At 36.2% G+C, this 576,716-nt stretch overlaps 1 protein-coding gene, 1 long non-coding RNA gene, 1 other non-coding gene and 2 pseudogenes across 3 annotated transcripts; 2 read left to right on the top strand and 3 right to left on the bottom strand.

Annotated features, from left to right (window-relative positions):
* Positions 1 to 15,655: 15,655 nt before the first annotated feature.
* LOC100444590 (small ribosomal subunit protein uS2-like) lies at positions 15,656 to 16,583 on the bottom strand. The gene has a single exon (XM_054544817.2). It carries the CDS (start codon positions 16,520 to 16,522, stop codon positions 15,671 to 15,673), a length of 852 nt encoding a protein of 283 aa, XP_054400792.1. The 5' UTR covers positions 16,523 to 16,583; the 3' UTR covers positions 15,656 to 15,670.
* A 16,803-nt stretch (positions 16,584 to 33,386) lies between these two features.
* On the top strand, positions 33,387 to 336,267 carry LOC129052981 (uncharacterized). Its single transcript, XR_008518114.2, has 3 exons — positions 33,387 to 33,820; positions 119,815 to 119,909; positions 332,999 to 336,267. It is a non-coding gene; the product is annotated as an uncharacterized LOC129052981 (long non-coding RNA).
* Positions 336,268 to 377,740: 41,473 nt separating this feature from the next.
* Positions 377,741 to 380,399, bottom strand: LOC100447191 (transmembrane protein 184C-like; annotated as a pseudogene).
* A 39,849-nt stretch (positions 380,400 to 420,248) lies between these two features.
* On the bottom strand, positions 420,249 to 421,112 carry LOC103889072 (F-actin-capping protein subunit alpha-1-like; annotated as a pseudogene).
* Positions 421,113 to 479,161: 58,049 nt separating this feature from the next.
* On the top strand, positions 479,162 to 479,288 carry LOC112131205 (small nucleolar RNA ACA64). Its single transcript, XR_002913336.2, has one exon. It is a non-coding gene; the product is annotated as a small nucleolar RNA ACA64 (small nucleolar RNA).
* Positions 479,289 to 576,716: the final 97,428 nt, after the last annotated feature.

The following is a 576,716-nucleotide window of genomic DNA, read 5'->3' on the forward strand; positions in this document are numbered from 1 at the left end:
GGGAAAGGTGGAAAGTGGACGTGAGCTCATGAGACAAGAGAGAAAAATCTGGCTGAACTCATCTTTTTTTATTAGGAACTCACTTCCACAGTAATTAACTCATTCCCAAGATAAAGACATTTATCCATTCCTCTCATGGCCTAATCGTCCCTTAAAAGCATCACTTCTTAATATTGTTACAATAGCAATTCAGCTTCTAACACTCTAGGGAACATTCCAACATTCTAGGGAACATATTCACAATATAGCAGAACCAGTCACATGACAACCATCAATAACTGGTAAGAAGCAAGATAGAATGGTCTTCTTATTAGTTTGGGAAACAAATGAGAACTAGGTATGAATAAGCACTAGGGCTTTCTACAGTTGTCCAGTGGTCTGTAAGTCAACATATCTTAAATTATTATTATGGGTCAACATTGAAGCCCACATACAAAAATAAATCAATGTAATACACTACATTAATACATAAACAGATAAAACACATAATCATTTCAGTAGATTCAGAGAAAGAATTTGACAGAATTCAGCATAGTTTTATATGATTAAAAAAACTAAATGAAATAGAAACAGAAGGCCTATGTGAGCCAATTTAAATTTTATTGGATATCATCCCTAATGATGAATGAAACATAACATTTCATATCACACAGTTGTGTAATAATAGAGGTCAAAAAGTACTGGCAGGACAAAAAGATTTTCTCTTTAATCAAGAGATTTTGAGAGATGCTTCAGTGATGAAATGAAACAAATTTAAAAAGAGAACAACTTTGGTATATAATTAGAAGTCAGAAATCTAAATATCAGATTTAATACTGTCAGGCCTCTGAGCCCAAGCCTGCACGTATACATCCAGATGGCCCGAAGCAAGTGAAGAATCACAAAAGAAGTGAAAATGGCCAGTTCCTGCCTTAACTGATGACATTACCTTGTGAAATTCCTTCTCCTGGCTCAGACGCTCCGCCACTGAGCGCCTTGTAACCCCCACCCCTGCCCGAAAGACAACAACCCCCTTTGACTGTAATTTTGCACTACCTACCCAAATCCTATAAAACGGCCCCACCCCTATCTCCCTTCGCTGACTCTCTTTTCGGACTCAGCCTGCCTGCACCCAGGTGATTAAAAAGCTTTATTGCTCACACAAAGCCTGTTTGGTGGTCTTTTCACACGGAAGCGTGTGAAAAATACTGTAAGTTTATTATCTAGGCATGTTTGAATCTCTGGAATGTTGGGTAAAAAAATGTTCACTAAAATGAGCCCCTTTCAAAGTCACATGTATTAAATGAGACAATGTAAGGATATTCAGTGTTAAAAAAGCAGCACTCATGGATGAAGCTGGAAACCATTGTTCTGAGCAAACTATCGCAAGGACAGAAAACCAAACACCGCATGTTCTCACTCATAGGTGGGAATTGAACAATGAGAACACTTGGACACAGGGTGGGGAACACCACACACTGGGGCCTGTCATGGGGTGGGGGGAGTGGGGAGGGATAGCATTAGGAGATATACCTAATGTAAATGACGAGTTAACGGGTGCAGCACACCAACATGGCACATGCATACATATGTAACAAACCTGCATGTGGTGCACACGTATCCTAGAACTTAAAGTATAATAATTAAAAAAAAAATTGCTAAAAAAAAAAAAGAAAACAAAAAAGCAACACTCATGTGGCTGGGCATGGTGGCTCATGCCTGTAATCCCAGCACTTTGGGAAGCCAAGGGGGTTGGATCACTTGAGGTCAGGAGTTCGAGACCAGCCTGGCCAAAAAGTACAATAATTAGCTGGGCATGGTGGCAGGCGCCTGTAATCCCAGCTACTTTGGAGGCTGAGGCAGGAGAATCACTTGAACCTGAGAGGCGAAGGTTGCAGTGAGCCAAGATTATGCCACTGCAGTTCAACTTGGGCGACAGACCAAGACTGCATCTCCAAAAAAAGAAAAAAAGAAAAAGAAAAAAAAGCAGCACTCTTTTGGTCATATCAGCTTCTCATCACTTGCTTTTTGTATTGTGTTTCATGGAAACAGTCATGCTCATTTATTTGTGTATTACAATGGCAGAATTGAGTAGTTGCAACAGAGATTGTGGTCCATAAAGCATAATATATTTACTGTTTGGTTTCTTACAGAAAAAACAGTTTGCCGATATCTGTGGTAGGTTTTAGAAGTAATTTTAAAAAATTACCCTTTACCCCTTCTTTACTGCATCATAAGATGATCCCAGAAGAATCCACTGTTATGGTTCTCCTGTACTGTTAAAAAAAAAAAAAAAAAAGCCATTTTTTTGAACATGGAGTCATTTTCCCACTGCTTATTTTTGCCAGCCTTGTCGAAGATCAGATGGTGGTAGGTATGGCAGCATTATTTCCAGATTTTCTACTCTGTTTCATTATTCTGTGTGTTTGTTTTGCACAAGTGCAATGCTGTTTTGGTTACTGTAGTCTTACAGTTTGAAGTTAGGTAGTGTGATGTCTCCTGCCTTATTCTTTTTGCTTAGGATTGCTTTAGCTATTCAGGCTGTTTTTGGTCTCAAATGAATTTTAGAACAGTTTTTTTTCTAACTCTGTGAAAAATAATGTTGGTAGTTGGAAAGGAATAACATTGAATTTGTACATTGCTTTGGGCAGTATGGCCATATTTAAGATATTGATTCTTCCAATCCATGAGCATGTAACGTTTTTCCATATATATGTTTTATGTTTGATTTCTTTTTTTTTTTTTTTGAGATGGAGTCTTGCTCTGTCGCCCAGGCTGGAGTGCAGTGGTGCGATCTCAGCTCACTGCAAGCTCCGCCTCCCAGGTTCACGCCATTCTCCTGCCTCAGCCTCCCGAGTAGCTGGGACTACAGTTGCCCGCCACCACGCCTGGCTAATTTTTTTGTATTATTAGTAGAGACGAGGTTTCACCGTGTTAGCCAGGATGGTCTCAGTCTCCTGACCTCGTGATCCGCCCGCCTCGGCCTCCCAAAGTGCTGGGATTACAGTCATGAGACACCGCGCCCAGCCATTGTCTGATTTCTTTCAGCAGTGTTTTGTAGTTCTTTTTGTAGAGATCTTTCATCTCCTTGGTTAGCTGTATTACTAGGTATTTCATATTCTTCGTGGCTATTGTAAGTGGGATTGTGTTTTTAATTTCTCTCTCAGCCTGGACATTGTTCATATATAGAAATGCTACTGATTTTTGTACATTGATTTTGTATCCAAAAATTTTATGAAAGTAGTTTATCAGTTCTAGGAGGCTTTTAGCAGAGTCTTTCTGATTTTCTAGGTATAAAATCATATTATCAGTGAAGAAAGATAGTTTGGCTTCTTCTTTTTCTATTTGCCTGGATTTTATTTCTTTCTCTTGCCCAAATGCTCTGGCTAGGACTTTCAGTATTATGTTGAATAGGAGTGGTGAAAGTGGGCATCCTTGTCTTGTTCAAGTTCTCAAAGGGAATAGTTCCAGCTTTTGCCCATTCATTATGATGTTGGCTGTGGCTTTGTCACAGATGGCTATTATTATTTTGAGGTATGTTCCTTCTATGCCTAGTCTGTTGAGGATTTTTATAGTGATGGTGCTGGAATAACTGGCTAGCCATATGTAGAAGATTGAAGCTGGACCCCTACTGTCAGGCCTCTGAGACCAAGCTAAGCCATCATAACCCCTGTGACCTGCATGTATACATCCAGATGGCCTGGAGTGACTGAAGAACCACAAAAGATGACATTCCACCATTGTGATTTGTTCCTGCCCCACCCCAACTAATCAATCGATCTTGTGACGTTCCTCCCCTGGACAATGAGTCTCATGATCTCCCCACCCTGAGCCTTGTGACTCCCGCCCCTGCCTGCAAGAGAACAACCCCCGTTAACTGTAATTTTCCACTACCTACCCAAATCCTATAAAACTGCCCCACTCCTATCTCCCTTTGCTGACTCTCTTTTCAGACTCAGCCCACTTGTACCCAAGTGAAATAAACAGCCTTGTTGCTCACACAAAGCCTGCTGGTAGTCTCTTCACATGGACACACGTGACACCTACCTTTCATCATATACAAAAATTAACTCACAATGGATCAAACATTTAAAAGTGAGACCTCAAACTATAAAAAATCTAGAAGACACAACATGGAAATTACTCTTCTCAACATCGGCCTTGGCAAATAATTGTTGGCAAAATCTCCAAAAAATATTGCAGCACAAACCAACTTAGACAAGTGTGAACTAAATAAACTAAAAAGCTTCTGCACAGGAAAATAAACTATCAACATAGTAAACAGACAACTTACCGAATGGGAGAAAATATTCACAAACTATGCATCTGACTAAGGCCTAATATCCAGAAACTATGGGGAGCTTAAACAAATCAACATGCAAAAAACAAATAACCCCTTTAAAAAATGAGCAAAGGACATATCCATGAACAGACACTTCTCAAAAGAAGACGTATAAGTGGCCACCATACATATGCAAATCAAAACCACCATGAGATACCATGTCACACCAGTCAGAATGGCTATTACTAAAAAGTCAAAAAAACAACAGATGCTGGTGAGGCTGCAGAGGAAAGGGAACACTTATGCACTGCTGGTGGGAATATAAATTAGTTCAGCCACTGTGGAAAGCAGTCTGAAAATTTCTCAAAGAACTTAAAACAGAGCTACCATTTGACCTAGCAACCCCATTACTGGGCATATGCCTAAAGAAAAACAAATCATTCTACCAAAAAGACATACACACTCGTTTTGTTCATCACTATGGTATTCACAATAGCAAAGACCTGAAATCAATCCAGGCACCCAGCAATAGAAGATTGGATGAAGAAAATGTAGCATATATATACCATGGAATACTATGCAGATGTAAAAAAGAATAGATTCATGTCCTTTGCAGCAACATGGATGCAGTTGGAGGCCATAATCCTAAGCTAATCACCGCAGAAACAGAAAACTAAATGCCACACGTTCTCACTTATAAGTGGGAGCTAAACATTGAGCACACATGGACATAAACATGGGAACAATAGATACTGCAGACTACTAGAGGAAAAAGGAAGGAGCATAGGTTGAAAAGATACCTATTGGGTACTGTGCTTACTACCTGGGTGACAGAGTCCCAACTCAGCATCACACAGTTTTTCCGTGTAACAAACCAACATATGTACTTCTGTATCCAAAATAAAAGTTGAAATTTAAAAAGGAAGTCATTTTTTTCTAGGATGGTGTGATATTATGGCTTACTATTCAATGGTAGAAGATGGACATGACTTAGAGAAAATAAGAAAAAATATTCCATCCTTCTTTTAGTCACCAGGAATACTGCTATAAAAACAAAGTCAGTAAAAGCATGAGAGCGTGGGTCTTCATTTTTTCTCTGTGAAACAGGAGTGGGAGTTTAGAGAGAACAGACAGTATATTGTTACCTTTCTGAGAAGTTAAGCTGTAAACATTCTTTGTTGCCATTTGTGAAACATACTTTTACAGAACTAAAGTCTAAGGGGAGCAGGTGGAAAGTAATTTATTTAAATAATGAATACACAGAACTTGAAGTTATTTTTTAAGTTGTGAAAAGAATAGACTGAGAAGAAAAATTGGTTTACATTTTGGAATCGATATTTCTTGATGACACAGGAGGCATCCTTGACCCACAGTCATAGGCTTGTGATTTCTGTTATTTTTCACAGTTGTTAAATAAAGAACTTGAGCAAGTTAAGTGTCTGTAAGGGGTTGCATTTACTACCTGTAACCTATGGTTTCATCTTTGGTTTTTCAGTAGTAGCAGAGGGACAACAAACCAGGCTTGAGATGTAGAGGACCTATAATCGAGATGATTTGTTTGAGAGCCCAAACTAATTAACTTTAAACAATTAAAATCAGAGTATTATTTAGGTTAAGGACCTGCAAATTCAAATGCTTTCATAGCCCATATAGGTAACATAAATATGTGAATGGCACCGTATATAAACAAAATTGAATTATAGCGCTTTGGGATTGAGATTACAAGCTTCTTTGAAGGCTTTCAAATTCAATTTAAAATGTTTTCTAAGCTGAACAAAACAAGTTGCCAGCCAGATTTGACTTTCCTTTGTTGTTCACTATCAAATTTTGAAAAAAAAAATACTTAAATAAGAAGCCTTCTGGCTTTTCAGGGAAATCCCTGATGTGTGATGGCTTGACTTATGATTTTTCAACTTTGGAAAGTGATACGCATTCAGTATTCTCCTTAATTTTTGATGGGTTACTTCTGGATAGAACCATCAGAAATCAAGGAGCATCTGTATATCATTATAATAAGATAATAAATACACATTTGCAGTAGCCAAAATTACCCAAGATATCACTTTTTATACCAATGTTCTTGGGAAACTAAGTTAGTAATCAGAGCAAAAGCAGTTATTGCTATAATCCCAGCTACTCAGGAGGCTTAGGCAGGAGAATCGCTTGAACCCAGGAGGTGGAGGTTGCAGTGAGCTGAGATTGTGCCATTGCACTCCAGCCTGGGCAAGACAGCAAGACCGTCTCAAGAAAAAAAGCAGCTATTGCTTGTGAGGGATATGTTACTCTAGCTGTAGTTCATCTTTTAATAACTGAACTACTTTTGCCTACCAGCCACAATGTCTCTTCAATGGACCCTACTGTTATACAATCACTAATTCTTATTATTTAGCTCTCGTTTTACTAGGTTTCATATAAGTTATTGAGCTTTTGCTATGCATTCTGTCAGCAGAAGATAAAATAATTTAATTATATTTTATTGATTATATAAAACATGTATAGTTATATATATACAATTTTGTATGTAGAAATGTATTATTTAGTTTATATATATTTCATTATTTAGTTATATTAAGGACTTGAACATACTTTCTTATCATTTTGATTAAATTTTATACCATTCCAACTTTCTTAGCAATACATTTGAATTATGATAATTTCTTCTTCCATTTTGTGTTGTTATGACAGAATATCTGAGACTGGGTAATTTACAAAAATCAAGAGGTTTTTTTTGGTTCATGACTGTGGTGGATGGAAAATCCAGGATTGCACAGATGCATCTGGCAAGGGCCTCAGGCTGCTTCCACTCATAGCAGAAAATGGAAGGGTAGCCAGCATGTGTAAAGAGATCACATGGTGAAAGAGGAAGCAAGAGAAGAAATCATGGAAGTCAGATTATTTTTAAAAACCCACTTTCTTGGTATTTAATCCATTCTAGGGAGAGAAAAAACTGATTCATCCCCAAAAGAGGGCAATAATCTATTTGTGAAGAATGTGCCCCCATGACAAAAACACCTCCCACTATACTCCACCTCCCAACACTGCCAAGTGTGTGATCAAATTTCAATATGAGTTTATCCAAGCCCTAGCAAACAACTATTAAAGATGAAAACCCATGCAGCTATTAATCAGAATGGCAGGAAAAAAAAATGTCTACAGTGGAGAATGAGAGATGCTTTGACCTGACACTAAAGGAAAGTGATTGAGGATATCTAAGAGACTCTAGAGAGGAAAGATGAGGACTGCCAATTAAAATGAATGTTTCCAATATCCCCAACAAGAGATGAGACTACAAGTGAGATGCAGGTTGAAAGGAGGCTAGAGAGAGACTGGTTTACCTGTGGATCCAGACAGGTGAGAAGATGAACTAAAACACCTGTAAGAGTAGATCCTGGCCAGCAGAGATAAAAGCTTTGTTATCTTGGGTAAGTAAGTGGTTATTCTGTGTGTCTATAAAACTCATTGCATGCTCAGGATGTGAGTATTGGGGATGGAGGAGTAACAGGTTTTTACTTAAGATGTGGCCTGCATTGGCACTCCAAGGAAGCTAGAAGACCACAGGGAGGATGTAGGGAGAAGGATGGTAATTAACAGCAACATTGCAAAAATACTCCTGCAGAAAGTTGAGACACAATATATCACCTAATCTTTTGGCTTTAGATCGTATCGAAAACCAGCAACATTTTAATATTACCTTTAGAAACAAAATGATGTAGCTGCATTAAAATAATGTTCCTATGTGTTAATTTTTCTGTGTAAGAAATTATTCCAAATTTAGCATCTTAAAAATTAACACCTTTGTGTTACTTTCTCTGTGTAAGAAATTATCCCAAATTTGGCAACTTAAAAATTAACGCTTATTACAACAAACAGTTTTGGAGGGTCAGGAAATACAAGAGTTGCTTCCTTGGGTGGTTCTAGTTCATAATCTCTCATGAGGTTGCGATCAAGCTGTAGGCTGTGGATTAAATCATCTTAAGGTTTGAAGTGCAAACCCATCCTGATGTTTCACAGAATACCCAGGCAATGTGTCAATGATTGTCAATGATTTATTTGCTGTGAAGTAAATAGGCTTCCGAATATTGAAATTTCCTAGAAATCATCTGTGTTCATTTGTAGTCCTTATGGGTTATGTTAGGCATATATTATTCCTGGCATTTTTTGCTAATTATAGTTCCTGATTTGACTGCATAAGAGAATCAGCTCCATACTTTATATAAGTCTTGAGAAAGGGAATTGTGGTATTGGGATACTATACCAACTCCTGAATATATCTTAATATAATGGAAAGATATAGAGTCAAAGAGACCTGAGTTTAAATCCAGACTCTGCACATACTAGCTGAGTGATATTGAGAAAGTCACTTTAACCTTTTAGAACTTATTTCTTCATCAACAGAATGGAGGAAATAATGGTAGTTAGTTCAGTTTCAGATCTATGGTGGTAATCATATTAAGCAAAGAATACACACACACACAAAATATATATCATATATACATATATAATATACATATGATATATACATACGATATATATATCATATATAACCTAGCCCTACAAAGTGCTCAATAAATGGTAATTATTTTTATGATAGTTTTATGTACATATATATATATATATATTCCAGCCTAATAGCTTAACATGAAAGAAACATGGGCGTTAAAGTAAAAAAATAAAATCAAATAAAAACTGGATTTGTGTCTTGGCTGGAATCATCATTTATTAGCTGAGTGATCTTAACAGTTTTTTATCTTCTCAAAGCTTCAATTTTTTCATCAGTAATGTTTGACTTTAATAATAATATCTACCTCAAAGGGTCATATGCCCTAACATCTACTAAATTAGAAAGAAAAGTTGGCAGTGCCACAACTACTATTGCCAAATAATTTCACTGATACTACCTTTCCTCACCTTAACTAGCATCTACTCTCCACAACTTGGCAATCTTGATCTTTTCTCAGGATTGCCATGGAAGGAACACAGATGAACACACACACACACACACACACACTGATCCTTATAGCACCTTAAGGCACAGCGGAAGTTAGAGAGCAAGCTCTTTCAGCTTATAATTCTTATCAGAAACTTCGTGGTGCATTTATGATGCCTTCAGACCACAAGCCTATACTCCTGAGCTGAGAACATCGGGGAAAATCATCAGTAGACACCCTATTAGTGGAATTCATTAGACTTCATTCTCCCATTCACATCGCCAATACTGCTGTTCTCACCTAAATTACCTGACCCTGCCCTCTGATTCCTGGCTTAGCACAGCTGCAGTAAACATCCCTTTCCCTGCGGACAACCACTGTATAATGACCTCTGTCAATGGGACTCAATAAGGTTTGGATAAAGGCCTGAGACCTCCCTGGTTCCAACCAGAACATCATTGGAATATTTACCCACCAAGTCCACTGCTGAAGATACAACAATACTAACCTGAATGAAGGAAATACATAAAATAGGAAGAAATACAAATGGCCATGTGCCTGCCATGTGTCCCTCGGGTATGAGCATTGTTTTCTATTAAGTTCTGTGAGGAATGTTAATTCAGAAATATTTATTTCATACCAAGAATCCAGGTGATGCTGATGCATACAGAAAGTTGAGAGAAACTGGTTTTGTCACATTCTCTGTAATATCAGATTTTCTCAGTAGATGGTGTTGTCAAACAATTTTTCTCCATTTCTGTCATCATATTAGTAGTTTTTCATCAGCATCAAACAAAGTAGCAAATTTTTTCTCTCCATACTCTTCTCACTGTTTGGTAAGTTTGCATTTTCTTAGCTTCATGTGTTCTATTTTCTCAAGACACACACACACACACACACACACACACACACACACAATGTATACAATGGAGTAGTCCAAAATTAAGAGAATAAGTTACTAGACCAGAATTGGCTACCATTTCCTATAAAGGGCAAGATAGGAAATATGTTGCATTTTACCAAACATAATCTCTATTGCAACTACATAACTCAGCCAAATAGCATGCAAACAACCCTACAGAATATGTAAAAAAAAAACGTGTAGAGCTGTTTCAAAAAATTTTAGTTATGGGCACTAAAATTTAAATTTCAAGTAATTTTTTTTTTTTGACACAGAGTCTCGCTCTGTTGCTCAGGCTGGAGTACAGTGGTGCTATCTCAGCTCACCGCAACCTCCACATCCCAGGTTCAAGCAATTCTTGTGTCTCAGCCTCCCGAGTAGCTGGGATTACTGGCGATGCCACCATATCCAACTAACTTTTGTATTTTTAGTAGAGACAGAGTTTTGCCATGTTGGCCAGGCTGGTATGAAACTCCTGGCCTCAAGTGATCTGCCTGCCTTGGCCTCCCGAAGTGCTGGGATTACAGGCATAAGCCACGGTGCCTGGCCCAATTTCAATTAATTCTTAGATATCACAAAATAGTTTTCTTCTTTTGATTGTCTTTTAACCGCTTAAAAATGTAAAAACCATTCATAGCTCACAGGCTATATAAAAACAGAGAGTGACCTACATTTGGCCTGCTGTCTGTGGGCTGTAATTTGATGACCCTTGGTCTATATATTTATATTTGTTGAAACCAAAGTTACTGTAGTTAAGAGCTTAGACTCTGATGTCTGGCAGTCTGGGAACAAGTGTTGGCTTTGGAATGTTAGTTCTCTAACTGTTTCAAGCCTTATTTTCTTTATCTCTATAATGGGAGTAATAATAGTAAAGGGCTTTTAGGGTTATTGAAATAATTATGAGTTGATTTGTGAAAAGAGCTCAGAATAGCATTGAACGTATGGAAAGCTGCCAGTAAATTATAACTATTGTTATAGGCTAAATCATTTTCTAGACATTTTCAACACATCACCTCACTTCAATTTCATAATAATGCTTTGTTAGCTTTGTAGGTATTATTATGTCTCCTTAAGAGACAAGGAAACCAAAACTCAAAGAGGTAAGTGATTTGCTCTAGGTTACATAGCCAGTAGGCAGTAGGCCTGAATTTGAAGTCACACTCAGGTTTTACCCCACGCTCATGCTTTGCCACTCTGCTTACCTTTTCCTTGAGCTCATTTGTGTAATGCTCTGGATAAAATCTGAAACTCTTTGTTAAATAGTGCTAGTCATAATTTTTGTTTCTTTTTGGGACAGATTCTCACCCTTATACCCAGGCTAGAGTGCAATGGTGTGATCATAGCTCACTGCAACCTTCAACTCTTGGGCTCTGGCGATCCTCCTGCCTCAGCCTCCCAAGTAGCCAATACTACAGGTGTGTGCAGCCATGCCTGGCTATTTTTTATATTTTTGTATAAATGAGGTCTCACTATATTGCCCAGGCTGGTCTCAAACTCCTGACCTCAAGTGGTCCTCCTGCCTTGGCCTCCCAAAGTGCTAGTATTACAGGCATGAGCCACTATACCCAGACAAAATTTATATTCTTAGGAGTTGCTGAGATTCACAATCAACATACTAGTTTGTATTTTATACAAAATAGCTTGTGAAACTCAAAAAATATAGTTGTTATGATAGTTTTGTGTGTCAACTTGGCTAGGCTATGGTACCCAGTTGTTTAAACACTGATATAGGTGCTGCTGTGAAGGTATTTTGTAGATGTGTTAACATGTACAATCAGTTGAGTAAAGGAGATTACTTTGATTATGTGGGTGAACATTATTCAGTCAGCTGAAAGGCCTTAAAAGAAAATAAGATTTTCCTGAGAAAAAAAAAAAAGCAGCCTCAAAACTGCACCATTAGTTTCTAGTCTGTCAGCCTGCCCTACAAATTTCAGAATTAGAAGCTCCCGAAAGCATATAAGCCAATGTCTTTTCTTTAATTTTTAATTTTTGTGAGTACACACTAGGTGTCTATATCTATGGGGTACATAAGATGTTTGGATAAAGATGTAAAGTTTTAACACGTTAAAAAAAACTAGGTTTGTTTTCATTTGTAGATATAACCAGGCTTTCTCTAGCTTCTCTATCTTAGGGGAAAATTTAGATGATAGCAACAATTGCAAAGCAGGATTTCTCTGGCTCTTCTCTCTTACTCTATAGTAGCATTTCTCAGCTGGGGACAATTTTGCCTACTCAGCGGACGTTTGGCAATACGTGGAGACATTTTTGGTTGACACAGCTGATGAGTACAACTAGAATCTAGTAGGCAGATATCAGAGATGCTGCTAAATATTTTCATTGCAAAGGTTAACCCCCCATGACAAAGCACTATTCATCCTAAAATGTCACACTTCCAAAATTGAGGAAAGCTTATCTATAGGAAACAGTCTCTTCAAAATCTTCTCAAATTTTTATTGTAGTTGCCAGGTAGGAACAGAAACCAGCTGTTTTTTATCCTAAATGCTCCGTTTCACTTTGACTCCTTTTTTGCTGCCAGTGCTAATAGTAGTAACTATAGAATCATTGTCTAAGAAGTGCTCAACACTGGTGTTGGAGCTTGCTGTATGTAGAGATGCTATTTCTAATACACATTGTTGTTACCTGAGATGAGGCTACAGATGCCTAATATCTAGAATTCCAGTGTCTGTGTTGAAGATATCACCTATCATCATTGCTGTAACTGCTGAAGCTATTGTTTCCAGTACCAGAGTCTTCTGACCTCTCATCATTCCTACTCTGCTCAAGGTTTTTTATTCTTTTTGTAAATTTTTTTTTATTTTAAATTTTTTTTGGTATATAGTAGGTGTATATATTTGTGGAGTACATGAGATATTTTGGAACAGGTATGCAAATGCGTAATAACCACTTCAAGGAAAATTGGATGCCCATCCCTTCAAGCATTTATCCTTTGTCTTATGAACAATCCAGTTATACTCTTTTAGTTATTTTAAAATGTACAACAAATTATTGTTGACTGTAGTCCCTGTTACCTGCTGTTTTTTCACAGCGTTCTCTTCCTGAGATGCAGGAAACAATTTAGTTGATATATACCATGTTGTGCTCAAAGTTACTCTTTACTTTGAACCGGTCTATTTTTCTACAAACAGCTTAGGTTCCTCAACTACTTTTTCCTTAGAATGAATTATCTCCCAAGAGTACTTTAAGTCCCTAGTTTTAATCTATAATGCACACATATTATCAACTCTATAAATATGATAAGCTACACCCAAACCTTTCTGTGGACCACTTTTCCTCAGATAAAGATTTTCTGTTATATAAACAATTGATTGCTTCATTCAACTGCTATACACATATTTATTGAGCACAACTCATCATTCAAAAATTTTATTGAATAGTTAGCTAGGCAGTTGTTTGAGAAATGAAGATATAGCAGTGGCAAGGTAAGACAAGACCTTTTCCCCAATAGAGCTCACATTTTAGCTGGAAAAGAGAGGGAAAAAAATAAGCAAATAAGAGTATTCATCTGAAATAAACTAAAACAGTATAATGTGACTTGCAATATAGAGAGATGATTCTTTGTAATGGGTGCAGTCAGGGAAGACTTCTCTGAGTGTTAGTATTTAACCAGATATCTGAATGATGTGAAGTATCTAGAGAAAACAAATTTGAAGCAGGGTGAATAAGTGGAATCAAGAGACAGAAAAACAGTCAGTGTGACTGGAACATAGCAAGCAAGGGAGTGTGTGGTACAACGTGAAGTCAGTCTGGCAGTCTCCAGATCGTGTAGTTTCTACTAAGTTCTAAACATGGTGCTCTGTGCTAGGATATCTTTGTAAGCCAATTATATTATGGACCTCGCTCAAAGCATAGTTAAAAAGATATGCTAATCAAAATCCACAGAACTAAGTATATAATTGCAAAGTACTTTATGCTAAGTGCTATTAAGGAGATTACCTAATGTTATGAGAGTATATAAATAAAGTGTGAAACCTGATTTGATTAAAGAGAAGTTTTCCCAGACAATCATGATGAGCTGAGATGCATAGGATAAGTAGTTAGTAAGATAGAATGAAAGAAAGATTGGAATTATAGACAAAATAAGTTAACTTTTTCCACTTTTTAACAAGTAGTGAGGCAAGAAACAGATGTCCTTTTAATGAACTAAAGTTATTTTTCTCTTTTCACTTGGATGTACAAAATAAGAAGTTTAGATTAAGAAGAAACAAGTAGTTTAAGAGTAAAAGTACACTTTGATTAACAATACAATCATTAAACCTTAAAGGCCTCACTCCAGCTTTCTGGTGGTCATTGATTTCTCTTTCTGTGCTGCTGTCACAGCATGACATAGAAAAGAAGGATACACTTAGATCTGGTGAGGTGGGACCAATGTAAGCTGAGCAGCAATGTACTGCTGCTGTCTTCCAGGGGAAGTAGGTAAATAGTCATTTTGGGAAAGGCACTGTGTCATCAGCATCTAGAAAATTTTCTCAAGAGTCTGACCATTGTATTTTTTCTCAAATATATATTTTTTGAAATCTCTCCCTGGAGAGTGGCTTTGAACTCTAGCTTTGCTCAGATAGGGCTCCCATAAATTTGGTGGTAAATATTTATGTGTTTTTCATGATAATTCTTTATCCTGGTGGATGGCCAAATGCCTGTGCCTGATCGTAACCAGGTATCTTCCTCACAGAAAGAACATTTTTAGGCTGTCAGAAGCCTTTTTGATTCTTGTCTGACCTATGTCCAGTTTATTCCTACTAAGATAGCCACTCCACAGCAGAGTCCTGACCAGGAGGAGAATCAGGTGTGACACAGAGAAGGCAACTCAACAAAACACACAAGATAAGAGAAGCAGTGTATTACTTACAAATCCCAGAGAGAAGAAGGCAGCATGCCTCACAGGGAAAACAGGAAGTAGGGAAGCTGTCTGGGACACATTGGTTCAACCAACAGGTGGGGAGGAAGAGAGAGAGAAAAAGGAGCCTGTGGGCCAAAGACTTCATTGAGATCCAAGGTGTTACCCAAGCAAGTTTTCCATGTGGAGTTCTAATTGGTGGGTTATGAATAAGCAGGCATGAGTTCCATGGATTCCCACTGTGACTGAAAAGTGACCGCTATGGCTTATCTGCAAAGCCTATGTAGGATGTGGGGGTCAGTCAGGTAGTATCTAGCTGTCCCATAAAGATGTGGTCAGTAGGAGGTGATTGTATAAGAAAGATATATGGATAGATCTGCTTGAGGAACTGGGGGAGGCAGAGAACTGGGAACAATGTCAAGGATGACTAAGCCTTGCTTGTGGTATGAAAAAGCCAACCCTATATTCAAAGTAAATGTCAAGGCAACATAACTCTATCAGGATCTATTATACTGGCCTCATAAAAATTTTGACCAGTCAGACTATTCTAGCAACTTGGAGTTCTGGAAACGTTTTTCATGAAGTAAACAGAAAAGGAAAACAATGCTAAATGATGGCAATTCATATGTATAAACCAAGAAGTTATTTTATTTTATTTTAGAAACTGATGTTTATTTTCCATCAACCATTTTTCCATGCTGCTTAAGAGCCTATGCAAGAATAGCTTAAGACCAGTCAGTGGTTGCTTCTACCCATTCAGTGGCCTGAGCAGTGGGAGCTGCAGACCAGTCTTCCATGGCAGGCTGAGTGCTCCAGTCTTCAGTAGGGAACTGCTGAATAGGCACAGAGGGCACCTGTACACCTTCAGACCAGTCTGCAACCTCAGGCTGAGTAGCAGTGAACTCAGGAGCTGGAGCAGTCCATTCACCCTGAAATTCCTCCTTGATCACTGCCTTTTCAGCAGCAGCCTGCTCTTCTTCTTCAATCTCTTCAGGATCTCTGTAGAAGTAGAGATCAGGCATGACCTCCCATGGGTGTTCACGGGAAATGGTGCCACTCATGTGCAGAACTTCCCAAGCCAGCATCCACCACATCAAACCCACTGAGTGAGCTCCCTTGTTGTTGCATGGGATGGCAATGTCCGCATAGCGCAGAGGAGAATCTGTGTTACACAGCGCAATGGTAGGTAGGTTAACATAAGATGCCTCCGTGAGAGGCTGGTGGTCAGCCCTGGGGTCAGTAACTACAAGAAGCCGTGGCTCCCGGAAGGCTGCCTGGATCTGGTTAGTGAAGGTTCCAGGAGTGAAGTGGCCAGCAATTGGAGTGGCTCCAATGGCAGCAGCAAACTTCAGCACGGCCCTCTGGCCAGTATTCCTGGAGGATATAACACTGACATCAACAGGGTTTTCAATGGCATGAGCTGCCAGCAGAAGCTTCTCCCAGGTCCTCTTCAGATTTATGATATAGATGCCATCACTTTTCCTTTTATAGATGTACTGTTCCATCTGGAAGTCAAGATTGGTTCCACCTAAGTGGGTTCCTGCTGCAAGGAACTTAAGGACATCCTCCTCCTTCATTTACAGGACATCAAGGGCTCCGGACATTGTGAAAGTTTCCCTTTAAGTTATGACGGGAACCCAGAACAACGCCGTATGGACCCCTCTGTAGGTAGTGGGGAAAGACCAAGAAGTAATTTTACAACATTAATGTGTGTATATATCGGTAAAATGTCAGCTGCAGGTAACGGAACAATTGACTGAGTGGCTTAAGCCAGAATTTAAAATGTATTGGGTAAGAAGAAATCAAGAGATAGATAATCCCTGGCTCGGTACAGTGCCAGAGTGGTCTTCTTAAAAATTGATGGTTATGATAGTCTTTTAAATACTTCCTTCTCTAAATGTTTAATGTCAAAGTTTAACTTTGTTTTAATTTTAATGTTTTGTTTAATTTTGATGTTGGTATTGATGTTTTCAAATGAGCAAAGTGCATGTAATCATCACCACCACCAATAAACTCTTATTGCTAATATTTGATTATGAAATAAGATAAATATTGACCTATTAGATAATTCTCAAATTCTGAGAGAAGTTAGAAAGAAGTTTGGAAACCTAAGTGATCCCTTGTCAAAAATACACTTAAGCAGTACTCCTATAAATAACCAAATTTTGAATGCTCTCAAGTACAGATTAAAGTCAAAGTAGATAAAGCATTATGTTCTGGAATCTATAAATGGAGTTTTATGATTTTGCAAAAATTAAAAAATAAATTGAGATTCATCATATGGATGTAAAACATTTTCTACCAGTACTGTGAAGGCAAGAAAAATAGATTATCATAACAACATATGCATTGGGATTTTAAAAGCTCTTTCTGGAAGACCAAATTGAAATATTAAAAATATAATTTTATATGTATATATAGGATATCAGGTTCCATATTTTACAGTTCAGTCTCAGAAAATGTCCAATTAAGACCCTAAACAACAATTTGATGACTAATAATAAAATCTACTGTTTTTGAGCAGCTAGGGATTGCTCACTAATGGGTGACTAAGGGGCTACAGTAAGTCCCTTACTCACCCCTTAGTGAGCAGTCCCTTATTTCAGAAAATATCTTGGGGCGGATAGCTATACTGTGTTTGCTTTTATGTTTGCCATTGCAGTTGAAATAATTTATGAGACCCTCAATTGGCTCCCAGAACCTGGAACTTTTCAAAGGGTTACAGTGGGAGAAGCAGTAACAGGAATTGATACTTCACCTAACGAAATATTTAACACTAATTGAGGATGAGGCAACATGGAGAGCTCTAGAAGAGTGTTTCCCAAAAAAATCGTTCACTGATAGATTCAGTCTGTTTTAAGTTATTGCTCAGACATTTCAACACATTAATACCAAATAAATTATTCTACAGGATCTATAATTTAGTAAGAATATATTTTATCATGATCTGTTCCTGAGCCCCAGGCTGAGATACATTGTCACCAGTGCTATTGAATCCATGTGGGCCAATTCTTGGGCCTACAGGCATCTTGCCTTGGTTCTGGTAGTGGTGGCTGTGGGTGTGTGAATGGGCAGGTCCTTGAGCTCCCGGGCAGAGGGCATGGGATGAGAGATGATGTTAGCAGTGGTGGTACAACCTTCTACCTTTCACACACATAAATTATAATTGCCTCATAAAATGCTGTGATATTCTATCAATGTAGAGAACATAGCTGTCAACATTTACAAATATTTACATGAAAAAATGTAATTGATTGAACTATAATCTGTCATGTGATAAAGATGGTGTCGAATAATATTTTGTAATCTTCTGCAGAGTGGCTTCAAGATGGTTGACCAAAAGCATCTGTTACTTATCTCCTCAAAATAATGAACAGATAATCATACTTCTAATAGATTATCGAAGAAAGCATATTGGAATTCAACAGCAAAGTGACAGAAAACACCTGAAGCAAGGAAGAAGAGGGAAGTAAGGCAGCCTGCTAGGCAGGGATTGGCTAGGGGACTGGTGAGCCCCCATAATGCAAGTAAAGGGTTAGTGAGAGATCCCCAGTGGTCCACATTCCCCCTGAAACTCTTGCAATCCTAGCCATGAGAGAATGCCTTGATGCTAATGGGCCTTTAGGGTAATATAGGGAGCTACCTGGAGATTATGCAATAACATTGCCCTAGAGAGAAAGTTCATGTTCGGTCCCACAAACCATCTTAGTCCTAAGCAACTGCAATTTGATATTACTTTGAGATCTCAGTCCCCACTACACTGCATCCTGCCCTGGGGCCCAATAGTCCCTGCATCTTTACATTCCTAGAGCCCCACTGACATCCCCATCTTACAGCCAATGCTACTTATTTTTTGTTTATGCATTTAAAAAGCTAGAATCATATAAGTGAAATTAATTTAGAATGAGTCATGTATCATCTACTTCTTGAAAAATTGACATCACTTTTCAATAAACACATACTTTTTAGTTTATTGGTTCACAAAAGTGCTCATTTCATTACAAAATGTAAAAAGAGCTGCCAAAGGATAAAATTAATAAATAGTTGCAGACTGCATAATAAATGATAAAACTTCTGTAACAAGAGTGCCATGCTACAACCAAATACAGAGGACAGCTCTATGGCATGACTGCTCAGCGTTGTCCAGCACATCTTTCATAACAACCTAGCCTTTATTTCTCACTGACCCCAACAACTGCCAGTCTGGTTGATTTCTACATTTGGCAGGCCTACTCTGAGTAATACCACTTGAGGACAGAAGTAGTGAGCAATCTCCAGATGCTCATGCTTCAACTCACTTTGTTTTAACAGTAAGAGTCCTTCATGCTGTCCTTAAAAGGAGATGTTATTAACACTGTTTGGACAGGGTTTTTCAGATTTACCCAAATAGTAAAATGAGACTCTGTTCACTACATGTGTGAACACTACTAGACAAAATAATGGGGGAAGCCAGAAGTACAATGTGGAGGTTAATCAAACATCCCAGTTTACTTTAATGTATTTAATCAAGCAGTATGCACTGGTGTTGGCAGTGGATGCAATGAGCTGGTTGGGCCAGTCCCCAGGCCCTCAGGTTATATGTTAGAGTGAGTGCCAGCTGTGGTGGTAACAGCAGGTTGGGTGGGTCCATCCTCAGGCCTACAAGAGGATTGTCTAGATGCCAGTGGTAGTAGATGGGGAAGGGCAATATTCAGGCCCCCAGAGAGCATGCTAAGTTACTGGGTGAAGTGGAGTTGTGCCATGCAGTCTTATCCTTTTCTCTTTGGTGGTGCATACAGGTGCTGAAGTTGTAGGCAGAGGGAGGCTAATTCCTAGGCCTTTGGTGGAAAGCTTAGGTAGAAGTGGAAGTCACTGATCTGTGATCCTGATGTTGGGGATCGTGGGCTTGCTTTTTGTTGGAGCAACTGTAGGCAGGCAGCTGGGGAGTGCATGCTTTGGCTGCAGGTGGTATTTGTGGGTAAGTTCATCTGTCCTTGGTCCTTGGGGTATTTGTAAATGTGTGGCTTCCCCAGTGTTGGGGGTTGCAGAATTACTGCCAGTGGCTCATGATTTAGTCCTGGTGACAGCATCCAGCAGTGGCAGCATTTGTAGGTAGGAAAGTCTGTCCTTGGGATACAGGATTTACAAGACAAACAGAAATCAGTTAAGAAAATGACAGGAATCAGTCTTATATTAGTCTGTTCTCTTGCTGCTATAAAGAAATGCCTGAGACTGGGTAGTTTATAAAGGAAAGAGGTGTAATTGATTTACAGTTCCACAGGCCTGGAGAGGCCTCAGGAAACTTACAATCATGGTGGAAGGGAAAGCAAACACATCCTTGTTCACATGGTCGCAGGAAAGAGAATTGCCAAGCAAAAGGGGAAAAGCCCCCTATAAAACCATCAGATGTCATGAAAACTCACTCACTTTCACGAGAACAGCATGGAGGTAACTGCTCCCAAGATTCAATTACCTCCCACTGTGTTGCTCCCATAACACATGGGGATAACGGAAGCTACAATTCAAGAAGAGATTTGGGTAAGGACACAGCCAAAGCATATGATTCTGCCCATGGACTTTCCCAAATCCCATGTCCTCACATTTCAAAACACAATCATACCTTTCCAACAGTCCCCCAAGTTCTTAGCTTATTCCAGCATTAACCCAAAAGTTCAAGTCCAAAGTCTTATCTAAGACAAGGCAAGTTCCTTCTGCCTATGAGCTTGTAAAATGGAAAGCAAGTTAGTTACTTTCTAGATATAATGGGGTTACAGACATTGGGTAAATACACTCATTCCAAATGGGAGGAATTGGCCAAAGTGAAGCGGGTACAGGCCCCAGGCAATTCCAAACTCCAGCAGCACAGTCAAATCTTAAACTCTAGCATGATCTCCATTGACTTCATGTCTCACATTGAGGTCACACTGATGCAAGACATGAGCTCCCACAGCCTTGGGCAGCTCCACCCCTCTGGCTTTGCAGGGTACAGCCCCCACCCTGGCTGCTTTCATGGGCTTGTGTTGAGTGTCTGTGGCTTTTCCAGGCACACAGTGCAAACTGTTGGTGGATCTGCCATTCTGGGGTCTGGAGGACATTGGCCCTCTTCTGACAGCTTTACCAGGATGTGCCCCAGTGGAGACTTTGTGTGGGGGCTTCGATCTCACATTTCCCTTCTGCACCACCCTAGTGGAGATTCTTCCTGAGGGCTCCAACCCTGCAGCAAACTTCTGCCTGGACATTCAGGCGTTTCCATACATGTTTTGAAAGTTTGACGGAGGTTCCCAAACCTCAATTCTTGACTTCTGTGCCCCCGTAGGCCCAATACCACATGTAAGCTTCCAAGGCTTGGGACTTGCACCCTCTGAAGCAATGGTCTGAGCTGTACATTGGCCCCTTTTAGCCACAGCTGGGATGCAGGGCACCAAGTCCCAAGACTGCACAAAGCAGTAAGGCCCTGGGTCCAGCCCACAAAATTATTTTTTTTTCCTAGGCCTCCAAGCCTGTGATAGAAGGGGATGCTATGAAGACCTATGACATGTCCTAGAAATATTTTCCCCATTGTCTTGGTGATTAACATTTGGCTCCTTTTACTTATGTAAATTTCTGCAGCCAGCCTGAATTTCTCCTCAGAAAATAGGTTTTTCTTTTCTATTGCATCATCAGGATGCAAATTTTTCAAACTTTTATGCTCTGCTTCCCTTTTAAACATAAGTTCCAATCCCAAACTATATCTTTGTGAATACATAAAACTGAATGCATTTACCAGCACCCAAGTAACATCTTGAATGCTTTATTAATTGGAAATTTATTCCACCAGACACCCTAAATCATCTCTCTTAAGTTCAAATTGCCACAGATCTGTAGGGCAGGGGCAACTTTATTCCAGCTTCCAACAACTTTTTCATCTCTACCTGAAACCACCTGAGCCTGGAATTCATTGTGCATATTACTATCAGCATTTTTGCCAAAGCCATTCAACAAGTCTCTATGAATGTTCAAACTTTCCCACACCTCCCTGTCTTCTTCTGAGCCCTCCAACTCTCTAGGAGGTTCCAAACTTTCTCACATTTTCCTGTCTTCTTCTGAGCCCTCCAAACTGTTCCAACCTCTGCCTGTTACCCTGTTCCAAAGTTGCTCCCAGATTTTCATGTACCTTTATAGCAACATCCACTCCCTCACTACCAATTGGTCCCTAGGTACCAATTTACTGTATTACTTCATTCTCACATGCTATAAAGAACTGCCTGAGATTGGGTAGTTTATAAAGAAAAGAGGTTTAATTTACTCACAGTTTTGAATGGCTGGGGAGTCCTGAGGAAACTTACAATTATGGCAGAAGGGAAAGCAAACACGTCCTTCTTCACATGGTGGCAGCAAGGAGAAATGCCAAGGAAAAGGGGAAAAAGCCCCTTATAAAAGCATCAGATCTCCTGAGAATTCACTCACTATCACAAGAACAGCATGAAGGTAAACACCCCCACCACTGCTGTGATTCAATTACCTCCCACCTGGTCCCTCCCACAACACATGGAGATAATGGGAACTACAATTCAAGATGAGATTTGGGTGGGGACACAGCCAAACCATATCAAGCCTTCAAACATCAATAATAACATTGAATATAAAACAATTAAATATTTCACTTAAAAGATATGGACTGCCTGAGTGGAGAAAATATTGACTCAACTATATGATGCCTACCAGAAACTCTTGTCACCTGTAAAAACAAATATAGTCTGATGGTAAAGGGATGGGAAAAGATATTACTTGTATACAGAAGTCAAAGATGAGGAAGAATAGCTATACTTATATCAGATAACACAAGCTCTACGTCAAATAGTAGAAGAAAGGCAAAGAAGGTCATTATATAATGATAAAGGGATTAATTCAGCAAGAAGATGTAACAATTCTAATTATATATGCACCCAGCATCAAAAAACCCAGATATATAAAGCCAATATTATTACATCAAAAGAGTGAGATAGACTCTAATACAATAATAGTTTTGGACATTAACACCCATGATCAGCATAAGGCAGATCATCTAGAGAGAAAACTAATGAGAAATATTGGATTTAAACTGCACTTTAGACCAAATTAATTGACTAAATGTATATTTTATTTATTTATTTATTTATTTATTTGGAGGCAAAGTCTGTTGCCCACTGGAGTGCAGTGGCACAATGTCAGCTCACTGCAACCTCTGCTTCCCTGGTTCAAGCAATTGTCCTGCCACAGCCTCCCTAGTAGCTGGGATTACAGGTGTGCACCACTATGCCTGGTTGATTTTTTAATATTTTTAATAGAGACAGGGTTTCATCATTTTGGCAAGGCTGGTCTCCAACCCTGGACCTCAGTTGATCCACCCACCTTGGCCTCCCAAAATGCTGGAATTTTTTTTTTAATTTTATCTGACAGTTATAGAATACACATTCTTTGCATCAGCACAAGTAATATTCTCCAGCGTAGATAATTTATGAAGATAAAAAACAAGCCTAAATTTATTTTTAGAAATAAAATCATACCAAGTATGTTCTCAGACCACAATGAAATAAAATTAGAAATCTATAACAAAAATGACAATGGTACAAAAATATTAAGATAATAGTTTATAAATCTTTGAAACAAATGAAAGTAGAAATATAACATACCAAAACCTATGGGATACAGCAAAAGCAGTGCTAAGAGAGAATTTTATAGCAACAGACACCTGCATCAAGAAAGTAGAAAAATTCCAAATAAAGAATTTAATAATGCACCTCAAGGAATGAGAAAAGCAAGAACATTTAAAGCCCCAAATTAGTAAAAGAAAAGGAATAATGAAGACAAGAGGATAACTAAACACTATAAAGACCAAAAAACAAAAAAAATGAAAACAAAAAAATCAACAAAATGAAAGTTGGTTTTCTGAAAAAATAAACAAAATTCATTAATCACTGGTAAGACAGATGGCCCAATAAAACCAGAAATGAAAAATAAAACATTACAGTTGATAGTACAAACATTTTAAAAAATATCATCAGAGACTATTATGAACAACTATATACTAAAAAACGGGAAAATCTAGATGAAATAGATAAATTCCTGAACACATACAACCCACTGAGATTGAATCAGGAAGAAATAAATATCTGGAAAGACCAATTATATGAGATTGAACAGTAATAAGACACCTCCCAGTAAAGTAAAGGCCAGGACTGCAGTTTTACAGCTAAATTTTACCTAACTTTCAAATAAGAACACTAATTCTCCTCAAACTACTCCAAAAAATTCAAGAGGAGGAAGTTCTCCCTAACTCATTCTATGAGGCCAGTATTACTCTGATACCCAAAACACACAAGGACACAACAACAACAACAAAGAAAATTAAAGTGCAATATCCCTGATGAACTTAGATCCAAAAGTTCTCAAAAAATACCAGCAAACTGAGTCCAATAGCACATCAATAAGCCAATAAACCATTATCAAGTGGGATTTATCCCAGGGATATAAGGATGGTTCACCATATACAAATCAATAAATGTAATACATCATGTCAGCCAAATGAAGAACAAACACTATTTGATCATCCCAATAGGTGCAGAAAAAGCATGAGTAAATTCAACACTCCTCATGATAAAAATTCTCAACAAACTAGGTATTGAAGGAACATACCTCAACATAATAATGGCCAGACATGACAAACCCACAGTTAACATCACACTGAATTGAAAAAAAAAAAAGAAATTTCTAGTTCTTTTCTCTAAGAACTAGAAAAAGAGAATACTGCCCACTTTCACCACACATATTCAACATTGTACTGGAAACCAGAGTGATCAGTCCAGAGAAAAAATAGAAGGCATCCAAATTGAAAACAACAAAGTTATATCAATTCCTCCTTGTAAGTGACATGAATTTATATTCAGAAAAAAACTTAAAAAATCAACAAAGTACTTTTAGATCTGATAAACAAATTCAGGAAAACTTCAAGATACAAAATCGAAATATAAAAATCAATAGTTTTTCTATTCAAAATAACAAAGTAGCTGAAAAAAGAAATCAAGAAGGCAAAACCATTTAAAATAGCTAAAAAACTTAATACCTAGAAATAAAGTAAACTAAGGAAGTAAAAGACATCTGGAAAGAAAACTACAAAACACTGATGAAAGAAACTGAAGAGGACACAAACAAATGGAAAGACATCTCATATACATGGAACAGAGGAGTTAATATTGTTGGAATGACCATACACCCAAAGCAATTTAAAGATTCAATGCAATCTCTATCAAAACACTAATGATAGTTTTCACAGAAATAGAAAAAAATTCTCAAATTTATATGAAACTAAAAGAGTCCAAATAGCCAAAGCAATCCTGCACAAAAAGAATAAAATTAGAGGCATCACGTTACTTAACTTCAAAATATGTTACACGGCTATAGTAACCAAAACAGTATGACATACATATAAAAACACACATAGACAAAGGGTATGGAATAGAGAGATCAAATAAGTCCATGTACTTACAGCCAACTCTTTTTTGAAAAAAGCATCAAGAATATTCATTAGGAAAAGGACACACAATTCAATAAATGATGCTGTGTCCAGGCACAGAACATAGAAATGATAAATACTTTAGGTGATGGACACCCAAAATTACATCTGCATGTACCTGCTTTCTCTTTTTGCTGTACATCATCAGAGTTTAGAAATGTTTGAAGAACTACTTTCAAAGAATGATTGTTTTGAATAACTATTTTGTAAGATCACCTATCTTACAATTGTAATGAGTTAGTTTTTGTAAATGAGTTATTTAAATTTTGCTTAAATTTTTATTGATATTAGTTGGAAATATTTAATACACAACAAACAAAACATCAAAAAATGTGTCTTTTCAAACTTAATGAATCACAATGATTAAAAGCAAATTTATGACATAGTTTGGATGCTTGCCTCTTCCAAATTTCATGTTGAGATGTGACCTCCAATGTTGAGGTGAGGCCTAATGGGAGGTGTTTGTGTCATGCAGGTGGATCCCTCATGAATGGCTTGGTGCTGTCCTCACGGTAATGAGTGAGTTTTAACTCTATTAGCTCACGTGAGAGTTGGCTGCTTAAAAGAGCCTGGGGCCTCCTTCTCTCTCTCACTCCCTCTCTTTCATGTGACATGCCTGCTCCCCCTTTGCCTTCTGCCATGAGTGAAATCTTCCTGAGTCCTTAGGAGAAGTCAAGCAGATGTTGGGCCATGCTTGTACATTCTGCAGAACTTTGAGCCAAAGAAACCTCTTTTGTTTACAGATTACCCAGCCTCAGGTATTCTTTCATGGCAATACAAAATATACTAACACACTTGTAAACAGAAATGTTGAAATTTATTATTACAGAAATGGGCCTGAATTAGCTCAATTGAGCTTAAATGTTGTTAAAAAATTAATTTTGAAGTTCTGTAATTCTATAATGGCACTTTGTAATATATTAATTTGTAATTTTTTAAAGGAGCAACTATTTTAATTGGTTAAATTTATATTCTTTACTAGAATAGAGTAAAATAGAGAAGTCTAGAGTTTTACAACATCAAAATTTGGTAAAACATTAAAAAGTTTAATAAAGAAAATAAGTTTTCCATGTATTTTGTCTTGTAAAACATTTGTCAAAAATAATACTCTGAATAGAGGCAAAATAGTATATTTAAACTAAAGCAAATGCACATTTTAATTCAAACAATATAATTAGTAATATATTACATCTAGTAGAATTTTCTCTGGGTTTCTCAAGTACTCAGGAGTTACTGACAGAGTGTTGTCTCAATATAACTATTATAGAGTGAAGAGAAGAATCAATTGATGATATAAAACATTTCCAATTTATTAACCATGAAATGCAACTTTCAAGAACGTTTTGGGAAAAAAATGAAAAGAATGAGACCACATTTAAAATGTATTTCATTTTGAAAAACACAACTGCATGATATTACAGACAGATATAGCTAAGAAACTGATTAAAGTACATGAAAATGTACCAAGAATAAGTGTTTCAACTTATTTTTAATATTTATAGACATTATATAGTTTAATTTTAGCATTAGTTTAATATACAAATGTGTTGTCTTACTTTTGAAATAATTTTACTATTTTGTGGTGTGCATATAATTTATTCTTAATTCCAATTGCATGATTTATTCCTTTTCTGCCTTTCACAGTGATTATTTTCATGGTAGAAATAGGAGTAACTTATCATTTGCTTTATAATCAAAACATTTATGCCTTTCTAAGTTCTAAATGAAACATTTCACAGCAAAACATGTCTTTAATGTTATTTTAGCTTGTATTTTTTAATTGAAACATTATAACTGTACATATTTATAGGGTAAAATTTGGTGTCTGGATATGTTCATACATTGTGTAATAGTCAAATCTGGGTAAATAGTATGTCTGTCACCTCAAACATTTATCATTTCTTTATGATGAGAATGTTTAAAATCATCTTTTCCAGCTATTTTTAAATATACAATATATTATCATTAACTATAGTCACTTCACTGGGCAACAGAACACCAAAACTTATCCTTCATGGCTAACTCTAACTCTCTCCATTTTTCTCTTTTTTCCTACCCTCTCCAGCCTCTGGTAACCAATATTTGACTCTGTACTTCTATGAAATCAACTTTTTTAGATTCCACATTTTAGTGAGATTATGGCTAAGCCCAGAGGACATTATGTTAAGTGAAATAAACCAGGCACAGGACAAATACTGAATATTTTTTCTTTTCTTTTTTTTGAATTTTATTTTATTTATTTATTTATTTATTTTTATTTTTTATTTATTTTTAATTTTATTAATATTATACTTTAGGTTTTTTTGTTTGTTTGTTTGTTTCTTTTTATTATTATTATTTTTATTATTATTATTATACTTTAGGCTCTATGGTACATGTGCGCAACGTGCAGGTAAGTTACATATGTATACATGTGCCATGCTGGTGCGCTGCACCCACCAACTCGTCATCTAGCATTAGGTATATCTCCCAATGCTATCCCTGCCCCCTCCCCCCACCCCACAACAGTCCCCGAAGTGTGATGTTCCCCTTCCTGTGTCCATGTGTTCTCATTGTTCAATTCCCATCTATGAGTGAGAATATGCGGTGTTTGGTTTTTTGTTCTTGCGATAGTTTACTGAGAATGATGATTTCCAATTTCATCCATGTCCCTACAAAGGACATGAACTCATCATTTTTTATGGCTGCATAGTATTCCATGGTGTATATGTGCCACATTTTCTTAATCCAGTCTATCATTGTTGGACATTTGGGTTGGTTCCAAGTCTTTGCTATTGTGAATAATGCCACAATAAACATACGTGTGCATGTGTCTTTATAGCAGCATGACTTATAGTCCTTTGGGTATATACCCAGTAATGGGATGGCTGGGTCAAATGGAATTTCTAGTTCTAGATCTCTGAGGAATCGCCACACTAACTTCCACAAGGGTTGAACTAGTTTACAGTCCCACCAACAGTGTAAAAGTGTTCCTATTTCTCCACATCCTCTCCAGCACCTGTTGTTTCCTGACTTTTTAATGATTGCCATTCTAACTGGTGTGAGATGGTATCTCATTGTGGTTTTGATTTGCATTTCTCTGATGGCCAGTGATGGTGAGCATTTTTTCATGTGTTTTTTGGCTGCATAAATGTCTTCTTTTGAGAAGTGTCTGTTCATGTCCTTTGCCCACTTTTTGATGGGGTTGTTTGTTTTTTTCTTGTAAATTTGTTGGAGTTCATTGTAGATTCTGGATATTAGCCCTTTGTCAGATGAGTAGGTTGTGAAAATTTTCTCCCATTTTGTAGGTTGCCTGTTCACTCTGATGGTAGTTTCCTTTGCTGTGCAGAAGCTCTTGAGTTTAATTAGATCCCATTTGTCAATTTTGGCTTTTGTTGCCATTGCTTTTGGTGTTTTAGACATGAAGTCCTTGCCCATGCCTATGTCCTGAATGGTAATGCCTAGGTTTTCTTCTAGGGTTTTTATGGTTTTAGGTCTAACATTTAAGTCTTTAATCCATCTTGAATTGATTTTTGTATAAGGTGTAAGGAAGGGATCCAGTTTCAGCTTTCTACATATGGCTAGCCAGTTTTCCCAGCACCATTTATTCAATACGGAATCCTTTCCCCATTTCTTGTTTTTCTCAGGTTTGTCAAAGATCAGATAGTTGTAGATATGTGGCATTATTTCTGAAGTCTCTGTTCTGTTCCATTGATCTATATCTCTGTTTTGGTACCAGTACCATGCTGTTTTGGTTACTGTAGCCTTGTAGTATAGTTTGAAGTCAGGTAGTGTGATGCCTCCAGCTTTGTTCTTTTGGCTTAGGATTGACTTGGCGATGCGGGCTCTTTTTTGGTTCCATATGAACTTTAAAGTAGTTTTTTCCAATTCTGTGAAGAAAGTCATTGGTAACTTGATGGGGATGGCATTGAATCTGTAAATTACCTTGGGAAGGATGGCCATTTTCATGATATTGATTCTTCCTACCCATGAGCATGGAATGTTCTTCCATTTGTTTGTATCCTCTTTTATTTCCTTGAGCAGTGGTTTGTAGTTCTCCTTGAAGAGGTCCTTCACATCCCTTGTAAGTTGGATTCCTAGGTATTTTATTCTCTTTGAAGCAATTGTGAATGGGAGTTCACTCATGATTTGGCTCTCTGTTTGTCTGTTATTGATGTATAAGAATGCTTGTGATTTTTGTACATTGATTTTGTATCCTGACACTTTGCTGAAGTTGCTTATCAGCTTAAGGAGATTTTGGGCTGAGAGAATGGGGTTTTCTAGATATACTATCATGTCATCTGCAAACAGGGACAATTTGACTTCCTCTTTTCCTAATTGAATACCCTTGATTTCCTTCTCTTGCCTAATTGCCCTGGCCAGAACTTCCAACACTATGTTGAATAGAAGTGATGAGAGAGGGCATCCCTGTCTTGTGCCAGTTTTCAAAGGGAATGCTTCCAGTTTTTGCCCATTCAGTATGATATTGGCTTTGGGTTTGTCATAAATAGCTCTTATTATTTTGATATACGTCCCATCAATACCTAATTTATTGAGAGTTTTTAGCATGAAGGGTTGTTGAATTTTGTCAAAGGCCTTTTCTGCATCTATTGAGATAATCATGTGGTTTTTGTCTTTGGTTCTGTTTATATGCTGGATTACATTCATTGATTTGCATATACTGAACCAGCCTTGCATCCCAGGGATGAAGCCCACTTGATCATGGTGGATAAGCTTTTTGATATGCTGCTGGATTCTGTTTGCCAGTATTTTATTGAGGATTTTTGCATCAATGTTCATCAAGGATATTGGTCTAAAATTCTCTTTTTTGGTTGTGTCTCTGCCAGGCTTTGGTATCAGGATGATGCTGGCCTCATAAAATGAGTTAGGGAGGATTCCCTCTTTTTCTATTCATTGGAATAGTTTCAGAAGGAATGGTACCAGCTCCTCCTTGTACCTCTGGTAGAATTCGGCTGTGAACCCATCTGGTCCTGGACTTTTTTTGGTTGGTAAGCTATTGATTATTGCCACAATTTCAGCCCCTGTTATTGGTTTATTCAGAGGTTCAACTTCTTGCTGGTTTAGTCTTGGGAGGGTGTATGTGTTGAGGAATTTATCCATTTCTTCTAGATTTTCTAGTTTATTTTCGTAGAGGTGTTTGTAATATTCTCTGATGGTAGTTTGTATTTCTGTGGGATCGGTGGTGATATCCCCTTTATCATTTTTTATTGCATCTATTTGATTCTTCTCTCTTTTTTTCTTTATTAATCTTGCTAGCAGTCTATCAATTTTGTTGATCCTTTCAAAAAACCAGCTCCTGGATTCATTGATTTTTTGAAGGGTTTTTTGTGTCTCTATTTCCTTCAGTTCTGCTCTGATTTTAGTTATTTCTTGCCTTCTGCTAGCTTTTGAATGTGTTTGCTCTTGCTTTTCTAGTTCTTTTAATTGTGATGTCAGGGTGTCAATTTTGGATCTTTCCTGCTTTCTCTTGTGGGCATTTAGTGCTATAAATTTCCCTCTACACACTGCTTTGAATGCATCCCAGAGATTCTGGTATGTTGTGTCTTGGTTCTCGTTGGTTTCAAAGAACATCTTGATTTCTGCCTTCATTTCATTATGTACCCAGTAGTCATTCAGGAGCAGGTTGTTCAGTTTCCACGTAGTTGAGCGGTTTTGAGTGAGATTCTTAATCCTGAGTTCTAGCTTGATTGCACTGTGATCTGAGAGATAGTTTGTTATAATTTCTGTTCTTTTACATTTATTGAGGAGAGCTTTACTTCCAAGTATATGGTCAATTTTGGAATAGGTGTGGTGTGGTGCTGAAAAAAATGTATATTCTGTTGATTTGGGGTGGAGAGTTCTGTAGATGTCTATTAGGTCCGCTTGGTGCAGAGCTGAGTTCAATTCCTGGGTATCCTTGTTGACTTTCTGTCTCATTGATCTGTCTAATGTTGACAGTGGGGTGTTAAAGTCTCCCATTATTAATGTGTGGGAGTCTAAGTCTGTTTGTAGGTCACTCAGGACTTGCTTTATGAATCTGGGTGCTCCTGTATTGGGTGCATATATATTTAGGATAGTTAGCTCTTCTTGTTGAATTAATCCCTTTACCATTATGTAATGGCCTTCTTTGTCTCTTTTGATCTTTGTTGGTTTAAAGTCTGTTTTATCAGAGACTAGGATTGCAACGCCTGCCTTTTTTTGTTTTCCATTTGCTCGGTAGATCTTCATCCATCCTTTTATTCTGAGCCTATGTGTGTCTCTGCACGTGAGATGGGTTTCCTGAATACAGCACACTGATGGGTCTTGAGTCTTTATCCAATTTGCCAGTCTGTGTCTTTTAATTGGAGCATTTAGTCCATTTACATTTAAAGTTAATATTGTTATGTGTGAATCTGATCCTGTCATTATGATGTTAGCTGGTTATTTTGCTCATTAGTTGATGCAGTCTCTTCCTAGTCTCGATGGTCTTTACATTTCGGTATGATTTTGCAGCGGCTGGTACTGGTTGTGCCTTTCTATGTTTAGCGCTTCCTTCAGGAGCTCTTTTAGGGCAGGCCTGGTGGTGACAAAATCTCTCAGAATTTGCTTGTCTGTAAAGTATTTTATTTCTCCTTCACTTATGAAGCTTAGTTTGGCAGGATATGAAATTCTGGGTTGAAAATTCTTTTCTTTAAGAATGTTGAATATTGGCCCCCACTCTCTTCTGGCTTGTAGGGTTTCTGCCAAGAGATCCACTGTTAGTCTGATGGGCTTCCCTTTGATGGTAACCTGACCTTTCTCTCTGGCTGCCCTTAACATTTTTTCCTTCATTTCAACTTTGGTGAATCTGACAATTATGTGTCTTGGAGTTGCTCTTCTCGAGGAGAATCTTTGTGGCATTCTCTGTATTTCCTGAATCTGAATGTTGGCCTGCCTTGCTAGATTGGGGAAGTTCTCCTAGATAATATCCTGCAGAGTGTTTTCCAACTTGTTTCCATTCTCCCCGTCACTTTCAGGTACACCAATCAGATGTAGATTTGGTCTTTTCACATAGTCCCACATTTCTTGGAGGCTTTGCTCATTTCTTTGTATTCTTTTTTCTCTAAACTTCCCCTCTCGCTTCATTTCATTCATTTCATCTTCCAGGGCTGATACCCATTCTTCCATTTGATTGCATCGGCTCCTGAGGCTTCTGCATTCTTCATGTAGTTCTTGAGCCTTGGTTTTCAGCTCCATCTGCTCCTTTAAGCACTTCTCTGTATTGGTTATTCTAGTTATACATTCTTCTAAATTTTTTTCAAAGTTTTCAACTTCTTTGCCTTTGGTTTGAATATCCTCCCGTAGCTCAGAGTAATTTGATCGTCTGAAGCCTTCTTCTCTCAGCTCATCAAAGTCATTCTCCGTCCAGCTTTGTTCCGTTGCTGGTGAGGAACTGCGTTCCTTTGGAGGAGGAGAGGTACTCTGCTTTTTAGAGTTTCCAGTTTTTCTGCTCTGTTTTTTCCCCATCTTTGTGGTTTTATCTACTTTTGGTCTTTGATGATGGTGATTTACAGATGGGTTTTTGGTGTGGATGTCCTTTCTGTTAGTTTTCCTTCTAACAGACAGAACCCTCAGCTGCAGGTCTGTTGGAGTACCTGGCCGGCCATGTGAGGTGTCAGTCTGCCCCTGCTGGGGGGTGCCTCCCAGTTAGGCTGCTTGGGGGTCAGGGGTCAGGGACCCACTTGAGGAGGCAGTCAGCCCATTCTCAGATCTCCAGCTGCATGCTGGGAGAACCACTGCTCTCCTCAAAGCTGTCAGACAGGGACATTTAAGTCTGCAGAGGTTACTGCTGTCTTTTTGTTTGTCTGTGCCCTGCCCCCAGAGGTGGAGCCTACAGAGGCAGGCAGGCCCTCCTTGAGCTGTGGTTGGCTCCACCCAGTTCAAGCTTCCAGGCTGCTTTGTTTACCTAAGCGAGCCTGGGCAATGGCGGGCGCCCCTCCCCCAGCCTCGCTGCCGACTTGCTGTTTGATCTCAGACTGCTGTGCTAGCAATCAGCGAGACTCCGTGGGCGTAGGACCCTCTGAGCCAGGTGCGGGCTATACTCTCCTGGGGCACCGTTTCCTAAGCCCGTCGGAAAAGCACAGTATTCGGGTGGGAGTGGCCCGATTTTCCAGGTGCCGTCTGTCACCCCTGGAAAGGGAACTCCCTGACCCCTTGTGCTTCCCGAGTGAGGCAATGCCTCGCCCCTGCTGCAGCTGGCACACGGTGCACTCACCCACTGACCTGCGCCCACTGTCTGGCACTCCCTAGTGAGATGAACACGGTACCTCAGATGGAAATGCAGAAATCACCCGTCTTCTGCGTCGCTTGCGCTGGGAGCTGTAGACTGGAGCTGTTCCTATTCGGCCATCTTGGCTCCTCCCCCCAGGTTTGTGTCTGAATATTTTTTCTTTAAAAAAATAGTTTTTAAATAAAACTAGTTTATAGACACACCACTATAGTGAAGCTAATTTGTCAGTTAATGCATACACAGTTTTTAATTATATAATTTTAATATTTTCAGACTTTTTTTCACTCTCCAAAGTACTTTAGTTGGGATTACATATTGCAAATCTGATGGGCACTCTATCCCTTGACCAAGGGCATCAGAAACACTGGAAGTGCCTGTTTAAAAAATGCAGATTTTGAAAACAGAATGAGACTTTTCTGGGGTAGCCAGGAATCTGAATTTTTAACAGCCCTTGTGATTACTAAACATAATAAATTTTGAAAAGTGCATTGGAAATGAGATTTAACTGCTATAATCAAAGAACCCATAAACCAGAAACAGAAGCCCTGTGGGCATAGCAACAAGGAAATGGCATAGCCGTTTAAAAACTGGCATATAAAAGAAAGCAATCTTACTCATTGCAGCATAGGCAGAATATTTTAAATTAAGCAATAGCTTCAACATTTTTCCTTCTTATAAAAGCAATTCATTTTCACTATAGAAAAATTAGAAAATACAAAAAAGCAAGAAGACAATAAAAACCCATACAGGGTTCATATGAATAAAACTATTGTTGAAACCTGGATTGATTTTATGTTCAAGCCTTTTACTTTGAGAATGCTGTTAAATTACATCACATATTGAATTCGAATTTCAAAGATCGTGTTTTCTTTTTTTCTTTTGAGTACAAGTACAGTAGATCTATACAAAGAAAAAAGTGTTGCATGAAGTATGAGGGCTATTATGTTGGTTGTATATTACAATGGTTAAGAACTAGACTTACAGAGTTAAAACTGCATGAATTCAAATTCTAGCTCTATTACTTCTTTGTTTTGTGACCTTAGAAAGTTACTTAACCCATTGTATCTCAGTTTGCTTATCTATGAGAAGACGTTAATAATAGTACCTATCTCATATTGTTGTTGCAAGCATTAACTAATAAGTAAATATCATCTCACCAATTTTCAGAACTCAGTAAATGTTAGTTATTATTATTTTGAGTCCTGTGGTTTCATAAATATCATATAGCTTAGCTCAGTGAGGAACAAGATCCAATTTTCTTTGAAGATTAACTTCTATATATCTCTATTAGAAGACTTATTATTTTGTTTTTGTTTATTTATTTAGAATTTTAATTTTTGGGGGTGCATGGTAGGTACTATTAGGCAAATAATGAAAATTTGAAAGGTCATTGTCTATCCTTGTCATAAATAAATAAGTGGGGTATATAGAGTCTTATCTAAGTTACAGGAGTAAGTATGATTCTTTGCAGTAAGCCATTTCTGGAAACACAAAATGGGGAAAGGTTTTTAAACTGTCATTGTTTTTCAGGGACACAGTGCTCAAATTAATTTTAATACTGTCAGTTTGTATACTGAGGATGTTTTCCTTGGCACCTACCTAATGCCCAGAGAGCACAGTCACTTCTACCACCTGAATCTCTTCTTTTAAGAGGCACTCAGATTTATGAATACCTCTCTCTCTCTTTTTTTCTCTCTCTCTCTATATATGGTTAGTGAGATTAGGGTAAAATGAAAGAGAATTGCCCTGTCCATTTCAGTTTCCACAGAGTAATGCTTTTCAATGAGTTCTTGCTTTTCACTTCTGTAAAAGTTTCTGTTTTATTCTTTTTCTAATTTTTTGTTTTGTTTGGTTCATTTTGGTTTTCTTTCTTTTTTTTTATGTGAGGTTGACTGTGTCTAGATAAATTATAAACATAATTTTTAATGAAATATAGTAGTTTCTTGCTCCCATCCATCCTAGCCCTGATCTCCAAAGGCAAATACTTTTAATTTTTGTAGTTATTTTATCGAATAATGATGTCCATATTTCTAAGCAATATGCATATAAAAAAGCCTTTTCTTGGGTTCATTAATTTTAAACATTTTCAGATAGTCCTCTTAAAATTTTTTATTTTAATTTTTGTGGGTACATAATAGGTGTATATATTTATGGAGTACATGAAATGTTTTGATAAAGGCATGCAATGATTAACAATCACATCATGCAAAATAGTGTATTCATTCCCTAAAGCATTGTTTCTCTGTGTCACAAACAATTCGATTATGCTCTTTTACTTATTTCCAGGTAGCATTATTGACTTTCTATTATAATAAATTAAGATTTAGCTGTCTTGTACCTCCTCTCTCTTTCTTACTGTCCCTCATCTCCTTGTTTGTATATACGTTTGTACACACATATGTGTATATCTATATAGCATATGTATATAGCACAATATTACTTAAATTATTAAACAGCATGCATATAATTATTATGCCAGCATTACTTGCTGGATATAGATTATTATCAGATATATTTATTCACATTTTTTATTTCTTTAGGTTATTTTTGGCTGTTTCTTGCATTTCATAATTTTCCAGATATCCTTATTTTATTCCAGATGTTCCATCATATTATTTACCACAGCATCTTCTCTATTGAGTTTAATTTTCCTGAACATCTTTTTCCAGAGGCTTCCACCAGTCTTCTTTTATACGGACAGATTTTTTCTAAGCTGGCCATAGGTCTGCTACCATGGGACTATTCTTGATGCTCCTTGAGTGAGACTTAATATTTCCTAAACCTAGAACTGATATTTAGCTGGTACAAACCTTTACAACAGAGTAGCCAGCTTCCCCCTTCATTGGTTGCGAATCCATTCTCATTAGCCTTGCAATCCTTGTTGATAAATACTTTGAACATCCTATCTTAATGAATCCAATGTCTTGTTCTTTTTTACTATACTACTCCATTGTATTGCTGGAAAATGTGCTCTCATAATAGAGTTTCTAAGAATCTTTCTATTTTCCACTCTTCACTTTTACTATAAATGCTTCCTCCAGGTCCTAACATTTCTGGGGTTCTGTTAAGGATATATCGGTTCTTTTTTCCATTTTAACACAATGTTGTGTTGTTAATTTATTTTATGTTGATGTTCCTTCATCGTTATCTAGGTCTTTATTTGATTTTTGCATTTTTCATTTCTTTAATTTTAATTATTAAAATCTGATCATAATGCAAAAAGCTGTTAAAAAATAATGATATTGACCTGACTTTAGAAAAAAATTATAAAATGTTCCTATAGGTTTTTGTTTACGCTTTCCCTCTGTCTTTACAGCTTATTTTTCACATACAAATTTAAGTCAAAACATTACTATAAATAATCCTTCTGCACCAAAGATTGAGTCAAATTAAGCCTTCTTCAGAGAAATTTCTTGTTTCAACATGACACATTTAACGTAACTGCAAATAACTTGGATCAAATCTTAGGTGAAAATTGAATATAAATTGTCTGGAAGGCATTATATAGACAGGGAAAGTATATTTTAGAAACATTACTTTTCAATGCTTGGTATGTAATCCAGAAAAGCATAGCTTTAGAAAGACTTCTATGAATTTGAGAAGAGTATATAAGTGTAGTAAAAGAAAATTTAAAAATATTCTGTACAACAAAAATATATAGTTGTACTTATTGAATTAGACAAGATATTTTGAAAGTTTTTAAATGGAGACTGATTATCTCATTTTATAGAAGGATATCACATTCACAACTATTTATACTGATTTCTTATTTTGTTTACTCATCCTCATGGACCACATATATGGACCTGTTTTATTCTTACATTGCTTTCCTCCCTAACTTGGCTAATCAACTTCTAATGAAGACTTCCATCCATTTAGAGACACAAGGAAAATCTCCTTTCCCAACTATTCTTCCTCCCTACCAAAACATACCAGAACAACTCTTCACAAAATCTCAAATTTTAGGAATATTTTAAAATATGGTTTTCAAACAAATTGTGATACTTAACTTGTGATTCCTTATATAACTTTTTGTATGATATATACTATATATGACACCTCTTTCCAAATAAGCTGTAAATTGTTTCAGGGCAGTTATCAGTCACTCATTCATCAAGTATTTATTGAAAACCTACTATTCATCATAGACACTGGGAGATACAATAGTGAATAAAACAGCCATTTTTCTCATGTCTGCCTAAGAACACATGTGCTGGAGTCACATAAGCCTGGGATTGAATCTATTTCCTACTATCTGTGTGATGTTATGGGGGTAATAATGACATCTACCTCATAATTTTTTAAAAAACCTGAGTTTTCAGACACAGGTGAGCTCTCTATGTTAGATACTATCATAATAATACATAGTAGTAGTAGTTTTTTTTTGCACTGTGTATCTTTGAGCGTCTAAATATGTGTTAAGTGTACTAAGTAAATATGTGAAAATTAGTTATGCAACTTAGCATTAAGGAACAGGTTAGGAAAAAGCTATTTGAGCTGGAAGTGAGTCTATTTCTCACTTCTAGGTTGTATTTTAACTGAAAAGGATTTTCAGGAAAAAAAAGTGACAAAACTGAAAGTTGATGAAAGCAAAATTATTATAAAGCATGTTCTTAGAAAAATATTTTAAAAGCAACCATGTCCTTCCATTTATATCAAAGTAAAATTGAGGTTTCAGTGCTCCTTTAATAGCCAGCCCTTCTAAATATGTATATTTTTGGTAATGGCTTTGGGAGTACTCTTGAGACTATTAGACTTGAAAATAAAAGAGCTTATGAGCTAACAAAACTTCGTTTGAGATGTAGGTGACAGTTTAAATGGCAGTAAAAGGAATCTAGAGATGAGATTAAGAGAAATGTGATATAAATTAAAAAATGGTGATCTTACAATTTTTTAAACTTCTGGAACAAAAAAATGTGAAAAATAGCAAAATATCCTAAGGAAAGTAATTTGTAAATATTTGCATTGTCTCACACAGCAAATGATCTAAACTTGAGAGTGACTTAAATTGTGTTTGTCATTCTACTTGGAACTTTTCACCTGAGTATTTTGATGTATAAAGTATTTTTGCAAATTTCACATCATATGGTGTTTTCTAGCATAAGAATCTTTAAGTTCTTTATAACTTCATAAATCCAACAAAAACGGGATGGAAAATCTAACAATATATATACAAAGTTTTAAGATTTCTATAGATTATGTAATTGCTGTACAGGTAGACCTAGTTACAACAGAATGGAATGGCTCCAAAACAGCTTTTGTATTTGATTTAACAAGAGAACTGATAATAAAGACATTTTCCATATGGAAAAATTCTAGTCTGCCTGAATAATACACTGCATCAGGTCACATGGGGCTTCTTATACTAAGAAGGTGCTCAAAAAATTTATCACCAGCCGGAGGTGTTCTTTACTGTGATTGAATAAAATAGATTTTCCTAAGAATATGTGAAAGGAACAATGAAGTAGAAAAAGTTTCCTACTTCTTCAAAACTGGGTGACTATAGCCACAATGAACTTGTTTGTTACCTGGCTGCAATTTCCAAAGAGGATTTTATCTACTTTTGATACCTATTCAGGACTATTGCTAACTATACTACTTTAAAGAAGGCACAGTTTCTAAAGAGCAATATCATTTTACCTCAGGAAAAAATAAAATCTCAAAATGTCAATGATATTTTTCTTACTCTAATATCATCACCCAATCTTTTCTTATAAATTGAGTGATTTTATCAAGAGGAAATGGTGTACACATAGAGTTATATGGATTATTAAGATAGTTTGGATGTCGAAAGGATGCTTCAGTCGAAATGTCCTAGTCAATTACCTTTGGGTGTGAACCAAGAGAAAGATAAACTTCCATAATGCTCTGGACAAATGTTCTAAGTCTGGATGAAGGGCAAAATAAGTTGAAAGCTTTAATTTGCATTATTAAGGGATCAAAAATTTTAATTGTTCATCAAAGAGAACCCTTTATACATAAGGCCTGCAGGCATTCTATGGGAATATTCTAATTGTTTAACCTTTTTTATGTACCTTACAATGTTCTTCAGTTTTGATAATCCCATGGATGTTGAAAACTTTGAAATTATCTGAAGATCATTAAACTAGTATGATAGGATGAAAATACATATGATCTGACACTAGTCCAATGCCTTTCTTATAGAATTATAGAAAAAATTTACAAAATAAGGGATACAAATTTAAGACAACAAGAAAGAAGTCTTATCAAGATGGGGACTGAATATGTTTCTAATCCATGATAACTGTTTTATATTTTTTATCTTAGTTAAAATTTAAACAAAGTGAAATGCATATGTTTAAGTGCATAAGTTAAATTAAAAAAAAATTTATATACCCATGTAGACATAATCCTAATCAAGATATAGAACATTTCCATAACTCCAGGAAGCTTCCCCAAGCCCAATTCTAGTCAAGTATAGTACCCATAGGCAAACATTATTCTTATTTCTAATAACAAGAATAGATTTTGTCTACTCCTAAACTTGATAAAAGTGTATTTATACAGTGTATACAATTTTGATCTGACTTCTTTCACTTAGCATTTTTTTACATTCATCAATTTTTAAAGTAAATATTAATAATTTATTTTTTGCATAGTAGTAATCCTTTGTATGATTTATTGTTCTAAGTAAATAACTATGAGTAAATTGTTGGGTCATAGGGTAGGTATATGTTTAACTCTATAAGGACCTGTGAAACCTTTTCAGAAGTGACTCCAAAATTTTTCATGTCCACCAGCAAGGCATGGTAGTTTCATTTATTAACATTTTCATAAATATTTGGTACTTGTTGGTGTTTTTAATTTTATATGTTTTAGTATGTGAAACCAGAAAATCTGAGACAGGTCCAAAAAGAAAGTTATACCATGAAAGACAGAATATGTGTCTCAAAAAATAAAATTTCAAAAACAATTTTCAGATGCAGTGAGGTGAAGTTTTGTGTGAATGTGTGCCAGCAAAGCAGTGGAGGGACACTGTGGACAGGTGTGCACTGGTGGGGCAGAAGCTCTCCAGTGGTAATGTGGGGTCTGCCTGCAAAGGAACTATGGCAGTGACCCTTGGAAAGCACCTCAGTTGGGCAGCAGAGATTGTGTTGCAAGCAGCATGGCTAGGCAAGGACTCTGGGAGAGAACAGCATACAGTGGTGCATTCAGACTGGTCCCCTCCCACAGCAAGATAACCCTGTTTTGTCCAGGTCCACCAGTCAACAAAGGCCAAGAGTGTGGTAAATTTGGGGGCATGGGCAACAACAGCTATGCTCCACTATAGCTGTTTCCACGCCAAATGCTCTGGGCTCTGCACAGGCTGAAGTCTCATCCCTGCCAACTCTCCAAGCAGCTCTCTGCCAGCTCAATTGTCTGTGGGGGTCATGGGGTCTTCTGTAGCTAGGACTCTGGTGGTCCTTGGTGAGAATTTGTCACTTCATGCCTATTCATCTCACTCCTTCCCGCAGAACAGCCTGGGGGCAGGAACTAGTCCTGGTGCCTGGAAATCCCACCCAAGGTTTCTGGCTTCCTCCCACTTCATCCCAGCAATTGTGTCTTCCCTCTGTCCACTCTCAATGCCTTTCTTCCAAAGATTTGCTCTAGTGTGCTGGTCTTCTTGGAGGCTTGGTCCCTGAGTGGAAAGAGGCTATTCTTGGCTACATCCAGTCAGCCATCTTGGCTGTTCTTGAGACCAGATTTCTGTAGTTTTGTAACATCACATCCTTATATAAATTTCACTAAACAGGGTCCAGAAATTTCTATTCCTCCAGAGAGAATTTTATGACCACATCCCTGAATGATGACAGTCTTATTTCCCAGCTTCTGGCATGTCCCTGCATTTTTCCTACAGCTCTCCCAGTACTTGCAGGTCACAGGGCCACAGAGACTGTGGTAGAGTAACCTAGGGCCTTCTGAAGAGTAGGAGATGTAACAGTAAAGATGGGAGCAAAGCTCCTTTTGCAGCACAGGGAGACAAAGGCCAAACCCCATTTTAATGTTAGCATTTTCTAACCAAAGGGAAACTCATTATCTTGGAAGAAAGTTTCCATATTTACATTTGCATTAATTTAAAAAGTACTTCACTCATGCAGACAATATAAAATAAATAATAAACATGTACATGTAAATTTTGATGACTGACAAACCAAATTGTGAAAGAAGGCTAAGAACGTGGAAGGCAGCCTCTGGAAAAAAACCTGAAGTAGATTAAAAAATTCATGAACTTTCTTTTCATTTAATAAATATTATCTAAATAACCTATTTTTGACTATACATACTGACTCAGAGGCTTTGATAATTTTCTAAGAAGAAAAAGGAGATATTAAAGAAAGTGTATAAAAGTGTGCGTGTGTGTCTGTGTGTATATATGCATTCTCCCTGTATTATCTGTGGCAGAAACGGTTGTCTGCTCAAAAACCACTCCCTCATTTTTCTTCCTCAAAGGTATTGCTGCAGGACTTTTTGTAGTTCAGCTAAAAATGGGGTTCTCTGACCCAGGGCCACAAAAATTCAGGCTTGCAGACATTTTGAATGGTGAGTAAGACAGGGTTTTATTGTGTGAAAAGGAAGAAAAGGGGGAAACAGGGACTCTTACAAGGCCAGAGTTCATTCCCACCTCTAAAGAGGTACATCTAACTGCCATTAGATAAAGGATAAGGATGAGGACTTATCTTAACTGATTCCTGCTGATAGGTGGTGCTGTTTTGGGGAAACAGCAGTCAGGGCTCCATCAGAGGCCTATTTAAGGGTTCCCGGCAGAAGGGGCCATCATCAGAGGCTCCAGTTGCATGACCATTTGGAGTTTGATGGCCTGAAGGCAAGAACAGACAAATCGAGTTACTAGGAAAACATGTATCAAAATTTAACAAGGGGAGGGGTAAGGACAGCTTAAAAGTTCCAAGGCCTTTTACCAGTTTGCACAGGGAGAGGGAGGCCAAAAGCCTGACCGGTATTAAAAACACTTTACCCTACTGCCGGCATGTTGGGCTTCTAGGTTCCCTTCCCCTGAGTCCAATCCTAAGCCAATCAGTTTCAGGTTTAAAAAATGAACTCTTTCCAGTTCTGAGGATGCATCTGAAGGGAGTGTCCCATAGCATGAAGACACAATTACCTATCTGTGAAGAGAGAACCAAGGAAGAGAAAGAAAAAAAGAAGGTGCCTTTTAAAGGAGTCCCAGGGGTTCAGGATGCATTGGAAAGGGGTACAGACTGAAGATGAATAGTTACCCATCTAGAAGAGGTGAGCAGGCATCCCTGGTTCCCTTCTCTTCCTAGTAGATACCTGGGGGTAAGTGAGGGAGAGAGGGAAAAGTGTCCTCTCTCTCTTTTCCATCCTTGCACCCCCAAGTTCCAGTGACCTTGGCAGGTGCCACCATGGATGTCAAAGCAACTTGCACCCATGAAGCAGGGGGGGCTTAGGGGTGGAAATCATCCACTCTTACCCATGTACACCCTATCTCCCCTGATGTCAGTAGCCTTGCAGTTCCCTAGACCTCATTTATGCCATGGATACTAACGTGGCCATTATCCATGAAACGAGAAGCCTGGGCTTGGCATAATTGGCAGGAATCAGCCACACTCACCCGTGCTCTGCCTTTTAACTTCTGTTATCATTTGCCTCTAGATCACTCAAATCCAGTTTTCCTTCCTAGGGCTTTGACCTGAAGTTTGGGATTAAGCTTGGGACAAAAATGTGTCTAGGGGGTTGCATGGGCTGAATGCTAAGGTGAAAGTGTGGAATTGAGTCCTCTTCCAACAAGGGAGAGAAAAGGATGTCTTGTGACACACTCAGATAGCTGGTGGCTATAGTTATGCTTGCTAGGATTTGGGTGCATGGTGCTTGACTTTGGTTAGCTCCCTTGGTCTTACTTTCCCAAAAAGGAAACCTCCAAGTGATGGGCATCCTATTTGTTACCATCACCTGGCAGGATTTGCAGGATAATTGCTCAGAACTAGAATATTGATACAGATTTCTACATTACCTATCCGTTTTGTTCTTTCTGAGCTGCAGCTGGAAATTGTTTGTTGATTCACAGGAAGAAGCAGGGTTAGTCTAAAAATATAGGCAAAAACTTTAAAACAGCTAATGAATTTAGAATTTAATGGCAAATGTATGATTAGTCTTGGAACATATTTTCTCTCTTTCCAGTCCTCATTTTTGCTAAAAAAAAAACATAGGACTGAATGATTTGCAAAATAGACTTTAGTTTTATACTTGGCCTGATTATTTGCATTAAGGGCAGCAAGAATAATTATTTCCACATAAGCCTTTTGGATTGGCTTTGATGGAAGTTTCTTCCACAAGGAATCTCAGATAAGACCTTTTAAAGCCGAGGCCAACTATGGGTTTGTATCCTCAAATACCTGTGAGTTGGTTATCCTTTCCTCTTAAGGTCCCATAATAAACTTGGAGCTCCTGGACCCGTTAGAAATTGACATTCTTTACTGACAATAGGTCAGGAACACTGTACAGGGACTGTGTAGACAAGGGTATCAGGCCAGTTTCCCCACTGGGCTTTTATTGGCTCTGCAAGTTGAGACTGACTCCTTAAAGGGAGGCACAGCCTTCCCATCAAAGCATTGGTAAAATAACCACTCTCTCCAATTGAGTTCCATTTCAGAAGAAAAACGGATCCTTATAGCACTGATGCAAACAACTATATTGCCATAAAAATACTCACAGATAGTTTCCAAATTCTAGAGGAACCAGGCAGAGAGAAACAAACTCACAATAGTGAATACTTTTCATAATTATTAAAGGCTTTAATATTTCAAAATAAGTTTACTTGAATCTGAAAAAAATGCAAGGATCAGCTATATTGCAAGCAAAAGTCAAAAATATTTGCTTCAGCTTCTTGAGTTCAGTCCATTTAGTTAACTCTTGTTTTGCTTGATATTCATGAATATTTTAGTTCTTTTAGAATCTTGTACATTTTCTTTATTCCAATGTTACAATCTCTAAAGTTATCAGAAGCCTGCATTTGAGAGCACTTGTTAAAGTTCTACAGCTAATTATAAGCCATCTTTGAAAAGCGTTTAAACAAGACAACAATTCTCTATGAGTATGAAAATGTCCAGAGTAGTTCCAGTTAGAAACATGATTCAAAGAAGTTTGGTTATCTCCACGGTTCACAAAAACTTAACATAACAACCTTAATTATGATTGTTAACATGTACTCAGACACTGGAATTTGACAAATCCCATATAATTTTGGAACATATATTAGCATTATTCACCAAGATACAACCTAAAGATTAAGATTGAGTATCATTTTGGCAATCCCATGTACCTAGACACGTCAAATAATCCTGTTTACCTCTTTTTTCTGTACACTTCAGGGGCCCTCTGCAGTATTCAAAAAGCCAAGTGTCAGGGAAGATAATTTTGAAACTGAAGTTTGATTTGGGGAAGGCTGTTAAATGTTCAAGGTTTAAAACACTTAATATTATGAAATGGAATCCAGATTACAATAACTTATTTATTTTGCCAAAATGATGACCCAGAAGTTTTAAAAAAGAAAAAAGCTTTTATAACCCTTTACAAATTTTGCCAAAGAGCAGATTCGCATCTTAGGAAAACCTTGCTATGCTTTTATTTCAATGCTCAATTTACAGAAAAAACATATAATACCCTTATTTGAATTTACTCAATATGTTCACACAGAGAACCTCTTCTGCAAGATTAATTCCCACAATTCTTCCACCACTTCTTTGAAACTTCAGCTTTTTCCTAATTTAACTCAAAACAGTCCTTTAACCATAGGCGAAAGTTTATATTTCCATGCCTTCTTATAACCTTTTACTAGAAAACAAATGTTCTTATACACCTTGCATGTAAATCTATTTCTAGTTGTTTCAATTAACTCCTAGCAATTTTTAACTTTAAGGTAAAACTTGGTAAGTTGCTTTAATTGTGTGCTAACTGCAGCCAAAGTTTGCCTTCTTAAGGGTTTGGTTAGTTCCATATGTCCCCAGGCTTTACCAATTGTGAAGCGTGCAAGTCAAATAGTTCTCAAAACTCAAAAAGTAGTTTGTAACCTCAAAACACTTGGCAAATCTTGCATCCGACCTGCATTTTACCAATAGTATTAAGAGCTGGTTTCATTTCTTAGAGAATAAAGTCACGTGAACTAAAATGTAACACCGATTTTATATTCCATTTACAAAATATTATATCCAAGTTCTTGTCTTTCTTTAGGCCAAATTAATTAGAGCTCTTTTTTACAGACAATATACACACTGAGAGACAGAATACCCAGTCACTGGGTGGGGCCCTTTAAGAGACAGGGCTAGGAAAACATGCGGATATTGAACCAGAGAGGACTCATCCCCTAAGGTAGGATTGCTAAACAAAGCCTTGCCAAGTGGTTATTGGCCATGCCTCCAGGATGTAAAACAAGATGGAGGCTTGCAGCACAAACCATACAGACATGCAAAGCACACCAGATTGGCCGCAGCCCAAGACTAGCCCCACAAATACTTTTTCACAATTAAAGTTTTACAGAGAATACACACAGTGATAGCTGGGGGACCTGGCCCCTAGTAAAACATTTTCTAGAAAGAAAAAAAAAAACCTTTAAAGACTAACTGCTGACAGGGTGGAAAGGAGGAAAGAAAAAGAAACAGCTTAAAAATGTCTGGGGAAGAATCTCTTATTCTTATGCAAGTGGTTCCTCCACTGGGGAGACAAGTTTATTTGATGTGGGTTGGAGCTGACTTTCCTGATGCTGGGAGGAGGAGACTCCATTGGTGTGTGGCAGAAAACGCCAGCCAGCTGCCCATGGCACCTTGGGCCATGTGTCCGAGCTCTGGCAAGGAGGGGAGGGTGGAGGGGAACCACTGCTTGCCTGTCCCTCCCGAAGAAGGACAGAAAACGTCATGGAAAGGATGGGTTGGTTCCAGATCCCCAGGAGCAACAGAGCGTGGGGGTGCAGTTTCCCATAAGCTCAGAAGTCAAGGATGAAAAGGCTTAAAAGTGACACCGAGAGGTTTTGAGTCCCCATTTCATTAACCATTTCTCAACCTCCACGTTGGGCACTAAAAATGTTGCAGGACTTTTCCTTATTTCGGCTAAAGATGGGGTTCTTTTTCCCACGGCCACTGAAATTCAGGCTCGCAGACAATTTGAATGATGAGTAAGACAGGGTTTTATTGGGTGAAAAGGAACAAAAGGGGGAAACAGAGACTCTTGAAAGGCCAGAGCCCCTGTTAGAGGGCTTCCCACCAAGCAAATTGAATTCCAGTTTCCACACAGGAAGAGGAAGGGCCAGGCTCCTCCCTGCTGCAAATGGCATGAAGCTGTGTGGCTCCACCCCAGTGCACATTCCCCTTGTGCAGGCTGGATGAAGTTTCTCTGGGGATTTTCCAGGGAACCCCCCTCCCCTTCTCACCTGGCTAAGTATCAGATAAAAATTCCTTGATCTCTAGGAAAATGGGCACATGCTTACAGACAGACATGTGATCCAGTTCTGTCCTATAAAAAATAAGGATAATTTTTCTGGAGTGGAGTGCTTCCCTTTCAGATACAAGATGGGCATGGGAGAAAAATTCTACTCCATGACACTGCCTCTTTTGTGCCTTTGGGTGCATTTTTATGAAATGTAGTTGATATAGCCATTGAAACTATATTATGGTTATGAGAAAAAGTCAGGAAAATTGCAGAGACAACTATTCAAAGCCCTGACCTTGTTAAGATACTAAACCAGTGCCTGCATCTTACTCTCTGAAAACTAGTTATTTGGGGGGAAAAAAAACCCTCTTATTTAAGCCTCAGTAAGTGCACATTATGCTTCTTATAGCCAACACATTTTTAAATTACATCTTTTTTAAACTTTCATCTTATTTTTTACTCTGTGTAAATCTTTTTTCTTAGGTTTTTCTTTTGGAAAAAAAAACTTAAGTATTACTAGGAAGAAATACATAAGGCTGGGCAATTTATAAAAAAAGAGGTTTATTTGGCTCATTATTCTGCAGGCTTGCAAAGAAGCAAGACAACATCTGCTTCTGATGGGGGCCTCAAGCTGCATCAATACATAGTGGAAGGTGAAGGGGAGGCAGCATGTGCAGAAGTAGCAAAGGGGTGGCAGGGAGATGCCAGGCTTTTTTTTTTTACAACCAGCTCTTGCTGGAATTAAGAGCTAGAACTCACTCATTACCATGAAGACAGAACCAAGACATTCATGAGGGATCTGTCTTCATGACCTGAACGCCTCCCATTAGGCCCCACCTCCAACTCTGGGTATCAAATTTCAACATGAAATTTGGTGGATGACAAATATCTAAACTATAGTATGTGTGTGTATGTGTATATATATATACATATAAACATATATATACAAATATATATGTGTATATACACATATAAACATATATATACACATATATGTGCAAATACACATATAAACATATATATACAAATATATATGTGTATATACACATATAAACATACATATAAACATATATACACACACACATGCACACACACATATATAATATTATATATATGGTATTTAATGTTACCAAGATAAGGAGACAAAAAATACCCAAATATGGCTCTACGGTAGTTGAAATGAGGCAAAACATTTGTGATAAAAGTTAGAAGAGGACTCAAATGTTGTAGGAAAAAAATCTGTAAACAGTTAAGAATGGGAGCAAACAGAGAGTGTGTCAAGGGTAGAGAGTAGAATGTGGAAGGTTTAGTGTGTTGCTATTGAGTTGTCACTACAATACAATTTAGTAAAAGTGGCAGGTATAATATTCTGTTAGAACACCCTGATACCAGCACAGATTGTTTATAGTATCTGCTTCAATTAGTTGCTGCTTAGACTGTACTGCTTGCTCATTATTTTGAGTATCCACAATGAATAGTGGCAAATAATGACTAAATTGAATGAAGTAAAGTTCAAACCAAAGATTTTACTACAGTTATGTCTTGAAAGAAAACCCTCAAATCCAAAGAGCAATGACACTCATGATTACTTGTTTTGTTACCAGTTCCTCATGATTTGCAAAAAGCAACATTCCAGATTTTTGAAGTAAAAGTAATCTATAATAAATTACTATAAAAAGTGAATTTAAATGGACAAAGTGAATGGGAACATCTCAAGCCAAGATGGTAGCATGCCATCATTTTCACCCCCTTTCAAGTTTGCATTAGCAAACCTAGCAATGGAAACCTGACTTCACATATTATTTTTAATCTATCCTCAAAACTGCTGCCTTCAACAAACCATTATGTAAATGGCATTTTCTTCAGGACTAGATTGGCATGTATGCCTTTGGTTGGTATTCAATTAGCACAAATTGTATACACTCTTTTCCAGTTATTTCTGCCTTACCTTGACCTACATTACTATATACTAGTTCAAAATTAGTGTTAATGGAGTTAGCTAATACAGCAACTGAAACTGATGTTATTCAATATAGAAGAGGAATAATAACATCAATACCTTATTCTCTTTACTCTGTCATACTTTTCACACATCATATTGTATAGTACCACGACTACATGGAATTCTAAAAAACTCAATACAATTTGACATTTTAAATGGAAAATTATGAGTAAATATAAATGATATATGAATTCTTAATGTATTCATATTTATTTTCAGAAATTTCACTCCAACTAGATTAAATGTACTTCAGCAGGAAATTTTGTTTTATTCTGTCAAAAAAAAAAATACCACAGAGAAGTAGTGTCAGTATATGGCAATGCTCATGTTCCAAGAGCTAATTTGATCGTCATCATATTGCTATTTGAATATCCTTTTGTCTTGCAGAATACAATCACACGCAACTATTAACTGACAACTACAGAGTAAAGAAAATGCAGAAATCATTGTTAGGTGAACGTATGGGTTATTTTCTTAAAAACACTCCAAAATTTTAAAATATAATACGAAGTTCAAATGTTTTTGTTAACTTGAGAAAAGCTGTTACAACCCAGGTTAACTGTCAAGTATAAAATGAGCAATAATTCACGTACCTAGAAAATTTACAATGACACCATAGTAGACCAAAAACACATATTTAAATTACTTCATAAAGTAATTCAAGCCCTAGGTAATACCCCTTGTACCATATATATTTCATCATATGTTCAAGATATTCTTTTTTGTTTGTCAACCTTTTCCTATATGTAGTAAAAGCAATGAGTTCACTGAAAGAATTAAGTTCCATTATCTCTAAAAGAAGATATCTTGGCTTATAATTAATCTATTTTCATTTTACTTTGCAAGGGAAGGATTAGTTGAAACAGAAGTGCATACAGAGTTTTAATGACAAATCAAAAAATAGTAGGATGTCAGGCAAGCCACTGTAGATCAGCACCTGACTCCAACCAAGCCCACCCCCCAAAACACTTAGATTTTTACCACATGATTTTGTGACTTTACAAACAAGCTAGCCATATCCTAAACTGTGTTTCAGTCATAGTTGAGACTTCTTTATTTCCTCTGGCTCTCCCAGGTTATTAGGAATGCTTTCCATTCTATCCTTAACATCTGGCTTGCTCCAGAGGTTCCTGAAAAATTAGTTGAATAATGCACAACTATCCCTATTTTTTCCATCAGTCAATTAACCGCATTAATCGCCAAAAACTTGTGGGTCAGAAAGACTTGTTCAGTTTGTTTTGGAGTGTATTTTACTCCTCATTAAATAGAACATTAAAATTTAGTAGTCTCATTACCAAGATATAATTGGATTTATTCAAATTAAGTTCTGCAGAATGTAACACTAATGAACCTTTCATGTAATTCAGATTCTTATATTCAGGGTTATACTGCCACAAGGGGAGTGGCATATCTTAGTACTAGATAGAAAAAGGACAGTGCTGGGGGAAGAACAGGCTGTTTCTATAAATGAATGTAAGTAGAAAATTGTCAACATTTATTTACCACTTGGTAAGCACTAAAGTGCCTGGTTCTCTGATGACAGAATGAGTAAGTGGTTGTTACTCTGCCTCTACTGGGGAGATGATGATGCTCTGCTAGTTACCACCTTCTAAGTCCCTAAAGCACATCTACTTTAACTGGAATAGAGTTGCAATGAAGTTAAAACTTTTTCAGACCTATTTTTGATAGCTGGTAACGTTTCAATGTACAAGATAAAAAAGAATTGGAATTAGAGTAGAAGAGCATGCAAAAATCTAGAGCAGCAGAATAATTACTTAGAACCCAAGTAATTAAAATCTTCAACTCTTCAGATAATTTTGTCTCCTTTCAAATTTTTTCATTTAAATTTTTAATTTTTCTGGGTACATAGTTCTATATATATGGGGTACACATGATGTTTTGATACAGGCATGCAATGTGAAATAAGCACATCATGGAGAATGGGGTATCTATCCATCCAAGCATTTATCTTTTGAGTTACACACAATCCAATTACAATTTTATCTCATACTCTACTTTGAGAAGAAGGACATACATGACACACATTTTTTAAAAAGAAGAAGAAAGCAAATAAAAATATCGCATTAGGAGTTCTTGAATCAAAGGCATGACAAAATGACAATAATGCTTTGGGAAGAGCAGTATGTCAAAAGAGAGTGCAAGGCCAGTGGTATATGGAAGAAAGACAATAAAGAGGACATTCCAGTAATCCAAGTATGACTTTACAAGTCTGGAGTAGAGTGAATAGCAGAACAAGAGAGAAAAAGGAAAATCTGAGAGATATTTAAACAAACAAACAAACAAAAATCTGAGTTAGACATTGCACTTAGAAGAAAAAGAAATAAATGAGTTTAAATAGCTTCAAAATTTTTACCTAGAAAACTGAAAGTTACACAATAATTTGGATAGAGAGGGGATCTACTTTAACTAGAACATTAATTTCAGTTTCAGACACTTTGAGTTTGAGATACCAGTGTAATATTCATTTGTATATGTCCTCAGAAGTACTGCAATGCATGTTCATAGATACGTTAATTTGGGAATCATTTGCATGAAGCAGTAGTTGAAGAAATAAGAAAGAAGACAATGTGATAAGCAGTGTGGTGATTTCTTAAATAATTTAAAACAGTAGTACCATTCAATCCAGCAATCTCATTATTGGGGATATACCTGAAGGATTATAAATTGTTCTACCATAAAGGCACATGCATGCATATATTCATCACAGCACTATTCACAATAGCAAAGACATGGAATCAATCTAAATGTCCAGCAATGGTAGACTGGATAAAGAAAATATGGTACATATACACCATGGAATACTATGCAGTCATAAAAAAGAATGAGATCATGTTCTTTGCAGTAAGATCAATGGAGCTGGAGTCCATTATCCTAAGCAAGCTAATGTAGGAACAGAAAACCAAATACCACATGTTCTCACTCATCAGTGGGAGCTAAATAATAAGAACACATGGAAAACAACACACACTGGGGCCTATCAAGAATAGGATGGTGGGAGGAGGGAGAGGATCAGGAAAAATAACTAATGGTTGGTATGCTTAGCACCTGGATGATGAAATAATCTGTACAACAAGCTCCCATGACACAAGTTTACCTATGTAACAAACCTGCTCATGTACCCTTGAACCTAAGATATAAGTTAAAAAAAAAAAAAGAATAGTGGACTACTTATGAAATTTAGGGTATACTCATAATTCAGTGGTAGAAAGAGAAAATGTAAGCAAAGGATGGAGTGGCAAAAAAGATGAGTATCAGGAAATTAAAATTCCATCAAAGCTAAGCATTGTGATTATTTCTAGGAAAATGAGATCGGTTAATAGCATTCAGAAATACAGAAACATTCCCTGGATTTGCTAAGAAAGCTGGTAATTTTTTAATGAATTGGGGGTGGAAGTTAGACAGCTGTAACTTAATAGGGAGTGTATAGGAAATAGAGAATACGGGAAGTATTTGGCAACAAAATGAATGAAAGTTTGGATAAACTGTAGAAAAGGTAAGAATTGTTTAGGTCACTATGGTGATCACCAACTAAAGTTCTTAAAAAATAACTCAGTATATTTTCTTGTTAGACCACCAATTTCCAGTAGAAGACAAAAAGTGACTTGCTTTCTTTAAGGTTCTCTTGGAGAAGTTAAAAATATTTGTTTCTTATGTGCACTGCTATATAATAAGTAAAACCAAGCCAGAAAAAAAACCCTCATTTTATTTATCTCTAATGAAGATGGTTTTATACATTAAGAGGGCAAGGCAGAAATAACTTAATGCATAAGCCAAGAGGAGAAACTGCATAGAAGAGATAAATAAAAATTTTAAAAATTTTAAAATGCACACACGTGTGCATGTGAATCAAACCTGATAAACTGATTCCTGATAGAGCAGTACATTGAGTATCAATATGTGGTTCTTCCTTTCTTTGTTTAATTTTATATTAGGCCAAAACATTTTCCAGCATGTCAAATTGTATCAAAATATTGTCACTCAATTTTAGAATTAGATATTCATCTATCATTTTGAAGCAGCTAGAATTCTGGTCCTTGTCTTCGCATATACTAGTGAGATAACTGAGAAACTGAGAAGTTTCATAGCTTCTTCAGAGTGCCACAGAGACTCAGGGAGCAAATCATGGCTCCAACTCAAGTTATGTGCTTTCTCATGCCACAAACTAATGCAGTTTCTTTGACAATTCTCAGTATTACCGTATTTCAATCTGACTCATAGCACTAATTAGAAAACATTGTGAATAATCTGATATCAGGATTCCTAAATGTGGATTGTTGCTCATATTTAGAAATGTGATTAATATGTCTGATTTTAGGTAATGTTTTCTTCAAATAAATTTAATTAAAACATTGTAAAATAGAGGACTTTCCTCTTTCTCCATCTAATATGACATCTAATAGATAGGAAACTTAGTATACTATTTTTTATTGCAAAGGAAAAATCCTAATGTGCTCATCTAAATGAGATTTGAAAGAATAACTTGGTTATATATGAAAATATCTATTATTTTAAATAAAATGACCAAGCATATTTGTATAAGATCAAGATTAAGTTAATAAACAAGAAATTTTCATTTCACTGTAAATTTTGCCCTGTTGAGTATTTGTAGAGAGTGGGTATAAAGCAAAGTAGACAAGCATGGAAACAAATGACTTGTTGGCCCACTCATATTTACATGAGTAGTGGTTCACAATTAATTCTACTTCTACTAAAGCAAAAATACAATTTCATCATAGGGCCATCACTGCTTTCCCAAGCATCACCCACAAGATGACTTTTATCCTGACTTTTTGTACCTTCACTCTCATTCCAACAGCTAATATCATGCCTCCCGTGTTCTGTTTATGCAAGCATGCCCATCAGCCTGCTTTCTATATCCATTATATTGCCCCATGAATCCCATCTAAATTCCTACCTTAATGCCATTGTTCAATCTTTGCTCTCATCTGGAATGTAATGCTACCTTTCCAATCATAATTTTTCTACAAAGATTGTGTTATAAGTACCACCTCTCTGATTAAACTCTTTAACTACTCTTGAAATCAATGATGACTCCTTTCTTTAAATTTCTATTATTTCCTTTTACTCTTCATTTGACATTATATTTTAAAAATCATAACACAACAAACTCTGTTGTTTCCTTTAAAATATTTTACATATTAAAGAATTTTTTTAACAAAAAAGGTAAAACCATGACTCTCAGATAGGCATGGAATAAACACATATTAAAGATCTAATTTAACCTATTAATGAAAAACTGGTAAGATGTTACAACTAATTCAAAAAAGAATAAAACATACAGACACATTTATAGATCAACAGTTTTAAAATGAATAGACAAATGGGGGCAAAACTAACTTCTACAATGGAAAAAGAAATTCAAATGCAATCTTTATAAGTCATAATTTTCATGTTTGTAGATAACAGTTATTTCTATTTTATCAGTTATTTATAATTGCCACAGTTGTAATATAGCTGTTGTTGAATCTGAATCAGATAAATCAGAAATCTGTACTCTTTACAATATATCATTTTCCACTGAAGCACATTTTTTTTCACATATCCTTTAGAATTTGGACTCTAGTTCCAAGATGTGACTATTTAAAAACAGTTTTATAATCTTTCCTTTAGATTGCTTAAGAATTCAAAGAACATTTTTTAGAGTACCGTTGATAATGACATACTTATGTCATTTGAGGGTTTACATGGTAATGGAAAAAAGTAAAGAAGTACAATGCCATGGTTTTTGAAAAATGTGCATAATCAAGCTCAAAATGCCACTGTGTCTCATTATAAAGTAATGAATTAGGGTGTTTTGGGTCACCTATGCATTTGTTTAATAGGAAGTTTCAAATGAAGACTATAAAAATATTTCAATATGTTTATTGAAATTTATTGCTCTGGAGTGATTTAGAGATTTAGCTCCTGGGAAACATTTTCCTACCTGCCAGGGTGATAAATCTGGAGATCTTAACCTCAACTCACTGGAGAGAAATTTTTGGCATTCTAGAGTAAAGATGAGGTATCTCACTCCCTCTAGAGATGAGAAAAAGCATATGTTCTAGTTGTCCCTTATAAGCTGTGAGTCTCATCATATTAGAGATCCTCTTCTGTGATACAAACTCACTGCATATACTCGTAACATCTGGTTCTCACTATGTAGTCTGTGAAAATTGGACTCAGGAAGCCAGCAATAAGATACTTATTTTGCTACTGCTGTTCTGGCCATAATAATCTGTTTTCCTGACACAAGGGTCTTGGTGATTCTACATGCTTATGTGTAGGGTGTGTGTGTGTGTGTGTGCGCGTGTGTGTCTGTGTGGGTGTGATGGAGGCAATGGAACTCAGACTGTGAACTTCTAGAATCACTGCCTCTGTTCTAAAAGCCCAGCCAGTGACAAGATCCAGAATCATCATCTTGATAGACACTTTAGACACAGTAAACATCTACCACTGAGTGGCACCACATCGTAGGTACAACCACAGCAGATTTGGAGAGTGTAGTCAAGACCCTGGGCTACCTTACAGATTGCTGCTCAGGCTACCAACATTGGTGGTCATTTAATAAGCTCACAATAACAGAACCTCCATTGTAAGTGGCTAAATTTTGTATGCATCTTATTACGGTATTTTATAGTTTCACTGTCTATGCAAAATAATAACATAAAGAAACAGAATGTGCTTCAAGGTAAGGGTTCACAGGAAAGTCACTCTAGAGTGGCAATATATATTGGAGTTATTTTGTATGTCCCAGAACTTAACTTTCTACTTCGAAGCTCTCTTTCTAATGTCTCAATCAGTGAATTTTCTGAAAGAAAAAAAATGTGATTTGAAAGGAATGAAGGAGAGCTGCTTGCTTACCCAGTTGGGTCTAGGAACCAGATTAGAAAAAGAAAGCAAACAAAGCAGGCCAAAAATACTATTGTGTCTCCTGCTTCTACTTTAGGATGGAAAGAAAAAGTAAAACTGTTAGTGAATCCTGGTCATGGCATATGATCATAATAGTAAATATTCATAAAATCTTAACCAGGCACTGTACTAAACATATTTTACCTGTTAACTAATTTAATCATATCAATAGCCCAATGATATAAATACTATTATTATTCCATATGTTTCAGATGAAGAAACTGAGGTACAGAGACAGAAAGTGTCTTGCTCAAGTTTACACAGCTAGTAAGTAGTAAAATAAAAATTTAATCTCCAACAATCTATCTTTAATATACATGCTATATTGGCTGGGTGTGGTGGCTCATGCCTGTAATCCCAGTACTTTGGGAGACCATGGTTGTTGGATTACTTGAGGTCAGGAGTTCGAGACTAGCCTGGCCAGCATGGTTAAACCCTGTCTCTACTAAAAATACAAAAATTAGCCAGGTGTGGTGGCGTGTGCCTGTAATCCCAGCTACTCAAGAAGCTGAGGAAGGCGATTCGCTTGAAATCAGAAGGCAGAGATTGCAGTGAGCCGAGATCGCACCACTGCGCTCCAGCCTGGGCAACAGCGTGAGTGCGACTCCATCTCAAAATATATATATATATATATATATATATATATATGCTCTTAATCATGTCATCTATGATATACAGCTTTGAATTGTTGTTTTATACTTCAATTTTGAAGTGGGCAGGCTTTCTGTTCTAAGGAGTTGTTCAAACAATGCAATAATGGCTCCATCTTGAGAGCACATCTCAGGAGTCATTCAATAAGAATACTTATGTAACATATGGCTACTGCTATGCTTTGAATCTTTGTACCCCATGAAGCTCATGTTGAAACTTAATCATCAAGAGAGCAATATTAAAAAGTGCGGCCTTTAAAAGGTGATTGAGTCATGAGGTTCCCACCCTCATGAATAGATTAATCTGTTTACGGATTAATGGTTGTTATGGGAATGGGTCAGTTATCATGAGAGTGGATCTGTTATTAAAGCCAGTTTAGTGCCTTTCTTGTCCTGTGATGCCTTTCACTGTGTTATGACACAGCACAAGACACTCACTAGAAGGCAATGAGATGATGTGGTCCCTCAACCTTGGACTTCCTAGTCTTCAGAATTATAAGAAATAAATGTATTTTCTTTATAAATTACCCAGTCTCAGGTATTCTGTTATAGCAACAAGAATAAGACTGAGACAGCTAATAGCCCTCTTTTCAGAGAAAACATTTATCAACACTCTCTACATTTCTGGAATAACATTTTTAAAATAAGCATATGCAGTGGTATTTTGCATACATTTCTCCTTTTCTTTCTTTGAGCAGAATTCTTCAGCCCACCTGGGGATTTACCTTAACTATTTTTAAGTTGCCATTTTGTGTTCTACAAAACTTACGAAAATATAAATATAAATATGGACCCTGTTTCTCAGTGTTTTTTTTTTTTTATCTTGGCTCACTGCAACCTCTGCTTCCTGAGTTCAAGCGATTCTCCTGTCTCAGCCTCCTGAGTAGCTAGGATTACAGGTGCCCGCCACCACACCCAGCTAATTTTTGTGTATTTAGTAGACACGGTATTTCACCGTGTTGGGCAGGCTGGTCTCGAACTCCTGACCTCAGGTGATCAACACTCCTTGGCCTCTCAAAGTGCTTGGAGTACAGGCATGAGCCACTGTGCCTGGCTCTCAGTGTCTTTTAATCATTGCAGGAGATATAAACATAAATGCATCACACATACTAAACTACATGTAACTAAATGCTGTGACTGGGCTCTAAAATATCAAGTATTAGTAAAAAAATAGATTTTTTAAAAGTATGAACTGCGCAATAAAGAAATTGGGATAATTCAGGTTGGTGTCATCAGATCAAAGTCTTTGATAGTAAAAATTAAAAAAAACCCCTCAGAGTTGGAAATTTTCCCACACATTCCTGGAAGACTTGTTGAATTTAGCTACTTCCCAAAATAAATTCACCCAAGAGAGAATACTCTTTCATGATTCCACAAGTTTATTGTTTCCTTCTGAAAGCTAGAGCAAGTACATCAGTCTGCTCAGATGCAAGATAAAAAGGGGCACTTCATATAATTCCTCAAGCGTAGCATTAATATAACCCTACTAATTTGTTTAGTTTGACCCATAAAAAGGATGAATTGTATGTCTTTCATCAAAAAAATATGGAAGTCTCACATTTTGCTAATGAAGATGTAAATTAGCACATCCTTTCTGGAAAGAAACCTAGTAAAATATCAAGTGCCTTAAAAAAAAGAATTCTCCCACCAATCTTCTTTCTAGGAATCTATTTTTAAGGAAATAATCATATAAATAAAAATATTTATGCTCATTACTGTTCACACAATGTTATTTTTAATAGCACAGGAAATGAAATGACATAGTCGACTGGTCATATAAATTAGAATACATTTGTACAACAAAATAATATGCAGCAATTAAAATGAAATTTTGAAAAACTGTGAGATAGAAAATGTTTCTGATATGACATTCAGTAAAACCACCAAGATTGAAAGTATATATACAATATGATCTTAACTTTGTAAATATATGTGTACCAAAATGATTAGAAGGAAACATAACACAATATTAACAATGGCTACCTCTCTTTGGAGTGCAATGGCAGTCAATATTTTTCTTCTTTCTATCTTTTTTAATAAAATGAACATATGTCAGCCTTAAAATAAGAAACCAAGCTTTTTTTTTTTTAACTTTATAAAAAGTGATGGTAATGGTAGACTGATTAAGGATGAAGCTGACTGAAGGAAGAGATAAAGGATAAAGCAAAAAGAAGAGAGCATGCCTGTGGCTTTAAGATTAGGGGGAATAAAAAAGGAGAAAGGTTAAGTACCATGAAAGTGAAATTAAATGAACTGAGACAGACTCACTGAGTGATAAATTACAAGTAAAGTAGCATCTCATTTCATGCATGCCAAATTTTACTCTTTATAGTGAGTGCCGGTAAGGATTCAATTTTCCAGCTATTGTTCCAGCATTTTTTATACCAACTGTCACGTTCTCTTTCATAACTTTATTCATTTTTTTCCTCCATTGAACTATAATAATGCCTTCTTCAACAAACATATTATCCCAGAGTATGCAATTTTGAGCCCTTACTTTGGAAATTTAAAATACTGTTAATTAAGTTCCATAATACAGATTTTTGGCAAGAAAAATATTTATCTTCTAATTCTTCTAGTTGGGCTAAATACATTTTGGCTCAATTCAAATCCTGAAGAGTCTCCATGACTCTCTTTGAAGCTGTGAAAATGTGTGTAAATTCATCATATGTTAGAATTCATTCCCAAATTCTTAAACCTGTTGTGTAATTGACCTATAGTAACCTGCAAAACACCGTGTGGTTGAATGACAACATACAAGATGGAACAAAATGCCAGGATAGCATTTTTATTTTTTATTTTATTATTTTTATTTTATTTATGTATATTTTCATTTTTGAGACAGTCTGGCACTGTCACCCAGGCCCATCTCGGCTCACTGCATCCTCTGCCTCCCAGGTTCAAGCTATTTTCCTGTCGTAGCCTCCGGAGTAGTTGGGATTACAGGCAAGCGCCACTACGCCCGGATAATTTTTGTATTTTTAGTAGAGATGGAATTTTGCCATGTTGGCCAAGCTGGTTTGGAACTCCTGGCCTCCAGCAATCCGCCCTCCTTGGCCTCCCAAAGGATTGGGATTACAGGCGTGAGCTACTGCACCCAGCCAGAATATCATTTTTAAATCAAAGAAAAGAGAGTGATTTGTGATAAAACGAATCATTGTTTTTCTCTAGCAAAGATCAAACAGTCCATTTTTCTTCTTCATATACTTTAATTTGACATAATACCTAAGTGATTTAAGAAATTCATCAATGTGGTGTGCATTTATTACAGCTATCAAGGTAGATTTAAAAAGAAGAAATAAAAAATTCATTATATGTTTATTCAAACCCTGGAAATACACAGGCTTTAACTTCTAGTTATTTGGAAAAAGATAATTCAAACAAATATTTGGTATCAACCTAACTTCACAAACCTTGAAGAAGCATTTTATAAAGTTGTACAAACTTTTCTGGTAAATGTTCAGTATACTTCTGAATATATATGCTTTATGTGCACATATTTTTTATTTCAATAACTATGCCCTTCCAGAGAAATTTATTCATAATATATAATTGTACTATTTAAAAGTGTACACTGCATAGATCTGAAGAACATTGTTAGGATGGTGAAAATAATTCACAATGTATATGGCTGTGACCCAAGTCGAAACATTAAATTCCCACATATCTTGCCAATTAAAATGCGTGGAAATTGGCCAGGTGGGGTGGCTCACGCCTGTAATCCCAGCACTTTGGGATAATCCCAGCACTTTGGGAGGCCAAGGTGGGCAGATCACGAGGTCAGGAGATCGAGACCAGCCTGGGCAGCTTAGTGAAACCCCGTCCCTACTACAAATACAAAAAATTAGCCGGGCATGGTGGTGGGCGCCTATAATCCCAGCTACTCAGGAGGCTGAGGCAGGAGAATCACTTGAACCCGGGAGGTGGAGGTTGCAGTGAGCTGAGATTGCGCCACTACACTCCAGCTTGGGTGACGATGCAAGACTCCTTCTCAAAAAAAAAAAAAAAGTGTGGAAATTGATTTAAAATAGTAAAAAGAATAATCAAGTGATATCTTCCAGCCTTAAGGTTTGAAGTTATTGAACTTGTAATAAAATAATTATTTTTGAAAATTGATTTTTCAAATTTCTAAGGCTTAATTTAACCTAAAATCATAATCTGATTTTACCCCTTTTTTTATGTCACACTTATACAGAGGATCTAGTATTTCCAATCATCCTTCATTTTACTTTTCTTATGGGATCTTAAAGATTGATTTCTAACTCATCCTTTCATGGGAAATGAGATGATTCTTCACACGTTGTTACTCATCAAGTCAGCATATCAAGTGTCTTAGCTCAGACTGCTATAACGAAACATCATAAACTGAATGGCCTAAAAAACAAATATTTATTTCTCACAGTTCTTCTTGTATCCTCACGTAGCAGAAAGAGAGCCAGCTAGCTCTCTAGCTTCTTATAAAGGCACTACTGCCATTCATGCCTCATGAATTAATTACATCTCCAAGGCCCCACCTCAAACTACCATCGCATGGTGATTAAAGTTTTGGCATACGAATTTGTGCAGGACACAGACATACAATTCATTTCACCAAGTAATGACTGTAAATTCTGCTTGGAAACATTGTACTGTAAAAACACAGTATTATATTTGCTTTACTTAATAAACATTTGGTCATGTTTTTATTTATTTATAGATCTTTAGTTCATTACAGTTTTTCCATTTTTATTCCCTTAAAGACAATAAATTTTTAAAAAAATTTTAAGTCTTTTTATTTCAAATCAGTAAGACAAGTAAAATTATAAAAATTCCATTATTTTTAAGACCAAACGCTTTACATTTATTTTCTTTTTAGTATTCTATAGTTGGTAATTAAGCTTGATTAAGATTCTTTCCACACTCCAGGAATGTGTCACTCTTGGCTTTATTTTTTATTTAGAAGACAGTAAACCTAGTTTTTTTGTTTTTTTTTTAAACCAGTAATGTATGATTAGGTTAGTGACAAGGCAATTAATTTATGTAATACATGTCCAAATCTTATTGGATGAATGCTTAGGTATAAATCTAATTCCTTCTCTCATATACCGATAGGAAGGAAATTATAAAATATTACATTGTTATTATTTAATTACTCTTTTCATTAGACAACTATTTGACATCCCAATATCAATTACATTCAGCTCAGGCAATGTCAATTTTATAATTTATATAAAATGATTTATGTGATCAATGGAATGATGAGGTAAACGAAACAATGGATACAAAAGAAAGGAGCTGTAGTGTATGCCTTATACTTGATACTAGAAATGCTAAATTGTAATGGTTATTCTTGACTGGCTCAAAGCAGGTTAACGCCAGGTCAGAAGATGAATAATGAAGTATCTGATTGGTTTGGGTCAACCTCAGGTGATTGGGACTCCAAATAACCCAGACCTGTAGGTCCATTTTGATGGCTACATAAATCTCCAAATCATTCCATAATTTTTTAAAATACATATTATCTACTGGTGGGAATAAATTAATCTGGGTTTAGAGCCCACAGATAGGCCAGAATGATTGTTAGACGTCAAAGAATAAAGGAAATCTGTCAAGCAACTTATTCGTTAGGCTTCTCTTATTCAGTGTTAGTCTTTTTCAAGGTTATATGCTAACACAGAAAAACACCAAGAAGATACAAGTGACAGCTTCTTAATTAGTGGACATTTAGTTTTTGCTTTGCATGTGTGAATGAGAGGTGATCATGTAATTTTTAGAGACAAATAAACAACAACAAAAATCCCTTTTGAATTTAAAGGCAAACGGTGGTTAAAAAATATCAGAGCACTATATATTTAGGCTAAAGGTGAATAAAAACCATCAAAGTACTATATATCTATGTAATTTGTTTTTTAACAATTGTAAAGGCAGGGAGAATTATGGTAAAAATATGTGTCTAAATTATGAAAAAAAATTATGTCAGATTTAAGGGAATGAAAGCGAAATCTTATTAGTTCAATATCTGCTATTTGAAAATATCTAATGCCAAAGTCCTTCAACTTTTCTCTATTATCTCTTGATGAGCAGGCTAAGCTTGCATTTTAAAGATAATTGTATTGATAAATGTATGAACTTATTTTAACATTGGTTTCAACATCAGCTAATCAAAACATTTAGAGGTGAGATGTAATTTCTAAAATATACTGTATGAAATAATTTATGCTGATGCTAGCAATTACATGGATGATCCGCAATCAAGAGTCTAGAGCAATTTAGGAAGAAATAATGAAGCAGAGTAGAAGCTTATGTGACCTATACATTAGTCACCACTTCTATTTCCTTACAATTACATCTTCATCCAACCCTAAAAAGAATTCACGAAAGAATAATTAGCATTTCCTCTCTCGTCAAATAATTCTGTAGTTATGTATAACTGGTCTTGAGAAGCTTTTCAAGGCAATACTCCAGTTTATCTCTTTCAAGACTATGGAAGATATGCAAGGTCATAACCAGGTATATTTTCATATAGGCACTTAACACTTACTTTATATATTTGTTATCCAATTTTATTTCACTGGCTCCAGCTTCTTTATGGCCACAGTGAATTCTTCATAAAAATGAACATTTTTATCAAATAACATTGTCCTATACATCTGAGTTTCCAAAATGGGAAAAGGAGGTAAGGTAAATGGAAATTATATTTAAAATGTTACAAGACAGATATGTAAGCATGAACACCATTTGCATTCTAAAATGGTTTAGGCTAATACTTCTCAAAGTTTAATGTTGAATTGTTTGTAACACAAAGGATAAATGCTTGAGGGGTTGGAGACCCCATTCTCCATAATATGATTATTTCACATTGCATGCCTATATCAAAACATCTCATGTATCCCATAAATATATACATTTACTATGTACTCACAAAAATTAAAGGTAAAAAAATTAAAAAGCTTACTGTACATATGAATCATTTAGGTATCTTGTTACAACGCAGAATCTGATATATTTATATTTATATGAGCTTTGTAATCAGACAGATTTGTGTTCTAATCATGGCTCTGCCACTTATTAGCTATGAGTGATAATAACATCTCTGAGCTTTAGATTCCACATTTTGAAATAAAAATAATAATATTATCCTCATAGAGTCATTATGAGGTTAAAATAACAATGAATTTATGTAAATTGTCTAGCAGGGTGTCTGATATATATGAGGGGTCTAATGGTGTGCTGGTAAATATTTAATACCCAGCTTTCTGAAAAAGAGAAAAGCTTTAATTTATAGAGTTTGTCAATTTCCGAGGTGTAACTATTTCCATTGTGTAAAGATGCCCACTATGGACAATTTCAGGTTATCTATGTGATGTCACTGAACACAGAGTTGGGAAGATATGTCTATAATTAGCTCTCATAAGCTTGTGTCAGCTAGCTGCAGCACACCACTGGAAGGTCACTATAAAAAGCATTACATTATTTGTCTGTATTCAGAACAATGGCTGCATTCTATCACAAGTTTTACAATAGTTACGGCAATGTTGTAATCTGGAATTTAAATAGAGGTAAGCATATCTAAATCAAAGTTTCTTTTTTTGTCACACGAAACAATACTGATTCATCAAGGATTTGATAGAGCAACAAAGTAGAACTCATTATAAAATATAGTTTCATAGTAGACAATTTGGGTTTATATTTAATAGGTTTTCATTCGAAATTTAATATCAGAAATGTGTATGATCAATTTATAGTATTAATTGCATTTATGGCATTTGTATTATTTTTATATTATTTAAATGTGTTTATGGCAGAGCTCATTATTTGCCATCAGAATATTTCTCTTGCTGTTTCCATCTTCTTCAAATAAAATATTGTTAGAAATAATAATATGACCTTTTCTTCATCCCAAACCTTTCATAACTAAATTGCAAATTTTATGGGTTTTACTGATGCTTAGAGACGAATTTCTGACTCATGAAATATTTGTTCAACTCAAAACCTTGATGGTCTTAAAAATGCCAATTCTACAGATAAAAGGGGTATTTTCTTTATTTCTATAATTGCCCTGACATGTTTTTCAGAGTATAATAGCTTATGGAGGATTTTTAGTTATATATCCTAGACAGGAAATATTAGGTGTGTGATCAAAGAAGAATTAGGAAATCTATATGCATGATAATCTATGCAGTGGTTTTATCCGGGTTCTAGGACAGGAATCTATGTCTGAATATGTGTACTCCCCAATGGAACCATGCTTAATAATCATGCAATGATGCAAATGCTATTTTAAAGAGACCCTGGATGTACACTATGTGTTTGATCATTATGCTAAAATTCTCTCATTCCCATTGTTGCCATTTTCAGTAATATATGTTGAGCCAGGTTGCACAGAAATATGTATGTACATTATTAACATACACTGCAAATAACATGGTCATATACCACGCAACCTTTGACTCACGCAGAAAAATCACAAAATAACAATTTTTTATTCTTAATCATGAATTTGAATATGTCTGAGTAATTCTTAACTCTGTATACAAAACATTTGTGGAGTGTCAAAAAAAAAAGCAGATATAGAGACACTAACCTTGAAAATTCTTATTCAGAAGGTCTGAATTGGAGCCTGAACAACTTTACGTATAAAAAAAGCTCTAGTGTAGGTGGAATTGCGAACCATGGTATTGAGTAGTAAGTTACATCCATAAGGCAAGAAGTACATTGTTTATTTTCTAGAGTCTTGCTACTCAAAGTGAGATCTTTAAACTGGCAGTATTGGCATCACCTGGAAGATTGTTAAGAATGCAGACTCGATGCCACACCCCAGACCTGCTGAATGAAAATGCATTTTAACAAGACTCCAGGTGATTCATATGCACATTAAAATTGGAGAAGCACTGGGCAGGTGAAAAGATTTAGGTATTTGAATATAAGAAATGATGTGAATCTGTCATTTGTGGTTAACTGTAATAAAGCAAATACCACACTGTATAAGCATAATTTATCTTCCCTGAATATAAACTATAGATCTCTAAGTGGTTGCAGAATAGCCTCTTTATTTGTCTCTCTCTCTGTTTTTTTTTTTTGAGACGGAGTTTTGCTTTTTGTTGCCCAGGCTAGAGTGCAGTGGCATGATCTCAGTTCACTGCTACCTCTGCCTCCCACGTTCAAGCAATTCTCCTGCCTCAGCCTCCCAAGTGGCTGGGATTACAGGTGCCTGCCACCATGCCTGGCTAATTTTTGTATTTTTAGTAGAGATGGGATTTCACTGTGTTGCCCAGCCTGGTCTTGAACTCCCGCCCTCAGGTAATCCACCCGCCTCGGCCTCCCAAATTGCTGGGGTTACAGGCATGAGCTGCTGCACCCGGCCTTTATTCATCTCTTGAATTAACTTGAATTGTTTCCTCACTTTTCTGTCAGAGCTCTTTAACATGCATTGTGATATCATTTTACCGCATTCGCTTTGAGTTCACAGCTGAAAAACTTTGTGCTATGTGCAGGCAGAAGTGCATTCAAGAGTTAGTTTCATTTTTAAGTTAATACAGAGAAAGTTCTCCATCTTCTAAGACTCCATAGGCCATATCAATGGGCTTTGGAGAACTGGAGCAGAATCAGCCAATCATGCCTTTCTCGGATGATGTGATATGACAAAAGTCACTCTTTGCTATCATTTCCTTTGTTTGCAAAGCAGACAGAAGTCATTTCATGTGGAAAATTATATATGTTAAAATTGAAATAATTGGTCTGATACTGCCAAATTCTATACGTGATCTGTTAACAGTAAAAAGATTTGTTGGCAATATTAAATAACATTTCTTGTAATATATATTTATTGGGCTTTATCTCATCTATGTTTAAAATTGGCTTTTCATATGTTCTGCATTTCTTTATTGTAGGGGTAATATATCAAAACACATGATTAAATGTAAGCAAAGGAGGATGATAAATTCATCAAATAAGCTATTGCTATAAATATTAACTTTTTCCTGTGTATTATACAGATAAAATTGTGACTTTCAAATATTTTGTATGAATACTGATGTACAGTTTGTAAAGCTGAATTGACATTACTTGGAAAAAATAGATTAAGCTTTAAGTTTAAATGGTGTAAGCAAATAAAATTGTAATTTAAATTTAAAGAACAGTTGTGCTACTCATAGGGAAATGAAGAGCACTAATTTGCATTTTAGTAATCAGTAATAGGGGTTATGGGGTGTCAGTTATATTCCATATATGACCTTTTTCAGTTTCTAGGCAATGTACCTCAATTAATTTTCTGTGACGTCATAAAAAACCCTTTTTACTGCAGCATGGCTATGAAAAGCAATAAAATTCTTTCTATGCAGCTGAACTATAAAACGCACAACTGACCTCAGCACTTAGCAGCAGCTCAATGTGTTAATGCATATTTTCTATTGGCATAAATTACAGTGTGGTCAAAAATCAGAGTAGCTCAACTAATGCTTGCTTTCTTACAACACATGCTGAGTCTTTTGAAGTCATAGAAATGGTCATGCTTTTAAATTGATATTTCATTACCAGCTGTCTAAATATATACTGAAAACTAATTAGGAAATTTAGTATTATCATAATGAGCCAAATTGGAAGTTACTGTTAGTGAAACAACCTTCAACTCTGATTGAAGGCTTTTCTACTTCTCCCTGGGCTTGCCAGAAACCGGGAAGAAAACCTAGAAATTACTGTTATTAAATTACTAGAAATTACTAGGTTACTAAACTGAGAAATTACTACATCATTCATTTACTGATTATCTGTTATGTGAAAATCAATGTGTATATGCTTGTAGATAATAGATAACAACAAGAGTTAAATAAGACATTGTTCTTATCCTCAAGAGTTTACAGAACAAAAGAAGGAATTTACAATTACTATATAATTCTAACCAACCCTGCTCTAGAAATAAATAGCAATTCTGAAACAAGCAGATTAAGAGTAGAGGGCAGACTTATGCATATACTGGAATTGAGTATGGGAAGAACTGATGAGAAAGTAGAATGTCTTAAGATTTACTTTTTGTGAGAGAAAGGGACAAAGATAATAATATAGGACTTAAATGAAAACACTGACAATCCAGGAGGATCCTAGTCTGTCATGTATTGCTTCAGGAACTTGACTGTATTTCAAGTTCAAATGTATTAACACCATTTCAGTGGCAGCAGTGTACACAATTCATTCTTCCGTCTATCATCCACCTTAAGACTTATACAACTTTATAAGGTAGCAAAAGACAGAACTTGATTTCCATTCCTTGTAATTTTATTTGTATTTCATGCAGTAAAATTGGACCAGCGATTGTGTTTGACCTGGCCTATTTATTGTGTTAAAACTGAATTATTACTACCTTGAATAAACCATTTATTACCACCCGGAATAAATAATCTTCCCATTATGAGAGACTCTGAGACCTAGAAGTATTCTTTTCAGCTTATTCATAACTCAGAATTCTATTTTGATATTACCAAGAAAATACATGTGCATGTGTATACACACACACACACACACACACACAAAGGGAAGAAAAGTTTTTATTCAGTTCACATTAATAAATTTTTTTTAAGATTGCTTTGAAAATACTCTAGTTTCTTGAGTTATCAAAAACATAATAATAATTGGATTATTAAGAAATATCTTCACAAATATAATACAAAGTACCAAAAGGCACAAGTGAGAAACTAAAATCACCTTAGTTATACCGGAGATAACCACTATTATATTTATGTATGATTTTTTTCCCTTGTATATGTGTATTAGGGTAATACTGTATACATGGTTTTATATTCTGCCTTTTGTGTCTCATCTTATGTCCTTAAAATCAGTTTAAAATAAAATTTACTAAGCTTTTGGAGGCCCTTAAAATAGGATGTCATTATCTTTCTTTTATATTATTGAGACTTAAAAATATGCCTTTAAAATATGATCCTAAGTCAGTTGTAATTTTAAGTTATGGCATTACCAAATATATTATGCAAGGAAATAGTGCATTCATTCATTATTATATATTAGCCTATGGAAATTTTTTTTTCAGACTTTCTACATAAGCTTTGAAACTACAAAATGGAAATATAGTTTTGTAACCTTGTATTCATGCATTAAAATGTACCGGAATTCATTGGCAAGATAGCAGAATAAGAAGTCACAGCATGAATTCCTGTATAAAACCACTGACTTGGCAAATATACATGTATCAAAATGCCTTATTGAGAATTGTAGAATTCAATAAAGAAGTTGCAGTGCCCGAGAAAAGTACAAAACTGAGAGCACTGTATTAAAATGGGTAAGAAAAGCAGTTTTATTTTACTCACATTATCCCTTCTGCAGGCCATCACAGCTCCGTGCCTAGAGAGGTTCCCTCAGCCCATGGTTTCTCCCCCAGGGAAAAGAGAGAGCTAAGTATGATCACAACTTCCTCAGCTTTTCTGGGCACTTCCCAGAAACCAAATCTTGGGAAGTGCCCAAAACACTTGAACACTCTGTCTCACCTCATTCAGAGTGTTGGGAAAACCTGCGTAGTTGGAATGCCTGAAAGTAGCTAAGAGCAAAGAAAAGGGGAGGTGTGGGGGGGATCTTAGCAGCTGACACATGGTCCTCAGCAACTGGCATGGATATCTTGGCACACAAATCTCATACACGTGCAGATCTCAGCAGCTGGTGCAGGTCTCAACACTCGGCATGGCGCTCAGCAGCCTATATGGCTCTTAGCAGCTGGCTTGGCTCTGCGGATTGAAAGAAGGTGGACAGTCCTGAGATTTCTCCTACAGGAGAGAGGGAGGGAAGTGGAGCTTACACTCAATGTTTCAGCATCTCAGTGAACTCCCTTGGGAAAAAGGCGCAGGCAGATCTCAGCACCTAGTATGGCTATGTGGGATTGGTAGAAGGCATACAATCCTCAGACTAATTTTCCAGAAAGTAGGGAGAAGAATGGAGTGGACACATCAAAATAAAAGGATAGTTAGAATACTAGATTCTCTAGCAGGGTCAGTTGGTGAAGATCTTATGCTGGCAAAATCAGTCCATAACACTGAAAGAGGTGGCTGTTTCATGAAATGTTCAGACATCAACAAAAAACTACAAGAAATATAAAGAATAAGAAATATATATTACCAAAGGAACAAAATAAATCTTTAGTAACCAAGCCTAAACAAAAGGAGATCTATAAATACCTTGGCAAATAATTCAAAATAATCATATTTGAAAAGATCGGTGTGATATGAGAGAACACAAATAGAATGCTAAAACAGAAAAATGATTCATGAACAAAATAAAAATATCAACAAAGATATGAAAACCATATAAAAGAGACAGAAAAAATCTTCAGCTGAAAAATACAATAACTGAATTGAAAAATCCCAAAGAGAGCACTAGACTTGATCAAACAGAAGAATCAGCAAACTCTAACACAGGTCATTTGAAATTATCCAGAGAAGCAACAAGAAAAGTGAATGAAAAATGTGAAGAAATTTTGCAGGATATATTGGACACCATCAACCAAATCAATGGATCCATTATGGAAGCCTCAGAAAGAGAAGAGAGAGAAAAAGGCAAGAAGCTTACTTAAAAAATAATGGCTGAAAAATTACTAAATGTAAGGAGGTAAATGGACATCCAGATTAATAAAGCCAAAAGATTTCTAAACAATATATCCACAGAAGTCTATACCTAGACAAAATTGCCACAAGTCAAAGATCAGAAGAGAATTTTGAAACCAACAAGACGAAAGCACTTTGTCACAGACAAAGGAACCTCATAAAATAAACAGCAAATTTTTCAGCAGAAATGTGTCAGGTCAGAGGGAGTGGAATGGTATATTCAGAATGTAGAAAGAAAAACACTGCCAACAAAGAGGACTATACCTGACAAAACTGTTCTTTAAGAATGAAGGAGAGTTAAAGACTTACCCAGGCAAACAAAAGCTAAGGAAGTTTATCATCACTAGACGTGCCTTACAAGAAATGGCAAAGGGAGTTCTTCAAGTTGAAACAAAATGATGCTAAAAAACAACACAAAAGCATATGAAAGCATAACACTCACCATATAAACGTAAATATATAGACAAATATATAATAGTGTAATTATGTAATGATGGTATGTAAATCACAATTTAGTATAAAAGTTAAGTAGCAAAGTTTTAAGAATGACTATAAAAACAAAAATTTGTTAACAAATATACACTATAAAAAGATGTAATCTGTGACATCAATAACACAAAGAGGATAGGGAGAAGTAAAAATGTAGATATGATTGAAGTTAAGTTGTTATCAGCTTAAAATAGACCTTTATATCTATAAAATGTTTTGTGTAAGCTTCATAGTAACCACCAAAATAATACATACAGAAGATACACAAAAGAAAATAAGAAAGAAAACAAGTAATAGAACTACAAAAAACTCAATGAAACAACACAAATGAAGATGGCAAGAGAGAAAAAGAGGAACAAAAGTATTACAACATAGATGGAGAACATTTAACAAAATGGCAATATTAACACTTCCCTATCAATATTTATTTTTAAACTAAATTATTTCTCTTTGTTGGTAATGTCTATTCTATATCATATTATGGTTTCAATTTATATTTCCTTGATGATTAATAATAATGAGCATGTTTTATATACCAGGTGGCCATTTGTATGCCTTAAAAGGAAGAACAAATTAAGCCCAAAGTAGGAGAAAGAAGCAAATATAAAAATTAGAACAGAAATACATGTACAGAGACTAGTGAAATAACAGAAAAGATCAGTAAAACTAGAGTTTGTTTTCTGAAACGATCAACGTATTTGACAAATGCCGAGTTATCTATGTACCTGACATAAAAACAGCATTCTTATAGGAAAAAGACATAATCCACCTTTTTCAGAAGGAGATCCAGTCCCCTTCTATTTTGTAAAGTGACTACTGCCAAGGACTCCATTTGATTTTGTATGGTGATGGTACTTTGGGTAATGTCTTCTAAGCTGTCCGAAAGATTCTCAGACAAGCGTTGGTAATAGGATAGGGAAGTTGCAAGGATGCGAACTCCTGTTCCTACTCCATTATTCCTAGCCCTACCAAAAGGGGTATGAGTTGGATGGCTCATTTGTGTTGGGTGTTTGCAGTTAAAGAAATAATGAGGGATTGATTTTTGGGAGCTATATTAATCTCAGGGGCTAAATAAACAAGTGTACTGGTTCCAGTTCAATTGGCTGGTAAGCATAAGTAAGAACTAGTTGCACACAGGAAAAAGGCTCCTTATTTTTCAAGACAGAAATTGTTCTGTATGGTGAATATATGGGTCAGCTCTTTGTTTTCGCCTTCCCAAGTGGTTTAGATCCCTGCTAAAGTGACCAAGAGAAAATGTGAACACAGCTAATGGGCTTGCCTTGACAGTACTTAGACTATATATCCTTTAAAGTTTCGATATCTAAGTATGGTTTCCATGAAAACTGTACAGGTTTTTTAAATGATGCAGTTTGGGTAAATGCCTAGATTACATGATTGTGTGAAGGGTTAATTTCCAGGGCATAGTTGCATTGATGACTTTTCAAGGTTACCAGGGCCTGACCAAAAGGTTGGCGTCTCTTAATACAAAGAGGTGCCTGGAATTTTGGCTCTGTGTTTGTTGATATTGGGCCCAAATGGGTTTCTGTGGGAATGCAACCCCAGAAAGGTTGCTCTGAGAGGAACGGAGATGGTTTACTGCTCATCCTGCCATTGTAGGTTATTTTTTTGAAGAGCCTAAGATCAGGCTGGGATTGGGATGGTAATGTGTTTGGATAATAATGGAGACAAACAATGCCAACAGTCCTTTACCAGAGCTGGGCTGGTGGTATTTAACAGTCTTTGCATTAAATTTAAAGTTCTTCATAAATACCCAGAATCCATTAATTGCCAGAGAGATAAAGTGAGGCCCCACTGTAAAATTAAGCTAATTCCCAATATGCATGGTCCCAGTATACACAGTCTGTGGGTGACCATTAAGAAACAACAAAAAGAATACTTGTTTGTGTTTTGTTGTTGTTGTTCTATAAAATGGGAACTTCAGCGGGTGGATACCTATGCTGTAAGGAATGCTCGTTATAAAAATGAATTAAAACACTTTGCTTAATTGTTACAAAAGAAGGGATTCCACCTATTTGGAAGAATGCAACTAAATTGTAAAAATGTAAAAATTGCTACTATTATCCAGCTTACAGTAACTATGCAACAAAGACACCAAGGAAAGTTAGTAGGCATTTACCTATCTTTTGGCTGTCTTTTAAACAGGTACTTCAGGTCTTCTTCAGGTTCACAGATGTAGTGGCTGATGAGAGCTTCAGGTTCCAGTGGTCTGCAAGAGAGAGAAAATTCTAAGGAGGCCTTAGTGCTAGACCTTAAAACCTCTACCTGGGGCATCCACTTTGGATAGGTTGAGGTCTGGAGCTGGATCCCCTGGGACATCCCACTTTGGGGTCTAATCTTAGAGTGTCAGATATCTCTGACCTTAGGTGGGCACTAGAGCCACTTTGTATATTTTTCCTGCAGAGGTGATAGCCTACTATGAGCTTTCCTTTGCCTCCTAGGTGTAATCCTTGACTTTTAGTATCCCACCAATTTAGATAGGCTGTATCTTCTTGGATTTCATGAAGGTTCCCAAACATTGCAGAGTTAACAGTACCAAGGTTGGTGGGGTATTCCCCATTATGGAAAGGTCCAAGGAGTATATAAAAAACTGGGGTTGAGAATTTCTATGGGATTCAGGGCAAGAAAATTGATGCCAAAGCAATGACCATGAAGCTATGTGGTCCCTTCAGTGGAGGTCCAAGATGTAGAATGTATTCTAAACCTTGTGGGTCCCAAAGGCCCTTAACCAGTCAAATAGTTCAAGTAAGAGAAGAGAGGTCACAATGCCTTAGAGACATTATCTTTTGCCATTACAGGATAACTTTATAGGATAATTTAGCATAAGAAAAGTGGGTTTAACTTTCCTGAGATGTGTGCGAATTTGCCCTAGACGAGCAGCCACTGCCAATTGCATCAACATAGGTATCAGGGACTATAACTGGAAAAGACAGAAAAGAGTCCTTCCCATTTCTGGGCATGGCAGCTATCCTCATTCACTCCTTGGCCTTCAGGAAACACTGAAGAGTAGACCTAGCCGGTTGCTTTCAATTACCAAGGAGCTACTAAGAAATGGCCACTGAAAGACTAAGGAGTTTCAAAAAGGAAAAGGACTCAGGTCCCTCACCTGAACCAGGTGGTGGTGGTCAGGTGCTTCCACATGGAAATCTTTCAGTTTCATCAGAGAGTAGCATCAGCCAGAAAACTGCAGTTGTGTTCGTGCCTAGGCACTGCCTATCAAGAGTTCCTAGTTAGAAAGGGAAAAAGAGAGAGAGGAGAGAGAAAAGGGTTCCCCTGTATGAAGCAGAGAGGAAAAAGGAAAATGAGAAGAGAAGAAAAACAAATCCCAAACTTTGGGCTTACTCCTGGCTGGCTTGCCAAAATATGTTACTGGGGGAGGGTCTTGACTATAAGTCATCCAGGTTCTTGGTGTTTTGCACAAAGAATTGGTCAAAATGCACAAAGCAATGAAAGAATGAAGCAATGAAAGCATAGATTTACTGAAACAAAAGCACACTCCACAGAGTGGAAGCCGGCTTGAGCAAGTGGCTACAGAGGGCTGGTTACAGAATTTTCTGGGGTTTAAATACCCTCTAGAGGTTTCCCATTGGTTACTTGGCTACATGCTATGTAAATGAAGACTTGGCCTATAACCAGTCTGATTGGTTGCAGGAGACAACCAATCGGAGGCTGAAGTGAAATTACAAAGTTACACATGAGGACATGGCCCATAACCAGACTCAGTAGAAAAGGGGGTGGGAGTGCAAAGGGAGTAGCCTCTGATCCTTTTGTCACTTGGGTTTGGAGATGTAGGGTTTTCCTTTTGATTCAGTTCTAGGAAGTCAGCATGAATCAACCTTAAGTTCCCTGCCTTCAGACCCGATTCTCCTGCCTCAACTTTGTCCTTTAACTGCCTACTTTGTCTTTTTTTTTTGCATGAGAGAGACATAAACTATCTCATTTAAGCTGCCATTGCTTCTGAATAAGAAGTTTGATGGCCAAGGACCCATGTTGCCTATTCTACCATTTTCACTAGCCTCTCCACTAAACTCATTTTCAAATTAAAATTTATGTATATGTATCTGATTGGATAAACAAATTCGTATCTCTGCTGTAAGCAGAATATGAAAATGATAATTTTTAGCTTTTCAGACTCAGCAATACAGCAATGCACATTAGAAGGTTAGGATGGCTGATGAGCAAGTCAATTCAGATTATTCAACACTCACATGTTATTTCATTTGTATTATGCAAGCACAAGTATGATTTATTGAACAAATTGTGCTTGTTTTTGGGACATAATGTATAGTAACAAAGAGACAGAGAGTTAACTCTGGGTTTTGCACCAAAAATAAATAATTTTTTTTATATTTTATTTAATTTTTTTGAAAGTATATTTTATTTTAATTTTTGTTTTAGGTTCAGGGGGTACAAACGCAGGCTTATTTCATGGGTAAATTGTGTGTCACTGGGTTTTGCTGTACAAATAATTTCATCACCAAGGTAGTGAACACAGTGCCTGATAGGTTGTACTTAAACACTCACATCCTGCTTCGTTCCCCGCTCAAGGAGGCCCTGGTGTCTATTGTTCGCATCTTTGTGTCTACGTGTAGTCAGTGTTTAGCTCCCACTTATTTATTGGCATAAATATATATTATATATTCAGTATAAATATATTCATGGGTCTTTTTAACTTTTCCTTTAGGTTCAGGGGTACAAATGCAGGTTTGTTACACAGGTAAACTTTTGTAATATAGCTTTGTTGTATAGATTATTTCTTCACCAAGGTAATGAGCCTAGTACTTATTAGTTATTTTTCCTGATCGTCTCCCTCCTCCCACTTTCCACCCTCTGAATGGCCCCAGTATGTGTTGTTTCCGTCATGTGTTCATGTGTTCTCTTCTTTTAGCACCCCAAAGCAAAAACTGACAAATTGGATTTAATTAAACTAAAGAGCTTTTGCACAGCAAAAGAAACTATCAACAGAGTAAACAGACAACTTGTAGAATGGAAGAAAATTTTCGCAAACTATGCATCTGACAGAGGTCTAATATCCAGCATTTATAAGGAACTTAAACCAATTTACAAGAGAAAAACACACAACCCTATTAAAAAGTGGGCAAAGGACATGACACTTTTCAAAAGAAGACACACGTGTGGCCAAAAATCATATATAAAATTAGCTCTCACTTATAAGTGAGAACATGTGGTATTTGGTTTTCTGTTTCTGCCTTAATTCACTTAGGATAATGGCCTCAAGCTGAATCCATGTTGCTGCAAAGAAAATGATTTTTTTAAGGTTGCAAAGTATTCTATAATGTATATGTACCATATTTTCTTTATCTGCCCTACCATTGATGATCATCTAGGTTGATTTAATGACTTTGCTATTGTGAATATTGCTGCAGTATGTCTTTTTGGTAGAAAGATTTATATTGCTTTAGGTATAGACACAGTAATGAGATCATTGGGTCCAATAGTAACTTCATTTCAAATTTTTTGAGAAACCTCCGAACTGCTTTTGGTGGCTGAACTCATTTACATTTTGAGTAAAAGTGTATAAACATTCTCTTTTCTCTGCAACCTCTCCACCATCTGTTATTTTTTGACTTTTTAATAATAGCCATCCTGACTGATGTGAAATGGTATCTCATTGTGGTTTTGATTTGCATTTCTTTAATAATTAGTGATGTTGAGCATTTTCTCATATGCTTGTTGGCCACATGTATGTCTTTTGAGAAGAATGTTCATTTTTTTTGGCCATTTTTCAATGGGGTTGTTTGTTTTGTGCTTGTCAATTTAAGTTCCTTATAGATTCTGTATGTTACACCTTTGTCAGATGCCTAGTTTGGAAATATTTTGCCCATTTTGTAGGTTGTTTGTTTACCCTGTTCATAGTTTATTTTTCTGTACACAAGCTTTTTTTTGTGATTAGGTCCCATGTGTCTATTTTTGCATTGTTGCAATTGCTTTTGGATACTTTGTCATGAAATCTTTGCCAAGTCCTATTCCAGAATGGTATTTCCTAGGTTTTCTTCTAGGGTTTTTATAGTTTTAGGTTTTAGATTTAACTATTTAATCCACATTGATTTAATTTTTGTATATGGTAAAAGGAAGAGATAAGTGGCTCATTTAACTTATATGCACTCGTCACAACACAAGAATTCCTCTCACTACTCTTACCATCATGACCCCTGGGTTCTTTTCTAGTCTGTGTGCCATTTCAATCATCTGCCTATGGCTAGCCAGTTACCTCAACACCATTTATTGAATAGGGAATTCATTGCTTATTGCTAGTCATTGTTGAAACTGTTGAAGATCAGATGGTTGTAGGTGAGTGGCTTTATTTATGGGTCTCTAGCCTGTTCCTTTGGTCTATGTGTCTGTTTTCATACCAATATCATGCTGTTTTGGATACTGCAACCTCGTAAGACAGATTGAAGTTGAGTAAAGTGATGTTTCCAGCTCTGTTCTTTTAGCTTAGGATTGCTTTAACCATTCAGACTATTTTTGGTTCCATATGAATTTTAGATTAGTTTGTTCTAATTCTGTGAAAAATGGCATTGGTAGTTTGTTAAGAACAGCACTGAACCATAAATTGCTTTGGATAGTATAGCTACATTTTTTTTTAATTTTTAATTTTTGTGGGTATGCAAATTAGTATGACCACTGTGTAAAACAGTTTGGAGGTTCTCAAAAAATTAAAAATAGAGCTACCATATCATCCAGCAATCCCACTGCTGGGCATATGCCTAAAACAAAGGAAATCAGTATATCAAAGAGATATCTGCACTCCCACATTTGTTTCAGTAATGTTCACAATAGCTGAAATTTGAAAGTAACCAAAGTGTCCATCAACAGAAAAAAGGATAAAGCAAATGTGGTACATATACACAATGGAGTACTATTCAGCCATAAAAAGTATAGTCATTTAAAAAATATTAATTCTTTTAATTCATGAGAATGGATTTGTATTTGGGTTGTCTCTTACTTCTTTCAGCAGTGTTATGTAATTCTGATTGTAGATAGCTTTCACTTACCTAATTAGTTGTATTTATAGGTATTTTATTCTTTTTTGTGGCTATTGTGAATATTATTAGTTTCTTGATTTGACTCTCAGCTTATTATTATTATTATTGTTGTTGTTGTATAGAAATGCTACTAGTTTTTGTACATTAACCTTGTATCTTGAAACTTTACTGAAGTTGTTTATCAGTTCTAAGAGCATTTGGGAAGAGACCATGAGGTTTTACAGGTATAGAATCATATTGTCTGTGAAGAGAGATAGATTGCCTTCCATTCTTCCTATTTGGATGTCTTTTATTTCTTTATTTTTCTGATTTCTTTGGCTAGGATTTCCAGAACTATTGGTAATATGAGTGCTGGGAGTGAGCATCCTTGGCTTGTTCTGGTTCTCCAGGAGGATGGTTCCAGTTTTCAGTCATTCAGTAAGATGTTGGCTGTGGGTTTGTCATGGGTGGCTCCTATTATTTGAGGTGTGTTTCTTCAATACCTAGTTTGTTGAGTGCTATTAATATGGAGGGATATTAAATTTTATTGAAACCCTTTTCTGCATCTATTGAGATTATCATGTTATTATGTGCTCATAATAGTCTCTGAGGTATTTTTGTATTTTTGTGGGTCCAGTGGTAACTTCCCCATTTGTCACTTCTGATAGTGTTTATTTGGACATTCTTTTTTTTTTTTCTCCATATCAATTTACCTACTGGCCTATCAATTCTTTTTATTCTTGTGAAGAAACAACTCTTTATTTCATTGATCTCTTTTATAAATTCTCCTGTCTCCATTTTATTCAGTACAGCTCTGATTTTGGTAATTTTCTACTTCTAGCTTTAGGGTTGATTTGTTCTTGTTCTTCTAGTCCTTGCAGGTGTGATTTTACGTTGCTCACTAGAGATCTTTCTAACTTTCTGATGTGGGTATTTAATACTATCAACTTTTCTTTTAACTCTGCTTTATATGTGTCCCAGAGATTCTTGTATGTTGTATATTGTTTTCATTAGTTTAAAAAATTTTCTTGATTTCAGCCTTAATTTTATTGTTTACTCAAAAGTCATTCAGAAGCAAGTTGTTTAATTTTTATGTGGTTGTATGGTTTCAAGGTATGTTCTTTGTATTGATTTATATTTTTATTGTGCTGTAGTCTGAGAATGTGGTTGTTATGATTTCAGCTTTTAAAAAAATTGTGGGATATTACTTTATAGCTAAGTATGTAGTCAATTTCAGAGTATGTGCCATGTGCAAATGGGGAGAATTTATATTCTGTTGTTGTGTAGAGTATTCTGTAGATGTTTGTTATGTCCATTTGATCAAGTGTCAAGTTTAGGTCCTGAATATCTTTGTTACTTTTCTGCCTTGATGATCTAATACTGTCAGTGGGATGTTGTAGTCTTCCACTATTATTGTGTGATTATATATGCTTTTTCATAGGTGTCTGAGAACTTGTTTTATAAATCAGAGTGTTTCAGTGTTGGGTGCATATATATTTAGGAAAGTTAAGTCTCCTTGTTGAATTTAACCCTTTATCATTATGTAATGCCATTCTTTTCTCTTTTTAATAATTGTTGGTTTAAAGTTTATTTTGTCTGAAAGAAGCTAGCATGCCCTGTTCTTTTTTTTTTTTTTCTGTTGCTTGATAGTTCTTTCTTCATCTTTTTACATTGAGCCTATATATGTCATTGCATATGAGATGGGTCTCTTGAAGATGGCACACAGTTGATCTTGCTTCTTTATCTACTTTGCCACTCTATGTCTTTTAAGTGGGATGTTTAGCCTGTTTACATTTAAGGTTAATATTTATATGTGTGAATTTGATTTTGCCACTGTATTGTTAGCTGATTGTTATGTAGACTCGATTGTGTAATTTTGCTTTATACTGTCAATGGGCTATGTACTTAAGTGTATTTTTGTGGTGGCAGATATAGATCTTTTGTTTCTATGTTTAGTACTCCCTTAAGGACCTGTTGCAAGGCACGTGTAGTGGTAATAAATTACCTTGGCATTCATTTGTTTGAAAAGGATTTTATTTCTTCTTTGTTTATGAAGATTAATTTGATTGAATATAAATTTTTTTGATTAAAATTTTATTTCTTTAAACATGTTTTCAATCTCTTCTGGCTCATAAGGTTTTTGCTAAAATATCTGCTGTTAGCCTAATGGGGTTCCCTTTATATGAGACCTGCCTCTTCTTTTTAGCTATCATTAATATTTTTTCTTATGCATTGAACTTGGAGAATCTCATGATTTCATGTTTTGGGATGGTCATGTTGTAGAGTATCTCTCAGTTGTTCTCTGAATTTCCTGAATTCAGAGAGACATGTCAGCCTCTCCAGTAAGGTTGAGGAAATTTTTGTGAACAATATTCCTAAATATGTTCCCCAAGTTTCTCACTCTATCTTCCTCTCTTTCAGAAATTTCAGTGGTCATAGGTTAGGTCTCTTTATATAGTCCCATAATTTTTCAGAGGTTTTGTTCCTTTTTAAATTTTTTTCTTCATTTTTGTCTGCTTGCATTGATTCAAAGGAGCAGAATTTGACCTCTGAGATTCTTTCCTAACATTTTTCTATTTTTTTTTTTTTTTTGAGACAGAGTCTTGCTCTGTCACCCAGGCTAGAGTGCAGTGGCGTGATCTCGGCACCCTGCAACCTCTGCCTCCTAGGTTCAAGTGATTCTCCTGCCTCAGCCTGCCGGGTAGCTGGGATGACAAGTGCACGCCACCATGCCCAGCTAATTTTTTTGTATTTTAGTAGAGATAGGGTTTCACCATGTTGCCCAGGCTGGTCTCAAACTCCTGAGCTAAGGCAATCCACCCGTCTCGGCCTCCCAAAGTGCTAGGATTACAGGCATGAGCCACCATGCCTGGCCTCTTTTTCTATTTTTTTTTTTTTGTGCTTCTGCTTGCATTATGAAATTCTTTTGGTGAATATTTCAGTTACAGAAGTTCAGTTTGGTTGTTTCTTTAAATGCTTATGTCATCTTTCCACTCTTGAATCCTTTTACTGTTGTATTATTTCATTGCTATAAAGAACTACCTGAGACTGGATAATGTATGAAGAAATGAGGTTTAATTGACTCACAGTTAAGTAGGCTTAACAGGAAGCATAACTGGGAGGCATCAGGAAATTTACAATTATAGTGAAAGGTGAAGGAAAAGCAAAGACATTCTTCACATGGTGGCAGGAGAGAGACAGAGGGAGACAGTGAAGGGGGATGTGCCACACACTTTTAAACTATCATACTGGGTGTGGTGGCTCATGCCTGTAATCCCAGCACTTTGGGATGCCAACTTGGGAGGGTCACTTGAGGCCAGGAAGTCAAGACCAGCCTGGCCAACATGGAGAAACCCCATCTCTAATAAAAATACAAAAGTTAGGCCAGGTGCAGTGGCTCACGCCTATAATCCCAGCACTTTGGGAGGCCGAGACGGGTGGATCACGAGGTCAGGAGATCGAGACCATCCTGGCTCACACGGTGAAACCCCGTCTCTACTAAAAATACAAAAAAAAAAAAAAAGCCGGGTGTGGTGGTGGGCACCTGTAGTCCCAGCTACTCGGGAGGCTGAGGCAGGAGAATGGTGCGAACCCAGGAGGCAGAGCTTGCAGCGAGCTGAGATTGCACCACTGCACTCCAGCCTGGGCTACAGAGCAAGACTCTGTCTCAAAAAAAAAAAAAAGTACAAAAGTTAGCTGTGTGTGGTGGCAGTCACCTGTAAACCTAGTTACTTGGGAGGCTAAGGCTGGAGAATCACTTGAACCTGAGAGGCAGAGCTTGCACTGAACTGAGATCACAACACTGCACTCCAACCTGGGTGGCAGAGTGAGACACCATCTCAAAACAAACAAACAAACAAACAAACAAACAAACAGACAGACAAAAATTCATCAGATCTTGTGAGAACTCACTCACTATTACAAGAAGAGTAAAGGGGCAGTCCGTCCCCATGATCCAATCACTTCCTGTCAGGCTCCTCTTCCAATTTGGCATGAGATTTTGGTAAGAACACAAATCCAAACCATATCATTCCACCCCTGGTCCCTCCCAAATCTCATGTCCTTCTCACATTTCGAAACACAATCATGCCTTCCCAACAGTCCCCCAAAGTCTTAACTCATTCCAGCATCAACCCAATAGTCCAAGTCCAATTTGTCATTTTTGACTGACACAAGGCAAGTCCCTTTTTCCTAGGAGGTTGTTAAGTCATAAAGAAGTTAGTTAGATGCAATGGAGGCAAAAGCATTGGGTAAATGTTCCTGTTCCAAATGGGAGAAATTTGCCAAAACCAAGGGGATGCAGGCCCCATGTAAGTCCAAAACCCAGCAGGGCAGTCATTAAATCTTAAAGATTTAAATTAATTTCCTTTGACTATATTTCTCACATGCAGGGCACACTGTTGCAAGGGGTGGGCTCCCAAGGCCTTGGGAAGCTCCACCTCTGTGGCTCTGCTGTGTACAGTCCTCATGGCTGCTTTCGTGTCTGACTTTGAGTGCCTGTGGCTTCTCCAGATGCACAGTGCAAGCTGTAAGTGGATCTGCCAATCTGGGGTTTGGACAATGGTGGCCCTCTTTTCACAGCTCTACTAGGCAGTGCCCCAGTGGGGACTCTGTGTGAGGGCTCCAAACCCACATGTGCCCTCCACATTGTCCTAGTAGAGGTTTTCCGTAAGGGTTCCACCTCTGCAGCAGACTTCTGTGTGGACATCCAGGTGTTTCCATACGCCCTGTGAAATCTAGGTTCCCAATCTCAACTCTTGCCTTCTGTGTACCCACAGGCCCAACACGACTTAGAGACTGCCAAGGCTTGGGGCTTGCACCCTCTGAAGCCATGGCCTGAGCTGCACCTTTGCCCTTTTTAGCCACAGCTGGAGGCGGAATGGCTGGGACACAGGACAACATGTCCCAAGGCTGCACAGAGCAGCTGGGATATTGGCCTGGCCCTTGAAACCATTTTTGCTTCCTAGGCCTCTGGGCCTGTGATGGGAGGGGCTGCTGTGAAGGTCCCTAAAATGTCCTGGAAACATTTTCCCCATTGTCTTGGCTATTAACATTTGTCTCCTCTTTACTTCTGCAAATTTCTGCAGCTGGCTTGAATTCCTCCCCCAGAAAATGGGATTTTCTTTATATATATTCTACTTTAAGTTCTGGGATACATGTGCAGAGTGTGCAGGTTTGCTGCACCTATCAACCTGTCTTCTGGGTTGTAAGCCCGACATGCATAAGATATTTGTCCTAATGCTCTCCCTCTCCTTTCCCTTCATCCCCCAACAGGCCCCTGTGTGTGATGTTCCCCTCCCTGTGTCCATGTGTTCTCATAATTCAACTCCCACTTATGAGTGAGAATATGCAGTGTTTGGTTTTCTGTTCCTGTGTTAGTTTGCTGAGAATGATGGCTTCCAGTTTCATGCATGTCCCTGCAAAGGACATGAACTTATTCTTTCTTATGGCTGCATAGTATTTCATGGTGTATATGTGCCACGTTTTCTTTATCCAGTCTATTATTGATGGGCATTTGGGTTGGTTCCAAGTCTTTGCTATTGTAAATAGTGCTGCAATAAACATACATGTGCATATGTCTTTATAGTAGAATGATTTATAATCCTTTGGGTATATAACCAGTAATGGGATCACTGGGTCAAATGATATTTCTGCTTCTAGATCATTGAGGAATTGCCACACTGTCTTCCACAATGATGGGACTAATTTACACTCCCACCATCAGTGTAAGAGTGTTTCTATTTCTCCACATCCTCTCCAGCAACTATTGTTTCCTGTCTTTTTAATGATCGCCATTCTAACTGGCATGAAATGGTATCTCATCATGGTTTTGATTTGCATTTCTCTAATGACCAGTGATGATGAGCTTTTTTTCATATGTTTGTTGGCTGCATAAATGTCTTCTTTTGAGAAGTGTCTGTTCATATCGTTTGCCCACTTTTTGATAGGGTTGTTGTTTTCTTTCTCATAAATTTGTTTAAGTTCCTTGTAGATTCTGCATATTAGACTTTTGTAAGATGGGTAGATTGCAACAATTTTCTCCCATTCTGTAGGTTGCCTGTTCACTCTGATGAGGTTTCTTTTGCTGAGCAGAAGCTCTTTAGTTTAATTAGATTCCTAAAATGGGATTTTCTTTTCTACCACATGGCTGGGCTGCAAATTTTCCAAACTTTTATGCTCTGATTCCCTTTTAAATATAAATTCCAGTTTCAGAGAATGTCTTTGTCAATGCATATGAGCCTACACTTTTAGAAACAGTTAGGTCATATCTTGAATGCATTGCTGCTTATAAATGTCTTCCTCCGGGCACCCTAAATCATCGCTTTCAAGTTCAAAGTTCCACAGATCTGTAGGGCAAAAGCAAAAAGCAAAATGCTGCCAGTCTCTTTGCTAAAGCATAGCAAAAGTGACCTTTACTTCAGTTCCCAATTAGTTTCTCATCTCTATCTGAGACTACCTCAGCTTGGACTTCACTGTCTATATCCTATCATCATTTTGGTCAAAACCATTCAACAAGTCTCTAGGAAGTTCCAAACGTACCCACATATTTCTGTCTTCTTCTGAGCCCTCCAAACTGTTTCAGTCTCTGCCTGTTACCCAGTTCCAAAGTTGCTTCCACATTTTCAGGTATCTTTATAGCAGTGCCTCACTCCTGGTTTCAATTTTCTTTCTTTCTTTCTTTCTTTCTTTTCTTTCTTTCTTTCCTTCTTTCCTTCTTCGTTCCTTCCTTCCTTTTTTTTTTTTTTTTGAAACAGAGTCTTGCTCCATTGCCCGGGAGTGCAGTGGTGTGACCTTGGCTCACTGCAACCCCTGCCTCCCAGGTTCAAGTGATTATCGTACCTCAGCCTCCCTAGTAGCTGGGATTACAGATGTGTGCCACCACACCTGGCTAATTTTTGTATTTTTTGCAGAGATGGGGTTTAACCATGTTCACCCTGCTGGTCTTGATCTCCTGACCACAAGTGATCCTGCTGCCTTGACCTCCCAAGGTGCTGAGATTACTGACATGAACCGTCATGCCTTGCCCTGGTTTCAATTTTCTATATTAGTCTGTTTTCACACTGCTGTAAAGAACTATGTGAGACTGGATAATTTATGAAGAAAAGAGGTTTAATTGACTCACAGTTCAGCAGGCATAACAGGAAGCATGACTGGGAGACCTTAGGAAACTTACAATCACAGCAGAAGGGGAAGGGGAAGCAAGCACCTACTTCACATGGTGGCAGGAGAGAAAGAAAGAGTAGGGAGTGAAGTGCTACACTCTTTTAAATTATCAAATCTCATGAGAACTCACTCACTAGCATAAGAACAGCAAGGGTATATTTACCCCCATGATCCAATCACCTGTTACCAGACCTGTCTTGTTCCAATTTTTCATGAGATTTGGGTGGGCACACAATTCAAACCATATCAACTGCTTTCTTTGGATTGGGTTTCAAAATTCTCGTCCATCTTCTTGATCATGCCTCTGGATTCTGAGTTCTTTGTCTGTCATTTTAGTCATTTGTCTGGTTAAGAACCATGGTTGGGAAGCTAGTGCAGTCATTTGGAGATAAGAAGTCACTCTGGCTTTTGGAGTTGCCAGAATTCTTTTGCTGATAGTTTCTCATCAATGTGAGCTGACGTTTCTTTAATGTTTGCATTTGTTGTCTTTTGATTGGTGCTTTTTGCTTTTATAATATTTGACGCCCTTTATTGTTTGACAGTGGTTTAATTTGGTTTCAGTTGATTGGTTTTATTTCTGGATGATTTCAGGGGGTCAGTGCTCAGCTCAACACTACTGCCTCCATCTTGCAGGCAAGACAGCCCTGCTCTCTCCAGGTATAGCTCCTAACACAGGCTAAAAGCCACCAAGGGAATATGACAAGCCTTGGGGAATGGTCACCCATGGTCATGCTCCACTGCCCCTGTTTCTTCACCAAACTCTCTAGGCTCTGTGCAGACTTGAATTCTGTCTCTCCCAACTCTCTAGAGAGCTCCCTCTGCCAACTCAATTGTCTGTAGGGACTATGGAATCTCCTGCAGTTGGATCCCAGAGGCCCATGGTGAAAGTGGGCTGCTCCAAGCCTATTTTACTCAACCCTTCACTAGGAGCTGCTCAGCACCATGAATAAGTCCTGGTGCTTATCAACCCTACGTAGAGTTCCAAGATTCCTCCTCATTTAGCCCCAGGGGCTGCATACTCCCCATATCCACATTCCAATGCTTTATTTCCAAAGATATGTTCAGAGTGTGCCAGTCTACTTGATGGTCTAGTCTGTCTTGATGGGAGAAGCTCTTCCTGGAAGAGTCTACTCAGCAATCTTGGCTCTTCTACCAATAAAATTATTTTAGGATTTAACATTTGCTACTCATGTATTTCACATTTTAAGAATTAAATTAATTTTTATATAATCATGTTTTGTTTCAAATTACAAGATAGAAGATTTAGGTTTAAGATTTATGACAAAAATGTTATGGGTGTGAGTCATCTTTAATTGAATAAAATAGTGACATGATATATAACTTTCTTTTGCAATACACTTTCACTCTTTGCATTTCTTATAATCACTAGAAATTCATGTATATGCTTGGCATACGATTTTCATTTTGTTAATGAATTTTTGGATGTGATTAAGGTCATCTTAATTTGCATGATTATCATTTTATATTTCTCAGCGTGATTTGTATTTCAATATTAAATGTATTTATGCTAGAAATTAAAGATTAAATATAAGCAAAATAATGTAGAATTATATAATAATAAAAATTATCATGAACCCTAGCAGGTTCCAGGTGAATGGTTTAAAATAAGGTGAGAGTATCATGAGAATGGTTATTGATTTTTTCTAACTACCCTACATGTTTATTTAACAACAGATTCAGAGGCTTTCAAGGACTTACAGAAGAAATAATCTCAAATAACTATTTAATTTACTCTTTAGATTTAAAATAAATACCTTTATAAATTAAAATAAACACCTTTATCTGAATCAATTATATGAACTTCTGGATGAAGTTTAGAAATGTGGCATTAAAACACTGTAGACTATATTTCAAACACTCTTTGTAAATCCTGAAGCAACCTTTTGTTACAGAAATATTTGATTTTTACACACCCCCAAAACCAAACATATATTCCAAACAATCCTGCTTATAAATAATAATTGTTTTCATTGCACTTTGACTTGCTGAATTATAGTAATTGTGTAACGAGTAAAATTGGTAACTTATTCATGAACCCCTTTTTGAAATCTGTAATATATGTATATACAAAAACATACATAAAAAGTTAATGTTTTGTAGATATAGATAATGATTATGTAAAATCGGCATAATTTACCTCAACAATGGCTTCAATAATGCTTCTAGGCACCATTATTTTCAAAACAACTTAAAAGATTTCTGTGAGTACTGTTTCTGATATTTCTAATTAATTCCTTGAATGCAGCTTACCTACTTTCCTTATAAATTTTAAAACTAAAATAAATAATAGGGACCTCGATGATTTTATGGAAGGAAATCTCTACTAAGTGCTAACCCCATTATTTGAATCAGCTATAACTTGGATAGGACTAAATGTAGTATTATGCATCTCCTTAGATAAACAAAAGGAAATGAGAAATCACAATATTAAAATATGATTAGCAAGTCTCATCTTCACAAACTGTCGCTAATATGTAAAGAATATGTTTCAAAAATTTTCCCAGGTAGTGTAGAGTATTTATATCTTATGAATAATTTTATACCTAAAATATGCCCTAGCAATAGTGATAAAATACAGTAGAATTTTAAAAAATATTATTTGCCAATTAAGCATCTTTTAAAATTAAACATTTTTGTAAAACATAAAACAAATTTTTTTGTGTAAAATACTGTAGCTTGCACCTCATATTTAAAATTTTCTTCTCATTTTCATGCCTAATGTTTATTTTAATTCATTTTGACATTTCATTTGTAATACAAGTTGCTTTCTGTATTTATTTCTTCTAGAACCAGCTCACCAACAATCTAAACTAAGATTATCTTGTAAAACACTAAAAATACTTTACAAGTTACAACTTACTAAATGCAGATAGTACTTTACTAAAAGACAGATAAACAAATGCAATTATAATAAAGAGAAAACAGTAGATGGATTTTGAAAAGCAAGATAAATATAGCATTTATCTCTATGTACAACCTACTTATATTACTGATATTGGTTTTCAGTGATTTTGCAATTAAAATTTTTGTTTTTAACCAACATTGGGTAGATTGCATAGAAGAAATATCTTAATGAGTATTTATAACAATATATTCAGAAAAATTTAAATTTACAACTAATATTAAAAAATGAAGCTTGCAATAACATAAAGGTATTATCAGTATATTGCCTTTTGACACAATTCTAGAATGCTGAGGACATTCTTATTAATATTTCCATTTATAAAGTGCCCCTATCATTCACCTGTGAAAATTTACCTTTCTTGATTTAGGGTTTGACTTTTTGATTGTTTTTTTACTAGAGAGGTTTTTGGGGAAAAAACAGTTTCAACTTTTTAATCGAACTGATAATGAAAGCTCCAGTTTCAAAAAAATCAAAATTTTAACAGACATAACATTTATTAAGCAGGTTAAAATAGCACAGTTTACACTATAAAATTCACCCATGACTTAGTTTGAAAAACTCAGTTAACATAAAATAATTTTGCATCCTTCCGACTGGTGATATTGGAAAATATCAATTTAATGAAGGAATCAGTGTAATTACAGCAAATGATGTGTAAAATTGAGTAAAAAGGTTTATATGGTTTGGATTTGTGTCTCCACCCAAATCTCATCTCTAAGTGTAATCCTCATACTCCCCACATGTCTGGAGAGGAACCTGGTGGGAGGGAATTGAATCCTGGGGGTAGTTCTTCTATGCTGTTCTTGTGATAGTGAGTGAGTTCCCATGAGATCTAATGGTTTTATAAGCGGTTCTTCCCCCTTTGCTTCACACACTTCTCTCTCTTGCTGCCATGTAAAAAGGTCCACGCTTGCTTCCCTTTCACCTTCCACCATGACTATAAGTTTCCTGAGGCCTCGCTAGCCATGGGGAGCTGTGAGTCAAACCTCTTTCTTTTATATATTACCCAGTCTCAATTATTTCTCTATAGCCATGTGAAAACAGACTAATAGAAAGGTCCTTACTTTTTTCTCTGTATTTATTGTCACCACCTTTTCCTGGACTTCCATGAGGGTTGTGATATTTTCAACAGAGACTTCCATCTGTCTGTGACTCATTTTCATTAAATAGAATAATTTTCATCAAAACAATTTATACCCTAAACTAATATGAGTTATGATCTACGTCTTGAATTTAATAAAATATTTTTGGTCATTCGCACTTTAGAGTTATTTATTTATTCTTCCACTTTTCTTAATCTAGGTCTGCCCTTCAACTCTGAACTATTCTCCCGCTAAATACAAGTTGTATGATTCCTCTTACCAAGAGCATGCTTTCTCTTTGTACAGAAAACTTTGAAACTTTTCAGTAGATAAATATGTACAAAATTTTATTTAGGTAATCTTAATTTGTTAACATAAAATGATACTAATAACCATTCTATTGACTGACTTATGTTTGTGTAGTTGTTTTAAGTGAGAAGGGAAAGGTAAGAGAAACTGTTTTCCCTATGTTAGGAATTTAGACAAGTATACACATTTTTTAACATCGTAGCCTTTGCTATGCTGCATTACTAATATTATGTAGGATTTAGCAAACAAACAAATAAAATTTAATTTTTTAAAAAATGTTATTTGATACCTTAACTACAATCTGAACAGATCTCTGTATTTTCCATCCTCTGTACAATCATTAACAAGACATTTTTCTTCAAATATTATGTGTAGGCAATTTAACTATATTATTATAAGTGATTATTCATACTGAAGTAATCAATAGCTCCATTTTTGGACACAGTGATCAAGTTTCCTAATGCAATGATTGCATTAATCTATTTAGAAAATATTATAGCTATTTAATTTTAATAACATTTAATACCACTCATTATAAATACCATAAGCATTATTAATATGATATAATTATATTTCATTTCAGACTTCCAGTTATGCTCTCCTTTACCTATCTATGTCATTCTTGGTTTATTGCAAGTCTGTTCATTACACTAATTCATTTATATCTAATGCTTTCCAGTAAAGACCCAAATTATTATTAACTGGTCATAATACTACAGCTTCTTTTAATACTTACGGCACTTGTATAAACCATTTATAGTCTTATAAGCTTGCTAGAGTGATTAGCTCCAAATATTAATAATGATAGCGAAAATGACAAAATCTAACTAAAATATTTACCATTAACTTTTAGCTTCAATCCCATCAAGTAGACACATTTCTTACAGCTTTGTTGAAGAATAACTGAGAAATAAAACATTATATGTGTTTAAAGTGTACAATGTGGTATTTGATATAAATAACCTCATGTAACAATTCCAACAATCAAGATAATTAACACATACATCACCTTGCATTGTTACCGTTTTTGTGTGTCTGTTGAGAACACTTAAGATCTACTCTCTTAGCAAATTTCCAGTATACAATACAATGTTATTAACTATATTAATATACATAGTATTAATATACTATGCTGTATATTAGCTATCTAGTAAAACTTATTCATCTCATAACTGAAAATTTGTACCCTTTGAACAACATCTGCCAAATTCCCCCACCCCATAGCTCCTGGCAACCACCATTATATTCTCTGTCTCTCTAAGTTTAACTATTTTAAATTCCACATGTACAGGATAATATGCAACAATTACCTTTCCATATCTGGCTATTTCATTAAACTTAATGTTATCCAGGTTCATCTGTGTTGTCACAAGTGGCAGAATTTTTTTTAGAGGCTGAATAATATTCTAGGATATATGCATATATATGTATGTATGTGTATACACACACACAGCATGTTTTATTTGCAGATGAAAACTTAGGTTGTTTTCATGTCCTGACTATTACGAATAATGCTGCAATTAACATGAGAGTGTGGATATATCTTTGAGATACTGATTTCATTCCTTCAGCTATACACTAAGAAGTGTGATTGCTAGACACATTTTCTTAAAAATAATAAGTCATCATTGTAGGGACATCAAATATACCTCTTTTATCAAGCCACCAGTAATTTTCAGAGATTTCCCCTTTTTTGAGATCTGAAAGGCCTGGGCCTGAAGCTTTCTTGGGGCAGGAAAATAGTTATATGGACATTATCCCAGTGATTACTTATAAAAGTGGCTTTTTTGCGGTTAAAATATTGCTTATTTCTATGTATAGCATAACCCTCTTTGTATGAATTCATCTTTCAGTCTTTGGTTCTTTCCTATTTAAGACAAATTTTAACCTCCATCATGAGTGTACATTTATGATATTTATGTTCTATGCCGTAATGTATATTTTTATATTTTAAATAGGTATAATGGCAGAAAACTAGAGAAAAAGGCTAGTTATTTTAAGCAGATTTAAAAGTTGAAAATACAAAGCTTTCCAGGATTAGATTAATATTAACCCACAGGTTAATGTTCTGGTTTGGTTCAATTTTAATTTTAAAAGTTTCCTTCCATCTTTTCTTTTTATATATCAACACAGGTAAAAGATCATGATTGAAAAAGAAAATATTATCCCTATAAGGATGTTTTAAGACTAATGTTTTAAAAATCTGGAATCCACATAAGTTTCAGATTAAAATAAACATAAAAGATTAACTCAGAGTATCTCATTATGTAACTTCTTATCTCAATTTATAGCATTTGAATATTCTGAGTTCTACTTTGCACTTGATTTGACAATGTGAATCTCAATGTTCCAAACATTTTCTTCATGACACAGGCCATTATGAAGAAAAAACTCCCATACTGCTATCTCATATCACAGTAATGTTTTTATCTGCAGTGTGCTAATAGAGTCTCCTGGGATTTATATCAATAGTAATCACCAAATGTGATGTTAGAGGAAGGCTGATGTTTTGATAGTCTTTTATTGGCTCTTGCGAATTTAGACCAATCATCAACATCATTATTATACAGAATGCGGCTAAAAATGGGAAAAGGGAAAAGTGGGTTAATTTCATTTTAATTTAAGGCTTTGGGCCCTAAATGCCAATGTAAGAATTTATTAGTAATAGTTATATCAAAAGCTTTTTAAAGTAATTACAAGCAAATTATATGCATGTGGCCAGTAAAATCAGAGGTTAGATTCATTATTTCTAATAAAATGCATGGTTTATGGACAAAATCTGTTGAGTTTTGTATTCTCTAATTTAATCAGCATAAACTTCAATTGTGCAGAATTATATGGTCAAAAATGTCATTAAAAAGTCATGAAATTGCATAAATCTACACTGTGTATAATAGCGTGTTCCTCATATCTTCAATTTCAAATGCTTCAAATTGACTTCGGTTTTCTGGTTCAGCATGTAAGGTGCTTAGAAGTCACCATTCATGATCTAGCCTTATACCAAAAAGCATATCTTTACAAATTGTAATCAAATATCCAGGTAAACAAAAGATATTTTTTCTCCAACTGTTCTGAATATTCTATATTTTTTACTTTAAATTTGCATATACACCCTGGACACAGTGGCTCATGCCTGTAATCTCAATACTTTGAGAGGCTGAGGTGGGCGGATCACCTAAGGTCAGGAGTTCAAAACCAGCCTGGCCAATGTCGCGAAACCTTGTCTCTACTAAAAATACAAAAATTAGGCCAGAGGTGGTGGCTCATACCTGTAATCCCAGCACTTTGAGAGGCCGAGGAGGGTGAATCACGAGGTCAGGAGTTCAAGACCAGTATGGCCAAGATGATGAAACCACGTCTCTACTAAAAATACAAACAAATTAGCTGGGCGTGGTGGCAGGCACCTGTAATCCCAGCTATTTGGGCGGCTGAGGTAGAGAACTGTTTGAACCCAGGAGGTGGAGTTTGCAATGAGCCGAGATCACGCCACTGCACTCCAGTCTGGGCGACAGGGCGAGACTCCGTCTCAAAAAAAAAAAAGAAAAAAAAATACACACACACACACACACACACACACACAAATACAAATATTAGCTGGGCATGGTGGTGGGTGCCTGTAATCCCAGCTACATGGGAGGCTGAGGCAGGGAGAATCACTTGAACCCAGGAGGCGGAGGTTGTAGTGAGCCGAGATCACACTACTGCACTCCAGCCTGGATGACAGAGGGAGACTCCGTCTAAAAAAAAAAATTGCATATATATTTGATATTGTGAAAACTGCAAATATCAAGAGATCAATGTTCTTCAGAGGTTGTCAGTTACACAAAATTTCTGCTGAAGACATCTAAACAATCAAATCTAAACAATATTTTGCTTGTCTCTCCTACACCCTCAAATTTTTAAGCGGGTTTAGTCAGCTCAGGAGCAATAGCCAAGGCGGGTATCATGATGGATTGCCAAGGAATAGAGCTGAAAGGATAGGTATCTGAACTGAAACCGGAAAGTACAACAGCCAAAAGTTATATATATTATGTCATACAAAGCTCCAGGAATCTTTTTTTTTTTAATTTGAGATGGAGTGTTGCTCTGTTGTCCAGGCTGGAGTGTAATGGCACGATCTCAGCTCACTGCAACCTCTGCCTCCCATGTTCAAGTGATTATGCTGCCTCAGCATCCTGAGTACCTGGGATTACAGGTGCCCACTACCACACCTGGCTAATTTTTGTATGTTTAGTAGAGACGGGGTTTCACCATGTTGGCCAGGCTGGTCTCGAACTCCTGACCTCTGGTGATCCGCTGGCCTCGCCCTCCCAAAGTGCTGTGATTACAGGCATGAGTCACCATGCCCAGCTCCAGGGATCAAATTTGGGGGAGCAAACTTCTCTAATCAAATATAAGAGGAAGAGTTCTAGCAAAGATACTTTAGACATAGTCAAAATGTCTAAAACTAGGTAGAAATGGGAATAAAGATTGTGACCCAGAATGAAATAAATTAAGATAAGTCAGAGAAAATACCATAAATTGAGTTGACGGAACAGCTAGGTTTAACAGCTGACCAATATGAGACCAATATGATGCAATATAATTATACAAATTTTTCTTTTTTATTTGGATATAATTTTGCTATTTTTTTGTGCTTATCGCCATGTTTAACACTATGAGTCACATAAAGTATGTTTGAAATTAAATTAGTGTCATTATAAAGCTCACAATTTAGAAATCCCTAACCTGTTTCTCTTCAATTTAAAGCAATGATCTAGGTGGGCAAATGAAACAAACACATGAAACTATTAAATAAAATTTTAAGGTGGTTTATGATTTTATTAGTACAGTTGTTGTAACCAGTATAAATTACAAAGTGTAGTATTCAAATGCAACAGAAATATATTTCTGGCTCATATAGCCTCCCAGGACAGATGTTGTTGGCAGGTGAGTGGCTTTTCAGGTACCCAAGGTTATTGTATTTTTTTATTCTGCCGTGACTTAGAACTTTATTGTCATATTCTAGCACAGAGGAACATAAAGGGAGCATATGGAATTCACACATTTGATTGCTTTAAGATTTTTTTGGAGATGTTAAAAATATTTATCTTAAGTGCACTGCTGTATAATAAGTAAAAGCAAGCCAAAAGAAAAATTCATTTTATTTGAAGTAATATCTCTAATGAAGATGGTTTTATACATTAAGAGGGCAAGGTAGAAATAATTTAATGCATAAACCAATTTAATGCATAGAAGAGATACATAAAAATTTTAAAAGGAGTTGTTAACACACACATACGTGCATGCGTGAATCAAATCTGATAAACTGATTCCTCATAGATTAGTAAATTGAGTATCGGTGTGTGGTTCTTCCTTTCTTCGTTTAATTTTATATTAAGCAAAAACTTTTTCCAACATATCAAATTGTATTAAAACATTGTCACTCAATTTTAGAATTAGATATTCATCTATCATTTTGAAGCAGCTAGAATTCTAGCCCTTGTCCTCTCACATGTTAGTAAGATAACTGCGAAACAGAGAAGTTGCATAGCTTCTTCAGAGTGCCACAGAGAGTCAGGGAGCAAATCATGGCTCAAACTCAAGTTATGTGCTTTCTAATACCACAAACTCATGCAGTTTCTTTGACAATTCTCAGTATAATCTTATTTCAATCTGACTCATAGCACTAATTAGAAAACACTATGAAGAACACCTTACACTGATCAAATTCCACTGATTCTTAGAAATCAGCTTATATAGTACTTCATCAGGTAGGCATTCCCTGCCACTCCAATCTAAATTAATCCCCCACATTATTCCCACTTACACCACTCTGATTTTTTTTATCTTAACACTTAACTCTATTTGTTATTACATATTTACTTTAAGGATTTTTAAACATTTATTGCCTGCATTAGAGGAGTCAGGGACCATGTTTGTTTTGTTTACTACTGTTTACCTGGTACCTATCTCAGTGTCTAGCAGTTAATAGGTACTCAGTAAATATCAATTTAGTAAGTAAATGCTTGCATTAGTCTTTCCTCATCTCACCGCTGAACTGAATTCCACATATTCTTTCCACATATTCTTTTTGTTTATTTATTTATTTTTTTGAGATGGAGTGTCACTCTATCACCCAGGCTGGAGTGCAGTGGCATGATCTTGGCTCACTGCAACCTCCACCTCCTGGCTTCAAGCGATTCTCCTGCCTCAGCCTCCCAAGTAGCTGGGATTAAAGTTGTGTGCCACCACGCTTGGCTAATTTTTGTATTTTTGGTAGAGATGGGGTTTCACCATATTGGCCAGGCTGGTCTTGAACTTCTGGCCTCAAGTGATCTGCCCGCCTCGGCCTCCCAAAGTGCTGGGATTACAGGTATAAGCTTCTGCGGCTGGCCAAAATTCCACATATTCTTAAAGGTTCTATTCAAGCTCTATTTTATTCATGAACTTTATCTGAATCATTTTAACTAATAACAATCTCTCTCTTTCGACTTCATTCGTCATTAGTATTCACCTTTGGTCAACTGATATAACTGTGGCAGACTGCTAGTTGTAATCCAAAAATTCTGTTTCCTCTTTGTCACGTATACATTGTCCATCCTCTCTTGCAGGTCAGTTGGGGTCATGTGACTGAATTACTGGCAAAGCAACGTGAGCAATGGTGAAATAAGCCACTTCCAAACTAAGGCTTATAACAAGTTATGTCTGATTGTGGTGTTTTAGCTATAGTTAAAAAATAAAATATGATCACTCTGACTTGGGTGTAGAAAACATCCCAAAGGTGTGGCTAGCAAGATGGCCAAATAGGAACAGCTCTGGTCTGCAGCTCCCAGCAAGATCAACGCAGAAAGCGAGTTATTTCTGCATTTCCAACTGAGGTACCCAGCTCATCTTATTGGGACTGGTTAGACAGTGGGTGCAGCCCACAGAGGGGGAGCTGAAGCAGGGTCTGGCATCGCCTCACTTGGGAAGTGCAAGGGGTCAGGGAACTCCCTCCCCTAGCCAAGGGAAGACGTGAGGGACTGTGCCATGAGAAACGGTGCATTCCAGTCCAGATGCTATGCTTTTCCCTCAGTCTTCACAACCTGCAGACCCGGAGATTCCCTTGGGTGCCTACACCACCAACACCCTGGGTTTCAAGCACAAAACTGGGCAGCCATTTGGGCAGGCACCTAGCTAGCAGCAGGAGTTTTTTTTTCATACCCCAGTGGTGCCTGGAATGCCAGCGAGACAGTCTGTTCACCACCCTGGAAAGGGGGCTGAAGCCAAAGAGCTAAGTGATCTAGCTCAGTGAATCTCACCCCTATGGAGCACAGCAAGCTAAGATCCACTGGCTTGAAATTCTGGCTGCCAGCACAGCAGTCTGAAGTCAACCTGGGATGCTCCAGCTTGGTGGGGGGAGGGGCGTCCGCCATTACTGAGGCTTGAGTAGGCAGTTTTCCCCTCACAGTGTAAACAAAGCGAACAGGAAGTTTGAACTGGGTGCAGCCCACCGCAGCCTGGCAAAGCTGCTGTAGCCAGACTGCCTCTCTAGATTATTCCTCTTCGGGCAGGGCATCACTGAAAAAAAGGCAGCAGCCCCAGTCAGGGTCTTAAAGACAAAACTCCCATCTCCCAGGGACAGAACACCTGGGAGAAGGGGGCGGCTGTGGGCACAGCTTCAGCAGACTTAAACGTTCCTTCCTGCCATCTCTGAAGAGAGCAGCGGATCTGCCAGCACAGCACTCGAGCTCTGCTAAGGGACAGACTGCCTCCTCTACTGGGTCCCTGACCCCACTGTCTCCTGACTGGGAGACACCTCCTGGCAGAAGTCGAGAGACACCTCATATAGGGGAGCTCTGGCTGGCATCTGGTGGGTGCATCTCTGGGACAAAGCTTCCAGAGGAAGAAACAGGCAGCAATCTTTGCTGTTCTGCAGCCTCCACTGGTGATACCCAGGCAAACAGGGTCTTGAGTGGACCTCCAGAAAGCTCCAGCAGACCTGCAGCAGAGGTGCCTGACTGTTAGAAGGAAAGCTAACAAACAGAAAGGAATAGCATCAACATCCACAAAAACGACATCCACACAAAAACCCCATCTGAAGATCATCAACTTCAAAGACCAAAGGTAGAAAAATCCACAAAGATGATGAAAAAACAGCAAAAAAAAGGATGAAAATTCCAAAAGCCAGAACATCCCTTCTCCTCCAGAGGATCACAATTCCCTGCCAGCAAGGGAACAAAACTGGACATAGAATGAGTTTGACAAATTGACAGAAGTAGGCTTCATAAGGTGGGTAATAACAAACTCCTCCGAGCTATAGGAGCATGTTCTAACCCAATGCAAGGAAGCTAAGAATCTTGAAAAAAGGATAGAGGAATTGTTAACTAGAATAACCAGTTTAGAGAAGAAAATAAATGATGTGATGGAGCTGAAAAACACAACATGAGAACTTCGAGAAGCACACAGAAGTATCAATAGCCAAATCGACCAAGCAGAAGAAAGGATATCAGAGATTGAAGATCAACTTAATGAAATAAAGCATGAAGACAAGATTAGAGAAAAAAGAATGAAAAGGAACAAACAAAGCCTCCAAGAAATATGGTACTATGTGAAAAGACCAAACCTAAGTTTGATTGGTGTACCAGAAAGTGATGGGGAGAATGGAACCAAGTTGGAAAACACTCTTCAGGATATTATCTAGGAGAACTTCTCCTAGCAAGACAGGCCAACATTCCAATTCAGGAAATACAGAGAACACCACTAAGATACACCTCAAGAAGAGCAACCCCAAGATACATAATCGTCAGATTCACCAAGGTTGAAATGAAGGAAAAAATGTTAAGGGCAGCCAGAGAGAAAGGTTGGGTTACTCACAAAGGGAAGCCCATCAGACTAACAGCGATCTCTCTGCAGAAACCCTACAAGCCAGAAGAGAGTGGGGGCCAATATTCAACATTCTTAAAGAACAGAATTTTCAACCCAGAATTTCATATCCAGGCGAACTAAGCTTCGTAAGTGAAGGAGAAATAAAATCCTTTACAGACAAGCAAAAGCTGAGAGATTTTGTCACTACCAGGCCTGCCTTACAAGAGCTCCTGAAGGAAGCACTAAATATCAAAAGAAAAAAACCTATACCAGCCACTGCAAAAACATACAAATTGTAAAGACCATCAACACTATGAAGAAACTGTATCAACTAACAGGCAAAATAACCAGCTAGCATCATAATGTCAGGATCAAATTCACACGTAACAATATTAACCTTAAATGTAAACGGGCTAAATGCCCCAATTAAAAGACACAGACTGGCAAATTTGATAAAAAGTCAAGACCCATTGGTGTGCTGTATTCAGGAGACCCAGCTCATGTTCAAAGACACACATAGGCTCAAAATAAAGGGATGGAGGATTATTTACCAAGCAAATGGAAAACAAAAACAAAAACAAAAGCAAAAAATCAGGGGTTGCAATCCTAGTCTCTGTTAAAACCTACTTTAAACCAACGAAGATCAAAAAAGACAAAGAAGGGCATGACATAATGGTAAAGAGATCAATGCAACAAGAAGAGCTAACCTAAATATATGTGCACCCAATACAAAAGAACCCAGATTCATAAAGCAAGCTCTTAGAGACCTACAAAGAGACTTAGACTTATACACAATACTAGTGGGAGACTTTAACATCCCACTGTCAGTATTAGACAGATAACCAGACAGAAAATTAACAAGGATATTCAGGACTTGAACTCAGCTCTGGGCCAAGCAGACCTAATAGACATCTACACAACTCTCCACCCCAAATCAACAGAGTATACATTCTTCTCAGCATCAAATCAAACTTATTCTAAAATTTACCACATAATTGGAAGTAAAACACTCCTCAGCAAATGCAAAAGAATGGAAATCATAACCAATTGTCTCTCAGACCACAGTGCAATCAAATTAGAACTCAGGATTAAGAAACTCACTCAAAACCACACAACTACATGGAAACTGAACACCTGCTCCTGAATGACTGCTGGGTAAATAATGAAATGAAGTCAGAAATAAATAAGTTCTTTGAAACCAAAGAGAACAAGGACACAATGTACCAGAATCTCTGGGTCACAGCTATAGAATAAAATTTATAGCCTTAAATTCCCACAGGAGAAAGCGGGAAAGATCTAAAATCGACACCCTAATATCACAATTAAAAGAACTAAAGAAGCAAGAACAAACAAATCCAAAAGCTAGCAGAAGACAAGAAATAACTAAGATCAGAGCAGAACTGAAGGAGATAGAAACACGAAAAACCCTTCAAAAAATCAATAAACCCAGTAGCTGGTTTTTTGAAAAGATTAACAAAATAGATAGACTGCTAGTCAGATTAATAAGGAAGAAAAGAGAGAAGAATCAAATAGATACAATAAAAAATGATAAAGGGGATATCGCCACTGATCCCACACAAATACAAACTACCCTTAGAGAATACTACAAACACCTCTATGCAAATCAACTAGATAGTCTAGAAGAAATGTATAAATTCCTGGACACATACACCCTCCCAAGACTAAATCAGGAAGAAGTCAAATCCCTGAATATACCAATAACAAGTTCTGAAATTGAGGCAGTAATTAATAGCCTACCAACAAAAAAAAGCCCAGGATCAGATGGAGTCACAGCCGAATTCTATCAGAGGTTCAAAGAGGAGCTGGTACCATTCCTTCTGAAATTATTTCAAATAATAGAAAGAGAGGGACTCCTTCCTAACTCATTTCATGAGGCCAGCATCATCCTGATACCAAAACCTGGAAGAGACACAACAAAAAAAGAAAATTTCAGGCTAATATCCCTGATGAACATTGTGGCAAAAATTCTCAATAAAATACTGGCAAACCGAATCCAGCGGCACATCAAAAACTTATCCACCACAATCAAGTTGGCTTCAATCCCTAGGAAGCAAGCCTGGTTCAACATACACAAATCAATAAACGTAATATATCACATAAACAGAACCAATGACAAAAACCACATGATTGTCTCAATAGATGCAGAAAAGGCCTTCAATAAAATTCAACACCGCTTCATGCTAAAAACTCTCAATAAACTAGGTATTGATGGAACATATCTCAAAATAATAAGAGCTATTTATGACAAACTCACAGCCAATATCATACTGAATGGGCAAAAGCTGGAAGCATTCCCTTTGAAAACCGGCACAACACAAGGATTCCCTCTCTCACCACTCCTATTCAACATAGTATTGGAATTTCTGGCCAGGGCAATCAGCCAAGAGAAAGAAATAAAGCATATTCAAATAGGAAAAGATGAAGTCAAATCATCTCTGTTTGCAGATGACATAATTGTATATTTAGAAAATCCCATTGTCTCAGCCCAAAATCTCCTTAAGCTGATAAGCAACTTCAGCAAAGTCTCAGGATACAAAATCAATGTACAAAAATCACAAGCATTCCTATACATCAATAATAGACAAACAGAGAGCCAAATTATGAGTGAACTCCCATTCACAATTGCTACAAAGAGAATAAAATATCTAGGAATACAACTTACAAGGGATGTGAAGGACCTCTTCAAGGAGAACTACAAACCAATGCTTAAGGAAATAAGAGAGGACACAAACAAATGGAAAGCCATTACACGATCATGGATAGGAAGAATCAATATCGTGAAAATGGCCATACTGCCCAAAGTAATTTACAGATTCAACGCTATCCCCATCAGGCTACCATTGTCTTTCTTCACAGAATTAAAAAAAAAACTACTTTAAATTTCATATGGAACCAAAAAAGAGCCCATATAGCCAAGACAATCCTAAGCAAAAAGAACAAAGCTGGAGGCATCATGCTACCCGACTTCAAACTATACTACAAGGCTACAGTAACCAAAACAGAATGATACTGGTACCAAAACAGATATATAGACAAGTGGAACAGAACAGATTACTCAGAAATAACACCACACATCTACAACCATCTGATCTCTGACAAACCTGACAAGCAATGAGGAAAGGATTCCCTACTTAATAAATGGTGTTGGGAAAACTGGCTAGCCATATGCAGAACTGAAACTGGACCCCTTTGTTACACCTTATACAAAAATTAACTCAAGATGGATCAAAGACTTAAATGTAATACCTGAAACCATAAAAACCTTAGAAGAAAACCTAGGCAATACCATTCAGGATATAGACATGGGCAAAGACTTTATAACTAAAATACCAAAGCAATAGCCAAAATTGACAAATGGGATCTAATTAAACTAAAGAGCTTCTGCACAGCAAAAGAAAGTGTCATCAGAGTGAGCAGGCAACCTATATAATCGGAGAAAATTTTGCAATCTATCCATCTGACAAAAGGCTAACATTCAGAATCTACAAGGAACTTAAACAAATTCATGAGAAGAAAACAGACGACCCCATCAAAAAGTGGGCAAATTATATGAACAGATACTTCTCAAAACAAGACATTTATGCAACAAACAAATGTATAAAAAAAGCTCATCATCACTGGTCGTTAGAGAAATGCAAATCAAAGCCACAATGAGATACCATCTCACACCAGTTAGAATGGTGATCATTGAAAAGTCAGGAAACAACAGATGCTGGAGAGGAGGTAGAGAAATAGGAATGCTTTTATACTGTTGATGGGATTGTAAATTAGTTTCCCCATTGTGGAAGACAGTGTGGCAATTCCTCAAGCATCTAGAAACAGAAATACCATTTGACCCAGAAATCTCATTACTGGGTCTTTTTATTCTTGCAGCAGTGGATACTCTGCCACTACAAGCACTCAGCCAAAGCATTCTCTTTGTCCCCAAGGGCCAGATAATACTATTAAATGTTTATAAAAAAAGAAAATGTTTATAAAAAAGAAAATTTACTCTCCAAACAACCAATCAACAGACAAAATAAATGAAACATTTTTCAGGAGACAAAACGTTAGGTAAAGAGAACAGTGATCTCTTATAGACAGAAAAGAAATAAAATGAGCCTTACAATTTCCGTGGTTTATTGCCTTGTGAATTTTTCCAGGCTGCTGTGAATATAGGGTACCTTAGTCCATTTAGTGTTGCTATAAAGGAATATCTCAGGATATGTAATGTATAAAGAAAATAGGTTTATCTTACTAACAGTTTCAGTGTCTGTAAAAGTTAAAGATTGGGCATCTCCACCTAATGAGGACCACAGGCTGCTTCCACTCATGGTGGAAGACAAAGAGGATCCAGCATGTCCAGAAATTACATGGTAAAAGAGGAAGCAAGAGAGAAAAAGGAGGAGGTACTAGGCTCTTTTTAATAACCAGTTTTCATAGGAACTAATAAAGTGAGTACTCACTAATTACCAAGAAGATGGCACCAACCCATTCATGAGGGATCCACCATCATGACTCAAACACCACCTATTATGTGCCACCTCCAACATTGGGGATCAAATTTTAAAATGAGGGGGAACTAAGATCCAAACCATAGCAGAGGGGAAACCCAGATGGAATTCAGCAGAACCCCTCAGTAGAGGAGATGAAGCTGAGAGTCTAGGGAGACCAAGGCAGCTAGGGTTTGTAGGACACAGTACAAGAGGGGAGAGAACTTCAAAGAGTGAGGACTTCTCAAACAAGGAAAGAATCTCTATAATTATGCAGCGGAGTACTGATCAGTATATGTATACAAATAAACTACCTGAGGGTAGCATAGCAGAAAAGCAGCAAATATGTTTAGAGGGAAAACTACCTGGTGCTCTAACAAAGCAAGGAGTAGTACCTGTTCTCATTAGCCACACTGGAAAGTCTCACAGGGCATTAAATAGAGTTCTCAGAAGTGACTTATCTTTGTAGCATGAATGATTATCTCTAGACACACTGATGTGGTTCAGCCTAATCAATCTTAAGAGCAGGATCTTAATCCCATAATGAGGTACTCTCTGACAGCAATGCCATGTATCTCACTCTGCCAGAAAAATTTATTGGGCATCTCTGTAGAACATCCAAAACTTTAAAGGGACAAATTGTAATTAATCATAACCATGAACCTCACAGAAATACAAAATGAATGTATGTCAAATGTTATATTTTAATCATTAATTAATAAAGAAACACAGAGAGAAGTCATGTGAAAGTACAAGAAACTGGGGTTTTTATAAATTAGAAGTTGTAAAATAGCTGAATGCAAAACAAAATAAAACAAAAAACCTCCCACAATTTCCATAAAATTAGATAATCCAGCAGAAGTGTGTTCAAGAAAACAGCTTTTTTTTTTTTCTACTGAAGACACCTGTATCAGTCTGATTTGCAATATAATAAAAGAATACCAGAGTCTGGGTAACACAGAGAAAAGAGGTTCATTTGGCTCATGGTTTTGCAGACTGTACGAAAAGCACTGCATCAGCATCTGATTCTGGTAAGGGCCTCAGGAAGTTTTTACTCATAGTGGAAGACAAAGGGAGCCAGTGTGTCACACAGCAATATAAAGAGCAAGAGAGAGGTGAAGAGGTGCCAGTTTTTTTAAACAACCAGTTCTTTCAGGAATTAATAGAGCAAGAACTCACTCATTACCATGAGGAAGTCACCAAGCCCTTCATAAGGGATGCAACTCCATAACCCAAACACCTCCCACTAAACCCCACTTCTAACCTTGGGGATCACATTTCAACATGAGATTTGGGGGAGAAAAATATCCAAACTATATTAACACCTAATAATCCTTCAGTCTATTTTAAATTCTTTTAAAATTCTTCCCTATAGCCCTTTTATTGGAATATCTACATAAGTATTTGCACAGCCCCAAACTATGGTTTTTTTGGTCAAACCTAAAACTCAAGTATATTTGTATATCTTTAAAAAACCTTCATTTGGAAACATAAGGAGACATTTACCTTGTTCCATATGTCACATTTTTATTTTTTTTTAATTATTTGTTCTCCTGTCCAACCTGAGTACCTTAACATACAAAAGCTTGCCACCTGCCAGATGACAGGGCAATTTCACATTTAGACCCTGTATTTGTCCGTTTTCATGTTGCTGATAAAAACATATCCAAGAATGGGCAATTTACAAAAGAAAGATATTTAATGGACTTACAGTTCCATGCAGCTGGGAAGCCTCACAATCATGGCAGAAGGCAAGAAGCAAGTCACATCTTACATGGATGGCAACAGGCAAAGAAAAAGAGCTTGTGCAGGGAAACTCCCCCTTATGATACCATTAGATCTCATAAGACCCACCCACCACCATGAGAACACCATGGGAAAGACCTGCCCCTATGATCCAGTTACCTCCCACCAGGTCCCTCCCACAACAGGTGGGAACGGGAATTGAAGATGAGATTTGAGTGGGAACACAGCTAAACCATATCAGTCCTCCTATCCAAAGAATTAATTCAGAATTAAAATATCAAAGGCATCTGTAGGGCATTCTGGTAGCATGCAGATCTAGAAAGAATGCTTGTGAGGTCCCAATAGAAAACTAACTTCTTTCAGGTACACCTTTATTAAATAATGCAAACTATATGGCTATATTATAAAATTTCCATAGCATTTTGAAAAGTTTTAATTTGTTCCTGATATTTGATACATTTACACTTAACAAATGTTTATTGAATTAATTCAAATATATTTATTCAACCTCCTTTATTTGACAAGTATTGCATTATACTATGCTGGAATACTGGAGTGAACATGATAATAGTAACTGAACAAAACCAATTGGTTCATAAGTAGTCAGTTTTGTGAACTGTACATACACATACACAGAAGTTTTTATATACTGATTGTCTAAGTTTTAAACTACTTACATTGATAATGTCAATTAAAATTCTTTCACGGTTTTTACATTTTATCATTTTGCTTTGAATGAAATCACTTGTGGAGGTAACTAAACATGCAAACTAACTATTCTTCTACTTAAAACATGGCTATGGAATAGTTCAGATTCCTGGTAGAATTCTCAATTTACAAATACTATTGCTCTGGTATTGTATTAGTCCATTCTCATGTTGTTAATAAAGACATACCTGAGATTGGGTAATTTATATTAAAAAATAGGTTTAATGGACTCACAGTTTCACATGGTTGGGAAGGCCTCATGGCAGAAGTGAAGGATAAACAAAGGTATGTCTTACATGGTGGCATGAAAGTGAGTGTGTGTAGGGGAACTCCCTTTTACAAAATTATTAGATCTCATAAGACTTATATACTATCATGAGAACAGTATGGGAAAAACCCACTTCCATGATTCAATTACCTCTCACCAGGTCCCTCCCATGACATGTAGAGATTATGATAATTCAAGGTGGGATTTGGGTGGTGACACAGAGCCAAACTATATTATTCTGCCCCTAGCCCCTCCCGAATCCCACGTCCTCATATTTTAAAATTAATCATGTCTTCTCAACTGTCTCCCAAAGTCTTAATTCATTTCAGTATTAATTCAAAATCTATACTTCAAGGTCTCACTTGAGACTAGGCAAGTCACTTCCATCGATGAGTCTATAAAGTTAAAAGTAAGTTAGTTACTTCCTAGATACAATGGGGGTACAGGCATTGGATAAATATAGCCATTCCAAATGGGAGAAATTGGCCAAAGCAAAGAGGTCACAGGCCCTATATAAGTCTGAAATCTAATAGAGCAGTCATTAAATCTTAAAATTTTAAAATGATCTCTTTGATTGTATGTCTCACATCCGGGTCACATTGATATAAGAGCTGTGCTTCCATGGCCTTGGGCAGTTCTGCTTCTGTGGCATTGTAGGGTACAGTCTTCCTCTCAGTTTTTTTCATGGGCTGGCGTTGAGTGTCTGTAGGTTTTATAGGCATATGGTATAAGTTTTTGGTGGGTCTATCATTCTGGTGTCTGGATGACAGTGGCCCTCTTCTCACAGTTTCATTAGGCAGTGTTCTAGTGGGGATTCTGTTTGGGGACTCCAAACCCACATTTCTCTTCTGTACTTTCCTAGTAGAGGTTTTCCATGAAAGCTTCATCCCTGTAGTAAACTTTTGTCTGAATATCTAGGTGTTAGGTGTTTCTTTACATCCTCTGAAATCTAGGCTGAGGATCCCAAACCTCAATTTTTGACTTCTGTGCACCCACAGACTCAACACCCTATGGAAGTTGTCAAGGCTTGGGGCTGGTACCATCTGAAGCCATGGCCTGAGCTGTACCTTGGCCCCTTTTAGTCTAGGCTGGAGTGGCTGGGATGTAGAGTATCAAGTCCCTAGGCTGTACACAGTAGGAGGGCCCTGGGCCCAGCCCATGAAATTATTTTTTCCTTCTAGGCCTCTGGGGCCTGTGATGGGAGGTGCTGTCTTGAAGTTCTCTGACATATCCTGGAGACATTTTTTCTATTGTCCTTGTGAGTAATATTTGGCTCTTAGTTACTTATGCAAATTTCTGCAGTAGGCTTGAATTTCTTTCCAGAAAATGGGATTTTCTTTTTTTATTGTATCATTAGGCTGTAAATTTTCTAAACTTTTATGCTTTGTTTCCTCTCAAATGTTTTGCTGTTTAAAAATTTCTTCTGTTAGATACCCTAAATCATCTCTCTCAAGTTCAAAGTTCCACAGACCTCTAGGGCAGGGGCACAATGTTGCCAGTCTCTTTGTTAAAGTACAACAAGAGTCACCTTTGTTCTAGTTCCCAATAAGTTATTCATCTTCATCTGAGACCACCTAAGCTTGGACTTTATTGTCCATATCATTATTAGTATTTTGGTCAAAGCCATTCAACATATCTTTAGGAAGTTTTACACTTTCCCACTATTTTGTCTTACTTTCAGCCCTCTAAACTCTTTCAACCACTGCCTGTTATCCAAAGTCATTTTTATATTTTTGGGTATCTTTATAGTAGTACCTCACTCCTGGTACCAATTTGCTATATTAGTCCATACTTATGTTATTGATAAAGACATACCAGAGACTGGGTAATTTGTAAAGAAAAAGAGGTTTAATGGACTCACAGTTTCACATAGTTGGGGAGGCCTCATAATCATGGTGGAAAGTGAAGGATAAGCAAAGCCATGTCTTACATGGCAGCAGGCAAGAGTGCATATGTAGGAGAACCCTCCTTTATAAAACCATCAGATCTTGTTAGGCTTATTCACTATCACAAAAGTGGTATGAGAAAAACCTGCCTTCATGATTCAATTACCTCCCACTGGGTCCCCTCCATGACACATGGGAATTATTATACTTCAAGGTGAGATTTGGGTGGGGACACAGAGCCAAACAATATCAAGTGTCAAGCAGTGAAGGTCCAGAATTCTTGCACTGTGCAGATGATAGACCTGTATTATTCTGTATGCAGTCTCAACATCTCTGAGGCCTACCCCTCACTCATTTGTTGAATAGATTGAAAATCGACTAGTTGAGCTCTGCAGGCAGTGATACAAACCTGCCTTCCACCTTTGATCACATTCAACTTCATTTAGATTACAACAGGAAAAAGATGATTTTTTTCTTTGTATATAAGATTTAAAATGTGAGCATTCGTTCCATACTATCAAATCTTGGTGCTCATCATAGAAGAACACCCTAGAATCCTCTCAAAATAAATTACTTTTTCTCAGTGCTTCAAATAATAGATTTTGTTTATACTGTCTTGGTTAACTAAAAAAAATTTCTAAAAGTCACTCATTTAATTTATGCCATATTACAATTTATAACATTTGATGCTCAGGAAATGTAACCTAAAGTTTTAAAATTAACTCATTAATAATTAAATTCTAAAAATTCCTAGTATCTCAATTTACTGAGGTGCCTCAAACAAAGAGGAAAGAAAAGGGATCTTAATTGAAAACAGACCCCTGGCTTTGCTGCTGAGGGTACAGACAAAAGCAGAATACTCTGGGACTTAGTTGTAATTTTCACTAGTCAAAAAATGTAACAAAATCTATTTCTGAACTTCATTATGGCAAGCACTCTTTGGGCTATTGACAGCTTTATAATTCCCACACTTGAATTAGAAAATGGTTTAAAGGCAGAAATAAAGTTGGTTTTAATTTTAATACAGTGTTTTTTCTATGCTAAGAAAGATACATGGGTTTGATTTATTTTTATGTAAATTCTGAAACCTATAAATTATACCACAGAGAGGGAAGGGTAATTTGCTTATTCAGGAATCATGAGAGCGAACCAAACGAACCAAAATAAAGTAAGGGAAGATTTTATCAAAAACTGACTCCAAGCTATCTTATTGACATGTAAAAAGAGAAAATTAGCAAGAGAAAATGAGAAGATTAATGTATGGAGTTAGGTTTTTCATACACGTAATTGGCATGGATATGACAAAAAGGGAACACTTCTACACTACTGATGGGAATGTAAACTAGTACAACCACTATGGAAAACTGTGTAGCTTCCTGAAAGAACTAAAATTAGATATATTGTTTGATCCAGCAATCCCGTTCCTGGGATTTCTCAGACTTGGTTAATACTAAGACACATGACCAACTGAATACAAATAAACAGGCTCCATTCAATGCTTAAATATTATGATAACTTTCTAATTTTGCAGATTATTAAAATTAATCTGAGCACTTTGATCTCTATAACATGAATATTCAAGTTCCAAAAGTGAGTAAAGAAGTCAAGGATTGAGTAAAATTGGTTTGTGAAAGACTTGAAGTCTGATTGTCTTGGCACTTGTCTGTGTCACTGAAGGTTCCAGGTTAATTGCTCCATGTATTTTATATAATATCAAAGCAAAATAATAGTTTTTCTATGGCATCTTGTTTTACCTGTGTGGCAGCTACCTTCCTTAGAGTCATTATGTCATGGAATAGTATCCTAACATCTTCTTTTCATGTAGCTGAAAAAGTTGTTCATGCATGAATATTTTTGACAATTAATCTCTGAACTAGCAAAAATAAAATGGAAACCTGACCGGTAAACAAACAACTGTTGCTTATGCCTATGGTTTGTATTTTCTCAAAAACTCCAACTTATTTAGTTCTCGTCAGATTTTTCCATCGATTTCCAATTCTCTCTAAATCTATGGGAAACCCGTATCTGTATTACCACATCACCATCTGAGTAATACCCCAGAGTAAAAGTACAGCCTTTTTAAAAAAGTTTTTTATTTCTGTAGGTTTTTGGGAAACAGGCAGTATTTGGTTACATGAGTAAGTTTTTTAGTGGTGATTTGTGTGATTTTGATGTACCCATCACCTGAGCCGTATAAACTAAATCCAATTTGAAGTCTTTTCTCCCTCATTGCCCTCCCTTCCTTTTCCCCATTCTCCGAAGTCTATTGTGTCATTCTTATGCCTTTGCATCCTCATAGCTTAGCTCCCACTTATGAAGGAGCACATGCGATGTTTGGTTTTCCATTCCTGAGTTACTTCACTTAGAATAATAGTCTCCAGTTTAATCCAGGTTGCTGCAAATGCCATTAATTCATTCCTTTTTATGGCTGAGTAGTATTCCATTATATATATATATATCATATATATCATATATATCTTATATATATCATATATATCTTATATATATCATATGTATCTTATATATATCATATATATCTTATATATATCATATATATCTTATATCATATATATCTTATATATCATATATATCTTATATATATCATACATATATCTTATATATATATCATATATATCATATATATATCATATATACATATATCTCATCTATATATATTCTTTATCCACTCATTGATTGATGGGCATTTGGGCTGGTTCCATATTTTTGCAATTGCAAATTGTGGTGCTATAAACATGCATGTGCAAGCATCTTTTTTGTATAATGACTTCTTTTCCTCTGGGTAGATATCCAGTAGCAGGATTGCTGGATCAAACAGTAGATCTACTTTTAGTTTTTTCTGGAATCTACACACCATTTTCCATAGTAGTTATTCTAGTTTACATTCTCACCAGCAGTGTAGATGTGTTATCTATTCACCATATCCATGCCAACATCTATTTTTATTACTTTTCCTTTTTTGATTCTGGCCATTCTTGCAAGAGTAATGTGGTATTGCATTGTGATTTTGATTTGCATTTCCCTGATCATTAGTGATGTTGTTGTCTATTCATGTCCTTAGCCCACTTTTTGATAGGATTTTTTTTTTCTTGCTAATTTGTTTGAGTTCCTTGTAGATTCTGGTTATTAGTCCTTTGTCAGATGTATAGATTGTGAATATTTCCTCCCATGCTGTGGGTTGTCTGTTTACTCTCCTGACTTTTCCTTTTGTCATGTGGAAGCTCTTTAGTTTAATTAAGTCCCAGCAATTTATCATTTTTTTTTGTTGCATTTGCTTTTGGTTCTTGGTCATAAAGTCTTTGCCTAAGCCAATGTCTGGAAGGGTTTTTCCAATGTTATCTTCTAGAATTTTTATAGTTTCAGGCCTTAGATTTAAGGCCTTGATCCATCTTGAGTTGATTTTTGTATATGGTGAGAGATTAGAATCTAGTTTTATTTTCCTACATGTGGCTTGCAAATTATCCCAGCACCATTTGTTGAATAGAGTGTCTTTTCCCCACTTTATGCTTTTGTTTGCTTTGTCAAAATCAGTTGTCCATAAGTATTTGGGTTTATTTCTGGATTCTCTATTCTGTTTATTTGGTCTATATGCCCATTTTTATACAAGTACCATGCTGTTTTGGTGACTATGGCCCTATAGTATAGTTTGAAATCAGGTAATGTGATGCCTCCAGATTTGTTCTTTTTTCTTAGTCTTGATTTTTCTATGCAGGCTCTTTTTTGGTTCCATGTGAGTTTTAGGATTGTTTTTCCTAGTTATGTGAAGAATGATGGTGGTATTTTGATAGGAATTGTATTGAATTTATATATTGCTTTTGGCAGTACGGTCATTTTCACAATACCGATTCTACCAATTCATGAGCATGGAATGTGTTTCCTTTTGTTTGTGTCATCTATAATTTCTGTCAACAGTGTTTTGTAGTATTCCTTGTAGAGGTCTTTCACCTCCTTGGTTAGGTATATTCCTATGTATTTTTTTAAGCTATTGTAAAATGGGTTGAGATATTGATTTGATTCTCAGCTTGGTCACTGTTAGTGTATAGCAGAGCTACTAATTTTTGTACATTAATTTTGTATCCAGAAACATTGCTGAATTCATTTATCAGTTCTAGGAACTTTTTAGAGGAGTCTTTAAGGTTTTCTAGGTATACAATCATATCATCAGCAAACAGCTACAGTTTGATTTCCTCTTTACTAATTTGGATGCCCTTTATTTCTGTCTCTTGTCTGATTGCCTTGGCTAGGACTTCCAGTACTATGTTGAATAAAAGTGGTGAGAGTGAGTATCCTTGTTTTGTTCTGGTTCTCGGAGGGAATGATTTCAACTTCTCCCCATTCAGTATTATGTTGGCTGTGGGTTTGTCATAGATAGCTTTAATTGCATTGAAGTATGTCCATTTATGCCAATTTTTTTATGGTTTTAATTATAAAGGGATGCTGGATTTTGTTAAATGCTTTTTCTGTATCAATTGAGATAATCATGTGATTTCTGTTTTTAATTCTGTTTTGGGGTGTATAACATTTATTGACTTGCAAATGTTAAACTATTCCTGCATCCCTGCTATGAAACCCTCTTAATCATGGACTATCTTTTTGATATGTTGTTAGATTTGGTTAACTAGTATTTTGTTAAGGATTTTTGCATCTGTGTTTATCAGGGATATTTGTGTGTAGGGTTTTTTGTTAATGTTATTTCCTTGTTTTGTTTTTAGTGTGATAGTGGCTTCATAGAATAATTTACAGAGGATTCACCCTCTCTATATATTTTGAAATAGTGTCAATAGGATTAGTACCAATTCTTTTTTCAATGTCTCATAGAATTCAGCTGTGAATCTGTCTGGTCCTGGACATTTTTTGTTGTTGTTGGTCATTTTTTATTACCATTTCAATCTCGTTCCTTATTCTTGATCTGTTCAGGGTTTGTAATTCTTCCTGGTTTAAGCTAGGAAGGTTGTATTTTTCCAGGAATTTATTCATCTCCTCTAAGTTTTCTAGTTTCTGAATGCAAAAGTGCTTATAGTAGCCTTGAATGATCTTTTGTATTTCTGTGGTGTCGCTTGTAATATCTCTTGTTTTGTTTCTAATTGAGTTTATTTGGATCTTCTCTCTTTTCTTGGTTAGTCTTTCTAATGGTCTATGACCTTTATTTCTTTTCAAAAAACCAGCTTTTTATTTCATTTATCTTTTGTATTTTTTGTTTCAGTTCACTTAGTTCTGCTCTCATCTTGGTTATTTGTTTTCTTCTGCTGGATTTTGGTTTGGTTTGGTTTGTTTTTTCTTTTGTTCCTTAAGGTGTGACCTTAGATCGACTATTTTTGCTCTTTCAGGCTGTTTAATGTAGGCATTTAAGGATATAAACTTTCCTCTTATGACTGCCTTTGCTGTACCCCAGAAGTTTTGATAGGTTGTGTCAAAATTATCATTTATTTCAAAGAATTTTTAAATTTCCATATTGACTTCATTGTTGATCCAATGATCACTCAGAGGCAGGTTATTTAATTTCCATGTATTTGCATGGTTTTGAAGGTTCCTTTTGGAGTTTGTTTCTAATTTTATTCCACTGTGGTCTGAGAAGTTACTTGATATAATTTCCGTTTTCTTAAATTTATTGAGACTTGTTTTGTGGCCTATCATATGGTCTATTTTGGAGAAAGTTCCATGCACTGAAGAATAGAATGTATATTTTGTGGTTGTTGGGTAGAATGTTTTGTAAATATCTCTTAAGTCCATTTGTTCTAGGGTATAGCTTAAATCCATTGTGTCTTTGTTGACTTCAACCAGCACAAATCTAGTGCATTAAACAACTACAACTAAGGACCCTCATTGAGTCCATTTCACTCCCCTGCCACCTCCACCAGAGCAGGTGCTGGTATCCAGGTTGAGAGACCTGAAGACAGCTCACATCACAAGGCTCTGTGAAGACATCCCCCAATACCAGCCTGGAGCCTTATAGCCCTGCTGGGTGGCTAAATCCAGAAGAGAAATAACAATCACTACAGTTCAGCTATTCAGGAAGCCACATCACTAGGAAAAATGTTAGATCAAGGGAGGACCCCATGGAACAAAAGAGTCTGAAAAGCAGCCTTGAGCCCCAGATTTTCCCTCTGACATAGCCTACCCAAATGAGAAAGAACCAGAAAAACAATTCTGGTCATATGATAAAATAAAATTTTGTAACACCCCTAAGAAATCACACTAGCTCACCAGCAAAGGATCCAAACCAAGAAGAAATCCCTGAATTCCCTGAAAAAGAATTCAGAAGATCAATTATTAAGCTAATCAAGGTAGCACCAGATAAAGGTGAAGTCCAACTTAAAGAAATAAAAAAATGATAAAAGATATGAGGGGAGAAATATTCAGTGAAATAGATGGCATAAATAAAAAAAAATCACAACTTTAGAAAATAAAGGACACACTCAGAGAAGTGCACAATGTATTGGAGAGTCTCATCAACAGAATCAAGCAGAAGAAAGAACTTCAGAGCTCAAAGACAAGGTTTTTGAATTAATGCAGTCCAAAAAAAAAAAAGAAAAAATAATTAAAAAAAAATAAAATCCTCCTAGAAGTTTGGGATTATGTAAAATGACAAAACCTAAGAATAATTGGTGTTCCTGAGGAAGAAAAGAAATCTAAAAGTCTGAAAAATATATTTGGGAGAACAATGGAGGAAAACTTCCCCACCCTTGCTGGAGACCTTGACATCCAAATACAAGAAGCTCAAAGAACACTTGGGAAATTCATTACGAAAAAATCATCATGTATGCACACTGTTATCAGATTATCTAAAGTCATGACAAAGGAAAGAATCTTAAGAGCTGTGAGGCAAAAGCACCAGGTACCCTATAAAGGAAAACCTATCAGATTAACAGCAGATTTCTCAGCAGGAACCCTACAAGCTAGAAGGGATTGGGGACATATTTTCAGCCTCCTTAAACAAAACAATTATGTGCCACGAATTTTGTATCCAGTTAAACTAATCTTCATAAATGAAGGAAATATACAGTGTTTTTCAGACAAACAAATGCTGAGAGAATTTGCCACTACCAAGCCAACACTAAGAGAACTGCTAAAAGGAGCTCTAAATCTTGAAACAAATCCTGGAAGCACATTGAAACAGAATATCTTTATAGCATAAATCTCTCAGGACCTATAAAACAAAAATACAACCATCCCCCTGCAAAAACAAACCAAAACAAAACAAAACAAAAACAAAACAGGCATTCAGGCAACAAATAGCACAATGAATGAAATAGTACCTCACATCTAAATACTAACATTGACTGTAAATGGTTTAAATGCTCCACTTAAAAAGTACAGAATTGCACAATGGATAAGAATTCACCAACCAAGTATCTGCTGCCTTCAAGGGACTCGCCTAACACATAACGACTCACATAAACTTAAGGTGTAGGGATGGAGAAAGATATTCCATGCAAATGGACACCAAAAGCAAGCAGGAGTAGCTATTCTTATATCAGACAAAACAAACTTTAAAGCAACAGCAGTTAAAAAAGACAAAGAGGGACATTGTATAATGATGAAAGCCTTGTTCAACAGGAGAATATCAGAATCCTAAATATATATGCACCTAACGCTGGAGCTCCCAAATTTATGAAAACAATTACTACTAGACCTAGGAAATGAGATAGACAGCAACTCAATAATAGTGGAGGACTTCAAATATTACCTTTTAAAGGCTACTGTTCAAACAGCCTATTACTTGTATTACTTGCAATTATCCTGGGTTTTGATATAAAGTGAGACATTGGAGGAGGCAAGCTTTTCTTATTAGAGTGAACTAATTTATCATATTTGCGAATTGTCATCTTGATGCCCAGGAAGATATAGCTATCCGACTCCCCAAAGATGTAGAGAAAGCTGTTGGTTGTCCAACCAAATATCTTTCCCCCTTCTTTCATAGCAATAGAGTTAATCTTGCTGTGCAAGTAAAGGCTGTATCACACAGATTTCCTTGTAACTAGGTGTGGCCCTATAACTGAGTTATCAGCAATACAGTGTGTACAAAGTGGTAAGCACAACATTGGCCTTATTTTTTGAAAGAATGTTATTTGTTCCAGGCTTTTTTTCTCATAAACTAGAACACAGATATGCTCATAACCTAGCCTTGACTACACAGACTAGTGTAATGCCTTAGAGAATGGTGCTGCAAAAAAGGGAAATGAACATAGATCTTTTAATGACCATATGAGTAGAACCATTTAGTTAATTTAAACTGCTTACTTCATGAACTGTATGTAAGTGTGACCCAAATGTCTATTATTTTTAAAGCACTGTCTTTTTGGATTCTTTGTTACGTCAGTTTAGTCTTTACCCTAAATATACCACAGGATAGTGACCAATTTGGTAAATTAGATTAATGAAGGAAGGCAGGCATTAATAGTCACAAGCCTATTGTCTTTCCCTTGCCCTGCCAATGAAGACCCATAGGGAATTATCTATTTATAGAATCATCTATTCCCCCTTCAATATTCATTTCACTTTCTTAGGATATCTGGAGCAGCCCTGCTTAAAAAATAGAGAGTGGAAAGTAGTGGAAAGTTGGAGCTCTTGGCAATGTGTAAGGGGTAGAAAAAAGAAATCATGACTTGCTTATTATTTTTAAATTGTGTGACAGGTTGGCTAGCTAGCAAATTAAGGAGATAACATACATTTGAACCATTTTGCTGATTCATCACATTGGAAAGGTATTAATTATCCCATTTTCTAATAGTACTATGTATTCTCTCTCATCTAATTCAAAATGACTATTTTATTTTTATTTGTGGAAACAACTTTTTTTCCTATTTGAGGAATTTATAGTATCTAGTATATTAATTTCTATGAGATTGGTTTCATTAAAAGTTAAACAGTAACTGTCTGTTTATCCTCTTCTTTAAATATTGAAGTGAAATAACAGAGCAGATGGATATACACCTGGCCCACAGTCAAAGGCAAGTTGTAGATTTGAGATCATATAGAATTCTCTCCGGGCCCATAGTCTTCCCTCTAGAATACACTTCAAAGTTATTGGAATATAATGGAGAAAATGTTTATCTTTCTATTTTCTGTACCAGCAAATTACTGTTCCCATTATTAGAAAATGATTAGCAATTTACTTTGTTTTCTTATTTAATTAAATAATAAATAGCAGACATACTATGACCCACAATATTGTAGGGAAACCAAGCAGCTGTCACTGTAATATTCCTTTGTATGCTGAAATGGAACTTCCCTACCCCTTAAATATTTCCAGAAACAAAGACACTCTTAAATTACCAGATAGTAGAAGACCTTGATTAATAAAAACATGGGTTATCTTGATGAGCTTAACAGATGAGATAAAGTACCTTTGAAACTCTACCATTTTTTATAGGCTTTAAGTTCTTTTAAAAATGCTTCGTGTTTCTAAGTTTTTTTCTTCTAATTCATCACAGTGAAATGTATTAAATTATCTTGAAATTGGTTGGTTTGAAGCTCACTTTGTTACCATATTTCTTGGAATGGAGAGAAATAAACATATCAATTTTTCCCTGCTGCTTGATTAGTTGAAGGTCTGAACCCAGCAGGGACAGTTAGCTACGAATGAGACAATTATGATGCATGACTTATCTCAAAGAACTTATTTTCCCTGAAATGTCAAAATGTCTCAAAAGAATACAAGTTTTCCAACTTTAAGGTGAAAACTGCCTATCACAACATTTCTTTCCCCTCAAGTCAAAAGTGTATGTGCAACTACTACTGATTTGTTTACTAGCTTGAAGCAGGAAGATAAAGTGGGAAAGACAATATCATCCATTCTAAAGCTTGCATTTTTATTATTTTATTTTTCAAAATAAATTTTATTTTGTATATTTGAGGCTTACAACATGATGTTATGGGATATATATAGATACTTAAATACATATAGATAGTACAATTGTTGCCATAGTGAAGCAGATAAACATATCTATCATCTCGCATAGTTACTTTTTTGTGACTTGGGCAGCTAAAATCTTATTTAACAAAAATCCCTAATACAATACAACTTTGTTAGCTTTAGTCCCCTTGTTGTACATTAGGTCTCCAAATTTGTTCATCCTAGATATCTACTATTTTGTATTTTTTAACCTACATATCTCCATTTTCTCTACCCCATCAACCTGGGGTAATCACTTTTTCATTCTCTGTCTCTGTGCATTTGAGCTATTTATTCCATATACATGTTTGCCATTTGTATATCTTTATTTTGGAAATGTTTAAATATTTTGTGCATTTTAAAATAGAGTTACTTAGTTTTTTAATTTTAATTGTAAATTTTTTTTGCTATTGAGTTGTTTCCATTCCTTATATAGTTTAGATATTAACGCTTTCTTAGGTTTATGGTTGAAACTCTTTTTTCACAATCCGTAGCTTGTCTCTTCACTCTGTTAATAATTTTCTTTGTTCTGAAGAACATTTTTAGTTTGATGTAATCCCATTTGTTTATTTTTATTTTTATTTCCCATGTCTTGGGAATTATATATATGTGTGTATATATATATATTTATATCTGGCTCATGCCTGTAATCCCAGTGCTTTGGGAGGTCAAGGCGGGAAGATTGCTTGAGCCCAGGAGTTCGAGATCAGTCTGGGCAACATAGCAAGACCTTTTTCCTATGGAAAATGTAAAAATTAGCTGAATATGGTGGTGTGTGCCTGTAGTCCCCTCTAGTCAGAAGGCTAATATGGGAAGATCAATTGAGCCCAGGGGGTAGAAGATGCTGTGAGTCAAGATTGAGATCACATTACTTCATTCCAGCCTGGAAAACAGAATAAGACTCTGTCTCAAGAAATAAAATACAATATAGTATAATTGACCAGACCAATGTCATGGAGCTATTCCACAATATTTTCTTCTAATGTTTTTACAGTTCCAGGTCTTTTGTTTAAGTATTTTATTCACTTTGAGTTGACTTTTATGTAGAATGTAAGATAAATAACTAACATCCTTTTTCTGCATATGAATATCCAGTTTTCCCAACAGCATTTATTGAAAAGACCCTTCATTATTTATTCTTGGCATCTTTGTCAAAAGTGTATTCATTATAAAGGCATGGGTTTATTTCTGGATTCTGTTCTACTGGGCTAAGTATTCATTTATAAGTCAGTATTATATTCTTGATTACTATAACTTTTTAGTAGATTTAGAGGTATGATAGTATCTCTAAATATTGTCATAGTACGATGCCTCTAGTTTAGTGTTTTGTTTTTTTTTTTCTACTGAAGATTGTTTTGGCCATTTGGGGTCTTTGGTAGCTCCATTCAAATTTTTGGATTATTCTTCTATTAGAATATTAGGATTGTTTTTTTATTACTGTGGAAAATGTCACTGAAATTTTGATAGAGATTGCATTGAAATTTTAGATTACTTGGATAGTATGACAATTTTAGCAATATTATTTCCAATTCATGAAACAAATGTATCTTTTCTTATTTTTTTGTATTTTCTTTAATTTTTTAATCAGTGTTTTATCATTTGCAAAGAATATAGATGGCCAAAAGTTAAGATTTACTTAACTAGAAATTAGAAGAGGGACATTTGGCCCAAGCACATCCCAGTGACAAGTGAACTTCGGAACTTGACGGAAAGCAATGCATATCATTAAAGCTTTCACCTCAACTCCCTTTTTATTATAATATATGCATTAGAAAAAAAAACTGTTTCAATCGTATGTCCCTTGTTTCCTCTAAATCAAACCTTGTATAATGTTTCAAAATATACCAATTTTATTGGGTGGAATCCTGCTTTTTAAAATAGAATACACTTTATAGAGGCAGATAGAAAGAAAAATATTTTCTCAGAAATTTAAACTTGTGAAATCAAGTGTTTGTGATAACTATACATTTCATGTTCCATGTTTCCGAAACAACAACTTCCACCTGTATTTATCAATATTAAAAACAACAGAGTAAAAGAAAACCTGAGAAAGGAATATTTTGAGAAAGCAAAGTAAAGTCTGCTGGTCTCTAACAGATCTTTCGTGGCTAAGGAAAACTTGTGGGAGGCACTTTGGAATGAAAGAAATCCCTTTCCATGGGTTTGAATGACCTCTGCTGCTTTCTCATGTGCAGTAAATGAACATACCCACTGGCATGGAACCTAATGAGCTTGTTAGTAGGCCCATATCCTTTATTTGGGAAGGAATACATGACACTGCCCCAGATGCCCAGGGCCAAAAATAATTCAAATTGAAATTAGTGATAAAGCCATGCATATCAGACTTTCTCTCCTTTTTTACTTCCATTTTCTTTAGTTTATTCATTGTGTTAAGTAGAAATGCCCAGCAGACATTGTGGCAGCTAGCTACATAAATGAAAAGAACACAGTTCCTGCTCTTGGAGTTCAGTCTAGTATTGGAGAGCTCACTTAAACACATAAATGCACAGTGTAATGAGCACTCTAACTGATGTCTAAACAAAAATACACAGGAACAAAAAAAGACAGAGCGATTAGCTTCATGGGAAAGTGGAGGAAGAGTGGCACAGGAAGGATAATCTCCAGAGCATTGTAATCTGTGTGAGTGTGTGTGTGTGTGTGTGTGTGTGTGTGTGTGTGTGTATCCTCTCTTCCTACACCTCGCTTACCATCATGCAAGAATTTTTAAATATTAGCATCTCTGGTTCTTTTACAGGCTGGCAACTGGAGAGTATGCTTCTATCTGCACTCCCTTAGCTTTACATCTATGAAAGCATGATTCCTAAAGTGTTTGCCAGAATTTGCCAGGAGGTAAGTACTCAATTATCATGTTCTATAACAAAAGAATATTTTATTCCTGTAACCCTGAGATTATGAATGATCTGTCTCATCCTTAAGTGTGACATTTTGCCCTTAGGCCCTACACTCTGTCAGGGTTATATGTTCTTTCTTTATTCACATAAAAGTTAATGGAAATTTTATTCAGTATAGAAATTTGCAACTGAGCTATTATTTCAGATTAAGAATTTCCATTTAAGTAAATGCAACAATGTAGGTTGCCAAAGGCAGAGGGACAATGATTCTTGTTCAGGTACTATTTTCTTGTATTTACCTGGCCGGCCAAATCTAGATTCCAGATGTTGTTTGGATTTATCTGGTTTCAATTCTTTCCTCAACCACTTCTGAAAGAGTTCTTTTAAATCAACGATTAGTTTAAAGGAAGCAAAACCTTTCTGAAAAATGTTTTAACCATATATAGCTCTACAATGGAATCTGCAATTCCAAAAACCACTGAAGAGTCAACCTTTTGTTTAGGCTGATGCCAAAATTTATTTTGTGGCAAACCATGATCTGAACTGACTTATGACCATTTCTTGTCTTTATTTTTTCACCGGACATAAATATCTATACATATTGTGACAGAAATATTAATCTATTTGATTGTAGAGTACTGCTTCAGATGGGGATGAGATTGTTAATATATGCAATATATACATTATAACATTTAAAAAGTCTGAATTATCTTGAATCCTGAAACACATCTATATGTAAGAAATTGAAAACATATAATGACATTTGTATATCTAATGTGATTCCTAATGTTTAATTCAAAAGTATAAATTTGTATAGAATCATTAAAAATATTTATGTATCTGGAAAACTTGTACTAATCTTCCACAATTCACCTTAAATGTAACTTTTCTGGGAAGCCTTCTCACTCTCTCATAGCTAGTAGTTCCTTTGTGCTTCCTCAATACTTGATTTATAAGTTTAATATACTTATTATATAAATATTATTTCTTTCATGCTATCTCTACAATTAGGCTATGAATTCTTCAAGGGCACTCTTCTTCTCCTGTTGTTGTCTAGTGTCTGGTAGAGTGCTTGTAAAATGTACCAGATACTTAGGAAATTTTAAGTATCTCTGTGCTAGATGCAACAATAAAGTTAAAAGTCAAAAACTTAGTATTTTCCCAGAAAATCCTTTGATACTAACCAATCATTTTATTCATTCATTTGTTATTGTAGAGCTATGTATATAGAAAGCGGATATCTCCCATCAGAAAAATAAAATGAAGCCTAAATTTATTCCTTGCTATTAAGGATCTGACAGTGTCATTGACTGGCAATAAATTCACATCCAAACTTAATAAAAGTTTATATTATTCTGTTTAAGGTCTAAAAGAGTGCACAGAGATGAAATGCTAAAAGAGTTTTCAAAAGATATAGAATTACAGTACAGAGCTTCGATAACCTACATGGGCCCAAAATTAGATACAGACCATAGTGGAAGATGGAATATACAGAAAATCAGCAAGGCTAAGGCACCTAACTGGATGTGAGACCAAGCTTCAAATAAGAAAAAACAAAAAGCAAAAAAGAATGGCAAGATCAAACATATTAATCAAAGAGTTGTGGTAAACTCAGAATTCACCTTGTTGTATACTCAGGAAATTCAATATGGTGGGTTACTCATAGTGAAGTTGTGGTCTATTGACCTATATATATCAAAATCATCAGTGAAGGTTATTTAAAATGCAGATTCCTGGGCTTCATTCCAGACTTTTTGAATTAGAACCCCCAAGTAATTCGAATTTTCTTGTAGTTTTTCATTTTTGTTTGTTTGTGTATTAAGTATCTATGAATGCTTAACAATTTACTACAAATTAAGGGACTTCAAACAATATGCATTTAGCATTTTACATTTTCTGTAGGTCAGAAGTCTGGGCATGGCATGGTTGGAAGATGATAGATGGGGCTGCTATCTCATCTGAGCTTCGGGGGCCTCTTCTAAACTCATTCAGGTTGTGGTCAGAATTTAGTTTCTTACAGTCCTAAGACTGAGGCTCTTGTTTTCTTGCTAGTTGTTGAGCAAGGGCCACTTTCAGCTCCTAGGTGCTGCTCTCAGTCCTTGCTATGGGGACCTTTGCATCTTCAAGCCAGCAACAGCACGTTGGATTTTTCTCATGTTTTGAATTTCTGGATTGCTTTTCTCTGACCAGCAAGGTAAAACTTTTTGCTTTTAAACATTTCATTTCATTAGGTCAAGCCCACCAGATATTCTTTACATTTTAAAGTCAACTGATTTGCAACTTTAATTATATCTTCAAGATCTCTTCATGATAGTAACTATATTAGTGTTTACTTTGAATAACAAAAGACTAGGAATCGTGTGGAGGGCATCTTAGAACACTGCATAAGACAGATCATTTGTAAAGTAATTCATACATAAAACAAATCATTCAAAAATTATAAAAGGAATAGTAAATCTCTTTCCCATTCTTGATTCTGAGTCTCCTAGCTCTCTCTCTGCCACAAGCAACAATTGCTGTCAGTTTATTCTGAATCATTTCAGATTTCATCTTAGAAAAATTGTATTTTTTTCTTCTTTTTTCTATCCTCACAGAAGTATACTATACACACTATTCCATACTTTACTTTTATCACTTGACAGGATGCCTTGAATCTCTTTAAATATCAGTACATCTAGATCCATTAGTTTGTTCTTTATATTGGTTGTGTCTGCACTTTGTATGAAACATTCTTTCTCCCAGATTCCCTCCACCTAACTCCTCATGGCTTGAGTTCTCACTTTATTTAGTTTACTGTGTAATTTTCCCTTTTCTGAGATCCTCCATCTGTTCATCCAATATTAAGTAGCCACATGTTCATCACAGCACCTGTTTAATTTTCCTCAACTTTTGCCTATCTGAAATAATCTTGTTTATTTATCTGTTTACTTGTCTGTTTTCTCACCATCCAAATAGAAGGTAACCTTCATGAAAACAGATACTCCATCTATCTTGTTCACTGTTTTGTCTTTAGTTTCTGAAGTAGTGCTTAGTGCATAACAGATGTGCTTTAAATATTTGTTAAGTATGTTATTCCATTATATGGATGCCATATATTATTTAATTAATATTATGTTTGTTTTCTGTTATATACAATACTGCAATGAAAATCAGTGGTCATATATCCTGTGCCTATTTGTGAATATAGCTGTAAGATATATTTTTAAAAGTGTAATTACTAGGTCAAATCATATGCATTTAATATTTTGATAAGTCTTCCCAAATTGTGCACCATAAAGTTTTTATTAATGTTGATGGGCAATAAAAATGCATAAGAAATATATTTCTTTCAAATATTGCCTAACAAAATTTATCATCATACCTCCAAAAGTTTATTTTCATTTTTAAAATTATGAATGATTATGAACATACTTTTACGTTTATAGCAATTTTTTAGTTTGTAGTTATTGCTACTAACTGCTTATTTATGCCTTTTCCTGTTTTCTTATTAAGTTTTGTGTTTCTATCTTATTGATCTTTTGAAAGTCTTTAAATGTTTACTACTCAAAAAAGTGTTATTTTTAAATGTTGTTTATTGACTCTGTGCTTGTACCCTTAACACGGTCAATGGAAAAGAATTAAACTCTGTAAAATATTTTTAAAAGGTTATTCTTAGCTAATATGGGTGAATGCAGCCAAGGAAAACACAATCTCAAGAAATACTGATAAAGTGTTCCCGAGGTAGTCAGACTGCAAGTCTATTTTAGGGAAGCAGAGTTACAGGCAAAGTCAAAAGTCAATACATGGTGATTATACATTGGTTTGGCCAAAAAGGAAGGATACCTTAAAGTGGGGATTTACAGGTCATAGGTGGGTTCCGAGATTTTTTTAATTTGCAATTGTTTAAAGAAAAAAAGCTTTGTCTAAAAACATGGAGTAAGCAGAAAGGAATGCTTAAGTTAAGATAAGGAAGCCTGTTAATTACCATGTGATGCTATGCCAGAGTCAGGTTGTGAGAGCAAGCCAAAAGTTTCTGAGTCGAAGTGACCTGTTTAGCATGACTGATGGTCTGCAGACATGATTCTCTCCAGGCCCCTTAGAAATTTTGAGAAAAGGTCAGAATTTAGTCTTCAACACTTACCATGATTTCCTGCTCCCTGATTTGAAAAAAGAAAAAAAAAAAAAGCATGTTTAATCCTGTCACAAACACATTTAGCATGCATAGAACCACCATAGGCCCTGCTGACATTTTTGTTTATTTTAGACAACATCGTAAGAATTTTAGGACTCACAGATTGAACCCTTCAAAGTCAGCCTGGGCACATGCCACAGGCAGATTTTGGTGCTTTCTCAACCTTCCTGTATAAAAATAAACAATTCTATTACCATTGGTCTAGGAAAGCCTAGTTTTGTTAGAGGCTGTATTGCAGGAAGGTCTGTGATGGTCTGTCAAGTGCTGGACCATTCTGAAAGCCTCTAGACAGTATCCCCAGAAGAGGCTATCTTATTGATTTCTAGGCATTATTTATATATTTTAAAAATCAACTTTTTGACTGTCATATGTGTTGCAAATGTTTTCCCCATTTTGACTTTTATGTTTTGACTTGGTTTATGATATGGTTTGTGTGTATTACTTTATTTTTACGTAGTCAACTGCAATGTATTGTTTAATGTCTTCTGGGTTTCTATTTTGTATTTGGCTGAGGCAATTCTTTTCCACCTCTAGAATTTCTAAGAAAACCTATCCTATGCTTTCTCCTAGCACTGAAACTATTTATTTTAAGATGTATCTTTGACTTATTTAAGGAATTATGTGTTAAATAATACATCTCTCTTTTATCTGAAATGTCAACTTATCAGCTTTAATTTCTGTATGTATTTGAATACATAGCTGGTCTCTCTTTTATAATCTATTGGTCTATCTATTAATGTGTCTATTCCAATATATTCTAATACCTTAGATTTATTAGATGCTTTAATACCTAGTAGTTCCTATTACTCTCCATCTCCATTATTTTCTTTTCTAGACTATTTCTGCCTATTACATATTTATTTTCTCCACATGAATTAACGTTGAATTTATGCAGATAATTATATTCTTTATATTAATGAATCTTCCTCCAAAAACTAGGTACAGTATTTCTTTTCTTTATTAAGCCTTCTTTTATTTACTTATGTGTTTTTAACATAATTCGTAAAAAATAAAATTTATTTCTGAAATTTTCCACAAAACTGAAGAATGACTGTCAAATACTTCCTGAAGCATTGATTTTGTACATGTCTTTTTCTATGCATCTGTTTTTACAAAATTGTCATATTATACTAGCCTGTGCTTTGAGCTCTTGAGCTGACTGGCTACCTAACAAAGCATGTGACAGAGCTGAATCAAACTGGTAGTAATTCACTAAATATCTAAATGTCCGTGAATTTTCTTCCTTCTGATGGGGTTCGCGGTCTCGCTGGCTCAGGAGTGAAGCTGCAGACCTTCGCCATGAGTGTTATAGCTCTTAAGGCGGCGCGTCTGGAGTTGTTCATTCCTCCCAGTGGGTTCATGGTCTCCCTGGCTTCAGGAGTTAAGCTGCGGACCTTCGCAGTGAGTGTTACAGCTCATAAAGGCAGTGTGGACCCAAAGAGTGAGCAGCAGCAGGATTTATTGCAAAAAGCGAAAGAACAAAGCTTCCACAGCGTGGAAGGGGACCCGACTGGGTTGCCACTACTGGCTCTGGCAGCCTGCTTTTATTCTCTTATCTGGCCCCACCCACATCCTGCTGATTGGTCCATTTTACAGAGAGCCGAGTGGTCTGTTTTGAGAGGGTGCTGATTGGTGCGTTTACAATCCCTGAGCTAGACACAAAGGTTCTCCACCTCCCCACTAGATTAGCTAGATACAGAGTGTGGACACAAAAGGTTCTCCAAGTCCCCACCGGAGTAGCTAGATACAGAGTGTCAATTGGTGCATTCACAAACCCTGAGCTAGACACAGGGTGCTGATTGCTGTGTTTACAAACCTTGAGCTAGATACAGAGTGCCGATTGGTGTATTTACAATCCCTGAGCTAGACATAAAGGTTCTCCAAGGCCCCACCAGAGTCAGGAGCCCAGCTGGCTTCATCCAGTGGATCCTGCACCTGGGCCACAGGTGAAGCTGCCTGCCAGTCCCACGCCCTGTGCCCTCACTTCTCAGCCCTTGGGTGGTCCATGGGACTGGGCACTGTGGAGCAGGGGGCTGCGCTTTTCGCGGAGGCTCTGGCTGTGCAGGAGCCTACCAACGCAGGGATTGGGAGGGGAGGAGGCTCAGGCATGGCGGGCTGCAGGTCCAGAGCCCTGCCCCGCGGGAAGGCAGCTAAGGCCCAGCAAGAAATTGAGCACAGCAACTGCTGGCCCAGGTGCTAAGCCCCTCACTGCCCAGGCCAGCGGGCCAGGTGGCCGCTCCAAGTGTGGGGCCCACACCCACCTGGAACTCGTGCTGGCCCACAAGCACCACGCGCAGCACCGGTTCCCACCAGCACCTCTCCCTCCACACCTCCCCGCAAGCTGAAGGAGCCGGCTCGGGCCTTGGCCAGCCCAGAAAGGGGCTCCCACAGTGCAGCGGCGGGCTGAAGGGCTCCTCACGTGCGGCCAAAGTGGGAGCCCATGCAGAGGAGGCACCGAGAATGAGCGAGGGCTGTGAGGACTGCCAGCACGCTGTCACCTCTCACTATTTTACAATGAAAGGTCCTATTTACCATGCTAGTTTCTTTATAAATTTGCCAATAGAGCTTGATATACTCCGCAGAATCTGCTTCAGACAGAACAATGCAGAGTGGAGGATAGCTGGCTGCACATGGTCTTATAATTTTTCTCTTTGAATATCAATAGTGGAAAGTTTTAGGATCCTCGATTTAGAAATAATGTGTATCATCCTTTTCTCCTCTTCCTATGAGGTCTTGGTTGCGTGCCACTTTGTTCTCTGATCACAGCAAGATATCCCCAGTGTGTGTGGGTTTTTTTATGGTGTGTGTGTGTGTTGGCGGTGTGTATACATATGTTTAGACGTTTTATTCTTTTATGGCTTACGTACTGTTTTGTAGCCATTTCCAACTATGCCTGCGTCATTGGCTTATGGATTCATGGTTTCAGTTCTTTAACAGCTAGATTTAAAATCTACTGTAAATTCAAACCAGTCATCCTGATTAGTACGCTTTCGGCTTGTTCAGAGAACTCAGAGATACTTGATTCAGCCTCAGAGTTTAGCTGATAACCTTGGTAAATTTCCTTAGGGCCCAGGGTTGGGTCTGGGTCAGCTGACCTTCTTCACGCCTAAAGAGCCAGTCTGGTATTTCCACAGTGACAGAGTCAGTAATATTTTAAATTTTGCTTCAGTATTTCGGTTGTGTGTATTTTGTAAATGTAGTTTACTTCTAGGAACTTTTAAATTGCTATTTTAAATAGCATTTCCTTTTTATGTTAGAATCATTATTTTCAATACTGTGTTTTTGAATGTGCACCATAGATCAAGAGCCAAGGCTTGGGGCCAGGAGGTAGTACAGACCCTGGGGACCGAAGAAGCACTCAAGACCCAAACAAGTAAGCTGTGGTTCAGGGCCCGACTTGAATCCTTGAAGGAACATTGAAGTCAAAAATAAGGAAATTCAGACCTCAGTTTACAGATGGTCTCATAGGAATTTATACAAACCTGTATTTATATCATCTGTCACATTGTGACTATTTATTAGCCTATCTTTCTCTCCTACTAATTGTGAACTCCTTCAGAACAGGGGTCAAATCTTGCTTATCTAGGAGTCTCCAATGCAAAACTCCAGATACAGAGTGGCTGTTGAATAAATGGTTGTCATTATATATTTCTGCTGTGCTATCATGTGGCTAATACCCAATATTTCTTCCACATGCTTTTCAATGTCAAGTGATTCTGACTAGGTAATCCAGCATCTTTCAAACTGTCTAGAACTGCACTGCAAAGGAAACTGCTGAATCTTCATTTAGAAATATTGAGTTTGAGACATTTGCAGGAAACCGAAGTATAAATGCGTTGGAGAAGGAGAAGATGAGAACTCTGAAATCTCTTCAACATAGTATTCTTGACTGCCCCACATCAGGTTTCTTAGTATTGCCAAGGTTAAAAGAAATTTCTGTCCTGTGTAGTGTTGTAGCAAATGGCAATACTGACTTCCCTCGGTGTTTTAAAATTCATTGTTTGAATCAGACATGTATAGAAATGCCATTAGATAGTCCCTGAATCTGAATGTTTGAAATACTATTATCATATGTATAAAAATTTTTAGGCTGGACGTGGTGGCTGACGCCTGTAATCCCAGCACTTTGGGAGGCCGAGGCGGGTGGATCACGAGGTCAGGAGATCGAGACCATCCTGGCTAACACAGTGAAACCCCATCTCTACTAAAAATACAAAAAAATTATCTGGGCGTTGTGGCAGGAGGCTGTAGCCCCAACTACTTGGGAGGCTGAGGCAGGAGAATGGCATGAACCCAGGAGGCAGAGCTTGCAGTGAGGCGAGATGGCGATACTGCACTCCAACCAGGGCGACAGAGTGAGACTCCGTCTCAAAAAAAAAAAAAAAATTATAATTTGATGTTTCTGAAAAAAGATCTTGGTTTCTTTGGCAATAAACAAATAATGTCTTTCCTAATTTAAGCTTAATTAAGACTGTGTCCCTGACATGTTCTTTAATGCTATAGACTACTTTTTTGTGCCCATTAAGTAACATGCATTTGGTTAATCTATAGAGATGCGACTCATCTACGTGTTCAGTTCTTAACTGAAGGCAATCTGACATTTTTTTAATACAGTGATTGTAAAGTGGTAAGCCATAATGATGTTTGAAATGTGAGCTATAAGTAAAAATAATGCTATGAAGGGGTTTGCTGATCTTTAATTTCAATCCAGTCAGAAGTGCAAATCATCACCCAGAAGTTTTACTGAAAGGGATGCTAATACTGATTCTATAGATTCTATAGAACCATAGAAAGTTAATTCTACTCATGTAAACCATCATTCTTGGCAATTAAAAAACAGTTTTAAATAATCTCCAGTACAGCCTGCTTTACTGAAGACCAACTCTGACTTCAGCAAATTATCTAGCCTAAAATTGGATAGTGGGTCAGCAAAGCATTATGGCTAAAGGGAGCTTGAGATGAACCTAGGTTGGAATCCAAGCATTATTGTTTACTAGCTGTGTAGCCTTCTGTGAGTCATTTAATCTTCACGATTTTCTGTTTTTTTTTTTCTTTGTAAAATGAGGATAATTATAGAACTTGTGGTTATGAAGGGAAGTAAGATAATGCAAGTAAAGTGTTTGGCATGGTGCTGGAAGCATAGTAAACACTCAATAAATTGTATCTATTATAGAGAAATCCTCCTAAATATCTTCAGATGAGCTTTTATTATTTTGTTATTCTATAGTTTGGTCACACTAAGGCCTTATAAACTTTTTGAAGTACCTCTTATTAAAATGATATTATGAAGCACCAATAACATGTAAATAAGGTTGGCTGTTGAAGATAATACACATTATATATTGTGCATTCAAAAAGCCTAGGAATTATTTACATTGAACAAATATATAATTTGAACTTGCTGGAACAATTCTAGCTTTAATGAGTACTTGAGCAGCTTCTAAAAAAGCATAATTTCCACTTTTTATTAAAAATTAAAATGTTTCATTCATCTTTTAATTGAAAGGGAGGTTGAAACAGACATGGTAACAGAGTAAAACTGGTAATTAAATAATAGCCACTTTAATATTCAATGCAGTACAACTTTGAAGGTGGGAGAAAGAAGCACAAAGGAAAAAATCTCATAGAAGAAAACATGAGTGTCCAAGGCCAGGCTCTGCCATTTCCCTTAAAATAGCTTGCCAAAAGTTTTAAGAGAAGAGAGAGTTACTTGCAACATATTGGCAATGCTAACCAGTTGTTCCTGGTACATGAAAGAAGTGATTATCACAGATGTAAATAAAATGAGGAAGGTTATATGAATATATATATTTTTCTAACATCAAAGAACAGTATGGCCCCATTACAGAGAAAAGGTTTATTGATTTTATGTTAGAATTATCTGCAATTGAATTTTTTCAGCTTATATTTAAATGTGTAGTTTTGTATTTGGAAAATTCAACTAAGGAAGAACAAAATGGAATCACACAAAAACGAAGTTATTCCTACTCCATTATCATGGAATCTAGAGTTTAAACATTCTGGATTCAACTGCACATACAGCTACTAAATAACAAACTCATTATTGAATGATATGTTAATCTCAGGAGAGAGTAAGACATTCAGTTTACTGCTGTCTTTTGTAGAAGATATTCATGTGGAGAATACCCAGAATATTTTGATATGGGTCATTCTGCTTAATTTTGGGAAGTATTTTAAATCTATCATCTCTGCCCCACAGTAGTCTGTTTACAGGACATGAAATCTACATGGGCCTTGTCACAATCGAATGTACTTGTCACTTTTCATTATCCCTCCTTCCTTTCTGGAACCACAATTCTTATTCCACCTTTTTCCCCTTCCTGTTTTTCATGGAAGCATAGAATCTTAAAACTGTAAAGTCACTAAAGTTCATTAGATACAACCCCACCATTTTACAAATAGGAAAAATAAAGAAAGGTAAAGCTACTTAAGATCACCTTCAACAAGGTGAGTTGAAGGCAGAGCCAGGCTTGAACCCACATATCCCAACATAAGTGTTCTTTTGTCATACTGTTGTTAACTATCTATAGTTTGAGTCTTCCAGTATCACTTGATGATAATATGAAGGCTTTAAGTGCTTTTGTTAGTTTTTTATTCATTCATCTGGGCACTCAACAAATATACTAATTTCCTACTATATGCTAATGAGGGGAAGAGAGGTTACATAATGAGTCAAAGCCTATATTAAGCATGGTTCCCTTCTGCCAGGTTGTATACAATCTAGTGAGGAAAGTGAACATTAAGCAAGTTATACATACACTTAATATCAAATTAACCCTGCAGAAGATCCTAAGAAGATCATTGTGCTATACACTGTGTGAGAGAATAGAATTTAACCTATGGGGTATGTATATAAGGAGTAAGGTATGGGTTCCCTGGGGATGAACTGAGATTTAGCTGAGAGCAAATAGCTGAGTATGAGTAAAATAGGTGAAAAGCAGTGGGAGGTGAATAACATTCCAAGCAGCAAGCAGCATGTGTGATGGACCAGCAGCAGAAAGGAGAAGAGGTGACTGAGAGACAGCTGCTGTGTCCACAGAAGCTGGGGGAGAGAGAGAATATTGTACACTCCTAACTGCAGGATTAGAAAGAACTAATCATTTAGGGCCAGTGGGCAGATGCTAGCTTCTTGAAAACATGAGATAAATGCCAGTCTTCACTGATCCGTGATAGACAATTCTTTTTAAAATAAGTACCAATCATTTAAAAGGTATGACAAAAATGTGAGGAGTGATGAAATGAAGAAATATCAGTAATGAAAAAAGAATTAAAGAAGCATAAAACAAATTGAAAAGCTTACGAGTTACATCCATTTAAAAATACACTTAGGGCCGGGGGTGGTGGCTCACTGCCTGTAATCCTAGCACTTTGGGAGGCCAAGTCGGGTGGATTGCCTGAGCTCAGGCGTTCGAGACCAGCCTGGGCAACATGGTGAAACCCCATCTCTACTAAAATACAAAAGAAATTAGCTGGGTGTGGCAGCGTGCGCCTGTAGTCCCAGCTACTCAGGAGATTGAGACGGGAGAATTGGTTGAACCCAGGAGGTGGAGGTTGCAGTGGGTGGATCAATACAGTCAATTCAGAAATATTTGAGTACTTTAATAACTAGTAATTATTACCAAATAGCTCTAATAAGCACTGTTCTGTACAAGGCGGAAAGCAAAATGACTACCTAAGTAGCATTTTTGATAGAATGGGGTAGGAAAGATAATGTGCTATTTGGGGGAGGGAGTATCATAGCATAAAAGCTGTCTTCTGCTTACAGAAGCTGTGTACGTAGTTCTCTGTTTTTATGAGCATGATGATACCTTATTACATGCTAGTTTAATCTAAGCCAGTGATAAATTTAGACCAGCTGTAATAGAGAAGACATTGAGAAAACTTCAAAGGAAAGTATGAGCTCAATAAAGAAAAAAGTGCAGAGAGTAGAATGCCTGGCTGGAACTGCCCCAACATTTTAAAGGGTGATTATTTTTAAGTTAAGAAATTTAAAATTTTATTCTGTCCTTATATTCCTATATTTTTATGTAATCATGCTTTTAACATAACTTTCATATCTTATTACTGCAAAGTTATTCATATTAGAAGAAAATGTAAAGAAGCAAAAAAGAAAAAATAACCCAGAGAAAACTAGTTAATATTTAATGTATTTCCTTCTGGTTAAATTTTTTATCTATTTATATGCCCATATTTTAGTAAAAATGGTACAATAATATCAATAATATACTTTCTATTTTTTAACCCCTGTTCATTTAATATATTATAAATATACTTTCTATTTTTTATATTATAAATATACTTTCTATTTTCTGTTCATTTAATATATTATAAATATCTTTCTGTGTCATTACTTTTCTACTCATTCATCTTAACAATTGTACATTATCCATTGTATGTGCATGGCTTCACCCCCAACCACCTTTTTTTCTCTTTTCTTTTCTTTTTTTTTTTTTATTGAGATAGGATCTCGTTCTATCACCCAGGCTTGAATGTAGTAATGGGATCATAGCTCACTGCAGCCTCGAGTTCCTGGGCTCAAGCAATTACCTCTTCTTCAGCCTCCCTATAGGCATGTGCTACCATGATCAGTTAATTGCTAAATTTTTGTTGCTGTTGTTAGGAATGATGTCTCACTATGTTGCCCAAGCTGGACTTGAACTGCTGACCTCAAGCAGTCCTCCCACCTCAGCATCCCAAAGTGTTGAGGTTACAGGCATAAGCAACCCTACTTGGCCTCAAATTATTTTTTTAACAAGAAAAATAATTTAAATGGCATTGGAATTGCACATATGAATGCTCACAAAATTAGATTATTTTTCATGACATTTGTATATTTTGTCTCCTCATGCCTTTCTCTACAGATGTACATACTCACACATACACACTTTAACAATTTGTTATCAAGTAGACTAATTGAGTGCATCTTAAGTCCAGATCCAATGGTGTATAAACTCCCAATCTGATTTATACAAGGTATTATTAAAGAGTTATTGTTGAGAAAATATATTACAGTGTAATTATTTTTTAATGGGGCTATGGTTCATATATTTAAAGTACGTGGTAATATTCAAAGAAACAAGAAAAAAATTTCAAAATAGACTTCTTTAGGAATCTCATTTAATTCTGTGGTAAAGTAAATCTGACTAACATACAGTAGAATGGGAACTTCAAAGGTCTTTTCCTAGTTCTTAAAGCTTGCCAGAATTAAGTGCTGCTGATTAGTGCTAAATTGACTGGAACTGTGGTTGGGAGTGAAGATTGGGGTCATGTTATTAGCTGAGACCAGAGAAATATATGACAGAGCCCTACACTTATTTTGTGTGCCCATGGACAAATAATAAAAAAGAAAAGACAGAGTGGAAAGTCGTGGTTTCCTAATTGCAAATTGAACTTGGATGCTGGGGAGACCTAATGTGATCCTGACACCAAAAGTCATTCCAACTGACTTGATATGTATACAAATAACAGTATAATTTGGATTTTTAAAATGCAGCTGCAACCTGTCCATTGAATCTGAGAACATTTTCATTTTCACCTGAAATCAAACACAACACTATATAGTCTATTGGTACACATGTCTAAAATATTTACCTTAACTACATGACTAAAAAATAATCTCAAATATCAAATTATAAAGATAAACTATTCAGTATATGTATGTATTTATAAAGATAAATCAACTATTCAATATAGGTATCTGTATACATGTGTAGTATATAGATATCTATACTGAATAGATATCTATATGGAATAGACAGGCTGAATCTATACTTAATCTATACAGTATAAATCTATATTGAATATAGCAGTATAGATAACTATACTGAATAGTTGATTTATCTTTATAAAATATATATATATATACATATACTGAATTGCTGATAGTTGATTTTTTTACACTGATTACCTTCTATTTTTATTTTCCTAAATTTGGTGATTAAAATAAAATTCAGACCCAGAGCTAATTCAATAAAAATTAGCTCATTTTATGTATGAACTTAGCTTAACTTCAAAGTGTTGGTCATAGTTTTGAATACATTTTCTTTTAACAACACAATTGCTTTTCATTCAAAAGGGAAAAGTACTCTCTGAAAAACAATTGATCTATCTGGAGGATTCTGGCTCCTTTGAATCTGTGGATGCATCATGAGTGTTTTTTTTTATTCTTTTGCCTGCACTCTTTCCAAAAGAAGCTAAATAAATTAATTAGAGAAAGAGATGCTCTTCGTCTCTCTGTTGGCCTAGTCATAAGAGAAAACATCAGATATGAGGCTTAATGGCTAGTCATGGAGGCAAAAAATGTAACTAATACTTAGATAAATGTCTGCTTTTTTTTTTTTTTTTTTTTTTTTTTGAGACGGAGATTCGCTTTTGTTGCCCAGGCTGGAGTGCAATGGCATGATCTCGGCTCACCCCATCATCCTCCTCCCAGGTTCAAGCGATTCTCTTGCCTCAGCCTCCTGAGTAGCTGGGATTATTGGCATGCGCCACCACGCCCGGCTAATTTTGTATTTTTAGTAGAGATGGGGTTTCTCCATGTTGGTCAGGCTGGTCTCGAACTCCCGACCTCAGGTGATCCGCCCGCCTTGGCCTCCCAAAGTGCTGGGATTACAGGTATGAGCCGCCGCGCCCAGCCAATTGTCTGCTTTGAAAGCACTGGTTAAACACTGTGGAGTGGCCAGATTTCTCATTGGCATGCTCATTCAGTTTTCGCTGGAGATTAGACAGTGCTCCAGCTAAATCAGTTGGAATGCATAACTGATTTTCTAATTGGCAATTAGAAAATCAGGGCAACATTTTAGACGTGGGTTTGTGGTGATTCTCATGTAAATGAACCTATTGCACTGTCATTCATATGAAAGGGCAGCACATATGATTATATGCAGTACATAATAAATGATAATGATAATAAACCCCTATGGTTTATGTATTCATTCTTACCAAGAGTTGTTCACTAACTTAGAGAATCACATCACTGAAAGAAATGCTACTTGTGATATTTGAGTTGTCAATACAATATACTTACATCAGTCTGCATTTCTAGCTGTCATATTCATGGTGATTCTATTTATGGATGTAAGCACTTTATCACTTCCTTACTTCTAGTGTTGTTGTGACTAATCATTTATATATTGAGAGGTTTACTATTTTGAAATGAAATACTTCATTTCATATACTGAAAAACGTCTCAACAAATAAAAATCCAGGATCAGATAGTTAAACTAGTGAGTTCCATCAAATGTTTAAAGAAAAGTTAAAACCAACACTTTTCAAACTCTTTCAAGAATGTGGAGAGAAAAAAAACACTTCCTAACTTAATCTATGGGACCAGAATTTCCCTGATCCCTGATTTTATCATTAACATTTGTAATTTTGTCTTGTCTTTGTTCAGGCTGTTGTAACAAATCACTATAGACTGGGTGGCTTATAAACAACCAAAATTTATTTCTCGCAGTTCTGAATGCTGAGAAGTCCTAGATGAAGGTGCTAACAGAATCCATGTCTGGTGAGGGCCCACTTTCTGGTTGACAGACAGCTGTCATTTTGTTGTGTCCTCACATGGCAGAAGGGACTAATGAGCTCTCTGGAGCCTCGACTATCAGAACACTAATTCTATTCAAGAGAGATCCACCCTCAGGACCTAAACACCTCCCAAAGGCCCCATCTCATAATACTATCACATACGGTATTAGGATTTCAACATATGAATTTTGCAGAAACACAAACTTTCAGTTTATAGCATTTCTTTTTAGCATTTTATATTTTTCAACAATCCTGTGAGGTAGGCAAGCCTAGTGTTATGTATTCTATTTTATGGGATCCAGCTCCAAAATTATAATAGAATTCAGAAGGAAGGTCCTGACTTGGTGAATAAGTGATCAGTTCATTTATAAAAAAATAGAAATGTATTCAATGCATAAAATGAGCCCAGTCTGTAATATATTATAAATAAATGCACTTCTTAGATTATTTAGTCTATGGGAAGCCTGCACAATTTAACTCCACTCACATGGATCATTAAGCTGTAACTGCACTCAAATAAGTAAATTGCAAATTACGGAATTCTGGCAAGCAATATACCAAGTAGTTCCATAGAAAATCATGAAGTTCATGACTTTTGAATCAATTTGAGGAATTTTTATTTATGAATAGTTGTTTTTTTGTGTCCTACAATAAGAACATCTAGAATAGTTATAATAATAGCACTAAGAATGGACCGTTAAGAGGTCTCTGGTGATCATTGATTAGACTCTTAAAACCCTCTAACTTTCCTATTCTCATGAACTCCATGCATATTTATTCTGCAATAATTTGTATTTATCAAGTGATATCTTGCATTCTCATAGTAATTCATCAAAAACATGTAAAATTTTCAGTTTTTAATATCTGACTACCATGGCATAACCTGGACTGAAGTTGATATAATTTGAATCAATAGCAAATACATTTAATATGTTAGCTAATAAAATATGGTTTTGTCTTATAAATGATGAGAAGTTTAGCCCAAGTTTTATAATGGGTGATATTTTTGGACAAGCTTATATAAATACTAGGGAGATAGATTATTTAGTAATGTTCAATGAATGTTTAAGTTTAGTAAATCATATCTTAATTCCTAAAGAGACTTGTCATATAATAATAGTAGTTGTTTTAGAAATATATATATTTGGATATTTTTTAGTTACACACACATACACACACACACACACACTCTGTTACCCACTTACTCATTAACACTGTTACCCACTTACTCATTAACCATTAGAATAAGAAAGACAATCTTTTTGTTTTTTAAACTCACCAAGTACATATATCAGCACAGCAGCTAGTCTGGCAGCTATAAAAATACAATTATGCAAATTAGGTATGTGTTCCCTGAAGAGTCCTAATAGGATGATTGACCTATATATGGCTTAATTTGCTTTCATGCGTCCTCTTTATTGTCTTTCATTTGCACAAGAAATTAAAACCTGTTAAATTCTATTGCTCCCCAATTACTTATCAAAGGTGCTTTGTCATTCCATATAAATATAATCAATAGCTTTTTCATGCTATTTTCTCTGAAAATGCAACTATGGTGCTAGAAGATAGCACAATTTCCAGTCATACATTTGAATAATCTCTTTTTTTAATCAACATATCACTTATGAAATGACAGTGAGTTTTAAAGTTTTAAAGGTATGTGGTTGACAGATCACAGAATCAGTGGGTTACATAGACAATTTGTTTGCTAGTGTTTTTGATCATATGTATGTAATGTCTACTATTTGGAAATCTGTTCATTTCTAAGTAGGAAAGACTATTTTGTTATAGCCACATGGGCATTCTACTGGTTTAGCTCTTGGCATCACTAAAAATCTTGATAGTGATAAGGTTTGATTTTACTAAGCAGACCAAAACTTAGTGCAAAGGAAAGTATCTTGGTTGCCTCTCAGTCATAAAAACAGCTTTCTCAAAGCCTAACTTATGTGAAGGATTCACTTTTTCTTATTATGCTGCTTAGCCTAAACAAAAATATATTGCCAATACAGTGTTTCCAAAGTAAATTAAACAACTGTATGTTGTTTCATAAAGAGGAAAATGCTTCCACTTTATGGGAATAGAAATACAGAATGTGAGTACTTTTAAATCCCTTTTCTCCTCGACTTACTAAAATTTTGGAAACTTTAACATTTATTGAGGGATGGGTCCAGTATTCCAGGATTGGACAGCCTCATGACAAGGTTTCCTATAAGGTCCCTTGCCCCCATATCACTGTTAAAAGATGAACTGGGTTGGAAGTTGCTGTTCTTGGTCTACTGCTTTCTGCTTTTTTTTTTACCCATTGTCTTTCAACTTATGCATGTTCTTAGAATGAAAGTGAGTGTTTTGCAGACAATGTATAGTAGCATCTTGTTTTTGTATCCATTCATCCAATTCATATATTTTTATTGGAGAGGTTAATTCTTATGCATTAGAAGTAATTACTGGCCATGTGTGGTGGCTCACGCCTGTAATCCCAGCACTTTCTTTGGGAAGCTGAGGCAGGTGGATCACCTGAGATTAGGAGTTCGAGACTAGCCTGACCGACATGATGAAACCCCATCTCTACTAAAAATACAAAAGTTAGCTGGGTGTAGTGGTGGGCACATGTAATTCCAGCTACTCAGAAGGCTGAGGCAGGAGAATCACTTGAACCTGGAAGACGGAGGTTGCAGTGAGCCGAGATCGCACCACTGCACTCAAGCCTGGGGCAACAGAGTGAGACTCAGTCTCAAAAAATAAAATGAGAGATAAATAAAATAAGTAATTATTGATAGGCAAGCACTCACTTTTGCCGTTTTCTTTTCTGTTTTCTGTGCATTTTATAATGATTTTTCCTCATTTTCTCCATTACTGCCCTTCTTTATGTTTAGTTGCTTTTTAGTAATGCAAGAATGTGACTCTCTTTTCCTCTTCTTCTGTGTATATTCTATAGATATTTTCTTTGCACTTACCATGAGGATTACATATAACATACTTGTTTATGTTATGCATATGTATATTTATGACATTTGATGGTAAATTGATACCAACTTAACTGCAATCTCAATCAAAAAGTCTATTTCTTCTGCAGCTATGACCCCCCCTTAATATTATTAACTCAATATTATTAGCTCACAAATTAATTCTTCATATATTGTGTTCCCATTAACATAGATTTATACTTATATTTATGTATTTTGTTTTTTAAATTCTGTAAAAAATTCAAAAATGGTGTTACAAACCAAAGTTATCATGATATTGTATTTTAACTGTTTTTATTTATTTACCTTTATTGGAAACTTTATGTTATATATAGGATACATGTGAATATTTTTTACATGCATAGAATGTGTGATAATTAAGTCAGGGTATTTGGGGTAATCATCACCTTGTTATTTATCATTTCTATGTGTTGGTATTATTTCAAGTCCTCTCTAATAGCTACTTTAAAATATACAATACATTGTTGCTAACTATAGTCACCCTACTCTGCTATTGAATATTGGAGCTTATTTATTTTAACTGTATATTTGTACCCACTAACCAGCCTCTCTTTATCCCCTCCTCATACCCACACACCCTTCTCACCCTCTGGAATCTATTATTTTATTGTTGATCTCCATGACGTCACCTTTTTATTTATTTTTAATTTTTTTAATATAGTTTTAGGGTACATGTGCACAGTGCAGGTTAGTTACATATGTATACATGTGCTATGTTGGTGTGCTGCACCCATTAACTCGTCATTTAGCATTAGGTATATCTCCTAATGCTATCCCTCCCCCCTCCCCCTACCCCACAACAGGACCCGGTGTGTGATGTTCCCCTTCCTGTGTCCATATGTTCTCATTGTTCAATTCCCACCTATGAGTGAGAACATGCGGTGTTCGGTTTTTGTCCTTGTGATAGTTTGCTGAGAATGATGGTTTCCAGCTTCATCCATGTCCCTACAAAGGACATGAACTCATCAATTTTTATGGCTGCATAGTATTCCATGGTGTATATGTGCCACATTTTCTTAATCCAGTCTATCATTGTTGGACTTTTGGGTTGGTTCCAAGTCTTTGCTATTGCGAATAGTGCCACAATAAACATACTTGTGCATGTGTCTTTATAGCAGCATGATTTATAATCCTTTGGGTATATACCCAGTAATGGGGTGGCTGGGTCAAATGGTATTTCTAGTTCTAGATCCCTGAAGAATTGCCACACTGACTTCCACAATGGTTGAACTAGTTTACAGTCCCACCAACAGTGTAAAAGTGTTCCTATTTCTCCACATCCTCTCCAGCACCTGTTGTTCCCTGACTTTTTAATGATCACCATTCTAACTGGTGTGAGATGGTATCTCATTGTAATTTATAGATTCAATGCCATCTCCATCAAGCTACCAATGACTTTCTTCACAGAATTGGAAAAAACTACTTTAAAGTTCATATGGAACCAAAAAAGAGCCCACATTGCCAAGTCAATCCTAAGCCAAAAGAACAAAGCTGGAGGCATCACCCTTCCTGACTTCAAACTATACTACAAGGCTACAGTAACCAAAACAGCATGGTACTGGTACCAAAACAGAGATATAGACCAATGGAACAGAACAGAGCCCTCAGAAATAATGCCACATATCTACAACTATCTGATCTTTGACAAACCTGACAAAAACAAGAAATGGGGAAAGGATTCCCTGTTTAATCAATGGTGCTGGGAAAACTGGCTAACCATATGTAGAAAGCTGAAACTGGATCCCTTCCTTACACCTTATACAAAAATTAATTCAAGATGGATTAAAGACTTAAACGTTAGACCTAAAACCATAAAAAACTCTAGAAGAAAACCTAGGCATTACCATTCAGGACATAGGCATGGGCAAGGACTTCATGTCTAAAACACCAAAAGCAATGGCAACAAAAGCCAAAATTGACAAATGGGATCTAATTAAACTAAAGAGCTTCAGCACAGCAAAACAAACTGCCATCAGAGTGAACAGGCAACCTACAGAATGGGAGAAAATTTTTGCAATCTACTCATCTGACAAAGGGCTAATATCTGGAATCTACAAAGAACTCAAACAAATTTACAAGAAAAAAATTAGCAACCCCATCAAAAAGTGGGCAGAGGATATGAACAGACACTTCTCAAAAGAAGACATTTATGCAGCCAAAATACACATGAAAAAATGCTCATCATCACTGGCCATCAGAGAAATGCAAATCAAAAGCACAATGAGATACCATCTCACACCAGTTAGAATGGCGAACATCACCTTTTTAAACTCCCATATATAAGTGAGAACATGTGGTATTTATCTTTCTGTGCCTGGCATATTACCTTAAGATCATTACCTTCAGTTCCATCTATACTGCTGCAAATAATATGATTTTATTTTTTTCTATAGCCAAATACTATTTCATTATGTATATATATCACATGTTCTTTATTCATTTACCTGTCAATGTACACTTTGTCTGATACCATATGTTGGATATTGTGAATACTGCTGCAATAAACATATCAATGCAAGTATCCCTTTGATACAGATTTATTTTCCTTTGTATAAATACCCAATACTGGTGTTGCTGAATTGTGTGGTAGCTCTGGTTTTTTTTGTCGTCATTGTTTTTTATTTTGTTTATTTATTTACTTATGTTTTGAGAGAGAGTCTCACTCTGTCATCCAGGCTGAAGTGCAGTGGCAGGATCTTGGCTTAGTGAAACCTCTGCTTCCTGGGTTCAAGCGATTCTCATGCCTCAGCCTCCCAGGTAGCTGGGATGACAGGCATCCACCACCACACCTGGCTAATTTTTGTACTTTCAGTAGAGACTGGGTTTCACCATGTTGTCCAGGATGGTCTCACACTCCTGACCTGAGGTGATCCACTTTCCTTGGCCTCCCAAATTGCTGGGACTACAGGCTTGAGTCACCACGCCCAGCCTCTAGTTCTGTTTTTAATTTGTGAGAAATCTTCAATTTTTTTTCTATAGTGTTTGTACTAATTGAAATTCCCAACAATGTATAAAAGTTCCCATTTCTTTGCATTATTGCCAGCATCTGTCATTTTTTTTTTGGTCTTTTTAATAATATACATTCTGAATATCTCTTAGTGTGAGATAATATCAGGTTTTGATTAGCATTTCCCTGATGCTTAGTAATATTAAGCATTTTTTCATATACCGGTTGGCCATTTGTATGCCTTATTTTGAAAAATATCTATTAATGCCCTTTGCCTTCTTTTCAATAAGATTATTATTATTATTATTATTATTATTTTACCATTGCTTTGTTTGAGTTTCTTGTATATTCTGGATATTAGTCTCTTTTTGAACAAATTGTTTTTGAATATTTTCTCCCATTCAAGAGGTTAATTGTTTTGTTGATGGTTTTCTTTGCTGTATAAAAGCTTTTTAGCTTAGTATCATCCCATTTGTCTATTTTTGTTTCTATTGCCTGTTTTTGAGGTCTTAGCCATAAAATCTTTGCCTAGACTAATGCCCTAACGTGTTTCTTCTATGTTTTCTTCTAGTAATTTTATATTGTTTGGTCTTAAATTGAAGTCTTAATTCATCTTGTGTTGATTTTTCAATATGGTGGGAGATAGAAATTCAGTTTTATTTTTCTGCATATAGGTATCTATTTTGAAAGTACCATTTATGGAAGAGCATGTCTTTTTCCCAATGCATGTTCTTGGTGCCTTTCTTGAAAATCATTTGGCCATAAATACATGGATATATTTCTGTGTCCTGTGTCTATTGTTATGCCAATACCACGTTGTTTTGGAAACTCAAGACTTGTAATACATTTTAAAATCAGGTAGTGTGATGCCTCTAGCTTTGTTCTTTTTTATTCAGGTTTGCTTTGAATATTTGGGCCTCTTTTGGGTTTCATAAGAATTTTATAATTGCTTTTTCTTATTTTGAAAAAAAAATTGTATTTTGATGGGGATTTCACTTAATCCACAAATTGCTTTGAGCACTATGGTCATTTTAACAATATTAATTTTGCTGATCCATGAGCATGGATGTCTTATCATTTGTTATTGTCTTCTTCAATTACTTTCATCAGTGTTTTGTAGTTTTCCTTGAGGAGATATTTCATACCCTTGGTTAAATTTATTCCAGTGTGTTGTTTGTGGCTATTGTAAATAGAATTGCCTTCTTGATTTCTTTCTTACCTAGTTCATTATTGGTATACACAAACATTATTGATTTTTGTATGTTGATTTTGCATCCTGCAACTTTACTAAATTTATTTATCAAATCTAGAAGTTTTTTAATGGAGTCTTTAGTTTTTTCTAGATATAAGATTATATAATCAGCAAAGAAGCACTATTTGACTTCCTCTTTTCTAACTTGGATGTTTTTTATTTATTTTCCTTGCCTGCTTGCTCTAGATAGAACTTCAACTATAGGTTGAACAGGAGTGTTGAAAGCAAGCCTCATCGTCTTGTTCCAGATCTTTAAAAAAGGATTGTAACTTTTCCTCATTCAGTACGTTAGGTATGGGATATTCACGTATGAGTTTTATTATATTGAGTTATATTTATTATATATATATTTATTCTATTCCTAGTTTTTTGAGAGGTTTTACTATGAAGGAATGTTGAATTTTATAAAATGGTTTTTCTGCATGTTTAAATGATCATATGTTTTTTGTTAATTCTGTTGATGTGACATTTATTGATTTGTGTATGTTGAATCTTCATTGTATCAGTGGTCTAAATCTCATTTGGTCATAGTCTCTTATCTTTTTGATGTGCTACTGGATTTAGTTTGCTAGTATTTTGTTGGGGATTTTCATGTTTTTGTTCATCAAAGATATTGGCCTATAGTTTTCATTTTTTGTTGTGTTCTTATCTGTTTTTGGTATCAGAGTAATGCTGGCCTCATAGAATAATTTAGGGAGAGCTTCCGCCTCTTCAATTTTTTGGTGTACATTCAGGAGAACTGGGATGAGTTCTTTACACATTTTATTGAATTCAGCCATGAATTCATACAGTCCTGGGCTTTTCTTTGTTGAGATTATTTTTATTATTAATTCAATCTTGTTACTCATTGTTTGTTCATGTTTTCTATTTCCCCTGATTTAATTTTGATATGTTGTATGCTTCTCAGAATTTATCAATTTCCTCTAGGTTTTTCAGTTTGTCAGCATATTTCTTCATAATAGTCTCTGATGATGTTTTGTATCGCAGTCTTATCAGTTGTAATGTCTCCTCTTTCACTTTTGATTTATTGATTTTTGGCTTCTGTCTTTTCTTGGTAAGTTTAGTTAGTGTTTTACCAACTTTATGTTTTCATATAACTAATTTGTTATTTAGTGATTTTTTTGTATCTGTTTAGTTTATATTTTAATTCTGCTCTTATTTTCATTATTTCTTTTCTTCTACTAATTTTGGATTTGGTTTGTTTTTTTTCTTCAGTTCCTTCAGGTGCATCATTAGGTTGTTTGTTTGAACTTTTTCTACTTTTTTGATGTTGTCATTTGTTGCTACAAACTTTACTTTTAGCACTGTTTTTGGTGTATTCAGTAGTTTTTATTATGTCATGTATCCATCTTCATTTATTTCAAGAATTATTTTTATTTTTATTTTTATTTGTTCATTGAACCAGTGATTGCACAGAAGCATGTTGTTTAATTTCAATGTATTTCTATATTTTCTAAAGTGTCTTTTTGTATTGCTTTTGAGTTTTATTTTATTGTAGTCTGAGAAGATACATGATATGATTTTAATTTTTAAAAATTTGTTGGGACTTACTTTGTTACCTAACTTATAGTCTATCCAGGAGAATGTTGCATGTGCTGCTGAGAAAAATGTATATTCTCTAGTCATTGAATAAAATGTTTTGTAAATGTTTGTTAGGTCTATTTGGTCCAAAGTCCAGTTTAAGTCTAATGTCTCTGTATATATTCTGTCTAGATCATCTGTCTAATACTGAGAGTGGGATGTTAAAACATCCTTCTAGTTTTGTTTTGAAGTCTATCTTTCTCTTTAGATCTAGTAATATTGGCTTTATTTATAAGGGTGCTCCAGTGTTGGGAGCGTATGTATTTAGAAATGGTATATTCTCTTGCTAGATTAACCACTTTATTATTATATAATGACTTTCTTCAATTTTTTTTCTATTTTGACTTAAAGTCTGTTTTATCTGATATAAATGTAGCTACTCCTGCTTGCTTTTGGTTTTTATTTGTGTGAAATATGTTTCCATTCCTTTATGTCTATATGTATCTTTATAGGTAAGGTACGTTTCTTGTAGTCAGCATATACTTAGATAAACTTTTTTTTAAAAATGTGTTTTATGAGACTACATCTTTTAAGATGAGAATTTATTCCATTTACTTTCAAGGTTATTATTGATATTCAAGGTTTTGTTTTTATCATATTATTAATTGTTTTCTAGTTGTTTTTATATTCTTTGTTTCTTAGTTTTTCTCTGATTATTTTTTATTGTGGTTTCGTGGTTTAATGTACTAGTTCCATTTGAGTCTTTTCTCCTCCTCATTTGCCTGTTTGATCTACCAGTGAATTGTACACATTGAGTGTGTTCTCATGATGGTAATTGTCCTTTCTCTTCCAAGTTCAGGTCTCCCTTGAGAATGTCTTGTAGAGACAGTGTCATGATAATGAATTCTCACAGGATTTGCTTGTCTTGGAAAGACTTTATTTTTCCTTCATTTATGAAGGATAATTTTGCTGGATATAGTATCCTTGAGTGGCAATTTTTCTCTTTCAGCACTTGCAATATGTTATCCCATTCTTTCCTTACTGGTTAGGTTTCAGCTTGGACATCTGCTGTTAGTCTAATGGGAGCTCCTTTATAGATAGGTAAATGGATGCTTTGCTTTTGCTAGTTTTAGAATCCTCTCATTATCTTTGACTTTAGGCAGTTTGACTCTAATGTGCCATGGAGAAGATCATTTTTGCATTTTATTAGTTTGGGTATCTTTGTACATCCTGTATCTGAATGTTTAAACCTTTTGCTAGACTTGAGAACTTTTCATCTATTATGTTGTTAAATAGGTATTCTAAGCCTTTTATTTTTTTCACCCTAGAGAACATCAATAATTTGAATATTCAGTTACTTTATGTTGTCCCAAATGTCATGAAGTCTTTGCTCATTCTTTTAAAAATTTTTTAAATTTATTTTTTATCTTACTACATGATTTCAAAGCTTTTTTTCAAGTTCTGAGAGTCTTTCTTCTGTTTGATATATTCAATTGTTGACTATTTCAAAGGTATTTTATTTTTCATTCAATAAATTTTCATTTGCAGAATTTCAATTTTTTAATGATCTCTTTATTTGGTAAATTTCTCATTCATGTAGTCAATTGTTTTTCTGATTTCTTTGTATTATTTCTCAGAATTCTTTTATATTTTGTTGAACTTTAAAATCAATATTTTGAATTCTTTGTGAAAGATTTTGTGAATTTATTTTTTATTGATATTTTGCTGGGGAATTATTGTGGTCCTTGGGAGGTGTCATATTTCCTTGCTTTTTTAATGTTTTCTGTGTTCTTACATTGATCTCTGTGTATGTGTGCAACAGTGATCCTTTCAATTTTTTTAATTTGCTGTCTTAAAGGAGATCTTTCTCCTGAAGATGTTTGTATAATGTTGGTTAGGTAGGGCACTTTGGCTTTTATTTTGGATGCATACAGCAGTGTGGTCTCTGTATCTTTTTTTTTGGGCGGGGGGGTGTAGGTGTAAACAGCATCACTTGTATCTGTGGTTTTCTTAGGGGCTTAGTGTGTGTTAGTAGTGGAGGCTGTGAAGAGGTTTTACTGGGGATTGGGAAGTCAGGTGGGCCAGTCTATTGGCCTCAGTTGTGGCAGTGGTGGGATGAGTATGCCAGTCCTTGAGCCCCAGAGCAATGTATTCTGTATCTGCTATTAGTGAGTCCAGGCCTATTCCTGGGCCTCTGGCAGTGGTATCAGTAGGCCAAGCCTGTGGACATGTTCTCAGATCTCTGGGAAGAAGGCATGATGTCAGCAATGGAAGTGAAAGTGTCGGGGCAACCCAGTGTAACCCACATGGTCCAACCTGGTGTTCATGGAGGTGATGGGTTGGGTGAGCCAGGAACCTAAATCACAGGTGGCATGCGAATTTGGGAGCCAGCTGTGTAGGTACTGGCATGTTTGTTTGGCCCAATATCAGACCCTGAGAGGAGTACATAGGTGCCAAGTGTAGTGGACTGGATTGAGTAATCCTCAGGTGCCTGAATGACATGCTTGCATGCTGGGGGTATTAGATCAGTTGATGGACTTGTCCTCAGACTCCCTGGTAGAGTTCTCAGGTGTTGGCTGTAATATGTAGTGGTGGGGTGGTCCCCAGTCCACTGGTGAAATGCTCAGGTGGGGCAGTGGCAGCTGCACTGCAGGCCTGCCATCAGGGAGGATGGAGTCACTCTCAGTGGGAGCAGCATAAACAGGAAGTTTTGAGGCACATGGTTTGCTCGTGCTTTGGTCCCATAGAAGCCCTCAGCAGAATCTGTTGGTGGTATTTGTCTTTGGGGTGCATGATAGTGTCCGGCCTTCTACTTTTCTCCTTTGCCCAATGGCAAGAAGGGTGGTGTCAGCCCTAAGGAAGGACTTATTCATTTGAGGGCTGGCCTTTCAGAATCCCTTTAGCATATTCTTATAGGGACAGCTTAATAATAAACTCTCTCAGCTTTTGTATATCTGGGAATGTATTCATTTTTCCCTTGCATGTGAATCACAGTTTAAGTAGATATAGAATTCTTAGTTGACATTTTATTTTCCTTTCAGTACTTTAAATATATCATTCCATTACTTTCTTGCCTGGAAGATTTTAGCTGAAAAATCTACTAATAAACTTACTGTATATTTCTATTATGTGATCAATCACTTTTTTTTTTTGCAGCTTTCAAAATAATCTCTTTGTCTTCTGACAGTTTGATTATAGTGTATGTTGGTGTGGGTTTCTGTGTTTATCCTACTTTCAGTTTATTGATACTCCTGGATTCTTAGATTGGTGTCTTTCTTAAAATTTGGGAAATATTTAGCCATTATATCTACAAATAAAATCTTTGCCCTGTTATCTTCCTCTTCTCCTTCTGGGAATTTCATAATGCATATTCGTATCTTCTTGATGGTGTCATGTAAATCTTTCAGACTCTGTTACTTTCCTCTTCTGTTTTAGACTCAATAATTTTATATAATTAGTCTTTAACTTTTCTGATTCTTTCTTCTGCCTGTTTGAGTCTGCTGTTTAATTGCTGTAGTTAATTTTAAAATTCACTCATTTTATTTTTCTGCTTTAAAATTTCTTCTTGTTTTTTTTTTCTTTTTTAATTTTAATTTTTGGAGATGGAGTCTTGCTTTGTCAACCAGGCTGAAGTGCAGTACCACAATCATAGCTTACTGCTGACTTGAACTTCTTGGCACAAGTAATCCTCCTACCTCAGCCTCCCATGCAGCTAGAACTATAGTCATACACCAGCATGCCCAGCTATTTTTTTTAGAATTTTTTTCTAGAGACTGTGTCTTGCTATGTTGCCCATGCTAGTCTCAAACATCTGGCCTCAAGTAATCCTCCCATTTCATCCTCCTGGTTCTTTTTTCATAATTTATATCTCTGTATTGATGTTGTAATTTTGTTTATATATATGTGTATATATATATTTATATTTCTGATTTTCTTTAGTTCTTTGTGTTTTTCTTTGGCTCTTTAAACATACTTAAGATGGTTGTTTTCAAGTCATTGTCTATTGTCCCATGCCTGTGTTTATTCAGAGACAGTTTTGAAAATTTATTTTACTTTTCTTGGGTATATTTTTCTCTTTCTTTTTATGCCTGCAATCTTCTTCGGAAAGCTAAACATATTAAAAAACCACCAATTCTCACACGTTTTTCAGACTGGTAGAGAAGGCCTTTACTAATTAGTTGGGTCCTGAGTCTTGTGATAAGCCTGGGGCAAAGGCTTAAGGTCTTCTCAGGTCTTTTCTGGGCATCAATTTTCTCTGGGATTGCATGTGTGCTTTTTTTTCCCACCAATTTCTTCTGCGTACAAGTCTACTTTAAAATGTTTTAATTTCCCAAAGAGCTTAATTACATCTTCTTCTTATGACCTTGGATGTTCTATTTCATTCCTCTGCTTATAATCTTGTACCCAGAGGTCAATGGGTCTTCTGTCTTCATGTGGTTCTCATGTTCTGGAGCACCTGCCAATGCCTTTCATTGGTTCTATAAGACTGAAATCCAAAGAATGCTGACATTTTCCATCTAAGCTCTGAATCAGTTGAGATAGAAACAAACCTTCCATGCAGCCCACGGAAAGGTTACAATGTTGTAAACATGTTTCACTTTGCTACTTCCATTCCATGAAATAAAACTGGGAAATGGGCTGCTTTCTTCTGACTGCCATGCCAGGGAGGGTGTGGGTAAAGGGAGAGTAAAAGTGCCACAAAAACCATTTTGAATGTGGCTTCTTCTTATTTGTGTTTTGTTTGATTGCTCTAGATGTTTTAGTAGTTTTCAGAGCTCCTATGAAGTTGTTTCAATGTCTATAGGTTTTTAAAAATATATATGTGGGAGAATGAGCACCTGTAGCTTCCAGGTCTGCCATCCTAAATACATGAAAATATCCATTTTCAGATTTTTCATTCAAGTGATATCTTGCATAACAGTCAGTAAAGCATAACAATAGCACTTCAGATTATTCTTAATACCTTAATGCAAAAAGATTGCTCATAAAGCCAATTATAAAAATAAGGAAGTTGAAGTCAATCTTTTCTTTCCTTTTTTTTTTTTTTTTTTTTGAGACGGAGTTTCACTGCCCAGGCTGGAGTGCAATGGCGTGATCTTGGCTCACTGCAACCTCCGCCTCCCAGGTTCAAGCCACTCTCCTGCCTCAGCCTCCTGAGTAGCTGGAATTACAGGCACTTGCCACCACGCCCGGCTTATTTCTGTATATTTGTAATAGAGACAAGGTTTCACCATGTTGTCCAGGCAGGTCTTGAACTCCTGACCTCAGATGATCCACCTGCTTTGGCCTCCCAAAGTGCTGGGATTACAGGCGTGAGCCACTGCGCCCAGCCCGTTAAAGCCAATCTTTAACATGTTGGCAATTTTTAAGTTCTGAACACAGAAGTTAAAGACCTGTGGTTCTCTGTGATTGTTAGTATATGCTCAGATTTTCAAGTCTTTTCACTTGGTAATTATTGTTTTATTTCTGTCAAGAATTCAACACAGCTAAATGACTTAGAAAATTTTTCTCATGTTTTCCTTTTATGGCATGGCTGCTTTATTTTGGGGAGTGGGGGGCAACATAAAGTTCTTGTCCTTGGATTGTATCTCTTCTCTTGTTTTAATGGCTCCTTTTTATATATATATAATTTCCATCCTGTTAGCTTCTCCCAAGTTAAGTAAGGTCTTAATTTCTACAGCTTTTGGGTGGCTATGTGTTGCTCTTCTCATTATTTTCTTAATGTAATAATAACTTCTTCTTATCTTACCACTATAGTAAAAACTGCTCTCAGCAGCTACAACTTTATTGCACCCTATCTTATATACACTGTTGTATCCAAGTTTCATCTTGCTAGATATACTGTAGGTAATGATTTCTTTTTAAAATCTTTTCTAATATTCAGCACACTACTATGACTATTGTAGTGAACAATTGTTTATTGCAATCATATTATTAGTGAGGTATTCTGCTATGCACATTTTTAATATATTATTTAGACATTTTTCTCTTCGTAATGCAGACAGAAAACTCAAGCCAGGAGAGGCTAAGTGACTTGACAAATGGCACTTCCTAAGTCTAGCTGAGTATAAAGCTGGTTTTGTTAATAAACTTTCTAAGCTAGGTCTCGGATAAGTACTCAAATATTTATTCTTTGTCGTCTTACTTAACCAATTAAAAAAACAACAACCAAACACACACACACATACACACACACACACACACACACACACACACGTACACATACACACACATGCCGAGTTAAAATTTCTTCAAATAAAAAAGCACCATATTAATGTGTGAAAGTCTAACTTATGAACAGTTGTATCTTCAAGTTGATTTTAATTGTGAAATTGAGTTAGAGAAGGTAGAACATTGCTTAGCAAGGCCATCTGCTTCTGTCATTTGCACTGGCTTTTCTCTTTCCTCATATATCAGAGACCATGTGTGTGTGGGCATGTGATACTCCCTGAATACAAAAGCTTCATAAGGAGCTTTTAATGGAAAAAAGTTAACATTTTCCTAACATAAAATATAACTGATGCTTCATTAGTCCAGGCTTTTGGGACCTAGGTTAATCTCCCAATCTCCTGCAATGCATGCAAATCCTATGATTTTACAGACTTACAAATTTATGAATATGATTTATAAGGACATTTGATTACTTATTGAAGATCTCATATAAGGAAACACACATGAAAAATTCTTATTATACTATCAACTACAGGAAATATACAGGACAGTGGAACATGTGTACTATGGGAATGTGATCTGCAAAATCTGTACTGTAGGATATTACAGAAAAAATAATACAGTATCTTCAGTTACAAAGAGGAAAAAGAGAAGGAAATAGAAGCCTATTGATTGAAAGAGAGTTAAAGGAAATATGAAAGTAGGTAAAACCAAATTGGACTGTTTAGGGATAAACACTTATAGGATAAGACTGTAGTCTTAGACTATAGACTTTGTAGTCTTAAAAAGAAAAGTAAGAAAGTGATAAGTGCAGGTTGAGGACCTCTAATCCAAAAATCTGAAAACCAAAATGCTCCAAACTCCTAAACTTTTTGAGTGCAACATAATACCACAGGTGGAAAATTTCATACCTGACCTCATGTGACAGGTTACAGCCAAAGCAAGTCAAAACTTTGTTTCATGGACAAAATTATTATAGTCAGCTGAAAGTATTTGGCTTTATTTCTGGGTTCTCTATTTTGTTCCATTGGTTTACATGCCTATTTTTACACCAGTACAATGCTGTTTTCTTAACTATAGCTTTGTAGTATAGCTTGAAGTACAGTAATGTGATGCCTCCAGATTTTTATTAGTCTTGCTTTGGCTATTCAGGCTCTTTTTTGGTTCTATATGAATTTTAGGACTGTTTTTTCTAGTTCTGTGAAGAATGCTAATGATATTTTGATGGGAATTGCATTGAATCTGCAGACTGCTTTGGGCAGGCAGTATGGTCATTTTCACAATATTGATTCTACCCATCCATGAGCATGGCATGTGTTTCAATTTTTGTGTGTGTCGTCTATGATTTGTTTCAGCAGTGTTTTGTAGTTTTCCTTTTAGAGATCTTTTACCTCCTTGATTAGGTATATTCCTAAGTATCTCTCTCATTTTTTTTGCAGCTGTTGTAAAGGTGATTGAGTTGCTGATTTGATTCTCAGCTTGGTTGTTGTTGGTGTATAGCAGTGCTACTGATTTGTGTACATTGATTTTGTATCCTGAGACTTCAGTGAATTTGTTTATCAGATTTAGCGCTTTTTTGATGTCTTTAGGATTTTCTAGGTATATGATCATATCATCAGTGAACAGCAACATTTGACTTCCTGTTTACTGATTTAGATGCCCCTTATTTCTTTCTCTTTGTCTGATTGCTCCGGTTAGGACTTCCAGTACTATGTTGAATAGAAGGGGTGAAAGTAGGCATCATTGTCTTTTTCCAGTTTTCTGGGGGAATGCTTTTAACTTTTCCCCATTTAGTATAATTGGCTATTAGTTTGTCATAGATGGCTTTTATTACCTTGAAGTATGTCCCTTCTATGTGAATTTTGCTTAGGGTTTTAATCATAAAGGATGCTGAACTTTGTCAAAGGCTTTTTCTGCATCTATTGAGATGATCATATGATTTTGGTTTTTAATTCTGTTTATGTGATGTATCACATTTATTGACTTGTGTATATTAAAGCATCCCTGGTATGAAGCCCATTTGATCATGGCGTATTATCTTTTTGATACGCTATTGGATTTGGTTAGCTAGTATTAAGTTGAGGATTTTTGCATCTATGTTCATCAGGGATATTTGGTCTGTAGGTTTCTTCTTTGGTTATGTCTTTTGCTGGTTTTGTATTAGGTTGATACTAGCTTCATAGAATGATTTAGAGAGGATTTCCTCTTTCTCTATATTTTGAAATATTTTCAGTAAGATCAGTACAATTATTTGAATGCCTGATAGAATTCAGCTATAAATCCATCTGGTCCTGGACTTTTTTTGTTGGCAATTTTAAAATTACTGTTTCAATCTGACTACTCATTACTGGTCTGTTAAGAGTTACTATTTTTCTTGATTTAATCTAGGAGAGTTGTATATTTCCAGGAATTTATACACCATCTCTAGATTTTCTAGTCTGTGCATGTAAAGGTGTTCATAGTAGCCTTGAATAATCTTTTGTATTTCTGTGATATCAGTTGTAATATCTCCCATTTCATTTCTAATTCAGCTTATTTGGATAGTTTATCCTCTTTTCTTGGTTAATCTCACCAGTGGTCATTCAATTTTGTTTATCTTTACCAAGAACCAGCTTTTTGTTTCATTCGTCTTTTGTATTTGTTTGTTTCAATTTCATTTAGTTCTGCTCTGATCTTTGTTATTTCTTTTCTTCTGCTGGGTTTGGGTTTGGTTTGTTCTTTTTTCTCTAGATCTTTGAGGTTTGACATTATATTGTCTATTTGTGCTTTTGCAGACTTTTTGATGTAGGCATTCAATGCTATGAACTTTCTTCTTAGCACTGCTTTTGCTGCATCCCAGAGTTTTTGATAAGTTGTGCCACTATTATCTTTCAGTTGAATTTTTTTAATTTTTATTTTAATTTTATTGTTGACCCAAAGAGCATTCAAGAGCAGATTATTTAATTTCCATGTATTTGTATAGTTTTAAGTGTTCTTTTTGGAGTTAATTTTCAGTTTTATTCCACTGTGGTCTGAGAGAATACTTAATATAATTTTGATTTTCTTACATTTATTGAGACTTGTTTTGTGGCCTATCATACATTCTATCTTGGAGAATACTCCATGTGCTGATGAAAATAATGTGTATTCTGCTGTTATTGGGTAGGAATGTTCTGTACATATCTGTTAAGTCCATTTGTTCTAGTGTGTAGTTTAAGTCTATTGTTTTATAATGAGTTTCTGTCTTGAATACCTGTCTAGTGCTTTCAGTGGAATATTGAAGTCACCCACTATTATTGTGTTGTCATCTATATCATTTCTTAGGTCTAGTAGTAATTGTTTTATAAATTTGGGAGTGCCAGTGTTAGGTGCATGTGTATTTAGGACTGTGATTTTTTTTGTTTGACTAATCCTTTTATCATTAAATAATGTCCCTCTTTGTCTTTTTTTTACAGTTGTTGCTTTAACATCTGTTTTGCCTGATGTAATAAGAATAGTTACTCCTGCTTGCTTTTGATTTCCATTTTCCTGGAATATCTTTTTTCATTCCTTTACCATAAGTTTATATGAGTCCTTATGTGTTAGGTGAGTCTCTTCAAGACAGCAGATACTTGGTTGGTGGATTTTTATCCATTCTGTTATTCTGTATCTTTTAAGTTGAGCAATAAAGCCATTTACCTTCAACATTAGTATTGAGATGTGACATACTGTTCTATTCATCATGTGAGTTGTTGCCTAAATAACTTGTTTTTTAAAATTGTATTATTGTTTTATAGGCCCTGTGAGATTTGTGCTTTAAGGAGTTTCATTTTGGTGTGTTTCAAGATTTTGTTTGTTTCAATATTTAGAATTCCTTTTAGTATTACTTGTAGTGTGGGCTTGATAGTGGCAAATTCTTCCAGCATTTGTTTGTCTGAAAGACTTTAACTCTCCTTCATTTACGAATCTTAGTTTTGCTGGATACAAAATTCTTGGCTGACAATTATTTCACTTAAGGAGGTAAAGATTGGCTCTCAATCCCTTCTGGCTTGTAAGGTTTCTGCTAAGAAATCTACTGTTAGTCTTGTAGGTTTTCCTTTATAGGTTACTTGATGCCTTTGTCTCACAGCTCTTAAGAGTCTTTCCTTTGTCTTGACTTTAGATAACCTGATGACTATGTGCCTAGGTGCTGATCTTTGTGCACTGAATTTTCCACATGTTCTTTGAGCTTCTTGTATTTTGATATCTAGATCTCTAGCAAGGCATGGGAAGTTTTCCTCAATTATTTCCTCAAAAAAGTTTTCCAAACTTTTAGATTTCTCTTCTTTCTCAGGAACACCAATTATCCTTAGGTTTGGCTATTTAACATAATCCCAAATTTCTTGAATACTTTGTTTATTTTTTGAAGATTTTTTGTCTTTGATTGGGTTAATTCAAAAGCCTTGTCTTTAAGCTTTGAAGTTCTTTTTTTTCTACTTGTTCTAGTCTATTGTTGAAACTTTCCAGTGCATTTCATGTTTCCCAAAGTGTGTCTTTCTCATTTCCAGAAGTCGTGATTGTTTATTCTTTATAACATCTCTTTCTCTGGAGAATTTTTCATCCATATCCTGTATTTTTTAAAATTTCTTTAAATTGATTTTTCCCTTTCTCTGGTATCTCATTGAGTAGCTTGATAATCAACCTTCTGAATTATTTATCTGGCAATTCAAAGATTTCTTCCTGGTTTGAATCCATTGCTGGGGAGATAGTGTAATCTTTTGGGATTTCAATAGAAACCTGTTTTGTCGTATTACCAGAATAACTTTTCTGCTTTCTCCTTATTTGGGTAGACTTTTACTGTGGAAAGATATGGAACTCAAGGCCTGCTGTCCAGATTATTTTGTCCCACGGGGTGATCTCTTGATGTGATGTTCTCCCCTTCTTCTGGGGATGGGGCTTCCTGAGAGCCAGACTGCAGTGATTATTGTGGCTCTTCTGGGTCTAGCGACTTAATGGGGCTACTAGGCTCTGAGTTTGTGCTGGGGAATGTCTGCAACAAGTCCTGTGATGTGATCTATCTTCAGGTCTCCCAACTGTGGATACTAGCACCTGCTTTCATGGAGGTGACAGGGGAGTGAAGTAGATTCTGTGAGAATCTGTGATTGTAGATATGCTTAGTGTGCTGGCTTTCCTGAATGGTGGTTATTGTAGCAGTGAAGTTGTCACTTGGACAGACTCAGGAACTCTGGGTAGCCAGGATGTTGCAGTCAGTTATATTAGCTGTTCATTTGTTCTTTCTGAAAGTAGGGTTATTCTGTCATGAGCTGCTGTAATGGCCTGAGTTCATTGGCCTCCAGCGAAGAGGTGGCACTTTCAAGAGAGTACGAGCTGCAGTAGTATTAGGGGGATATAAATTTGCCCTATGTTGGCCAAGGTAGGTATTCTGCTTTATCAGGTAATGGGTGGGGCCATAAAGCTCCCAAAAGTTTATGTCTTTTGTGTTAAGCTATCAGGGTGGGTAGACAAATACCATCAAGTGGGGTAGGTTAGGCTGGTCTGAGCTCAGGCTCTCTTTTGAGTGGGGCTTTCTGTGGCCACTGTGAGGGATGGGGGGTGGGCAGCAAGGTTGGCCTCACTCCCACAGTGCCCTGCTAACACTGCTGAGTTTAGATCCAGGCAGACTGCATGCAGAACTCAGACCTTGCACCAGGCCATAGGCTTCCCTGCTGAGAAAGCAAGCATGGCTTTCAGGCCTCACTCCTCCCCATCTGCCCACAATGTCTTGTGCTCCTATCTGTAGCATTTCCCATTCATCCTCTGGATTCTGCTCAAAAAGTTTGTGTCCCATAGAAATTAATTTTAAAAAATCAGCTGGAGACTTTTTTTGCCCTGTGACCCCTTTCTAATTTCTCTGTCTGCCTTCCCCAAGGGCCCTGTGAGATATGTCAGGGATGGCTTCACTGGGCTTGAGCTGGAGACCGGAAGTGCCAACAACACTCTTCCTGCAGCTCCTTCTATTTTTATATATCATGTGGCTCCCTAAATTCGTTTTCGTTCTAGGTAAGGTTAAATCCAAATGGGAGCTGCATGTTGCCCTGTCTCCTATCTGCTATCTTTCCAACTTTTTTTGACTGATAGGTTTTATTTTTACATTACTTAAAAGTAACATTAACACTTTTTAGATTAAATTGACTTTTACGTTTTTTCATGGAGTCTTTCTTTTGCTAAATCCACGTTGCTAGTTCAAGAACAAAGTTTCTTAAGTGGCACATAGGTTTAATTTCTTATAAATCTACATATATTAATAGGTTGTTAAATAGTTTGTCAGTTTCACTGACACTTTTTTCCTAAGTAAAAAGTTACTTCTAGAATACCACTGGGCATTGTAATGTACACATAATTCTGTCATTATATCTCACTTATATTACCCTTCAAAATAAGATATAGATTTAATGTTCAAATAGATCCTGAGGAAAGAAACATGCATTAATGTCTCCATCACGTTAGGAACCAAATCATTACCTTTTGGGTCATTGTCTTAGTATCTGCTGGTGAAACTGTCACTACCATGAGTATTATACTTTTACATAAGAAGTCACATTTATGGCTGGGCGCGGTGGCTCACGCCTGTAATCCCAGCACTTTGGGAGGCCGAGGTGGGCGGATCACGAGGTCAGGAGATTGAGACCATCCTGGCTAACACGGTGAAACCCCGTCTCTACTAAAAATACAAAAAATTAGCCAGGCGTAGTGGCGGACGCCTGTAGTCCCAGCTACTCAGGAGGCTGAGGCAGGAGAATGGCGTGAACCCAGGAGACGGAGCTTGCAGTGAGCCAATATAATGCCATTGCACTCCAGCCTGGGCGACAGAGCGAGACTCCGCTTCAAAAAAAAAAAAAAAGAAGTCACATTTATTTTATAAAATGTTTTCTAGTTCAGAATAGAAGTAGGCCTATCAGCTTCAGAATGTGATGTACTGTAGAAGCTCTTCCCTTTGGTTATAAAATATAAATATCCCTGATAAGATTAGTACTGCAATTAATATTTAAAATCCCTAAGACCTTATACTTCTGTTTCATTTTGAAGAGCGTACGTAGATTAATAATACTGGTTATATTGACATACCTTTCTATAAGATGCATTATTGAAAAACCATAAGGAGTATTAAGGGAGTTACTAGTAAAGATCATTTAAAAGCTCATTAATCAACGACGTAGTAGATTATGAAAGCTTAAAGGAGTAATTTAGATAAGAACTAAGAAATGATAGCTAACCTGAACAAAACATAAGTATATACCGGAAAGAACAGTATGAACCTGCCTGTCTTTGAATTGGATAACTTTTATGTTGGTTCCAACCCTACTTTCTATGATTAATTATACTGCATTTTGGATTGATCTATACAAGGAATAGCTACCTGAATCAATGTTTCAGTTTGGCATGGTAATGAAATGTGAAAAGTAAATCAATGTCTCTTTCTTGTATTATATCTCCAACTCTAAAATGGTTATAGGGAATATGTCTATTCACTTAACATAGGTCAGATAACTCACTTAGTATTATTTACACGGCAATTGCAATATAACTAAAAGCAAAGAGACAATAGAAACTCAAGGTGAAACATGTTGCATAAAAAATATAAAAATAATTCTTTGTCAGCATACTTTTGATAAAGAAGTAAATGATTCACTGAACAGATAACCTGAGTTCTGTCAAAACAAGATAGATAAAAATATGTTTTTCTATAAAATTGTTTTTATTTAATCAGCTTCTATTCCTGTGGTTCTTCATAGTACCTCATACCCAGTAAGGCCAAGGGCATGTGTAGAGTTCTGATGTTTCTAAAACAATGGGTTCAGCTCTTTAAATACAAAGTTTCATTACATAAGAGGGACTGCAACCAATTGGATAGTAGCCACTCATAGCAATTAAGTGTGTATGAAAGTAGAAAAAGATAATTTAAACTTCTAATCATAAACTTAAACTTGATGTAGTTGTGAGAGAGGAATGCTAAGAGAAAGCCACAATGTGTTGTGGATTTCTGTCCTCTATTTCCCAAAGGCCTCATTGTGCTGTTCTTTCTCCAGAATTGTTCTTTGTCATGATGAAAGCAAGATAAATTAGTCCTTTTTTAAAAGTAATGTAAAGATATCAATCAAAGAAAATTTTTACCTTCCATAGAAATTCTAGAAGAGACACAGCCATTTTACCAAAGCTGTATTTTTTAACTTCTATAAAATTTCAGAAACCAAGTGAGAAAACTGTAATACTTTTTTTTCTACTTAAATAACTAGTATAAAAAAAATTGCAAAATTCCAATATAAAATACATTTCTTTCTTTGGTAGAAATTGTATATTTCTAATCATATGAGCCTTGGAGGATTCAAAAGGTTTTCAATCATCTCCATATGAAAATACATTCTCTATTAACTTTAGTTAACTCAAATTACATGTTCTGCATTATTAGCCACAGTATACAACTCTCATCTGCTGTAACCAAATGATCATTCATTTCTTTCCGCTTTTGCTATGAATATACTCTTCCTGTAGGTAATGAAGATAGTGTCTACTTTGGTATTTGTTTGGGGTGGGATTGGGCCTGAAGATGACTATTTCATAGCTTTATTATTATGTTCTAATTCTCAAATGTATTTAAAGAAAAAAAATTGATTATTGCCAAACACATCTGAAAGTCTGGGTTTGGGATATGGACAAATTTTGATGTTAAGTCACTTGTTGCAAATCTTGTTTTATTTTCCTAAATTTCTCTGTTATTACACCATATGACATCGTTTTCTTGTCCTACTTTACCCATGAGCTGACAATACTAAGTCAAAACAATCAGCACTTTGGGAGGCCGAGGCAGGTGGATCACAAGATCAGGGGTTCAAGACCAGCCTGGCCAACATGGTGAAACCCCGTCTCTACTAAAAATACAAAATTATCCGGGCATGGTGGCGTGCCTGTAGTCCCACCTACTCGGGAGGCTGAAGCAGGAGAATTGCTTGAACCCAGGAGGCAGAGGTTGAATGAGCGGAGATTGCGCCACTGCACTCCAGCCTGGGCGACAGAGAGAGACTTTGCCTCAAAAATAAAATATCAATACTTGTAATTAATTCTTAAATAGCACAAGAGAAACATTCCAAAACTAGAAACTGTGATTTCCCAAAATTTCTCAGCTCTGTTTGCTTGTTATATTCTGTTTTACTCCAGGCATTTAACTTTTTAGATTCCCAGTGTAGGTTTCTTCAGAACCCTCATGAAACTGCTGACAGTTCAGAAGAAATAGGAAGAACAACCAAACTCACCACATAGCACTGATCTTAATGAATCCTCTGGCTAAAAATATATATACCTTAAAACTTGAGAATTAAAATCATATTTCCAAAGAGGAGCCAGGTTAAAATGCATAGTTCCTTTTAGAGAACACCTAGTAACATTTTACTTCCTTTTCTTTTTTCAGTAATAACTTTTTATATTTTTGCATTAGTAGACTTCTTGGGAATGCCGAAATTCTCAAGAGTCTTGAGTAAAGGAAAAATTAGGCTTCTGTCTAAATAGATGTGATAAGGTTGTATTTTCATAATATTAAAGTGACCACAGGCAGATACCACAAACTGCCATTATAATTTACGGTAATTACTACAATTGAATAATCATATTCTGAAAGATTGAAAGTAATAAGAATCACCATTTACTGTAAAATTGCTATGACGTAGCCAGTATAACCCATAAATTAGGTGCTTTATATATGCTAACTTATTGAACTTTCCATCAAATCTGCAAGGAAAGCATGATTATTCTATCTAATCCAGGGTTGTAAGAGCAATTGTACTCAGACTGGCAAAATAGATCTATCTACAACTTTAATTAATTTAGTCTTAAGGCATTTTCATCAGAATTAGGGGAAATATTTTAAATGCTTAAATGGTAGAGCTCTGGAGTCAAAGCTGCTTTGTTCAGGTATTCTCCCATGTTCTCTAAGATTAGGCAAAGTTGCAATTCTGTGTCACTCTGAATTTCTTCAGTTTTTATAATGTATTCTCTGAATCTTCGCTCCAGGTCAGAATAACATAGATAGTTTTGTTTATAATAGAGACAGATGGTCCTACCCAAGAGTCTCTAATTCTGCAGCTGTGAAGGTGCCCTGAGATGTGTCTTTGGAACAGAGCTCTCATGATAAATAGCTGACACAGAGAACAACAGTATTACCAGAGCCAGCTGTTGATAATCTATACTCCAATTTTTGTATAATATTTTGCACAGTCCTATGGTCCATATTTTCTCAAGTTATTGTCCACAGGACTCCAACAACAGAAATCTTGGACTACTATTATAAAATACTGATTGTTGAGACTCAACTCAGACCCACAAATTCAGACGTTGTGGGAAGGGAAGAACCTAAGAATCTGTATGTTGAACAAGCCACACAGTGATTTTTAAACCCTCCTAATTTTGAGAACAATTAATTTAGTTAAAAGTGTGAATTTAAAGTCAGACGAATTTGGATTTGAATCCCGGTTTTATTACTCATCTTTTCCCAAAGCCACTACCACTCTCATGTGTCATTGCAAGCTATCTGACCACACTGATCTTTTTTTTTTTTTTTTTTTTTTGAGGCGGAGTCTCGCTCTCTCCCCCAGGCTGGAGTTCAGTGGCCCGATCTCAGCTCACTGCAAGCTCCGCCTTCCGGGTTCACGCCATTCTCCTGCCTCAGCCTCCCGAGTAGCTGGGACTACGGCGCCCGCCACCACGCCCGGCTAATTCACACTGATCTTTTAAAATACCTCCCTCCTGCTTATATAAGGCTATACTTACTAAAAAGCTCTGGGAAGTATGTTTTTATTATCTAGTACTTCTGGAAAAAAAGAAAGTCCCTTCAATGGATATTGTCAATATTGCTATACCCTACCGTCACCTATGCCACCAGTGTGAGGTTGTTAAATTGATAGATTATTTTGCTTTATTTTCCCACAAATTTATTGCCAGAACATGTTACCCAATCTTTCTTCCAAAACATGGTTGGGATTTGTACACTGACTAAATAGAACTCTGATGCTGACATTTCTTTGATGTCTTTGCTCACATTATATTTTAAAAGGCAATGTAGACAAATTTATTAAAAATATAAGCGTTTTGTTCCTCTGTTGGCCCAGTCATAAGAGAAACTATTAGCTTAATAGGTTGTCATGGAGGCTAAAAATATAATTAACATTTATATGAACATCTGCTTTGAAAGCACTGATCAAATTTTGTAGAGTGTTCAGATTGCCATTTAACATGATGATTCAGTTTTCAAACTCGGATGGGACAACACCCCAGCTAGAAAAGATGACTCAAGAATTAGAGGCAGTGTTTTTCAAAGAGTGGCCAAAAGTGAACCAGGTGCTTCAAAAAATGCAAAATCATGGGCCCCTCTCCAAGTCAGAGGGAACCTAGTGAGTCATAGGGAATCACTGTAGACTGGGTCTGGAAACATGCACTTTCACAAGCAGGTACAAGGAACATTATACTATGAGGATGGCTGGACAAGGCAAACAGCATGGATATCATCACTGAACTTGGGCAAAGTCCCAGCTCTTTCAGTTCCTAGTTGGGCCCATGGTGCACATCCTCTTGTGTGTCACACTCCTCCTTGCTGTGACCTTTTTCTCCCACTCCTCTTTTATGTAACTATCTCCCACCTTCACAAGTTTAGTTTGCTTGTTTCCTGTTCTCCTCTTCTCAGCCACGAAAAGCCCCTCAGTAGGTTTATTACCACCAGTCATTCACTGCCTCTATCTTCTGAACATGTGCAGAGCACTTATCCAACTGTCAGCCCTTTGATCATGCATCCTGTCCCATACTTCCCAGCTCAGCTTCCTGGCCTGACATGGCTTCTGGTCCTTCTCCTTGGTTATGGTTACCATCAGGTTGGCGCTAAGTCTTCTAACCTTTCAAAGGCATTGTATTGAGTATTTTGTAATTCACCCAGTTCTAGCCCTTGTACATTGAACTAAAGGAGCTCTAAAGTTTTATTTCAGTGCAAGACTTCAGTGCCAAACTTCTAACCTCTGCTCGTTTTCTACTCGGCAGCTCCATTCAAGCTCTCTTCCCACATAACCCTGATTCCCACTGCCAATGCCTCTCCATATGGCTCCAGTCCCACAGTGTTGGGCAGGAGAGATCACATGATTCATGAGTGGCTGTCATGGATCAGGGATGCCTTCATGACTAGCACAATTTAAGCCTGGCTTTGAAGGACAAGTGGGATTTCCACAGGCAGAGGGACTGGGCATTTCCAGTGGTGCTTATTTAAAGTGCAGATACTTGCACCTCTCCTCAAATCTACTGATTCAGAATTCCAAGGGTGAGGCCAGATGATCTGCAATTTTATAAATTTCATGGACATTTCTGTTGGATATAATGATTGATAACACTGTTCTAGCTGACAAGTATCTTTAGAGGCTATAGCAGGGCATAAGAGCACTGATATTACAAAATATTGAGAGCCGATAAAGTAGATAATATTTAAACCTATCAAAATAACTAAAGCCCTCTCCTGATCTTAAGGCAGTCTTTAGTCTTTGATAAGAATGCAAATTTTTGATGAATTTACATATTTATTTATATATATAGACTCACACACATATATACATATACATAAACATAAATACATAGATAGCTAGATACATGAATATTGATACACATGCATATGTGGAATAGTGTAAAAATATATATTTTGAGTTCCTGGGAACAATCATACCCTAGTAGTCGCCAGCACATTCATTGTTCAGATCTTTGATTCTAAATGCCATTCTCCAATAAAAGAAACTAGGGTTCCTTGGAGAAATGGCTGATTCTGGGAATGGAAGAGGAAAAATAAAAGATTAACTTGAAGAATATTATTGTGCTAACAAAAAAAAAAAAGGCTTGAAAATTAAACGATAAGGGCATGTCCAAATGACACAAAAGCCAACCTGAAAGAGTTCCCAATTGCCAAGACTAAAACAGTGTGAGAAACATAGTAATCAACAATATTATTGGCATATAACCCAAATAATAAATATCCAGGAGTCCATACTGCAATTAATAAATGTTTTAATAATTAAGTAAATGGGGAAAATGGGCAGATATTCCTTGTAGGATAATTCTGACTAATAAATGTAGAAAGAATGAGAGAAATAGGAAAGCACCATTAAAACACCACAGTGATAATTGCCACAGGCAAGATCCACAAGTGAATAATGCAATCAATAGGGAAACCTCTGAGAAACATTTTGTTTGCATAGCCTCAAAATACTCCCCCCAACACAAAAATATTTACTAACTTCTGTAGTGGTTTTAACATACACTCCAAATATATCTGATACTCCTCCCTAAAGGAGGTGGAACTTAATTCACATTCCTTGAATATGTACTGGACTTAGTGTCTCCCTTCTAATAAAGTATAGAAAGGGAAAAATGTAATTTTACATTGGAGGATTCAGGTAAACATCATCTAAAGTAAGTATCACGTTTAGCTTCACAAATAATAATTAATTTTGATAGGTAAACCAAATATAATGTGGCAGCAAAGGAGATATTCCATCTCTGTTCTTCTTCCCAATAATCTATAATGTCAGGCTAATCATAAGACAACACCAGACAAATTGAAAATTGAGTAACACTGTATTAAATACCTAACCACTATTCTTCAGAAATGTCACAGTCATGAAAGACATGGAAAGACTGAGGAAGCATCACAGATTGGAGGAGGCTAAGGAGACATGTCAAGTAAATGTAAAATGGGACACTGGATTAGATCTTTGAACAAAGAAAGGGCACTAGTAAAATTTTAAAAAACTAGTATAATATGAATAGTTTGCTGTTTAGTTAATAGCAACATACCAATGCTAAATTCTTAGTTTTGATAAATGTACCCTGATTATGTAAGCTTCTGTGTTAAAGTTAACAGAAGCTGGGCAAAGAGTATACAGGAATTTTGTATGCTATCTTTACAACTCTCATGTAAACCTACAATTATTTTGGAATAAAAAGCTAAAAAAGCATTATAAGCCAATGATGCAATAGACTACTTCTCAGTAATTAAAAAAATAACTATTGATGCATGCAACAACATGGATGGATTTTCTTTTTATTGTTGTTGTTATTTTTATTTTTTATTTATTTTACTTCAAGTTCTGGGATACATGTGCTGAACGTGGAGGTAGGTATACATGTGCCATGGTGGTTTGCTGCACCTATCAACCCGTCATCTAGGTTTTAAGCCCTGCATGCATGTAGGACAAATACCTGTATCTAGCTGAGGGATTCACTGTAGAGAGGTGGAGATCCCCTCGGTCTTTAACTTAAAAGGTTAATGCTGGGTAGCTTTACAGTGATATTATAGTGCATTAGGACAAATACCTAATGCATGCAGAGCTTAAAACCTAGATGACGGGTTGATAGGTGCAGCAAACCACCATGGCACATCAAGATCTGTGCTTAATGAAAGAAGCCAGACCCAGAAGAAAATTCCATTGATAAGAAGTTCTGCAGTGAGAACACATGGACACAGGGAGGGTAACATCACACACCAGGGCCTGTCAGGGGGTGGGGGACAAGGGGAGGGAGAGCATTAGGACAAACACCTAAAGCATGCGGGGCTCAAAACCTAGATGACGGGTTGATAGCTGCAGCAAACCACCATGGGACATGTATACCTATGTAACAAACCTGCACGTTCTGCACATGTATGTCAGAACTTAAAATAAAATAAATAAATAAATAAGAAGTTCTAGAACAGATTAAATAATATGTATTTATGGAAATCAGGATAGTGGTTGCTGTTGGGGGTGAGAATTGACTGAATAAAGATAAGAGAGAACTTTCAGGGGTGATTGGAATGTTTTATATCTTGATTCAAGTGCTGGTCCATGTGTGCTTATGCCTGTCAGGAAGGATCATCTGTTCTCTTGGGATATTTGAATTTCACTGTATGTAAATAATACATCCTTAGAATGGATTAGATGCCTTGCTTTTAGCAAAACGTGAACCCTACAAAGTGTTAGAATGGTTGAAATTGATATTTATTGCCGTATCTTGCCTGTATGTCAATTTTTTAATGTCAATTAGAAAGCATCATCTACTCCCCACAATTTCTATATTGTTGGTCAACAGAAAATAGACTCCCACGGCAGTATTCACACTTCAACAGTCTATTGAACTTATTTCAACTACGTGTATTCTATTTTGTTTCCACTCTCAGGCTCATTCATGGATTTCTATTCAGATGAATGCTTTCTGAACATTCACTTCATTTCTTTTAATTTCTTCCCTCATAGCCCTATTGTAATCTATCTTACCAAATAATTGCTTTATCCACCAAATCGTTATAATAAAATGTCAAGTTCACTTGGCTAACTGTATATTGAAAGTCACCATCATTTGCAATAGTTTGTGCAAGAATTATGTTAGGAGACTAAGGAGTTTCATATATATGAAACATATTCAGGCCATAATAGTCTTGCAAATTTTAGCTTTTCAGTTAAATAGTTATGTATGTGAAGATGCCATGCTTTTTTTAATATAGTACAATAAAACCACATTGTAATATGCAGTAAATCAGCATCATTATTATTTATATTCTTATGTGCACTTGAAAATATCTCAATAGAATGTTGCAATGACTCAGCAACAATAGGAATCATGACATTTATTTGACAATTTAATTTTAATGTGTCATTAATTTTCAGATATGCATTTATCTAAAAGCAATTAACGCTTAATTGCAGCATAACCTGAATAATTTAGAAATGCAAATTAGTACAGAAAGCAAACGTGTGTGTTCATTAATTTCTTTGATATCACCATCTGTTTAATTTAAAAATTGCATTTTGCTGAATGACAGCTTACTAACTGTATAAATGGTTTTCTGAATGGAAAATATCTATTGCAATGGAGGTCAGCATCTGATAAAATTTAAGTTTGTACATAAATGTGTTATATAAACAAATTAGACTATTTTCGAATTTGAGAAAATTTATGAGAAATTTATTGAGAATTTATAAGTTTTTTTATTTTTGAGAAATTTTTGACAGAATTATTGCCTATATATAATTTTATATAGTAGAAAACATAACTGTATCATTTAAAGAAAAATACTGCTCATTAGACAAAATATAACAATTATAATGCACTGCTGTAATTTTAAACTTTAGTATTTTCAGTTACTTTATTATCTGTTTTCCTTTTGTTTTTATTTTTGCATAATTAATTTTTATGTATTTGTTAAATTATAACTAGAAAGTGAATATTAAAATTTTAAACCTGGAAGGAAGAAAGAGCAATAAGTGGTTTTAGATTCTTGTGATTTTAAAACTATAGATTATGTAATCGAAGATATTTGAAACCTTGTGGAAATTATTCATACCTTGGGGATTCTTTCTAACTCATACTGTTTTAAGAATCAAAGAAGAAATAAATTGTCTTGCAGGTTTGTGATGTATAAAATAGGGGGATTTTTTTGAAAAGAACCCAGTAGCATTAAACAGAAGCAGATATTTCTTATCAGTGCTGTATTGTGTATCATTGATCTTGTTAATGTTATAAAACAATCAGAGTTTAAAAATTACTATGAAATTAGAACATGCATATTATAAAAATTGACATAGCAAATACACATAAATTAGATCAAGTCCATAAAAATGTCACCATACATATTATACATGTAGTATGCGTATATGTGTGTGTGTGCACATGCACATGGACAGAGGGTTGTTGTTTTTTATTTTTTCACTTCATGTAATTTGGAGAGATATTTAACTACCAGCTCATATATTTCTATGTCATTTCTCAATAGTATTCTATTGTATGGAAGTTTCAAAATTTATAGCTAGTATTTTATTGATGAGACATTTACTTGTTTCCATTTTTCCATTACAAAGATGCAATAAATAACATTTATGGGTAAACATTCATGCATGTGTGCTGGTATATCTATAGAATAATCCCCAAGAAAAAGTAAATTGCTGGGGCAAATGGTATAATGGATTTAACATTTCGGTAGATATTGAAGAGTTTTTCTACACAGTGCTAGCAACGATATAAACACCTATCGATAGTAAATAATAACATTTTCCCCCCAACCTTGCTGACATTAGACATTTTCAAGCATCTCAATTTTTGCCTGTGTGAGAAATGGAAAATGTATCTCATCGTTGCTTTAATTTTTGTATTTAATTATGAATGAGGCTGATCATGTTTATTGGCCACATATTTCTTTGTGTGTAAATGTAGCTGTACTTTGTTTTTCTAATTGGGATTTTTACTTATTGTTTTGTAGGACTGTTTTACGTGTTTTCGTTTTTTTTCTTATGACTCGATCCTCTAAAAACGTAGACTCTTCATTTAAAAAAATAAAGGCAAAATCTTCAGTTGGTGTCAATTGTCAAAATTCATGCACCCAATTTTTCCTATAAGCTATGTTTGGTAAGTCTTTGCTGTGTATACTTTAGAATTTACTTTCTGTATTAGCATAGAGAGGAAAGATAAAATGATTTGAATCTAATTATTATTCAGTATGCAATGTGGAGAAAATAATATATATAGTATTTCATATTAAATACGTATGCTTATATAAATTCATATATGTATTTACATATATATGTATATATTAATATATGAGTTCCATCTAGGAATAAATCTGTTCTGTATCCTATAATTCCTATATCTGCAGTTTTTGATGATTTTAATCTGCAATTCATTTCCGCTAATTCTTTTCTAACTTGTCATATTTTCTCTTGTGCTTTTAAATTTTTACTTGTATTTGGCTTTACTTTATTTTTTAAAATCAGTGTGGACACTTTGCGGTATGTTTTACCAAAGAAAAGCTGCATTAACTACATCCACATAGTGGATGTAATACCTGGGAGCACAGCCCACTCAGGACCTATTTAAATTAAATTTTGGTGTAGATGTTCCTTGAAGGGATGAACAAATAGAGTGAATTCCAGTTCCAAATCCATGTGAGGATTAGCTCATGGTTAAGATTTTAATGCGTCTCCTTTATGTAGAACCAATGCCGAGATATGAAAGTGTCTCCACCATCTGGTTTTGTGGGATGGGTTTTGAAAAGTCATCTAGATTTCTAAGTCAGCAGTAGAGAATGGTTTCTCCAGATAACTAGTGTGGCCTCCTGTCTAGTATGTCTTTGTTCCTTGTCTTACGCATTTTAGTGCACGGTTAGGATTTCTGAGTATATACTGATATGGTTTGGCTTTGTATCCCATCCAAATCTCATCTTGAATTGTAATCCCATAATCCCCACATGTCACGGGAGAGACCTGGTGGGAGGTAATTGAATCATGGGGACGGTTACCCCCATGCTGTTCTCATGATAGTGAGTGAGTTCTCAGGAGTCCCCATGGTTTTATAAGGGGCTCCTCCCTTTGCTTGACACTTATCTTTCTTGCCATCGTGAAAAGAAGGACGTGTTTTCTTCACCTTCTGCCATGATTGTAAGTTTCCTGACGGCCTCCTTAGCCCTGCTTAACTGTGAGTCAATTAAACTTCTTTCCTTTATAAATTGCCCAGTCTTGAGTACTTATTAGCAGCTTGAGAAGGAACTAATACATATACTAAACAGAGACAGAAAAATTTGGGGATTTTTTGGGGGTATTCTGTGAGTTTTCTTTTAAAGTCATAATTGTAAAAGGTGTGTTTAAGGTAAAACACAAATATATGCTCATTCTGTTTTTGATAAAGCTTGAGATACAAGCTCATGTGAAATATTTAGTCTATATAAGTAAAATAGTTTAAGCTCTTGGCCTCCTGCTAATATATGCTTTAAGATGTTTTAAACTATCATGATGTTCATATAATTACATATCAGAATTCTAGGATGCCTGTCTACAGGAATATCAATGTTTTAAAATATACTTAATATTATATTATTAATGTTTCCTGTATAGCTACATCAAATTTTTATTTGTTGAGTTCTCATTTAAGGAAAATAATATTTTACTGAAATAAATTGAAGAGTGATGAATTGAGGCAGTATATATTAATATATTATACAGAATATGACATAAATTTGACTGGGAATGACACAATCATAGTCTTTTTTTTCTTTTTAAACATCCTTTATGTGATCACAGTTGCTGACTTTTCACTAGATGGCAATATTGCATTACATGTACATTAAAAATAAACACATCTATAAAATCACAGTCCTCCTCTTCTGAGAAAATGATGCTCACAGAGAAGTTTAAACATTTTCTGTCCACATTTTTCAACCTTATTTGAATTTATGACAAAAAAATTCTGGTTTTCAACTCTATAAAAGCCAATATACCTAAATTCTTATGTCTTTGTTTTTATTCGTATTCAATATTCAAGTTCCTTGAACTTTCCCTCTGATTACTCTGCTTTGGTGTGAATGTCAAACCGATACATTGTTAGTGCCATGACATTATTATGCTGTTCAGGAAAAATATTTTCTTTTTAAAACTGCTTTAAGCTAACTATCCCAAGCCACTTGATGGTTTTCCTCATCTTTCCTGAATCTCTCTGCATTTAAAACAGATGACCTTCCTTAATAAGGCTCTCATTTCTTGGCTTTTATGAGAATACAAGCTTGTGACTTTTTCTTTCTACTGCTATTCAATTATTTTGCTCATTTTTTCCTCCTCTAACTTATAGTTTAAAGTTCCAAACTTTCCTCAAGTGATGGTATCTACTTTTATGAGTTTATTTTATTTTATTTTTTTACTTTTAAGTTCAGAGGTACATGTGCAAAATGTGCGTGTTACATACGTAAACGTGTTTCATGGGAGTTTGTTGTACAGATTATTTCATCACCAAGGTGTTAATCCTAGTATTCGTTAGTTATTTTTCCTGATTCTCTCCCTCCTCCCACCATCCACCCTCTGATAGGCCCGCCTGTGTCCATGTGTTCTCATCATTTAGCTCCTACTTATAAGTGAGAACATACAGTATTTCGTTTTCTGTTTCTATGTTAGTGTGCTAAGTATAATGGCCTCCAGCTCCATGCACATCCCTGCAAAGAACATGATCTCTTGATTTTCTATGGCTGCATAGTATTCCATGGTGTATATGTATCACATTTTCTTTATCCAGTCCACCTTTGATGGGCATTTAGATTGATTTCTTCTATTTGCTATTGTGAATAGTGCTGCAGTGAACATGCACGTTCATTTGTCTTTATCATAGAACAATTTATACTCCATTGGGTACACACCCAGTAAGGGGATTGCTGGGTCGAATAGTATTTCTGTCTTTAGGTCTTTGAGGACTAGTCACACTGTCTTCCAAAGCAATGCTTTTTCTTCACAACCTCGCCAGCATCTGTTAAATTTTTGACTTTTTAATAATTGCCATTCTGACGGGCATAAGATGATATCTCATTGTGGTTCTGATTTGGATTTCTGTAATTAGCAATGTTGAGCTTTATATATACATATATATATATATATGATTGTCAGCCGCATGTATGTCTTTTTTTGGAAAGTGTCTGTTTGTGTTCTTTGCCCAATTTTTAATGAGATTGTTTGTTTTTCTCTTGTAAATTGGTTCAAGTTTCTTATAGATGGTGGATATTAGACCTGTTTCAGACGCATAGTTTGCAAAAATTTTCTCTCATTCTGTAGGTTGTCTGTTTACTCTGTTGATAGTTTCTTTTGCTGTGCAGAAATTTGTTAGTGTAAATAGATCCTATTTGTCCATTTTTGCTTTTTTTTTTGCAATTACCTTTTGGCATCTTCATCATGAAATCTTTGCCCATGCCGATGTCCTGAATGGTATTGCCTCAGTTGTCTTCCAGGGTTTTTATAGTTTTGAGTTTTATATTTAAGTCTTTAATTCATCTTGAATTAATTTTTGTATATGATGTAACGAAGGGGTCCAGTTTTAATCTCCTGTGTCTGGTTAGCCAGTTATTCCAGCACCATGTATTATATAGGGAATTCTTTTCCTTTTACTTGCCTTTGTCAGGTTTGTCAAAGATCAGATAGTTGTAGATATGTGGTATTATTTCTGAGTTCTTTATTCTGTTCCATTGGTCTATATGTCTGTTTTTGTATCAGTACCATGCTCTTTTGTTTACTGTAGCCCTGTAGCATAGTTTGAAGTCAGGTAGCGTGATGCCTCCAGCTTTGTTCTTTTTGCTTAGGATTGTCTTGGCTATACAGGCTCAAAATAAAGGGATGGAGGAATATTTACCAAACAAATGGAAAGAAAAAAGAAAAAAAGCAGGGCTTGCAATCCTAGTCTCCATAAAACAGACTTTAAACAAACAAAGACAAAAAAAGACAAAGAAGGGCATTACATAATGGTAAAGGGACCAATACAACAAGAAGAGCTAACTATCCTAAATATATGTGCACCCAATACAGGAGCACCTTGATTCATAAAGCAAGTTCTTAGAGACCTACAAGGATAAACGTTTTACAACACTATGAATATGTAACTATTTCTTCTTTTTTTTCAGAAGATTTAGTGCTACCTTTAGGAAAATGTGAGTCACTACTATTCATGAATTACATATAAAGGAATATTTTAAGTGTTTTGCAACGTCAAGAATAATAAAACATATCCTTCGCCCACTTTTTGATGGGGTTGTTTGTTTTTTTCTTGTAAATTTGTTTGAGTTCATTGTAGATTCTGGATATTAGCCCTTTGTCAGATGAGTAGGTTGCAAAAATTTTCTCCCATTTTGTAGGTTGCCTGTTCACTCTGATGGTAGTTTCTTTTGCTGTGCAGAAGCTCTTTAATTAGATCCCATTTGTCAATTTTGGCTTTTGTGGCCATTGCTTTTGGTGTTTTAGACATGAAGTCCTTGCCCATGCCTATGTCCTGAATGGCAATGCCTAGGTTTTCTTCTAGGGTTTTTATGGTTTTAGGTCTAACGTTTAAGTCTTTAATCCATCTTGAATTAATTTTTGTATAAGGTGTAAGGAAAACAAAACTGGAAGCATCACGCTACCTGACTTCAAACTATACTACAAGGCTACAGTAACCAAAACAGCATGGTACTGGTACCAAAACAGAGATATAGATCAATGGAACAGAACAGAGCCCTCAGAAATAATGCCACATATCTACAACTATCTGATCTTTGACAAACCTGAGAAAAACAAGCAATGGGGAAAGGATTCCCTATCTAATAAATGGTGCCTGCACATTGTGCACATGTACCCTAAAACTTAAAGTATAATAATAATAAAAAAAAATAAAATAAAATAATTTAAACTTAAAAAAAAAAGAATAATAAAACAAAAAGCAGACAAAACTTCTAAGCTTCCATTAACTGTAATGTTTCTTCCTGAGAGAGCAAAGAGCTTCTGGATTGACATGGTTATGGTAGACCTGAGAAAGTTGTACTATAATGAAGAGGGATATTAATTAATGAATGTCTTAATTTTCTCAAACAAGTGGCAGTGTAATTGCTCTCGTAGCATTCATTGAATTAGATCTGCATCATTGTCTTTAGGACAATAAACAATTTAAGAAGTATTACAGAATTAAAATGTTTTATGAACATATAAAAATGTATGTTTTATATAACTTTATGTATTACCTTATTCTGTTTTTTTTTGTAGGTGGAAGTATATCATATACACTTCTGTACTTTTTATTTTTCACTTGATTACAATTTTGAGATGCTTCCAGATCAGAACATGTAGATTCACCCCATTTTCAATGCTGTGTAGTATTTCCAGTATGGAGTCAACCATTGCTATCAATATAAATTTATTTTTTTCTAATTTTTTCAGTCTTGTAATCAGTTATGTTGTAATTAATAATATATATATGTTTTTTGCATTTTAGTGCTAGTATATCTATACAATAGAATCTTGGGAATAAAACTGCTGTACTAAAGGGAAAAAAGTATTACTGAATCATATAAAACCATTTGATTAACATCTCTATTGGGTCATTAGAATGGTCAGGCTCCTGTACATGAAATAAATTTCTTAAAATTAGTGTACTGTAAAATCAAGTTCTCAACGGACTAAAATAAGCAAGCAGTTCACTTCAGAAAATATATGCAAATACATAGAAAAATTTTCTACACAAAAATGTCTTTGAAATCTAGAGGGTCATTAGGTTATGTCAAGTTCACATAATGATATATTTCTGAGTAATAGGAGCTAGCATTCTTATGTGAGGGATCAGAAAATGCTAACTTTGGAATAGACTTTTTATTGCTATTAAAATATTATTTTACAATTAAAGGAGCTGATTATCTGTCATATTGGATTAAAACCAAATAAAAAATAAAAAAGAAACGGAGACACAGAAAGCATAAATGACTTGCTCATGTTGACAGTGCTGATCATCCTCCTGTTTCTCAGGTCAATGAACTTTCCATTGCACTGCCTTGTTTTCTTATCCCTAAGCAGTTTATAAACAGTGTCACTGCATCGAGTTGTTCAGGTTGTTAATTGAACAAAGATACCAGGCTAAAGAGGCAAATAGGGACAAAAATTCAGCCTACACACTACTTGCCAAGCTATGTGCTCATGGGATGTACCTATCTTTTCAGTTCACTAAATTTCTCCCAGGGCTAGCCAAGCCCTTGTTTACAAGTTCTAGGAGAACTTCTGCTTTTCCCCCTGAATACATAAGAAGCAGTGGGTTTCAGCTGCTCCTATTCTCCTATAAAAAGCAGTAATTTTTAAGGAGTATGTACTATGGCTATAGTGGGAGAATGAAGATCCACAGTTTCACTTTCATATTGTGGATTATAAGATCTAAGGATTATGCCTAGTCTCTTACACATCGGAGGGTGACTTTTTCCATGTCTCCATATGAAATATATAGCAGAGCTTAAAGAGTAGGTGTGTGTCTTCTCTGAGCTTGTGAGTCTGTACTACTCTCTGATGATGAAATAACTGAGACATTAACAAGCATATCAAAAGAAAATCAAGATCAATCTGAAATGGCATCAGTATAAAAGTTTTCAATTTCCATCTAATTCCTGTTTCAAGTTTTTAGAGAATACCTTTTGTAAATTACCTGAGTGTTTACAAATTGGTAAGTAAAATACTCACGTGGATGTTTCTAGAAAGACAGCTAAAACACAATTTCAAAATGCCATGCCTTAATTTTGTAGCTCAGTAGAGCTAAATAAGGCTACTAATGCGTATTTTATAAATTGCAAAAGTCACAGTAGTTTTCAGGTGCAATAAAGTGAGACTCCATAAAATTCACTATATCTTTATAATCATCAACAGCAACAGCAGCAGCATCATTATCTCTCATTGACTTCCAGATTCATGCATGCGACTGTTGCTTTGACATCTCCACTTGTATATCTCAAATATCTCAAATTAACAGTCCAGTATAGACAGAATTATTGATTACTCTCCTCCAGTCTATTTATTCCTTAGTCTGTCCCATCCTGTCTAGTCACTCAGGCCCAAATTATGTACGTCATCTGTAAGCCATCCTTTTCATTTACCATCCACATTTAATTTGTCTTCAAGTCTATAGGCATTGTCTTCAACATATACCTCAAACTCTCCACCATGTGGTTCAACCTACCATCATCAATTTCCTGGACCACAGCAATAACCTCCTAATTGATCTTATTTTCTTTCACCCTTGACTGTCTTAAAACTCATGGTCACACTGCAGCCAAAGTGATATTTTTTTTAAAGCAAGTTAGACTACATCAACACTATTGAAAACTCTTCAATCACCATGTGACAGTCTGCCTACTTCTCCAGGCTTGCCTTTTTCTACTCCCGTCTTCATTCTTTTTTCTTTTTATTTTTCCTTTTCTTTTCTTTCTTTTTTTTTTTTTTTTTTTTTTGAGACAGAGTCTTGCTCTGTCACCCAGGCTGGAGTGCAGTGGTGGGATCTTGGCTCACCACAACCTCTGCCTCCCAGGTTCAAGCGATTCTCCTGCCTCAGCCTCCCCAGTAGCTGGCACTACAGGTGTGCCCCACCATGCCAGGCTAATTTTTGTATTTCTAGTAGAGACGGGGTTTCACCATGCTGACCACTCTGGTTTCGAACTCCTGACCACATGATCTGCCCTCCTCGGCCTCCCAAAGTGCTGGGATTACAGCTGTGAACCACTGTGCCCGGCCTTGTTCTTCATATTTGGGTGACACAGTCCTTTATTCAAGTCTTCAAAATGTACCAATCACTGTCTCACACTGAGACCATTACACATGATGTTCCCTCTGCCTGGGCTGCTCTTTGTCTCCTTTCTTTGCCTTGCTAACTCTTACTTATCTTTATATCATAGTTTAAGTGTCATCCTCAGAAAGAGTCTCTGTACCCTTCATTCTAAATTAGGTTAACCCTGTTATTTTCTCTTTATAAAGCCCTATTATTTAAAAATATTATTTATCACAATTTATACTCCCTATGCATTTGTGACATTGTTTATTTAATGAGGATTTTCCACACTGTATTGTATGTCTTACAGTATTGTACCTATAAATAGACCACTTGCTTCATAAAAGAGCAACAGTGTTTTGCAATTACCTCTCATAGTAAATTCAAACTTCCTAGTCTGCTTTGCAATTACTTATAGTAAATTCAAACTTCCTAGTCTGCTTTTCAATGTCCCTTTTCAGTTTACTTTCCCCATCTGGCAGTGCTTACTTGCAAAGGAGAGAAGCAGAGAAGATTAAAACAACATGTAGACACAGTCTTCCAAGTGCCAGGCCATGTGCTAGATATATTTACCTACACAATCTAATTATACCTCACCGTAATCTTTCTGAAAGATGCATTATTGTCGCTACTTTTACAGATGAGAAAACTGAGTTTGAGATGGTAAGTGATTTATGTGAAATCTAGAATGTAAACCCAAGTACGAATCATATCTCATGGCCTTTTTTCCCGCATTGCAGGCAAACTAGGCTGCTTGCCTTACCTTATACACCCATGACTCATATAGGAGCATTTCTCCCTTCGCATCAGAAACATTGAAGAGTTTAGGGATGAAGCATTACCATGTGTGAAACCTATTTTCCAATGAGTTAGCAAAAATGTCAAAAAAAGAATATATAAAGGGAGAGAAGACAAATGTGCAACATTAATAATTACTGAATATAAATTAAGGGTATATCACTGTTTATTGTACTATTCCTCCAATTCTTTTCTGCAGGGTTGAAATATTTTAAAATTAAATGTAAGAAACAAAACGAAGAGATGCATAATTATATTCATTATATGCAATAGATAGGTTTTGTTTAGTTCCAGATGAAAACAAAGAGATGAAATATTCACAGGTGAAATATAATGTCTTGGATTGGCTTCTAAATAGAGTAGTGTAGGGGTGAGGAGATTAAATAAAATTGGCCATTTGTTGATTAATTTTTAAGATAGGTGATGAGTACCTGAAGGTTCATTATATTAATCATTTTATTTTTTTGTATGTTGGAAATTTTTCATAATAAAAATTTAGAAAAAATTCATTTACCCTGAGCCTCAAATAATTCGAATGACCCACATAATATCTCCATTTTAGACTCCTTTTTAAAATTGCCAACAGTGTAAAGCTAACAGGCACAACTTCCAAATTGTGTTTGGCAATATGCTGAAAATGTCAGTGTACTAGTAGTGATGTTTTTTCAAGGTAAAGTGCTATATAAATTGAATTTGCTGCTGTTGAAAAAAGACTAGAAGTACTTATGCTCACTCATCTGAAGAATATAGAAAAAAATCAACTTTTGAAAAATGAAAAAAAGAAGAAATAAGGCAGGGCATCCAAGTTTTTCAGCAATTAGACTGAAGATCAGAAATTCTTATGTGCCTAGGCACATGATATTTTGTAATGATAAAAGCAGTGAGATATTTCTTGTTATAAAGATTATATTGATCTTAGCAGAAACGTAGTATCAGTCCAAAGATAAAATTTATCAACTTTATTTGCATAAAGTTTCATATTATTTTAATTGATAAATTTGGATCAAGTCAATGAGAATACTGGAATATATTAGCATTAACTATTCTCAATTGCAGTGAGTTGTATTTAGTGAGACTACATTTTGTTCAGGGTTCTCCACAGAAACAGAACCAATAGGACAAATATAGATAGAACAAAGATAGATAGATAGATAGATAGATAGATAGATAGATAGATAGATAAAAGGTATATATAATGAGAATATACTCCCACAGTTATGGGAGCTGAAAAGTACCAAGACATGCCACCCGCAAGCTGGAGAAACAGGAAAGTCAGTGGTGTAATTTAGTCCCCAAAGCCTGAGAACTAGTGGAACCAATGGTATAACTCTCAGTCTGAAGCCAAAGGCGTGAGAACCAGGTGAAGGGGGAAACCGGTGTAAGTCCTGGAGTCTGAAGTCCCCTGAATCTGAAGCTCTGATATCTAAGGGTGAGAGAAGACGGATGATCGGGTTCCAGAAAAGAGAAAATTAACCCTTCCATCATTATTTTGTTCTATCTGGACTCTCAGTGGATTGGATGATGCTTGCCCACACTTCTTTACTTACTCCACTGTTTCAAATGATAATCTCTTCCAGAAACATCCTCACGGACACATCCAGAAATGGTTTCATCGCTTATCTGGGTATCATTAACACAGTTGAGTTGACACATAAAGTTAACCATCACTGGTTACCTCTCAGTTTAGATCCAAAGTTAACATAACTGACTGTAGGTTGATCTAAGCTTTGATTTTCGCAGTTTCGTAAATAAAGTTATTTCACATAGCCAGGTGGACTGAAATATTGCCTAGTGTTTGCTCATAGGCTCAGAAATATCAACATATATACAGGACTTACACATTCAGTTCTGCAATTCCAAGATTGCCTTGTTTCTTTGTGTCAAAAAGTTGGCATTTAAGTCCATTAGTTCCTTAAGAAACTGTAAAACTGAGAGGACAAATTCTTGATTATTTTAATACAGCCTGAGATTTGCAATACAAAGTCAGCCACAGAAAATTAAGCATGATTTATATACTCATCAAAACTTGAATCTTCACTAAAATTGTGGCAATTTAACAAATAGCTCTGCATTTTAAAAAAATCTTATTTTTTTGTATTTGAAGCAGTTCTGCAAGAAAAAATAAATTGTTTCTAGCTCCCATCTAGTTGATCAACCTGTCTAGGTTTAGTAAATTTCTACACTTTTTTTGTAGTAATAAAGAATATTTTTAAGTTCTTTGCATTCTAATATCTTCTTATATGAGTTAAAAAGTAAGATATTCTATGTTTTTAGAAATTTTCTCATATGAGGAATAAATTGTGATGTTGTAAGTTACTGGAGAAGACTGACAAATTTGGGCTTTCTAATGTGCTATTTTTTTTTCTGCCCAAAGTACTTCCTCAACTCTGATTTCTTAATTTGTACTCAGCCTTCTGGTTTTAGCTTAATTGTTATCTCCTCAAAAAGTCCTCTACTCTAGGGCTCTGGCCACTCCCTCTCTGTACCATTATACTTAGCAAACTCTACAATAATTACCTATCTATGTCTCTATATTCCCTCCTGGACCGTGAAGTCATTGAGGATGGATTCTATTTCTTATTTTTTCCTTATTCTCTTGCATATAACTTTAAGCTTAAAAAAATAGCAAGCGTTCCATACATTTTAAGAAGGTAACACTTTTTAAAGCCAATGGATTGACAATGAGTTTCAGCCATTGTAGCAGATAAATGAAAATGATATTTCTGAATAAGAAGGAGCATGTTTTAGTGCTCTTCGAAATATGCTATTTGAGTGAGCACTTACTCTGTCTGTGATTAATGTCAGTCCTGATTACTTTTACATCACTGTTAGCAAAATATTTGTTATTCTACCATGTTTACTGGTGATACCATCAATTTTTCTCAGAAGTATTCTCTCTTTACAGTTGATTATAAGATGCAAAACACATAGATGCTTCTACTATCCAGCTGAGTGGTAGTGTATAAATGACTATTCATATCTAAATATTAGGGCTTAGAGTTGGCGTTATGTTTTATACAATTTAAAAATTCCTTTAATGGCAAGACATAATGTACTGACTCTTGGATAGATGAAAGGCAGAATTGGGGTAGGGTAACAGCAAGCTACAGTTAGATAAGGCAGTTCACATGTGGCAAGCTGGTTGATGTTAGCTGTTTTGCAGGCTCCCTATGGATTGACTAATTTGAATAATTCCGTGGGCTTCAGGGCATAGGGGCTGTCCATAGTTGTCTGGTACTTGGCTCTGAAATAATCAGAGAGTGTGCATAGTGGCCAGGAGTATGAGAGTCCACTAAGGGCAGTACTTGAGGTTTGGACTTCATGAGCATCTCAGAAAAAGGACAACTCTAGCCAGGGCCTCAAAACTGGGTCAAGACAATATTTTAAAAAAACAATATTATGCATTAGATCAATGACTTATATAGAATTTAAGTTGATCACATAGCACATAATCTGTATTAATGAATGGGAAGTAATTATATGAAGAGTAAAGATAATTGGCTATAACAAATTACATACTAAAGGCTACCTATTGATAACAGAATTTTCCTTTAAAGTCTTTCAGTTACTTTTCATCCACCTACTTTGCAATCATTCCTTTTTAAGCTTTTCCCCTGAAGCCTTATTGAGTTATAACTGATAAATTAAAACTATACCTATTTAAGATATACAACTTGATGTTTTATACACATTTACATTGTGAAATGATTACCACAATCAACTTAATTAACCTACCTACCATCTCACGTAGTTATGTTTTCTTGGTGTTGAGAATATTTAACATCTACAATCTTAGCAAATTTCAAGTATACAATACAGTTTTTACTCATCTTTATTTTTGTCTGAAAGCTTTCTTTTACTCAAATATTAAACCAAGTTGTAACTTATATCACTATGCATTTTAATCCCCTCCTTTTGCTTCTGGGAGTCAGCTTCCCCTCAGTCCCACCATCTTTATTCTTATAATATTTTATTATTGGTTTAGGCAAGTGTCCTCTCAAACTTAGTGTAAGAGTGGCTTAGAGGAACTTATTAAAACTGCAGATTCCTGTGCCATACTCCCAGATATTTTGATTCTACAAGTCTGTGGAAATTCTCAGGCATCTGCATTGTTAAAGGGTTACCAACTTTTTCCAGACTTACTAATATTAAAGAGACACAAACTGACATCTATCATCATTATTAGTTCATGAAAGAAAGGGCATTTTAGGGCCAGCTGTGGTGGCTCATGCCTGTAGTCCCAGCAGCTTGGAAGGCCGAGGTGGGTGGATCGCCGGAGGTTAGGAGTTTGAGACCAGCCTGGCGAACATGGTGAAACCCCAACTCTACTAAAAATACAGAAATTAGCCGGGCGTAGTGGCAGGTGCCTGGAATCCCAGCTACTCAGGAGGCTGAGGCAGGAGAAATCGCTTGAACCTGGGAGGCGGAGATTGGAGTGAGCCAAGATCACACCATTGCACTCCAGCCTGGGCAACAGGAGGGAAACTTTGTCTAAAAAAAAAAAAAAAAAAAGAAAGAAAGAAAGGGCATTTAAACATTAAGGAAGTAAACAAAGGAAATTTCACTAACTTGAATATATCTAACTAATGAAAAACTTGCCACATTATATTCCAAAATGATGAAAATATCTGCCTTCTAACAGCAGTCTCAGAAGATTATAATGCAGATGGTCTGTTTTAGGTCTTGTCTTTTGCCATCTGATGCCAGAACACCACATCAAGTGAATCACTTAGTTTATACTTACATATCACTGTAGTCAGAAAACATTTTTTTTCTGTAGTAGCCAACCACCTTTCAAGGAGTTATCTGTCAGAAGAGGGCTTGGGCTGAGATTAGAAGTCTAGGTATATTTGAGGTCAAATAAAAGTGAGACGTGTGAGTACAATAAGGCCAAGGGATATGCCCTTTAACAGACTTGAAAAGACAGTTGTTAATTGAAAGTTCCAATAAGTAAGGGCCAACTTTGGGAAGAAAGGACAAAGAGAACATATGCGCCATCACTAAATGGACAAATCCACATTGCTATCTCATGGGTAGTAAGTTGACAGAAATTTAAGCAGCAAATAATCACAGGAGATATGGGCAGATAGTAAGAAAGGATACTCTGGTAAGATCTGGTTGATACTGGTGACACAGTAATAGGGATATAAAATATCAGAAGCAGAAATATAGATAGAATGACAACATGGTATGAGCCTGAGAAAATGAGATGCCAGTCTCAGGGAAGGTCCAGCATCATGACTGATACTACTGACCTGTTAAGCAACTATCTCATATTTTATAGGACTAGTCATAGATTTTTCGAGGAGACAAAATTTTCAGACTAGTTCAGTTAAGGTTACCCCAGCTTAGAAGATTTGAATACTACAGAAACAAGGTACCAAACAGGTGTTTACAGTTGCATTCAATATATTCCAAACTGTCACACATATTCATTCAGTTGGTCAAATAGAATAATTAAACCTTTACTGATTGAAAATCAGTGCATTAGAAGATGTATACAGAATAACATATTTTAGTAGGAGAAGTATCAAATGTTCAATAGTAATTACAGTGCAAGGCATAGGGGCAAAAACTCTAAGAGAGTTACATACAAAATTGCATGGTAATCCAAATGAAAGATTTAAAACAGTAAACCATACTGTCATACTCTAGTAGATGATATACATGATCTGATTAGGACTAAATGTACTGATATGAACAACTAACTGAGAAGCTTCAGAAACAAGAGGATTCATGGATGGATAGAGGAAAGAACAGATGGATTGTATGCTGTAAATTAAATATAATTAAAGGTTAATTTTAGAATCTAAGAGGTAGGTATATGGGTGTTCACTGTACAATTTTTTTCTATTTTGAACATTTTCATAGTAAAAAGTTAGTAAATTGACATATAGGTGTTGTTAGAATTCAAATATGCAGAAACAGGAGGGGGCTTTAGTGAAGAAAAAGGGGAGAAAGAAAGAAGGAATTACTGAAAGAGGAAGAGTAAGAGCAAAAGGAGAAAATTGGAAAATTTTAAACATGTATACAGTAAAGTTCATATGTAACCAAAAAAGAGCCCACATTGCCAAGTCAATCCTAAGCCAAAAGAACAAAGCTGGAGGCATCTTGCTACCTGACTTCAAACTATACTACAAGGCTACAGTAACCAAAACAGCGTGGTACTGGTACCAAAACAGAGATATAGATCAATGGAACAGAACAGAGCCCTCAGAAATAATGCCGCATATCTACAACTATCTGATCTTTGACAAACCTGAAAAAAAACAAGAAATGAGGAAAGGATTCCCTATTTAATAAATGGTGCTGGGAAAACTGGCTAGCCATATGTAGAAAGCTGAAACTGGATCTCTTCCTTACACCTTATACAAAAATTAATTCAAGATGGATTAAAGACTTAAATGTTAGACCTAAAACCATAAAAACCCTAGAAGAAAACCTAGGCAATACCATTCAGGACATAGGCATGGGCAAGGACTTCATGTCTAAAACACCAAAAGCAATGGCAACAAAAGCCAAAATTGACAAATGGAATCTAATTAAACTAAAGAGCTTCTGCACAGCAAAAGAAACTACCATCAGAGTGAACAGGCAACCTACAAAATGGGAGAAAATTTTTGCAATCTACTCATCTGACAAAGGGCTAATATCCAGAACAAAGAACTCAAACAAATTTACAAGAAAAAAACAACCAACCCCATCAACAAGTGGGTGAAGTATATGAACGGACACTTCTCAAAAGAAGACATTTATGCAGCCAAAAGACACATGAAAAAATGCTCATCACTGGCCATCAGAGAAATGCAAATCAAAACCACAATGAGATACCATCTCACACCAGTTAGAATAGTGATCATTAAAAAGTCAGGAAACAACAGGTGCTGGAGAGGATGTGGACAAATAGGAACACTTTGACACTGTTGGTGGGACTGTAAACTAGTTCAAACATTGTGGAAGTCAGTGTGGCGATTCCTCAGGGATCTAGAAGTAGAAATACCATTTGATCCAGCCATTCCATTACTGGGTATATACCCAAGGGACTATAAATCATGCTGCTATAAAGACACATGCACACATATGTTTATTGTGGCACTATTCACAATAGCAAAGACTTGGAACCAACCCAAATGTCCATCAGTGATAGACTGGATTAAGAATATGTGGCACATATACACCATGGAATACTATGCAGCCATGAAAAAGGATGAGTTTATGTCCTTTGTAGGGACATGGATGAAGCTGGAAACCATCATTCTCAGCAAACTATCGCAAGGACAAAAAACCAAACACTGCATGTTCTCACTCATAGGTGGGAATTGAACAATGAGAACACATGGACACAGGAAGGGGAACATCACACACCGGGGCATGTTGTGGGGTAGGGGGAGGGGGGAGAGATAGCATTAGGAGATATACCTAATGTTGAATGATGGGTTAATGGGTGCAGCACACCAACGTGGCACATGTATACATATGTAATAAACCATGTGTAACAAACCTGCATGTTGTGCACATGTACCCTAAAACTTAAAGTATAATTAAAGAAAAAAAAGAAAAACATCTAGAATATTTGGGTAATGTAGGAGAGTAGGCTAAAGAGTAGTTGAAAATGAGATCACATCATGTAGGGTTTTGATTCTTTAATAAATTATTTTTTAGATATTAGGAATTAAAATAATTAGTTCGTTGGCAATAGCTGACCAATATACTCAATCCTGTTACCTTTTTCTTACTTTATTTATATGACCATGCCTCACATTTTTCCTGAAAAAAAGATAAACTTTAGTATAGTTTAGTAGCTCATCATTATCATTCCTGTCTAACTGTATCTTCAGAATCTATTCCCATGCCTCGTCTTGAGAGGACAAATGAAAAAAAAATAACAATAACCATAGCAGAGCACTTTGACAATTGGAACCATGGAGAAGAACCTGCCTCCTGAGAGTTATAGTCCTGAAGAAATGCAGCCAGTACTATTAAATGTGGCACTGAAGTAGAGAAGGGATGAAAAAGAAGTATTCATACTTACTTCTCTACTTGTCTTCCTAATAGCCACTGCTTCCAAGTGGTCAGACCTAATCAGAAGTTATTCAGTAAGAGAGCTCAATTAAGGGAAACCTCCCAGGGCGCATAACAGAGCAGAGAAGAACTGAAAATGCATGGGGCATGCAGATAGAGAACAACCTGCATGTTACTACTTTCCTTCTCCTTTTAGAGAAAGAAGCATTCCTTTCTCCTTTCTTTTGCCCTGATGAACAAATTTAGTTCTGTCCTTAAATCCACAAGCTCCTATCTGCTTCAGGATCTTAGACCATCAATTATTTTTAAGGTTTTAATTGAACAATTAATAAATTATTTATCCTGGTTTCAAAGAACACCCAGATTACTCTCCCTAAGGAAAAAAAAAAAGTATTATCAGTATTCTGTATGTCCTTCCAAACCTTTAACCTCTTCTTTTTCTATATCTTCATACTTTATTTTTATACTTAAACACAAGTGTACACACACACATGTGCAAACACAAATCCATAATAACATACAAAGTTTAGTAGCATTTCTATATGCCAATAGTGAACAATCTGGAAAAGAAATTAAAAATTAATTCCATTTACAATAGCCACAAATAAAATTAAATACCTAGGAATTAACTAAAGAAGTGAAAGATCTCTACAATGAAAACTATTAAACATTGATGAAATAATTTAAAAGCACATAAATAAATGGAAATTCATTTTATGTTCATGGAATGGAAGAATTATTAAGCGGGCACCCATCCCCAAAGGATGTGGGGCATGTAGACATTACCAGGGACTGATTAGTGTCTGTCCCTTCAGTGAACCAACGGACAGGGGAAAGTTTAGAGGTCATCTGAGCTGGTCATGTAAAAACAAGTATAAATCTCAGGGAATATCCACAAGACAGCCTGTCTCTTCTCTTCCAGGCAAACAAAGCAAGAGCCACGGGTGCACAAATAACAAACAGTGAGTGTGTGGTTAAGGCAGAGAAGGAAGTCGTGTGGCATGCAAAGTGAAAGCAAAGAAAAGCAGACTTGCTCCTGAGGTGTACAGTCTGGTGGGTGCACAAGGCCATTTTAGAATACACACAGAGAAAACAGGAGAGGAGATTGTGCAGGGTTTTGGAAAAGAGCCAATTTTAGATGAAAAAGCAGAGGAAACCCCAGACATTGCACAGCTTTAGGCTTTAGTGCTACCACTATCACGAGCCTTCCTATCCAGGAGGGCCATTAGTGTCTCAGGTCTACATGGTGCAGACTCCAAGGTTCTTCCTGCCCCTGCAAACCACCCATCAGGGTCAGCTGAGAGATCAGCTGGGAAAACCAGAGTCACTATGGCTGAAATCAATAGTTCTGGGGGTTTGTTAGTACGTAAAGCAGTGAAAGAGGAGCAGAAAACTGTGTATGGGGGGTTGAACACTTCCAGCTAAACAATGTGAGGTGTAGAGGTGTCTTACCATTAGGGAATGTATCCCAGTCACAAGGCACCAAAGTATGTTAGCAGCAGCGAATTTCTATGAATCTGCAGCAACTCGATTCTTGCCTCCTCAAAGGAAATAATTCACATGAGGGGCATAAGGCAGAGTGAGAGACTGAGGCAAGTTTTGAGCAGGAGTGAGAGTTTATTAAAAAGTTTTAGAGAATAAAAGGGAAGTACACTTGGAAGAGGGCCAAGCAAGCAACTTGAAAGATCTAAGTGCTCTGTTCAGCCTGTGACCTGGGGTTTTATACATTGGTGTGGTTTGGAGTTTGCATTTCTCCACCCCTTGGGGTGGGCTCTCTGCATGTGCGGTGGCCTGCCAGCACTTGAGAGGAGTCGTATGCACAGCATGATTTCTGAAGTTGTGTGTGTGCTCATTTTAGGTGTTTTTTTCTTACCAGTTAAGTGTTCCTAGAGGAAGGTCATATATCAGTCAGACTCCACCATTTTCCCTCTTAGTGTGCATGCCTGAGCCTATTTTCCCAACTCCCGAGATCTTATCAGGAAGCTGTTGCTCACCAGCTTCAGATGTTTTTTATCTATTCAGAAACTGCCTTTCCCTGGCATCAACTGTGACCAATTTTTATTTTAGAGAGACAGTTTAAAAACCATGACTATCACCTGGTGGTCACCTGACATTTCTGGTGGGGAGTGGTGCCCTCTCCTGCTCTGCTCATGGCTGCCTCGTTACTCTAAAAATATCAATTAATCTAAAACACTGTGTTCATTTCTAAGAATATGCTATCACAAGAACAATAAAAGAGGGAAAAACTAATCTACTGGTTTCTGGATGAACATATGGAAACATATAAACTCATAGAACTACAATGGCAGCCATATAAATATATCTAATGGTATAGAATGAAAATGTAACTGGCTAAGAGTGCTATAGAAAAATTTGTGTCCAATAAATGACTAACCTGACATAGAGGTGACCCCTCAGTAGCCAGACTAAAAGATCAAAACTAGAAGAAAAAAAAAAAAACCGATTCAGGACAAAGGAGGTTACATACTGCAGGAAAGATATTTGCACAATCAATTCAGCAAAATCATTAAAGAAATAAATGAAAAACCAACCAACAAGCAACAACACCACGACAACATTAACCCCTTAATGTTATAAGTTTTTAGCTTGCTACAATATACTATCTAAATTGTCTCTTTTTAAACCAAAAATTTTGAGACAGGCTGAGACTGAAAAGTGTGATACATACCAATGGAGAGGGGGGAAGCAGGCAAAAGAAACTGTCTACAAAAGGGGCCAGGTATCAGATTTTTAAAAGGCTTTAAGGTAGCCATTATAAGTATGTTATAAGAACTAAAGGAAAGAATGCTTAAAGAAGTAAAGGAAGGTATGAAAACAATGTCTTATCAAATACAGAATATTGTTGAAGAGGTAGAAATAAAAATAATCAATAAAAAATATTTTTTATTTTATTGTAAATTGACACTTTATAATTGTATATATTTATGGGATAGAAAATGAGGTAATGATTTATGAATACAATGCAAAAAAAACTAAATCAAGTTAATTAACATATCTATCACCTCAAATACTTATGCTTGTGATAAGAACATTTGGGATTTACCATTGACACTTTTGAAATGTATAGTATACAATTAGTAATGATACTAATTGTGTTGTGCAATAGATCTCAAAAAAATTGTTACTCCTTACTGAGATTTTGTAGAGTTTGATCAACATTTTTCCACTTTTCCACTCCCCACCCTCTGTAACCACTTTTGTACTTTCTATGCTGTATGTATGAGATCAATTGTTTTAGATTCCAAATATAAATGAGAATATGTGGTAATTGTCTTTTTTTCCCTGGCTTACTTCACTTAGTATAATGTTTTTCACTTTGATAAAACAAAAAATTAAGCTCAGTTAAATTTAAAGGAGTTTAATTGAGCAATGAATGATTAGTGAATAGAGCAGCTCCCAGAATCACAGCAGATTCACAGAGACTCCAGTGCAGCCACGTGTTGGAAAAAGATTTATAGACAAAGAAAGGAAAATGACACACAGAAATTAGTAGTGAGGTACAGAACAGCAGGATTGGTTACATGTTGGTGTTTGCCTTACTTGAACACAGTTTCTTAACAGGGTATGAATGGTGAAAGTACCACTGCTGGGATTGGCCAAGACTCAGCTATTGTTACAGGTACATACTCCTAAGTTAGGCTTTCAATCTTGTCTACCTATTAAGTTAGGTTGCAGTTTGTCCACAAGGACTCTAATATAGAAGTACGGGGTCCTTCTCAGGCCATATTTAGTTTGCTTTAACAATTTCCCCCTTTTGGTCATTTTCTCAATTTACTGTCCTACCTTAGGGGTATATCAGCTCTCCGGCTTTGTGTCATAATCTTGTTTGAAGAGACTCTGATCGATTTTTGCTTCCACAAGGTATCACACTGGTCCATTACATTAATGACATTATGCTGATTGGATCCAATGAGCAAGAAGTAGCAAACACATTGGACTTACTGTTGAGACATTAGTGTGCCAGGGGATGGGAAATAAATCTGACTAAAATTCAGGGACCTTCTACCTCAGTAAAATGTCTAGGGATCTAATGGTGTCAGGCTTGTCAAGATGTTTCTTCTAAGGTGAAAGATAAGTTGCTGCATTTGGCCCCTCCTATAACCAAGAAAGAGTCATAATGCCTAGTGGGCCTGTTTGGATATTGGAGGCAACACATTCACCCCTTGAATGAAGGGGAGGCCTGGTACACTTGATGAAGGACCCCACTACACTACTGACAATTTATGCTATTAATCTTTCTCCTACCCTTCCACAAGGACACCTCTGGCCTTTTACCAGGGTAACTGTGCACTGGGGAAAGAGAAATGATCAGACATTTCAGGGACTGCTGGACACTGGCTCTGAGCTGATGTTGATACCAGGGGACCTAAAATGTCATTGTGGTCTTCCAGTTAATGTAGGGGCTTATGGAGGTCAGGTGTTTTAGCTCAGGATGTTTTAGCTCAGCTCTTAACTTTCAGCGGGTCCAGTGTGTCCCTGGACTCATCTTGTTTTGATTTCCTCTGTGGGAGAATGCATAATTGACATAGACATTTTTAGCAGCTGGCAGAACTGCAATATTGGCTCCCTTACTGGTAGGGTGAGAGCTATGGTGGCAAAGACAAAATGGAAGCCATTGGAGCTGCCTCTATCTAGAAAAATAGTAAATCAAGAACAATATCACATCCCTGGAGGGATTGCTGAGATCAGTGCCACTATCAAGGACTTGAAAGGTGCAGGGGTGGTGATTCCCGCCACATCCCTGGAGGGATTGCTGAGATCAGTGCCACTATCAAGGACTTGAAAGGTGCAGGGGTGGTGATTCCCGCCACATCCCTGTTCAACTCTTCCATTTGGCCTGTGAAGAAGATGAACCTTGGAGAATGACAGTGGATTACCATAAGCTTAACCAAGTGGTGACTCCAATTACAGCTGCTGTACCAGATGTGGTTTTATTGCTTGAGAAAATTAACACATCTCCTGGTACTTGGTATGCAGCCATTTACATGGAAAATGCTTTTTTCTCCATTCCTTTCCATAAGGTCCACCAGAAGCAATTTACCTCCAGCTGGCAAGGCCAGAAATAAACCTTTACTGTCCTACATCAGGGGCATATCAACTCTCCGGCTTTGTGTCATAATCTTCATCAGAGAGACCTTGACCGCTTTCACTTCCGCAAGATATCACATTGGTCTATTATATTGATGACATTATGCTGATTGGATCCAGTGAGCAAGAAGTAGCAAACACGCTGGACTTATTGGCAAGACATTAGTGCGCCAGAGGATGGAAAATAAATCTGACTAAAATTCAGCGACCTTCTACGTCAGTACAATTTCTAGGGGTCCAGTGGTGTGGGGCCTGTTGAGATATTCCTTCTAAGGTGAAGGTGCTGCATTTGGCCCCTCCTACAACCAAGAAAGAGGCACAATGCCTATTGGGCCTATTTGGATTTTGAAGGCAACACATTCCTCATTTGGTTGTGTTACTCTGGCCCATTTATGACTGCCAGTTTTGAGTAGGGTCCAGAATAGGAGAAGGCTCTGCAACGGGTCCAGGATGCTATGCAAGCTGCTCTGCCACTTGGGCCATATGATCCAGCATATCCAATGGTGCTTGAGGTGTCAGTGGCAGTTAGGGAAGCTGTTTGGAGCCTTTGGCAGGTCCCCATAAGTAAATCACAGTGGAGGCCTCTAAGATTTTGGAGCAAGGCCCTGCCACCTTCTGCAGATAACTGCTCTCCTTTTGAGAGACAGCTCTTGGCCTGTTACTGGGCTTTGGTGGAAAGTGAACGTTTGACTAAGGTTCATCAAGTCACCATGTCACCGGAACCACTTATCATGAACTGGGTGCTTTCTAACCCATCTAACCACAAAGTGGGTCTTGGAGAGCAGAATTCCATCATCAAATGGAAGTGGTATATATGTGATTGGGCTTGAGGAGGTCCCGAAGGCACAAGTAAGTTACATGAGGAAGTGGCTCAAATGCCCATGGTCTTCATTCCTGCCACCCTGCCTTCTCTCCCCCAGCCTACACTGATGGCCTTATGTGGAGTTCCTATGATCCGTTGACAGAGGAAGAGAAAACTAGGGCCTGGTTCACAGATGGTTTTGCATGATATGTAGGCACCACCTGAAAGTGGACAGCTGCGGCATGACAGACCCTTTCTAGGACATCTCTGAAGGACAGCAGTGAAGAGAAATCTTCCCAGTGGGCAGAACTTTGAACAGTGCACCTGGTTGTGCACTTTGCATAGAAGGAGAAATGGCCAGATGTGCGATTATGTACTGATTCATGGGCTGTAGCCAATGGTTTGGCTGTATGGTCAGGGACTTGGAAGAAGCATGACTGGAAAATTGGTGACAAAGAAATTTGGGGAAGAATTATGTGGATAGACCTCTCTGAATGGTCAAAAACTGTGAAGATATTTGTATCCCATGTGAGTGCTCACCAATGGGTGACTCAGCAGAGGAGGATTTTGATAATCAAGTGGGTAGGAGGACCAGTTGTGTGGACACGATTCAGCCTCTTTCCCCAGCCACCCGCGTCGTCGCCCAGTGGGCCAAGAATAAAGCAGCTATGGTGGCAGGGATGGAGGTTACACATGGGCTCAGCAACACGGACTTCCTCTCACCAAGGCTTACCTGACTATGGCCATTGCTGAGTGCCCAATTTGCCAGGAGCAGACACCAACACTGAGCTCTCGATATGACACCATTTCTCAGGGTGACCAGCCAGCTACCTGGTGGCAGGTGGATTATATTGGACGTCTTCTATCACGGAAATGGCAGAAGTTTGTCCTCACTGGAATAGACACTTATTCCCACAAATAAGTGAGAACATGTGATGTCTGTCTTTCTGTGCCTGGCTTATTTCATTTAAAATAATGATCTCCATTTCTATTCATGTTATTTCAAATGACCGGACCTCCTTTTTTTTATGGCGGAATAGTACTCCATTGTGTGTATGTACCAGATTATTTTAATCCATTTATCTCTTGATGAACACTTAGGTTGCTTCCATATTTTCGCTATTGTAAACAGTACTGCAACAAACATAGGGGTCCAGGTATCTCTTCAATATACTGATTTTTTTTTCTTTTGGGTGTATATCCAGCAGTGGGATTAAAGGATCATGTGGTAGCTCTATTTTTAGTTTTTAGAGGAACCTCCAAACTGTTCTCCATAGTTGTTGTACGAATTTACATTTCCTTCGACATTGTACAAGGGTTCCCTTTTCTCCACATCATCTCCAGCATTTGTTGTTGCCTTTGTTTCAGATAAAAGCCATTTTAACTGAGGGAAGATAATATCTCACAGTTTTGATTTCCATTCCTCCGATGATCAGTGTTGTTGAGCATCAGTTTATGTAGCTGTTTGCCATGTATATTTCTTGTTTTCAAAAATGTCTGTGAAAATATTTTGCTAATTTTTTGATCAGAGTATTAATTTCTTACAGAGTTATTTGAACTACTTATATACACTAGCAATTCATCCTTTGTCAGATGAGTAGTTTGCAAATATTTACTGCCATTCTGTGAGTGGTCTCTTTACTTTGTTGATGTTAACCTCTGCTGTACAGAAGCTTTTTTAAGTTGATATTGTCAATTTTTGCTTTGGTTGCCTGTGCTTGTGGAATATTGCTCAAAAATATTTTACCCAGACCAACATCCTGGATATTTTCCCTAGTGTTTTCTTGCAGTAGTTTCATGGTTTGATGTCTTAGATTTAAGTCTTTTATCCATTTTGATATAATTTTTGTATATGGTGAGAGATACGGATCTAGTTTAATTCTTCTCCATGTGGATATCCAGTTTTCGCAGCACCATTTATTGAAGAGAGTGTCTTTTCTCCAGTATATCTTCTTGGCACTTTTGTCAAAAACAAGTTCACTGTAGGTGTGCGGGTTCATTTTTGGTTTCTCTATTTTGTTCCATTGGTCTGTGTGTCTGCTTTCATGCCAGTACCATGCTGTTTTGGTTACTATAGCTCTGTAATAACATTTGAAATGAGGTAATGAGTTTTTTCCAGCCTCCAGTTTTGTTCTTTTTACTGAAAATAGCTTTGACTATTTAGGGTCTTTTGTAGTTTCACATAAGTTTTAGGATATTTTTCCCCATTTCTTTGAAGAATGTCATTGGTATTTTGATAGGGATTACATTGAATCTAGATTGCTTTGGTTAGCACTGGCATTTTACCAATATCTATTTTTCCAAACCATGAACATGGAATTTTTCCATTTCTTGATGTCCTTGATTTTCCTCATCAGATCTTTATAGTTTTCATTATAGAGCTATTTTATTTCTTTGGTTAATCCTAGGTATTTAATTTTATATTTGTCTATTATAAATAGTATTACTTTGTATTTCTTTTTCAAATTGTTCAGTCTTGGCATATAGAAATGCTGCTAACTTTTGCATGTTGATATTGTATCCTGCAGCTTTACTGAATTTTTTGTTCAGTTTTAATAGTTCTTTAGGTGGAGTCTTTAGGTTTTTCCAAAGATAAGATTATATCATCTGCAAACAAATGTCATTTAACTTCTTTATTTCCAATTTGGATGCCCTTTAAATTAATATATTTTTCTTGTCAGTTTCCTCTAGCTAGGACTTCCAGTACTACGTGGAATAACAGTAGTGACACTTGTCATCACTGTCGTGTTCCAGATCTTAGAGGAAAAGCTTTCAGTTTTTTTTTTTTATATATTTAGTAAGATATTAGCTGTGGGTATGGCATATATGGGCTTTATTATGTTTGAGGTATGGTTCCTCTATTCCTAGTTTTTTTGAGGGCCTTTATCATGAAGGGATGTTAAATTTTATCAAATGCTTTTTCATCATTAATTGAATGATCATTTTTTTTCCTTTATTCTATTAATGTGATGTATCATATTGATTGGTTTGTGTATGTTGAAGTATCCTTGCATCTCAAGGATAAATGCCACTTGGTCATAATGAACAATCTTTCTAATGTATTGCTGAATATGATTTGCTAATATTTTATTGAAGTTTTTTGTATCAGTATTTATCAGAGATGCATATTGAACTACTGTGACCTATAGTTTTCTTAATGTGTCTTTGTCTAGTTTTGATATCAGAGTAATACTGCCCTTGTAGATGAGTTTAAAAGTATTCACCCTTCTGGGGCTGGGCACGGTGGCTCATGACTGTAATCCCAGCACTCTGGGAGGCTGAGGCGGGCTGATCACGAGGTCAGGAGATCGAGACCATCCTGGCTAACACAGTGAAACCCCGTCTCTACTAACAATAAAAAAAAATTAGCTGGGCGTGGTGGCGGGTGCCTGTAGTCCCAGCTACTCAGGAGGCTGAGGCAGGAGAATGGTGTGAACCCAGGAGGCAGAGCTTGCAGTGAGCCGAGATCGTGCCGCTGCACTCCAGCCTGGGTGACAGAGCGAGACTCCATCTCAAAAAAAAAAAAAAAAAATGTATTCACCCTTCCTCTACTATCAGAATAATTTGAGTAGGATTGGTATTAGTTTTTCTTTAAATGCTTGGTAGAATTCAGCAGTGAAGCCATTGGGTTCCAGGCTTTTCTTTCCTGGGAGATTTTTTATTATGGCTTTAATCTCATTACTTGTTATGGGTCTATTCAGATTTTGGATTTCTTCCTGGTTTAAACTTGGTAGGTTGTAAATATCTAGGAATTTGTCCATTTCTTCTAGATTTTCCAATTTATTGGCTTACAGTTACTCACAGAAGCCACTAGTGATCCTTTGAATTTCTGCATTATCAGTTGTAATGTCTCCTTCTTCATTTCTGATTTTATTCATTTGGATCTTCTCTCTCTTTTTTTTTTACTTAGTCTAGCTAAAGGTTTGTGAATTTTGTTTAACTTTACAAAAAATAACATTGTTTTACTGATCTTTTCTGTTGTTTTTATTTCAATTTCATTTATTTATGCCCTGATTTTTATTTATTTTTTCTTCTAATACTTTTGGTTTTTTAAAATTTTATTATTATTATACTTTAATTGGTTCTTGCTTGTTTCATTTTGTAGGATGCATCATTATATTATTTATTTGGACTTTTTTCTCTCTTTTTGATGTAGGCACTTCTAGATATAAACTTTTCTCTTAGTGCTGCCTTTGCTGTATTTCATAGGTTTTGGTGTGTTGCATTTTAATTATCATTTGTTTCAAGATATTTTTAATTTTTTTCTTAATTTTTTTATTGACACACTGGTCATTTCACATTATTTGTTTAATTTCTATGTATTTGTATAGTTTCCAAAATTTATCTTAATTACTACTTTTATTCCATTGTGATCAGAGATGATACTTCATATTATTTTATTTGTTTTTTCAGTTTTAAGACTTGTTTTGTTAACTAACATGTGCAGTATCCTTGAGAATGATTCATGTGCTGAGCAAAAGAGTGTGTATTGCAGCTCTGGAACAAAATGTTCTGTAAATATCTATTAGATCTATGTTGTCTATAGTGAAGATTAAGTCTGATGTTTCTTTGTTGATTTTTAGTCTGGAAGACCTGTCCAATCCTGAAAGTGGTATGTTGAAGTCTCCAGCTATTGTGGTATTGGGGACTATCTCTCTCTTTAGCTCTAATAATATTTCCTTCATATATCTGTGTGCTCCAGTGCATATATATTTAAAATAGTTATATCCTCTTGCTGAATTAACTCCTTTGTCATTATATAGTGATGTTCTTTGTCTCTTATATTTTTTGTCTTAAAATGTATTTTGTCTTATATTAGTGACTCCTATTCTTTTTTGGTTTCCATTGACAGTGAAGATCTCTTTCCATCCCTTTATTTCATGTCTATTTGTGTTTTTATAGGTGAAGTATGTTTCCTGTTGGCAATAGATCAATGAGTCTTGTTTTATCATTCATTCAGCTAGTCTATGTGTTTTCTTTGGAGTGTTTATTCCATTTACATATTATGTTATTCTTGATAAGTAAGAAACTAACCTACTCCTGCCATTTTGCTATTTGTTTTCTGGTTGTTTTGTGGTCTTCTCTTCCTTCTTTGTTTCCTTCCTGTCTTCCCCTGGTGAAGAGGATTTTCTCTGGTGATATGATTTAGTCTCTTGCTTTTTATTTTTTGTGTATTCATTATATATGTTTGGTTTGAGGTTACCATGAGGCTTGCAAATACTGTATTATAACCCATTATTTTAACCTGATAACAACAGTATTTGCACAAACAAGCAAAAAGAAAACCAACAAAAACTTGCCTTAATTTCATTCCCCCAATTTTTAAATTTTTTGTTGTTTGTATTTACATCTTATTGTACTATGTCTTGAAAATTTGCTGTAGTTTTTATTTTTGATTGGTTCATCATTTAGTCTTTCTATTTATGATGAGAAGTTTACACACTAGTTACAGTGTTATAATATTGTGTGTTTTTCTGTGTACTTACTATTACCACTAAGTTTTGTTCCTTCAAGTGATTATTTATTGCTCATTAATGTTCTTTTCTTACAGACTGAAGTATTCGCTTTAGCATTTCTTGTAGGACAGGTCTGGTATCAATTAAACCCCATAGCTTTTGTTTGTCTGGAAAAGTCTTTATTTCTCTTTCATGTTTTAAAGATATTTTCACTGGATATACTATTCTAGGGTAAAAAATTGTGTTCCTTTAACACTTTAAAAATGTCATGTCACTCTCTCCTGGTCTGTAATCTGTCAACTAAGAAGTCTGTTACCAGACGTATTGCAGCTCCATTGTATATTATTAGTTTCTTTTCTCTTGCTGCTTCTAGGATCCTTTCCTTATTTTTGACCTTTAGTAGTTTGGTTATTAAATGCCTCAAAGAAGTCTTCCTTGGGTTAAATCTTCTTAGTGTTCTATAACCTTCTTGTACTGGGTGATTGATATCTTTCTCTAGGTGCGGACAGTTCTCTGTTATCCTTTTGAATAAACTTGCTACCCCCATCTCTCCACCTCTCCTTTAAGGCCAATAACCCTTAAACTTGCCATTGTGAGGCTATTTTTTAGATGCTACAGGCATGCTTCATTCTTTTATATATTTTTTCTTTTATCTCTTTTGATTTTGTATTTTTAAATAGGCTATCTTCAAGCTCACTAATTCTTTCTTCTGCTTGATCCATTCTGCTATTAATGGACCCCAATGCATCCTTTAGTGTGCCAAATGCATTTTTTCAGCTCCAGAATTTTTGCTTGATTCTTTTTGTTTCAACATCTTTGTTAAATTTACCTGATATAATTAAATTTCTTGTCTATGTTATCTTGAATTTCTTTAAGTTTCCTCAACACAGCTATTTTGAGTTCTCTGTAAGGTCATATATCTCTCTTTCTCAAGGACTGGTTCCTAGTTCCTTATTTCATTCATTTGGTGACATCATGTTTTGCTGGATGGTGTTCCTGCTAGTAGGTTATTTTTGGTATCTCGGCATTGAAGATTTAGGTATTTATTGTAATCTTCACAATCTGGGCTTATTTGTGGTTATCCTTCTTGAGAAGACTATTCAGATCTTTAAAACGACTTGGGTTCTGTGACGTAAGCTGTTTCTGCTTCAGGGGGGCATCCAAAGATCAGTAATACTGTGGTTCTTGCACATTCATAGAGGTTCCATCTTGATGGTCTTGGACAAGATCTGGGAGAATTCTCTGGATTATCAGGTAGAGACTCTTGTTCTCTTCTCTTACTTTCTCCTAAGCATACAGTCTCTCTGTCTGTTCTGAGCCACCTAAAGCTGGAGGTAGAGTGACAGAGGCACCCTTGTGGTCACCACCACTAGGACTGCACTGGGTTAGACCTGAAGCAAGGGCCGTGCTGGGACCCACCCAAGGCCTGCTGTAACCTCTCCCTGGCTACTGCCTATGTTTTCTCAAGGTCCTGGGGCTCTACAATCAGCCAGTGGCAATGCCTGTCATGCCTATGTCCTTCTCTTCAGGGCAGCAATGTCTCCCTGGCTTCAGATAGGTCCAGAAGCACTGTCTGGGTGTCAGGGACTGGAGTAAAAAATCTCAGAAGTCTATCTGGTATTCTATTATATTGCAGCTGAATTGGCACTCAAACCACAAGACGCAGTCCTTCTCATGCTTCCCTCCTCTTTCCAAAGGCAGAGGAACCTCACCCCATAGCCACTGCCATCCCTGGCCATGAAGAACACTGCCAGACTACCATTGATGTACCCTTAAGGCACCTGGTCTCTGAAGTCCGCTTATGGTGAATGCTGCCTGTCCTTGGACTCACACTTCAGGGCAGTGGGCTCCCCTCCAGAACAGGGCAGGTCCAGAAATGCTATCTAAAAGACAAGTCCTGAGGTCAAGGACCCCAAGAGCCAGCTTTGTTCTCTACCACCCTGTAGTGGTGTTGGTACCTACAGTGCAAAACAAAGCCTCTTACTTTTCCTTCTGCTTTTTTCAAGCAGGAGGAGTTTTGCCCCATAGTCACCACAGCTGGTAATGTACTGAATCTCACTTGAAGCCAGCAAGTCTGAGAGGCTCACCAAGGTTCTTGATGTAGTACCTGGGTATCACTGCTGGTTTTTCAGGGCCCAAGAGCTCTTCAGTTAGCAGGTGATGAATGTTAGCAGGACTGGGTCTCTTACTTCAAGGCAGTGGCTTCTTTTCTGGCCCAGGGTGTGTCTAGAACTGTCATCTGGGAGCTAGGCCCTGGAACAAGGGCCTCATGATTCTGATCAGTGCCCCATCCTGCTGCGGCTGAGCTGGTATCCAAGACACAAGACAAAGTCTTCCTCACTCTTCTCTCTCCTCTCTTCAAGCAGAAGAAAGGGGACTCTTGGAGCCATGTGCTGTGCAGCCTGGGGCTATGGGAGGTATAATGCCAGCACTCCCTTGGTTTCTCCAGCTGGTGTCTCAATATGTCACATGTCTCCCCAGTCCATTGTCTCAGGGCTTAGTTCAGCACTAGGACTTGCCTAAGAGTTGCAGTCCATATGGCCTATGCTGCCTTTCAAATTTACTTAGCGACCAAAAGCACTTTGGCCCTCAGTGGCAAGTTTTGTGGGCACTGAAGTTAGGACCACTGAAATTGGTGATTACCCTGTATCTAGGGCTGATTTAAATGCTCCCTCTATGGGTGGGCATCAGCTGAGTTTGGTGTCTTTTTTGTTTCTGCCCTAACAGAACAGTACTGAGTTCAATGCCTCACAATTGCTGTGTTTTGCCTTTCCCAGCATCCAGAAATGTTCTCAGCACCATAGTGCTGCTGCTGGGGGTGGGGGAGGATTTTGGTGTTGCAGGACTGTTTTTTCCATCTTTTCAGTGCCTCTTTCAGAGATATGAAGTTAAAATCAGGTACTGTGAATGCTCACCTGATTTTTTGTTTTTTATGAAGGTTTTTTTTTCTGTGTAGATAGTTGATAAATTGGTGTCCTTGCAAAGGTGACAACACACGGAGCTTTCTATTCTGCTATCTTGCTTTGCCTCCAATATATCCAATTTTATTTTTTTTCTTTCCTCTATGGAAAATTGTTATTCTTTTTCTTGCAAAATTTCTGTAAGTCTTCCAGCACTATGTTGAATAGAAGTGGTGAGAGTTGGCACCCTTATCTTGCTTCAATTTTCAGAAGAAAGACTTTCAATTTTTTACTCAAGTGTAATATTAGCTGTGGGCTTCTCATATATGGCCTTATTATGGAAGGAATGACACCATAGTAGCAAAAACACATCTTGTGCTCGTATCTTAGTTTCTAGTATCATTCTCCAATAAAAGGACACAGGGATCCTTGGAGAAATGGTTGATTATAAGGGTTGGGCCAGGGAAAATATAAGATGTTCTTGGAGCATCTTATATTGACAAAAACTAATAAATTGCTGAAAATAAAGGAGGAAAGGAAGGAATTAAGGCAAAAAGAAAATGCCAGAATAGAGTATGTTAAAGTTATAAGGTACCAATTTAAAGAGTTCTTAATTGTCAAGCCTGGAGCAATTTATGCAATATAATAGATAACGATAGTATTAGATTTTAATCCAAAGAACAATATAAATATCTCTGAGTTCATACTGAAATAAATAATGTATTCAATAAATAAATACATGGCCATTCAAGGAAAATCTTTATTAAGGAGCTCCAAATAATTAATGTAGAATGAATGAGGAGAATAGAAAATCACCATTAGATCACTGCAACAATAAATTCTGTGGGCAAGTTCCATAAGTAAATTATAAAATTAGTGGAAGAAACTTTAAGGAGAAACAAGATGTTTGCAGAGCCTCCAAGTATTTTCTCTAAAATATTACCAGAAATTACTGGATAATATTAATGTATATCTGTAAAATGTTTTACAATTCTTCATGCAGTTGATATTGCTTCGCTTCCTTTGAGGTAGAGATAGACATCATGACTCAATTCAAATGAACAGGTTATACAAAAAGAAAAATAGTAACTTTAAAATAGACAAACTTGGCAAACCTACCTTAAACAATGGTCAAATTTAACACCTCAAATTACAAGCCATGTTGCTATAATGTAACTCCCTGACACTAGGCACTTAGAAGCATACATCACTTCTGTGGCATTCTTTCTAATAATACATAACACCAGTCTAATCATGAGGAACCATCAGAAGAACTCAAATTATGGGGCATTCTATAAATATGTGATCAGAACTATTCAAGAATATTAAAAACATGGAAAATGAGATTGAGAAACTATCACAGTCAAGAGGAGACCAAACACACACAATTATTAAATGCAATGTGGTATCCTGAATTGAATCATGGAAAATAAAAAACACTATTTAAAAACCTGATGAAATCTACTTCAGTCTGTAGTTTAGTTAGATATATTGTACAGATGTTAATTTCTTAGTTTTGGCAAATGTACCATGGCTAAATAAGGTGTTAACGTTAGGAGAAGCTGGGTGAAGTGTATACAGGAACTCTGTGCTATCCTTAAAACTCTTCTTTAAATCTAAAATTATGTCAAAATAGTATTTATTTATTTATTTTTGAGACAGGGTCTCACTCTGTCATCTAGGCTGGGGAATAGTGGCACAATCTAGCTTACTGCAGACCCAACCTCCTGGGCCAAAGCAATCCTCTCCCTTCAGCTTCCCGAGTAGCTAGAACTATAGGCACACACCACCACAGCCAGCCAATTTTTAATTTTTGTAGAAATAGCGCCTCACTATATTGACCAGGCTTGTCTCAAACTCCTGAGCTCAAGTGATTCACCCACTTCTGCCTCTCAGAGTGCTGACATTGAGCCATTGCACCTAGCCTCAAAAACAAAACAAAACAAAACTTTTTTAAAAATTAAGGTCTATTGCTTGAGTTTTGTGAACAAAGTCAAGGACAGTAGGCATGAGGAGGGCATCAGATTAAAAATAAATGCCAAAGGTAGAATTGGATATGGTCAATTAGATTGGAAATGAGATGGTATAGAGCTAAACATATGGAATAGTTAAAGATGACTCCAAGGTTTCTGAATTGGGTAGATGAGTTTGCCATTGACTACAAAAGTGAACATGAGTGGAGATGCCATTTGCTTTTGGGTGATACTAAGTTAAATTATACTCCGGCTAATTCTTGAAGTCTTTGATGCGTTCAAGTGGGAAAGACCACTAAACAATATATGAAGCTGGAGCTAAGTGAGGTTTGGACGGGTAAAAAACATTTGTAAATTTTCTGTGTAGAGTTCTATAGACAAAACATTGGAAGTAGGTGAGATTACTTACTGTGTTTTGGTAACACATTTCTTGAAGCATAGAACATACGCCTTATATTATGCATTTCTCTGAAAATCTCTGTAGAAAAATAATCAAGTTAATTTTCATACCAAAATTAAAAATTATGAATGACATGCATTTCTAGTTTGTGACCAATTTTTCCTTTGTTGATTTGGAGGATTTATGAGTAAGTAATTGAAAGTCACAAATTTTTAGATTGTTATTTTTTTCATAGTGAATTACTTTCTCTAGCTATAAGAAACAACTCTTGAACTGTCATTATCATTTATCTACTGGAGATAAATTTTAGAATGCAATCCAGTAATATTTCCAAGACCATAAATTTGAAACTCACACTGGAGTCAGGTTGGGAAAAAATAAACAAAGTCAATTTGCTGCAAAAGTTTTTTTATTAGTATGTGTTTTTTAAAAATGTAAACTTTTAAGAGCATTTAGATTAGATCGTTTTGGAGAATGAAAGCTATTTGAAAATTATTGATTTCAATAAAGGTGTATTTCCTTAAAAACATTAAATGGTAGAAATTCACATAGAATAGACTTGAAGTGACTTTTAAATTCTCTGGAAGTACATGCAGTAATTTCCTCAAAATCATTCAGAGCTGTCAAAACTTCATGGTTCTCTACAGTCTTATGTCCCTTTTAGAAAGCCCACGTTTACCTTTTATACCTGAGCCATTATCATCGGCATTTTATTTTAAGTGATAATGTCAATAATTTGATTTAGCAAGTCTAGTTTGCTTTATTATTTGAAAAGTGTCCTGCAGATTACCCAGTAAAGAAATGAAAAGAGCTAGAGAAGCTATATGCTCAGTTCCCTGATAAAATGTGAATAGACATTCTAAATTGGAAATTTTCATTTTGTTGTCTGTGCATAGTGAAGATTTTATATGTAATTGTAACTGCTCATTACAGGTTTTTTTTCTTAATAAAATTAGCTCATTAGCTCTATATATTAGTGAAATAGGGAACATTGCTTTGTGTTTTAAGAATCTGCATTTTATTCTTCACTTTCTTAAATCAATTTTTTTTGAATCTTTCAAAATATCTTCAAAATGACTTAAATGCCTTTAAACAATTGGAATCTACAAATAACTTAGGTCTTTTCTTTTGTAGTGTGGTTTGACATGGTCACCATTACTCTTAATTTCTAAGGAAGAATAGATAATAAAATGTCCATGTGCTGAAGAAAAAGGTAACCTCTTTCAACATTAATACTTGCATTTAAATACTTGCAAAATCCATTCATTTATTGAGAGAACATTTATTAAGCTTGTGTCAGGTGTTATGTTAGGCCATGGGGATACAAAGATGAATAAAACCACTTCCTCCCCTCAAAGAATTCTCATGATGGCAGAAGTGGGGCATATGCAAACAAGTAGTCAAACAAGCAATTCCAAACCTATAAGAGCTATGATAGATGAACATTCAGAGTGCTTTAAAACCACTGAGAAAGGAACAATCTGTCTCCTTTCCATAGAGTAGACATATGAGCTGAGACTTGACAGATAATTAGGAGTTCACTGGTAGGCATGGGACACTGTAGAAAGAACTCTGGAAAAGACATTCCAGTTAGAGAAAATGTAGAGACAGGGGCAATAAAAACACATAGAAAGGAGATTAAAATCGCTAACGCTTAGGTTTTCATCATCAGTATTCCCCTCAGAATTACTATTGTGATCATAAAATATTATTACTATTAGAAGTAGTAATAGTAGTAGCAAGGCTTACATTTATTCAGCATCTACTATGTACAAAGCATTCTTTTTTTTTTTTTTGACAGAGTCTTGCTCTGTCGTCAGGAGGTTGGAGTGCAGTGGAGCAATCTCGGCTCACTGCAACCTTCGCCTCCCGGGTTCAAGCGATTCCCCTACCTCAGGCTCCTGAGTAGCTGGGACTACAGGCATGTGTCACCACGCCCAGCAAGTTTTTGTATTTTTTAGTAGAGATGGGGTTTCACCACGCCAGCCAGGATGGTCTCCATCTCCTGACCTCGTGATCCACCTGCTTCAGCCTCCCAAAGCGCTGGGATTACAGGTGTGAGCCACTGCACCTGGCCTACAAAGCATTCTTCTAAGCACCTTTACTTATATATTTAAACACTCGCAATAACTCTTTTAGACAGATTCTAAAGTTTGTCAAATTTCATAGATGAAGAAATTGATGCATCCAGATATAAGAAACAAAATGAAAGGCATTTAGCTAGTAAATGGCAGGATTTACAGGCAGTTTGCATTTGAGCCATGCTATCAACTACTTAGCTATGCTTACATTATACAATATGACAAATATGACATGGAGAAAGATAAAAACAAAGTATGGTAATAACTCACTGCTACTCATTTTTACTAACCTGCAAAATATGTCTTTCCATGAACTAACAAGATTGTAAATTCATCAAGTCAAGGAGCAATATATAATTTCAGTATGTTTCCCATTCTTTGGACATGCAAAGAAATACTATATACAATGGCACTCTGTTCAGGGAGTCTATAGGTCTATACTCTAGTTGAGGAAACAAAATAATTTGAAAAATTAAATGTTGAACTCTATTTACCGGCCATGAATGAATATTCTAGAAGATAAAAGAAAGGAAGCATCAGGAGGTACAATAATAGCCAAGTCAGTTTTCCTGATGAATGGGGTAGGATTGTAGAAAGACATGAGAATAAGTAAAATAAGGCATTCTAATGAGGAAAGACACAAAAGCAGACACCAGGATGCCATATGTGAGAGACAGAGGGGAGCTTGGTCTGCTGAAATATGTACTGTAAGAAAGTTCAAGACTAAGCATAAGTAGAAAGAGCTTAGGTTTTTAAGGGTCTTGATACCTTTGGGCATGGTACAGCAAACAATGTAAGAGTTGTTGTGATTGTGCAAGTAATTACCATGATGAAACAGGATTTTTCTTTTTCTGAAAAATATGATGTGTGCTTATTTGGAATAGGGAAAAAAACTAGAGTCAGGAAGACTTGAGAGTATATTTGAGACATTTCTTGAGTAACATCCTATTATGCTCATCCTTGAATCACCTAAATCAGAGCACACAGATGATCACTAATATGCAGATTCAAGTTGCCTAAATTGACTGAGTCTGAATCCTTTGAGTGAGGTCCAGGCATCAAATTTTTAACAAGTATCTCGGGTAATTCTGACATGGCAGCCAGTTATTCTAGTATATTTTCACAATGCTGTTTTGGAATTTCTTATAAAATCAGCTCACAGACATTTTAAAACATAACCTTGCTGACTATTAATTATCACTCAGAGAATAGAAAGAGGGAGAGCAGATAGCAAATCAAGGACATTACCTCTGTTTCACATTACATTTAAGTGGCAGGTGCTTTTTGCGTCATTGATGTATTCCCTGCATATTGAGCTGAATTTGCCTTTTTATTTATAGTAGTTTCATTCTTCTTTTATTATATCCCTTTTGACTCGGTTCATTTAGATTTTCTCCAAAGCAAGTGTTTTGTTTTGCTTTAATTAAAACCATTAATTATCAACTGAATTTGGCACTTCCAAACACTATATGTGAAAAGAAAAGTAATCAAAAGTCCATTACTGACGTTTTGAATAGTTAGTGCAGTTCTACTGAGAAATGCCTTTTATTGACCAATGGGTATTCTGAACCCTGCCTTTACAAATATGTCAATGACCAGTTCCCAGATTAAACACACAGTGAATATTGAACAAAGTACAAAACTGAGTAACCAAAATTAGCTAATAATGGTATAATAATTATATAATTGCATGCATTAATATGTCAATCTGGAAAACATGCTTTGCAAATCTACTCTCTGTTACATTACAGGTAAGTGCCATGATATTAGTTTTGTAAGGTGAATCGTAGTCATTTGCATCCTAAAGTTCTTTTTTTTTGAAATTGTATTATATTACATTTATTGTGTTATAACCAGTAAATTAAAAACTTATTTGGACAACACTCTATCGGGAAAAAAGATTTTCTGCATGTTAAATGTAAATCTGGATTTATGATTAATCTTCTAATTCACCATGTGTAATAATTATTTAAATATGTTGACAAATAAAAATAAAAATAGATTTACTAGGACTATATGCAAAGTATATATTACATCAATGATTAAACTCCCCACTATTTGTATTGAGCAGCATTTATTTCTCACATAACTCCATGTAGTAGGTACAAGAAATATTATTTTTACCATTTGACCCTTGAGAAAACAGCCAAAAAAAGGCAATTTGCCTAAAGTTTCAGAACAAGTTAAGGAAAAGCTGGAATTCAAACCTATGTTTCTTGACACAGTACAATATTTTTGAAACTACCCTTGCTACTTTCAGTAAATTAGAGTATTTTATAGTAGTTTAAAGTTTTACTGAGTAGGAAGTTGAGTCACTGGGTGATGGACAAAGTGAATATAAACATAGACAAAGTTAATACTTCACACTATAACCAGAAACCTCACATATTATGTCCCCCAAACACACATTTTTTTCCTTTTCTTTTTTCTTTTTTTTCTAAGACAAGGTCTTACTCTGTTTTCGAGGCTGGAGTGCAGTTGTATGATCACAGCTCACTGGTGCCTCAACCTCCCTGGGCTCAGGTGATCTTTCTGCCTCAGCCTCCCAAGTAGCTGGGACTACAGGCATGTGCTATCACACCTGGCTAATTTTTGTATTATTTGTAGAGATGGGGTTTCACCATGTTGCCCAGGCTGGTCTTGAACTCCTGGGCTCAAGTATGCCTCAGCCTCCCACAGTGCTGGGATTACAAGTGCGAGCCACCACACCTGGCTCCAAACACACAATTTAATTAAATGATACCATCAGGCTAAGTAAATGCCCATATGACATATTTTATGCAATTTAAAAAATACTTGACTATCTTCTTACTATGTGCCAGGTACTGTGTAAAGAACTGGCAAAAAAGAAGTGGTTAAAATGCAGCCTTTGCCCTTAAGAAGTTCACAGCAGGATGGTCAGACATTCAAATAAATAGTCATGATACACTACAATAGAGGCAATGACAGGAACCAGTATGAAAAAGAGACAGAAGGGAGGAGAGAGTAATGAACACTGTTGAAATTAGAAAAGCCTCTGGAGACATAATAATTTCTGTGATAAATATTGATGAATAAGAGAATCAAAATAAAAAAAAATTGGCTATATGAAATAATTTTGGTTTGCAAATAATTTTCACAAAAAATCCTGAATAAATAAAATGAAAATAAACAGAATCATATACAATAATCACACTTTCTCACCTGTATTTATTCTAGTATAGTTAACATCTAAGTTACCTTAGTTGTGATATAGGCAACACTCATTTTGGAAACAATAGTGGAGAGCCCATTGGCTAATTTTGAGCTTGGGCCTAAGATCACTTGCCCTTAGGTAATTCTTCTACTCAGGATTCTATCTCATTGGCCTTGGAAATGATTACAGGGAGTGCAGAGAACTCTCATCTACACTGAAGGTTCTGCATAAAGTCGGATCTTTTATTTCTCTTATCAGCATTCCAGGCACAAACAAACAGGACAATGGATGGCAAATATGGGTTATGTATTCAAATATTAACACAGAGAAAATCTGATGTTCTGATTGTTTTGAACATTTGGTAGATTAAAAATAATGGGTGTATATTCTCTGAAGCTAACAAACAGTTGGATGGATCATAATTGCTCACTGAGAGATTATATACTTTCCACCTGACTGTGTCATACATTTTGATTCCCAGCTTGGTCCTTGCAGGCATTGGGTTTCTATATTAAATACAAAAGCTTTCTCTTTATTGAAACACCTCTCATGCTTATTAAGTCTTAAATTTCACCAAATTGTAAATACCTTACTACTTGTGGCATGGCCAATTATGTGCATTTCTACTCTGCCCCAATAGTGATTTAGAAACTCATAGCTCCCCAGAGCCAAGGTCTAAATATTTGCACCACATCTGTTTGTGTTCCATAGACGACTTGAAGGCTAGTGTCACTTCCAAGACTATTCCCAGGCTCCTGGGAATCTAAGTGTTTCTAGCATTCTCTCCAGAAGGCAAAAACACTGAAAACCAGGTTATTTATATACTATGGCTAAAGGCCACAGTGTTTTATCAGCAATCTTTTTGTTACTTTTATAAAAACAATTTCTGCTTTTTTGTGGCTCGCACAGAGCTTGAGAAAATAGAAATTTATTTTTGATTTGGAGTGAGTTTGTAGAGAAAGAAAGAAAGAAAAACTGTTATAAGAAGGATAACATATCTGTGGCATCAAAAATACTGACAAAAGTGAACTTTGAACTAAAGTCTGTAAGAGTTTTTAAAAGAAAAACTTTAGCCAAATTAAATTAAAAGGGTTTCATGGAGCAAAGAATGATTCATGAGCCAAGCAGTCTGCCGAGCCAGAGCAGGCTCAGAGACACCAGTGTAGCCATGTGGTGGAAGAAGATTTAGGACAGGAAAAGGAAAGTGACATACAGAGAGCGAAAGCAAGGTACAGAATGACCAGATTGGTTACAGCTCAGTATTCACCTTATTTGAACAGGGTTTAAACAGTTGACCACCTTTGATTAACCAAAACTTGATTGGCAGAAGAGTAGGCCACAGTGTGTTTACAACTCTATTTAGGTTATAGTTCATGATGAACAGAGAAACCTTTTAGGTTGAACTTAAAATATGTAAGAAGGTATCTTCAGGCTAAACTTGATTTAACAATCCCCCTTCTTGGTTATCCTAGCAATTTTGAAAGATTGACCAAAATTTTATTCATTGATGTCACTATCACCATCATAAATGTAACTATTTGGTCTTTAAACTTACTGGGAAATAGCAGAACAGTAGGATTTGTAAGGTGAGAAGAAGAACTTCATGTTATTTTATGTAAGGGTTAGAGTAGAGGGTACCCCCTTATGCTGGAATGTCCTGTTGATAGGAGAAAAAACAAAACCTGGTCTGTTCTAGGATTTATATGTTTCCTTAAAGTCCTAGCTTGATTATGTCACATTTAGCACAAGTTACTGCATTTTGGTTTGGTCTGGTCTATTGCGGCCTAGTGCATTAGCTCAGTCCAAAACAATAGTTTACCATAATTTGTTTAAAAACTCCCCTCTTTTGGCCACGTTCTCACTTAGGTGAGAGTGTGACCAAAACTTAGGGCCTTAGTGCCACTCTCAGTTACCATCATTTTTTGTTTCCTGTCTCAGCACATCATTTACAGGGTATGGTGCACTCATGATCACACATTTCTTTCAGCTCTTGTCATTCCAGTTGAAGAGAGACAATTTGACATTCTAGAGATGGCTTCATGAAAACACTTAAAACTTTGAGAGAATACCATGCACCAGAGAGACTACTATTATGCTTATCAGGAGAACGATACCAAGAGTTTGGAGTATGCTCCTTACCCATGATCCCCATAAATCAAGCCAACTGAAATCAAATAAAGAGTGGGCTAGATAAAGAGTTTACTTGCTTTAACTAAGTATTCTCTTTGTTAATTTCCTGCAACTGAATCTCTATAATATCCAGTATGATGTGTTATTATATGGGCAACAAGAAGTGGCAGAAGCTGCACAGATACTTCTCTGTTTAGCCAGTAAGTAATCTAGAGCAATTCTATTATTTAGCATAACTTTCACAAGAGAATTTAAAGTGTGTTGTGTAACCACAGTCTTTACAGTAGAATTTGCTATAGAGCTGATCATGAGAAAGACATTTTTAATCATTTGCCTTATTTACTTCAAACCATGGAAGAAAAGGATCATACAAATGATGCCTTTCTAGAAAAGTGAAAAACTCATGGCAATGTTCTTTTTAACCCATGACATAGGTTAAGAGTAGCAGGCCAATGTTCTCTTTCTGACTGATTATGAGGCAACATAGGTACTATTACGATTTCTCATCTTCATCTATCAAAGCATAAGATTATGCACATATAAGTCTGGCTGCAAAAGTTTTCACAAATAAAAGTTTACCCCATGAGTGCACACAACAGACTCTCATTTTACTTCTATTATGCACAGAGGCATAAGTGGTGCAAAAAACTGGAAAGATAAGAGTCACATAATAGTACAGAAGTCTTGATCCATGATCTTAGCAAAAAGCTGTGCACATCAAGGATGTAATCTTTTTCTGGGGAGGAACTTCCCTGGTTGTCTTTACCTTAAGGTTTGCAATGAGTGTGCAGTTCCTAGAGTGCAGAGGGAACCTTCTGAGTTGTGAGATTATGAACCCAAGGTTCAAGATTCTGAAATTTTTCTGCAGTGTGAATGGCAAGGATAGTCTTTCTCTGATGTTCTCAGAAGATCCAGTCTTCGGGTTCTAGATTGTGAACCACTTAATTGTCCTCAGTCGGTAAATCATGAAAAGCTCTCTTTACCTGATGAAAATACACTGTGGCATAACGAGCTACTGTTATAACATCAAGCCTTTTGCATGGGAAAGCTTTTATACAATCAAAAAATACGCATTTAAATGAAAATTGAATGAAATCCCTCTGTAAATGTTTAAATGATCCATCAAATAGCAGAATGTACCTGAAGTTTTGATTGTTTTTTCAGGAATGTGGGTTTGAGAAATGAAACATTGGTCATAAGCTATTTTAGCAATTATATATATTTCAAATCATTGCCTCATTTATTCCAAATCATGAATATATATGTGTGTATATGTGTATATATATGTGTATATACACGTACACACGTGTGTATATGCGCATATACACGTGTGTGTATGCACATATACACATATACACACATGTATTTATATGTACATATATTTATATATATAAAAAAATTTGGATTATTTTATATTTTTCACAGTAAGTCATAGAATGCAGGACTCTTAATAACAAAATCTTTAAGGACTCAGGAAGGACAAGGTAGACATCCTAGTTCTCCAAGTGTCCATGCATAACACTGGACTTATGTCCTCTTGAATGCCAGTTGTCTCTCCAATTTAGATGTATAGCACTGATAATTGAAGGGTTATCACAGGTAATTTGACTTAGATCATGCAGCTCATTCAAATTGCATATCCAAACAATTTCAGTCCTGGCTGATTTAGCATGAAAATCTGGAAAAGTATTTTCTTAGTACTTAATTAATTTTTGTTCTGCTTGGGCTAGCAGTTTTATAAACCAGTCTATTTATTAAAGTTCTGGGAATCCTTACCCAGTCCAAATGATATGATTCTAAAGTTATCAGAATGCTTTATTCAAGAGTGCTTCCGAGGGTTCTTTTCATCCTTTCATGAACGTCCCTAAAGACATGATTTTACCCAACTTTTACATTCATCTTGTTTTATCTATTTTTTCTCCTTCAATATGAAATCTTTATGTAACTTCAACCTAGAAAAAAATATATTTAACATACATTTTTATGCCTTTATAACTTGCCTCATCAGAAGCATATTTTGCTTTTGCTTAAAAACTCTGTATACAGAATTGCTTCTCCCATATCTAGTGTTTTTTTTTTAACTTTTAGTAACCCTAATTTCTAGTGAAAACCCTAGAAAGTAATTTTGAACTCTTTTATATCAGTATTTGTAAATAAATATAATTTTATAATTTTTGGAAGGACAGTTTTTCAATTATTATTTATTAACAGATTTACATATATTTAGCTTTTCTTTACCTTATAAAACTATCATGTCAAGGTATATAGTCTTAAACCCATGTTTAATAATTAATATTTTGGTATTTTTACTTACAGATGACTCAGACATTTTATGATTATTCATTACTTAATTTAACTTAATATCTCTAAAATTTAAAATTTCTGAAAAGAATTTTGAAACTATGACACAGGTAGCCTCCCTAATGTCCTCCTCAAGTTATACTAGGTCCCAAGTAGCCATGGAGCCGAGGAGGACTATGAAAGTTAGGGCCTTTCTGAGTTTGTCAGGACAGAAGACAGAGCTATGAAGACTATCCCTGGAGGTTGCAACCCCTAATAAAATAGCCAGGAGGAAAAACAGAGAAAGCAGAGGAAGAAGGGGTCATATTGGGCTTGATTCTGGCTTGTAGCTGCTGTTCTAGGCACTAAAAACATGTCGCCAGACCTCATCATGGCCACCTATTAAGACCCCTGAATCGAAAGACTCTTAACCAAAGACATAATCTCACAGTCAAATAAAGCAACTGTCTAATAATACTTAATGGATAACTTTGAAGCCATTTCTATTTTACAAACAAATTAAGAACTAGCTTTATTTACCAAATATCAAACACACAGAAGCAAATCTTATCTCATAAATAATTTTTAATTGTCGGCTTTTAAATACTTTTCCCCATTTGGTCTACCAGTCTTCCAATTACCTGTTTCATTGTTCTGAGCAATTGTTAACTAAGCAACAGAGTTGCAATGCTAAAGGGACAACTCTTAGGTGGAAAGGAATTATATTTCATAAGCAGAGAGCTAAAATTTTGGGCCTAAATATTGTTTCATCCTTTGCTCAAACCAAAGAAAAACAATTCTTAAATAAAAGCTCACTTAAGACAAGATGGCCAGAAAAGCACCTTAAACAAAGATATGACTTACTATATAAATTTAAAATAATGGTAAGAATTTTACTATATATAGGCAGACATCCTTAAAAATGGAAATTTCCATTATAGATATAAATTTCTTTTACAAAAGAGTTTAAAGATAGCCAATTAAATTCTAGAAAGGTGTATTTTAGTTCAATAGGGTGTTCTTTTTAACTTAGTGCTTCTTAGCTAAAATTACTGAATTCAGGGAAATGGGTGGAGTCCAATAAGGGACAGGGCCAAGAAAGCGTTTTGTATGCCTGGAGTCAGCATGAACATACCTGAAAAAGAAGCAAGCCTTTTTTATCCGAGGTCCTACCTTTTATAAACACCTTATCTAGCATAGCTTCCTTTCCACCTTCAAAGCTGGGTAATAACTAAGCCAAAAAGGTTAGCCAATTCAATTTTTCTTATCAATTAGTCACTTAAGCTTTTTATTTGCCTTTCATGAAGACTTTAAATAGAAATATTAGAATATTTTAGAAGCTACTGAATATCAATAGGCATTCCTAGATAAGACTAATTTGGGAGCCCTAATTTTCAAATTCACTTTTTAAGTGCAATGTTGTACATCTGGAGTGTCCCACTGTAACTTATATCTTTAGTGAGATTTCACCATTTCTGTAAGACTGCTCCTTCTGTGGCCTAATACTTAGGCATGTATCACCTGGAAGGGAGGGACTAAGTGGCTAAGTTGGCTGGACTTCCTGGGTCAATAGAGACTTCCCTAAGGGGACTTTCCCCTAAGCCAAAATTAGTCATAGCTACAAGCTAAGGGATTGAAACTTCAACCAATCAAAGGGGACTTTCCCCTAAGCCAAAATGAGTCACAGCTGCAAGCTAAGGGATTAAAACTTCAACCAATCATATAGGGAGTTTAAGGTCTAACTGCAGCCTGATTTTTTATCCAATCAGGCCCACCAACCCACAAGCAGATAGAAAATAAGCTAATTCTATAGAACAGAAAAAGGGGAGGGGTCATAAGGAGATATAAGCATAAGACACCCAAGCCGGAAACGGCAACCCTTCTGGGTCCCCTTCCACCAAGTGGAAGCTTTACTCTCACTTTCGATTTTGCTTTACTTTCACTTTCGCTTTAATAAATCTTGGTGCCGCACACTCTTTGGGTCCGTGCATTTCTCTAATCAAGCTGTAACACTTGCCGCTGCGGTCCACAGCTTCATTCCTTCAAGCCTGTGAGACCACGAACCCTTCAGCTGAGAAAAACCTTTGATAGGAAGAAGACTTCTCATCTCTTCAGTTCTTCAGAAATTAAGGATCCAATTTCTCCTCAAATATTGGCTTTGGCTCTCAGGATCCCTTGGTCAACTTAACCATTATTTTTTTTTCCCTATCTAAGTGTACAAGAAAAAGAAAACAGAGAAGGTAGTACATGAAAATCCCTGAGAATTTTCAAAAGCCGAATTTTATACCCCCTGAAGTATTGCCATTTACTACTGGTTTCTTTCTGACCTGGTCAGGTGTAAGAAACCTCTAACTGCATGTAAGCCAGTTAATTATTGGATCCAATTCAATCCTGGACTCAGTCCAGTTTCTGTTATGACTTCCAGACGCAGTGTGGATCAGAAATTTGCTCAAAGAAACTCGGGGAGTGCAAAACACATATCTATGGAGCTTCAGAATCTGAGAGAGAACTTACCACATTCCCCATTTGCTCTGAGAGACCAATGGACACTATGGGCCCAGTGTGTACCTTGCTTGGTCACTCAGCACACATGGGGGCTGTTAGAAGCTCTACTTTGTATCCCACTTCTGATATCATTTGTTGAAAGAAAAACTTTAGCTGACTTAAATTTAAGAGTTTAGTTGAGCAAAGAAAAATCTGTAGATTTGGGAGACTCCTAAGCCACCGTAGTCTCAGAGTCTCCAGCACAGCCATGTGGTGAAAGAAGATTTATGAACAGAAGAATGAAAGTGATGTACAGAAAACAAGTGAGGTACAGAAACAGCCAGCTTGGTTAAGCTTAGCATTTGTAATATTTGAACACTGTTTGAAAAATTGGCTACCTTTGACTGCCCAAAAGTCAGTGATTGGCACAAGAGTAGGCTACAGTCTGTTTACAACTCTGTTTAGGTTTGTGAACCCTGAATATCTGAAACAGGTCTCAGTAAATTTAGAAATTTTATTTTGCCAAAGTTAAGGATGTGTGCGCATGACATAGCCTCAAGAGATCCTGATGACATGTGCCCAGGGTGGTCCCAGCACAGCTTGGTTTTATACATTTTAGGGAGACATGAGACATCGATCAACATATGTAAGATAACCATTGGTTCAGTCTGGAAAGGGGAGAGAACTCGAAGCAAAGGTAGGACAACTCAAAATGAGGAGGGTCTTCCAGGTCAAAGTCAGATAAGAGACAAATGCTTGCATTCTTTTGAATTTCTGATTAGCCTTTCCAAAGGAGGCAATCAGATATGCACTTATCTCAGTGGGTAGAGGGATGACTGAATAGAATGTATGAAAGGCAGGTTTGCCCTAAGCAGTTCCCAGCTTGACTTTTCCCTTTAGCTTAGTGATTTTGGAGCCCCAAGATGTATTTTCCTTTTATAGGTTACAGTTCACAATGTACAGAGAAACCATTAGTCTAAACTTAAAATATGCAAGGAGGCAGATTTAGGCTAAACTTGATTTAGTAGAGTAATGTTATGAAAATGTAATACATCTTCTTATTACTGAAAGGACATCTGGCAAAGCCATAAATAAAAAACAGCCTTTGGATATAGCCACTTTTTATTTCCTTGTTGAACTTGTAAACCAAAAATAAAATTCTAATGCCTCTCAACCATCTGCACAGACCCTTCTTTTCAGTCAAGTGGCATTTCAGAGTTAACCTAAAAACCTGGTTCAGGCCATGACTGGAAGTGAGTGTTGGACATACCTCATTATGCCCTCCACCCTTTTGGAATTCAGGAAAAGTCAACCAGCATTTAACGTCAACACAGACTTTAAGCCTGATTTAAAAAAAAAACAAAAAGCAACAACAACAACAAAAACACATTGATAGTCTGTTCTCTCTGAAGCCTGCTACCTGGAGGCTTCATCTGCATGATAAAACTTTGGTCTCCACAACCTTTCTATCAAAAGCAAGGCATTACTTTCTACTGATAACTCTTTTAACCAATTGCAAGTTCAAAAAATTTTAAATCTACCTATAACCTGGAAGCCTACCCATCTGCTTAAAGTTATCCTGCCTTTCTGGGCCAAACCAATTTGTATCCTAAATGTATTTGCTTGATGTCTCATATCTCTCTATGGGTGACTATTGTTTAAGCTATTATTACCTTCTTGCTTAGCAGTTTATTTGCTTCACCAAGCTGCTGGTTGCAAAGCTAGCTAGGTGCATGGAATTTCCCATGAAAGGATGCAAATCTTTCTTTATTCCCATGCTTTGAAGAGGGGATAGCAACCCGGCAGGCCCCTAAGAGGGACTCCTATTCCATTTCATTTGCAATATAGCTCTCGCTGTAAGAAAAATGTATCAAACCTCCTTCAGCAATTCACATTTTGATTCACCAACAGTAGCCAAACTAATGGATGTGCAAATATGCTCTAATAGAGCTTAGTAAGATTGATAGTAATAATAATAAAAGCTAACATTTAGTACATGTTTGCTAAAGGCAAAGCATTGTGCTAAATGCTTAACATGATTTTTCTAATTTAATTCTTACAACAACCCCACAGAGTATATATCATTATTATCCCAATGTTACCAATGAGAGAACTGAGGCACAGAGGTGACGGCAATTTCCTAGGGTAACACAACTGAGTGGTTGAGTAAGGATGTTAATCAGGCAGTCTGATTTCACAATTGTCAGTCTTCGAAAATTTTATCCTGCTTGCCACATCAGATTGATCTATGGGACTACTTTTTACCTCACCTATCCCTTAAGATGTCATCACTTTATAAAATAGCTTGATTTTTCCTTTCATGGACCCTCAAGTAATGCAGCGTTGTTTGTATGGTAGCTCTCTATAGAGGGGCATATGTCTCTTTAAGAGGTCAACATGAAGCAGAATGATATTATGTAAATCTGCCTCATGTAAGTGGCAGAAAAGGAGGATTTAAAGTACTTACTCATACTATAAGATACAGTAGCTAGTTGGTACCTCACTTGAGTTTACCTATTTTTAACCTACTCTGTCTTCACCACTTTTATCAGAAATAAGTGGCTTCTCTTGACATTCAGTTTTCTATCCATAAATAAAGATTATATTTGTTTCCTAGCTAATAATTTTTTGTGACAATTTTGGATATCTATCTATATTTATCTATCTAGTCATACATCTCTTATCTATGGGGATGCATTCTGAGAAATGCAACATTAGGCAATTTTATCGTTGTGTAAACATAGAGTATATTTATACAACCTAGATAGTATAGCCTACTACATAGTATACTATTTATAGCACAAATAGGCTATATGCTATAGCCTATTTCTCCTAGGCTACAAACCTGTACATAATGTTACTGTACTGAACACTGTAGGCACTGTACTACAATGGTAAGTATTTGTGTATTCTGAACATAACTAAATGTAGAAGAGGTACAGAAAAAATATGGTATAAAAGATTAATAAACTGATACATCTTTATAAGGCATTTAGCTAGGAATAAAACTTTCAGGACAGGAAATTGCTGTGGGTAAGTCAGTGAATGAGTTGTGAGTAAATGTGAAGGCCTAGAACATGACCATACTGTAGATAGTTAAAGCTATACTAACTTTGTAAAAATTTTTTTTAATAATCAATTAATTTTACCTTACTCTAAATTTTTTATTTTATAAACTTTCAATTCTTTTTAACTTTTTGAATCTTTTATAATAACAATTTAAAACACAAGCACAGTGTACAGCTGTACAAAAATATTTTCTTTTTAATGTCCTTATTCTATAAAATCTAAGACACAAAGACACACATTATCCTAGGGCTACACAAGGTCAGGATCATCAATATCACTATCTTCTACCTTCATATCTTGCCTCACTGGAAGGTCTTCAGAGGCGACAACATGCACGGAGCTGTCATCTCCCATGATAACAGTGCCTTCTTCTGGAATACCTAATGAAGAACCTGCCTGACGCTGTTTCATAGTTAACTTTTTAAATAAGTAGAAAGAGTACACTCTAAAATAACAATAAAGACTATGGCGTAGTAAATACATAAACCAAAAATATAGTGGTTTATTATCATTATCAAGTATTATGCACCATACATAATTGTATGTGCTATACTTTTATACTACTGGCTGCGCAGTCAGTCTTTTTACACCAGCATGACCACAAACATTGCACTAAATGGCTAAGATATCACTAGACAATAGAAATTTTTCAGCTCCATTATACTCTAATGGACCATTATTGTATATATGATCTGTCATTGACAGAAATATCATTATGTGTTACATGATTGTATATCTACATACATATTTTATATATATATATATGTATGTGTCTGGATAGATGAATAAATAGATAGATAAAGGCTGATATATAAAGAGTGAAAAACTAGCTGTTGTTCATGAGTGATCAAACTAGCAATAAAAGAATTTCAATTTCAGTTACACAGTCATTTTACGTTATATTAAGTGATAGAGTCTGCTTCCATTTAGACTTTTAATGTCCTCAACTAAGTAACATTGTTTTAACTTTTTCATTTCCATTTCCAAAAGGTATACAGTTGATGTTCATATCATAGTTCACATTAAGGATTCATCTGAAATCATAATGGACTTGTAAACTGAGTCTTAATTATGCTTTTTTTTATTTACAATTGAGTCTTAACCTTCATTATAGTAAATATTTTATTTATATGTTTGTCTTTTTGTGTATTTTTGTATCCATATTTGTTTACATCATTGTTGAATTCTAGCACACTGATATGGTTTGGCTGTGTCCCCATCCAAATCTCATCTTGAATTGTAACTCCCACAATTTCCATGTGTCATGGGAGAAACCCAGTGGGAGGTAACTGAATCATGGGGGCGAGTTTTTTCCATACTGTTCTTGTGATAGTGAATAAGTCTCATAAGGTCTGATGGCTTTAAAAACAAGAGTTTGCCTACACAACCTCTCTCTTTGCTTGCTGTCATCCAGCAGCAATGTAAGATGTGACTTGCTCCTTCTTGCCTTTTGTCATGATTGTGAGGGCCCCCCAAGCCATGTGGAACTGTAAGTTCATTAAACCTTTTTTTTTTTTTTTTTTGTTAATTGCCTACTTTCTGGTATGTCTTTATCAGCAGCATGAAAATAGACTAAAACTACAGCAATTTTTAGTATGCCTTCAATTTGAAAAATGATAAAAGGCAATATTGCCAAGGAGTCCTTTAAAATGCACTGCAAATCTAGGCAATACCATCCAGGACATAGGCATGGGCAAAGATTTTATGATGAAATTGCCAAAAGCAATTGCAATAAAAGTAAAAATTGACAAATTGTATCTAGTTAAACTAAAGAGCTTTTGCACAGCAAAAGAAACTATCATCAGAGCAAACAGGCAACCTACAGAATGGGAGAAAATTTTTGCAGTCTACCCATCTGACAAAGGTCTAATATCCAGAATTTACAAGAAACTTAAATTCACAAGAAAAAAAACAACCTCATCAAAAAGTGGGCAAAGGACATGAACAGACACTTCTCAAAATAAGACATTTATGCGGCCAACAAACATATGAAAAAAAGTTCAACATCACTGATCATTAGAGAAATGCAAATCAAAACCATAATGAGATACCATCTCATCTGTCAGAATGGCAATCATTAAAAAGTCAAGAAAAAACAGATGCTGGTGAGGCTGTAGAAAAATAGGAACACTTTTATACTGTTGGTAGGAATGTAAAATAGTTCAACAATTGTGAAAGACAGTTTGGTGATTCCTCAAGGATCTAGAACCAGAAATACCATTTGACCCAGCAATCCCATTACTGGGTATATACCCAAAAGAAAATACATCATTCTATTATAAAGATACCTGCACATGTATTTTTATTGCAGCACTATTCACAATAGCAAAGACACGAAACCAATCCAAATGCCCATCAGTAATAGACTGGATAAAGAAAATGTGATTCATATACACCATGGAATACTATGCAGCTATAAAAAGGAATAAGATTATGTCTTCTACAGGGACATGAATGAAGCTGGAAGCCATCATTCTCAGTAAGCTAACACAGGAACAGAAACCCAAACACTGCATGTTCTCACTCATAAGTGGCAGGTGAAAAATGAGAACACATGGACACACGGAGGGGTACAACACACACTGGGGCCTGTTGGTGGGGGCGAGGGGAGGGAGACCATCAGGAAAAATAGCTAATGCATGGGAGGCCCAGTACGTAGGTGCAGCAAACCACCATGGCACACGTTTACCTATGTTACAAACCTGCATGTTCTGCACAATGTATCACCCCAGAACTTAAAGTAAAATAAAATTTTAAACGTATAAAAACTGCAACTTTTCTTAAATGTATTATTTTAAAATGCATGCAAAATATACATTTATATAATAGTTTCTTGCAGGGAAATATTCATATTGAAGTAACAAATAACAATACATACAAGCTTAAAATTTCAATAATCCTACACTTAACAGCAATTAATATACCTGACCATTAGATAATAAAATATGTAGGAAAATACAGGCTGTCAAACACAAAATCACTGAAAGTAGAAGAGAAAATGAATCATCACACTTGTAAGTGAAAAGCAGTAAATAAAGTATAATTGTCATATCTGAATTGGACCATGGAACATATAAGTTAATATTTTACAGGATAATTATAGTTAATGTCTGCAAGTTAGTGCTTCCGTACTGTTCATAATAAGTTTAATCATATCTCAGATAAACTACATGGTCATGGAATTACTTCATGGTTGTGTTCCTTTATTTTTAATAATATTTATAAATATTGCAAGTAAAGCATAATCCAGGAGGAACTTCATAAGATAATGTACTGTCTTTCATTATGAACAGGCAGTGTTTCACCCAAACCATTCCGGATATGCTTTTAAGAATATATATGCAAATACTCTTAACTAATTAGTGCATGCCAGTATTTAAAATTCTGCCTCTATTCTACATGCTTCTTACTGTAGTTTCACACAGTTTCTAATGAAAATCAAAAACAGATAATTCATTTATTCCCTAAGTGAGTTTTACCTAGATCCTTAAACATTCTTCCTAAAGATATCACATGAAACTTCAATTTTGCTAATACATACAATTTTCATTTGTCAGATATACCTCAATAAAGTGGGGGAAAATAAAATAACAAGAGCAATTTGGGACTCTAGTTGCATATTTTAAAAATGGTGAAGTTATGTGGTGAATTTTCGATGGGTAATATATTAAAACACAATAAACTATAGACTACATTATCTCCAACGGGGAAAGATAATTTGCAAACACTTTAATAATTCCCCCCAAATATTAAGGCAAAAAAAGTTACCCAAAGGAATTTCAAGATATTATGTGGCTTAGTAGTAATAAAGCTGCAGTCCTCAAGGTGATCAGCCCCTCGTTCAAATGTCAGAGTTAATATTGAGCATCATTTTCTATGTATGAGGTCTCAAGACTATTACTATGACATATAGTAACCTACTAGGTGATCTGATTACTTCTGACCTTTTAAAAGTTCCAAAGAGCAAAAATAGTTGAAAAGTGTTTATGCATATATGACACAATACTGGAAATCCATATCTGAACTATAGTCAAGAACATATCTAATGTTCGCAAATTTCTGACAAGGCTTACAGGAAATAGTTTCTTGGATGGTTTGGCATCATGGAAACCTGTCATTTATTGCAGCTGAGCAGTGACAAGAGGTATAAATATGATTAATTTTCTATCAACATGCCATATAAGAATAATTGCAAAACATAGCACATTTTCAAAATTTGGGAACCACTGTCCAAAATAACCATTTATTTGACTCCTGTAAAATTTTGTCAAAAGCTTTAAAATTAGATGTTTTTTTCTGAAAGTGGATTTCTAACATCATTTAATACCATATTATGAGATAAAATAAAGTATATGTTATATACATGTAAATATGTATATATGTATATAAAATACACCTTATATATGTAAATTGTGAATATATATAGAGTTTGGGTATATATTATATACATAGACACACACACACACACACACACCACCCAAAAGGCATTGATATTTGATGTATAGAAAATAGAAAAGTAGATTTTTCATGATCAATTTAAACTTTAAAATTACATTTTATCAATGTGTTAATTGCGAGAAATAACATGTAACCAAAATAAATTTGCAATATATAGTTAAGATTTTGATTAATGGATGCTTTGCATTGCAAAATAGTTGGAATTGAAGCAGCTGACTGCAACAATTATGCAATAATAGTTGTCACCATATCTCACATTGGGGTAACGTAAAGAAAGAGCCAAATAACCCAAAATCTTCTTAAGCTGGTAAGCAACTTCAACGAAGTCTCAGGATACAAAATCAACGAGCAAACGTCTTTAGCATTCCTATACAACAAGTCAAGCTGAGAGCCAAATCACGAATGAACTCCCATTCACAATGGCTATATATATATATATATATATATGACTATGGATAACAAGGGAGGTAAAATATTTCTACAAGAAGAACTATAAACCACTGCTCACAAAAATCAGAGATGACACAAACAAATGGAAAAACATTTCATACTCACGGATAGGAAGAATCAATATTGTTAAAATAACCGTACTGCCCAGGGCAATTTATAAATTTGATGCTATTCCCTTTAAACTACCATTGACATTCTTCACAGAACTACAGAAAACTATTTTGAAATTCATGAGGAATCAAAAAAGAGCCCTAATAGCCAAGGCAATTCTAAGCCAAAAGAACAAAGCTGGGGGCATCATGCTACCCAATTTCAAACTATATTACAAGGCTACAGTAACCAAAACAAGATGGTATTGGTACAAAAACAGCCACATAGTTAGACTAATGAAACAGAACAGAGAGCCTAAAACTAAGGCCACACACCTACAGCCATGTGATTTTCGAAAGAGCAGACAAAATATGCAATGGCATAAGGATTCCCTACTCAATAAATGTTGCTGGGATAACTAGATAGCCATATGCAGAAAATTGAAGCTGGACCGCTTATGTATATCATATAAAAAAATCCCAGATGAATTAAGGACTTAAATGTAAAACCAAAAACTGTTAAAACCCTGAAAGAAAACCCAAGCAATAACATTCAGGACATAGACACAGGTAAAGATTTCATGAGAAAGATGCCAACACCAATTGCAACAAAAGCAATAGTTGAAAATAAAATATAACTAAACTTAAGAGCTTCTGCACAGAAAAAAAAAAAAAAACTATCAACAGAGTGAACAGACAACTTAGAGAATGGGAGAAAATTTTTGCAAACTATGCATCTGACAAAGGTCTACTATCCAGTGTCTATAAGGAATTTAAACCAATTTACATGAAACAACCCAATTAAAAAGTGGACAAAGTACATTAACAGACACTTTGCACAAGAAGACATACATGTGGCCAAAAATCATATGAAAAAAAAGTTCAACATGACTGATCATTAGAGAAATGCAAATCAAAACCACAATGAAATATCATTTCACACAAGTCAGAATGGCTATTATTAAAAAGCCAAAAACAACAACAACAACAACAAAACAGATGCTGGTGAGGCTGTCCAGAAAAAGCAACACTTATATACTGTTGGTGAGAGTGTAAATTAGTTCATCTATTCTGTAAGACAGTGGGGTGATTCCTCAAAGACTTAAAAACAAAAATACTATTTGACCCAGCAATCCCATTACTGGGTATATGCCCAGAAGAGTATAAATTGTTCTATTATAAAAACACATGAATGTGTATGTTCATTGCAACACTATTCACAATAGCAAAGACATGGAATCAACATGAACGCCCATTAAAGGTAAAATGGATAAAGAAAATGTGGTACATATACACCATGGAATACTATGTGGCCATAGAAAATAATGAGATCATGTCCTTTGCAGGGATGTGGATAGAGGTGGAGGCCATGTTCCGTAGCAAACTAACACAGAAGCAGAAAACCAAATATGTCATGTTCTCATAAGTGGGAGCTAAATGATGAGAACACATGAACACATAGAGGGGAACAACACACACAGGGGCTTATCCAAGGGTAGAGGGTAGGAGGAGGGAGAGGATGAGAAAAAATTACTAATGGATACTAGGCTTAATACCTGGTTGATGATATAATCTGTACAAAAAAAAAAAAAAAAACCCCATGAAACACATTTACTTATGTAACAAACCTGCACATCCTGCACAGGTACCCCTGAACTTAAAATAAAAGTTAAAAAAAAAGAAAGGCAAGATAAAAGTAAAAAACAAACAAACAAACAAAAAAACCCAGAAAGATGAATATATTTCTAAGTAAGTTTAATTAAATTGAAATACATCACATTTACTATTTTGTCAATCTTTATTAGGTACCTCACCAACATGTCTGTCTGCTAAATTGACAGATCAATTTATTTTCTGAGCATATAGTAGCATAAATGGATTTTAAAAGAAATTGGTTCTCAAGGTGAGCCCAACTGACCATCAAGTGTAAGTAAGAGAATAATAATGAAAATTAAGTAAAGGATATTTTATGCAAATCATATGGTTTGAAAAAAATTAAAATCACTCCGGTCATGCTGGGTATCTCAAAAGTAGACATCAATGAAAAGAGTCAAATTCTGTAAAATATTTGAAAAGATTTATTCTGAGCCAAGTATGAGTGACCATGTCCCATGACACAACCCTCAGGAGGTCCAGAGAACCTTATAGGTAGATTTTAAAATGTTATGGTTGACAATTGGTTGAGTTTATCTAAAGACCTGGGATCAATAGGAAGGAAATGTTTAGGTTAAGGTGAAGAGTTGTGGATACCAAGTTTTATTGTCCAGAGGAAGCTCTCAGAGAGCTGACTTTAGAAAGAGCAGGTTGTAAAATGTTTCTTATCAGACTGAAAATGGTGCCTGGCTGTTACTGGATTGTATCCTGGGTCTTGAAAGAAAGAAGAAAAAGGTTGGGGGAAGCGGATTCTCTATAGAATGTGGATTTTTCTGACAAGAGACAACCTTGCAGGGCAATTTCAAGATATGACAAGGAAATTTATTTGGGGTTAAAATATTTTTATTTATTTTCTTATTTTTTATGTGATGTTATGCCAAAGTCAAGTTGGAAAGCATGTCACATTATATAGAGTTAAATAAAACTCCCCGATGAGACTTTATGATTTGTAGAGTGTGACTCCCCAGGCCCCTTAGGTAAGAATTTGGGCAAGATAAAAAATATCAGAGATTAGTCCTTATAGAGAAACTCAGGGTTTCTCTTTAAACAAATATCCAAAGTTTCTTCAAGCTTCCTGCAGGATTGCTTTCCCTAGGAACCCCTCCTTTTCAAAGTACACACACACAAACACAGACACATACCCCACATTTGTTTCTTTGTGTATCATTGTTTTACCTCAATAGTTCTACAATCTTTCTTTCTTCTCTTGAGGCAATGATTCTTTACCGTTTTAAGATTACATGTGCCTTTGAGGTTCAGATAAAATTGATTGAAACGTCCCCAGACAAACATTGTGTTCTTCTCCTGAAAAAAAAGGCAATTTACACAAGTTTCTCCTAGAAGCCTTCACAAAGTTCTGAGATAAAATTTCCTATGAAGAGGATAATCCCTTATGGTTTCCAGAAAATCAAAGAGCTTATGCATTAGAGTCCCTATGACTACAATTGCAGAAAAGGCCGGCACTTACTCTTTGTTTCCTTAATATTTTTTGACTATTCTGAGATTTTAACTAAATTGACTTACTTCTGAGAAGGTAGATCAGGGTCTCCACCCTTAACGGGGTCAAGTACTCCACCCTTTAATAAAACACACTGAGTGTGTATATGTGTATGTGTGTGTGTGTGTATGTGTGTATTTGTGAATACTGGTTAAGACCATATATTCTGTATATATGAGTATGTGTGCAATATCTGTAATTAACAATATTTCCAAAGCAGTCCATGTTTGGCATGTAATACTTAAAAAACCTTGATTCTATTTTCATTTTAAACATAAACTTTCAGATTCTCAGAGAAAATACCCACTTTTGTCTGAGAATTAGAAATGTATAGTACATACTCACATGTACATGCTGTCATATTTTGAAGGGGTGCATCTGAAATGTCGCCATATAAGAAGTTAATCATATGCTCGACTGTAATTCACTGATATGTAGAGTGAAGTTTTAGATTATTAGTACTTAAAATGCAACAGTTATATTATTAATTTCTCTAATTTTATTACCTGGATGTTTGAAAATCTGTACAATTCTTAGATGTCTCCTTTGAGAGAACACAGGAATGGCCAAAATTAACAAAAAGATAATGAAGTAGGGAAATATAATAGTCAGCATGAGTAGAATCCCAATTTAGAGACAGTATGATTCATATACATTTCATATGCTCTGCTAATCAGTTTTATTTTTTCCTCCCATGAATAGAAAAAAAAAAAAACAACTAAAGAAGAAAATAGCAAACACCAGAGTTCTCAATCTTGTCTGAGTCCATAGCAGACAGAATCGCAAAGTAAATGCACTTGTGGGAATTGTGAGGCTATTAATAAAAGATTCAGTGATACCACAACTCTAAAGATTATTTTCTTTCTCCAAAAAGCAAAGACATCACAGAAAAGTGTTCATGTCTATATATCTAAATAGCTCTGAGCAGTAAAGAACCATTCATTAATGACTCTCCAGTATAGCAGAATAAGAGTAATAAACAGAAGCAAGGGACACCTGCTAGGAAGAACCAAACATTTTTGAAGATACTGTAATCATTATATATTATCCACTAATTCCTTTCCATTTGCTACTTTTGGTGAAAACTGTTCTTCAGAGAGGGACTATAATAGTCAGTTTTATAGATATTTTCTTCAATAAATAGGACACTTGAACTATTTAAAATATTAATGTACAGTGAATGGATATTAATACTTAGTCATTCATCATTTTTATGGAATTGAAAGACAAAGGTTGGTGGATTAAATAAATATCCTGACCACTGCAGAATCTTTAGATAATTTCATTAAAAACTTGGAAAGGTACATGGGATTTCCTTTAATATCTTGTCAAAATCCATTTGTGTTGTTATTAAAAAATACCTGTGCGGGAAATGCAAGATGGCCAGCTAGATACAGCCAGGTGGAATAGCTCTTACCAAGAGACAGAGACCACTGGTATGCTCCTAACAAATCTTCAAAGGGGAGGCACTGAGATTGAACAGAGGAAAGACACAGAAGCTTGGCTGAAAGTAGAGAAAGCTGAGAACCCTGCATGGGTCTACCAGACACCAGGAATCATTCCTGGCCCTCAACAGCTCCTGGGGAATGGGTGAGCTGATCTGGCAGGGAGCAAACTGCCGTTGCCCAAGGCATCTGGAACCCCATCAAGGGATGACTCCTTGACCACCACGGACATACAGGTTGGCAAGGAGAGCTGCTTAGAGAAGTGGTAGGGGCAGCAAGCCAGCTGATGTGGAGCCCAGAGGGTTTGGTGCTGGAGCATCGATAGCAGAGCATGGCCAGATACAGCCATCCCCCTAGGCTCAACTTGCTGCCATAGGAGACTTTAGCTCTAGGGGAACTGTCAGACCTGAATTCTGCACAGTGGTCTTGCCCATCAGATGGGGCCAGTCTGACCTGAGCACCCATTGATCTCCTGGCCTCTCCCAGGACCCCAACCTGGCCATGCCTGCATGCAGGGCAGTTGCAGTGGCCCTGGTGATCTGCACCATAGCTTCTACATTGGTGGATTGTGGCTGACCAGTAAAGAGCTCCAGTGGGGTAGCCCCTATGGCCACATACCAGCCTGCACTCTCCCACCCCATACTGCAGCTTCCCCCAGGCGCCCATACAGCACCAACATCGCTTTGCTGGAACATAATGGTAGGGGTGGGTTTTGGTTTTCTTGCCTCATGAACATGCAGAAGTGCAGTCTATCCCCTTCCCCCCACTGACCACCATTGTGAATGGAGCCTTGGTGGGCACAGAGCCAGCCAGTCCTGCCCCTTACCAGCACACCACCCTTGCACTAACTGCATAGAGACAGCAGATCTCCTCCCTCACCTGCCCTGAGTGTCCACTCCTGCTTGCAGGGCAGAAAAGGCATTCATACCTGCACCTGCCAGTGCCTTGCCCCTGAGCCAACACCATCTCCAGCATGACCATGCACACAGTAACCAGCAGAGTTCCCCACCTGGCCCCCAAGCTTCCTTGCATCCACCACTGTGGTGAATGCTGGCAGGGAGACAGGCAGCCCAGCATGCACTAGCACTCTGCTGCAGCTGCTGCTACAAGGACAGATCTCACTGTCACCACACTACAAAATGCTTTGGCTTACATTATCCATGGGAGTGCAGTAACCAGTGGTCTGGGAGTGCCTTGGCCTCCCCAGTGCAGTGAATTCCTAACACTGAGGAGCCAGAGAACAGTCAGGGCCCAATACAAGTTTCCCAGAGTTAAAGCATGCAGCCCAGGCACTGGGAGCTGAACATTGGTCCCATAAAATCTTCCAGAAATAAGTCTATTTAGCTGAATCTATCTTATACCATAATCAAACACTCATCATTAAATAGTATTAAAAAATCCAAAGGTCAGCAGCCTCAAAGATTGAAGGCAGATAAGTCCACAAGATGAAAAAGAATCAGCACAAGAACCCTGATAATTCAAAAACCCAGAGTCCATTCTTTCCTTGAAATGACCACATCATCTTTCTGTCAAAGGTTCTGAACAGGGCTGATATGGCAGAGATGACAAATAGAATTCAGAATGTGGATAGGAATGAAGATCACTGAGCTATAGGAGTATGTTGAAACCCAATCAAAGGAGGCTAAAATTCATGATAAAACAATGCAGGAGCTGACAGAAAAAAAAGCTAGTATAGAAAAATGTAACCAATCTGACAGAGCTGAAAAACACATTAGAAGAATTTTATAATACAATCACAAATATTAATAGCCAAATAGACTAAGCAGAGGAAAGAATCTCAGAAATTAAAGACTGACTTTTGGAAATAAGACAGTCAGACAAGAATAGAGAAAAAAGAATAAAAAGGAATGAACAAAACCTCTAAGAAATATGGGATTACATAGACAGACCAAATCTATGGCTCATCGGTGTCCCTGAAAAAGATGAGGAGAATGGACCAAACTTGGAAAACATATTTTACAATAGAGAAGCCATATTCAAATCCAGGAAATGCAGAGAATCCCAGTAACCTAATTCTCAAGAATTATTCTCAGGAAGACTATCCCCAAGACACATAATCATTAGATTCTCTAAGGTCCAAATGAAAGACAAAATGTCAAAGGCAGCTAGAGACAAAGGTCAGGTCACCTACAAAAGGAAGCCCATCAGACTAACAGTAGACCTCTCACCAGAAATCTTACAAGCCAGAAAAAAATGGGTGCCAATATTTAATATATATATATTTTTAAATCTGACCCAGAAATTCATATATGGCCAAACAAAGCTTCATAGGTAAAGGAGAAATAACATCCTTTTAAGGCAGGCAAATGGTGAGGAAATTTGTAACCACCATACAGGCCTTACAAGAGCTTTTGAAGGAAACACTAAATATAGAAAGTAAAGACTGTTACCAGCCACTACAATAACACACTTATGTACACAGACCAGTGACACTATAAAGCAATCACATAAACAAGTTGGCAAAATAACCAGCTAACATCATGATGACAGGATGAAATCCACACATATTAATACTAACCTTGAATGTAAATAACCTAAGTTTCCCAATTAACAACAAAAAAAGCAGAGTGGCAAGCTGAATAAAAAAACAAGACCCACTGGTATGCTGTCTTCAAGAGACACATCTCACATGCAATAATACACATAGGCTCAAAATAAAGGGGTGGAGAAAAATCTACAAAAGAAATGAAAAGCAAGCAAACAAAAAATACCAGGGCTTTCAATAATATTTTCAGATGAAATAGACTTTAAGCCAACACAGATTAATAAAAATGACAAAGAAGAACATCACAAAATGGTAACAGGTTCAATTCAACAAGAAGATCTAACTATCCTAAATATATAGGCACCCAACAAAGGAACACCAATATTTATAAAGCAAGTTATTAGAGACCTTCAAAGAGACTTAGACTCCCAACTGTAGTAGTGAGAGACTTTAAAACTCCACTGACAATACTAGACAGATTGAGACGGAAAATTAACAAAGATATTCAAGACCTGAACCCAGCACTTAATCAAATGGACCTGATAGATATCTACAGAACTCTCCACCTCAAAACAACAGAATATACACTTTTATTGCCACATGTCACATACTCTAAAATTGGTCACATAATTGGAAACATTCCTCAGCAAATGCAAAAGAGCTGAAATTACAGCAAGCAATCTCTTGCACCATGGTGTAATCAAATTAGACATCAAAACTAAGAAATTCACTGAAAACCATACAACTACTTGGAAATTGAATAACCTAATCATTAATAACTTTTGGGTAAATAATGAAATTAAGGTAGAAATCAAGAAGTTCTTTGAAATGAATGAGTACAAATATACAACATACCAGAATATCTAGGACACAACTAAGGCAGAGTTAAGAGGGAAATTTATACCACTAAATGCCCACATCAAAAAGTTAAATAGACCCCAAGTTAACAACCTAACATCACAACTGAAAGAACTAGAGAATCTAAAGCAAACAAATCACGAAGCTAGCAGAAGACAAGAAATAACTAAAATCAGACCTGAACTGAAGGAGATACAGATATGAAAAGCCATTCAAAAAACCAACAAATCCAGGAGCTTGTATTTAAAAAAAAAAAAAAAGTTAATAAAATAGACTGTTAGCTAGACTAATCAAGAAGAAAAGAGAGAAGATTCAAATAAACACATTCAGAAATTACGAGGGGGATATTACCACTGATCTAACAGAAAAAAAAAACCATCAGAGAATACTATGAACACTTCCTGTTTGCAGACGACATGATCCTATATCTAAAAAACACCGTAGTCTCAACCCAAAAGCTCCTGAAGCTGATAAAATCTACAGCAATATCTCAGGATACAAGATCCTTGTGCAAAAATCACTAACATTTCTACACACCAGCACAAGTCAAGCCAAGAACAAAATCAGGAATGCAATCCCATTCCCAATTGCCACAAAAATAAATAAGTAAAATACCTAGGAATATAGCTAACAAGGTAGGTGAAAGATTTCCACAAGGAGAACTAAAAAACACTGCTCTAAGAAATCAGAAATGACACAAAGAAATGGAAAAACATTCCACACTCATACATAAAAAACTATGTTATACTTAATATGGAACAAAAAAGAGCCCGAATATTCAAGGTAATGCTAGAGGCATCATGCTACCTGATGTCAAACTACACTACAGAGATACAGTAGCCAAAACAGCATGGTACTGGTACAAAAACAGGCACACAGACCAAAGGAACAGAATAGAGAAAACAGAAATAAGGTTGCATACATGCACGTATCTGACCTTTAACAAAAACAAGCAATGGCAGAAGGATTTTCTATTCAATGAATGATGCTAGGATAACTGAATACCCATATGCAGAAGATTGAAACTGGGCCCCTTACTTACACCATATACAGAAATTAAGATGGATTTAAGACTTAAATGTAAAATCAAAAAGTATAAAAACCCTGAAAGATAACTTAGAAAGTACCATTCTGGACACAGGGATAGACAATGGTTTCATAATGAAGACATCAGAAGCAATTGCAACAAAAGTGGAAATTGACAAATGGGATCTAATTAAAGAGCATCTGCACAGAAAAGGAAGCTATCAACAGAGTGAACAGACAATCTAGAAAATGAGAGAAAATTTTTGCAAACTAAAGATCTGACAAAGGTCTAATATACAGTATCTATAAGGAACTTAAATTTATAAGAAAAAAATCAACTCCATTAAACAGTAGGCAAAGGACAGGAACAGACACTTTCCAAATGAAGACATACATGCAGCCAACAATTATATGAAGAAAAGCTCAACATCGCTCATCATTAGAGAAACGCAAATCAAATCCAAAATGAGATACCATCTCGCACCAGTCAAAATGGCTATTATTATAAAATCAAAAAATAACAGATGCTGGAGAGGTTTAGAGAAAAAGGAACACTTTATACACTATTGGTGGGAGTGTAAATTAGTTCAGCCATTGTGAAAGACGGTGTGGTGATTCGTCAAAGAACCCAAAACAGAATTACCATTCAACCCAGCAATCCCATTACTGGATATATACCAAAAGTAATATAAATCATTCTTTATAAACACACATGCACACATAAGTACATTGCAGCTCTAATCACAAGAGCAAAGACATGAAACCAACCTAAGTGCCCATCAAAAGTAGACTGTGTAAAGAAAATATAGTACATATACACCAAATAATACTATGCAGCCATGAAAAAGAATGAGATTATGTCTTTTGCAGGAACATGAATGGAGCTGGAGGCCATTATCCTTATCAAATTAGCATAGAAACAGAAAACCAAATACCACATATTCTCACTTATAAGTTGGAGATAAATGATACCACATTAATATGTAGAGAATAACACACACTGGGACCTATCAGAGGTTGGGGGGTGGAAGGGAAGAGAAGATCAGGAAAAATAACTAATGGATACCAGGCTCAATACCTGGGCGATGGAATACTATGTTCAGCAAACCTCCATGACACAAGTTTACCTATATAACAAACCTGCACACCCCTAAACTTAAAATAAAAGTTAAATGACAAACATACCTGATACTAGATAGTTTATAAAGAAAAGAGTTTATTTGGCTCATGGTTTTGCAAGCTATACAAGAAGCATTGCGCTAGCATCTGCATCTGCTGACTGGCTTAAGCTGTTTTCACTCATGGCAGAAGGGCAATGGGAGCTGGCATGTGCAGAGATCACATGGTGAAAGTGGAGCAGACAAGAGAGATAGGGAAGGTAGTTTCCAGGCTCTTTTTAACAACCAGCTATCATGGAAACCAAAAGAGTGAGAAGTCACTCATCAACATTCCAACAGCACCAGGCCTTTCATAAGAGATCTGATCCCATGACAAAAACACCTCTCATTAGGCCCCACTTTTAACTCTGGGGATCAAATTTCAACATGAGATTTGGGGGAATCAATATCCAAACTATTACATGTCCCCATCGTTACTACACTTGTGGGCTTTTGAAGCAGAAATTGTCCATATAGAAAACAGTTAAATTGAATTTGAGTAAATTCATGAGTAAGCATCATCTTAGCTTAATGATTGATAGATGACATTTTCTGGCTGGCATAGAATAATGATTTTCCAGTCAGAATGAGATTTCTCAAAGAACTTAAAATGAAACTACCATTTGACCCAGAAATTTCATTGCTGGATATATATTCAAAAGGAAATAAATTATTCTAACAAAAAAACACATACACTTGTATTTTAATCTCAGTACTATTCACAATAGCAAAGATATGGAATCAATCTACGTACCTATCAATGATGGATTGAATAAATAAAATGTGGCACATATACACCATGAAATGCTACACAGCCATAAAAAAGAACAAAATGAGCTCCTCTGAAGAAACATGCATGTAGCTGGAGGCCATTATCCTAAACTAATTAACACAGGAACAGATAACAAAATACTGCACATTTTCACTTACAAGTGGAAAATAAACACTGGGTGCTCATGGGCATAACAATGGTAACAATAAACACTGCAGACTACTGGGGGGGAGGAACTGGGGGTAATGCTAGTAAAACTACCTATACATAGTGTACTATGCTCACCACCTAGATGACAGTATCAATGATACCCTAAACCTCAGCATCATGTAATATCCCCATGTGGCAAACCTGCATGTGTATCCCCTGAACCTAAAATAGAAGTTGAAATTATTACAAATATAACAATGGTCTTTACCAGATGGCAAAGAGAAGGTTAACTGCTTTAATGTCACTCACTTTTGTGTGTGATAGATGTTTGATTCTGTAAAAACAGTCTCTGAAGCTTTCCTTCTAGTCCTACCTGGTCCTTTCTTCCACTTACCCTTTTCCTAGCTCCTGGTGTCTTGTATCTATCTGGTCTGAGGACAAGATAGCTTTTCTTTTCTTTTTTTTTTTTTAATTTAATTTTATTATTATTATCATTATTATTATTATTATACTTTAGGTTTTATGGTACATGTGCGCAATGTGCAGGTAAGTTACATATGTATACATGTGCCATGCTGGTGCGCTGCACCCACCAACTCGTCATCTAGCATTAGGTATATCTCCCAATGCTATCCCTCCCCCCTCCCCCCACCCCATAACAGTCCCCGAAGTGTGATGTTCCCCTTCCTGTGTCCATGTGTTCTCATTGTTCAATTCCCACCTATGAGTGAGAATATGCAGTGTTTGGTTTTTTGTTCTTGCGATAGTTTACTGAGAATGATGATTTTCTTAAAAAATATGCTTTCAATTATTTTTCCTGAACACCTAGAAAAGTGGTATTTGAATTTTATGATCAAATATATTTATTTTATTCATTAGGAGGAAAACAGATTATTATTTCTAAATAGTATTCTACCATACAATATTTATTTATCTGGCAATATAGTGGGCACCTACTATGCACCCAGTATGGTATTTAATGGTAGAGACAACAAAATAGTGCATGGCTTATGGTTCTGAGGGAGAAGACAGAAATGCAATCTACCAAGTTCACTGAATTACTTTGAATGTCATAGAATACATATGAACAGAATACATTGGAAGTCCTAGAAACTGGTGAGAAAAAAAGATTTTATAGAATAGGTGAAATGATTCTTTAAAGATTTTTGAGGGCCAGGTGTGGTGGTTCACGCCTCTAATGCCAGCACTTTGGGAGGCTGAGGTGGACAGTTGGCTGGAGGCCAGGAGTTTGAGATCAGCCATGTTAACATGGCAAAAACCCATCTGTTTAAAAAAAAAAAAAAAAAAAAGAGAGAGATAATTGAATTTCTGTGCCTTATAAAAAAGGAGAAGAAAATTCCAGGTTGAAAAATTATGAGATTTCCATCGAGTGTGTGGCTTCCGCTAGTGTGTGTTTGCCATTACTATGAGGTTTCCATTGAGGCTTTTATCATATATTCTAGGATTCCTCCTTAGAGACCCATTGCAGGAATGTACTTTCTAACTTATTTTGATATTAAACATGACAATGTAACTTACTTTGGGCAATAATTCATGAAATTAAGTGAGATGTGTCACTTCCCGGTGGAAACTTTAGTGCCAGAATATTATTTGCCATGTTGTTTATACCTCTGCAATGATAACCAACAGTTCTTCAGATGGTGATTCCTGAGTGAGGGGACATAAAACAGAGTTTCTAAATGACCTTCCACTAACATATTACATAAGCAAAAAATTAAACTTAGTTGTAATTAGCCACTAAGATTTTGAGATTGGTTGTTATTGCAGCATAGCCTGGTCGTCTCTAACTCGTATGATTAATGAAATAATTGTTAAACATGTAAGTTAGAAGTGACTAGGTGGTCCACTATGTGTGGAGAGATAAGCAGATACTTGAAACATCAACAAGTATTCTTGTATGTTTTGCTAAATAATTTGAATTTTGTCCAATAAAAAATAGTAATCAGTGAAAATGCTTTAAGGAGGAGAATAATGGTTACATTTGCATCTTAGAAAGGTCAATTCTAATGATAACAAAGAATAGGTTAAGTAAGCCAAGATTAACTTCAGGGAGACCAGTTAGTAGGCTGTTTCAAAATTTCAGGTAAATATAATAAGAGTCAGAGCTAAGGCACTCACAGAAGTATTTGGTCCTCCTCTCAATTCCCTGACCACTTTTTTTCTCATTCTCTTCTATTGCTGAACAACACAATTTTAATAATAGCCAGGATTACAGTCTCAGGTTTTATGTTATTTGTATGGTCTCCCTAAACAACCTCATCTCTGTACATGTCTTCAAATTGCATGGTTATAAAATATTTGAGAGACCTTGAAGATATAAAATAGATAAGAGTTCTTGACTTTTTGGATTTAGGAGTAAAGAAAGGGGAGAGTTTGTGGGTACTAGTAGGACATCCAGGTGGAAATATATAACAGACAGTTGTAAAAGTTGGGGACTCAGGATAGTAGGCTGGCTCAGATGTAAATATTTGGCATCTATTTGTATATCCATGAAATTTGAAGACATGGACAGAGATGAGATTGTTTAGGGAGACCATATAAATAACGTAAAAACTGAGACTATAACCCTGACTATCATTGATATTTTGTTTTTCCCCAGAGAGGGGCAATAGAAAATAAGCATGAGAATAAAACATGTTTGGAGAATTGAGAGGAGGACCAAAATAGAGTTCTGGTACAGAAGTCCATGGAAGAAGGACCTCAAAGTCTGAATATCTATATTCAATTATACAAAGACTAATAAGAGTCTATTAAGATGTTACTGTTAATATTTGCTCCTGGATATTCAGGAAAGTAATGGTGGAAGGCTGATCGGTGTTTTGAAGAATGGCTGGCAGATGAAGAGACTCTTAACTACGCTTTGGAGAAAGACGTTTTATGGCAATATACTTGTATCTCCGAGGAATAAACCAGTCAAGAGGGCAGAGCTGAGTATGCCAAAGAAAGAGATAATTGATGGTCCAATGTGGAATAAAATTAGTGGCTACTTTGTAAAGAAAAAGGGCCACCTGTTCCGAAACTGAAGGAGAAAATGTAGAAGTGAGCAAGAGATACAGAAAAGTTGTTGGTATAAATCCAAGAGGTTTGGTTTGTTCATACTGCGTGGACTCAATTTTCTCAATAAATTAGAAGGAAACTTAAATTAGCGAGTTAGAGGTATAAGATTGGAGGGTTGAGGTGAGAAGTAAAAATTTGGAATAGCTGTTACAGGAATTCAAAGATGCTAACCAGAGACACATCCAAGAATTTCTGAGTGATACTGAAATCTCAGATGGCCGGGCACAGTGGCTCATGCCTGTAATCTCAGCACTTTGGGAGGCTGAGGCGGGTGGATCACCTGAGGTCGGGAGTTCAAGACCAGCCTGGCCAACATGGTGAAACTCCATCTCTATTAAAAATACAAAAATCAGCTGGGTGTGGTGGCAGGCATCTGTGATACCAGCTACTTGGGAGGCTGAGGTGCGAGAATCTTGAACCCAGGAGGTGGAGGTTGCAGTGAGCCAAGATCACGCCACTGCACTCCAGCCTGGGTGACAGAGTGAGACTCCCTCTCTAAAAAAAAAAAAAAAAAAAAAGAAATCTCAGATGAAGTGAGATTACAAATGTCTTGTTACCTCAATTCACACTTTTGTGCTTCTCCTCTGCAGTGCACAGTAGTCCTAGTGTATCAATAGAGGAAGTGATTATTTAGATTGGTCCAATTTTTTGGACTTTTTGTGAAAGAGTGAAGCTGCTAGTATGTACCACTCTCATGAGGAGAAGAAAGAGTGGCAAGTAAACACTAGCTCTTCAACAGGAACTGTGTCCAGGTGGACACACTAGGATTCATCAAGGAAACAACATGACCCCTGGAGAACAGGGGAAAGCAAGACAGGATAACTGCCCACCTGGGAGAGGCATGGAGCCAGGGAAGGCCCCTCACTATTGGGAAACACTGTGTGAGCAGGAGTCTCTGGGAACCCACACTTCCGCTACGGACCTTTCAATTCTGAGCTCTGGAGATACTTTGTAACTCACCTCCTCCACCATGGCCTCCAGACTGACACAGTTATATAGAATCTGTCTGACACAGACTGCCATGTGGAATCTGAGCAGAACCATTGCTCGGACACATGCAGAGTCCTGGAATTCTTGGATGCCCGGGCACTCCAGAACAAGTGGCTGCAGCTCCAGCAATGGGGGAAGTCAGGCTCCCTCACACACCTCCATGAAAGGGGCAAAATCCACAGGGCTGAATAGTAATGGACTCCAGGCCTCACTTCCACTGCACCTCACAGGATAAGGCTCACTGGCCTGGGGTGCAAGTGAGGCCACCCCATTCCTGCCTGAGTTCTCAGGCTGGGAACAGCTCTGAACTTCCCTGGGATAGAGCTCCCAAGGGAGCAGGAAAGCTTTAACTGTAACTCTAGCAAGCTGCACCTGCCCTCATGAGAACACACCAGTCTGCCTTTTCTGAGAGTCCCTGTTTCCCTGTTCATCACCAGGCAAGGCCCCCCTGGTGTGGGCCCACAGTGCAGCCACCCAAACTAATAGCCAATCATATCAACGGGTAGCAGCTCTGCCTTTCTCTGGGTTGGGGCCTCAAGAGACAAGTGAAAGGACGTCTGTAACAGCCACTGTCCAAGTTTTTTTTTCCCCTGATGCCTCCAAGCTGGAGAAGGAATATAAAGCCAGAGGTCACCCCAGGGCTGTGGTGTGCGGCCCTCCCATGCCAAGCTGAGATCTGCAGCCAGCACCAGAGTGGTGAAACTGCCATTGTGAAATTGTAACTGAGACGGTGAAAGAGATCTGACCTCACCAACTTCATCTTTCTTCTAACCTCCAAGCTGTCCTTGTCTCTTCCTGGGCATAGGCTGAACTAACTTTGGGAGTAATTTAGTTTAATGCTTATAGTTTAAAACAAAAATGATAACAGGCCTTTCCCAAGGCAAATCTCCATTTTGCCTGGGGACTAGACTGTCTTTGTAGGACTAACAAATTCGCCGCAAGATTAAGAATTACAGTTTAGCAGTCATGTAGCTGGAGGCTACAAGATTCTGACACTCCCTAAACTGCTCCTGAGATAAGTGCTTAAGATATTTTGCAGACCCTGCACTTGATGGATCAACTGGCACCACTCAGAATGACAAACTAACTCATCTGATCTTGTGGCTCCCCACCCAGGAACAGACTCAGCACAAGAAGACAGCTTTGACTCCCTATGATGTCATCTCTGACCGGACCAATCACCACTGCCGGCTCACTGGCTTCCACCAGGTTGTCCTTAAAATCCCTGATCCCCAAATGGTTGAAAAGACTGATTTGATAAATAATAAAATTCTGTTCTCCAGCACAGGTGGCTCCATGTGAATTACTCTTTCTCTATTGCAATTCCCCTGTCTTGATAAATCGGCTCTGTTTAGGCAGCAGGAAAGGTCAATCCATGGGGCGGTTACAGTGGGAGAGGATTCACACTTTCAGAGCATTGAGAAGGAGCACAGGTGCAATCATAAGGAAATACAGAGCAGACACCTGGTGGAGCAAGAGCCTAGCTACTGACCATTACACTCAAGTGCCATCTACTGGATCACAGCCCAAAAGTCAACACTAAAAATCACCACCAAATCTTTTTCCTGTGAAACAAAGGACAAGAACCCAGCTACAAATAAAGACCCTGCATAAAGCCTTGGACCCCTGAAAACATCCAGAAAATAAGTCAACTGGCTATACTCAAATTACACCACGTTTAAAAGACGATTAGCCCACACAGAGGAGAAAGAACCAATAAAATAACTCTGGAAACTCAAAAAGTCAAACTGTTTTCTTTCCTCCTAATGACTGCAGTAATTCCCCAGTAAGTATTCTTAACCGGGCTGAAATGACAGCAATAGAACTCAGAATACAGATACAAATGAAAATCATCAAGATTCAGGAGAAAGATAAAACCCAATACAGGAAAAATAAGGATTACAATAAAATAATACTGGAGCTGAAAGATGAAATAGCCATTATTCATAATGGAATATGAATGGAATGTAATTTCATAATTCAATCATCAGTATTGATAGCAGAATAAACCAACATGAGAAAAAAAATTCAGAGTTCAAAGACTGGTTCTCCAAATAAATACAGTCAAACTAAAATAAAGAAAAAGGAATAAAAAATAAACAAAACCTTCAAAGAATATGGGATTATGTAAAGAGGCCAAATCTGTGACTCAATGATATACCTAAAAGAGAGGGAGGGAAAGCAAGCAGCATGGAAAACATATTTCAGAATATCATCCATGAAAATTTTTCTAACTTCACTAAAAAGGCCAATTTTAAAATTCAAAAAATGCAGAAAACGCCTGTGAGATACTACATAAGACCATTCCTAAGATACATAGTCATCTGATTCTTCAAGGTTGAAATGAAAGAAAAAATGTTAAATGTAGCTAGAGGGTAGGGGCAGGTCAACTACGAAGGGAACTTTGTCAGGCTAACAGCAGATCTTTCAGCAGAAAAACTAGAAGCCAGAAGAGACTGGCGTCCTATATTCAGCATAATCAAAGAGAGGAATTTCCAACCCAAAATTTTACATTCAACCAAACTAAAATTCATAACAGGAGGTATGAAATTTTTTCACACAAACAAATACAAAGGGAATTTGTAACCAGCAGACCAGCCTTACAAGATGTCCTGAAAGGAGCATTAAATATGGAAAGGAAAGAATGTTACCAGCCACTACATAAACAGATTTAATTGTACAGACCATTGACACTATATAGCAACCACATAAACAAGTCTGCATAATAGTCAGCTAACAACACAATTCCAGGATCAAATTCACACATGTCAATATTAACCTTGAATGTAAATGGGCTGAATACCCAAATTAAAAAAGGCATGGAATGGCACGTTGGATAAAGAAGCAGGACACAATGGAAGGCTGTCTTCAAGAAACACATCTCACATGCAGTGACATCCATAGGCTCAAACTAAAGGGATGGAGAAAAATCTACCAAGCAAATGGTAAACTGAAACAAAACCAACCAACCAACCAAACAAACAAAAACTAACAGAGATTGCTATCCGAATTTTAAACAAAACAGGCTTTACACCAACAAAGATTTAAAAAGACAAGGAAAAGTATTACATAAAGTAAAGGTTTTGATTCAACAGGAAGATCTAACTATCCTGGCTATATATTCAGCCAACACAGGAGCACCCAGACTCATAGAGCAAGTTCTTAGATATTGTCAAAGAGACTTACATTTCCACACAATAATAGTGGGAGATTTCAACACCCCACTGACAGTAGTAGAGAGCTCATCAAGGCAGAAAACTAACAAAGATGATTAGCACCTGAACTTGACACTTGACCAAATGGACCTGATAGACATCAACATAAATCTCAACTCAAAAATAACATAATTTACATTCTTCTCATCTGCACATGGCACTACTCTAAAATCAACCACACAGACGTTAAACAATGCTCAGCAAATTTGAAGAAAACTGAAATTATACCACCCACACTCTCAGACTACAGTGCAATAAAATAAACAATGAAATTAAGGCAGTTATTTAAAAATTTTTGTAACTAATGAGAACAAAAATACAACATACTAGAATCTCTGGGACACAGCTAAAGCAATGTTAAGAGCGAAGTTTATAGCACTAAATGCCCACATGAAAATGTCAGAAACACCTAAAATTAACAACCTAACGTAACCCCCAAAGAAACTAGAGAAACAAGAGCAAACAAACTTCAAAGCTTGCAGGAGACAAGAAATAACCAAAATCACAGCTGAACTGAAGGAAATTGAGATGCAGAAAACCATATAAAAGATCAATTAATCCAGGAGTTGGTTATTTGAAAGAATTAATGAGATAGATAGACCACTAGCTAGGTTACTTTTAAGAGAGAACATCCAAATAAACATAATCAAAGATGACAAAAGACACATTATTATTGACCCTACAGAAATACAGAAAACTCTCAGAGACTACTGTGAAACCTTCTATGCACACAAGCTAGACAACATAGAAGAAATAGATAAATTCCTGCAAACATAAAACCTCCCAAGATTGAAGCAGGAAAAAAATGGAATCCCTAAACAGTCTAGTAATGAGCTCTGAAATTGAATAAGGAATAAAATGCCTACCAAGAAGAAAAAACTCAGGACCAGATGATTTCATAGCTGAATTCTACCAATTGCATAAAGAAGAGCTGGTGCCATTTCTACCAAAACTATTCCAAAAATTTGAGGAGAAAGGACACCTCCCTAATTCATTGCATGAGGCCAGCATAATCCTGATACCAAAAGCTCACATAAGCACAACAAAAAAGGAAAACTTAAGGCCAATATCTTTGATGAACATACATGCAAAAATCCTCAAAAACATACTACCAAACCAAATTCAGCAGCATATCATAAAGCTAATCCACCATAATCAAGTAGGCTTTATCTCTGTGATGCAAAATTTGTTCAATATATGCAAATCGATAAATATTATTTGCTACAAACAGAACTACGAACAAAAGCCACATGACCATCTCAATAGATACATCTCTTCATGTTAAGACCTTCAAAAGACTAGGCAGTAAAGCAACATGCTTCAAAATAATAAGGGCCATTTATGACAAACCCCCAGCCGAAAGCACACTAAATGGCCAAAATCAGGAAGAATTCCCCTTGAAAACTGAAACAAAACAAGGAGGCCCTCTCTCACCACTCCTGTTTAACACATTTCTAGAAATCCTGGCCAGAGTAATCACGGAAGGAAAAGAAATAAAAGGCACCCAAATATGAAGAGAGAAAATCAAACTATCCCTGTCTGCAAGATCATATGATTCTATACCTAGAAATCCCTATGGCCTGTGCCCAAAATATTCTTGATCTGATAAAAAAAAATTCAGCAAGGTTTCAGGATACAATAATGATGTATAAAAATTACTATCATTCAAAAAAAAAAAATCAAAGCCAAAAGCAAAATCAAAATGCAGCTCCATTCACAGTAGCCACAAAAGTAATAAAATACCTATGAATAGGTATTTAACCAGACAGGTTAAAGATCTCTGCAATGAGAATTACAAAACGATGTTGAAAGATATCAGAGAGACACAAACAAATGGAAAATCATTCCCTGCTCATGGATAGGAAATATTAATATTGTTAAAATGACCATACTTCCCAAAGCAATTTCCAGATTCAATGCTATTCCTATCAAATTACCAATGACATTCTTCACAGGATTACAAAAAAAAAACTGTTCTAAACTTCATATGGAACCAAAAAAGGGCTTGAATATCCAAGGAAACCCTAAGCAAACAGAACAAAGCTGGAGGCATCACGCTACCCAACTTCAAACCATACTACAACCCTGTAGTAACAAAAACAGCATAGCACAGGTACTAAAATGGACACATAGAACAAGGGAGCAGAATAGACACCCAAGAAATAATGCCACACACCTACATCTGTCTGATCTTGGATAAAGTTGACAAAAAAGCAATAAAGACATTACTCCCTATTTGATAAATTATGCTAGCATAGTGACTAGTTATATGCAGAAGATTGAAACTAGACCCCTTCCTTACACCATATATAAAAATTAATGCAAAATGGATTAAAGACTTACATGTGAAACCCAAACTAAAAAGACCCTGAAACATAACCTAGGACATACAATTCTGGACATAGGAATGGACAAAAATTTTATGACAAAGAGTCCAAAAGCAATTGCAACAGAAACAAAAACTGGCAAATGGAACTTAATTAAATAAAAGAGCTTCTGCACAGCAAAAGATACTATCAACAGAGTAAAGAGACACCATCCAGAATGGGAGAAAATATTTACAACCAACAAAGATCTAATCTTAAACATATTAATCACATTAATTATAAAGTTGATGTCTAAAAACTATGATATCTGTATCTTTTGGGATTGTGTTGCTATGATCTGTTTTTTACTTGCTTCTTAGTCTTTTGGTCCTGTCTTTAATTATGCTTATAAGTTTTTGGTTGACTCAATACTTCTGTATGATATATTGAAGAGCTAATTTGAGTCTCTAATGTTATGCTTCTCCAAAGAGAATATGCTTTTGCTACTTGCAAAAAGATATGGATTAACTTAACAAATTAACTTCATCCAAACATAAGTTACATTGATTATAAGTCTTGTAAGAGTTGGTCATTTCTGGTTCCCTCTTACTCTTCAGGAGTAGCCTCTCAAGAAATTCAATTAAAAACCTGGGCTGTTTATCAGGATTCTTCCTTCCTGGAAGTCCCTTAACACCATTTTTTGGTTTCCCAAACTTTGTAGGTATGCCATCTTCTATACTCATCTCTACTCAGCTTCTATACTCCCTGACACCTACTTTGTTCAAGCTCATGAAGCCCAACTCGCTTTGTTTCTCTTCTTCTTTCTCTAAAATTTTGCTTCCGCATAATATCTTTGTTGCCCTGGAGCCCTGTGATGCTTTTAAACTAAATTTTTAAATACATTTTGTTCATATTTTCTGGTTGTCTTTGGTGAGGAGATTGGCCTGTAGCAAACCACTCCACCATGACTGCAAGCAGAAATCACCAATCTTTTCAATTCATCTTTTTAAAATTTTTGTATTCTTTTGGACTTTGAGCCTCCTCCTCTTTCTATTTTTCTCTTACCTCCCTGACTAATAATTTATTCCTTTCTATTTTTAACGTCTATTTTTAAAATTTTTTGTTTTCCAATTTTTTTTCAGTTCTCCCATATTTTCATGTTTTTTTTCTGGGGGATCTCATCAACTTTTATAATTTGAATTTTCATTTGTTAACAAGTGGTTCCCAAATATCTCTAGCTTATAACTCTCTTAACTTTAGAACAAAATACCCAACTGTCTAACAAACATCTTCAATTCTACCCAGGTATTGTACTTCTCAAATCTCCTTCCTGGTCTTTCTTTCCTATCTTGGTAAGTAATCTGTTATAGATTGCAAAAAAAAAATGCTATGATGCTTTATAACAGCCTGTATATGTGTCCCTTTTCAATGTGACTTTGCAGCTCCTCCAATCAAAAGATGGAACCTATTTATCCCCTGCTTGAATATGGGCTTTTTGCTTGTGATTTACTTTGTCCAATAGAAGGAGACAAATAGGGACATATTGTTAGTTATGAGACAAGGTCTGAGGAGGTTGTGCACTTGATTGCTCTTCTACTCTTTATACTCTGTCAACGCATCATGCAAATAAACCTGATATAACATGTTAAATGATAAGATATTTTGTGTTTGTTGACACTGCGAACATTTCTAATCCTCAGAATCAGTTCCATATAGATTACTAGCAACTGATTACAGGCACAAGAGAGAGCCTAACTGATACCTGAAAAGCTTCCCAGCTGAGCCTGTTTCAAGTTACCAACACACAAAATTTTGTGGTAAATAAGTGATCACTTTGTTCAGTAACTTTTTTTTTTTGTTCTGGAGAAAAAGATTACTGATAACATGTTCAAACTTGAAACTTTTAGGGCTACAACTTATTGCTCTCATTAGAAACCTCCAGTCACCTTTCAAAGTTTGTTGATTATACCATGGAATCATATCCTACCTATAAATTGCTTTACTATTTTCACGGTCCTTCACTCTAAGCCACACTTATCCACACAAATGCTATCTTCTAGTTATACCACACCATTTATCATATTCCAAAATACTTATATACTACTAGACTTTTGCATCTTTTTATATTTTTATTTCTTTTTTGGAAAGTTATTCTTTTACTATACCTATTATATATACCAATCCCTTTAACTTGTCCTATAATGCTCTATATGAATTGGCATTTTCTCTATTTCAGTTCTCATCTTTTTCTATTCTCAACCTTACTCTCTATGGTAGAACCACACTGACTTCAAATATTTCTTAGAATTCTCCAAGCAATTTCTCAGAATAGAAATTTCATGGTTGCTATTTCTTCTATCTACAATTATTTTACTATAAATCTCAGCATTGCTAGATTCTTCTTATCTTTCAGGTATCAGATCGGAAGATTCATCCGAAGAGATGTCTTTGCTGACCAACACATCTCAAATAGGCCAATGTTAAGTTGTATTATTTTCTGATAATTACTGATGACCACTCCACCATTACTACGGTTTCCTGCAAGGGGCATATACTTCCTCAATGTATTGCCTTTGGGTTTGACCATGTGAGTTGATTTGGCCAAGGGAATACAACATATACCTTGACCAATCAGAAGTTTTAAGTGAGTTTATATGGTTAAGCTTTTTAGCTTTGCCCTCTTTGAGTTTGTTCCTTGTGCCAAAAGAAAAAAAAAAGGAGCATGTTGAGATAGTGGCTACTCATTAAATGTGGATCCTAGAATGAGCAGAAAATGGAACTGAGCTATGCTGTGCCCAGCAGGTGATCTGTAACTGCCATTTAATGTGAAAAATAAATTAGAGTTATTATAAGCCAGTGAGATTTGGGGGTTGTTATTGCCATAACAAAGGAAGACTAATACAGAGCCTTATCTTCTGTAACAAATTATTATATTTTGTTACATAATTATCATATGTAACAAAAAATACACTTAAAATTTGTAATAAGCTCTGCTTTTTTCTTATTATCTTAGCTTTTGAAAATATTTCCCATTAAATGGTAAGCTATGTGAATGCAAGGTCACGTCTCTTTACTGTTAGAATTCAGCATGGTGCCTAGCCCGAGCTGTCCCTCAGCAATTTTATTTTTAACAAATAAATGGATCCTTTAAGGCTCACTTATAACAAATGCAGCCTTTATAATTTTCCTCAATGTACCCTTTATCTTCTCCACTTTTCTTCTTTTCCCCAGTTGAGAATTTTAGCTCTTTTCATAGAACAGATTTTTTATTTTTAGAAAACCACTGGATTATTAGACACATATTTTAGGATTTGGGAGACAGTCACAATTTTATATAATTGTATCATTTTCAACATAGCAATTCATTATATACTTAGCTAAAATAAATCTATCTTTATTGTAACTATTTTGTAATTCAAAAAAAAATCTTTGTAAGATTATATGTTCAGATTTTTGGTTTGGTAATAATAAATAAATATTAATAACTTTTATCATGCAACATTTGACTTTCGTTAAAGCATACAAGTAGACATTGACTATATAAGTGATAGAATGAGCATAGTAAGTATATGAGTAAACTCTGATTATTTGTACTTAGAATTGACATGTACAAATATACAGGGTAAGTCCAGGGCATGTAAAACCATTAGTGCTATTGATTCTGGCCATCAATGAGGATAAAGAAACTCCTACTCAATTAGAAGTACGTTGTGGTGTCTTTAATTGTCTTATAATCCATAAGGTTCTCAAAACCTAAATATTCAGCATGTACCTTATAATAGCTTCCTTTTTGCTTCATGTTATGATTTTGATAATTATAAGTAATTTTACCTCTGTAGTTTCCTATAAGACATTTATAAAATTGTCTTAAATAATATTTACTTTTCATATTTTGGGTAGGTTGATTTTTACATAAAAGTTACTTACCTATTTATCAGTCTGTTTTTATAATATATATGAATTATGTTTTCATAACCCTCAATGTCCCTCCCCTTTAGCCTGTCCTACACACAGTTTCCACATTTATTTTTCTAAAACATTACCTTCATCATATGAGCACCAATTATGCCCTTAAATAAAATCTCAAAAGTATCCCAGTGTATGCAGGACAATGTCAAAAATCCTTCACTGAGTCAGCAAGGTCTTCTATAACCTGGCTCCCCCCTTAATATTATTTCCCATTTCCTTTTTATTAGCCTCATTGTACACTGAATGCAAACATTCTTAATTTTGAGACTGTGACTTTATTTTTTATTCCACTTCAAATGCCACCCAAAGTTTTAAGATTGACATATTCAAGTCTTAGCGCTCCTTCAGCATTCAGCCCTCATTATGTCCCTCCTCTTCCAGAAAGTCATTTGTCAGTTCTTTGGTACATGGTGTTCTCTAACTCCTGGATCTTGCTATGTCTGTTAACTTGCAGTTTCATATTGTTTAGCATTGCGTCTTTTCTAAAAGTGTTCTTAACTCTTTTAAGGATAAATTTTTTATGTCCTATGTTGTGTTCTTGTAATGAAGTGATGAAGATTGAAACAAGAAAAAAATGGAATCCCTAAACAGCATTACCACAGAAATTTAGAGCTCTAATATATCTTAGACAGCATTGAGTTCAATTCTGTAACTTACCACATAAGCTGAGGAGGTCCAATAATGTGAAATGACTCACTGAAGGTCACATGGCTAATTGCTATACATATTATATGTAAGACTGAGTGATGATGAATGTTTAATACTGTGCATAATCAAAGAAGTAAAGATGTCATAGAGGGTGAAGAGTTAAGAAAGATGTGGCAAACGAAAGGTAATGAGAATAATGTTACAACATAGGTAACACAAGACAAGTTTATTAGGATCAAAAGAAGATATATTTAACTTAATTAGGAGACATACATTCTAGTTAGGTTAAGAGAAAATATTAAAGTACAAATGGCACCTAAATCCCTGTCTAATTTCTGACAAGCCTGGAGTGACAGGTATCAGAGTAATGGTTAAATAATTTTATAGGCCTCAAGCATGGAAAAACGACTGTTATGAATAATCTTTTATTATCATCTCAGTAAATTGTCACTTTATGTTAAAATAGGCTCTGCATACTTTTTCATGTCAAAGTTTTGTTATCAGTTTTTGTATTTTCTATTCTTATCTTTGTAGGTTTTATATATATATATATGTATAAAACATATATATACATTCATATGTGTGTGCGCATGCATTCACATTAAATATGTATTTATTAAGCATCCTCTATGAGCCCAGTATTGCTTGGCTCTTGGAATGCATTCATGACCAAAAGAAAAATTATTTCTTCCCTTTTAGTGCTTATTTTCTAGTGGAAGTGATAGACATTAGTAGCACAATCACACAGATTCATATGTAAACATAAATTGTACCAAGTGTTATAAAAGAGAAGTGTGGTGAGTGATGAGAGCTAAAAATAAAATGACCTTATCTAGTCTGGAAGGCGTCAAAGGTCAGGAATGTCTTCCCTGTGGAGGCACTTTGTAAGGTTATGCATTTACTACTGTATATGTTGGCTTCATGTGCCCAGAGGAAAAAGAGTTGCTTTCTTTCCCCAAAAGTACTCTCAATTACCAAGCTTTGTGTTAATGATACTGTATTCTTGCAGACAGGGTGCCTTTAATTTATACAAAACCTCTGTATAGTCTAGAAGTGGTCTTTCTTTTTTTGTGGAAGTAATGTTTAAGATATAAATAATTAATGAAAACAGGTAAGTGGCAGAAAAAGAGAAAGCACTCTATGGCATATCTGATGCCCATAAATTACATAAAAACATTGTTCCTCTGATGGGCTGAAAAGTATACTCATGTGGTATCGATAGAGTTTGAGAGGAGTATAATGGAGCTAGAAAGGCAGGAGCAAGATGATGCCAAGACTTTTCATAATAAGCAGATCATATTTGATTCTCAAGGCCTGCAAGATGGGCTCCAGTGATTCACAAGCTTCTGAAGAAGTTTAAGCAGGAGACTGATATGATCTCACTTACATAGTAAAAGAGATAACTCTCTTTGCTCTGTGGATAAATGATTTGATATGGGAGGCTGAGGGACGATTCAGTGGAGCCAATTAGGAAGCTATTGTGGTAGTTCAAAGAAGAGGTAATGGTAGCCCCACCACTGCAGTGGTGGTGGAGATAGAAAGAGGTGGATGAATATTCAGGAGATATTTAGGAACTGAACGATCAGTGGCAGATTATGTATGACGTAGTAGACTATTTTAATGATGATTCCTGAATTTTTAGGTTCTTCAACCAGATTGATAGTTGTAATATTCACTAATATATTTAATACTGGAAATAATCTGTTAGGTTTGTGAAAGAGAAAGAAATCGAGAGTTCAGTTTGTTCATGTTGTGGTTGTGCCACTTTTCAAGCTTCCAAATGGACAGGAATAGTAGGTAATTGAATATGTGAAGCTGAGCCTCTAAGAAGTCTAGGATGGATCTATAACTTTCTAAGCCAGCCTGTACGTAATTGGTAATTAAAGATAGTGTGATTGTGGTATCCAGCCTCCAAGATGGCCTCCAATGTTTTCCACCTTCTACAGTTCACACCCTTGCATGGTCTCCTTCCACACTGAATCAGATCTGGTTTGTGTGTCTGACATATTACAAGAACACGTGTCTTCTTAGAATAGGTCATAAAGAGAATTGCTACTTCCACTTTGCTCTTTTAAATTACCATCTCTTGAAAAAGTCAGCCACCATTCCATAAGAACACTCTATTAGTGGAAGAGTCATGATGTAGACGAACTGAGACATCAACAGGAAGTAATAACATGCCAACAGGGTGAGTGAGCCCTGGAAATGGATCCTTCAACTTCAGTCAAACCTTTAAGATTAATATAGTCCCTGTTCATATCTAACTGTAACCTTTCAAGAACTGTGAAGAGTTTGGAATTTTACCCTCCTTCTAAGATAACAAGCCAGTCAGCCACAGTTTCATAGATCCTAGTGGAAGATATATCACCCAAAAATGAGAGACAAAGAACTTTTTCACTTATATCACAGCAGGCAATAAAAGCTTCATGCTTGCATCTTGATCCCTTTGTCCCACAGGGATGATGTTATGTTGTCCAGATTAATGCTAAACATGCACCACAGCTGAAAAATTCCAAGGTTAATGTAACCTTCCCTTTGCTTTTGAGGTATGTATTATTATTATTATTATGGTTTTTAAGCAAGTTTGCCCTTAGTTCTGGATGTAGACACTCTATCTTCTAAGCCTGTTGGCTCCAAGCATTATTAGAAATATGTGTGCAAAAGTGAGAGACACATAGAAGGCTGTTCTGCAACACAATCTCATGAGAAAACAAAGTCAGACCCACAAAGCCAAACCACTCCTAAATTCTGAGGGACACTAAGCATTTATTGCTGTTTTCAGTATGAAGATTAGGACTAACTTACCAACTTGTGTAACTAGTATAATCATAAATAATAAGTAATTTTTTTCTGGAAATGGGTCTTAAATTTTCTTAAATTTGTTAAATGAAAAAATTGTGAGGGTGATATTACTAAAAAAATTTTTTAAATGCCTGTTTTCATCTCTCACTTGCAGATATTCTAATTGATTAGGTCCAGAGTGGGACTTCATAATATGCATTTTGTTATGAGTATTTTTAATGCAGATGGTCAGAGGACCTAATTTTCAGAAACACTATATGGAGAGGAATTACAGTGACAGGAAAAGAATGACTAAGACTCATCACTTTGGAACTTCATTATTTAAAGATCAGATAAAGAAACCATGTCATGTGAGAGCAAGGAAGAGCTGCGACAAGGGTATAGGAGAAGAAAAGTTTGAGAGCAAAGTAAAGAGTGTTTTCTTGGGAAGAATGTAATTAGCAGAGTCAAATATTTCTTAGAGATCAAGTACTAATCTGGCTGATAACTACAAACAACTCCATGTTTAAAATGTAACTTAGGAAAAGTTCAATAAAATATATACCTCTAATAAAGCTTCCTTAGGAAGCTCAACAAAAATTTACACTAAAGGGATAATTTAAGAAGATACATTCACAAGGATAAGGGTTGCAGGAGATAAGCCAAAGCCAACAATTTTAGAAGCTGGAAAATAAGCTAAGAGGAAAGGAGAGAGAAGAGACTTACTAGACCTAAGAAAGCCAAATGCCAAGCTGGCTGTGAAGAAAGCAAGTAATAATCTGATTCATACCAGAAAAAAAAAAATCCCCAGTAAGCTCAGGAACTGGCAGAGAAGCTGAAAGAAAAATAAGGTGAAGGTTGATGATCAATTTAAATCATCTGCACTTTACTCCACTCAGAGTCTTCCCTTTTCCCATCAAAACATAAGATTAGATGTTTGTTTTCTGGGGAGATGAAAATAAAAAATCTATGCATTTGTGGGATGTCAGGCTTAGATGGTTGGAGCCATGTCAAAAACACTGGAGTAAGTGAACATATATACGCAAATTTCTGAGAACACACTTTATACCACTTTCCCACTCAGTTCCAAAACAACGATATTTAGACATCTACCTTCTTACATAAAAGACACAAGCCAGTAAATAGGAAAAAAGCAGTTTAGAGCAGACAGACTATACAGAAAGAAGAAAACTTAAGGAAAAACAATCAATATATTTGGAGATATAAAAAAGATGTTCCAACTATAAATCAAGAACAGGAGGATATAATAAAATTTTGAAAAAACAAGCTGTTAGAAATAAAAAATAATATTTTTTTCAAAAATTAATAGAATATTTGAAATACGAGGTAGGTAAAATCTTCCAAAAAGTTAACAGGAAAAGAGGGCAGTCCAGGAGATTTAACACTTGAAAAAGAATTCCAGAAAGAAAGAAACTGAGAGGAGAAAAAAGTTACTAGAATTATTTGTAACATTTTTCAGAGCTAAAGAACATGAGTTTCCAGTTGGAAAGGGCACGTTGACTTTCCCGCACACAGGTAAAAAATGAGAGGTGTTCCCTGCTGTGTAGGACCTTGTGTGGCTATGCAGCTTATCCTGCTAGAACACATGAAAATGCTAAAAGAAGTTGCCTCTGAGGAAGGAAAGAAAGTGGTTCGGCAAAGGGAGTACACTTTTTACTGAATCTTTGTGGCCCCTTTTCATTCTAAATTTTGAATTCATGCATAGATCTTGCTTTTAAAAAAATATTGTGGTAACAACCTTTAAATGAGATGTATCCACTTACATTTTAAGTACACTATAAAATATTGTTACATATAAACACAAAGTTGCACAGCAGATAGCTAGAACTTACTCATCTTACATAACTGAAACTTTATACCAATTGTAGCAGTGCGTCCGGAATTGGTGGGTTCTTGGTCTCGCCGACTTCAAGAATGAAGCCATGGACCCTTGCGATAAGCGTTACAGTTCTTAAAAGATGGTGTGTCCAGAGTTTGTTCCTTCTGATGTTCAGACGTGTTCGGAGTTTCTTCCTTCTGGTGGGTCCGTGGTCTCGCTGGCTTCAGAAATGAAGCTCCAGACCTTGGCGGTGATGCGCTGAGTGTTACAGTGTTACAGCTCTCAGCTCTCAAGGCGGCAGGTCTGGAGTTGTTCATCCCTCCCGGTGGTCTCCCTGGCCTCTGGAGTGAAGCTGCAGACCTTGGTGAATGTTACAGCTCATAAAGGAGAATGTTGCAGTGGCACAGACCCAAAGTGAGCAGCAGCAAGACTTACTGCCAAGAGCAAAACAACAAAGTTACCACAGCATGGAAGGGAACCCCAGCGGGTTGCCACTGCTGGCTCGGGTGGCCTGCTTTTATTCCCTCATCTGGCCCCACCCACATCTACTGATTGCTCCATTTTACAGAGAGCTGATTGGTCCATCTTACAGAGAGCTGATTGGTCCGTTTTGACAGAGTATTGATTGGTGCATTTACAAACCTTTAGCTAGACACAGAGTGCTGATTGGGGCGTTTACAATCCTTTAGCTAGACACAGAAGTTCTCCAAGTCCCCACACGTCCCAGAAGCCCAGCTGGCTTCACCTCTCAATGGCACTGGCTGCAGGACTTTGCCACACCTAGCCCAGGCACTCCAGCAGCCCAGAGGGAGCTCATCCCCCGATCAAGCCCAGCAGGCGCAGCGGCCAAGCGTAGGGTGGGGCCCGCCGAGCCTGCACCCACGTGGAACCAAGCTGTGCAGTGCCACGCAGCAGCCCCGGGCTCCCGCGGGCACCTCTCCCTCCACAACTCCCCGCTAGCAGAGGGAGCCGGATCCAGCCCTGGCCAGCCCCAAAGAGAGGCCCCCACAGTGCAACTGTGGGCTGAAGGGCTCCTCCAGTGCAGCCAGAGCAGACGCCGAGGCTGAGGAGGCGCCGAGAGCAAGCAAGTGCTACTAGCACGTTGTCACCTCTTAGTAGTCTGTTTTTACACTGCTGTAGATAGTACCCACGACTAGGTAATTTATAAAGAAAAGAGGTTTAATTGACTCAGAGTTCCACATGGCTGGGGAGGCCTTAGGAAACTTACAATCATGGCAGAAAGAGAAGCACACACATGTTACATGGTGGCAGGCAAAAGAGCACGTGGAAGCGCAGGAAATCTACCATGTATAAAACTATCAGATTTTGTGAGAATTCACTATCATGAGAACAGCATGGGGGAAACCGCCCCCATAATTTGATCACTTCCTTCACTCAACGTGTGGGGATTACAGGTTCCTCCCTTGACACGTGGGGATTACAATTCCAGATAAGATTTGGTGTCAACACAGAGGCACACCATATCACCAACAGAACAGCAACTTTCCATTTCATACTTCCCCCTACCCCTACCAACCCTGGCAAACACCATTCTACTCTCTGCTTCTATGAGAACAAAATCATCCTTGATTATTTTAGATACCTCATATAAATGGAATTGTGCAGTATTTATCCTTTTGTGTGTGGCATATTCTCCATGTTCACCCATGTCACATATGGTAGGATCTCCTTCTTTTGGAAGGCTGAATAATATAAGGTTGTATATATGTACCACATTTTATTTTTCCATTCATCTGCAAATGGGCATTTAGGTTGTTTCTGCATTGGGGCTATGAATTTTTGTAATAATAGCTTACATTTATTGAGCAATATATAGGTTTTGTTAGGCATTGTTCAATTGTCTTCACATGAATGAACTAATTTAATTCTCACAGCAACGCTAATATGATTATCCCCATTTTACACATAAGAAAACTGAGCTACAAGGATAAGTACCTGCCCCAAGGTTCAAAGCTAATAATAAAACATGGGTTTAAATGTAAGCAGCTTGTCTCAAGAGGGAGAAATGCAGTAAAAATTTCAAACTCCGTGGCTGACTGTCACTATTAGAATATTCAGTCACAAAAGAAGTTTCCCTGGGTCTGTGCCACGTTTTAGAATTCTATTACTATATGTCATTTTTCAATAGCCCATTTGTTTTGTAATTGAGAAGGCTTACAAATATATTTAAAACACATTAATACAGAGTCTTTTAGGAAAAAAAATGAAGTTAACATTGTTAGATTGTGTGGAAAGTGGCAGTTTTGAAAGAGTCATTGTTACTTAGAAGCAATCACAACTCTTCTTACTATTGACAGTCTCTGCCAACAAGTAACATTTATTGAGTAGTTACTATATATAAGTCAGTATAGGTATGTTAAAGGCATCATTATATTTATATTCAGAAGAATACTCCACTGTATTTTCCCCAACTAGAAACATGGTATGTATCTTAAAGGTCTTTTATTTCTTTCCTGGCTTTGTATTTATTTATTTATTTATTTATTTATTTATTTATTTATTTTGAGACGGAGTCTTGATCTGTCACCCAGGCTGGAGTGCAGTGGTGCAATCTCAGCTCACTGCAATTTCTGCCTCTGGAGTTCAAGCAATTTTCCTGCCTCAGCCTCCCTAGTAGCTGGGACCACAGGCATGCACCACCATGCCTGGCTAATTTTTTCTATTTTTAGTAGAGATGGGGAAAAAACACTCACTTCAAAATGCTATGCTTCAGCCAATGTTGTGCCCTGTATTGCATAACAATATCACCACAAATTTAGCAATTTAAAGTAACATATATTTATTATCTCATAATTTCTGTGAGTCAGGATTCTGAGCGTGACATAACTGGGGCCTCTGCAAGAATGAATCAAGGTATTACCCGGGACTGGATTCTCATCTGAGACTGGACTGGGAAAAAAATCTACTTCTAAGCTCACATGGTTATTGGCTACATTCGGTTGCCAATATTGCAGGTTGACAGAATGAGGACCTCAGTTCTTTGTTGGCTGTCAGCCAGAGGTCAACCACAGTTCCTTAGTATGTGGCTGTCTCAGTGCAATGCACAATACGGCAGCTTGTTTCTTCAAATTTAGCAAGAGAGTGAATTATTCCACAAGACAGATACTGCTATTTTATAAAAATAATTGTGTATACAAAATAAAGTGCACACTATCCCACCTTTACCACATTCGATTGGTTGAAAACAAAAAAAGCCACAGATTATGCCCACACTGAAGTCGAGCAAATTATATCAGAGTATAAATAACAGGCAGTGGGGATCATGAAGATCACCCGACTGTCTGCCACACACCCATATATATTTTTGATAGTTTTTAATCAAATTTCCGACAGTTATCTTTTCCTCTGTTGGTATACCTAGATATTACCAATGAACTTTTGTGTCCAGCCCATCATACACTTACTCCAATCCCTTGGATCTTATAGTCTTTAAATCATTTTAGATAGAAACAGAAATTTCAAACCGAGAAGCAAGGACAAGTGGTAATTTTTTGAAATAAACTGATATTGAAGGCAGAGTATTATACGTTTTCTCAGTGGCAAAGAAATGTCTTTTTTGGCTTTGTTTTTGGAAATTAAATCAAGTGAAACTTATTTTATTTATTTTGAAAAAGGTCACTTGAATTTTCCCTTCATTTATGAAAATGTAGGGTGAGAAAACCGTAGAAAGGAACTGCATCTCAACTCACATCCTAATTCCCTTTGTATGTGGTTTAAACAAAAAATGCTTAATCACACAGTATGGGAGTAATTACTGTCCTTAGTGGGGAAAACCAAATAAAGTTTATGTCAATAGCTATGATCTTTTTGGGAGACTGGTGTAGAGAAGGATGCGTGTAGACATCACAATCAGTGCTAAGTTGAGGGATACAATTGGAGTGTAATGTCAGTGAGCTCAAAAGAGTTCAAAAAAAAATATCTAGAACCAAACTCTTAGGAAAATGAAAACCAGTTTGTTCTCCACTTACTTATTTAGTGAAATAGTCAAGTAATTCTTTGCACAACAACAAAAAAAGTAAATTTGGATGAAAACAAATACAAAAAACATTGTCTATGGTATCCTTCATAAGTACTTATCCCATTATGGGAAATCTTGTTTTCTGAAACATTCTCAATTAGGTTTGCTTACTGCTGTAAGTGCCAAATGAAAATGATCCCAAAAGTAATATTGTCCTAACCTCTCTGTGTTTTTTCCTCTTGAAGGGAAGGCACAGTCAGACATAAAGTCTGTACGTCATGGTCTTAGAACTATGTGTAAAACCTTGAGATTGGTGTGCCTTTATTCTCCTAGAATGTAATAAGACAATCTTTAAAGTTGCTTAATCAATATTAGCAGTTTGTTTCAGCCAATTGATTTTATGTATGCTCAATTAAAATAGAATTGTTCAATGACAAACGATTTTTCAGAGTAGCTGATAATAACAAGGTAAGACATTTATATGTTTATCTTATATTTAACAAAAATTAAATGTGTCATTTACTTATTTGCTTATTTTTAAAGGAAATTAACTTCAAACCAAAATTTTAAATATATTAGTATTGCAGGCATGTGCTATCATTTAAAACCACAGTTTCTCTAAGGAATAAGGGAAAGAGTGAGTGGATTTTTGAAGTGTTTACATTTCTATGTGTAGGAACTAAGCAGTATGTACAGTTTTACATATTCTCTGAAAATGAGTATGGTCATTTTTCTCATAATGACCATTTGAAATTATTTTGTAGGTATAACCAGAAATCATTGTGTTTTAACAAATGTAGTGTTTCAGATATTTATATATTATATATATGAGTCTTTTAAAGAAAGAATATCTGAGACAAACCTCAATCAATTTAGAAAGTTTATTTTGCCAAGGTTAAGGATACACTTGTGACACAGCCTCAAGAGATCCTGAGGACATGTATCCAAGGTGGTCTGGGCACAGCTTGGTTTTATACATTTTAAAGAGACGTGAGACATCAATCAATATATGTAAGATATACATTGGTTTGGTCCAGAAAAGTAGGGCAACTGGAATTGGGGAGGAGGCTTCCATGTCACAGGTAGATAAAAGACAAATGGTTACATTCTTTTGAGGTTTGTTGTTGTTGTTGTTGTTTGAGTTTACATAGGGAGGGCTTTATTCCTGAGTACAAAATAAAAGGCTGGGGGTGAAAGTGAATGTATTTTCCTTTCTGAGGTTCCTTTTTATTGTAAAAGATAAATAATGTAGTATTTCAGAAAATTCAAAGGTCGTGAGATGTCTTGCACTTCCTAAATAATTAATTTTCATGAATTATAAGTTTCAAAACAGTTTGATAGATATTTAATCCTAAATCTCTTGGTTATCTCATCAATTAGTTGTGGGGTCTTCTGACTTATACAATGATAGAGTCTGACAATCTAGGCTGTGTTATTTTGAAGTCAAAACATAAGCACAAATTATTTTTAATGGAGTATAGCATCCTTGTATTTGAAAGTAGAAACTTAGTGATTAAAAACAGACCATAGGACAAACTCTTTCATCTATTCACAGCTGTGTCCCCAGTGTTCATTCCATCCAGTCCCTGAACACAGAGTAGGTGGTTTATAAGCAGCAGTTGATGGAGATAATCTTTTGAGTTTTTGATTAGACTTTCAGTGAATACACAATTTATATGACTAGTCACTTATGCCTTATTCTGGCTTAGTAAAACAATAGGGAAAAGGAAGCAATCAGATGTGCATTTGTCTCATGTGAACAGAGAGATGACTTTGCATTCTGTCTGTTGTTTGTCCACAAAAAATTTTCTTGTGGGCAAATTGTGAGGGAGGTATGATGCTTTTATTAATCTTCATAGCTATCTTATTTACAAACAGAATGAGAGGCAGATTTGCCCTATGAAGTTCCCAGCTTGACTTTTCCCTTTGGCTTAGTGATTTGGGGTCCTGAAATTTATTATCTTTTCACTGTCTAGACCCAGAAAAGAACCTAAAGTGCATTACTTAAAATGCAATAATAGTAGTGTTTTCATTTTTGTAACTTGTAAATTAGAAGTCAGTTTTTCACTTTGTTTATAAATTGGAAACCTAGAAGAATTCATTAGTAAAAATCAAAGATAATATTAAACTTTTGATTTTGAGACTTATAACAAATTAGCACAGCGGGTTTTCACTTAATTTATTAGAATTTCTAATGCTAAAATCTATTTTTAGTTCTCAAACTGAAGCTTGGAACTCTTTTTTTTTTTTTTTTTTTTTTTGAGATGGAGTCTCACTCTGTTGCCCAGGCTGGAGTGCAGTGGCGCAATCTTGGCTCAGTGCAACTTCCGCCTCCTGGGTTCAAGTGATTCTCCTGCCTCAGCCTCTGCAGTAGCTGGGGCTACAGGCATGCACCACCACGCCTGGCTAATTTTTTGTGTTTTTCAGTAGAGACGGGGTTTCACCATGTTGTCCAGGCTGGTCTCGAACTCCTGACCTCAGGTGACCTGCCCGCCTCGGCCTCCCAAAGTGCTAGGATTACAGGCATGAGCCACTGCACCTGGCCTTGAAACTCTTTATATATGCATATACCATTACACCAAATCAACTGTCTGCATACCCACCCTCCAATGTGTATGCATGTGTGTATATTATGGATAGATACAGATACACAAACACACACATATTTTTTATAAGCATACAGCTTTTCTCTGAAATTGCTTCTCTCATATGCCATAAAAGTTCAAGCTTCTGCTCTCTGCCTTAGGTAGCAAATTACTTCTGCTCACTTTGCCCTCTGCTCTGCTCTTGTCATGTTTCAAGAGAGCTTTTACAAGCACATAAACCTAAGGAAGGAACTAAGAACGTAACTTCCTCCTAGTTGGTGAACTTTTCTGTAAATGCTGCCATAATTTACTGGGAAAAATGAACCTACTAAAAATTAAGGTGATTGTAATAGTTTCTGGTTAAAGTTAGAGAAGATAATATTTTGGAAGATGCAGTTGCATTTGGTCCTAAAACTTGAGAAAATGTAAAATAATCTCCTTATACTTGGAATCAATTACTAATTCTATGTTGTTTCATTAAACAAATAAGAACCTAGAGATAAAGGGTATGCAGTGAAATGATGTGGTTTGGCTCTGTGTCCCAACCCAAATCTCATCTTGAATTGTACTCCTATAATTCCCACATGTTGTGAAAGGGATCTGGTGGGAGATAATTTGAATCATGGGGGTGATTTCCCCCATACTGTTCTTATGGTAGTGAATAAGTCTCACCAGGTCTGACGGTTTTATCAGGAGTTTATGCTTTTGCATTTTCCTCATTTTCCTCTTGCTGCTGCCATGTAAGAAGTGCCTTTCACTTTCTGCCATGATTCTGAGGCCTCCCCAGCAATGTGGAACTGTAAGGCCAATTAAACCTCTTTTCTTCTCAGTCTCAGGTATGTCTGTAACGGCAGCATGAAAACAAACTAACAAATTGGTATCAGTAGAGTGTGGCATTGCTGAAAAGTTACCCAAACATGTGGAATCGACTTTGGAACTGGGTATCAGGCAGAGAGTGGAACAGTTTGGAGGGCTCAGAAGAAGATAGGAAAATATGAGAAAGTTTAGAACCTCCCAGAGACTTGTTGAACGCCTTTGACCAAAATGCTGATAGTGATTTGAACAATAAGGTTCCGGCTGAGGTGGTCTCAAATGGAGCTGAGGAACTTGTTGGGTACTGGAGCAAAGGTGACTCTTGTTATGTTTTAGCAGAGACTGGTGGCATTTTGCCCCTACCTTAGAGATTTGTGGAACTTAGAACTTGAGAGAGATGATTTAGGGCATCTGGCGGAAGAAATTTCTAAGCAACAATGCATTCAAGAGGTGACTTGGGTGCTATTAAAAGAATTACATTTTAAAAGCAAAACAGAGCATAAAAGCTCAGAAAATTTGTAGCCTGACAATGCAGTAGAAAAGAAACACCCATTTTTTTTTTAGGAGAAATTCAAGCTGGCTGCAGAAATTTGCGTAACAAGCAACTAAATATTAATCCCCAAGCAATGGGGAAAATGTTTCCAGGGCATGTCAGAGGTCTTCACTGCAGTCCCTCCCATCACAGACCCAGAAGCCTAGGAGGAAAAAAATGGTTTCATGGGCCAGGCCCAGGGTCCCCATGCTGTGTTCAGCCTAGGGACTTGGTGTCCTGCATCCCAGCCGCTCCATCCATTGTTAAAAGGGACCAAACCTTGGCAGTTTCCACATGTTGAGTCTGCAGGTACACACATAGAAGTCAAGAATTGTGGTTTGGGAATGAATGAATGAATCTCCACCTAGATTTCAGAAAATACATGGAAATACCTGGATGCCCAGGCAAGTTTGCTGCACGGGCAGGGCCCTCATGGAAAATCTCTGTTAGGCTAGAGCAGTGCGGAAGGCAAATGTGGGGTTAGAGCCCTCACATAGAGTCCCTACTGGGGCACCCCTTAATGGAGCTGTGAGAAGAGGGCCACTGTCTTCCAGACCCTAGATTGGTAGATCCACTGGCAGCTTGCACCGTGTGCCTGGAAAAGCCACAGACGCTCAATGCCAGCCCATGAAAGCAGCCAGGAGTGGGGCTATACCCTGCAAAGCCACAGGGGCAGAGCTGTCCAAGACTATGGGAACTTGCCTCTTGCATCAGTGTGACCTTGATGCGAGATATGGAGTCAAAGGAGATCACTTCGGAGCTTTAAAATTTGACTGCCCCACTGAATTTCGGACTTGCATGGGCCATGTAACCCCTTTGTTTTGGCCAATTTCTCCCATTTGGAATAGCTGTATTTACCCAATACCTGTACCCCCATTGTATGAAGGAAGTAACTAGCTTCCTTTTGATTTTACAGGCTTATAGGTGGAACAGACCTTGTCTTGTCTCAGATAAGACTTTGGACTGTGGACTTTTGGGTTAATGCTGAAATGAGTTATGACTGTGTGGGACTGTCGGGAAAGCATGATTGGTTTTGAAATGGGGGGACATGAGATTTGGTGGGGCCAGGGGCAGAATTATGTGATTTGGCTCTGTGTCCCCACCCATATCTCATCTTGAATTATACTCCCATAATTCCCACGTGTTGTGGGAGGGACCTGGTTGGAGATAATTTGAATCATGGGGGCAGTTTTCCCCATACTGTTCTCATGGTAGTGAACAAGTTTCACGGGGTCTGATGGTTTTATTAGGGGTTTCTGCTTTTGCATCTTCTTTATTTTTCTCTTGCCATTGCCATATAAGAAGAGCCTTTTGCCTCCCACCATGATTCTGAGGCCTCTCCAGCCATGTGAAACTGTAAGTCCAATTAAACCTCTTTCCTTCCCAGTCTCAAGTATGTCTTTATCAGCAACATGAAAAAGGACTAATACAGAATATTGAAATTTATTTCCTTATTACATACCAAAATGGAATTGGGTGAGTGGTAATGGATGACTTTGATTTACGTTATTATTATAAATAGATCCAGAAAACATAATGCTAATTGGAAAGAGCAAGGTGCAGAAAGGTACAAATGATGTGATGGTATTTGCAAAGATTTCAAAAACACATAAAGCAAGGATGACTTCAGCAATATAGCAGAGTAGGGAACACTGGACCCCCCTTTCCTGAACAAACACAGTGATTCAACAACCATTCACACACAATTTTGGTTGTGTGCAAAATCAAAAATTAATTGAAAGGCTCTTATACTTGAGGAGAATGCAAAACAAGATTCACTGAAGCTAGTAGAATGATTCAGAACACTCTCTTGCTAGAATCCCTACCCCAGAACAGCACCATATAATGGGGAGGAGAACCCTAGCTCTTAGTTTCACCCAAAATAGAGGTGTTGGTTTGCCCTTCCGGTGCCCCAACTTTTCTCAAGGGGGTCCTCAAAGGACTGGCTTCTGCCTTGAAACTTGGAGCTCTAAGGCTCCATCATAGTTGAGGTACCCAGGGTGAAATGTAGGCAGTGGCTTTGGCTGGTAAATGCCATTAACAACCCCAGCCCCTCACCCAGCATAGAGTAAGAAAGAGACATCCAGCTCTCAGTTTCCCCGTGAGGAATAATTGATGTAAGTCTCATCAGTCTTGAAACTCTGATGGGTCCAACCTATTATAACCACCTAGGGAGAAAGGAGATTGTAATTTAGGCTAGTAGATGCCATAGTTCCTTCCGCCACAGCTTAGCACAGGGTGAGTGAACAAAACCACATCTGCTTGCTTCTTCCTGGGCAGATAAAGAGTTGGTAGATGCTCCCATAATATCTGGCTAGAATTTTTGGTGGAAATCTTCCCTGTATGAGACCATTGTGTGAAAACTAGGAGATGTACTTGCTTTGTCTAATGCTCAGATACCAACACAGAGAGTCAAGGAAAATAAAGAATCAAGTAAAAGTGTTCCAAACGAAAGAACAAGAACAACTCCAGGAACCAAACTTAAAGAAAGAGAGTTGCATAACTTACCTGGCAGAGATTTAAAAATAACTTTCATAAGTATGTTTACTGGGATCAAGAGAACCATATATGAACAAAGCAAGAATTTCAAGCAAGATGGAAGTTACTTTAAAATGCAGCAATAGAATAATAGTAGAAGACATCAATATCCCATTTTCAAAAAAGGACATAATATGGAGACATATGATCAATAAGGAAACAGCAGACTTAAATAACACTCTAGATCAAATGGAACTAATAGACATATAAAGAACATTTCACCCAACAGAAGGATACACATGCTTCTGAAGCACACACACAACTTTCTTCAGGATAGAGATCATGGGTGGTCACAAAACAGGTCTTAAAAATTCAAGAAGATTGAAATCATACTATGTGACTTTTCTGACCAAAATGGAATGAAGCTAAAAATCAATACCAAAAGGAAAACTGGAAAATGAAAAAAATGTGGAAATTAACACATTCTTAAACAACCATTGTGACAAAAAGGAAATTTCAAAATATCTCAAGACAAATGGAAATAGGAACTGAACATACCAAAACTTATGAGATCCAGTAAGAGGAGTATTAGAGGAAAGTTGAGAGTGATAAACACCTACATTAAAAAAATTAAGGATCCAAAAAAATAGCCTATCATATCTCAAGGAACTGAAAACAAAAGACAGTAAGCCCAAAGTCAGCAGAAGAAAATTACAAACATTAGAGCAGAAATAAACAAAATAGAAAAAAAGCAGAAAAAAGATCAACAAAACTAATGAGTTTTTGAAAACATAAACAAAATTGGCAAATCCTTACATAGATTAAGAAAGAAAAAAGAAAAAAGATGCAAATAAATAAAATCAAAAATGAAAAAGAAACATTACAACTGATGGCACAGATATAAAAAGAATAATACAAATTACTACTCCTCAAACTATTTCAAAAAATAAAAGAGGGGGGAACATTTTCAAACCGATTTTACAAGGCCAACATTACCCTCCTACCAAAGCCAGACAAAGACACCACAAGGAAAAAAAAAAAAAAAAAAAAAAAAAAACCACAGTCCAATATCCTCGGTAAATATAGGTGTAATAATTTTCAATAAAATACTAATGAACCAAATTCAATACTAAATTGAAAGGATCATACACCATGACCAACTGGCATTTATCCCTGTGATGCAAGGATGGTTTAAAATGTGAAAATCAAATAATGTGATCCACATTAACATAATACATGATTAAAAGTATATGATCATCCCAATAGATGCAGAAAAGACATTCAACAAACTTCAAACACTTTCATGGTAAAAACTTGCAACAAACCAGGAACTGAAGAAAATTACCTCAACACGTTGAAGATCATATGTAAGAAAAACACACAGCAAGCATCATACTCAAGCTGAAAGCTTTATCTCTAAGGTTAGAGCAAGTCAAGATTGCCCACTTGCACCACTTCTCTTCAATATAGTATTGGTAGTTCTAGCCAGAGCCTTTATGTGACAGAATGAAATAAAATCATTCCAAATTGGAAAGATAGATGTAAAATAATTCCGGTTTTCAGATGACATGGTTTCACATATAGAAAACTCTAAAGATGCTACCAAAAAATTGTTAGAAGTTGTAAACAAATATAGTACATTTCAGAATACAAAATTAACATAGAAAAATCAGTTGTATTTCTATACATTAACAATGAGCTATCTGAAGAGGAAATTAGAAAACATTCCATTTATAATAACACCAAAAAAAACCTAGGAATAAACTTAAGTGAAAACATAAAAGACCTGTACACTGAAAACTATAAAACACTAATGACATAAATTAAAGGAGATACAGATAATTGGAAAGACATGCTTTGATTATAGATTAGAATTAATACTATTAACAATTCCATACTACTGAAGGCAATACACAGAATCAGTGAAATCTGTTAATATCCCAATGACATTATTTACAGGAATAGAAAAAACAGTCCTTAAACTCTTATGGATATCTGGATATTCTCAAGATGGCTGACTAGAAACATTGGATGCCAGTTCTCCTCAAGAATAAGATCAAAGTTACTGGTGAATGGAAAACTTCTGAGTGGAAAACAGAGGGAAGGGAGCTAAGACCTCAGCTCAATGTTGAAGTGCCCATGGGAAGAAATGCCAATGAAAAGAAACGGGGCTGCAGAAAAGGAAAGTGGCAAAAGTCTGGCAGAGATTAATCCCCAAGGAACTTAAAGCCCTACAGCAACGGGAGATGGGAGTGCTTCTTTTCTCCCCTCACCTCTGCAACAATCTGCTGACTGCCAAACTGTTGGGAAGCTAGGCAGCCCTTGTGACCCAGAGCAACACTCTTGGTGGTGATTTGGGAAATTTCTAGGGACACAGAACTGGGTGGCCAGTTCACACAGGCATGCCTACACACCCATCAAACTCAAACTTAGAAGATGAGTGCCATACTGGTTTGTGCACACATGGTGGGTCACCACTCTGCTCAGGAATTCTCTGCTTTTGAATCATTGCACCACCAGTGCCTCCACAAATGTACCACACAACCCACTCTGACTTTTGCAAGCATAGGGAACTCATGGGTCCCAGAGACCTGCAGGAACCCTGGAGATCTAAACCTCAACATAGGCAACCTCTAAGGAGGGGGAGTGCAGCCCACCAAAGCAGCCTTTGGAACAAAGGGAATGAAGGTGAGGCAACAATCACTGAACAGAGCAGCAACAACACCGAGGACCGGACACAGAGAGTGGATCATCTGCAGAGCCTCCTTCCCATCCACTGTTGAGGACATAGCAGTGGTTCTTTTCATTGGAGAGTGGTGTGTATGCACTCAGAGCAAGCATTTTTTATGTTTTCCACAGTGGCTTTGCCCCCGCAGAAAGTGAGCTTGTGCTACTTGGGCTTACACAAAGGACAGGGCCCAACTCCACCTTCCTGCAGAGAAGAGCAATGTCCTGGCAAAGGAGGACAGACAAGTTGTAGAGTTGCCTGCTCTAGTCTAGAGGAAAACACTTTGCCTTAATCCAACTTTAATGGTTGCTATGAGAGGTGTGTATTCACTGCCCACAGCCACACTGCAGCCAGGAACCAAAAGGCAAAGTCTTTTGGTTTGCAACAGGGGCATGGTAGGGAAGCAGATCAAATTCCTTCTGGTTTAGAATGAGGAACTGGTGCAACAACCCAACTCCTTTCTTCAAGACCTCAGCACAACCCATCATCAGCCTACTTGAGGGCAAGCCAGTTCTTTCTTTTAAGCACCTCTTCTGGTACTGCAAACTAAACTGCAACATGAAATTAAAAATCTGCTGACAGAGGTCTTAGTGCTAGTCCATAAAATAAGCCTCCTGAGACCTCTGCCCCTCCAGCTCTGCAGGAGATAGTGGGTCACCTTATATGTCCAATACATCACTACAACACACAGCATCTGAGAAAGCTACCATACAGAAGCTATCCACAATCAAGGAACCTATACAGAGCTGTAGTTCCCTGAAAGCACCCAGAAACTAAGTCAATCACACACAACTTATACTACAGTCATACCCTCAAGGAAAAAAGAATTAAAAATTAAGATGCTCCATCCAAATGACAGAACTTCAAAAATAAGAAGTGACAGCTCTCTCAGATGTGAAGGAATCATCACAATAACTCAGGCAGCACAAAAAGCTAGAATGTCCTGACATCTCCTAAAAATCACACTAGATCTCTAACAATAGATCTTAATCAAATTAAAGAGTCTTAAATGACAGATAAATAATTTGAAATATGGATTGCAAAGAAACTTAACAAGATTCAAGAGAAAGTTATCCAAAATGAAGAAACCAGAGAAACAATTTAGGATTTATAAGACAAGATAACTATGTTAAGAAAAACACAAATAGAACTTCTAGAATTAAAATACTCACTAAGGGAATTTGGAAATACAAGTGAAAGCTTTAACTATAGACTAAACCAAGCAGAAGAAAGAATTTCAGAGCTCAAAAACTGGTGTTTCAAATTAACCCAGTCAGACAAAAACAAAGAAAACAGAATTTTACAAAAATGAACAAAGCCTTTAAGAAATATGGGATTATTTAAAGTGACCAAACCTATGGTTTATTGGCATGACTGTGAGAGAAGAAAAATTGTCTTGAAAAACATAATTGAGGAAATAATTCAGCAAAATTATGTGAATCATTTTAGGGAGTTTGACATCCAAATATAAGAATTTAGAGAACCTGTGAGATACTATACAAGACAACCATCCCCAAGGAATATAGTCATCAAACTCTCCAAGGTCAACACAAAAGAAAAAAAAAAAAACTGAAAGGCATGCAGAGAAAATGGCTAAATTACCTATAAGGTCAATCCCATCAGCCTAACAACAGACTTAACAACAAGAAATGTACAAGCCAGAGGCGATTGGGAGCCTATTTTTACCCTTCTTAAAAAAAATGCCAGCCAAGAATTTCATATTTTGCTAAAAGGAGCTCACAAATGAAGAAGAAATAAAGTCTTTCCTGATGAAAAATGGTAAGGAAATTTGTGACCACCAGAACCAAGTGTACAATAAATGCTCAAAGGTGTTCTAAACTTGGAAACGGAAGAATGATACTTGCTACCATAAAAGCACACATAAGTACAAATTTCACAGGCCTTATAAAGCAATTATGCAATTGAGACTACAAAGCAAGTAGCTAGCAACACCATGACAGGAACAAAACCTTACATGTCAACATTAACCTTAAAAATAATGTTTTAAATATTTCACTTTAAATATTTCACAAATTGGATTAAATAAACAAGACCCAACCCATTGCTGCCTTCAAAAGACCGATCTCACTTGTAATAACACCCACAGGCTCAAAGTTAAAATATGGAGAAATATCTATTATGAAAATGGAAAACTGAAAAGGGCACGGGTTGCTACTCTTTTATCAGATAAAACAGAATTTAAAACAATAACAGTTAAAAAAGATGAAAAGGGCATTATATAATGATAAAGGGTTCTATCCAACAAAAAACTTAACTATCCTAAATATATATGAACCCAATACTGGAGGACCCAGATTTATAAAACAAATACTACTAAACCTAAGCAAATAGATGGTGGTCATAAAAACATAGCAAGGTACTTCAACACCCCACTGATAGCACTAGACAGATTATTGTGGCAGAAAATTTACAAAGAAACTTCAGACTTAAATTGAACTCTTGATTAAATGGACCTAACAGACATCTACATAATACAGAATATTCCATTTAACAACCATAATATTATACATTTTTGTCAACTTTGCATGGGACATTCTCTAACACTGACCAGATGCTCAGTCATAAAGCAAGTCAAAATAAATTATAAAAATTCAGAATCATGTCAAATATCTTCTCAGACCACAATAAAATAAAATTAAAAGTGAACACCAGGATCTGGAACCAGAAATACCATTTGACCCAGCAATCCCATTACTGAGTATATACCCAAAGGATTACAAATCATTCTACTATAAAGACACATGCACAGGTATGTTTATTGCAGCACTGTTCACAATAGCAAAGACTTGGAACCAACCCAAATACCCACCAATGATAGACTGGATAAAGAAAATGTCACACACATACACCATGGAATACTATGCAGCCATAAAAAAGGATGACTTCATATCCTTTGCAGGGACATGGATGAATCTGGAAACAAACCATCATTCTCAGCAAACTAACACAAGAACAGAAAACCAAACACCGCATGTTCTCACGTACAAGTGGGAGTTGAACAATGAGAACACATGGACACAGGGAGGGGAACATCACACACCAGGGCCTGTCGGGGGCTGGGGAGCTAGGGGAGTGATAGCATTAGGAGAAATACCTAATGTAGATGAAGGGTTGATGGGTGCAGCAAACCACCGTGGCACGTGTATACATGTGTATCAAACCTGCATGTTCTGCACATGTATCCCAGAACTTAAAGTATAATAATGAAAAAATAATAATAAATTAATACCAAGAGGAACCCTCAAAACCACACAGGTGCATGAAAACTAAACAACTTCCTCCTGAATGATTTGGGGTAATCCAAAAAATTAAGGCGGAAATTTAAAAAAATTAAACAAATGGAAACAGAGGCACAATATAGCAAAATGCCTGGGATACAGAAAAAGTAAGGTTAAGAGGAACATTTATAGTGCTTAAAGCCTTCATCAAAGAGAAAGAAGGCATCAGATTAACAACCTATCTTCACACCTAAGGAAACTAGAAAAGCAAGAATAAACCAAACAGAAAACTAGCAGAGGAAAACAGAAACAAAGGTTAGATGAGAACTAAATGGAATTGAGACAAAAAAAAAAAAAAAAAAAAAAAACCCATATAAAAGATCAACAAAACAAAAACTGGATTCTTTGAAAGAATAAACACAATGGATAGTCTTCTAGCTAGATGAATCAAGAAAAAGTGCAATCAGAACCAAAAAAATATGACATTACAACTGATACAACAGAAATACAAAAAATTTTGAGAGACTGCTATTAACATCCCTATGCACATAAACTAGAAAAATCTAAAAAGTGAATACATTACTGGAAAACCTAACCTCCCAAGGTGGAACCAGGAAAAAATTGAAATCTTAAACAGACCAAAATGAGTTAAGAAATTGAGTCAGTAATAAAAAATCTGCCAAAAAAATTGTAGAACCAAATGGATTCACAATCAAATTCTACCAGAAGTACAAAAAATATCCAGTAACAATCTTATTGAAACTATTCTAAAAGCTCAAGATGGAGGGATTGCTCTCTAACTCATTCTATGAAACCAGTATCATCCTGACACCGAAATCTAGCAAAGAAACAAGACAGGAAAATTGTAGACCAATATCCATAATGATCATAGACGTTAAAAACCTCAAGTAAATACTAGCAAACAAATAGAGCAGCACACCAAAGGGATAATTTATTATGATCGAGTGTGTTTTATTCCTGACAGGCAAGGATTGTTCAAAATATGCAAATCAATAAATACGATTTACCACATAAACAATTAAAACAAAAACCTTATGTTCATCTCAAAATACTGGCAAACAGAATCCAGCAGCATATCAAAGCTAATTTACCACAATCAAGTAAGCTTCATTCCTGAGATGCAAATTTGGTTCAACATATGTAATTCAATAAAAGTGATTCACCACATAAACAATTAAAATAAAAAAATATGATTATCTGAATAGATGCAGAGAAAGCATTCTATAAGATCCAGTATCTTTTCACTGTAAAAACCTTCAACAAACTAGGCATTCAAAGAACATATGTCAAGATAATAAGATCTATAAATGACAAACACACAGCCAACATCATATTGAATGGACAAAATTTGTAAGCATTCTCCCCTAACATCTGGAACAAGACAAGAATGTCCACACTCACCATTCCTATTCAACATAGTGCTGGAAGTCTTAGTAATCAGGCAAAACAAACAAATAAAAGGCACCTAAATAAGAAAAGGGGAAGCCAAATTATCTCTTTGCTGATAATGATCTTACCTCTGAAAAACCTTAATGATTTGTCCAAATGACTCCTCAATTAGATGAAAAACTTCAGTAAAATTACAGGATACAAAATCAACATACAATAATCAGTAGCTTTTATATACACCAATAATGTTCAAGCTGAGAACAAAATCAATAACTCAATCTCACTTACAATAGCCACAAAAGTTATAATATATAGAAATAAATTTAACAAAGAAGTTGAAGGTATCTACAAAGAGATCTATAAAACACTGATGAAAGAAATTATGGATGACACAAACAAATAGAAAAACATTCCATGCTCATTAATTGGAAGAATCAATATTGTTAAAATGATCATACTGCTCAAAATACTCTGCAGATTTAACATAATTCCTATGAAATTAGCAACATCGTTTTCACAGAAGTAGATTAAAACAATTACAGAATACACATAAAACCAGAAAAGAGGTTGAATACACAAAGCAATACTAAGCAAAAGGAACAAAGTGAGAGGTTTCACATTACCTGACATCAAATTACACTATGAGGCATCAATAGTCCAAACAGCACCATACTGGTGCAATAATAGACACACAGATCAATAGAACAGAATAGAGAACCCAGAAATAAAACCACACACATACAGCTGATGCATCTTTGATAAAGTCAACAAAAATAAACCACTGGGAAAGGACACCCTATTCAGTAAATGGTGGTGAGAAAACTGGCTACCCATATGCAGAAGAATGAAACTAGACACCTACCTCTCACCATACACAAAAATTAACTCAAGATGGATTAAAGACTTAAATGTAAGAACTCAAACTATAAGTTCTAGAAGAAAACCTAGGAAAATCTCTTCTGGACATTGGCCTAGATAAAAAATTTAAGACTAAAATCTTGAAATCAAATGCAGCAAAAATAAATATAGACAAATAGTAATTAATTAAAATAAAGAGCTTCTGCAAAGAAAAAGAAACTATCAAGAGGGCAAACAGATAACATACAGGATGACAGGATGAAAGAAAATATTTGTAAACTATACATCTAACAAAGAAATAATATTCAAACCTATAAGGAACTTAAACAAATCAACAAGAGAAAATAATCCTATTATAAAGAGAACAAAGGATATGAGTAAACACACTTCAAAAGAAGATATATAATATGGTTTGGCTGCATCCCCACCCAAAATCTCATCTTGAATTGTAATCCCTATTATCCCCATAATCCTTATAATCTCCATTTGTCAAGGGAGAAACCAGGTAGAGGTAATTGAATCGTAGGGGCATTTTTCCGCATGCTGTTCTCATGATAGTGAGTGAGTTCTCATAAGATCTGATGGTTTTATAAGTGTGTGATAGTTCCTCCTGCATTCATCCTCCTTCATGCTGTTGTGTGAAGAAGGTACCTTGCTTTCTCTTTGCCTTCCACCATGATTGTAAGTTTTCTGAGGTCTCGCCAACCATACTGATCCGTGAGTCAATTAAACCTCTGATCTTTATAAATTACAGTCTCAGGCAGTTCTTCATAGGAGTGTGAAAAGAGACTAATACAGCATACAATTGGCCGACAAACATGAAAAAATGCTCAACATCACTAATCACCAGAGAAATCCAAATTAAAAGAACAATGGGATAGTATTTCCCAGCAGTCAGAATTGCTATTATTATAAAGTCAAAAGATAACCGTCATTGGTGAGGATGTGGTGAAAATTGAACTCTCTTATACACTGTTTGTGGGAATGTAAATTAGTTCAAACTGTATATCAAACAGTATGGTGATTTCTCAAAGAGCTAAAAGTAGAACTACCATTTGACCCAGTAATTCCACTACTGAGTATCTTTACAAAGAAATAAAATTGTTTTATCAAAAATATACCTGAACCTGTATGCTCATCACAGTACTATTCACAAAAGCAAAGTCATGGAATCAACCTAAGTGTCCATCGACAGTGAATTGGATAAGGAAAACATGTTATATATACACCATGAAATACTACAGAGTCATAAAAATGATGAACTCATGTCCTTTGCAGCAACATGGATGCAACTGAAGGCCATTATCCTAAGTGAAATAATGCAGAAATAGAAAACCAAACACCTTATTTGATTAATAAGTTCTTACTTATTAGTCAGAGCTAAGCAATGTGTACACATGAACATAGAGATGGCAATAATAGACACTGGGGCCTAATAGAGGTGGAAGGGAGGGAGGGGAGGAGGGATGACAAACTACCTATTGTGTGCAATATTCATTATTCAGGTGATGAGTTCACTAGAAATCCAAACCCTACCATTATGCAATATACTCATATAACAAATGTGTACATATACTCCCTGAATCTATAGTAAAAACAATAAAAATTAAAATAAAAATAGAACTCATACTTAACCACAAGAAATTGAGAATAACCAAGGAAATCTTGGATGAAAAGCAAAGCAGGAGGCATCACATTTTCTGATTTTAAAATATATCACAAAGATACAGTCATCAAAACACCATGATATTGGCATAAAGACAGACACATAGACCCACAGACCAACAGAACAGAATAGAGATCCCAGGAGTAAAGTCATTTATATATGGTTAACTTGTCTTCAACAAGGGTGCCAGGAATAAATATGGGAGAAAAGATAGTCTCTGTAACAAATATTGTTGGGAAAACTGAATATCCACATACAAAATAAGGAAATTACACCATACACAAAATCAATTAAAAAGATATGAAAGACAAAAAAGTAAGACCCCAAACTCTAAATATTTAAAAAAAATAGGTGAGAAGCTTTATGACATAGGTATTGGCAATGATTCTTTAATACAAGACCAAAATCACAGATATCAAAAACAAAAATAAACAAGTGGGACTACATGAACCTAAAAAGTTTCTGCACAGCAAAATAAACCATCAACAAAGTGAGAAACAACCTATGGAATGGGAGAAAGTGTTTCCAAAAGATATATCTGAAAATAAGTTAATCTCAAAAGTATATAAGGAACTCCTATGATGCAATAGTTCAAAAAATAATAATAACTCAATTTAAAAATGAGTTAAGGAATTGAATAGACATTTCTCCAAAGAAGACCTAAAAATGGCCACGAGCTATATGAAAACATTCTCAATGTTATTAATCATCAGAAAAATGCATATCAAAATCACCACATAATATTGCTTCACACCTGTCAGAATGATTATTATCAAAAAACAAATGACAACAAGTGTTCAAGAGGATATCAAGTAATTGAAACCCTTGCACGTTGTTGGCAGAAGTGCAAAATGGTGAAGCTGTTGTAGAAAACAGCATGGATGCTCCTTAAAAGTTTTAAAATAGAACAATCATGTGATTCAGCTATCCCACTTGTGGGTATTTATTCAAAGAATTGAAATCAGGATGGCAAAGAGACATTTAAACTTTAATGTTCATTGTAGCACTATTCACAAAAAACAAGATATGGATAAAAACCTATGTGTTCATGGGGAGATGACTAGATTAAGAAAATGTGGCATACACATACATCGGAATATCATTTAAACTCACTCAGTCTTTTAAAAAGAAAATTTTGTAATATGTAACACTCTGGGTAAATTTTGAGATTTTGTTAAGTAAAATAAGCCAGACACAGAAATCCAAACATTGCATAATTCAATTTATATGAGGTATCTAAAATACTCAATTTTTTTTTTATTCCAAGATGACAAATTGGAGGCACCACACAAAAGTGAACCAACTAGCTCAGGCAGTGAGCACAGGTTGAAAGAAGCTCCCAAGTGAATTTCATGATGTAAACTCAAGGGGCAATAAACGTCCTTGGCCAGAAACTTGTGGGTGAGTGCGAAGTGTGTCATAGCCAAAAGTTCAAGAACTGGGTGCCTAGCTTAGCAAGCAAATGGGGAGGGACGTGGCCTAAAAGTCCTGGTTGCTATCTCTGCAAGGAAAGCTTATTGCCCGGCCAGGTCTGAGTTCTGAGCACAGGCTACCTGGAACTTAGCTTGCTGCTGCTAGCAAAGCACTGCGGGAGTGAGATCTGCCTTGCCAGGTGTGTGAGATCTAGGTGAGGCTTACTGCCTCCTGCTAATCCACACTCCCTATGCGAACTCTTCTGTGCAGCATAGGCATTTACAGTGCCCTCTGGAATATTACCCCAGTAGCCTGAGAACCACCCCTCATACCCTACAGGGGCTGAAGATGGCTCCGCAAGTGGAGAGCCAGAGCGCTGACCTACCTGACTCAGCACCGATCTGACTCTGCCTCTCCACTCACGCTGGTAATTTAACACAAAAGACAGGAAGCGTTGGGAGCTTTGGGGCTCCACCCATAACCTGAGAAACCAGAGTACCTCCCCTGGACAACATAGAGCAAACACAAATTCCACTGCTACTATCACAACTGGTGATCTTTTGCAGTACCACCTCCTGACTGGAGGCCAACTGAAACAGTTCATTATAGCATCTCTAGTTGTAGTAGCAATAGAAGACAGCAAATTTGCTCACATACCAAGTGTATTAGTACTACAACCAACATCTAAGAAAGTCATCACACAAAGACTCTCTATAACTAAGGAATTTATACAGAGTCTTTATCCCTAGAAGCAACAAGAAAAAAAAAAAGGCTATAATGGACTATAAATATTAAAGTCATATCTTTAAGGGGAAAAATTGAAAAACAAACTAAAGTGAAATAAAAAATAAATTGAAGAATTATTAGAAGAAATAGTCTATTCAAATTAGAAGGAACCAGAGAACTAATTCTGGTAATATGACAAAACAGGATTTGATAACACCCTCAAAAAATCACACTAGTATCCCAGCAATTAATTCAAACCAAGATGAAATCTTTGAAATACCAGATAAAGAATTCAAAAAGTTTATTATTAAGCTACTCAAGGAGATATCAGAGAAAGGTGAAAACCAATATAAAGAAATTTAAAAAGCAGTTTAGAATATATATGAAAAAATTTCTAGAAAAACAGATATCATCAAGAAAAACCAATCAGATCTTCTGAAAATAAAAGACACTATTAGTGAATTACAAAATGCAGTGGAAAGTTTTAAAAATGGACTAGAATAAGTAGAAGAAAGAATTTCAGGGCTCAAAGACAAGGCTTTCAAATTAACCTAGTCAGACAAAAATAAAGAGAAAATAAGCAAAAGAAATGAACAAAGTCTCAAAAAAATATGGGATTGTGTAAAATGATCAAATCTAAGAATAATTGGTACTCCTGAGAGAGAAGAGAAGGTGAAAAGTTTGGAATACTTATTTGAGGGAATAATTGAGAAAAACATCTCTGACTATACATATATATATATAAAAGAAGAAGCTCAAATAACTTCTGGGAAATTCATTGCAGAAGATAATCACCAAGGCACATAGTCATTAGGTTATCTAAAGTCAACATGAAGAAAGGAGCAGTAAAACAAAAGTATCAGGTAACTTATAAAGGAAAACCTGTCAAACTATCAGCAGACTTCTCAGCAGAAACCCTAGATGGCAGAGAGGATTGTGGTCCTACATTCAGCATCCTTAAGCAGAATAATTGTTGGCCAATAATTTTGCACACAGCAAAATTAAGTTTTATAGATGAAGGAGAAATAAAGTAATTTTCAGAGAAACAAATGCTAAGGGAATTTGACACTGCAAAACCAGAACTACAAGAAATACTAAAAAAAGTTTCAATTGCTGAAAGGAAAGCTCAATATGCAGCAAAATAGAACATCTTAATGGCATAAAATGCACAAGGGCTGTAAAACAGAAACACAACAAAAAAACCCTAAATATTAAGGCAACAATAAACATAATAAATAGAATAGTAGCTTACATCTCAATATTAACATTGACGGTAAATGGCCTAAATGTTCCACTTAAAAGATATAGAATGGCAGAATAAATAAAAACTCAAAAACCAAATACGTGCTGTTTTCAAAAGACTCACCAAACACAGGAGGATTCACATAAACTTAAGGTAAACATTTGAAAAAAGGTTTTCCATGCAAATTGAAACCAAAAGCGAGCAGGAGTTTTGGGTTAATTTATGCAAGTGAAATTCAAAAGTGAACAAGGGTTTTTGTTAAATTTATATCAGACAGAACAGACTTTAAAGCGACAACAATTAAAAAAATACAAATAAGGTCATTATATAATAATAAAAGTATAAATCCAACAAGAATACATTAAATTTAAAATTCATATACACCTAACACTAGAGCTACCAGATTTATGAAACAGTTGCTACTAGACCAGAGAAGTGAGATAGATAGCAATACAATAATGGTAAGGGACCTCAATATACCAGTGAAAGCACTGGACAGATAATCAAGACAGAAAGTTACCAAACAATGAAATTAAACTACACTCTAGAACAAATGAACTTAACACATAATGACAGAACATTCTACCTAACTACTGCAAAATACATATTCTTCTCATTAGCACATGGAACATTTCTCCAAGGTAGACCATATGATAAATCACAAAATAAGTATCAATACATTAAAGAAAATCAAAACCATATCAAGTATCTTCTCAGACTACAGTGAAACAAAATTATAAATTAACTCTTAAGGGAATCTTCAAAACTATACAAATATGTGGAAATTAAATTATCTGCTCCTAAATGATTTTTGAGCTAATAATGAAATCAAGATAAAAAATTAAAAATTCTATGAAATGAATAATAATTGTGACAGAAGTTACTACAACCTCAGAGATACAAAAAAAGCGGTGCTAAGAGAAAAGTTTACAGTACTGAATACTTACATCAAAAAGTCCAAAAGAGCACAAATTGACAACCAAATGTCTCTAGAGAAAAAAAGAGCAAGCTAAACCCAAAGCTAGCAGAAGAAAAGAAATAACAAAAATCAGAGCAGAATGAAATTAAATTAAAACAAAAAATATACAAAAGTAAAACATAACAAAAAGTTGGGTCACTGAAAACATAAATATTGATAGACCATTAGCTAGATTAACCAAGAAAAGAAGAGAGAAGATCTAAATAAGCTCAATTAGAAATGAAATTGGAGCTATTACAACTGACACCACAGAAATACAAAAGATTGTTTGAGAATACTATTAACACCTTTGTGTGCATAAACTAGAAAAACTAGAGAAAATGAACAAATTATTGGAAATGTAAAACCCTCCTAGATTAAATCAGAAACAAAAACCCTAAACAGACCAATAGTGAGCACCAAGGTTGAATCAATACTATAAAAAAAAATGCCAACAAATAAAGCCCAGGACAAGGTAGATTCACAGATAAATCCATCAGCTGAAGGAACCTGCCTCAAAATAATATAAACCATGTATGATAAACTCACAGCCAACATCATGCTGAATAGGGAAATGCTGAAAGTATTCCCCCTGAGAACTGGAACAAGACAAGGATGCCCACTTTCACCACTCCTATTCAACATAGTTCTGGAAGTACTAGCCAGAGCAATTGCATAAAAGAAAGAGATAAAGTACATCCAAATTGGAAAAGAGGAAGTCAAACTGTTACTGTTTGAAGATGATATAATCGTATACCTAGGAAATCCTAAAGACTCCTTCAAAAAACTCTTATATTTGATAAACAAATTAAGTAAAGTCTCACATTACAAAATCAATGTATGCAAATCAGTTGCACTAATAGGCACCATTCAATGAACAAACTGGGAATCAAATCAGGAACTCAATCCCTTTTACAACAGCTGCAAAAAAATAAAACAACTAGGAAGATGAAATATTGCTACAAAGAGAATGACAAACAAACACTGCTGAAATAAATCATAGATGACACAAAAAATGAAAACACATCTCATGCTGATGGATAGGAAAAATCAATAGTGTGAAAATGATCATACTTCTCAAAGCAATCAACTGATTGAATGCAATTCCCATTATGATACCATCATAATTTTTCACAGAATTAGTGAAAACAATCCTAAAATTTATATAGTACCCAAAAAGAGCCTGAATAGCCAAAGCAATTCTAAGCAAAAATAAGAAATCTGGAGGCACTACATTATTGAATTTTGGGTTACACTACAAAGCTATAGTTACCAAAACAGCATGCTACTGGTATAAATGTTGGCACACATAAAAATGGAACTGAATAGAGAACCTGGGAATAAAGCCAGATACCTGTAGTCAACTGATCCTTGACAAAGCATACTGAAATATAAATTGGAAAAAGGACACCCTATTCAGTAAATGGTGCTGGGAAAACTGCCAAACCACATGTAGAAGAAGGAAACTGGGTTCCCATTTCTCACCTTATACAAAAATCAACTCAAGAATGACCAAAGACTTAAATCTAAAGCCTGAAACTATTAAAATTCTATAAGATAACATTGGAAAATCTCTTTTGGACACCAACCCAGGCACAGAATTCATGACTAAGACACCAAAATCAAATGCCTCCAAAACAAAAATAAATAAATGGGACCTAATTAAACTAAAAAGCTTCTGCACAACAAAAGAAATAATCAGTAGAGTAAGCAAACAACCAACAGAATGGGAGAATATATTTTCAAGCTATGCATCTGGAAAGACCAGTATCCAGAAGCTACAAGGAACTCAAACAAATCAACAAGAAAAAAAATGAATAATTTCATCAAAAAGTGTGTAAAGGACATGAGTAGATATTTCTCAAAAGAAGATTTACAAATGTCCAATGAAAAAATGCTCAACATCATTAATCATTAGGGAAATGCAAATTAAAACCATAATTAGATACCACCTAAATTCTGCAAGAATGGCACTTATTAAAACATTAAAAAAAACTCTCTAGATGTTTGTATGGATGTAGTGAAAAGAGAATACTTATACACTGCTGGTGGGAATGTAAATTAGTACAACCTCTATGGACAACAGTATGGAGATTCCTAAGAAACTAAAACTAGATCTACCATTTGATTCAGCAAGCCAACTGCTGTGTATCTACCCCCCCAAAAAATAAGTCATTGTATGAAAAAGACACATGCACACGTGTTTATAGAAGCACAATTCACAATTGCAAAAATTATAAAACCAACTGAAGTGCCCATCAACCAATGAGTGTATTTTTTTAATGCGGTATATACAGCATGAAATACTACTCAGACATCCATAAACATGAACAAAGTCATCTTTTGCAGCAATTTGGATGGAACTGGATGCCCTTATTTTAAGTGAGGTAACTCAGGAATATAAAACAAAATACCTTATTTTCTCAGTTGTAAGGGGTAGCTAAGCTATGAGGATGCAAAGACATACAGACTGATATGATGACCTTTAGGAACGCATAAGGGAGAAGGTGGGAGGAGGCTGAGGGACAAAAAACTACATACAGCGTATAACATTAGGGTGACAGTTGCATTAAAATCTCAGAATTCAACATTATAGAATGCATCCATGCAACCAAAAACCACTTATACCCCAAAAGCTATTGAAATAAAAGATGTAAATAAATAAAACAAAATAGTCAAATTTATAATATCAAGGAGTGAAGTGGTGATAGCCACTAGCTGCCGGGAGAGGGAAATAAAATATTACTAATAAATTGGCATAAAGTTTCGGTTATACAAAAATGAGTAAGCTCTTGCAATCTGCTGTACAATATTATACCTAAAGCAACAGTAATGTATTGTACACTTAAAACTTTGTTAAGAGTGTAGATCTCATTAGTGTTCTTACCACAGAAAATGAATAAAATAAAGTTAAAATAAAATAAATAAAAGATGCTAAGTAATGCAATATAATGTTAATTAATGTATATATATATGCATACACATAATATTTTTGGAAGATTAAAATGAACTACAAAGACACAACAAATTTATTTTATTAATTTCCTCTAAAGCAGAGATGGTGAAAGTGGGATGGATGAGATTGGGCATGGGGAAGGGAAAAAAGGACTCCAGGTTAACAATGATTTTGCTTCGTTTATATGCACAGGTGGGCATAAACTCAGAAACAAAAAATAATTAAATGGTAACTTTTAGTTAATTATAGGTCATAGATATTTCTTTGTCTGTTACTTTAATCTCTAAATTTTTCTGTATTTCTGAACTATGTTTACAATGTGGAGTCTACTTTTGAAAATTAATGGCTTGGATTTTCCGAAGTGCAAAACATTCTACTAAAATGCTTATTAAAATTATAGGCTCTTGAAAGAGACACTAGAAAGTTTATAGGAAGCTTATTTAAGGGAGATGTATCCTTACAAGAAAACAAAATTGTTTGTAAAGAGGGTGAGGGTGGAGAACTAAACAAGCTGGCATTGTTAGGTAAACACTAAACCTTCAAAAACTTGGGAGCATTGTAAGTCCTGCTGTCCTCAGGAACACCATTTGCATTTTTAAAAAGTGTTCACAGTAGAGAATAGAATAAAGATTCAGTGATAATTCATCTTGCTGAAGTTCAGAGTATTTTTCTTTCCTTTTCTGAAGAAGGATTCCAACTTCTATACAAGACAAGTAACAGTATGATGGAAAAGTAAAGAGGATACTTCTAGAAAAACATCAAATGAAAAACATTTTTCCACTTATCAATTGTGACTATTTCTTTTTTTAATCCATGTGTACTCCCACTTGTTCCTCTAGTATCAGCCTCAATTCTTCGCCTTGGTGTCCTTCTGATCACAGGTTTTGCATTCCCTCCTTCAATATTTCCTCGTAACTCTCCACATGTCTTCCCAAATCTCTTTTCTCTATTGCTGTTGCTATTACCTCTAATTACTCTCCTTTACACTTTTAGTATGCTTTTATTATACTTCAACTTTAGGTTCTAATCAGCATTGCCTATTTTGTTATTTTCTTCTTTATCTGGAAAGGTTGCATGCATTTTTCCCACTCCTGCACTCTCTCAAACACAAACTTAACCCATTGTTTTTAAATTTTTGTCCCTTTATTCCCTTTATTCTTTCTCCTTTTTCATTCTTTGCAGTATTTTCTTTTCTTTTTAATTTTCCCTGTTTTTTTTTCTTTACAGCAATCCTGAGTAAAAAATGCTTGTCAGCAGTTTATCCTTCCCACCCAATTCCAGACCACCATATCATCTTAACTGTGGTAAAATAGCTCTTTCAACCTTTCATTTGACTAAATCATCTTAGTTACTGCTTTGCGATCTGCCTCTTCTATACTAATGCAATTTCTATTTTATTGATTAAGAACCACTGGACTGTAAGTTCTATGAGGGCAAGGATATTTTTCTTTTTTGTTCACTGCTGTACCTCTAGCACCTAATGTAGTAGGTCTGGGATGGGGCCCAGGGGGCTCCATTTTTACATGCTTTTCAGGTGATTTTGATCTTTGTGGTCTATAGAACACACTTTTAGGTGTATACTAAACTTTATATGTTGTGTTGTGTGTGCAGGGATGACTCCCAATGACGTTGTGCTCTTATTTTTCTTTAGAGATCCAGAGAGTGGAAAAACCTGTGATTAGTTCTAAAATTTCTTATTCTTTTGGGGTACCAATGGAGACTTTCTGTCCCCAAATTCCTCCTCTCTGAGAGCATCTCTAGTTTATATATATATATATATATACTATAGGAGAATTCTATTTCAATTAGAGCTCCATCCCTCCCCAGAATATTCTATTGTGGGATACACTTCTGGGTGATGGAAATAAGAAGGTCTTAAAATCAAACCAAGTGGAGATTACGTTCATTTCAGAGATAATTTCTGCCACTCTACAAATATTAGAGCATCATGATTACCCTCTATGTTCAATGCCCAAGACATATTTGAAGTTGATGTGGTTTGGATCTGTGTCCCCACCCAATTCTCATGTCAAATTGTAATTCCCAATGTTGGAGGTGGGGCCTGGTGAGATGTCATTGGATAATGGGTGTAGTCCTTCATGAATGGTTTAGCACCATCCCCTTGGTGCTGTTCTTGTGATAGTATGTGAGTGAGTTATAATGAGAACTGGTTGTTTAAAAGTGTGTAGCACCTCCTTCTACATTCTCTCTTGCTCCTGCTCCCCCTTCACATTCCGCCATGATTCTAAGTTTCCTGAGGCCTCCTCAGAAGCTGAGCAGAAGCTGTTGTGCCTCCTGCATAGCCTGCAGAACTATGAGCCAATTAAACCTAATTTATAAATTACTCAGTCTCAGGTATGTCTCTATAGCAATGTGAGGATGGACTAATACAAAAGTTATATTTTGAAAAGCTAAAACAAAAATAAAAATAGGAAAAAATATATTTCAAAAATTCAAACTATCGGCATTCTGACTTGTCCTTATTTTTTTTCACCTTCATGGACATTTAAAAAAATTGGAAATAAAGGCATAACCAAATCAATGTCATAATGCAATCTCTACTTATATAGCTTGTGGTTCATATGAAAATGTCCTTCCCGGTAATCATAGGAATTGCCTGAGTATAGCTCAATTTTTAAAGGTATTAGCATCCTTCAAATTGACATCACTTCAAAAAATAAAAATAAAAAAGATTTAAGCTTACACGTTTTTCCAGTGTAATATATCCATACATTAAGTCATCAACATAGCACTAAGGTTCCCAGGCATTACCGGAATTAGTACAGATGGACATTTCTTGTCAATAGCTCACCGAATGTCAACAAGCCCAAAACTGCTTATGGTAATAAAGACTCTGGGATTATGGAAGGTTAATTTACTTAAGAATTGTATTACATATCAAATATCTTGTTTAAGACTAAAATTTTAATGACTGAGTTTTAGATTTCACAAAATTTAACAAATATAATGTGAATACATTTCCAATTATCCATTTGTTTTGTTTTGTTTTTTGCAGTTCTCTGGAGACAGATCTCCATTTATTTCCAGACTCAATGAACTGACCAGCAGATGTCGTTATTGCTATTTTAAAATGTTCTTAACAAAGGAAACAGGGAGTAGCAAAACAAACTGGCAAAATACTGCTTTTTACATTAAAAAAAGGTGTTCTCCTTTTACTTATGATTTATACTGCATAGATATGAAAAAGATCCACATCACTTACTTTTAAATACTGAACAAAATATGCCCTTTGGAGAAAGTGTTACATGCCAATAAAATTAATAATGTGCAGTTACCCACAAGTTCAGTACTTGTGATTATATCAACCATTTAGAGCTTTTTAGTTAGTGTGATAGCTTTTTTCCCCTAGATGCCATATGTATGTTTTCAAGATGATGGCATTAAACAATTAATAATTTACTTAATTGTTACATTTAGGGAGGCTGTTTTATTTTCTTTTGGCAACATTCAGCAATATGCTTATCTTTAATAAGTTCCTACAAGATAGAGATGATTATGGGAGTTAAGAGGAGAAAGATTTTGATAAATCTTCTACAAAAATAAATACCTCACTAGTTCTGAATAATGTAAACAGTCTGGAAATAGAAGGCCTTTGCTAAGATTTACAGGGAATTTTGAATTCTAGTTCAAAGTACAGATATACAAAGTGCAGATGATTTCTAACTCACTACCAAGCTTATAACACAGTCAATATTTATCATTCCATTTCTTCCTGCAAGTTAAAAAAAACCAACAAACTAAATAAAGTCACAATAATAGTCCAGACATGCTCTGTCTCTGCCTGTGCCCTGTCTCATCAACTCAGAACTTTCCGCTTCCCTTCAAGTCTCCTTCCCACAACTATTTTTGGGAATTTCCTAGAGGAGAGCCCTCATGAGTTAATGAGTAGCCCTCACAGTTGCCATCTGGAGTTTGCCATTTTTCTTCTCAAGGCAGCAGATGCTTTCATTTGCTTATTTTGATGATCTATGTCAAGGTTGAGTTTGAGAGTCAGACATTAATTAACAGTGTCTCTTGTACAGATGACATTAAAAAAAAAAACATCTAATGGGGTGTTTGTTATAAGAACCCAAAGTGGAGGTAATATTTGTGAACAAAGTCCTCTTAAATGCAACAAAACTCCAAGAAGATGTCTTGCTGCTATTGCCACCAGAGAGTGTCTCCAAATCACTGATACTGATGGTGCTATAGATACATAAAGCCCCTCAGGTCATTGATGTCATGTTACGTTCTGTTGTGAAAAGGAAAAACAAAATTCTTCTCTTTCACCTTTTCTTTATTACTATGGTCCCAATTTGCACTGTATTTTGCTCACAGATATTTGTGTGTAAGTTGTTCTTTTCATTTCTACTTAGTAATCTCTCTGTAGGCTTGGGGGACTTGACAGAAAATTATGTAATTGACATACAGCTACTCTATTTAAACTGTTCCTCTGCCTTATTTGCCAGGGCAATACTATTATTATGAAACTTCCATGACTGACTCTCCTTTGCTCCAATAATAATACCATCATAGCTAATAATTTTAATAATGTTATTCATCAAGCACTATGTAAAATGCTTTTTATTTTAATTCCCTGAAGGTCTCTCAGAGTTAGATTTTACAGAATTGGAAACAATAACAGAAAAACTAAAGGACAAGCCAAATAACATGTGACTAGTAAGTGGCAAAGCTAGAGTTCAAAGTAGTGTCTACCTCTAGTGCCTGAGTTTATGTCACTAATCTAACAAGCCCCACAATGGTCCTTTTAGAATGTGTCAAGCACCCAGTAATCACAGATGTAATGTGGGGGAAAGAAAGAGAGATCAGACTGTTAGTTTGTCAATGTAGAAAAAGGAAGACATAAGAAACTCCATTTTGATCTGTACTAAGAAAAATTCTTCTGCCTTGAGATGCTGTTAATCTGTAACCCTAGCCCCAACCCTGTGCTCCCAGAAACATGTGCTGTATTGACTCAAGGTTTAATGGATTTAGGGCTGTGCAGAATGTGCTTTGTTAAAAATGTGTTTGCAGGGAGTATGCTTGATAAAAGTCGCCTCCATTCTCCAGTCTCGAGTACTCAGGGACACAATGCACTGCGGAAGGCTGCAGGGACCTCTGCCCAAGAAGGCCTGGGTATTGTCCAAGGTTTCTCCCCACTGAGACAGCCTGAGATATGGCCTTGTGGGAAGGGAAAGACCTGACCATTCCCCAGCCCGACACCTGTAAAGGGTCTGTGCTGAGGAGGATTAGTGAAAGAGGAAGGCCTCTTTGCAGTTGAGATAAGAGGAAGGCATCTGTCTCCTGCTCATCCCTGGGAATGGAGTGTCTCAGTGTAAAACCCGATCGAACATTCTATTTACTGAGATAGGAGAAAACTACCTTATGGCTGGAGGTGAGACATGCTGGTGGCAATACTGCTCTTTACTGCACTGAGATGTTTGTGTAAAGTCAAACATAAATCTGGCCTATGTGCACATTGAGGCACAGCACCTTTCCTTAAACTTATTTATGACACAGAGTCCTTTGCTCACATGTTTTCCTGTGGACCCTCTCCCCACCATTACCCTATAGTCCTGCCAATTCCCCCTCACAGAGATGGTAGAGATAGTGATCAATAAATACTGAGGGAACTCAGAGACTGGTGCCGGTGCGGGTCCTCCATATGCTAAGCGCTGGTCCCCTGGGCCCACTTTTCTTCCTCTATGCTTTGTCTCTGTGTCTTATTTCTTTTCTCAGTCTCTCATCTCCACCTTTTGAGAAACACCCACAGGTGTGAAGGGGCAGGCCCCCTTCATCATAAAATGTCTTCTAAAAATTTCTCTGTGTAAAGATGAATCAAAAAAATGGAGCCAACAAAAATCTTAGAGATTATCAGTTCTAGCCCCACATTTTACTGAGAAAGAAACTCATACCTACACTTGGAAAATGAGTGAATTAAATGAGAAGAAAGTTGCTTCATCTGTCTGCCTTATAATTCTGTAACAGCCCTAAGGTAATGGGTAAAACTGCCATTTCCTTTGTGTATGCATTTAGGTCCAGACATAAAATCATTCTCCATCATACCACATTATTGGTATTATAATCCAAGAGAAAATGTGTCACATGGGAAAGCACATCTCTGAAGACAGGAGATGAGAGAGAATTTCATGACTAAGTTTCCACCATTCTCCCCTACTTGCAGTCTGGTTGCAGTAATGAGGCTACAGGGTTTAGTTCCAGGAAGATATCCCTCAACATCAGGGACTGATATGTTAACGTGAAGGGATTTAACACTATTACCTGAAACAGAGCACTTCACTAATACATTTTAGAGAAATGTTGCTTGAACTGGTCTACTATATCATGTTAGCCACTCAATTATGCCTGGCCAATACATAATGTACTAGGAAATAAAAACTACCACAAAGTGGACAACTTTCTGTTCACATCCAAAGATGTTTTCTAGGTTTTTCCAGTTTTACTGGCCCTCTACATCAACTGAAGGAAGATGAAAACTTAACAATTACCTTATGCCAATTATGGGGTCAAGTACAGTGCATATATTATTTCACTCAATATCCAGAACAGCCCAATCTAGTAGGTACCATTATTATCTCCATTTTACAGATGAGGATACAGATGAGAATTTAAATAAATTTCTCAAGTTGTTAGTAAGTGTTGGAGCTGAGTTGAATCAAAGCTTTTCTCAGTCCAAATTATCGTATCATCTACCATGTTTCCTCTGTTGGGGGAGATCTTAAAAATGTCTAAACTAGAAATTAACAGGGACCAAAAAGAAGAAAAGCATCACCAGGTAAATCTCATTTCTTTACTATGTAGCCTATGAAGTCAACTCCATAATCAAGTTGCTGATTAGTGACATATGCTTGCATTTTAAAACAAAGTACAATAATTTAACACTCAGGATGCTTTTCCAAAGTCTCAGATGAGACTTTGGACTGTGGATTTTTGAGTTTATGCTGAAATGAATTAAGACTTGGGGAAGTGTTGAAAATGAATGATTGTGTTTTGTAATGGGAGAAGGACATGAGATTTAGGAGAAGCCAGGGTTGGAATGATATGGTTTCCATTTGTATTCCCACCCAAATGTCATGTTCAATTATAATCCCCAGTGTTAGAGGATGGGCTTGGTAGGAGTTGATTGGATCATGAGGGTGTCTTTCCTTCTTGCTGTTATTATGATAGTGAGTTCTCATGAGATCTGGTTGCTTAAAAGTATGCAGCACCTCCCACTTCTCTCTCTTTCTCCTGCTCTGGGCAGGTAAGACATGCCTGCTTCTGCTTCTGTCATATTTGAAAGTTTCCTGAGGCCTCCCCAGCCATTCTTTCTTTACAGCCTCCAGAACTGTGATTCAATTAACTCTTTTCTTTATACATTACCCAGTTTCTGGTATTTCTTTGTACCAGTGCAAGAACTAATACAAGAGACAAGTAAAAAGCCAATATGAGCTTATATAATATTTGTGTTATCCTTTCAAATATTTCAAATAATCACAAATAACTTTTGACTACAATACTTATGGTACTTTAAACACTAAATGTCTATAGTTTTTTTTCAAATAAGATCTTATCTACCATTCATTGGTAGTTCATAACATACAAGCACAGAAACGTTGAAAATTTAGGGTGACCTGAGGAGACAAAAAAATCTAAGGGGGTAAGCATAAGTCCCAAGAACTTCTGCTTAAAATAGTTTATGAGAATTACATAAATATTAGACTATCCTTATTTGTGAAAAAATATACTAAGAAAACTTGTGAGCAAAGTAGAACTTTGCATTTTGATTTTGGGTAATCAAATCAGAGAGGCATAATGTTTAAGCAACAGACAAAGGAACACAATACTTGTTTCACTTTATTCTCTAATAATGTTTTATAGTACCTCATATCTCAATATTACATAGAATGTAAGTGTCTCAAATGTTTTACTTGAAGATACAGAATGGCAGAATGGATAAAAAACTACCAATCAGATATATGTTGTCTTCAAGAGACTCATGTAACACATAAGGACTCATATGAACTGAAGGTATAGGAGCTAAAAAAGATATTGCAAACAAATTCAAACCAAAAGGGAGCAGGAGTAGCTATTCTTATATTAGACAAAACAGACTTTAAGGCAGCAAAAGTGAAAAAAAGACAAGGGAAGACATTGTATAATAATGAAAGGATTAGTCCAACAGGAAGAAATTACAATTCTGAATTCATAGGCACCTAACACTGCAACTCTCAAATTTATAAAACAATTACTGGATATGGAACATGGAGTCAAAGGAGATGATTTTTTGGGCTTAGAAATGAGATAGAGGGCAACACAATAATAGTGGGTGACTTCAATACTCCATTGACAGCACTAGACAGATCTTCAAGACAGAAAGTCAGGAAAGAGAAAATGGACTTAAACTAAAACTTAGAACAAAATGGACTTAACAGATATTTACAGAACATTCTTCCCCCAAAGTGCAGAATGCACATTCTTCTCAGCAGAACATTGAACGTTGCCCAAATAGACCATACGATAGACCACAAAACAAGTCTCAATAAATTTAAGAAAATAAAAATCATATCAACTACTTTCTCAGACCATAGTGGAAAAAAATTGGAAATCAACTCCAAAAGGAACCCTCAAAATTATACAAATACGTGGAAATTAAATAATCTACTCTATACTGACTTTGGGGTTAACAATGAAATCAAGATAGAAATTGAAAACTTCTTTGAATTAAACTATAATAGTGACAAAACTTATCAAAACTACTGGGATACAACCATAGTGGCACTAAGATGAATGTTCATAGCATTAAATGGCTGCATCAAAAAGACAGAAATAGCACAAATAGACAACCTAATGTCACACCTCAAGGCCCTAGAGAAAAAAGAACAAACTAAACCCAAACCCAGGAGAAGAAAACAAATAACAAAGATCAGAGCAGAACTAAATGGAATTGAAACAAAAAATGCAATACAGAAGTTAAATGAAACAAAAAGCTAGTTCTTGGAAATGATAAACAAAATTGACCGTTATCCAGATTAACCAAGAAAATAAGAGAGAAGTTCCAGATAAGATCAATTACAAATGAAATGGGGGATATTACACCCATTACCACAGAAATACACAAAATTATTCAAGGCTACTATGAACACCTTTATGCTAACAAACTAGAAATCTAGAGGAGATGAATAAATTCCTGGAAACGTACAATTCTCCTTGTTAAATCAGGAAGCAATATAAATCCTAAACAGACCAATAACAAGCAGTGAGATTAAATCAGTAATAAAACAATTGCAAACATAAAAGAAAAGCCCAGAAATAGATTCACAGCTGAATTCTTCAGACATTCAGAGAAAAATTTATATTATTCCTACTGAAAATATTCTAAAAGATTGAGAAAAAGAAAATTCTCCCTAAATCATTCTATGAAGCCAGCCAGTATCACTCTAATACCAAAATCAGGGAAGGACATAACAAAGAAAGAAAACTACAGACCAATATTCTTGATGAACATAGATGCAAAAATCCTCAACAAAATACGAGCTAACAAAATGCAACAGCATACATATCATAAAGACAATACATCATGATTAAATGAGTTTCATACCAGATATGCAGGGATGGTTTAACATATGCAAGTCAACAAATGTGATACATCAAGTAAATATAATTAAAAAGCATATGATCATCTCAATAGATGCAGAAAATTCATTTGACAAAATCTAGCATCCTTTTATGATAAAAACACTAAACAAAATAGGCAAAGAAGAGACTTACTGCAAAGTAATAAAAGTCATATGTGACAAACCCACAGCCAACATCATACTGAATAGGAAAAAGTTCAAACATTTCTGCTGGATCTGGAACAATACAAGGATGCCCACTTTTAGCAGTTCTACTTAACACAGTACTGGACTTTTTGGTCAGAGGAATCAGACAGGCAAAAAAAAGTAAAGGGCATTCAAATTGAAAAAAAAGGAAGTCAAACTGTCACTGTTCACCAATGATATGATTGTATACCTAGAAAACCCTAAAGACTCATCCAAAACACTCCTAGAACTGATAGATGAATTCAGTAAAGTTTCAGGATACAAAATCAATGTACACAAATTAATGGCATTGCTATAAATCAACAATGACCAAACTGAGAATCAAATCAATAACTCAGTCACTTTTACAACAGCTTCAAAAAATATATTTAGGAATATTTCACCAAGGAGATGAAAGATCTTTACAAGAAAATCTTCAAAACGCTGCTGGCAGAAATCATAGTTGACACAAATGGAAACACATGCCATGCTCATGGCTGGGTAGAATCAATATTGTGAAAATGACCATACTGCCCAATGCAATCTATAGATTCAATGCAATTGCTATCAAAATACCATCAGCATTCTTTACAGAAATAGAAAAAAAATTAAAAATTCATACAGAACCAAAAAGAAAAGCCTGCATTGCCAAAGCAATACTAAGCAAAAAGAACAAATCTGCAGGCATGACATTACCTGACTTCAAATTATACTGCAATGCTATCTTTACAAAACAGCATGATATTGGCATAAAAATAGGCACATAGACCAATGGAACAGAGTAGAGAACCCAGAAATAAAGCAAAATACTTACAGCCAACTGACCTCTGACAAGGCATACAAAAACATAAATTAGGGGAAGGACACCCTATTCAATAAATAAAGCTGGGAAAACTGGCAAGCCACATGTAGAAGAATAAAACTGGATTCTCATCTCTCACCTTATACAAAAATCAATACAAGGTGGATCAAATAATTAAATTTAGCACCTGATACCATAAATATTCTAGAATATAACATTGGAAAAACTCTTCTTGGCATTGGCTTAGGCAAAGATTCATGGCTAAGATCCCAAAAGCAAATGCAACAAAAACAAAGATAGATAAATGGGACCTAAGTAAACTAAAATGCTTCTGCACAGTAAAATTAATAATTAGCAGAGTAAACAGTCATCTCATAGAGTGAAAAAAAATTCACAAACTATGCATCCAGCAAAGGACTAATATCCAGAATCTACAAGGAACTCAAGCAAACCAGCAAGGAGAAAACAAATAATCACATCAAAACGTGGATAGAGGACATGAAGAGACAATTCTCCAAAGAAAATATACAAACAGCAGACAAACACATGAAAAAATGACCAACATCACGAATTATCAGGTAAATGCAAAATAAAACCACAATGAAATACCCCCTTACTCCTGCAAGAATGGCCCTAATTAAAAAGTAAAAACATAATATACATTGTCATGGATGTGGTGAAAAGGTAACACTTTTACACTGCTGGTGGGAACGTAAATTGGTACAACCACTATGGCAAAAATAGTATGATGATATTCTAGTTTATTTTGTGTAGAGGTGTTTACAGTATTCTCTGATGGTAGGCAGCTGGATATATTGGTCTGGAGTTTGGGAGAGAAGTGTGGGCTGGAAAAATAAATTTTGAAGTTTTCAGCATATGGATGATACTTAAAGCCATTAACATTGATAAAATCTTCAGGGAAGTGAGAAGAGATAGAAAAGGAAAGACCTAGAAGAACTAAATATTGTAGACTCTCAGTTTGCAGATGTATGGAAAATGAGGAAAAACTAATTGCAAATTGAAAAGAAACAACCAATGAGGTAGGAGGAGAGAAACCAGGAGAGAAGTGTCCCTGAAGTCAAATAAACTGCTTCAATGTGTAGGGAGTTATATGCTGGGTCACTTGCTGCTTAATTCATCAAGAAGAAGCCTTGAGCACTGGATTTTGCAATGCGAAGGTCATTGATGATTTTTTTACAAAATTTTTTTTGTAGAATGGTGAGGATAAAATCTAAATAGAGTATCTTTAAGGAATAATGGGAAGACAGGATTCAGAGAGATCAGACTCCTCTTTGTAGGTATTATATTGTAAAAGGGATCAGAGGTACTTGAGATGAAGAGGAAATTTTAAAAGTTTTATTTCAGTATGAGAGAAATTAAAAAATCAATATTAAATAGAGGTGGGCATGCAGATCAAGAGAGAGGAAGAGAGAAAAAGAAGAAAAGAAAGATAGGAGTGAAATGAGGATTGAGGGAGAAATGGTAACACTATTACAGAAAACAGTATCTTATCTCATTGTTAATAGTGAACCATATACCCTACTCTGTTAGCAAAATGAAATTTTTTTTCTATTATACCACGAAAATCCCATGCTTTTTTCTCCATGACTTTAACCTCATTTTGTATGTTACCTCTCAATGAAAATACCTGCACTTTTCTGTGCTCACATAAAAGAATTCCTGTCCTTTAAGGTCTATTTTAAATTCTCCTTCACTGAAGCCTTCCCTGACCACTCCAGCCATCCATAGATCGTCTGTAATTTTTAACAGCATAATTTAGCTTTTAATCACATACTCTATAGTATCATTCAACTTTGACATATTTATCAAAGTCTATTCAGCTAGAATATAAGATTCTTAGTGGCAAAGACCATATTATACTTCTGTGTCTATGCATAAACTGTAGATTTTTTTAATACCTAAGTATATAGTGTCACAAATATCTAGGCAGATATATTTTAAATTACTACTACTAATATTTTACTGTCATATTTGGGGCATGGGAATTTTACACAAGTGAGAGAAAAAATGTTACAATGATTCTACCTGGTTAGTAGTTGTGAAATCCCATACCACAGGTCACTGGTACTAGAGAATATTATAGAAAGAACAGTAAGCTAGGAGTTATTAGTCACGGATTATAATCTTACTATAATATTAACTAGTACCTTTGTGAAAAACACTGCCTCTCCCTTTCTAAAACTAGTAGTATTCACTAAATGGTCTCTAAGAGAATTTGAACTGTAATATTTTATTTTTAATTATAGTTCTATCTACACAAATGGTTCCATTATCCAAAATTAATAATCATTTTTAAATAAAAAAAACTCAATATATTGGTAACTGTATTTTTTTCTCACTCATATGTATTATTGAGAGATTTCCCTCATAGCCCATATCAGATGAGGCCTATACACCAGTGATCTGATGACCTCAAATAATAAAATTAAGTACTAGAGCACTGGAAAGAATGGACAATAGGATTGACTTGGCAACGCAGGCTCTGTTTTTGGTTTCATATGAACTTTAAAGTAGGTTTTTCCAATTCTGTGAAGGAAGTCATTGGTAGCTTCATAGGGATGGCATTGAATCTATAAATTACCTTGGGCAGTATGGCCATTTTCACAATATTGATTCTTTCTACCCATGAGCATGGAATGTTCTTCCACTTGTTTGTATCCTCTTTTATTTCATTAGCAGTGGTTTGTAGTTCTCCTTGAAGAGGTCCTCCATGTCCCTTGTAAGTTGGATTCCTAGGTATTTTATTCTCTTTGAAGCAATTGTGAATGGGAGTTCACTCATGATTTGGCTCTCTGTCTGTTATTGGTGTATAAGAATGCTTGTGATTTTTGCACATTGATTTTGTATCCTGAGACTTTGCTGAAGTTGCCTATCAGCTTGAGATTTTGGGCTGAGACAATGGGGTTTTCTAGATATACAATCATGTCATCTGCAAACAGGGACAATTTGACTTCCTCTTTTCCTAATTGAATACCCTCTATTTCTTTCTCCTGCCTGATTGCCCTGGCCAGAACTTCCAACACTATGTTGAATAGGAGTGGTGAGAGAGGGCATCCCTGTCTTGTGCCAGTTTTCAAAGGGAATGCTTCCAGTTTTTGTCCATTCAGTATGACATTGGCTGTGGGTTTGTCATAGGTAGCTCTTATTATTTTGAGATACATTCCATCAATACCTAATTTATTGAGAGTTTTTAGCATGAAGAGTTGTTGAATTTTGTCAAAGGCCTTTTCTGCACCTATTGAGATAATCATATGGTTTTTGTCATTGATTCTGTTTATATGCTGGATTATGTTTATTGATTTGCGTATACTGAACCAGCCTTGCATCCCAGGGATGAAGCCCACTTGATCATGGTGGATAAGCTTTTTGATGTGCTGCTGCATTCGGTTTGCCAGTATTTTACTGACTTCAAACTATACTATGAAGCTACAGTAACCAAAACAGCATGGTACTGGTACCAAAACAGAGATATAGAGCAATGGAACAGAACAGAGCCCTCAGAAATAATGCTGCATATCTACAACCATTTGATCTTTGATAAACCTGACAAAAACAAGAAATGGGGAAAGGATTCCCTATTTAACAAATGGTGCTGGGAAAACTGGCTAGCCATATGTAGAAAGCTGAAACTGGATCCCTTCCTTACACCTTATACAAAAATTAATTCAAGATGGTTTAAAGACTTACCTGTTAGACCTAAAACCATAAAAACCCTAGAAGAAAACCCAGGCAATACCATTCAGGACATAGGCATGGGCAAGGACTTCATGTCTAAAACACCAAAAGCAATGGCAACAAAAGCCAAAATTGACAAATGGGATCTAATTAAACTAAAGAGTTTCTGCACAGCAGAAGAAACTACCATCAGAGTGAACAGGCAACCTACAAAATGGGAGAAAATTTTCGCAATCTACTCATCTGAAAAAGGGCTAATATCCAGAATCTACAATGAACTCCAACAAATTTACAAGAAAAAAACAAACAACCCCATCAAAAAGTGGGCAAAGGATATGAACAGACATTTCTCAAAAGAAGACATTTATGCAGCCAAAAGACACATAAAAAAATGCTCCCCATCCCTATCACTGGCCATCAGAGAAATGCAAATCAAAACCACAATGAGATACCATCTCACACCAGTTAGAATGGCAATCATTAAAAAGTCAGGAAACAACAGGTGCTGGAGAGGATGTGGAGAAATAGGAACACTTTCACACTGTTGGTGGGACTGTAAACTAGTTCAACCACTGTGGAAGTCAGTGTGGCAATTCTTCAGGGATCTAGAACTAGAAATACCATTTGACCCAGCCATCCCATTACTGGGTATATACCCAAAGGACTATAAATCATGCTGCTATAAAGACACACGCACACTTGTGTTTATTGCTGCACTATTCACAATAGCAAATACTTGAAACCAACCCAAATGTCCAACAATGATAGACTGGATTAAGAAAATGTGGCACATATACACCATGGAATACTATGAAGCCATAAAAATGGATGAGTTCATGTCCTTTGTAGGGACATGGATAAAGCTGGAAACCATCATTCTCAGTAAACTATCGCAAGGACAAAAAACCAAACACCACATGTTCTCACTCATAGGTGGGAATTGAACAATGAGAACACATGGACACAGGAAGTGGAACGTCACACACCAGGGCCTGTTGTGGGGTGTGGGGAGGGGTGAGGGGTAGCATTGGGAGATATACCTAATGTTAAATGATGAGTTAATGGGTGCAGCACACCAACATGGCACATGTATACACATGTAACTAACCTGCACGTTGTGCACATGTACCCTAAAACCTAAAGTATAATTAAAAAAAAATTTAAAAAAAGAATGGACAATAGTGACACATGTCTAGAATTTTTTGAAAATTAAATGGTGTAGCATTTAGAATAGGCTAAGTATTATACCAAATAAATCCCCAAATCATAATGGCTAAAACACAATGTAAGCTTATTTCTCATTCATATCAGATGGGTTTTCCTGGTAATCAGGCATATCTCCTGTATGTGTTGATTCAAGGATCAACATTCCTTCCATCTTTTAGCTCTATCCATTCCCTAAATGTAAAGTACTGTGATGAGTCTGAGCTTATTTATTCCCCTTTTATTTTAGTTTCAGAGGTACATGTGCAGGTTTGTTATATACGTAAACTCATGTCATGGGGGCTTGGTGTTAGATTATTTCATCACCCAGATAATAAGCATAGTACCTTATAAGTATTTTTTTCTGATACTCTCCATCCTCCCACCCAGGTCCGAAATTTTACCTGACTTGCAAGCTAACAAGTTAGCCTACTATAGTTTCATGAATGCTGGTAGAAGATGCAAGACTCTTGGGTCAGAAAAAATGTAGTCATAGCGGTAACCAAAGTACCAGCATTTTTGCACTGATTTCCTGAGCACCATATTTTACAAGGTGGCACAAAGAAGGGCAGTTGATGCCTGCACATACAGTGAGTTGAGTTGCAGGAAAGAAAGCCTGAGATTAGGAAAATATTTTATAGTAAGTGTTAGCTTGTGTAATTTTACTAAGGAGAGAGATACAATCTTTGTTGTACTGGATAGTGAGCATGTCTGCTCTCAACTCTGTGGGAGGAATCTATATGGTCCAAGCTTGTTAAGTATACAGATATCCTTGAAAAGATGGTTCGGAACAAATGCCAATCAGTGCTCATTCACAAGACATGCAGAATATCAGACTCATGGAGAATTGTCTTCCCCTTCCAAGGCCTCATTGTTGTCTGCATCAGTTAGAAAAAGGAAAAAGAGCATAGAAAAGGAATACCCACTTAAACGCCTTGGCCCAATAGACCACTTCCATTTACATTCAATTGGTGAAAATTAATTACAGGACAGAACTTATTGTAAGGGAGTCTGGTAAATATTAGCTTGCTATGTCATCCTCCTAAAGAAAAATTGGCTTCCTAGAAAATAATAGATTTTGGTGATCGGGTACTAGTATCTGCCAATATAGAATTATATCTAAACTCATAAAACATTTACAATGTGCAATGTATTATTTCATGAAGTTATAACAATTATATGTGGTTGATGCTGTCATATCCTCATTTGTCAAATGAAAGAAAAATGAGGCTCAGAGAGGATAAGGAACTCACTAAAGGCACATATATAGGAAATAGATTATTATCAAAATTTGTCTGATTCCAGACTCCAGCATTTTCCATTAAGTTTTCTATAGAATAACTATCTTGTCAAAGAACTCCATAGATCATCAAAAATAGCACACAAGATAACAAGGTAAATATCACTGTGTTGATTAATTTTATGTGTCAACTTGGCTATGTGAGAGCATCCAGTTTTCTAGTCAAATACAGGCATACCTTAGAGATATTCTTGGTTAAGTTCTGTACCAATGCAATAAAGTGAATCTCACAATAAAGAGAGTCACATGAATAATTTGATTTCCCAGTGCATATAAAAGTTATGTTTACACCTATAGGATATTAAGTGTATAGTAGTGCTATGTCTATAAAACAATATACATACCTTAATTTAACAGTACTTTACTGCTAAAAATAATAATTATCTAAGATTCAGCGAGTCATAATCTCTTTATTGATTGAGGGTATTTCCTCAATGTTGATGGCTGCTGACTAATCAGAGTAGTGGTTGCTGAAGGCTGGTGTGTCTATAGTAATTTTTAAAAATAAGATGAATATGAAGTTTTCTGTGTTGATTGACTCTTTCTTTCATGAAGTATTTCTCTGTAGCATGAGATGCTGTTTGACACTATTTTCTCCATGGTAGAACTTTCCAAATTGAATTCAATCCTCTCAAACCCTGCTGCTGCTTTATCATCTAAGTTGATGTAATATCCTAAATTCTTCATTGCTACTTCAACAATGTTCATAGCACCTTCACCAGAAGTAGACTCCATCTCAAAAGCCATTTCCTTTCCTCATCCATACGAGAAGCAATTCCTTATTTGTTCAAGTTTTATTATGGAATAAAGCAATTCAGTCACATCTTAAGGCTCAATTTCTAATTCTAGTTCTCCTGCTGCTTCCAACACATCTTAATGTCTTCCTCTACTAAAGTCTTGGTTCCCTAAAAGTCATCCATGAGGATGAGAATCAACTTCTTCCAAACTCCTATTAATGTTGATATTTTCACATCCTCTCATGAATCACAGATATTCTTAATGGCATGTAGAATAACGAATCCTTTCAAGAAGGTTTTTAATTTACTTTGTCCAGATCCATCAAAGAAATGACTACGTATGGCAGCTATAGGCTTATGAAATATATTTCTTAAGCAATGAGACTTTTTATTTTATTTTATTTTATTATTATTATACTTTAAGTTTTAGGGTACATGTGCACAATGTGCACGTTAGCTACACATGTATACATGTGCCATGCTGGTGTGCTGCACCCATTAACTCATCATTTAGCATTAGGTATATCTCCTAATGCTATCCCTCCCCCCTCCCCCTACCCCACAACAGTCCCCAGAGTGTGATGTTCCCCTTCCTGTGTCCGTGTGTTCTCATTGTTCAATTCCCGCCTATGAGTGAGAACATGCAGTGTTTGGTTTTCTGTCCTTGTGATAGTTTACTGAGAATGATGATTTCCAATTGCATCCATGTCCCTACAAAGGACATGAACTCATCATTTTTTATGGCTGCATAGTATTCCATGGTGTATATGTGCCACATTTTCTTAATCCAGTCTATCATTGTTGGACATTTGGCTTGGTTCCAAGTCTTTGCTATTGTGAATAATGCCGCAATAAACATACATGTGAATGTCTCTTTATAGCAGCATGATTTACAGTCCTTTGGGTATATACCCAGTAATGAGATGGCTGGGTCAAATGGTATTTCTAGTTCTAGATCCCTGAGGAATCGCCACACTGACTTCCACAAGGGTTGAACTAGTTTACAGTCCCACCAACAGTGTAAAAGTGTTCCTATTTCTCCACATCCTCTCCAGCATCTGTTGTTTCCTGACTTTTTAATGATCGCCATTCTAACTGGTGTGAGATGGTATCTCATTGTGGTTTTGATTTGCATTTCTCTTATGGCCAGTGATGGTGAGCATTTTTTCATGTGTTTTTTGGCTGCATAAATGTCTTCTTTTGAGAAGTGTCTGTTCATGTCCTTCACCCACTTTTTGATGGGGTTGTTTTTTTTTCTTGTAAATTCATTTGAGTTCATTGTAGATTCTGGATATTAGCCCTTTGTCAGATGAGTAGGTTGTGAAAATTTTCTCCCATTTTGTAGGTTGCCTGTTCACTCTGATGGTAGTTTCTTTTGCTGTGCAGAAGCTCTTGAGTTTAATTAGATCCCATTTGTCAATTTTGGCTTTTGTTGCCATTGCTTTTGGTGTTTTAGACATGAAGTCCTTGCCTGTGCCTATGTCCTGAATGGTAATGCCTAGGTTTTCTTCTAGGGTTTTTATGGTTTTAGGTCTAACAGGTAAGTATTTAATCCATCTTGAATTAATTTTTGTATAAGGTGTAAGGAAGGGATCCAGTTTCAGCTTTCTACATATGGCTAGCCAGTTTTCCCAGCACCATTTATTAAATAGGGAATCCTTTCCCCATTGCTTATTTTTCTCAGGTTTGTCAAAGATCAGATAGTTGTAGACATGCGGCATTATTTCTGACGGCTCTGTTCTGTTCCATTGATCTATATCTCTGTTTTGGTACCAGTACCATGCTGTTTTGGTTATTGTAGCCTTGTAGTATAGTTTGAAGTCAGGTAGCATGATGCTTCCAGCTTTGTACTTTTGGCTTAGGATTAAGTTGGCTATGCAGGCTCTTTTTTGGTTCCATATGAACTTTAAAGTAGTTTTTTCCAATTCTGTGAAGAAAGTCATTGGTAGCTTGATGGGGATGTCACTGAATGTATAAATTACCTTGGGCAGTATGGCCATTTTCACGATATTGATTCTTCCTACCCATGAGCATGGAATGTTCTTCTATTTCTTTGTATCCTCTTTTATTTCCTTGAGCAGTGGTTTATAGTTCTCCTTGAAGAGGTCCTTCATGTCCCTTGTAAGTTGGATTCCTAGGTATTTTACTCTCTTTGAAGCAGTTGTGAATGGGAGTTCACTCATGATTTGGCTCTCTGTGTGTCTGTTATTGGTGTATAAGAATGCTTGTGATTTTTGTACATTGACTTTGTATCCTGAGACTTTGCTGATAAGTTGCTTATCAGCTTAAGGAGATTTTGGGCTGAGACAATGGGGTTTTCTTGATATACAATCATGTCATCTGCAAACAGGGACAATTTGACTTCCTCTTTTCCTAATTGAATACCCTTTATTTCCTTCTCCTGCCTAATTGCCCTGGCCAGAACTTCCAACACTATGTTGAATAGGAGTGGTGAAAAAGGAAGGTGTTGCGATCCTAGCCTCTGATAAAACAGACTTTAAACCAACAAAGATCAAAAGAGACAAAGAAGGCCATTACATAATGGTAAAGGAATCAATTCAACAAGAAGATTCCTATATATATATTCCTATATATATATTTAGGCCTAAATATATATGCATCCAATACAGGAGCACCCAGATTCATAAAGCAAGTCCTCAGTGACCTACAAAGAGACTTAGACTCCCACACAATAATAATGGGAGACTTTAACACCCCACTGTCAACATTAGACGGATCAATGAGACAGAAAGTTAACAAGGATACACAGGATTTGAACTCAGCTCTGCACCAAGTGGATCTAATAGACATCTACAGAACTCTCCACCCCAAATCAACAGAATATACATTTTTTTCAGCACCACACCACACCTATTCCAAAATTGGCCACATAGTTGGAAGTAAAGCTCTCCTCAGCAAATGTAAAAGAACAGAAATTATAACAAACTGTCTCTCAGACCACAGTGCAATCAAACTAGAACTCAGGATTAAGAAACTCACTGAAAACTGCTCAACTACATGGAAACTGAACAACCTGCTCCTGAATGACTACTGGGTACATAACGAAATGAAGGCAGAAATAAAGATGTTCTTTGAAACCAACGAGAACAAAGACACAACATACCAGAATCTCTGGGACACATTCAAAGCAGTGTGTAGAGAGAAATTTATAGCACTAAATGCCCACAAGAGAAAGCAGGAAAGATCCAAAATTGACACCCTAACATCACAATTAAAAGAACTAGAAAAGCAAGAGCAAACACATTCAAAAGCTAGCAGAAGGCAAGAAATAACTAAAATCAGAGCAGAACTAAGGAAATAGAGACACAAAAAACCCTTCAAAAAATTAATGAATCCAGGAGCTGGTTTTTTGAAGGGATCAACAAAATTGATAGACTGCTAGCAAGACTAATAAGAAAAGAGAGAAGAATCAAATAGATGCAATAAAAAACTGATAAAGGGGATGTCACCACCGATCCCACAGAAATACAAACTACCGTCAGAGAATACTACAAACACCTCTACGCAAATAAACTAGAAAATCTAGAAGAAATGGATAAATTCCTCGACACATACACCCTCCCAAGACTAAACCAGGAAGAAGGTGAATCTCTGAATAGACCAATAACAGGCTCTGAAATTGTGGCAATAATCAGTACCTTACCAACCAAAAAGAGTCCAGGACCAGATGGATTCACAGCCGAATTCTACCAGAGGTACCAGGAGGAACTGGTACCATTCCTTCTGAAACTATTCCAATCAATAGAAAAAGAGGGAATCCTCCCTAACTCATTTTCTGAAGCAATGAGACTTTAAAGTCAAAATTCTCATTATTCCTTGGGCTGCTGAATGAATGTTGTTTTAGCAAGCATAAAAATAATATTAATCTTTTACATCTCCTAGGCAACCATGTGCATTGTCAAAGAGCATTAATATTTTGAAAACAAATGCTTTTTCTGAGCAGTAGGTCACAAAAGCAAACTTAAAATGTTAAGTAAAACAGGCTGTAAACAGATGTGTTGCCATCTAAGCTTTGTTGTTCCATTTATAGAGCATAGGCAGTGTAGAGTTAGCATAATTCTTAAGGACCCCAGGATTCTTGGAATGGTAAGTGAGCGTTGGCTTCATCTTCAAGTCACCAGCTATTATACATTGGCTCCTAATGAGAAAGTTAACTTATCCTTTGAAGCTTTAAACCCAGGCATTGACTTCTCCTCTCTTACTATGGAAGTTATAAATAACATCTTCTTCCAATATAAGGCTGTTTCATCTACATTGAAAATCTGTTGTTGGCCGGGAGCAGTGGCCCATGCCTGTAATCCCAGCACTTCGGGAGGCTGAGGCAGGTGGATCATGAGGTCAAGGGATCGAGACCATCCTGGCCAACATGGTGAAACACTGTCTCTACTAAAATTACAAAAATTAGCTGGGCGTGGTGGCGTGTACCTGTAATTCCAGCTACTCAGGAGGCTGTGGCAGGAGAATCGCTTGAACCCAGGAGGCGGAGCTTGCAGTAAGTCGAAATCACGCTACTGCATTCCAGCCTGGCAACAGAGCCAGAGTCCGTTTTAAAAAAATAAAATAAAATAAAATAAAACAAAATAAAAAAAGAAAAGAAAATCTGTTGTTTAGTATAGCCATCTTCATCAATTATCTCAGCTAGAGAGATCTTCTGGATTACTTGCTGCAGTTTCTACAACTGTGCTTGCTACTTCACCTTGCACTTTGATGTTATGAAGGTGGCTTATTTCCTTAGACCTCATGAACCAACCTTTGCTAGATTCAAATTTTTTTGTAGCTTTTACACCTTTGTTAGCCTTCATAGAATTGAAAAGAGGTAGGGCCCTGCTCTGGACTAGGCTTTGGTTTAAGGGAATGTTATGGCTGCTTTGATCTTTGATCTAGACTACTAAAACTTCCTCCATATCAGGAGTAAGGCTGTTTAGCTTTTTTATTATTCATGTGTTCATTGAAGTAGCACTTTTAATTTCCTTCAATAAATTTTCCGTTACATTAAAACTTGGCTATTTGGTGCAAAATGCCTGGATTGAGCCTATCTCAGCTTTTGATACTTCTTCCTCACTAACTTAGTCATTCTAGCCTTGAATTTAATGTGAAATATTCATGACTCGTCCTTTTACTTGAACATGTGGAGGCCATTGTAGGGTTATTAATTCACCTAATTTTAGTTTTTTGAGGTACCTCCAAACTGTTTTCCAGTTGTACTAATTTACACTCCCACCAACAATGTACAAGGGTTCCCTTTTCCCTACATCCTCCCAGCATTTGTTATTGCCTGACTTTTGGACAAAAACGATTCTAAGTGGAATGAAATGATATCTCATTGTAGTTTTTATTTGCATTTCACTGATTATCAGTTATGCTGAACATCTTTTTATATACCTGTTTGACATTCGTATGTCTTCTTTTGGGGATTTTTTTATTTTAATTTTTATTTCAATAGCTTTTGGGGAACAAGGGTTTTTGTTGTTGTTGTTCAATGGACAAATTATATAGTAGTGAACTCTGAGATTTTAGTGCACCAATTGCTCAAGCCATGTACATTGTACCTAATGTGTATTATTTTTATCCCTAGCCACTCTCCCAACCTCCCCTTTCTGAGTCTCTAAAGGCCATTATATCACTCTCTATGCCTTTGTGTACTCATAGTTTAGCTCTCACTTATAGATGAGAACATATGGTACTTGGTATTCCATTCCTGAGTTACTTCACTTAGAAAAATTGTCTCCAGCTTCATCCAAGTTTGCAAAATATGTTATTTCATTTTTTATGGCTGAGTATTATTCCATGGTATATATATACCACATTTTCTTTATCTACTCATTAGTCAATGGGCAGTTAGGCTGGTTCCATATCTTTGGAATTGTGAATTGTGCTACTATAAATATATGTGTGCAGGTGTATTTTTGAAATAATAATCTTTTCCTTTAGGTAGATACCCTGTAGTGGGGTTTCTGTATCAAATGGTAGATCCAGTGTTGTCTCTTTAGAGAATATCTCTTTTGCTGTGCAGAAGCTCTTGAGTTTAATTAGATCCCATTTGTCAATTTTGGCTTTTGTTGCCATTGCTTTCGGTGTTTTAGACATGAAGTCCTTGCCCATGCCTATGTCCTGAATGGTAATGCCTAGGCTTTCTTCTAGGGTTTTTATGATTTTAGGTCTAACAGGTAAGTCTTTAATCCATTTTGAATTAATTTTTGTATAAGGTGTAAGGAAGGGATCCAGTTTCAGCTTTCTACCTATGGCTAGCCAGTTTTCCCAGCACCATTTGTTAAATAGGGAATCCTTTCCCCATTTCTTGTTTTTGTCAGGTTTGTCAAAGATCAGATAGTTGTAAATATGCGGCGTTATTTCTGAGGGCTCTGTTCTGTTCCATTGCTCTATATCTCTGTTTTGGTACCAGTACCATGCTGTTTTGGTTACTGTAGCCTTGTAGTATAGTTTGAAGTCAGGTAGCGTGATGCCTCCAGCTTTGTTCTTTTGTCTTAGGATTGACTTGGTGATGCGGGCTCTTTTTTGGTTCCATATGAACTTTAAAGTAGTTTTTAACAATTCTGTGAAGAAAGTCATTGGTAGCTTGATGGGGATGGCACTGAATTTATAAATTACCTTGGGCAGTATGGCCATTTTCATGATATTGATACTTCCTACCCATGAGCATGGAATGTTCTTCCATTTGTTTGTACTACCATCAGAGTGAACAGGCAACCTACAAAATGGGAGAAAATTTTCGCATCCTACTCATCTGACAAAGGGCTAATATCCAGAATCTACAATGAACTCCAACAAATTTACAAGAAAAAAACAAACAACCCCATCAAAAAGTGGGCAGAGGATATGAACAGACACTTCTCAAAAGAAGACATTTATGCAGCCAAAAGACACATGAAAAAATGCTCATCATCACTGGCCATAAGAGAAATGCAAATCAAAAGCACAATGAGATACCATTTCACACCAGTTAGAATGGCAATCATTAAAAAGTCAGGAAACAACAGGTGCTGGAGAGGATGTGGAGAAATAGGAACACTTTCACACTGTTGGTGGGACTGTAAACTAGTTCAACCATTGTGGAAGTCGGTGTGGTGATTCCTCAGGGATCTAGAAGTAGAAATACCATTTGACCCAGCCATCCCATTACTGGGTATATACACAAAGGACTATAAATCATGCTGCTATAAAGACACATGCACACGTATGTTTATTGCAGCACTATTCACAATAGCAAAGACTTGGAACCAACCCAAATGTCCAACAATGATAGACTGGATTAAGAAAATGTGGCACATATACACCATGGAATACTATGCAGCCATAAAAAAGGATGAGTTCATGTCCTTTATAGGGACATGGATGAAATTGGAAATCATCATTCTCAGTAAACTATCGCAAGGACAAAAAACCAAACACTGCAGGTTCTCACTCATAGATGGGAATTGAACAATGAGAACACATGGACACAGGAAGGGGAACATCACATTCTGGGGACTGTTGTGGGGTGGGGGGAGGGGGGAGGGATAGCATTAGGAGATATACCTAATGCTAAATGACGAGTTAATGGGGGCAGCACATCAGCATGGCACATGTATACGTATGTAACTAACCTGCAGATTGTGCACATGTACCCTAAAACTTAAAGTATAATAAAAAAAGAGAATATCTTTACTGTTCTCCATAGAGGTTTTACTAATTTACATTCCCACCAGTAGCCTTTAAGCATTCCATTTTCCCTGTATCCACAAAAACATCTATTGTTTTTTCACTTTTGAATGATGGCCATTCCTGCAGGAGTAAGGTGGTATCTCATTGTGGATTTAATCTGCATTTCACTGATGATTAGTGATGTTGAGCATTTTTTCATGTTTGTTTGCTATTTGTATATCTTCTTTTGAGAAACATCTATTTATGTTCTTGCTACTTTGTCTGAGCTCCTAGTAGATCCTGTATACTAGCCCTTTGTCAGATGCATAGTTTGCAAATATTTTCTCCATCCTGTGGGTTGTCTGTTTACTCTGCTGATTAATTCTTTTATTGTGGAGAATCATTTCAATTTGATATTCTGATGTGAATTCCATTGAGTATGTTGATTGCTTTGAACAGTATGGTCATTTTCACAATATTGATTCTTCCCATCCATGAGCATGGGTTTCCATTTGTTTGTGTCATCTATGATTTCTTTCAGCACTATTGTGTAGTTCTCCCTGTAGAGAGATTTCACCTCATTGATTAAGTAATTCCTAAATATGTTATTTATTTGCAGATGTTGTAAAAGGCATTGAGTTCTTGATTTGATTCTTAGCTTGGCCATTGTTGGTGTATAGCAGTGCAACTGATTTATGTACATTGATTGTGTAACACAAGACTTTACTAAATTCACTCATCAAATACAAGAGTCTTTTGGAGGAGTCTAGGATTTTCTGGGAATACAATCATATTACCTTAAAAAAGTGAGAGTTTGACTTCCTCTTTTCCAATTTGGATGGCCTTTATTTCTGTCTCTTGCCTAATTGCTCTGGCTAGTATGTCCAGAACTATGTTGTACAAGAGTGGTGAAAGTGGGCATCCTTGTCTTGTTCCAGTTATCAGGGGGAATGCTTTAAACATTTCCCCATTCAGTATGATGTTGGCTGTGGGTCTGCCATACATGATTTTTACTGTTTTGAGGCAGGTTCCTTCTATGCTTAGTTTGTAGAGTGTTTTTATTATACACAGATGCTAGATTTTGTCAAATGCTTTTGCTACATCTATTGAGATGATCACATAGTTTTGTTTTAAATTTTTATGTAATGTGTTATATTCATTGACTTGAATATGCTAAAACTTTCCTGTATCCTGGGATGAAGCCCACTTGATCATGATAAATTATCTTTTTGATGTGCTGTTGGATTTGGTTAGCTAGTATTTTGTGGAAGATTTTTCATCTATGTTCATCAGGAAAATTGGTCTGTAGTTTTCTTTTCTTGTTGAGTCCTATTCTGGTTTTGGTATCAGGGTGAGACTAGCTTCATAGAATGATTTAGGGTGGATGCTTTCTTTTCTCAATCTGTTGGAATAGTGTCATTAGGATTGGGGCCAGTCCTTCTTTGAATATCTGTTAGAATTCATCTGTGAATCAATTTGGTCCTGGGCTTTTTCTTTGTTTGCAATTTTTAAGTTACTGATTCAATTCTGCTGCTTGTTATTGGCCTTTTCAAGCTTTCTATTTCTTCCTTATGTAATGTAGGATGCTTGTATGTTTACAGGAATTTGTCCATTTACTCTAGGTATTCTAGTTTGTGTGCATAAAAGTGTTTATTGTAGTCTAAAACCACCTTTTGTATTTTTGTGGTGTAGGATGTAATGTCTCCAGTTTCATTTCTAATTGAGCTTATTGAGATCTTCTCTCTTCTTTTCTTGAATAATCCAGATCATGGTCTATTAATTTTATTTGTTTTTTCAAGAAACTAGCTTTTGGTTTCATTGATCTCTCATTTTTTTTTTTTGCTTGTTTTAATTTCATTTAGTTCTGCTCTTATCCTTATTTTTTTTCTTTTACTAGCTTGTGGTTTAGTTTGTTCTTGTTTTTCCATTTCCTTGAAGATTGACATTAGCTTGTCAATTTGTGCTCTTTCAGACTTTTTGATGTAGGCATTAGTTCTATAAACTTTTCTCATACCACTACTTTTGCTGTATCTTGGAAGTTTTGATAACTTGTTATGCTGTTATCATTCAATTCAAAGAATTTTAAAATTTCCATCTTGATTTTATTGTTAACCCAGAAATCATTCAGGATCAGATCTATTTAATTTTCATATATTTGTTTAGTTTTGAGGGATCCCTTTAGAGTTATTTCTAGTTTTATTCCACTGTGGTCTGAGAAAATACTTAATATGATTTTGGTTTTTAAAATTTATTGAGAATTGTTTTGTGGACTATCATATAGTCTATCTTCAAGGATATGCCCTATGCATACGGCATGACCTTGGCTCACTGCAACCTCCATCTCCTGGGTTCAAACCATTCTCCTGCCTCAGCCTCCTGAGTAGCTGGGATTACAGGTGCCCACCACCACGCCCAGCTAATTTTTGTATTTTTAGTAGAGACAGGGTTTCACCATATTGGTCAGGCTGGTCATGAACTCCTGACCTCTATCTATTGTTGCCATGTTTATGTCATCAGTATCCAATATTTAGCTCCCACTTATAAGTGAGAACATGCTATATTTTGTTTTCTGTTTCTGTGTTAATTTGCTTAAGATAATGGCCTTTAGCTGCATCCATGTTGATGCAAAGGACATGATTTTGGGTTTCTTTTGTGGCTGCATAATATTCCATGGTGTGTATGTACAATATTTTGTTTATTCAATCCACCATTGATGGGCACCTAGGTTGGTTTCATGTCTTTGCTATTGTGAAGATTTGGTAGAATGATTTATTTTCTTTTGGATATATGTATCCAGTAATTGGATTGCTGAGTCAAATGGTAATTCTATTTTAAGTTCTTTGAAAAATCTTCAAACTGTCTTCTACAGTGGCTGACCTAATTTACATTCCCACCAACACCTTATAGGCATTCGCTTTTCTCTGTAGCCTCAGTAGGATCTCTTGTTTTTTGACTTTTTAATGATAGCCATTCTGAATGGTGTTAGATGGTATCTCATTTTAATTTTGATTTGCATTTCTTTGATGATTAGCTATTTTGGACATTTTTTTCCTATTTCTTGGCTGCTTGTATCTTTTCTTTTGAGAAGTGTCTGTTCATGCCTTTTGCCAACTTTTTAATGCAGTTATTTGATTTTTGGACTGTTGAATTATTTAAGTTCTTTATAGATTTAGCAGAACAGAATCTTAATGAGTTTGATGACGTTGTTTTGTTTTGTGGTTTCTGGAATTGGTTCTCTATGCTTATTTGATTTAAAACACTAATGACTATATTTCCAAATTTAGAAATTGCTAATATTCCGTGATATGATGTGGCAATAGAGATATACAAAATATCACTAACGGATACTCCTAATGAAATACTTAAAAGAGGCAAAGTTCTGGTTGGCCATGTATTTAATTACCATAGAACTTTTCTGTCATAATGAGTATAATGAAATTGTCTGCTCCTAATTTTGCTTGATAGAGAGGTTAAAAAAAGATAAGCTTATGTGCTAAAATTCCCGTCTTGTGTGCTGCATAAGTGGCCTAGACATTTCTATCTCTGATCTGAAAGAAATCCTTTTTTTCCGCAGCCATAAAGCCAAAATTGTTTGAAATAAACACAGAGTTTCATTCAGTGAGTGACTCAATTACACAAATTAAAATGAGGGCATTGATTGGGAAGGAATGGAATCCTGAAAAATGGGAGGCAGACATATGGTAAGATGCTTGTGAACCTAGCAATATTGAACTACTAAATTCTAATGAGTCTTCTTTGGAGAGGAAACAGCTATTCTACACCCTTGGAAGTGATTAACCCTGTTTACCCTGAGGAAACTATAATGGTCTCCCAGAGGTAGTTACCAAGCAAGACACTAATTGTCCTCATGGCCACCCCAACCCTTTGTACTTCTATACTTATAACTAGACTGAAGTCTCAGCAAGCCACTGAAGATGATGTACAAAGTGTGACCCATGAAGATGTGTAAGTTGCAAAATAACTAAAATATTTTTCCAATTTATTCAGACAGAAATCCTCTGAATATATATGAGAATGGGTATTAAGGGTGTGGGATAAGAACTGTGCATTCACCCTGTGAGAATACACCTTTTACCATGATTGTGAGAAATAAATGTGTGGCAGAAGGCCCAACATCCTTTAAGAACTCTGCAGTTGCTCTTCTATATAAGGCACACATTACAGTGGGAACTGCTGCCACTTAATTGGGTAACCTAAATTCCATGAGAATAATTGGATTCTGGGATGGCAAGGGCCAAGTTGCAGTGCTCAAATACTAAAGGCAAGGTGGGCATGGATTTTGAAGGCAACATATTTCTCACTTGGGTGCACTACTTTATTCCTTCATCATATGATTCAAAAATCTAGTTTTCAATGGGACCCAGAACAAGTGAAGTCTCTGCAAGAAGTACAAGCCATTGTTCAAGCTGTTCTGCCACTAGGGCCACTTGAGACAGTATACTCAATGGTGTTTGAAGTGTCAGTTGCAGATAGAGATGCCTTTTGGACTTTTGGTAGGTACCTAAACATAAAGTGCAGATCTTTAAAATTTTGAAAAATATCTATGGCATCTTCTGCAGAAAATTACTCTTCTTTTGATAAACTGCTCTTTGACTTGCTACTGGGCCTGAATAGGGACTGAATGCTTAACCATAGGCTAACAAATGATCATGGAACCTGAGCTGTCTGTCATGAACTCGGTGTTGTCTGACCCACTAAACCAGAAATTTTTAAAAGCACAACAATATTCCATCATAAAATGAAAGTGACATATAAAAATTGGGCTGAAGCAGGATGTGAGGGCACAAGTAATTTACATGAAGAAATGACCGAAATTCCCATGGTCATCATTCTTGTTACATTATTTTCTGTCTCCCAGCTAGCTCCTATGGCTGTATAAGTTATCTTCAATTAGTTTTCAGAGGAAGAGAACACTCAGGCCTGGTTTACTGATGCTTCTTGCATGGTATTCAGATGCAACTGAAAATGGACAGTTGTAGCATTACCTCTCCTTTCTAGATCATCCCTGAAAGACTATGGTGGAGGAATATCTACCCAAAAGGTATAGTTTTGAGCAGTGCACCTGGTTGTTCACTTCTCTTGAAAGGAGAAATGGCCAGACATGTGACTGCATACCAATTCATAAGTTGTGGTCTTATGGTTTGTGTAGATGGTCAGGGACTTCCAAGGAACATAACTGGAAATTTGTGTACAAGCAGATATGGAGAAGAGGTATGTGGACAGATTTCTTTGCATGGCTGATAAACTAGGATATGTTTGTCCCATGTATATGCTCACCAAATAGTTACCTCAGCAGAAAGTTTTAATAATCAACTAGGATATGTTTGTCCCACGTATATGCTCACCAAATAGTTACCTCAGCAGAAGAAGATTTTAATAATCAAATGGATATAATTACTTGTTCTATGAATATTATTCTTTCTCTCTTCCCAGCCACCCATCTCAATGTCCAATGAACTTATGAAAGAATAACCCATTGTGGCAGGAATTGGAGGTTATTTACAGGTCAGCAAGATGGAATTCCACTTACTAAAGCTAGCCTTGCTACAACCACTTCTGAATTCGCAATATGCTAGCAGCAAGGACAAATGCTGGGTCCTGAATATGGCATCATTTTCTCAGGTGATCAGATAGCTACATGCTGGAAAGTTGATTAAATTGGTCTGCTTCTATCATAAAAAGTGCAGCATATTTTTCTTAATAAAAAAGACAGTTACTCTGGATATGAATTTGTCTTCGCTGTACTCAATGTTTCTTCCAAAACTACTGTTCACCGCCATACATCTGTCATCATAATATTCTAGACTATTGTTTCTAATCAAGAATTGTGCCACATGAAATGAAGTATGGTGATGAGCTTACACTCATGGACTTCACTAGTTACATCATCTTAAAGCATCTGGTTTAATAAAACAGTGGAATGGCCTTTTGAAAATTTAGTTGCATTGCCGGCTATGTACCAGCACCTTGTAGGGCTGGGGGAAGATTGTACAGGAGGCTGTATATGTTATAAATAAGCATCAAATATATGGCACTGTTTCTCCCTTAGGCAGAATTAATTGGTCCAGGAATCAAGGGGTGAAAATGAAAGTTGTCTTATTCACTATTACCCTTAATAATCCATTAGGATTTTTTCTTTCCCCTGTCTCTGAAACCTCATACTCTGCTAACCTAGAAATCTTTGGTCCAAAGGGACAAATGCTTCCAGAAGGAGACACAACAATGAACTGGAAGTTAAGACTTCTCTGCATTCACTTTGGGCTCCTCAGTGTTCTGAATCAAAAGACAATGAAGGCAGTTGCAATACTGGCTGGCTTGATTGAGCCTGATTACTAAGGGGAAATTAGACTGTTACTTCACAGTTAAGGTAAGAAAGAGTATGCTTTGAATATAAGGGATCCTTTAGGGCATTTCTTAGTATTACATCAGTCTCTGATCTAATCTCTATTATTTCCTTCTGGCAGCTTCAGATTTATTTTTTTCTAGTTTCTTAAAGTATAAAGTTAGGTTGTTAATTAGAGATCTTTCTTCTTTTTAAATGTACACTTGTATAGCTATAGCCTTCACTTTTAGCACTACATTTGCTGCATTCTAAAAATGTACATATGCTGTGTGTTTTTTTTTTTTCATTTGTCCCAAAGTATTTTCTAGTTTGCCCTGTGACTTCTTCTTGATCCATTGGTTAAGAGTGTGTTGTTTAATCTCCACATATTTGGTGATTTTCCAGTTTTCTTTTTGCTATTGATGTCCAGTCTTCCTCTATTGTGATCAGAAAGGATACTTTGTAAAATTTCAATCTTTTCCTTTCTTTGAGACTTGTTTTGTGGCCTACTGTGTGGTTTGTCTTGGAAAATGTTCCATGTACAGTTGAGAATAATGTACATTTTGCTGTTGTTGGGTGGAGTTTTCCGTATATGTTTTCCAGGTCCAACTGGTCTATGGTGGTGTTCACGTGCTCTCTTTATCAGTCTTCTGTCTGGTAGTTCTGTGCATTATTGAAAATGGTGAATCAATATTTCCTAGTATTATTGGGATACTGTTATTTCTATCTTCAATTCTGTGAAAATGTCATTTGTGTATTTAGGAGCTCTACCATCTGATGAATATATATATATGTAACTGTTATATCTTCTTGATGAAGATTTTATTTTTATATAATGTCTTTTGTCTCCTGTATAAGTTTTTGACTTGAAGAGTACTTTGGTATTAACATAGCCACCCTTGTTTTAAGTTGCATGAAATATTTTTTCATCATTTTACTTTTAATGATGTATATGCATTCTTAAATCTAAAGTAAATTTATGGTAGACATCATATAGTTGAATAATGTTTTATTATTCATTCAGCTAATCTATTTCTCCAATTAGAGTTTAATCCATTTACATTTAAAGTAGTTACTGATAGGGAAGGACTTACTTTTGCCATTTTGTTGATTGTTTTCTACATGTCTTGTGGCTTTTTGTTCCTCAATTTTTCTCTTAATGTCTTTTGGTGTTTCGTTGACTTTTTTTTAGAGTAGCATGTTTTGATTCCCTTCACACATTTTCTTTTATGTGTGTTCTATAGATATTTCCTTTATGGTTGCTATTGCAATATATCACATATCTTAAGGTTATCCATTCTGTTTTAAGCTGATAACTTAATTTTAATAACATGCAAAAATTCTACACTTATACATAATTCCCACTTTATAGCATTGCTGTTATAAATTATTTATATGTATATTGGTTTTGTTTCTCTAGGAACCCTGACTAATACAACCACTCTTAGTCACACACAAATATCAAATATCTCTTCTATGCGAGGTATAGTTGGTAATCTGGCTATATTTCTATTTTATGGATGAAAGCACTAAGACACAGGCAGGTTATGTACTTGGCAGATGCAGAGATGTCTGCTTCACTCTTTCTTTTTAAAAAAACTGCTTGCTTCGTTGCATAGTAGCGAATATAGTAGCTGACAGCTTCCAGATATTGTTTTTTTTTTTCTGGTTCTTCCACAGCTGTCAAGCTAAGATTACACTCTTTTCTGGGCTAATATGGCAAGTGACTTAACAATGAAGTAGTAGGCAAGGTTATAATCTGTTTGGGGACGCTCCAAGACAAGATGATGGTCCATTATATCTTTCCAACAGAATTTATCTATAATGCAGTCTTTGATACAGATCTCTCTATTGGGCAGCCAGAGACTTTGTAAGGTTTACATCCTGATCTGATGGCTCCCATTGCTCTGTTCTGTTTATTCTCTTTTTTTTTTCTTTTGACAGGTATTACTCTCTAATCAACCATTTGCACCCCTAACTCTGGCTCAGCATTTTACTTCTGGAGAACCCAGCTAGCACAGGTACCCACCCAGTTGTATACAATTATCAGCAGTTGATTGAAGAATACAGATTAACAATAATATCACCATGGTTATGTATTGCTATATTTTAAAATAATATTGTATATTGTCTCTAGTGAATAGGGAAAGCATTCATTTTCATTAATTTGGCAAATATATATTGAACACTTATGCATGCTTGAGTAGAGCTTGTCATCTAATGTTCTTGGTACAGCTGAGTTCACAGTGGCCCAGAAAAGTGACTCATATACATCAGAGCTGGAAAGATACTTCAGGTATTCTGATTCTTAGCTACAGTATATTGCCTCAGTGTTTATGTTTGATATACCACTGCTGCTTGCATTACTTGTTTTTGGCCTTCAAGTGTTCCCCAGACAAAAAGTTACACTGCCTTTATTACTACAGTTATGGATTATTACCCAACCCCACAAACTTCTTTAAAAATATTAATGTTTAGAACCAAAGAAGAAAATCCTGTGACTTTTTACATGGGAAATGACATAAATCTACGGAAACTTTTTAGTTACACCAATTGCTTTCCAGAGAAATTCTAAGTTTTCACAATTATTATGAATAGCAGTGTCTGTTACTGCAATGATTGCTATTCAACTGTTTTTAATAGAGTTTTAAGACCTTTCTAGAAGCAGCCTTTTGTCCTCTAAGATTTGAGAGTTCTTTAGAATGTTCATTAATTCAATTAATTCTTTTTGACACTGATTCTACATTATTAAGGTAAGGAGTAACAAAAGGTTTGGGATGCCCCTATTTTGTGGCCATGTTATTTTGGCTGAGGCTTCAGTGACCTTACTCTTTTCTCTCCTTGTACATGAAATGTAGAGTGATTTTTCTATACCTGTAAAGCTAAATTGTTCTAAAGAAAAATGTAAACGACTGATTTGCTTTTTCTGGCAGAATTTAAAGTTTTATTGCCAATATTTAGGATAATTCAGACTACAGTAAATGACGACACAGGGAAATCAATCCATTTTACTAAATAAATGCAGATTAGGTATAAAGTATATAACTGTTGTTTGATAGGTAGCTAGGCAGTTAGACAATTAGAGCTGAATGGCATTTTATCACTGAAAAAAAAAAACTAGAATACAGTATACAAGGATAATAAGTAAAACCAAAACGAATTTATATTATGCTCTTTGGGTGGCTTCATATGAGATGGTAGCTTTATATTCAATCAATACAAATAGATACCATTTATAAAATGCAAACTGATACACATTTATCATTTAATATTCCCAAAAAGCAGATTTTAGCTTGCTATTGTTGATATAATTTTGGTGTAGAAAAACTTATTTTAATTATGAATTGTCTTTGCAACCCTAAGATAAATATACATTATTAATTAACATAAATTTAAATTTGTTTGAGTAAAAATGTAAGTGTTCATTAAAAAAATTATAGATTATCTGTTATGTAACAAACACTCTTATAAGATAAATGCGTTTGTGTGAGCAACTTTCATCAGCCTTTCTTTAAATTACAAAAACAATGATGATTTTAATGACTTGCAAAATAAAATGTTTTAATTGTTATTGATAGCATCAAACAGTATGTATTTATAACACAAGTATTCCATACTATAGTAGTTATAGACAAATATTCAATATGGTTTAGAAATGCATGAGGTTTAGAATATATTTGGAGAACAAAAAAATTTCATATCCCCAACCAGGGCATGTTAGAAAGCTGGACATAACTAGGTTTTTGATTGTCTAGCAAAGTTTACTTTAAGCCTTGATAGTTTAGTGATTTTGAGGGACAAAATGAAAGATCACAGCTTTAATTATGGCAGTGTTCAATAGATATTTCTTAGATGAGTAAATAAATGTAAGAGTATTTAGATAATTAATATTTACATGTGTATATGACTTTAATATACCTTTCTTCATCTGTTTTCTGCTGCCATAACAGAATACCAGGCTGAGTAATTAATCATAATCAGAAACTTACTTGGCTAACAGTTCGGGAGACCTGGAAGTCCAAGAGCATGTCACTAGCATTGGTGAGGGACTTCATGTTGCATTATCCTATGGCAAAGGTGGAAAGGCAAGCAACTGGATAAGACAGAAAGAATGATGGTCTAACTTTATCCTTAAATCAAGAGACCATTACACTGATAACTGCATAAACCATTCATGAGAGCAGACCCCCTATGACTTAATCACCCCTTAAAGATCCCACCTCTTAAAAGCAACACAATGCCAAGTAAATTTCAACATAAGTTTGAGAGTCACTGTTCAAATGATATCATTCTGATCCTAGCTACTCAAAACTCATACACAAAATACATTCATTTCATCCCTATAGCTCCCAAATCTTAATTCAGTCCATTACCAACTCAAAGGTCCAAAGTATAAAAAGTCTCATTTAAATCAGATATCGGGCCAGGCATGGTGGCTCATGCCTGTAATCTCAGCAATTTTGGAGGCCATGGTGGGAGGATTACTTGAGCTCAGAAGTTTGAGACCAGTCTGAGCAACACAGGGAGATCTCATCTGTACAAAATTATTTAAAAAAAATAGCCAGACATGGTACACACCTGTGGTCTCAGCTACTTGGGAGGCTGAGGTAGGAGAATCACTTGAGCCCAGGAATTCAAGGCTTCAGTGAGCTGTGACAGCACCACTTCACTCCAGCCTGGGCCACAGAGTAAAATCCGGTCTCAAAAAATTAAATAAATAAACCAGAATGAGTGAGACTAAGTCATGATTCATTCTGAGAAAAATTCCTTGCATCTATAAGCTTGTGAAATCAAAATAAGTTATCTACTTTCAAAATATAATGGTGAGACATGCATAGAATAGAATATTATGGAATTCGCATTCCATAATAGAGAAATAGGCAAGAAAAGACAGATAACTTGTCCCAAATACCTCCCAAACTCAACAGGACAAACAACATTAAGTTTTAAAGTTAGAGAAAAATCCCATTTGAATTCACATCTCACATCCTGGAAACACTGTTGTAGTGGTTGACCTCCAAGGCCTCAGGAAACCTCTCCCCTATGATCAAACGGGGCTCAGCCTGTGCAGCAGTTCTCACAGGTTGGAGTTGCAAGCTGGTTGCCCTGTAGTTCTTAGATCTCTGAGGTGTTCTCACATGCATCATTCCACTAGGCATTGCCCTAGTGTGGACTCTCTGTGGCAGCTCCAACCTCGCTTTTTTGCTTAGCATTTCTGCAGTAGGCCCTCTATGTGGTGCTACACTCTATGGTAATTTTCTTCCTGGGTCCACAGGCCATCTGTGGGCCTTAAAATCTAGGTGGAAGAAGCCCCCTTAACTCTTACATTCTCCATGCCTGAAAAATTAGTTTCATATGGACACTGCCAAAGCTTACTGCTTGTACATTCTGAAGCAGAGGGCTGAGCTGAACCTGAGCCCACTGGAATAATCACTGAAGCAGTCAAGGAGTTCTTTGCTGGAATGCAAGGGCTAGAGACCCAAGTTAGCTCTGGGCAGTGAGACCATGGAAGACCTGTCCTTGGAATCCATCCTGCCCTCCTAGAGCTCTGAGCATGTGATGAGAGGGGCAGCCTGGAAGATCTCTGAAATTCCTTTGGATTCTTTCTCCCATTGTTCTAATAAAGAGACTTTGGTTTTGTACTATTCAAAGTAATCTCCTTATCAAATGGTTAATTAGCCAGACCTTTAGTTTGCGCTCCTAAACAGGCCTTTTTACATTTCACACGGCCACTCAGAAAATTTTCAAAGTCTTTTCATTCTGCTTTTCTTTTAATTATAAATTTAATATTTAAGTCATTTTTTTCTCTTGCATCCCACTCTATGTAGTTAAAATTAGCCACGGAGCAGCCTGAATGTTTTGCTGCTTAGATTTTTTTTTTCCACCAGGTATCCTATTTTATCACTCTTAAGTTCTGCATTTCATAAACTCTTGGGACGTGGACACAATTCTTCCAAGTTCTTTGCAAATGCATAAGAAATATAGACTTTACTCCAGTTTCTGATGTGATGTTATTTATTTGCATCTGAAACCTCATCAGAAAGGCCTTTACTGTCCATATTTCTACTAATATTCTGGTTACAACCAAGCAAATAATCACTGAGAAGATTCAGACTTTCCCTACAGCTCTCCTCTTCTGAGTCCTCACCAAAATTGTTCTTCTTTCCCCATTCACTGCAATGCAGGCTTTTACTAGCCTGCTCTTCCAAATTTTTCCAGCCTCTGCCTATTACCTGGTTCCAAAACTGCTTCCATGTTTGCAGGCATTTCTTATAGCAACAGCCCCACTTTTTGATACCAATTTTCTGCCTTCTTGCATTTTCTAATGCTATAACTGAATACCACAGAATAGGTAATTTAAATATGTTTTTTAAATATACTTTAAGTTCGGGGATACATGTGCAGAACGTGCAGGTTTTTTACATAGGTATATACGTGCCAAGGTGATTTGCTGCAGCCATCAACCAGTCATTTATGTTAGGTATTTCTCCTAATGCTATCTCTTCCCTAGCCCTGCAACCCATGACAGGGCCCAGTGTAGGATGTTCCCCTCTCAAAACCACAATGAGATACCATCTCACACCGGTTAGAATAGCAATCATTAAAAAGTCAAGAAACAACAGATGCTGGAGAGGATATGGAGAAATAGGAACGTTTTTACACTGTTGGTGGGAGTGTAAATTAGTTCAACCATTGTGGAAGACAGTGTGGTGATTCCTCAAGGATCTAGAACCAGAAATACCATTTGACCCAGAAATCCCATTACTCAATATATACCCAAAGGATTATAAATCATTCTACTGTAAAGACATATGCACATGCATGTTTATTGCAGCACTGTTCACAATAGCAAAGAGTTGGAACCAACCCAAATGCCCATCAATGATAGACTGAATAAAGAAAATGTGGCACATATACATCAGGAATACTATGCAGCCATAAAAAAGGATGAGTTCATGTCCTTTGCAGGGACATGGATGAAACTGAAAACCATCATTCTCAGCAAACTAACACAAGAACAGAAAAACAAACACCACATGTTCTCACTCATAAGTGGGAGCTGAACAATGAGAACACATGGACACAGGAAGGGGAACATCACACACCAGGGCCTGTTGTGGGGTGGGAGGAAGGGGGAGAGATAGCATTAGGAGATATACCTATTTCTCCATATCCTCTCCAGCATCTGTTGTTTCTTGACTTTTTAATGATCGCTATTCTAACTGGTGTGAGATGGTATCTCATTGTGGTTTCGATTTGCATTTCTCTAATGACCAGTGATGATGAGCTTTTTTTCATGTTTGTTGACCACATAAAGGTCTTCTTTTGAGAAGTGTCTGTTCATATCCTTTGTCCACTTTCTGATGAGGTTGTTTGTTTTGTTCTTGTAAATTTGTTCAAGTTCTTTGTAGATTCTGGATATTAGCCCTTTGTCAGATGGAGAGAGTGCAAAAATTTTTCTCCCATTCTGTAGGTTGTCTTTTCATTCTGATGAGGGTTTCTTTTGCTGTGCAGAAGCTCTTTAGTTTAATTAGATCCCATTTGTCAATTTTGACTTTTGTTACCATTGCTTTTGGTGTTTTAGTCATGAAGTCTTTGACCATGCCTATGTCCTGAATGGTATTGCCTAGGTTTTCTTCTAGGATTTTTATGGTTTTAGGTCTTACATTTAAGTCTTCGATCTATCTTGAGTTAATTTTTGTATAAGGTGTATGGAAGGGGTCCAGTTTTAGTTTTCTGCATATGGCTAGCCAGTTTTCCCAACACCATTTATTAAGTAGGAAATCCTTTCCCCATTGCTTGTGTGTGTCAGGTTTGTCAAAGATCAGATGGTGGTAGATGTGTCTTGTTATTTCTGAGGCCTCTGTTCTGTTCCGTTGGTCTATATATATCTTTTGGTACCAGTACCATGCTGTTATAGTTCCCATAGTCTTGTAGTATAGTTTGAAGTCAGGTGGCATGCTTCCTCCAGCTTTGTTCTTTTTGCTAAGGGATAGAGGAATATTTACCAAACACATGGAAGGCAAAAAAAGCAGGGGTTGCAGTCCTAGTCTCTGATAAAACAGAATTTAAACCAACAAAAATCAAAAAAGACAAAAAAGCACATTACATAATGGCAAAGGGATCAATGCGACAAGAAGAGCTAATTATCCTAAACATGTATGCACCCAATACAGGAGCACCCAGATTCATAAAGCAAGTTCTTAGAGACCTACAAAGAGACTTAGACTCCCACAGAATAATAGTCAGAGACTTTAACACCCCACTGCAAGTATTAGACAGATCAACGGGACAGAAAATTAGCAAGGATATTCAGGACTTGAACTCAGCTCTGAACCAAGTGGACCTAATAGATATCTACAGAACTCTCCACCCCAAATCAACAGAATATACATTCTTCTCAGCACCTCATCACACTTATTCTAAAATTGACCACATAATTGGAAGTAAAGCACTCCTCAGCAAATGTGAAAGAATGGAAATCATAACAGTCTCTCAGACAACAATGCAATCAAATTAGAACTCAGGATTAAGAAACTCACTCAAAACCACACAACTACATGGAAACTGAACAACCTTCTCCTGAATGACTACTGGGTAAATAACAAAATTAAGGCAGAAATAAATAAGTTCTTTGAAACCAATGAGAACAAAGACACAACATAGCAGAATCTCTGGGACACAGCTAAAGCAGTGTGTAGAGGAAAATTTATAGCACTAAATGCCAACAGGGAAAATCAGGAAAGACCTAGAATCAACACCCTAACATCACAAAGAAAAAAATTGGAGAAGGAAGAACAAACAAATTCAAAATGTAGCAGAAGACAAGAAATAACTAAGGTCAGAGCAGATCTAAAGGAGATAGAGACACAAAAAAAGTTTCAAAAAATCAATGAATCTAGGAGCTGGTTTTTTGAAAAGATCAACAAAATAAATAGTCCACTAGCAAGACTAATAAAGAAGAAAAGAGAGAAGAATCAAATAGACACAATAAAAAAATGATAAAGGGGATAGCACCACTGATCCCACAGAAATACAAACTATCATCAGAGAATACTATAAACATCTCTACACAAACTAGAAACTCTAGAAGAAATGGATAAGTTCATGGACACATACAGCACCCCCAAGACTAAACCAGGAAGAAATTGAATCCCTGAATAGACCAATAACAAGTTCTGAAATTGAGACAGTAATTAATAGCCTACCAACCAAAAACAGCCCAGGACCAGATGGATTCACACCTGAATTCTACCAGAAGTACAAAGAGGAGCTAGTACCATTCCTTCTAAAACTATTCCAATCAATAGAAAAAGGGGAACTCCTCCCTAACTCATTTTATGAGGCCAGCATCATCCTGATACCAAAACCTGGTAGAGACACAACAAAAAAAGAATATTTCAAGCCAATATCCCTGATGAATATCAATGCAAAAATCCTCAATAAAATGCTGGCAAACAAAATCCAGCAGCACATCAAAAGGTTTATCCACCACGATCAAGTCAGCTTCATCCATGGGATGCAAGGCTGGTTCAACATTTGATTGTGCAAATCAATAAGTGTAATCCATCACATAAACAGAAACAATGACAAAAACCACATGATTAACTCAATAGATGCAGAAAAGGCCTTCAATAAAATTCAACACCCCTTCATGCTAACAACTCAGAATAGGTAATTTATAAAGGACAGAAGATTATTTGACTTATGGTTCTTGAGGCTGGGAGGTCAAAGGCATGGCACCAGCATCAGTGAGGGCCCTCATGCTGTGTTATCCTGTGGTGGGAGGCAGAAGTGTAAGCAAACTCATGAGACTGAGAGAAAATCAGGGCCAAACTTCATCCTTTCATTAAGAGCTCACTGCTGTAATAACAGCATTAATCCACTAATTAGGGAAGAACCTTTATTATCTAATCACCTATTAAAGGCCCCATCTCTTATTACCATCACAGTGGCAATTAAATTTCAACATGAGTTTTGGAGGTGGCACTCAAACCACTGTAATATCCTATTAGACACAATTTTCATACCAATGTAGCAAGAAAGTGTTGTATAGTAGTAAGCTATTTATTCACAAACAAACATCCTTAGTGTAAATAACATTCTGAAATTTTCAAGAGACGTAATGTTTTTAATGTAACAGTGCTGCATGGCTTCATCTGAGTACTTCCTGAATTTACAAATTCATAGACATGTTTAAAGGGTGGAAGTAGTATAGGTATATTTGCATGAAAGACTGGTATCTTGTTTAAACACTCACTCTAAGGTTATAGAGAATATGGGCAGATAAACTTGATCCAAAAAATATAGTTTTGTCATAACATAAGACATGTGCTTCTCAATGTGTCATTTGCCTTCATTTCTATTCTTACATAGGCAATGTGAAAGAGCCATAGGAAGAAAAGGATGCAAGGAGAGATGTATATTAAGTGTCTAAGGTAACATTTTATAAGGAAACCCAAGCAAAAGTAAAACCACTAAGGAGAATTCTAGGACTACAATAAAGTTGATTCATACACAGGTTATTTTTGCTACCCTCTGTATTCTCACCTGACACAATGCCTCGCACTTGGAAGGTACCACTCAATAAGTATTTGTGAAATGAATGCCCTGAGACCTCCATGATCAACACTGGGAGTGACAAAGAAAGATGGTCTGTGAAAGATAGATCAGCTGTGATTTATCAATAAGAAACATTTAACAGAAAATGTCATTATTAACCAGTAAACTTTTCATCATATAGAACAGTTTGGCTTTTTTATTATAAAAATAGTAAATAGAGCAAATATTTTCAGCTTTGACAGCTATTGAGTGTCTGCTAAATCTACGTAACTGCCTCTGTAACATAAAAGCAGCTGTAGGGGGGAGGAGCCAAGATGGCCGAATAGGAACAGCTCCGGTCTACAGCTCCCAGCGCTAGCCACGCAGAGACGGGTGATTTCTGCATTTCCATCTGAGGTACCGTGTTCATCTCACTAGGGAGTGCCAGTGGGCGCAGGTCAGTGGGTGAGCGCACCATGCGCCAGCCGAAGCAGGGGCGAGGCATTGCCTCACTTGGGAAGTGCAAGGGGTCAGGGAGTTCCCCTTCCAGGGGTGACAGATGGCACCTGGAAAATCGGGCCACTCCCACCCGAATACTGTGCTTTTCCGACGGGCTTAGGAAACGGTGCCCCAGGAGAGTATAGCCCGCACCTGGCTCAGAGGGTCCTACGCCCACGGAGTCTCACTGATTGCGAGCACAGCAGTCTGAGATCAAACAGCAAGTCGGCAGCGAGGCTGGGGGAGGGGCGCCCGCCATTGCCCAGGCTCGCTTAGGTAAACAAAGCAGCCTGGAAGCTTGAACTGGGTGGAGCCCACCACAGCTCAAGGAGGCCTGCCTGCCTCTGTAGGCTCCACCTCTGGGGGCAGGGCACAGACAAACAAAAAGACAGCAGTAACCTCTGCAGACTTAAATGTCCCTGTCTGACAGCTGTGAGGAGAGCAGTGGTTCTCCCAGCACGCAGCTGGAGATCTGAGAACGGGCTGACTGCCTCCTCAAGTGGGTCCCTGACCCCTGACCCCCGAGCAGCCTAGCTGGGAGGCACCGCCCAGCAGGGGCAGACTGACACCTCACACAGCCGGCCAGGTAGTCTAACAGACCTGCAGCTGAGGGTCCTGTCTGTTAGAAGGAAAACTAACAGAAAGGACATCCATACCAAAAACCCATCTGTACATCACCATCATCAAAGACCAAAAGTAGATAAAACCACAAAGATGGGGAAAAAACAGAGCAGAAAAACTGGAAACTCTAAAAACCAGAGTACCTCTCCTCCTCCAAAGGAAAACAGTTCCTCACCAGCAACGGAACAAAGCTGGATGCAGAATGACTTTGATGAGCTGAGAGAAGAAGGCTTCAGACGATCAAATTACTCCGAGCTACGGGAGGATATTCAAACCAAAGGCAAAGAAGTTGAAAACTTTGAAAAAAATTTAGAAGAATGTATAACTAGAATAACCAATACAGAGAAGTGCTTAAAGGAGCTGATGGAGCTGAAAACCAAGGCTCGAGAACTACGTGAAGAATGCAGAAGACTCAGGAGCTGATGCGATCAAATGGAAGAAAGGGTATCAGCCCTGGAAGATGAAATGAATGAAATGAAGCGAGAAGGGAAGTTTAGAGAAAAAAGAATAAAAAGAAATGAGCAAAGCCTCCAAGAAATGTGGGACTATGTGAAAAGACCAAATCTACGTCTGATTGGTGTACCTGAAAGTGATGGGGAGAATGGAAACAAGTTGGAAAACACTCTGCAGGATATTATCCAGGAGAACTTCCCCAATCTAGCAAGGCAGGCCAACATTCAGATTCAGGAAATACAGAGAACGCCACAAAGATACTCTTCGAGAAGAGCAACTCCAAGACACATAATTGTCAGATTCACCAAAGTTGAAATGAAGGAAAAAATGTTAAGGGCAGCCAGAGGGAAAGGATGGGTTACCATCAAAGGGAAGCCCATCAGACTAACAGCGGATCTCTCGGCAGAAACCCTACAAGCCAGAAGAGAGTGGGGGCCAATATTCAACATTCTTAAAGAAAAGAATTTTCAACCCAGAATTTCATATCCTGCCAAACTAAGCTTCATAAGTGAAGGAGAAATAAAATACTTTACAGACAAGCAAATGCTGAGAGATTTTGTCACCACCAGACCTGCCCTAAAAGAGCTCTTGAAGGAAGCGCTAAACATGGAAAGGCACAACCGGTACCAGCCACTGCAAAATCATACCAAAATGTAAAGACCATTGAGACTAGGAAGAGACTGCATCAACTAACGAGCAAAATATCCAGCTAACATCATAATGACAGGATCAAATTCACACATAACAATATTAACTTTAAATGTAAATGGACTAAATGCTCCAATTAAAAGACACAGACTGGCAAATTGGATAAAGACTCAAGACCCATCATTGTGCTGTATTCAGGAAACCCATCTCACGTGCAGAGACACACATAGGCTCAAAATAAAAGGATGGAGGAAGATCTACCAAGCAAATGGAAAACAAAAAAAGGCAGGGGTTGCAATCCTAGTCTCTGATAAAACAGACTTTAAACCAACAAAGATCAAAAGAGACAAAGAAGGCCATTACATAATGGTAAAGGGATTAATTCAACAAGAAGAGCTAACTATCCTAAATATATATGCACCCAATACAGGAGCACCCAGATTCATAAAGCAAGTCCTGAGTGACCTACAAAGAGACTTAGACTCCCACACATTAATAATGGGAGACTTTAACACCCCACTGTCAACATTAGACAGATCAATGAGACAGAAAGTCAACAAGGATACCCAGGAACTGAAATCAGCTCTGCACCAAGCAGACCTAATAGACATCTACAGAACTCTCCACCCCAAATCAACAGAATATACATTTTTTTCAGCACCACACCACACCTATTACAAAATTGACCATATCCTTGGAAGTAAAGCTCTCCTCAATAAATGTAAAAGAACAGAAATTGTAACAAACTATCTCTCAGATCACAGTGCAATCAAGCTAGAACTCAGGATTAAGAATCTCACTCAAAACCGCTCAACTACGTGGAAACTGAACAACCTGCTCCTGAATGACTACTGGGTACATAACGAAATGAAGGCAGAAATAAAGATGTTCTTTGAAACCAACGAGAACCAAGACACAACATACCAGAATCTCTGGGATGCATTCAAAGCAGTGTGTAGAGGGAAATTTATATCACTAAATGCCCACAAGAGAAAGCAGGAAAGATCCAAAATTGGCACCCTAACATCACAATTAAAAGAACTAGAAAAGCAAGACCAAACACATTCAAAAGCTAGCAGAAGGCAAGAAATAACTAAAATCAGAGCAGAACTGAAGGAAATAGAGACACAAAAAACCCTTCAAAAAATCAATGAATCCAGGAGCTGGTTTTTTGAAAGGATCAACAAAATTGATAGACTGCTAGAAAGATTAATAAAGAAAAAAAGAGAGAAGAATCAAATAGATGCAATAAAAAATGATAAAGGGGATATCACCACCGATCTCACAGAAATACAAACTACCATCAGAGAATATTACAAACACCTCTATGCAAATAAACTAGAAAATCTAGAAGAAATGGATAAATTCCTCAACACATACACCCTCCCAAGACTAAACCAAGAAGAAGTTGAATCTCTGAATAGACCAATAACGGGAGCTGGAATTGTGGCAATAATCAATAGCTTACCAATCAAAAAAAGTCCAGGACCAGATGGGTTCACAGCCGAATTCTACCAGAGGTACAAGGAGGAGCTGGTACCATTCCTTCTGAAACTATTCCAATCAATAGAAAAAGAGGGAATCCTCCCTAACTCATTTTATGAGGCCAGCATCATCCTGATACCAAAGCCTGGCAGAGACACAACCAAAAAAGAGAATTTTAGACCAATATCCTTGATGAACATTGATGCAAAAATCCTCAATAAAATACTGGCAAAGAGAATCCAGCAGCACATCAAAAAGCTTATCCACCATGATCAAGTGGGCTTCATCCCTGGGATGCAAGGCTGGTTCAATATACGCAAATCAATAAATGTAATCCAGCATATAAACAGAACCAAAGACAAAAACCACATGATTATCTCAATAGATGCAGAAAAGGCCTTTGACAAAATTCAACAACCCTTCATACTAAAAACTCTCAATAAATTAGGAATTGATGGGACGTATCTCAAAATAATAAGAGCTATTTATGACAAACCCACAGCCAATGTCATACTGAATGGGCAAAAACTGGAAGCATTCCCTTTGAAACTGGCACAAGACAGGGATGCCCTCTCTCACCACTTCTATTCAACATAGTGTTGGAAGTTCTGGCCAGGGCAATTAGGCAGGAGAAGGAAATCAAGGGTATTCAATTAGGAAAAGAAGAAGTCAAATTGTCCCTGTTTGCAGATGACATGATAGTATATCTAGAAAACCCCATTGTCTCAGCCCAAAATCTCCTTAAGCTGATAAGCAACTTCAGCAAAGTCTCAGGATACAAAATCAATGTGCAAAAATCACAAGCATTCTTATACATCAATAACAGACAAACAGAGAGCCAAATCATGAGTGAACTCCCATTCACAATTGCTTCAAAGAGAATAAAATACCTAGGAATTCAACTTACAAGGGATGTGAAAGACCTCTTCAAGGAGAACTACAAACCACTGCTCAAGGAAATAAAAGAGGATACAAACAAATGGAAGAACATTCCATGCTCATGGGTAGGAAGAATCAATATCATGAAAATGGCCATCCTTCCCAAGGTAATTTACAGATTCAATGCCATCCCCATCAAGCTACCAATGACTTTCTTCACAGAATTGGAAAAAACTACTTTAAAGTTCATATGGAACCAAAAAAGAGCCCGCATCGCCAAGTCAATCCTAAGCCAAAAGAACAAAGCTGGAGGCATCACACTACCTGACTTCAAACTATACTACAAGGCTACAGTAACCAAAACAGCATGGTACTGGTACCAAAACAGAGATATAGATCAATGGAACAGAACAGAGCCGTCAGAAATAATGCCACATATCTACAACCATCTGATCTTTGACAAACCTGAGAAAAACAAGAAATGGGGAAAGGATTCCCTATTTAATAAATGGTGCTGGGAAAACTGGCTAGCCATATGTAGAAAGCTGAAACTGGATCCCTTCCTTACACCTTATGCAAAAATCAATTCAAGATGGATTAAAGACTTAAATGTTAGACCTAAAACCATAAAAACCCTAGAAGAAAACCTAGGCAATACCATTCAGGACATAGGCATGGGCAAGAACTTCATGTCTAAAACACCAAAAGCAATGGCAACAAAAGCCAAAATTGACAAATGGGATCTAATTAAACTAAAGAGCTTCTGCACAGCAAAGGAAATGACCATCAGAGTGATCAGGCAACCTACAAAATGGGAGAAAATTTTCGCAACCTACTCATCTGACAAAGGGCTAATATCCAGAATCTACAATGAACTCCAACAAATTTACAAGAAAAAAACAAACAACCCCATCAGAAAGTGGGCGAAGGACATGAACAGACACTTCTCAAAAGAAGACATTTATGCAGCGAAAAAACACATGAAAAAATGCTCACCATCACTGGCCATCAGAGAAATGCAAATCAAAACTACAATGAGATACCATCTCACACCAGTTAGAATGGCGATCATTAAAAAGTCAGGAAACAACAGGTGCTGGAGAGGATGTGGAGAAATAGGAACACTTTTACACTGTTGGTGGGACTGTAAACTAGTTCAAACCTTGTGGAAGTCAGTGTGGCGATTCCTCAGGGATCTAGAACTAGAAATTCCATTCGACCCAGCCATCCCATTACTGGGTATATACCCAAAGGACTATAAATCATGCTGCTATAAAGACACATGCACACGTATGTTTATTGCCGCATTATTCACAATAGCAAAGACTTGGAACCAACCCAAATGTCCAACAATGATAGACTGGATTAAGAAAATGTGGCACATATACACCATGGAATACTATGCAGCCATAAAAAATGGTGAGTTCATGTCCTTTGTAGGGACATGGATGAAATTGGAAATCATCATTCTCAGTAAACTATCGCAAGAACAAAAAACCAAACACCGCATATTCTCACTCATAGCTGGGAATTGAACAATGAGAACACATGGACACAGGAAGGGGAACATCACACTTCGGGGACTGTTGTGGGTTGGGGTGAGGGGGGAGGGATAGCATTGAGAGATATACCTAATGCTAGATGACGAGTTGGTGGGTGCAGCGCGGCAGCATGGCACATGTATACATATGTAACTTACCTGCACATTGGGCACATGTACCATAAAACCTAAAGTATAATAACAATAATAATAATAATAATAATAATAACAATAAAATAAAAAAAAAAGCAGCTGTAGACGATACAAAAACAAATGAGCATGGATCAATAAAATTTCATGTATGTGATCTGAGATTAGAATTTTATATACTTTTCATATATCATGAAACATTATTTTTATTTTTTTCAACCATTTAAAAATGTGACTATTATTCTTAGCTCATGGGCTACCAAAGTGAGTCTGGATTTGCCCTGAGGGCCATAGTTTGCTGATTCCTGATATAGGCTATAGTTGTCACTATCAGAAAGCTACAAAATAGTTTACAAATTTAAATATAAAACTTAAGATTCATGATCATTGTGCTTTTGTCCATCCCTATGACTTAATTTTCTCTTTTAAAATGCTCTTTTTCTTTGTATTTTCTAGTGATCACTTTATTCATTATTTCCAGGTATAAATGAAGCAAGGAAAGCAATTGATACCTTGATAGTTTTCAGGACGGATCTCTATCATCTGAGATTAAGAATATTTTTATATCTAGGAGGAAAGTTATTCAAATGCATTTCAATGAAGGCTTTATACTGAGCATATAATGACTCATTATTTAAATTTCAAAAATTGGAAGAATGTTTTTATTAAGTATTATATGAGGAAGGGAAAATGAATTATTTAGAACACAATAGTAATTATTGTACATGTAAAAATTATAGAAACAAGTTTATTAAAGCATGTATATAGCACAGGTTAGCATACCTTAATCTGCTAAACAAGTTAACAGGACATGTAACTTCTTTTTTTTTTTGCTGTTGTTTTACTATTAGTTGGTCATAAATCAGTATATTTCATGACTCTGATAAATAACTCTGCTTGAAGAAATAAACTTTAATGTTGTATTAATGCAATGTATTTTATTCTCTAAAATAAATGAATTTTTCTCTGTATGATTTATTTAAAACAACAGAGATACTTCTCTAGTTATAATATTTGAGTTCAGAGGCCATTGGAAGAATAATACAGATTTCAGTAGAAGGTTTATGGTATGATTGTGTAAATATATCTATAACATTTGAAACTATATTAATACAAATGATAGCAAGTAGAATGCACTTACCTTATTCAAATCAAATGGGACATAAAATCTAAACATTTTATACTAAATTACTTTTTAAATATAGATTCTTTGGACTCTATATCTCCTTTCTATTACATTAGTTTAAATAATGCTTTTAACTTGAGGTCCACAGGTCTGTGGATATAATTCAGTCTGTTCATGTGCTTGGATTGGGAAATGTTTACATCTTTATTTGAACTAATCTCTAACTGAAACTTAGTACAGTGTTTCCTTCAATTATAAATGTAAGCAACAAAACACAATAGTAGTATCATCTGTGTAATCAATAGAAATGGCATGTATTCATAAATTGTAGTCCAGTTGTTGCAGCTATATCAAAATGTCATTTATATTAATTTATACTTCAAAATTACAGTTGTAATATGTTGATAAATATTGCTATGCAAGTATACATTACTTCATTGTGTATTTTGAAATGTTTTAATAACTGTATCAATATAATGCTTCATTTTCTTTCCTTATTATATTTAAGTTTCTTTATTATTATGTTGTTGTATTCCTTTAAAACTATTATTTTGAAACGAGTTTCATAGCCTTCACTAGCCTGCAAAAGGAGTCCATGGCACAAAAAATAATGTTACGAGTTAGTACTGATCCACATTCTAAGTTAGCCCAAAATTGTGTTGTGGAATCTTACAAACCAGTAAGTAGCCCTCTGTTACAGCATATTCTCTACAATTAAAATGATATAGAGATTATTGCAATGAAGCCTCGCAGTGTTTCACTGATTTCAAACTATTCTGGGCTAACACCATTCTAAATCAATGCAGTTTACAACTATTAGAATTCAAAAGACCCACACAAATGAGTATTAACATCTGGTGTTCCTGCCTACATAACATATTTTAGAGAAATATTTAATCTTTTCAAATATGAAAGTCCTCATCAAGTTAAAGTCTCTCCAGGCAGACAACAAATAAAATATGGAGATATTTGATGTTCCAAAGTCAGTACTTTTGCTAACATTCCACAGTTGTATCTCAGTAATCTTATTCATAAAATGAAAGGAATACCTGGGTGCAGTGGCTCATGCTTGTAATCCCAGCACTTTGGAAGGCTGAGGTGGGTGGATTGCTTAAGGTCAGGAGTTCAAGACCAGCCTGACCAACATGGTGAAATCCTGTCTCTACTGAAAATACATAAATTAGCTGGGCATGGTGACAGGCACCTGTAAATTCCAACTACTCGGGAGGCTGAGGCAAGAGAATCGCTTGAACCCAGGAGGCGGAGGTTGCAGTGAGCTGGGATTGCGCCACTGCACTCCAGCCTGGGAGACATATCGAGATTCTATCTCAAAAAAATGAAATAAATAAATAAATACACATAATGAAAGGATTGTGTTAAAGAGTCTTTCAGCTTAAGAAGTGTGTGATTCTATAATTAAAATATCCCTGTTAATAGTAGGCAGATTCCATGTTAAATCAAGAATAATCATGAATCCATAATCACTTTGGCTCCTCAAATTTGATGAGAATATCAATGCTAAACATTCATTTTAATTCAAAACTGACCTGAGAGCTGAAATTACAAGCAATAGAGAGACGTGGTTCAATTTCCAATCTTCCCATGTTTGTAGGAGACACTGCCAAGCTCATTTGAATTCTAAAATATTTATCACTTCGAGACCAGAACATTTTCTAGAAGGGTGAAAACCTCTTTCTCTATGGTACGGAAACCGTTAGTGTTCAAGAAGTCAAGAAAGCGGTACCTTTGTCAACCTGAGTCCCAGAATTAGAGATTTTGGAGCAGAATATCCAGAAAACATTTGGAAATAAATATTTGTTTTCTATAAAGTACTAAAATTTGAAAGATGGTTTGAAATTGCAGAAAAATCTAACATATTATGACTGATACACTAGGGAAATATTAATCAAACTGCATAGACTCTCATGAGATGTTGATGTTGTTGGTTTCTCCATATCTATACACATTTCAATGTAAATTCAACAAGAAAATCTTAATTAATACCTTTGAAGAGGCTCCCGGTGCAAAGGAGGCTAGGTTTTAAAATTTATTATCATATTTCTTTATATCAATAATTTAACATTTACTCTTCTAGTAGACAGAGAAAGGGCAGAAAAGTAGTGGTACATTACATTAAAAATGTTCTAACACTGCCCAGAGCACATGCAATTTAGGAAAAAGAAAGGAATCTGAGCAGTCCATGCTACACATTTATCACCTATTAATATCGTTTATTTTTCTCTAAGACTCACTCCAAATACTACCTCATTCTTGAATACTTTCCAGGCTTGAAAGCTGGGTGTAATCACTCCTATCTATATAATTATATAAAACATTATCTATGTTATTTAAAAATATCTCTTAATTGACTTTACATCAGTATTATATATGCATATCTTATGTAATAGTCTTGTAATACTGTAAGATGATTTGACTCATCTTTCTCCCTTGAACAGGACCTAATTCTCTTTCACAGTAAGTTAATTTATTTATTCAACAAATATTTTCGCTTGCCCTCTCAGTGCTCATTATACATTAAATGTCTTGTCAATATTTATATGAAAAGGCGAAGGAAAGAAAAAAAGAAATGAAGAAGGAAGATAAGATAGAAGGAAAGAAGAAGGGAACAAGAAGGAGTTTAACCATGTAAATTATTTGTCTTTGGTAAATCAGAAATATAAAATATTAATGGTTTGAAAAACAAGCAGAGATGAATATTTTTTTCCTAAAACTACTTAAATCTGTGTACTTTCAAATATACCATTAGTCTTATCTATTTCCATATTGTAACTTAGGATTTTAAGCCCCTTTGGAAGACTTAAAGTTTCATTAGCTGTTATTTAATTTGCTCTTCCTTCTACCACTCATAACTCTACCTTTTGCATTAGAAGGTGATTACTCCTGTTTTCTATGTTAGCTTTATTCCAGCGTGCTGTACTAACTACAAAAATAATCATAAAGCCTTTTTCTAAACCATTAATTCAACAGGAAGTCAACATTTTTAAATCTTGAGTGGCATCTACAAATTATTTTCCTCTGAATGAGTTCGTATAAAGATCATCAAACACTAGAATTGCAAACTGATTAAGAGCACTTTAAGCTTGCTTCCTCTAGTAGATAAACATTTGATCTTGCTTCAGAAAGGTCTGGAATATGGCTGACTTTGTGTCTTCTTTGTCATGATTCCTTCAACCCTCATTACTTAATAGACCGAAGAAAGCAGTTTGTGTCCCATAAGTTTAAACTTCTAATTATCGCTGCCATCTCCTACCTACAAGTCTTAAGAAGACTTCAAGGCAAGGGAGTTGATCTAAGTTGACACAGCTGGAAGAAAAGTCAGCCCCAGATGAATGCAAGTTACACCAAGATAAACCACAGTGTATCAGCTTGGGTTCTGGTTTGTAACAGATTAATGCAGAGGTTTTTACCCCAATTAGTAGCTAATTCATCAAAATTTCTGGGGATAAAGATCAGAGAGCTATATTTTAAATAATATCTCCAAATGTTTTTATTTGTGTTCTTACATTTATGTTGTTCCCCCTACACAGGTTGGGACCACATGTGACATTCTTCCACCTAAGATCAACTTAGACTCCAGAAGCTTATATTGCAAAAAGATAGAAGGTTGCCTAAGGCAAAGTTTTATTTTTCTGGACAGATCTCAATGCTTTATGCATTAAAATCAGGCTCTTAAGGATGCAATATAGTGATAGAGACCTAACTGATGATGATATGAGCAAGGTCTAAATAGGTTTTTTTCTCTTTCTCCCTTTGAATTATTTTAGCTGATATACTTCTGAGGCTACTTGGATTCATTTGTGACAACTGCTTAGCTCAAGACTTCCCAAAGTTTTTCAACTATAGGAATTACCTAGGGGATCCTCATTAAAAATACAAATTCCAGGACCCACACTTCCCAAGTCAGAAATTCCAAGGTAATACACACACACACACACACACACACACACACACAAACACGATTATTATTAAGTCTAAACTGCTATTGAAACTTCTAAAACTAGGATAATTTTATTCTTCAAATTTAGTTTAATCATATGTTAACATACTCTCTAGATATATACTACTACCTATGTATAGATATGAATATATACTAGCTGTAGTCATTAAAAATTGGGGCCAAATATAAAAATATTCATTATGCATTGTATAAATAGGCCTACTGTACACCTTGAAAGCCTACTCTTATAAATTATGGGATGTTTGAATATTTGCACTTCTATTCAACTAGTCTCATGATAAATGTTGAAAAATATGTTGGATATAGTACCATTTTCTGGACTGATTAGGCCAAAGAATGTAATTATCATGAGGAGAGCTGCATTATTGCCCTATGTTATTATTAAAAGCAAAGAATTAGTGACTTGTATTTAGAGCTTCAAGAGCTACATCTATGTTACCAGAGGCCCTGAAAGAAACAGGAAATGAGAAGGAAATAATACAAAAATAAACATCTCCAGGAAATTTGGTATTGTGACCATATTAAGACTGGTGGAATTTTAACTCTTTAAAGTAAACACAGACTCTTTCGGAACTTCTGAATTACAAGAAAACTCCTACCTCTGCCTGGGAATGTTATATTACCTCATTTCTTGTTAAATGAACTTTATAAGTGTTTGTATCCTTTACCAACTCTGTGTGTGTGTGTGTGTGTGTATGTGTGTGTGTACACAAAACCCATAATAGTTTGGATCCAATGTGTAAAGAGCTTGAAAGTTGTCATTCATATTCTTTCAACAAAAAAGAACTGGGCCAACTGAAAAGTATCTACTTTTATTGGACTTTTCAGATACCTGGAATCACAGGACAAACTACCACTCTGAAATCTGGAGAGACAAGTGAATCCAGGAAGACAAGTATGAGATGTTTACCTGTAACTGAAGCCACTGAAGCCATAAATGGTAGGAATACTTGAATAGCAATATTGACGAGTGGATTGAAGCTAAGTGTAAGTGAGAAAATCCTGGGGGCTACAGTCCAAGTGGCAGGAGTGGGAGGGTGGTATAATTCTATGCTTTCCTGAATATTCCCACCAGGAATCTCACAAGTTTGTCTCAGGAGCTGAGACATTCTGAACATCCTGGTACGGGGAAGGGGAAAATAACCATTGTGAAACACACCCAGAGCCCTCTTCATAAAAAAAGCCAACTCTCAAGAGGAAAGACTTTGCCAGAGCACAGTTCAGAAACCTTATCTCAGTTGGGGAAGGGAATTCTCCTCATTCTAGCCAGCTCCATTTTTCCTGGCTCACCCGAGGGAGAAACAAACAAACAAACAAAAAATACCTAACAGGGGACAGTCTTTAAGGAAATAGATTGGGGGAAAAAAGTGCTACCACTGAAGGAGAGACAAAGACACTTGTAAAAGTCACAGTTCTGGGATACAGACTCAGTAAAAGATGGTACTTAATCAAAATATTACAGAATGTTCTGCTCTCCCACACCATACAACCATGCTAACAAACCTCCAATAATAATAACTTAATTACAGCTAAAAAAAACCCTGCAAGACAAAGACAGCATTTTAAAAGGCATTATAGGGGACCCTCCCTAAAAAAACAAACAAACAGCAACAACAAAAAAAAAACACACACACACACAAAACGAGAGAAAAAGACAAGGTCTTTGAAGGCTCTGGTACACATGGCAACAACAAACAGTAAACACAACCAAAATCCTAACCAGATTAAAATGCATCTTTACACTAAAGGTATATTTACCTCAGTTTGTATTGTTGCCAGAAAATGGATCTTCTCATAGACCCCAAGAGTGGGTTCTTAGATCTCACACGGGAAAGGATTCAGGACAAGTCACTGAGTATAGTAACATTAAAACATTTATTAGAAACTACTGTATTACAGAGTAGAACATCCTCAGAAAGCAAGAGGAGGAACTCATCTATCTTAAACATAATGCCTCATTATGTAGGATATTAAGGCTGAGAATAGTGTACTTTATTATAAAATCTTGTCATCAGCTTGTGAGAGACTACTAGTATTGTTATTTTCCTGAGTAATATCAATTTCAGCAAGAATTTATGAGTATACTATCATCTTTAAAGCAAAACTTATTCTTTAAGAATGCCTTTGTTCTTAAAATATTGAGACATTTTCATAAGTTTTGGGTCCTTAGTTAGTTAGCATCATTTACTCATTCCTTCAACCATAATCATCTTACCTCTAACTTCCTAGGAATCTAACCCACCAGGTTGGGCTTTATCCAGCCTTTATTCAAGATGGAGTCACTCTTGTTAGGACACCTCTGACATTATTACTCAATACATGTCCAGGTTGCAATAAGAAATTAAGATGCATGTCAAAAGCATAGAAACTGTAAACACCTAATTGGTTCTTCTTGCTCACTGCCCGATACAGCCGATTTATCAAGACAAAGGAATTGCAATAGAGAAAGAGTTTAATACACGTAGATCTGGCTGAGAGACTAGACTTTTATTAGTCAAATAATCCTCCCTCAAAACTTGGAGGCAAGGGTTTTAAAAGATAATTTGGCAGGCAGCGAGCTAGGGTATGCGTGCTGCTGTTTGGTTGGTAATTCAATCATAGGGTTGTGGAAAACAGTCCTTGTGCACTGAATGGGCTTCAGAGTGAGATCCACAGAGGAGTTGCTGGTCTGGGTGGGGCCGTCTAATCATCAGAAATGCAAGACCTGGAAACACATCTTAAAAGGCCTATCTTACGTTTTACAATAATGTTGTTATTTACAGGAGTAACTGGGGAAGTTTCAAATCTTGTGACCTTCTGAATAATGGTAGTAATTGTTTAACTACTAACTCAGGCCCCTGTCATCTTCCTAACCAGGTTTTACAGAATCAGTTTAGTTTTAGAGAAGAGCTATTATCATTTAAAATATAAACTAAATTTCTCCCAAAGTTAGCTTGGCCCATGCCCAGGAATGACCAAGGGTAGTTTGGACATTAAAGGCAAGATGAAGTTGATTAGATCAGATCTACTTCACTGTTGTAATTTTCTTGCTGTTATGATTTTTGCAAAGATCTTTTTAAAATTAGAATCATGGTAATAAAAATAAAAATATGTTGATAGCTTCATCTGTAGACTGAACATGGCTGTGAAAAGAATTAGTGAGCTTGAATATAAGCAAATAGAAAGCTATCAAATTAAGTACAAAAGAAATAAAGTGGAACAACTAAGGACTGTAAGACGATACCAAAATATGTAACTGGAATGAGAGAAGGAAAAGAGAGAACTTAGCAGAAGAGTTATTTGAAAAATTAATGACTGATAACTTTCCAAAATCCATGATAATCACTAAATCACAGATTCATGAAACTCAGAGAGTGCTAAGCAGAATAAACTGCAAAAACAAACATATGGAAATGCTCTTGGCATAGCATGTTAAAACTGAAAAAAATCAAAGACAAACAGAAAATTATAAAGGAAGCATGATTAAAAAAACAAAAACAAAACAAAATTCTTATCTATAAAAGAACAAGTACAAGAATTGCAATGATTTCTCATCAGAAACCAGGCAACATAAAGAGAGTGCATTAAAATTCTTAACATATTAAAAGAAAAAAATCCACCAACCTAGAATCCTACAGCCCATGAAATTATCCTTCAAAACAGAAGTAAAGATTACCTCAGACAAAATTGTGGGAATTTGTTGCCAGCAGATTTGTTTCCTTCAAATTTTTACCAGCAGCAAATCTTTATGGGTCTGCAGCAACCTTAATTCTTGCCTCCTCAGAAGAAATAATTCTATTGAGAGGCGTAAGGTGGAAGGAGAGACCAAGATAAGTTTTAAAGCAGGAGTTAAAGTTCATTAAAAAGCTTTAGATCAGGAAGGAAAGGAAGGAAAAAAAGTACACTTGCAAGAGGGCCAAGTGGGCAACTTGAAAGACACATGCGCAGTTTGACATTTGATGTAGGGTTTATTTTCTGGCATACTTCTTGGGTCTTGTATCCCTTCTGCCTTGATTCTTCCCTTGGGGTGGGCTGTCTGCATGCACAGTGGCCTGCCAGCAGTTGGGAGGGGAGTATACACGGTGTTTTTACTGGAGTTGTATGCATGCTTTTCTGTATACCAGCAATTAACAATTTGATTTTGAAATTAAAAACATAATACCATTTACAATACTCTGCCCCAAAATGAAATACTTAAATGTAAATATATTAAAATATGTATAGGATCTATATGTAGAAAACTACAAAACTCTGATAAAAAGTCTAAATAAATGGAGAAATATTCTTTGATCATGGATTGAAAGACTCAGTATTATGGTGCATTTTTTTAAACATAACATTTAGATTAAATGAAATTTCCACCAAAATATTAGCAAGCAATTTTGTAGATATCAGTAAACATATCCTAAAGTTTATATAGAAAGGCAAAAGATCCAAAAATACTTAATATTAATATAATATAAAGGAACAAAGTTGGAAGGTGGATACTACCTAACTTCAAGACTCACTATCAAATCACAATAATCAAGACGGTGTGGTATAAGTGAAAGAATAGATGAATAAATCAACATAACAGAATAGGGAGCCCAGAAATAGACCTACACAAATACAGCCAACTGATCTTGTCAAAGAGGTAAGACAATTCAATGGAGAAAGGATAGCGTTTTTAATAAATGGTGCTGGAATAATTGGACATTCACATGCAAAAAAGTACACAAACACAAACCTTATACTTTAAACAAAGAATTAACCTTAAATGGATTATTGTAAGAGGAAACACTATGAAATTGTAAAAGATAACATAGGAGAAAAAAGCTAACTTACTTTGGGTTTGGTAACCAATATATTTTGACACATCAAAAGTACAATTCATGATATAAAATATTATAAATTGAATTTTACTAAAGCTAAGTTGTTTTCTCTGTGAAATACAATTTTAAAAGAATGAATAGATAAGCTACAAACCAAGGAAAAATATCTAGAAATCACATATCTGATAAAGGACTTGTATCAAAAATATATTTTTAAAACTCTTAAAATTGGCCAATACGAAAACAAACAAATCATTTAAAGAATGAGCAAAAGATCCTAACAGACACCTCATGAAAGAAGATGTGCAGATGGAAATAAACTATTTTTAAAAATGACTCAGCATTTTTTGACATTAGGGAAATAAAAATTAAAACAACAAAGGATACCACTATATACCTATTAGAATGGCTAAAATAAAAAAACTTATAATACTCATTCCTGGTGATAATGTAGAACGAGAGAAATGCTCATTCATTGCTGGTGAAAATGCAAAACAGTAAATATACTTTGGGGAAAAAATGGCAGTTTCTTACAAAGTTAAGCATTGTCTTACCTTATAATTTAGCAATAACAGTCTTATTTATGCAACCAACTATTTTTTACCCTTATGCCCACACAAAACTATACAGCTGTTTATAGCAGCTTTGTTTATAATTGTCAAAAACAGAGAGCATGTCTGTCTATAAGCTATCTTCTTGTGGCATATGGGTTAATAATTCTGAAACCACAGTACATGTATATTGGAATTGAAAAATTAAGTAAATGTATGGCAAATCATGGGACTCAAATTTCTAATCATTAAAGAGAGAGGTTATAGATAATCAAATGGAGAAGACTAGAATGACACATGTGACAATGAATTAGAGTGGGAGAGATCAGTATGAACTCCTGGTTTAGCCTGATATGACACAGATGTATACATATATAAATATTTTTTGCTTTGGGAGGCTGAGGCAGGCAGATCACGAGGTCAGGAGATCAAGACCATCCTGGCTAACACGGTGAAACAACATTTCTACTAAAAATATAAAAATTAGCTGGGCGTGGTGGCATGCGCCTGTACTCCTGGCTACTTGGGAGGCTGAGGCAGGAGAATCTCTTGAACCCGGGAGGCGGAGGTTGGAGTGAGCCGAGATCACGTCATTCCCCTCCAGCCTGGGTGACAGAGCGAGACTCTGTCTCAATAATAAATAAATAAATAAATAAATAAATAAATAAATAAATAAATACATGAATAAATAATTTTGAGTTGTGTATATACATGAGTTAGTACACACACGTATTTCATTGCTCTTTTCTCTGAGAAGGCATAGAAGCAATGACACACAGGAACAACAAGGCTATGCAGTGCCCTAATGTTGATGTCTAATATCATCCTTTAGTAAAAAGTAACCAAGGCTCCCTGGAGAAATGGCTGCCTGTCATGCTGTGGCAAGGAGTATACAAGATGGGCTTGGAGCATCTTGCAGTGCTAGAAAGTAAGGAAGTATATAACAATCACAAAAATGAGAGTATGCCAAAGGGAAATAGGAGCCAATTTAAAAAGCCCCCAAAAACCAAAGCTAGAACAATTTGAGCAACAAAATAAACAGAGAAGTGTTGGAGGACAACTCAAAGCATAAAATAAATATCCATAAGTCCATATTACATATATATAGTTCCATAAACAAATAAATAGAAAAGAACTAAATCTGTGCAGAATTGCAAATAACTTATATAGATATTCCACCTTAAAGGAGGCAGAGCATAACTTCCCACTCCTCATGTGTTCACTGTGGATAGTGACTATACTTCCAAAAGTAGAGAGTGGAAAAAAGGAGAGAAAGCATAGATTTACAGTATAGACTCCTCACAAAAACTATCTCAGACAAGTAGGTGATCACAGTTAACATCAATAGCGAGAAGTCATGTTGATAGCATGTACCATGTGATGTCGTGAGAATGGCACTTTACCTCTGTTGCATTTCTCCCAAAACTCATGCACTCTTAACCTAAGAAAAATATCAGACAAATCTCAGTGTGAGTCAGCCTACAAAGCACTCTTCAAAAATGTCTAAGTCATCAAAATGAACTTCTAAGAAGCCATCACAGCAAACAAGAGCCTAAAACACATGACATTGTCATGGAGCATCTTTGGTGGGATGTGCCTTTGTCTCTTTGGACTGCTATAACAAAATATTTATAGACTGAGTGGCTTAGAAACTACAGAAATTTATTTTTCACAGCTGGGGATGCTGGAAAGTCCAAGATCAAGGTGTCTGCAAATTTAGTGCCTGGTGAGGGCCTTCTTCCTAATTCATAGATGGTGCCTTCTTACTGAATTCTTACATGATGGAAGGGGCAAATGAGCTTCCTTGGGCCTATTTTATAGGAGTGTTAATCACATTCAAGATGGCTCTGTTCTCATGGATCATCTCCAAAAAACCATTCCCCCTAATGCCATCACATTTATGATTAGGTTTTGATATATTATTTTGAAAGGGACACAAACATTCAGACCATAGCAGAATGCTGGGATTAGAAAAAAAAAATACATCAGGACAACACAAAAGGAAACATAATGTATAGAATTTAGCTAAAGCACACACACACACACACACACACACAGACACACACACACAGACATCCATTTATTCTTTTGTTGTATCTAATGGTATCTTTCTGTCAACCATATAATGATGTATTTTGAGATCTATGCTTGCATTTACTAAATTTGGGGTACTTTTCTTTATTTTTACCCTAGGGTAAAATACTAGGGTAACTCATACCCTAGTATTATTTACTTAGGTAAAAACGTAATATCCTAAAAAATGACAAAATTAATAGGAAAATCAATCTTCCACCAGCTGACTAGTAGTAATAAACAGAAAGATGCAGTCACATTCGCTCCAGATATTGATTTTAAATCCCTCAAAATAAAACATTATTTAAAAATAAAAACAAAGGGTTATGTTTTAATTGGCTAGTATAAATAGAGTGCTGGATTAAGAAACACAAAATACATTCATTTTGTTGTTTTCAGATTCAAGGGGGCAGAGAAGGCAGATTGTTAGCTATCTGAGTTGAATACGTAAGTAATAGATTTTTGTACTTATTAAGCTAAAGTAACACATTTTTCACATAATTCAGTCTTGCAGGTATTTAATTTTTACCTACTTTATAGTCAATGCAATGTGCCTCTCCTCCACCCCACATAAGTACCCATTTTTGAAGAAGATCAAGTGATTTTAGCTTCTCTTAATTGCTTGTCTTTTTAGAGAAGCAGGAAATCTCTCCTGATGAAACCTATTTTTATCATCCTTAGGATGCAATGGTAGGAGAATGAAATCTAATATGTTTCAGTGATTATTTTACTAAAGTGTTGGTTGAATTATGTGCTTTGCGAAACTCTGAAGCTGCATTCAGCACCAAATTGTAGGTATTAGAACCCCACTGGCAAAGTGGCAAAAAATGATTAGCTACCCGCTAAGTATACTGAGAAGTAGGCAGGCAATAAAATGAATAGAATCAGCATTCTTTACCAATGCAGAGAAATTTTGATTGACTACAGGCTAGTGGCTATTTCCAAAGATGTGACACTTGACGCATATTTTCAAGTCCCAACTTTTCTGCTCTTCTTATTATCATACATTTGGCTCAGGATATTAGAGTTTTTTTTTCCTCTGGGAAACATTCAAATTTTCAGCTGCATCTTTTATTAAATTAGATGTGCTAGTTGCCAGCTTTATTCAACTAGATTAAAGAAAAAGTTTGAAATAATTTGAAACTGCATCTATTGTATTGTGGAGAGATTGGAAGTGCAATTCTTTAAGTTGTAGGGTGGTGGGGACTAATCATTATTAGGTTCCAACTGGGTTCTGTTCAGTGTGCTGTCTGAATATTTGCATATTTGTTGTTAAACATTCAATCTAAGATGTAGATTTTATCCATGAGGAGACCCATAGTACCTGGCATATAGTAAACAGTTCATAAGAGTTAGCTTTTCTTATCATAATTTTAATTTTACTCCTGAGAAAACTGAGAATAAAAATATCAAGTAATGATTCCCAGATAACAAAGCTAATTGTGTTCACTTCGAAGTTTACACAGAATTTTTTTCTTTGCCCTAGAACATAAACCTGTACTCTGCTTACAACACATTTCTCATAGCATAAATATCAAACTCCTTTATTTCATGTTTGGTGTCCTCCAAGATCTGACCTTGATTCTTTTCATTGCACTTAAGTTCTAACCATTCAGGACAGTTTTTTGAGCAAACCAGGCTCCCTTCCTCACTCTTTTGCATTTACTCCTGATGACTCCCTTGAATGCAATGAGAAAACTTTGAACAATCAAGACTCTTCTTAAATTTAGTCTCTTTGGAGCCTGTTCTGATCTTTTCCCCACCTAGTCTCCAACACCGTGCTCTTTTCTTTCTTCTACAATTGTAACTATGAATTTCATTGAGGTTATGATTTTTACATGTCTGTCCCTCAATAGCAGACAATGACCTTTCTGGAAGCAAACCTGTGCCATATTAGCTTTAGTTTGCTTAACACTGTGTTTATCATAAAATGGGCATTTAGTGAATGGATCAAAAGATGAATAATCATTAACTGGAATTATAATTGTAACTAAATTCCATAGGAGTTATTTTTCTTCAAGTGTCCTTAAGTATTATGGTACTACAAATTTAACCTTCTTGAATAAAATAGGAACAGTTATCTGAAGTTCCAAAGATTGTACCAAGTCTATGAGGGCTTCCGTTACTTGCCATGAATTCAGCACCTTTTTATTACCACTTATTAAAAGAAAGTAAAAAGAAAGAGTAAAGAAAATAAGGAAAATATCCTGGTATGTTGCTGTTTTATGATATATTGTTTCATGTATTATTTGTGATAGACTATATTTTACCATGAACAAGACACTACTGTTTAAATTTGGAATACATGGAATTGTATATAATCAATTTTCAGAGAAATGTACTATTAATGTTTAGAATTTGATGTTTCTTTCTAAATATAAAAATAGCTTTTGTATCTTGTTGCAAAATAATTCTATAAGTGTATGGTTACATTATATTAAACATAAGACATTTTGATGGCAATATATTTCAGAACAAAAATGATAAAGCAATGAAAGGCTTAAATCTCTGAGAGCTCAGGTAAACATAAATCTTCACTTAAGCAATGTGCATTATGGGAAGGTGGAAAAAGCCACTCAATAGTTCAGGTAACCTAAAGCAGAATGCAAAAATTCCAAATGTTTTGAGAAAATTCCATTGTTGGTGAGAGCATAAAGAAAGATGCTTTTCTTCTTACCAATGTCAGTCATAGTAAAAACATAGCTCTGGAATATTTTTGAGTCAGGGCAAAGCAAAAGTCTTTTGTCAGAAAATATATCTTAACAATATGAGACGATGACAGTTGTTGCCTTTAGATGAGGAAGCTTTGGATTCAATTCACAATTGGGTCTTTCCATATCTTTCTGTGGCTCCCAATGAAATCTGCAACAAGTTGTCAAGGGACTTGCTAAATTTAGATAACAGAGAAAAAGAACAAAATAAAAGTTTAGTGTTAAGATGTGCCAAACTCATTTTTTGGTAGCACAAGCATTTGACAATATTTAGAGTCCTGGATTAGTTTTTCACTAATTATTACACACTTTATGTATAAATGAAATAGTAAACATTTACTTGTTTCTTAGACAATTATTTATTTGGTTCTTAGATAATTTACTTAATGTTTAATAAACACAATCTGTTTTCCTACAGATAAAATTAGGAAACGGTCCTTTCAAAAATAGTCACACATAACAAAAAATATGTATCTATTGCAAAAAAGACACATAATACGTGATATTTATAGAGCAGTTACTATGATTCAGGCATGGTGTTAGAAGCTTTACAGTCATTATTTTTAAAATTGCAACTTAGTCCAAGAAGATAAAGGATACAAAAATTATGTTTAAAAAAGGGGTGATTTTATCTCTGCATTTTAGTATTAGTATTTACACCCATGGCTGTCAGTGTAAAACTTCATTCATGGTAGGTGGTTAAGAGTAATGACTTGATTTCAGACAGCCATGGGTGTAAATACTAATTCTACTCTTATGAACAAGTTGTTCTGCCTCTCTAATCCTCAGCTCACTCATTTGTAAAATGAGGATAACAATAATACCTACCTCATAGATTATTTTAAAATGACTAAATGTGATAAAATATGTAAAGGCTTAGCACAGTGTCTGATAAATAGTGAGTGCTCCGCTTTGGAATAGTAATGAATTATTACTATTATTATCATCATAAACATAAAAGTATCTAATTTTCATTTAAAAGCTGTTAAAAGCCAAGGATAGTTTAGAAGCTGGAAAGTTATAGCCTATGAGGTATATCTCGCCTATGAATATATTTGCTTAGTTAATGCAGTCTTTTGGCAAAATTAAGACATTACAAAATCAAGAAGTGTTACATAAAAATCTTGATTTCTGAATTTTCCTGAAAAACAGGAAGATCTGACAATATCAATCCATATTTTCTCATGGTAAAAAATAGTTGGACCTATGGAACAGAACAGAGATTTCAGAAATAATATCACAAGTCTACAACATCTTATCTTCCACAAACCTGACAAAAACAAGCAATGGGGAAAGGACTCCCTATTCAATAGGTGGTGCTGGGAAAACTGGCTATCCATATGCAGAAAATTGAAACTGGACCCCTTCCTTATACCATATACAAAACTCAAGATGAATTAATACTTAAATGTAAAACCCAAAACTATAAAAACCCTAGAAGAAAATCTGGGCAATACCATTCAGGACATAGGCGCGGACAAAGATTTCATGATGAAAATGTCAAAAGCAACTGCATTAAAAGCAAAAATTGACAAATGGGATTTAATTAAACTAAAGGACTTCAGCACAGCAAAAGAAACTATCATTACTGGGAACAGACATCCTACAGAATGGGAGAAAAATTTTGCAATCTATCCATCTGACAAAGGTCTAATATCCAGAATCTACAAGGATCTTAAAGAAATTTACAAGAAAAAACAACAACGTGAAAAAGTGGGCAAATGAGATGAACAGACACTTTTCAAAATAAGACATTTATGCAGCCAACAAATGTGAAGAAAAGCTCAACACCACTGATCATTAGAAAAATGCATATCGAAATCACAATGAGATACTATGGGAAAAGGCATGTCATAGAGGATGTAATAAAAAGATATTCAATTACAAACAATTATGCTCAATGAGAGTCATAATGCATATTAAAATACTAGCAAGATAGAGTTTTCCACCTATGTTCTTAACAAAAAGCAAAACAAAGATTTGAGTAAGGTCAGTGTGTTGATGAGAGAGTGAGGGAACAGGCACTGTTTTTTTATTTTTATACTCTAAGTTTTAGGGTACATGTGCACAGTGCAGGTTAGTTACATATGTATACATGTGCTGTGTTGGTGTGCTGCACCCATTAACTCGTCATTTAGTATTAGGTGTATCTCCTAACTCTATCCCTCCCCCCTCCCCCCACCTCACAACAGGCCCCAGTGTGTGATGTTCCCCTTCCTGTGTCCATGTGTTCTCATTGTTCAATTTCAACCTATGAGTGAGAACATGCGGTGTTTGGTTTTTTGTCCTTGCGGTAGTTTGCTGAGAATGATGGTTTCCAGCTTCATCCATGTCCCTACAAAGGACATGAATTCATCCTTTTTTATGGCTGCATAATATTCCATGGTGTATATGTGCCACATTTTCTTAATCCAGTCTATCATTGTTGGATATTTGGGTTGGTTCCAAGTCTTTGCTATTATGAATAGTGCTGCAATAAACATAGGTGTGCATGTGTCTTTATAGCAGCATGATTTATAATCCTTTGGGTATATACCCAGTAATGGGATGGCTAGGTGAAATGGTATTTCTAGTTCTAGATCCCTGAGGAATCACCACACTGACTTCCACAATGGTTGAACTAGTTCACAGTCCCACCAACAGTGTAAAAGTGTTCCTATTTCTCCACATCCTCTCCAGCACCTGTAGGGAACAGGCACTTTTAAACGAAGTTAACAGGAACTTAAATTGCACCACCTCTATACAGAGCAATTTTGCAATACCTGTTAAAATGTAAAATGAATATATCCTTTATCTCAGCAATTCTACATCTACAAAACTTTCACGTGTACATAAATATACGTATATAAATATATACAAATGTATGTACAAAGATACACACAGAATGTTCATTGCAGCAAAGTTTGTAAACACAGGAAAATAAACATCAGAAGTAACTATTTAATAATTTTAATTTTATCCATAGACTGGTACATCTTACAGGTGTAAAAATAAAGAGTGATGAAAATGAATATGATGATGGATTATTTTAATATACACAGGTAAGTGACAAAGTCAAAGACGAGAAAACAAAACAAAAGCCAGATTTGTATGTCTTTACTTGAATTAAAGAATAGAGTATAACTCTACCAACATATGTTTTTAAGGCATAAACAACTCTGGACTGATACACGAGAGACTAGTAACTGTGGTTGACTCTGGGGAAGAGGCTTGGAAGAGATGGAGATTATATTAGTTATTAAATTATTTCATTCTATTTGAAATTTGACAATTCATTTATTTTACCTTTTTAATGAAAATGGTTGCCTTAGAACAGATGCTGGTGTGGTGAAGAGAAAAGGGAACACACATATTTGGTGGTAGGAATGTAAATTAGTTCAGCCCCTTTGGAAAGTAGTTTGGCAATTTCTGAAAGAACTTAAAACAGAACTACTATTCAACCAACAATCTCATTACTGGGCATATATCCAAAAGGAAATAAATTAGTCTACCTGAAAGACACATGAACTCATATGTTCATTGCAGCACTATTCACAACAGCAAAGACATGGAATCTACCTAGGTGCCTATCAATGGTGGATTGGATAAAGAAAATATGGTACATATACACCATGGAATACTACACAGCCATGAAAAGAATACAATCATGTCCTTTGCAGCAACATGGATGGAGCTAGAGGCCATTATCCTAACATAATTAATGCAGGAGAAGAAAACCAAATACAGCATGCTCTTTCTTATAAATGAGAGCTAAACAATGGGTAGTGATGACATAAAGATGATAACAATAGACACTGGAGACTACTAGAAGAGGGACGGGAGGAGGGAAGGGTCAAGGGTTGAAAATGTAACTATTGAGTACTATGATCAGTGCCTGGGTGATGGAATCAATCATACCCCAAACATCAACATCATGCAATATACCCAGGTAACCAACCTGCACATGTACTCCCTGAATCTAAAATAAAAGTTGAAATTATTTTAAAAATGCTTGCCTTTTAAAAGTAATGAGTTTCATCATTGGTTAAAGTAAAAATTAATGAAGTCTTTTTGGAAAGTACTTGGGAAGTATGTTTTATACTTTAAATACATTTAAATATATTTGCAATTGTAATAAGTAAAGATTGAAAACTGTAATAGATTGCCTTATTTCCTATCACATAAATATTGGTCCAATAAGTATTTGTGAATTGGAAAAACAGTTTTATGTATCCATATGGAGATATTTCCAAAAACATTTTGCCAAATGAAAAATGTAACTTTCAAGTCAATATTGGTAGTGCTATTTTCTTTATGAAAAATGCACCTGTGTATATTTTCCTTTATATGTATGGGCAGGTACTTCTTTTTGCCTATCTAATATACATTTACTCCTTCTTTACTAACAGAACACTAATAACATTAGAAGGGGGAATATTTCCAGTTAAAAGACATTTCTCACCTTTGCCTGCTGCCAATGTGACCATGAAATTTAATTCTGGTAAAAAATGTGTGAGGAGAATTTTTGGAAAGGACATTCAGGAGCCTCTTTAAAAGGAAAACAGATAATTAGTGAAACCTCTTTGATTTTTTCTTCTCCAATCATTTTGTCTTTAATGTACACATAATGACTGGGGCACCAGCAGTCATCATAGACCATAGGGTGACCTTGAAAACAGAAACAATGTGATTGGATAGTGGTGCAAAAAATTCTGAGTTCCTTGTGACTGTACAGCTGCCATAACTACTCTGAACAATATACCTGTGGGTGTAATTTACAAGATGGAGTAATAAACTTTTATCAAGTTTAAACCATACATATTTGAGGTTTTTCTGGTATGTGAAATGAAACTATGAAGCAAACTGCAAAAATTGCCCTCCAAATTATTGGTAGTAGTTTCCTATGGGAGTAGGAATGAGATTGGAGAATGGTGATAAGAAAGATTGTCATATTTTGCTTTTGATACATGTGTATTGTTAAAATACTTTACAAAAAAACATTTATCCATGCATCAGTTTTATAATAAAAAATAATAATGAAATAAAAGAGCAAGGTATTGCAAGTCACTGAAAAAGATTACCCAAACATTTTGTGGATGTGGTCATGTACCATATAATGACATTGCAGTGAATGACGGACTGCATAAATGGTTGTGGTCCCATTAGGATTATAAGGAGCTGAAACTTTTCCATTGCCGAGTGACCTAGCCATGGTAATTGATAAGGTTTGGCTGTGTCTCCACCCAAATTTCATCTTGAATTATAGCTCCCATAATTCCCACATGTTGTGGGAGGGACCTGGTGGAAGATAATTGAATCATGGGGGCTGTTTCCCCCATACTATTCTCGGGGTATTGAATAAGTCTCATGAGATCTGATTGTTTTATGAGGGGTAAGACGTGCCTTTTGTCTTCCACCATGATTGTGAGGGCTCCTGAGCCACGTGAAACTGTGAGTTCAATAAACCTCTTTTTCTTTTTTTTTTTAATTTTATTATTATTATACTTTAAGTTTTAGGGTACATGTGCACAATGTGCAGGTTTGTTACATATGTATACATGTGCCATGTTGGTGTGCTGCACCCATTAACTCATCATTTAGCATTAGGTACATCTCCCAATGCTATCCCTCCCCCTACCCCACAACAGTCCCCGGAGTGTGATGCTCCCCTTCCTGTGTCCGTGTGTTCTCATTGTTCAATTCCCACCTATGAGTGAGAACATGTAGTGTTTGGTTTTTTGTCTTTGCGATAGTTTGCTGAGAATGATGGTTTCCAGTTTCATCCATGTCCCTACAAAGGACATGAGCTCTTCATTTTTTATGGCTGCATAGTATTCCATGGTGTAGATGTGCCACATTTTCTTCATCTAGTCTATCATTGTTGGACATTTGGGTTGGTTCCAAGTCTTTGCTATTGTGAATAGCGCCACAATAAACATAGGTGTGCATGTGTCTTTATAGCAGCATGATTTATAATCCTTTGGGTATATACCCAGTAATGGGATGGCTGGGTCAAATGGTATTTCTAGTTCTAGATCCCTGAGGAATCGCCACACTGACTTCCACAATGGTTGAACTAGTTTACAGTCCCACCAACAGTGTAAAAGTGTCCCTATTTCTCCACATCCTCTCCAGCACCTGTTGTTTCCTGACTTTTTAATGATTGCCATTCTAACTGGTGTGAGATGGTAACTCATTGTGGTTTTGATTTGCATTTCTCTGATGGCCAGTGATGATGAGCATTTTTTCGTGTGTATTTTGGCTGCATAAACGTCTTCTTTCGAGAAGTGTCTGCTCATATCCTTTGCCCACTTTTTGATGGGGTTGTTTGTTTTTTGCTTGTAAATTTGTTGGAGTTCATTGTAGATTCTGGATATCAGCCCTTTGTCAGATGAGTAGGTTGTGAAAATTTTCTCCCATTTTGTAGATTGCCTGTTCACTCTGATGGTGGTTTCTTTTGCTTGTACAGAAGCTCTTTAGTTTAATTAGATCCCATTTGTCAATTTTGGCTTTTGTTGCCATTGCTTTTGGTGTTTTAGACATGAAGTCCTTGCCCATGCCTATGTCCTGAATGGTATTGCCTAGGTTTTCTTCTAGGGTTTTTATGGTTTTAGGTCTAACAGGTAAGTCTTTAATCCATCTTGAATTAATTTTTGTATAAGGCGTAAGGAAGGGATCCAGTTTCAGCTTTCTACATATGGCTAGCCAGTTTTCTCAGCACCATTTATTAAATAGGGAATCCTTTCCCCATTTCTTGTTTTTGTCAGGTTTGTCAAAGATCAGATGGTTGTAGATCTGCAGCATTATTTCTGAGGGCTCTGTTCTGTTCCATTGATCTATATCTCTGTTTTGGTACCAGTACCATGCTGTTTTGGTTACTGTAGCCTTGTAGTATAGTTTTAAGTCAGGTAGTGTGATGCCTCTGGCTTTGTTCTTTTGGCTTAAGATTGACTTGGTGATGCGGGCTTTTTTTGGTTCCATATGAACTTTGAAGTAGTTTTTTTCCAATTCTGTGGAGAAAGTCATTGGTAGCTTGATGGGGATGGCATTGATTCTATAAATTACCTTGGGCAGTATGGCCATTTTCATGATATTGATTCTTCCTACCCATGAGCATGGAATGTTCTTCCATTTGTTTGTATCCTCTTTTATTTCATACCCAGTCTTTGGTATGTCTTTATCAGCAACATGAAAATGGACTAATACAGTAACATCATAGTATGAAGGGTTACCTTTTCTATATTAGATATGTTTAGATACAAAAAAATTGTCATTGTGTTACAGTTGCCTCCAATATTCAGAACAGTAATATACTGTACAGTTTTGTAGCCTAGGAGCAATAGGCTGTACCATATAGCATAGGTGCTTGGTAGGCTGTACCATCTAGGTTTGCGTAAGCACATTCTATCTTGTTTACAAAAATGACAAAATCACCTAACAACGTACAATGTATTCCTCAGAATGTATCCCCATCATTAAGTGATGTATGACATATATTGTAGATAGGATTTAACATGTAATTTTAAGGTAAGGAAAGTTCAAATAAATTGTGAAAATTTTTATCTCAAAGCATGAGGTAACAGATGATGGCTGAGGCATCCAGCACTCACATTCTCCACAAAGAAAAACCAAAATAGCAAATATATAATCACACTATGAATAGATCATCTAATGGATAACACTAGAATTCAGCATAGAAGTGACAAGAAGTGCCTGAGGCACGAAAGGAGAGGGAAGCAAGATATCCAGCCCATTCTAGATTGGCTGGAGACCTGGAGAGGTTTCCTAGTGCAGGGAAAAGGTGAGAGATCCCCAGAGGTCCACATTCTCACCATGGACTCCTGCAATCCTAGCTTTGAGAAAGCTTCTAGACCCTCATGGGCCTTGAGACTAGTATCAGGAGCTGCCTGGAGTCCATACAATAGTACTGTTCCAGAAAGGGTGCCCATGCTGCATCCCACACACCCAGTGAAACCCAAGAAACTGAAGCATGACACCATTTTGAGAGCCCAGCCCAATTAGACTGCATTCTGTTTTGAAACCCAATAGCGATGATACCTCCCCAACCCTGGAGCTCCACCGATATTGCCCTACATCTACCTGAGGGCTGCAGTGGTACAAAACTGATTGGACCTAGTAGTGCTGCAGAGTCCTCACTACTCTAGCCCACTCAGTGTCCTATATCCCAGGGAATGGAGAGTGTGGTGTATCAGGGAAGCTGCACCCCCCCCCCCCCACCAACCCGGGGCAAAAAGAGCCAAAAAGAGCCAAAGCATGCACTCCTTAGAGCCTGAAAGCCACTTGCCTGGAACTGCTGCCACTGACAGCAAACCCTACTCCCATCAACAGTAGAGCCGTTGCATACTTGCACACACCCTGAGAACAGGCTTTCCCTTCCTACAGCTGCTGCCAACATAAAGTGTGAGCTCCTTAGAGCCTGAGAGCTGCCTTACTGAAACTGCTGCTACTGACAACAACTTTGCCCCAACTTTGGCTCAATCACCAGCAGTAACAAACCTGCACATGCCCTGAGGACAGATGTTCCCCACTTGCTGCCATAACTCCTGCCCCTGGGACTGAAGCTCTTGCTTCCCAGAGCGTGAGAGCCACTTGGTTGGGCCACTCCTACTTATAGCAGCCCTACCTCCACCACCAGCAGCAAGGCTGCTGCACATGTGCATGCATCCTGAAAACAGATTTCCCTTCCCACGACTGCTGCTGCTGCCCCAACCCAAGCAACAAAACCTTGGGGCCTGGGGATATACCTGCCCTGGTCACCATATCCTTCTCCTGTGGGCATGACCAGGAGTCCTGAGAACAGGCCCATTCAGCCTGGCAGCATATCCAGTGCCAAAACATGCCATGCCAGGGCCTGAGAATTGCCCTGCTCCATTCACCACTGCTGGCATCTGTACATTTCTCCCAGGTGCCTGAGGATGGGCCCACCCTACCTGTTGCCTCCAAAATAACAAGCATCCACCCACACATGCCACCTGGAAGCTTGGGTACTGGTCCATGCAGCCCATTGCAGGCACCAATAACACAAATATGTGATACCTGGTAGCCTGATGGTTGCCCACCACTGCAAATGCCATCTTCATGCTACACATGCTACCCAGGAGCCAGAAGACTTGCCCACCCACCCAGCCTACTGTTGTCACTGGCATCACCTGGGCAAGCTTCCTGGAGGTCCAAAAATTGGTGTGATTAGACCCACTATTACTGGTGTCCATGTATTCCATCTAGGGGCACAAAACTGGCACAGTTAGCCTGCTGCTGCCATGATTGGGGCCCAAGGACTGATGCCCTTGGTGACCCATCCACAGCAAAGCCTCACCACACCCTCCACTAACCACTCAAGCCTAAATCAACAAGAAAGTGGTAGACATCACTGATGCTCTTTTATATCTGAAGAACTCATGTGGATACTACACCACTGAATGTACCCAGAACCAAAGCTAAAGTACCTTATTCAACAAACACCATAGATACATTTTCAGAAAAAAATGTCTTTCCCTATGTAAGCCATTTCAAATAACTAGAAATAACTTTTACAGCAGATGAACAGATATCACAGTAGGAAAACAAAACAAAACAAAACAAAAACGAAAAGAAAAAAAGAAATGACACCTCCAAATGAACACAATAATTCTCCAGCAACAGAATCTAATGAAAAAAAGTATGAAATTAAAAAAAGACTTCAAAATAATAATATTACAGAAGCTGCATGAAATACAAGTAAACACCGATAACACAAATAAATCAGTAAAAAACAATTTAAGATATGAATGAGAAATTCACCAAAGAGATATATATCATGAAAAAGAATGAAACATAAATCCTAGAACTGAAGAGTTAAATGAATGAAATAAAAACATATATGTAATTGAGAGCTTGAAAACAATAGACTGTATCAAGCAGAAAAAATAATTTCAGAACTTGAAGACAGGCCTTTAGAAATAGCTCATTCAAACATGAAAGAAAAAGGATACAGAGAATTAAAAAAGCCTACTTGACCTATGGGCCAAATAAAGCAATGAAATTTTCAAATTTTGGCTATTTCAGAAGTTGAAGAGAAGGTCAAAGGCATGGAAAATCTATTTAATGAAATAATAGATGAGAACTTCCAATGTCTAGCAAAAGATTTAGACATCAAGATAAAGGAAGCTTAGAGATCCTCAAACAGATACAAGCCAAAAAGGTCTTCTCCAAGGTGCATTATAGCTAAACTGCCAAAAGTCAAAGACAAGGAGATAATTGTAAAACCACCAAGAGAAAAGCATCTAGTCACTTATAAGGAGACCTTCATAAGAACAACAGCAGATTTCTCAGTAGAAACCTTACAGACCAGAAGAAAATGGGATGACATATTAAAAGTGCTGGAAAAAAGAAAAACTGTTAATCAAAGATACTATACCCCGCAAAGTTATGTTCCATAAAAGGAGACATAAGCTATTTCTCAGACAAGCAAAAGCTGACAAAATGCATGACCACTAGACCAGCCATACAAGAATTACCTAAGGAAGTTTTAAACCTGGATGAAAAATGACAGGTATCTACAAAAATGAAAATACATGGATGTATAAAGCTCACTGGTAGAACAAACACTCAAATGAAAGAGAGAAAAGATTCAAATGTCAATACCAATGAAAACTACCAAATCAAAATGACAAACAATAACAGAGAAAGCATATACAAAACAATGATACACAAAACAACTTAAAAAAAAAATGAACAAAATGAAAGGAGTAAGTCCTCATATATCAATAATAATCTTTAATGTAAACAGATTAATTTTTCCACTCAAAAAATACAGATGGCCTGAAAGGATACAAAATGGCCTATTATATATTGTCCACAAGAAACATATAAACTGAAAGGAAAGAAATAGAAAAAGATATTCCACATAAATGCAAATTAAAATAAGCATTAATAGCTATAGTTATGTGAGATAAACAGACTTTAAGTCAAAACCAGAAAAAAGAGACAAAGAAGGTTGTCATAAAATAAAGGGATCATTTCACCAAGAGAATATAACAATACTAAATATATAAACACCCAACACTGGAGCACCCAGATATATAAAACAAATATTAGATCTAAAGGGAGAGAGAGTTTCCAATACAATAAGAGTTGGAGATTTTAACACCCCATTCTCAGCACTAGACAGATCATCTAGACAGAAAGTCAGCAAAGAAACATTGGATTTAAACTTCACTTTATAACAAATGGACCTGACAGACATTTATCCAACAGCTGCAGAACACACATTGTTCTCATCAGCACATAGAACATTCTTCAGAATAAACCATATGTTAGACCAAAAGCCAAGTCTTTACAATTTTTTTTTAAATCACAATTGTATATATTTTTTTCTCAGACCACAAAGGAATAAAACTAAAAATAAATAGCAAGAGGAACTTTGGAAACTGCACAAATATGTAGAAATTAAACAGCATGCTCCTGAATGACCATTGGATCAATGAAGAAATTAAGAAGAAATTTAAAAAATGTCTTGAGAGGAGGAGCCAAGATGGCTGAATAGGAACAGCTCCAGTCTACAGCTCCCAGCATGAGCGATGCAGAAGACGGGTGATTTCTGCATTTCCATCTGAGGTACCGTGTTCATCTCACTAGGGAGTGCCAGACAGTGGGCACAGCTCAGTGGGTGAGTGCACCATGCACCAGCCAAAGCAGGGGCGAGGCATTGCCTCACTCAGGAAGCACAAGGGGTCAGGGAGTTTCCTTTCCAGGGGTGACAGACGGCACCTGGAAAATCGGGCCACTCCCACCCGAATACTGTGCTTTTCCGATGGGCTTAGGAAACGGTGCCCCAGGAGAGTATAGCCCGCACCTGGCTCAGAGGGTCCTACGCCCACGGAGTCTCGCTGATTGCTAGCACAGCAGTCTGAGATCAAACAGCAAGTCGGCAGCGAGGCTGGGGGAGGGGCGCCCGCCATTGCCCAGGCTCGCTTAGGTAAACAAAGCAGCCTGGAAGCTTGAACTGGGTGGAGCCCACCACAGCTCAAGGAGGCCTGCCTGCCTCTGTAGGCTCCACCTCTGGGGGCAGGGCACAGACAAACAAAAAGACAGCAGTAACCTCTGCAGACTTAAATGTCCCTGTCTGACAGCTGTGAGGAGAGCAGTGGTTCTCCCAGCACGCAGCTGGAGATCTGAGAACGGGCTGACTGCCTCCTCAAGTGGGTCCCTGACCCCTGACCCCCGAGCAGCCTAACTGGGAGGCACCCCCCAGCAGGGGCAGACTGACACCTCACACAGCCGGCCGGGTACTCCAACAGACCTGCAGCTGAGGGTCCTGTCTGTTACAAGGAAAACTAACAGAAAGGACATCCACACCAAAAACCCATCTGTACATCACCATCATCAAAGACCAAAAGTAGATAAAACCACAAAGACGGGGAAAAAACAGAGCAGAAAAATTGGAAACTCTAAAAAGCAGAGTACCTCTCCTCCTCCAAAGGAACGCAGTTCCTCACCATCAACGGAAGAAAGCTGGATGGAGAATGACTTTGATGAGCTGAGAGAAGAAGGCATCAGACGATCAAATTACTCCAAGCTACGAGAGGATATTCAAACCAAAGGCAAAGAAGTTGAAAACTTTGAAAAAAATTTAGAAGAATGTATAACTAGAATAACCAACACAGAGAAGTGCTTAAAGGAGCTGATGGAGCTGAAAACCACGGCTTGAGAACTACGTGAAGAATGCAGAAGCCTCAGGAGCCGATGCAATCAAATGGAAGAAAGGGTATCAGTCCTGGAAGATGAAATGAATGAAATGAAGCGAGAAGGGAAGTTTAGAGAAAAAAGAATAAAAAGAAATGAGCAAAGCCTCCAAGAAATGTGGGACTATGTGAAAAGACCAAATCTACGTCTGATTGGTGTACCTGAAAGTGATGGGGAGAATGGAAACAAGTTGGAAAACACTCTGCAGGATATTATCCAGGAGAACTTCCCCAATCTAGCAAGGCAGGCCAACATTCAGATTCAAGAAATACAGAGAATGCCACAAAGATACTCCTCGAGAAGAGCAACTCCAAGACACATAATTGTCAGATTCACCAAAGTTGAAATGAAGGAAAAAATGTTAAGGGCAGCCAGAGAGAAAGGTCGGGTTACCATCAAAGGGAAGCCCATCAGACTAACAGCGGATCTCTCGGCAGAAACCCTACAAGCCAGAAGAGAGTGGGGGCCAATATTCAACATTCTTAAAGAAAAGAATTTTCAACCCAGAATTTCATATCCTGCCAAACTAAGCTTCATAAGTGAAGGAGAAATAAAATACTTTACAGACAAGCAAATGCTGAGAGATTTTGTCACCACCAGACTGCCCTAAAAGAGCTCCTGAAGGAAGCACTAAACATGGAAAGGCACAACCGGTACCAGCCACTGCAAAATCATGCCAAAATGTAAAGACCATCGAGACTAGGAAGAGACTGCATCAACTAATGAGCAAAATAACCAGCTGACATCATAATGACAGGATCAAATTCACACATAACAATATTAACTTTAAATGTAAATGGACTAAATGCTCCAATTAAAAGACACAGACTGGCAAATTGGATAAAGACTCAAGACCCATCATTGTGCTGTATTCAGGAAACCCATCTCACATGCAGAGACACACATAGGCTCAAAATAAAAGGATGGATGAAGATCTACCAAGCAAATGGAAAACAAAAACAGGCAGGGGTTGCAATCCTAGTCTCTGATAAAACAGACTTTAAACCAACAAAGATCAAAAGAGACAAAGAAGGCCATTACATAATGGTAAAGGGATTAATTCAACAAGAAGAGCTAACTATCCTAAATATATATGCACCCAATACAGGAGCACCCAGATTCATAAAGCAAGTCCTGAGTGACCTACAAAGAGACTTAGACTCCCACACATTAATAATGGGAGACTTTAACACCCCACTGTCAACATTAGACAGATCAACGAGACAGAAAGTCAACAAGGATACTCAGGAATTGAACTCAGCTCTGCACCAAGCGGACCTAATAGACATCTACAGAACTCTCCACCCCAAATCAACAGAATATACATTTTTTTCAGCACCACACCACACCTATTCCAAAATTGACCACGTACTTGGAAGTAAAGCTCTCCTCAATAAATGTAAAAGAACAGAAATTATAACAAACTATCTCTCAGATCACAGTGCAATCAAGCTAGAACTCAGGATTAAGAATCTCACTCAAAACCACTCAACTACATGGAAACTGAACAACCTGCTCCTGAATGACTACTGGGTACATAACGAAATGAAGGCAGAAATAAAGATGTTCTTTGAAACCAACGAGAACCAAGACACAACATACCAGAATCTCTGGGATGCATTCAAAGCAGTGTGTAGAGGGAAATTTATAGCACTAAATGTCCACAAGAGAAAGCAGGAAAGATCCAAAATTGACACCCTAACATCACAATTAAAAGAACTAGAAAAGCAAGAGCAAACACATTCAAAAGCTAGCAGAAGGCAAGAAATAACTAAAATCAGAGCAGAACTGAAGGAAATAGAGACACAAAAAACCCTTCAAAAAATAAATGAATCCAGGAGCCGGTTTTTTGAAAGGATCAACAAAATTGATAGACCATTAGCAAGATTAATAAAGAAAAAAAGAGAGAAAAATCAAGTAGATGCAATAAAAAATGATAAAGGGGATATCACCACCGATCCCACAGAAATACAAACTACCATCAGAGAATATTACAAACACCTCTACGCAAATAAACTAGAAAATCTAGAAGAAATGGATAAATTCCTCAACACATACACCCTCCCAAGACTAAACCAGGAAGAAGTTGAATCTCTGAATAGACCAATAACAGGAGCTGAAATTGTGGCAATAATCAATAGCTTACCAACCAAAAAAAGTCCAGGACCAGACGGGTTCACAGCCGAATTCTACCAGAGGTACAAGGAGGAGCTGGTACCATTCCTTCTGAAACTATTCCAATCAATAGAAAAAGAGGGAATACTCCCTAACTCATTTTATGAGGCCAGCATCATCCTGATACCAAAGCCTGGCAGAGACACAACCAAAAAAGAGAATTTTAGACCAATATCCTTGATGAACATTGATGCAAAAATCCTCAATAAAATACTGGCGAACCGAATCCAGCAGCACATCCAAAAGCTTATCCACCATGATCAAGTGGGCTTCATCCATGGGATGCAAGGCTGGTTCAATATACGCAAATCAATAAATGTAATCCAGCATATAAACAGAACCAAAGACAAAAACCACATGATTATCTCAATAGATGCAGAAAAGGCCTTTGACAAAATTCAACAACGCTTCATGCTAAAAACTCTCAATAAATTAGGTATTGATGGGATGTATCTCAAAATAATAAGAGCTATTTATGACAAACCCACAGCCAATATCATACTGAATGGGCAAAAACTGGAAGCATTCCCTTTGAAAACTGGCACAAGACAGGGATGCCCTCTCTCACCACTCCTATTCAACATAGTGTTGGAAGTTCTGGCCAGGGCAATTAGGCAGGAGAAGGAAATAAAGGGTATTCAATTAGGAAAAGAGGAAGTCAAATTGTCCCTGTTTGCAGATGACATGATTGTATATCTAGAAAACCCCATTGTCTCAGCCCAAAATCTCCTTAAGCTGATAAGCAACTTCAGCAAAGTCTCAGGATACAAAATCAATGTACAAAAACCACAAGCATTCTTATACATCAATAACAGACAAACAGAGAGCCAAATCATGAGTGAACTCCCATTCACAACTGCTTCAAAGAGAATAAAATACCTAGGAATCCAACTTACAAGGGATGTGAAGGACCTCTTCAGGGGGAACTAAAAACCACTGCTCAAGGAAATAAAAGAGGATACAAACATATGGAAGAACATTCCATGCTCATGGGTAGGAAGAATCAATATCATGAAAATGGCCATCCTTCCCAAGGTAATTGACAGATTCAATGCCATCCCCATCAAGCTACCAATGACTTTCTTCACAGAATTGGAAAAAACTACTTTAAAGTTCATATGGAACCAAAAAAGAGCCCGCATCGCCAAGTCAATCCTAAGCCAAAAGAACAAAGCTGGAGGTATCACACTACCTGACTTCAAACTATACTACAAGGCTACAGTAACCAAAACAGCATGGTACTGGTACCAAAACAGAGATATAGATCAATGGAACAGAACAGAGCCGTCAGAAATAACTTACCTGCACATTGCACACATGTACCGTAAAACCTAAAGTATAATAATAATAATAATTAAAAAATAAATAAATAAAAAATAAAAATGTCTTGAAACAAATGAAAATGAAAAGGCAATATAGCGAACATTTTTGATACAGCGAAAGCAGTACTGAAGGTGAGATTTATAACTATAAATTCTTTCATTGAAAAAGTAGAAATATTTCCAATAAACAACCTATTGATTCACTTAAAGGAACCGGAAAAGCAAGAACAAATCAAACTAAAAGTTAGTAAAATGAAAGAAATAATAAAAATCAAAGGAGAATTAAATAAAACAGATACTAAAATTACAAAGAACCAAAAAAAAGACAAAATTGATTCACTACTAGCTAGACAAATCAAGAAAAAAAGAGAGAAGAGTCAAAGAAATTTAGAAATGAAATGAGACAGTATAACCGATGCCATAAGAAGTAAAGAAATACAAAAGATCTGCCAGGCACGTTGGCTCACTCCTGTAATCCCAACACTTTGTGAGGCGGAGGCGGGCGGATCACGAGGATAGGAGATTGAGACCATCCTGGGTAACACGGTGAAACCCCGTCTCTACTAAAAATACAAAAAATTAGCCGGGCATGGTGGCGGGTGCCTATGGTCCCAGCTACTTGGGAGGGTGAGGCAGGAGAATGGCGTGAACCCAGGAGGTAGAGCTTGCAGTGAGCCGAGATCACACCACTGCACTCCAGACTGGGTGACAAAGCGAGACTCTGTCTCAAAAAAAAAAAAAAAAAAAAAAGAAAGAAAGAAATACAAAAGATCATCAGAGGCTACTATGAACATGCTAACAAACTGCAAAACCTAGAGGCAATGGATGAATTCCTGCACACATAAAACCTACCAAGATTGAATCATGAAGAAATAGACAACCTAAACAGTCTAATAATGAGTAATGACACTGACTCAGTAATAAAAAGTTTCTTACCAAAAAAGTGCCTGGGACCAGATGGCTTCACTGCTAAGTTCTACCAAAGTGTAATGATGTAACAGTATTTCTCCTCAAATTAATCCACATTATTAAAGAGAAGAGAATTGCCCCTGACTCATTCTATGAGGCCAGCATTACCCTGATACAGAAACCAGATGGGGACAAAACAATAAAGAAAACTACAGAACAAAATCCCTCATGATCATAGATGCGAAATTCCTCATCAAAATACTACTAAACTGAATCCAACAGCTCATCCAAAAGATAATACACAATGGTCAAGTGGGATTTATCTCAAGGGTGCCTGGATGATTGAACATAAGCAAATCAATTAATGTGATGTGTCATATGAACCAAATTAGGGACAAAAATGATATTATCATCAAAATTGACACAGAAAAAGCATTTGATAAAACTCAACATCCCATCATGATAATAACTCTTAAAATTTAAAAAATACATGAACATAATAGAGGTCATGTATGACAAAGCCACAGCTTACATTATAGTGAATGAGTAAAAGTTATATCCATTCTGCTAAAAACTGTAAGAAGACAAGAATGCCTACTTTTCCCACTCCTATTTAATGCATTATTGGAAGTTGTAATCAAACCAATCAGGCAAGAGAAATATGTGAAAGACATCCAAATTGGAAAATAGAAAATGAAATTGTGCCCTTTGCAGATGACATGATTTTATATTTGGAAAAAAAAACTAAAGAATCCACCAAAGAATTCTTAGATATGTCTACAAAATACAAAATCAATACTAAAAAATCAGTAGCATTTCTATATGTCAATAATGAAGTAGCTGAACAACAACAACAAAAAGGCAATCCCATTTTCAATAAGTAAAAATAAATAAAATACATAGGAATAAACTTAATCAAGAAAGTAAAATACCTCTATAGCCAAGGAAGTAAACAACCTCTACAGGGAAAACTACAAAACTGATGAGAGAAATTGAAGAGGACACAAACAAATGGAAAGACATTGTATGCTCATGGGTCATAAGAATTAATATTAAAATGAGCATACTACTGAAAGCAACCTGTAGATACAATGTAATCTCTGTCAAAATACCAATGATGTTTCTCACAGAAATAAAAAATATCTCTAAAATTTATATAGACCCAAAAAACAGCCTGAATATCCAAAGTGATGCTGAGTAAAAAGAACAAAGATGGAGGCATCACACTACCTATCTTTGAAATATACTACAAGGCTATAGTAACCAAACAGTATGGTATTGGTATAAAAACAGGCACATAGACCAATGAAACAGAATGCACAACCCCAAAATAAATTCAAATATTTATAGCCAGCTGAGTTTCTACAAAGGCAAAAATAACAAATATTGAAAAAAGGACATCCTCTTCAATAAATGATGCAGGGAAAACTGGGTACCTATAGATCCTATCTCTCATATACAGATAACAGGAATGAAATACTTAAATATAAGACCTGATACATTAAGAGTACTAGAGGAATATACACTAGAAACAGTCCAGGACATTGGTTTAGGCAGAGATGTGATGGCTGAAACCTCAAAAGCACAGGCAAAAACCCCAAAGGTAAACATATTACACTATTTACATAGTGTAGTATAGAACTATATTAGACTTAAAAGCTTCTGCACAGCAAAACAAACAACAACAGAGGGAAGAGACAACCTGATGAATGGGAGAATATATTTTCTAACTACTCATCTGACAAGGGACTAATATCCAGAATATGCAAATAACTCAACAGTAAGAAAGCCCAAATAATTCTATTAAAAATGAACAAATGACATGAATAGACATTTCTCAAAAGAAGACATACAAATAGCAAACAGGTATGTGAAAAAATGCTCAACATCACTAATTATTAGGAAAATACAAATCGAAACCACAATGAGATATTGTCTTAACCCAGTTAAAATGGCTATAATCACAAAGACAAAAAAATACAAGTTGCTGGCAAGAATGCAGAGAAAATAAAACTCTTATACACTGTTGGTGGACGTGTAAAGTGGCACAGACATAATGAAAAACAGTATGGAAATTTCTCAATTAACTAAAAAGAGAACTACTATCTGATCCAGCAATTCCACTTCTGGGTATTAGAAAAAAATTAGTGTATTAAGACATACCTGCACCCTCATGTTTATTGCAGCTCTATTCCCAATATCAAAAATATAGAATCAACCTAAGTGTCCATCAATAGATGAATAGATAAAGAAAATGTAATATATATATATAGACACCACACATAGAAACCATAAAAATTCTAGAAGATAACATTAGAAAAACTTTTCCAGGCATTGGCTTAGGCAAATAATTCCTGACTAAGACCCCAGAAACAAATGTAAGACAAACAAAAATAAATAAATTGCACCTGATTAAACTAAAAAGCTTCTGCACAGCAAAAGAGATAATCAGCAGAATAAACAGACAACCCACTGACTGGGAGAAAATATTCATAAACTATGCATACAACGAAGGACTAATATCAAGAATCTACAAGGAATTCAAACAAATCAGCAAGAAAAAAAGATAATAATCCCATTATTAATGTGGGCAAAGCACATTAATAGAAAATTCTCCAAAGAAGATATACAAACAGCCAACAAACATATGAAAAAATGCTTAACATCACTAATTATAAAGGAAATGTATATTAAAGCCACAGTGAGATACCACATTATTCCTGCAAGAATGACCATAATTAAAAAGTCAAAAAAATATATAGATGTTGGCTTGGATGTGGTGAAATTGGAACACTTTTACACTGCTGATGGGAGTGTAAATTAGTACAACTGTGGGAAATATTATGGAGACTCCTTGAAGAACTAAAAGTAGAAATGCCATTTCATCCAGCAATCCCACTACTGGGCATCTATCCAAAAAAAAAAACAAAAAAAAACGAGTCATTATATGAAAAAGATGCATGCACAGGCATGTTTATAACAGTACAGTTTGCAATTGCAAGGATATAGAACCAACCTATGTGCCCATCAGCCAAAGTGTTTAAAGAAAATGTCTTATATACACACCATGGAATACTATTCAGTCACAAAAAAAGAATTAAATAATATCTTCTGCAGCAACTAAAATGGACCTGGAGGCTATTATTCCAAGTGAACTCAGGAATTGAAAACCAAATATTGTATGTTCTCGCTTATAAATGGAAGCTAAGCTATGAGAATGCAAAGGCATAAGAATTATATAATGGACTTTGGGGGCTCGGTGGGGGAAGCTTGGGAGGGGCATGAGAAATAAAAGACTACATATTGGGTACAGTGTACACTGCTCGGGTGACAGTTGTGACAGGTGCACTAAAACCTCAGAAATCACCACTAAAGAGCTTATCCATTTAACCAAAAGCCACCTGTTCCCTAAAAATTATTGAAATAAAAATAAATATTAAGAAATTTCTCCCCTTTAATTTTATTATTGTTATAATATTAAGAAATTAAAAAAAACAGCCTTTAAAAAGAAACCAAAAAAGTTTAGTAATGGCAGATGCAGAACAGCCCTTAGTTTAAGTCTAGGTTATTCTCACTATCAAGGTTAATATCTTTCTTGAGGACTCTATCTGAAGTACAGTATATTAGGAGATTTTCTCCATTCTAGTTGGAAAAAGCACAATTATTTTCAGACCGGTGTGAGTCCCAGAGATTTGTTTCACCTTCTCTTTTGCAGTGGTGATTTCCTGTATTCTGGTACTTTTTCTCACCCTTTTGAACCAGGACTCAGATTCAAAGAAACCCCAGTATACATTTCTGGAGCTTGATTTATGTATATCTATAATTTCTCAGGCTTTTGGGGAAGAATTTTAGCCATATTTGCCTCCCTGAACTGTGAATTTTGGCTCTTCAAAGGAGTCATAACCTTGGTCTCTGTGTGCTCCACATTGTGGATGTTCTTCATACATAAGCTGAGGCAATAATAGGGCTCATCTTATTTTTTTCTGTTCTACAAAAGATTGCTGTTTTTGCTGTTTGTTATTCTGTGTTTATGATTATTGTTAAATATATATTGTCCTGTTTTCTAGTTTTTTAAGGTAGATGAATAAAACTCTGTCATGGCTCTAAGGGTAAGTATATACTGAATACAAATTTATATTTTGAACAACAACAAAAAAAACCACAATTGGCTGAATAAGCAGTTTACTTTTTATCTCTTTTAACCTATCAGTTACTATACCTATCCAAAGCTTGACAAGTAAATCTGTAAAAAAAAAAAAAAAAAAAAAAAAAAAAATAGTGTCTTAGAAGGCAAAACTGTGGTTAATTTTATATCTGTAATGGTGTCTTTGTCATGTTGTTATTTTAGAAACTTTATAAAGATGCATTATTTCATCTAGAAGATAAATAAAGGGACCAGAAATTGTGTTAAAAGATATCTCAAAATCCTTCATATGTTTAATCCTTTTATGAAGATTTCTATGTGATAAAATTCCTAGATTATCTTTAAAAAACATAATACAATATTATTAAAGAAATGTGCCTCATACAGTTTACCTTTACTATTTTGGAATAGTTAGCATTCTAGTGACATCATGTCTTCTAACTTTCTGTTCTATTAAGACTCAAAACTGTAAGCAATAAAATGACAACATATACCATCGTTAATTTCTACAATTTATTAAAAAATATAGGTCATGTCACTTTGAGGACAATGAATAACTTTTTCTGAATTTCATTAAATATACAAATAATTGTGGAATAAGAAGGAGTCAGTATTCATATTTTCTATGCTAATTTTTCATGTTCTGCAATAATTTTTTTCTTTGTAGTGCAATATCTTCTTTGTAAGTGGAATTTACTATTGTTTACATTACAATTTCTGGTTAAAGACTTAACTCATAATTGCTTGAAAAGTGAATTATACTGAAATGAGTACAGAATAACAACAATCTAAATTGAAATAATGCTTTTTTCTTTTTCTTGTAGAAAATGAATAAGCCAAAAAAACAGAATACATTTAGATGGTTCTTAAACTTTTTTTTTTTTTTGAGACAGTCTCACTCTGTCACCCAGGCTGGAGTGCAGTGGTGCAATCTTGGCTCACTGCAACCTCCGCCTCTTGGGTTAAAGCTATTCTTGTGCCTCAGTCTCCCAAGCAGCTAGGACTACAGGCGCATGCCACCATGCCCAGCTAATTTTTGTATTTTTAGTAGAGACAGGGTTTCACCATGCTGTCCATGCTGGTCTTGAACTCCTGACCTTGCCGCCTGCCTCTGCCTCCCAAAGTGCTGGGATTACAGGCATGAGCGACTACACCTGGCCAACTTTTTCATGCATCAAAATCTCCTGGAGGGTTTATTAAAGCACAGATTGCTGGAACCCACACTCAGAGTGTTTGATTTAATATGTGTAGAGCCTAAGAACTTGCATCTGTAACAAGTTTCAAGGTAATGCTGATGCTGCTGGTCTTAAGACCACAAATTTATAACCACTTTTTTTGGACTATACTGACTTTAAGTAAATATAACCCCTTACCTTTAGCCATATACAAAAATTAATTTAAAATGCATGAAAAAACAAAATTTAAGATCAAAAGTTTAAAATCTTAAGGATAAATTTTCATAAACTTTTATTTATTTAGTTTTCTCCAACTTTTATTTTAGGTTCAAGGGATACATATGCGAGTTTGTTACGTGAAAAAATAGCCATTTGCAGCGGGTTGGTATGCAGATAATTTTGTCAACCAGGTAATCAGCATAAGACCCAATAGGTAATTTTTCAATTGTCATCCTCTTTCTATCTTCTACCCTTGTACAAGCCCCAGTGTCTTTTGTTCTCTTCTTTACATCCGTATATGCTCAATGTTTATCTCTCACTAATAAGTGAGAATATGCAGTATTCGGTTTTCTGTTCCTTTGTTGATTTATTTAGGACCATGGCCTCCAGTGCCAATGAGACGGTATCTCATTGTGGTTTTGATTTGCATTTCCCTGATTGGTGATATTGAGCATTTTTTCATATACTCATTGGCTATGTGCATCTCTTCTTTTGAGAAGTGTTTGCTCTTGTCCTTTGCATAGAAGAACTTAATAAACAAGAAGAGAAAATGAACCCCAAATATAGCAGAAGAAGAAAAGAAATAACCAATATCAGAGCTGAACTGAATGAAATGGACGTGAGAAAAACCATACAGATAAAGCAAAACCAAAAGTTTATTTTCTGAAGGAATAATTTTGATAAGCCATTAGCTAAAACAATATAGAAAATAAGAGAGAAAATCCAAATAACAATAATCAGAAATGACAAAGGTATCCCACATAAACAAACAAAAAACCCAGAAAATATTATGAAAACCTCTATGCACACAAACTAGAAAATCTAGAATAAATGGGTGCTTTCTAGAAACACACAACCTACTAAGATTCAACCAGGAAGAAATTGAATACCTGAATAGACCAAAAATGAGTTTTGAAATTGAATCAGGAATAAAAAATTTACCAACCAGAAGAAGTCTGGACTACACGGATTCACAGCCAAATTCTACCAGATATGTAAAGAAGAAATGTTCCCAATTCCACTGAAACTATCCAAAAAGTTAAGCAGGAGGGGCTCCTCCATAACCCATTCTATGAGTCCAGCACCTTCCTGACAACAAAGAACTGGCAAACACAAAACAAAAAAGAAAATTTCAGGCCAATATCCTTGATGAACATCGATGCAAAAATCCTCAACAAAATACAGGCAAACTGAATCCAGCAGCACATCAAAAAGCTTATCCACCATGATGAAGTAGGCTTTATTCCTGGGATGAAAGGTTGGTTCAACATACACAAATCAATAAATGTGATCCGTCACAAAAACATAACTAAAAATAAAAATCGCACGATCACCTCAATAGTTTCAGAAAAAGCTTTCCATAAAATTCATCATCCCTTCATGTTCGAAATCCCCAATAACCTAAGCATTGAAGATACATACTTCAAAATAGTAAGAGCCCTCTATCACAGACACACAGCCCACATCATACTGAATGGGCAAATGATGTAAGCATTCCCCTTGACAACTGGAACAAGACAGGGATGCTCAATCTCACCACTACTACTCAACATAGTACTGGAAGTCTTAGCCAGAGCAATCAGGCAAGAGAAAGAAACAGAAGGCATCAAATTGGAAGAGAGGAAGTAAAACTCTCTTTCTTCATAGGCAATATACTACTCTATCTAGAAAACCCTATAGTGCCTGCCGAAAGGCTCCTAGATCTAATAAACAACTTCAGCAAAGTTTCAGGACACAAAATGAATTTACAAAAATCATTAGCGTTTCTACATAACAACAACATCCAAGCTGAGAGTCAAATCTTTAATGCTATCTTATTCTCAGTAGCCACAAAATGAATAAAATACCTAGGAATAAAGCTAGAAATATCTGATCTACAAAAAAGCTGACTAAAACTAGCAATGGGAAAAGGACTCCCTATTCAATAAATGCTGCTGGCTTAACTGGCTAGCCATATGCAGAAGATTGAAACTGGATCCCTATCTTTCACCATTTACAAAAATTGACTCAAGATGGATTAAAGACTTAAATGTACAACCTAAAACTATGAAGACCCTAGAAGAAAATGTAGGAAATACCATTCTGAACATCAGCCAAGGCAAAAACTTCATGACAAAGACTTCAAAAGTAATTGCAACAAAAACAAAAATTGACAAATAAGACCTAATTAAATGTAAGAGGTTCTGCACAGCAAAATAAACTTATCAACAGAGTAAACAGACAATATACAGAATGGGAGAAAATATTTGCAAACTATGCACCTGACAAAGGTCTAACATGCAGAATCTTTAATGACCTTTGAAATGACAATAATTTATTGAATATGACACCTAAAGCATAAGCAACAAAAGAGAAACATAGGTATAATGGATTTCACCAAAATTTAAAAATTTTAAAAATTTCTTTTAAAATAATGTTCAAATAATTGATGGCTAAAAACTTTGCAAATTTGATAAAATATGTTAACCTACACATGCAAAATTTTAACTAACTCCATGCAGAATAACCTATAACAGATCCACATTATAGTCATATTGCATTAAGACAAAAACTAAAAGAGAATCTTGAAAGTAGCAAGAGAAAAGTGACTGACTAGGTACAACGAATCCTCAATGAAATCAACAGTTGATTTCTCATCAGAAGCCATGAAGGACAGGAAGTAGTAGGATGACATATTTCAAGTGTTGAAAGGAAGAAAAAAAATGTCCTCCAATAATTCGGTACCTGGGAAAACTATACTTCAAGACTAAAGGAGAAATTAAGACATTCCTAGATAAACAAAAGTTAAGAGAGTTTGAAACTTATTAGTCCTGCCTTACAAGAAATGCTAAAGGGAGTCCTTCAGGTGGAAAAGAAAAAAAAACTAGACAGTAACTTGAGGCTATGTAACAAAATTTAAAAAAAGAGTAAAGGTAAATATGTAGTACAATATAAAAGCCAGTAAGATTGTACTTTTAGTTTGTAAGTCCTCTTTTTCCCTATATAACTTAAAAGTCAAATGCATGAAATAATAACATAAATCTATGTTAATAGGTACATAATGTATAAAGACATAATCTGTGATAATATAAAGAAGCAGGGCTATATCTTCATAGGAGCAGAGTATTTGTATACAAAGTTGGTATTATTGAAACTAGGTAGTTATAAGTTTAATATGTTAATTGTAATTATCAAGCTAATCATTAAGAAAGTAACAAAAACATACAGAAAAGAGAAAAAAGAGAATCAAAGTATTACAATACAAAATATCAACCAAATACTTAAAAAAGCACTAATGGAAGAATTGAGGAACATGAATATATAAAATCTACAAAAAACAAATAACAAAGTATCAGAAGTAAGTATTTCTTTATCTGTAATTATTTGAATAAAATAGATTATACTGTCCAATTAAAAGAAAGAAATTGGCAAAATTAATAAAAAACATGAATAGTTTGTATTCTGTTTACAAGAACACTTTGTCTCATTAGTAATAAAGAAAAAAGATAGAAAGTAAAAAAGATAGAAAAAGATATTCATGCCAATAGTAAAAGAAATTTTAAGTAAAAAAATATTACAAGTAAATAGGAGATTCTATATTAATAAATGTTAAACCCATATAAAAGATATTACAATTGTAAACGCATATACACCTAACAAGAAATTTCCAGAAATATGTGAAGCAAACATTGGCAGAATAGAAGAGAGATACAGACAGTTCTAGAATATTACTAACAGACCAATATCTCATATTTGATAATGAGTAGACAATGAGAGAAAAGATTAATAAGGAAATAGAGGACTTGAACCCAGTATAAACCACCTAAACCTAGCCTAGCAGACATATTTAGGACAATCTACCCCAAAACTGCAAAAAACGCAGTCTTCTCCAAAATGCATGGAACGTTTTCCAAAAAGAATGTGTGTTATAGCACAGAACAAGTTTTAATAAATTTTAAAAGATTGAAATTTTACAAAGCATGATTTCTGATTGTAGTTGGATGAAATTGAAATACCGTGTACAGGATTCGGTTAATAATATTGAATTATATATTGAAATTTGGTAAGAGATTAGATTTTAGGTGGTCTTACCACAAAAAAGGTAACTATGGAAGGCAATAGATATGTTAATTTGACTATGCTAATCATTTCACTATGCACATGTATATCAAAACATTATGCTATGAACCTTAAATATGTATTAAAAATGAATTAAGTAAGTAATAAAAACACCAATGGCATTTTAATGGGAAATTGCTGCTATTTACATTTTTTTAATTTTAATTTTAATTTTAGAATCAGAGGTTACATGTGCAGGTTTGTTACAAGGGTATATTGTGTGATGGTGTGGTTTAGACTGCTCTTGATCTAGTCACCCAGACAGTGAACATAGTACCCAAGAGGAAATTTTTCAGCCCTTGTTTCCCTCCCTCCTTTTGCAATCCCCAGAGTCTATTGTTACCATCTTTATGTCTATGTGAACCCAGAGTTTATCTCCCAGTTATAAGTGAAAATGTGCAATATTTGTTTTTCTGTTTTTGTGTTAATTTTCTTAGAATAATGGCCTCCAGCTGCATTCATGTTGCTTCAAAGGACATGATTTTTTTCTTTTTTATGGCTGTGTACTATTCCATGGTGTATATGTACCACATTTTCGTTATCTAATTTATCACTGATGGGCACCTAGGTTGATTTCATGTCTTTGTTATTGTGAACAGTGCTGTGGTAAACATACAAGTCCATGTGCCTTTTTCATAGAACAATTTATTTTCCTTTGGGTATATGGTCAGTCATTGGATTTCTGAGTTGAATTACCATTTCTATTTTCAGTTCTTTGAGAAATCTCCGCACAGTTTTCCATAGGGGATGAAATAATTTACATTCCCACCAACAGTGTATAAGGATTCCCTTTACAACCTCACCAACATCTGTTATATTTTGACTTTTTAAGGATAGCCATTCTGACTAATGTGAGATGGTATTTGATTTCAGTTTTGATTTGGATTTCTCTGACGGTTAGCCATGTTAAGTATTTTTTCATATGTTTGTTGGCTGCTTACATGTTTTCTTTTGAGAAGTGTCCGTTTTTGTCCTTTGTCCACTTTTTAATGGGAGTATTTTTTTTCTTTATGACTTAAGTTCTTTATAAATTCTGGATGTTAGTCATTTGTTGGATGCATAGTTTGTGAATACTTTCTCCCATTCTGTAGGTTGTCTGTTTACTCTGTTGATAGTTTCTTTTGCTGTGCAGAAGCTCTATAGTCTAGTTAGGTCTCACTTGTCAATGTTTGTTTTGGTTGCAATTATTTTTGAGGAGTTAGTCATAAATTCGTTGCCTAGGCCAATATTGGGAAGAGCATGTTCTATGTTTTTTTCTAGGATTTTTATAATCTGATGTCTTATAAATTTAAGTCTTTAATCCATCTTGAGTTAATTTTATATATGGTGAAAGGTAGAGGTCCAGTTTCATTCTTCTGCAATGTTATTTTTCACAGAACTAGAAAAGACTATTTCAAACCTCATGTGGAACCAAAAAAGAATCCAAATAGCCTAAGCAATCCTAACCAAAAAGAATAAAGCTGGAGGAATCACATCACCTGACTTCAAACTATACTACATGGTTACAGTAACTAAACCAGCATTGTAATGCCACAAAAAATAGGCACACAGACCAGTGGAATGGAATAGAAAGCCCCCAAATAAAACTGCACACCTACAGCCAATAGATCTTAGACAAAGTCAACAAAAATGAGCAATGAGGAAAGAACTCACTATTCAATAAATGATGCTGAGAAAACTGGCTAACCAATGTCATTTTTTGAAGAAATTAACAAGCTGATTTTATAAGGGTTCTCCAAAGAAACAGAACCAATAAGAGGTTCATCTGTGTACCTGGAGAGACACAGAGAGATAAAGAAAGAGATAGATTTTTAAGAAATTGGTTCATGCAATTGTGAAACCTGGCAAGTCCAAAATCTGTGGGATGTGGCAGTAGGCTGAAAACACTGGAAAGAATTGATTCTGTAGTTCAAGTCTGAAGATAGTCTGCTGGAAGATTCCACCTTCTTTCAACAAGTTCAGTCTTTTTCTGTTAAGGCTTTTAACTGATTGGATGATGCCTATTTACATTATGGAAGGCAATCTGCTTTACTCAGTCTTCTGATTTAAATGTTAATCTCATCTTTAAAATACATTTAAAAAATGGGATGATATCTCATTTTGGTTTTGAATTGTGTTTCTCTAATGATCAGTGATGTTGAGCAAAAAGCAAAAGATGCTGGAGAGGCTGTACAGAAACAGGGACACTTTTACACTGTTGGTAGGAATGTAAATTAGTTCAACCATTGTGAAAGACGGTGTGGCAATTCCTCAAAGACCTAGAACCAGAAATATCATTTGACCCAGCAATCCCATTACTGGGAATATACCCAAAGGAATATAAATCATTCTATTATAAAGATACATGCATGAGTATGTTCATTGCAGCACTATTCACAATAGCAAAGACCATGGAATCAACCCAAATGCCCATCAATGATAGACTGGATAAAGAAAATGTGGTATATATATACCATGGAATACTATGCAGCCATAAAAAGGAATAAGATCATGTCCCTTGCTGGGACATGGATGGAGCTGGAAGTCAATATCCTCAGCAAACTAACACAGGAACAGAAAACCAAACACCACATGTTCTGACTTATAAGTGGGGCCTGAACAATGAGAATACCATCAACACAGGGAAGGGAACAACACACACTGGGGCCTGTTGGAGGAGGTAGAGGAGGGAGATCATCAGGATAAATAGCTAATGCATGCAGGGCCTAATACCTAGGTGATGGGCTGATAGGTGCAGCAAACCACCATGGCACATGTTTACCTATGTAACAAACCTGCATGTCCTGCACATGTATCCTGGAACTTAAAATTAAATTAAATTAAATTTTTAAAAATACCTTTAAAAATATCTAGAATAATGTTTGATTAAATATGTGATTACTGTTGTATACCCGAGTTGACACACAAAATTAACTATTACACTGACTTAGAATTCATATGAAAATTCAGGGGACACAGAATAGCCAAAATAATACTGAATATGAGTCACAAAGTTGGAATACTCACATTTCCATATTTCAAAATGTACTACAAAGCTACAGTAATCAAAACAGTTTTGAGCTGGTATAATGATAGCCTTATGGACCAATGGAATAAAATTGAGAATCTAAAAGTAAATTATTATATTCATTATCAATTGATTTTTGGCAAGATTACCAAAACCATTCAATAGGGCAAAGAAAAATGTCTTCCATGAATGTTGCTGAGACAACTATATTCACATTTTCAAAAAGTACATTTAGACCCTTAGCCTAGATACAAAATTAACTGAAAATATATCAAAACTCCATATTTAAGAACCAAAGAGATAAACTCTTATAGGCAAATCTTGAAGACCTTTGAGCTGACAATGGTTTATTAAATACAACACCAAAAGCATAGGTAATAACAAAAATAGATATATCGTACTTCATCAAAATTAGCAACTTTTGTGCATTGAAAGATACTATCAAAAGAGTAGAAAGATAACCCACATACTGTGAAGAAATATTTACAAATGTTTGCAAAATATTTATAAATCAGATATCTGATAATTGTTTAATAACTAAATTATGTTTTAAAACACAAGTCAACCACAAAAAGGCAAGCAACCTAATTAAAAAATGCCCAAACAAGTTAAACAGACATTTCTATAAAAATACGGAAGTAAGTACATGCAAAGTTGTTCAGCATCATTAATCATTAAGGAAATAAAGGCATAACACTTTTCATTGTGCTTCACTTTATTGATCTTTACAGATATTGTGATTTTTACAAATTGAAAGTTTGTGGCGACCCTGAACAATTTGATCAGTATTGTTTTTCCAACAGCATGTGTTCGCTTTGTGTCTCTGTGTCACATTTTGATAATTTTCACATTTCAAACTTTATTATTATAATTTTATCTATTCTGGTAATGTGTAGTCGGCGATCTTTGATGTAACTATTGTAATTGTTTCAGGGAATCATGATCTATGCCCATAAAAGGTTGTGAACTTAATCAATAAATGTTCTGTGTGTTCTGCTTGGTCCAACAACCAACCATTCTTCCATCTCTCTCCCTCAGATCTGCCTATTTCCTGAGACACAGCAATATTGAAATTAGGCCATTTAATAACTCTAAAATGACTTCTAAGTTTTCAAGTAAAGGGGAGAGGCACACATTTCTTACTTTATATCAAAAGCTAGAAATGATTAAGCTTTGTGAGGAAGGCATGTCAAAAGTCGACAGGCTGAAAGCTAAGCCTCTTGCAACAGTTAGCCAAATTATGAATGCAAAGAAAAGGTTCCTAGTGGAAACTAAAAATGCTACCTAGTGAATGATAAGAAAGTGAAGTAGCATTATTGCTGATATGGAGAAAGTTTGAGTGGTCTAGCTAAAAGATCAAACCAGCCACTTAAGTTTTCCTTAAGTCAAAACCTAATCCAGAGCAAGACCTTATCTCTTTTCACTTCTATTAAGCCAGAGAGAGGTGAGAAAACTTCAGAAGAAAAATCTGGAGCTAGCAAAGATTGGTTGATATGATTTAAGGATAGATTCCATCTCCACAACATAAAAATGCAAGGTAAAGCAGCAAGTGTTAATGTAGAAGCTGCAGGAAGTTATCCAGAAGTTCTAGATGAAATAATTAATAAAAGTGTCTATACTAATCAATAAGTTTTCAATATAGACAAAACAAGTGATGCCACCTAATGGCTGGCTTCAAAGTTTCAAAGGATAGGCTTACTCCCTTGTTAGGGGCTAATGTAGCTGATGATGTTAAGTTGAAGCCAGTGCTCATGTGCTATTCCAAAAATTCTAGGTCCTTTAAGAAGTATGCCTATGTTTTATCAATGGAACACCAAAGCATGGATGACAGCACATCTACTTACAGCATCGTTTCCTAAATATTTTAAGCCCACTGTTGAGACCCACTGCTCAGAAAAACAAAGATTTCTTTCAAAATATTACTGCTTAATGATGAAACACCTAGTTACCTAAGAATTCTGATGGAGGTGCACAGGAGATTAAGTTGTATTCATGCCTGCTAACACAACATACATTCTGCAGCCCATGGATTAAGAAGTAATTTTGTCTTTCAAGTCTTATCAAGAAATACATTTCATAAGGCTATAGCTGCCAGAGATAGTGATTTTTCTGATGGATCTGAGCAAAGTTAGTTGAAAAAAATTCTGAAAAGGATTCACAATTTTATATGGGATTAAGAACATTTGTAATTCATGGGAGGAAGTCAAAATACTAATATTAATAGGAATTCTGAAGATGTTGATTCCAACTTTCATGAATGACTTTGAGGGGTTCAAGGTTTCAGTGGAAAAAAGTAACAGCAGATGTGGTGGAAATACCAAGAGAACTAGAATTAGAAGCAGAGCCTGAAAATGTGATTGAATTGCTGCACTCTCCTCATAAAACTTTAAGAAACAAAGATTTTCTTCCTATGGATAAGCCAAGAAAGTGATTTCTTAAGGTAGAATACACTTCTGGAGAAGAGTCTATGAACATTGTCAAAATGATTACAAAGGATTTAGAATATTGCATAAACTTAGTTGATAAAACAGCAGCAGGATTTGGGAGGATGGACTCCAATTATGAAGCAAGTTCCACTGTGGATAAAATTCTAACAAACAATGTCTCATGCTACAGAGAAATATTTTGTTAAAGGAAGAGTTAATCAATGCAGAAAACTTTATTGTCTTATTTTTAAAAATTGCTACAGACACCTCAACCTTCAGTAACCACCTGAGCAGTAAGCAGCCATCAGTATCTAAGCAAGACCTTCCACCAGCAAAAAGATCATGACTTGCTGAAAGCTCAGATAATTGTTAGCATATTTTAGCAAAAAAGTGCTTTTAAATTAAGGTATAAATTTTTTAGACATAAGATTTCTGCACATTTAATAAACTATAGATTCATGTAAACATAACTTTTATACACACTGGGAAACCAAATATTTGTATGACTCACTTAATTGTGATATTGACTTTATTGCAGTGGTCCAGAACTGAACCCACAATATTTCTAAGATATGTCTGTACAAATCAAAATCTCAAAAATACCGTTTCACACCTACTAGCATGGCTATAACCAAACAAATTGAAAATGCCAAGTTTTGTAGGAAATACAGAGAAATTGAAACAAGCACTGGAGATAGGAATGTAAAATGCTGGAGTTTCTGTGGAAAAGAGTTTGGTAGTTCCTCGAAAATTAAACGTAGAATTAATATATGACCCAGAAATTCCACTGCTAACATATACGCCAAAACTTGAAAACAGGAGTTCAAAGAGATAAGTATACAAAACATTCATAACAGCATTTTTCACAACATCCAAAAGGTAGAAACAACCCATGTGTCCATCAACAGGTGAATGGATAAACAAAAGTTGTATATCTATAGAATAGAACACTACTTAGCCTAGAAAAGGAATGAAGTTCTGATACAGGCTGCAACATCAGTGCACCTTGAAAACATTATGCTAAATGAAATGAAGTAGATATTAAACGAAAAACAGTGTATTATTTTACTTATATGGAATATCTAGAATAGGAAAATTCAGTGATACACAATACAGATTACACGTTACCAGGGGATAGGGAGAAAGGGAACAGGAAATTGTTGCTTAATGCTTACTGAGTTTCTGTTTGGAGTAATAAAAACAACTTGTAAACAGATAGTGAAGAAGCTTGCACAACATTTTGAATATTCCAAAAACCACTGAATTGTGCACTGAAAATGGTTGAAGTGGTGAATTTTATGTTACATATATGTAATCACAAAAATAAGACTGACTAGATTACAGGGTATTAAGGAAGTCTGAAAAACCTGTATTAAACATTATGTAGTAAAATATAATGTCTCAAATAATGTAGCAGAACTATCTCCTTGTAGATACCATTTGACACCATCGTTAGTCCTGAACACTGTAAATTCCATAGGTAACATCACTGATACTAGATACTGGGCATATTACTGAAACAGCTGCCTGTGGAAATGATGTAGCTATTGCCACTACTACTTTCAGTTAATCAGGCTTGATGCTATCCAATCCTCATTTCTTAGTATAATTACCTTAATTTACTTAATTTTGTAGTATAATTACACTTAATTTTAAGGCGCATACTTTTCATATTTTAATAGCTAGGAAATCATAACACATATTACAATCAATAGCATAGTTTCATTGGAAGCATTTAAAAAATTTTCTTAATGGAACAAATAGTACTGGTGTGCCTTTTGGTTGATGTTGTCTTATATTAGGTGAAATACGTAACTTATAAGTGGCTATAAAATGGATATGTTTGCTTGCTAGAGCCTGGGTCGCATGACTGCACCTTCACTAAAAGTTGAGTGAAAGATATTTTCATCTTTTATTGTGGAGAGTGAGTAGTGCCTTAAGGTGATAAATTCCTCAGCCATGGAAAATGGGTTCAAAATAATGATCCGTTTTATCTTTAAGAACTGATTTCAAAATATTTGAAAATATTGGGGAAGCCAAAGTAACAGTACATGAAGGTCACATTCAGCCTATGTGACATTGGCTTATGATTTCTAGTTTATACTTTCCATAAAAATCTCTGATAAAAATGTTCATGAGAAAAGAACCAAGGACACACTACTTCAATATTCTAGGTAAAATATTTCAGTAATTACAATTTCACCTCTTTTATTGTTTTGGAAATCAATATTTTCTTATTGTTGTTTATAGAACTATCACAAAAAAACTGTCCAATGTGTTGCTGAAGTCCAGATATAAATGCGTTTATCTTTTTTCATAGTTCCATGACTTGATAAGTAAATGAGCTTGTTTATATGTTATGTGTTTTGTGGCATAGGTACTTAATGAATTCACACTAATTACAAACATGGAAACCATGTAGTGTAGGGGCTATGCATAAAAACGGTGGGATCATAAGGATTTGGGTTCAATCCACATTCCACTGTCTACTAGCCGTGCGATATTGGAAAATTATCTAACCCTTTGGAACCTCTATTCCCTTAACATTTTAATCTAGAAAATAATAGAACCTACTCTATACGGTGTTTGTGAAGATTAAATGAGGTAATATATGTCTAGGATCAAGGCTCAATAATATTAGCTATTGTGATTAGTGATCATATCTTTAGTTGTATGTTCAATAATACTGACAAAAGGGATATCAAGTTCAATGGTCTGTGGTTTTCAAAACAGAAATATAATTTAATGGTTTTTACAGATGAATTTTCCTTTATTGAAACACATTGAGTTGAGGAATAGGGAAATAATTATCAGGTAAGCTTATACGGCACATGATTTTGATTAAGTTCCACTAATTTATATTTCTGCATTATGCTTTCTGTTAATTCCAGAGCATTATATTCATGCAGCAGTAGTAGGAAGCAATGATTTTTTAATGTCCTTCTCTTGATAAAGCAATTTAACATCAGGAAGGTTCAGTTGTCTCCTTTTCTGTCGTTTGATTACGTGATACTCTAATGTTAAGAAATCAAGTCGAGGTCTAGGAAATTTAGACAGATTACTTTTGATGTACAAAACATATGTGTGTATATATATATATATATATCTCCAATAGTTGTACCTGGCTTTCAGCTATTTTTGTGTTGAAATTTCCCATTATTCATGGTTTTTCCCAAGCACAAAATCCTGAGCCATGGACTACCAGGTAATGATACAATATAGTTGCACAGTTTGATTTCCACACTGTTCAGGAATCCACAGATTTATCTGAATTTTTTTCTCTCCTACAGTATTATTATACTATACTATACTGTACTGTACTATACTATACTATACTATACTATACTATACTATACTATACTATAATATACTCAGATATTTTAGGCATAGTAGCTGTAGTCTGGAGAGTCTCAGTGTGTCCAAATCCTTATAGCGACCCATGGGTTAAAATGACATAAAACAGGCAGTGGAAATTGCATCTCCATGATGATGATAATAAGCTTGTATACTCATTCTGATTGTGATCCTCAGGAAACAAATTTCTCCTATGATGTCTCCTGACTGTCCATCCAACGTGCCTTACTTGTTCAAAAATACTAATATCTGAAACATCCCACATGGCAAGGAAGGAATCAGAGCATGAGCCGTGTTCTGCTTCTTGGAGATATGGTTAATGAGAAAGTGTAGTGATGGGCAATAGCAACAAGGAACCTCTCAATGCAGATATAAAGTCCTGGAGTCCTGGAACCACAGCTTCTACAGTTTGCCATTTCCATACATGCCTTTCTCAAATAATGCCAACTTTTACCATCAAAGCAACAATTACTACTTGCCAAAGAGAAACAAAAAATACCAGCATTACACAAAGAAATTTGCCAACATGTTGGATTGGGCTCCATTCTTCCTTTAGTTTTTTTATAAAATAGCAGAAGACACTACATGGCAAACAATTGTGACATGTTGTTTATCATAACCAAATAAGTCTAAGTATATAAAAAGCTAATCATATATAGCAAGCAGTTCACAGATTAAAACAATGATGGTGGTGAATGGTCTGACAACTGTATGCTGCAATATACCTAGTTTGCCCAAACAGCAATACTTCTACCGTAGTCTATGGTAGACAGCAACATAAAGGAGGAAAATGTTTCTACTGATCTTTGGCTTCAATAATTAGTACCAGATTTGGATAATGGTTAGTTAGATAATGGGTAAGGAATCTCATAAAGTTGTAAATGACATAAGCTTTATAGAATTCTCTGCAGGTATGCACATATATTGCAATGCTGGAGTATCCAATTATCTAAATTGTAAATGGGTACCATCCAAAGAATCCTTATGATTGGTTTTTGTAGTTTAGGTTGCATATAATGCACTAACTGTAGCAATATAACCCATAACGATATAGGTATTGTCAACAGCAAAAACAATTCCGGCAATAAACTAAGCCTTTGGTGTGCATTTGAATCTCCAGTTTCTGTAATCCCCATATGCATAAGGCAACCACAACCACTATGGACACCAGGTAGATGACCACTGCTAAAGTTCGAACCCACTGTCTCCAGTTCCTCCAGGTACAAGTGCAAACATGTTTTCGTACAAATCAGCTCCGAGTGGCAAGGGAAAAGAGCCTGAAGGAGATTGTAATGGGAACCCTGTCCTTCATTTTGTCAACTCATGTACTATGGAGAAAGAACTGTTGCCCAATTTTACCAACAGCTCAAGCCACCTCCTTGGCCAGAACTGTGTTTGTGCTGCTGCTACTGCTGCAACTGAGGCCACTCAGGGCGCTACCCTGCACACTCCACTTCTGCCCCACAGCCACCTGCTGGCTGGCTATTTTCCTTGGGGACTGAGATTCCTCCCTCCGGTGTCTCTTCACCCAATTCTGCTGGTAGATGAGGCCTCAGGATTTCCACACTCATTCACATGGAACATCCCCTGTGATGGAACGCAAGGACCAACAAAGACTTTCAATTTAATGTTTTTATTAATGAATGCATTAGATTACAACTTGGAAGAAATCCTGTATTAGTATCTCAACTGTCCTAAGAAGTGAGTTCTACAAGTTTCCATGAATAAACTTAATACTGAATCCCAAGGATACTTTACATATATTCATCATAAATGACTGCCTACATTATGAGTTTTGAGAGGTTCTGAAGTGCCTACCTACCTCCAAATATCTCTCACATCAGACTGCTGTAAAAGCTAAAATCGATATGTAAGGACCACTGCTTTAGACAGCATATCTTTAGAAGGCCTAATATTAGTACTCAATTTTTATCAGGTAAATACATTCAGAGTACAGGATTGAAAAGAAAATTGGGAAGAAAACTTATTTTAGAAAGTTTGAAAGCAAATGATGTTGACCTTAAGGTGAAACAAGACATCCTCTGCATGAGAATGGGGCACTGGATTACCAAGTAGCTGAAAAGCTTCTTAGTCTCTATGGGTAAAAGTAAGCTACAAAATATCAAAGAAAATCTTGTGGAGTTTAATGATCAGGGATGACAAACAGCATAAGAAAATTACTAGAGGGAAGTGGGTGGGTAAAAAGAAACTTTATTTGCTTCATACTGGCGGTGCCTACCCCTACTCATCACCCCAGTCTTTTGGGTATAAAGACAATTACACTTGAATTTGCTTAAGAGGAAAACAATCAGCAGCACTATGTAGCTGTGCTATTAAAAAAAATCTCCTCTCAGAGTATGGAATAAAATAATTGGAAGAAGCAGCAATCTATATGAGCAAGCATCCTCTACAGGAGATAACACAGGAATAGACTTGGGGAGGAGTTTCCCAAGACTAGAGGAAGAATCACAAAGAGTTCACATGAGATGTCTTTCTTCTGAAGTGCTCAAAAGACTGTGTGAATGCAAAATACCTTGGAGGATGGCTGTCATGGCGTCCTCAGGGTCTTCATTATGAGATGAATAAATTTTTTCTGGTTTTGCCTTGTACTGAATTCCTTACTAGAATAGATGGTCGGGTACCCAGGCTCCTGTGTATTGCTAAGGTGCCTCTATACATAAATAATATAAATTGTATATGAATGCCAAAGTTCATGATTTAATTATATCTTTAATGTCTCGTCATGTACTTGAAGTTCATATCATTTTATTGATTTTCTTTCCAATTTTTCCCTTGGGTTAAAGACAAAGTCTAATAATGGAAAATAATTAAATTTCCTTCAGTTGAGAATGTCAATGTGGTTGGTATTCAGAATATCAATAGGTTTTCTAAAAGGAAGAAATTAAGCATGGAACTTTTAGTAAGACAAATATTACTATATATTAAATCTGGACTAAAATTTTGATGCTACTCCTTAGCTCTTAAGGGTACTTAACATGGCAATTTTTCTACAGCATCAAGTAATGTGATTGGAGGCAAGGTGAGATAAATATAAAATCTTTTAGTCAATTGAAAGATATATCAACAGAGCAATATTTTTAGTTTCAATTTTTATGATTGCATATGTGTGCATGTGATTGTATGTGTGTAATGCAAATCATCCTTGCTACATTACCTGCCTCGAAATGATTAGTTTGCCTTTCTTAACTCTCACTCTTAGTAGAGGTAATTCTGCTATAGGGCAGATTACCAATACAGCACTCCATCTACTAGCACTGTTTGCTATCTCCAGGGAGATATGTCATTACCTAAAAATCTCCAAAATGCCATAAGCTAAAAGAGTCCAAGATATGGATATGAAAGAAGATTAGCCAAATTTTAAAATATGTTTTCAGACACCTCCATCTAGGAAGTTGTTCCTGTTATTATTATAATAAATGGGGCAAATATATCTATGCTTTCAGAAACTAGTGTGTAATATTTAGCTCACATGATGAATTATGGCCTTTACCTGAACCATCTTCTTTCCCTTCCCACAAAATATAATAGGATTAAAAAACACCATATCTATTATTTTATACTGAGGAGCATTTCTTAGGTATGCTAACAAAATGATGAAATTCTTTGCTTATAGAGTAAGATCTTTCTGGCAGTCTCTAATAGTGGTGAAATAAAACAAATTGCATCAACCTGTTCAGTTTAGTATAGTAATACATATATTTTCATTTTAATCCATTTATATAAATATTGGTTTAGTATAGTAGTAGATATATTTTCATCTTAATCCATTTATATAAATATTGGCAAACTTATGTAGGTAGACATTTATTGAGTACATAATCTGTGCCAGACACTGTTCTAGATCATATATGGGAATCATTAACCTGAATATGTTTACTAGAACATTCTATTATTAATAATGTCAGAGAAAAAAGGGAATGCTGTATACAGTTTTGACTCTAACAGTGAGTATATAGAACATGTAAATTTATGTATATTAAATTATTTTATGTTTAAGATCCCCAAACACTTCTTTATTGCCAAAGTCAATGAGTAATTTTCAGTCTAATCTGCTTGAGCACCGTGATGTATACTTGTTAAGGTATCATTTACTGGCTCCTCTCTTCAAGAAAAACCTGCCCAGATGACTTATAGAACCGTGAGCTAAGTAAATGCTTGTTGTCATAAGCCACTAAGTCTGGGGCTTATATGTCATGCAACAGCAGTTAATTTCAAGTTTGGGGCTATCCCTTGTGAATAAAACTGGTATAGACATTCTTGTATGATATGGTTTGGCTCTGTGTCCCCACCTGAATCTCATGTCAAATTATAATTCCCAACATTGGGGGAGGGATCTAGTGGGAGGTGACTGATCATGGGGGCAGAATTACCCCTTTCTCTTCTCATGAGACTGAGGGAGTTATCATGACATCTGTTTTTTTAAAAGTATGTAACACTTCCTCCTTTAATCTCTCTCTACTGCCACCATGTGAGGATGTGCTTGCTTCTACTTTGCCTTCCACCATGATTGTGAGTTTCCTGAGGCCCCACAACCATGGCCCCTGTATAGTACAAGAACTGTGAGTCAATTAAACATCTTTTATTTATAAATTATCCAGTCTCAGGTAGTTCTTTACAGCAGTTTGAGAACTGACTAATACAGAGAATCAGTACTGACAGAGTGGGGTACTGCCATAAAGACACCTGAAGGTGTGGAAGTGACTTTGGAAGTGAATAAAGGGCAGTAGTTGGAACAGTTTGGAGGGACTAGAAGAAGACAGGAAGATGAGGGAAAGTTTGGAACTTCCTAGAGACTTGTTGAATGGGCTGTGACCAAAATGCTGATAGTGATATGAACGGTGAAGTCCAGGCTAAGGTGGTCTCAGATGGAGATGAGGAACTTATTGGGAACTAGAGTAAAGATCAATCTTGCTATGCTTTAACAAAGAGACTGGTGGCATTTTGTCCCTGCTCTAGAGATCTGTGGCACTTTGAACTTGAGATAAATGATTTAGGGTATCCAGTGGAAGAAATTTCTAAGCAACAAAGCATTCAAGATGTGGCTTGGCTGCTTCTAAAATCCTATGCTCATTTGTTTAAACAAGTTACCTGAAACTAGAATTTATATTTAAAAGAGAAATAGAACATAAAATTTTAGAAAATTTGCAGCCCTACTATGCAGTAGAAAAGAAAAACCCATTTTCTGAGGAGGAATTCAAGGCTGCAGAAATTTTCATAAGTAAATAAGAGCTGAATGTTATTAGCCATGACAATGGATATAATGCCTCCAGGGTATTTCACAGAACTCTGCTGCAACCTTCCCATCACAGGCCTAGAGGTGTAGGAGAAAAAAATGGTTTTGTGGGTCGGGGCCTTGCTTCTCTGTGCAGCCTTGAGACATGGCGCCCTGTGTCCTAGCTGCTTCAGCTTCAGCCATGGCTATAAGGGATCAAGGTACACTTCAGGCCATTGCTTCAGAGGGTGAAAACACCAAGCCTTGGTGGCTGTCACTCAGTGTTGGGCCTGCAGGTGTGCAGAAGGCAAAAATAGAAGTTTGGGAACCTCTGCCTAGAATTCAGAGGATGTATGGAAATGCCTGATTGTCCAGGCAGAAATCTGCTACAGGGGCAGAGCCCTCATGTAGAACCTCTGCTAGGGCAGTGCAGAGGGAAAATGGGGGTTCAGAGCTTCCACACAGAGTCCTCACTAAGGCATGGCCTAGTGTAGCTGTGGGAAGAGGTCCACTGTCCGCCAGGCCCCAGAATGGTAGATTCACTGATAGCTTGCACTGTGCATCTAGAGAAGCCACGGGCACTCAATGCCAGCCCTTAAAGGCAGTCATGAGGGCTGTACCTAAAGAACCACAGGGCTGTAGCTGCCCAGGGCCTTGGGAGCCCACCCTTTGCATCAGAGTGGCCTGGATGTGTGACATGGAGTCAAAGGATATTATTTGTAGCTTTATGACTGCCCTGCTAGGTTTAGAGGTATATTTTGCTATGGTTAAGGACCATGACCCATGACACAGCCTCAGGAGTTCCTGAGAACATGTGCCTAAGGTGATGGGTTACACCTTGGTTTTATACATGCTAGGGAGACAGAAGTTGCAGGCAAGACATAAATAATATATGTAAGGTATACATATATTATACCTTAAAGTAAATAAATTATATAAATCATAAATTGGTTCAGCCCAGAAAGTTGGGGCATCTTGAAGTGGTGGCTTCCAGGTCATAGGTGGATGTAAAGATTTTCTGATGCTCAATACTCCCTGAAGAGCTGAATTCAGCATAAAGAAATGCTTGAGTTTAGATAAGAGAGTTGTGGAAGTCATGGTTTTTATCACGTGCATGAAGCCTCCATGTAGCAGACTCTAGGAAGAAAAGATGGTGAATGGCCCTTATCAGACCTTAAAAGAAGTCAGAGTCTATGGGAAAGACCTAGCAAAGGAAGAAGATTCTCTACAGAATGCAAATTTTTCCCACAAGGGACAGATTTGCAGGGCCATTTCGGAGTATGCCAAAGAAATATATTTGGGAGTAAATATTTTGATTTCCTTCAGGGACTGTTATCTGTCATATGATGCTATACCAGATAGGTTGAAATTTGGTCATAGTATTATTGCTACAAAGAGTCTGTTTTCTCAGTCTTGAGAGCTCTGTTTTAATGTTAGTGCTGGTCCATTGCGTCTAAACACCAAAGGGAAGAAGGTATGAGTCATATCTGACTCCCCCTTCTCATTATGGCCTCAACTAATTTTTTCAGGTTTGGCTGAGCTCTCCTTGGCCAAGAGGAGTTCCATTCAGTCAGTTGTGGGCTTAGAATTTTATTTTTGGTTTATGTCTGCCATGTAATGAGAATAATAGCTAAAAGTTATTAAGTACTTCTTATGTGCCAGACACTAGTATGTGTGGTTACATGAATCCACTTAGCAAATATTCTCAATAATGTGAAAGCAGGTGTATTGTTTTCCTTAATTTTACAGAGGAAACAGGAACAGGGAGTTTCAGTAACTTGCCCAAGATCCTGCAGATAACGATCAGCAAAATCAGGCTTTAAAGCCAGGCAGTCTGATTTCAGAGTCTGTGTTCAAAGCCATTGTGGTACACTGTTCTTGATCATTTGAATTCTGGAGTTAAGCATCCCTGAGCTGGAATGGTAGCTCTACAATGTTATCACTAATTCTGTCACCTTATATGTTTCTGTTTATCCATTATTAGCAATTGTGTTTCATTTTATGGTCAATAGATGACTGAATTACTTCCAGCATCATGGCAGTGTTCCAAAAAATAATAACAAACAGCAACATAGACAAGTTGACACTTACCTCTATCACAGGAAAAATAAAGAGCTTCAGTGGCAAAACTTGTCCATGTACCTCAAGCACGAGTAACGGATTGAGACTTCCCTGGCCCAAGGTTTTGACCTATACTGCCTCCATAGTCTCATCATCAGGAGTTTTTGTCCCAGTGTAGAAGATAGCCCTTTCAGACTCTCTGAGTCCCACATCAGTAAAAATTTTCAGTGATTGCACTGAAAACCTGGATCTGATTTTATGATCACCAATTAGTCTTCTGATTATGCTTTTGTCTCCCATTAAGGCAGAGAATGTACTATTCTCTCAGATGCTATGTGGAAATCTATTGAGCAGGAGAGTGAAGCCTGGCCGAGGGCACACATTTTGATTAATTTTACTTGGAAATCCTATAGTAACACAATTTTATTAATCTGTAGCTTATACCCTTTTTCTTAATATATTTTTAAACCTCTTCAGCAAGGGAAGGATACAGGGAGACAGGGAGTCTGGATCAAAACATTCTGATCTCATTAATTTGGATAAATGAGAGGGGAAAGAAAGGCAAGGAGGTATTACAGAAAAGTGAAATACATAAACAATTTTAAAATAAGTGTATTTTAAAAATGCATGTGATATCCCTAAAGGTGGGTACTATATCTATTTTTGCTCAATATTGTGTATCCAGTACCTGGCATAGTGTCTGATACAATAGATACTCAATAACTAAGTCAAATTAATGAATAAATACAAATATTACTAAGAATAGGCACCAAGCAGACATGCTTGAACTAATATATAATAAACTTATGGTGAATCATTATTAATTTTAGAATTATGAATGCTTAAGCTTTTGAAAACCTTTGTTCTATGTGATCATTAATTACTTAAATAATTAATGAGATCCATAAATAATTCAAAATTAATTAGTTTTCTTACCATTTACAAAGAAAATTTATAAGTTAATATCCACACAATCTCTGTGTAAATTATCATGAATTTCATTTTAGAAATTTGAGTTTATTGAGGAGTTAGTAGAGTTGTCTATTCGTAACTTACAGCAAGTAGAAGTAAAAACGTGCCATTTACAACCCTTTTCATTAATAGTCTGTTTACTTTCCTTGACCAAAATAATGTCAATATAATAGTCCCTATCAGAACTACTTATTCCTGATAAAAGCTAGATGAATCAAGCCTGTTCATAGAAAAGCATTTGCCTTTAAGCTTCTTTAATGGAAGAGTTTAAGATGGTATCTAGAGAGAGACAGAATATCATATAGGATAACATTCCTGTCTGCCAAAGAAAATTATTCGGAGCAAAACTATCTCTTCCACTGGCTTCTTTTTGTTCTTGAATTTCTTAATATTGGCTGAACTGCAAGTTACACTGTATTGATATGGAAGAAGGTAGGAAGTAGAAGTGTGTGAGATAAAACAACATTTTGGTCAATATGCTAATCACCTTAGTTAGAGTATTTGAAAGAGGTTACTTTTTTGTCAGCTGCCAGTGTAGCATGAGTCATTATATCCTGAATAACTCATTCTACTTACTTTGATGACATGTTTTGATTGTTTACTCTGTGCCAGTCACTTTATAAATGCTTTTTTAAAATTAATTAATTCATTAATTATTATTATTATACTTTAGGTTTTAGGGTACATGTGCACAATGTGCAGGTTAGTTACATATGTATACATGTGCCATGCTGGTGCACTGCACCCACTAACTCGTCATCTAGCATTAGGTATATCTCCCAATGCTATCCCTCCCCACTCCCCACACCCCACAACAGTCCCCAGAGTGTGATGTTCCCCTTCCTGTGTCCATGTGTTCTCATTGTTCAATTCCCACCTATGAGTGAGAATATGCGGTGTTTGGTTTTTTGTTCTTGCGATAGTTTACTGAGAATGATGGTTTCCAATTTCATCCATGTCCCTACAAAGGACATGAACTCATCATTTTTTATGGCTGCATAGTATTCCATGGTGTATATGTGCCACATTTTCTTCATCCAGTCTATCGTTGTTGGACATTTGGGTTGGTTCCAAGTCTTTGCTATTGTGAATAATGCCGCAATAAACATCCATGTGCATGTGTCTTTATAGCAACATGATTTATAGTCCTTTGGGTATATATCCAGTAATGGGATGGCTGGGTCAAATGGTATTTCTAGTTCTAGATCTCTGAGGAATCGCCACACTGACTTCCACAAAGGTTGAACTAGTTTACAGTCCCACCAACAGTGTAAAAGTGTTCCTATTTCTCCACATCCTGTCCAGCACCTGTTGTTTCCTGACTTTTTAATGATTGCCATTCTAACTGGTGTGAGATGGTATCTCATTGTGGTTTTGATTTGCATTTCTCTGATGGCCAGTGATGGTGAGCATTTTTTCATGTGTTTTTTGGCTGCATAAATGACTTTCTTCACAGAATTGGAAAAAACTACTTTAAAGTTCATATGGAACCAAAAAAGAGCCCGCATCGCCAAGTCAATCCTAAGCCAAAAGAACAAAGCTGGAGGCATCACACTACCTGACTTCAAACTATACTACAAGGCTACAGTAACCAAAACAGCATGGTACTGGTACCAAAACGGAGGTATAGATCAATGGAACAGAACAGAGCCCTCAGAAATAATGCCACATATCTACAACTATCTGATCTTTGACAAATCTGGAAAAACAAGCAATGGGGAAAGGATTCCCTATTTAATAAATGCTTTACTGAAATATAACTCATTCAGTCCTTGCAGCAACCTTGTGAAATAAGCAAAGTTTCACCCATTTCATAGATGTCAAAATTCAGGCACAGAACTGTTCAACCATACTTTCCCAAGGCTACTCAATCAGTAAGTAGACAAGCTGAAATTCAAACTTGGGCATCTGCCTACAAGTTTCCTGATCAATGTATCTAAACTGCCTTATGACACAGACTAGGCCATGATGAAGTGGGGTGAAGGAAAGTTGATATAAGATGATGACAATATATTCATGAGAACAAGAGGGCTGTTCAGGTTGTGAACATATGGGGAAAAAAGGGTAGTGAGATGGTCAACACACTTTATAACTTTGCTAATGACCAACCCTGTTTATCATTATTTGTAAATTTTATCATTTGTCAAAGATGTTTTTCACATGTTTATTCTTTGCATTAATTTTCAAAAATTATAATGTCAGATATTCATGAGCTATTAAAACACCACTAAAAAAAGTAGCCTTCTGTTGATACTTAGAAATTTACATCGTTATACATTTCAAGAAATGGTATGCCAGAGGAAAGATACATTCATCAATTAGAATTTGTCACTCTTTTTTTTTTTTTTTGAGACAGAGTTTCACTCTGTCGCCCAGGCTGGAGTGCAGTGGCAGGATCTCAGCTCACTGCAACTTCCACCTCCCAGGTTCAAGCGATTCTTCTGTCTCAGCCTCCTGAGTAGCTGAGACTACAGGTGTAAGCCACCACACCTGGTTAATTTTTGTATTTTTAGTACAGACGGGTTTTCACCATATTGACCAGGCTGGTCTCGAGCTCTTGACTTCATGATATGCCTGCCTTGGCCTCCCAAAGTGCTGGGATTACAGGCATGAGCCACCGTACCTGGACACATTTTTTTTTTAAATATATAAAAATAAAAATGACAATCTAATCTATGTGGTAGATTGTTTATCAGGTTTTTTTTTAGGTATAGAAATCAGATTTTACAATAGAAAAACAAGAAACAGATCTTTGGTACACGTAATCTGATTAAAACACCAGTAATTTTCTAGGACCAGAAATAACAAGTAATTTAATATCATACAACTTAACGACACTCAACCACTGACTGTGCAAAACAGTATACCAAGCACAGTGATGTAAATGTGATACTATGTACCTACAGAGAAACCTTATAAACAAAAGGAATCAGGTATTTCAAAAATAAGAAACCTTCAGAAAATCTGTCTTATAATCAAGCTCTTGGCTATTCTTTACTTTTAAAATTAAATGTAAATAACCAGATTTAATTATCTTTATACACACACACACACACGAATTAAGCTCATTTTGCTAAGTACTCACTAACAATATATATTTAAAGGCTTTGAACTTTTTTTTTTTTTTTTTGAGACAGAGTCTTACTCTGTTGCCCAGGCTGCAGTACAGTGACTTGATCTTGGCTAATTGCAACCTCCACTTCCTGGATTAAAGCGATTCTTGTGCCTCAGCCTCCCAAGTATAAATATATGGGATTACAGACATGTGCCACCATGCCTAGCTAATTTTTGTATTTTCAGTAGAAGCGAGGTTTCACCATATTGGCCAGACTGGTCTCGATCTCTCGGCTTCAAGTGATCTGCCTGCCTCAGCCTCCCAAAGTGCTGAGATTACAGGTGTCGGCCATTGCACCTGGTGAATGCTTTTGTTTAAAAAACAAAACACTAGTAGTCTATAATAGTAGTCCTCAAGCTATCCATGTAGCAGGACCAAATTTACTATTTCCAATCTGTTGCAAAGTTATGTTCTGTACAGTAAAATAAAAAGTAATTAATTTAAAAATTAAAACAGAAAATAATACAGAATAAAATTCCAAATATTTTATCATTACATTCGATACATGTAAAATTACTGTGTGATAGTTTTAAATGTTTTTATTCAATTTTTATAGTTACTTGGCTGCCAATTGATAATAGTTGGCAGATCAGCACTGGCTCCCACATCAAACTTTGAGTAAAACTTCTCTACAGTACTCAGTAGTAGCCCTCAATATAAGTAAACCAATTTAAAGAGAGATTCTGTCACAGATAACAGCAGCGAAACTTTTTATTTGCTTAGAATCAAATAGTACTAGCAAAACAGACATAATAGCAGATTAACACATTATACTGTTTTTTGTTTTTTAAATTACTTTGGTTGACCAAAGCCTTCTGTCTGATTGACAAATGGGGATAGAAATGCATTTGAATCACTGGAAGGGAATAGACTTGGGATCCATTGAAATATTTTAATTTTATTCAGAATTGAGACAAGGCCTCTTACGGAATTAACCCTGACAATAAAAGAGGAAGTGAAACTTCAATTCATGAAATTACTTTTCTTTTTTTTGTAGGTATTAGTCATTGTTCACTATTCAACCATTACAAATACAATGTTAAAAAGTGGAACAAAATTGGAATCATCTGACAATGTTAGCTGTGTTCACGACAATTAATGAAGTGATTGATTTTGTGGCTATATTTTGGTAATGATCTAAGTTGCAAAGTAGAAATTAAAGTGTCAAAAATGAATTTCACATTTATCTGGAAGAATAATAAAATTTGGTCTTTTTTCCCTTTGTATCCATATGTTGAATTATTCTGCATGACATTTCAGGGCCAAATCATCAGCCCATTCTTAATTTCATATCAATTCAGATGATACAAATAATTGAATATAGAGTATCAGAACTGAAATGAAAAACTAAGGCAAATAATTATGAGTGATAGTTTAGTTAATATGGAAGAAAATGTAAGTGCTAGCTTGGTTTATGAGAGAACACCAAAATGTGAGTTAAAAATTATTCCCAGTAAGAAAAATAGCAATGATTGGTGACAAGAAAGAAACTGGACAGGCCGAATATTTTAATTCGAAATTACAATTAATGTATCAATATAGATTTATTGAATATTCACTATATATGAGGCACTGTTTTAGTTATTGGGAATATGGCGATAAAGAAGATGATAGTTCTTTTAGAGCTTAAACTAAATGAGGATATTTGTGGAAAGGGCTCCTTCTTGTAAGATATTTTATAGATTTTAAGATACATATTTTTCACATTTTACCATCTCGAATCATAATTCATCTTAATAGTTGAAGGGATCTTATAAGCTTTTTTACAGGAGGCAGCTATGAAAAAATTGACATTGTCTCATTACCTCATCATCTGTACATGTGTGAACTTCATCTTAGTCTTTCATGTTGCCCTAAATTTAACAAAATTATGTGCATTGTTTGATGAAAGCCTCATCCGTTAAGGGAAGGTAATTTGCAAACAGGATAGAGCTTCCCAATGAATTAGGAAGGCAAAAGAGTTTGCTTCAAACCAGAAAGAGATTCCCTTGGACTCAGGTAAAGAAAGAGAAAGAGGTTGGATGGTTAACAAGCCACCTAAAATAGAAGTCTAGAATCCCTTGGTAAATCACCAGGGCTGTTAATTCTTGATACATTTGTAGATATAATTTTAACAGTAAAAATAAACTTGCTGGAAAGCACAGTGACTTAGTCTTTATTCTTGATGGCTGAGTGCACAACTTGAGCTCTTCAGCATTTCAGTCAACAAAATATTTAGGGAATATTTTAGGTAGAAACATGTGGATTGGTTGTCAACTGAAAAACTTTTGTTTACACTTTCTGGTTAAAATAAAGGCAGTACCAACATTAGAACTTGCATATTGCGGCACTATTCACAATAGCAAAGACTTGGAAACAACCCAAATGTCCATCAGTGATAGACTGGATTAAGATAATGTGGCACATATACACCTTAAAATACTACGCAGCCATAAAAAAGGATGAATTCATGTCCTTTGCAGGGACATGGATGAAGCTGGAAACCATCATTCTCAGCAAACTATCACAAGGACAGAAAACCAAACACCACATGTTCTCACTCATAGGTGGGAGTTGAACAAGGAGAACACATGGACACAGGAAGGGGAACATCACACACCGGGTCCTGTCAGAGGGTGGGGGTTTGGGGGAGGGATAGCATTAGGAGAAATACCTAATCCAAATGACAAGTTGATGGGTGCAGCAAACCAACGTGGCACATGTATACCTATGTAACAAACCTGCACGTTGTGCACATGTACCCTAGAACTTAAAGTATAATAATTTTAAAAAATCCTTGCATAATTAGTATTGGAGTCTTAGACAAAGTCATGGAGATAATAAAGGACCATCTTATAATGCCACATTAACCACATTCTGGAAGTCACAGAGAATAGTATTGTGTGATAAAATATGGACTTTAGACTTTGAAAATCTGAAGTCAAACATGACTAAAAAGAGGTCTCCCTGGATATAAAATTAACATAAAAAGTGAATTGTCTTTCTATATACTAGCAATGAATACAAGGAAAAATCAAAATTAAAAATACAATGCCATTAATAATCACTCAGAGAAAAAATGAAATGTTTAGTTATAAATCTAACAAAACATGTATAAGACATATACATTGAAAACTATAATACTGATGAAATATATCAAAGGTAGTATAGATAAAAATTGACATATAAACCATGCTCATAGATTGGAAGAGTCAACTTGGTAAATATATCAGTTCTCACTAAATTGATAAACAGGGTTAACATAATGCTACTGACACCCCAGGAAGATACTCTGTAGTTACGGATAAGATTACTTGGAAAGTCATATGGAGAGAAAAATACACTAGGATTGATGAAATAATTTTGAAAAGGAAGAATAGAGTGGGAGGAGTCAGTCTATCTAATTACAAAACTTACTACAAAACTTATTATATAACTATTATTTTTAGAGGGGACAGACACATAGAATGGAACCAAACAGAAGAGAAATAGAACTACATGTATATGGCCATTTGATTTTTGGCATAGGCACAAATGTGATTCTATGGAGGAATGATAAACTTTTTAACAAATGGTGATGAAACACGTGCATACCAATAGGCAAAAATTGACCTTAAACTAAATCTCTCATTTAATTAAAAACTTAACCCAGAATGCATCATTGACTTAAATATAAAACTTCAAAATATAAAACTATTGGAAGTAAACACAGGATAAAATCTTTGGAATATAGGGCTAAGCAAAAAAGTATTTAAACATGACACCAGAAAAAATGACGCATAATTTTTGGAAATGATAAATTGGACTTCATCACAAGTTAAACATTTTGGTCTGCAGACGCCTCTATTAAGAGGAAGAAAAGACAAGCTACAGACTGGGAGAAAGTATTTGCAAACTATCTTTATATTTAAAGTTTATAAATATCTCAAGGTACACTATACATTCAACAATAAAAGCTAGAAATGGAAAAAAGACATGAAAAACATTTCACAGAAGAGTATTTGCACATGGCACATAAGCGATGAAACACATTTAATATCATGAGTCGTTAGAGAAATGCAGATTAAAACCACAAGAGATATCACTACACACCTATTAGACCGCTAAAATAGAAAATAGTGGCAATACCAAATGCTGCTGCTGCTGCAGCTTATGTACCTCTGATACCTTGTTAGTAGGAATGTAAAATAGTACAACCACTCCTGAAAATTGTTTTGTCAGTTTTTTAAAAAACTGAGCACACATTTACCATATGACCTAACAATTGCCTTCTTGAGCATTTATCCCAGATAAATGAAAACTTATGTCCACACAGATACCTGTACATGTTTGTTTGTATTTGTATTAGCCTAAACTGGAAACAAAGTGTTATATAATAGGTAAGTAGTGAATCAAACTTTGACACAACCATATCATGGAATATTATTCAGCAATAATAAAGAACAAACTACTGGTACTTGCAACAATTTAAATGGATCTCAGGGGCATGATGCTGCATAAATTAAAGCAATTATCAAAGGGTTACATGTAGTATGAGTTTTTTGTTTAAATAATATTATTTATTGAAAGAAGTTTATTTACATTCCTCAAAATGGCAAAATTATAGAGATGAAGAACAGATTTGAGGTTTCCAGGATTGTGTTTGGGGAGGGGGAGGTGAATGTGGCCATACAAGCAAGAAGTATTCTTATGGTGATAGAATAGCTCTATGTTTTGATTGTGGTGGTGATTACACGACCCTATACATGTAATATATGGAAACAAAATTGTATACACATTGTATCAATGTCAACTTTCTGGATTCAGTAGAGTACTATAGCTGTGCAAGATGTCACCATTTGGTGAGAGCTGAATGAAGATTAAATAGAAACTATCTGTAATAGTTTGGCAACTTTTTGTGAATCTATAATTATTCAAAATAGCAAGTTAATGAAGAAGAGACAAAATGTCTCTAAATGCGAATAAATTTGAGAAATGCCTTACCAAAGAGGAAAGACTTAATTATCATCCTAATATCTGTGTAGAAAATTAGACTTAAAATTCATTGTCATGTGAAGAGGCAATCACAGAGTATACATGTAGGGGAAAAATATAGGGGAAAAATTATTATAAAAGTATTTCAGAGAGTTATTAATTTTAAAAAGTTATGTTTCTGGATTTTTTGAAATTTGAGGTATTTGTCAGCTTTAAATTTTTTATTTTCATTTTTTCTTGCTGAAAATGTATTCACTTTTGTACCTAATTTTTATTTATAATTTTGAGCTCAATTTTTGTAAGTCCTTCATTTTGTGGAAGTTTCAGGTCCCACAATAAGTGGATCAGTTTCTGACTGCAATTGGAATCTCTCAATATCACCCCCACTCCAAAACCCAACCTCACTCCAAGCTATTAGGTCCTAAGCCCAGTATTTTGTGCAGGGAGTTTTATATTTAAGCTACCTCTTGAATTTCAACAATAGGCTCTCTTCTGTTGACCAGGAGAAAATGTAAGAGGTGAAGTAACACTCTCTAATTCAGTGAATGACTGGAGGTCTGAAAATTGCTAGAAAATAGAGGAAGCCTGGTACTCAATAACAGGTGATATTTTAGGGAGATGGTGTTTTCTGAAAATTCAGGGAGGGAGACAAGTTTAGAGAGATAAGTATCAACAGAAGAATAGAAGTAGAACATTAGAGAAAGTTAGGCACTGCTTTTTAATATTCTACAGAGATTCAAGGAGACAGGATAATTAGACAGGGAAGGAAAAGAAGATTCCCTTTTTCTTTCCAGCCCCCTTCAATACATGTAATTCACAAACATACACACATTTGCATATAACTTGAAAGTAGCTCTTTTAATTTGTGTAAATTACAACTTCACTTAGTTCAGTTGGTTTGTGTCCCTTTTGAAGAATTTTGGCCCAAAGAAGTCCAAACAATATCAAGAATCTGGTACCTGGAATGTCTGAACACTAACTCCAAATGGTTATTGAAGGCATCAAATCCCAATCATTGTAGGATTGTTATGTGTGTTGTATTTAATACAAATTACTGATGATGACTCACTTTTGTCTCATGTATGACCTATCCTCCCTGCAGATATTACTATTCCTTGAGGTGATATAGTAAAGACTCAATAGATCTAAATCTGATTTGTCAAAATTTTTGTGAAATAGAAGTTAGGAACTAATGGGTAAAGAAGGTTTTTAAAAAATTATTAATGCAATCCTAATGCCTTATTGCAAGACCATAAAAAGAAGAATGAAAACAGGTTTTATTAGGATAAGAATAAATTCTAAGACTACTTCCAATTTATTTTTACACCTCAGTGCTATTTATAATTATAATCAAGAGGTAGCTTAAATGTAAAATTCTGGCTGGGTGTGGTGGCTCACGCCTGTAATCCCAGAACTTTGGGAGGTCAAGGCGGGTGGATCACCTGAGGTCAGGAGTTCAAGACCAGCCTGGCCAACATGGTGAAACCTCGTCTCTACTAAAAATACAACAATTAGCCGGGCGTGGTGGCAGGCACCTGTAATCCCAGCTACTAGGGAGGCTGAGGCAGGAGAATCACTTGAACCCGGGAGGCGGAGGCTGTGGTGAGCCGATGTCACACCACTGCACTCCAGCCTGAGAGACAGAGTGAGACTCCATCTTAAAAAATAAATAAATAAAAATAAAAGTAAATAAATAAAATTTCATTCACAAAGATAGTCCACACTGGGATAGTAGTACATGTCTGTGTTTGATGAAACTATTAGCTATTCTTATAATTTTCATATCACCATTTTATACATAAGAAAAATGAAGTTCAGAATATTGAAGCGTTTTTCCTAAATAACATTCCTAGTTTTATTATGTAATTTTTATCAACAACAACAATATGTGTATTATCATCATGTGACAGGAAATGTTCTCTGCTGTTGTCTGACTCAAGTAATGGCACTTTAAATTGTGAGGGCAAATTAAAAAACCTTTCAGATGAATCAGCTTAAAATGTTCTTTGCATTTGTATGTTCCATGTCTATTTGCAACAGAACTAGAAGGGAAATAGTTTGCTGGGTGGACAAAAGACCTACTAGAATTGAGTGGAAGTTTTGTGATTGATACAGAATAAGGGATAGAGCACAGCACACTAGGATAAGTACTAGAATCAGAGTCCAGAGCTTTTGTGTTTAGCTCCATCTCTAACTCTAGCTATGTAATTGGTTTTTGTTCTGTTTTGTTTTGTTTTCCTTTTAGATGCTCAATTTTTGATCTGTAAATTGATTGTATTTGAGCAAAATGATCACTGAAGAAGGTCACTTTAATAGTACTATCTGATGAGAATAAACCTACCTTGTTGAGTAATCCTAAAGTTAGTACTGTATTATTCTTATAAAATAAACAGCTGGAATATTTTAATAGTAACAAATGCATGACTGAATTCTCTAGATAGTGCTCTCAAAATTTATGGCCTTCTGGGACAAGTTTTCTTAGGAATCATGTTCAATAGTAAGGTATGATGCTTATAGAATTTTTAAGAAATATAAAACATGAAGAGGCAAGATATAAAACAGAAATGGGAAGAAAGCCAAGGTCATAAAATGATTTGAACATGAAAGCAAAATTATGAGATCGGCTATGAAGGTCAGTCACCAAGGTAGTAAGGAGTGAGGTAAAGAGCTCTAAAGCTGGAACTATTTAGGCAACTGAGATCCCATTTACCCAAGTGCATTTTCTGAAAGGTGCTATGCTAGGTTGAAAGAGCCAATACGATCTAGGGGTCAGTCATATTGCTCTCTTTGGAGCATTCTCAGCTACAAGACCCAAAGCCCTGCTTTGTTTCATCATGAGATGCTCTTCAAATAACCAGCCTATGTAATGGTAAGTAATAAAATGTTCAGTCCTGTGCCTCTGGACATTATTACAATAAAAGAGAAGGTGACACTAATGACTATAAATCCCTAAAGAAAATATTTTCAATGGATAATGAAATTATACATTCTCATAGTCTCCCAATTATCCAAAGCTGCATGTGGACATTTTTGGTAGGCATTCTGGTAGCTTCCATTCTTTAAGCATATCTAGCTGTAGGAAATTGTGTTTTATTGTTGTCGTTGCACACCAATTTTTCAATTTATTTTCAAATTAGGCCATTGGGAAGGTAAGTAAGAATGTTTGGCTAGGATAGATAGATAGCTTTATATTAAAGAACTTACTTTGTGTTATTATTTCTACTTTATTAACAGAGCTTTCAGAAAAAAATACATCATTGTGTATTTTAATAATATTTCTAATTCTCCAAGACAAATTGAAAGAAAATATTATACAAATATTATAAATAATACATTGTATCAATTAAATTGAACAGGGAAATTGAAGATTTAGAGGATAAAACATTTAAGCATTTAAGGGGTAATGTATGAAAAAAAAAACCAAAGCATTTTCAGGGTGCAGATTACCAAAAACTCATTTTACTGCAGAATACCCTCACCACAAAAGAGTGAATTACCCTTCAAGACTCTAATGAAGATAATTTTGTCAAGGTCATTAGCTGCTCAATAGTGTTTTATAAGAGCTGTAAAAGAATTGCACCTGGATTCTCTCATAATTGTTCGTATATCAGGAAATGGGAAATGGTGTGCAGATTGGTTACCAATTATATTAAAATATTAGTTACAGCACTTGCAAATGTTTTTGAGTCATAATATCAGGCAGAAAACAGGTTCAGAGTCATCTGTTACAAATTCTAGTTTCACAACAGGCACAGATGCTTCAGTTCGTGCCTAATTATTCTCTTCCACGTGAGATATAAAATACTTCAGGGTTTCTATAATACAGACTCATTAAAACAGTTAAGGTATAATTTTAAAACTCTTTCTACCAGGGCTAATGTTAATATAGATACTAATTGTTCTGATAGGCCTTTGGGACCCATATTTACCAAAGTGCCATTCTTTTTGGCTTACCTAGATTCTGTAGCCACATTTACTTCCTGACAATGAAACTTCTATTGGAAACCCATTTTTTATACTTGAGAATGAATTTGGATAGTTGTAATGAGAAATAAGAATAATTATTTTGGATTACTAGTTTACAGAAAAAAGAGAAAATATGACACTGTTTACAAAAATTCTAAAGATATAAATAGTTAAATTCAATATCACATTCATCATCAAACCCAGCCAATCTGAAGCTCTCATATATTGATATAATTGACTTTAATTTAGTCATCTGTCATTTTTCAATTCATGTTCTTCAGTTCAATTAATAAAATATACCTATTAGGTGCAAGTTTCTCTGAGAGAGTTAAAGTTGAATAAGATACAGGCTTTGCCCTCCTCTCATTCATGGGACTGCCAAATCAATGGAAGAGGCAAGTAAGTACTAAGCAACTAATACAAGGCAGAATATCATAAAGATTATAATGTAGTTCAAGTAAAGGGTAACAGGTGAACATGGAGGGAAATGTAGACAGGATAAAGAAAGGCTTCACAGAGGATATTAAACTTGAATAGGTCTTTAAGGTGTACATAAAACCTCAACATAGGGAATTTGGAAAGAAGAAAAAGAGTTCAACATAAGTAAAAGCATGGATGCAGAAGACAGAGAGAGTGTATGTCATAGTGTGGTTGAAGTATCAGCATGTACTAGGAAAATATGGCTAGATAAGCTGTTGCCAGACACTAAGAATCGAGCAGAAAATTTTGGATTTTATTTTGCATACAATAAGAAATAATTGAAAGGTTTTTTTGAGGAGAGTAACAAGTTGACATTTCCTTTGTTGGCAGTGTAGAGACATAATAAAGAAGAAGAGACTAGAGAAGACCAGTTAAGTGGCTATTTAAAGAGAGGTTTAAATTAAATGAATGCAAAATCATTAGAAAAAAGCATCTTGGAATTAAGACACGGTAATTTCCTTATAGGATTGAAACTAACCAGGCAATATTATCATGTTCATTTGTGTTCATGCTTTGCATGATATTACAATATGCATGAGGATTAAAATGATCATAATATTACACCACTAAATCTTAGAAAGATCTAAAATAGGTCATTAGAAACATGTGAGTAACCATCTCCAGTACCTCAGAATGACTGTATTTGGAGACAGATTCTTTAAAGAGGCAATTAAGTTAAAATGAGATTATTATGTTGAGTCCTAATCAAATAAGACTGGGTTCTTTCTTATAGGAAGAGGAAATTTGAACACAGGCACACACAGAGGGAAAAAATTGAAGACACAGACAAAAGACCATCTACAAGTCAAAAAGAAATGCCTGGATCTGATCCTTCTTTCATAGCTCTGAGAAGGCACCAATCCTACCGACCCCTTAATCTTGGACTTCTAGCATCCAGAATTGTGAGAAAATAAATTTCTGTTGTTTAAGCAACCCAGTCTCTGCTACTTAGTTACAGCTGACCTAGCAAACTAATAAAAGTTTGCTGTGGTTAATCCAGATAAGGTGACCTCAATTAACAATTTCTGCATGTCTATAATAATGAAAAATATGGTCAGAAATCTGTGTCAATAACTAGAACAAAAAATGAACACAAGTGAACATTACACCACCTTGGTTGTCATGCACATCATCCAAAAACATGGATATATTATGAAACTACAGCTATAAATCATTTAAAGATAGGAATATGTCCTGAGACATACGCAATTAGTCAATTTTGTTGCTGTGAGAACATCGTAGTGTATTTATGCCAACCTAAGTAGATTAGCGTACTATGCACCCAGGCGGTGTCATATAACCTATAGTTCCAAGGCTACAACCTGTATTGTATATCACTGTACTTATTACTGCAGGCAATTGGAACATAATGGCAAGTATTTGTGTATCTAAACATATCTAAACATAGAAAAGATACAGTAAAAATACAGTATCAAAGATAAAAAGTGGTACAGCTGTATTGGGCACTTATGGATGCAGTTTGGAGGACTGGAAGTTGCTCTAGATGAGTCAGTGAGTAAGTGGTGAGTGTGAAGGCCCATGTTATTGGTGTAAACAACTGTAACTTTATAAAAACTGCATGCTTAGGCTACATTACATTTATTTAAAAATATTTGTCTTTATTAATGAATTAACCTTAGCTTACTGTAACATTTTTACTTCACAAACTTTTTAATTTTTTTAACTTTTTGACTTTTTTAATAACACTTAGCTTAAAACACAAACACGTGACATAGCTGTAAAAAAATTTTTTATTTTATCCTTATTCTTGAAGCTTTTTGCCATTTTAAATATTTTTTTTCTGTTTAAACAAACATTTTGTTAAAAAAAGACACAAATGCAAACATGATCCAGGCCTAAAGAGAGTCAGGATTATCAATATCACTGTCTTCCACTGCCACACCTTGTCCCACAGAATGGTCTTCAGGGGCAATTCCACATACGGAGCTGTCATCGCCTATGATAACAATGCTTTCTTCTATAATACCTCCTAAAGGACCTATCTGAGGCTGTTCTGCAGTTAACACTTCTTTATAAGTATAATAGAACACTCTAAAATAACAATTAAAAATAGAGTAAATACATAAACCAGTAATATAGCCATTTATTATCATTATCAAGTATTATGTACTCTATGTAATTGTATGTGCTATACTTGCATATGAATGGCAGCACAGTAGGTTTGTTTAAACCAGCATCACCACAAATCTGAGTCATGCATTTTGCTATGATGTTATGACAGCTATGTATATGACACTAGGTCACGGGAATTTTTCAGCTCCATTGTAATCTTATGGGACCACTGACATATATGCATTTCATCATTGACCAATACATCATTAAATGGCACATGACTGTATATAATAATTTGGGATTGTTAGTTAATGAATGCATACAATTATCCTTCAAACATGACTTGATAAAAGAATTTTAATAAAGGCGTAAATACAAATGTAACAATATTTTTACAAATTAACTGTTCTGAAATTATTAGAATAAAGATCTTTAATCTGGTCTCCAAACCTCCATTCTCTTCAACCTATATTAATTATTATAGTACATGCCAGATGAGCATTCTTTTTTATTACTATTATACTTTAAGTTTTAGGGTACATGTGCACAATGTGCAGGTTTGTTACGTATGTATACATGTGCCATGTTGGTGTGCTGCACGCATTAACTCGTCATTTAGCATTAGGTATATCTCCAGATACTATCTCTCCCCCCTCCCCCCACCCCACAACAGGCCCCAGTGTGTGATGTTCCCCTTCCTGTGTCCATGTGTTCTCATTGTTCAATTCCCACCTATGAGTGAGAACATGCGGTGTTTGGTTTTTTGTCCTTGCAATAGTTTGCTGAGAAAGATGGTTTCCAGCTTCATCCATGTCCCTACAAAGGACATGAACTTATCCTTTTTTATGGCTGCGTAGTATTTTAAGGTGTATATGTGCCACATTTTCTTCATCCAGTCTATCATTGTTGGACATTTGGGTTGGTTCCAAGTCTTTGATATTGTGAATAGTGCTGCAATAAACATACGTGTGCATGTGTCTTTATAGAAGCATGATTTTATAATCCTTTGGGTATATACCCAGTAATGGGATGGCTGGGTCAAATGGTATTTCTAGTTCTAGATCCCTGAGGAATCACCACACTGACTTCCACAATGGTTGAACTAGTTTACAGTCCCACCAACAGTGTAAAAGTGTTCCTATTTCTCCACATCCTCTCCAGCACCTGTTGTTTCCTGACTTTTTAATGATTGCCATTCTAACTGGTGTGAGATGGTATCTCATTGTGATTTGGATTTGCATTTCTCTGATGGCCAGTGATGATGAGCATTTTTTCATGTGTCTTTTGGCTGCATAAATGTCTTCTTTTGAGAAGTGTCTGTTCATATCCTTTGCCCACTTTTTCATGGAGTTGTTTGTTTTTTTCTTGAGATGAGCATTATTAATCCAGATCTATGATCATATTTCTCTACTCTGTATCTTCCACATTTCATCGACTGCTTCCCTTACTATTTACCGTGTATGCTAGAGGTGAACTCAAGGCTTTCACTTATTTCCAAGGTGGAGTATTTTTTATTGTCTATCATTCTCCTTCCCATCCCAAGATGTTGGTCAGAGTTTTAATAGTGGGCTACAGCCTGTTGATCTCACCTTAGTTTTAATTGATCAGCAGCCCTTTCTAATGTGTTGGTTTTCTGTTTTAGGACTGACTCCTGTATCTCCTTTACATTTTCCACAGATCTTGTCCTGTTAGGCTTAGTCCATTAGTCAGGATCTGGATATATATGGTAAACAAAAATGTTGATGATAACATTTCTGACTGGTACCAGGTTATCTGACTGAATTATTCCTTTTTTGTCTCAAACTTTTGGTGACATATATTGTTGTCAGTCTCTTTTGAATTAAGAATTAAGATTATAGGGCCTCTTCAGATGCTGTTCCTGGAATATCTGTTTATTTAGACTGTCTAAATCAGAATCTCTCTTCCTCAAGTCCACCTTGAAAAGAAAACTTCTTTTCTCACCCTGAAAGCCTGGTTTTGCTAAAGACTCATTTTGCTTCATGTCTAAACCTGTCTAGGTTTAAATGCAAATTTTGAATTCTGTGAGGTCAATGGTGTCTTGCTCTTTCATTGAATAGAAATGATATATTTATAGTGAGGCACATATATTTTTACTAGTTTATGATGTCAAAAATAGATAAGGAATTTTGAATGGCAAACAACAGAAACATAACCTAGTTAATATGAGAATAATATGGCTGAGATATTTAATGAAACCATTTTTATTTTTGCTAATGCCTAATTGCTAGTTGTCCTGTGGTACCTAAAGCCAATGAACCAATAACAAAATATATTTAAACACAAAGGAGTCTATTTATTAATTCATTTATTTGCCTTGGTGTCTCAAAATAGAGGGTTGGGTTTTTGTCTTTTTTTCTGTTTCGAGGTTTATGAGTATGCATGCATGTTGTTTACAGATTTTCATTTTTAGATTTTTTTATTTTTTAACCTTTATTTTATGTTCAAAGTACATGTGCAGGTATGTTACATAGGTAAATTGAATATCATGGGGGTTTTGTGTCCCCATTATTTCATCACCCAATAAATACTCAGAATTTTTCAATCCTCACCCTCCTTCCACCTTCCACACTCAAGTAAGCCCCAGTGTCTGTTGTTGCCTTGTTTGTTTCCATGTATACTCAAGGTTTAGCTCCCACATATAAGTGAGAACCTGCAGTATTTGGTTTTTCATTTCTGCATTTGTTCACTTAGGATAATGTCCTCCATTAATATTTCTGTAAAAGACATGATCGCATTTCCTTATTGGCTACATAGTATTCCATAGTATATATGTATCACATTTTCTTTATCCAGTCTACCATTGATGGGCATTTGAGTTGATTCCATGTCTTTGCTATTGTGAAAAGTGCTGCAATGAACATATGCATGCTTGTATCTTTATGATTGAATGATTTTATTCTATTTTTCTATTTTTCATATTCTTGTTGGCTGTGTGTATATCTTCTTTTGAAAAGTCCCTGCTAATGTGCTTTGCTCACTTTGTAATGGGGTCATTTGTTTTTGCTTGTTAATTTGTTCCAGCTTCTTATAGTTTCTGGATACCACACTTTGTCAGAGCCATAGTTTGCAAATATTCTCTCCTATTTCATATGTTGTCTGTTTACTCTGTTGGTAGTTTCCTTTGCTGTGCAGAATCTCTTAATTTAATTAGGTCCCATTTATCAAATTTTGGTTTTTTTTTTGCAATTGCTTTTGGCATTTTTGTCATGAAATATTTGCCAGGTTGTATGTCCAGAATGATATTTTCTAGGTTTTCTTTTAGAGTTTCTACAGTTTTATGTTTTATGCTTAAGTATTTAATCTGTCTTGAGCTGATTTTTGTATATGGTGTGAGGGAGGGATCCAGTTTCAATCTTCTGAATATGGCTTGCTGACTATCCCAGCACCATTTATTGCTTTCCCCATTGCTTGTTTTTGTCAAGTTTGTCAAAGATCAGATGGTTGTTGATGTGCAGCATTATTTTGGGGCTCTCTATTCTATTCCGTTGGTCTATGTGTCTGTTTTTGTACTAATACCATGCTATTTTGGTTATGGTAACCTGGTAGTGTAGTTTGAAGTTGAGTAACGTGATGCCTCCAGATTTGTTCCTTTTCCTTAGGATTGTCTTGGCTATTTGGGCTCTTTTTTGGTTACATATGAATTTGAAAATTGTTTTTTTCTAATTCTCTGAAGAACATCATTGGTAGATTGATAGGAATATCATTGAATCTGTAGATTGTTTGGGGAAGTGTGGCCATCTTAAGAACTTTGATTCTTCCTATCCATGAGCACAAAATGTTTTTCCATTTGCTTGAGTCACCTCTGATTTTCTGAGCAGTGTCTTATCATTCTTCTTGTGGAGATCTTTCACCTCCCTGATTAGCTGTATCCCTAGGTATTTTAATTTTTTATGATTATTTTGAATGGGACCACATTCTTAATTTGGCTCCCAGGTTGGACGTTGTTGGCGTATAGAAATGTTATTGATTTTGTACATTAATTTTGTGTCCAGAAATATTGCTGAAGTTGTTTTTCAGATCTAAGAGCTTTTGGGCAGAGATTATGACGTTTTTTACATATTGCATTATATTGTCTGAAAGCAGAGATAGTTTGACTTCCTAACTTTCTATTTGGATGCCTTTTATTTCTTTGTCTTGCTTGTTGGCTCTGGCTAGGACTTCCAATGCTATGTTGAATAGGAGTAGTGAGAGTAGGTATCCTGATCTTGCTCATTTTCTTAAGGGAAATGCTTTTAGCTTTTGCCCATTCAGTATGATGTTGGCCGTGCATTTGTCATAGATGGCTCTTATTATTTTGATGTATGTTCCTTCAATGCTTAGTTTGTTGAGGGTTTTTAACGTGAAGGAATGTTGAATTTTATCAAAAGCCTTTCTGTGATTATTGAAATTGATCATATCGTTTTCTTTTTAGGTCTATTTATGTGATGAATCTCACTTATTGATTTGCATATGTTTAATCAAACTTGTATCCTAGGAATTTAGCCAACTTGATCATGGTGGGTTATATTTTTGATGTGCTGGTGGATTGGGCTTTCTAGTATTTTGTTGAGGATATTTGCATGTATGTTTATCAGGGATATTGGCCTAAAGTTTTTGTTGTTGTTGTTGTGTCTCTGCCAGGTTTTGGTATCAGGATGATGCTGGCCTCATAGAATAAGTTAGGGAGGAGTCCCTCCTAAATTTTTTGGAATAGTTTCGGGAGAAATGATGTCAGCCCTTTTTTATAAATATGGTAAAAGTTTGCTGTGAATCTGCCTGGCCCTGGACTTTTTCTGGTTGGTAGGCTTTTTATTACTAGTTCAATTTCAGAACTCATTATTTGTCTGTTCAGGGATTCTACTTCTTCTTGGTTCAATCTTGGGGGTTGTATATTTTCAGAAATTCATGCATTTCTTCTATGTTGTCTAGTATGTGTGCATAGAGGTACTCATAGTAGTCTCTGAGGGTTTTCTGTGTCTCTGTAGGGTCAGTTGTAATGTCCCTTTTGTGTTTATTTAAATTTTTTTTCTTTATTAATCTAGCTAGTGTTTTATCAATTGTGTTTATTCTTTCACAACCCAGCCACTAGGTTTGTCGATTTTTTGTGTAATTTTTTTTTTTTTTTGCATCTCAATTTCTTTCAGTAGGGCTTCTTCAGCTCTGATTTCAGTTACTTAGTGTTTTCTGCTAGCTTTAGGGCTAATTTTTTCTTGTTCTTCTGCTTCATCTAGGTGTAATATTAGATTATTAATTTGAGACATTTCTAACTTTTGGATATGGGTGTTTAGTGCTATAAACTTCTCTCTTAACAATGCTTTAGCTGTGTCCCAGAGATTCTAGGATGTGATATCTTTATTCTCATTAGTGTCAATTAATTTTTTTTCTTTCTGCCTTGATTTCATTGTTTACCCAAAAGTCATTCAGGAGCAGATTCTTTAATTTTCATGGTATTGTATGGTTTTCAGTGATTTTCTTCATACTGATTTCTAATTTTATTGTGCTGTAGTTTGAGAGTATGGTTGTTATGACTTTAGTTTTTTGAATTTGCCGTGGATTGCTTGTGGGCCAATTGTGAGTCTGATTTTAGAGTGTGTGTCTTGTGCAGATGAGAGGAATGTATATTCTGTTGTTTTTTGATATAGAGTTCTGTACATGTCTGTTAGACTTAGTCAAGTGTCATGTTAAGGTCCCAAATATCTTTGTTAGTTTTCTTCTTTGATTACCAGTCCAACACTTTCAGTGGGGTGTTGAAGTCTCCCTTTATTATTGTTCAGTTATCCAAGTATCTTTGTAGATCACTAAGGACCTACTTTATGAATCTGAGTGCTCCTTGGTTGGTTGCATATATATTTAGCATAGTTAGGTCTTCTTTTGAATTGAACCCTTTACCATTTTGTATTGCCCTTCTTTGTCTTTTCTTTAAGTTGTTGGCTTAAAGTTTGTTTTGTCTGAAATTAGGATTTCAAGCCTTGCCTTCTTCTGATTTCAATTAGCTTGGCAGATTTTTCTCCATCCCATTATTTAGAGGCTATTTGTGTCATTGATGTGAAATTGGTCTCTTGAAGATAGCATGACATTGGGTCTTGCTTCTTTATTCAGCTTGCCACTCTGTGCCTTTCAAATAAGGCATTTAGCCAATTTACATTCAAGGGTAATATTTATATGTGTGTATTTGATCCTGGCGTTGTGTTGTTAGCTGTTATTTATACTGGATTGCTTGTGTGGCTGCTTTATAGTGTCCGTGGTCTGTTTACTTATGTGTGTTTTGTAGTAGCTGGTAATGGTCTTTCCTTTTCATATTGAGCACTCTTCTCCAGATCTCTTGTAAGACATGTCTGGTGGCAATTAATTACATTTTCTGCTCTGTAGAGAATGTTAATTCTTCTTTACTTATGAAGCTTAGATTGGCTGGATATGAAATTCTTGGTTGGAATTTCTTTTGTTTAAAAATGCTGAATAAATGGCAACAAAAGCCAAAATTGACAAATGGGATCTAAGGAAACTAAAGAGCTTCTGCACAGCAAAAGAAACCACCATCAGAGTGAACAGGCAACCTACAGAATGGGAGAAAATTTTTGCAACCTACTCATCTGACAAAAAGCTAATATCCAGAATCTACAATGAACTCAAACAAATTTACAAGAAAAAAACAAACAACCCCATCAAAAAGTAGGCAAAGGATATGAACAGACATTTCTCAAAAGAAGACATTTATGCAGCCAAAAGACACATGAAAAAATGCTCATCATCACTGGCCATCAGAGAAATGCAAATCCAAACCACAATGAGATACCATCTCACACCAGTTAGAATGGCGATCATTAAAAAGTCAGGAAACAACAGGTGCTGGAGAGGATGTGGAGAAATAGGAACACTTTTACACTGTTGGTGGGACTGTAACCTAGTTCAACCATTGTGGAAGTCAGTGTGGTGATTCCTCAGGGATCTAGAACTAGAAATACCATTTGACCCAGCCATCCCATTACTGGGTATATACCCAAAGGATTATAAAATCATGCTGCTATAAAGACACATGCACGCGTATGTTTATTGCAGCACTATTCACAATAGCAAAGACTTGGAACCAACCCAAATGTCCAATAATGATAGACTGGATTAAGAAAATGTGGCACATATACACCATGGAACATTATGCAGCCGTAAAAAAGGATGAGTTCACGTCCTTTGTAGGGACATGGATGAAGCTGGAAACCATCATTCTCAGCAAACTATTGCAAGGACAAAAAACCAAACACTACATGTTCTCACTCATAGGTGGGAATTGAACAATGAGAACACATGGACACAGGAAGGGGACTATCACACACCGGGGACAGTTGTTGGTGGGTGGAGGGGAAAGGGATAGCATTAGGTGATATACCTAATGCTAAATGACGAGTTAATGGGTGCAGCACACCAACATGGCACATGTATACATATGTAACAAACCTGCACATTGTGCACATGTACCCAAAAACTTAAAGTATAATAATAATAATAAATAAAAAAAAATGCTGAATATATCTCCACAGTCTCTTCTAGCTTGTAGGGTTTCTGCAGAAAGGTCCACTGTTAGCCTGATGGGGTTCTGTTTGTAGATTATCTTCCCCTTTTCTCTAACTGCTATTGGGGGAACCTGCCCCCAATATTTCAACGTAGGTTCTTTCTGTTTTCCATAAGTGTTGGCCGGCTGAGAAATAAAGAGAGATAGTACAAAGAGAGGAATTTTATAGCTGGGCTGCCCGAGGTGACATCACATATTGGTAGGAACATGGTGCCCGCCTGAGTCTCAGACCAGCAAGTTTTTATTAAGGGTTTCAAAAGGGGATGGGGTGTAAGAACAGGAAGTAGGTACAAAGATCCCATGCTTCAAAGGGCAAAAAGCAGAACTACTAATAAGGGTCTAACAAAGATCACATGCTTCTGAGGGAATAGGACAAAAGGAAAAAGCAGAACCACTGATCAGGGTCCAACAAAGATCACAGGACAAAGGGCAAAAACAGAACCACTGATAAGGGTCTATGTTCAGCAGTGCACGTATTGTCTTGATAAACATCTTAAACAACAGAAAACAGGGTTTGAGAGCAGAGAACCAGTCTGACCACAAATTTACCAGGGCAGAATTTTCCCAACCCTAGTAAGCCTGAGGGTTCTGCAGGAGACCAGGGCATATCTCAGTCCTTAACTGCACAAGACAGACATTCCCAGAGTGGCCATTTATAGACCTTCACCCAGGAACGCATTCCTTTCCCAGGGTATTAATATTAATATTCCTTGCTAGAAAAAGAATTTAGTGATATCTTTCCTACTTGCACTGCTGTTTATAGGCTCTCTGCAAGAAGAAAAATATGGCTCTTTTTGCTCAACCCCGCAGACAGTCAGACCTTATGGTTGTCTTCCCTTGTTCCATAAAAATTGCTGTTATTCTGTTCTTTTTCAAGGTGCACTGATTTCATAGTGTTCAAACACACATGTTTTACAATCAGTTTGTACAGTTAACACAATTATCACAGTGGTTCTGAGGTGACGTACATCCTCAGCTTGTGAAGATAACAGGATTAAGAGGTTAAAGTAAAGACAGGCATAAGAAATTATAAAAGTATTATTTGGGAACTGATGAATGTCCACATTAAGATGAAATCTTCACAATTTATATTCCTCTGCCATGCTCCAGCCAGTCCCTCTATTTGGGGTCCCTGACTTCCCATAACAAACTGCCTTTAACATTTTTCTTTTAGCTCAACTTTGGGCAATCTGAAGACTATGTGTCCTGGGATGGTTGTCTTGTATATTACACATGTGTTCTCTGCATTTCCTGAATTTGAATGTTGGCCTCTCTAGCAAGGTTGGGAAAATTTTCATCAATAATATCCTCAAATGTATTTTCCAAGTTGTTTGCATTCTCTCCCTCTCTTTCAGGGATGACAGTGAGTCATAGATTTTGTCTCTACCTAATCCCATATTTCTGGGAGGCTTTGTTCATTCTTCTTTATTCTTTTTTCTTTATTTTTGTCTGACTGAGTTATTTTGGAGAAATGATCTTTGAACTCTGAGATTCTTTCCTCAGCTTTGTTGATTCTACTGTTAATACTTGAGATTGCATTGTGAAATACTAGAAGTGAGTTTTTTAGTTCAGTCAGCAAAGTTTGTTTCTTTCTTAAAATGGCTATTTTGTGTTTCATCTCCTCTATCATTTTATTGCACTCCTCTGATTCCTTGCATTAGTTTTCTACTTTCTCCTGAATCTCAATAATCATCATTCCTATCTATATTCTGAATTCTATTTCTGTCATTTCAGCCATTTCAGCCTGGTTAATAAACACGGCTAGGGAACTAGTGTGATCATTTGGAGGTGAGTAGAAACTATGGATTTTTGAGTTGCCAGAGTTCTTGTGCTAGTTCTTTCTCATCTGTGTGGGCTGATGTTTGAATCTGCTATCCTTTGCATGAGTTTTTTTTTATTTTATTATCTTTGATGCCTTTGGAGGTTTGATTGCGATATAAGGTTGATTCAGTCAACTGGCTTCATTTCTGGAAGATCTCAGGGGGCCAAGGCTCAGCTCAGCACTCCTGGACTATGTGCACTAACTGTTGGGGGCTGGTACCAGGCTCTTGGCTTTGTTTTCTGGCTTCTTGAGGTTAGAAACCTGTTGCACTGGAGGGTTCCAAGTGTTCTCAGTCCACTGACCACAACATTCTGATGGGTGTTGCTGGCCAAAGTGCTTTGTTAGGGCTGTGGCAGGGAGATCCATACACACTTGTGAGTGTCAGCAGCAGTGGCAGCACAGCAGGGTGTATACATGTTGACTGGAGTCAATGTACTAGTGGAAGTGGGGCTGCTGTGTTTCTGCACATGCTTGCACCAGTGCTGGCAACATCATATGGGGGCCAGGGTGCTGGTGGGCATAGAGCTGTTGGCATCCATGCATACATTCGCACTGGCAGTGGTGGCAGTGCAGGGGGTTGGGGTCACTGACATTTGTGTTCACATTGTCACTGGCAATGGCAGTACAGCCAGGTACCTGCACATAGGCAGGGGGCAGTGGGGTGCACTCATGCACACGTGCTGGCAAAGTGGTAGATGGGTGGCCATGGGTGCATCTGTGCTGGCAAAGCAGTGTGAGGGAGAATGAAGTGCAGACAGGGTGTGGGTAAACTGGTGCACTTTAATGGGGCCTGCTCTACTGGAACTCTCTGACAGTCAGGTGCAGTCTTCTAGAGAAAGAGCTATGATGAGAGCCTCTGGGAAGTACACTGGTTGGACAACTGAGGCTTTCTGCAAGCAGGTACAACCAGGCTGAGAGGTCTTGAGAGAAGCTAGCAGACAGCAGAGCACTCAGATTTGACTGGCCATGTCTCACAGGCAAGACCACCCTACTCTGTCCAGGTCTGACAGTCGTTCCAAGACTAAAGTCTCCTAGAAATGGGTGGCCAGCCTTATGGGATGGGGATCCTTGGCCATGCTCCACTGCAGACATTCCCACATAAAACTCTCTCAGCTCTGCCCAGGCTGGAGTCTGCTCCTTACCACCTCTCTAAGCAGCTCTCTCAGTTGGCTCAAGTGTCTGTGGGACTCCTGGAGTCTCCTGCTGCCAGGCTTCCACAGATCTGTGGTGAAAGTGGGCCACTCTTCACCTATTTAACTCATCCATTCCCCAGGCATTGCTGGGGACCAGGAATGAGTCCCAGTGCTTAGGAGCTACATGCAGGGTTCCCAGTTTCCTCCTGCTTCAGCCTAGCATCGGCATCCTCCATCCACTCTCAATGCCTTCCCTCCGAAGATCTCCTCAGAGTAAGCCAGTCTTCCTGATGTCCCAGTCTCTTGCTGACAGATGTTCTTCCTGGATGCATCTAGACAGCCATCTTGACTGAAAAAAAAAAAAAAAAGTTTTCTTTTTTCTCCTTAGTAAGAAATCTTAAACATAACTACTTTTGTTTTTTGGTTATTTTTAGGAGCCAGGATTTTTTGAAGAAATAAAATAAATTTTATCTCTTCCACAGCTTGGTTTTTATACATTAAAAGCTATGTTTGGCTGACTCAGGTTGCATAATTTTTTCTGCATATCACAGAGTAGGAGAGGAGAAATATATTATATAAAGAAGACATCTACCCATTAAAATTATAATGTTCTTCTGGTGCCAGAAATGAAACCAATGGACAAAAGTGTGGGTTACACAATGGAGGTAGTTGAAAACCTGAAGAACAAACTCACACAAAAGGCCCTAACATATACATCCCTATGTATACAGATACCACCCAAGGAAAACTAATATGAAGGAAAGGGGAAGTTGGAGGAGTTAGAAGCCCCAAAAGACTTGTTTTGCTGTAAAATAAATGAGTTTTGAACTTATTGGAATCAACAGAATTTAGCTGAAATACATTTATCTTGCTGTTTTAGACAAAATGGGATTTCAGAACAAAATCAAGGTAAAATTCAGAAATAATGAAATGATATATTTTGGTACATTTGAATTGCTATGTGTAAATTTTGCCTATACTTTATTGGCTTAAATTTTTTTAAAAAATACATGAGAATTTATTGGAAAAATATATTCATCTAACTTACAGAATTGAGGAAATTATTAAACAACTAGGGCTAGGAAAGAGTGAGAACCAGTATTGTTTTTCAGAAACAAGCAATATAAGTTTCTATAAAAGAGACCTATTAATGTTACAAGACTCTAAGTATTCCCTGTCTCCATGTCTCTTCATTTTTTGGATTTCCTGAGGATGATAACCTGATTGTTTCACTGTGAGTCAAAGTTCTACCCTGGGATCAATGTACTATAAAGAATGGTCAAGACAATTTCACATACACATGGCCAGTGAGAACTATTATCTGCCTATTGAGAGTTGCTTCCAGGGAAAGGGGATGTTTCATTTATCTACAATTTATACCTAAACTTAGTGGCTTAAAATGACAACTGTCTTATTGCTCACAATTATTTGAATAAAAAATTGGAGCAGTGCTCAGCAGGGATGATGATCTCCTAATGTCACATGGTATCAGCTTAGGGACAGGAAGTTTGACTGAGGGCTGGAGTACCCAAGATAGTCTCACATGTCTACAACCTTAGAGCTGGCTTTCAGCTGGGTTACTTCAGTTCTTCCTGGAAACCCTTCTGTCTTCATATGACCTCTTACCATTTTGTAAAATAGCTCAAGCTTCTTTACTTGGCATCTGGCTTCCAAATGGAAGGTGCCAGATATCTTAGGGCCTAGGCGTTGAAGCCACAATGTATCATTTCTGCCACATAATATTGATCTAAAAAAGTGATGTGATAGCCAAGATTCAAGGAGAGGAGAAACAGACTCTACCTCCTCGTGGGAGGACTGGCAAAATAAAATTGCAAAAAGCCATATGAGATGGGAAGAATTACTGTGACCATCTTTAGAAGCAATGTAATATATGGGAACTGGAATAATCTATGCTGACATTGCAATTAGTGTCCATTATATTATATATAAGATGAGGACAGCAATTTAAGTTAAGAAATGTGCTTGCTTAAATTCTCACCAGGCTTGAGTTCACATATCAATGGATTCCCTAATACGGCTCTTGTTACAATTGCTTAATATCCCATGAGGATCTCACTGGACACAAAGAATGCAGGAATGATGAAAAGAAAAAGTGTTCTGGAAGTAGCTTTAGCTATAATGCCCATAGCACTGATACCATAAGGCTATCACAGTAGCATTTATACATTTAGTGGGAATTGGCATTGGGAAAATAGGTTCCACATTTGAAAAATAGCAACAAGAGTGATGGAAACATCAGAGCAATGCTGGAGAGAAGAAAAACAGATGCTATATAGTTGCCAAGAGGACTATTTTACTTAGCACCCATGAAACTCCTCTAGGGAACTGTCAGAACTCTTTGGAAGAAGTTTGAGGAAGGCTGAAGTTTTTAAAAAGCACAGAGAGGTAGATTTAGAGAAACATAATTTCATGGTGATGATTGTCACACCCTCAATCCTAAACTTGTCAGACCTAAAAAACATGTGAAACATTCTATTGAAGCAGTTCATCCTATTCAAAGTGTGAACCCCCAAGTTTTGAGACAGATTTCAATTTAGAAAGTTTATTTTGCCAACATTAAGGACAAGGACCTGCGACACAGCCTCAGGAGGTCCTGATAACATGTGCCCAAGGTGTTCAGGGAACAGCTTGGTTTTATACATTTTAGAGAGACATGAGCCTTCAATCAATCTATATAAAATCAACATTGGTTCAGTCTAGAAAGGCAGGACAACTCAAAGCAAAGCTGGGACAACTCAATTAGCCTTTCCAAAGGAGGCAATCAGATATACATTTGTCTCAGTAAGCAGAGGGATGACTTTGAATAGAATGGGATGCAGGATTGCCCTAAGCATGTTGTTCCCAGCTTGACTTTTCCCTTTAGTTTAGTGATTTTGGGGTCCCAAGATTTATTTACCTTTTACATCTATCCTCTTTTCTTTGTAAAATCTGTCAGAGAAAGAGTGTGATATTCTTTGGCTCTGTGTCTCCACCCAAATCTCATCTCGAATTGTAATCCCCACATGTTGAGGGAGGGTCCTGGTGGGAGGTGATTGGATCATGAGGGCAGTTTCTTCCATGCTGTTCTCCTGATAGTCAGTGAGTTCTCACAAGATCTGATGGTTTTATAGGTAGCAATTTCCCTGCTCTCTCTCTCTCACCATCTTGTGAAGAAGGTGGCTGCTTCCCCTTTGCTTTGTGCCATGATTGAAAGTTTCCCGAGGCCTCATCAGAAATGAGGAACTGAGTCAATTAAAGCTCTTTTGTTTATAAATTACCCAGTCTCAGGTACTATCTTTATAGCAGTGTGAAAATGGACTAACACAGCCTTTTGGAAGAAAATGAGTCTCTGGTCTCAGGTTTTGCTGCTGTCTCATGGCTAAGATGGTTTATTCCTAAATGGGTAGGTCCCACATTATTAGGAAAGCTCATTTTTAGCAGGTTGTGAAGTCTCATGTCCTACAAGGGGGAAATAGGGAAAGGAAGGGAGAAAAGTTACAACAAAAGAACAGTCTTGGAAAATTAATATAGGCCATCTTACTCTAAAGTTCATACATCAGTAGTCAGGGGAGAAAGTGGCTTGTGTATGTAAATAGGTTGCTGTTATTTTTTTCTAAAGTTTAAGTTGTCTAGCTTCAGTTTGCAGGGCTTTAAAAAAGCACAGATTAGTTTTCCATAATTTCAAATTAGGAAAATTAGGGGAAAATGGGAAGAAAAGGAAAATAGAGAAGGAAAAAATTGTTTAAAGAAAATATTCTTATTGCACTTATGCAAAAAAACCTATATTTCCATAAGTTAAGAATACTCACAAATAGTTTCCAAATTCTGAAGAAATCAGGTAAAGAGAAACAAATATGCTCCAAATTTTGTTCATAGTAGTATACTGTACTCAATTGCAATAAACTGTAAATAGCTCAAAAGAAACATTTTCTTGACTCTAAAAAACAAAACAAAGGAACAGCACTGTTTTCAGCAAAAAAGTCAAAAAAGGTTATTTCAGTCTTCTCTGGGCTCAGCCTATGAAGGTAACTCCTGTGCTGCTTGATATTCATGAACATTCCAGCTCTCCATGAGAGTTCTGAAAGATGTTCCTCTATTCTAATGTCACAATCTCAAAAGTTATTAGAACCCTGCCTTCAAGAACACCTGTTAGAGTTTTATAGCTTATTATAAAACTACCTTCTAAATAAGACCAAAACAAGAAGACAATCGTCTGTGGATGACAAAACTTTTGGAGCAGCCACAGTCAAAGACACAATTGACAAGGAAGTTTATTACCTCTGTAGCACACAATATTTTAACATAACAATTATAATTATTACTTATAATGTACACTGTCATATCAGAATTATAAGAGTTTTCCATTATTTTGGAACATGTACTAATAACATTCTGTACAAATACAGCCCAAAGAAAGCCAAACATTATTTCATATTTGACAAACATTATTTCATATTTGACAAGGCCAAATATGTCATTTTTGAACTTTAGGGAACCTAATATCTTAAAGGATTAATTAGACCAGAAAAAAACAAAATTTATAATTTTATCTTGAAAAGTTTGTCAAATATCAAAGGTTTAAAATGCTTGATATTACAAAATAGGATCACAGATAACTGTAAAATAAGTCAATCATTTAAGCAAAGTGATAACTCAAAGATTTCAAAGAAAGGCAAAAACCTTTATTCTTTGAGAAAGGAGACTTAGTTTTCCAAACAATAAACCTTATTAAAAACAGCATAAAGCCAATTAAATTTGTTTTTCAAAATTTTATAAACAATCTATAAAATTTGAGTCATATGACTCATAAGATTTGGTCATTACAGCCCTTATTAAGGGGTTGATTAATTCTTCAAGAAAAACTTGTTAATATGACACAGGGGCCCATATTCCGGTCTTGCATCAGTATGCCTTTGACATTAATGTTTAATTTATAGAGAAACTGAAGTTATTTTTTCTCTCAGAATCAGCTCTTACAACCTCGTGTGCCCACCTCTTCTGTGATAGTCCCTTGGCCTTGAAGAGTTGAATAGCTTTACTTTCTGGCCCTGTGTCTCATGAATGCAGTTTATTTTGATTAGTATCTTCTATCAGATATGAATTCAAGGCTCTAACTGCTGTCAGTGTTAAGATTTAGCAGGACTTAGTGTCCTTCTTAGACTAAGAAATCAAAGCCCTGTAACTTAATGACACAAGGACTTTAAAAATACAGTCAGAAAGTTACACAGATGTAATCTCAATTAAATTTTTTTATACTCTCAGTTTTTTTAAGCAAACCGAACTTAGTAATAATGACGTATGAATTATTTCAATAAACCATAAGATCTGTTTATCAGGCCAGTTACCCAAGGCAAAAGAAAAGAATTTGCTGTTCCCTATGGGAAATATTATGTTAGAAAAAAATCCTTTTAAGATATAACTTTTATTTTTATGTTTTAATTCTTAAAATTTTTTAGCATTAGGCCACAGCAGTTAGAACCCAAAAGGGGAAAAAAACACAAACTTTCACAAATTGAAAATGAGTTGAAAGATAGAGTTATTATTTTAGTCCTTTTAAAATGTGAGAGAAAGCTTAAAAAACAGCGAGACACAGTAAAAGTTGAATTTTCCATTAAAAGTAGTATAATGTCTTGTAATTTAAGAGTAAAGCAATATTCTAATAAAATTTTGTAGTTTGAATGAATTCTTCAGTGTTTAAGGTTTTTTTAATCAAAATTTAATCTCTAGAAAAACCATTATAATTTTCATTTAATTATATGCAACTTGATCAATGAAAGTTTTTTTTAATATAAATCCTCTTGTTATGACTTGCACGGATCATTCATGACATGATTGGACTTTCTGGTTTGTCCTGACCATCCTTCTTTTTTAAACAACCAGTCATTTTATTCTAGGACAAATTTACCATACAAGATTCTTTCCCGTATAAAATTATTTGTGTTTAATCTTTCTTACCAAAAATACCTCTTTATTTCTGTAACGTTCTTTAAATCCCCCTTATTTCCTAGTTCCTTTTACATTGTTTTATACATAAACTTTAGATAAACTTTGAATTAGGCAAAAATTATTCACCTTTTAAAAGGACACATTTATTTTTTAGAAATAATGTTTTTCTACAATATTTTTATTGAAAAATACCCAATTCATAACATATCCATTATTTAATTTAATATAACTTTAGATTCTAAATTATGATGTGTATCCAGAAGTATTTATCCCATTAAATTTACCTAATTGTTTTGTTTTAATAGTTTTCCTAGATTATTTATAAAAACTATGTTAGTCATCATTTAGAGTTATGAAACCACCACTGAAAAATTATAACTGAGACAGTGAAAGGGATCTGACCTACTGACTCCATCTTGTTTCTAGCTTCCAAGCTATCCTTTTTCATTCCTGAGCCGAGGCTGAACTAACTTTGATGGGAACTAGTTTATAGTTTACCTTTGAAACAAGGATGACAACAGTCCTTTCTCAAAACAAACCCCCTTCCTACCTGGAGACTAAACTGCCTAAAGCCACAATATTAGAAATTATGGTTCAGGATTCATGCAGCTGCAGGCTGCAAGATTCTAAATCTCCTCAAATTGCTACTAAGGATAACATCACTATTGTAAAATTTAAAATCAGTGCTTGAGATATTTTGCAGACTCTGCACACTATGGATCAGCTGGCACCACCCAGACTGATACACTGGCTCATCTAGTCTTGTGGCCCCCACTTCAGACCTAACTCAGCCCAAGAGGACACCTTCTACTCCCTATGATTTCATCTTCAACTCAGCCAATCAAAACTCCCAACTCGCTGGCTCACTTACCACCAAACTGTACTTAAAAACTCTGATCCCTGAATTCTTGAGAAGACTGATTTGAATAATAACAAAACTTCAGCCTTCCACACAGCTGGCTCTGTGTGAATTACACTTTCTTTATTGCAACTCCTCTGTCTTAATAAATCAGCTGTGGCTGGGTAGTGGGCACGGTGAAACTGTTGGGTGGCTGCAGTTATTTCCCTGTCAACTATTTTATAGCCTGTGAATTTTAGGTGTTTACCTAAGTAAGAACCTTAAGATTAACTAAATAATTTAAGATTTAGCAATTTTTATTAAACCAATATTAACATCTTATGTATCAAAAATTACAGAAGCAAAGATTATTCTATTCTGGGCTTGGTTTATAGTTTTGCAACCCTTCTGCCAAATTTTGACACCTTATAGTATTTGACAGGGATAACTATGAAACTGCTTGATCAATAAATTCAAACAAAAATGTATGCTGGAAATTCTTAAAATATTTCTAATACTACTTTACCAATAATTTTAAAGCTAGCTTATTTATTAAAATTTTTACTTAATTCACAAAAATGGGAAAAAGCCTTTGACTGGTCTTTTCTTTTTTTCTGATAAAGTATTTGATTTAAGTGCTTTTATTTTTCTTAAGCCAGTTAATTAGAGTTTTGTATGTTTTTATTAGTGAAACATTATGTACACAGCTCATAGATACATAGACATATTAGGAATGGTGATAGAAGTACATCTTATAGATTCATAAGACTTTTTTTAGAACAAAACAGGTATATTTCTATTAGACTACCAGATACAGAAGAAAGTGTGTTATGGGATGGATAGTATGAATGACAAATAATACAAATATATTTTATTTGAAATAAACAAAAATGCATACACAGCTCAATGAGTAACAAACTGTTTGGAAACAAACTTTTACCTGACTATGTTACTGAGCAGAAATGAAACGTAAGCATGAACACCTTTTATTTTTGACATGTATCTGGAGATAGGTAGGAAGACACTACTTGTTTTTTTAAAAAACTGACCTTCCCCTTAAGGCCTGGTTGTAGAAGTGTAAACAATGTAAATGAATCCACTATTACCAGTTGTCATATCAGATCTATGTCACCTGTGTATTCTGAGATTACACATATACCTGCCAATATACCTGAGAAAGATTACTTTATCACAGTTACAATTGATTTCTTGGCAGGCAGAAGTGAGGAAGAGTAATTTGAAATAAGCTTTACATCCTATTTAGAGGAAATCACTAGTATTTCCTTAAATAACAGGTTACAATAGAAAGACACTGCCTGGAAGTTATCCTTTTCACTTTGGGTCATTTTTAGTTTTTATGACTTACATAGATGTTTAATTCATTTGCTTATAGTACGATCTTGCTATAAAGTACTAAAGCACAAGATACCTAGTATTCCTTCAACATCTGCATTTTTCAAGTTTTATACTCTACATTCACAGTATTTCAGCAGTTCCTGAATGTTTAAAAAAATGGATAAAATGCTTCTAAAAATGCAGATGTCTATAACTACAATGGTACTAAGATGGGAAGGAGACAATGAGAGAAGGGATAAAAGCAAACATGTTCATTTTCAGGGAATGTGGTTCAAGTCTTTGGATTTAAAAACAAGTTCCCCAGAGAAGCTGGCACTTCCTTTGCCCTCCAAAAAGGACCCAAAAAGTCCCAATCCAAACTCTGGAAAGTCACAATTACAAGATTCAATAAATGATGATCAAAGCAGTCAGAGGGAGAAGGATGAATGTGTCCATTTAGCTATAGATTGTAGCATAGCCTCTTTAGGTGTTGGTGAATCAGTAAAAACCAGTGAAGTACCAGAAGTGGTTGGAAGGATAGGGGTAGAAAGTAATGACCATAATACTGTGTCTAAATCAGTAGCAGGGCTTCATGGCTAGGAAACTTTTTTAAACAGTAAAATGTCATTAGGATAGATTTCTCTCTCACCAACATTAAATGTGTCAGAATTAACAACAACAAAAAAATGGTTTACACATAGATATAGCAATAACAGAAAACTACAAGGCAGAGAACACAAAAGAATGAAGATAATGCTATAGGTTCAACAGTATTCCATGAGGCCAGAAAACCAGTTAACTTTGAAAACCCTAACAAAATATCACTCTTGTTTATAAATCACTTATTTATCATATGACTACACATTGAATCTTTGTCTTTTCACATACTGAAGAATCCTACATTCAGCCTTTAAGCATTCTGCGTATTTTTGCCAGTCTTGTAGCTGACTATCTTGTTCTAGTCGATTTTGGTGCAGGTAACTGGAAGCTGCTGGCACAAGGCCTTGAATGTGGTATCTGACAGTGTTTGATAGTTTTCACTAATTGCTGTCTGATACTCATTTTCTGCATTCTCTATGATTTTAATAAACTCCTTGGCAGTTTGGGCTTCATTCAAAACAGTGAATCCTGTACATCTTTATGACTAACCAACTGAACGATGCCAACTTCATAATAGTGAACCTGAATCTTAAGCACTCCAACCACCTGGGCTGTAGGTGGTGTGGTGGTGAACTTCCACTCTGATCTCCAACCACCATTCCAGAAGTTTTTAGGCTGAAACTGGTGGCTTTCAATATGTGCAATAATAGTTTGTTGCTAATTGATAGTTTTAGCATAGACAGTACAGAAAACGTTGGAATAATAGTCTTTCACATAGGCTCTTAAAGCATAGTCACAGGATTCTCTCCAAGACTTCAGACCTCCATCTACTTCTTCTGGCTGGGGGTCACTTGATTCTTTCTATAAGTGATCAAATTTAAAGGAAATTTTGTTTCTTGGATCTCAAAATCTGCTATTACCCAGGTCACTGTGCTGTGTAATTAAGACCTGCTCTTCATATCCTTCTATCTTCACAGGCATGAACTGATCCATGTTATACTGTACAAATGCATGTGCTGCCCCTTCCCTGAGGAGACTGTCATTATTAAGTAGTAGCTGAACATCATTGAATGCTTCATTAAATTCTTCTGGGGGTGCATGGGTGATGAATTTAGCAGCTATGCCTACCTTCTCCTCATCCGACACACAATCATCGAAGTCGGCCATCTTGGGCTGTTCTAAGACTTTTTTTTACACTTTCAAAATGATAACCTGTTTTATTACCCTAGGTAATTGTCAGCTAAATAACTACAAATTTTTGTATTGAAGAAAATAACCCTTAGGTGAAAAATTAGGTGACAAAAATGTACATCTCAAAGTAAAGAGAGAAAAAGTCTGGTGTGCTATATAGGGAAATCAAAACCAGCTTAATTGCCAGTTAAACATAAAATAGAAATCCATCATAAAGGCCTTTTAAATATATACACACACACACACTCACACACAAAGATTCTGTAACTTTTACTTCAGAACTCTAGCCATGAGATATTAATACAAATTTACTGGCTTTCAAAAACAAAATAAAGAGGTTGGGTCCAAACTGTGGTTTTTATCTCAGTAGAAAAGTAACAGCAGATTTAAAGCAGGCAGAAAAAAAATAGAGAAAAAGAGAATTTAGGAACTCTGTAGTTTACAGAGTGACCTTAGGGCTCTTTTTCCTTGATGTTAATGTGCACAAAGACCATAATATTTCTATTTTTCACAAACTTTAGCAAGTAGAAGTGCCATAAAACCAACACAGTACCCAAAAGGAGGTCATTCTCCTTGTTTTCTCCTCATTATTAGATAATTTCTTTTCCACTGTTTCTTTTTCTTAAAAGAAGGAACAGAGTTGTCATCTAGGGTTTTTGTGGACTGGGTTGAAGTGTGTGCTCATTGCCAGTGGGAGGCCACAGTGTGTTACCACTGAGTCATTGGCACCCTCTTATGTGTTTTGTCTCTAAGCATCTCCAGGGAGGCACAAAGCATGTAGTGGCCAGCTCCCATACGCACTTTCTGGATGAGCCTTTTTAAAACTAATTCTGTTGGTGGTTCCCTGTAGGGCCATTGCACATCATGGCGGGCAAACGCACTAGATACTCCCATGAGGCTCCAGGTCACCCAGGGGTATCTTTCAGTTGGGAGGAGTAAAAGGCATTTTCTGTTTGGAGCTGAGGAAACTCAGTCTTTATTTATCTATGAAAACAACAGTTCAGCTCCTCATGTAAATGCACACAGACAAGCCACACTGAAATTAATTTGGGGAGAAAAAGAAATGGACAAAACCCTTTATTGAACTAGAATTAGAATTCTTAAACAACAATTTTCTAGGAGGAAAAAAGATACCCAAGACCACTTGCTGTAGACTGTCCTCACCCACCCCTATACTTTGTAGTTCTCATCTGCCATTACACACGCCAAGCTCAAATCCTTTCACAGTACAACGTACTCTCTGGTACCCCCAGAGTCAAAAAGGTCAGGTAATGCAGTGCAGGAAAGCAGAACTTTAGACCGAAGAAGAATCTGCCCATGACTCTTGAAACTTCACACACACACAGAACAGAACACCCCAAAAGGGGTAAGTGGCACCTTTGTTTTTCAATTCTTTAAATGGGTTTGAGTCATTAGAAGGCTTCTGTAGATTTTTCCTGGTACTGAAGATGGCAAAGGGAGAAGGAGGTATATGGTAGAAGAAAAGTAAATGAAACAACATTTTTTTTTAAGATGGGATGCAAACACAGAAACCAAGTTCATGGTTTTGTTTGTTGTTTTCTTTTTCCCCTCTTTTGCAGCTGTGAGGAATTTTAACCAATTCAGTAAGATCTCGTTACCTATAGTTTGGAGTTCTCATTCGGATTTGACCAAGTTAGGTAGAGTTGGTTAAATCTGATAGAAGAAAGACCAGAATAAACAATAACAAAACAAACAAACAAGAATATGATCACTGAGTGCTCTAATGGTAAGGAGAAATTTAGACCAGTTTGTTGCTAATATTAACTTTAGCCAAGACAAAAACCGAATTCATCTACTTACCTAGGGATGGGTCTCACGCTAAAGACTGCTCTCTAACATCTTAGAAGCAGGAAAAAACTCAAACTAACCTTCCCTGTTTGAAGTGAGCTCAAACTCCATAAATAAGTTATCTGCCTTCCATTGTCATGGAAGCAGGGAAACTTGCCTTTTTTGTTGGAAGCAAGTAAAACTCCAAAAAAAGGAGTTGTACAGCAAAATAAACTTTAGATCTCGACCAAATCTGGGAACATCAGGGATTCTCTGAGGGGTGGGGCAGGGTGGGGGGGCTTCCAGGCCTCAGCAAATTGTCCTATTTGTTTGAGCCATAAAGATAGCACAAGCTGGTTCTGTTACCGGTGGAAGAGATCCAAGTTACTCTGAGTTACCAGTGGTATATCGATGAGGGTCTGCAGCAACTTCAGTCCTTGCCTCCTCAGAAGAAAGAATTAGACTGAGGGACATAAAGCAGGAAAAGGGACCGAGGCAAGTTTCAGAGCAGGAGTGGAAGTTCATTTTAAAAGGCTTTAGAACAGGGAAGAAAGGAAAGGTCACTTGGAAGAGATCCAAGAGGACACCTGAAGATCAAAATAGAGTCAAAAAGGAGCATTTGATCTTGATCCTAGGACTTTATATGCTCACCTCTTTCCCCTGACTCTTTCATTAGGGTGGACTTCCCTCATGCATAGCACCCTCTTTACCCTTGGGAACTGAGCACACGCAGTTTGTCTAAAGAGTTGTACGCATGCTCATCTGAGGCTTTCTTCCCTTTTTCCAGTGGAGTATACCCGTAACATCATACCTCACCACTTTGTCTCCTAGTGCACATGCCCAGGAACTTTCTTTTCCCTGGCATCTGCATTCAATTAGCACTTTTAATGTTAATAGCTGCGAATCATCATGAGATTATCTCTCCCTGTGGCTGCTGAAGTACTATTTTTAGAGAAGCAGTGTGATAATCATCAAACTGTCACCTGACATTCCTACTGGGTCGGGGAGAGCCCTCTTCTTCCCTGCTCATGCCTATCTAACTACCTGTAACAGTACCAAGCACCGATAGATTTGTGAAAGGTCAGGGACACCGCTAGTCAAAATCCCTTCATAGTTACCAACATGTGAACCTCCAAAATCTGAGACGTGTCTTCGTCAATTTAGAAGGTTTATTTTGTCATAGATAAGGATGTGCGCCCATGGCACAGCCTCGGAGGTCCTAAGGACATGTGCCCAAGAAGGTCAAGGCACAGCTTGGTTTTATACGTTAGAGGGTAACATGAGACATCAATCAATATATGTAAGATGAACACTGATTTGGTCTAGAAAGGCAGGACAACTCGAAGCAAAGGGGGGAGAACTTAAGTAGGGAAGGGGCTCATAGGTCACAGGTACATAAGAGACAAATGGTTGCATTTTTTGAGTTTCTGATTAGCCTTTCCAAAGGAGGCATTTAGACATGCATTTATCTCAGTGAGTAAAGGATGACTTTGAATAGAATGCGAGGCAGGCTTGTCCTAGGTAGTTTCCAGCTTGACTTTTCCCTTTAGTTTAGTGATTTTGGGGTCCCAAGATTCATTTTCCTTTTACAAAACAATAATATTATTCATGGGATAAAGCTCATAGAAGGAAATCTCAACCTAATAAAAAATTTGCAAAAGCCACAGTTGCAGTGATTTGTATCACTTTCCACTAGTGTGAACTAGATTGCCTTTAAGGTGATAGAGTAAGACTATTAGAGAAGCAGCAATTATAGAGCTCAAAGAAGCAGCTAGTTGCCAGATAAGAATATAAATGACATAATCGTAAGTTAAATGCATTTTTTCATTAATACATAATGTATTTGTATGCACCATTACTTTTTCAGTTTCAAAATCTAGTTGAAAATTGGATGGTTTAAATACTCCCCATTCAAAAAGAACATAGAGAAATGGAGAGCAGAAGCAACCTACAGTGACTGACTGCAAGAGAGGAAAATGAATGAATTTCTTCACTAGCAGAAGAGCTGAATGTGGACACCATCATCGAAATAGACAGTGATATTTTATTCATCAAGAAAAAGGGGCAACAAACTCTTCTCAGAGGAAATTGGCAAAATATTAGTTCCTATTGCCAGTACTGGTTTTATTCAGAGGTAAAAGAAATTTTTTAAATTTTTTAAGTTTTTAGTATATATTAACAACTACATTGAATCGATGTTTTAGACTGCTTTCATTGCAGAGCAAGTGAGAAAAAATATGAGTTTCAAAATACTTAGAATGACTTTTAAAGAAACCTATCATGTAGGCATTGACTTTATGTAATCAGTTCCATAATTTATGAAGCTTCTACTATGTAGCAGCCACTGTTATGGACACTGCACGAAGGATGGCAAAGACACAGATAAAACTTCCCCCTCATGGTGCTTACAGTGTATGGGAAATGCCATTTTGTGCCTTTTTTAAAAGATTGTGTTGATCTAACCTTCAAATCTCATATCCCACTGTAGCAGAATGTACTCAATTCTTTTTTTCAGGCCCAGAATCTTGAGGGAGCCAGAAATCTTCAAAAAATCTTGTAGTTAGTCAAGTAAAATGAAGTGAGTGGCAGATCAGAGGATTGACTCCACTGGAATTATTTCAAGGAGCTTTTCAAAGTACAAATTTCAAGGGTCTCTTACTTTGTAGTTTATGATTCCCAGAGATCCCAGATTTTTAAAACATGCTCCCCAGGTCATAATGATTCCCAGTAAGATAAGAGAACCAGGATTCCAGTATGTTATTCAGGAACATACTTTACCTCAATTTTTATTCTGAGTTTGTTACCAATGATTGGAATTCTACTTCTGCTTCCTTACTTATCAACCTAATAGACATTCTTCAATTTTCTATCCTTGCCTTGCCTAAATTTAAATCTGTACATCAGGACTAGCACAGTCTGAAATGTGGCATTAATTTTTGAAACTCCTCAGTCATCTGAAGCTTGTATTCTATTCCTGAGGCCCCTTAATTTCTGGCTCTTAGCATCTTCTAAAATGACAGTATGTCTGCTTATTGAGATTCAAGTTTCTGTTCTGAGAGATCGTGTAAACCAAAAGTAAAATTCTAAGGCCCGGAGCAATCTGAATGCACTTCCTCCTAGGTGAGGGCACTCTATTTTTAACCTGAAATACGGGCTCAGGCCATGACAGAAAGTGGGGCTTGGACATGCCTCATTATACCTCTCCTGGCATTAACATCAACACAGACTGTCTCATAAAAAACATTTGCAATCTGCAATCTATTATCTCAGAACCCTGCTATCTGGAGGCTTTATCCGCATGATAAAGCTGTGGTCTCCATAACCTCTTATCACAACCCAGATATTCTTTTCTATTTGTTAGTGGTGGTGAATCCATATGGGTCTGTGGCAACCTCAATTGTTGCCTCCTCAAAAGAAAGAATTTGACTAAGGGGCATAAGGCAGAAGGAGAGACTGAGGCAAGTTTTAGAGCAGGAATGAACATTAATTAAAAGTCTTTAGAGCAGGAATGAAAGAAAAGAAAGTACACTTGGAATATGTGCAAACAGGCAACTTGAAGAACAAGTGCAGGGTTGACCTTTTGACTTGGGGTTTTTTATGTTGATGTACTTCCGGGGTCTTGGGTCACTTCTCCCTTGATTCTTCCCTTGAGGCAGGCTGCCTGCATGTACAGAGGACTGCTAGCACTTGGGAGGTAAGCACGCGCAGTGTATTTACTGGAGTTGTATGCAGGCTCACTTGAGGCGTTCTTCCCTTTACCTGCAGAATTTCCCTGGAAGGTCATACTCTGCCATTTTGCCTCTTAATGCGCATGCTTGAGCCAATTTGTCCAACTCCTAAGATCTTATCAAAAAGCTGCTGAGAACCTGTTTCTGGCATTTTCTATCTGTAGGGAGACTACCTTTCCCTGGCACTGGCTGCAACCTATTATTATTTTAGAGAGGCAGCGTGACAACTGCTTGACCATCACCTGATAGTCACCTGACTTTCCTGGTGGGGTGTGGGAGCCCTCTCCTGCCTTGTTCGTGTTTGACTAGCTACCCACAGTAAGATATTGATAACTCTTTCAACCAACTGCCAATTAGAAAAATTTTAAATCTGCCTATAACCTGGAAGCACCCACTTCAACTGGTCCCACTTTTCTGGAACGAACCAGTGTATACCTTAAATGTAATTGATTGATGTTTCATGTCTCCCTAAAATGTACAAAACCAAGCTGCACTCCAACTACCTTGGGGACATGTTCTCAAGATATCTTGAAGGCTGTGTCATGGGCCATAGTCACTTATATTTGGCTCAGAATAAATGTCTTTAAATATTTTAGAGATTGACCCTTTTCGTTGACACCACTTTTTCTAGATTTTACTGAGAACCGAACAAATATCATGACACTTGGAATTAATTACATAGTTAACCCCGTATCTTAGTTGTTGGTGTCTCTTGGGTGCCATAATCAGTTTAAATCTTGCAAGAAGTAAACATACTGCTTCATTGTCAGATATTTTCTAGTATACTAGAAGGTGAGAAGAGCTATAAAAAACAGAGAATGCTAAAAGAATGAGAGTTACAGGGATAATAGTGTGGTTAGTAAGGATTGGGCCTCACTGAAAAGGTGAAGAGAATGAATGAAGAAGGTAGATATCTGGAGGAAGAGCTTTCCAGGTATAGGTGATTGATTGTGTAAATATGCTGAGGTAGAGACTGCCAGGCATGTTCAAGAAACAAAGCCAGTTTGACTGAAGTGTAGTGAGAGAAGAATACAGAACTGGAATATGATGTTAGACAGAAAATGGGGATCACATTTTGTAGGGCCTTGGTAAAGAATCATAAGGGCTTTGGCTTTCATTCTGGTTGAGTTGAGGAATCAATGGAGGGATTTGAGCAGAGAAATATTTCATGGATCTTTCAAAAGGTTCATTCTGGTTTAGTTGGGAATAAATTGTAAAGAAACAAAAGTGGAAGCAAAAAGGTCAGTTAGGAATCAATGACAATAATTCTGGTAAAGAACGGTTATGAAAGTGACGATGTGATGTGCATATGATGAGATTCTGCATAAATTATGAAGGAACATATACAAGATTTCATTGATGGATTCTATCAAAGAGATAAAGAGAGGAGTAAACAATAAGGTCGGTGCTTTTGGCCAGAGAAGCTTGAAAAATGGGGTTGCCAATAACTGAGATGGAGAAAGCTATGAGCAGATCGGATTAAGAGGATTGGTGATAAACTATTTAGTTTTCATATATTAAGTTAGATATGTCTATTAGAAATTCAAGTGAATATACGTTATTGGCGTAAAAGGGCGAAACAATAGCTCAACATTTCTAGTTTTGGTAACTGGTAGATGGTAGTATTATTCACTGTGACGAGGGGTCCAGAGAGACTGAAGAATGAATGGAAAGTGACAAAGGAGGCACTTAACTATATTTTAGAAGCATGGCTATAAATGTCAAAGAATGCTTTATTTTTAAACTATCTTAAAAGTTTTTTTCTTAAAATTATTGTTACATGTAGAGGTAAAGGATTCATTTATTACACTATTTTTCAACTTACTTATTTTACATAAGGGTTTTTAGACTCATTTTGTTTTCCATGGCAGTAGGGTTGTTAGATAAATTAGATAATCTAATTGTTGAATTTAAAAGTAATAATTTAACTTTGAAAAACATTTTATTTGTTCAACTTTTTTTTTTACCAGGCATTGAAATCACCATTTTATTTCATCAGATGCTTAGTTTGGGCCAATACAAATGGAGCCTTTAGTTGGGCATGCACCTGTGATGCTTGGATGATTTACAATAATTACCTTATTACTAAGTAAGAGTTAATAACAAAAATATCAATGTTGCAAAGAGCATTCTGGTTATAAGAAACAAAACAAGCTTCTGCAAATGAGGCTACTATCAATCTATGGAAACAAGGTTCTCTGCATCTCACTGCCATCAACAAAACTCATAGTGAACTTTGGTCATTCGAGTTCTAATTTTGTGCATAAAGATGATAGAGCACTGAACACCATATATCTGTAATAACAGGATTCAAGACCCCCCTCCCTTGGCACAGTTCGAATTACAGAAAACAGATAAAGGTGTTATCATTGGGTAGATAAGGCCGCTCAAAATCTTAGATTATGCTATATAGGCATTCACGCATTTGTTTTCTGTACAAGGTAGACCTTGAACTCAAACAGTGAGAAGTGGATATTTTGACTGTAGATGTCATTGGCATGGATAACCTGCATTTTATATTAGACACAATGTCATGTGACAATCATTATTCTCATTTTTTCAGGTGAAGAGAGTAAGGTTGAGAATTTAGTTTGCTCAGTTAAAAAATGTCAGAGCAGATATCCAAATCTAGATTTTCTAAGTCCATGTGCAATATTTTTTTCATTTAACATGTTGTTTCTAATTGAATTTAGTCTATTTATGGATTTATTTGCATTTAAATATAAAATTAATGCATGCTTATACTAAACCTAAACCAACATTTGAAAAATGCCAAATTGTTCAGCCTACATTTATACTCCTTATAGGCAATTGATCAATTTCTTCTTTATCTTTCAAGAATTTTTATTTAATTTTCCATGTATATGTATATATACATATGTGTGTGTGTGTATAAAATAATCTGTATTAGTTGAGATCTTCTCTGAGAAACAGATGTAAATATGCCATTACATGTAAAAGAGATTTATTTGGGAATCTCCTGTGAAAAATGAAGAGAGAGGAAGGAGAAGCAGGCAAGAAAAGCCTTTAGCCTGAAGCATGTGTGACACCTGTGACATAAAAAAAAGGAAAGGGGGAACAATTGGGAAGGAAGAGTCTCATACCACATAACACAGTTTTAAAAATTTATATGTTAGACTAATTTGGAATCCCAGAAAAAGAATTGCCTATTGCAAGAGCCCCAGGTCATTAATGGCCCAAATCTAGCAGCCTCCACCCTGTTAGTCATTGCTTGACGGCATCTCAAAGGAAGTAAGGCTCTAGCATATGAACACCACAATAAATTTAAATGTTTCACACATGGTATATGTAGGACAACTGTGCTCACAAAAGTGGGTTCTCTTGAAGAAAGATGTGAGCAGGAAACTTTCATCACCTCCACAAGATCATGCTCTACATAATGTTCTGCAACTTAGTTTTCTCTTAATAATAGCAAATGTTAATCAATTTTTATGTGATGGTCCAGGTGTTAAGTACTTTACATAAATGTATGCATGTAATTATTACAGCAACCCTTTGAGTTCAGCACCATTACATAATTACGATCCTCATGTTATAGATGAGGAAACTAAGGATCAGAGAGATTAACTAAGTAGCCCAAGGTTAGGCAACACAAAATGACTCCTGACTAATAAGATGTGATTCCTCAATATCCAAGTACAGAAGATCAGGATTTTATCATTGAAAGGTGACAAACATTTTTATCATTTATCTGCTGTTCAAGTAATAGTATAAAGAAGGTGGTAGTGTTTATTTCAGAAGCCTATATTTATTACTTACTTTATTCCAAAAGTGACTTAACACAAAACCATATATAACAAAATGAAGTTATTTTAAAATTAAAAAGTAAAAATTGTGATCATTTAAATTTTAAAAATTAAATAAAGTTATTGAACAGCATTTTTGTTGGACATAGCAGGTTGCTCATATATCTTTCTTTTCTGCTTTACTAAACAATAACTAAATTTATTTTTTAAATTAACAAAATGTTTTAATTTACAAGGACAAAGTGTATGGGAGACATAGTACAATGGGCAAGAGATTTTATCAAATTTGTAGAAGACATAATTGAAACAGTAGCAAGTGATTATCAAAGAAAAAGTACTTCAGAGTCTCAGCCTTTAGAAGCATGAGATACTATGGACAGTGGGAGTAAGGTGGAGGCTTGAAAGAGAAATTGGTTGTAGATCTCTTTAGGTTACAATTCTCTTTATAGAACTATTAATCCTGCACCTCTGAAGAAGCAAAGCTTTCTCTAATAAAAGATTAAATGTATTTATGAGCTTGTATGTATGAAAGTTGATGGAGACCTTGTCTACTATAGAAAATTCATGAAAATACTTTATACACCTATTTCTTTTAGAAAACTTATAAAAATTTCAGGAGATTGATATAAAAATGCAACTCAATGAAAAGAAATTGTGTTCTCTAGGAGGGAGCCACATTATGGAATCTTGCTGTATAGTCTTCTGATGCATTAATTCACTCCAAAAATAAGGTTTAAAATGTATAGACAGGAATAGATAACCTACATCAGAAAATTTTCCTGTACATTATTTCTTTAAGGTAAGCTTTTAATATAAAGCATGTACATTTAAAGTGCATTTGTCCACTGACTACTACCTTTCAAAGTCTTACCTATCCATTGCAACCTGGTTTAATCTATTTATTGAGTCAGAGATTTGCATGACAATTTCTGGAAGTGTCTGTTTACTGTATTATTACTTCTTGGCTTGTCAGTAGATCAAATTTGGCACAAAGTGAGTAGCAACATCTGTAAGTAATGATTGCCTTCATTTATTAAAGTTATGTAAATAGGCAATGTGGTATATCTTTTAAAAATCTGGACTATGATAAAAAGCCCTGAGTTGGAGTCATAGCTTTGTTACTAACTTCGTAACTTGCATGAATGATCTTGAAAATCATTCAATTTTTATTTATTTAAGTTTGATTAAAAATTATTAATCACCGACCATCCTGACCAACATGGTGAGACCCCGTCTCTACTAAAAATACAAAAAAATTAGCCGGGCATGGTGGTGCATGCCTATAATCCTAGCTACTTGGGGAGGCTGAGGTAGAAGAATTGCTTGAACCAGGGAGGCAGAAGTTGCAGTGAGCCAAGATTGTGCCATTGCACTCCAGCCTGGGCAACAAGAGTGAAACTCCATCTCAAAATAAATAAATATAAATTTAATAAAAATCAATTAATTAAATTATTAATCACCTAGTATAGCAAGGCTTACAAGGTAATCATTAAGAGCATTAATAGCTGTACATTCTTTAATTCGAACATTTCTCTAATTTTGGGGGGTGTCTGTTTACAAATGAGAAAATTTTAGCACATGGGTGGCACACCATATCATAACCTTCTGGCACTCAATCCTCTAACATATTTAAATTAAAAATTCAATTCCAAAATCAGATACTGTTAAGCTTTATAAGGTGTTTTGGTTTGTTTTTCTTTCAAAAAAAAATAGGAGAGATGAAGATGGCTGTTTTAGTTTAAACTAATCTGTGTGTGTACTTTTACTCTTACCTGTGGCTATGTGACTAATTATAATTTTATATTTTTTACCTTGATTGATAGATATCATGTGCATTGATGTTTCCTTATGCCTAAGATTTTTTTTTGTTACAAAATATAATTCTGAAAGTTATTTTGGGGTTTATAGCATACTTCAATGAGTCATTTAAGTGGTTGTGGAAAAGTTGGTAACAATAACATAAACCCACAGAGATTAATTCACTTATTTGTCTCAGGCTATGTCAGCCATTTAGACTCTGCAAATGGGGTTTAAACTAGCATTGGCTTTCAGTTCAGAAATAAATTTATGGCTCTTTGAACTGGAAAAAGACATACGAATAGGGCAGTATAAGGGAAATAAGATTTGACCAAACAGGCTCCTAGGAAAGATAAAAGATGTGCTAGATATTGGAGCCATGTGACTTTCAAAGGGTTTTAGCTCACACTTAAATTTATAACAATAAGAAATTGAGCTTCACTCATGGGTAGAAGTAACCTGGTAAATAAGCAGCCAGCCGTCAACTGAGGGTAAGAACAAATGGGCCAGGGGAAAGAGTAGACCTTTCAGGGCCAAGATCTAAAAGGTTTCTAAGAAACACGAATGTGCCAAAAACTATTTAGGATAGGATATTCTGAATCTTGGGAGAGAAATCTCTGGCAGCAAAACAGAAGTTTGGTAAAACAGGGATGGTGGTAGAACTTTCTAGGGTAGAAGCTGCGGGGGCATCTAGGAGGGGAAAGTGAAGAACCCTTAGAAAAAGACTAAGTAGCTGAAACCTAATATTGATTGTATATTAGCCTAGTGTGTTAGGTATTGTGCTAGGCATTTATAAGCATTATTTTGCTTAATTATAAAACAACATAGTAGGCATTATCTTTGTTTTACATTTAGGAAACTAAGTTGACAGTCGTTAAGGGATTTGCCCCAAAACATATAGTTGATAAATGGCAGAGACATGATTCAGATGGTTTAAATTCAAAGCTTTTCACTATACTTTTCTGTTACTGAGGTGTATTGGATTCTTTCAGCCTATGGGAACAAAGAAAGGAGACACAAATGCCCTGGGCCTGACCAGACAGAAAACCAGTGAGGTTCCTCAGTAGAGAACTTAATGGTTTTATACTATACATTTTGTTGTAGAAACAATGACACTAGTCAAACGATGCTGTATGAACTTGAGAATTAGGTAAAGCTGTATTTTAGGAACAGTATTCCAGAAAAATATCAATTCTATCCAAAAAGGTGTGTCTACGATAAATCTCCTTAGATTGCCTGCAGTTGGTATCTGCCCTTCAGAATTGTCTGCTTTGTTAGCATTCTCAAATTTTGAAAGTGTCTTGGAGCCTGGAAAGGAAATCCTTTTCAGTGTACACACTAATACTTTCCTGATGTCAGGATGATCTGAGAGAAGTCACCTTTACTTTGAATGATACTTAATATCAGTTTGAAAGGGCAGCACTCTATTTTCATGTTGAAATATCTGATAGGTAATATCAGAGGGAGAATTTAGAGAAAGAAACTGGACAAACTGTTCTTAGAGTCTTCTAAATTAAGCTTTCACAATGCTATTTCATTAGTAGGTTTAACATTAATTTGAAATTTAAACCACAGTAAAGACAGAAATTGCATGCCAGAATTCACCAGAAATTTTCTTTAAATTATTCACACCTCAGTTGCTGTTTGTCTATTAACAGAATTTTCTACAGTTGTAGCCTTTCAGGTTTGCTTTTGACTCCAATGATATTCAATTAAATCTGGAAAAGATTTTCATTCTAATGCAAATTTGAAACTAATAAAAATTTTAAAAATATAAACAGATAGGAAAAAATAAACACTGTGTATTAATACAGTGCTGAATATGTTAATTAAACGTGATTTAATTACAGAAAAAGCACAGACTACTTATGTTACATAGGAGATATGTGACTTTGAACAAACTCCCTAAATTCTCTTTTTTAATTTTTTTTTTTTTTTTTTTTGAGATGGAGCCTCGCTCTGTCACCCAGGCTGGAGTGTAGTGGCGCGATCTCGGCTCACTGCAAGCTCTGCCTCCCGGGTTCACGCCATTCTCCTGCCTCAGCCTCCCGAGTAGCTGGGACTACAGACGCCCGCCACCACACCCGGCTAATTTGTTTGTATTTTTAGTAGAGAAGGGGTTTCACCATGTTAGCCAGGATGGTCTCGATCTCCCCTTGTGATCCGCCCGCCTCGGCCTCCCAAAGTGCTGGGATTACAGGCGTGAGCCACCGCGCCCGGCCTTAAATTTTTATTTTAAGTTCTGGGATACATGTGCAGGACATGCAGATTTGTTACACAGGTAAACGTGTGTCATGGTGGTTTACTGCACCTATCAACCAATCACCTAGGTATTGAGCCTTTCATGAATTAACTATTTTTTCTGATGCTCTCTCTCCCCCTTTCCCTCCCCAACAAGCCCCAGTATGTGTTGTTCCCCTCCCTGTGTCCATATGTTCTCATTGTTCAACTCCCACTTATAAGTCAGAATATGCAGTGCTTGATTTTCTGTTCCTGCATTAGTTTGCTGAGGATAATGGCTTCCAGCTCCATCCACGCCCTGACAAAGGACATGATTTCATTCCTTTTTATGGCCGCATAGTATTCCACGGTGTATAGTACCACATTTTATTTAGTCTACCATTGATGAGCATTTGGGTTGATTCAATTTCTTTGCTATTGTGAATAGTGCTACAGTGAACATATGTCTTCATGTGTCTTTATAATAGAATGATTTATATTCCTTTGAGTATATACCCAGTAATGGCATTGCTGGGTCAAATGGTATTTCTGGTTCTAGGTCTTTAAGGAATTGCCATACTGTCTTTCACAATGGTTGAACCAATTTACATTTCCATCAAGTGTAAAAGCATTCCTATTTCTTCACAGCCTTGCCAGCATCCGTTGTTTTTTGACATTTTAATAATCACCATTCTGACTGGCATGAGATGGTATCTCATTGTAGTTTTGATTTGCATTTTTCTAATGATCAGTGATGTTGAGCTTTTATTCTTCTGTTTGTTGGCTATATAAATGTCTTCTTTTGAGAAGTGTCTGCTCATGTTCTTTGCCCACTTTTTAATGGTTTTTTTTTTTGTAAATTTGTTAAAGTTCCTTGTAGGTTCTGGATATTAGACCTTTATCAGATGGGTAGATTGCAAAAACTTTATCCTATTCTGTATTATCCTATTCTGTAGGTTGTCTCTTCACATTATTGATAGTCCTTTTGCTGTGCAGAAGTACTTTAGTTTAATTAGATCCTATTTGTCAATTTTTGCTTTTTTTGCAATTGCTTTTAACATTTTCATAATGAAATCTTTGCCCATGCCTATGTCCTGAATGGTATTGCCTGGATTTTCTTCTAGAGTTTTTATAATTTTGAGTTTCACATTTAAGTCTTTAATCCATCTTGAGTTAATTTTTGTGTAAGGTGTAAGGAAGGGGTCCAGTTTCAACTTTCTGTATATGGCTAGCCAATTTTCCCAGCACCATTTATTAAATAGGGAATCTTTCCCCATTGCTTGTTTTTGTCATGTTTGTCAATGATCAGAGGGTTGTAAATGTGTGGTCTTATTTCTGAGATCTCTATTCTGTTCCCTTGGCCTATGTGTCTGTTTTAGTACCAGTACCATGCTGTTTTGGTTACTGTAGCCTTGTAGTATAGTTTGAAGTCAGGTAGCATGATGCCTCCAGCTTTGCTCTTTTGGCTTAGGATTGTGTTGACTATACAAGCTCTTTTGTGGTTCTGTATGAGTTGTAAAGTAGTTTTTTTCTATTTATGTGAAGACTGTCAATTGTAGTTTGATGGGAATAGCATTGAATCTATAAATTACTTTGGGCATTATGGCCATTTTCATGATATTGATTCTTCCTATCTGTGAGCATGAAATGTTTTTCCATTTGTTTGTGTCCTCTCTGATTTCCTTGAGCAGTGGTTTGTAGTTCTCCTTGAAGAGGTCCTTCACGTCCTCTGTTAGCTGTATTCTTAGGTATTTTATTCTCTTTGTAGCAATTGTGAAGGGGAGTTCATTCATTATTTGACTCTTGGCTTGTCTATTATTGGTGTATAGGCATGCTTGTGATTTTTGCACATTGATTTTGTATCCTGAGACTGCTGAAGTTGCTTATCAGCTTACGAAGCTGGGCTGAGACAGTGGGGTTTTCTAGATATATAGGATCATGTCATCTGCAAACAGAGACAGTTTGACATCCTCTCTTCTTATTTGAATACTCTTTATTTCTTTCTCTTGCCTGATTTCCCTGTACAGAACTTCCAATAATATGTTGAATAGGAGTGGTGAGAAAGGACATCCTTGTCTTGTGCCAATTTTCAAGGGGAATGCTTCCAGCTTTTGCCCAGTCAGTATGATATTGGCTGTGGGTGTGCCATAAATAGTTCTTATTATTTTGAGGCATGTTTCATCAACACCTACTTTATTGAGAGTGTGTAACATGAAGGGATGTTGATTTTTATCGAAGACCTTTTTTGAATCTCTTGAATAATCATGTGGTTTTGTCTTTAGTTCTGTTTATGTGATAAGTTACGTTTATTGATTTGCATATGTTGAACCAACCTTGCATCCTGGAGATGATGCTGACTTGATCGTGGTGGATAAGCTTTTTGATGTGCTGCTGCATTCAGTTTACCAGTATTTTATTGAGAATTTTTGCATCAGGGACATTGGCCTCAAGTTTTCTTTTTTTCTTGTATCTCTGCCAGGTTTTGGTATCAGGATGATGCTGGCCTCATAAAATGAGTTAGGGAGAAATCCCTCCTTTTCAGTAGTTTGGAATAGTTTCAGAAGAAATGGTACCAGCTCCTCTTTGTACCACTGGTAGAATTTAGCTGTAAATCCTTCTGGTCTTTGGCTTTTTTTGTTTGTTTGTTTGGTAGGCTATTTATTACTGCCTCAATCAGAACTTGTTATTGGACTATTCAGGGATTCAACTTCTTCCTGGCTCAGTCTTGGGAGAGTGTATGTTTCCAGGAATTTATCCATTTCCTCAAGATTTTCTAATTCACTTGCATAGAAGTATTTGTAGTATTCTCTAATTGTTGTTTGTATTTTTGTGGGGTCAGTGGTGATAACTCCTTTATCATAAAATTCCTAAATTATTTAAGATTCAGTTTCCTCAGCTGTAATAGTGGATCACCAAACAGAGATTTTCATGAGTATTAAGTGAGATATGGCCACAAAATGGCCTTAAGTCATGGCAAATTTTCAATAAATGTTAAATTTTCCTTTTATGTTACTTACTTCCATCATTGAATCAAGGAGTGAGATGGGTGGAATAGAAGATAATTATATTGTTATATGCCTTCAGGTACTGAGCATAGATCACTGTGGGTATCTAATCTTCATACCTACCTTGGAAACTCTGGTATATCAAAGGAGCACCTGAAGCACTATATCAGAAAGCACCCTGGGTCTCCAGAAAAGCAGGGAACTCACTCATTAGTAGGAGCAAACAAAAGATAATATTCCTAGGTTTAAAGCACTGGTTGATGTCTAGCAAGTAAGAACACCTTTCACAGAATCATTGGATGTTCCTAAATGTCCTCTTGCCTAACTGTTAGAAAACTGTTTCTAATTTCCTTTTCTTAGTGGCCATAAATGGGAAAGAACCAGAATACCTATGGAGGGCCTAAAAGAGGTGGAGGGCCTAAAAGAGGTACAGTCCCTGTGGCCAAATCATTGTTAAGGAAGTAGGAGATAATTAGGTAATTATGAGAGTCTTTACTCCAATGATCAAATGCAGAGGTTGCTAGCAGATGGACTGCAGCCACACCTGGCTTCCAAACAAGTTTTCCTTGTTCCATGTAAGTGCCGAAAAATACCAGTTAAATGTAAGGCTTATAGCTATAAAGATACAATATTTCTCTAACTGTATTCTGTAGAACTTGTTTCTCAGGATAGATTAATATTTTTTTCTGAGAAAATAAAACTATCCCATTGTTTAAAAAGGTTTAGGGGAGAATTAATGTGATCCCACTATCTTGTAGATTTAAAACATATAATCATTTAATTAAAGAATCCAATAATTATTATAGTAAAAATATCTTTGTTTCCAAATTATGTCTAATGCTGAGATACTTTTCAAGGAAAAGTTGATAACATGGATGCCACACAATTTGGGAAAATATCACCTGATAATTTGGAGATGGACTCAGGCGATAGCAGGAGAATAGGAGAAGAGGACACAGGCAACAAGAAGGTGCAGGGGCAGAAGCATCAGTTCAGATGGCAGCAACTAAAGTAGTGAAGATGAATAAAACACTATAAGCATCAGTAATAGTGGCAGTATAAGTGAGAGTAGAAACTGTATAAAGGGAGAATTCTGGGGGTTTTGCCATCCCAGGAATGCAACTGAGTGGGGACTTGGTAACAAGTGACACTGTGATTGCCACCCAAAGCTATGATTGCTCTCTAGGCTTATATGCTCCTAGAAAATGATGCTCACTCTAATGTTTGATTCTGTCACCATATTCAAGGAAGGCAGAATAACATACTTGTTAAAAGCATGGCCTCTGGAGGCATATTGTATGGCTGCAAATTCTGGCTCCACTATTTATGATCTGTGTGATTTTGGTCAAATTCTTAAAGCTCTCTCTGTTTCAGTATCCTCATTTGTAAAATGGGGCTAATAATGGTACCTAATTCAGTGTTATTGAAAACTAAATGATATAATACATAAAAGCATCTTAGATCAGTGTCTATTATATGAATATCCTTCAGGGAAAGTTAAATATTGTCATTCTTAATATTATTATTATTTTTGGTACTGTTTGTGATGATTAATATTAAGTGTCAACTTGATTGGATTGGAAGTTACCTAGATGGCTAGGAAAGTATAGTTTCTGGATGTGTCTGTGAGGGTGTTGCCAGAGAAGACTGACATTTGAGCCAGTAGACTGGGATAGGAAGACCCACCCTCAATGTGAGTGGACACCATCTGATCAGCTGCTAGCATGGCTAGAACAAAGCAGGCAGAAGATGAGATAACCTTGCTTGCCGAGTTTTTTGGCTTCCTTCTTTTTCCTGTGCTGGATGCTCCTCCTGCCCTTGGATATAAGACTCCAGGTTCTTTAGCCTTTGGACTCTGGGAATTGCACCAGCAGCTTTCCAGGGCTTCTTGGGCCTTTGGCCACAGACTGAAGGATGCACTGTCAGCTTCCCTGGTTTTGCCACAGAATAAAAGCTGCACTATGGGCCTCCCTGGTTTTGAGGGCTTCAGACTCAGACTGAGCCACTACTGGCTTCTTTCTTCCCCAGATTGTGGGACTTTGCTGGTTAATCATGTGAGACAAGTCTCCCTAATAAACTTTATTTTATATATACATATATCCTATTAGTTTTGTCCCTCTGTAGAACCCTGATTAATATACTGTAATTTCAAGGGGTGCTTATGTTCTCAAACAAAAAATCAAAAAAACAACACAACAGTGGCCAGGAAGAGCAATCATAAACTCCCTTGACAAAATTTCATTTTGTAATTAATAACACATTTTATCACAAAATTTATTTTGATCTTGGCCTCCAGAATTATTTGTTGTCATTCTTAATTTTAAGCTAGCCCTGTCTTGTAAAAACTGTAGATAAGTAGGTCAGCTTTAAAAAAATCATTGTTAAATACCACCAGAAGAGGGTGGCACATTTTCTCCTGGCTATGTGCACTTCTATGCTTCTATATACTGCAAATTGACCTTATCTTGTCAATTAACTATTCAAGGTAGACTTCTAATGCTTATGGGAAACATATTCTGTATAGTGTTACATGACAATGAATAACAGTCTACTGCAAAATTGTAATGTAGCTACTTATCATTACGTTGGAGGGTAATAACAAATAATATAAAGTCAGTAGTTATTCTACCACATTACAGACTGCACATTTAGCTTCTTTGCTTAACCAGTTCCATTTATACATTTCCTTAACTATCTCCCATAAGAGACTTTAGCAGAAAGGTTTTGAAAACTCATGTAAATTAGTAATGCTAGATCACTTTTATATGGTAAGTTATTTGAAGTATTCTGTTTCTGAAGTCTTCTTGCACTGGTTGATTTGCTTCTAAATGCATCACTCTATGGGGGTAAATGGAAATTGAAAACTCATTGTGTTACTTTCTAGATGTCATTACACAATCTGAGAGAAACTGCCAATATGATAGTAGTATCCCCATGAGAACAGGAAAAAACATCCATTTGCTTCATGACCAATATTATAGTGATCCTGTGGGAACTCCTTTTTGAAGTTTTAACAATAATAGCTAATTTTATTTGCACTTTCATTTTACTAAGCACTTTACATACATTATTTAATATTTAAATAGCCTTAGGATGCCATGTAAATCATCCTTCACTGGTCTTTTTATTTTTTATTTTATACTCCATTCATAAAAAAGTCTTGTCAATTCTAATTCCCAAATATATCCTTTATCCATCTAATTCTCTCAGTCTCCCTGTACCACTTTAGTTGAAGCCATCATAATGTATCACTTGAATTACAAGAATAGCCATCATTTCCTTCAATTGATTTTTCTTAAGATGAGCAAAATTCACCTTTGTTTGATATCAGAAGCCCAGGAGAGGTAGGTAATATGAAAGATAACAAACATGTTATCTAATTCTGTCCTCAGTATTAATGTAGACCAGCTTTGGCACAACTTTCTCTATAATATGAGCAATCCTTTGTTTTCCATTGATTATTCCAACAAATAGCTTCCATTTCGATATGAAGCTGTCTATAAACAGAGCTCAAATGTTTTAGGTATAAAAGAAGACAAGAAATCTGTTGTTTAAATATGCTTCACCACCCAGGAAAAAAAAACTGATTACAATTGATTCATTGCCACTGTCACAAACTTATTTGCTGATAGGGACCATTAAGTTTTGATAGTTTTATAAGACATCTGCACTAACACCTATGCTAATGTGTTTCTACTCTATCTATTCTTCACTGTTTCTGTTACATAGATCAAAATGTACAAGTGTAGCACAAAATGATAATGCCAGTAATCTCTGAGACCAACAAGAACAGATAATCCATAAAGTAAAAATTATCTTTTATGGAATAAGAAGATTCCTTTTTTATTTCTTTTGTTGTTGTTGTTTATTTTATTTTCTTGTTCAAAACCCCTGCTAAGCACATCTGAGTATGGGCTCTTTTTGAAGTTAATGGGAATTGTAGGCTTGGTTTAGCTCCACAGGGTATAAAGCAAGATGAAAATCAGAGTCCTGGTCTCATAGCAGAAAACACCATAACAACCCTTGCTGTGCAATTATTAAGTACTGCTTTCTTTTTTGTTGTTTATTTTGAAGTGATGACACAAACAGTTAAGGAAGAAGATTTTGTGACCAGCTGCTTTTCAACATGGAGTCTACTGGAAGAAACAGATGTAGAATCTGTCAGTGAATGAAAGGGCACAAGATTGGTTCAAATTAATCCACATTTCACTGCAGGTTTTCAAACTGGAATTAGATAATATATTTGAATTATTAGAGAAATTAAATCATGTAACATGACTTGTAATGCTCAATGTTTTACTACCTGTATTTATTTAATTCTTTCATATGTTTTTGCCTTTACTACCTCTTTTAAATTCTAGGCACTTTATGTCAAGGAATCTGAGGGGTTTTTTTAACTGTCAATTATTTGTTTTATTTTAAAATATTTAATTAACAAATAAAAACTGTATTCAAGTTATGCAATGTGATGATTTGATATATGTATACATTATGTAGTAATTACCACAGTTAAATTAACCAATACATTTATCACCTCTTTCAATTTTATGTATTCCAAGTGTGCCTGAGGACAGAAACAAGTCCCTAGGTAATGCCTCACCTAATCTTCTAAGAGGTCACCTGTATCCTTTACAAGTCTCCTCAAAATCCCTTAAGTCTTCCATCTCTATCTCCCCCTCTTTTGCCATAGGATCTCTCCTGCTACTTCACAAAAGAAATAGAAACATCCAAGTACAAATTTCTCTCTCTCTTTCTCTCCCTCACCCCATTCCGCTCCACTTTTCTTCTCCTTTGTTGCTTCTTCCTCCGCCTGCATGCTGCATAACATGGAGAACTTTTTAGTCTTTTTGAGAATTAGAATACAGTACTTGACACTATAATGGACCTGGGTTCATCCAGAAGTAGCTAATAGTTTTTTCATGTAGAAAGTCCAACTGAAGGGCTGAGAGTGTTGCTGCTGAGGTAGCTGAGTAATTGTTTATCATGAAATACCGTAAGTCTGTTTTTATTACTGAATCTTGCAGGGAAAGTGGCAAAAAGTCCCTCTTGGGATGGGCACGGTGGCTCACGCCTGTAATCCCAGTGCTTTGGGAGGCCGAGGCGGGTGGATCACGAGGTCAGGAGATTGAGACCATCCTGGCTAACACGGTGAAACCCCGTCTCTACTAAAAATACAAAAAATTAGCCGGGCATGGTGGCGGTCGCCTGTAGTCCCAGCTACGGGGAAGGCTGAGGCAGGAGAATGGCGTAAACCCGGGAGGTGGAGGTTGCAGTGAGCCAAGATGGCACCGCTGCACTCCGGCCTGGGCGACAGTGAGACTCCGACTGAAAAAAAAAAAAAAAAAAAAGACGGGGCGCGGTGGCTCATGCCTGTAATCCCAGCACTTTGGGAGGTCAAGATGGGTGGATCACGAGGTCAGGAGATCCAGACCATCCTAGTTAACAAGGTGAAACTCCGACTCTACTAAAAATACAAAAAAATTAGCCGGGCGTAGCGGCGGGCGCCTGTAGTCCCAGCTACTTGGGAGGCTGAGGCGGGAGAAAGGCTTGAATTGGGAGGCAGAGCTTGCAGTGAGAGGAGATCCCGCCACTGCACTCCAGCCTGGGCTACAGAGGGAGACTCTTTATCGGAAAAAAAAAAAAAAAAAGTCCCTCTTACCATTTCCCAAAAGTGTATTTTAATTTGAAGATATAGTGCCTAGGCACTTTATAAAGTGATATTTACTTCACTAATACATGATATTCAATATTGGACTTTCCAGACAGAAAAAGAAATTTTATTTTAATTTTTTTATTATTTACCATGTTTTCACTAGCATTCCTTTTTTTTTTTCTCAAACTGGCATGTAACCTGTGAAAGCGATTTTTGTGCTTCTTTCCTGATAAAAGCCAGCATGTTTTATCTTCTAAAAGTATCTGATTTGGGCTTTCAAAGGGTAAAATGATACAAGTTAAACGGCAACTTTCACCTCAGAACTAATGATAGGTGTAGTAGACAAAAGAAAGCAAAAGACTTCAGAGGAGGGCTTATGCCACAGAATATTAGAGCTAGAAAGGAATTTAGAGATAATTTAATACAAACCCCTCATTTTGCAGAGGAAGACACCTCTGAAACTTGAGGTTCCATAGAATGCTGAGAAAATAAAGTGCATTGTAGGTAGGATCAAGCCTTCACTTCCCCTTTCATTGCCTTTTACCCATCATATGAGTCCCAAAACAAAATTATTGTGAAAGAAGTAAATAAATGTGAAATGTCAATTCTTATTAAATTAAAGCTTAAAAAATCATTAAAAAGATACCAAATTGTGCCTTAATTGTATTTCTGATATTAATATTTAAATAATCAGCTTTTGAAAACATTGACACATATTTAAAATATACAAATACTAAGAACCAGGAAAAAAATAGTACCTAACATTGAGTTATTTAAAAAAAATTTGAAATAGGACCTAGGCTGTATCAGAGAGGTTTTTGTTGTGTGGTTGTGTTTTTGGCTTTTTTTCTCTTGCTATAAACTCAACTCAAAAATAAGTTGTCTGATCTACAAAATATGATATATGACTTAAAATAGCTAAAATAGTAGAAACTAATCACATTTAAACCTCTCAGATGCTATAACAATGATGAATGGTAACCTACAGAGTGCTGCTGAATCATCCAACATTTTATCTGTGATACTGTAGGTCTCATCTATAGAGACACTGATCTTCACTGTGCCCCTGACAGATTTGGTTATCTAATTTCAGCTTTTGAACATTCAGCTTGATATTTCAAAGTCATTGCTTATTTTGTAAAAGCATATACCAAGCTTGCCAACAATTCTGTTGATTACTCTTCTGTCACCTTTCTTGTTTCATGAATCACAGGCAGGAGACATGTCTCATGAATCTTAGTCATATTGTGAATAAAATAAACCATTACTTTCAAGTGAGGGAAATGAAGAAATGTTTTTGTGGAAGTGTTAAAAGCTGCAATAGAATGTGTGATTATATTGATTCATTCATTTATTTATTCATTCAAAAACTATCTAGTATTTATTAGGACAGTAATCTAGGCATTGAGGATATAGTGGTGAGCAAAACAGATACAGGCCCAGTACACTAGTATGTACATTCTAGCTGGCACAAGAAATACAGCAGTCTTGCCTTTTTTCAACAGGGATGAAGCACTGTTGGCAAAGAAGTAAAATAAAGGAAAGAGTCATGTGTGATGGAGTTTGGTTTAAGATTTTTGGTGGCTCAGAATGGGCCACTCAGTACCCCCCTGGGTGACGAAGATGGGGATAAATGAAGATCGTATCTTCCCTTTGTGAAACCACTGTTTTTACATTGTGAGCTCCTACTCACCTTTCAAAATCTGGCTCTAATATCTCCTTTTTTAGGAAGCCATTTTAAGTAAGCATTTCAGACAGCAGATAGGAAAGGGATTTAAGAAGGTATTATCAGATTTTGCTTAGATTCCAAACATTTTCCTGACTCCTCCCCATCTTGTGCCCAATGGGCTTCCTAATATCTATTCAGAATGACTTAAATCTGTAGTCTGCTTGGAGATTGTGTCTCCACACTACTGACTCCAGATACCTTCAAAAATGGTAGTTACTAGCTAGACTAATAAAGAAATAAAGATAGAAGATCCAAATAAACACTATCAGAAATGACAAAGGGGACAATACCAATGACCCCATAGTGAGACAAAAAACCCTGAGACTAATATGAATACCTTTATCAGATAAATTGAAAAAACATAGAAGAAATGGATAAATACCTAGAAACATACAACCTCCAAAGAATAAACCAGAGGAAATGGAATCCTTGTACAGAATGATAATTAGTTCCAAAATTGAATAAGTAATAAAAAACCTAACAACCAGAAAAAGCCTAGGATTAGATGGACTCATAGCTGAATTCTATCAGATATATAAAGAGGAGCTGGCACATTCCTATTGAAACTATTCCAAAACATTGAAGAGGGACTCCTCCTTACATCATTCTATGAGGTCAGCATCTTCCTGATACCAAAACCCGGCAGAGACAGAGCAAAAAAAGAGAAAATATCAGGCCAATATCTTTGATGAACATACATGCAAATATCCTCAACAAAATACTAGCCAGCCAAATCCAGCAGAACATACAAAAGCTAATTCACCACAATAAATTGAGCTTTATCCCTGGGATGGAAGATGAATTAAACATATGCAAATCAATAAATGTATTTTATCACAAAAACAGACCTTAAAACAAAATCTACATGAACATCTCAGTAGTCACGGAAAAGACTTTCAATAAAATTCAACATCCCTTCCTGTTAGAGCCCTCAACAAACTAGGCATTGAAGGGACATACCTCAAAATAATATGAGCCATCTATGACACACCCACAGCCAACATCATACTGAATGGACAAAAGCTGGAAGCATTCATCTTGAGACTCAGAACAAGACAAGAATGCCCACTCTCACCACTCCTATTCAACAGAGTACTGGAAGTCCTTGCTAGAGCAATCAGGCAGAACACAGAAAGAAAAGGCATGCAAATAGGAAGAGAAGTCAAACTATGCATGTTTTCAGATGACATGGTTCTATACCTAGAAAACCCCATAGTCTCTGCCCAAAAGCTCCTTGATTTGATAAATCACCTTAGCAAAGTTTCAGGATACAAAATCAATGTACAATAATGACACATATTTAATATTTGTAATATAAAACAGTAATATTTCTATACACCAATAACATCCAAGTTGAGAGCCAAATCAAGAACACAATCCCATTCATAATAGCCACACAAAGAATAAAATACCTAGGAATACAGATAACCAGAGAGGTGAAAGGTCTCTGTAAGAAGAATGATAAAAGACTCCTCAAAAAAATCGGAGATGATGCAAACAAATGGAAAAATTTTCCATACTTACGGATAGCAAGAATCAATATTGTTAAAATGGCCACACTTCCAAAAGCAATCTACAGATTCAATGCTATTCCTATCGAACTAACAATGACATTCCTCACAGAATTAGGAAAACTATTTTAGAATTCATATGGAACCAAAAGAAAGCCCAAATAGCCAAGGCAATCCTAGCAAAATAAACAAAGCTGGAGGCATCACATTACCCAACTTCAATCTACACTACAAGGCTACAGTAATTAAAAAAAAAAAACCAAACATGGTATTGGCACAAAAACAGGCACATAGACCAACGGAACAGAAACGGGAGCCCAGAAATATTGCTGCATACCTAAAGTCATCTGATCTTTGACAAAGTCAATAAAAACAAGCAATGGGGATAAGAATCCTTATTCAATAAATGGTGCTGGGATAACTGGTTTATAACATGCAGAAGACTGAAACTGGAGCCCTTCCTTTAAGAATATTCAAAAGTCAACTCAAGATCTATTTAAGACTTGAATGTAAAACTTTAAACTATAGAAATTCTAGAAGAAAACCTAGAAAATGCTATCTGGACATATAACCTGGCAAATATTTCATGACAAAGACACAAAAAGCAATTGTAAGAAAAGCAAAAATTGACAAATGGAATCTAGTTAAACTTAAGAGCTTCTGCCCAATAAAAGAAACTATCAACTGAGTAAACAGACAATCTACAATATGGGAGAAACTATTTGCAAACTATGGATCTGGCAAAGTCTGATATTCAAACTCTATAAGGAACTTGAACAAATTAACTAGAAAAAAGCAAACAAGCCAATTAAAAAGGTGAGTAAAGACATTAGTAGACACGTTTTAAAAGAAGACATACATGTGAACAGCAACTATACGAAAAAAAGTGCTTAACATCTCTAATCATTAGAGAAATGCAAATCAAAACCATGAGATACCATATCACACCAGTGAGGAAGGCTAATATTAAAAAGTCTAAAAATAACAGAAGCTAGAGAAGTTGGAGGGAAAAAGGGATGCTTATACACTGTTGATGGGAGTGTAAATTAGTTCAAACCTTTTGGAAGACAATGTGGTGATTTCTCAAATACCTAAAAACAGAACACCCATTTCACCCGGCAATCTCATTACTGGATATATACCCAAAGGAATAAAAATCATTCTATCATAATGGCACATGCATGCATATGTTCACTGCAGCACAAATCACAAAAGCAAAGAAATAGAATCATCTCAAATGTCCATCAACGGTAGACTGGATTTAAAAAATGTGCTAAATATATACCATTGAAAACTATGTAGCCAAAAGGGAATGAGATTATGTCCTTTGCAGCAACATTAATGGTGTTGAAAGTCATTATGCTAAGTGAACTAATGCAGAAACAGAAAACCAAATACCACATGTTCTCACTTACATGTGGTAGCTACATACTAGAACATATCTCAAAATAATAAGAGCTATTTATGACAAACCCACAGCCAATATCAGACTGAATGGGCAAAAGCCGGAAGCATTCCCTTTGAAAATGAGCACAGGACAAGGATGCCCTCTCTCACCACTCCTATTCAACATTCTATTGGAAGTTTTGGCCAGGGCAATCAGGCAAAAGAAAGAAATAAAGGGTATTCAAATAGGAAGAGAGGGAGTCAAATTGTCTCTGTTTGCAGATGACATCATTCAATATTTAGAAAACCCCATCATATCAGCCCTGCTGTGGCTCTGACTATTATATTTTATCAAGTTGGTATCAGCTTCCAAGACAAGCAGATGGAGGTTCATGATTGTTTCCCTTTGGGGTTTCAGTCCAAGCTGCTCTATTTGATATCTTTTCCTTTGGGATTTTTGCTTGAAGATACTGTGCTTGATTTTCAGAAATGAAGTCCTCAGCACCAGATATTTTAATCTAAGAAAACTCTTGGAATATCAGGAGTATTTGACATATTTTATCACTGTCTCCCACTTGAAACCCTTTTTCCACATTGCTGCCAAAATGCTGCGCTTTCTGATTTTGAATCTATATCAATGTCTGCTCTATCTCAGCTACCTTTTGTACTATATCTTCTGGAAACTTCTTTTCATATTGTCAATCAACATCTGAAGGTAAATTTCACAAATGGCACTTGGAATTTTCTGAATGAGAGATAGAAAATTCATTTATGAAACTAAACAATTTTATTCGACTTCATATGATAGTCCTTTTATTCCAAGAGGTTATCTCTGGCAAAAGCACCAAAAGAAGTTCAACAATTTTAACATTAGATCTGTTATTTAGTTATTTAACATCTTATATTATCTATCCCATTACAGATATGTTTATCCATGATTACATAAAATAATTTTCTTTTTCATAAATCTGTGTTTTATTTCTTTATTTCCCTTCCTGAGCATTCTGAAAGTTTGCTACCTGCTATTTTAAGTAATATTTTTGTTTGACCGCTTAATTATTCTCTACCTTTAGTTTCTTTATTTACCTTTAAAAAAGTTACTAAAGGAGCACATGCTTGTTGTATCAAGTGAAATTGCATAGAGATTTATAAAGTGATGTAAATAGTCTCCTCTTTCTTCTCTAAATCCATCTCCACCTCCCAATCCTACACTTTGATGTAGTAACCAATATTAAAAATTGAATATTATATACAATATTAACAGTTAAGTGTATACACAAACTTTATAAGGATAATATTTTTTGAAATAACTCCTATTGTGCTTCTCCTTTCAGTAGCCCATTATTTTTCCATCATCATTGCCAATGAGAAGAAAAAGGCTAAATGCAGCCGAGGGAAGAAAGAAAATAAGATGTTCAAGAAGGTCATCACAGTCAGAGAGAGAAACTAATTGATACCAACTGTATTTCCTAAAGGAAAATCTTGGATAGTACAGAAAGATAGGGATAAGTGAGAGAAGATCCTCCTGATTTCTCCATACAGACAATTTGGCATGGCAGGGATTTCTATGTTTCCCATGCGCCTAAATTTGACTCTAGAAGACGAGTGGCACAGAGATTCCAGCCCCCTTACTTTCTTTACTCCCTTTAAGAAGTGACTTTGTAGGACAACCTTGCCCCATAAGAAGGCTTTGAGGTGAATATCTTACTCGTGATGAAGTGGAGCAGTAGACATGCTTCTGTAGCCTCCCTGATATTGAGACTCTGTGGGGAGGGTATGGAGCTGGATACCCAACGTCATTACCAGTGCCCATGATTGCAACATCAGTGACGTATCACCAGTGCCTAAAACAAACCTGCCCGGGAATAGTAACAGAACAAATCTCGAGATTTATTATTTATGCATATCAACAGCTGATGGCATTTTGATGCTCAGAGAGAAAATTAAGTCAATGAAGTGTATTATGCCAGAAGCCTGTGAAGACCTAGAAGATAGGGTGTACACATATGTACCCCCTCCTCCATCACCATGAGGACATGTAAACTTTTGTCAACACACAGATGCTGGCACTGCAAGAAAGACACAATTCTGAAAGTGTCAACATTTATTGTAAAGTGTAACCTAAAATGCCAGTTCTTCATGTTCATGTACGAACATGGGAAAATCACTTAAATGCTCTTTCCCTCGGTTTCTTTGAGTATAAAAGGAGTTATAACAGTACTTGTCTCATAATATTACTATGAAAATTAAATGAATTATATATGTAAAGCATTTAGAATACTACCTGGTGCATATTAAAAGCTATAGCTATGTATGTGTTACTTATTATGAAATTGGAATAGACATGGATGCCTTTGGCAGAAATTATCATTTTCCACCAAACTCTGTCTTTTTACTACACAGTAGAATCGAGACTATGGATTAGATCAGTTATAGAAGCTAAAATTCTTTGGTAATCTACATTGTAGTGTGTGCGTGTGTGTGTGTGTGTGTATATATATAGTGTACATATATAAGTAACATTTTTTCTTTTTCTGTCTCAAAAAATGGGATCTTTCTTAATTTCTACAGATATTTCCAGTTTATTAACATACCAGGACTTAGTAAATATGTTTGAGTTGATGATATTAGTATCTTTCATGAGTCCATAAATTTTAATCGTATTTCCTTTTGCCTTTGTCTCCAGATAATCAAGTCCTAATATTTTTTAATCTATCCTTATCATTTGATATATGTTGCCACAGCTGTTGGAGGAAACTACAATAATAAGATGTGGTAAATTCTAGCTTATGTTTACAACTAGACGAATAGGGATAATCTTAATTAAGAGCAGTTACTCTAGACACACAGAAATTAAAAATGATCAAAGATCGTTCCAGTCCCAATTCTTGTTAGTACAGTATTTGAACACTGACTTGCTATAATACATTGCTTCATTAATTAGAAAGGGATGAGCTGCTAGATTTTTATTTGAAAATCAGTGTCAATGGATACACATTTATTTAACAAAAGGACAGCAGCAATAATTGAGAGCTTTATTGTTTAGGAACAGAATTCCCTATAAAAACCTTAAAAATGCAGAGGTGGGTCACAAACAATACATTTTTTCAAAGTAAATTTGTTTTTTTTTTTTAATTTCATTATAGCAAATCCAAAAGTTTTTAGGGAGCTCAAAGCTTATTCAGTGGTGGACTGCAGAATAGATGGTCATAAGACTTTGCAACGTGTTCACCAGGATTCTGCCAGTATTTTTAGGAAGTGGTCTGTCCAGACTTGTAAAATAGGCACCTCTTATATAGAAGCTCCGAGTGATTAAGAAGATAATTTGGAGACTTCACAGGAAACTTAGAAAATGTGTTTATGGAACAGAACATCACATTGATTTCTGAATGGTCCCTTGGAAGCTGTGATTTTGTTAAGTGATTTAAGCAAAAAGAATTAAATGGCATATTGAGTTTATTTGTTATTCAGCATTTCCATTAGTCTCTATTTTCCACAGCTCTTACAACGCTGCAGATTTTTTTTGCACAAGTAATTCATGTCAATTACAGAAACTTCATAACTCCTTCATATTATCACCAAATCACAGATATTTAATAATAATAACTGCTAACAGTTTTTGAGTCCTCACCATAGCCAGGCACTATTCTGTTTAATTTATATAAATTATGTCATTTAATCTTTAATCTTATAACAACTGTATGAGGTGGAATACTGTTATTGTTCCCATTTTATAGATGTGGAAAACAAAGGGCAGAATGATTGAGTCATGATCCTCAGGTTGCGCAGGTGGGGTGTTGTGCTGATCTACTCAATTTGTAATTAAAGTTATTTTTAGGCTTGACTTTCTAGGTTTTAGTTAGATAGAAAATCAGAAACACTTGGAGTTCACGTGGGAGATGGGGTGTTCCACGTATGCCTGTGATTTTTCTTTTTCCCTTCTGTTTTTAGGAGGCAACATAGTATTAGAGATGTAAGGAGTCCAGGCTCCAGGGTCTGAGCTTTGAATCTGGGCTCCACCACTTATCTAGCTGGGAAAATTACTTCAGTTCTCAGAACTTCTGGGTTTTTCATCTGTGAAACAGAAACAAGTTGTATTTACTTCACAGGGTTGTTATGGTAGTTAAATAGTGATTAAATGGCATCCTCCCATAAGTCCCTTAGCTTTAAATATATTTATTATTATTATTATTACTATTTTATCATTCAACCTGTGCCCCCACTAACTGGGCAATAGTTTCCTAACTCCTTTACTTGGGGCATATATTCACCTATCCATTTTGAATATTGCTGTGAGATCCGTGTAATTACTCAGAACTCCCTTACATCACATCACTATCATACTAGAGAAATTATATCATATAATGGAGGCCTTCAGAACATGAAATTTAGAGTCCTGTAAACTTGTCCTTAAATCCTAGAGTAGCAGTTCGGTAACCAGTCTTTAGCACAGTAGCCATCAGACAGTAGGAAGGAAAGAGTTATTACATTTATGGAACAAAATGCTAACACTTTTGGAAGAAAAAATGCAACAGTGAGTTTCTCATATAGGCTGTCACTAGTGTAAGTTTTCATGGCCTCAACAAGCAGATAACAAAAAGTCAATAAAAATAAATTAAAAAATACATAAATAAATTTGCATAAACACAACCACAAATATAGAATGCAGGATATGTTTTCAATATCTACCCTTGATGTTAAAAGAGATTTGTGAAGGCATAATTGAAATTCAGTAAGTAAAGCCTTTGGAGTAATGAGGAAAATTTACCCCTTCCTTGCCTAGGAATCTTAGACATGGCCTACATGAAACAAAAATGGCAGTCATGTTAAATGCAATGCTATTTATATAATCCTTATGTCCATGTAAGCACTGAAATAAGAGCATAAACTAGATTTTTTTTCTGTATAACAAGAAATACAGAGGGCAATATAAACAAACCAATTGGCTAAATAGAACTCAAATGAGATAAAATGAAATCATAATAATTAGCTGTACTCACAGATCAATTATTTTCCAAATAAAATTATGACCTGCTTAAAAGGGAGCATCTGCACAGTTTCTCTATGAAGAAAGAAAATGATGCATTCCATTACTGCCTCATTTTCTTGGAGTAAAAGTATGACCTTAAAAAACTAACCTTTTAAAAGAACCGTTCCTGAAGAAAATTTGAAGTGATAGGTTTTAATCAGCTAAAAGAGGTAAAAAAATAAATGTTGGGTGATTTATAAGCAGTGTCAGATAGAGATTTTATATATTTTTGTTAGAATTGTGAAGCCAATGGATATACGAGTAAACCTGTGGGCAAAGTCTCTAATACCTGTTGTTGTTCATAATTATGCCGTGAACATACGTCTGGGCTAAATCAGTGTGGGAAGGCAACTGATTCTTATTTTATGTCTAACATAGTCCTTAGCACTTGTGTCTCAGAAATTAAATCTGATCTTCTATCCCTTGCCCAAGATTCACTAACCTCTCTCTTCCCTCTACCCTATCCAGGTCTGTATTTAGCCTCTTTGACTACCGCCCACTCTCAGTGAGGCTCTTGTAATCAGGGAACAAAAAGTAAAAGAAACGACAATCTTCTCAAAACTTCCGTCTTGGTTATTGCCTAGTAATTTGACTCCAGAGACTTTCTAGATATGACCATTTGGTGGTAAATGTCCTTGCCATACAACAGGATACAGATCTCAGATGGAATTTATATCTGACTGGTATAAAAACAATTATGTTAAAAGTCATATTTCTAGGTAGAAGAAAAATTGAAAAATAAGTTTATAACTTGGTAATAGAAAAGTTAATTTTAACTCATGCCAATAATAAATATATAAATAGAAATAAAAATATTTGACCACACACGGTGGCCCATACCTCTAATGCTAGCACTTTGGGAGGCCGAGGTGGGGAGATCACTTGAGCTCAGGAATTTCAGACCAGCCTGGTCATAAAAGTGAGATGCCATTTCTTCAAAAAATTAACACATTTGCCAAGCATGGTGGCACATACTTGTAGTCCCAGTACTCAGGAGGCTGAGGTGGGAGGATCACTTGAGCCCAAGAGGTTGAGGCTGTAGTGAGCCATGATCAGGCCACTGCACTTCAGCATGGGTGACAGAATAAGACCCTGTCTCAAACAAACAACAAAATTATACAAACATGTATATTATATAACATCATATAAATATATAAATAAACATTTGGCTAGTTTATTTAAATACATATTTAACTATTGTTCTTATTACTTATTTATATTTTTATGTTTACATATTTTTAATATGTCACAGATTGAAAATATCAAAAATTAATGATGTTATGCGGTATTAGCAATTCAGTGGTGCAAAGGACAATATTACATACAGTTAAAGAGAGTCTAAATTGATATCACCTTCTTGGTGGCTATCTTCGCATTACCTATCCAAAGTAAATCAACTGTCTAGGTTTCTATCATACAGAAAATGTACAAGGGCATATGAAAAAATATGTTCCCTGAAGCACTATTTGTGATAAGAAAAATCTTGAGGCAAGCTAAAGGTATATAAGTTGGGGGAGAATTAAGCAAATTATGGTATGTCATCATTGGGAAAACTATGTAGCCATTAACATAAATTATATGTATATGTGTATATGTATATACACACAAAGGCACACACATATATGCATTAAAGTAGAATGTTCATTGAATGAAAAAAAACCTGAACAATATGTAGAGTATGATGCTGTTTTTTTTGTAAATTACTGTGTCTCTATGCTCCTTTTCTAAGTCTGGAAGGACACAAATTGAGCCATTAAAAGTAGTTACTGCTACAGAATGAGAATGATAGTGAGAGGGGGATATCTTATGATTTATATTATATTATCTATCTTTTTTCTTTCTTTGAGTTTTTTACACGTGTTGTTTTTGTGATTAAAAAAAGAAAGAAATCCTGACTGCTCTTCAAAATTACCTTATATGCATATGTGTATACATTATATTTATATTGTACTTGTTTGTAGAGGAGTTTACCTTATCAATTCCTCTGTGGGTTCTTTGAAGACAGTTCTCATTTATCTTTACATCTACAAAATTCCTATCATAGATAGTGTCCACTGAAAGTAAGTGAACAAATGATTGATATGGTTTGGATCTGTGTCCGTGCCCAAATCTCGTGTCGAATTGTAATCCCTAATGTTGGAGGTGGGGTCTGGTGGGAGGTGATTGGATCATAAGTGTGATTTCTCATGAATGGTTTAGCACCACTCCCTTGGGACTGTCCTCAGGATGGTGAGTAACTTCTTGTGACTTCTGGTCATTTGAAAGTGTATAACACCTCCCCATTCTCTCTCTCTACCTCCTGCTCCCACTATGTGAGACACCTCACTCCTGCTTTGCCTTCCACCATAATTGGAAGCTTCCTGAGGTCTCCCCAGAAGATGAAGCCACTATGCTTTTCATATAGCTTGCAGAGCTGTGAGCCAAGTAAAACTATTTTCTTTATAAATTACCCAGTTTCAGGTATTTCTTTATAACAATGCAAGAATGGACTAATACAATGAACAATCTACACAAATAGGCTACATGCTTCTCCTGAATTCCACTGTGAACAGCAGTTTAATTTAGCTCCTTGCTACTCAAGATGTAGCTTTCAGATTAGCAGTATAATTGCCAATAGGGAGCATGTTGGAAATACAGTTTTAGACCCCATTTCAGACCTAATGAATCCAAATCTGCATGTTAATCAGATTTGTAGGTGATCCTTATGTATATTAAAGTTTGAAATAAATTGACCCAGAACATTAAGCGCACATTTAGCTCTAATGCCCACAAGAATAGCAATTTGGGGAAAACCACCTATTTTCTCTGAATCTCAGGCTCTTCAGCTGTAAAACAGGATAATCATTCATAACATCTTACTCAGGCAAGTTTTGAATATGATTTTGAAAGTTCAAGTACCTGTGGCTTTAAAAAGATGACATAGACAATCAAGTAAAATAAATATAGTATAGATGGGCTTGTAAGTTGGTCCTCATTGAGTACAAATAGAAATTGAAGGAAAAAATTCATTGCTCAACCTAATGCAAACATATTATTTGTGAAAAATGTCAACCAGAATGCATATTTTTGTCTTTGTTTTCATTGTTCTTCTAAGTAGAAACACAGCTAAAGAACATATTATGTTATTTCTTGAAAGCATACATGCAGCATTCGAAAGGGCTAGCACCAAAAACCAATCTGAATAACAAAAGAATGGTAGCAAGCTTTCTGCCAAAATATTAATTGGAGTCTCTTTTCTACCTAACACTCTGTCAATTATAATTACTGCTATAATGGTTTGATATCAGAGTATTGATAATATATATGTAACAAATATTTTTCTCAACTGATATGCCAATACAAAATGAATACATTGAGAAGGAAAAAGAAAAATTGGATTGAAGAAGCCAGAGGTGTCAGTAAAAAAGCACCTGACCCTATGAAAGTGCTGGTAATCTTCCAATGCACTGATTCATAAGAGGGGTGTGTGTGTGCGCGCGCACGTGTGTGTGTGTGTCTGCAGCTGCTGAGGAAAAACAAAGTAACACAAATAAAGGAGTCAAACAAAATCATCAAAGGAGGCAGAATTATGTTGTGGTTAAAATTTGGGGATCTAAAGGCAGGTAGACCTGTACTCAATTCACCACCTGTGTGATATTCACAAAGCTACCTAACCCTCTACATCTCAGTGTCCTTATCTATAAAGTAGAATGAAAAAAAAATCTCTGATCTAGGATTTGTTTGGGTTATCACATGAGATAATGCAGACTGTGGGTGTTTCTCTATTGATTATTTAATACATTATGCGTACATTTTTATGTGTAAACAGGAAACCATAAGGAAAAATCATTTATGGGGAGAACAGGTTTTTGATGGTTTCATTTGGACCTGGTGTTGTAGAATATGATAACTTAGATTGTATTATAGATAGGGATCACAGTATGGTTGGTAATTTATAGCAGGGGTGCCTAACCCTTGGGCTACAGACTAGTACTGGCGGCACCAGCAGGAGGTGAGCAGTAGACAAGCAAGCTAAGCTGAGCTCAGCCTCCTGTCAGATCAGCGGTGGCATTATTAGATCCTCACAGGAGTGCGAACCCTATTGTAACCTGCGCTTGTGAGGGATCTAAGTTGTGCGTTCCTTATGAAAATCTAATGATGAATATAACGCGCTTGAATCATCGTGAAATTATACTCCTACCCCCTCCGTGGAAAAAAAAAATTGTATTCCATGAAACCGGTCCCTGGTGCCAAAAAGTCTGGGGATCGCTGATTTATAGCGTAAATCTGGATCTTACCTTAAGTTCAGACTCATAACTCTAACTGCCTATCCATCATCTCCTCTGAATGGAAAATAGGCCATCTCAAAATGAGCACACTGTAAACCAGGCTCCTGATATTTCCACCCTAACGAGGTTCTCCCACTTTTCTCCATTTCAGTAAGTAGCAAGTCTTTCCTGCCAGTTGTTCAGCCCCAACTATGTTATCCTTGACCTTTTTCCTATTTGCAACATGAAATCCATTTAAAAATTCTGTTTGCTATGCTCAATGACTATATCTCTTTAATTTGGTCATTTTCCTAATCTGGATGTTAAGAATTGATGGACATGTTGATGATGCTGAGATTTACAAAGTTTGAATCAAAGAAAAACATGATTATATTCATGTGGCTGGGGAGTAGAATGAGATAACGAATACGAAATTTATAACACTGGACTCTAGTTTAAGGAATTTTTCCTTTATAGTTTTCACATCAAATAGCATTGAAATTCTCAGGGTTTTATTTTCTTCAAGCATTCTGGTTAATTGAAATTTTACTATATTGTAAATTGTAAAAGAGACGTCTGAAAGGACACTCCAGGCTTAATTTAGTGTGTTTCATTTCTGAGCATCATTCTCTTAAGTTGTCCCAGACAGTAGACCTAAGATTAAGCATGGTTCTTAAAGATACTGCATTTTAAATGTCTCAAGGAAGAGATGGTCATAATTTCTCTTAGTAATTCATTCAAACAATTACCATGTTTGAAAGTTCAGACCTGATAGTACATTTCTTGTCCAGGTTTCTTTATGGCTAAATTTCCTGTTCCTCACTAATGGTCATGTCCTTATTCTTGGATGTTCATGGAGACAAATTTCATACTAACTTTGTTGAAGCCTGTAAAAACACAAATTTCAGTTCCCCTTGTGATGTTCACTTCATCTCTTCATTAATGGATACAAAGTGTGGAACTTAAACCTGACTTTTGCAAAGTGATTGGCTGTGGAACTTTATTGGTTTGCTGTCTGTCTTTTTCACTTTCTCCCCAGGAGAGGACTTGAGACCATTTCTATCAGAGAAATTATGGCATCTGAACTGAACAATTAATTTTACCTATTACAATTGATTGCTATAGATTAGAATGTTAGCTAACAGGGCCAATGAGTCTCTTACCTTCTATTTGTGAGCCATATCTGATTGAAGATAAAACATTTGCCAGAGTAGTATTTCATTCATACAAAGCGGCAAATAAAAACATACCTTGTAATCACCATAAGAGTTTTGAGAAATGTAAAGTGACTGTGACATTCATAATAGATTTTTCTATTTTAATAAAAACTCCAGTTCTTTTAGAGACACGTATCACATTTTAATTGAATGTCGATATTGATAAACATAGCCAGAACACTGACACAGCCTGTGGGTTATATAACAAGCATGTATTCTGCTCTTAGTTGTTACAGATTTACTGCTGCATTCAACAATTTATTTAGCAAAGTCATTTTAAAGTAATTAAATGTTTCCAGGCTGGTAAATAACAAATTTGGGGCAAAGGGATTGCTATGTTCACTCAATGCCTAGATATTGGTGACATTACTAGGAATGGGCTGGGCTCTGTGGCTCACGCCTGTAATCCCAACACTTTGGGAGGCCGAGGCTGGCAGATCATGAGGTCAAGAGTTCGAGACCAGACTGACCAACATGGTGAAACTCTGTCTCTACTAAAAATACAAAAATTAGCTGGGCTCGGTGGTGCGTGCCTATAATCCTAGCTACTCAGGAGGCTGAGGCAGGAGACTCGCTTGAACCTGGGAGGCCGAAGTTGCAGTGAGCTGAGATCATGCCATTGCACTCCAGCCTGGGTGACAGAGCGAGACTCCGTCTCAAAAAAACTTACGAGCAATGGTTTGCCCATTGTCAGACTAGTGCCTTTGATACCGTGTGTTCCTTTGTGTCATAGTTTTGATATGTTTTGTGTTTATTCTGTGATCTGAAGATATTGAACACTTAAATATTTCAAGTCTACATAGAGAAAAGCTATGCAACACATTTCTGATAATTTTAACTAACCACAAATGTTAAATGTTAAAATTGATCTCAGTTTTATATGAATTGACGCACTGACATTAGTGAAGTAATCCTACTTGTACATTGGCACTTTCCACTCCCTCACATGCACAGTGATATCTGAAGAATTATTGCTTCCTTTCCAATATCATTCCACAAGCATTATTGAGATGATCCTGCATGCATGGCACTATGGATTATATAAAAATTCATGGACTAGAACTTATACTTTCAAAATCTTACTAGGCAATGAGGATTAAACAAATATCCCCAAATAATCATGTAACATGATTCAAGAGTCTTCTTTATAAATATTATGGTTGAAGTCATAGAAATAAATAAGATACCAGAGAAAGAATAAGGAAGAAGAGAAAGGTTTCACAGGCATAATCATGTTTACATTTTGGGATTATGTTTTGGAGGTTATGATTGGATCCCGGTGTATTTTATATTATGTTCTAGTGTAATTCTACCATTTATTAAAACAAAAATAACAAATTGTGTGATTAGTGCAATGTGAATACTTACCAAGATAGAAATACACTGGAGTCCTAAGGGTAACCAAAACATGTGAAAATTGTGAGTGGTGACCTATTCTCATATTATCCCTGCTTTAAGTTTCTTCTCAAGGAAATTAAGAAAGATGGTTTCTGAAGGTCTGTATCTTTGAGTTACATATGAAAACAAAAGATCCCTGGGAAGCCTTCTCAATGACATCAAACAAGCTTTTCTAGATAGACTCACTGGTTGTTCCTGTAAGTTCTTTTCAACACACTGAGGATGAATCAACTGATAGTGACATTTATCTTCAAGGTCATCAAAATCAGTTATCAACTACAGATTACCAGGGTACAAATCGGTTTTCAATATTCTAGGTAACTAAAAAGAAAAGGAATTGAAAATATAGCTGATGTTCTTTGATACATAATGACAGTTAAAGGTTTTACAATTTCTCTGACACAAATGCTTTGAAACTTTTATATTGCTTTTGGGAATTTTCTTCAATTTATTAGTGAGTTCCCAGATTTAAATAACCATCTTATTTCAACGCAAAAAAACATCATCAAGGTTATCACTAGATGGCAGTATGATTCTTCTAATAAAAATGGAGTGGCGCCAACATTTATGGTTAAAAATAATTAAAGCATTATTGCAAGAGAAATCACACAGCCACACTTTCTCCTGTTAGTCTGAAGCACATTCTTACACTTTTGGACCCATTTAATTAAATTTTCTTACTCTCAGCTAGTCTTAAAGGAGACTTTTTTTCGCATTCTTACTATTTCAAAAAGAATTGCATATGTTTTCTAGTTTCCTTTTCACTCTTCCTGCTTTACACCCACTCTGACAAACAATAGAAACTTTGATAATTATTTGCTAAATGAAAAATGTTATACTAGTTGAAAAAATATTGCTGTGTTTTCGGGAAAATGTATTGGTAGGAGGAAAAAGAGGTAGGCTAGGTGTTCTCACTTAAACAGATTTTTGTTTTCTGTCAGATTTAAACAGTTTTTATTATAAATCTGATGAAACCACAGATACGATATGAAACTGTAGGAGACTTTAAAAATAATCAATAAGTTTCATTTTTATTGTTTTTGGTGGAAATATATTTACATCAAATCAAATATTAACCAGAAATCCTATGTGTACAACCAAAGAAAGTGGAGCTGCTGCAGCTTCAGAGGAGGTGGAGAACCTGGGGCCCAGCCAGTCCTGTGCTCTTTCTCATTTCCTCAGCATTCCTTACGTGGATTTGAGGAAATCCCTGACACAGTCTAACTTCCTCACTTTTAAAATTTTCTAATTCAAAGATTCGGAGAAGAATAACGGGAGTAAAACTTTATAGGAGTCCGTACTCAAGGTGATCATTGTGCTAGAAGAACAATTCTTCCTTTCCTTCCTAACCCAAGATTCAATATTATTTCCATTGGATTATTAATTATTTCTTAATCTTAAACTCAACACCTGTGGAAAGTAAGAATGCCCCAGTGGTTGTGTATATTATTATCATTCTTCTATAAGGTTTTAACGTTTCTCATCTTCATGTAATTGCTATATATGCCTGAAATTTCACGTGAAGGAGTGTAGGTATCTTATAATAGATATTATAGGAATGCCATGATGAGGCATGGTTTCCAATATTTTTACACTTTTAGCTGGTCTTGTTTCTCAGAAAACAACAACAACATCAGCAAAATAATATAAGAAAGGGACATTAAACAGTAAGTAAGGAAAAAAAGTACTAGAGGCAGAATGGCATAGTGGAAAAAGCAACCGCTTTAGAGTCAGACTGCCTTGGTTCCAGAAAATTTGCTGTGTCAACAATGGAAAAGTTACTAACAAAATCTTAGCTACCTCAGTGGTATAATAGAGATAATAATACTACTTAGCTCACCAGGCTGTCAGAAGGATTACGTGAGAATATTTATACAAAGATCCATTACCAGGCCTGGATGGAAATAGGGACTATATGCAATTTCTTTTTTCTCCTCATTGCCACTATTTTATTTTGGCTCTGATTTAAACACATCAGCTTGGTGACCTTGGCAATGCACTCGTTTAGACTTCTTTACCTCTAAATTCCTTCCTAGCTCCGATATTCCATGGTTATAAAAATGCTATTATTTACATGGTTTAAATACTTCACACTTTTTACTATTCTTTAATGTGATTTTTAATGAAATGTTAGTAGTACTGGCACACAGATAGTCAGAATTCTTATTCATTGTTTCATTAGTAGCACTATCATTCGTCACAAAACAAGGTAATAATATCATTTTCATTTAAAAATCCTTTTCTATTTAAACCTTTTGAACTTTGCTGACTAGACTTTGCTGGACCTTAAGTTTGGGATCATTTTCTAAAACTTCAATGAATTTATATAAATGAAAAGTACATCAACAAAAATATTCTTGTTTGTTTTCAAATATGTAATATGATAAAATTAAGAGCTGTATATTCATGAATACTGCCTGTTTAACATTCTGATTTTCAAATGTTATCTTAAAGTTATATAACTTTTACATAAAAAAGCAAGCATGTTTTATTGAAATCTGTGTATTTTTTAAAATATCCCACTCTCAAATACATGTTCATCATACCATTAACTGGCATGCTACTATATATCATAAGCCATGAAAAGGCAGGCTTTGAAAAGCTTCACAGGTATAGCAGATATGCTGTTTTCCTAAACAGTAATAAGTGCTCATAATGGTCGTATTTGTGGGACACGAAAGAACAAGAGTATGAAGGAAAGAAAAGATCAGTGTTGCACTTGTTTCAATAACAGAGTTGAGGAGAACAAGTAAGTAGAAAGGAGGAATAAGCAAATGAAGGCCAAAAGAATCAGAACATTCACAATATTTTATTCAAATTTGAAATATATTAGAGGGTAACGTCTCAATAGGACAATAAGATGACTGTCTTTGAAAGCTTTCCTGTCTTTCCAATAATGATATTGATGTCTATAAAGATGGTGGCTCCATAATAAAGGCAGAAAAATATATTGAAAATAACATGGGTAAGGTTTCCAAAGCCTTGCTTTCAATATGTAAGATGTCCTTTCTTATAAACATTTCCAAATATATTTTTATTATTTAAAAAACAGATTAATTGTGCAAATGTTTAAAATGTGTGTGTGGTTACATCAGATTACCCTGGATTCAATTTGGCTACACTTCTCTTGGTTAGAGTCCATAATGCGTGGTTGACACAACACAACTAACCATAAATAGGGAAGAAGACCTTCATAGATAAGTCAAAGAAAATGTTGGTGTTTTTCACACACTATGTATTTATGGAAGTAGAATAACTGCATATTGGTAAACATCAGAGAACTTTCTATTTTAGCAGAGACCTGAGAAAGTTAGAGAGTAGCCATAAAATTTGCTAAGTTGTTTCACTGAAAAGCTAGAGAGTAGCTGAATAGTTCTCAATACACCCTCCCATTCATAACTTGTGAAGAAAGTAACTTCAAGGTTCATCATTACTTCATATAGTTCTAAATTTGCTTCATTAAATAACTTCCACAATGGGACAAAAAAAATAACAATGGCATTGAAAGTCACCAAGGAGTATTAGTTATATACAAATAAATTTTATTTTCACATGTTGACAAGAAACTTAAATAGATTTGTTTTGTGACAATATTGCAAGAAAGAAAATTTTACTCAGAATAAAAGCATATAATAAAACAAATCATTTCTTCAAACACCTGTCCCTTTTGTGTGATTTTTGATATACGATTAATAATTAAGTTTTCAATATAAATATCCAGTAATGATTTGATTCAGAATTGGAAATTGGAGAAATTACGAAGGTTTCTCTCGATTTTAAAAGCAGATTTAAAAGAAAAGCTGAAATATAGGCTCTGTGAAGAAAACACAGCTGGGAATAAGCTCCTTTAAAAAAAACAATCTACTAATACATGTGGCATACATAAGTAAAGCTTAATGAAAATTATGGCACTTAAAAATATTTCTGGATTGTTTCCAAAGCTGAATCCACAATGCTTTTTCCAAGCGTTATACTTTCTTTGAATAATACTATGTCTCCTTGGAGCAATATATAGTTGTGATGAATGGAAAAAAAAATCACTTCTCTCAATTCGAATTCTGTTTGATAAACTGCTCATTTAAATATTACTGTATCATTCACTTATTACCAACAATACGGCAGCAGAGGTTAAATTTATCGATTTTATTCTATCTTTAAAATAATGCCTCACTATCTCTTTACTTTGAAATAATTTTGATAGATAATTTTGAATTGAGATATAGCAAAAAAGATTAGAAAAGTAAGTAACCAATGGTATTTTGCTATGTAAAAACAGAAAACCAAAATTGTTATCCTGTTGCAAAAAAAATAGGATTTTAACAGCAACAACAGACATTTAGGTTTTTATTTTTCATCCCTACAATTATTTTTAAAATACCTAGTGTTTGCCAAATATTTTACTATCTATGCATGATACAAACATGAACAGGACAAAATTCTGGCACGGCAAGGGGTGGGTGGAAAACATCCATGTAAAAAGTCTAAAACAAGACAATATTGCAATCAAAATAACTTCTGAGAGACAACTGACTATTTTGGAATACTGTAGAAATTATGTCAATATTCTGTACCATTTTGGAATATGTCATATTGAACTTTTTAAATGGAATATGGTTAGATTATATAGTAAGATAGAAAGCTTGAGGTATATATTAATACTTACATAATATTTTGGAACAATAATCCTGACAAAATTAGCTTTTTTTTTTTTTTTTTGAGATGGAGTTTCACTCTTGTTGCTTAGGGTGGAGTGCAATGGCGCGATCTCGGCTCACCACAACCTCTTCCTCCTGGGTTCAAGGGATACTCCTGCTTCAGCCTCTCGAGTGGCTGGGATTACAGGCAGGCGCCACCACGCCCAGCTAATTTTGTATTTTTAGTAGAGACGGGGTTTCTCCATGTTGGTCAGGCTGGTCTGGAACTCCCGACCTCAGGTAATCCGCCCGCCTCAGCCTCCCAAAGTGCTGGGATTACAGGGGTGAACCACCACGCCCGGCCACATTTTTTAAATATTTGGGTTGACCCCACAATTTTGAAGTAGATGGGTTTTGTTTTTGTTCCATTAATCTTATTTTCTGATCATTTTCTCTTTTGCTATGGTGTACCTCTCTTTTCCCAGTCAAAGGTCCTTGGTTTGCTTTTTCTATAGCATAATATCAAAGGCTGTTTTCAGAAAAGGGTATCATAGACTGAGTGCTTTTGTTCCTCCAAAATTTATATGTTGAAGTCGTAACCAGCTATGTGGTGATATTTGGAGATGGGGCCTTTAGGAGGTGGGGCCCTCATGATGGGATTGGTGACCTTATAAGAAGAAACACCAGAGGATTCTTCCCTCCTGCCCTGTGAGAATTTAGTAAGAAGATAACATTCTATGAGTCAGAAAAAGAGCCCTCACAAGAAGCTGACCATTCTGGCACCCTGGCCTTGGACTTCCAGTCTCCAGAACTGTGAGAAAATAAAATTCTGTTGTTTAAAGTACACAGTCTATGGTATTTTGTTGTGGCAGCCCAACCAGACTAAGATGAATAGTGTGAAATTATTACTCTACTCCCTTTCCCAGGGCATTAGAAATTAAGTCAGTGACTCTGACTGTGGAATGAAATATTTGATCCTTGTTAAAGGCATTCTAATAATGTTGAGGTCATGAAGATGAGTGTAATTTTTAAAATCCTACTGGGTTGGTAGGTGCCCTCTCCAATTAAGTGCATGCCCACCCTATTTCTACTTCTCAATCAAAACATGAACTCTTTTCATTCAAGCCTCATGTTTCAAGCATCATGGTTTAAGTCAACAACTCCCAAACATGAAAATGCTCATTTATCTTTAAAATGAATTTTTCCAGGAGTGAAATAACTTAAGATAGCTCTTGTTTGCTTTAGAAAAGTTTTGCCAAGCCAGAATTTTTTTTAATGTTTGTATGCAGGTTTTGCTACCAGCTTCTTATTTAGCTGTTAAACTATGCTTCTAACTCTGTAATATTACCTACATCAGGTAAAGGGACTAAAAGTAACTGTTGCTTGGCCTCCTTTCATTTAATGATGATCAATTTTAATTCAATTCAGCTTAGTTCAATTGAACAAATGTCTATGAAACACATACTGTATGCTAAGTGGTACTTAAAATACAAAGATGCATATAACTTTATGTCATGCTTCTCACGAGTTAGACATTTGTGCTGAAACATCTACCTTCAGTAATCCTTGTGATGACTAGATGCACAGATTTGCAAAATATTTACAGTTTTAGGTAAAATTTGTGTCTAAAATACAGTAATGCTAATTAGCCCAGCCAAAGATAGAACCTACAGACTTGGCTTCATTAATCACTGACTGCACACTCACCAAATATTTAGGTCAGGATTATTTGTTGATTTTTTTTTTTCATTTTGTTCTTTTTGCTTCAGGAGACTTCAAAGAATGAGAGAGATTTTTTTTTCTTCTGTCCTGTGAAAGTAGGCAAGTTTAAATCTTGTGTGGTTGCCTCATAAGGTGCTTAATGGTGTATGTTCTTTAGCGCCCAAAACAGACATTTAAAGTATCAAGAAGATCCAGCGTTTGATTATAGGGTGGAGGCTAATCCAAGACGAAGGAAGAGAGGTTACTGTTGAAAGTCAAGGGAGTTTAATTGGTTTGCCCTGAGGCGGTGAATAGTGAGGGAATATTTTAGTTGAAACTAGAGTAGGGATATGTATTTTGGGTTATCTGTGACAAGTTCCTCACAGATAACATTACCTAGGAGACTTGACAAAGTTTCCCATCTCCCACAGAAACATGGAGGGAGGGTAAGCAAATGGTCTTTCAAAATGGACCAAAAGGACTTAAACAATGAGCATTTCAGTGGCTATCAAAGTGGAATGAAAGTCATAGGAACCTTATAGAAATTTTCCTGTCACTGTAAGACTCTAGCCTAGGGGGAGAGTCAAAATCATCACTGGTATTGGTCGTCTTTGTGCTCTAACAAGTTGGAGCACAGAAGAAGATAGAATCTGATTTACGAAAATGTGTAGAGGTGGGACATTTCTTGCATCCGAGGGTTGTGGGGGAAAAGTGTGTCCATTATAAACTATAAAATGAAGATCTGTGCATTTTCCACTCCAACTACATATACATAGGATTAAAATGAACCTTTTTGAAAGTACATCAAATGCAAGTATGAAGAATTCCACTAAAGTGCCTGAGAGCTGATCTGACCCATATCACATTGATTCCATCATATACCTGAGCAGCAATCACCTAAGAGAGAAATTTTAAGTGATGCAGATAGTTTTATCCATGAGGCTTTCATCAAATCTGTGTAACTCGAAACCAATGCATCATTTAAAAATACTTGTTTATTGCGGTCTAGACAATAGGTTCACTGTAGAATACATAAAACAAAATGGTTTTAAGATGATGTGACAGCATAATTGTCAACTCTTGCCTCCATATTTCCCAACTCTCTTTTTCCCTGAAGAGTGAGCTTTGCATATCTTTTCAGAAAAAACAACATCAATAAATGGTCCTTGCTGACAAGAGAGTAATGAGGAAGTGATGGTCAATTAGATTATTTGGGTTGTGCAATATCCATAACATTTTAATCTGTAATAAGGCAGACCCTGCAGAGACAGGTATGTAGGTATATATACCTGTATATAGGGCCACACTCCTTAAACTATGGAATATTTGTCTGACACTCTGCCCCCATCCAACAGCTCTGCCTGGAATTTCCACCATCTGTGTCATTTTGGACAGATAACAAATATTAAGCAGAAAATCTGGAAGCTATTCAGATACATGAGCCTGTATGTTTTCTTGCAAGGTAGAAGATAACCTTCATTTTCTTGTTCTACCTTCTTAATACGCATGTAGTACCAAAAATAAAGGTCCTGAAAAACTTTCCACTAAAGGAGTATGAAAAGATTAAACAGAGGAGTAGACAACAATAAGAATAAGCTTCACAATTTGTTAGAGGATTTGTCTCACATGTCTTGAATAAGTCCTAAATATCTTATTTCAAAAAATGCCTAAGGATGATTACTTAAAATGGCCTCTTTCAAGACAATATAATATTTGGCAGCTTGTCCTATCTCTCCTGCCTCTTAGTGACTTGTAACAGTTTGTATGAATAATTTATAGACAGCATAAATACCTCTAATAAATGCAAAAAGGGAGCATATGCTGTGATATAAAGTCTTTGATACTGGTGATATGAGCTATTGAAAGTTGCCTGATAAAACAGGTTTTGTTGTTCATTCATACAATTCCATCAACAACAGTTTACAGAGAAGTGAATGCCTGATCTCTAATTGTTTTCTTTGTGGTATGGATTCACTTCATGCAAAGATGCTGGAAAATGCCTTTCTTAAAGGAGATATCTTCCAGAAATTCTGCTTTCATGATGTATTCATTAACGCACGAGAAGCAAGATTAAGAAGAAATAAAATGTGTGTGTGTGTGTGTGTGTGGGTGGGTGGAAGGGGAATGTGTGGGTATGTGGGTGTTTTTCTTTTTATATATATATATATATTTTCTATTTTGAGAGTCCACTTTTTCTTTCATCTTTTAATGCTACTTCTGTGTGAAGATTGCATGGGAGCAGTCTGTGTTACTGCTGAGCATTTCTGAAGAGAGATTGAAAGAGCTGTTTTTCTATTGCTTTTTCACTTAGTAAAAGTGTGAATGCTTCATTAACACTTCTTAGGCTGTAAGTCAAATGTCCTTTTGAAAAATGATGAACAATCTGTGTCCCACAGCTCCCCACCTAATTGGGTTCAAAAAATCTCTCTGCACCCCCCGAGGGAACAATTTTACGTTTGCTGGTTTCTTTACCATAAAGCATTGGAGACAAATTCTGGTATGAGAGTCTAAGGAGAGCACACTATTTTTTTTTCCTACCTCCTTCTAAGCTCAGGGGCAAAGACCTTTTCACTGGTACCCTGCTTCAGGTGTTGAGGTTAGCCTAACAGTGCCTGTTGCCAGAAGAAGATAGTTGCTCAAGTTAGTGCCTATTTTTCTATTATCTTATCTTAAGTCTTCCCTATGAAAGTATTAACATAAGGCTAAAAAGTCCAAGGGAAGCTTGTTAATGCTGATGTTATGAGCAATAAAACAATCTGGTTATAATTCAGAGGATGGGGGAGTGTGATTGTTATTTTCTACTTTTGGCTCCCTAAACATAAATAGGGAAAAAAAGAATTGGAAAAGTAATGAGTTTCAGTATTATTACAGTACTCTGCTCTAAACTCAAGCTGGTGTTATAATTGGGAACAGACTTCTATTATTAACCTGTATTTTCAGAGGCTTATAACTCAGTTATTAGTAAATACATACAGGAACACAAACAGCCTATAATGTCACATTATATTATTCAGTCTATACAAATTTCATTTGGTTTTATAAAGCAACTTACAGCGTGGATTCTGAATCCATGCCTGGATTTAAATTTTGGTTCTGGGGGGAGGAGCCAAGATGGCCGAATAGGAACAGCTCCGGTCTACAGCTCCCAGCGCGAGCGACACAGAAGACAGGTGATTTCTGCATTTCCATCTGAGGTACCGTGTTCATCTCACTAGGGAGTGCCAGACAGGGGGTGCAGGTCAGTGGGTGAGCGCACCATGCGCCAGCCAAAGCAGGGGCGAGGCATTGCCTCACTCGGGAAGCGCAAGGGGTCAGGGAGTTCCCTTTCCAGGGGTGACAGACGGCACCTGGAAAATCGGGCCACTTCCACCCGAATACTGTGCTTTTCCGACGGGCTTAGGAAACGGTGCCCCAGGAGAGTATAGCCCGCACCTGGCTCAGAGGGTCCTACGCCCACGGAGTCTCACTGATTGCTAGCACAGCAGTCTGAGATCAAACAGCAAGGCGGCAGCGAGGCTGGGGGAGGGGCGCCCGCCATTGCCCAGGCTCGCTTAGGTAAACAAAGCAGCCTGGAAGCTTGAACTGGGTGGAGCCCACCACAGCTCAAGGAGGCCTGCCTGCCTCTGTAGGCTCCACCTCTGGGGGCAGGGCACAGACAAACAAAAAGACAGCAGTAAACTCTGCAGACTTAAATGTCCCTGTCTGACAGCTTTGAGGAGGGCAGTGGTTCTCCCAGCACACAACTGGAGATCTGAGTACGGGCTGACTGCCTCCTCAAGTGGGTCCCTGACCCCTGACCCCCGAGCAGCCTAGCTGGGAGGCACCCCCCAGCAGGGGCAGACTGACACCTCACACGGCTGGCCAGGTACTCCAACAGACCTGCAGCTGAGGGTCCTCTCTGTTAGAAGGAAAACTAACAGAAAGGACATCCACACCAAAAACCCATCTGTACATCACCATCATCAAAGACCAAAAGTAGATAAAACCACAAAGATGGGGAAAAAACAGAGCAGAAAAACAGGAAACTCTAAAAAGCAGAGTACCTCTCCTCCTCCAAAGGAACGCAGTTCCTCACCAGCAACGGAACAAAGCTGGACAGAGAATGACTTTGATGAGCTGAGAGAAGAAGGCTTCAGACGATCAAATTACTCCGAGCTACGGGAGGATATTCAAACCAAAGGCAAAGAAGTTGAAAACTTTGAAAAAAATTTAGAAGAATGTATAACTAGAATAACCAATACAGAGAAGTGCTTAAAGGAGCTGATGGAGCTGAAAACCAAGGCTCGAGAACTACTTGAAGAATGCAGAAGCCTCAGGAGCCGATGCGATCAAATGGAAGAAAGGGTATCAGCCCTGGAAGATGAAATGAATGAAATGAAGCGAGAAGGGAAGTTTAGAGAAAAAAGAATAAAAAGAAACGAGCAAAGCCTCCAAGAAATGTGGGACTATGTGAAAAGACCAAATCTACGTCTGATTGGTGTACCTGAAAGTGACGGGGAGAATGGAAACAAGTTGGAAAACACTCTGCAGGATATTATCCAGGAGAATTTCCCCAATCTAGCAAGGCAGGCCAACATTCAGATTCAGGAAATACAGAGAACGCCACAAAGATACTCCTCGAGAAGAGCAACTCCAAGACACATAATTGTCAGATTCACCAAAGTTGAAATGAAGGAAAAAATGTTAAGGGCAGCCAGAGAGAAAGGTCGGGTTACCATCAAAGGGAAGCCCATCAGACTAACAGCAGATCTCTCAGCAGAAACCCTACAAGCCAGAAGAGAGTGGGGGCCAATATTCAACATTCTTAAAGAAAAGAATTTTCAACCCAGAATTTCATATCCTGCCAAACTAAGCTTCATAAGTGAAGGAGAAATAAAATACTTTACAGACAAGCAAATGCTGAGAGATTTTGTCACCACCAGGCCTGCCCTAAAAGAGCTCCTGAAGGAAGTGCTAAACATGGAAAGGCACAACCGGTACCAGCCACTGCAAAATCATACCGAAATGTAAAGACCATCGAGACTAGGAAGAGACTGCATCAACTAACGAGCAAAATAACCAGCTAACATCATAATGACAGGATCAGATTCACATATAACAATATTAACTTTAAATGTAAATGGACTAAATGCTCCAATTAAAAGACACAGACTGGCAAATTGGATAAAGACTCAAGACCCATCAGTGTGCTGTATTCAGGAAACCCATCTCACGTGCAGAGACACACATAGGCTCAAAATAAAAGGATGGAGGAAGATCTACCAAGCAAATGGAAAACAAAAAAAGGCAGGGGTTGCAATCCTAGTCTCTGATAAAACAGACTTTAAACCAACAAAGATCAAAAGAGACAAAGAAGGCCATTACATAATGGTAAAGGGATTAATTCAACAAGAAGTGCTAACTATCCTAAATATATATGCACCCAATACAGGAGCACCCAGATTCATAAAGCAAGTCCTGAGTGACTTACAAAGAGACTTAGACTCCCACACATTAATAATGGGAGACTTTAACACCCCACTGTCAACATTAGACAGATCAACGAGACAGAAAATCAACAAGGATACCCAGGAATTGAACTCAGCTCTGTACCAAGCAGACCTAATAGACATCTACAGAACTCTCCACCCCAAATCAACAGAATATACAGTTTTTTCAGCACCACACCACACCTATTCCAAAACTGACCATATACTTGGAAGTAAAGCTCTCCTTAATAAATGTAAAAGAACAGAAATTATAACAAACTATCTCTCAGATCACAGTGCAATCAAGCTAGAACTCAGGATTAAGAATCTCACTCAAAACCGCTCAACTACGTGGAAACTGAACAACCTGCTCCTGAATGACTACTGGGTACATAATGAAATGAAGGCAGAAATAAAGATGTTCTTTGAAACCAACGAGAACCAAGACACAACATACCAGAATCTCTGGGATGCATTCAAAGCAGTGTGTAGAGGGAAATTTATAGCACTAAATGCCCACAAGAGAAAGCAGGAAAGATCCAAAATTGACACCCTAACATCACAATTAAAAGAACTAGAAAAGCAAGAGCAAACACGTTCAAAAGCTAGCAGAAGGCAAGAAATAACTAAAATCAGAGCAGAACTGAAGGAAATAGAGACACAAAAAACCCTTCAAAAAATTAATGAATCCAGGAGCTGGTTTTTTGAAAAGATCAACAAAATTGATAGACTGCTAGCAAGATTAATAAAGAAAAAAAGAGAGAAGAATCAAATAGATGCAATAAAAAATGATAAAGGGGATATCACCATCGATCCCACAGAAATACAAACTACCATCAGAGAATATTACAAACACCTCTACACAAATAAACTAGAACATCTAGAAGAAATGGATAAATTCCTCAACACATACACCCTCCCAAGACTAAACCAGGAAGAAGTTGAATCTCTGAATAGACCAATAACAGGAGCTGAAATTGTGGCAATAATCAATAGCTTACCAACCAAAAAAAGTCCAGGACCAGATGGGTTCACAGCCGAATTCTACCAGAGGTACAAGGAGGAACTGGTACCATTCCTTCTGAAACTATTCCAATCAATAGAAAAAGAGGGAATCCTCCCTAACTCATTTTATGAGGCCAGCATCATCCTGATACCAAAGCCTGGCAGAGACACAACAAAAAAAGAGAATTTTAGACCAATATCCTTGATGAACATTGATGCAAAAATCCTCAATAAAATACTGGCAAAGAGAATCCAGCAGCACATCAAAAAGCTTATCCACCATGATCAAGTGGGCTTCATCCCTGGGATGCAAGGCTGGTTCAATATACGCAAATCAATAAATGTAATCCAGCATATAAACAGAACCAAAGTCAAAAACCACATGATTATCTCAATAGATGAAGAAAAGGCCTTGGACAAAATTCAACAACCCTTCATGCTAAAAACTCTCAATAAATTAGGTATTGATGGGTCGTATCTCAAAATAATAAGAGCTATTTATGACAAACCCACAGCCAATATCATACTGAATGGGCAAAAACTAGAAGCATTCCCTTTGAAAACTGGCACAAGACAGGGATGCCCTCTCTCACCACTTCTATTCAACATAGTGTTGGAAGTTCTGGCCAGGGCAATTAGGCAAGAGAAGGAAATCAAGGGTATTCAATTAGGAAAAGAGGAAGTCAAATTGTCCTTGTTTGCAGATGACATGATAGTATATCTAGAAAACCCCATTGTCTCAGCCCAAAATCTCCTTAAGCTGATAAGCAACTTCAGCAAAGTCTCAGGATACAAAATCAATGTACAAAAATCACAAGCATTCTTATACATCAATAACAGACAAACAGAGAGCCAAATCATGAGTGAACTCCCATTTACAATTGCTTCAAAGAGAATAAAATACCTAGGAATCCAACTTACAAGGGATGTGAAGGACCTCTTCAAGGAGAACTACAAACCACTGCTTAAGGAAATAAAAGAGGATACAAACAAATGGAAGAACATTCCATGCTCATGGGTAGGAAGAATCAATATCATGAAAATGGCCATCCTTCCCAAGGTAATTTACAGATTCAATGCCATCCCCATCAAGTTACCAATGACTTTCTTCACAGAATTGGAAAAAACTGCTTTAAAGTTCATATGGAACCAAAAAAGAGCAAGCATCACCAAGTCAATTCTAAGCCAAAAGAACAAAGCTGGAGGCATCATGCTACCTGACTTCAAACTATACTACAAGGCTACAGTAACCAAAACAGCATGGTACTGGTACCAAAACAGAGATATAGATCAATGGAACAGAACAGAGCCGTCAGAAATAATGCCACATATCTACAACTATCTGATCTTTGACAAACCTGACAAAAACAAGAAATGGGGAAAGGATTCCCTATTTAATAAATGGTGCTGGGAAAACTGGCTAGCCATATGTAGAAAGCTGAAACTGGATCCCTTCCTTACACCTTATACAAAAATCAATTCAAGACGGATTAAAGACTTAAATGTTAGACCTAAAACCATAAAAACCCTAGAAGAAAACCTAGGCAATACCATTCAGGACATAGGCATGGGCAAGGACTTCATGTCTAAAACACCAAAAGCAATGGCAACAAAAGCCAAAATTGACAAATGGGATCTAATTAAACTCAAGAGCTTCTGCACAGCAAAGGAAACTACCATCAGAGTGAACAGGCAACCTACAAAATGGGAGAAAATTTTCGCAACCTACTCATCTGACAAAGGGCTAATATCCGGAATCTACAATGAACTCCAACAAATTTACAAGAAAAAAACAAACAACCCCATCAAAAAGTGGGCGAAGGACATGAACAGACACTTCTCAAAAGAAGACATTTATGCAGCCAAAAAACACATGAAAAAATGCTCACCATCACTGGCCATCAGAGAAATGCAAATCAAAACCACAATGAGATACCATCTCACACCAGTTAGAATGGCGATCATTAAAAAGTCAGGAAACAACAGGTGCTGGAGAGGATGTGGAGAAATAGGAACACTTTTACACTGTTGGTGGGACTGTAAACTAGTTCAACCCTTGTGGAAGTCAGTGTGGCGATTCCTCAGGGATCTAGAACTAGAAATTCCATTTGACCCAGCCATCCCATTACTGGGTATATACCCAAAGGACTATAAATCATGCTGCTATAAAGACACATGCACACGTATGTTTATTGCGGCATTATTCACAATAGCAAAGACTTGGAACCAACCCAAATGTCCAACAATGATAGACTGGATTAAGAAAATGTGGCACATATACACCATGGAATACTATGCAGCCATAAAAAATGATGAGTTCACGTCCTTTGTAGGGACATGGATGAAATTGGAAATCATCATTCTTAGTAAACTATCGCAAGAACGAAAAACCAAACACCGCATATTCTCACTCATAGGTGGGAATTGAACAATGAGAACACATGGACACAGGAAGGGGAACATCACACTTTGGGGACTGTTGTGGGGTGGGGGGAGCGGGGAGGGATAGCATTGGGAGATATACCTAATGCTAGATGACGAGTTGGTGGGTGCAGCGCACCAGCATGGCAAATGTATACATATGTAACTTACCTGCACATTGCGCACATGTACCATAGAGCCTAAAGTATAATAATAATAATAATAAAAAGAAAAAAAAATTAAAAAAAAAAAAAGAATGAAACAGGGATTTGTTTGTATGTTTGTTTTACTGGTTAGAGAAATAGCATAAATCTACATATAATAAAGGCAGATCTCTCAAGTCATTTAAAAAAAAATAAAAAAAGTAAATTTTGTTTCTGTCTTTTACAAGGTTTGTCTATACAGTAGTTACTTCTCTGAGCCTTACATTCCTTTTATGTTAAATGAAAATAATCAAAGTCCACCTACCTCAAAGAGTTATTGAGAGAATTAAATAAGTTATGTAATATACTTAGAAGAGGTTCCTACACATTGGCGATACCATGTGTGTGTTAGCTATTATTATTGTCAGTATCTTCCAAAGTTGTTCAGAGTAAAGAAGGGAGGAAAAATATCAGAAGTAGAGAGGATTTTTTCAAACTATGCAATCTTCATGATCATGATAAACCTGTCTAGGGAAGATAGTATATCCAATTCAAATGTAAATCACTGCTGTTTTGGAGCATTATTACTATGTATAACCCTTGGGCATGTTGGAGTTGTAAAACAAGTCAACAGATACTGCTACACAGAGTCATATATGTATAGCAACATACATATAATCTCTGGGTCAGGTGCTTTACATCCATTCTATTAAACTTCATGGCAACCCTGCAACCCTGAGAAGAATGCATTGCTTTTCCTATTGTACACATAAGGGAACAGCAAAGGCAGAACAGGTGTGAATTTTCCAAGGTCACACAGTAAGTAGCACAACTGAGGTTTGAAACCAGGTCTCTTTGTCTCCAACTTTTTTTTTTAACCCCACCAACCTTCTGTAAAAATATATACATATATTTTGAGCAACAAAGTGCCACTGTAAGCATCTGTGAAATAAATGAACCACTGAACTATATCTGGAGTGTGACTTTAAAGAATGGAATATATTTTTGTTAATAAGGATTTCAGACCAAGCAAGAATTTCAGACATAAAGGAAAAAGGAAAGCAGGCTTTTTCAATAACTGCAGACATGATTCCCAATGACTGTCTTTGTATATACGGTGTGTGAAAAAGATTATTTTTCTGACATTAGTCTTTTCAGTCACACCTATACACACAGATGGGAGGACATCAAAATGTAAATAGAGACATATATTATAGCTAAAGATTAAACTGAAGCTGATATTTGCAGCAGAAAAATAATTAGCAAGTGCACAAACCAGACTTTTTTACATTTTATATGAAGGATTAAATGTTTTGTGTATATGAAGAGTTATATTCTTAAGGCTTAAAAGAGACCTGTGCTTTGTTTGCAAATGTTACATTTTATTGATAAGCACTAAGTACTGAACGTTGCAGTAGAACTCAAGTTTTAAGGCCTAAGAGAAAAAAGAAACAGATACAAATTTATAAATTAGTAAATCATTATTTTTTTCTATAAAAACCACAAATATGTTCTCCAGCCACGATATGTATCTATGTTTTACTAGGTGGAAAACCTTGGCTTTATTCTACTAAACTGTTCCATATTACTGTATTTTTTTGTGGCATCAAGTAATAAAAATGGACTTTACTTAGTCTAGCAAATGTAAAAGAGAATTTAATGAAAGCATTTTGGGGGACATTTCAAAATGCTTAGGAGAATCCAAGGTAAAGGTAACCAACCAAGACTTTTTAAGAGGTAGGAATTGGGGAAGCTCTGGAGACCAGCAGCAGGAAGTCTTGAACTTGTTTGGGAGACAGGAGGCTCTGTGAATAATATGACTGAGTGGAGTGATCCACATTCTCTGTACTTGTTAATGCAAAATTCCACATTCCCAGCTTTGGTTGGGTCCTAGCATTCTATATTTGAGAATTGTTCCTAGAGAAAGGGGTGAGGGAGATATTGTGAGGGGCCAGCTCTCTGCAAAAATGTCAGTTGCAAACACTACTTCATTTAAAAATACTATGTTGTCTTTTATTTTTCCAACATTATATTTTTAAAATTTTCAAACACATCAAAATTTGAAAAAAATTGTACAAGAAACAATAGGTGTTTACCACCTAGTTTCCATAATTGCTAAGACTTTGCAATGTTCACTTTATCTATTAACTTATACAGCAAACACATGCCACATTTATATTTTGCTGAGTCATTTAAAACAAAATTACAATAGTCATGACACTTCAATTCTAAATAATTTAGCAAGGACATTTTCCTAACTACATACAACACCATTATACACATAAAGAAATTAGCAATTTCATGATATTATTTAATGCCGTGGTATTACTGAAATTTCCCCAACTGTCTTCTGTAATTCTACTTTTTAAATCAGAATCCAATATAAGTTCATATATGAATTTGTCATGTCATTTTATTCTATTTTCAATTTAGAATAGGCCTCTCATCTTGCTTTTCATTATTACTATCACTGTTACACATTGAAAAGGCCAGGCCAGTTGTAGTATGTTCCTCATTCTGGATTCGTGTATGTGCCAGTTACCAGTTTATTGACTTTTAAGTCCAAATTCAACTTTAGTATCTGCTCTGAGATAATGAACTAGATAGCATTTTCTTTTACAATGAACCTGATTTTCAGCATTGTCAATAGAGGATGCTGGAGGGATATGACAGGAGGAAGGTGGCTTCTCTCTTTTCAAGTGTGCTGCATTTTGGTTGTTTTTTTTTTTTTTATTATTACTCCTGCTGCATGGTTGTTCAGAGATGTGAAGACATATTTGAAAACATCTGGTGGTTCCCTGCTCCATCCACATGCCCAGTGTGTACAGCTCCTCAGCAACTTCACAGCCCTGCCTCAGGCCTGATGACCACTTTGTCACTGCCCTTTCTCTGAAGACATTGCACACTCTAGGCCTTAGACTCTCAGCAATGGCTCAACTCCCTCTGTGAGCCAGCCCACTAACCCCCATTCCCCTTCACCTGTGGAGTTATTTCCTTCTTTCCTATTGACTGTAGGCCAACTTCTTCCTTCTCCACTAGCAGAAAGCTACAACTACAGCTTCCCCAACAAGGTCTCAATGCCAGGCCTGAGAAGGACACCCCCACTTCCAGGGATGTCCTGTTTTGGGTACTGTCCTTCAAATCTAGAGTATATCTTAGAGATCTCCTTTTATCTTTAAAATTATTTTCCATTAATAGCTCAACAGTTATTTACATTAAATTTACAATCTTGATTTAGTGCACGGTTTCTGTCTTTTGAATGGGCCCAGACTAATACAATATGCCCAGTTATTTTTGGTCATGTGGTATTGTTTAATTTGTTTATCCCCAGGATTTCCTGAAAATTGAGATGAAATATTTTGTTAGATTTAAATTAAACAGTTTTGATGAGAATAATTTATACATGATGTGGTATACTCAGAATTTCATCATATAACAACACAGCCACACACTATTGTATCTTTATTAGGGATGCTCGTTTTTATTCCCTTGTTAAGGTAATGACTGCCAGTTGTCTCCACTGTTAAGATACACTTTTGATTGACAATTAGCAAATAATCTGAGAGTTGACACTTTGGGATTATGTGAATATCCCATTCTCCCCAAATAGTTTACTAATCATTTTAGTGTCTATTGATGATTATTATATGAGTTATTTCATTGAACATTGCAAAATGGTGATTTTCTAACTCTTTTTTTTTCTTCTTTAATAATTAGCTCTTCTGTGTTCCTTCATCACCCGGTGAATAACTTTGGCAGAGTAAATGCATTTTCCCTTTCTTGATTTCAGAGTAATAAATTGATATCTAATAGTTACCTTCAATAATGGCAAAATTATCTCTCTGTGTCATTGACTACCATTACAAAATTATGAATCTTTATTTAGTATTTTAAAGGCAAAAATGATAACTATTCTTTCTGATGCTTTCTTTTTTCAAATTTGGAGTCCTTTTAAGACAGTTTCTTCGTCATTTTGACTTGACATATTTAGTCTTTCAGTACTTTCTTGGCTACTGCCATCATAAGATGTTTTAGACTCTGGAATAATGTACTGTTACAAGCCTTCTTCTTTTGAGTGAGAAATAATATTTAGAAATACGCTAGGTGCTAGCTGAGCTCACTGCTAGTGGACCATCATCACTTGATTTTTGTTAGATCTCTCAGTGTATTTAAAGATTGTCCAGTGTTGGTTGTGAATAACCCTTGGCTTTGATTGTGGCTGTGGATGAAATTCAGCACCTAGAGCCACCAGTAGCCTTAGCTCACCACCCACTCTCTCAATATCATGGGTAAAACCCAGGCTCTGACAGGCACTGTGGACCCTGGCCCAGATGTCCTGCCCCGATGCAGCAGATTGTGTGGTCTGACTTCTGGCTTGGGATCCCTAACCGTGTCTCCTGTCCCTAGGACACCCTGTTGCCCTGATCCTGATGCCCGTGCCTCTAGGACCTTAGAGATAAGCCACTTGGTTGTCCCCATCTTTCAAATAAAGCTTTTTGTGCAATTCAAATCCAAGCACTAATAATGACTTTATATTAATATTTCCAATTCAATTTGAACATTGGGAGCTTTTCTCTTAATTTACCTTAACAAAGCAATAAAAATGCGCACCACTAATAAAGATACAATACAGTGTTAATCCCATTCACAAGGCAGGAGCCCTCATGACTTAATCACCTTTTAAAAGCCCTATCTCTTAATATTGTTGCATTGAGAATTAAGTTTCAACATAAATTTTGGAAGGTAAAGAAATATTAAAACGATAGTATTCTGTCCCTGTGCCTCTACCCAAATGCATGTTTTTCTCATATACAAAGCATATTTTTTCCATCTCAATAGCCTCAAGATTCTTAACTTGTTTTAACATCAACTTTAAAGTTTAAAATCCAAAGTCTCATCTAATTATTATCTATTCAGATACGAGTGAGACTCAATGTGTCATTCATTCTAAGGAAAATTACTCTCCAGCTGTGAGCATGTGAAATCAAAGAGGTTATGTGCTTCTGAAATACAATTTTGAGACAAGCATAAGACAGCCATTTCCATTCTAAAAGGAAGCAATAGGAACAAAGAAAGGAATAATAGGTTCCAAGTAAGTCCAAATCCTAATAAGACAAACAATTTCAAATCTAGATACTTGAAAATAATTCTGACTCCCAGCCTCACCTTCCAGATGCGCTGTGGCAGTGGTTGTGTCCCAAGGGCTCCAGAGGACCCCACACCCATGGCTTTGCTCGGTGAGGCCTATGCGGCTCTCATGGCTTATTGCGCATGGCCTATAATTCTCCCGGGCTGGAGTTGTATACCGGTGGATCTACAGTTCTATAGATCTTGGGGATGGTTCCTAAGCTGTGAGTCCACTAGGCATTGCCCCACTGAAGATTCTCTGTGATGGTCCTACTTTTGCAGCATTTCTCTGCCTGAGCCCCAAGGCTCTTGGAGGCATCCTTTGAAATTCAGGTGGAGTAGCCATGCCTCCACAGCTCTGTGCACCTTCAGATTTAGCAACACATGGAAGCTGCCATGGTTTATGGCTTGTGCCTTTTAGAGCAACAGGCTGAGCTGTACATGGGCCCACTTTGGCCACAGTTGGGGTGGCTAAAAATCACTGCACTGGAATGCAGGGAGCAGACTTAAGGCAGTGTTGAAGAGTGAGCCTCAAGGTTTCATGGTCACCCTGTGCATTTTTCTTAAAACTGTTCTGCCTTCAGTGTCCTGGTACTCTCAGCCTGTGATGTGAATGGTGGCACCGAAAATCTCCAGAATGCCTTCTGGGTCATTATTTGATATGGTTTGGCTGTGTCCCCATCCAAATCTCATCTTAAATTTTAGCTCCCATAATCCCCACTTATCGTTGGAGGGACCCAGTAGGAAGTAATTGAATCACGGGGGTGGGTTTTTCCTGTGCTGTTCACGTGATAGTGTAAGTCTCACAAGATCTGATGGTTTTATAAAGGGCAGTTCCCCTGCACACACTCTCTTGCCTGCCACCATGTAAGATGTGCCTTTGTTCCTCCTTCACTTTCTACCATGAATGTGAGGCCTCCCCAACCATGTGGAACTGTGACTCCATTAAACCTCTTTTTCTTTTTTAAATTACCCAGTCTTAGGTATGTCTTTATTAGTAGCATGAGAATGAACTAATACGTTCTTCCATTGTCTTGAGGCATAACATCTGACTTCCTTGTATTCGTATTTATCTCCTTATCAAATATTCACTTGGCCATACCCTTGGTATTGTCTCCCAGATATATATTTTTATTTTATACTTTTTTACATGTCCAGGCTAAGAATTTTTTTAAATCTTTAAGTTCTGCTTTCCTTTTTATTGTAATTTCCATCTTTAATTTACTTCTCTCTTCTCATATTTTACTATAAGCAGTCAAGGGAAGCCATTGCGAGACTGAACACTTTGCTTAGAGATTTCTTCTGCCAAATATCCTAGTTTATCACTCTTAAATTCTGCCTTCCACAAAGCACTAGGACATTGACATACTTCGGCCGAGTTCTTTGCCACCTTGTAACAAGTATGGCCTTCCTTCCAGTTTCTAATAAGATATTTCTCACTGCCATGTAAGACCTCATCAAAAGGGACTTTAGTGTCCATATTTCTGTCAGTATTCTGATCATGGTCACTTAGATAATCTCTAAGAAGACAGAGGCTCTTTCTACAACTTTCTTCTTCTGAGCCTTCACCAGAATTGACCTTAATGATCCATTCATGCATCTAGGGTTTTTTCAGCATGCACTTCAAAACTGTTCCAGCCTTTACCAATTACCCAGTTCTATAGATGTTTTCACGTTTACAGATATTTGTTACAGCAACATTCCACTTCTGGTCCCAATTTCTGTCTTAGTCTTCTTGTGTTGCTGTAACAAAATATATGAAACTGAGTAAGTTATAAACAAAAGAAATTTATTTTTCACATTTTAGGAGGCTAGAAAGTAAAAAATCAAGGGGCTGGCAGGTTTGGTGACTGGTGAGAACCCAGTCTCTGCTTTCAAGACAGAGCCTTGTTGTTGCATTCTCCAGAGGACGCAAACTCTGTGTTCTCACTTGGAAAAAGGGAAGGAAGGGCAAAAGGGCAGAACACTGTGTAAAACTTATTTCATAAAGACCCGAACCTTATCTACAAGGGTGAAGTTCTCATAATTGAATCACCTCCTAAAGGCTCCACCTCTTTATACTGTTCTGCTGTGGATTAAGTTTCCATATAAATTTTGGAGGGGGAGCAAACATTCAAACCATAGCATCTCTTAGTATATCTATGTATAGATGTATGAATATATATTTTAGCTATTTACAAATTAGTTACTGATTGCCACATAATAAATTACACCAAAACTTAGCAGCTTTAGGCAACAAACACTTAGGGCACTACTTAGCTTTTATGGATCAGAAGTTTAAGAGCAGCTTAGCTGGGCATTTGTGGTTCAGAATCTCTCATGAGGTTGCAAATTGTTGGCTAGGGCTGTAGTCATTTGAAGGCTTAACTGGACACTGGGGCTAGAGTATGTACCTCCAAGATGAGTCTCAGACCTCAATTTCTCACTGGCTGCTGGCATAAAGCCTCATTTCCTTACCTAATTGACCTCTGCATAATTATTCCTAAGCCATGACATGTTTTGCTTATGTACCCTTAGAAAGTGATCGAAGAGAAAAAACAATGAGGAGCTACAATGCCTTTTAAGACCAAGTCTCAGAAATGGCACTCTGTTCACATCCACCAAATTCTACTTATTAGAAGCAAGCCACTAAATCCAGCCCACACTCATGGAGAAGGGAATTAAGCTTCATTTCTTGAAGAGAGGAATAGCAAAGTAATTATGACCAAGTTTTAAAAATACCACATGTGTTTATTGTATATCATACATAAAATAGATTCAAATTTACCATATCTATATAACTATACAAGAAAATAGAGAATTAAGTGTAAAATTTCTTTGTAGTGTTAACAATGTACACTCAGTGTATTGTGTTCACAAGCCTATTGAAGTAATTTTCTCTGTATGATTATGTTACTGATTTGGTGTAGAGTTAAATTACCTTATTTTTAATTTTTTGAGTTTTAGAATGTTTATGCTTTTTTATGCAAATCAGTTTTTTGATCAAATGCAATGCATGCATAGTTCAGAAAACAAAACAATTATGTTCAGAAATGTCTTGCTCTTTGTCTTATCTTTTATATTTACTATTCACAATACCTTGTTTCTCTAGAGAGCCATTTTATTTGTTTTTGGTTTATTCTCCTTTTATTTTGTTTTTCAAAATAAGCCTTATATAAGTCAAATAGTAATTAATTCTACTTTGATACTGTATACTTCTTTTTCTTGGCTTTATGAAAGCCAAATGTTTACTAATTAATTTACATAGAAGCAGGATAAGGAGACAGAAGCCCCTTTGTGTTCAATAGGTTCCTCAGGTTAGTTAGGTTCCTCAGGTTGGCAGCCACGATGAGCACCATGCTGTTTTTAGAAGGTGTCCTGCCAAATAAACTGTACCTTAGAGACACTGAACATAGCAGACGCACAAATAGTAGCCAGTTCCCTTTACACAGTCCTGGTTGATGGTCCAAAAACAATTTTCTTTGACAGGGAAATCTATGCTAACTTTATTGAAAACTGTAAGACAGACAAATGGTGCATATTACTATACATTCCCTGTGGTTAAAACTAAATTCAAGTTTTCTATGCACATTTTTCATGATGTACTTTAAGGTTAGAGCATTCATAAAGAAATTCCTGAATCTGTGAATATAGTTTGATTTTGTAGCCAAGGGTTGAAGGGGTAAAAAAGAACTACACATTAAGGTGTGGTATTAAGGCTGGGCATGGTGGCTCATGCCTGTAATCCCAGCACTTTGGAAGGCAGAGGCGGGTGGATCACCTGAGGTCGGGAGTTCAAGACCAGCCTGGCCAACATGGAGAAACCCTGTCTCTACTAAAAACACAAAATTAGCCAGGTGTGGTAGCGCATGCCTGTAATCCCAGCTACTCGGGAGGCTGAGGCAGGAGAATCGCTTGAACCTGGGAGGCGGAGGTTGTGGTGAGCCGAGATTGCACCATTGCACTCCAGCCTGGGCAACAAGAGCAAAGCTCTGTCAAAAAAACAAAACAAAACAAAACAAAAAAAGATGTGGCATTCAACTTATTTTTTAAAAAGTTTTAAAACATTTTTTCAGGTAATTTTGAACTAAAAAAGCATTAAAATGGCATAACAATTTTCTATTTTAATAATTATGGTGTTATTGGGATTGCTTTATACTATAGAGAAATGATAAATACATTTCTTAGTGACAGAATTGTTTAGGGAAAATGCCAGCAAATTACAAAAAAAGTGCATGAAACTGTTTTTATTCCAGCACAGTTGTTATATTCAATGTTTCACTAAAGAAGCAACTAAAGCCGCAGCTGACAGCGATTGGGATATTTGCCTGTTTTGAATCACTAAGAATGACAAACAAGTTTAAAGGAACTGCATATCATCAGTTATGTATCTCTCTTCTTTTCTCTTGTTCCTCCTTTGTTGTTTTCTTTCTCTCATTTGTTCCTTCATAATTTAATTGTCAATTTCTTTTTAATCTATTCATTTTGTTGTTATTTATTCATTCATTTACTTATTAATTCATTCATCCATGTAAAGTAACATCTGCTTTAACGTAGACCAGTACAATAGCAAATAGCTTCTTAATTTGTTCCCTGTTCCGCTGTCACACCAATGCAAGGCATTCCCCACACAGCATGCAGTGACCATTAGAAAGTAAAAATTATATTGCTTCTTTCCCCTGCTAAATATCCCTCCAATGGCCTCCTATATCACTCAGGAAAAATTTTAAATTTCTACAGTGGCTTACTTAATTTGATGCTTTGCTCTCTCTCCAACTTTATTACCTTTCGCTCTCCCTTGCATACATTGCTTTAGTCACAGTGACATTTTTTTTTGGCTGTGCCTCTAAAAACACTTAATACTTGTTATTCCTTTTACCTAGAATGTACCTCCCTCAAATCTTAGCATTGATGGATGTCATCATTTTTATCATTGCTCAAATGCCACCTCGGAGATGCCTTTCTGACTACCCTATCTCAAGTTGCCTCCCATCCCTCGCCGTCATATCACATTGTCTGCTTAGCACTTACTCCAATTTCAAAGTGATTGTGTGTATCCCTAAATAGAATGTAAGCTCTCTGAGCACAAGGAATGTATCTATCTTCTTTATCATTGTATTCTCAACAACCCAAATAATACTGACACATAGAAAATTCGTAGTATATAACGGTTGGAGGAATGTATGAATGAATACTTCTGTTCCAGAAACAATCATTGTTAACGTATTGGGCATTTTGTGTGGCCATAAGATAATGGAACTAATAAAATTGTAATAAACAGCACCATTCTAGTGATGAGACACACATAAAATCAAACAATTAGCACATAGTTTGCTAGTGATAAAACAGAAGTCTATACTAAGGGCAAGGCAGCTTAGAGAAAGGAGGATATTTAGATTAAAAAAAAACAACAACAACAAAAAAGAGAATACTTGTCTTGCTTGAGGAAAAGCAAGAAGGCCAGTTTCGCTGGAATAGACAGTGAAAGACTATGAACTCAGTGACATAGGCAAAGGCTTGGATGTTAAACTAAATTGTGATTGTGGAATTCCAGTACTGTAACATCTTTCAAACGCACTGTTTAAATCAAGTGGCAAAAATATATAGTGCTGAGAAGTTTGTAAACTCCTTGAAGAAAAAGACATCTTTTATATTCTTTATTTATAGGTCCCAAAGTGCCTATCAGAGCATTAAACACATAGCAAACACTTGATGATAACATGTTTGGATTACTGAAGGTGCAAGCAAATGTAATACCCCATTTTTCCATCAGTTTAATAGCTCATCAGCCACATCCTTTAAAGCACACTTTTGGCTGAGGTGTAGATTCTCCTTCTATAGGAATATTTCATCCAGCCAATAGGAGAGGGTAAACTGAAGATCTCTTTCTCTTTCTATTCCACTTGTTCTGCTCACATGGCCTTAGAGGGAGTGGCACTGGAAGACAGGAAAGCATGCCTCTTATCGGTTGATTTCTTAGCTGGTTTTCCAATTATTATCACTATGTAACAAATTGTGGAAGAAAACTAAGCATCTTACACAAACCATTTTATTTTGCTTGTGATTTTTATGTGTCAGAAACTTGAGAAGGGTTTGCCTAAGCAATTATCATGTGGGATTGATTCTGCAGTTGAGGTAGATGTCAACTTGAAGCTGTAGTCATCCCAAGGCTTGACTGAGATAGATGTCTAAGATAGCTTATTCACATTACTAGCAGTTGATGCGGGCTGTCAGCTAGATGTCTAAGATAGCTTATTCACATTACTAGCAGTTGATGCGGGCTGTCAGCTAGAATCTCAGTGAGGGCTTTTGACTAGAGCACCTACACATGGCCTCTCCAAATGGTCTGTGTTTCCTTATAACATGAAGGCTACAAGGTAGGAAGAGACTTCTAGAAGGATAGCTGTGATAGTTAATATTGAGTGTCAACTTGATTGGATTGAAGGATGCAAATTATTGTTCCTGGGTGTGTCTGTGAGTTTGTTGCCAAAGGAGATTAACATTTGAGTCAGTGGGCTGAGAGAGGCAGACCCACCCTCAATCTGGATGGGCACCATCTAATCAGCTGCCAGCATGGCTAGAATAAAACAGGCAGGAAAAGATGAAAAAGCAGACCTGCTGAGTCTTCTGGCCTTCTTCATCTTTCTCCTGTGCTGGATGCTTCCTGCTCTTGAACATCAGACTCCATGTTCTTCAGCTTTTGTACTCTTGGACGTACACTAGTGGTTTGCCAAGGGCTCTCGGGCCTTCATCCACAGACTGAAGGCTGCACTGTCGGCTTCCCTACTTTTGAGGCTTTGGAACTCAGACTGGCTTCCTTGCTCCTCAGCTTACAGACAGCCTATTGTGAGACTTCACCTGGTAATTGTGTGAGTCAATACTCCTTAATAAACTCTCCTTCATATATACATATACCCCATTAATTCTCTCCCTCCAGAGAACCATGACTAGTACAGATTTTGGTACCAAGAATGGCTCTAGAGGAACAGAATTTTAAGGATGGAGCTCTTTTGTTGGTTTTGGGGTTTCTGGAGTTGGCTGCTTCATATGACTAGATCCTAAAATGCTAAGGACTCTATTTCTAATAGTATGGAGAGCACTGATAGTACTTAGTGAGAACTGTTTAGAGACTTATGCAAAATAAATACCTTTGCTATCTTGATTCACTGCTTTTGAAAGTCAAGGAGTTTAGTGACTCTATACATAGTACCTTTGATCATATGTGGAGAACCAAGGAATTTAATGAAGTTGGTTGGTTGCTCCTAAGTTAGCTGGACAAAGTGACAAAAGAAAAGGATGAGCTCAGGGATTCTAACTCCTGGCTCCAGAAGCACATACTGAGCCTCAAGTCTTCTAAGATTGCCCTGAGTGAGAGTCTTATCTCCTGCAGACAAAGGGCTAAAATTACAGAGAATCTGACACAAGCTCTTATCATGAGAGTGGCTGATCTGTAACAAATGTTGCACGCTCAGTCTCACCAGATGTCTACTGTTAAAGTGAGGGCATTGATTGGAAAAGAATGGGACACTACAAATTGGAATGGGAATGTGTGGGTGGATCCTGATGAAGCTGGGGACACTAAGCTTGTAAACCCCTTTTTTTAAATTTTATTCAGACAGAGTCTTGCTCTGTCACCCAGGCTGGAGTGCAGTGGTGCCATCTCTGCTCACTGCAACAGCCACCTGCCTGGTTCAAGCAATTCTCCCTGCCTCAGCCTCCCAAGTAGTTGGGATTACTGGCACCCGCCACCATGCCTGGCTAATTTTTGTAGTTTTAGTAGAGAAGAGGTTTCACCATGTTGGCCAGGCTGGTCTCGAACTCCTGACCTCAGGTGATCCACCCTCCTCAGCCTCCCAAAGTGCTGGGATTACAGGCATGAGCCACCGCTCCAGGACAGAGTTTGTAAACTCTGATGAGCCTTTTTTGCCAGAGGGAACATCCTCCCCACCCCCAGTGGTGGCAACAACTAGTTCCCCATCCATGCTGCCTTCAGCCTTTCCATCTTTGTCTGAGGAGATTAACCTTGCATTGCCTGAGGCAACAGTGAGGGCCTCCCCTGTCGTTGCCAGGAAAAACAATGCTGACTCTCCTCAGGACCTACCCTCAACACCCCTGTTGCCTCCTAGACCTATAACTAGACTAAAGTCCCAGCAGACCCCTAGAGGTAAGGTTCACAGTGACACACAAGGAGGTGTGCTATGCTCCAAAAGGACTGCTTGAGTTTTCTGACTTATGTAAGCAGAAATCTGGAGAACAGGCATGAATGAATATTAAGGGTGTAGGCTAATGGAAGAAACATAAAGTTGGATCAGGCTGAATTTATTGAAATGAGCCCACTAAGTAGGGATTCTACATTTAATATTGCATCTTGGGGAGTTAAAAAAGGTTCTAATAGTTTATTTGCTTGGTTAGCTGAAATAGGGATCAAAAGATGGCTCACTGCAAGCCAGCTGGAAATGCCTGGTTTCCCTTGGTTTAATGTAGAGGAAGGGATCCAAAGACTTAGGGAGATTGGGATTCTAGAGTGGATTAGGCACTTTAGACCTACTCATCCCAGCCGGTAGGGTCCAGAAGACATACCCTTCACCAATACTTTGTGAAATAGACTTGTTAGGAGAGCACCTGGATCCTTGAAGAGCTCTGTGATTGCTCTTCTCTATATGCCACATGTTACAGTGGGAATCAGAGTCACTAAATTACAAAACTTAAAGGCAATGGGAAAAATTGGATCCAGAGGTGGCAGGGGCCAAGTGGCAGCACTTATCCATCAAAGGCAAGGTGGGTATAGTTACCATAATGAACAGTAGAGGAAAAGCAGCCATCAGAATAGTCTGACTCGTGTAGAGCTCTGGCATGGGCTAATTAATCACTGTGTTTCTAGAAGTGAAATTGGTAGGAAACCTACAGCATTCTTACCTCATTTGTATAAGCAGAAAACTTCCAGGTTGAGTGGACGAAAGACTAATTTGAATTATAAAAATAGAGAATCATAACCCCTCAATCAATGTCCAGACTGGAACCAGTTTGCAGACTCAGAACCCCTTGAATGAAGGGGAGGCCGAGTCCCCTTGAGGAAGGACCCTACCACACTACTGACAATTTCTGCTGTTAATCTTTCTTCCATCCTTCCCTAAGGAGACCTCCAAAAGTCTGTGTATGCTCTGAATCAGCGTCCATTATATGTTACTGTTTCTCCCATAGTCAGGATTCACGGGTCCAGGAATCAAGGGATGGAAGTGGAAGTGGCACCTTTTACAATCACCCCTAGTGACCCACTAGTGAAATTTTTGCTTCCTTTTCCTACGACATTAAGTTCTGCTGGCCTAGGGATCTTAGTTCCAGAGAGAGGAATGCTGCCACCAGAAGACACAACAATGATTCCATTAAACTGGAAGTTAAGATTGCCACCTGGTAACTTTGGGCTCCTCCTACCTCTAAGTCAACAGGCTAAGAAGGGAGTTACAGTGTTTGCTGGGGTGACTGACTGGGACTATCAAGATGAAATCAGTCTACTACTCCACAATAGAGGTAAGGAAGATATGTGTGGAATACAGGAGATCCCTTAGGGCATCTCTTAGTATTACCATGCCCTGTGATTAAGGTCAATGGGAAACTACAATTCAATCCAGGTAGGACTACAAATAGCCCAGACCCTTCATGAAAAAATGTTCGGTTCACTCCACCAGGTGAAAAACCACGACCTGCTGAGGTGCTTGCTTAAGGCAAAAGGAATACAGAATGAATAGTAGAAGATAGTCATCAATACTAGCTACAACCATGTGACCAGTGGCAGAAATGAAGACTATAATTGTCATTAATATTTCCTCTTTATTTTCTTAAGAACATGTTTGTGCATGTATATGGTTGCTTTTAAGAAAATATCTTCATTTTATTTCTTTTTTCTTTATCATGTGACATAGGATTTATTGACTTCATATCAGCATTTAAGTGTTGTTAACTTTATGTAACAACATTTAGGTTAAGGATTAGTGTGCTTCTGGTTGTATGAAGGATAGCTGTATTATGTTAGGCATAATTATGACCTTATTGTTGTCTTTATTTGAAGATTATGTATAATTTCAGGAGATGTGTATGGGTTCGAGTTGACAAGGGGTGGACTTGTGATAGTTAATATTGAGTGTCAACTTGATTGAATTGAAGGATGCAAAGTATTGTTTCTGGGTGTGTCAGTGAGGGTGTTGCCAAAGGAGATTAACATTTGACTCCATGGCCTGGGAAAGGCAGACCCACCATCAATCTGAGTCTCCATTATCTAATTAGCTGGCAGCATGGCTAGAATAAAGCAGGCAGGAGATGATGGAAGGGCAGACTTGCTGAGTCTTCTAGCCTTCAACTTTCTCCTGTGCTGGATGCTTCCTGCCCTTGAACATCAGACTCCACATTCTTCAGCTTTTGGACTCTCTGACTTACACCAGTGATTTTCCAGGGGCTCTTGGACCTTTGGCCACAGACTGAAGGCTGCACTGTCGGCTTCCCTGCTTTTGAGGCTTTGGAATTCAGACTGGCTTCCTTGGTCTTCAGGTTGCAGATGGCCTATTGTGGGACTTCACCTTGTGATTGTGTGAGTCAGTACTCCTTAATAAACTCCTCTTCATATATACATCTATCCTGTTAGTTTTATCCCTCTAGAAAACCCTAATAAAATAGCTTAGAGCTCTATATGAGTCTTTCAGTGACACACAACCAAGATCACCTCATATATTCTCAGAAGCCGTGGTGCATCATTTCCACTGCATCTGAATAGTTTGTGAGTTTATATTTTTTTTCAAAGCAGATTGGTCAATAATAATTTGTAGTCATATAGAAAAAATAATCCAGGTAGGGTTTTGATTAACATTTGTGGTTAGGTGTTTAACAAGTTTTAATAAATTTAATAAATATGTAGACTATGTTGATGACCTGTCAGGCTTAGAAATGTTATTGCATTAACAAAATTATCCTATTTTTTAAAGATACTATTTTATTCACTTCAAATACTACATCTATTTAGACAGGGACCCCATTTATTAAAAATTCCTATGACCATAAATCTTCCTTTCTTGCCCTTAAAATAAAACAAATTATGTTTTATGCTCCTTAAAATAAAACAAATTTCTTCGACTGATGATACAAAAAGTACCTCTTAACTGCAGTTTTGCATCTCATCTTCCTCAGGGTTTACTTATAGGAGTATTCTTCCACATTTTTCTCTTCTAGTTAGAGCCATGGGCATCAGGATTGCAATAAAGCAGAGTCATGACAGATGTGACAATGACTAATTGTAGCTGTTGCTGGCAATGTGGCAAAGGGATTTTCTCATTAAAGGTAAGGGTCAGAGGAAGATTTGAGAATGAGAAAGCAATGTAATGGGGTCAGGGCAAAGTAACCACTTCAGCCTTGAGCCAACCCAAGTAGAAAATTGCTTGAAAAGCAGGTTAGCAATTTCAACCAGGAATGAAATACAGGATAAAAAAGCTTTTAACAAATGCATAGAAATGACCACACACATTCTCAAATAGCCATAAAAACATTATTTCTTACTTTCCAATGAAATATTTTTCAATGCCTTTAGAATTATTTTTTCGCTGCCTTTGAATAGAATTACAAGAATAATTAAATTTTGCTCATTCTCTCTCCTCAGTACCTTTGCATCAGCTTCCTGTTCTTTATATCCATTGTCACTATCCTAGTTCCGACCCTCAATTGATCTTCCTTGGACTAAAGCAATAGTCTCCAACTGGTCTTTCCATTTCCAGGTTCTCTTCTTTTTATAGTTTCTTATCTCTCTCTTCCAAAAGCTTAAATGGTACTGTAATACCTACCAAATGAAAAGTAAATTCTCTAGCCTTTCATTGCAGGCCCTCCACAGTATGAGGACTCATTCTACTTTCTTCTAATCTTAACCTCTGTGACTACTGTGCAAATTCTCTATGCTCCAGCCTCATATAAATATAAATGTCTTCAGATGTACTCCCTTTTTCCAACGTTATTACTTTTTGCATAATTTTCACATCTCTTTATATTCAAATCAAATGCTTATTCCTTCATGATGCCTTCACTGATTCTTTCCAGCTAGACTAATTTTTGCTTCTATAAACTCCATAGCATTTTGTCTCTTATTACATATATCAAACTGCACATGATACTATAATAATCTTTGTACTTGTCTCATTTTGTTCTCTTCCATTGTCCATTTCCCAGTGTCTACCAAGATCATCCTCCAGTCCTCATCTTATTTATCCTTTGGTAGTATTTAACATTGTTGACCAAATTCTACTTCTTAAAACTCTCTTCTACAGGTGTCCAGAATGACATGATATTCTTCATATCTTCTGAATGATTATTCTCATCTTCTTTGCACAGTCACCTTGTCTAACTAGCTATTAAATGTTATACTTTTTCAAAGTTCAGTCCTAGATGCTCCAATCATCCTATACTCTCTTCCAAGATGACATTTCCTATACCCATGGCTTCAATGCATATGACCTGCAGATTTATATTTCTAAAAGAGATTAGCCAGGTAATTCCTAGACCTTTATACTCAGGTGATAATTTTGCATCTCATCTTGAGCATCATAAACAACAACCAAACCCAACATAACCAAAACCAAGTTTATAATATTGTTTTACCCTCAAATATAGTTATCTTCCAGTATTCCTTATCTCAACAAATGACAATGACATCACTCAGTTGTACAATTCAGGTAATCTCTACCACCTCCCTCTCCCTTACTTCCCATAGCCAACTTGCCACTAACTCGTCTAGCTTTTACTTACTAAGGGCACTTCAAATCTCTCTCTTTCTTACTGTCTCCCACTAAAAATACATTGGTCATAGCTAGCATCATTTCTTGCTGGGACTGCTCCTATAGCCTTCTAATAGTCTTTCCTCCCCTATCAGGGACTCTGTAATCCATTCTGCACACTGTATCTAGTTTATATTTTCAAATCATAAATGTAACATTATTTTCCTGCTAAAGCTCTGAAATATTTTGCTGATGTTTTTAGAATAAACATCTTAACACTGCTGTAGCCTTTGTCCAAGGCATTGTGCCATTTTCACTTTACCATTTGGCCATTTGACATGCTGCTCCTTTAGTCTGGAATATGCACCCCCCCCCCTTTTTTTTACCAGATTAATATTTCTCTAAAATGTCTTGGATAATGTGTTATTTTTATTAAAAATAGTCATTCCTGACCTCCTTAGCCTGATTATGTCCTCCTATTATCAGTGGCCACTGCACTGTGTGCCTCATTTTATAACATGTTACAATTGCAATTTTATATCTATTTATGTGATTATTTAACTAATGTCTTCATCTTCCACAAGACTGCAAACTTCACTGCATAAGGGATCAGGTATACACTTGTCACCTTTGTATCCCCAGCACCTGGCACAATACTAAAACAAAATAGATACTCAATTACTATTTGTGGAATAAATTAATTCCGTCTACTAGAAATTATGTTCATTCATTCAACAGGTATTCTTAAAGCATTTATTATTTGCCATGCACTGGCATGAAGCAGTTTTATCTTATCTTTGTCTATTCTATAATACTTTTCTCATGAATGAATGGATGAATGTGAATCAGTTTTTCCTACTAGACCTTTAACTCTCAAATAGAAGACTTCATAATATGAAAAATTAAGGAGCCATAAGTATGTTGGTTCTACTTCTTGAAACTTCTTTACATTTTATTTTATTATAATACTACTTTATATGTAAACATCACTTTACAGTTTATAGTCATTTTCACATAATGTCCATTTGAGTCTCAAATAATATTCATGCCTTCTTAGTACATAAAGATTAAGAAGTTCAGAATGATTAAATTATAAATAGAAATTGGCAGAGACAAGATTAGAACCTAGGAGGACTAGAAAAAGCTCATAGTCCAGTTTTTAGTCACTATAAGCTTGTCAGATATAATTAAAGGAAAGCAAAGTCTATTACAGGAGATATCTGTGTTTGTTTCACAAAAGAATGTTACCAGTAGCAAGTTGAGAAAATTGTGAGAATTGCTGGTTTAAATATTGTTGCATTTAGTGGCTATTTGTGTTGCCTTCCCTTTCAGTGTGCACACCTGATGGCTTTCTACCATCACACTTTTTGCCTTGAATTCCATTTGCACTGCAACTTAGGAGCAATGTACATTTATGGGTTTAACATGTCTCCCATGCTTAGAATAAAAAGGTATAGGAAAATTTTCAAAAGTAATGGAGAAAAGAAAGATTATATTGAATCAAAAGATGAAACAAATTGTTCAATATTAGTAATTTTTGGAACAGTTGACTTATATTATCTGACACTTAGAGAAGGCCACAAAGGCTACCTTTATTTGTTACTTATTTTTCCATGTGTCAACTCCAGATAAGAACATAGAAAACCAAAAAACAGTAAAAGTGATAGCAATGAAGAGATGCATTAATCAGTTTTTCAAAAGTGAATAGCCTCAACTTACTATTTCTTTTGAAAGGGCATAACTAGCTAGGTCATATCTAATGTACCTCTCTTTAATTATACATCCAAATTGGATTATGTTGTGAAGAATAAAAACAATACAGAACAATGAAAATAATATTTATATAATTTAATGATGATGGGTTTAATTATTTGAAGAAATATTTTGATCTCCAGGCAATCTCAACTTTAATATAATTTTAGCTCTTTTAGAAAGGGCTTTTAAATTTTTTTCAGAAGCTAATTAGAATAGACAAAGTACTATATTCAGACACCCATAATCTAAAACCAACATTATTTAAAATACGACTTTAAGTGTTTTTCACAAATAATCATTAAAACTGTTGAGGGATCTGAATGCCTTCCCTTGAAGTATTATTCTACCTAAAAAATGTCAGCGGGGGGTTTCAGGGGCAATGCTCAGAAAAACTCCCTGTATTTTGTTTGTAGATAATGAATATGTGAGTGTGAGTCCAAAAAATCAGTATAAAAAACTTTCAAAGAACTGTTGACTCGTTTTTCTACTTTTATTTTAGTTTCGGGGGTACATGCACAGGTTTGAAACGTGTAAATTGTACATTATTGAGGTTTGGTGTAAATGATTTTGTTACCCAAGTAGTAAGCATAGTCCCCAAAAGATAGTTTATCAATCTTCAGCCTCCCCCCACACTCCACCATCAAGTAAGCCCCAAAATCTATTGTTTCCCCTTTGGGTTCATGCGCACTAAATATTTAGCTCCCACTTACAAGCAAGAACATGGAGTATTTGGTTTTCTGTTCTTGTGTTAATTTGCTTAGGATAATGGCCTCCTAAATATGTTAGTTAAAGCAAACTAAATATGGCCTGAGAAAGACTCCATACTTCTATATTTGAGTCCTTGTTGATGAACTGTAACCTGGCTTAATAGTCAGACAAAATTGAAAACCTAACTTAACAGTATGCACCTATAACAATGGCTGAGTGTTTGCCAATCCCAGCAGCCATACTTCAACCACTCATAGACTGCTGGATGTTTCAACTGCTTTCAAATAAAGCAAACGCTGAGCTGTAATCAATCTCACTGTTTCTGTACCTCACTTGTGATTCCTGTATGTCACTTTACCTTTTTTGTCTATAAATTTGTTCTGACCACAAGGCACCCCTCTAGTTCTGATGTGATTCTGGGGGTTGCCCAATTCACAAATCATACATTGCTCAATTAAACTCTTTTAAATTTAATTCAGCTGAAGTTTTTCTTTTATTAGATGGTGTCAGAAGCAGGATACGAAGTGGAGCTACTAGAAACCTCCAGGAGTGCTGAGTGAACACACAAGGTACCTACAGGACCTGTTTGTGTCCATTGATGTCTCAAAGCAGCTGGAGATCATGGGTAAGCTTCCTCTCGGATTTCCGAGCTCCAAGGATTTCTTTGAGCAAATTTCTGATCTAAACTGGGTTTGGAGTTGCGACAGAAATTGGACTGGGTCCAGGAACAGATTTGATAATGGAATTGATTGGCTCGGATCCAGTTAGAGACCTCTTACATCTGACTGGGTCAGAAAGGAACTGGTTGTAAGCAGTAATATTGCAGGGGTTATACAATTTGGCTTTTGAAAATTCACAGAGATTTTTGTGTTATAAACTTTTGCTTCATTTTTCTTGCATGTTTAGGTAGAAAAATCATTGGCTAAGTTAATCAAGAAAACCTGAGCACAAAGCCAATATTTTCAGTAAAACTGGCATCCTTAATTTCTGGAAAACCAAGTTCAGTATGATGTTGGCTGTGGGTTTGCCATAGATGGCCCTTATTATTTTGAGGTATAGTCCTTCAATTCCTAGGTTTTTGAGGGTTTTTAACATGAAAATATGTTGACTTTTTCAAAAGCCTTTTCTGTGACTGTTGAGATGATCATGTGGTTTTTGTTTTTATTTCTGTTTATATAATGAATCAAATTTGTTGATTTGCATATGTTGAACCAACCTTGCATCCCAGGAATAAAGCCTACTCAATCATGGTGAATCCACTTTTTGATGTGTTGCTGGATTAAATTTGCTAGTATTTTATTGAGAATGTTTGCATCTATGTTCCTCAGGCATATTGGCCAGAAGTTTTCCTTTTTTGTTGTGCCTCTGTCAGTTTTAGAATCAGAATGATGCTGGCCTAATAGAATGAGTTATGAAAGAGTAGCTGCTTGACGTTTTGGAATAGTTTCAGTAGGATTGGTACCAATCTGATGATTGGCACCAATCTTCATGTGCCTGGTAGAACGCAGCTGTGAACCCATCTGATCCAAGGCTTTTTCTGGTTGTTAGGTTTCTTATTACTGATTCAATTTCAGAACTCATTATTGATCTGTTCTGGTCATCAATGTCTTGCTGATTCAATCTTGGAAGTTTGTATATTTTCAGACATTTATCCATTTATTCCAGGTTTTCTAGTTATTGTGCATAGAGATGTTCATAACAGTTTCTGAGTATATATTTCTGTGGGGTCAGCTGAAATGTCACCTTTGTCATTTCTGTTAGTGTTTATTTGGATCTTCTCTCCTTTTTTTAAAAATTAGTCTAGCTAGTGGTCTATCAATCTTTATTTTTTAAAAAAACCAACTGTTGGTTTCATTGCTCTTTTGTATGGATTTTTGCATCTTTTTAATACAGCTCTGATTTTGGCTATTTATTTTCCTCCATCAGCTTTGGGGTTGTATTGCTCTTGTTTTTTAGTTCCTGTAGGTGTGCTATTAGGTTGTTAATTTGAGATCTTTCTAACTTTTTGAAGTGGTGTTTGGTGCTATAAACTTTCCTCATAACACTGCTTTATCTGTGTTTCAGAGATTCTAGTATGTTGTAATTTTGTTTTCATTAGTTGCAAATAATTTATTTCTGCTTTAATTTCATTGTTTACACAATAGTCATTCAGTAGCACGTGTTCAGTCTCCTTGTAATAGTATGATTTTGAGAGATCTTCCTGGTCTTGATTTCCATTGTTTTGTATTCTGTGCTCCAAGAGTGTGGTTGGTATGCGTTCAGATTTCTTGAATTTGTTGACAATTGCTTTATGGTTGAGCATGTGGTCAAACTTTGAGTATGTGCCATGTGCAGATGAGAAGCATGTATAGTCCCTCATTGTTAGGGAGAGTGTTCTATAATTTTTTTTACGTCAACTTGATCAAATGTTGGGTTTAGATCTTGAATATCTTCATTAGTTTTCTGCCTTGATGATATGCATAAAACTCAGTGGGTTGTTGAAATCTTCCACTACTATTGTGTGGTTATCTAAGTCTCCTTGTAGGCCTCTAGGAACTTGTTTTATCAATCTAGGTGCTCCAATATTGGGAACATATATATTTAGGATAGTTAAGTCTTCTGTTGAATTGAGTTCTTTGTCGTCATGTAATACACTTCTTTATCCTTTTTTATCTTTGTTGGTTTAAAGTCTGTTTTGTCTGAAAGAAGAATAACAATCCCTGCTCTTTGTTGTTTTCCATTTGCTTGATAGGCCTTTCTCTGTCTCTTCACTTCAGGTCTATGCATGTCATTGTCTGTGCCACGGGTCCTTTGAAGACAGGATACAGTTGGGTATTGCTTCTTCATCCAACTTGCCACTCTGTGCGTTTCATGTGTGGTGTTTAACTTTATTAGTTTCAAGGTTCATTTTGATATGAGAGGATTTTATCTTGCCATCACTCTGTTAGCTGGTTGTTGTATAGACTTGATTGTATACTTATTTTATATTTTCAGTGGGCTATGTAATTAACTGTCTGTTTTTGTGGTGGCAGGTAATGGTCTTTTGTTTTCATGTTTAGCATTCCCTTAAGGCAGGTCTGGTGGTAATGAATTCCCTTAGCATTTATTTGTCTGATAAAGGTTTTATTTATCCTTCACTTATGAAACTTAGTTTGGCTAAATATGAAATTCTTATTTGGAATTTCTGTTGTTTAAGGACACTGAATATAGGCTCCCAATCTCTTCTGACTGTAGAGTTTCTGCTGAAAGTCTCACTTTTAGCCTTGATGAGGTTTCCTTTGTATGTGACCTGCCCCTTCTGTCTAGATGCCTTTAATTTTTTTTCAAACTGACCATAAAGAATCTGATGACCATGTGTTTTGAGGATGGTCAACTTATATATTTTGCAGGGGTTCTTCAAATTTTTCTTTCCTGAGCATGGTCTCTCCTTCTGTTAATACTTCTAATTGCATTATGAAATTCTCGTAGTGAGTTTTTCAGTTCCAGTTGATCATTTTGGTTCTTTCTTAAAATGTCTCTTTAGTCTTTTAGCTCTTGTATCTCTTTTTATTGAATTCCTTCACTTCTTTGTGTTGGGTTTCAACATTCTCCTGAATCTTGATGATCTTCATTGCCATCCAGATTCTGAATTCTAGGTCTGTCATTTCAGCCGTTTCATTAACAATAAGAACCATTGCTAGGAATCTAGTATGGTTATTTTTATGTAAGAAGACATGTTGACTTTTAGAGTTGCCAGAGTTTTTGCGCTAGTTCTCTCTCATCTGTGTGAGTTGATTTGTGTGTGTGTGTGTGTGTGTGTGTGTGTGTGTGTGTGTGTGTGTTTGTAGTTGCTCTCTGGCTGGGGATTTTTGCTTTTATATTCTGTGTCCTTGATGATTTTACTGTGGTGTGAACTGGGTTTCTTCTTTTGGCTTTCTTTCTGGATGATTTCAGTCAACCAAGGCTCAGTTCAACACTTCTGGGCTGCTCTGTAGGTCTAGGACCAGGCTTCTGCTTTTTCCTCTGGCCCCCCTAAGTTTAAGCACTTTCTGCACTGGAGGGTCCAAGGTGTCCCCAGTCCACTGGTAACAAGACTTTAATGGGAGTGGGGTGGGGCAGGGGGAGGCTAAAGGCCAACACACATTGGTGGGAGACGGCAACACAGAAGGGTTTCCCTTATGCATGTGTGCCACCAATGGGTCACCAATGGGTTCCTCAAATGTGTGTGTGCCAGTGGCTGGGTGGCAATGGGGTGGAGGCAAAGTCAACATGTCTATGTGTGCCAGCAGAGCAGCAGGGTGAGGCTGCAGGTGATGTGCATCAATGAAACAGTGAGGCTGCAGGGCAGTGTGCACCAGCAAAACAGTGTGGGGAGGCTGTGGGTAAGTATGTGCCTGTGAAGCAGTGGAAGGAGATTGTGGGTGAAAGTGTGCTGGAGAAGCAGTTAGGGGACGGCACCTGTGGGGGCCAACCTACAGAGGCTCTCTGACTGTTAGGCAGGGTCTGCCAGCAAAAGAACTATGGTGGTGGCCTCTGGCAAGTGCCTTGACTAGGCAGCTGAGGCCATGCTGCAAGTGGGTGCAACCAGGCAGAGAACTTTTGATAGGCCAGCAGAAAGGGGGACACATAGATCAGATTGGCTTAATTTCATAGGCAAGATAGCCCTGCTCTGTCCAGATTCATCAACCAACAAAAGCTAAATCCATCTAGAGGGATATGGTGAGCCTTGGGGAATGGGCACCCATGGCCATGCTCCTCTTCAGCTATTCCTATGCCAAACGCTCTGTGCTTCATGAAGGTTGGAGTTCCATCTTTGTCAACTGTCTAGGCAGTTGTTTCTGCCAGCTCAAATGTCCATGGGGGTCATGGCATCTCCTGCAGCTAGGATTCTGGAGGTTTGTGGTAAGAATGTGCTATTTTACTTACCTTTTCCCCAGGAGCTGCTCAGGCTCAGGAATTCATCCTGTTGTTCAGTAATCACATGCAGGGTTCTCAGCTTCCTTCCCTTTCAGTCCAGGGTCTGTGTACTCCTCCCCTACACTGTCAATGCCTTCTTTCTGAAGATCTGTTCGGAGTGCACCCGTCTTCTTGATGGTCTTTCTGGTCTCTCAGTGGAAGAAGTTATTCCTGTCAGTATCTGGTTAGTCACCTTATCTCCATGTTTAACCATTGACTTTGAACCTGTAATTAATTAGTAACAGTTTCATATTAAAATACACAGTTAAAATTATATGTCTAATGAATTTGTAAATATTTGCTATCACATTATTATCATTATTATTATTATTATTATTTTGCTTCCCTATACTCTCCTCTTTTAATTTTTTTGTTACTTTCTGCCTTTATACAATACTATGTGTCCATCAGTGGATAGATATGCTTAATTAAAGAAGAGGGTCAATTTCTGTAGCTCTTGACAGAATGCATTATTTCAAGTAATAGAGATAATTAGTATAATCACTAATGTCTTGCATGATTTCCCACTTCCTTGACAAGGTTTCTAAACAGCAAGCTTTTGATTATTTTATTTTCTGAAGTGATGGTTTCACCTGTATAATTTCCTTGGTTTCTGGATAATGCTGTAACAGCTTGTGAAATTTTAAAGGACAACCAATGGCTTATTCTGAATGTTCTTTGCAGCAGAAAAATCCTTGGTTATAGAAAGTTTTAAAATAGCAGAAGTTGATTTTCTCTCTAAATTCATAGCACAGCTAAATGTTAATTGGAAGTTATACAACAAAAAAGATAATTGATTTAACCATTGATCTTTACATTTCCCATAATTCCCTTTTATTGCAATGTTTCTGGTTAAGATGAAGTATGAGGAGTTTCTCTGATGAGAACTGAAGGTCAGAAAAGAGACAGCAGCCATTTTATAACACACACAGATACTAATCCACTGACTCACTCCCTTAATGTGATGCAGTAGCTGGGCAGGCAATTGCTGTCACTTGCCCCAGAATCTTTCCTCAGTGTCTCTGATTCCTTGGCCAGGTGTATTTGTGTTTAGTTCTGTGATAATAGGTCCTGGGTTCTGCAGCACACCCTCATCATCAAGATCAAAGGCTACAAGAATGAAGGGGGTTTCTGAGCTTAAGTTTTTCGAGTATACAATTAACCTTTATCTCCTTCCTATAATTCTTCAGAGATTTATGCTACCAGCATTACACGAAGATGACTTGATAACTAGGAACTTGTTTACTGAATAGTACTGTACATTCTAGAGGGCAGTCATACAAATTCCTGAACTAAAAACAACTATCATGATTGAACACTTCATTTCTCTCCCTCAGCTTGTGGAAGTAATTTTTAAGCAGGTGATTCCAAAGAGTTAGTCTTAGATATATTTTGCAGTAACTCTTTGCAAATATAGCCTTAGAGCCATATTTTAATGCTGCAATTCTATAAATGTATATAAATAGAAAACCTTTTATCATAAATGTAGTTCTATATGACTTGAAGACTAGATGTCAGTTGTTTACATAACATGTCAAGAACATCAATGCAGCTAGCATTTTGGAAAACTGGCCAGCAATATTTTAGAAAATCAAGGAAGAAATGAATTTCTAGACATATTAGTTTGTTTCTGGGAACTCACTCTAACTTTTGTTGGTGTTATTTTTGTTGCATCTCAAATTGAGAGTTGTGCTTTCCAATTTGTAAAAGAAAAATCATTATTCATTGCACAAGAGATTTAAACAACATAATATGGCAAAAGGTCAATGAGCATAGTATATTTTTAGCTTCTGTTTTGAAGATTTTAAGGAGTCCTTGTAAAATGCACCACTAACCATGAAACAGGATCCAATACTTGTCAGTACAATATGTGCTATACATGAGCATTCTTAAATTTCTTAGAAAGGTTGGAGGACAATTACAAAGAAAATCCTCATATTATAAAGTTGTCCAATATGATCCTTTTAAGACTCAGAAATATTATAGAAAGAGTAATTATGGCCTTTCTGATTCCAACTGTGTTCCTGAAGAAATCATCCAAGTAATTAAAGTGTCAATTCATTGGAAAGAATATATTATAGTCACTTAGTAGCTTGAGAAATATTAGAGCTCCTTTTCTCCTTTCCCAATATTTTAAAATCATGCAGCAGTATTTATGTGAACAGATAGACATATTATTATCTGATTTCAAGTTTACTGGTAAATATCTGTGTTACACACTGAGATGCAGAGTTCAGATGACCCTCTAAAAATGTCATCCTTTGAAATGTGTGGTTAGCTGATGGCCTCCAGCTGTGAGAGGCCTCACAGAAGAAAGCCTCAGCTTTTGGGCCAAGGTCATGCTCTTGTTGAAGAAGATCTCAGCCAAGGACTAAGCAAGAACAAAGTCTAGCTATTTTTGCCCAATGAGAGACTTCTCTAATGATGATACTTGCTGTAAATCCCCTTGTTAGGCTGGCAGGGACTTTGTCAGGTCTGCATCATTGTCTGGTGGTTTCTCTCTGCATCAGTCTCCAATAAATCTTTTGTGCTCCAGACTGTATCAGTGTCTGCATCCCATAAAACACCAGCACAAATGGCCCACAAAACTAGGTGGGAAATATGGAATTTGAGGGCATAATCACTTTTGACTGCATTTCTGCAATGATGACCCCATGTTTGGTTGTTGGTGGAGTATAGGCAGCCACTTGTAGAATGTAGTAATATAATTGTTAAAAGTTTCACCAATGGTAAGTTTGGAAAATTTGCTGACAGAGAGCATGATACTGGTCAGTATGATGATTTAGATATTTTAAATTTCCTGGTGATAGGTAAATAAACCAATCACAGAATTTTGTTACTGCTACTCACTAAGTTACACGGAAACCCTATAGGCTGAGGTCACATTCTTCTCAAGGTGGCTCCCAGTCATTGATCAGGAAATATTAATACCACAGACTGGCCATTTCTGCCCAATGTAGGACTAATGGCCAGTCTTTGCTACTGCACTTCCCATTGAGCTGGTAAAGACTTTCAGGTCTCCATCACAATCTGATGTCTTATCTACCCAATCTTGCTTCCTCCCCTTTCCTTTCACAAGTGTTAATCACCAATAAAACCTTTGTACTTCTATCTTTGTATCATCATTTCCTTCCCAGAGACTCTTATCAGCACACTATGAATCCAAAAGTTTGGTAGGAAATGTGACCAATTAACTACTTAGGCTAATGACATTATCTTACATACTGTAAAATATTCCATATGTTAAAAACTTAGAAATGAACTATGTTAGTGACTAAGATATCTTTGATGCTTGAGAAGGTATTTTGAAATTGATAACAAAATCTATTGTCCTAAAATCCTAAAAGTGTTTGAGAAAATGATCCGGTGCTTTTCATCTGTTTTCTAATGGTGAAACTCTTTTTTGGTAAACATAGAATATAGAATGAGTATGTGTATGTATATATATTCAATATACTGTGTAAAGATCATCTTTGAGCTAGAATACACTTCAATTGCTAATACTCCTTTCTTTTTGAAGAAACTATTGTTTAGAAGCCATTGAAATTAAGGTTAGTATAAACTAGTATTTTTCAAAGTGTAGTTCATCAATTTGTGAGACATTTTTAGAGAATTCAAAAAATCAAACTATTTGCTTTTTTTTTTACTGTTTTGTTATTTGCAGTGGTGATGCAAAAGCAGTGATGGTTAAAACTGTATCTTAGCATGAAATGAGGTAGTGGCACAAAACTGTTTTAGCAATAGTTGTATTTTTCAGCAGCATGCATTCATTGAAGGAAAAAATTATTTATTTTAGTACTTATGGATGTCCTTTGTAAAGGAGTAACAATTACCAATTTTACCATATCTTCACCATTGACTACATATCTTTTTATTATTCTGCACAACAAATGAAAATTATGCTTAAAAAATTTATGCTTCATATTGAGGTACGAAGCTCTATTGATTTGGTTTGGTTTTGAAAATATACATACATATTTTAATAAAAATATTTGTTCAGGTTAACATCTACTTGGTTATTTTATTTTTTCAAATAAATAAATAAATAAATAATTTCCAAAATTTATCTTTTAAATTTCTGATATGAGAAATATCAACAGGTATTGGGGGAACCCACCCCCAATATTTCAACATACGTTCTTTCTATTTTCCATAAGTGTTGGCTGGCTGAGAAATAAAGACAGACAGTATAAAGAGAGGAGTTTTACAGCTGGGCCACCAGAGGTGACATCACATATTGGTAGGACCATGATGCCCACCTAAGTCTCAGACCAGCAAGATTTTATTAAGGGTTTCAGAAAAGGAGGGGGTGTAAGAACAGGGAGTAGGTACAAATATCACATGCTTGAAAAGACAAAAAGCAGAACTACTAGTAAGGATCTAACAAAGATCACATGCTTCTGCGGGAACAGGACAAAGGGCAAAAGCAGAACTACTGATAAGGGTCCAACAAAGATCACAAGGCAAAGGGCAAAAGCAGAACTACTGATAAGGGTCTATGTTCAGCGGTGCACATATTGTCTTGATAAACATCTTAAATAACAGAAAACAGGGTTCGAGAGCAGAGAACCAGTCTGACCACAAATTTACCAGGGCGGAGCTTTTCCCCACCCTAGTAAGCCTGAGGGTACTGCAGGAGACCAGGGTGTATCTCAGTCCTTATCTCAACTGCATAAGACAGACATTCCCAGAGTGGCTGTTTATAGATCTCCCCCCAGGAATGCAGTCCTTTCCCAGGGTATTAATATTAATATTCCTTGCTAGGAAAAAAAATTAGTGATATCTCTCCTACTTGCAGGTCCGTTTATAGGCTCTCTGCAAGAAGAAAAGTATGGCTCTTTTTGCCTGACCCTGCAGGCAGTCAGACCTTATGGTTGTCTTCCCTTGTTCCATAAAAATTACTGTTATTCCGTTCTTTTTCAGGTGCACTGATTTCATAGTGTTCAAACACAGATTTTTTACAATCAATTTGTACAGTTAACACAATTATCACAGTGGTCCTGAGGTGATGCACGTCCTCAGCTTACAAAGATAACAGGATTAAGAGACTGAAGTAAAGACAGGCATAAGAAATTATAAAAGTATTATTTGGGAACTGATAAATGTCCATATTAAAATGAAATCTTCACAATTTATATTCCACTGCCACGGCTCCAGCTGATCCCTCCATTGGGGTCCCTGACTTCCCTCAACAAATAGGTGTAACTTACATAAACAAAAGTTATTTGAAGTCTCAGACTTTTAATTGGAACATAAGACAAAAAAAAAACAAAAACAAAAACCCAGAGAGTTGCTCAATAAATAATTTCCTTTCCCGTAATTATAATTTGTAAGTCACAGAAAATTTGGATATTTCTAGGAAAACATACAATATTAAAATCAGAATAACTGGTAAATAATAAAGATTCTGGAAAATATATCATAATTTTGAAGTCCATTTGGTGATAGGATAAAGAACTATACATGGTTTTATGTTTTGAAATTTTGAGTTAATTAGCTCCACTATTAGCCACTTTAACATTTTATTAACTTTTTTTTTCTTTCTTGTAACATGATGGCAGAATAGGAGATTATGAGTTTACTTGCTCCTACAAAAAGCAGCAATTTGACAATTATCTATGAATGAAAATAACCGTGGAAGTGCTCAGGACTCCACCTAAGCTATAGCAATACAGTGGAAGGAAAAAACAAATTACAAGGATAGGAAGAATAGGTTCACTTTTCCTGTATCATCCCCATCTCCCAGGCCAGAACAGCTCATCATGAAGATGGAACCCCCTGGCTCATGAGTGCTCCCTTACAAAGAAAAAGACAGTAGGGAGAACAACCATCTTCCCCAGCCTACTGAGGCACTGCCCAAATGACCAATTACATTTTCACTCAATCCCCATTGCCTGGGAAACCAACATAGCTGAGATACCTAGAGACAGAGGTGAAAAAAGAAGAGGGATAGGGTCTATCGGTGTTAGCCATGAAGCAGGAACCATCACAGTTCCCAGTGGCCTGCTCTGTACAGCACTCCAGCTGACTTCTCTTCTGATGACCTTATCAACCCTTAGGGTCCTCATGAATGCCCTGCAGCTTTCACCACTGATTACCCGAAACCCCATAATGTTCACCATAGCCAACCTTAGGAGCTTGTATTATAGAATACCTTAGACGCTTTTCCCCTGAGGAAACTGACAGCCAGAATAGCTGCAACAACCCCCCTAAAGTTTCTGCTGCTTAGAACCTTGTAGTGTTTTTTTTTTTTCCTACACAGTCTCCAGGTGCTTGTGCCACCACTCCTGCCCTCCTCATTCTTTATTCAACCCAGCTGCTGCTTTTAAGGCTGATCTACCCCAGAACCCCAGAAAACCCACTACACATGTGCTCACAAATGGCCATGAGCTCCCTGACACTGGTTTGGTTTTCATATAGGCAGATGTGAGTTCCTGAGGCTGACCCCTACACTCAGTTAGTATATGCTACCAGCTCCAGTCTCCACAGCTGTGTCTGCATGAATAACTGATCCTGCTTCCAGGGGCCTGCCCAGATGATCATGCTTGCATCCTCAGTTACTGCCTGCAACTGTATAGATGTGCACACCTCCAGCTTGGGTCATAGCTGCCCACTCACATGCAGCCACCCAGACTCCTGTAACCAGCACGTAGCTGGCTCCTGCAATTTTGCATGTTCACGTTGTCAGCCACCAATATTATACATGCACTTACAATCAGCCCCTGCCTCTGCTGCCATGCATGTGACTGCAGCCAGGACCCATAGCTAGCTCTGGTCCCCACTGCTACTTGCCCCTGCCTCCTGACACTGGACCTAGAGATGCCATCCCAACAAACCTTACATCCACAGCAGAATTCCCACAGCTCTTGCCAATGAGGACAACAAAGTTGCCAACATCACATTACAGACCACTATTGCCGAACTGATGAACTGTGCAGCCCACAGTCCTGGAGCCGCTGCATACTCCCGTCCTTGGTGCCCTGTGCCTCTAGACCCAATGCCACAGCATGCCACAACACACTTTCACTTGCCTTCTGCAGGATAAGATTTTTCTTTACCAAAGCAATTCCACCATAATGACTGGAAAAGGTGACTGCTTCTTCAAAATGTAAAAACACCTTCATAAAACTACAAGTATCACAAAGAATTGGGGAACATGACACAACCAAGGGAACAAAGTAAATTTCCAGTAACTTACTTCAAAGAATTTGAAATCCACAAATTTCCTGGCAAAGAATTAAAAATGATTTCTCTAAAAAACCTCTGTGGACTACAAGAGAACACAAATTGAGAATTTAATGTAATTCAAAAAAGAATGCATGAATAAAACAAGAAGCTCATCAAAGAAATAGAAATGATCAGTAAATTTGAAAAAGAAATTTTCTAAATCAGATTATCACTCTCAATATCATAAACTAAAATAGAACTAGAACTCTTACGATTAGTATTCAAGAGGGCTTATTAATTAAGTTTTTTTGTTAACTAATGTTCTTTGAAAAGTATTATTTTGTACCAAATTCATTTACCCCTATTTTATAATAAAACATGGAATCAATGTAATGTTCCAATAAAAGGCTTCCTATTCTCTCACACATAGAATTAAAGCACATCCTCTCAGGTAACTTAGCCTGAACTTTTGAAAAGATTTTAAAGCATGATTTGTCTTTGAAAGACTAAAAAATGCATTATTTTATTAAAAGCGATTGAATTTTGGGATGATATAATAAATTGCTATTAATGATCATCTGACTTCCAGAACATTAGAAAATAAACAAAAATTAAATAAATTATTGATGCATTTATTTAAATATTGCATTAAGCTATGGATATATTCTAAGCAGATTTTGCAATTTGATCAAAATTTCCATCGGACACAAATATAACCCAACAAAACTAAATCAAAGATACAAATTCCACTTGGTCATGATGAATTATCTTTCTAATGAACTTTGTTGATAATTTTTGTATGAATGTTTGTCAGAGATATTGGTCTATAGTTTTTTTTTTTTTTTTTTTTTTTTGATGTGTTCTTTTACTGGTTTGGGTATCAGGGTAATACTGGCCTACTGGAATGAATTTGAAAGTATTCTTTTCTCCTCTATTTTATGGAGAAATTTGGGTAGAATTAATATTTGTTTTTCTTTATATGTTTGTAGAAATCAGCAGTGAAGCCATTGAGTCCTGGGTTGTTTTCACTGGAAGGCTTTGTATTATGCCTTCAATATCATTAGTTGTTATTGGTCTGTTTATGTCTTGGATTTCTTTCTGGTTTAATCTTGATATGTTGTATCTGTCTAAGAATTCATCTATTTCTTCTATATTTTCTAATTTAATGGCATATAGTTGCACATAATAGCCACTGATGGTCCTATGAATTTCTGCAGTGTCAGTTATAATGTCTCTTTTTCTTTTCTGATTTTATTTATTTGAATCCTTTTTTCTTAGTCTCACTAAAGGTTTATCAATTTTGTTTAACTTTTTTAAAAAGAACATTTTGTTTTACTGATTTTTAATTTTTTTTTTTCAATTTCATGTGTATCTGCTCAGCTGCTTAAATCTTTCTTTTCTTCTACTAATTTGGGGTTGGGCTTGCTCTTTATTCTCTAGCTCTTTTGGATGCATTGTGAGATTGTTCACCTGAAAAATTTCCTCTTTTTTGATGTAGGCATTTTTTATAGCTATAAACTTTCCTTTTAGTACTTTTTTTTCTTTTTTTTTCTTTTTTTTAGACAGAGTTTCACTCTTGTCGCCCAGGCTGGAGTGCAGTGGTGCAATCTCGGCTCACTTCACCCTCCACCTCCTAGGTTCAAGCGAGTCTCATGCCTCAGCCTCTCGAGTAGCTGGGATTACAGGCACCCACCAATATGCTCAGCTAATTTTTGTATTTTTAGTAGATACGGGGTTTCACCATGTTACACAGGCTGGTCTTGAACTCCTGACTTCAGGTGATCCACCTGACTTGGCCTCCCAAAGTTCTGGGATTACAGGCATGAGCCACCATGTCCTGCCCCTTTTAATACTTCTTTAGCTGTATTTTATAGGTTTTGATATGTTGTGTTTTCATTACCATTTGTTTCAAATTGTTTTCAATTTTTAAAAAATTTCTTCATTAAAACACCGGTCATGCAGGAGCATATTGTTTAATTTTAATGTATTTGTATGGTTTCCAAAATGTATCTTGTTATTAGCTTCAAGTTTTATCCCACTGTGGTCAGAGAAGATGCTTTATATTATTTCAACTTTTCGAATGTTTAAAGACTCCATTTGTGACCTAACATGTGACTTATCATTGAGAACGATTCATGTGCTGAGTAACAGAATGTGTATTTTGCTGCTGTTGGATAAAATGTTCTGTTTTGGTATATATTGCAGATAAGTCTGATATTTGTTTGTTGATTTTCTGTCTGTATTATCTGCCTAATTTTGAAAGCAGAGTGTTTAAGTCTTCAGTTGTTATTGTATTGGGGCCTGTTTCTCTTTTTAACACTAATAGTATTTGCTTTATATATCTGGGTACCCCAGTGTTTGTGCATATATACACAAAATTGTTATATCACCTTGCTGTATTGACCACTTTATTACTATATAGTGACTCTCTTTGTCTCTTCTAATAGTCTTGGTCTTGAAATCTATTTTGTCTGATATAAGTATAGCAACTCCTACTCTTTATTGGTTTCCATTAACATGGAGTATCTATTTCCATTTCTTTATTTTCAGTTTATACGTGTCTTTATAGGTGATGTGTATTTCTTGTAGGCAACAGATCAGTTGGTAAAATTATACAGTAATGTCTTTTGATTAGAGAGGTTAGTCTATTTACATTCAATGTTACTACTGATAAGTGAAAACTTACTCTTGCCATTTTAGTTTTTGTTTGTTTGTTTGTTTGTTTTCTGGTTGTTTAGTGGTCTTCTCTTCCATCTTTTTTCCCTTCCTGTCTTCCTTTAGTGAAGGTAATTTTCTCTGGTAATATAACTTAGTTTCTTGCTTTTGTGTGTGTGTATCTGTTGCATGTTTTTTTGGTTTGATGTTACCATGAGGCTTGCAAATACCATCTTCTAATCCATTATGTTGAGGTGACAGCAACATAACATTATTTGCATAAACAAACAAGCAAAAACAAAACTAATGAAAACTCTATGCATTAACTTTGTCACCCTGCTTTTCAACATTCTGTTTTTTCTACTTACATCTTATTTTACTGTCTTTAAAAGTTGTTTTAGCTATTTTTTATTGATTAATCATTTAGTCTTCCTATTTAAAGTAAGAGTAGTTTACATACCACAGTTACAGCATTATAATATTCTGTGTTTCTCTGTGTACTTACTATTACCAGTGGGTTTTATACCTCGACGTGATTATTGCTAATTAACATCCTTTTCTTTCTGATTGAAGTACTCCCTTTTGCATTTCTTGTAGGACAGGTCTGGTGTTGATAAAATCCCTCAGCTTTTGTTTGTCTGGGAAAGTATTTCTACTGAATGTTTGAAGGGTATTTTCTCAGGATGTACTATTATAGGGTAAATATTTTTTGCTTTTGTTTCTTGTTTTTTAATTTACCACTTTAAATATGTCACATCACTCGCTTCTGGCTTGTAAGGTTTTCACTGAAAAATCTGCTACCAGAAGTATTGAAGCGCCACTTGATGTAATTTGTTTCTTTTCTCCTTTTGCTTATGATTCTTTATCCTTCATTTTGGGGAGTTTGATTATTAAATGCCTTGAGACAGTGTTTTTTTATTTAAGTCTGCTTAGTATTCTCTCACCTTCTTGTACTTCGATATTGATATCTTCTTCTAAGTTTTGAAAGTTCTTTGTTATTATCCCTTTAAATAAACTTTCTACCCCGTCTCTTTCTCTCCTTCCTCTTTAAGGCCAATAACTTTTAGATTTGCCCCTTTGAGGCAATTTTCTAGGTGCTGTGTGTTTCATTGTTTTTCTTTAATTCTTTTTTTCTTTTGTCTCCTCTGATTTTGTATTTTCAAATATCCCAACTTCAAGCTCACTAATTATTTCTTCTGCTTGATCAGTTACGTTACCAACGGACTCTCTTACAGTGTTTAGTATGCCTATTGAATTTTTCAGCTGCAGAATTTTTACTTGATTGCTTTTGTTTTAATCTCTTTGTTAAATATATGTGCTGGAATTCTGAATTCCTCCTCTTTGTTATCTTGAATTTCTTAAATTTTCCTCAAATAGCTATTTTAAATTTTATGTCTGAATGATTACATACCTCTGTTTTTCCAGGATTGGTCCCTGATGTCTTATTTAGTTCATTTGGTGAGGTTACATTTTTTCTGAATTATCTTGATACTTGTAGATGTTCCTCTGTGTCTGGCATTGAAGAGTTAGGTATTATTATAGTCTTCACTGTCTGGGCTTGTTTGTACCTGTCCTTTTTGGGAAGGCTTTGCATATATACAAAATCACTTGGGTGTTGTGATCTAAGCTATATTTGCTTTAGACGGCACCCTAAGCCCAGTAAGGCTGTGGATCTTAGGGCTTGTAGAGGTACTGCCTTGATGATCTTGTCCAAGACACAGGAGATTTTTCTGGATTGCCAGGCAGAGACTTTTTCTTTTCCCTTATTTTCTCCCAAACAAATGGAATCTGTCTCTTAGCTCTGAGAGACCTAAAGCTGGAGGACGAATGACACAAGGAGCTCTTTGGCCACCACTTCTAACATTGTACTGTGTCAGACCTGAAGGAAGCACAGCACATGGTCTTGCTTGTAACCACTCCCTGGCCACCGCCTATGTTTTTTTTCTCAATGCTCTGAGGCTCTACAATCAGCAGGTGGCAAAGCCAGCCAGTCTTGTGTACTTCATTCAGGGTGGCAAGTTCCCTCAGGCCCTGGGTGACTCCAGAGTTTTCATCTGAGAGTCAGGGATTAAAGCCAAAAACCTTAGACATCTACTTGGTGTTCCATTGTATTGCAGCAGAGCTGGCACTCAAACCACAAGTTGCAGTTGTTTCCACTCTTCCCTTCACTTTCCAAATGCAGAGGAGCCTTACCCCATGGTCAATGCCACCACCGACCCATGGGGAGTACTGCCAGGCTGGCACCAATGTTCCTTTAAGGCCCAAGGGCTATTAAGTCAGCTTGTAGTAAAGGCTGCCTTGCTTGGGAATCACCCCTCAGGGCAGTGGGCTCCCCTGGGGCCCAGGAGAGGTCCAGAAATACCATCCAAGAGTCAGTTTCTGGAATTAGGGACCCCAGGAACCTGCTTCGTACTCTACACACCTGTTGCTGAGCTGGTACCTGAAGCTAGGTGGTCTCAGAGGTTCACTCAAGGCCCTCAACATACAACCTGGTTATTGCTGCTGGTTATTCAGGGCCCAAGGGTTCTTTAGTTAGCAGGTGATCAATGCTGCCAGGACTGGTTTCTTCCCTTCAAAGCAGCCAGTTCCTTTCTGGCCTGGGATGTGTCTAGAAATGTCACCCAGGAACTAAGGCCTCGAATGGGGATCTCATGACTGACTGGTGCCTTATCCTGCTATGGCCGAGCTGCTATACAAGATGAAAGACACTGTTCTCACTTTTCCATCTCCTCTCCTCAAGTGGAAGATACAGAACTGTTTTGGAGCTGTGAGTTGTGCTGGAATAGGGGGTGGAGGAATGCCCACGCTCCTTTAGCTGCTCCAGCTGGTGTCTAAGTAGATCACATGACACCCCAGTCTACTTTCTTTGGGCCCAGTTCAGCACTGGGACTTGCCTAAGGATCGCAGTCCTTCTGGTCCAGACTGTCTTTCAAGTTTACTTAAAGACCCAGAATACTTTAGCCGTGGTGGCAAGTTTTGTGGGAACTCAAGTTCTCACTGCTAGGATTGGTGATTGCCCTCTGGTTAGGACTGGTTTAAATGCTTATTCTGTGGCAGGTGTCAGCTGAATTTGGTCCTGGAAATAAGTGTTGTCAGTCTCGGATATTTCAGGAATGGGCCAGGATATATAAAGGGGAAAAATAACATGCTTCATAGAAAAAAACATAGGGGTAAATTCTTAGATGTTAACTGAGCTTTTACCAATTGAAAGACGTATTTAGTTTTGCAAAATTTTATATTTAAAAATACAACATACCTTAAATAGGCAAATACTTTACTAAATTAACTTATATTTAAGTCTGTTACTGGAAAGAGATTGACCCATGTTCTCTTGCCTTTTTTATTTCCAACTTTCATTTTAGGTTCAGAGCATACATGTGCAGGTCAGCTACATGGGTAATTTTCATGTCATAGGGGTTTGGTATGCAGATTCTTTTGTCACCAAGTAATGACCACAGTGATTGACAGCTAGTTTTTCTTTCCTCATATTCCTCCCACCCTCCACTCTATAGTAGGATCTAGTGTCTATTGTTCCCTTCTTTGCATCTATGTGTACTTAATGTTTAGTGCCAATATAGAAGTGATAACATGCGGTATTTGGGTTTCTGTTCCTGCATTAATTCACTTAGGATAATGGCCTCCAGTTCCATCCATGTTGCTGCAAAGGACATGATTTCATTCCTTTTAATGGCTGCATGGTACTCCATGGTATATATGTGCCATATTTTCTTTATTCAGTCTACTATTGATGGACATCTAGATTCATTTCATGTCTTTGCTAATGTGAATAGTGCTGCAATGAACATACATGAGCATTTGTCTTTATGATAGAACAATTAATATCCCTTTGGGTATATACAGTAATGAGATGGCTGGGTAGAATAGTAATTGTGTTATAAATTCTTTGTGAAACCTCCAAACTGTTTTTCACAGTGATTAATTTATATTCCCACCAACAGTGTATATGTGTTCCCTTTTCTCTGCAATCTCGCCAGCAACAATTATTTTGTGACTTTTTAATAATAGCCATCCTGACCAGTGTGAGATGGTATCTTATTGTGGTTTTGATTTGCATTTCTCTAGTAATTACTGATGTGGAGCCTTTCTTCATATGCTTGTTGGCTGTTGGCCATGTGTATGTCTTCTTTGAGAAGTTTATGTTCTCTGTCCATTTCTTAATGGATTTGTTGGTGTTTTGCCTGTTTGTTTCTTTTTTGTTTTTCTTTTTGAGACAGAATCTCACTCCATTGCCCAGGCTGAAGTGCAGTGGTGCGATCTTGGCTCACTGCAGTCTCCGACTCCCAGGTTGAAGTGATTCTCCTGCCTCAGCCTCCCGAGTAGCGGGGACTACAGGTGTGCACCACCATGCCCAGCTGATTTTTGTATTTATAGTAGAGATGGAGTTTCACCGTGATGGCCAGGTTGGTCTCAAACTCCTGACCTCAGGTGATCCACGTGATTTGGCCTCCCAAAGTGCTGAAATTACAGGCATGAGCCATTGTACCTGGCCAATCTGTTCACTTCCTTAAGTTACTTATAGATTGTGGCTATTAGAACATCGTGGGATGCATACCTTGCAAATTTTTTTTCCCATTCTTTAGGATGCCTGTTTACTTTGCCGATATTTTATTTCACTGTGCAGAAGCTCTTTTGGTTAACTTCGTCTCAATTGTCAATTTTTGTTTTCGTTACAATTGATTTTGGAGTCTTTGTCATGATATATTTGCCAGGACCAATGTTCAGAATTGTATTTCCTAAGTTTTCTTTTAGGATTTTTATAGTTTTAGGTTGTACATTTAAGTCTGTAATCCATCTTGAGTTGAGTTTCGCATATGGTGAAACAAATGGTCTCAGCTTCAATCTGTTGTGTAATTTTAGTCAGTTATCTCAACACCATATATTAAATAGAAAGTCCTTTTTTCATTGCTTCTTGCTGTTGGCTTTACCAAAGACCAGATGGTTGTCAGTGTGAAGCTTTATTTCCGTGTTCTCTATTTTGTTCTGTTTCTCTATGTGTCTGTTTTTGTATAGTACCATGCTGTTTTGGTTATTTTAGCCTCATAGTATAGTTTTGAGTCAGGTAATGTTATGACTCTGGCTTTGTTCTTTTTGCTTAGAATTGTTTTGTTTATTTGGGCTGTTTTTTGGTTTCATATAAATTTTAGAATATGTTTTTAATTCTGTGAAAAATATCATTAGTAGTTTGATATAAATAGCCCCAAATATGTAAACTGCTTGGATAGTATGGCCACTTTAACAATACTGATTCTTGCTATCCATGAGCATAAAATGTTTTGCCATTTGTTTGTGTCATCACAACAATGTGACACATCATCTTTCAGCATTGTTTTTTTAAATTCTTATTGTAGAGATCTTTTACCCCCCAGGTTAGTTGTATTCCTAGATATTTTGTTCTTTTTATGGCTATTGGGAGTAGAATTGTATTCTTGATTTGACTCTCAGCTTGGACATTATGGGGGTATAGAAAATGCTATTATTTTTGTACATTAATTTTGTGTCCTGAAACTTTATTGAAATTGTTTATCACTTTTAGAAACCTTTGGGCAAATACTATGTGGTTTTCTAGGTATAGAATTATATCATCTGAGAAGAGAGATTGTTTGACTTTTTTTTTTAATTTGGATGTCTTTTATTTATTTATCTTGCTTGATTTCTCTGAATAGAATTTTCACTGCTATGTTGAATAGGATTGGTGAGAAAAGAATCCTTCCAGCTTTTTCTTCTTTAGCTTTATGTTGGCTGTGGGTTTGTCATAGATTGCTCTTACTATTTTGCTGTATGTTCTTTAGATGCTTAGCTTTTTTTTTTTATTTTTAGACGGAGTCTCACTCTGTCGCTCAGGCTGGAGTGCAGTGGTGTGATCTCGGCTCACTGCAAGCTCCGCCTCCTGGGTTCACGCCATTCTCCTCCCTCAGCCTCCTGAGTAGCTGGGACTACAGGTGCCCACCACCACATCTGGCTAATTTTTTGTATTTTAAGTAGAGATGGAGTTTCACCGTGTTAGCCAGGATGGTCTCGATCTCCTGACCTCATGATCCGCCCGCCTCAGCCTCCCAAAGTGCTGGTATTACAGGCATGAGCCACCACGCCTGGCTTTTTCTGATCATTTTTATTTGAAAAACAATGCACTCAATTTATATGTCACCATGGCATATTCCCTCAGGCTGTTCTTGTGATAATGAGTGAGTTCTCATGAGATCTGATGGTTTTATAAGTCAGTTTTCCCTGCTTTTGCTCATTCTCTTTTACCTGCTGCCATGTAAGACATGCCTCTTTCCTTTCTGCCATGATTGCAAGTTTCCTGAGGCTTTCCCAGCCATGTGGAACTGTAAGTCAGTTAAACTTCTTTTCTTTATGAATTACCCAGTCTTTAGTATGTCTTTATAGCAGTGTAAACATGGACTAATACAGTAAATTGGTACCACAGAGAGTAGGGTACTGCTATAAAGGTACTTGGAAATGTGGAAGCAACTTTGGAACTGGGTAACAGGCCAAGGTTAAAACAGTTTGGAAGGCTCAGAGAAGACAGAAGATGTGGGAAACTTTGACTCTTCCCAGAGATTTATTGAATGGTTTTCACCAAAATGCTGATAGTGATATGGACAAATGAATCCACACTAAGGTGGTCTCAGATGGAGATAAGAAACTTATTGGGAACTGGAACAAAGGTCATTCTTGCTATGCTTTAGCAAAGAAACTGGCAGCATTTTGCCCCTGCCCTAGAGATCTGTGGAACTTTGAACTTGAGAGAAATTATCTGAAATTGGGATTTATGTTTAAAACGGAAGCAGAGCCTAAAAGTTTGAAAAGTTTGCAGCTTGATGATGTGATAGAAAAGAAAAACCCATTTTCTGGGAAAAAGTTCAAGTCAGCTGCAGAAATTTGCATAAGTAATGAGGAATCAAATGTTAATCACAAAGACAATAAAGAAAATGTCTCCAGGGCATGTCAGAGGTTTTCAAGGTAGGCCTTCTCATCACAGGCCCAGAGGCCTAGAAGAAAAAAATGGTTTCATGAGCTAGGCCCAGGGCCTTGATGCTTCCTGCAGTCTTGGAACTTGGTGCCCTGTCTTCCAGCCATTGCTAAAAGGGGCCAACATACAGCTCAGGCCATCGCTTTAGAGAGTGCAAGCCCCAAGCTTTGGTGGCTTCCACATTGTGTTGGGCCTGTGGGTGCACAAAAGTCAGTAATTAAAGTTTGGGGAACCTCTGTCTAAATTTCAGAGGCTGTATGAATATGCTTGGATGTCCAAACAGAGGTCTGCTGCAGGAACAGGGCCATCATGGAGAACCTCTGCTAGGGCAGTGCAGAAGGAAAATGTGGGGTTGGAGCCCCCATACAGAGTCCCCAGTGGGGCACTTACTAGTGGAGCTGTGAAGAGGGCCATCATCCTTCAGACCCCAGAATGGGGTGCAGGCATCGATAGCTTGCACTGTGGAGTTGGAAAAGCCATTGACACTCAATGCTAACACATGAAAGCAGCCATGGGTGTTTTACCCTGCAGAGTCACAGGGGTGGAGGTGCCCACGACCATGGGAATCCACCTCTTGCCTCAGTGTGACCTGGATATATGAGACATGAAATCAAAGGAGATTATTTTGGAGATTTAAGATTTAATGACTTCCCTGCTGGATTTTGGACTTGCATAGAGCCTGTACCCCTTTATCCTGGCCAAGTTCTCCCATTTAAAACAGGTGTATTTACCCAATGCCTGTACCCACATTGTATCTTGGATGGAACTAATTTGTTTTTTATTTTACAGGCTCAGAGGTGAAAGAGACTTTTCTTGTCTCAGATGAGACTTTGGACTGTGGACTTTTGAGTTAATGCTGAAATTAGTTAAGACTTTGAGAGACTGTTGGGAAGGCATAATTGGTTTCTGAAATGTGAGAATGTGAGATTTGGGAGGGGCCAGGAGTGAAATGATATGGTTTGGCTCTGTGTCCCCACCTAAATCTCACCTTCAGTTGTAATCCCCATAGTCCCCATGTGTTGAGGCAGGGACCAGATGGGAGGTGACTGAATCATGGAAGCATTTTACTCCATGTTGTTTGAGTGATAGTGAGTGAGCTCTCACAAAATCTGATGGTTTTATAAAGCAGTTTCCTCTGCTCTTGCTTGCTTTCTCACACCTGCCACCATTCCCACTGATAAACCTCATTGTGTTTCACTGAGAACTCCCCAAGCAGCCTCTGTCAAGGCTGAGACCTCTGCCCACCATTGGGCATTGCATTTACCCACCTTCTTTAGGCACAACCAGTTTTTACCCATGGACATCTCCCCTACTAGCCTGAAGCATGAATTATTCAATCCAGTAAATAAAATATTGTGAAAGGATAAAAAATAAATAAATAAGTGCACACCATTGGGGAATGAGAAAAGCTTAATAAGACCTCTGCTATTCTAACCCTACAGGAGGTAGTAAAGTTGCTCACACATTGAACACATCACTATCTAAGAACACAACCACCATCTAAGAAAGCCATCATAGAAGACTCCCTATAACCCAGAAACTTATACAGCATCTGAAAGCAGTGAAAGCCAAATATGCTACAATAAACCATAAACATTAAAGTCACACCCTTAAGGGAAAAAAAATCTAAAAAGCCTAGTCAAATCAAATACAAATTTAAGAATAATTAGAAAAGAGTGTGGAGCAAAATGGCAGAATAGAAGGCTCTATCAATTGTTTCCCCAACAATAACACCTATTTAACAACTATCTACACAAAAAAGCACCTTTGTAAGACGCAAAAATCATGTGAGTACTCACAGTACCTGATTTTATCTTTATATCCCTGAAAAAGAGACTGAAGAGGTAGGAAAAACAGTCTTGAATCACTAACGCCACCTCTCATCTCGCAGCAGTAGCTGCATAGTGCAGAGAACATTTCTGTGTGCTGGGGGAGGAAGAGCCAGCAATTGTGTGGCAATGAACTCAGTGATGCCCTTGTTATAACAGAAAGGAAAAACCAGACAAAACTCACCTGACACCTGTCTAAGGAGAGAGCCTTTGAACTAGACTTAGCCAGATGGGAATTGCCTATCTCAATGGTCAGAACTTGAGTTCCCACAACCCTCACCACTGAGGGATAAAGTGCTCTGAAGCCCTAATAAACTTGAAAGGCAGTCTAGGCCACAAGGACTGCAACACTCACATAAGTCGTAGTGCTGAACTGGTCCTAGAGACAATAGACTGAGGGGCATGCAATCTAATGAGACATCAGCCGGGGCAGCTCAGAAATTGCTGGTATTACCCGTCTCCTAACACCAGGCTGCAGAGCGGGTGGCTCCAAAAGTGAACCCTTCCCTCTGCGTGAGGAGAGGAAATGGAAGAGTGGGGAAAACTTTGTCTTGCATCTTGAATATCAGCTTCAACACAGCAGGATAGGGCATCAATCAGTGTCATGAGGTCCACTTTCCAGGACCCAGCTTCCAGATGACATTTCTAGACACACTCGATGGAAGGAGAAGTTGCTACCTTGAAGGGAAGGACCAAGTCCTGGTAAGATTTATCATCTTCTAACTGAGGAGCCCTTTGGAACTGAATAATCACCAGTGATATGCAGGAAATAGATTAAGGGACTTGGGCGAGACTCTGAGACTTGCTGGCTTCAGGTGATACCCAGCACACTCCCAGTTGTAGTGGTTATGGGGTAAGACTCCTTCTGCCTGAGAAAAGGAAAGGAAAAAGTAAAGCGTACTTTGTCTTTCACCTTAGGTACCAGCTCAGTCACAAAAGTGTAGAGCACCAATGAGGCTCTTTTGTTCCCTTATTCCAGGACTGGGCTCTTGAATGGCATTTCTGGATCTGCCTTGGGCCAAAGAAGATCACAGGGCTCTGAAGAGTGAGTCCCAGGTCAGGCAGCATTCAACACAATCTGACTAAAGAGCCTTTAGGCCTTGAGGGGATATCAGTGGTAGTTTGGCACTGTTCCCCATGGGACTGAGTTGGTGGTGGTCACCTGGTGAGGCTCCTCTGCTTTTAGAAATGGTAGAAAAAGTGGAAAGTACTATGTCTTGTGGTTTGAGTGCCAACTCTACTAAAGTATAATAAAACATCAGGTAGATTTATAAAGTTTTTTACTCTAGTTATTGGCTACTGGATGGCATCTCTGGACCCCTGCAGAGCCAGCAGGAGCTTGCCACTCTGAAAGGAGAAAGAGGACCAGCTGGCTTTGCCATCTACTGATTGTACTGCCCCAGGGCTTTGAACAAACATAGGCAGTAACCAGGGAGTTTTGACAGTCCTTGGGCAAGACCTAGTTCTGTGCTGGCTTTGGGTCTCACCCAGTGTAGTCCTAAAGGTCATGGTCACAGTGGTGCTTGTGTCACTCTACACTCAGTTCCAGGTGATTCAAACTAGAGAGAGAGATACTTCATTTGTTTGGGAGAAACTAAGAAGAAAGGACAAGAGTCTCTGCTTTTTAATCCAGATAATTCTCGGAGATCTTATTGAAGACCATCAAGGCAGTACATCTAGGCATCTTCAAGAACCACAGCATTACAAGGCTTGGTATCCACCCTAAAGCAGATACAGCTTAGAGCACAAAACCCATGTTGCCTTGAATATATGAAAAGCCTTCCCAAGAAGGATGGCTACGAAAAACTCAGCCTATGAAGACTACAATAAATACACCAATGAACATCTACAAGTATCAAAACCATCAAGGAAAACATGACCTCACCAAATGAACTAAATAAGACACCAGGGACCAATCCTGTAGAAAGAGAGGTATGTGAATATATGACCTTTCAGACAAAGAGTTCAAGATAGCTGTTTTCAGGAAATCCCCCAAAATTCAAGATAATACAGAGAAGGAATTTGGAATTCTAGGATATATATTTAATAAAGATACTGAAATAATCAAAATAATCAAACAGAAATCCTGAAGTTGAAAAATGCAATTGGCATACTGAAGAATGCACCAAACTCTTTTGATAGCAGAATTAAGGAGAAGAGTGATTTAGTGAGCTTGAAGACATGCTACTTAAAAATACAGGCAAAAGAAAAAAAATATATAAGTAAATGAAGCATGACAACAAGATCTAGAAAACAGCTTCAAAAGGGAAAACTTTAGAGTTATTGTCTGGAAAGAGGAAGTATAGAAAGAGATAGGGGAAGAACATATATTCAAAGGGATAGTAACAGAGAATGTCCCAAACAAAGAGAAAGATATCAGTATCCAAGTACAAGAAGTTTATAGAACACCAAGCAGATTTAACTGAAAGACTACCTCAAGGCATTTAATAATCAAATTCCCAATTAAGAATGGATCCTAAAAACAGCAAGAAAAAAGAAGCAAATAAAATAAAATGGAGCTTCAATACACCTGGCAGCAGACTTTCCAGTGGAAACCTTACAGGCCAAAGGAGAGTAGTATGACATATTTAAAGTGCTAAAGGAAAAAAAACTTTTAACCTAGAATAGTATATTCAATGAAAACAACCTTCAAGCATAAAGGATAAATACTTTCCCAAACAAAAGTTGAGAAATTTCATCAACACCAGACCTGTCTTAAAGGAAATGTTAAAGGGAATACCTCAATCAGAAAGAAAAGGACATTCATGAGCAATAAGATATCATCTGAAAGTTCAACTCACTGGTAATAGTACATACACAGAAAAATATTATAATTGTGATGTGTAAATTACTCTTACTTTAAATAGAATGACCAAATAATCAATGAATAATAATAACTAAAATAACTTTTAAAGACAGACAGTACAATAAGATATAAATAGAAACAACAAAATGTCAAAAAGCAGCAAGATAAAGTTAATGCATAGAGTTTTCATTAGTTTTTGTGTGTTTGTTTGTTTATGCACAGTGTTACATTGTTACCAGTTTAAATAAAATGGATTATAATATACTATTTTCAAACTTCATGGTAAACTGAAACCAAAAATCATACACAAAAATGTAAAAATCAAGACACTAAATCATATAACCAGAGAGAAATACCTTTACTAAAAGAAAGATGGGAAAAAAAGAAAGAAGAAGAGAAGACAACAAAACAACCAGAAAACAAGTACTAAAATGACAGAAGTAAGTTCTTATTCATCAATATTAACATTTAATGTGAATAGACCAACCTCTCCAATCATAGACTAACCTCTCCAATCAAAAGACATAAGATTGCTAAATGGAAAAAAAAAAAGACCCATACATGTGGGTCTTTAAAGATTCACATAGACTGAAAACAAAGGGATAAAAACAGATATTCCATGCCAATGGAAACAGGAAAAGAGAAGGAGTAGTTATACTTTTATCAGACAAAATATATTTTATGACAAAAACTATAACAAGAGACGAATAAGGTCACTATATGATGATAAAGGGTACATTGTGCAAAAGGATGTAACAACTTTAAATATATATGCACCCAACACCGAAGCACCAAGAGATATAAAGAAATTGTTGTTAGATTTAAAGAGAGACATAAACTCCAATGCAATAATAGCTGCAGACAATAACACTCCACTTTAAGCGTTAGACAAATCTTTCAGACAGAAAATCAACAAAGAAACATGAAACTTAATCTGTGCTGTAGATCAAATGGATCTAATAGATATTTACAAAACATTTCATCCAATGGCTGCAGGACACACACTCTTTTCCTCAGTACATGAATTGTCCTCAAGGATAGACCGTATGTTAGGTCACAAAATAAGACTTCAAACATTCAAAAAACTTAAAATATTATTATGCCTCTTCTCTGACTACAATGGAATAAAACTAGAAATTAATAACAAGAGGAACTCTCAAAACTATACAAATACATGGAAATTAAGCAATATGCTCCTTAAATGACCAGAGGATCAATGAAGAGATTAAGAAGGACATGAAAAAATTTCTAGAAACAAATGACAATGAAAACATAACATACCAAAACATATGGGATGCAGCTAAAGCAGTACTAAGAGGGACTCCTATAGCTATACGTACCTATATCAAAAAAGAGGGTAAGCTTTGATTAAACAACCTAACAATGCATCTTAAAGAACTAAAAAAGCAAGAGCAAACGAAACCCAAAATAGTGAAGAGAAAAAATAATAAAGATCACAGCAGAAATAAATGAAATTGAAATAAAGAATAAAAGATGAATAAAAAATGTTGTTTTTAATTGAAGAGTTAAACAAAACTGATGCACCTTTACCCAGACTAAAAAAAGAGAGAAGACGCAAATAAATAAAATCACAGATTAAAAAACATTACAACTGAAATCACAGAAATTCAAAGGATTATTGATGTACGCTATGAGCAATGATATGCCAATAAATAGGAAGATTTAGAAGAAATGTACATATTACTAGATACATGCAAGCTTCCAAGATTGAACTATGAAGAAATTTAAAACCTGACTAGACCAATAACAAGATTGAAGCTGTAATAAAAACTCACAAAAATAAAAAATAAAAAAATCCCAGGACTTGATGGCATCACTGCTGAATTCCACAAATATTTAAAGAAGAACTGGCACCAATCCTATACAAACCATTCCAAAAAAATAGATGAAGACAGAATACTTCTAAACTCATTCTATAAGGCCACTATTACCCAGTTACCAAAACCAGAAAGAGACACACCGAAAAAAGAGAAAACAACAGGCCAATATTTCTGATGAATATTAACAGAAAAATCCTCCAAAAGATACCAGTAAATAGAATTCAACAATACATTCAAAAGATTATTCATCAGGACAGGCCGGGCACGGTGGCTCACATCTGTAATCCCCACACTTTCGGTGGCTGAGGTGGGTGGATCACGAGGTCAGCAGTTTGACACTAGCCTGGCCAACATAGTTAAACCCCATCTCTACCAAAAAAAAGTACAAAAATTAGCTGGGCGTGGTGGCACATGCCTGTAGTCCCAGCAACTTGGGAGGCTGAGGTGGGGGAGAATCACTTGAACCCGGGAGGGGGAGGTTGCAGTGAGCCACGACCACGCCACTGCACTCCAGGCTGGGTGACAGAGTGAGACTCCATCTCAAAAAAAAAAAAAAAAAAAGAAAAAGAAAAAATTCATCATGACAGAGTAGGATCTGTCCCTGGATGCAAGGATGATTCAATATATGCAAATCAATATATAATACATCATCTCAACAAATGAAGGACAAAAACTATATGATCATTTCAATTGAGGTTGAAAAGGCATTTGATAAAAGTCAATATTTCTTGATAATAAAAACCACAAAAAGCTGGGTATAGAAGTGATATACCTCAAAATAATAAAAGCTGTATATGGCAGACCCACAGCTTGTATCACACTGGATGGGAGGGGAAGCTGAAACCGTTCCTCTAATATCTGGAGTATGACAAGGTTGCCCAGTTTCACCACTGTTATTCAACTTAATACTGGAAATCCCAGGTAGATCAATCAGAAAACAGAAATAAATAAAGGACATTCAAACTGAAAAGAAAGAAGTAAAATTATTTTTGTTTACAGATGATATAATTTTATATTTTGAAAAACTTAAAGATGCCACAAAAAATGTTGGAAGTGCCAAATACTTTCAGTAAAATTGCAAGATACGATATCAACCTTCAAAAATCAGTAGCATTTCCCTATGACAACAGTGAACAATTTGAAAAAGAAATAAAAAATTAATTTTATGTACAATAGCAATAAATAAGATCAAATACCTAGAAATCAACTTAACCAAAGAAGTGAAAGATCTCTAAAATGAAAACTATGAAACACTGTTGAAAGTATTTGAAGAGGAAACATAGAAGGAAAGATATTCCATGTTCATGGATTGTAAGAATCAATATTGTTAAAATGTCTATACTACCCAGAGCAAGCTACAAATTCAAAGCAATTTCTATTAAAATACCAGTCATATTCTTCACAGAAATAGAAAACACTACCCTAAAATTTACGTGGAAGAACAAAAGACCTAGAACAGCCAAAGCTATCCTAAGCAAATTGAACAAAACTGGAGGAATCACATTACCTGACTTCACATGATACTACAGAGCTATAGTAAGCAAAACAGCATAGTACTGGCATAAAAAGAGAAACATAGAACCATAGAACAGAATAGAGAACCCAAAAGCAAATCCACACCCTTACAGTGAACTCACTTTTGACAAAGGTGCCAAGAAAATACACTCGGGGAAAGAGAGCCTCTTCAATAAATGGTACTGGACAAACTGGATATTTATGTGCACAAGAATGAAACTGGACTCCTATCTCACACTATATACAAAAATTAAATCAAATTGAATTAAAGCATTAAACCTAATATTGAAAACTATGAAAATACTACAAAAACTTTTTTGAAAAGTCTCCAAAACATTAGTCTGGACAAAGATTTTTTGAGTAATACCCTACAAGCTTAGGCAACCAAAGCAGCAATGGAAAAATAAGATCCCATCAATTTAAAAAACGTCTGCACAGCAAAGCAAAGAATCAACAAAGTGAAGAGACAACCCACACGATAGAAGATAAAATATTCTCAACCTAACCATATGACAATAAATTAATAACTATAATATACAAGAAGCTCAAACAACTTTATATGAATTAATCTAATAATCTGGTTTAAAAATTTCCAGACCATTTGGATTGACATTTCTTAAAAGAAGACATACAAAGGGCAAACAAACATATGAAATGGTGCATAACATCATCAATCAGCAGATAAATTCAAATTAAAGCTACAATGAGATATTATTTCACCCCAGTTACAATGGCTTATATCCAAAAGATAGGCAATAACAAATGCTGTCAAAGATGTGGAGAATAGGTAACCCTTGAACACTGTAGAAATGTACATTAGTGCAACCTCTATGGAGAACACTTTAGAAGGTCCTCCAAAAACTAAAAATAGAGCTACAATATGATCCAGCAATCCAACTGCTGAGGATACTTCCAAAAGAAGGAAAATTAGTATATGTAAGAGATATCTGCACTTCCATGTTTGTTGCAGCTGTGTTCACAAGAGCCAGGATTTGGAAGCAACCTTAGTGTCCATGAACAGATGAATGGATAAAGAAAATGTGGCACTTACACACAATAAAGTACTATTCAGCTATAAAAAAGAATGAAATTCAGTCATTCACAACAACATAGAGGGAACTGGAGACTATTAAGTGAAATAAGCAACATAAATAAATTATAAAACAGTTCAGGATATGAATGAAAAATTTATAAGGAGATTGGTATTTTAAAGAAAACCCAGTCAGAACTTCTGGATATGAAAGACCTATCCTGGGCATTACACAATGCAGTCTCAAGTTTTAACAATAGACAAGACCAAGGTAAAAAAAGAATTTCAGGTCTTGAAGACAAGGTTTTCTAACTAACCTTATCAGACAAAAATAAACAAATAAGAATCAAGAGAAATGAACAAAATTTCAAAGAAATATAGGATTACGTAAAATAGCCAAACCTGAGAATCATTAGTGTTTTTGAAGGAGAAGAGAAAGCAAAAAAAAAAAAAAAAAAAAAAAATTGAATACCTTATTTAAGGCAATAATTGAGGAAAACTTCCCTGGATTTGCTAAAGGCTTAGATATCCAAATACAAGCGACTCAAAGAACTCCTGGGAGATTCATTGCAAAAAGGACATCAACAAGGCATATAGTAACCAGGATATCTAAAATCAACATGAAGGACTGAATTCTAAGAGCAGTGAGACAAAAGCATCAGGTAACCTACAGATAAAAACCTATCAGACAAACACAGACTTCTCAGCAGAAACCTTAGAAGCCAGAGGTTATCGGCATTCTATCTTTAGCCTCTTTAAACACAAATAGCTACCAGCCAAAAATTTTGTATCTAGATAAACTAAGTTTCATCAATGAAAAAGAAAAAAGTCATTTCCAGACAAGCAAATCCTGAGAGAATTTGTCAATACCAGAACAATCCTGCAATAAATGTTGAAAGGACTTCTAAATTTTGAAACAAAATGTTGATATACATAGAACCTCTTGAATGCACAAAGCTCACAGAGCCTATAAATCAATAACACAATGAGGAAAATAAAGCATCTAGGTAATAGTCAATATGATAACTGTAATAGTACCTCACATCTCAAGAAACAGATTGGCAGAGTGGATAAAAGTATCTCAAAATAAGTACCTGTTGTCTCCATGAGATTCACTTAACATGTAAGATTCTTATAGAGTCAAAGTGAAGGAACAGAAAATGATATTCCAGGCAAATGGAAACCAAAAGTGAGAAAGAGTAGTCATTCTTATATCAGATAAAACAGACTTTAAAGCAACAACAATAAAAAAGACAAAGAAGGTTATTATATAATAATAAGATGATCAATTTAACATAAAGATACTACAATCTTAAATATATATTCACCTAATTCTGGAGTTTCCAGATTTAAAAAATAATTAGTACTAGATTTAAGAAATGAGACAGACAGCAATGCAATAATAGTGGAGGACTTCAATGCTCCACTGACAGCACTAGACAGATTATTGAGGCAGAAGGTTAACAAAGAAACAATGGACTTAAACTAAATGGGCCTAACATATTTACAGAACATTCTTCTAAGGAATTGCAGAATATACATTTTTATCATCAGCACATGCAACATTCTCCAAGACTAATCATATGGTAGGCCACAAAACAAGACTCAATAAATTTAAAACTATCAAAATTATATCAAATATCTCCTCAGACCACAATGGAGTAAAACTAGAAATCAACTTAAAAAAAAAGGCTTCTAAATTATACGAATACATGAAAATTAAAATATCTGTTCCTGAATGGTTTTGGTGTTAACAATGAAGTCGGAATGGAAATTAAAAGATTCTTTGAAAGGAATGATTATAATGACACAAGTTATCTCCTTTGAGATACAGCAATAGTGGTGCTAAGTGGAAAGTTTATAGTACTAAATGCCTATGCCAAAAAGCCCGAAAGATAAAAAATTGACCACCTAATTTCACATCTTATAGAAAGAGAAACACGAACAAACCAAACCCAAAGCTAGCAGAATAAAAGAAATACAAAAATCAGAGCAGAACTAAATAAAATTAAAACAAAAATATGAAAATTAATGAAATGAAAAGTTTGTTCTTGGAAAAGTTAAACACAATTAATAGACCATCATCTAGATGCAACAAGAAGACAGAAGATTCAAATAAGCTAAATTAGAAATAAAAATAGAGACATTACAACTGACACCACAGAAATAGAAAAGGTTATTCGAGTCTACTATGAAAGCCTCTATACACACATACTAGGAAATCTAGAAGAAATGAATAAATTCATATAAACATACAACCCTCCTAGATTGCATCAGGAAGAAATATAAATCTTGAACAGACAAATAACAAGTAGCAAGATCAAATCAATAATAATAAAAAAATGCCAACAACAAAAAAAAGCCCACAGGCAGATGGATTCACAGCTGAACTGTACCAGATATTTAAAGAAGAATTGGTACAAATCTTACTGAAACCATTCCAAAACATTGAGAAAGATGGACTCTTCCCAAACTAATTCTATGAAGCCAGTATCACTCTGATACCAAAATCAGGAAAGGATATAATGAAAAAATAAAACTACAGACCAATACCCTAATGAACATAGAGGCAAAAATTCTCAATAAAATAGTAGCTAACTGAATCCAAAAGCACATCAAAAAAACTAATACACCTTGATCAAGTGGGTTTCATCCCAGAGATGGAGGGATAGTTTAACATATATAAGTCAATGAATATGATACTTCACATAAACAGAATTATAAACAAAAAACATATGATCATCTCAATAAGTGCAGAAAGAGCATTTGATAAAATCCAGCATCTTTTTATAATAAACACCCTCAACAAAATAGGTGTAAAGGGGGCACACCTAAAAATATTAAAAGCCATATATGACAAACTCACAGCTAACATCATACTGAATGGGGTAAAGTTAAAATGATTCCCCTTGTGAACTGGAACAAGACAAGGATGTCCACTTTCACCATTTCTATTCAGCATAGTACTGGAAATCCTAGCCAGAGCAATCAGGCAAGAGAAAGAAATAAAGGGCATCCAGATTGGAAAAGAGGGAATCAAACTATTACTGTTTGCTGATAATTGTATACCTAGAAACCTGTAAAAATTCCCCCAAAAGACTCCTAGATTAGATAAACGAATTCAGTAAAGTCTCAGAATACAAAATCAATGTACCTAAATCAGTAGTACTACTATACACCAGCAATGACCAGGGTGAGAATCAAGTCAATAACTCAATCCTTGTTACAATAGCTGCAAAAAATAAATAAATAATAACCTAGGAATATATGTAACCAAGGAGGTGAAAGATCTCTACAAGGAGAACTGCAAAACACTGCTGAAAGAAATTATAGATGACACAAACAAATACAAACACATCTCATGCTTGTTAATTGAAATAATCAATATCATGAAAATATACTAAACAAAGCAATTCATAGATTCAATACAATTCCTATTAAAACACTGACATCATTTTTCACAGAATTAGAAAAAAAATTCCCCAAATTCTAATGGAACCAAAAAAGGGCGTGAATAGCGAAACCAATCTTAAGCAAAAAAACAAATTTGGAGGCATCACAAAACCTGATTTCAAATTACACTACAAGGCTACAGTTACCAAGCCAGCATTTTACTGGTATAAAAGGAGGTGCATAGACCAATAAAACAGAACAGAGAACCCATAAATAAACCCAAATACTTACTACCAACTGTTCTTAGATACAGCATAGAAAAACATAAATTGGGGAAATGACACCTTATTATACAAATGGTGCTGGGAAAACTGGACAGCCACATGTAAAAGAATGAAAATGGATCATCATCTCTCACCTTATAAAAAATTACCTCAAGATTGATTAAATACTTAAATATAAGATGTGAAACTATATAAATTCTAGAAGACAACTTTGGAAAAATTCTTCTAGACATCAGCCTAGGCATAGAATTTATGATGAAGATCCCAAAAGCAAATGCAACAAAAACAAAAATGAATCAATGGTACCTAATTTAACTAAAAAGCTTCTGCATAACAAAAGAAAAATCATCAGAGTAAACAAACAACCCACATAATCGGATAAAATATTTGCAAACTATGCATCTGACAAAGGACTAATATCCGGAATCTACAAAAGACTCAGAAAAAAATCACATGAGAAGGTGGGCAAATGATATGAATAGACAATTCTCCAAAAAAGATATACAAATGGGTAATGAATATATTAAAAAATTGCTCAACATCACTAATCATCAGGGAAATGCAAATTAAAACCACAATGAGATACCGCCTTACCCTAGCCAGAATGGCCACTATTAAAAAGTCAAAAAACAATAGACGTTGGAGTGGATGTGGTGAAAAGAGAATGCTTATAAACTGCTTGTGGGAATGTAAATTAGTACAACCTCTATGGAAAACAGTATGGAGAGTTCTTAAAGAACTGAAAGTAGATCTACCATTCAATCCAGCAGTCTCACTACTGGATCTCTACCCAAAGGAATAGAAGTCATTATAGCAAAAAGACACCTGCATGCATATGTTTATTGCAATAAAATTCACAACTGCAGATATATAACCAACCTAAGTTCCCATTGACCGGTAAGTAGATAAAGAAAATATTATATATATATATATAGATATATGTATATATATAGATATATGCACACACACATACACACACCATGGAATACTATTTAGCCATTAAAAGGAATGAAATAATATCTTTTGCAGTAACTTGAACGGAACTGAAGGCCATTATCCTTAGTGAGGTAATCAGGAATGGAAAACCAAATACTTTATGTGCTCTCTTATAAGTGGGAGCTAAGCTGTGCATACACAAAGACATAGAGTGGTGTAATGAACTTCGGAGACTCAGATGTGGGGAGGAAGGAGAGGGTGAGGGATGAAAACCTCATATTGGATACAATGTACACTACTCAGATGATGGCTGCAGTAAAATATCAGACTTTATCACCATACAATTCATTCGTGTAACCAAAAACCACTTATACCCCATAAGGTATTGAAATAAAAAAAAATTCAAAAATGTAAAAAGAAAGGAAATAATGAAGATAAAGACAGTATGCTGAGAAAAAAATGTAATAGAAAGTTTCCACAGAACTAACATGGCAGATTATCTCATTAAACACATGTAGGACACCCTACTTTATCCCACAGTAACCCGTTACAATCAAGTGCTCTGTGCACAAACATTTTTATTGTATATAACCTAAATTGCTCATAGAAGTTGTGTTCATTTATTTTTCTTTGGTCTTAATGGAGAATTTAACACTTGAAATACGTGGCCACTAAAAAAAATGCTGTTTTCCTTGTTGCTTTAATCATTCATATTATTGATTTATAAGGCAACAAAGCTATTTCCTTGCCAAAGGCATCAAATATGCTTCCTTTATGCAAAGTGACGCAGATAGTGTATCCCATTGTTATTATAGGAAGAAAATCTACTCCAAATATTTCTAACATTTATTATTATTATTATAGATGAGCCTTCCTGATTGTTATTTACATCCTCTAATGTAATGATACCTACTATCAAAATGTTGGGCTAAATGGCATTTGGTTTGCAATGCTTAATGGTGTTAACGTCAGTTCTGAGGTTAAAAACCACATGCTGTAAATGAAAACTTTTTTTTTCATAAACAGAATAAAGCTTAAAAAGAAAGCTTCAATTGCAAAGGCACTTTCGTTGACAAAGAATGCTAATTATTCTACCAGAAATATAGGTAGAATAATACTTATTTTGTGGATTCAGACTTCTGCACCACAACCTCATAGTTACATGTGATATATGACACATGATGATCAAGAATGTAACATTTTCTCTTTAAAAATGTATCCATTGCCAGCACACTTATACAGAACACTGGTACCTATTTTATGTTTTCTATGTTTTAGCAGTGTGCATTGTATCTTGTACCAAATGAGATAATCTCAAAGTGCCTCTAACAGAAGTATCACATCATGTGAACCACATAAAATGGTTAATACAATTGCACTGACTAGGTTAGTTTGAAAATGGTTTTAAAACATCCTGTCAAAACTCCTGTATAAAAAATTACAAATTACAAAAAATATAAATAAGATTAAAATTACAAATAACATAATATAAAATTACAAATAATATAATATTATAAATAATACAACTAAATTTAAATGAGTTGGACTTTAATTTTCCCAACCCTTAAATTAAGTATCTTGTTTCCAACGTGTATAAATATGGAACGGGGGGGAGGAGAAGTAACTTTCCATTGGAGAAACCTGGCATACACTATCTCAGGCAGGTGATTAAGATCAACATAAAGAGTGATAAGTTATATTGGTAATATGTACCCTTGATAAAATGTGATGAAAGTGGCACTTTACCTCTGTGGTCTTCTTCCCACAACCCATAACTTCAGTCTAACCATGAGGGAAAAAAAATGTATATATATGAGACAAACTCAAACTGAGGAATGTTCTACAAAATACCTAAGCAGGTATTTTCAAAATTGTAAAAATTATTACAAACAAGCCTAAGAATCTGTCATAGCACAGAGGAGCCTAAGGAGATTTGAGAAATAAATGTAACATAATATTCAGGATAAGGTGCTAGAACAGAAAATGAATATTAAGAAAAAACTGAGAAAATCTGAAGAAAGTTTGTATTTTAGTTAATAAAACATCATTTTTTATTAACTGACATTTTTAGTAATAAAAAGGTTCATATTGGCTCATTAAGTGTGACAAACCAACATAATTTAACATGCTAACAATAGAGGAAGCTTGTTGTGGGATATCTGGGAATTCTCTGTGCTGTCTTCACAACTTTTTTGTAAAATGTAAGCTATTTTAAAGTTAAAACGAATGTTTGATATTTTAAAAATACCCGGTCGTCTTTGATATCTGAGAAAGATCTATTACTTCTTAGAAACTATAAGAATGTCTTGTTCTTTGTTTCACAGAGAGCATAAAAATGTAGGCCAATTTATAACAAGGTGCTAGAACAAAATTAATTGGGACTCAGAATACATTAAACAGTCAGGTATATAAGTTAAAATTGAGCAGAAGTAGGAAGTCTAACCTCAAGGTTAAATGTTTAGAGAGACATTAACATAAACACAGAAATGGCGAAGTGGATTGGGCTGGAGCATTGAAATATCAAAAAGCAGAATGAATAACTAGGATGGTGAATGTTTGGCAGAGTAATCTGTTTTGAAAGTTGGTTGGTGTTTCCAGCCTTAGCAATGAAGTATCCTAATACTCCATACCAATATTCTCTAAGATCATGTAAGTCCAGATAGCTAAGGGCAAATCCATATATTCAAGTCATTTTGTGGAAGAACAGGTTGAATTTATTTTTGAGGAAGAACCCTAAGATAGGGTAAGGCCAGATGAGAATAACAAGGAATCAAATATGGTAACAGACTAAACTGATTGGTCTGGCGTCTTGAGACAAAACAACATAAACGAAAAACCAAGAAACTACATTTGGCCCACAATCTGGCTATTTTACTTCCCAAAATAATAATCATAGTTTTTCATTGTATTCAACAGTATTGTCAATTAAGTATACATACTGTGTATATACTGCATAGTTTATATATAAATGCACATATATATAAAAACCCAATAACTTTCTCATATACATATATATGTGTATGCATGTGTGTGTATATACGCACACACACACATATATCACATACATACACACACACACACACGTAGATATAAAAAAATGAATAGAGAGAGAACTTCCAAAATGGTAGAATAAGGAGCCATGAAAATCTGCTTCACCATAAGAGCACTGAGGGCACTGGGGAAAAGTTGTCAATATAAACTTTTTTAGAATAATTTAAATTAACCAAGGATGTACAAAAATATAAGAAATATTTATTCGAAAATGGCTAAATCTTGATAAGAAGAGAGTGCTTTGCAGCATTTTGAGGTACTCTTGTCTCATCTGCCCCTCCCCAGCTCCATGGTAGAGTTGAGTATCAACAGGCCTATTATCAAAATAACCATAAAAACATGTAGCCTAATGGCCACTGGAGGGGGCTAATTGGGTCTAAAGTGTCCCCAAAGCTTCATACCTAAATTTTTATGAATTGACCTTTCTGTCAGTGGTCTGGAATCCCACACTTGTAGAGCCTGTCTTTACATTACCCAAATCAAAGCTTGCTCACTGGTAACAGTCTTTTTCCTCGTGTCGTTGGTCAAAAAAAAAAAAAAAAAAAATCAGTACCAATAATTTAACATTGAAAACACAGGTGGCAATAACCATTTGGACAAACAAGTATCTGATGAAAAATCTTTAACGGGAAGGCTGATCAGATACCCACTGAGGGCTTAGAGAAGATCTGGCATATTACTGAAAAGCTAGTATGCCATGCATATGCTCAGGGTTGTGCTCATGCCCAGGAAAGATCTGAGAAGGTCCTAATCTCTCCCCTCTCACGGACCTTATGGTTCTGTGCAAGCAGAAAATAATGCAAATGCTTTTTACCGAGGATTATAAAATGGCGTCAACTTAATAAAAGCCTAGGCAGCTATGAAGTTTGTAAGAAAAAAGTCACATTCTTCTCAAGTTACTTGCTTTTTTGTGTTGCGTAACTTGATTCAAATTTTTGTTCTTTCTCATATTCTTCATAGATTAATGTCTGGTTGTTGTGTACATGTGCGTATATGTCTGATGAATATAAAAGTATCATTTATTATTAGTCAATAACCATAAGCAACTACTTTAATTAATTTTCACTGCTTATAAAATGCCGCATTGATTATTAGCTATATGTGTCCAATGGGTCATTGCTGAATCGGTTAAAATAATCTGTGACTACATAGGGGAAAATTATGGTAATTGGAAGAACTATTATATGTGTTTTATGTTTTACATGATAGCTATTATTTATCAAGCACTTCTTATATTCCAAGCACAATTCTAAGTACTTTACATGCACAATATCTTTAAATGTTCAAATGTAGAGACTTCATTAATTTTCCAGGTAATACTTGTTAAAAGGGCAAGACCTTAAGAGACAGCCAGTGGAGTCAATGAGAGCTGAGCAGTTTGAAAGGGTCAGTGCAGATAATACCCTGTGGCGGGGAATTAGCTGAGGCAGTGAGAGAATAGGTGAATGAGGCAGGAAAGGAGTGGTTATATATATATATATATGTCTGCTTCCAGAGTTATTGCATATATGTATATATATATATATATATGCATAGCTTTTTAGTTAAAAGTAGCAGAAATACATGAGCTCTAACTTAAGCATAAGGAGAAATTAATTATACTTCATCTTGTGGAATCAAGTAGTAGGCATATAACTTGGCCTCAGGAACATTCTGAAACCAGGAACAGATGTTCTCTCTACTCATTTACTTTATTCCTTTCTCTTGTCGGATTAGATTTTTTCTGATTTTTAGTCACTATTGGTGGTCATGATGAACGTAGATAGTCATTCTTTATGTGTAGAGTAATAGGATTTTTATTTACCCCCTCAAATTCAGTAAAATTTCAAGTATGAATTAAAATAGAATATGCTGTGATACAAGATGTGTAGAATTGTTTCTGTCCATTACTTCCAGCCCCATCTTTGCCCCATCGCATGGAAATCATAAAACCACACCAGCATTACTTCTTCTATTAACAACAAAATTTACAATAATCAGAGTAAACAGAGTCGTTTTCAGAGAATGTATTAGTGAAAATTTTGAACTTAAACAGTCTGAGGAGAAAAAAATGGTAATACTGATGGCTTTGATCCTGTGTAATCATGATAGCATCAGGGGTCACATCCAGAGGCGTTTTGTGCCCATACCATAGTCACTCTTAAGAAGAAAAAACAGAGCTCCTATTTTTGCCACCTAATTCTCAGTTTTGTGTGCTCTTCAAACACGAGACAAATATTTTATAAGTTCACTGTCATTCTGTGAAAAACAAAGAGGAAAGGGAAATGACAAATGCTTATTTTCTTGATTCTGGCCTTTTCAAAGTTTAATGGCAAGGACACATTCATTTGACAATTAACTGTAGTCCAATTTATTTTATATGATGTTTTTCGATTTTTTTGAGGTGCATATGCACAATGTAAAATTTATTATTTTAATCATTTTGAAGTGTATAATGTAATGATATTAATCACATTCACATTGTGCAACCATTACCACCAGAATTTTTTTTATCTTCTAATACTAAAGCTCTGTACCCTTTAAACAGTAACTCTTTTCTCTCTCCTCCCAGAAGCTCCTGGCAACTACCATTCTACTGTCTGTCTCTATGAATTTGGTGGCTCTATGCACCTCATGAATGTGGAAACATACAGTATTTGGTTTTTTTGTTGTTGCTGTGACTGGCTTATTTCATTTAGCAGAAAGTCTTCAAGGTTCATCTATGTTTTAGTATGTGTCAGAATGTCATTCCTCTTTAATGCTGAATTTCTGTATGGTTCTTTTTCATAATTTCTATTTGTTAATATTCTTATTTTGTTCTTATATTGTTTTCCTAACTTCTATTAGTTCGTTGTATTTTCCCCTTAGCTCTTTGCGCACATTTAAATTGGGTATTCTAACATTTTGTCTGGTAAGTTTGGTACACATGGACATAAATGTGGGAAAAATAGATACTGAGGAGAACTAGAGGGGGCAGAGAGAGAGAGGGGATCGAGGGATCAAAACCTCTCCACTAGGTACTATGCTCATTACCTGTAACAAGATAATTCACACTCCAAGCCTCAGTGTCATGCAATATACCCATGTAACAAACCTGCATATGTACCACCTGAATCTAAAACAAAAGTTGAAATTACTTCTTTAAAAACTCTGATGACCGTGTTTCTCAGTGAGTTTCTGCAGATTTACTCTATTCTTTTTAATGGGCCATGTTCTTCTGTTTCTTTGAATATATTGTGCTATTTTGATTGAAAATTAATGGATTAAAAAACAACTTCTCCCAATCTTTGCAGACTGGTTGTGAAACTTTTGCAAATTAAGAAGGTGAGTTCTGAGTCTTGGAACCAGCCTACAGTGAAAGCTTAAAGTCTTCTGTGGTCTTTTCTGGGTATGTGTCTTACCTGGCCTCATATGTGTACTATTTTTTATTACCCCCATAGAAATTGCTGTCTTTAAGTGTCTTAAATTCCCAAGGAGTCTCATCCCAGCTTTTTCTAGGAACCTTACATACTCTATTGTACTCTTCTACCCATCATCTCTTGCCACAGGGGTCTACAACACTGCTGCAGCTTTTGCATTCTTCAGTGTCCACTATTGCCTTCTATTGCTTTCACTGGTGTGAGATCCCAGCTATGCTCCCCTTTTCTTTATGAGCTCCGAGGCAGAAATCAGTCTCTCAGGCAGCCCAAAGCCAGGTTAGAATGATGCAGATAAGTTTTTCTCTGCTCATTCAGGCCCCTGAGAGGAAATCAGGGATTTGGCAACTTCCACCTGATGGCACCAAAGAGTGCGTAGGGCAAGTGTGAATAAAAATGTCATCACATTTCCTACCATTTGCTTGCTAAGTTTCCTAGTGCCCCATTTTGCTGGCATCACATCTCTATTTACATAATTTTAATCATCACAAAATATAAAGAAAACTCAAAAAATGTGAGCAACAACATGAAGATCTTTATCAAAGCATTTGTTATGGAGGAAAACTAAAATACATATATTTGATATATTTATTATGATTTTATTTTTACTTCAAAACTACCAATTTACTTAACTTTGAAAAAGTTCTGATCGGTTTATCAAGCTGAAATATTTATGCTATGGGGACAACAGAAAAGTCAATATATATCTTTGGTATTTGCCCTTAAATGTGTTTCATACTGCTTTGATGGACCTTTAGAGTTTGAACCTTAAATCATCAAAGTGACAGCAAGCCAACATTAACATAAAATTCAGGGAAAGCATTTTAATTGGAAGATATCCTTTACCTTCTGAGCTGGTGATTTCTTTTAGGGGAAACGTGGATATAACTGTTGCATTCTGAAAGAGATAAGTTTTAAAAAGTCTCTATATTTAAACCAAAAGAAGAGGTATGTGAAAAGAAACTATTGTATCATGATGTCTGGGGAGACCTTCAAAAGACTCTTCTAGGGTCACTTTTGGACTTAAGCACTTTTATCTGATTTATTTTAACTTGCACATGCATCTAGCAGTAGAAGAAATTAAAATAATTTGAATCTAAATTGTATTAAATGTATATTTGTTTAACATGTTATTCAAATTTTAAACATTTAAAATATGAACGCACAAATGCTTAGAAAAAATGGGCTCAAAATTAATAGCTGTTCCATTTTACTTGCTTCCAGGTGTTTGATAATACAAAACTTGTTTAACAATAGTAAAATAATTTAAATATTATGCAATATACCATCAAATGCATTAAAGCAAAGAGTACTTAAAAAGTAAATGAGATCAGAGTAAAGCGATAATGCAGCTGAAAAAAATTCATTAAAGTGAGTATAGAGAGAAAACCTAGCCTACAAACCAGGTTCCTTGTTTGCTTTTTATTTTTAAAGTAATGTGGCTTATGATGTTAACTTTGAAATGACCCCCCGTGAAAATTGTGATCATAAGGATGTTTAATTATTAAGTTTAAATTGATCATAAAATGGTTGATTTTAAGATAATTATGCTTTTGAAAGTAGCATGCCAAAATTTTAATTGCAGCCTGCTACTTGTATAATATTTTTGTAATAGAAAGATATTTGCTACAACCATACAGACATATATTAGTAAAATCATAAATGAGCACATAGAATATAGAGAAGGGAAGGTGAGATTGCTTTTAATCAACTCTGCCTCCAAATTACTACCTACATTTTCTTTATTGATCAGATAAATACTACACTTGGCTATACTTGTCTTACGTTATTTAAGTGTCTTCAGATATTTACTCCACAGGTTGTACGTATCTGTAAGGAGCCTGATGGGTTAATGCTGTTTTAACTCTTACTCTATCTCTTAACTCTTATTCTATTTCTCTGCATTCATCAGTGAAATATCATTTTATTCACAGCAAGAAGTCTGACAAAATGAAGCAGCTCTACTACCTTTAGATCTAAACTGTAGGATAAGAAAAATAATTAAAGAACTAAATTCCTTTTGTTCAGGTACATAAGGGAAACTTTCCACCAAAGGGACGAAAATAGAGCAAAAGGTTTATGGAAGATTCCTACTATGGCTGAGTGAAATGAACAGAACTTAATAGCTAAAAGAATAATAGCTACCCTTTATTGAAAGGTCACTACGATTGCTCTGCTAGATGTTTTACATAAATTATATAAGCCCAGCTCCTGGCTAAAAAACTATGTATAATTTTTCAGGCCCAACCATATGCAATTAATTACAGAAGCTTTGCCTGGCAGGCATCATGAGATAAGCTGCCTCCCAACACAAGACTTAGTGTGTGCAGCCAACGCATTGAGTCCCTGAAGGCAGTTGCAGTTAAGGACCCAGGCTCCTCTGGGTGGCCATGCTCTTATGACTACCTTCATTTCTATCCCAGGGATCTCCATTAAGAGGTTTCTTCATCTGGGCCTTTGGCCAAGGCATTCCTCAGGTGCCTCTGTGAAGACCTCTTTATGGGTCAGGGAATAGGGGCAGTGGAGAGGAAATTTGAAAACACTTTTTCTCCACTCTTACTCAGTACTCAATACTTTTCCATTACTAGCTCTTTACCCTCTCACTACCCCAGGTTTTGGTTCCATAAAAGAAAAGACAGGAACCTTTGGTTTGAGGTTCCTTGGCAGTGAGATCATTCTCCATATCTGTGCTGATTCACCTCACACTAGATCAGTGCAATTCTATGGGGAACAGTGGAACAGTGGGGGACTCGCTCTTTCTATGGTTTAGTCGTTTTGCTTATACTAATTTCATTAAGTGATTAAAGGCTTGATTTTTAATTACATTTTTACTTGTTTTCTTAATCTGCTACCCCAGCACTTGGTAGCTCAGCTCAGCTCCAAACATATAAATTAAACTTCTGAAAAATCCAATGAATTATATGCTATTATTATATGAATTTATATATAGGGAATACTGGGACTCAGAAAGGTTTACGTAATTTATGACCACATAGGCAATAAGTGGTAGAATCAATAGATGAACTTGGTTCTTACCAGAATGCACGGCCAGAACATTTGACCAACACACTCACCAACTTGAGTGAACAAACCATGTTATTAGAACAGCGTTACCCTTGTTGGATAGGGGTTAGTGTGTGACAAATAATGAGAGTGCAAAGGATATAACTGAGCACTGTTTCTCATTTGATCAAACCACAGGTGGATAAACATCACCAGTGAAATTCTCAGAGGAGCTGGCACTGACCAAGGCAGGTGATTTTTGTTTGAACACCATTATGTACACCATATAGACTGTGTGGTCAGTACGAAACCTCCCAAAAAAGAAGAAAAGAAAAGTAAAGTAGCATATTATTATAATATCTTGGAGCCTTTTATTATAATACCTTTATCGCAACAAAGCATAATGGCCATTCTCAGTAGAATCATTTGATGCAGCCATTCATAATGTAATTGTTTTCTATTTGCTGTTGTAACAAATTAAAACAAATTAATTGGTTTAAAACAAAACATATTTATTACCTTAAAGGCTTGAAGGTATATAGTCTGACATGGGTCTCATTGGGCTAAAATAAAAGCATTAGCAGGGCAGTGCTTCTTTCTGGAGTCTCTGGAAAAAAAAATCAATTTCATTGTTCTTTCTAGGTTCTAGCTGCTGGTCACTTTCTGTGGCTCATGGCTCCTTCCTACATCTTCAAAACCAGCAATATCAGGCTGAGTCCTCAAGCTGCAATTCCTATGATTCTCCCTTCTGTAGTCACATCTCATTCTAATTCTGACTTCTGCTTCTTTCTCCTTGTTCCATATTTAAGGACCCTTGCGATTACATTGGAACACTCGGTTAATCCAGGATGATCTGCCTTTTTCTTAAGATTAGCTAATTAGCAACTTTAATTTCCTGTTTGCTTTCTAACCTAACCCATTCTTAATTTCCAGGAATTAGGACTTAGATACCTTTTTGTGGGACACTATTCTGGCTGTCACACAGAGTGTTGCCATTTTGTGAAATAACTGTACAGAAGCATTTGATTCAATTTTGCTTCATGCTATATTTCTGACAAAAGCAATTGTCCTTCTTGGATAATGCAAATTTTGTGGATTTTATGTCTCTAAAACAGAAAATACTATATGGGGGCATATTAAGGCAGTTATTTCTAGATGCCCTGGCAATCTTACAGAAGTTTATACTCAAAAGAAATAAAAGAGTACTGTCAAATCATTTCTCGAAATAATTACATTTTCAAAAACCAGAGCTTAAAATCATTTCAACATTTGAAAATATGCTATGAATGTATCTGAGACCTTTCTGATTGAAGGCTTAAGTTTGAGAACTGAATTCAGTTTGGAGAGGATAAATCAGACATAGTTTCTGTCCTTGCAGAGTCTATTGGAGACTTCTGTGGGAAGACTTCTATAACACAGGATAGGCATGCTAGCCCTCTAATCAGAAGATTTCTTATAGTAGCCAGCTGTTTGACCATGGCCAACCTCTATTACATTTGGTTTTATTATTTGTAAAATGGAGATTATAGTAGTACCCTTTGATGGTTAATTTCATATATCAACTTGACTAGGCTGCAAGGGGCCCAGATATTTGGCCAACTATTATTATGGGTATTCCTGTGAGGATGTTTCTGGATAAGAATAGCATGTGAATTGCTATATTAAGTAAAGCAGATTGCCATTGCTAACGTCAAGTATCGGAGAGACTCATCCAATCAGTTGAAACCCAGAATAAAACAAAAAGGCCAACCCTTTCATGAGTAGGAGGGAACTTCTCCTGCCAGAGTACCCTCACCTGGGACATTGCTTTTATCACTACCTTTGGTCTCAAACTAAAACATTGGCTGTAAAACATTGGCTGTTTCTGGATCCTGAGTTAGCTGGCATTTTAACTGGAACTAAACCAACCACTCTCCTGAGTCTCCAGCTTGCTGACTGCAGATCTTGGAAATTGTTATCCTCCGTAATTGTGTGAGTGAATTATTTATAATATCTATCTATCCATTCATCCATTAATACACATCCTATTGAGTCTGTTTTCCTGAAGAAACCTGACTAATACAGAGTTTGGTACCCAGAGGGCTTCTAGAAGAATAGAATATCAAAGATGTTATTTCTGAATTGATTATGTGTTTTCTGGAACTGGTTCTGTAATTTGTTTATATTTCAAACACTAATGACTATTTTCAGTAATAAAGATATAACTGTAAGTCCATGGTATGATCTGGAATTAGATATATTCAAAATATCATGTTTTGATAGTCCTAATCAAATATATATAGAAAGCAAGGTTTGAGTGAAGATGTATATGATACCTTTGAAACATTTTTGTCAAACTAATGAGTATAATGAGATTGGCTGGTAGCTCTTAATGTCACTGTAAAATGTGAGGATAAAAAAGAATGAGTTCAGGAATTTGAATTTCTAGCTTAAGCATAACATAAATAGCCTAAAAGCTTCTATATGTGCCCTGCAGGAGATCTTCATTTCCTTGGCTGCAGGGCTGAGATTATTAACAATCAAAATCAGAATCTCATCTTGCTACTTGCTGAATTATACTGAAAGTTTAACTCCTGGCCTTGCAAGATAGCTACTGTTAAAGTGAAGACATTAATTGAGAAAGAATAGGATTCTAAAAGTTGGATTCAAGACCTGTGAAAAGACCCTGATGAAATTGAAGACATTAAACTCCTAAACTCTGATGAGTTTTCTAGGCAAATAGAAGAGGTCTTTCATCTCCAGTGGAAGCTGTCACTCACAGTCAGAGAGAGGAAGTGACCTCTCCACTTGTGCCCTCCTCATCTGCAGAGATTCACCCTGCATTGGCTGAGAAAATGGTAATGGGCAGTTTCCATGTAAGACAATATTAAGTCTTCTCAGTAACCACCCTCATCACCCTAGCTACTTTTAGACCTATACCTTGGCTCAAGTCTTATAAGAACAAACTGTGAACCATAAGGAGGTATGCTACATTGCAAAAGAACAAATAGAGTTTTCCAATTTATATAGACAGAAATCTGAGAAACATGTGATAGAGTCAGTATCAAGGATGTAGAGAAACGGTGAAAGGAATGTAAAGTGGGAATAAATATGCATTTCATCATGACTGTGAGAAATACATTTCTGAGGGAAGCCCTAGGATTCCTGAAGAGCTCTATAATCACTCTTTTCTCTAGGACAGATGTTTCAGTGGGACTGTACTCACTGAACTGGGAAAACTAAATGCAATAGCAGAAATTGGATTCCAGGGTGGCAGAGGCCAAGTGATTGTACACAACTATCAAAAATAAGGTTGGTTTTGTTACAATAATGGGCAACAGAATCAAAGCAGCAATCAGAATAGTCTAACTATTCTGCACACCTATGGTGTTGCCTAGTTGATAAATGATATGCCTGGAACTAAAGTAGATGAGAAGCCTATTAAATTCTTGCTTGATCTGTATAAGCAAAAAAATGTCCTAGATCAAGTGAAGGAAAGTCTAACTTGAATTATAAAAAAGCAGAGTGAAGACCTTTCAATCAATTCCCAGACTTGAGGAGCCTGTTTACAGATCCAGAACCCCTTGAATGAAGAGGAGACTGGGTCCTAGTGAAGAAGGACTCTGGTACAATGCTAAAAATCATACTATTAATATTTATCCCAGCCTTCTCCAAAGGGATCTATGGCCTTTTATAATGCTAACTGTACATTGTGGGGAAAAAATCAGATATTTCAGGGAATATTGGATACTGGCTCTGAACTGACATTAATTTTAGATGATCCAAAACTGTGCCCTACCAGTCAAAGTAGGGGCTTATGAAAATAAGGTGATCAATGGAGTTTGAGCCCAGGTCCATCTCATAGTAGGCCCACTCAGTCTTCCAACTCATCCTGTGGTTTCTGCCTCCAGTTCTAGAATGGATAACTGGAATAGATACAGTAACTGGCAGATTCTTCAAATTGGTTCCCTGACCTGTGGAGTGAGGTTTATTATGGTGGATAAAACCAAATGGAATTTACTTAGAAATGCCTCTACCCAGGAAAGTAGTAAACCAAAAGCAAAACTATATTTTTGAAAAGACTATAGAGATTATTGCCACCATCAGGGACTTGAAAGATGCAGGGTTGGTGATTCCCACTACATCTCCATTTAACTAACTTATTTTACCTGTGTAGAGGACAATTGGATATTGGATAATGACAGTAAATTATGGTAAGCTCAACCAGGTGGTCATTCTAATTGCAGCTACTGTATCATATGTGGTTTCATTGCTTTGTGCAAATTAACACAAACCCAGGTACCTGATATGCAGCTATTAATCTGAAAATTTTTTTTTCATATCTGTCAATAAGGACAATGAGAGAAACAGTTTCATTTCAGCCTGCTCGCCCAGCAATACACCTTAACTGTCCTACCTCAGGGGTATATCAACTCTCTAGCCCTATGTAATAATTTAGTTTGCAGGGATCTTGATCACCCTTTTTTCCCCCACAAAATATCACACTACTCCATTGCATTGATGGCGTCAGGCTGATTGAAACTAGTGAGTAAGAAGTAGCAACTACTCTAGACTTATTGCTAAAATATTTGTGCGTCAGAGGGTGAGAAATATATTTGACAAAAATTCAGTGGACTTGTATCTCAGTTGTATTTTTAGGTGTGCAATGGTGTGGGGCACGATAACAAATGTTTTCTAAGTTAAAGGATACATTGTTGCATCTGGCCATTCCTGCAACCAAAAACATGCACAGATCCCAGTGATTTGGGGGGCAACATGTTAATCATTTGAGTGTGTTACTCTGACCCATTTATTGAGTGACTTGAGAAGCTACTAGTTTTGAATGGAGGGCAGAAAAAGAGAACGTTGTGGAACAGGTCTGGACTACTGTGCCAGCTGCTCTTCCATTTGGACCATATAATCCAGAGGATTCAGTTTTACTTAAAGTGTCAGTGGCAGACAGAGATGCTGTTTGGTGCCTTTGGCAGGCCACTATAGATGAGTCACAGCCCTTAAGATTGTGGAACAGGAATCTGTCATCTTCTGTGGATAGCACCTCTCCTTTTAAGAAACAGACATGGCCTGCTGCTAATAGAGACTGAATACTTAATCATGGGCCACCATGTTACCAGGAGACCTGAGCTTTCCATTGTGAAATGGATGTGATCTTACCCACTGCCTTAGTTTCTTCCTGCTGCTCTAGTAAAATACCTTAGATTGTGTAACTTATAAACAACAAAAAAGTATTTCTCACAGTTCTGGAGGCCAGTAAATCCGAGATCAAAACAGGGAAATTCAGTGTCTGGTGAAGTCTCACTCTTTGTTTCCAAGATGGTGCCTTTGTTTTTGCATCACCACATGGTAGAAGGTGAAAGGGCAAAAAAGATGATAAAGCCTGGTAGCTCTTTGAAGTTTCTTTATAAAAGCATTCATAGCATTCACAAGGGTAGAATCCTCGTTACTTAATCACTTGCCAAAATGCTCCACCTCTTAGTACCATTCTATTGGAGTTTAAATGCTAACATTTGAATTTTGGAGGGACACATAAATTCAAACCATAGTACCCATAACACCATAAAGCTGGGAATGCACGGTAGCATTCCATCATTAAACGAAAATTACATATATGAGATTGAACTCCAACAGGCCCCAAAGGCACAATTAAGTTACTTGAATGAGTGGTCTAATTGTTAATTTTCTCCATTTCTGTCACACTACCTTCTCTCTCCCAGCCTGCACCTATGGCCTAATGAAAGGTTCCCTAAGATCAGTTGACAGAGGAAGAGAATACTTGAGCCTGATTTAAAAATGGTTTCACGTGATATCCAGGCACCAAAGTGGATGGCTGTGGTACTACAGCCTCTTTCTGGGACACCCCTGAACAACCTTGGTAAAGAAAAATTCTCCCAGTAGACATAACTTCAAGAAGTGCACCTGATTGTTCATTTTACTTCAACGAAAAAATGGCCAAACATGCAATTATATACTAACTCATGGGCTGTGGCAGAGAGTTCAGCTGGACAGTCAGGGACTTTGCATGTGAATAGGTCTCTCTGAATGGGCAAAAAACCCAAACATATTTGAATCCCATGTGCATGTTCACCAAAAATGACATCAGCAGAAGATTTTATAAACGAAATGGATAACAAGATCAATTCTGTAGATACCAGCCAAACCCTTCCCTCAGCCACCCCTGTCATTGCCCAGTGGGCTCATAAACAAAGTGACCATTGTGGCAGAGATGGGGATTATGCATTGCGTCAACCACAAGGACTTCTACTTACCAAGGCCAACCTGCTTAATGGCACCACTGATTATCCAATCTGCCAGGATCAGAGACCAACATTAATTCCATAATATGACACCATTACCTATGGTGATCAGCCAACTGCCTGACATTAAGTTGAATACGTTGAACCAGTTTCATCATTGAAGAGGCAACGCGTGTTTTGTTCCTACTGGAATAGAAATTTACCTTGAATAAAAATGTGTATTCTCTGCATACAACACTTCTAACAAAGCTACCATCTGTAGACTTACAGAATCCCTTATCCACTGTTATGGTATTACACACAGATCTGCTTCTGATAAAGGAACTCACTTCACAACAAATAAAGCATGAAAATGGGTCAATGCTTTTGGCACGCACTAGTGTTTGACCATGTTTCCCACTGTATTAGTGTTAGTCCATTCTCACACTGCGATAAAGAACTACCTAAGACTGGGTAATTTATGAAGAAAAGAGATTTAATTGACTCACAGTTCTGCAGACTTAACAGGAATCATGACTTGGAGACCTCAGGAAACTTACAATCATGGCAGAAAGTGAAGGGGAAGCAAACACATCTTACTATGGTGGAGCGGGGGAGAGAGAGAGAGAGAGAGAGAGAAGGGAAGTGCCACACACTTTCAAACAACCAGATCTTGTGATAATACTCACTCATTATCACAAGAACAGGAAGGGGAAAGTCTGCCCCCCATAATTCAATCACCTCCCACCTGGCCTCTCCCCCAACATATGGGGGTTACAATCCAAGATGAAATTTGGGTGGGTACACAGAGCCAAACGATATCACCCATAATTCTGAATCAGCCGGCTTGACATAATAATTAAATAACCTTTTAAAGATGGTTACAATGCCAGATAGGTGGGCTGGGGCAAGGTTGTTTAGGAGGCTGTGTATGCTTTGAATTATTATCCAGTGGGTGGTGCTATTTCTCCTATAGACAGAATTCATAGGTCCAGGAATCAAGAGGTAGAAATGGGAATAGTAGCACTCACTAGTCTCTTCTTGCATTGTTCTAAATAAATACCTGAGTCTGGGTAACTTATAAGGAAAAGAGGTTTAATTGGTTCACAGTTCTGTAAACTGTACAGGAAGCATGATGCTGGCAGCTGCTTAGCTTCTGAGAAGGCCTCAGAAACTTACAATTGTGGCAGAAGTGAAGCAGGAGCAGGAGCTGAAGGTGAGAACAGGAGCAAGAGAGAGAGGGGGCAGGTGCTACACACTTTTTAAGGACCAGATATCACAAAAATTTACTCACTATTGTGACGACAGTACCAAAGGGAATGGTGCTAAACCATTGATGAGAAATCTGCTCCCATGATCAAATCACCTCCCACCAGGCCTCACCTCCAATATGGGGATTACATTTCAATGAGATTTGAGCAGGGAAACACATCCAAGCAATATTATGACCCATTAGCAAAATGTTTGCTTCCTACTTCCTGGACTTTATGGTTTGCTTACCTAGAAGTCTTAGTACCAAAAGGAAACTTACATGATTGTAAGTTTCCTGAGACCTCTCCAGAAGCTGAGTAGATAGCAGCATCATGCTTCTTGTACAGTATACAAAACTGTGAACTAAATGTCTTTTCTTTATAAGTAACCCAGTATCAGGTATTTCTTCATAACAATGCTTCCAAAAGGATACACAATAATTCTATTAAACTATAAATTAAGATTGCCGCCTGGCCACATTAGCCTCCTCATGCCTTTGAATTAACAAGGAAAGAAGAGAATTACTGTGCTGGCTGGAGTGATGGATACTAATAAGAAGAAATTGTACTGTCTCTGCACAATGAAGTTAAGAATGTGTATAAAATACAAAATAACTTTTAGGGTGACTTTTAATATTAACATGCTCTGTGATTATAATCGATGGAGTACCACAATAACCCAATTCAAGCAGGATTAGTAATGGCCAAGACTCTTCAGTAATAAAAGTTTGGGTCATCCCACCAGGTAATGAACCAGGATTAGCTGAGGTGCTTGCTGAAGGAAAGGGGAATTCAGATTGGGTAGTGGAAGAAATTAGCTATAAATCCAGTTACAACCATGTGATCAGTTACAGAAGTAAGAATTCATATTGTCATGGTATTTCTTTATTTTGTTATGACTATTTTTGTATATATATATGCATATTTGCTTGTATATATATATATATTAATCAAATGCTTTTTGTTTTCTTTCCTCCCCTATTCCCTATTCCATAATATTCATTGACTTTATCTTATCCTATTTGAATACTATTAATTTTAGCTTTTACTTTTAATTCTTTTATAATTTTAACTTATATTTTACATTCAAGGGTTTCACATGCAGGTTTGCTACATGGGTGTATTGTGTGATGCTGAGGTCTGGGCTACAAAGGATTCCATCACACAGGTAATGAGCATGGTACTCAATAGGTAGTTTTTCATCTCTTGGTTTCCCTCCCTCTCTCCTCCCTCTAGTAGTCTCCAGTGCCTATTGCCCCCATCTTTATTTCCATGTGTACCCAGTGCTTAGCTCCCACTTATAAGTGAAAACATGTGGTATTTATTTTTCTGTTTCTGTGTCAACATACATAGAATAATGGCCTCCAGCTGCTTCCATGTTGCTGCAAAGAACATTATTTTGTTCTTTTTTATGGCTGCATAATATTTCATATTGTATATTACCTTACCATATTTTTTAGTACAATTTACCACTGATGGACACGTGGGTTATTCCAAGTCTTTGCTATTGAGAATAGCACTGCAATAAAGATATGAGTACATGTGCCTTTTTGGTACAATGGTTTATTTTCCTTTGAATATATACCCAATAATGGGATTGCTGGGTTGAATACTAGCTCTGTTTTTAGTTATTTGAGAAACTGCCACACTGCTTTCCATTGTGGCTGATCTAATTTACATTCCCACCAACAGTGTTAAGCACTCCCTTCTCTCCACAGCCATGCCAGCATTTGTTATTTTTTGACTTTTTAGTAATAATAATCCTAACTGGTGTGAGATGGTATCTAATTGTGGTCTTGATTTGCATTTCTCCAATGATTAGTGATATGAAGCTATTTTTCATACATTTGCTGGCCACTTGCATGTCTTCTTTTGAGAAGTGTCTCCATGTCTTTTGCCCACTTTTTGATGGGGTATTTGTTTTTAGCTTGTTGAATTAAGTTTCTTATAAATTCGGATATTAGAACTTTGTTAGATGCATACTTTGCAAATGTTTTTTCCCACTCTGTAAGTTATCTGTTTACTCTGTTGATAATTTCTTTTGCTGTGCTGAAGCTCTTTAGTTCAATTAGCTCTTATTGTCAATTTTTGTTTTTGTTGCAATTGTTTTTGAGGACTTGGCAAAAAATTCTTTCCCAAGGGTGATGTCCAGAATAGTATTTCCCAGCTTTTCTCCTAGAACTTTTACAGTTTTAAGTCTTATATTTAAATCTTTAATCCATCTTGAGTTAATTTTTGTATATGTAAAACGTAGGGGTCCTGTTTTATTGTTTTGAATATGGCTAGCCAGCTATCTCGGCATCATTTATTGGATAGAAAGTCCTTTCCCCATTGCTTATTTTTGTTGACTTTGTCAAAGATCAGATGGTTGTTGGTGTGCAGCTTTCTTTCTGGGTTCTTAATTCTATTCCATTTGTTCTATGTATCTGTTTTTGTACCATTACTTTGCTGTTTTGGTTACTGTAGCCTTACAGTATAGTTTGAAGTTGGGTAATGTGATGCGTCTGACTTTGTTCTTTTTGCTTAGTGTTGCTATGGCTCTTTGGGCTCTTTTTTTGGTTTTATATAAATTTTAGAACAGTTTTTTCTAGTTCTGTGAAAAATGACGTTGATAGTTTGATAGCAATGGTGTTGAAACTGTAGATTTTGGGGGTAGGCAGTATGGTCATGTTAACAGTGTTGACTCTTCCAATTCGTGAGCATGGAATGTTTTCCATTTGTTTCTGTAATTTATTATTTCTTTCAGCAGTATTCTGTAGTTTACTTTGTAGAGCTCTTTCACCTCTTTGGTTAGATGTATTCCTAGGTATTTTAATTTTTTCTGCCCATTGTAAATGGGATTATGTTAGTGATTTGCTCTCAGCCTAAATGGTATTGGTGTATAGAAATGCTACTGATTTTTGTAAATTGATTTTGTATTCTAAAACCTCACTGAGGTAATTTATCAGTTTTAGGAGCCTTTTGGCAGTCTTTAGGGTGTTCTAGATATATAATCATATTATCAGCAAAGAGAGATAATTTGACTCCGGCTTTTCCTATTTGGATGTCTATTGTTAATTTTAAATTATATTATTTAAATTACAGGTTATCAAAGAAAAGAGTAACCTTTACTCAGAGATTTATTGTCTTTTCTCAGGAAAGACTTAGCGCATTTTTGTTTGTATACAGGATAGTTTTGTCATGTTAGGTGGAATGATAACCTTGTTATTTTCTTTATTTGGAGATTAAATGTGATTTATGGAGTTATCTATGGGTGTCAAGTTGACCAGGGATGAACTTGTGATGGTTAGTTTTATGTGTCAATTTGACTGTGCCATGGGTGCCCAGACATTTGGTCAAATATTATTATGTGTGTGTCCATGAAGAAATTTCTGAATGAGATTAACACTTGAATCAGTAAGCATAGTAAAGCAAATTGCTTTCGCTATTACATGTGAACCTCATCTAATCAGTTGAATGTCTAAATAAAACAAAAAGATTGACACTCTGGGGAGTATTAGGGAGCTCCTTCTGCCTTATTATCTATAGTTAGGACATCTGTTTTGTTTTGTTTGCTGCCTTTAGACTCAAACTGAAACACTGGCTCTTCCTCAGTCAATCCAGTTGATATTCAGAATGGAATTGCACCATTGGTTCTCCTGATTCTCAGGCCTTCAGACATGGAATGGAAGTACACCATTAGTTCTCCTGCATCTTTAGACTGCAGATCTTGGGACTTGTTAGCATCAATAATCACATGAGCCAATTCCATTATATGTGTGTGTGTGTGTGTGTGTGTGTTTGTGTGTATAAATATAATCTTTTATTGTTTTATTCCTCTGGAGAATTCTGACTAATACACCCTAATTGGGTTTACACCTCAATGGAGCTATGTAAAGGTTAAATGAACAATGCTTTTAGAGTACTCAGCATATGATGAGCACACTGTTATTACGACTACTATCTAGAGTGAATATCTTATAACTGCATAGAATTTTCCACTGCACGAGAACGTCTTCCCGGTAATACAACATATAGAAAAGTTAAATTACCCTTGAAACCATATTTTAAACACCTGTAGTCCAAGATCAGCATGATATAAGTGTACTCACACTGTTAATTCTTTAAAAAATTTACCTTTCTTTTAAAAAAGATAAACTGTACGCTCTTTTTACTGTCTTTGCAAGTATTTGTATCCCACACAACATGCAGTCTGCTTTCCAGAAGTGTAGACATCCTTTCTGACAACTTAAATGATTATTTCATGTGCTTACTTCAATGTTTATGTTTCATTTTCTAAACATATTGTACACCACATAATTCAATTCTCATTTTATGGAGTTAAGAGGAAGGACCTCCAAATCACTCATTGAAAATTTAGATAAGGAGTTGCATTAGCTTAAAAAAAGTTACTAAATGCCCTTCCCTTCATATCTGAACACCATATACATAACATTGAATTTTCTTTTGTGAATAGCATATGCAATCTTCTTTAAATCTCATGGCTTCACCATAAGTATCACATTTAATGATGTGTTAATTTATTCATGGAATTAGTTAAGCTTGCCAAAAGTTTAAAATATTTTCTATCATACTCATATAAACATGTCAATAGACGTAGAAAGTATTTCTGACAAAATTCAGCACCCTTCCATGTAAAAAACTCTCATCAATCTAGGAACAGAAGCAAATTACCCAAACATAATGAAGTTCATATATGAAAAGTTCACAGCTAGCATCATACTCAATGTTGGAAAACTAGAAGCTTTTCCTTTGAGATCAGGTACATGGCAAGGATGCCCACTCTCTCCACTTCCATTCACCATCATACTGGAAGTTTCTGATGGAGCAATTAGGTAAGAACAAGAATTAAGAAGCACCCAAATTGAAAAAGAAAAGAGAAAAGTCAAAATGCATATATCATGATTATCTACATGTGTATGTGCATATATATATATATATATCTAAGAATTCTGTAAAATAACTATTAGAACAAAAAAAAAAAATAGGGAGGAGGTGAAGCAAGATGGTGGAATAGAAGGCTCCACTTACTGTCCCCACCAACGAAGACTCCAGTTCACCAACTGTCTACGCAAGAAAAGTACATTCATAAGAAGCAAATATCAGGCGAGCACTCACAGTACCTGGTTTTAACTTCATATCACTGAAAGAGACACTGAAGAGGTAGAAAAAACAGTCTTGAATCACTGACGCCATCCTTTCCCCACTCCCCTGCATTTGTAGTTTGATGGGGAGAGCATTTCTGTGCACTGGGCAAGGGAAAGTTTAATAGTTGTGAGACATTGTACTCGATGATGCCATTAGAGCAGAAAGAAAAAGTGGACTAAATTCAGTTGACATCGGCCCACGGAGGGAGCATTTGAAATAGCCCTAGCCAGAGGGGAATCTGATACTAGCAGTCAGAACTTGAGTTTCCACAAACCTCACCACCATAGGCTAAAATTCTTTCAAAGTTTCGAAATAAAATTGAAAGGAAGTCTTAGGCTACAAGACCTGCAACTTTTAGGTGATTCCTAGTGCTGCACTGGGCCCATAGCTAGCGGACTGTAGGGGCATGTGACCTACTGAGACACAAGCTGGGGTGGTTAAGGAAGTGCTGGCATCACCCCTCCCCTAACCCCAGGCTGCATAGGTCGTGGGTCCAAAAGAGACCTTTTCTTTCCACTTGAGGAGAAGAGAGGGAAGAGTGTGGAGGACTTTGTCTTGCATCTTGAATCTTGCATCCTGGATACTAGGGCATCAGTCAGAGTTGTGAGGACCTCTTTCCAGAAACTAGCTCCTGGATGACATTTCTAGATGTGCGCTGAGCCAGAAGGGAAACTTCTGTCTTGAGTGGAAGAAATCAGTCCTGGTACGATTCATCACCTGATAAATAAAGAGCCCTTAGGCTCTGAATAACTAGCAGTGATACCCAGGTATTATGTCAAGGGCCTTGGATGAAGCTCTGATTGCTGGTTTAAGGTGAGATTCAGCACATTCACAGCAGTGGTGGCTATGAGGTAAGACTCTTGCTTGAGCAAAGCAGAGGGAAAAATGAAGAGGACTTTGTTTTGCACCTTAACTATCAGCTTGGCCATAGGAGGTTAAAGCACGAAGTGGAATCTTGGGGTGCCTGAACCAGAACTTAGCTGCTCACTGTTGCAGCCTTACCAATGCACCACAATGTTTCAATTTTGTTGTTTGAAGTAGGACTCGGAGTTCTTTTTGTCACAACCGAGAAAATTAAGGGCATTGACACAGGGATGAGGTTGGAATGAAAGTTTATTAAGCAAAAGGAGAAACCTCTCCACAGCCAAGACAGGCCCCGAAAGAAGGTTGCCATTTTTCAGTTGAATACAGACTTTTTCAAACAGATTAGTAGGGAGGGATGTTTCATTTACATATGGTGTAAAAAACCAGTTAGGGCTAGGTATTTCATTTGCATAAGGCACAAATTCCTGACAGCTCCACCCTGTCGTTTTAGTGTGCATGCAGATTCTTAGCGTAAGTTACACCATGTTGTTTAATATCCCTTACTGTGCATGTGTTAGGGGGCAGAACTCTCCGTTGTGGATGTGCCTGGTTATGTGTAATTCCCCTTATCTGTGCAGCTGTAGACACATTTCAAGTAAGCGACCCCACCCCCACAAGCTCCCTTATCTGAGTATGTGCAAAAAAGAAAAAGGATGTGTTTACTGAAGCCTACCATACATACGTGACCCTTATTAGTTACACATAAGGCATTTTTATGGTGGACTTTGCCCCCTTATCTTTGCTTGCAGCTTGATCTTTCAAGCTGTTCCTTTGTTAGAAAAAGGAATTCTACTGAGGACTTTTCCTAGCTATCTGCCTAATTCTTTTCTCTCTCTTCTCTCACCACTACCCTGAAGGGTGAGTTCCAGGCCAGGCAGCATTCACCGAATGTTGACTAAAGATCTTTGGTCCTTAAGGGAATGTTACCAGTATTCTGGCAGTATTCCTCATAGCCTATGGTGGTGGTGGACATGGCATAAAGATCCTTTGCCTTTGGAAAGGTGAGGGAAAAATAGAAAGGCCTATGTCTTGTGGTCTGAGTGCCATCTCAGCCTCAGTACATTAGAACACCAGGTAGATGTCTAAGGTTGTTGACTCTAGATGTTGGCTCTTAGATGGTACCTCTGGACGTGTTTGGGGACTAGGAAAACTCACTGCCCTGAAGAGAAAGACACAGACATGGCTGTGTTTGTCATCTGTTGATTATAGATCCCCGGGGCCTTGAGTGAACATAGGTGGTAACCAGGGAGTGGTTACAGCAAGTCTTGGGCAAAACCCAGTGCTGAGCTGGCTACAGGTCTAACCCACAGCTATCATCGTGGTGGTGGCCACAGGGCAGCCTGTGTCTTTCCACCCCAAGCGTCAGGTGGCTCAGAATAGAGACAGAGAATCTGTTTAGGAAAAAGTAAGGAAAGAAAATAAGATTCTCTGCCTGGTAATCCAGAATATTCTTCCAGATCTTGTCCAGATATTATATAGTGATATTGCTATATTGATATATTACTATATAATGATAAAGAGGTCACTTCAACAAGACAATATAACAATTTTAACTATATATGCACCTGATGCTACAGCATCAAGATATAAAGCAAACGTTATTAGAGCTACAGAGAGAAGCAGGCCCCAATACAATAATAGCTGGAGACTTCAACATCCCACTTTCAGCATTGGACAGATCTTCCGGACAGAAAATCCATAAAGAAACATTGGACTTAATCTGCACTGCAGACCAAATGGACCTAATAGATATTTACAGAATATTTCATCCAAGAGCTGAAGAATACATTCTTTTCCTCAGCACACGGATCATTCTCAAGGATAGACCGTATGTTAGGTCACAAAACAAGTGTTAAAACATTCAAAAAAAGTGAAAATAATATTAACCATATTCTCAGACCACAATGAAATAAAAGTAGAAATCAATAACAAGAGGAATATTGGAAGCTACACAAATACATGAATGAAAATTAAACAATTTGCTCCGGAATGACCACTGTGTCAATGAAGATATTAAGAAGAAAATTGAAAAAGTTCTTGAAATAAATGATAATGGAAACACAGCATGACAGAAACCTATGAGACAGAACAAAAGCAGTACTAAGAGGGAAGTTCACAGCTGTAAGTGCCTACATCAGAAAAGAAGAAAAACTTCAAATAAACAATCTAATAATGTGTCTTAAATTAATAGAAAATCGAGAATTTACCAATTCCAAATTAGTAGAAGAAAAGAAATAATAAATATCACAGTAGAAATAAATGAATTTAAAATGAAGAAAACAATACAAAAAAACTAATACAACAAAATGTTGGTTTTTTAAAAAAGTTAAACAATATCGACAAACCTCTATCCAGACTAAGAAAAAAAAGAGAATATCCAAATAAATAAAAGCATAGATGAAAAAGGAGGCATTACAACTGATACTGCAGAAATTCAAAGGATCACTAGTGGCTGCTATGAGCAGCTATATGCCAATAAATTTTAAAATCTAGAAAAAATGAACAAATTCCTAGACACGTAAAATCTAAGATTTAACAAGAAAGAAATTCCACTATGAGGTCATTATTACCCTGATACCAAAACCAGCCAAAGACACATAAAAAACACACACAAAACAATAAGCCAATATCTCTGATGAATATTGATGCAAAAATTCTCAATAAAATACAAGCAATCCAAATTCGGCAATACATTAAAAAGACTCTTAAAAAGACTATTCATCATGACCAACTGGGATTAATTTCTGATATGCAAGGATGGTTAAACATGAGGAAATCAATAAATGTTGTAAATCACATCAACAGAATGAAGCACAAAAACCATGTGATTGTTTCAATTGATGCTAAAAAAGCATGAGATAAAATTTAACATTCGTTTATAATAAAAATTTCTAAAAAAAAAAACTGGGCATAGAAGGAACATACCTCAACATAATAAAAAACATATATGACAGACCCACAGCTGGCATCATACTGAATGGGGAAAATCTGAAAACTCTTTCTCTAAGATCTGAAACATGTCAAGGATGACCACTTTCACCACTGTTATTCAAAATAGTACTGGAAATCATACCTAGAGCGATCAGACAAGAGAAAGATATAAGAGGCATCCTAACTGAAACAGAATAAGTTATATTATCCTTGTTTATAGATGATATAATCTTATTTTTGGAAAAACCTAAAGATTCCACAAGAAAACCATTTGAATTGATAAACAAATTCAGTACAGTTGCAGGATACAAAATCAGCATACAAAAATCAGTAGCATTTTTATATGCCAACAGTGAACAATCAGAAAAACAAATAAAAAATGTAATCCCATTTACAGTAGCCACATATAAAATTAAAAACCTAGGAATTAGCCAAAGAAGTGAAAGTTCTCTATAATGAAAACTATAAATTACTGATGAAAGAAATTAAATGTGACACCAACAAATGGAAAGTTATTCTCATCATGGATTGGAATAATCAATATTGTTAAAATTTCCATACTACTCAAAGCAATCTGCCGATTCAATGCAATCCCTATCAAAATACCAATGACATTCTTCACAGAAATATTAAAAAAATCTAAAATTGTATATGGAACCACAAATGGCCCTGAATAGTCAAAGCTCTCACCAATAAAAAGAGAAAAACTTAAGTAATCACATTAACTGACTGCAAGTTATTCTTCAGAGCTATAGTAACCAAAACAGCAAAGTAGTGGCATAAGAACAGACACATAGGCCGATGGAAGAGAATAGAGAATGCAGAAAACAATTCACACACCTACAGTGAATCTATTTTTGCCAAAGGTGCCAAGAACACACACTGGGGAAAAGACAAAAAGAATTAAAAATGTAGGCATAAACTTGACTAAGGAGGTGAAAAACTTACATACCAAAAAGTACAAAACATTGAAGAAATAAATTGAACAAAAAACCAATTGAAAGACATCCCACAGTTGTAGTTTGGAAGACATAATATTATAAAAATGCCCATGCTACCCAAAGCAATCTACAGATTCATTGCAATCCCTATCAAAATCCAAATTGTAGTTTTCGCAGAAATAGAAATAAGTACTAAAATTTATTTGTAACAACCAAAGACCACTAATAACCTAATCAATTGTGCGAAAGAAGAATAAAGCTAGTGACATCATACTTCCTGATTCCAAAATACATTACAAAGTTACAGTAATCAAAGCAGTATGATAATGGCATAAAGACAACAGAATAGACAACCTGGAAATAAATCCACACATATACAGTCAATGATCTTTGACAAGGTTACTAACAATACATAATGGGGCAAGAATAGTCTCTTTACCAAGAGTTATTGGGAAAATTGATTTCCAAGTACAAAAGGATAAAATTGACCCTTATCTTTTACCATACACAAAAATCAACTCAAGTCAATTAAAGACTTAAACATAAGATCTTAAACTCAAAAACACCCTGAAAAAAATAGGGAAAAAGAGTTGTGACTTTAGTCTTGGCAATTCTTGATTGGATATGACACTAAAAGCATAGGCAACAAAACTAAACTAGAAAGTTTCTACATAGAAAGTGTAGAAACTTGGCATAACAGTCAACAGAATGAAAATTCAACCTATGGAATGAAAGAAAATATTTGCAAATCATATATATTCATAAGGGGCTAATTTTCAAAATATCTAAGCAACTTCTACAGCTCAATAGAAAAAATAAAACTAATAACCAATTAAAAACTGGGCTAAAAACTCAAAGTGACATTTCCCAAAAGAAGACATCCAAATGGCCAACAGATATATGAAAAACCAACAAACAAACAAACAAAAAACATGCTTAATGTAACTAATGATTAGAAAAATGCAAGTTAAAACCACAATGAAATATTATATATCACACCTGTCAGATTGGCTATTATCAAACAAAACAAAACAAAGTATTGGTGAAGATGTGGAGAAATTGGAACCCTCACACGCCAATGTGGAAAACAATATGGAGGCTTCTCAAAAAATTAAAAATTAAACTACCATATGATTCAGCAGTCTCACTTCTGAATATTTATTCAAAAGAATAGAAATCAGGATACTAAAAGATATTAGCACTCCTAGGTTCTTTGTAGCACTATTCACAACAGCGAAAACTTAAAAATAACCTAAATGTCTATCAACAGACAAATGAATAAAGAAAATGTTGGGTTGGGCATGGTGGCTCACACCTGTAATCCCAGCACTTGGGAAGGCTGAAGTGGGAGGATTCCTTGATCCGAGGAGGTCAAGAGCAGCCTGGGCAACATAGTGAGGCCTGTCTCAACAAAATAATTATAAAAAATTAGCTTGTAGTGGTGGCATGCAGTGTGGTCTCAGCTACTCAGGAGGCTAGGGGGGAGGATTGCTTGAATCTAGTGATCAAGGCTGCAGTGAGCCATATTATTTAGCCTTAAACATGAAGAAAAATTTGCAAGATGCAATACAAATGAACCTTGAGAATATTATGGTATGTGAAATATGATAGTCAAAAAGACAAGTGTTGCACAAATCCACTTATATGGGTCATCTAAAATAGTGAAATTCATAGAATCAAAGTGTATAATGATAATTACCAGGCGCCATGAGAAGGGATAAATGGAGAGCTAATAATCAATGGGCATAGTTTCAGTTAAACAAGGTAAATAAGCTCTAGTGATCTGCTGTACAACATTATACCTAAACAATAATGTATTGTAGGGTAAATCTGTTCTTTTAAAAAATATCTTTCAGATCTATACCTGCAGATGTGTTCATACCACAATGAAATAAAATAAAATACCACAGTAGTTTCATAATTTAATGAAGGAAAAAATATTGAATTACAGGGAACTCTTATTTATTTTTTCTTTTCTTTTTTTTTTTTTCTTCTTTGAGATGGAGTTTTGCTTTTTTTGCCCAGGCTGGAATGCAATGGCATGATCTCAGCTCACTGCCACCTCCACCTGCTGGGTTCAAGCAATTCTCCTGCCTCAGCCTCCCAAGTATCTGGGATTACAGGCATATGCCACCGCACTGGGCTAATTTTGTATTTTTAGTAGAGACAGGTTTCACCATGTTGGTCAAGCTGGTCTCGAACCCCTGACCTCAGGTGATCCACCTGCCTTGGCCTCCAAAATTGCTGGGATTACAGGAGTGAGCCACCGTGCCTGGCTCGAATTACAGGGAATTCAATATATTCTGATGAGCTATTATTTTCTCTGTGTTTAAAAATCAGTATTGGACATTTCTTTTTTTACTCCTATTTGTCTGGTCTTATGAATTTGAAAATAAAATTTTAGAAGCAAATTTTAATTTGTCACATATGATGCTACCAAATTATTTTTGTGTGCTTCACTCCATCTTTTTGTAAACAGAAAACTCCACTATCACAAATTAAGAATATCATTTAAAACAAAAATTTGCTCAATACATATTGGCCTCTTAATTGCCATGAAATAATATTCATCTGCATATCTAATCACTAAATTATTGATTTCTTAGAATGTAAGCCATTTTTAAACTAAAAATTTTATAAATTTTTTAAAAATTGTAATCCCAGCAGTAAAAAAAAAAAAAGTAGTTTTGTTTTGTTTTGTTTTGTTTTTTCTTTTTTGAGAGGGAGGCTTTTGCTATGTTGCCCAGGCTGGAGTGCAGAGCCATGATCTCGGCTCACTGCAATCTCCACCTTCTGGGTTCAAGCAATTCTCCTGCCTCAGCCTCCAGAGTAGCTGGGATTACAGGCACCTGCCACCATGCCCGGATAATTATGTATTTTAGTTGAGACCAGGCTTCACTACGTGAGGTCAAGCTGGTCTTGAACTCCTGACCTCAAATGATCCGCCTGCCTCGGCCTCCCAAAGTGCTGAGATTATAGGCATGAGCTACCATGCCCAGCCAAAAATAGAATATTTTTTAAAGTATTTGAAGAAAGAGGTGATTTGGCACCTTAGGCAATGCAGATTGATGAAGTATTATATTTAAGTCATTTATCTTTCTTCTGCACTTTTTATAGAAATTTGACACATACGAGAAAATTGGAAATTGGAAAATTCTCACGAGTATTTTTTTTAACTTTTATTTTAAATTCAGGGGTATATGTACAGGTTTGCTACATAGGTAAACTTGTGTACAAGACAGTTTCTTGTACAGATTATTTAATCACCCAGGTATTAAGCCTAGTACCCATTAGTCATTATTCTTGATTCTCACCGTCCTCTCACTCTCCACTCTTCAGTAGACCCCAGTGTGTGTTGTTCCCCTCTATGTGTCCATGTGTCCTCATCATTTAGCTCTCACATATGTGAGTTCATGCAGTATTTGGTTTTCTGTTCCTCTGTTAGTTTGCTAAGAGTAATAGCCTCCAGCTCCACCCACGTCCCTGAAAAGGACATTATCTTGTTTTTCTCTGTGGCTGCACAATATTCCATGGTGTATATATACCACATTGCCCTTATCCAGTTTATCATTAATGCGTATTTAGGTTTATTCCATGTCTTTGCTATGATGAATAGCACTGCAATGAACATATGCATTCATGTGTCTTTATAATAGAACAATTTGTATTCATTTGGATATGTACCCAGTAATGAGATTGCTGGGTTGAATGGTATTTCTGTCTTTAGGTCTTTGAGGAATCACAACATTGTCTTCCACAAAGACACTCCCACCAACAGTGTATAAGCGTTCCTTTTTCTTCACAATCTTGCCAGCATCTTCCTTACAGATGCTGGATATTAAACCTTTGTCACGTGCATAGTTTGCAAAAATTTTCTCCCATGTTGTAGGTGTCTGTTGCCTGGTTTCTTTTTCTGTGCAGAAGCTCTTTAGTTTAATTAGATCCCATTTGTCAATTTTTGCTTTTGTTGCAATTGCTTTTGGCATCTTCATCATGAAATCTTTGCCCTTGCCTATGTTCTGAATGGTATTGCCTAGATTTTTTTCTAGTGTTTTTTATATTTTTAGGTTTTACATTTAGGTCTTTAATTCATCTTGCATTGATTTTGTATATGGTGTATGGAAGAGGTTCAGTATCAATTTTCTACATATAACTAGTCAGTTCTTCCAGTATCATTTATTAAATAGGGAATCCTTTCCTCATTGCTTGTTTTTGTCAGGTTTTCCAAAGATCAGATAGTTGCAGGTGCACAGTCTTATTTCCAGGTTCTCTATCCTGTTTCATTGGTCTATGTCTGTTCTGTACCAGTATCATACTGTTTTGGTTACTGTAGCCTTATAGTATAGTTTGAAGTCAGGTAGTGTGGTTTCTCTAGGTTTGTTGTTTTTGCTTAGAATTGCTTGGATATTCAGGTTCTATTTTGTTTCCATATGAATTTTAAAATAGCTTTTTTCTAGTTCTGTGAAGAATCTCATTGGAAGTTGAATATGGATAGCACTGAATCTATAAATTGCTTTTGGCAGTATGGCCATTTTATTGATATTGATTCTTCCTATCCATGAACATGAAATATTTTTCTATTCGTTTGTGTCATCTCCTATTTCTTTGAGCAGTAGTTTGTAGTTCTCATTGTAGAGATTATTCACCTCCCTAATTAGCTGTATTCCTAGGTATTTTATTTTTTCTGTGGCAATTGTGAATGGGAGTTAATTCCTGATTTGGCTCAGCTTGACTGTTGTTGGTGTATAGGAATGCTAGCGACTTTTGCACATTAATTTTGTATCCTGAGATTTTACTGAAGTTGTTTGTCAAATTAAGAAGCTTTGAGGCCCTTACTATGGGGTTTTCTAGATACAGGATTATGCCATCTGCAAACAGGGATAGTTTTACTTCCTCTATTCCTATTTGGATGCCCTTTATTTCCTTCCCCTGCCCGATTGCTCTAGCCAGGACCAACAATTTCCGTATGGCTAAAGTATTTTATGGGAGCAAGTTGAACCTAGAGGGATGGCTTTCCCTGGCTACACTCTACTATAGACACTCCTGCACCAAATCCTCTGGGCTCCACATCAGCTGGCTTGCTGCTCCACCGCTTTGCTTGTCTCCCAGGGTCTCCACCCCAGAAAGATGTAGGTCAGCAATCACTCAGTGCAATCAGCCCATAATCGAGGGTCTGTGCTGTGGGCCCAATCATGGGGTTCCTTGTCTGGTGATGAGCAGTCAGGGATGTGTAAGACCCATGGCAGACAGGCTGATCTTCCATCCTTGGGTTGACTGCAGATTGCTGGGAGATGTGGATAAGGCACTTAGGGTCTTTGCTCCTTTGTTAGTCTGAGGGAGACAAGGAGGGTTCCAATTCAGAGGCAGTGGCAGAGAGGTTTTCAGTTACCCTTGGAGGCTCTGTCCAGGGAGTTGTTGAGTTGCTACTGGCTGCACAGCTCTGGTGGGAGGTGACTTGAGGCCCAGATCTGGAGAACCTGCTCATTGAAAAGATATGGGAACAAGTGCCCACATAACAGTCTGGCCACTTTTCTGTAGGTCTGCTGTGGTATGCTGGAGACCTACTTCAGTCCCTAGTTGCCTCATATTTTTCAGTGATCATTAGTAAGGCTGTAAAACAGCAAAGATGGCAACCTGCCCCTTTCCCTGGGAGCTCTGACCCAGAGAAGTAAAGGCCTGTTACCAGCCCGCAAACACCTGTAGGAGGCGGCTAAAGACCCAGGCTGGGAGGCCTCACCAAGTTAGGAGAAATGGGATTGGGGAACCATTAAAAAAAAGTAGTCTGGTCACATTTTCGTAGAGCAGCTGTGCTGTTCTGGGGGTCTGCTTCAGTCCACAGTTACCTTGGACACTCCAAAGCCCAAAGTCTGGAACAGCTAATTTGTCCAAGCAGGAAAGATTCTAGTCCACTCTTCTACCTGGGAGCTCCATCCCAGGGAAGCCTGAAACCTCTGTTATCCAGAGAACACCAGTTGGGGAGCTGGAGACCCCTGTCTGGAGTCTTCCCTGGTGATGAGGATTGTGATCGGAGACCTGCTTAAAAAAGCAGTCTGGCAACATTTTCATAGGGCAGCTGTACTGTGCTAGGGCACTGTTTCCACCAACAGTCGGCTTGGGGTCTCCAAAGCCTGAAGGCTGGAACGGCTAAGATGGTGTTCCACCCCTCCCTTTAGGGAGCTCTGTCCCAGGGAGCTTTCAAATGTCTGTTGGCCAGTGATATGGTTAGGCTTTGTGTCCCCACCCAAATCTCATATTGATATGTAATCCCCATAATCCTCATAATCCTCACATGCCAAGGGAGAGACCAAGTGGAGGCAGTTGAATCATGGGGCAGTTCCCCCATGCTGTTCTCGTGACAGTGAGTTCCCACGAGATTTGATGGTTTTATAAGGGGCTCTTACCTGCTTCACTCGGCACTTCTTCCTGCTGCCTTGTGAAGAAGGTGCCTTGCTTCCTCTTCTCCTTCTGCCATGATCGTAAGTTTCCTGAGGCTTTCCCAGCAACGCTGAACGGTGAGTCAATTAAACCTTTTTCCTTTATAAATTACCCAGTCTTGGCCAGTTCTCCATAGAAGTATGAAATCATACTAATACAGACAGAGAACACTGGCAGAGGTAGCTGGAGGCCCTGGTTGGGAGGTCCTGCCCAGTGAGGAGGAATGGGATCAGGCACCAACTTATAGAATTAGTCTGGCCATGTTTTGGTAGAGCAGCTGTGCTGTGTTGGGGGATTCCTTTTGCCCCAGGTCGGCTTAGACTCATCAAAGCCCAAAGGCCATAACAGCTAAGTCGACCAAACAACAGAGATGGTGGCCTGCCACTCCCGCTGGGAGCTCCACCCCAGGGTGGTGATCTGCTGCTACCAGTTGCTGGCTAGAATTCCAAACCAGTGGGTCTTATTCTGCGAGGTGCCGTGGAAATGTGGCCTGCAGACCATCACTGCATGCCCACCTGGATTCAGCCTTTTTATCTAGGGGTATGTATGGGGGTCTAACCCCTCACTTTCCTGGAGTTGCAGCTACTTTTGCCAGGAGCCTGGAAAGCCAGAGTATGTAAAGTTCCTGAGTCACTGTGCGTGTTTGAGCAGCTGCTCTGCCAAGACTCCACGTAGCTCTGTGTGTCAGACTGAAGGCCCTGGTGGAGTGGGTTCACAAGGGGATATCCTCACCTGAGGGTTGTAAAGATCCATGGAAGAGGTGTGGGATCTCGTGGTAGCACATTCACTCACTGTTTCTCTGGTGAGGAAGCTTCTTCTGGGTCTGTGTCACTCCCAGATTTGCCATTGTCCTGCCTTGTTTTCTCCATTTTCCATGAGTCAAGTTGTTTCCTTTATTAGTTTCAATGTGAGTACCTGGATGTTTCAGCTGAAGGCGCTGTATTTACTCGCCCCATCCATTTCTCTCCTTGAGAGCAATGCGCATTGGCTGCTTCTAGTCATCATGGCCACACCCCCACCAAGTATTTTATTGTTGATACATTTAGATTTTTTTTCAAAATAATCAGAGTAAAAATATTAAAGCTCTTTCTTCTTTCTGAGAACACTTTATTCAGTAATATGATCCCATCATAACATCTATCCCAGGCTTGTCTTAAGCAATATAATATTGAGATAAGTTCATTTAAGAAGCAATATTTTAATAATACAATTTTGAAATACTTCAGTATTCTTATTCAGAATAGTAATGATAAACACAGTATAATTATACCTGGTAGGGATGAAAATTGATTGCAAAAGCAAGGTGAATAGAGGGACAACAAGACTCATTTTGATTGGCAAAATATGTTGGTGTTTGCTACATTTTCTCATTTTTATTGTAGCATCATGTGATTAAAACTATTTTTATGTAAATGAAGTCTTCTTTAACTTTGGCATAGGAAATGTCTTTCTAGCTATAACTCAAAATCTGGAAACATTAATAAAATATAGATGAATTAACTAAAAGGAAAGAAAATGCATGAGACACATGCCATAAACAGAGTTTCCAGACAACAGAGAAACAGAGAGAATATTAGTAACATATAATACAAAAGGCTTTTATCGCTAATGAAGAACTCTTAAAATTTCAGGTACAAAGAACTAAATTCTGACAGAAAATTGAGAAAAAAACATAGGCAGATAATTTACTCAAACATATAAAATATAGCTCTAAAACATGAAATAAAAATGTTCAAAGCCAATAGTAATCAGCAAAATACAATTAAAACAACTCTGAAAAAACATTTCTCACTTATCAGACTGGCAAAAGTTTAGAAGTATGGAAGCACATTCTATTGGCAAGTTGGCAGGGAAATAGGCACTCTCTTGCATTCCTTGTGATAATGTAAATTGGTACATTTCTTCTTGGAAGAAAATCTAGCAAAACTATTGTATTGGTTTTCTATTAGCTGTTGTAACAAATTACCTTCAATTTGTTTTAGAACAACAAAATATTACTTCCTAGAAATCAGACATCCAAATCAGTTTTATTGGACTAAAATCAAATTTTTAACAGGGCTTGTTACTTTTGCAGCCTTCAAAGGAAACTCTGTTTCCTTGCCATTTTCCTTGCTGAAAGTGACATGTGCATTCCTTTGCTTGTAGTTCCTTCCTCATACCGCTTTAACCTTCTGTTTCCATCCTCTCATCTATTTCTGCTCACTCTGATCTTCTGCCTCTCTCTGATAAGAACTTTGTAATTATATCAGGCCAACCTAGATAATTCAACATAATCTCATGGTCCTTAATGTGATCACATTTGCAAAGCCCCTTTTGCATAGAAGGTAATAATTAAATGTTCTGAGTTTAGGACATGAGTGTCTTTTAGGGGACTATTATTCAGCCAACCACAACCATACAGAGTATGAGCTTAAACCTTTGAAACTGCAATCTCATTTCTAGAAATTTACTCTGAAGATAAACCTCCAACAATACAAAAAAATATACATACACAAGGTTATTTATTGCATCATTGTCTATGTTTCCAAAATAATGGAAACAACTTAAGTGTCCATATGTAGGAGAATGGTTGAACAATGATACATTCTGAAATGTAGCCTTATGTAGCTAAAAAACTGAAGAAGCATGAACTCAATGAACTGACTTATAGTGCTTTCCAGAACATACTGTTATATGTAAATTTTTAACAAGCAAGATAAAAAGAGTATTTATAATATGAAGTATAATATGCAAAAGAGTATTTAAAATATGCAATATGGAATCAACCTAGATGCCCATCAATGATAGACTGGATAAAGAAAATGTGGCACATATACACCATGGAATACTATGCAGTCATAAAAAAGAACCAGCTCATGTACTTCACAGGAACATGGATGGAGCTGGGGGACATTATCTTTAGCAAACTAACACAGGAATAGAAAACCAAATACTGCATGTTCTCACTTCTCCATGGGAGCTAAATGATGAGAACACATGGACACAGAGAGGAGAACAGCACACACAGGGGCCTTTTGGAGGGTGCAGGGTTGGAGGAGGGAGAGGATCAGGAAAAATAACTAAAGGGTACTAGGCTTAATACCTGGGTGATGAAATAATCTGTACAACAAACCCCCATGACACAAGTTTACCTATGTAACAAACCTGCACTTGTACCCCTGAACTTAAAATAAGTTTTAAAAATATGCAATTTATAAATTGTATATTATAAATTCATGAATCTTCTCATTTAAGCAAAACAAATATGGAAAGGATAAATGAGAAACTAACAAGATTGATCATCTACACAAGGGTAGGTAAGAAGGGGATAGAAATTAATGAATAATTGGAACCCAGTAGTAGAGATGAGAAAGGAGAGGCAATTTTGTCATTATATATTTTTATATGTCTTTTTACTCCTCAAATTATATTAACATGTCACATGCTCTAATGCAAGAATTTAAAAATTAACCAGAATGTGGGAGAAATTAAAATGGAACACAAACAACAACAAATGAATCTGATTGCATTTAAAAATAAGTAACATGAGTACACTGAAGAGAATGGAGAAAAAAAAATTAACCTGATTAAATTTGGAAAGCAATGTTTTTAAGTGATTACTGCAATGTTTTGAATTGATAAAAACCAAAAAAACATACTGGGCACTGTGGCTCATGCCTGTAATCCCAGCACTTGGGGAGGCTGAGACAGGAGAATTGCTTGAGCTCAGCAATATGAAACCAGCCAGACAACATAGTGAGACCTCATCTCTACTAAAATGAAATAAAATAAAAAGCCAGGCATGGAGGTGGGTGCCTGTAGTCCCAGCTACTTGGACAGGTGGGAGAATTCCTTTAGCCCAGGAGGTCAAGGCCGCAGTGAGCCGTGATCACACCACTGCACTCCAAGCCTGAGCGACAGAGCAAGACCCTGTGTCAAAAAGAAAACAAAACGCAATGAAAACTATACATAAAATTATACAATATTGTTAGTAGATTTGTTTCTCATAGACGTATGAGTTACCAATTTTAAAAGTACTTTAGACTTAAACTAAGATTGGACGAATAAGTAAATCCATTATCGATAATAAGAGCTGAGTTTTTATCTGATGAAAGAAGTTACAAATGAGAAAGAGGGAAAGTTAATATAAACCCAGTGTTGGATGTGTATTGGGTCAGAATCAGAGGTGTAAGTATAAACTAATTGCCTTTTTAACACATATGTGGTTTGATAGATGCTGAAACAAAATGGAGATACATGTACATGTGGGTGGTTTAGCTCTATCACCTGAGAGAGTATAGAATTGATGTCAACCAAGCGGCAATGAGCCAATCTAGAGCTAAGATTGCTTGTTCTAAATAGCATCATTCAATGCAAGGAACCGAGGCTCCTTAGAGAAGTGACTGAGTCTAGGACTGGGACAGAACAAATAAAAAATGGAATATCTGGTTGGACAAGAAATTAAATAATAGTGCTTGCTGAAAGGACACTGAGCCAAAATGAAAGAAAGCCTAGTGGCCAAAGAAATCAGGGCAAGTCTGTAAAATGAAAGCAAGTTTATTAGGAAAGTAAAGGAATAAAAGAATCGGTACTCCATAGACAGAGCATCCCCGAGGGCTGCTGGTTGCCCATTTTTATGGTTATTTCTTGATTATACGCTAAACAAGGGGTGGATTAGTCATTCCTCCCCCTTTTAGACCATGTAGGGTAACTTTCTGTCATTTCCCTGGCATTTGTAAACTGTCATGGTGCTAGTGGAAGTGTAGCAGTGAGGACGACCAGAGGTCACTCTCGTGGTCATCTTGGTTTTAGTGGGATTTGCCCAGCTTCTTTACTGCAACCTGTTTTATCAGCAAGGTCTTTATGACCTGTATCTTGTGCCAACCTCCTATCTCATCCTGTGACTTAGAATTCCTTAACCATCTGGGAATGAAGTCCAGTAAGTCTCAGCCTTATTTTACCCAGCTCCTATTCAAGATGGAGTTGTTCTGGTTCACATGCCTCTGACAACTACACTTTTACTGATGGGTGACCATGGCATAATAATTTAAGCACTCAAAAAAAAATTAGAGCTGTCAGAAGTTTGTATAAAATGCTATCTATGAAACAACAGTTGTTAGATAATTCTAAAAAGGACAACATATACGAATATTTAAAGCAAAGAAGATAACTTTATTATGCATTTCCCTGGGTATTGGTTGAATCTTAGAAATTACAATTTATGAGTTTATAATACCACTCTGCTATTATGTTAGTTGCAGTAGATAGGCTAAGAAAAGATGCTTTTACAAGATGTCAGATGACATTTGGCAGTGATTTTGCAGAAGCTGTTGGATTTACTGGTATCTGGAAAACCTGCTTGCCTTTTAGTTGTTATTTAAAGAGTGGACTTATATTAATGTCCTGTCAAAGAATATTCTCTTCAAACTCTTTAAAAACACCCAATTTCAGAGATTACTCAGTGAAATTCTTAAAACAAGCTTTCATTTAAAAAAAAACCTCCTTCTGTGCAGTCATTGTTTTTCTGGTAGCTCTGATCTCCAGATCTCTAGTGCCAAAATATCCTCCATTTAAAACATGTTATCTGACTTATACTGTCAGATAAATTATTAAAACCCTTGGTACTGACTTTTAACCTCAGGGCCATCCATACTTCTTTAGTCATTAAATGATTACCTCCAATCTTAACACCAAGCTGTGGCTGAATTCTCAAGTTAGACAAAAGACTGCTTGAGTTAGCCTTGATGGGCTCCCATGCTGGGAGAATCTGGCTCACTTAGTGTTCTTCCATTAAATTCACCACTGAAGTGGAAATTGACAATAAGAAAAACAATAGTGACTGAGCAGCTACCACCTGCTCTACTCCAGAGAGTCAATTAGGCATTTTGGAAGCCAATGACTTCTTTCAGGCCACTGAAGCAATAACTTACTAGTGGTACTCCAGTGACAAGGAAGAGTTCACACAGCTTCCGAAAATGCCCAGAATTTTCCCTGGGAGTAGTTGACACACAATAAAAATCTAGCTCAATCAATGTAGGCCAAATACTCCATTTATAAAATGTTAAGATACTTTGATTTTCTGGTAGATAATAAAATGGGCATATCTATTCCATATGGGTGAGTAATGGCTTCAAAGGCAACCACAATAGAAATATAATCATAATACTAATATAGGCAGTGAGCCATAAACATGTTATAAACTGCATGCCTATATGAATTACAAACAGTTTCATTAGGCTCAAGCAAGAAAGAAGCAACCTTTTCTAGAACTTACAAAAGAAGTTTCGAATGTCTTTGCCATTACATTAAATCATTTAGTAAAAAAAAAAATTAGGACACATTTTTTAAAATTAAATATTGTCCTAGGTATCACAAAGAATGATGCCTAATTTTATGTGGTAATCTTCCTCTTAAGAAGCTTTTCTTTAATGCAGAATACAAAGAATACATAGTAAAATATTCAAAATGAAGATATGCACTGAACATAACATTGTACTTTCTATTCTTAATGGTCTAAAGTACACCATAGCTAAATATTCATATGAGTATTCTCCATGGATATTTTAACATATTTAATAAGTTCTAATGAATTATCCCCTGGATAGATAAGGATTTAAACCATTGATCACTAAAAGGTTTACTTTGTCCTTGCTATAAACAGACAATTCTCATTAATTTTAAAGAGAACTAATCACAATAGAGAGGGATGTATCACTAAAAGTTCAATCCCAACATGTGTTGGTAGTCAAAACATTTGTAGTTTATTTGTAATCTCAACCAAATGTTTTCCTCTGGCCAAGCATATTCTTTTCATATATATATATATCGTTTCTTGTATTCTCACTTTTACCTTTTTGCTTCATTTGGTTAATTTTGATGATAAAATTGCTGGAAATAGTGGACATTTAAATTGTGAACGTGGATCATTATTTGAATTTCACAACAGAAGTACAATAATTAATATAATGCTAAGTCTGATTTAAAATTCTGATCCAGATACGTTGCAAAGTGATTAATTTTAGTGTATGGACACTGCATTAGCTTTTTATTGCTGCACAACACATTGCCACAAATTTACTGGCTTAAACAATACAAAAGTATTATTTTATAGTTTTGGAGGTAAGAAGTCTAACATGAATCTGTCTCGGCTAAAATTAGATGATAGCAGGTCTTCCTTCCTTTCTGGTGGCTCTAGGGGAGAATGCATTCCTTGTACAATCAGATTTATCTTACCATGGGCTTCCATAACAAAGTACTATAGATAGCATGGCTTAAAAACAATAAAAATGTATTTCTCACATTTCTGGAGGCTGGAAGACAGAGATCAACGTGCTAGCATGGCTTGGTTCCAGTTAGGACACTCTTCTGGGTTGACACAAAAATTCATTCTATTGCAAGTTTCTTGGCAGAATTCAAATCCTTTCTGTTGTAGGACTGAGGTCCTCCTTTCCTTGCTGGCTGTTGACTGAAGATGTTTCCAGCTTCTAGAGGCCATTTGTGTTCCTTAGCTCTTGATTCCCTTCCACCATATTCAAAGCAAACAATGATGGACAAGTCTTCTTACACTGAATCTCTCATCTTTCTGTCTTATCTTTCTGACCCACTCTTTTGCCTTTTTTTTTTTTTTTTTTGCTTTTAAGGGTTCATGTAATTACACTGGACCCACCCTCCCACTGGACCCACCCTCCCACTAGACCCACTGGAACTCTGAAGATGTGATTAAGGTTATTGACTTTGAGATGGGGAGATGATCTCTATAAAGTTCCCTATACTGAAAGTTTTATATAAATTGAATCATATAATTTGTGGTCTTTTGTGACTGGCTTTTCTTACTCTTTCACTTAGCATAATGTTTTCAAGGTTCATTCATGATTTATACTTCATGATTTAGTACTTCATTATTCTTTATGGTCAGATACCATTCCACTGTACACATACAATTTTGTTTATCCATTCATTAGTTAATGGACATTTGGATTGTTTTCATTCTTTGGGTATTATGAATAATGTTGATGTAAACATCCATGTGCAAGTTTTTGTGTGAATATGTATTTTCATATCTCCTAGGTATATACCTAAGAGTGGAATTGCTAAGTCATGTGATAACTCTATGTTTTCTGGTTTAAGAAACTGCCAAGTTATTTTTCCAATGTGTCTGCATAATTTTACACTTCCACCAGGAGTATATGAAAGTTCCAATTTCTCTATGTCCTTGCCAAAACTTGTTATAGTTTGACTTTTTTATTCTACTCACCCTAGATGTTGTGAACTGGCACCTTATTGTGGTTTTGACTTGTGTATCTCTAATTACTAATGATGTTGAATATCTTTTTGTGTGTGTTTGCCATTTATATATCTTCTTTGGACAAATGTCTACTCAGCTTAATAACCGATTTCTTAATTGGTTTGTCTTATTATTATTGAGTTATATGTTCATTATATATTCTAGATGCAAGTCCCTTATCATATATATATAATATATGATTTTATATATATAATATATGATTTTTTATATATATATACAATTTGCAAATATTTTCTCCCATTCTGTGTGTTGTGTATTCACTTCCTTTATAGTGTCCTTTGAAGTACAGAAGTTTTTAATTTTATCGATGAGCAATTTCTCTTTTTTTCTTCTATTTGCTTGAGTTTTGATGTTGTATCTAAGAAACCATTGCCAAATTTTAGGTCAGAATAGTTTGTCTCTGCTTCTAAAAGTTTTATAGCTGTATCTCTTATTTAGGGCTTTGATCTATTTTAGTTGATTTTTGTAGATAGTAGGGAATATGTATGTAACTTTATTCTCTTGCATGTGGATATCCACTTGTTCCAGCACCATTTGTTGAAAAGAATAAAATTTGTTGAAAAGAATGATTTTCCCGATTGAATGACCTTGCCATCCTTGTCAAAAAGAAGTTCACCACAAAAAAGAGAAAAAAGAAGTTGATTATAGAAATAAGAGTTTGTTTCTGGACTCTTAATTTTGTTCCATTGATCTGTATATATATCTTTAGGCCAATATCACACTATCTTTATTATTTTTGCTTTGAAGTAAGTTTAAAATGTAAGTTATCTCATTTTGTTCTTTTTCAAGGTTGCTTTGGCTATTCCAAGTCACTTATATTTCTGTATTAATTTTAGGGTCATTTTTTCAGTATCTATCAAGAAGCCAGTTTGGATACTGATAGGGACTGTATTGAATCTGTAGATCAATTTGGGAAGTATTGCCATCTTAACAATATTATATATTCCAGTCCACGAACCAGAGATGTTTTCCCATTTATTTGCATCTTCTTTAATGAGAGATGCTCCTTGACTTACAATAGGGTTACATTCATATAAACCCATTGTATCTCAAAAATATCATGTCAGAAATGTATATAATATCCTGATAAACTCATTGTAAAGCTGAAAAATGAGAAGTTGAACCAACATAAGTTTGGGACTATCTATATTTTCAACAGTTTGCAGTTTTAAGAGAATAAATTTTGTACTTCTTTTCTGAAATACATTCCCATATACTTTACTTTTTTGGATGCTATTGTAAATTGAATTAATTTTCTAATTTCATTTTGAGACTTTTCATTGAAAATGTATAGAAATGCATTTGAATTCAGAATACTGATCTTGTATTCTGCAATATTGTTGAACTCGTGTATTAGTTTAGTTTTTTTAGTGGATTTCCTGGGATTTTCTATATTTAAGATCATGTAATTTATGAATTAAGATAGTTTTACTTTGTTCTTTCTAATCCAGATACCTATTATTTATTATGCTTGCCTAATTGTGCTGGCTAGAACCTCTATGTTGGACAGAGATTGTGAGAGTAATAAATCTTCTCATGTTCCATTTTCCCTCTTATGTCCTTAGTGGGAAAGTATCCAGTCTTTCATCAATAAGAACTGTGTTAGCTGCAGGATTTTTCATAGCTGCCCTTTATCAGGTTAAGAAAGTATTTCTCTATTTGTAGTTATTTTAAAAAAATAATAAAAGAGTATTGGATTTTGTCAAATGCATTTTTTATGTCTAACAAGATAATTATGTGTTTTTTAAAATGTTATTCAATTTATATGCTGTACTGCATTAATTGATTTTTATATGTTAAATCAACTTTGCATTCAGATATACACCACTTGGCCATGGTGTATAATTCTTTTATAAATTGCTGACTCATTTGCTAGTATTTTGTTGAGAATTTTTATATACAAATTCATTGGAGGTATTGTTCTGCAGTTTTCTTGTTATGTCTTTATCTTACTTTGGGAGCAAGGTAAAACCGAGCTCACATAATGATTGTGTTGCATTTGTACTGCTTTGATATTTTTGAAAAGTTTATAAGGAATGGTATTAATATTTCTGCAAATGTGTGGTATAATTGACCAGCATAGACACCTGGGCATGGGAATTTTTTGTGGTTAGTTTTTAAATTTATAATTAAATTTCTTGACATATTATAGGTCTCTTCAAAATGTCCATTTCTGTTTGAGTTAGATTTCATAGTTTGTATTTTTCCAGGATTATGTTAATTTAGTCTAAGTTATCTAATTATTAGTGTATAATTTCTCATAGTATTCTTTTGTGAGCCTTATGATTTCTGAAAGATCAGTGGTAATGTCTATCTGCTCTTTCATTTCTGACTTTACTAAATTGAATGTTTCTTAGTTTTTTCTTGGTTAATTTAGCTAAAATTATATTCATTTTCTTGAAGCTTTCAAAGAATAAATTTTTGTTTCTATTGATTTTATTTATTACTTTTCTAGTTTCACTAATTTCTACTCTAATCTTTATCATTCCTTCTTCTTACTTTAGGTTTAGTATGGACTTCTTTTTCCAGTGTCTTAAGGTATTCACTAAAGGTGCTTGCAGCTGCAGTGTTTACTCCATTTTCCATGAAAAATCTTGCTTTGCTTTTATTATTATTTTTGCATTGCTCTAGTATATCAACTTTGGAAACAAAAGACATAATTCTATTTATATCATTCTGTTTTTAGTAATGGCACTTCCATTTACAAAATATATTAATTCTCGATCACTAAAAATATCAAATCCTAGAAAACTGTAACATTCCTATGCCTGATTTTAGCATTGTTCTTGAACAGTTGTTGGCCAAAGATTCATTTGATAGATCCAGTTTTTCTGAAATAGATGATTCTGAAGATTCAGATGATTCTGATTTAGTTCTGTTTAGAAATAATTCCAATAACAGTTTTTATATTTTATTTTCACATTGAAAATCAGTCAGGTTTGCTTCAGCCTCAGAAAGCATTTTTATGTAAAATTAAATGATCTCTGGCAGTGAGCTACACTTTTTTATTCTAATTAAGTCCAATATTTTTGTTGTTAATTTTCTGTCTAGGAAATCTGTTCAATCCTGAAAGTGAACTAATTAAGCTTCCAGCTATTATTGTATTGAGGTCTGTCTCTCTCTTTAGCTCTAATAATATGAGCTTTATATATCTTTGTGCTCCAGTGTTGAGAGCATATATATTTGCTATAATTATATCCTATTGTTGACTTGACCCCTTTATCATTATATAATGACCTTCTTTGTCTCTTGTTACAGTTTTTGCCTTGAAATGTATTTAGTCTGACATAAATATAGCTATTCCTGCTTGTTTTAGGTTTTCCGTTTCCATGGAGTGTTTTTTTTCCATCCATTTATTTTCAGTATATGTTTATCTTTATAGGTAAAATGTGATTCTTGTATGCAAAAGATCACTGGGTCTTGTTTTTTAATCGATTCACACATTCTATGTTGTTTCACTGAAGAGTTGAGTACATTTATATTCAATGTTATTATTGATGAGTAGAGACTTACTCTTGCCATTTTGTTAATTTTTTTCTGGTTATTTTGTGTTCTTCCTTTCTTTTCTTTCTTCCTTTCTGTCTTCCTTTTAGTGAAGATGATTTTCTCTGGTAATACGATTTAGTTTCTTGCTTTTTTATTTTTTGTGTCTCCATTGTGTGTCTTTTGGTTTGAGGTTACCATGAGGCTTGGAAATACTATCTTATAACCCATAATTTTAATCTGATAACAACTTAACACTGTTTGCATAAACAAACAAAAACAAGCAAAAAGAAAACTGATAGAAACTCTATGCCTTAACTTCATCCCCCTACTTTTTAACGTTTTGTTGTTTCCGTTTATATCTTCTTGTATTGACTATGTCTTGAGAAGTTTTTGTAGTTATTATTTCCAATTGCTTCATTGTTTAGTCTTTCCATTAAGGATAAGACTAGTTTACACATCACAGTTACAGTGTTATAACATTCTTTGTTTTTCTGTGTACTTATTATTAGCAGTGAGTGTTGTACCTTCAGAGGATTTCTTCCTGCTCATTAACATTCTTTTCTTTCAGATTAAAGAACTCCCTTTAGCATTTCTGATAGGACAGATCTGGTGTTGATTAAATCCCTCAGCAACTGATTGTCTTCATTTCTCTTTTATGCTTGAAGGATATTTTTTCCAGATACGCTATTCTCAAGTAAAAACTTTTTTCCTTCTTTACTTTAAATACGTCATGCCACTCTCCCTTGGCATGTAAGATTTCCACTAAAAAGTCTGCTGCCAGATGTATTGGAGCTTCATTTTATGTTATTTATTTATTTTCTCTTGCTGCTTTTAGGATCATTTATTTATCCTTGATCTTTTGGAGTTTGATCATTAAATGACTTGAGGTAGTTTTTTGGGGGATTAAATCTGCTTTGTTTTCTATTACTTTCTTGTACTTGAATGTTGACATCTTTCTCCAGGATTAGGAGAGTTTCTGATGCTATCCTTTCGAATAAACTTTCTACCCCTATCTCTTTCTCTCCCTTCTCTTTAAGGCCAAT

Source organism: Pongo abelii, chromosome X (assembly GCF_028885655.2).
Source record: "Pongo abelii isolate AG06213 chromosome X, NHGRI_mPonAbe1-v2.0_pri, whole genome shotgun sequence".
NCBI lineage: Eukaryota > Metazoa > Chordata > Mammalia > Primates > Hominidae > Pongo > Pongo abelii.

Excerpts from the sequence above, each read along its gene's own strand:
- LOC100444590 (XM_054544817.2), bottom strand. The coding sequence starts at position 16,522 with ATGAAGGAGGAGGATGTCCTTAAGTTCCTTGCAGCAGGAACCCACTTA.